Raw genomic sequence first — 576,716 nt, 5'->3', positions numbered from 1 at the left:
AAATAATACCCACCGTCTTACCCCAGCTCGCAATCTTAGCAGGTGTATATTATAAATTGTGCAATACCATAAAATGCTGAGCTTGCGGGCCCGCAGACAATAAGACCGTCAGTGCCATTTCCATAGACTCACAAACCTCTGCCTCTTTGGCTCCAACCCGTCCTTCCCACTTTTTGACAAGTAAAATCAGGTCATCCTGTATAGCACTTAAAAGCAGTGGATACAAATTTTTAACACCGCAGCTAGTGGAGTGTCTCGAAACCTCCATTAGCTTAATTTTGTCTATGCGCCAGCCTTGAGTCATACTGGTTAGTAGAAAAGCCCTGATCTGTAAAAAATTTAAAAAATCTATTTTTTCCAGCGCAAATTCCCCGCTAAGATCTTCAAATGATTTGAAGTGGCTACCAGAATGGAAGAGGTCCCCGACTTTATGAATGCCACGACTACTCCACCTCAAACAATAGTGGTCTTTAAATATCGCTGGAAACATTGAGGTATTCCACAGAGGAGTATAATAGCAAATTCTTCCTATACCTATCTTACGCTTAACCTGAGTCCATGCCTTAAATGCAGAATAAATTACCTTGAATTTAACCTTTTTGTAATAGCTGGGTTCCAAAATCCGCAAAAAAACTGCATCTGCTTCTTTGCCCAGAATCAGGGTATATATCAAGGGGAGGGCATCTTGCCTGGATCTATCCATGACATAAAGTGTCTGTGCATACTGCAGTACTGCTGCCAGATAATAGAGTTTAAAATTGGGGAGTGCCCACCCCCCTTTCTCTCTTGGAAGAGTCATATAGTGGAAGACCCGGCGCGGTTTAGTTTAGGACCAAATAAAGCTATTAACCAATCCCTCTATTAGTTTGAACCAGTCCTGCCCAATCTCTAGCGGGATTGTTCTAAAAAGATAGAGTACTTTAGGTAAAAACACCATTTTAATCACAATGCACCGTCCCATAAGTGATAGATGTAGGTTATTAATGCGAGCAAGATCTTTCCTAGTCTTAGTTAAAATTGGGGCCATGTTTATTTTCACCACTTCGTCGAGGTTTGCTGTCAGTTTAACACCTAGATATTGAACCTGTGTCTTTACCCGCTCATCCTTGAAGTCTACCGATTCATTCACCAACATTTGGCATTTACTTTTGTTCAACAAAGAGCCAGACCTTTTTTCAAACTGTAGGGCTTCCTGCTCTATTTCCAATATAGCAGTCCTAGGATCAGTGGTAACCACCGCAATATCGTCTGCATATGCTAAGATCTTGGTGCACCCCCCTTTCAATGAGACTGGGATGATCCGATCATTACTGATCATTTTCCTGATCAAGGGGTCGATATCTAGCGCAAAAAGCAATGGTGAACACGGACAACCTTGTTGCGTACCTCTCTGAATACTGATTGAAGCCGACTTTAGCCCGGCAACTTGTACCGTAGCCGATGGTTTGTGATAGAGCTGTTGAATTGCTTTAACAAACCCAGGACCGACGTTGTTTTTGCGCAAGACAGCCCATAAGAAGGGCCAATGAACCCAATCGAAGGCTTTTTCTGCATCTAGCTAAATTACTGCCATGGGAAGCTTGGCCGTTGCACTAGCATCAAGTAACGCAATAACCCGTCTTATGTGATCTGCCATACTCTTCCCAGGGATAAAGCCATGCTGCCATGGAGATACTAAACCTGAGATTACCAAACTCAGTCAGCTAGCAAGTATTTTAGCATAGATTTTGGCATCACTGTTGATTAACGAAATTGGGCGATATGAACCAGGAAGGCAGGGTTCCTTGTCCTTTTTCAAGAAAACTACTATCGTGGCCTCCCCCCAGGAGGCCGGTTGAGGGGCCCCTGTCTGTACTTCGATAAATAGGCTAAGCAGCTGTTTACATATCTCCACAAAAAAAACGTTATAAAATTCTAGTGGACTTAGATCCCCCCTGCCGCCTTCCCGCTTGCCAGAGCACGGGTTGCTGTATTCAATTCCTCAAATGTCATGGGCGCTTCTAAAGCTGCCTTATCTTCCTCACTCAATTAGCCTAGTATCTCATTACCCATAGCACCAACCCCCTCCTCTTCTTGCGGCTGTTCTTCCTGAGTATATAATTTTTTATAGAATCGTCTGAAGGCTTCCATAATCTCTGGGCCGTTGTGAACCAGCCGCCCCTCTTCATTCATTAAACTTTTAGTGTTCCCAAATACCTGCTTCTGTCTTATTCTTAAGGCCAGCTGTTGGCCGACTTTCCCACTATACTCATAACATTTCTGGTGATATACCAAACATTTTGAAGCAACCCTATCCATAAAAATCTTAGGGCCTGATTCTAACTTTGGAGGACGGTGTTAAACCGTCCCAAAAGTGGCGGATATACCACCTACCGTATTACGAGTCCATTATATCCTATGGAACTCGTAATACGGTAGGTGGTATATCCGCCACTTTTGGGACGGTTTAACACCGTCCTCCAAAGTTAGAATCAGGCCCTTAGTGGCTTCTGCCTTAATGATATTTACCTCACACAAAATGTCAGAAGTCTCTGCTTTACTACAGATCGCCTCCCCTAGTCGCTACTCCGCTATCACCAGCTTTGTCTGAATTAGTTTTAACTGATCCATGCGTATTTTCCCCTTTCTTAACCCATAGCTCAAAGTTTCTCCTCTGACAGCAGCTTTAAATGCATCCCATACTGTCTGGCAAGAAGCAGAGCCCTGATTGATCTTGAAGAATTCCGGGATCCATTCCTTCATTTTTTGGATATACCCTGGATCGGCTAATAGTTCCCTATCAAATGTCCAAGATCTAGGCTGCGGGCCCTTTCTCCCAATCTCCATGGCCAATACCAGTGGATTATGATCTGATATGATTCTAGGGAATCTATTGACCCTTATTTGGTTTTGTAAAGATGCTGTCACAAAAAAGTAATCTAACCTGACTAGTTTCTTATGTGCGCAGAGAAGAAAGTGAACCCTGGATCCTGCGGGCAGCACTGCTGCCAGGCGTCGATAAAGCCATGATTGATGACCAATGACTGAAGCGCACTAAAAACTTTATTCTTTCTACTCAGGTAGAGCGTTTGTTCCTGAATGGGTTCTTTATTATCTAGGTGTATATTGAAATCCCCACACATTATAACCGGCGTTGCCCATGCCGTAAGTTCTAAGTTAAGCAATTCCAGTATCTCCGGATCGTCTGTGTTGGATCCATAATTGGAACATATAGTGAACCTTAGCCCTTTAACCAAACATTCCAACAGAGCCAGCCTGCCTAATTTATCAGCAAATTGTTTATGTATTACAAAAGTTCTGAACCGAGTTAATATAGCAACCCCTCTGGTGGTTGTGTTTTGATGTGTAAATGCCACTAGATTCCACCCATAAAACTCCATTAGCTGCTTTTGTGTGCCTGCAATATGTGTCTCCTGCATACAAATAATATCAACTTTCCATGACTTGAAAACCTCTCCTAAAAACTGTCGCTCTTTATTATTATTGAGCCCACAGACATTTACTGTGGCAATACGTAATTCACTTTCTTGCCCCATTTTTATGTATGTTAATCCTCCTGGTTCCCCTGTACGCACCATTCAACTTTGCTGCTTCCACGACCTGACCCCTTTTCCACTGATGAGCACCATCCCCACTCCCCCTGCTGTGTGTCCCATTATCCCTTTTATCCTTGTGCCCCCCCACCCCCCTCTAACACACCCCCTACCCTGAAAAAAGGACTCCGCCCTCCTCTAACCCGCCCCCGACCCTTACACCTACAAATGGATTCGCCAGGCTCCTGAGCCTATAAGATGGTGTTTGCCAGTCCTGTTAGCCCACCCATATATAATCACCAATTTTTAAGACAAGCTATCCCCCCCTTCTCCCATACCCCCTGCGTTTGGCCAGTTTTCAATTGCTGTACATATTCCCCTGCTTTGACTTCTGAAAGAAAAAATCTTGTAGTTGCTTTATAGATAACTTTTAGACGTGCAGGGCTCAACAAGTAGGCTTTCGCCCCCAACTCTTGGAATTGAGCAATCATCTGCCTGAGTCGCCACCGTCTCTCTACTGTGGCATGCACAAAGTCTGGCCTGGTAAAGAACGATACGCCTTCCACCATCAACTTTGAATTGGGACGAGTCCTTTCAAACACCGCCTGTCTCAATAAAAAAGTACCAAAATACACTATGAGAGCCCGTGGATAGCTCTGATCTCTACCAGCAGTAGTCGATGTCTGTTTCTTTCTCATTAACGAAATCGGTGTGCTCTCTGGATCTCTTTTTTACCAGTCCCACCCAGTAAGATCTGGGAATGCTTTCTTGAAAAGTGAAACTATGTAGGCCCTGGTATCCTGCCCCTCGAGGTCCTCCGCTATACCCAAAATCCTCAAATTATTCCGCTGCTGGCGATTTTTCGCATCTTCCAGTTTCCATTGAATATCCGAGATCTGTTGCCCTTGTGTCGTCGTCTGCGCTGTTGCCGCTCTGACTTCAGTCTCCAACTCCTCAGTACGAGTCTCCATGGAGGCAATGTGTGTACCAATGTCCTGGCAGGATTTAACCACTTTTCTGATGGATAATTGTAGCTGTCTATTTGCTGATTTCGCTTTCCTACTCTCCCTCTGAGCCTGCTCATGATTCTGAACCATTGTCCGGTAAATAAGATCCAACGAGGGAGTCTCTGCAGGGCCAACTATAGGAGGGGGCACAAAAGTGTTGCAGGCCGAATCTCTTTTCAAAAAAGCCTGTTGGGTAACAGTATAGTCTCACTGCATTTCACCATCCTCTTCTTGAGGATTAAGCGGGTCCCTCCTAAGCTTAGCCCCCGAGTTATATCTAGCACCAGTCTGCTCAAATGACTTTCTTCTACATGTTGAGTAATTAGATGCCCAAATACTTGCTGCGGGGCTACCTTCAATATCTGAATCTGTTAAAGGGATTTCCTCATCTAGATCTGAATCTCTAGACTGATCGGAGAGGGAAAAAAAGCTTTCTGCTGCATCGAATGGCCCCTGATCACTGTTTGCTGGTTTCGCCTCTTTCCCCCTCTGAGCTGAGGCTGGTGTAATAGTCTCATGTGTCGTTATGTGTTTAGCCATACCCTCAGCCTGCTGTGCGTGCGACTTGCTGCTTAGGGCGCGAGATTGTACATTGCATTTCTCTGGATTAGACTCCTGAAGTCCTTCCTTTAACTCTTTTGGTTCCTGCTCAGATGATTTCTCACCCCCCACCAGGGGGGGAACCACCACCTCCCCGATATTTCCTGGGCTTGCACTGGTAGTCTCTAGGCTGGCTGGCTCCATCCCCCCTGCATCACATATAGGAGTAAGTACTTCAAGAGATATAGCTGCAACAGATACCTGCCCACCATCGACTCCTGGCACGCTGGATTGTGAGTCACGTACTGCCTTCTCCGGGGGCATTTGTTTAATCCTCATCATGCTGGCAAACATTGTTGGAACCGAGTTCCTTGCGTCCTTTTCCATATCGGTTGTCTTCTGCTGGGCCCCCTTTGCGTAAGGGTTGCTGTGTTCCTTCAATCCGGGGACCGGTAGTTTTTTATCCTTTCTGGTTCCTCCTGGGTCTTGACTCTGCCGTGCCCGTAAGCAGCAAGGGGTCCTGCTCGGCTTCGGCGCCATCAGGACGTCCCACACGCCAACTACTACTACCCCCAAAAAACGGCGGGGTTGTGTTCGGTCGGGAGGAGGAAGAGCACAGCTCTAGAGCGAGCGGCGCGCTCAATTCTTCTTGCGGCGCCCTCCTGTGCTTGCCCTCGTGGCCTCGATCCTTGGGGAAGCCACCAGAGAACCGTGAAGCGCCTGCAGCAGTCCGTGCTGCAGGCACGCAGCGTCCGCGGCATCCGCGGCTTTCGTGGCGGGTGAACGAGAGCCGCGTGCAGACAGGGGATGGGCTAGAGCGGTGGTGGCGATCAGCCGGAAAATCCGGCCGCCATCTTGGATTCCCCGGGTAACCTTGGATTCCCCCCAAAAATTGTATTCCTGCGCACTCTGAACTGCAGGATTACCAAGATGACGCTGCGCTCCTACACACTTTCGCTTGCTGTGTGTGGCACTCAGGTGAGATTTCGTTCCTACGCGCTTCTGCTTGCCGTGTGGCACCAAGGTTGTGTTGCGCTCCCACGCACTTTTGTTTGCTGTATGGCCCCAAGGTGACGTTGAGCTCCACGTGCTTTCGCTTGCTTTGGTGGCACGAGTGTTCCACCAATGTTTGAGTTAAAGCTGCTCGTGCCCTTATCAACCATTGATATGTAACATATGATGACTTGCACCACAGACCTCCACACTGGCCCAGTTAAAAAAACTGTAAACAAGACACTGACCGCAATCGTTGGCCTTGCGCCTACACGACCTCCTTGGCTCACAAACACAAAGTGTGACGGAAAGCAGCTGCTGATCCAGAGACGACTCAGCACACAATTCTTACACGATGTCTGTCTGCCATCACACTCAAAATCTGAAACAACCGCAGCTGATCGGCGAAGTCTCTGGATAACATCAGATTAAGATTCCAATGCTCCTTACACAGTGCTTTTCCTTCCTTCGAGATAGAGATCACACCACTCCTTCACTGTAAAAGCTGGCTCAAACTTGTCGCCAAATTTATGTTGTGAAGGACGGCACTGGCACAGAGATGATTTCGTAGTTAGTTTATTTTCAGTTCCAGTAACAGATGTGACCTCCACCTTAGCCAGCTCCCAGGAACCGTCTGAGGCAGAATGTCACGGTTCCCATGACAATCTACAAAGATTCTATTAATAAAAAACACACATTACAACAAAGAGCCACCTCAAACTTAACTCGGACAAGACAGAGATTCTCATCCTCAGCTCCAACCGCTCCACATGGGACGACTCCTGGTGGCCAGCCACTTTAGGAACCACACCAACACCCATCACCCACGCGTGCAATCTAGGTTTCATCCTAGACTCATCACTCTCCATGACCCAGCAAGTCAACGCCATCTCATCTTCCTGCTTCAACACCCTCTGCATACTTCACAAGATCTTCAGATGGATCCCCACCGAAACCAGAAGGACGGTCACCCATGCCCTCGCTAACAGCAGACTGGACTACGGCAACGCGCTCTATTTGGGAATCACGGCCAAGCTCCAGAAGAAACTGCAACGTATACAGAACGCCTCCGCATGCCTCATCCTCAACATCCCAACCCGCTACCACATTTCAGCCCACCTCAGAGACCTACACTGGCTTCCCATCAACAAGAGGATCACCTTCAAACTCCTCATCCATGCCCACAAAGCTCTCCACAACGTGGGGCCCTGCCTTCCTCAACGAGCGACTCACCTTCCACACTCCCATCTGCCAACACTGCTCCGCCAACCTTGCCCTCGCCACCGTCGCTCGCATCCATCGTACTACAGCCGGCAGCAGATCCTTTTCTCACCTCGCCGCCAAGAACTGGAACTCTCTCCCCGTCCACCTACGACAGACCCAGGACCTCCTGACCTTCAGGAAACACCTCAAGACCTGGTTATTCGAGCAGTAGCAATCCTCCCCCCCCATCGGTGCCTTGAGACCCCAGCGGGTGAGTAGCGCGCTTTACAAATGATTGATTGATTGAAATCATATAGAGGAGAATAACCTGATCAGTAGTTCCTACACAGAACTGAAAGCCAGCTTGCAGTTCTGTCATAATATCCATGACATCTACCCATCCCTGTAGGCGGTTAAGGACAAGGTTTACCCTAAAACCTTCTCAGCTCTATTGAGGAGGGGGATTGGCCGACAGTTAGCAGGGCAGCCTCAATGACCCTCCTTGTAAATCAGGACAATTGTGGCAGATCACCATGTCATGCACTGCATTCCCCCGAGGGCTGCATTAAACACTTTGGTGAGGAGACTAGCCCAATAATAGGGCGCCTGGCACCAAATCAGAGCCAGGAGCCTTATGTTTCTTCATAGCACCCAGTTCTCTGATGACTTATGGAATTAATATTTCTATTACATTAGGACAGGTGGGCAGGGCATCCCACATCAACATGGGATCCAAGGGGCCATCCGAAGTAGTAATATATAAGGTACTAAATTGGTGAACCCAAACAGATGGACCTATGCAAGTTTCTACGGCATTTACCATACCCTTCCCCACCCTACCTACCAATTCCCAGAATTTCTTGGAATTATTCTCAGCTGCGGTCTCCCTCAATTCTGCTTATAAAACCTTTTTGGTACATCAATTTCTTGGCGGCTAGAAAACACTTGTAGTCTCTTCTACACTCTCTAAATTTATCTTCCCTAGCGCAGCTATCATGGTGCCAAGGAAACATCTCTTTCTATCCCCGCACACTCCTCGTCGTACCAACCCTTCCACCCCAGCATCTCCCCTCTGTTAATACCGACTACCTTAGACGCTGCAGGATTAGACCACAGGGCCCTCAACTCGCTTAATATCTTCTCATATGCGGCTAGGATCAGAGGCCTATCACTTGTCAGAGCGTCTATAATAGGTGGACTATAGCTGGCCACTATACATTCGAGTTGTGGGAGTTCTCGCAGATACTTCTCACCATTCCACCTTATTCCCCTTCTACAATTAGACAGGACAATCTCACACCCATAATTCTCCGCAGGCCGCCTAGTTGCGTTTTCTTGCCCCATGACACTCATCCTCCTACTAAGGACAAGTGGGTTATGATCACTCTCCTCTCTATTGATCACACCCTCTTGCTGCAGATCCGTATCCATGTGTGCTGCCAGTGCTCAACAGGCCTATATTACTCCTGCACCACTCATCCAGGACAGTTTCACCTTGGCTGGCATCAAGGCACAGCAGCACGTCAACCCCGTTATGTGGCGCAATCTATATGGCTAAGAATGAGTCTGGCTATACCAGGCAGAGCAAGTTTGACTAGAGCAGAAGGACTGGAAGCAACAGGGTCACCTGAAAGACCGGTGGGATGGACACACCCCCTACCTCGGTCATACCGCAGTTGCTTGCTCCACTAGCTAGAAGAAAGAATTCTCAGCACTAGAACAGCGTAAAAGAAAACTAGCAGCCTTGATCTATTTAAGGGTTGCTTTAGCCCGGCACCAGGGAAAAGGTCGACAAACTCCAAACATGAACCACCATTCTATTTTCCAGACAAGATGCCCACTGAAGCAGCCGTGCAATCACAGAGCCGGTCGCAATCTTCTGCACTTTCTCTGTATCTAATCACTAGAGGCAACGTAAATGGTCGCGCGTCAGGGTTGAAGCTGGAAGGCACCTCCGGTTCCTTAGCAGTACATGCACCTCCATGCCCAGTTTGGGCTGCCACTATATCCTGAGGCCAAGGCGGAGAACTACAGGCCTTTACTGCTCACTTCTACACTTCTTCACAATCGCTCTCTTACTAGACCCTCTTTTTTTCTTGGGCATCCTTGCCCTTCTATGGTGTTCTGGACAGGCTGCTTCCTCAGTTGTACTTCGCAAACTTTGGTTATCCTCACAGTATGTGGTTTGAGAAGTTTCGGAAACCCCTGCTTCATCCCAACTCCTTCCGTCCTGTCATGGGACACCAGCCAGCAACGGAGAAGCTGAATTGCAAACATCTGTATTCTCCACAATTTTCAAATCCTTGTATCTGGTTGTTGGAATTACCCCACTGGCTGCACATCCCTTGGACTTGGAGAACAACCATTTTAAAGAATATACTGGGAATGGTGTAAACCCCCACCCCTTTGTTTGCTGCATTTCCCTTCTTCTTGGTGCCCACAATCAGTCCTTCACCTACTTTGCCTGAGGCTTTCCCCCGTGGCCCAGAGGTTCTCACTTCGGACTCCACACTGCCGACCAATACCTGTTTAGGTTTCGTAGTAACAATAGCATTTCTAAGGCTGCTGACCTGATGCTCATCTATGGGCTGGCTATCCCTCCCTGCTACGATAGCCCCATCACCTTCTCCACAACTGCAAACCTAATCAACACGAGGGTGACCATAGGAGCATCGGTTTGCGTTTGACTCTCAATTTTTACTGGAGTTTGTATTGGAGTCTGCATCTGAACAGTGTTTCTTTTGAATATTGGAAATGTGGTCCCACTGTGGCCATCTCTCCAGGGGGATTGAGGGGATACATCATGCTTCATTCCATCAGGAACTAGGGCCTGTAACATCGCAGTTAGTAGTGACTCAAGGTGGTCAGTTCCCCCAAGAAATTTCTCTAATAATGTCAGGATTGATGCTAGAACATTACATAGTGCAGATATGACCTCAGAAATGACAAAACTTTGCAGAGTGTCTGCAGATATGGGGTACCCCTCAGGTAATGGCTAGAAGGGATGCTCTGGAGTATGGAGTCATCCACGCAAAGCCCCCCACTAGGGGTAATACTGCCATTGATTGATTTGATGACAAAATATTATTTTTTATGACTGTGTATGATTTTGTTTAACATTCCATAAAATAAATATAAATATATATATATATATATATATATATATATATATATATATATACATATATATATATTTAGAAGTCAAAATATGTCAATTTATTGTAACATTATTTCTTATGTGGTTTCAATTTAAGTCCCTGCCTCCATTATTTTTCATGAAAGGTATTTACAGTCTCGGCGGTTGTCATGTGTGGCGTTGGACTTACTCTTATTCTGAGCTGGAGCATATTTATGATCATGTTGGGACTGGTTTGGTTGTAGTAAATTTAGAAGTGCAGTTTGCTGACAGCAACAAGTTTACTTTTATTCGTGAGTGTTTATTCCTTTCTAAATCTCTCTTTCACCCTTTCGTAGCCCCTCCTGTTTTGTAGTAAGTGTTCACCATTTTCTAGCCACTCCCTCTGTATAAGTACATTTAGATATTTCCTTACAGAAAAGATAGGAGGGGCAGAGGGATAGGTCTCTACCTATAGGTTTCTGAATAGCATTTTGTAATATGTGAGTAGTACTATGGTAGTACTACTAAATGTGCTTCAAAATGCAGTTTGTGAAGAGCACCCTATATTGTCTAAATAATTCACATATCGTGGTGCTATATTGTGTCATGTTTCTTTAGATGCTTAGATAATGAAGAAGGACGATATTTGTCTGATTAAAAGCCATTCACTCATGCTCGGTATGTGAAATTCTATGAGAGGTTTACCCTCTCCAGGTCGTGAATAACCATTCAATAATTGTATTTACTCATTCTCATTAATGTTGCAACAGTTAACAAATCAACTACAAGCATGGTTCAACATGGCAACATGACACAACATTTTGAATACCCATATCTCGTTTAAGTGCATTTCCCAGATCCAGCAATGGGTTGCATCATCGAATACTTTATCCGAAATACCCCTTGTGTTTTTCTCTGGGGCTCCTTGGCTACTAGTGATATCTATACACTCTAACTTCATATTGTATTATTTACATATCACTATGGACAGCACATTAAACCATCTCTGGAGATAGACAATGCCTCAAGGCAAATAGAGATTCACAAGACATGAAGTACCACTTCCAAGTACTACTGCGAAAGCCTTGATTTGTTAACAGATTCACCCAAAAGAGAAACAGTGCAGAATCTCTCAGGAAATCTAACCCTGTTGAGATGACTCTGTAGCCTGGGTGGTTTAAAGGCCTTTTCTGCTCCCCTAAAGATCATTTAATATTGGTAACTAACCTAAGCTTGTGGCAGAGTAGCGGTCCAGGCTGTGCATCATTTGGAGCAGAGTAACCATTCTTGTTATATATCTGTCTGTCTTCATTAATGTCCCATCTTATTTACTCTCTTTAATTTCTCTTTTCACAGGAACTGTCTTATCAAAGTTTCCCTGTTTCAATCTGTTTCCTTCTTTGCTAGATGTTGTCGCCCTGACAATTTACTTTTTATTTGGGTCCGCCTTCTGTCTCCTCGATTTTTTTTCTCTTTACAAGTATGGCCTAGACACAGCTCTAGCTTTTTTCACCAGCCTCATATAATCACAGGAATTCATAAATAAAAAATGTATACATAAATAAAAAATGTATACATAAATAGAAGAGTTTTGAGTGAAGCCTTTCAATCCATTGGTCTCAACTGTCATTCACATTCGGCTTCTGCCCACTACAGCGACCAAGACGGGGGGGGGGGGGGGTAGATCAGCGTACTTCTATCACTCGCTCTCTGTCACTGAAAGTGAGACCATTTTGACTGATCATGTCTGCAGCTCACCTAAAAAGAAGTGCACTTATGTGCTAGGGCTGGTGGTCCAATAGTATTTTTCTATTGTTTATCATTTTTCATTTTTTTCATTTTTTTTAATCATCGTATGTTTAAACTGTGTGTTCATGCTACAATGATTCAATGCCAGTAGCACTATTTTGGTTCCAATAAGAAAAATATTTTCCTGCAATGTGCATCAAAAACGTTTATAAACCTGTTCTAAGTATTCCTGTCTTCTAGAAAATCTTAAAATTATGTCAGATGGATAATTTATTTAAAACAATTTAAATGTGTGTTGCTTGCATATGACCACAATGTTCAAGTGTCATTATGTTTCTTTTTATTTTTTGTGTCACATGCTTTCAATATATGTTTAAGAAATTAACCTTCACACCATTTTGCAAAGACTACACCTTCTTTGCAAACATTTGCTTTTCTTTTCTGGTTGTTCTCCCTCTCTCCCTTCTTCTTTTCCTTCTCTCTCTCTCTCTCTCTCTCTTTGTCGCTCTATCTCCCACTGTTTCTCTGGCTGTATGAGATTTAGTCATATTTTTGTTCTACTAGTATTTTGTTTAAACTAATTTGTTAAGAAACTATTCGATCTAAAAATGAAAAATCGTGGGGTTTAAGTATAAAAAGTAATTTGATTGGAATATGATTGTTGCGAATGGAGGCAAATTCGGCGCAAAACAAGTATAAAGATGCCCTTGAATGGTTATTATGGGGATCACCTATAATGCACTGTCTTGGAACATTAGGGAGATGTCATCCCCAGTGCGCAGACATAGGATTTATGCCTATCTCATGCACCGCCATATTCATATAGCTTGTCTCCAGGAGATGTATCTAACTGCCTCTGAGTTAGTAAAGGTAGCACAACGGTGGAGTGGGCAACTGTTCGGAACTAGGGACTTCGCATAAGCTAGGCAGTCTTTGTTTGGTTAGCCCCAGGTGTCCCATTTGTCCCACATAGAATGGTGCTGGATGCATAAGACCGATATGTCTTGCTGAAAGGGATGCTGGGATTGTATGCTCCCAATACACTACATGGAGAATTTCTACGCAAAATATATCCCCAGCCATGTTGACCAACTCATTAGCTCCCAATATATGAGGTGGAGACTTTAACTGTTTTTAATGCACCTCCCTAGACTTATCGGTGCCCCCAGTACCTGGAGCAGAAGGCCTCTTTGCGACCTAACGCTTTCAACAATGGACATCAATCACACATCTCCAAGACATCTGGCATTTAGTTCACCATGGGGAGGCCGAATGCTCATATTATGCCCCCGTCATCATGTGCACACTAGGCTTGATTACTTCTTCTGCAAATCTGATTTCTGGCCTTGGGTATGTGGTTCTGAGTATCTGGACTGAACCACTCGAGATCACAATCCTTTAAAGATGACGTTTCAATGGGGGATGAAAGAGCACTGATTCCTACCTGTCGATTATATACGGAGGCTTTACTAGACCCCGTGTACAGAGACATTACCAGGACTGATTTACAGCACTTTTTGAGGATAATGATGGGTCCTCTGAGACCAGAGGAGTGGAGTGGGACTCCATGAAGGTGGTTTTAAGAGGCCACTGTATAAAGACGGCGAGAAGCCCTGCTTTGCAGAATATTTGGCATTGGAATCGCAAGTACGTGCACCAGAGGAGGAAAAAGTGACAGTGATTGAAGCCCATGTGCGGCTGCAAGATTTTAGGGGACAACTTCAAGATGAAATGAGACGATTATATATTCCTGATTACAGAGTGTCCCTAGCCAAACAGTACGCAGATGGGGACAAACCTGGCCACACACTAGCATGGCTCCTGCAGTCTGAAGTACCTAGGACCATCATCTGTGCTATCTGAGCCCCAGATGGGGTAGTGGTAAACTCCCTGAATGATATCCGCAAGTCCTTTGCTCACTATTATGAACAACTATACTCTCCTCCAGAAGATCCTTCCTCAGATGGCCTCAGAACATATGTGGTGTGAGCTACCCTTCCCAGCTTGAACCTCTTGCAAGCTGAAGGGCTGGAACAACCCTTGCAGCTAGAGGAAATCCACATTGCCATCAGTCAGATGGTTAGAAATAAAGTCCCTGGAGCAGACGGCTTACCGATTGAATACTATGCAACATTCTGGGCAAGCTTGGCTCCTAAGCTGCTTGCAGTGTACCATAAGGCACACCAATAGGGTGAAATGCCTGCCTCCTTACGGGAAGCCTTGATAGTGGTGCTGCCTAAGCCTGGACAAGACCCCTTGGAAGTGAATTCCTACCGAACATTGTCAATTCTTAATATTGACTATAAAATTTTGAGCAATTCCCTCATGAACAGACTGCTACGACTTCTCCCGACCATGGTACACCCTCATCAGTGTGGTTTTATTCCCAACAGGACTACAGCCTAACATATGTCAGCTTTGTCAGATTATGGGTGTGGCTGAGGGATCTGAGGGTCTACAAGTAGCCGTCTCTCTGGATTTTGAGAAAGCCTTTGACACCCTTTGATGGCCTTATTTGATGGCTAACTTCGAGGCCTTTGGGGTGGGCCATGCCTTTTTGGTTGACAGGTGATCTGATGTGGGAGGGGACTGCTATGAGTGAAGAACTGGGGCAAATGAAACTGTTAGATTAGCTACTGTCCCCTGGCAGCCTGGCCCGTGGCCTAAGCCGATTGACATGGATTGCTAAGAATTGTTGGAACAGGTATATTCAACCACGGTGGGTGCCATCGCTGTGTGCCCCTCAGCTCCTGCTCTGGAGTGTGCCCGGATTAGGGGACCTTGTTGGGGCCCATGATCTGGGACTGTGGAGGGAAGCGGAGCAGTTAACTCTGGGGGATCTGTATGAAGACGACACCCGACGCTCCTTTCAAGATTTACATGCCTTCAAGGGTTAGCCTGGGGACCAGCTTTTGACCTATAATGCTCTGCTGCTGGCGATCAAACGAATATGGGGCATGGGCCAAGGCACACCACCCCTTCATCATGGGCTGCAGTGTGTGCTGACTCATGGATTTAGCTGCAGGTCTGTCGCTGTAATTTATTTGGCTTTGCAAGCCAAAAGTACAGCTCTCTCATTAGTGGGTAAACCGGGGTGGGAGAAATGCTTAGACACGGTCCTATCTGATAAACAATGGATAATGGCACTCAAGCAGATAAAGTGTGTGTCCTGTAATGCGAGGCTGAAATTTACTCAGTGCAATTATTTACGTTGCACTTACCTAACACCCTATCGACCACACAAAATTTTTCCAGGGGTGGCCATGACATGCCCTCGATGTGGCCATCAAGATGTGACCTTCCTCCATATGGTATAGGAATGCCCCCCCCCCCCCTTGGTGCAAAATTGGGGGCAGGTCATGGAACATATCTCAGACATACTTGAAATGCCAGTTCCACTGGACCCCACCGTTCTGTCTGCTTGGAGTCACTAAGTGCGCGAAATGTAGTAAATTCCCCCTGAGGTTTGCTGATCTAGCAATCACCCTTTATAAGCTACTAATAGCTATGTCATGGAAGGCTGGTTAGCCGCTGCCAATTGATAGCTGGCTCAGGGTCATACTTCGCTGGACAACTGTTGAGACTGATGTCATGTCATGGGACAGGAGAACAGGAGGGGGTGGTGACTCTGTCATGTTGTGGGACACATACGTGCTCAGGCTCCAGAACAAATGCAACACCCTTGCATGATTCTTGCCCATTGAGGTGCCCTGCATTCTTCCCCCTCTCCCGCACACTGCCTTCCAGACGAGTTTGGGCTGCCCCTTTGAATCTTTGAGAAAGTATACTTCCATTTCACTCTCCACCTCCATTTTCCTGGGTTATTCCGTTCATGTTGAGTTGGTTTCTTTGAGGCACCAGGTGGTCACATTCTCAGAGAGAACGGCTTTCCAGACTTGCCCACTGACTGCCATCACGGAGGGAGGGTGCTCTGACTTGCCGCCTTCCTTTTGTTTCGCTTGTAATTTGGTTAGATGAAACCACAGGGATCAACACATGTATCTTTAATACCAATCCAGTATTCCAACACACTGATGTCATTTATATGTTGATGGTGAATTGCCCACGGAATAATGTATAACAGTTGTAACTTGTTATGAACATGGCATGCGGTTGTTGATGTATATACACTTGTGAATGCCAATAAAGAACAATTAAAAGAATGATTGTTGTAAATAAAGCAGAAGGACATTTAAATCACTGTAAAAAGCGTTAAAGTGGATCTTAACTCATCCTTCTTGACATTCAATAACGGGGCTGGACTGTCCATGTCCTACTCAAGGAAAAACTCAGTAACCTGAAGACTATGGCAGAGCTTGTAGTGGTGGATGGATGAGTGGGGCAATAGCTAGGCAGCACTGCAAACAGCGATGAAGGAACACATATCATTTTCCCAAAAAAGACACATACACAATGTGTCTCCAAAACTCCACCTAGAAAGTAGCGGATTCTCTCACTACACCCACTGGGATCAATATTGGGCTGGAATGAACATATTTTCCTAGGGCTCCAATTAGTTCCCAGTCCACCACTGTTAAATAACAGCAAACACGTCTTCAACAGCTCCTCTACTGTACAGTGGCGGCTGGTGAGGTTTGTGAGTGGTGGGGCTGGGCTTGGCGGCTGGGGGGATGGGCATGGTCATTTTTTCAGGAGGTTAGTTGCAATTTCCCATTTCTTCTCCAAATCCTATTCAACAAAATTGGGATAAATTGTTTTTAAATAAAAAGAACCAAAATAGCTTTCATTGGCCTTACTTGGTAGGCAAGCTTGACTTCCTTCTTTAGCAATGTGTACAGCATCAAGAAGTTTTGGGGTTCATATCTCACTCACAACATGTTTGTAAAATGAGCTCTCCTCTCCATGTGAATACATCAGGCTGATATATAGAGAATAATATGATAGGTAGGGGCTAATAATCACAATTTTAATGATGTTGCATAAAAAGGTTGGAGCTGTCTATTGAGGCAGTGCATGCCAGAGATAAAATGTCATTCAGGATGGTCCAACAGAGTCTATGCCTTCTTAGTCCATACAGTAATATATTGTTTAGTTTTCCCATACTGAAACTCAAGATCATGCATAAAGGCAACTCGCATACACTAAAAATACAGAAACATGCAGAGATAAAATATATTCATGCAACACACAAAATGCTTTCCTTTTCTGCATGCCTGTTTCTTTTCTGAAGCATCTGTTCAAAGCCAAGCACACAGGAGGTCAAACAAATGTTCATATGATATAATTGGCCACAGTCAGATAGAAGAAATATTTATTTGAAGAAACAAATAATAATTTGATCTTATGGAAAGTCAACTACATTTTGAGCAGGGTAGTTGACACACAAAAAGTAAATATACATTGCCCAAAAGTCTTTGTGTAGGGACGGTTTAGCTGTTCAAAAAGTAAATTTGCAAACTTTAACATTATACTTCAACATTAAATCCTTTGTACGTCTCTTATAAGGACTTTAGTTACCCAGTACTTTAAAGAACTTATATAATGAAATTAAATATGTATTGGTTCACAGAAGAAAAAAACCTGTCTCCAAGATGTATGGGGTTACCCATTTATATATAAAATATGTATCACCTGACACCCATGACCCCATCACAAAATTTTACTAGTAGTTGTAGATAAGTCAACATGTGCCAATATACAAACAAACAAACATTGTTATATCATCATTTATCAATCATAAATGGGCCAACATTCAGATAACTTTGATGAAAAGGTAAGTGCACCTTTATAGCATTTGCATCACTGCAGATTGCGATTAGACTCAGATTCTGCTAAAAAAACACACTTGATCAACATGAAGTGGTGCCACCTTTATATAATTGTTTGAACCATGAACCTTTTTACTTTGGCATTGAGCAATCAAGTTTGACGTAACACGTCATGTGTAGATCTAAAGCTATTCACTGGTGTCAAATAATCTACTCTGCTCTTCAGTGGAAAAGGATATTAAGCCATATCGTTTCAGTAAGGAAGTCCATCATTATAAAGCAAGAAATATTATCAACAAATTCACTCATTACCAGTCCATGTGGTACTCAAAGCGCTAGATATGGTAAAAAAAAACTATGTCCAGGATTCAACAGGCTTTTAACAGCACAGCAAACATTACAGTTTATGATTTTGCAATTCGGAAAAAAGAGCAAACAACTAATGCTTCATCAGCTGGATAGCCATCAGAAAATCCCTTCTCCTAAAAAAAACCTTGCTGTGCAGCTAAGGTTTTCAAACCATGACTATAATACCCTGAGGAAAGATGAGAGCAATAAATGGAATCCTGTAGCTTCTTACAAGACTGGTTGTTGGTCAGTATGCACCATCTTTACGTAAGTTATGGAAGGTACATTGTCAGTCTGTCTGGCTGTGGTTTGTAAGTTTGTCCAAAGCTTTCCAGAGTTTAGGTTATTTTCATAACTGGGCCATATTTGTTGGTGAACTTTTAAAAAAAAGAAACGGTGAGAGGTATATTATCTAATACCCTGAATAACACCAAGCTTATGTGGTTTAGTAAGGATAAGCAAGTCTGAATTCCTCTCAGGCAATGCAAAATACTGAAACGTACATTGAATATATGGTGCACTTTCTTGCATACAATGTATCTACAGTGTTTCTTAATGTTACTTACAATACAAATTAAACCAAAACTGTATTCCCCAGGAACAATATTTTATAACACTATATGCATTGGCATGGTTTCTATTTATACAGAAAGTTTGCATGACGTTCTTTAATGTGAGCAGACTTTTCAAAGTTCTTTTGCTGAATTCTGGAATCTGATTTATTAGTTCCTTTTCCATTGATAACATGGCTAATGCATTTAGTCCAGCTTGAGTCATTGTGTTTCTTAAAAATGTTTTAATTCTCTTCAGTGTAGAAAAACATCTTTCAGCTTCAGATGTTGTCATTGTATTTCTATAGGTTATTTTGACATAAAAATATATATATAGACATGGCACCGCCTGTAGCCTGATGAAAATCCTGTCTTCCATACAGGATTGATAGCTCAGTGCATAGTCTTGACTTTGTTAGCATTGGATATGCTTCTACTGTTTCATTGAGAGCTGCACTAGGAAAACATTTGGCATGTTTTTGAAACAGCTCACTATGCAGTAGTGTTGCACTGACAAGATGCCTTGTAAATGCAAAACACTCCCTTTCATGCACCACAATAATGTCACATACTTCTTTTCCCTCCTGTATCAAGGTACTTATCTGCAGTTTGCGGTTTTTAAATTGAGAATCATGTGGCAATTCAGAGTCCAAATTGTCAATGGATTTCTGTACCTTGTTGATGCTTATCACAAAGTCTGAAGTGGCCCTTTGTACAAATAAAGTATCAATGTCTCGCTTTTTCAACTGATTGTAAAAATATTGACATGAGGCATTATGCTGTGGAACATAAAAAGAAAAAAAAGAAACTCCTTGTCTTCTAGAGTTCTGGTAAAGCCTTTTGCTTCACATATATAAGTGGAATCAAATGTAGTGTTTTGTGTAATAGATTTCATGCATTCTTCAAGGTCATCTCTGTGTTCGTGAATTATATTGATAGCTTGATTGGTGAAGTTCCAGCGAGTTGCAGACCCTTTTGGTATTCTTCTTGCCACTATCAAGAACTTCAGTCCGTTTTGGAGAACGGGAAAAAAATGCACTAATGCCACCAAGCTCTTTAGAGAACATTCTGACTCTGGATATTTTCAATGCAGCCTGTTCCATTATTAGATTTAGTTGGTGGGCATAGCAGTGGAGATAGTGTGCATTCGGGTATAATTCTCTGATTAGTTTTTTAACCCCACCAGAGGCCCCACGCATGACACTAGCGCCATCATAGCTCTGAGCAATTAACTTCTCTTTACCCCTCCGCTCTGGTAATATAAGGTTAAGTTCATTAAGAATAGCTGCTGAAATTCTATCGGCAGATGAATCTTTCAGATACGAGAAGCAATGAAATCTTTCTACTACCTTGGAATTACCATCAATGAAGCGAAAAACAAGTACTGACTGTGTCTTGGTAGAGACATCAGTTGTATCATCAGACTCAAAAGCCAGGTAATCAGTGCTTCTTAATTGCTGTACAATGGTTTCTCTTGTTACCTCCAGCATACAGTCAAGCAACTCATTCTGGATTGTCTTAGAAGTGCCTTTAAACACAGTTGCACTTTTCAAGTGTGCTTCCATTGCACTGTCTATACTGGACACAAAATCAACCAGCCCTCTGAAGACACCTGGATTTAGTGACTCTTCTGTTTCATCATGGCCTCCCAACGCCAATTCAAAGGCTCCACAAAATTTCACACAGTGAATCAATTTTGATAATATATAATGGTTCAACCTCCTCATTATGTTGGTTTACTCCCTTGCGGTAGGCTTCATTTAACTGTAGTGCAATATTTGATTTTCCAAACAAAGATAACATTAATACATTGGTCAAGTGGGATTCACTGGAGTCGTGTCTCTTTATTTTTTCTGCCAGATGCTTTAGATCCATAACTCCTGTTCTAGTCCAGCTAACTTCATCCCCGAAGAGCAAGCAGGGGAAACAGAACAAGGCATTCTTAGAAGAACTAGCAGTAAGCAACTCAATTTTATCGAACCATGTTCGTTTAAACCTTTGTGTGTTACCTTTTCCCCGGTCTTTTGCAGACTGCTCAATGTTTATGTTGGATTTCTCTGGTCCTAGTGCTTTAACACAAAGGTTGTCTTCAGGTGTCATTCCCAGAAATGGTTTTGTGAGTAAACTGTCAACTGTGTTCATTTTTGCAAACAATTAAATGAACTAGATTATTGATTCTTCCTCCACTTGCAACTGCACTTCAAGTTACTTTTTAGCAATAGGTGATGAACTTTCTGCTGATTTAGTAAATCATGTCTCCTGATAAACTATCTGCTGAGTTCCTCAGGAATCTGGAGACAACCTTCTGCTGAGTTCCTCTCTTGTTCCTATTGACAATCTATCTGCTGATTTCCTTCCTGGTACTTGTCAAACTATTTGCTGATTTCCTCTGGTGCCTGTAGACATTTTTTCTGCTGGTTTCCTCTCAGCTGCCTGAGGTTTAACTATTTGCTGACCTCCTCCCTGGTGCCTGCGAATAATTGAAATATGATATAAGCTTTGAGACTATGGACCATTGGATACACATCAGAAACCACTGAACAGCTTGAATATGTTAAAAGCTTTTCATTCTGCATTTTTCAACATCAAGGAACTGTGGGTAAGAATGATGCAACGCAGCGCTGGGTTTTAGGTACTGTGTTTCGCAGGTGGGTTCCTGTAGTTGGCCCACGTTCCGTCGCGGTCGGCCTGAGCTTGTGACTTTGACCCAAGAGATTTTCTTGACGTCATCAAACACCCTCTCTCACCTGCATCCAGTCAGAAGGTGGACGAAGGCTGAGGACTGACTGAGCTCAGAGATGCGCTCCGTGCATCCACGTTCTGCAGGCTGTCAGTGCCTAATTTTTGGGGACAGTTCTGAAACATCCCATCTGTTTAAGTCGTCAAAAGCAGACCAAACAACCATTTGAGGGACACAGGCAGTCCAGGATATGAGAGTAAACCCTAGAATTGTACCATAAATCTGGGACAAAGTTAAAACACTGTGGCCCATATTTATACTTTTTAGCGCAGCATTTGCACCGCTTTTTGGCGCAAAAGCGGTGCAAACTTACAAAATACAATGGTATTTTGTAAGTTTGTGCCACTTTTGCATTAAAAAATTACGCAGATTCAGCGCTAAAAAAAGGATAAATATGGGCCTGTATGTTTTGGATTCAGATACGCTCTCTCTACACCACTTGAAAAGGGGATCCACAGTTGCAGATATACATCTTACCAAACCTTAATGGCACCTAATGCATCCTAAAATGAGGTGCTGCCCTGTGTTTGCAGCCGGATGCTGACCTGGAGACACACATGAGGTGCGTCTGATCGCTGTGTGGTACCTGTTCCCTTCAACCCCACCCCACAGGTCACCCTGGGACACTTGCGCTGCATGAGCAGGACTGTGTCGAATGGGCATTACGCTAAGAGGATCTTTTCTCTTCCACTGAAAGGGGCACATGTGCAGGGTGGGCATCACACATATGTTCATGAAGATTGCAAACAGGTACCATGGGTAGTTAGCAGGGCACTAGCGAGCAATGTGAAGGGTATCATGGCAGGTGTTGTGGTGGAACCGAAAGCACTGTGCCTGTCACCACAGCTGGCGCAGTGCGTGGTAAGTAGTACCCTAAAGGCTGACAGGAGGCATGCTGCGCTAGCCTCTACTTTAAAGACAACATGTCTATTAGCTCTCCATGGTCTCTGCGATGTCCTATCTCCAACTTCGTTTGGCTTCAAGTTCAAAATAGGTGCAGTAACAAAACACAGAAGAACTCTGGTCCTCGCGCACAACATTGAGACACTGCCAGTATAGCCCACATGAGAAGCACTCTTACAGCCGCAGCACTCCCACACCCACTCCAGCTGATTAACTTGCTACATATTCGCAACTGTGTCTCGGCACCAGGGGTGTGCAAAATTCACATAATTTGCTTTTGCGTAATTACATGAAATTCAACAAAAGCAGCATTTAGTGCTTGCTATATTTTAGTGCAAAATCTGTGTCTTTGAGGACGCATTTTGCTGTAAAACCAATTGCACAAAACACATCTGCTGCTCTGGCTGTTAGCACTGTTCCATATTCTTGAGAACCCTCTGAACAGAATGAGTCCCCGGGATGCTTCTGACACTCACTACACATAATAAACACATGTGGTTTCCAGAACTTTAACAAAAGCATTTCATGAGTCCTCTAGAACTGAACAGAAATACGGTTCTATAGGTGCACACACCATTCTAGCTGAAACCAACAGAAATGGAAACTGGTACTCTGGAATAAGGCCTCTAGAACTGGATGGTATAATTCCCCAGAAAAGAGCTTGAGAATGCAAGCTCCATTGATTCTACACTGCAGGAAAAGCCTCCAGGATTGTGCACAGTATTCATTCTGCTGGCTGCACACCTGAGTGCAATAGGTCACATTGCAGAGCAAATAAATTTAGAGGGATGTGACATGGAGAGGCACATATCATCGATTTTGCCTCAGGGTTGGTCTGCGTCTCAAGTGCAATGACGTGCCCTTCAGCGCAGACTCCTCATTAAGGGGCAACAGTTTCAGGGAAGGTGCCCTGTAGCAGCTTATAAAGCAGGTTTAAGTGCAGTGACGCTAATAAAGAAAATGGTGATGGTGGACTTAACTGAGTCTAAACAAGCAATAGATGAGCCCTCGAGTCTTTAATGCAGCCGTTGTGCAGTGAATAGATCACCCTTGAAAATTAAGCTCTTAATGCATCGGCCACTGTAATATGAACATTTTAGCCATGTAGGTGTCAAGTAGACTAATATTCCTAAAAAAAACGATAAGGACACCTTGGTTTCACTTCCAACCCGTACATTTTTCACTTTAAGCTATGTTTTCTTTTCCTTGCAGTAAGTATGTAATGTGAGCTTTCTGTAAGCCTTTTTTAATTTAATGGTATGTTTATACATATATGAAAAGCACCGAGAAGAAATGCAGCAAAAATAATTTATTATGTTGGAATAAGCAGAGGTTCTTTTTTTTTAACTTCACATCAAAATCCGAGTAACAATAAATAATACTTTGCCTAAATTTTTATTGAACAGCATGCGGGGTAATGATGAGACCAAGCGGAAAGCGCACCTCAAACTAAGAAATGAAACATCCGCAAGTAGATATAGGTACGTTAAGAGCATAACAGACTTTGTGATCAGGGAAAACCCTCTTATTTATGATGAAAGTATTGTGTGCAGAAGAGAATCCACCAGAGTCTACGAAATGCTGCCATGGATTTGCCTCCAAGGCATGCTCTTCCTGCAGATACCTGAGGATTGTGTTATCAATAAAACAAATTCACTTTGAAAAGGCAAAGGAAATTATGACATTTTTTCAGAATTTAGATTAGAATTGTATTCGTTTTTTTGTCATTTGATCCTTTATAATATTCAAAATTAAAAAGAAACACTTTGCCTGCAGTGCTGTTCTTATCAGTACCCCCAGCAGTACCTGTATCTAGTTGATCATATTTAAAGTTCTGAAACAACATAATTGCATCGAAGGAAAAAGTTTAAGTACTTCCTATTTTGCAGTGCTCTGTTGCCCCCTTTGGTTTCACGTGCGCTTCTGATAGTGTGTTCTAGTCAGTCTCAAAACAAGTGATTAGTGGACTTGTCTTGTAACAAGTAATCAAAACAAGTACGGGTAAAGACAACAGGTCTCGCTTTTTCGACCTATCAGCTTTCCAACTACTTTTGCTGGGAAAAAAGAGAAAAGAAAACAAGCACAATTCAGTGAATGCACACATACCGATCGCGCCTCTATTGGCAGCCACGTCATTCCATATGCATGCACTTGCATGAGAATGGGCCTGGTAGCTGTTTCACAAATAAGCAATTAATAATTCATAATCAATTCACAAAGCATGTTCCATAAACTAAAGATTCCCTATTCTAGGAATGATGATGGTTACATTTGTCAGCCTCAGTAACCCATAAAGTTGAGTAGAGTGAGATAAAAGAGCATACAGCTTCATTATGAATTATCAGCTCAAATCAATAAGTAATTGAAGCAAATCTTTCCATAACTAGAGGTTCAAGAACTCAGTACAGTCTCAGCATGAGCAGCATATGGCATGGGCAAGGGAAAGTGGTAAATGAATGAGGTAACATACTCTAGGAACACAGATTATTACGGGCAGTACAATCTAGGGTTTTGCAACATGTTGCTCTTATTTCTTCAGTCAGCCAATCAGCTTTTGATACCCTTATGGGAACAGGATCGCTCTTTCGTCTTTTCACTAGGAATATAATAGTCCACAGACAGAAATGTCAAGTAAAACATTTTGATCAACTATGAAGTTTACCCTGTCTGTTTACACCATTCCTTCATCTTAGAAAAGCTGCATCTTAAGGAGGAAGCTTCTACATTAACAAAAGACAAATTGCTTATTCATTATTGGACAGTGTTCTTTGTATAAGTAGATAATGAAAACCTGAGGTTTCCTGACACAATATAGTAGCCCCTCCAGGGAAGAATACACTTAAACATAAACAACAGGCTACTATAGATTTAAGCATACATAAATAAATACTTTCTTTCTTGGTATATAAATAAATGTCAAATTATTTCTTTCCTTTTAGACAGTAATTTTCTTCGTTTTTATGCTAATACACATATTTGCAATCTATGTTTTCTGTCTTCTTTACTCTTTTATATATACACACATGATTATAGTCTATATTTACTGCGTGTCAAAAAAATCAAAATACAAACAACCAATGTTTTAAAGATAAGCAGACATCCCCATCACCCTCTACAAAATAACATATTATTTATATCAATAAAAATCATTCACATCCTCACACATCCAAAGTCAACCATACTACCATAAAAACAGTTATATAAAGAATAAAACATCTATATATTGATTCAAACGAATTCAGTTCATTCCTCCAAGAGTTTCAATCAGGTAAATACAGTGATAACAAAAATCAGAAAACATTTATGATCAATGATTGATTCATTATTTCCAGTCACAATACCAATAGATGATTAGCTCCAGATGTCCAAAATATAGCTGGATGAGCCTGTTGTTCATGTCTTTGTGTAAGTAGAAGCATTTGCAGAGTTAAACAAAAAAGATTTTATGCAACTGTTCTTCATTATAAAAAATATATCTATGGGCAGGTCAGGAAAAAGACATTTCACATTCTTAAACCAGGTCAGTTTGTCAGAAAATGCTGCTTCAGGTATTTAGGCTCAGAACATGTAAATATGGTTGCCTACTACAATTTTTGCATTTAAAGCACTTATTTTTCAATAAAGCCTACATGTTGATTCTGCACATTATTGCATTATTTTTCTCAACACTTAAAACGCGTTCGCAATGACATCACTGCGAAATTACATCATCACATTTTGAGTTTGATGTCTCAGGGGTATTTGACACTGGAGTTGACAATTTATTGATAACCACCTGCAGCACCACTCACCGGCCGCAGTGTCAATGAGAGCAGTAATACACAGAGCAGCAGTACCTCATCTCAGTCTGGATGCTTTATTAATTTTACAGTATACGACAGCACACTGATTGAGAGACTACCTGTTTGTGGTGGCCCTAATGTAACACCATGTGCTCCAGGCACAACTCAGCCAAAAAACTGCTAAGTCACCTACAGGCTTGCTGGTTATGAGACTGGTATATGACAGAGATGTTTGGACAAATGGCAGACCGCTGGCACGATAGGAGAGAGGAACTGGGAACAGCCCTACTTACACTTGAAAAGGCTGTGTCCTGCCTCAACAGAAAGGGCTGCAGACCCCATGTAGTTAGTCTGGAGCCAAGGCCAGGAAGACAGGGCATCTCTGCACTTCAACGGCCTGCCTCTAGAAGCTTATCCCCACTTCAAAGGCACAAATATGCATAAATACTGGACACCACCACCTCATTATATTTCTGGTCCTGTGGATATTCTGCCAGGAAGGACTGCTGTGCTGCTACAAGGACTGCCACACTCTGGACTGCTGCTACAAAGGACCTTCTGCCCTGCTGCCCTGCTGCCCTGCTGCCCTGCTGCTTGCTGCCCTCTTACCTGGGGAAGGAGACCTGGACCTACTCTGGACTGCTGCTACAAAGGACTTTCTGCCCTGCTGTGCTGCCCTCTTACCTGGGGAAGGAGACCTGGACCTGCCACTTTATCTTGAGCCCAGGACCACGGAGTGACTCCAAGGGCTAGTCTGCTGGCCTCCTCATCTGAGCCTCAGGGATATAAAAGGTTCCCATATCCTGAGCCATCCCCTACCTCTCAGGTCCTGTACCCTTAGTGTTTCTCATGGGTGCTGAAATCAAGCTTTTGGGCTATTAGAGACCACAAACTAGCCTGTTTGCACTGAGACCTTGTTGCTTGCACTGCAAATCAGCACAAAGCTCCATCAGTCTGGCTTTCAACACTGCAGCATGGATCACTTGGGAGGACCGTCACCATGAAGCTCCAGCAGTGCCTGCCCATGGCCCTGGCTGGCTCTTCACACTTTGCTGACAGCCTGTCGAGATGCTCTCTCTGCTCCTCGCGGCCCTCTACAATGCAAACAGGAGTTTTGGCAAGAACATGAGAAGATAAACTTCAGCTGGCCTAACCTTGTGACTGTAGCCGACCTGTACTTCTTCTCGTTGAGCCTGAGAGTGTGATTTTGACCTGGTCGAGCATGATCGGATATCCTGAGTTGGTGTTTTTTGCTTTATGGTGCTATTTGCACTAAATTCTTTAAACATGGATATCTCTGGTTCTACTGATTGGATTTTTGTCATTTTGATATTGTTTATCAAATTTGATTCTATTTCTCTAACTTGGTGTGGGGTACTTTTAGTATGGTGTTTTCACTGTTTTGCTGTTTGAAGTGTTGCACAAATACTTTACCCATTTCCTTCTAAGTTAAGCCTGACTGCCCTGTGCAAAGCTACCATGGTTTTGGACACAGGCCAATTTGCGGTTTGCGTGTGCCTTACCCTGACAAGAACTGTGGTTGCTGCTTGACCTGGGCTCATACTCCAGTCAACCAGCATCCCAGTTTCTCAAACCTCTTTTTATAAACTAATAAGTCACCCCAAAAATGTGCTTTGCCAACCACAGTGCTGGTGCTCAATGTGTGAAAATTGATAAAGTAGCTATTTGTAATAGTGTGCTCTCACAGATACCAAAAGACAAAAAAGATGCTCACAAATGTTCTAAAATTTAAAATGGTAACAACAAATAATTGCCAAAATATCATTTAAGACTAAGGGCCTGATTTAGATCTCTGCTGAGGGAATACTCTGTCACTAACATGAAGGATACCCCATCCACTGTATTACAATCCCAATAGGATATAAGGGGATCATAATACAGCAACAAGATATCCATCACATTTGTGACAGAGTATATCGCCTCTACCAAGATCTAACTCAGACCCTAAAACTAAAAAAGAAATGCAAACTAATGACTTATTGTTATGTGGGAAGTAATTACTGGTTTATCGCCAGTCAGATAATGAAGGGGATATTGGTACCATGCTATTTTGCAGTGGTGATCAAGTGAAAATAAAACTTTGAGCCAATTAATGGATAACTAGTATGTGTGAATTATGTTCTTTTAATAGAATTGATAAGCATCATTTCGTCTCCAAGAGCTTTGGACAATGACCGATGGGTAAAAATGGAATTTGAGGAAGAACCACTTTCATGGAATTCTGTTCTCAGCCACTCTGTAAGGATGTACCTAGTTCTACCCAAAATGATGGGTCCACCATTGATGTTAATGTACATGAAGGGTGATATCTGCGATAATTGTAACTCTTCATCAGGATTTGTAAAGCATGGCTAATTACCGTACAGGGAATCCAGGTACTAAAACATTCCTTTCTTGTTAAAAATGCAAAAAGATGTCATGGAGTCATAAATATAGTTTCCAGATAGAAAATGCAGATAGGCCTCGAAGTGGCATGGACACAATGTGGGCCAGCGACTAATTGTACAGATGTCTGGCCTGAAGGGCGCACAGTCACTGAGTGTGCTGCATTCTGATTGTCTAAGGGTTTTTAACTACATGCAGCATCTACATTTATGGTGTTTTTGGGAATCCACGCATCCTTCTAGTGATGTGTGTTTTATTGGGGCCGATCTCTGGGGAGCATTGTGATGTTGCTGTGCCTATGTGTGGGATCTGATCTAAGTTTTCCTGTTTGTAGTTTTGTCTGCCAGCTAAGCGTTGCCCGAACTGTGACCTGACTACATACCTACATGCTAGGGTTGACAGAGTTCACAACGGAGGAATCCAATAATGGTGATGCAACTAATGTATTCCTGTGTGCATCAACATTGATTAATCCAATATTAATATTCCCCCGGTTGAGTTTTCAGCTACACCATCATGCCCACATGTCAGGACAGTCACATTGTTGGTAGTTTGTTGTCCCACCTCTCCAGCTACTTGTACTCTACCCAATTTGGGCACTGTGTTTTTATAGCAGGAACTCCCCCTCCCACACACTTGAAGGAAACCACACAAAAACAGTAATACAATGAAAATGGTCAACAATGTCATGCACAGAACGATCAACAACCGGGGGAGCCAAAAGAACTAGTTTGCGAACCACTCCTGCTTAGGGGCACCACCCTGTTCACGCATTTCTTTCTGTAGTTGGTGGAGTGCTTGAATGGCACGTGTCAGAGTTCCATTGTCCATGTCATTGCTAGGTATGAAAGTACAACAAGATGCACTGATCTTCCTGCAAACCCCACCCTCCATTGCGGTCATCAAGTCCAACACATACCGATGTTGTATCAGCATGAGATGGAAGGCTCTCAGTTCCTCCTTGATTGCATCAAGGCCGAGCTCAGTGCTGTTCATCATTTTGAGTATTTACCACCAGGATATTTGCAACCAGCATTGACTTTTGTCTGTAGGTGAAGACGGGTATGGACCCTCCCGCCGATACTTAGGCATCACTGAACAGTCTGAATTCCTTGGGACTGTCCTTGTACTGAGTCCAGCCAAAATAATCAGCAGTTCTTTTCTTTCAAGCTTGATGCAACAGTGTTGTTTTGTTCCTCAATTGGTGTTGGTACGGTTCAGACACATCTTCTCCGGGCCAGACAGTGTCCTCCCCTATTTCTCCCTTTCTGCACATCCTGTCGAGGTAAATTTGAATATTGCTAGGCTCAGTGAGAAGGTACAGTTCAGACACATCTTCTCCGGGCCAGACAGTGACCTCCCCTATTGCTCCCTTTCTGCACATCCTGTCTAGCTCAATTTGAATATTGCTAGGGTCAGTGAGAAGGTACAGTGCTGTAGGATTGGTCTCAAAGCCGGTCAGATTTACTACTACCTTAAAGGGCTCTAATCTATTAGGATGTATTATGGCCCTAATTCTACTCAGGTACAGATGAAGAAGGCATTTTGATTTTTCAGGGCTACCACTTGGAATAAGTAAAGCCTGTCTGTGCTTCCTTCATGTGGTATCAACAAAAAGATTTAACATGACCTGGCTGATGTCTTGGAGCCCACTATGGTCATGTGCTGATACCACATTTTATGTAAAAGAGTGCTGTGTACTGCATGTGGAATACTAGTGTTTGAGTGCTGTGTAATTATCGGTAATGTGGGAGAGGTTCCTGCTCAAGGGCAATGGTACTTTCTGAATAGACTCTATTAGATTAGACTGTTCTTTGGAAAAGCATGTATGCTGTAGCATCCCTAGTAAACAGAGGATACATAAATGCATAACATAACATAACATGACATAACTTGTGAAACATTGTAGGCCTTGAGATGTTTCTGGCAGGATGTCCATGGACTTCTTGGTGAGGGGAGTTTTTTGGTTGAAACCAGTCCGAAAAAAGTCTTTGGAGCAAGGTGTGGTTGGGGATCCCATTGGGGGTATGGATGTGGAAAGTTCTTGGGGTGGTTTGTGGCTCTTGATTCTGTTGGATGTTAAAGTTCTTTGGAGCAGTTTGTGGCTCTTGATCCTGCTGGGGGTACAGGAGCAGCCGCTGGGAAGGCGATGATGAGCTGTGGAGGTGGTGCACTTCCTGGCTCTGCTGCAGACGTGTTAGGAAAGAGCTACATTTGGTTGTTTTAAAAGAAAGAACATTACATCCTTGCATGACGCCAATTATTAATTCCTGCATCTCTATGATTTTGGTAAGGCAGAAGAAGTTGGCCCTACTTGGGATACATGGTTTGGAAAAATGGGTTACGGTTTAGGCGCATATTGATTTTTATGAGTCGTTGGGTCTCCCCCTCTTCATGCCTTACTAAGTATACATCTGAATGGTATTCTTTACGGGGTGATTCTTGTGGTTGTGGGTGATTTTAACTTTTGGCTGGTGCCCCATTGGTGTCACCAATCTTCTAGTACTCTAGGGTGCACATGGGTGTGCCATTGTTGCGGGTGTTATTGTGACCTACATATGTGCGGGGGTGTAAAAGAGGAGGCGTGTTGCACTGAGCTTTGGTCGGTGATCACAACATGCCCTGAGTCATGTGTACCCTTCTAGTCCTGGCATGTGGTATGCAAAGGGACAATCCCAAGTGGTGCCAGGTGTCTTGGCTATGCTTTTTTCTAGGGCTTTCTTTGGGATAGCTTTGGGCTTCTTTGTTTGGTTTTGGGCATTTACATAGACATCTGATCTTTACTGTCATGAACTGGAGGGGGTCAGAGAGCTGTTCTGCTTCCCTGTGTGCCTCTGATTTGTGGAGGTGGAAATTGGGATTATTGCTCAAACGGTGTGTGAGGACCCGCGTGTTGCCTAATTGCTAGACATGCCGCGGGGGCGAGCACAATTCTGCGTTCTACTCTGCTTGGGCTTGTGATCAGTGTTTTTGAACACTCTTCCCTGACACCCCCTTCCCCTTGGACCATATCTTTTTGGGCCTATGGTTCTTAGCTGCTATTGGGATGCTCTGAGGGGAAATGATGAGGTATCGATATCACCACATGTGGAGTCTGGAGTAAGGCGAATAACTCATTGAAGCTTTCCCAGATTATGGGCATGGACTGGGAAGACTGATTGTCCTGATGAATCCCCTTTACTGACTTGAGACCATGCGGTGCTCTGCAACCTATTAGAACCCATGCATGAGCTGTGAGAGTTATGGGTTTTGCTCTGCCCCAAGCGCATGGAAAACCTGGCTCCTGACACTGGAGGACAGCTTCATTTGGCTGAGGGCAGCTGGGGGCGCTATTTCTGCTGGGACTACACGCCAAAAGGAACTCTTGGTCCCAGCTGGGTGCCCCAGAATGGGGACCTTTTGACTTGGTAATTGGAACCCATCCCACTTGACTGATGGGTGCAGGAACCTGGTGCCTGCTTTATAAGCACTTGTAGGGGAGCTGCCCTTTCCCCCCTTTGTCAGGGTGCACTCCTCCTGGGGTGTGGCCAACCAACCCCACCCTGGGGGATCAGCAGTAGAGTGAGGCCTAGGTTCCCGTCTGCATCAGGAATGGCGACCTCTCGTTGAGATACCTAATAAACAACCGCACAGCAACCCAGAACAGTGGACTCTATTGAGGATCCCCTGTTGACAGATGCACAGCAACCCAGAATTCTCCTGAATGCAAGTAAAGCTATAAACCTGTAGGAGGCTGGCCTGGCTTATAGTGTATACCTAGTGTAACTTACACCTTGTGTCAGGTCCAGTTATCCCTTATTAGTAGATTAGAAGTGTTCTAGCAGCTTAGGCTGATAGAGGTAGCCATAGCAGAGCAGCTTAGGCTGAACTACCAGAATGGATTTGGGGTGACAATTCCATGATCCTAGACATGTTACATGGCCATGTTCGGAGTTACCATGGTGACGCTACATATAGGTATTGACCTATATGTAGTGCACGTGTGAATGGTGTCCCCGCACTCACAAAGTCTGGGGAAATTGCCCTGAACAATGTCCCTGGCACCTTGGTGAGTGCCAGGGTGCCCTCACACTAAGTAACTTTGCACCTAACCTTCACTAAGGGAGGGTTAGACATGTAGGTGACTTATAAGTTACTTAAGTGCAGTGTAAAATGGCTGTGAAATAACGTGGACGTTATTTCACTCAGGCTGCAGTGGCCTGAGCTCCCTATGGTTGTCAAAATAAATTCTGCAGCCCATAGGGATCTCCTGGAACCCCAATATCCTGGGTACCTAGGTACCATATACTAGGGAATTATAAGGATGTTCCAGTGTGCCAATCAGAATTGGTAAAATTAGTCACTAGTCTGCAGTGACAATTTTAAAAGCAGAGAGAGCATTACACACTGAGGTTCTGGTTAGCAGAGCCTCAGTGATACAGTTAGGCACCACACAGGGAACACATTCAGGGCACACTTTATGAGAACTGGGGTCCTGGCTGACAGGATCCCAGTGACACAGGCAAAAACAAACATACATACAAGTAAAAAATGGGGGTAACATGCCAGGCAAGATGGTACTTTCCTACACAACCCCCCCCCCCAACGAGGGACAATAAGGCTAACCTTGCCCAGATGAGTCTTCATTGTCTAAATGGAAATATCTAGAGAGTCCACCTGCATTGGAGTGGGTACTCCAAGGTCTATGTTCCACTGTATATTCCATTCCCTGTAGGGATATGGACCACCTCAACAATTTAGGGTTTTCACCTTTCATTTTTTTTAGCAAAAGTAGAGGTTTGTGGTCTGTCTGAACAATAAAGTGAGTACCAAACAGGTATGGTCTCAACTTTTTCAGTGCCCCGACCACAGCAAAGGCCTCCCTCTCTATGGTAGACCAATGCTTTTCTCTAGGGGTCAACCTCCTGCTGATAAAAGCAACAGGTTGATCCTGGCCCTCAGTATTAAGCTCTGATAGCACTGCCCCAACCCCCAATTCAGAAGCATGAGTCTGGACTATGAACTTTTTGGAGTAGCAAGGGCTTTTTAGGACAAGTGCAGAGCACATGGCCTGTTTGAGCTCATCAAAAGCTTTTTGACAGCTAGTTGTCCACAATGCCTTTTTAGGCATCTTCTTACTAGTGAGGTCATTAAGAGGAGCTGCAATGGAGCCATAATTCTTAATAAACCTCCAGTAGTACCCTCTGAGGCCTAAAAAGGCTCTCACCTGGGTTTGAGTTGTAAGGGGAGCCCATTCCATGATGGTCTGGATCTTCCCCTGCAGTGGTGCAATCTGTTCCCCACCTACCAGGTTGCCCAGATAAACCACTTTCCCCTGCCCTATCTGGCACTTTAAGGCTTTGATAATGAGGCCTGCCTTTTGCAGGGCCTCCAAAATGTTCCACAGGTGGATCAGGTGATCATCCCAGGTGGAGCTAAAGACAGCTATATCATCTAGATATGCTGCACTAAAAACTTCCAACCATTGCAGGACTGTGTTCACCAACCTTTGAAAAGTGGCAGGTGCATTCTTCAGACCAAAGGGCATCACAGTGAATTGATAGTGCCCTCCAATGGTTAAAAATGCAGTTTTGGGTTTAGCAACTTCTGATAATTTAATCTGCCAATACCCTGCAGTTAAATGAAAAGTGCTTAGCTACTTGGCAGAAGCCAGTGTATCTATCAGATCATCTGCCCTGGGTATAGGGTGAGCATCTGTCTTGGTTACTTGGTTGAACCCTCTATAGTCAACACAAAACCTCATTTCTCTTTCACCATCCTTACTGTGAGGTTTTGGAACAAGCACCACTGGGACAGCCCATGGGTTTTCTGAAGGCTCAATCACTCCTAAGTCTAACATTTTCTGAACCTCTTGTTTAATGCAGTCCCTGACATGGTCAGGCTGCCTATAAATCTTACTTTTGACAGGTAAACTGTCTCCAGTATTGATTGTATGCTCACACCAAGTAGTGGTACCTGGTATCAGTGAGAAGAGTTCAGAAAACTGTCTTAAAAGATTTATACAGTTATCTTTCTGCTCAGCAGTAAGAAAATCTGCAAGTACTACTCCCTCCACTAAGCCATCAGCTTCAGTGGTGGAGAAGAGATCAGGTAGAGGGTCACTCTTTTCTTCCTGTCCCTCATCCGTTGCCATGAGCAGGGTAAGATCAGCCCTGTCATAGTAGGGTTTTAGGCGGTTGACATGGAGCACCCTAAGGGGACTCTTGGCAGTGTTCAGGTCTACCAAATAGGTTACCTCACCCTTTTTTCTACAATTAGATGGGGTCCACTCCATTTGTCCTGGAGTGCTCTTGGGGCCACGGGGTCCAATACCAATACCTTCTGTCCTGGGTGGTACTGGGTCAGGACATCCTTCTGGTCATGCCATTGCTTTTGCAGCTCCTTGCTGGCCTGAAGGTTTTTACTGGCCTTTTTCATGTACTCAGCCATTCTTGATTTTAGGCCAAGTACATATTCCACAATGTCTTGTTTAGGAGCTTTTAAAGGTTGTTCCCAACCCTCCTTAACAAGTGCAAGGGGACCTCTCACAGGGTGCCCAAAGAGGAGTTAAAAGGGGCTAAAGCCAACTCCTTTTTGAGGTACCTCCCTGTAAGCAAAAAGGAGGCAAGGTAACAGGACATCCCATCTCCTTCTGAGTTTTATTAAACCTCTCAACAAGACCATTTGTTTGTGGGTGATAAGGAGTAGTGAACTTGTATGTTACACCACACTCCTTCCACATTGCTTTGAGGTATGCAGACATGAAGTTACTACCTCTGTCTGACAGCACTTCCTTAGGGAAGCCCACTCTGGAAAAGATTCCCAGGAGGGCCTTTGCCACTGCAGGAGCTGTAGTGGTCCTTAAGGGGATGGCTTCTGGATACCTAGTGGCATGGTCCACTACCACAAGGATAAACCTATTGCCTGAAGCTGTTGGAGGGTCAAGGGGGCCAACTATGTCAACCCCTACCCTTTCAAAGGGCACCCCAACTACAGGAAGTGGAATTAACAGAGCCTTTGGAGTGCCACCAGTCTTGTCACTGACTTGGCAGGTCACACAAGAGCGACAACACTCTTTGGTGTCCTCTGACATATGAGACCAGTGAAACAGGGGAACAAGTCTGTCCCAAGTTTGACTTTGGCCCCAATGCCCAGCCAAAGAAATGTTGTGTGCCAAGGTAAGAAGAAACTCTCTGTATTGCAAAGGGATGACCAATCTCCTGGCTGGCAGCTCCAGGTTTAGGGTCCCTTGATTCAGTATACAGGAGGTTGTCTTCCCAATACACCTTATGGCTATCACTGACATCCCTATTCTGATGTTTGACAGCTTGCTGTCTCAACCCCTCTAGTGTGAGGCAGGTCTGCTGTGCCACACTCAGCTCTTCCCTGGCAGGCCCCCCTGCACCCAAATGCTCAGCAGTGTCTGCTGCCAGCTCATCTGGTGTAAGTTCTGCACAGGGAGAGGATTCCTCTTCCTCAAAAGGGAAATCTTCTGGTGAGGGAGGGATAGTGGGCAAGAATTTACACTTCCTACCCCTAGCTTTTGGGAGCACTTGGACCAGTGTTCCAGGATCCAAGTTTCCCTGTCCTTTTTGCTTTTTGGCCTGAGCCCTTGTCAAAGCAAAAATATGCCCAGGAATGCCCAGCATTGCTGCATGAGCTTCCAACTCCACTTCAGCCCAAGCTGATGTCTCAAAACCATTGCCTAGTAAGCAATCTACAGGTAATTCAGTGGCTACCACAACTTTCTTTGGACCAGTAAACCTCCCCCCCGCCAGTTGAGATTCACAACAGCCATGGGGTGGCTAAGTGTGTTATTGTGAGCATCAGTCACTTGGTACTGCTGACCAAGTAGGTGTTGGTCAGGGTGAACCAGCTTCTCTATAACCATAGTTACACTGGCTCCTGTGGCCCAGTAGGCCTCAACCTCAACACCATTAATTAGGCGTAGTTGCTTGTACTTACCCATATTAAGGGGACAAGCAACCAAGGTGGTAAAGTTAATGCCATCACCAGAGACTAAAACAGCCTCTGTGGGCTCCCTAACAAGACCAACCCCAACTACACTGCCAATAGTGAGCCCAGCTAGACCCTTGGATTGGCTATTTGTAGTAGACTTCCCACCACCACTGCTATTACTAGGGGCACTAGAGGTTGCAGTTGGGGTTGTGGAGGTGGGAGCCTTGGTGTTTTTCTTAGGACAAGTAGCATCACTTGCCCAATGGCCTTTTACTTTACATAAATAACACCATGGCGTTTTCTGATTGTGAGAAGAGGATTTGGACCCTCCACCCCAGAGGATTTTTGTGGGCCTGATGAAGACTCAGAATGTTTTTTATCTTTGTCCCCACCCTTGTCAGAAGACTTACCATCCTTCTTCTTGCCATCCTTGTCACCCCCTGTATGAACTTTTCTGTTCACTCTTGTTCTGACCCATTTGTCTGCCTTCTTTCCCAATTCTTGGGGAGAGGTCAGATCTGAGTGTACCAAGTACTGGTGCAACAAATCAGACACACAATTGTTCAAAATATGCTCTTTCAGGATTAGATTATACAGGATTTCATAGTCCCTTACTGCCATGTAACCAACCCTCCAAGGCCTCCACTGAACAGACTACAAAGTCTGTCCAGTCTTGAGAGGACTCTTTTCTGGTGTCTCTGAACTTATTCCTGTATTGTTCAGTGGTTAAGCCAAACCCATCCAAGAGTGCATCCTTCAAAACTTTGTAGTTGTTAGCATCACTTTCTCTGACAGTAAGGAGCCTATCCCTACCCTTACCAGTGAAAGATAGCCACAAGCTAGCAGCCCACTGCCTTTGAGGGACCAACTGTACCATACAGGCCCTCTCAAGTGCAGCAAACCACTTGTTAATGTCATCCCCCTCCTTGTAAGGGGGGACTATCTTATGTAGGTTTCTGGAATCTTGCTCTCTAACAGGATTACTATCAAAAACACTGCTGCTGCCACCATGGGGAACAAACCCCAACCTCTGCCTTTCCCTCTCCACATCCAGAGATTCCCTGTCTAAGGCCAGCTGCTGCTGTTTAAGCTTCAGCCTGGCCTCTTCCAAACTCAGCTTTCTGAGTTCCCTTTCTATTAAGTTATCCTCAGGGTGGGAGGCTTGGGAATTGTGAGACACAGATGAAATGTGGGAATTGTAAGAGTTGGAAAAGACAGTAAGAGTTGGACCTGTCCCTAACTGGCTGGACCCCAGTAACCTGGCCTTTAGGAGTGAAAGGTGCCCTACTAGTGTGTGACCCCCTCCCTCTACCAGTGTCACTAGGTGGTCTGTTAGCTGGCAGGTCCTTGGAAGAACCCTCCCCAGCATCCTCAGGGGACTCCTCTGAGTCTGGCTCGGTACCCCCCTCCTCTACCTACTGATCCTGGGAGGGGCCAGACTGGTTCTGGTCACTTTCTAGGAGAAGGCTAAGGAGAAGATCTTTTGTAGGATTCTTACCAATTGCTAAACCTCTTTCTATGCAGAGACCCCTCAAACTTTTAAAGTTTAAATTCCCATATGTTTCCTGGACAACTGTGGGAGTAAGCTCTACCGTAGACATGATAGAAAAGGTTTAGGACAGAGGGACAAAAAAGTTTTTGTAACTTTGTAGAGAACAGTGCAAAACTTTTTCAAACTTAAAAGTTTTCATAAGCTTTTCAGAAACTTTTCAGAAACTTTTTAGAAAGTTTTAGAGAAGGAAAGTTAAACTGTGTAGGTTACTGTGTATATTCTGAAGTATTTGGTATATGTTTTTTTTATGAAAAGCACCAATGACAAAGTGGGAAAGCAGTTACAAGTACTTATCCCACCGCTGCACCACCAATGTAGGAGGCTGGCCTGGCTTAAAGTGGGTACCTAGTGGTACTTACACCTTGTGCCAGGTCCGGTTATCACTTATCAGTAGATTAGTAGTGTTCTAGCAGGTTAGGCTGATAGAGGTAGCTATAGCAGAGCAGCTTAGGCTGAACTAGGAGACATGCAAAGCTCCTACTATACCATTTATATCATGTAGCACTGTATCACAAGAAAACACAATACTCAGAGTTACTAAAAATAAAGGTACTTTATTTGAGTGACAATATGCCAAAAGTATCTCAGAGGATATACACCCTTAGGAGGTAAGTAAAATACACAAAATATACACACAAACCAAAATCAGGTAAGTAAACAGTTAGAAAAGTAGTACAAACACTGTAGAACACAATAGAATGCAATAGGAGACAATAGGCCTAGGGGCAACACAAATCGTATACTCCAAAAGTGGAATGCGAACCACAAATGGACCCCAGGCCTAGTGTAGTGTGTAGAGGGTTGCTTGGAGTGTAAGAAAACACTAAGGGTGTCCAAGATACCCCACCCGAAGACCCTGAAAAGTAGGAGTAAAGTTACCCTACTACCCCAGAAAGACAGTAAAGTCGCGATAGGGGATTCTGCAAAGACAACAACTGACTGCAAAGCACTGAAGATGGATTCCTGGACCTGAGGACCTGCAAAGGAAGGGGACCAAGTCCAGGAGTCACGCAAGTGTCCGGGGGCAGTAGCCCACTAAACCCCGGATGAAGGTGCAAAAGGGCTGCCTCTGGGTGGAAGAAGCCAAAGATTCTGCAACAACGGAAGATGCCAGGAACTTCTCCTTTGGTCAGAAGATGTCCCACGGTGTGCTGGAGGATGCAGAGTTGTTTCCCCGCAGAAAGACCACAAACAAGCCTTGCTAGTTGCAAAAGTTGCAGTTGAGGATTTTGGGTGCTGCCAGGGCCCAGGAAGTACCAGGAGGTCGCCCCTTGGAGGAGGAGACAGAGGAGGCGCTCAGCAACACAGAGAGCCCACGCAGAAGCAGGCAGCGCCCACAGAAGCACCTGAACAGGCGTTCTGAAGGTATGAGCATGGCAGTTGTCTCAGCACAACAAAAGAGGGTCCCACGAAGTCGGAGTCCAACTTAGCAAGTTGGGCAATGCAGGACAGAGTGCTGGGGACCTGGGCTATGCTGTGCACAAAGGAAGTCTTGTAAAAGTGAACAGAAGCCTTAGTAGCTGCAGTTCACATAGTACACAGGATTACTGTCTGGCGTGGGGAGGCAAGGACTTACCTCCACTAAATTTGGACAGAAGGGCCACTGGACTGGCGGGGACACTCGGATCTAGCTCCTGTGTTCCAGTGACCACACTCGTCAAGATGAGAGGGGACCCAGAGGACCGGTGATGCATAAGTTTGGTGTCTGCATTGGCAGGGGGAAGATTCTGTCGACCCACAGGAGATTTCTTCTTGGCTTCCAGTGCAGGGTGAAGGCAGACAGCCCTCAGAGTATGCACCCCCAGGAAACAATCGAGAAAGCCAGCAGGATGAGACGCTACAATGTTGCTGGTAGTCTTCTTGCTACTTTGTTGCGGTTTTGCAGGCGTCCTAGAGCAGCCAGCGGTCGATCCTTGGCAGAAGTCGAAGAGAGAAGTGCAGAGGAACTCTGGTGAGCACTTGCATTCGTTATCTGATGAGAAACCCAGAGGAGAGACCCTAAATAGCCCTCAGAGGAGGATTGGCTCAGAGGAGGATTGGCTATTTAGAGAGGTAAGCACCTATCAGGAGTGGTCTCTGACATCACCTGCTGGCACTGGCCACTCAGAGGTCTCCATTGTGCCCTCACACCTCTGCATTCAAGATGGCAGAGGTCTGGGACACACTGGAGGAGCTATGGGCACCTCCTCTGGGGAGGTGCTGGTCAGGGGAGTGGTCACTCCCCTTTCCTTTGTCCAGTTTTGCACCAGAGTAGGGCTGGGGGGATCCCTGAACCAGTGTAGACTGGCTTATGCAAGGAGGACACCATCTGTGCCCTTCAAAGTATTTCCAGAGGCCAGGAGAGGCTACTCCTCTCAGGCCCTTTACACCTATTTTCAAAAGGAGAGGGTGTAATACCCTCTCTCAGAGGAAATCCTTTGTTTTGCCTTCCTGGGACTGGGCTGCAGAAACCTGTCTGAGGCTTGGCAGCAGCGGCAGCTGCAGAGAAAACCCCAGAAAGTTAGTTTGGCAGTACCCGGGCTCTCTGCTGGAGCCCCGGGATGCATGGAATTGTCACCCCAATACCAGAATGGTATTGGGGTGACAATTCCATGATCCTAGACATGTTACATGGCCATGTTCGGAGTTACCATAGTGACGCTACATATAGGTATTGACCTATATGTAGTGCACACGTATAATGGTTCCCCCGGACTTACAAAGTCTGGGGAAATTGCGCTGAACAATGTGAGGGCACCTTGGCTAGTGCCAGGGTGCCCTCACACTAAGTAAATTTACACCTAACCTTCACTAAGTGAGGGTTGGACATATAGGTGACTTATAAGTTACTTAAGTGCAGTGTAAAATGGCTGTGAAATAACGTGGATGTTATTTCACTCAGGCTGCAGTGGCAGTCCTGTGTAAGAATTGTCTGAGCTCCCTATGGGTGGCAAAAGAAATGTGCAGCCAAAAGAAATCTCCTGGAACCCTTATACCCTGGGTACCTAGGTACCATATACTAGGGAATTGTGAGGGTGTTCCAGTGTGCCAATCAGAATTGGTAAAATGTGTCACTAGCCTGCAGTGACAATGTTAAAAGCAGAAAGAGCATAAACACTGAGGTTCTGGTTAGCAGAGCCTCAGTGATACAGTTAGGCACCACACAGGGAACACATACAGGGCACACTTTATGAGCACTGGGGTCCTGGCTAGCAGGATCCCAGTGACACAGGTAAAAACAAACATACATATAAGTAACAAAATGGGGGTAACATGCCAGGAAAGATGGTACTTTCCTACAAAACCCTTATCTCCTTTGCTTTTCTGTTGAGTTTTTGCTGCAGTGAATTTTTTAAGGTGTGTGCATAATGGATGCTTTTCTTTGGGGATATTAGGTTTACTGTGCATTTGGTTTCTGCGTCTGCATGAAGGCATTGCTTCCCAAAACAGCTACCCCTCTCTGCCGCAACTGTGGCCCCAGTCCTTGTTTGGCAGGATCTCTGTCTGTGGTTGCTGACACCAGGGGTTGGTCCAATTACCTGACTCCTGCTGCTGCTGTGGTGCAGCAGTGGCCTGACTTCCCTGCGGCTGAATATAATGTGCAGACAGGTTTCCCTTTGCTTGATTTTGCAGATGAGAATTTTACAGGGCTTTCCCTGGCTCATTGACTTCTGCTTGTGGTGTGTCTCTAGTCAGCATGTGTCAGCCATGTGGCACATTTTGTGGCAATCGTAGCATTGCATGGGGTTTGGCTGCTGCCAACCTCCCACATTTCTATCATTATCTCGATATTGGAATCCTGTGTGGTGTCGCGGTAGAGCTCCCTTCAGGACTTGGGCCATTTGCTCCCGTGTGGCCAACATGGCCCGCTTGTGGCAGTCTTCCTCAACTTATGTTGTACCAATTTAGCACTGTCTCTCTGGGCCTTCTTCTGTTTTTCCTTATTTTTTTCCTGTTTCTTTTTGTGAAAATGCAATATTTGTGCTTGTATCTCCCGCCAGGGTTTAGTGTTTAGCCCTACTACACTGTCCAAATCACTTTGTATTTCAGTGGGCAGCCCCTTCTTAAGGATTTTGTAAAAGTAGATGACCGGAGGGCCTGTATCAGGCCCTGGTTGTCCTGTCTCCTGTCCCCATCACCTCTCTTATCCTGTACATGATATCTGTTATGGTCTCCTCAATGTGAGAAAGTAGCCTCTTTCCAGAATGGTTCCCCCATTTTTGGCCTGTTTGTCAGTGTTTTTCAGTGTGTTTTTACTGTGTCACTGGGATCCTGCTAGTCAGGACCCCAGTGCTCATAGTTTGTGGCCTACATGTCAGTATGTTTTACTGTGTTGTCAATATGCTTGACTGTGTCACTGGAGTCCTGCTAATCAGAACTCCAGTGCTTATGCTCTCTCTGGATCCAAATTTCTACTTACATACTGGTAACCCAGTATTCCATTCCAAAATGGTACACTGGACCCCCCCTTATAAGTCCCTAGTATATGGTACCTAGGTACCCAGGGCATTGGGGTTCCATGAGATCCTTGTGGGCTGCAGCATTTCTTTTGCCACCCAGAAGAAGCTCATACTAACAATTCTTCAGGACTGCCATTGCAGCCTGAGTTAAATAATGTAAGCACTATTTCACAGCCATTTTCACTGCACCAGGTCACTTACAAGTCACCAAATGTCTAACCTTCAGACCCTGAAGGCTAGGTGCATAGTACCTGTGTGTGAGGGCACCTCTGCACTAGCAGAGGTGTCCCCACATCGTTCAGGCCCATTTTCACGGACTTCGTGAGTGCGGGCGCCATTATAAGTGTGCACTAAATTTAGGTGAATACCTATATATAGCTTCACAGTGGTAACTCCGAATATGGCCATGTGAGGTGTCTAACAACTGGGAATTGTACCACAATGCTGATTCCAGTATTGGTTGAACAATCCCATGCACTCTGGGGGCTCCACCATGGCCCCCCAGTACTGCCATACAAGCCTTCTGAGGTTTTCACTGCAGCCCCAGCTGTGCCACCACACAGACAGGTGTGTGCCCTCCTGGGGCTTGAGCAGCTAAATCCCAGAAAGGCAGAACAATGCATTACCTTTAGAAGAGGGGTGTTACACCCTCTCCCTTTTGAAATAGGTGTTGCGGGCATGGGAGGGGTATCCTCCAGGAGCCTCTGGAAATGATGCTTTAAAGGGCACAGATGGTGCCCTCCTTGCATAATCCAGTCTACACCATTTCAGGGACCCTCAGTCCCTGCTCTGGCATGAAACTGGACAAAAGAAAGGGGAGTGACCACTGCCCTGTCCATCACCACCCCAGGGGTGGTGCCCAGAGCTCCTCCAGAGTGTCCCTGGGTTCTGCTGTCTTGTTTTCAGGATGGTCAGGGGACTGGGAGAACCTAAGTGGCCAATGCCAGCAGGTGACATCAGAGACCCCTCCTGACAGGTCCATACCTGGTTAGGTGACCAATCCCCCTCTGAGGGCTATTTAGGGTCTCTCCTGTGGGTGTTTCCTCAGATTCGGATTGGAAGACTTCAGCAGGAATCCTCTGCAACCTCTGCTTCACCTTCTACCATCGGATCAACAGCACAACTGCTCCAGGAACTCTACAACTGCAACAAAGTATCCAAGAAGGCTACTGTAACTCTGTAACTTCAGCGCCTGCAAGCAACTGTAACAGTTTCCAGGTCGTGCACGCTCTGAGGACTGCCTGTCTTCATCCTGCACCAGAAGGACTGAAGGAATCTCCTGTGGAGTGACAGAGTCAGTTCCCTGCTTCAGCAGGCACCTCTCTGCAGTGACGACCGGTACTCTGGGTCCCCTATCCTGACGACGAGTGTGGATCTTGGAACACAGGTGGTGGACCAAAGTGACCCTGACTGTCAAAAGGTCCAACTGTCCAAATTTGGTGGAGGTAAGAGCTTGCCTCTCTGTGCCAGACAGTACCTCTGTGCATGGCATGTTTTACAGCTCCTAGGGCTTCTGTACACTTCTCCAAGGAATACTTCGTGCACAGCATAGCCCAGGTCCCCAGCACTCTATCCTATGATGCTCAGCTCCCTGAGTTGTTCTCCAGTGGCATGAGACCCCTTTGTGTAGTGCTGTAACAACCATGATTTGCAACTTCTTTGTCCCCGTGTCGTGGGACTCCTTTGGGTGCTGCCTGGTCTTCTGAGGGCTCTCTAAAGTGCTGAGAGCCCTCTGTCTCCTCAGTCTCAGTTGAGACCCCCAGGTCCCTCCTCTGCCCAGGTAGCGCCTTTTCCCGCTAAAAGCTTTTGCGTGAGCCAAGGCTTTTTGGCAGAATCCAATGACGAAAACGAGCCTGCATACATGTACTCGACGTGGGACATCTCTTGCACCAAGCAGGAACCCGCAGCTGTCTTCTTTGGTGCATTTCTGACTTTTTCTTCTAACCGGAGAATCCACTTTTGCACCTTTATCTGGGTTAGCAGGGGCTCCTGTTCTTCCTGGTCTCTTCAGCGGTTCTTGGACTTGGTCTCCTCTCTCCGCAGGTCTTTAGGTCCAGGAATCCATTGTTGGTGTCTTGCAGTCTTGCTTGTTTTTTGCATAATTCTTTAACACGACTTCTAGTGTGTTCTGAGGAAACTTGCTGCACTTTACTCCTGCTTTCCTGGGCTCTGAGGTGGGGTACTTTACTTACCTTTGGTGTTTTCTTACACTCCCAGCACCCCTCTACACGCTACTCTTGACTAGGTGGGAAACCAACATTCACATTCCACTATTTTAGTATATGGTTTGTGTTCCCCCTAGGCCCATTGTAACCTATGGTGATTTTCACTATTTGCACTATTTTATGACTGTTTACTTACCTGATTTTGGTTACTAATGTATATTTTATGTATAATACTTACCTCCTAAGGGAGTATAGCCTCCAAGACATTTTTGGCCTTGTGTCACTAAAATAAAGTACCTTTATTTTTGGTAACGCGGAGTACTGTCTTTCTTGTGTGTAAGTACTGAGTGACTACAGTGGTAGTGGCAAGAGCTTTGCATGTCTCCTAGTTCAGCCTTGGCTGCTCTGCCTACAGCTACCTCTAGACAGCCTGGCTTCTAGACACTGGTTACATTTCAGTAATAAGGGATAACTGGACCTAGTATAAGGTGTAAATACCTGTGGTATCCACTACAAACCAGGCCAGCCTCCTACACTCAGGTTAATGGTTTCTGCCATCAACCCTCGTACATCTGGGCAGGCACAGAACATTTCCCTCAGGGCCGTCCATACTTGGGCCCATATTTATTTATTTTGGTTTGCACCATGTTAGAGTCATTTTTTTCTCACTAAAATGCCACAAACTTAACTCCATATTTATATTTATATTTTGATGCTAGACCTACCAAGCATCAAAATATAGGAGTTAGCGTCATGTTGTGGATGCGGCAAACTACATTGCACTAATTAGATGCAAGGTAGGCAGTCCCGTCCACAATATGACCTACTGCCATATTTACACTCCGGTGCAGAAATAACACGCATTGAGTCGGCAGATCCAAATAATGGCACTAAGCTTGCTTTGTGACATTATTTAATGCCTGGGTCAGACCAGGTGTTATGGTACCTTTGGACCCATTTCCATGGCCAAGCACCATGGAATGGGCCCACAGATGCCCACCCCAATACCCAGGAATATGACCCACCCACACCACAGGATGGGGGACCTCATCCTGGATAAGTTTTGGTAAGTATTTTTTATTTTTGGTGGGTGGCCATTGGGGGCCCCTGAAATGGGGCTCCCTGCCTGGCACTGGGTCTTATGGCCTTGCTCAAGGGACACTGGTCCCAAGTGCTGGCCATTGGGGTGGTGGGCATGTCTTTACTATGACAGGATTCATTTTTGGGTGGTAGTTTGTCAGAAAATGGCAATAGGCAGGTTAGCGGCATATTTATTGCCTCTAACCAGCCTAGCTTCATTTCTGACCCACTAGCACCGTTTTCCCTACTGCCATCCCCCTGGTTAGCATCTTTTTTTCAGACGCTAGCCATTCCTTAGCACTAGCATGCGCCATTCCATAGATATGGCACCTGGCTGCCGCAAAACTGTGTTAGCGTAGTTTTGGGTCAAAACCCATAAATATGCCCCTTGGTGCCTGTATGAATTGAATGCAGTCCCATCATGCTCCATGTTTGTCAGCGTGATTGCTAAGATGCTAGGTCAGACGAACACTGTGTTACTTATATAAAATCACCTATCGATAGGGTTATTCCTGCAGTGTTCATCTCAAAGCATGAGATCCACTTCCTGGCCCCATCCATCAACGGTGGCAGTTTGGCTTTTAGCCCTTCCTTGTCCCTCTGAGCTCGTGGCACATAGCTGGTCCCTGCTGTGCCCTTCTGTAGAGTGGGCAGTTCCGCTGAGTTTCCCTCAACATAGCATTCCCATCTCCTCAGACACTCCTGCATGTAAGGAAAGTTCCACTTGGATCTCTCCCTCCTTGACAGATGCAGTCTTTCGCAATCACTATGTACTCTGGTTCAAAGGATCCCTCCTCTGGACAGGGCCTATCATAGTGATCACTTTTCTCTGTTCAGCAGGCTAGCAGGTGGCAAAAGGGTCGGACTAAGATCTTGTCTTCCTCCTAAGTTACTATGGTGGTCATTACGACCCTGGCGGTCAGAGACCGCCAGGGGTAACGTGGCGTCCGTACCGCCAACAGGCTGGCGGTATGGAGGCCCTTATTACGACCGCGGCGGTAGGGCCGCAGTCGCACCGCCGGGGCCGGCGGTTTACCGCTGTTTTAGCCCCGGTGGTGATAATCCGCCAGGGCAGCACTGCAAGCAGCGCTGCCCTGGGGATTATGATCCCCCTACCGCCAGCCTGTTTCTGGCGGTTTGCTCCGCCAGGAAGAGGCTGGCGGTAAGGGGTGTCCTGGGGCCCCTGGGGGCCCCTGCACTGCCCATGCCACTGGCATGGGCAGTGCAGGGGGCCCCTAACAGGGCCCCGGCCAGCTTTTCACTGTCTGCATAGCAGACAGTGAAAAGCGCGACGGGTGCAACTGCACCCGTCGCACGGCCGCAACACCGCCGGCTCCATTAGGAGCCGGCTCCTATGTTGCGGCCTCATTCCCGCTGGCCCAGCGGGAATGTCATAATGGGGGCCGCATGAGTGCGGACGCATTGGCGGCGGTAGCCACCCGCCAAGGTCGTAATGACCCCCTGTGTCCCTTGGGACATGTCTTTTCTGCTTTCCTTGTGCGCACGCAAAGATGCCATTTTGGTACTCCTGTCTCTATGCTGGGTTTTCACCAGGCTGCCTTTGTGTGTAATATTCTGGTCAGCCCCTCTCCTGCGCTGGTGCTCTGGTGAAGCATAGACCCAAGTCCAAAGCTTTCCTTCTGATTCTACTTCTGTGAATGGGGCTCTGTACCTACCTCTGTTCTCCTCAGGTGGAGGATGCGCTGATTTACTCTCTCATTGGCCTTCCAGGGTGCAAGCTCTCTCTCTTTCCCTCCTTAGTTCGCACCTTTCCTCTGACTCCCATCTAGATTGCCTCCATCGCTCTGAGCTAAGCAATGATCTCCAAGATGGGACCTTGCCTCGAGGTTGCTCTCCGTGATTTCCTCAGCTACCTGAGCGTACCCTGTGGCTCCCTCATCACCAGATCACTGAGGACTGGCACCCCTTTCCTCACCCTCATTAGTTGTCTCATTGTCCAGAACTGCTATGAATCTCCCTGTTGTTCAGGTGCACTCCCCGGAATCAGCAGGAGTGAGTGTTCTCCATACTGCTGGGGTTCAGTGGCCTGAATGTAATGCACAAAGGGAAGGTTGAACTTCGGGGAGCCTTTGTGCTGGACTGTGGTGATATAGGGAGTGTCTGGGCCTGTTGGCCTATTGATTCTCCATGCCTAGAGCTAACAGTCAGGTGTTCGGTAGGGGCCTCCTGGGCTCGCTTGACTGGCCAATTGGTGTATCCTAATATGAGAATAGCAGGCATCTGGGAGTGTACTTCCATTCCCGCATATGGCGGGGAGGTGAGAGCGCCTTTTTTGCTGATTGAGGGTCAATGTTATCAGCCTGGGCCTCCTCAAAGATTACCCAAAATTCTAGTAATGCTTCCTGTCTGTCCTTCTTTTGCCCTATACATTTTTGTTGTATGTCTGTTCTCGTGTGTTTAATTATGTTGGGGTCAAAGGTTTCCTCTTTTGGCCAGGGAAACACGTGTGCCTTGGTGTGTGTGTTTCACTCACCGCAGAACTTGTCAAGTCTTTTAGCTTGTATGGGGAATTTACTCTGCATATGCTTGAGCAGCATATTCATGATAAATTCAGGTAGTTTTTAGGGGATTGTTACTTCTAGCTTTTATGTTTCATGGGGCTTTTAGGATACACATGTCTGTTTTTTCTGTTTTTTAGATGATTTTAAGTCTTTTACTCTGGTGGTGCGGAAATATGTACATAGGGTTTAGTAGATCTAATCTGGCAGTGGGAAATATATACATGGGGGTTACTACTGGGGTATGAGAACTGTCTCTCAGCATACATTGGATTGAAGCAGGTTTCTATACATTTCTCTGATTGCAATAAAAAAATACAAAACATTCCTTTCTAGGTAAAAATGCAAACAGCGGTCATGAAGTCATAGAAATAGTTTTCAGATAGCAAATGCAGGTGGGCCTCAACCTGGTGTGAACACAATGTGGACCCGTGAGTATGTGTCCAGGTGTCCAGCCTGAGGGGCATGTGGTCACTGTGTTTGCTGTGTGTGCTGTGTTTTGATTGGCTATAGGTTCCTGACTACATGCTGCATTTAACTTGATGGTGTTTTTGGAAATGCACTCATCCCTCTAGACGTGTTTTATTGTTTTCTTGTTTGTGCGTTTGCCTACTGGCTAAGTGTTACCCCACCTGTGACCTGCCAGTTATTAACCTCAGGCTTAGGTCTCAGACCCTGCCTGACCACATACCTATGTGCAGGGTTTGATGGAGAGTACACTACAGGGGAATCGAATAGGGGTGATGCGACTTCATTCATTTGTATAAATGTTTTGCTGTGTGCATCGACATTGATTAATCAATATTAACAAAATGTTTCAGAGTAAGAACACAAAAAATGGGGCAAACTGCAAGGAGAAATCAATGAAAACGAGGGAAAGGCAAGGAGAAAGCACACAAAAAAACACAGAAAAAAGCAAGGAGAGAACAAATAGGGGAAAAAGGAGGAGAAGACAGGAGCAAGAGAGAATCAGCAGCACAGGGAGAGCTAGGCCTGGGCCTGAGAACATAATTCCTACATGATTGTAATACATCTGATGCAATTGGCTGAAACATGTAAATTATCAACTAAAGTTCAGGGTTTTTCACAAATATAAGGGGCTTATTTACAAGCGACTTGCGCCGCCGCTGCATCACTTTTGTTGACGCACCAGTGTTGCAGGCTACAGGCCCATATATACAAGGCCACCCAAAGCCACTTTGCGTGGCTTTTCATGGCCTTGTAGATAAAGTAAGGCAATGCAGCGCAAGTCACTAAGGGCCAGATGTAGCAAAGGGTTTGCGAGTTGCAAAAGCCCCTCTGCTATGCAGAAATGCATTTTGCGAGTCGGATCCGGAATTATGTTCCACTTTTAAAGAAGTTGGAGCGTTTATTTCAGGGATGCAATTATCTTCTGATCACATTAATTGAAAGAGTATGTCTGATGAACATTGTATTTTTTTTTTTTTTTTTTTCTTGTCCACGTTACCTTATATTAGAATATTTTCTGAAGAGTAGATACAATAATCAGTCATTTTCTGTGGGGCAAAAGACAACCCAGAGAAGGCTTAAATAACCTAAGGGTCTCATTTAGATTTAGCAGACAGGGACTTTGACAGAAATTTAGCAAATGACACATCAGCTGAATTATAAGTGCATTACAGTTTATGGTCTAGGTCAGTGGTTCCCAGCCTGTGGTCCGTGAGTGCTCAGAAAAAGTAATAATATTAACAGATTAGGTCCCCAGCTTTCAGTAATGACTCATTGAGGAGGTCCCCAGATTCCAATAATGATTCAGTGGGGTTCCCCGGTTTCCAGTACTGATATAATGGGGGTCCCAGAAGTCAAAATGCTGAGAACCACTGGCCTAGGTTTTAACAGAGTATCCTGTCTGCCAAACTCTAATTAAAGCTTTATGTCCTTCTCAGCAAAAAGAACTGGCTATTCCAGACTTTCAAGATTATTATAAAGCGTCCTATGTATTGTACTCTCTTAGATTTAAGAATCTGATTATTTTAAAAAAACATTTTAAACTATTAAAAATGTGTCTAGTCGGTTTACCTAACTCAAGTCCCTTATAATCCTAAACTGATTTGCAAGTGTTTTCTGAAATCGCTAGCTACAGGTCAGTCTCAATCAGAGTGCTGTGCATTCTGTATGTTAACACAGAGGGGGTCATTCTGACCCCGGCGGTCATGGACCGCTGGGGCCAGGGTTGGCGGGAGCACCGCCAACAGGCTGGCGGTGCCCCGCAGGGCATTCTGACCGCGGCGGTCTCCCGCCGGTTTTCCGCTGCCCAAATGAATCCTCCATGGCAGCGCAGCTCGCTGCGCCACCATGGGGATTCTGACACCCCATACCGCCATCCTATTCCTGGCGGTTCTCCCGCCAGGAACAGGATGGCGGTATGGGGTGTCGTGGGGCCCCTGGGGGCCCCTGCAGTGCCCATGCCAATGGCATGGGCACTGCAGGGGCCCCCATAAGAGGGCCCCACAAAGAATTTCAGTGTCTGCTCAGCAGACACTGAAATTCGCGACGGGTGCAACTGCACCCGTCGCACCTTCCCACTCCGCCGGCTCCATTCGGAGCCGGCGTCCTCGTGGGAAGGGTGTTTTCCACTGGGCTGGCGGGCGGCCTTTTGGCGGTCGCCCGCCAGCCCAGTGGAAAACCCAGAATCACTGCAGCGGTCTTAGGACCGCGGAGCGGTGTTCTGGAGGGGGGAACTCTGGCGGGCGGCCTCCGCCGCCCGTCAGGGTTAGAATCACCCCCAGAGTCTCATTTGGGAAATATCTGCATAAATTTAAACCCTACCAAGATAAAAAAAATTAGACAAATATGGGATTAAGAATATCGGAACTCGCTTAATTTACAGGAAGATGATCACCTGGAAATATATTAGTACTACAATAGACAAGATAAGGGCTGGGTTTTCGTTTTCATGCTGTCAGATCCTAGCCTTCTGTGCAACTGAAAACTCTAGGCCCATGGGTGAAATGTTTGCTCATAAGCTCAAGTAGGAATGTTGTGGCCGGTGTGTTATATTTATTATATTACATTTTCAGAAGCCTTGGTTATTGACAAAAATATTAGATAAATGGAAGAATGAATCCCATATTCACATAAACTCTGACCGATGGGTGGCCGCACCTGATGAACATTTAAAAATGCAATTATTTACTCAGTGGTTGTTTTTTCCACTCCCACTTACATAGTAACTAGTGCATCTCAGATCAGTGCCTAAGATGTAACGTCATGAACCATGAATTCACATGATACGACACGTCAGCTTCTTCAATATTATTGCTCCATGTTTTCTTCCCATATGATTAGTTCTTTAGGATGGAACTTGACCCGAAGTGCAGTTTCAGTTTTTTAGAGGGCTTCATGCGCGTAGGAATCTCACTTGTTAGAATGCGTTGGTAGTGGTTTATTGGCATATTATATTCCAAATCCTTTATTACAACACTGTGATAAAGGAATGACCCCAACATAATCCATTATGGATTAGGAAAATGCAAAAAGCGTGTTCTCTAAAAAACTTGTATTTAAAAAGAATGAGTGGGCTCCATGAATTTGATCTATTGGTGATTAGAATTCATATCCTTCAATATTGATGATGACTTATTGTTGATGTCATTATAACCATTTTTTAGCAATCATGCCAGGTTGAATTTGAGTTATGTATGTTTGCAAATTCATGCAAATTGTTTTTTACCTCACTGGCATTGGTCACATTTTAGTATTTTTTTCATCTATTCAGAATGTATAAACCAAATAACTGAATAACTATAATACAAAAAAGCACGGATGAGTTGTCTTTGGAGGGAAATATTTTATGAAAGTGTGTTAAATTGGTATTGCCAACTGGTGTGAGTGGGCTGTTCAAAAGAATAGTTAATGTTGGTGTATAATAGTTGTAAAACTACTGGGAGGAGTGAAAAGAATGGTGAAGTATGATAGAACTACATAATCAAATAAGGTAGGAGAAAAAGTTGTATTTATGAAATGAGGTTGAATGTGGATGTAAATTAGTAGGCGGGTATAGCAAACGTTGGGATTAGGTTGTTTGAAGGTATGTTCGTGGTCGATCATACAAATGTAGAGTACCAGAATGATGTAAAAGTTGTGTATGTTAGAGTTTATTTTCTGTAACTTGTGGGTTACCCATCGTAGACCATGCTGCCCCTTCTAGTTACTGCTCTGTTTCCCTACTCTGTTTCTTTTATAAGATACTTTAATATCTACAGGGTATTTGCCCCCCAACTTCATCCTGCTGAATACTATTCAATCTAGATTCCATGCTTATCACAATCGCCTCTCCACTATCCTGACACTTCTAGGTTTCTCATGATATTCAACACTGTGTTAACCCTAACTATCTGTCCGCAATATCCACTCATGGCATTAAAGTGATTTTCATCCTTCATCTTTCACTATTATTTCTCTGAGTCCTAGTCCACTTTACTGTCTACTCAATCACTTTACTATTCGTTTCTCTCTGGAGCCCAGCATTTGCTCTCTCCCCTCCTTCTCCTGCACCTCACTTATACCTCGTCCCTGGGCCAAATCATCAGTCCATTCAGTTTCTCTTATGATTTCTATACTTACAACAACATCTACCTATTTCTTACTTGCCTCATTCTCACTTCCCACCAAGAGACCCAGATGTCTAGCTGCTTCCCGACTTTTGCCATTTTATGGTTCGTGCTGAACTCTTCGACCCTGGAAATAATTGATTTTCCTGCTCCTTCTGCCCCTGTATCTCTCCTACTGTACTCACTTCATCCCTGATAGCCTGTGTCTCACACCGCAAGCCTAAAGCCTTGGAGTAAATTTGAACTTTGTGATGTAAATGAAAACATTCAGAATCAACACAGTCACAGTAGCTCGAATTCAATTAATGATCATTTGGATCCATAAATAGGCTTTCTCAGCTGGCTCATATTCTCAAACCCTGCCACTGCCATTACCTCCCTGCTTTCCTCTTCTCACTTTTATTCCTCAATGTCCTAGAGCTACCTCAACTTGGCCTCACACTTCACCTCTAAAACTGCAATTACACAGGAGAAATTTGCTATATTCCAGAATTTCGTGTTCTGCAAAAATCACAAAATTTGCCGAAATGTCACATTATGCAATTATGGGTAACTTTTTCTAAGCACATCAGTACCTTGCATAAAATCATACAAGGTGCTCATTTGCATTGCGCCACTTTGTAAACATGGCACTAGGATTTTGGCCCCATTGGGCCACATCAGTGTCAAAATAAATTACGCCTAATGTGGGGCAAGGTGGCGCTAGGGGCTTATAAATATGCCCCCATGTTCTCACATCTGTCTAATCTCATTACCTCTGGCCACCCAAAACTTTTGTTGTCTATCCACAGAGTCCTCGACCTTTCAGCTGAATTTGATCACTCCACCCCGACCGCTATAAATATTCTTAAGTAAATTTGGTTAGTAATAAGACCACATTTACAAAGGTTTTGCATCAGGTTTGTGTTACTTTTTTAACGCAAACCTGACACAAAACTTTTTGGGGGATTTACAAACCAATGCAAATTGGTGTTTGTGTTGGTTTGTAAGGAAAATTAATGCAAACCATTTCAAATCACTAGTTTGTGTTACTTATCATCAAGAGGGTGTTACATGGGTGGTACCTGGGTGTTCCCATGCAACAACCCATGCTTTTTGATGCAAAACCCTAGCTACTGGCATTGGTAGACAGGGTTTTGCGCCACAAAATAATGCTGCTGGAAAGCAGGCGTTAAAAGGAGAAATGTTCTAATTTCTCCTTTCTTTTCTGACTGTACATGTGTGCTGTGCAGCACACATACAACATAAGAAATGTTTTAAAACTTGTCTAGTCCCAGTATTTTGTACTGAAAGGGTACCCTTCTACTACAAAACCTACACTAGACTCACAGACACACCCTTGCACTATGGCACAAAGGTGTGTGCGTGGTGTTCTGCAGCAAATTCTGCACCGATGCTAGGGAGAGGGGAGGAGAGTGCCAAATCCCTCTAGATACAGTGCTCTCCTGCTCTCTCTCTGGCATGCCTTTGGGTTCTGCGCTGTGTTGTTTGACACCTTTGTAAATCTTGGCCTTGGTCTCTACAAAGCAGCTTGGTTTTTGCTCATGTCTTCTTGCTGAAATCACCCCCAGGACACACAGAGGTCAGCCTTGTGACCCTTGGAGTACACCACTTTGTCTTTGGTATAAGAGGGAGAGCAGGTTCAGTCTTCTAGGCTCTTCTTGGGTCTCAGACAGCAGGTTCATTCCTCTTGTGATCCTCCACAGTTCCACAAGCGTTCTGAAATGGGTGCCTGGGGATGTCACATTTATGCCTGGAACATGCTAGTGAGTGGGTATGATTCCTGGGGATGCCCTAACCAATTAAATAAAGGTTCCAGGGGCTAATCCTAACCATTTGGGGCATTTTCAAGATGGCCATAGTCTTTAGCCACTGTAGAGCAGGGTTCTGAGGACTGTGTGTGTGTGTGTGCGTAGTGTACTGTATAAATCTTAGGATCTTCCCACACCTAACACTAAACTCCAGTCATATGCAGACCCTGTAGCCAATACATACTCAGAGTCAGAAACTGGTATAACAAAAGTGTTTTTCAGCAACCAGAGATGCCACGCTCTTTCCTTCCTTTAAAGTGTGTGCTAAATGTTATTTGTAAACCCAGCAGATCTGTTCTAAAAACCTTTACACTGTAATGTCAGAGAGGCCAACTGTGATCGGGCCCTGCCCAAAAGTTGGCACAAATGTACCTGTTACAGGGGAGGCCTCTTTGAAATGCCCTAACCTAAAGACACTTCTTAAACTTAACACTCCGGCAGGATCTGGTGCTGTGATGTCAACAAGAGGCCCATTGTGATAGAGGCTGGTCTGGCTGGGGGGAGTGGGTGCAAGGAAGGGTGCAGGACTGTGTTTGTTCACAATACTTTCCCTTTAACAGGGTAGGTCTCTTTGAAGTTAACCAAGTCCTTGAGCCCAGCACACAGTTCATTCTATCAAGGGTACAGCAATGCCTTCCCACAGCCAAGGCCTTTTCAACCATTCCTAGGAGCATGTTCACACCTATTGAAAAGCTAAATCCTGACTAGTAGAAGAGGGAGAGAAAAATGCACATTTAGCTTCCAGGGACTTCAAGCAGGGCAAAGGTAACTTTCTAAACTTCATTTTTCTGAAATATTTATAATAAATCTGACTTCACCAGTGACGTGCGCTTGGAATCAAATTAAATGTGAAGCTGTTTCCTAGGTGGAGAGAGCATTTATTAACTGTATATTGTACCCAGTGTTTTCCTATGGAACAGCCAACCCTGCTACAGTGAAAATAGCTTTGAGATGCTAGTCACTATGAGGAAATGTTTAACAATGTACTTTTACATGTCCTACTTTTAAATACAAAGCACCTGCCTTTTGGGCAGTACGGCCTACTTAGGAGTGATTTATTTATATTTAAAAGGAAGGTTTAGGCCTGTCAAAAGGGGTTATTTTGACAGGTCGAGTTTGCACATTTAAAACTGCAGAGACAGGCTGCAATGGTAGGGCTGGAAACATGCTTTACACTGTAATTTCAGTGGATGGCACAATTTGTGCTGCAGTTTACTGGTATAATTTACAGGCCCTGGGTACACTTGCTACCTAATAGTAGGGACTTATAAGTAAATCAAACATGCCAATCAGGAGTGTGTCAATTTTTACTAAATTGGAAGGAGGAGTGAAAGGTTTACCCCTCGTTTTTCCTACTGTAACTACTAGTTACTGGTGTAATGGATTTGAAAAGCCCTGAGCAAAGCTAAACAGGATTCAGTGCATGTGCTTTGTCCCTAAAACAGTGCATGTTTAATTGACCTGGCCCCACATGGTATAGTCTAACTTACCCGTAAGCCCTCAGTATGTGGTACCAGTAGTATCCAGGGCCTTTAACTTAGGGACTGCAGCACTTGTTGTGTGAGGTTTTCTTGGGCCCACTTTTTAGATATCCATCAGACCTTAGTTTTACATTTTATATTTTACATGCTTTAAGCTGACCACTTTTAGCAATGACATTTTAATACTTTATGCTTGCACAATATTATTCTGAGAATATGCTGTACATGCTGCTTGTTTTTAGTAAGCCTTTCTCATCATGTAATCTGTGCCCTCTGTTCAAGGCTAGGAATATAGAACAAGACATCCTGATGCTTGTGTTGTGTGTTTGGAGACAGCTCTTGAAACCTCAACATATCATTACATCAGAGCTGCACTTCTAACACAGTATGGTTTTGATTATATAAATGGTGCACTGCCCTACAGGGTTCAGAGGAGCACTCCAGTCATGACTGTCCTGGGAACGGATCCTGTGTTCCATATTCATCTCTGCTGAAGCTGATCTTCCATCTTGCAGAGAAGGATTGCCAACTTCACTCTAGACTGGCTCCTTAGCTCAGCTACCCAGGTATGGGGTCTCAGGCTATCCTCCTAGATTGGGCTCAAGGTACACCCGCTATGCTCTCAGAGTGTAGGTAGTGATAGGTAGGAATAATAGAAAACAAGATTGCCATGGTTGGAATATTTATTCTATTCACTATGTTGGTACTGCTGGTCACAGTGCTTTGTTTTTTCTGCCTAATAATCACAGGTCATTTTCTCTGTGCAAGAATACGATTATTTTAATAAATGTATGAAAACCTTTATTTGTGTCTTTTTTGTGTTTACCCGGGCCATACATGAATAAACAATGAAAGGGTGAGATATGTTTCCACAACTCCTTTGGAAGTCAGAGTGGTCATGTTTGAGGTTGCCGAAATCATAAATTACTCTAATAAGGATGGGGGTTCAGGTAAGGCACTGTGAGCTTGCTAGCTTGCAATTGGGACAACATGTCCTGATGGTGTAGAGGACTCAGTCCTCTAGTCCTGAAGTTTTGTCATCCTAATACACAGTCTTACCTTTTAGTGGGAACCATATGACAGTGCCACCTTGACTGGGACATGGTAAAATATGTCCCCCAATCTGCCACTGCAGACTGGAAGGGGAGTTTTAGACTGCAAACTCAACTTTGCCATTTAAGGTAATGGCAAAGCACAAACCTCCCTTATTTATATACAGTATATATAAGTCACCCATAGGTTAGGCCTAACAAGGCAGGGTGCTGTACATTAAAATTACTTTTACGTGTTCCAGCAGTAAAAACTCTTAAGTGTTGTTTTTACTGTGGAACGGCTAGTAGCCCCTTTGGTATATACAGAGTTAGAGACTGGCACCTCAGCCCTGCTAACTTCTGACTGGGATTGCTAAAGTTGGTACTGTCAGGTGAAGTGCAACTTAAGAAAATGTTTCCTTAGTTGCTGAAGGTTTTCAGTGCCCGTTTACTGCTGTACTCAGGGCCTATCCTGCAGACGGCTTTCTGCCCTCCTGGGGAGACACGCTAATGACTCCCAAGAAAGATAACCATAGAGACCTGCCACTGGAGGAGGGATTACCTTCCCCAGACATGAAGCCACACGGGTGTTAGCCCAAAAGGAGAACTTCAAAGATGAAGCTGCCTTTGAAGAGCATATTGAGAGCACTTAAGAGAGAGACTGCTTTATTATTTAGGTAGACAGGACGGAACTAGGGAAGGGGAAGCCAGATGTCAAACCGGTTTTCCAGGGGCTTGTAGCCCACTTGGTAGTCACACCTCTGGGTTGGGCTAGGGAGCTCTAGCTTGCCAAGAGGGGGGTTCTGCCATGTTGGGAGTGGGCAAAATGGTGCATCTTTAGATAGCCAGATGCCATACTACCCGGAAAGTGGTGATCACAAGGAAGGGAACCTGGTAGCCTATTGCTTACCATACACATCCGACCCTGAGGGCATTTTCTGTGCATAAATAGGGTACCTCTTGCACCCAGAACCCAGATCTCAACTGGACTGGAAGAAGGCCCGAGGATGAACTGCCTTGTTGCACCATGGAACCATCAAAGAGAGGCTGCACTTTGAAGGGCTGCACCTGCTGCATCTGGTGGCTGGCAAAGGAAAGGGACTATGCCTGCCATGTCCTGCTCAAGGATAAGTAATTTGCAGAGTCCAGTCAAAGCCAAGGGACTCCAAGGGCCAGCTAACTGGCCTCCTTTTAGCAGCACAGGGACACAACAACTAGAGAAGACTGTTGGGGCATGTTGGTAGCCAAAATCTTCAACCTGCAGCCAACTGGCACTGCACAGCCCCAGAGACCAGTACTTGTCGCACAAAGTTGAACCAGAGTTTGCTAAGATCAGGAGAGCTGTTGGAGGGCAGCTGGGACCCTCAGAGGATGACTTATCAACCCAGGAAGTATTGACTGGTGAACTCAATCCTTGGCGACTGCTTGTCCAGTGGCAATTTTGAGGGACATTGACCCTGTGACCAGGATCACGTCACCCCCTTCATGGGCAGAGGAGTAGTCACAGCCATATCCCCATTGACCGCATTGCAGCCACAGCATCCTTTGAGCATCTTCAGCATCCTTCATCCCGTGTATTTGGACCACTTTCATAGGAAAACCCTGCAAAGGATAAAAGTGCCTGGAACAACTGAAGACTGCTTCATCTGTTGAGGTAACCGTTTCTGACTTGATGGTCCCCCTGACTGGCTCCATACTGGAGTTAGTCACCTAAAGTGACTCCTAGGGACCCCATTACAACTAGCCAAAACATTTTAATGAAAATGTTTCTGTCAAATTTGTTGAATTGCCACTTCTTGTTTGTGGTTGAGTGAAATGCTTTGATTTACTACACCTTGTAACCGCTATATTTCTGGAACCCTCTGGTGGATCTTTTTCATTGTGATGTCTAAAAATACATAAAAATGCAATCTATTTTGATAAATCGGTGTTGGATTTCTATGGTGTCTTGACAATTTCTTCTTCAATTGTTTTGGTGCTGTTTAAATGTTTTGCACTTGTTCCTTTGTATAAGCCTCACTGCTCAGAGCCACAGCTACCCAGGATTGAGCTGAAGATTTGACAAAAGAAACTCTGGGGTACTAAAAGGGTTGGTAAGCGTATAACTTGGTGAGGCCGCACAAGCATGATGTTACAAAAGAACACCAACAATATTTTTGTCTCCATCGTGACACTAGATGTTGCATTTTTTTGCAATGAATACAGTCTAGAGCTGGCCAAAAATAAACAATTCAAGCGAATACAAATGACATTGCAGCTCACTTCTCGGGTATAAATTATTCTATTTCTATTGTTATGTCTGGTTCTATTCTATTTATATTTTCAGAGTTTAGGAGAGGATCGGTCATTGTGTGCTGTGTGTTTATTTATTGATGGGTGTGTTTGTAAAGTGCCAACACTCTGCCTTTCGCCTCATGGTAGCACTGAAAATGTCTATGTGGTACTGGCACATGTTGTTAATGTCCGAAAGCACAGTTGGATGCCCCTCACGGTAGTCTCTGAGTTAGTCCTTGAATTAGAGGAGAAGGTTCATGGATGGAGTGGTCCAATGCCTCCTGAAAAAAATTAAAGGAGCGTTGGAGTGATTTTTGCAAGATGGTAAAAGGCCTCATTGAAGATGGCTGGTTTGGAATAGTTGGTGAATATGTTGAGTCTGAGTAGAGACCTAAGAAATTAATGTCTTACTAAAAGAAAACTGACTCATACAAATGCACCCGCTCCCCTTTATAGTGAAATCAGAAACCGTTGTCTGTGGGGCGTTGTGCAAGCGAGACACAAATTTTTAAAAAAATAGCAAAGTCTCAGAATTACAAGCTGTTTAGAATGTTCGAAAAGAGTTTTCTTCCATCTGATTCAAAATTATCTTCCAAATTCTATTCATTTCTCGCAAGAAGGGAAAGTTTGGAGGTAAAGGGTTTACTTTTATAGGGGTGATAGGATAGTGTTGATTGGATCCAAATGGATGTCTAAGTAACATATTTTGGTTAGGTATAAATCCAAAAATAATTGCCTAGTCGTAACTCTGTGCCTCTTTAAATATATCTGCATTGTCTTTCTTTGTGGCTGCGCTTCCTGCCCACGTTGGTAGCATTTTATAGTTTTAAAAAAAAAATAATAATTGTAGGCTACTGAAATAAAGCAGTGAGAAAAGACTGCATAATACTAACTTCTGTGTCTTTAATAAAATCAGGAATTTCCTTCACTAACTAGCTAGGAGAATCTACTTTGGGCCGCATCAGCAATTTATAACATAAGCCACATATGAACACAAAGTCAATAGGGCATCCATTGCAAGCAACTTTCAAAGTATGAAATACCACCAATCGAGTAGTTTGCTGCGAATGGAAATAAATTAAAGCAATGCTCTTGGATAAATGGCCCAGAGAAATAAAAATACAACACAAGCCGGGTCTTGTCATAAATAGTCAGAACGAAAATTAATTAAAAATACAAAGGAGCTAACATAGGCCGGACTAACACTGAGATAATAACTGTGAGCTATATCGCGGGGATTCGTGTGTGTCATGAGATACTGCAGGAAAAAGCAGCATTTTAGGAGCCTTCTGTTGTTAGAGAAACAATGTGTGGCGCAACTGGAAACTATGACATCTCCCAGCTTGTGTTGTATTTTCATTTCTCGGGGCCATTTATCCAAGAGCATTGTCACGTGTATATAAAATGTGAAAATGTCAGATTTCAGCAGAGGCCACATACACCACAGTGTGCCTCTGATATAATTATTTCAGACAATGTAGCTCCTGCTTGGGTTTAGGTTGGTAGCGTGGGGGTGACACAGTTTTACCGTGCAATAAATGAATAATGTAACTTGTGTCCTTGTAACTAATTTCCTCGACGGTGCTCCGTTTAGAACCTGTTTTAGCATGTCCGCAGTCACGTTTGAGTGATGAATTGTAAGCGGTACTAGCGGAATCCCACAGCACAGAGGTAGCCTCGCTGCGGTCCAGCGCTGTCGACAGCGACCCTTCAGCAGCCACGTGAGGAAGAGAAGCCGAGTGTGGGTCGTGCCAGAGCAGGCAGGGAGCACTCGTACCATATCACGCGATACCTGTGCATCTTCCATAGTAGGGAGGCACAGGCGTGTCCGCACGTGAAGTGAAATGACCTACTTTTAAAGGCCACAAGGCTTGAGTAATTCAGATCAACGTGAATCCCTGAAAATCTGTCGGCACGTGGTGGGATATGTGAGCTCGCCCCTACGCGTCGCCTCGGACACCCGGGGGTTGATAAGTTTGTCGCACAGTATATTTAGGCCATTCAGGTTATCGACTTTGGTATCACAGAAATGTTAGCGCCTGTGGCACAGTATCACCTGATCCGACGGTTTATGGGGTGATCTGCCTTTTGCTCTACATATCAAATATCACCCAGTGATTCATTTCAGACAGTACATGCACATGGAGTGTGAATGATTTCAGACAGTACATGCACATGGAGTGTGAATGATTTCAGACAGTACATGCACATGGCCTATTAATGACTGCTTTCAGGCAATACATGCGCATGACGTGTAGTCCTCTCTTCGGTACGAAAGTACCTCGGTAAGATTCAAAATCTAAATGCTGTGCCAAATCGATCTTCTTCATTCTTTCACGTGTTGTTCTTTCGTTTATTCTTTAATTTATTTTTTCATTTTCTCATTCTTGATGTTTCTCTGAACCAAAACATACCACCTGATGACTGGCGTATATGTTTTTTTAGTTGCTCACTTTTGCTGTGCAGTAGAAATAACACATAGAGATAATCAGATGCATGGTACAGGGGTATTGAAATTGGCTGCTTCATTTGTGCTTTCCTAAATGCTGATATATTTTGAACTATTTGTACAGTTAATTTACAGGCATTTAAATGTTATTTTCTAGAAAAAAAGCAGACAAGTTGTAGTATTTCCATTCAGATTTCCTCTACCCCAGCAAGACTGCCACGTAGTTCACTTTTCAAAATCCTCTACCTTTGCAGACAGAGAAGAAAAGTAAACGTTTATCTGCAAGTTAAAAGAACAAGCAGCAATTTGTCAGAAAACATAGCCTGACGTACGACCTCTGTCTTTGAATACACCGATAATGTGACATGATAATTTTTTTTTACAAAAGTATTTATTGCTCTTTCATCTTCTGGACTGCAGCATGGTTATTTTGGGGGTACTGCAGCACCCCACCTAAGTTTCTAATTCTTGCATCTATAACATTGCAAACCCGAAATTACTGGGTCCATATCTGCATGGTTATCCCTGATTTGTTGACAATTCCTATTTTTCACCTGTTTTGAGTTTTGTGCAAGCTGTAAAAAGGAGTTGGGGACCTGTGGAGGGTGAAGAACTGGTGTTAGGTATCAGCGGCAGAGCTCATTGGGAGATTGCATTGCATGCTTCTTCCACAGTGGAACAGTGGATCGGGCAGGGCATGGGCTGTGCCTGCAGTCCCTGCTTTGAACTGCAGATAATTTTACAGTTGATATTTCAGGTGGGTAAATTCAGACCCAGTAATCCCAGGTGTGGGAATGCAGAGTAGTATCCTGGCCTGAAATAGCATGCTGTCCTACTTGGAATTAATCGATTGTCAGATAAATGTAATAATTATTAAAACTTTCATCAAGATAAGTCACTCTCAAATGGCCAATAGATATAAATGCCTTGGGGAAATTATAATAATAGAACAGAGAAATATAGATTTTCCATTATTTTAGCAAACACTTAATCTTTGCATTGTCAGTTCAAATCCTTCCAACAACTAGATTGATGCAGCTCTATTCATCATACAAATCATTGTTGCTGTGCTAATTGGATTCAAAACAAGATGTGGATTACCCAGGATGTTTTACTTATCTTTAAGCGATAGTCTTTAAAAAAAAAAAAAAATATAGCAAAACCTCAGGGAGGGAACATGATCTACATACTTTCTAAGCTGTCCTAACTTATGAAACATTGCCGGAGTTCACAGGTTTATAGAATCACCTTCAAACTGCATAATATCAAAACAGCACATTAAATATGATGTTGTTCAGAGAATAGAGCACTGTGGGTCCTGCAGCTTGTTGATCAGAGATCCAATCAAAGAAAGTCAGTAAGAACACAAGCTCAACCACCATCCTTTGGAACACGTTCACCAGGAGAAGAGTCTGGTATGTAGATGCATGAAATGTGGAACTCAAGACTGGAAAAATAATTTTTGAGTGCAAATCGAAGAGTCAACTCTCCACCGCTCCGGGGCCTTAAAAATACTAGAGAATGGTGTGGCTTCATTTTAGGTACAACAGAATCTGAGATCAGAGCTTGCATCACGCTCCTGTTTATCCTACATTGAAAATAAAACCCTGGGAAGCAAATACAGCTGTTGGCCTACTAAGACCCTATTGGGGGCATGAGTTACAGTTACTTGTGAGAACTACAACTATAACTGCTGAATTTCTATGGTTTTGTGCGTGTAAAATGTGTGCCTAACTATACAGTCCCTGTAACCTTTGTGTTTTTGTGAATATATATACCACATATATATTTATACTTTATTTTATCCTTAACATGCATACAGGTCACTGCATAATTTTCAAATGTCATTTGATTAGATGCTTATGAGTATCTGTTTAATGTATTTATCTGTCACAGTACGTAAATATGATCATAACAGTTGTGTCTATAATTTCTTTACTATTGAAATATTGAGGAACACATAAAAATAAAACAAAAAGATATAAAATACACAAATCTATTAGCTGTATATACAGCAACACCCAAAAGTCTGATTTCCAATTATTTATCCTTTCTTGCACATGTGGAATTTTATACAATACATTTTTAAATATCTTCACTATTTTCCTTATACATGCATACCCTTTGTACGTTGTTATGTATCTCTGTATTTATTACTTTACTCCTATTGTACAAAGAAAGTAAAAAAAAACTTAAACTCCCTCCGATGCACTATTCTTTGTCTCATCCTATACCTCTCTCAATATATCCTCTACCGCCACTCCCTGACTCATTCCAAATCTCATTCTACTTCTTTGATCTCCCTAACACCCTTTCGTGACTCTTGCCTCATCTATCCCTCCCTGACTCACCCCAAACCTCAGTGGCATTACAAAGCACCCAAAACCCACGTGGTGTGGGGGCCCTAAGCTCCAGCGGGCTTCCGCAGCACAGCACCTGGCCTGAGTGAGTCCAGAGGGGACCACCTCCATGTTATTTGCGGGGGCCTCCAGTTTTGTTACGCCATTGCCAAAGCTTATTCTAGACCTCTATATAACCCTTCCTAGACGTTTCCCTCCTCTATCCATCCTTTGCCTCATCCCAAACCTCATCTAACTAATACGATCTTCCAAATAACACTATCTAGACGCTTCCCTCCTCTATCCCTTCTTTGTCCTATTCAATCAAACTAGCAAACTTACATTTCCAATGCTCAAATAGGCCACTTAATTTTCATTATACTAATCCACATCTAACCCTTTGGGTTCCAGAGTAGTGTGCTACTGACCAAAAAGTGATTTAACACCTCGTCAGGGATAGTAAGCGCTACATAAATACAATGACAATTACAATATTTTCACTTTTACAACTCAACTGAGAAATGGTACTCGAACCTAGTGGAGACATCCCAGTACACTTATATAAAAGTATTGCTGACATTGCAAAGGAACAATATTCTCATTAGAACGTTTAAACCCTTGCTGAGAAGTGCCAGTGCTCATGTTGTATTATTTTTCAACTCAGCTAAAAATGTAATAACACAATCGCCATCATGGTAACCTGGTTAATAGTAAGAGTATTAATGTTCAAATAGTATTGCAAATCGTCTAGGAGGTGCCAGTAACCATTCTGATGCAAAGTCAATACAAGCTGGATTTGGGATAAGAAACGTCAGTACCTTCACATAAACATATTGGCCCATATTTATACTTTTTGCTGCAAAACTGTGCAAATGCAGTTTTGTGGCAGAAAGTATAGCGCCAGCTTGCGTCATTCCAGAGTGTCAGCCGGGCACCAAATTTATTGAATCCCACAAGCCCGCGTTCAGGGCTAGTGTCAGAAAAAATTACTTTAGCCGGGTGGGGGTGGTGGAACGGGGAAAGTGGATTTTTCCTCAAAACATGACGCTGGGATAGGTAGAGGCAAAAAAAATGCCTCTAACCAGCCTAGCATCATTTCCTGATGCAAAACCATCCATACCACATGACTCCTGCCCACCACCCCAATGGTCATCACAGGGGACCAGGGTCCCCTGGGCATGGCCATTGCACCTAATGTCATGCAGGGGGGTCCCATGTCAGGGCCACCAATGGCACTTTTTATTTTTATTTTAAATACTTACCTATACTTACCCTTCCTTCCTTGGGATGGGGTCCCCCATCCTCTGGTGTCCCTCTGGTGTGGGTGGGGTTGTTCCTGGGGCTTGGGGTGGGCACCTGTGGGTTCATGGTGTTTCACCATGGAAATGGGTCCACAGGTCCTGTAACGCCTGGTCTGACCCAGGTGTTAAACAATGATGCAAAGCAAGCTTTGCACCATTATTAAGCCCCTCCTCCCACCCATGCACCATTTTAGCATGGGGGATAAATATGGGGCTATTAGCACAATTTTTTAGATGGGAACGCCTACCTTGCATCTCATTGACGCAAGGTAGATGCACGCATCCCAAAAATTGTGCTAACTCCAATATTTTGACGCTAGTCGTGTCTAGCGTCAAAATATAAATTTTGAGTTGTTAGCACCGAATTTGCATAAAAATATGACCCAAATTCGGCGCATACATAGTATAAATATGCCCCATTGTCTCTTAGCTCAAGCGTGACAGCCCTCTTCTACAGAAAACACTGGTGCCTAGCTGAGAAGGGCACGCACTCACCCTTTAAAAATATTGCAATCAGACCACGAAGTACCAGTATTCTCATGTAAAAAGTAATGCAAGTTTTCTGAGGAGTGCATGCGCCCTTCCACCTGAAACACTGCTACATTCAAAGAATAAGTGTGCCTTCCCATTAGATGCAATGTCTATTTTGAGATGAATGATGCATGTTTAACACCACAATCAGTTCCCAATGCTGCTGGCTGATTCAGTCGATAATTCAGAGACTATTTCTTATGAAGCACTTCGTTAACACACCAAAAATCTCTTGGTTAGAGTTGAGTGATGGTTGCAGGTAGCTGCACATGATTTAATGTTTCAAGGAGTGTGCTCTAAAGTACTCCTGTGGTAGGTAAGGCTCTCTCTCTAAGAATGGAAGCAAAGTACTGAGGTAAGTTGAAGAATTTCCCATACTAACACTGGTCTGGTGGCTTCATGGCTACATGCTCTTGCTGTGGGGAACTAGATCAATCAATCAATCAACTTGTGAAGTGTGAATTGTCAGCTATGAAGGTATCCAGATGCTGGCAGGGTCTAGAGTCTCAGTTGAAGAGCCAGCGTTACAGTATCCTACAGTCCTGCAGAGTAGGGGAGGTTCCCAGGTGCAAGGGTAGGCAGTTCTAGGCTTGGCTGCGAGGTAGGAGAAGGAGGGTCCTCCTGCTAAGCTTCGTTGTATGCCGGATATGGGTCAGCATGAGGGAGGTGTCTGGAGGGTTTGTGGAATCTCAGACGGGGGTTGATGTAGGCCGATTAGAAATCATGTGGGGCCTTGAACGCATGGCTGAGGAGCTTGAACTGGCATCTTTTCTGAACTGGGAGCCAGTGGAGCCTTTTGAGGTGAGTGTGACGAGGGAGATCCAGAATGAGTCTTGCTATGGTGTTCTGGATAGTATATAGCAGTGATACTCAAAGTACGGCCCGGGGGCCGCATGCGGCCCTTTTGACTTTACATGCGGCCCCCAGGGCAGCAGTAGCACTAGGCTGCTGTTTACTCGACTTAACAGGCAATGCTTTATTTAAACATTATTAAAGATAAAGAAAGGAAGAAAGGAAGAAATTTGTCCTGAACGGCTTAACTGCAGGAACGCTTTCCTTTTTTAAGAAATCTTGCAGCAAATATCTGCAACTATGATAAGGGTTCTTAAAAATTCATAAAGTGTATTTAATTTACACGCATGACCATTTAATTTTATTATATCAGATTATATCAGTGCATGGAGAAGTCTTTTTTTTTTTAGAACAATAGATTTCAAATATAAAATCAGAAACATTCATTATTACCCACACCTTGATAACAATGCCAATAGTGAATTAAGAGCCAAGTCAGTTGCTATCTGCACTCTTTGATTGGCCTGATTTGCTATTATTCATGAACAACTTCATAGTTTATTAAATCAAACACAGGCAAAGGGTTCGCACAGCGCACATACTGAAGTCATGCGTTTGGAGGTCCTCCTACATACAATAATGAAGAAAATAAAGGGAACGTGAAATAAAACAATTGCCTAGGATCACACAATTTGGTAAAGTGGGGATGCTGGGATTAATGCCAGGTTTTCTGGTTTCACTTTGATCGATTCAGCCACCAGATCTATATGCTTTGCTGCCCCCTACACCCACCATAATGTCGCAACCCATCCCCATCCAGAGCCCCCTTCTACCTTTGATCACCACGCTTCTAGCATCAGTGCGGCCCTCGGTCACACCACAGACCAAACTTTGTGGCCCCTGGGAAAATGTTTGTGAGTACCCATGGTATATAGCCTTTGATCTAGGTGGCTCTTGATTCCCATGTAGAGGGTGTTTCCATAGTCCAGTCAACTGGAGACAAGGGCTTGAGTGATGGTGCATCCTGCATTTTGAGGAAGCCACTTGACAATCTTATTTAACATGCGCAGGATGCAGAAGCAGCAGGATGACAGTGTGTTGACTTGGAACCTCATTGTGAGTTTGCTGTTGAGGATGATACCGAGATTCCTGGTGTGCTCAGCTGGGGTTAGCTGGGGTTGGAGGGAGATCCACTTGTGGTCACCCAGAGGCATCCCATGGGGAGTTGTCACTACCAAAAATCAAGACTTTTGCCTTGTCTGTGTTGAACTTGAGGCAGTTATTCTTCATCCTATTGGCGAAGCTGGTTGGCTGGTGTTGCAGCTTCTGACATCCTGGTTCATGTTGTTGTGGTGTTTGGTCAGGTTGACGGCAAGGATTTTGGTCCATTCAGCCTCTGAAGCATTGTTCGAGCTGGTTTGTATTGGGGGGAGGGCATGAGGGTCATGATGATGAAGTGGATGATTAAGTGGTCAGTCTTTACAAGTTTGGTGGTGTATTGGCAGCTGTCGGTGGAGGTGAATATAAGTTGAGCTTGTGTCCTGTGATGTGCATGGGGCCATATGCAAGTTGGCTGAGGCCAGTGTTGTTCAGGCTGTTGAGGAGGCTGGAGGAGATAGGTTTGGTTATGTCGTCGAGGTGAAAGTTGAGTTCACCCAGGAACATGTAGCCCTTCAAGTTGTTTGTGAGGGGGGCGATGAAATTGGTAATGAGGTTGCAGAAGGTGGTTCAAGGTCCTGGTGGACGGTATTGGAGGGTTCCCCTAATGGTGGATTTCTCACCCATTTGGATAGTGAAGTTGAGATTTCCATTGCTGGGGTGGTGCCATCCTTTGCGGTGGTGCACTTGATTGAGTATGTGTGTATGATGACACCTGGCTTGTTGATGCAGTCGCGCGTGGTGATTCTGGATCTTGGTGGTAGAGGTGTTGTGGGATGATGCAGGGTTGAGCAAGGTCTCAGTTAAGAAGGCAGTGTCGATAAGGTCACATTTCTCGGTGACATGTTTGCTGAGTGAGCGAGTGTTGAGGAGTATGCAAGCTGGCAGTGGGTAGCTGGTGTTGTGCGTTGAGTGGGCTGGTTATTGCTGAGAAGGGTGGCGGTGGGGGTATGTTCTGGCAGGTGAAGTGGCAGAGGGCTCAGGTGAAAGATACTACTGTGGAGTGTGCTGTGGCTCTGTGGCAGTGGTCTTTGAACTAGGGTTCCTGGTCTAAGCATGGCCCAGGTGACTTTTGCGCGACAGTGGCATTCTGCTGCACCCAGCTATGTTGTGGCTGTCATTACATAGGTCCTGGGAGGTGGAAGGAGCACTAAAAAGCGGTGGGCAGGGCTGGCGAAAAAGCTGGAAGGTGAGGTGGAAGCAAGATGAGGTGGGAGAAAGGGGCAGGAAATGGGCAAAAGGGGCCGGCAAAAGCAGACTTAAAGTGCCCAAAGAGGGCAGAAAAAAGCATAAAGAGAGCAAAAAAGAATGAAGAAATAAGGTGACAACGGGAAAGAGAGCAGGAGCAGCAAAAGTGCATGAAAGATGGCAGAAAAAGGGTGGGAAAGAGAAGAAGAAGAGCCTCAAGAAGAGAGTGGCATAAAAGCAGCAAGAGGAAGAAGAATGCAGCACAGGAGAGTGGAACTGGAAGAACTCGGATCGTAGAGCTCACCCAGGGCCAACAGAGGTAGGTGAAAAGCTGGGCCTGTGCCAAAAATGAGTGCATGCTTGAGTGCCTGAATGGATGACTGGCCTGGTAAGTAAATGGATAACTGGATGCATGGCCTCCACTCACCAATCCACACAAAGAAACACAAACTCGCCTTTCAATGATGAAGAACTTCCACCTATAAAAGAGCTAGACCTATCCACTTTAACAGTGCTTAATTAACTCTGTTTAACTATTACCCCACCCTACTGCACCACTTGTAACTGATTAGTTAATAAGTACGTTTAGTACACTAAGAAGTGTGGGAAATGAACCTTGTGGTGTCATTTGTTAACACTCTGAAGATTACCTTTTTTGTTGCAGGAGCACAGCATCCATTTTAGGACATCCTCATTACTCACTCCTCATCCTTACTTCTCATCCCTGCTTTTCATCCATCATCCCTACTTCTCATCATCATACATCATCCCTACTTCTCATCCATCATCCCTACTTCTCTTCCATCATCCCTACTTTTCATCCATCATCCCTGCTTCTCCTCCATCATTCAACATCCCTACTTCTCATTCGTCATCCCTACTTCTCATCCGTCATCCCTACTTCTCATCCATCATCGATCATCCCTACTTCTCATCCTTCATCCCTACTTCTCTTTCATCATCCCTTCTTCTCATCCCTGCGTCTCATCTCTACTTCTCCTCCATCATCCCTGCTTCTCATCCATCATATATCATCCCTATTTCTCATCTATCATCCCTGCTTTTCTTTCATCATCCCTACTTCTCATCCATCATGCATCATCCCTACTTCTCATCCATCATCCCTGCTTCTCAGCCACCATACATCATCCCTGCTTCTCTTCCATCATCCCTACTTCTCATCCCTCATCCCTGCTTCTCATCTATCATATATCAGCCCTTCTTTTCATCCATCATCCCTGCTTCTCTTCCATCATCCCTACTTCTCATCCCTCATCCCTGCTTCTCATCTATCATACATCATCCCTTCTTTTCATCCCTCAATCCTGCTTCTCATCCCTACTTCTATTCCATTATCCCTACTTCCCTTACATCATTCCTACTTCTCATCCCTCATCCCTGCTTCTCATCCCTACTTCTCATCCATATTCCATCATTCCTACCTCTCATGCCTCAGCCATCATCCCTACTCCTCATCCATCATCCCTACAACTCATTCTTCATCCCTCAGTCATACCAACTCATTTTCAGTTTTGTGAAACACACCTTCACGCTGATTGGCTAGCAACAGCCAATCAGAGTTATGAGAGAGGCCAGCATTCTATTTCACTGAAAAACAGCCTTTGCATTGCATGTGCTGGGTGAAAACACAGAAGAGGAAATATAACTGACCATTTGTTTCCAGTGAAATCAAGGCTGTAGAACATTTCATTTTATTTAACTTAGTGTTTTTCTGTTTACACACGCCTCTGCAGAAAGCTATGCTGGTTTGGGAAATACAAAGAGCCCACAGCTTTGGCCATAAATCAGCTCTTGGAGAAAGGGTTATACAGTTCATCTACAGTTCATTGAAAAACTTTCTGGTTTCAGAAGAGAAAACAAACAGTTTTCAGAGATAAAGGCAGCCTCAGATTAAAACATTTTATTTGTTACAAATAAAAAGCAGGCTCAGATTTAAACATTTTATTTGTTACAAATAAAAATGAAACCAGAAAATGTTTGGATGAATTGGATTGCACTGTCACCAGAGCTGATTTTAAACATATTCTTTCTACATTTGAAACTGAAACCAGAGAAGTTTTCAGATGACCTGTATAGCCCTTTCTCCATGAGCTGCTTTAGTGCCCAAGCTGTGGGCTCCTTGTATTTCCCAAACCAGCAGAGCTTTCTGCAGAGGCCTGTGTAAACAGAAAAATACTTTGTTAAATAAAATGAAATATTGTTGTAAGGAAATGCCTCCTTGGCATGGTCCCCCCCCCCGGCGTTTTACCTTTTGCTGATGCCAAGTTATGATTGACAGTGTGCTGGGACCCTGCTAACCAGGCCCCAACACCAGTGTTCTTTCCGTAAACTGTACCTTTGCTTCCACAATTGGCACATCCCTGACACTCAGATAAGTCCCTTGTAAATGGTACACCTGGTACCAAGGACCCTGATGCCAGGGAAGGTCTCTAAGGGCTGCAGCATGTCTTATGACACCCTGGGGACCCCTCACTCAGCACATGCACACTGCCTCACAGTTTGTGTGTGCTGCTGGGAGAAAATGACTCAGTCGACATGACACTCCCCTCAGAGTGCCATGCCAACCTCACACTGCCTGTGGCATAGGTAAGTCACCCCTCTAGCAAGCCTCACAGTCCTAAGGCAGGGTGCACTATACCACAGGTGAGGGCATTTGTGCATGAGCACTATGCCCCTACAGTGTCTAAGCAAAACCTTAGACATTGTAAGTGCAGGGTAGCCACAAGTGTATATGGTCTGGGAGTTTGTCAAACATGAACACCACAGTTCCATAATAGCTACACTGAAATCTGGGAAGTTTGGTATCAAACTTCTCAGCGCAATAAATTCACACTGACACCAGTGTGGAATGTATTGTAAAATGCACCCAGAGGGCACCTTAGAAATGCCCCCTGAATACCAATCTGACTTCTAGTGTTGGGCTGACCAGTTTCTGCCAGCCTGCCACAACCAGACGATTTGCTGGCCACTTAGGGAGAGTGCCTTTGTCACTCTGTGGCCAGGAAGAAAGCCTGTACTGGGTAGAGGCGTTTCTCACCTCCCCCTGCATGATCTGTAACACCTCGCGGTGAGCCTCAAAGGCTCACCCCTTTTGTTACAGTGCCACAGGGCATCCCAGCTAGTGGAGATGCCTGCCCCTCCGGCCACTGTCCCCACTTTTGGCGGCAACGGTGGACGAGATAATTAGAAAAACAAGTAGGTGTCACAGTGTCCTTTCCTCTGGATCTGCATGTTGCTGAACAAAAAGCCCACCTCCCAGCGTCACCAACTCAGAAAGCTATTATAGCACAGAGTTATGATGAAGCCAGGCGGGGGGAAGGGAATTAAGGTAGGGAACTGCAGGGAGAGAGATCTGAAAAGAAACGGTTAGATCAAATATGCATATACTCCTTCATAACAGTATAACTCATCAATAGATTCTTGAATAAAGGCGTCTCCGTGATATCAGATTGAGACCCCTTTTGTGAAATGAGGGAGAAGCCCCTTCTTGGAATCATGGAACAAGAACAAACTACAACCTCTGAACCAAGAGATGGCAAGAGCTTTGGACTATGGTCAAACTCAGAATATCAATCTTGTAACAACTATGCATTCATAGCAAAAACATTTGATCTCAGCCTAGAAATTCTCAAAGACTTAAATATGTATCTTACATATTATGCTTTCCAAAAAACAATGAAACTATAATTTGCTTATCTCCAAAATCCTTTCACATTTGCTATCTAGGCCTGAAAAATTTACTCATTGAACTTGAATCGCTTTGTTCGTTGGGCAGAAGCGCCTTGTTTTTGTTGTTCATGAAGCACTTTTATTATTATACATGAAGCACTTTGTTAATTATTCCAGAAAGCGCTTTTACTTGTCTTGTCTGCAGCGCTATGCTCATTATGCCAAAGGCGTTTTATTCATGTGGACCGAAGCGCTTTGATTGCTGTGCCGAGGGCGCTTTACTCATGTGGACTGAAGCGCATTGATTACAGTGCCAAGGGTGCTTTACTCATGTGGATTGAAGCGATTTGATTGCCGTTCCAAGGGCACTTTACTCATGTGGACTGAAGCGCTTTGATTGCCGCGCCAATGGCGCTTTACTCATGTGGGCTGAAGCGCTTTGATTGTCGCGGCAAGGCCGCTTTACCTTTAAAACTGAAAACGCTTTGCTCGTTGTGCTAAGGGGCGCTTTACCTTTGGAAGTAACAACTCCCTTCAAGATTGGGCTCATCAAGACCTTACCGCTACGAGTACGACCTACTTGTATCTGAATTTACCATGGAAACAAGGATACTCCAATTTGCTGTCAATTTATCATGCAGGAAATCTGCTCTTCTTCAGAGGAACCCCCACGAGGTCTGACTGCATCGAAGTCTTCAAAATAGTGAGCAATGTGCTTGGGTGTGGCTGGGCTTTATAGGCCTGCCACACCCCAAGATGGCCGCTGCCTCTAAAAACCTGGGAATTGTAGTCCCTTCATAGAATAGAACTGATAAGTGCATCTTGTCCACCAATGTCCTGACCCTGCAGCTACATGAGCTTTACCACAGGGAAGACGATGCTGATGACCACTTTTAGAACAGGAGGGGATGACACGTGGTGGGCATGAAGCGCTGCAAATATGCACAGCAGAGTTTCGGGCGGGGCCTGGACCGCGCACAGCCTTATTCCTGACAGTAGGAGTCACCCACCAGTCAGGATGGCACCCAAGGTGCTTCCCATGCCACTGGATTCAAGCTAGCCTGGCTGATGAGGGGTGAAACCCCGAAACCGGTCCCAGGATGCTTGTTTCCAGTCCAGGGAAGACCTGGCCTAGCAGTTCGGGCTGGACTGTTCCCATGGGGAACAGGGTCAAGACTGATTTGCATATGGCTGGGTCCAAACTGGAATGGCATGGGCAGCAAAAAAACGATGGATTTAGGCCCAGATCACTGTACTGGGGGTGAATGTTTGACAATGTTCAACATTCTGTCCATCACTTGTTGTTTTTGCTTTGGCACCCAAGGTGCCCTGAGCTGAGGTGACCCCTGCCTTTAGAAATCCTCCATCTTAGTTTTGGAGAATTCCCCCAATAGGATTAGGGATGTGCCCCCTCCCCTCAGGGAGGAGTCACAAAGAGGGTGTAGCCACCCTCCAGGACAGTAGCCATTGGCTACTGCCTTCCCAGACCTAAACACACCCCTAAATTTAGTATTTAGGGGCACCCCAGAACCTAGGAAATCAGATTACTGCAACCTGAACTAAGAAGAAGGACTGCTGACCTGAAAGCCCTGCAGAGACGACGGAGACGACAACTGCTTTGGCCCCAGCCATACCGGCCTGTCTCCTGACTCAAAAACATGCAACAGCGACGCATCCAGCAGGGACCAGTGACCTCTGAAGCCTCATAGGACTGCCCTGAACGCAAGGACCAAGAAACTCCCATGAGCAGTGGCTCTGCTCAACAAACAGCAACAATATTGCAACTTTTTGCAATTTTTAGAGGACTTCACTCTTCCCGCCGGAAGCATGAGATTTCACCCTCTGCACCCGACGCCCCTGGCTCGAGATTCAGAGAACCAACACCACAGGGAGGACTCCCAGGTGACTGCGACCTCGTGAGTAGCCCGAGACGACCCCCCCTGAACCCCCACAGTGACGCATGCAGAGAGAATCCGGGGGCTCCCCCTGACCGTGACTGCCTGTAACAAGGGACCCGACGCCTGGACCAATCACTGCACCCGCAGCCCCCAGGACCAGAAGGAACCAAACCTCAGTGCAGGAGTGACCACCAGGTGACCCTCTGCCTAGCCCAGTTGGTGGCTGGCCCGAGAAGCCTCGCTGTGCCCTGCCCGCACCGCCAGAGTGACCCCCGGGTCCCTCCATTGAATCCAATACAAAACCCGACGCCTGCTTTGCACACTGCACCCGGCTGCCCCTGTGCCGCTGAGGGTGTGTTTTGTGTGCCTAATTGTGTCCCCCCCAGTTCTCTACAAAACCCCCCTGGTCTACCCCTGAGGACGCGGGTACTTACCTGGTGACAGACTGTAACCGGAGCACCACTGTTCTCCATAGGCACCTATGTGTTTTGGGCACCTCTTTGACCTTTGCACCTGACCGGCCCTGAGCTGCTGGTGTGGTAACTTTGGGGTTGCCTTGAACCCCCAACGGTGGGCTGCCTATGCCCAGGAACTGAGACTTGTAAGTGTCTTACTTACCTCACGACCTAACCAATACTTACCTCCCCCAGGAACTGTTGATTTTTGCACTGTGTTTCCGCTGCACAGTTCTGCAGCGCTTTATGCGCACCACTTGTCATCCCCTCTTGTTCCAAAGGTGGCCATCAACGTCCTCTGCCCTATGGCAAAACTCATAGAGCTGCAGGTTCAGGACATTGGTGGACAAGATGCACTTATCAGTGCTATTCCATGAAGGGACTACAATTCCCATGTTTTTAGAGGCAGCAGCCATCTTGGGGTGTGGCAGGCCTATAAAGCCCAGCCACACCCAAGCACGTTGCTCACTATTTTGAAGACTTCGATGCAGTCAGACCTCGTGGGGGGTTCTCTGAAGAAGAGCAGAGTTCCTGGATGGCAGAGTGTCATCCAATCGAAGTATCCTTGTTCCATGGTGAATTCAAAAACGAGTAGGTCGTACTCATAGGGGTAAGGCCTTGATGAATCCAATTTTGAAGGAAGTCATTTCATCCAGAGGTAAAGCGCTCTTTGCATGGCAATTCAAGTGCAAAGCGATTTTGGCACGACAATTCAGGCGCTTCAGTTCACAATTATAAAGCGCTCTTGGCACGGCGATTCAGGCACTTCAGTCCACAGTTGTAAGGTGCTATTGGCACGACGATTTAGGCGCTTCAGTTCACAGTTGTAAAGCGCTCTTGGCACAGCGATTCAGGCGCTTCAGCCCACAGTTGTAAGGCACTCTTGGCACTGCAATTCAGGCGCTTCAGTTCACAGTTGTAAAGCGCTCTTGGCATGACAATTCAGGCACTTCATTCCACAGTTGTAAAGCGCTTTTGGTACGACAATTCAGGCTCTTCAGTCTACAGTTGTAAAGCATTCTTGGCATGAAAATTCAGGCGCTTCAGTCCACAGTTGTAAAGCGATCTTGGCACGACAATTCAAGCGCTTCAGTCCACAGTTGTAAAGCAATCTTGGCACAACAATCAAAGGGATTCAGGCCACATGAGTAAAGCGCCCCCTTAGCATAACGAGCATAGGGTCTCAGACAAGACAAGTAAAAGCGCTTCCTGGTATTATAAGTAAAGCGCTTCAAGTTCAATGAGTAAAATCTTTTTTGGCCTTTATAGTTGTGAATGTGAAAGTATTTCTGGAGATAAGCAAATCATAGTTTTCATGGATTTCTGGAAGGCATAATATGTGAAAAGCATATTTAATTCTTTGAGATTTTCTAGGTCATGATCAAAGGTTTATATTATGAATGCATAAATGTTACAGGATTGATATTCTGAGTATAATCATAATCCAAAGCTCTTGCCATCTCTTGGTTCTGAGGTCGTAGTTTATTTTTGTTCCATGATTCAAAGAAGGGGCTTTGCCCTCATTTCAAAAGGGGTCTCCATTTGATATCAGAGACGCATTTGGTCAAGAGTCTATTGATGAGTTATATTTCTATGAATGAGTAAGTGCATGTTTGTTCTAACCTTTTCTTTTCAGATCTCTTTCCTCGCTGTTCCCTACCCTAATTCCCTTCCCCCCGACTGGCTTCATCATAACTCTGTGCTAAAATAGCTTTCTGAGTTGGTGACACCGGAAGGTGGGCCTTTTGTTCAGCAACGTGCAGATCCCGAGTAAAGGACACAGTGACAGAATAGTGAGCCCACAAGTTTATACTTTCCTTTTGGTCTGTACGTGAGCTGCGCAAAATGGCCACCCTAGATACCCTTATGCAAGCAGTCACTCAGATGCAAAGGGAATTGACAGACTCAAAGAATGTTACAGCTGATTTAGTTAATAAAGTAACTCAGTTACAGAGTAAGGTGGATGGTTCTGAGTCTCGTCCTATGCCTTCCGCACCTACTAACATAGCTGTGAATGTGCTGACACAGATTCCTTTAGCTGCACCAGAGAGGTTTTATGGGGACCCCAATAAGATTAAAAAATTTCTCACACAGGTGGAACTACATTTTACGTGTCGGCCTAGTGCCTTTCCGGACGCACAATCTAGAATTGCATTCCTTATATCATATCTGAATGGTGATTCAGCTACTTGGGCAGTGCCAGTAGTCCGATTAGACAGTCCTCTTTTATATAACTGGTGTCGTTTTGTAGAAGAATTTGTAAACGTTTTTGACAGACGCGCAATAACTATGGGGGTTGCCGCCCGCCTGGAGGGAACCGCCATTTGGCCGCCCTGCGGTCAAAAGACCGCTGGGGCCATTCCAACTTTCCCGCTGGGCCGGCGGGCGCTACCTAAGGTAGCGCCCGCCGGCCCAGCGGGAAAAAGGCCTGCAACACTGAAGCCGGCTCCGAATGGAGCCGGCGGTGTTGCAGGTGTGCGACGGGTGCAGTTGCACCCGTCGCGCTTTTCACTGTCTGCTAGGCAGACAGTGAAAAGCATGCTGGGGCCCTGTTAGGGGGCCCCAGGACACCCGTTCCCGCCATCCTGTTCCTGGTGGTAAAAACCGCCAGAAACAGGGTGGCGGGAAAGGGGTCAGAATCCCCATGGCGGCGCTGCTTGCAGCGCCGCCATGGCGGATTTGGGCAACCGGGGGAAATCCGGCGGGAAACCGCCGGACCCGGTTTTCTGACCACAGCTTTACCGCCGCGGTCAGAATGGCCCAGGAAGCACCGCCAGCCTGTTGGCGGTGCTTCCGTCACCCGCGGCCCTGGCGGTCTATGACCGCCAGGGTCGGAATGAGGGCCTATGTCTCCAGACAAAGAGCTACTAGAATTACGTCAAGGAAACAAAGACCTGATAACATATTTGTCACACTTCAACCGGTTAGTAGTGGAAACTGCTTGGCCTGAGGAAAAAAGGTCAGCAGTATTTTATCAAGGGCTAAAAGACAAACTAAAAGATGTATTGGCCCAAGTTGAACCACAATCAGAAACTTGCAATGATTGAATTAATCTAACCCTACGGATAGATCACAGACTTTCTGAAAGAAAAGAAGTAAGGAAAAAATTGGTAAAACCCAACTGGGGAATGGAAAGATCCAGACAACTTCACTTGTCCTCAGATCCTATGATAGAACTGATGGATATCGGAACTGTTCGCCCACCACTGACCAAAGAGGAGAAAGACTTGCGACGAAAAAATGGTCAGTGTCTGTATTGTGGAAAAAAGGGTCATTTCTTAAAAGAATGTCAAAAGAAACCCAAATGCAAAATTGATCCAACATTTGTGACAAAGAAAAAGATAGTGGTTGCTTTGGAAAACTCACAGGAAAACTAAAGTGGCAAAGAAAAAATGAAGGGGACCTCTTGGGCAAATTGACATTCCCTTCAGTGTGTTCTTGCACAAATCGTAATGTCAAACAATTTTGAATTTTAGTACAAATGACTGTGCGAGGAAAAAAGACATAGGTGGTCATTCCAACCTCGGCGGTAAAAGGCGCTTACCGCCGTTCAGAAGACCGCCATAACACCGCCGCGGTAAACCGCCACGGTCATTCTGACCCACAACAGGCAAACCGCCAAAATACAGACATCCACAAAAGTCCGCCACACCAAAGGGCAGCGAGAAACTGGCGATGACCAAACCTCCACCGTCACGCCAACAGAAATACGCCCACACTATCACGACACACAAATTCACGCGGCGGTCTTTCAACCGGGGTATTCCATTGGCGGTACACACCGCCGCACTCAAAATACACACACACTTACAAAATACAACCACATTGGACAATTCAAAATACACACACCTGAGACACATACACACACCACTCCCACACACCCAATTAAATATAAAATACACACCCACATCACCCACAAACCTCCACTCCTAGAGATTCGTGAACACGCACCGAGAAAAGACATCCGAGCACCCAGACGCCCAATTCACTGTCACCCAGCAATATTTGCACGCACTTCACACAACACAACAATACATATCACCACACTTAGCACCACACAATCCACCCTACACATCACCCACACCACCCCATGGCACCGCAAAGACACCCCAGGTTCTCTGATGATGAACTCAGGGTCATGGTGGAGGAAATTGTACGAGTAGAGCCACAGCTGTTCGGGGCACAGGTGTAGCACACCACCATTGCCAGGAAGATGGAGCTATGGAGCAGAATAGTGGACAGGGTCAACGCTGTGGGACAGCACCCAAGAAATCGGGACGACATCAGGAAGAGGTGGAACGACCTACGGGGGAAGGTGCGTTCCATGGTATCCAGGCACAACATCGTGGTGCAGAAGACTGGCGGCGGACCCCCACCTCCTCCCCCAGAATTTACAACATGGGAGGAGCAAGTCTTGAACATCCTGCATCCTGAGGGCCTTGCAGGAGTAGGCGGAGGAATGGACTCTGGTAAGGAAAATCTTAACTACTTCTTCCCCCCACCCCACCTGCATGCCAACTCATACCCCCACTCTCACCCTCACCCCCATCACATCCTACTCCTTGCAACTGTCTCACCATCACAACCCACCCATCCCAACACCTAGCCCTGCATGCGTCCACAAAGCATGGACACCCATCACCTAAGCATGCCCACTGCACATACACATACAACCCCCCCCCAACCACCGTCACAACAGCCCCCACAAAGGAATGCCAGAGCTGGGGTACACGGGCACCCACCCATTGCACGCTATGACACACACAGAAACAATAACCATACTTTTATACCCCTGCAGGACCCGAACGCCACGTCACCGCGCAGGAGGGTCCACAAATGTCCACTCCACCCCCAGAAGAGGCCCACAGTGAGGACAGCAGCTCTGTCTCCCTGGATCTAGATGACCAGCCCGGTCCATCGGGTACCTCGGGACAGTCGGTTCCCCTCACACAGCCACAGGCCACAGTAGACCTTCCCCACTCTGGGAACACTAGCACAGCACCCACCCAGCGGGCCCATACCTCTGTCCCCAGGACACGTCAATCCGCGGTGTGTCCACCACTACAGGGAACCCAGGCTAACCCACCACCCCAACAACAACAGGGACCTGGGGGCAGTGGTAGTGGGCACACAGTCCAGGGGACAGAGGCCCAGGGAAACAGGGGAACTGGGAGGGCTGCTGTGCGACAGGGGGGGAACAGGCCCAGGGAACCCACTCTCCACGAGGCCCTCTCCTCCATCATGGGAGCATACCACCGCTCCCAGGAGACGATGGCGACGGTCCTGGCCAGGTTTCAAGAGATCCAGCTTTTGCAGGAGCAACAGTATATGGGGTTCAGGGAGGAACTAAGAAACATCAGTTCCGCCATGGGTACCATCGTAGTGGCCCTGAATGAGGTAGTCACGACATTGCGGGACACTGTGGCACCTCAAAGGGCCCCTGACACTAGCATGCACCAAGAACTGCCTACCACCTCCGCCGGCGCTAGTGGACAGGAGGCTCCGACACAAGACCAACAGGCCACCAGAACCCCACCCCCTGCAGAAGGAGAACCACCCCGCAAGCGGGCCCTGAGATCCAGGAAGAAGACAGAGTAAGATGTCAAGACCCCCGCCAGCACAGGATACCGCCCTGATTGTCATCCCACTGTCCCACATTGTCACCCTGTCCAACCTTAAACTGCCCCTGCTCCACTTCCCACAGGCATTTGGACAATGCACCTGTGAAACTGATAGTCTGGACTCTGCCATGGACAATCCTCCACCATCACCCCTCACCGATTTGCAACCACCCATCCAATTTAGAGCACTTGAATAAAAACACTTAGGGGAATATTTATACTCTGTTTGCGCCGGATTTGCATCGTTTTTTTTTACGCAAATCCGACGCAAAGCTAACTCCATATTTATACTTTGGCGTTAGACCCGTCTAGCGCCAAAGATCTTGGAGTTTGCGTCATTTTTTTGCGTGGCCACCTACCTTGCGTTAATGATATGCAAGGTAGGCGTTCCCGTCTAAAAAATGACTCCAAGGCATGTGCGCCTTATTTAAACTCCTGTGCAAAAATGACGCACAGGAGTGGGCGGGTCCCAAAAAATGACGTCCAGCCGCTTTTGCGTCATTTTTTAACGCCTGGTCAGGGCAGGCGTTAAGGGACCTGTGGGCTCGGAAGGAGCCCAGAGGTGCCCTCCCATGCCCCCAGGGACACCCCCTGCCACCTTTGCCCACCCCAGGAGGACGCCCAAGGATGGAGGGACCCATCCCAGTGAACTTAAGGTAAGTTCAGGTAAGTATTTTATTTTTTATTTTTTTGTGGCATAGGGGGCCTGATTTGTGCCCCCCTACATGCCACTATGCCCAATGACCATGCCCAGGGTACATAAGTCCCCTGGGCATGGCCATTGGGCAAGGGGGCATGACTCCTGTCTGTGCTAAGACAGGAGTCATTTCAATGGGGGTTGGGAGTAAAAACAAATGGCGTAAATCGGGTTGAGGCCAATATTTTGCCTCAGACCTGACTTGCCCCATTTTTTGACGCCCAAGCTCCATTTTCCCCTACGCCGGCGCTGCCTGGTGTGGGTCATTTTTTTTTACGCACACCAGTCAGCTGCGCTGGCTAACGTCATTCCATAAATAAGGCGCCCGCATGGCGCTTTGGAATGGCGTTAGCCGGCGTTAACATTTTTGACGCACAACTGCGTTGGCGCAGTTGTGCGTCAAAAAGTATAAATATGTCCCTTATTGCACAAAACAATCTGGAGTCTGGCTGTGATTTAGAACAAATGTATTAGACATGACCGTGCCAAAATGTTCATTCACATTGTGATGCTAACAAACCGCTGTCACACAGCTGTAGTCCATGGGGAAACAAAGCAGATGCCACGCAGTGAGGCCCACATCTCTGAAAACGGAAGGGAAAGTCACAACACAGTTACCATACACTGGGGGAAAAAGTCAGACAGTAGAGAGGTAGGAGTCATTAAGTAAATGTAATATGCCGGTGTCTACTCTTACCTGTGTGTCACTGAAAATACTGCTGTATTACTGTGTTCCTGTTCTCTATGTCGTCCTCTTCGGCTTCCTCCTCTTCACTCTCCACAGGCTCCACAGCTGCTACAACACCACCATCTGGACCATCCTCCTGCAGAAAAGGCACCTGGTGGCGCAAAGCCAGCTTGTGAAGCATACAGCAGGCCACGATGATCTGGCACACCTTCTTGGGTGAGTACATTAGGGATCCACCTGTCATATGGAGGCACCTGAACCTGGCCTTCAGGAGGCAAAAGGTTCGCTCGATCACCCTCCTAGTCCGCCCATGGGCCTCATTGTACCGTTCCTCTGCCCTTGTTCTGGGATTCCTCACTGGGGTCAGTAGCCAGGACAGGTTGGGGTAACCAGAGTCCCCTAATAGCCACACCCGGTGCCTCTGGAGTTGACCCATCACATACGGGATGCTGCTATTCCGCAGGATGTAGGCGTCATGCACTGACCCAGGGAACTTGGCATTAACATGGGAGATGTACTGGTCAGCCAAACACACAATCTGTACATTCATGGAATGATAACTCTTCCGGTTCCTGTACACCTGTTCACTCCTGCTGGGGGGGACCAAAGCAACATGTGTCCCACCAATGGCACCTATGATGTTGGGGATATGTCCAAGGGCATAGAAATCACCCTTCACTGTAGCCAAATCCCTCACCTCAGGGAAAACGATGTAGCTCCGCATGTGTTTCAGCAGGGCAGACAACACTCTGGACAACACCTTGGAAAACATAGGCTGGGACATCCCTGATGATATGGCCACTGTTGTTTGAAATGACACACTTGCTAAGAAATGGAGTACTGACAGCACCTGCACTAGAGGGGGGATCCCTGTGGGTTGGCGGATGGGTGACATCAGGTCTGGCTCCGGCTGGGCACACAGTTCCTGTATAGTGGCTCGGTCAAGCCTGTATGTCAGTATGACATGTCGTTCCTCCATTGTCGACAGGTCCACCAGCGGTCTGTACACGGGAAGATTCCTCCATCTCCTCGCATGTCCCAGCGGACGGTGCCTATGAAGGACAACAGCGAGCATAGAGTCAAGCAACCCACAGGTACGTAACCACAGCTTGCACATAACACGATTCCCAATGCATTGAATGGCTTGTATGAGTGTTGGTGCATGGCCTAGGTATGTGTGACGCAGTTGGTAACTAGGCCATGTGGGCCCTTGAAATGGCGACTGCCTGACCTGTGAAGTGCGACAGTGGGATGTGAGGTCAATGAGCTGGCGTGGCACACCGCGGCGGTAGGCGGTCGAAGACCGCGGCGCTAAGCCGCATTGGTTAACATTGAACCCTATGGGTTTCAGGAGCCAATGACGATGTGTGCCGGCGGTCGCGGTACGCACCGCCGCGGGCGTGACCGCCATTTTCTATCTGCTTAATCACTCGATACCTGATCTTCCACAGGAGAGGACCTACACTGCAAGTGCTGCTGTGACCTCGGTCTGGAAGAGACAATGGCTCATGCGACTGGGGAAAGGGCCCCTGCCTTCACTGCGGAGGAGTTGGAGAAACTTGTGGATGGGGTCCTCCCCCAGTATGCGCTACTCTACGGTCCTCCAGACCAACAGGTAAGTACACTGGGACCATGCTTAGTGGGCAATGCCTGGGTTGAGTGGGGTGAATGAAAGATGGTGGGGAGGGGAGCGATTGAGGCATGCATCAAACGACAGATGAGAGCATGTGCCACATGGCAAGGGTGGGGATGGGGGGCCACTCACATCGAGCATGCAGAAGGTGATGACAATTTTTCTCTCCCTGTACATGTCACATAGGTCAGCGCCCACCAGAAAGTCGCGATCTGGCTTGCCATCGCCAAGGACGTCCGGACCCTGGGGGTCCACAACAGACGGGGCACCCACTGCCGGAAGAGGTAGGAGGACATCCGACGCTGGAGTAGGAAGACGGCGGAGGCTCAGCTGGGGATGGCCTCCCAACGTAGGAGGGGTGCCAGTCGTCATTTGACCCCCCTGATGTCCCGGATCCTGGCGGTGGCCTACCCCGATTTGGATGGGCACGTGAGGACATCACAGCAGACACAAGGGGGTGAGTACAAATACATTCTGCTGACTTTGCGCGCAGTAGAGGTGTCTGGGTGGGGGAGGAGGGCTGTGGGTATCCCTAGGCCAGGGCGATTTCTGTAGGCTAGGCCCCTCCGTAAGGCATGGCCCTGTGCCCCCGCCCCCCACCTCTGTAGGGTGCCAAGTACAGGAATCCATGGCCCTGTGTCATCTATATGTGCAGTTGTCGTCCATAGGCTTGTAGGCCATGTCCCACGGATTGCGTAGTGGACCCCAAGTGCACGGCGTAGTGCAGGGGGCTTCTGTGTCTGTCTTGTCCGCCAACGGTAGCGGTAGTCCATGCACTCAACATGTCTTTATTTCTCCTCCCCCCCCTTTTTTGTGGTCTTCTTGTTCATGTGTGCATTAGCATCATCAGGCGGAGGAGAAGTGGCATTGGAGCACGAGGGAGCTGCATCTCACATGGCCATGGCGGGCCATGCAACTGACTCGGATTTCACCAGTGAGACGGAGGGCGAGGGGAGCTCCACAGCGGGGACTGGTGCTGATGTCAGTGACAGCGACTCGTCCTCTGAAGGGAGCTCCCTTGTGGTGGCGGCAACATCCGTGCCCCCCGCAACAACAGGTACAGCCGCCACCCAGCGCACCAGCACCGCCCTCCCAGCAGCCCCTCAGCGTTTGCCCCGTGCCTGCTCACCCAGGAAGGCGGGCATCTCCTTCGCCCCAGGCACCTCAGGCCCTGCCCCTGTCGCCCCTGCTTCCCTCAGTGAGGAGGTCATTGACCTCCTGAGGACCATCATTGTTGGGCAGTCTACCCTTTTGAATGCCATCCAGGGTGTACAAAGGGAGGTGCACCAGAGTAATGCATACCTGGAGGGCATTCATTCGGGTCAGGCTGCCCATCAGCGATCGTTCAACGCTCTGGCCTCAGCACTGACGGCAGCAATTGTCCCTGTCTCTAGCCTCCCCCCTCCAACTCCCTCCACCCAGACCCAATCCCCTGTACCTCTGCCTATCCCAGACACACCATCAGACCAGCCTGCACACACCTCAACACCCAAGGGAAGCTCATCCAGACATAAGCACCACACATCACACAAGCATTCACACAAGCAACATCCACATGCAGACATACCAACAGCCACTGCCTCCACTGTGTTCCCCTCCTCCTCGTCTCCCTCCTCCCTCCCTGTCACGTCTCCACTCACACTTGCATGCACAACATCTTCAGCCACTACGTCCATCACCAGCACACCCACCAGAACACTCCGCACACGTGCAGTCACCACCCCCACTACCATTTACACGTCCCCTGTGTCCTCTCCCAGTCTGTCTGTCACCCCCTCTTCCAAACTACACAAACGCAGGCAGCCACCCACCCAACAGCCATCCACCTCACGACAGCCTCCAGCCCAAGCACCTGCACCCAAAGACACCAGACTTCACCCTCCTACAACCACATCCCATACCCACTACACCTACCCGTCCCTCTCTTTCCAAATTGCTTTTCCTTGCCAACCTTAACCTCTTTCCAACAACTCCCCCACCCCGTCCATCTCATAAGACTCCAATCAGCACCTCAGCCACCACAAAACCGGGACCTTTGAAGACTGTTGTCCATGGACTGTGGAGTCCCCACCCTCAAGGGCATCCAGTTCAGCTAGGAGCCAAGGCACGGCCAGCCCACCACCGGAAAAGCATCCTAAGATTGCCAGTGCCCGGCGCGAGCGACCAAAGACCCCAGGGACAAAAATCCCTACATTGGCTCCGCCAGGAAGTCGGGTGCCACCTGGCACACCGCCAAAGGTGGGAAAGGGCCACAAGCGTGCAGGGAAGGGTGGGAAGGGCAGCACGCCCGACAAGTCCGGCAGCAGGCCAGCTGGCCAGGAGGGCCCCACCAGCCCCATCCCAGGTGTGCAGGAGGACACACACAGGCCCGGTACTGCAGCCCAGGAGGGCCCCGCAAGCCACGTCCCAGGTGGGCAGGAGGACACCCACAGGCCGAGAACTGCAGCCCAGGAGGGCCCCGCAAGCCACCAGACAGATGGGCAGGAAGGCCCCGCCACATGTAAGGTGGCGAGTGACATCCATGCCTGGGCCGGATCCGCTGACCAGGACACTCATCTCAAGCACCGCTCCGCTGGGCACCGCCGTCTCAAGCACCGCTGAACAGGGCCCTTCATCTCAAGCACCGCTCCGCTGGACACCGCCGTCTCAAGCACCGCTGAACTGGGCCCTTCATCTCAAGCACGGCTCCGCTGGGCACCGCCGTCTCAAGAACCGCTGAACTGGGCCCTTCATCTCAAGAACCGCTGAACAGGGCACCGCCGTCTCAAGCACCGCTGAACTGGGCCCTTCATCTCAAGTACCGCTGAACAGGGCACCGCCGTCTCAAGCAACGCTGAACAGGGCCCTTCATCTTAAGCACCGCTGGCCCATTGGCGGAAGGGGCAGGCCCGCATCTGTGTCGGGCAGGGCTGCACGAAGCACTCTGGGCACTAGTCCCCCTCCAGTACCAGTGGAGACTGTTATCCACTTGAGAGACTGTGGCTTTGCACTCCCCAGGATGGCACAGTGGGCAACCCACCCACTGTAGAGACTTGAGAGACTGTGGCTTTGCACTCCCCAGGATATGGCAGTGGGCAAGCCACCCACTGTAGAGACTTGTGAGACTGTGGCTTTGCACTCCCCAGGATGGCACAGTGGGCAACCCACCCACTGTAGAGACTTGTGAGACTGTGGCTTTGCACTCCCTAGGATGGCACAGTGGCCATGGAGGCCCCTCGTGGATCTGGCGTCGTGGACTCATATGGCTGAGGTGCCCCCCGTTCCCTTCCCCCTGAGGTGCCTGTAGTTTTCCTATCTGATGCCCCTGCAGTGTTCTCTCCGTTGGAGGCAGGTATCCTGTGTGGGCTTTGCCCATGTGTTTTGGCCCAGTGGCCCACGAACAATGGCTGATAGACATATCAGACTGGACAATTTATGTATATAAAGTTATAGATGTGTGATATATTTTATACTCAGTCTTACAATATAATTCTATATTTATAATCATTTCCTTTTGCCTTTGCATTCTTCCGGGGGGTTTGGGGGTGTAACTGTGATGTGTTGCTATGCATTGATGTGTGTGTTGTAGTGGTTGAGGGTGAGGGTGGGTGTGTCGCATATGTGTGTCCCCGTAATTTTTTGCCTCCCCCTCCCCTGTGTCGTAGGTGCAGCACTCATCATTGTCTTCTGCGCCAGGGTTCGTGCTCCTGGTAGAGGAGCAGGAAGACAATGGCTGGTAGGATGTGTAGTTCAGGTTCCATGCTGTCCAGATTCCTCGTGGGGTGTATGGAGGTGAGCGTTTTCCGTTTGAAATGGCTGTTTCCGCCGTGTTTTTATCGGCGGGGCTATCGCCCCGGAAAAGGTGGCGGATTGGTGGGTTGTGATAGGGTGGGCGGTACATTGTCTCCCGCCTGTCTGTTGGCGGTGACCGCCGCGCTGTTTGTTTGTCCCGCCGTGGCGGGCGGTGTGTTAAAGTGGCGGTCTCTGTTGGCGGTTTCCGCTAGGGTCGGAATTGCATTTTTTTTACCGCCAGCCTGTTGGCGGTTTGACTGCCGCTTTAACACCGACCGCCAGGGTTGGAATGACCCCCATAATGTACAAGTTTTGATTGATTCAGGGGTAACAGGAAATTTTGTGGACTAACAAACTGCACTAGATTTGCATATACCAAGTGTCAAGAAAAAGGTTCCAGAAGTTGTGTATGCAGTTGATGGTAGTGAGTTGGCAGGAGGTCCCGTTACTAAACAAACCTCACAAATACAAATGATTTGCAAAGATGAGAATCAGAACCTCTGTGAGATAATTTGCTTTGATATAATCCAAGCACCTCAATATGGTTTTATTTTAGGAATGCTGTGGTTAATGTTACATAATCCATGCATAGACTGGCGCAACCAGGTTTTGCATTTTTCTTCTTCTTCTTGTGCAAAGAAATGTTTTCAATCAAGACGAAACAAAGAAGGAAATCATCAACAATCTATTGCTACTACAGTTGAGAAGGAAATTGATTTGCCATCACAGTATTCAGAATATACTGATGTTTTCAGTGAAAAGAAAGCGAGCTCATTACAACCTCACAGGCCATACGATTGCCAGATTGACCTTGTACCTGGCGCCAATATACCAAATTGTAGAATCTATGCACTATCAGAGAAAAAAAATCAAATCCTATGAGAATACCTTGTTAATGTTTAGCCAACAAGTTAATTCAGCCATCACGATCTCCAGCGGCTTTTCCACAGTTTTTCTTACCTAAAGTGAATGGTGATTTGAGGCCTTGCATTGACTTTAGAGTGATAAATAAGATCACAGTTAAAAATTAAAATCCACTACCTCTCATACCAGTCTTGTTAGACCAGGTAAAATCCGCCGTTATTTATACCAAACTTGACTTACAAGGTGCTTACCACCCAGTTCGAATTTGAGAGGGAGATGATTGGAAAACAGCTTTTAAGACTCGTTATGGCCTCTTTGAGTGTCTAGTGATGCTGTTCGGTCTATGTAATGCCCCAGCAGCCTTCCAATATTTCCTAAACAATGTTCTGAGAGAATATGTAGACAACTTAGTCATTGTTCATATTGATGATATATTGATTTATTCAAACTCTGAAGATATACATGAAGAACATGTTATGAAAGTATTAAAAACTCTACAAAAACATAATTTGTTTTGTAAGCTAAGTAAATGCGAATTCCATACCAAAGGAGTTGAATTTCTAGGAGTAATTTTAACACCTGACGGCATGCAAATGACTGAAAGAAAATTTCAAGCAGTATCTGAATGGCCCACACCAAAATCAGTACGTGATATTCAATGTTTTTTGGGTTTTGCAAAGTTTTATCTACGCTTCATCCATCACTTCTCCCAAAAAGTTGCACCAATCACCAAACTGTTAAGGGAAAAGGCCGTCTTCAACTGGTCCCAAGAGACAGAGAAAGCATTTCAAGATTTAAAAAAGGCCTTTACTACCGCTCCCATTCTAGCTCACCCTAATGTGGAGGAACCATTCATCGTGGAAGCTGATGCATCTGATGTCGCTGTTGGGGCCATCCTGTTTCAACGTCATCGAGAAACTGGACAATTACACCTGATAGCATATGCGTCAAGAAAATTGAATGAAGCGGAACAGAATTACACCATGGCAGAAAAAGAGTTACTAGAAATTCGTAATGCTTTTAAAGAATAGAGACATTATCTATTGGGAGCGAAACACACCATAACTGTATATTCTGATCATAGAAATTTACAATTTAGGAGTTCTGCCAGACTACTCACTCCTAGACAACTAAGATGGATGCAGAATTTGATTTCATAGTGACTTTTAGACCAGGAGTAGATAATCATAAGGCCGGTGCCTTATATAGACAAGATTCTTCAATCACACCTACTGAACAAAAACCCATGCCTATTATAACGACTTCAAAAGTGTTGTGTTTAGTAGCTGTCGAGAAATTCTTTGATCTCATTCGTAATCATTTTCACATAACTAAGTGGCAAAAGTGGTTACAACAAGACACCAAGAGGTCTATTCAACAAGGCTTACCACTACATGAATCTCGAGTATTCCTGCCTACTGAGGAGCTAAAAGAGACAGCTTTTCATTGGTTACACAGTCATCCTCTGGCAGATCATCCAGGTCCTCAAAAAACAATAGAACTCATGAAAAGGTATTTTTGGTGGCCTACATTCGTTCACGACCTTAAGCAAATGCTACAATCATGTGAAGTATGTGCAAGATGGAAAAGCGAACATAGCAAGCCCAAAGGTCTACTGATACCTCTACCCATTCCCAATCATCCATGGGAACATATCTCTATGGATTTTATTACTGGTCTTCCTCAAATAAAACAATTCACAACCATTCTAGTGGTAGTAGACAGTCTTACCAAGTATGCTCACTTTATTGCCTGTAAAGGGCTCCCAACTTCTGACACCTTAGCGACTATCATCTTAAAAAATATAGTTCATCTTCACGGACTTCCAAGAGTTATCCTCTCTGATAGAGGAACACAATTTTCTCCATGTTTTTGGCAACAATGATGCAAGGCTTTATGAATTGATTCGACTTTATCTACTAGTTATCATCCACAAACGGATGGTCAAACAGAGAAACTAAACCAAACCCTGAAACAATATTTACGATGGTACGCAACAAAGTCTCCTAAAACCTGGCTGGATCTTTTGTGGCTTGCAGAACTGGCTTATAATAACTCTCACAACTCTTCAATAAACTCAACTCCTTTCTATGGTTTATATGGGCGTCATCCGCACATTTTGCCAGTTACGTTACCTGCCTCTACTCAAACCACTGCAGCAGTCATGGACATGCTAACACACATGAAAAAGGTACATTCACAGTTGCAAACAAATCTTCAGCAAGCAAAGAAAAAATATATAAAGCAATATGACAAAAAACATCAGCTTGGTCCTCAGTATACAGACAAAGAGTTTGGTTATCCATGAAAAACGTTGTATTCAAAAATAAAAATATGTTTCATCCAAAATTCATAGGGCCCTATGAAGTACTACGACAAGTAAACCCAGTAACATATAAGCTAAAATTACCATTGTCTTTGAAAATTCATCCGGTGTTTCACACTTTGCTTCTTAAACCTGCTTCGCCCACAAGCGTCACCCAACCTGCTCTTCTATTAGTCCAAGGTCATTGGGAGTATGAGGTGCAATCTATTTTGGACTCTAAATATAGGGGAACTTCCCTTTGGTACTTGGTGTCCTGGAAAGGATATGGACCGGAAAATGACTCTTGGGAACCTGCAAGACATGTTCATGCACCACATTTGGTGCAACGATTTCACCTCCTCCATCCTGATAAACCGGGCCCTGGACCACGCTTAGGAGAGGGGTGTAATGTCAGGAATAAGGCCATACGTGGTCCAGGTCCCGTCCGAAACTCTGCTGCGCGGCTCTGCAGCGCTGTATGCGCACCACTTGTCATCCCCTCTTGTTCCAAAGGTGGCCATCAACGTCCTCTGCCGTGTGGCAAAGCTCATAGAGCTGCAGGTTCAGGACATTGGTGGATGAGAAGCACTTATCAGTGCTATTCCATGAAGGAACTACACTTCCCATGTTTTTAGAGGCAGCAGCCATCTTGGGGAGTGGCAGGCCTATAAAGCCCAGCCACGCCTAAGCACGTTGCTCACTATTTTGAAGACCTTGAAGCAGTCAGACCTCATGGGGGTTTTCTGAAGAAGAGCAGAGTTCCTGGATGGCATAGTGTCATCCAATCGAAGTATCCTTGTTTCCATGGTGAATTAAGAAACGAGTAGGTCGAACTCATAGCGGTAAGGCCTTGATGAATCCAATTTTGAAGGAAGTTGTTTCATCCAGAGGTAAATCGCTCTTTGCACAGCAATTCAAGTGTTTCAGTTCACAGTTGTAAGGCGCTTTTGGCATGATGATTCAGGTGCTTCAGTTCACAGTTATAAAGCGCTCTTGGCACGGCGATTCAGGCGCTTCAGTCCACAGTTGTAAGGTGCTTTTGGCACGACGATTCAGCCGCTTCAGTTCACAGTTGTAAAGCGATCTTGGCACGACAATTCAGGTGCTTCAGTCCACAGTTGTAAAGCGCTCTTAGCTCGACATTTCAGGTGCTTCAGTCCACAGTTGTAAAGCGCTCTTGTCACGACAATTCAGGCGCTTCAGTCCACAGTTGTAAAGCGCTCTTGGCACGACAATTCAGGCGCTTCAGTCCACAGTTGTAAAGCGCTCTTGGTACAGCAATTCAGGCACTTCAGTCCACAGTTATAAAGCGCTCTTGGCACAGCGATTCAGGCGCATCAGTCCACAGTTGTAAGGCTCTCTTGGCATGACAATTCAGGCACTTCAGTTCACAGTTGTAAAGCGATCTTGGCACGACAATTCAGGCGCTTCAGTCCACAGTTGTAAAGCGCTCTTGGCTCGACATTTCAGGTGCTTCAGTCCACAGTTGTAAAGCGCTCTTGTCACGACAATCCAGGCGCTTCAGTCCACAGTTGTAAAGCGCTCTTGGCACGACAATTCAGGCGCTTCAGTCCACAGTTGTAAAGCGCTCTTGGTACAGCAATTCAGGCACTTCAGTCCACAGTTGTAAAGCGCTCTTGGAACGGCAATTCAAAGTGCTTCAGTCCACAGATATGAATCGCTCTTGGCACAGCAATTCAAGCGCTTTAGTTCACAGGTGTAAAGTGCTCTTGGCATGACAATTAAAGCGCTTCAATCCACATGAGTAAAAAGGCTCTTGGCAGAAGAATCAAAGGGATTCAGGCCACATGAGTAAAGCGCCCCCTTAGCATAACGAGCATAGCATCTCAGACAAGTAAAAGCACTTCCTGGTATTATAAGTAAAACGCTTCAAGTTCAATGAGTAAAAACGTTTTTGGCCTTTATAGTTGTGAATGTGAAAGTATTTCTGGAGATAAGCAAATCATAGTTTTCATGGATTTCTGGAAGGCATAATATGTGAAAAGCACATTTAATTATTTGAGATTTTCTAGGTCATGATCAAATGTTTATATTATAAATGCAAAAATGTTACAGGATTGATATTCTGAGTATAATCATAATCCAAAGCTCTTGCCATCTCTTGGTTCTGAGGTCATAGTTTATTTTTGTTCCATGATTCAAAGAAGGGGCTTTGCCCTTATTTCAAAAGGGGTCTCCATTTGATATCAGAGACGCATTTGGTCAAGAGTCTATTGATGAGTTATATTTCTATGAATGAATAAGTGCATGTTTGTTCTAACCTTTTCTTTTCAGATCTCTCTCCCTGCTGTTTCACACCCTAATTCCCTTCCCCCGACTGGCTTCATCATAACTCTGTGCTATAATAGCTTTCTGAGTTGGTGGCGCCCGAAGGTGGGCCTTTTGTTCAGCAACGTGCAGATCCAGAGGAAAGGACACTGTGACAAGTACCTTGCATTTTATGTACTTACTTAAAATCTTGAACTTGTGGTTCTAAAAATAAATTAAGAAAATATATTTTTCCATTTGAAAACAATTGGCCTGGAGTTAATTCTTTGAGTGTGTGTTCCTCATTTATTGCCTGTGTGTGTACAACAAATGCTTAACACTACCCACTGATAAGCCTACTGCTCGACCACACTACCACAAAATAGGGCATTAAAATTATCTAATTTTGCCACCATCTTACCTCTAAGGGGAACCCTTGGACTCTGTGCACACTATCTCTCACTTTGAGATAGTATATACAGAGCCAACTTCCTACAATTGTGCAGCCTTCAATTCACTGGAAACAAACACACAGTTGCATTTCCTCTCCTCCCTCTTCACCCACTGTGTGCAATGAGAAGGCTGTTTTTCGGTGAAATAGAATGCAAACGTCTCTCGTAACTCTGACTGGCTGTTCCCAACCAATCAGTGTGAAGGTGTGTTTCACAAAACTGAAAATGTGTTGGTATGACTGAGGGATAAGGAATGAGGAATAGGGATGATGGATGAGTAGTACGGATGATGGCTCAGGCATGAGAAGTAGGAATGATGGAAGATGGATGAGAAGTAGGGATGAGAAGCAGGGATGAGGGGTGAGAAGTAGGGATGATGGAAGAGAAGTGGGGATGATGGAAGAGAAGTAGAGATGGTGGAAGAGAAGTAGGGATGAGAAGCAGGGATGAGGAGTAGGGATGATGGAAGAGAAGTAGAGATGATGGAAGAGAAGTAGGGATGAGAAGCAGGGATGAGGAGTAGGGATGATGGAAGAGAAGCAGAGATGATGGATGAGAAGAAGAGATGATGGATGATGGAGGAGAAGCAGGGATGATGGATGAGAAGCAGGAATGATTAATGAGAAGTAGGGATGGTGTATGAGAAGCAGGGATGATGGGTGAGAAGTAGGGATGATGTATGGTGGATGAGAAGTAGGCATGATGGATGAGAAGTAGGGATGATGTATGACGGATTAGAAGCATTTATGATGGATGAGAAGTAGGGATAATGAAAGAGAAACAGGGATGATGGATGAGAAGCCGGGATGATGGATGATGGATGAGAAGCAGGGATGATGGATGAGAAGTAGGGTTGATGGATGATGGATGAGAAGCAGTGATGATGGATGAGAAGTAGGGATGCTGTAAGAGAAGCAGGGATGATGGATAAGAAGTAGGGATGATGTATGATGGATGAGAAGTAGGGATGATGGATGAGAAGTAGGGATGATGTATGATAGATGAGAAGCATGTATGATGGATGAGAAGTAGGGATAATGGAAGAGAAACAGGGATGATGGATGAGAAGTAGGGATGATGGAAGAGACGTAGGGATGATGTATGATGGATGAGAAGCAGGGATGATGGAGGAGAAGCAAGGATGATGTAGGGTGGATGAGAAGTAGGGATGATGGATGAGAAGCAGGGATGAGACGTAGACACGATGGATGAAAAGTAGGGATGATGTATGATGGATGAGAAGTAGGGATGATGGATGAGAAGTAGGGGTGATGGATGATGGATGAGAAGTGAGGATGATGGAAGAGAAGCAGGGATGATGGATGAGAAGTAGGGATGATGGATTAGAAGCAGGGATGAGGAGTAGGGATGAGGAGTGAGGAATGAGGATGTCCTAAAATGGATGCTGTAAGAGAGCAACCTGGTATGGTCAACTCAATCTTTGATTATCACCAAGTCATGAAAGGGGTACAAACACAGGACATTTATAAAACATACTATACACAGGATCTTAAAAAGAGCAAAAGTGTAGTATGACAAAAAAAGTATAGTGTAAAAAGGCAGGGGGTTCTAAAGTTTTTCAGCTTATTTTAGTCACAGTTGCAGCCAATGGTAGACTAATATAAAACGATAAAATGTAAGTGCCACATTTGAGTTAATAAAGAGACAGAGAGCTCGCTTACACCATACCCCCAAGGCACTCCCAGCATGCATCTTAGGGGACAGATTGGCCCACACACTCTTCAAAGCAGGAGGGTAGGGTAAGTGGGGACAGGAACTGCTCAACCCAGTTCTTATTCTTCAGACTCCAGACACTGAAATGTTGTTACATTGCGTGCCCTGGAAGACGTGGCTTATGATCCTCGATGCTCATTTGAGGTTAAGAAATGTGCACTTCGTCAACATTAACTCAAGCACACACAGTGACGTAGCAAGGGCTACATGAACCTTATGCGCGCAAGTAAAGCCGGACCCCTGAATGCTGGTTTGAAGGTTATTCAATATTCACTATTCGGGTTTCAGTGGGTACCTCCGGCTCATGGGCCCCGGTGCAACTCCAGCTGCTGCACCATTGATAACTACTCATCTGAGCACATATCAGTCGTGTTCCAGTCACACCACTCCAGAACTATACCAGTTCTCATGCATAGTTTTGTTTCCCCATTTTGTGAAAGGAAAATAAATAGATGTCATGCACTTCAAGAAGTCCCTCTGGGGTAAGCAATGGATTTTTGTCTCAGGTCCAATGCACATGCCATAAAGATGCATATTTTCAACGAAAAATCTTCACTTCATTGCTTTGGGAATTCCACACAGATAGTAATGGTACAATCTAAAGAAAGTACAGTTTAACAAGAGTTCGTCCGTCGCCGACAGACATATCTGAAATAATTTCAGCAATAGCAGACACATTTCGCTCTACTTTAGGAGTCGGATTTTCACCACTAGTAGGTTACTTTATGGACATCCAGAGATGAAAGGAATAAAGAAAATTCACTTTAACATGGGAAAATCTATATTGTAAGTTGTTAGGAAAGAACTAATTTAGAAAAGACCCATCTTTATTTGTTTAAACAATGGGGTATTTCAATAGTGATTGCCTAGCTCCAGAGAGAGGACAGCACATAGCAACAAGGAGGAATCATAGATTTTCGTACATTACAGGCCATGCTCCAAGTAAGAAACCATGCATTACATTTAGATATACTCTCTAGACATTTACTGAGGATCGGTGGTAGAAACAAAGAGGTGGTGCCGAATGCAGCAGGGAATTGTGTTGAGAACATTAGTCCAGTCAGAGTACAGACACGCGCATACTCAGGGCAACGAATGAGTCGCTGTTTACAGCACCATGGAGAGGGAGCTGCCTGCTGGGAGGGACGGCTTTGAATCTCTCATGTCAACAACGGGACTGATCCACGTACAGTGCAGGGGGCAGCCTGGGCGGGGCCGGGGGAGCAGGAGGGGTGGGCGGGGACAGCGGGGCTCAGCCAGCCTCCTCGCCTCCTTAGGAGGGTATGATCTCAGGGAGGTGTCATCTTCCTATCTCTGGTGAGTACATCCTGGAGATAGAGGGCGGGGCTTCGCGGTGCATACAGCCTCTTTGTGTTCCCGTCAAGCCTCCTTCGCTTTTCATCACTCCTTCCTATTCTGCCATCAGCAGCGCAGTTACCAGCACTGTCAAGGGACTGATAAAAAGCATAAACAGAACAAAACGAGCTCTGAAAGACACCTGGACCCAGCCAGGTGATTGTAGACACGCCGAAACGTATGAAGCCCTGAATTCCAGAGACAGGAGTTTGCAGAGAGAAGGCAGCTTGTTTGAGATTTCAGTCAAGGGTGCTGGCCAGTGTGCGCCGAGAGGAGAGGCCGGTGATGCTGGGCTGCTGATGTGCTAATTGAGGCGAGAAGCTGCCACGGTGTCACGCGCGGGGTGCTCTGGTCTGTCAAGGGAGTTATGTCCGCGATTTCACTCTGAAGTGCTGCGTGTGACTTTAAGACGTCTGCTGAGAGGGGAGACATGGACAGTTTACAGCTTGTGGTACTGTGCCTCCTGTCGCTGGTCCTAGAGGTAAGACTGCTTCTCTCGCCAGTCATGTCCATCAGGGGTCTTGCTGCAGTAGGTGTGAGCGGCTCAGGCTCCGGTGGTTGTTTCCAGGGTTAAATCTGTTCTTTTGTTTACTTTTGACAGATGGCTAAAATCTTCTGTTGTGCCTTCAATACCGCCGTTAGACTAATTTCATCTTCTAGATGAACTGGGTAGGCTGAGCGGTGCTAACTGTGAGGGTTACGCCCACCCCTTCATTGAAATGACATTTCTCTTTGCGTGTCAGCTGGAAATCAACCCTTTGTTAAATCTGGGCTAAGATTTATGTATCTATTTTTGTCATTTTGTATAGAGCGAACCTGGCCCAAAGGCATTGGAGAGCTTTACAAGACAATGGGTGATCAAACAAGTAAACGATGATTATGTAACCACAGTTACTGTTCACATATGAACAGAATACAGTGTCAATAAACGAAAATAGACACTTAAAATCAGAGAAGATGTAAATGTGTATAAGGAGGTTGAGATCAGGCACGTGCCATTCTGACACTGCACAGCTGGGATCAGCAGAGGTGCCATACATTAGTATCCCAAGTCTTCCCGGGCTCCATCCGAACTTCCTGATTGGCTACACGTCTCACCTCCACTGATGTATGCCACAAACCATCCTGGTGTGGATATACTTACATCTACCCCCTTTAACTGTTTGAAAGGATTCCATGTGTCTTTTAGATTACACAACTGTAGGCAGATGGCTCAGGTATGTAGGCAAAGCGAGAAAACTGAAAAAAACACGCTTTATGAATGATGTCAAATAGCTCCTTTGCTGAGGGCAACGGGCTGACTTTGCCATGTTGAATCAATGCTATGTTGTATTAATGTAGGGTGGTGCTTCTGGGCACATCAAATATTATCTATATGAGGCATTTTGTATTGTGATGCGCAATGTGTATTGATCAGGTGGAGCTTAAAATAGCTTAGTTGCTTTGCAGCATATCCTAAAATTGTACAACCTTGGACTTCGGAAACTACGAAAATCTATTTGTCGACATTATTATTAATTCATGTCTATGTTCTGCTTGTTTAGATTTTTTATGTTGTACCAAATGAAGTGTACAAAAAGTGATGGAATGAATGCGTTAATTAATCTCAGCCACTGGTATTTACTCGGGGGCTGCATCCCTGTCCATGATTATTTTGCACACAAAGCCACCTCAGTTTGGACCCAGCCACATGCAAATTAGTCTTGACCCTGGTCCAGTGTTGAACAGTTTAGTGTGATCTGCTAGGCCCTGTCCTTCCTGTGCAAGAATGTAAGCAACCCAGGTCCGGTTTTGTTGTTATTAGAGCTCATCGGCCATGTATAGTTTGGTTCCAGTGACACAGTGTGCACTGGGCCCATGTCTAACAATACCCGTCCCACTTAGGGGGACACACTAAAGTATAAAAAATGTGATGTATGGAATTTTTGAATTAATCTCAGTGGTGGGTAATTACTTGGGTCGCATCCCAATTCATTGTTACCAACATCGGCCACTATGCATCTATTTTTCAACATTTATGTTTACATTTTCTCTTTTTTACTTGCAAAGTCTCTGCCCTAGTAAGCCATCGATTGGTTTGCTGTTACCCTAGTATGACACGATGTTCTTTTATATATATGTAATGTATTTGACTCTGCTTCTCTCATTAGAAACGACTTTGTCAATCACTGATAGTTATGTTATTCTATAGCTCCCTTTGATATATACACCTTATAGACCTTTGCTTTTTCGTCTAATGTTATGTCACCCATGTAAACATTGATAAGTCTAGCTAATATACGGTGAATCCCGTTATGCGCCTGGAATGTGGTCCAATAGAAACTGCTGAATAAATAAATAGGAGAGGGCCATGCTGGGTTCTGTGACCCTCTTCTTGTCCCTCTGTGCTTATGCTTGGTGTAGATCCTTTTTTCCTAGGAAGGGGATGTTTTCGCTGGTATTGTGACTGTAAGGGACATTACTTGTGTACGGCAAGCTTCAATTCTACATGACCATGTTTACTTGTTTTGCCTCTGGCGTCCAATGCACTGTGAGGAGGGCTGCTGGTTACATAACATCTGGGCAGATTTTAAGGGCAAAGTGGCAGCTTTGTTTGTAACAAGTTATTTGGCGCCCTATATGTTTTCACAAATAACTTGTACACGAGAAATTCCGAATTGCAAGTAACGCTTTAAGTGACGTGAAAAAAGTACATTTACTCTGTGGAGAAGTCACTGTGGCGTGGTCCATTAACAGCGGAAAGTCTATCGAGACATTTGTGCAATATCCATAATATCGATTCACCGTAATGGCAGGCGAAGCGGAAGTGGATTTATGCGCCCTTTGACCCCCAATGAAGTCGCGGGATTGACATTTAAAGCTCTACAACAGCCCTTTATTTGCTACCGATGGGTCGGGACAAGGGCAGGGAGTGGAAAGTGCAGACATATCTACTTCCTGTTTCTGCTCTGCCTTTAAAACCAGGGAGCCCAGCAGTTGCACGGCTAGTGTCGGGTTTATCAAGGGGCAAGCCAGGCTTTGTCTCTCCCATCTCGGGCTACCCTTCATTGACATTTACGGGAGTACATATTCATCTACCATTTCTCCTGGTTTGTTGGAGGTCTCACCACCAAAAATGAATACAAAGGAGATTGAACGATTTATGTGCTTTGGGCAACTTCCTCTTAATTCATCAGTGTGTTTTTTCTAAAGGTATTGGCAAACTGAGAAATTAAAGGTAATTCGTTCACTGTACAATGTACTGTAAAAGTGTCACATTTTCGTAATGCAGCACGGGATGCAGGAATTTATATAGCATGTTACCTTGGAAGAGTCCATGAAAATGTAACATTTCTACTATAGCATTTTACCTTGCCGTCAATGGATTAGGCAAAAATTATATACCTTCACCGCAAATTACAGGCCAGTTCCACAGGGGAGGGCCTAAAATGAAGAGGAGACACGCAACGAATCGTATAGCCCTTGATAGCATGTCCGTAATGTTGTTAGAAAATAAGACCTTTAAGGTCAACAATTTTGCATTATAGCAGGCCTAGTCAGAGGAGAAACATTAGAATTTTAGGAAAGAGATATTATAAATTCATTATAGGCCTGCATCAACACACTTACTAAAAGATGTGTAATTATATGCTTTTAGAATCTTCCGTGGTGCTCTCTACTGCAGTATGTGCAGTGATGGAAAATAAAATAACAGAAATCTATTTCTGAAAATACAAATCATCAAAAACCCAAATAGCTTTAAAACAAATTCATATAAATATAGCTTGCTAAAAAAATAACAGAAAACCAGAAGAACGTTTTAAAAAAAATAATATTACGTTACTAAAAATAATTGAAACAAAACTTTTTTTTTTCAATGTGGACTTCAGAGTGAATCCTGGTTGGGCAACAGAATTTTATTATAAACACAGAAAAATAGACTAGGAGAAAAAGGTAGAGGAGGGCAATTTAATGAAATGGCTATGAGGTGGAGTGAGGGTAGGGACGTGAGCTCCACAAATATATAAAAGGAAAAACCTGACGAGCATGGTGAGGGGGAAATTATAAAAGTGTGAGATTTAGGTAGATTCATGGACTTTGTTTCATCACCAAAATAAGCATTGGCAAAGCCGGTAGGTCTGGCGTTGGCTGGTGGCCTTTTTTTCTTTGGCGGTGCTCGTTTTTTGTCAAGGATTTTGCATACCTTTATTGCTGGGGAGTCTCCTGTGTCCTCATCATTAAAAAAAAAGCCTTGGGTAAAAGCAAAACATTTTTTCGGTGTTAAAAGCTCACATTACCGTAGTAGTTCCTGGCACTTAAAGGGATTGCTTTGTACCTGAAAGGCTCCTTCTGAAAGGACATATTGCTTTCACTCACAATGAAGTTTGACTGAAGTGCCCTGACCCACTGCCTCATGCTGCATACTGTAGATATTAATGCCATAATACCAGTCCAGTGCTTGAATAGGGTTGTCTGAAAGCCTCTTTCTGTAAGCATATTTTACATATAATTCAGTATGCTAACGTCATACAAAAAACGACAATGAGGGATTGTTGAAGGAGTACAAGACAGAGAGAGGGGCAGGGGTGTTACAAAAGAGAGTTAAAAAAGCAGTGGACAGTGGAAATGAGAAAAAAGGGAAACATCACGGAACATTGGGCCTGGGAAAGGGAAGAGCGGTTGAGGGAAAATAATGTATGCAAAACTCACAGAAGAAATTAGAGGACCTATTATAATGATAAGTGGCTTTAAAACAGTAAAAGGATGTAAAAGATAATTTCGATGAAAAGGCATTTTGAACGTTAGTTTCTATAAAAAAGTAACTTTTTAGTGGAAATAGTTTCTCACTGCAAGTGTTCGTTGAAATCATTTACCTGCGAAATCACAAACAACTAATTCAATAAGATTCACACTGTGTGTGATTTCAGTTTTTCTACCCACCACCCCCTACAGCTTGTCAGAGATTCCTGTGCATAAGATCAGCCTAGCCAATGTTGGTCAGATGCATTCAACTGATAAGTACAAACAGTTGAATCGATTATTGTCAGTGATAATCCTGACATATTGTATGACAAACAACGAACACCAAAAGTATGTAAAGTTTGGATACAGTAGAAAACCTAAAAAATATGAAATTCAAAGCCCTAGGCCCTGCCTTAACTTAATTTCTCTCCCCTGTCACACTAACTCAATCTTAATGCCTACCTAAACTAATTCTTGATATTGTTTGATTATACATCTCTAAAACGTGTTCTATTTTGATAAGAGTGTATGGTGTAATGGAACTTAGGGTTCCTGTCAATTTTAACACCCATTTATCTAAAGTATTTAAATTAATTCAACCGTTGTGTATGGAAGTAAAACTACTATTTGGAGGAGATGAGTATCAGTGCACTGACAGCTGCCCCAGCAACAAGGTGCTGGGGTAAATGTCATCTGTCCTAGGCTTACTTGGGCCATAAAATAGGCATGGCCAAGCAGGACCAGATTAGGAGGTGACAGCAAGCCTAGATTTGTGGTAGTTCCTGGAAATGGCTTGAGGGAGCCGCTGTCAACTGTTTCAGGCTTCCGTCACCCTAATTTTTTCAAAAGAGAAGGCAGCTGGCCCAGTACCCTCGGCAAACGGGGCTCAGGGGGTGTCACCTATTATGGATATCCCTAGGCTGTAAAAAAGTTGGGGGCCAAGTAGAACTCTCTTTATATTTACTACAGGGTGCAGGGACAGTTGTCATTTGTCCCGGGCCTCCTGTACACTCTATTTTGCAGACGGTAAAGGAGGCTGGGGATGACTGAAAGCTGGTGTAGGGTCATGTTTGCAATTGTGAAAAGAATGGTGAGGTATTAGACATCTGATCCAGGGATCTTTTGGCCACAAAAGGGGGCAGTTGAAGGAGTACAAGGTAGCTGACATCCATCCCTAATGCACTGTGTGCAAATACACAGAGGGTACCAGGGTAGAAGTCAGTTGTCTCGGGTCTCCTTTGCCCTCGTTTTTGGAAGGAGAATGAGGTCTGAGCCACAAGGCAGCACGCCTGGTACCATGTTAACTATTGCAGACAGGGCAGTGATGCATTTGCTCCCTTTTGAGAGCCTTCATTGGTCACACACAAAAACGTGAGTGACAAGAAAGACAAAGGAAGCTGAAACTCGCTTTAATGGTCTGTTATCTGTGAATAGAATTCCCTTATAGCTGGCGCCTTACATAAAATTCCCTTCTTGTTTTTTAAAATAGTGTATATCAAGGAGAACAATGGCTACCGACACCTGCCCAAACACTTTATTTGCTGCTGTGAACTGTGTGGTGCATAATTGTTAACCGCAAAGAGCCACCTTCATCCTTCGATTTAGTGATGAAAAACGTCTGGAAATAGAAAGGTGATTTTAGCTTTTTGTCTCCCTAAGACATACTACAGAAAATGTGGGTGGAGGAGGCCTAGAACACCTGGTAGCTGATCCAGTGCCATTTGCATTTGTGAACAGGACCCCAGGGCAACTGTACCAATCCTCCGTGGGCTTCAAATTGGTGTTGGTCAAGAGCACGAGGGCAGCTGACATCTACCCCAGTGCCCTGTTTTCTATTGTGAACAGGGCATCAAGCCAGCTGTCTAAAAACGACTTCACTTTCATTTTTTTGAGGGGGATCAGAAACATCAGGCAGCTAACATCTAATCCCTTGCCCTGTCCACAGTTGTTAATAGGGCCCTGGGAAAACTGTCACCTACTAGGTTCTGGGCTACAAATGAGTAGAGTCTAGTGAACCCAGAGAGCTTGGGCCAGAAAAGTGTGTAAGTCAAGCAGACCAGGACAACTGACACTTGCCTAGATGGCCAGTGTGCTGCTGCTGATCATTTGGGTTCCTACATCCGCTCAAGGATGGAGGGAACTGGGGGGAACCTGTGAGAATCCTGCCCCAGCTTTGACTCATGGCAACCAACAGCCGATGGCACCATGTCCCTCAAATCACTGTAAGGTACCAAAGGGGAATGTGCAGGAGTAAACCGTGTTGAAAAGAATTACCACAGCTCACTGGTACAGCCGCTGGCAGCACATTCACTTGCAATGACCAGCGGAAGAGTGGATTCAATGTGTATTAAACTAGCCACTTCCCCTCCACCCTTATTAATGCACAATTGTGACTCCACCGTGGTGCCCAAAGAGTGCATTGTCAGTGTGGTGATTGCAAGTAAATGGAAGGCTTGCAATCACGCGCTAAAGACGTTAAGTGTATAAGGAATAGTTATCAAATTATGTTAAATGCTTAGGGAAAGTCTAAAGACTACTTAATTGGGCTTTTTAAGTTTGAAATGATTGTTATGTTAAGGAGAAGACAGTGTAAAGATACTGAGTGCCATTTTCTATTTAAACCAATAATTTTTGTAACAGGATTGCAATATTATGAGCTGCAATGAAACAATATATCAGTAAGTCAATAATGTTTATTTGTAGGAGACTATCCTGCAGGGCACCACAGGCAGCTGAAGTGTCAGTGACTGCCTCCAGCCTTCCAAATCAAACAGTACAATTATATTGTAGTTTACTGGCTGCATTCAGTGTTCACAAGATTCATAGGCTCTTATATATTTATATCCACCTTCTCTTCAAAACCACACAAACTGATCATCACTCATATGACAAAACCTAAACTGACAAACATTGATAATGAACACTAAACGCACAAGTACAGAAAAAACTAACCCAGCACAGACGTAACAGAACAATAGACTGGGTGATAAGAATAGCAAGAATTACAAAAAACAAAAGATTTTGCATGCATTTTGAGTCCTGAATAAAATGCTAAGCATGTGGCAGTTAAAAAACTAAAATAAACCTTCTGCTTTCTGTATAAAAAGTATTAATGAGATAACTACTTTAATGTGTGACCCTACTGTGCACTTTTGAAATGTATAGTATCCCCTTACGTAGTGCAAATCATGCACTCCATGGGGAATGGTGCAGAATAGGACATCCCCCTTTTTTGGCTTTTTCCTGACCCTAGTTTTGCTGTGTTTGAGCTTTGTGCACTTCACCCCTGCCAGACAGGAGTAAAGTGGCTGTGCTCCACGTTTAAACATGGTTAAAATGGGTTACCCCTGACTGACATATTTAACATGCTTTAAGCACCAAACACATGACCTGTGATGCCATCCAAAGGGTTGGCCTGTAAAACATGACTTCAGGATTACAATGTATATCCTAACAACAATAACCTAAACCTACTATTAAACCTGTCAAAATACCCAGTTTGACAGTTGGGAAAACGTACTTTTAAATACTAATAAGTTACCCATAACTGCAGGTGGTCACCCACAAGGTAGGGTGCCTGATGTTAAAAAATGGCAGATGTGCAAAATTTAAGGTTGGCAAGTTCCTCAAATCCCAAAAGTATTTTCACTAGCAGAATGGAACTGGAGCCTCAAAAATTTCAATGCACATATTATAAACTTTGATCTGTAACTTTTCACATGGAACAGCTAAAATAGTCATTCAAAGACTGTTTTTCATATTTACTAAAATCAAAAGTAATGGTGTTTCTAGAATATTAATAACCATTTGGGAACTTCACGAAAGTTAACATTTCTCTGCCCGAAAATTCCAGGTGCTAATTTGCTTTAACCTACTATCAGCTTCCCAGCCAGTGCTTGACTTTAATGAGGTGTGGAAACTGTTATTCGGGTAGAGCAGTGCCATAAGTCTGATGATGAGATAGAGTGGGTGTGGTGTGTTTGATCCCTATTAGCCCAAGAAGGAAAGCCGGGGTTGACCCAGGAACTTCTTTAACATGAAAGGGACAGAGATGAGGCCTGCCCATCCAGAGTTTTGTGGAAGGAGAGACCTGGAGAAAGAAAGCTTGGTCCCCAAACCCCCACTAGCCAGGCTGGCTCTGAACTCAGTGTGAAGGAAACTACTCCCAGAACTGGCTTGGAGTGAGCACAATGGAAGGGCCTGCACATTTCCCTGGCCAGACATCTGGTGGACACAAGAGCTCTGCACAAAGAGAAAGGGTTTTCTGATCTTGGATTTTAGGTGTGAGGGACACAGTGGTTTTGTTTGCTGTAGGGCAAACAGAAACTTCTGAAACAATGGGTGGTGTTGTCCAAGGACTTTTTCTCCATAGGCTAGGTAATGATAAGAAATCACCCCCACCCACTGACTAGTCCCAACCATAAATATGGCGCCCACATGAATCTTCATTAGAACATTTTCTGGACCCGCAGAAGGGAACTGGACTTGCTGTTTGTGACCCGACGGAGCCCCGAAGTATTGGACATGCTCAGCCTTGTTCCTAGGGAAAAAATGGACTCCAAAGGGTCAGTTGACTGATCTGCTGTGTGACTACAGGGACACTACAATCTGCAAAAGTATTATTTTCCCAAAGAGACTAGTTGAGCAGTACCAACTGGACCTGGATCGGCCCTTGATGATGGCCTATGCTGGAGTGAGCCTAATTGCTGTCCCTGAGTTCTTGGAAGCCTTAGAAATTACCCAAATGAGCTGTTCCAAAGTCCCTGAACAGTTGACACTCAAAAAATATTTTTGGACTTTTAACACTTCCAGAGCTGTCAGGTGCACTTTGTGGCAAAGATGTCTGATTTTGTTTCAGCTTCAATGGAAACAGCTTGTCCCATTGGAGGATTTTGAGCTTCATAAAAAAGATTTAGGGCCAGATGTATAATCTCGCAGATGACCTGTTTCTCCACCAGAGTGATGGAATAAAATATTCCATAATCCTGACGAGATGCTAGATTTAAAAATGACCACCAAGCAGGTGGTTATTTCTGAAAGCATTACCAGGGACCACAGTTCCTATCAGTGCTTTTTTCAGTTTGGTGAAGGGCTCCGTCAAACTAAAGTAACCCTGCACCAAACTGTTTTCTTTTTTCTTTACAAAAAGAACGTCCTGAAACAGAATTTTCTTTTTCAAAATAAAAAACAAAATTCTCCCCTCACCAGGGGGGTCCTGTCCAATGGCGAGAGGTGCATATAGCAGTTTTCACTGCCCCTTACTTTCAGGCAGTGATGAGCAGTGAAAACTGACGTCGAATTCAACCCATTTAAATTAGGTGAGCAGAATTAGAGGTCTGCCTCTGATGGCCCTTACTCTACTGAACGTATTATCCAGCATTTCCACTGATTGTAAACATTTACAGACACACCACATTAGCACATACACACTGGACACTTGGTTGTAGGTTAACAACTGAAAGTGGCAGGACAAAAAATCATGAAATCAAGAAAAGGAATCAAATGAAGGACAATCTGCTGTACCTGAAAAAAATTGGCAGACCTTCATTCAGCATTTTTTGTTTGTTTTTGATGAAAGACTCCTGTCTAATGTTGAAAAGTGACCTATTTTGTTATTCCCTGCCAATTGCTATTCCTTTGGCTAAACTACACCAAATTGAGCACAATGAAAGGATGAAGATTGATTGCTATATTGCAAAAGTTTAGTACAGAATGGAAAGAGGAGGCCGAAGGGCTATTAATAGGGCAAAAATGGGACTCGCTATGGAGTGACATCTCACCACTAATGACAGGGATGCAATGCACACGAAATCATGGTTCAGGATACGTTTCCATTGAAAATGCATTTTTTTTAATTACTCCCTATAATCTTAGCCCTCATGGATAGATTTACACAAAAGGTGACTCTCAAGAAGAGCCTGCAGGTGAGATTAGGAATGCCGAGGTGGAGTCATCCATATGAAATGTTGCTCAGTTCTACAGCAACAACCACTGCATGCATTTAGTCCAAGCTTATCATGAATGTAGAACTCTACTCAAAGAGTATGAGTTTCATGGTTTAATGTAAATCTGTTGTGTTGAGCTTGAAAAGGTTAACACTGTGGGGCATATTTATACTCTGTTTGCACCGAATTAGTGTCATTTTTTTTTACTCTAATTCGGTGCAAAACTAACTCCATATTTATACTTTGGTGCTAGACCCCTCTAGCACCAAATTTATGGAGTTAAAGTCATTTTTTGAAAGTGGAGACCTACTTTGCCTTAATGAGATGCAAGGTAGGCGTTCCCGTGCAAAAAATGACTCTATGGTCTTAACGCCATATTTAGGGGCATATTATACTCTGCGGCATATTTATACTCTGTTTGCACCACATTAGCGTCATTTTTTTTTACTCTAATTCGGTGCAAATCTAACTCCATATTTATACTTTGGTGCTAGACCCATCTAGCACCAAGGCCCTGATTTAAACTTTTTTTGCACCGCATTAACGTCATTTTATGACGCAAAAGTGGCGCAAACTTACAAAATATTGGCCCTTATTTATACTTTTTGCTGCAAAACTGCACTAACTCAGTTTTGCACCAAAATGTTTAGCACCAGCTTGCACCATTTCTGTGCACCAGCCGGGCACCATATTTATGGAATGGTGCAAGTCGGTGCAAAGGGAAGGCTAGAGTAAAAAAAAATGACTTTAGTCGGGTGGGGCTGGTAGTATAGAAGAAGAGGGTTTAGCACCAAAAAACGACTTTAGGCAGGTTAGAGTAAAAAAAAAATGACTCTAACCAGATTAGCGTCATTTTATGGTGCTAAACCTACCATGCCCATTTCAGGGCCCCCTATGGCACTTAAACAAAAAAAAAAAAAATGTTATACAATCTTATCTGTACTTACCTGGGATAGGGTCCCCCATCCTCCGCAGTCCCTATGGTGTGGGTGGGGGTGCACCTGGGGCCTGGGGAGGGCACCTCTGGGCTTATTCCATGGTGTTGCACCATGGAAATAGGCCCACAGGTCCCCTAACCCCTGCCCTGACCCAGGTCTTAAAAAATGGGGCAAAGCTTGCTTTGCCCCATTTTTTGACCCCTCCTCCCTCCCTTGCACCATTTTTACATGGGAGTATAAATATGGTGTTAAAGCCATAGAGTCATTTTTTTGCACGGGAACGCCTACCTTGCATCTTATTAAGGCAAGGTAGGTTTCCACTTCCAAAAAATGACTTTAACTCCATAAATTTGGTGCTAGACGGGTCTAGCACCAAAGTATAAATATGGAGTTAGTTTTGCACTGAATTAGAGTTTAAAAAAACGGACGCTAATTCAGTGCAAACAGAGTATAAATATGCCCCTTAGCATCAAAAAATGATGCTAATCTGGTCAGATTAATTTATTTTGACTCAAAACTGCCTAACGTCATTTTTTTTAAAGCTAGCCTACCCTTTGCACCGGCTTGCACCATTCCATAAATATGGTGCCCAGCTGGTGCTAAAAAATGGTGCAAGCTGGTGCAAAACTTTTTGGGGCAAAACTGCCTTAGTGCAGTTTTGCACCAAAAAGTATAAATAAGGCCCTGTATATATACATTGACAGTTAACACTATGAACTAAAACAATTGTGAATTCTCTTGATTGATTTTGAATTTACAAGGCATGGCTTGCTGATAAAGAGGATTAAAGTTTTTGTTTCTGCTATTTTTATATTCTGATTTTGGAAAAATTCGCCAAATGAGTGCAGTGGGAAAATATCCAAAGAAAGGGGAGGCACTGTGAGAGGTGCCGACTCCAGATGAGTGTCAGTGGACACTTCGGGATTTAGAATGTGGGAGCAAAAAAAAAGAAAAAAATAATGAATTTACAATAGTAAAATTGTGATTTTGATGGAATTTACAGTCGCCCTACTGCCAGTTTGTATTCAGAAATAGACAACAGTAAGCTGGAAAAAAAATTCTCATGCTAAACGCTGTATATTAACATGTTGACAGATTGGCACTTTGCTCGTTTATGCATGCTGAAATATATATTTATATTAAAAAAGAATGTCTGCGACATTTTTTATAATCACAGCTTGAGTGACATGCTTGCTGCGTTGACGCAAATAGTTACAGGACCGGTCTAATTGTCGCTGCATCCCTCTTCAAATGAGCTTCCAGTGTTAAGAGTGACACAGTTTACTATCCTATGGGACCGCGTTTACTGTGCTGTTGCAGACCGGTGAGTCAAAACTGTGTATATTTTTAAACCACCAATGGCGTATTCTTAACGCGTGCACATTTACCTCGTGATATTTATTGGGGGAACAGAAGCGCGGATTTGGCCATCCCAGTCCCAGGAGTAAGCAGAAGACTTCAATGTTGCTGTATGTGCCTCCATGAGCTGCCCCCATTCTCCTCCATCTCGGAAGGGAGTCAGAGTTGGTGCTCCAGCAGCAGAGAATCATAACAGCAGCGTTGCCAAGTAAAGGGCTTATTTATGAAACTGTCATGCAGCGCAACAAGTCTGCACAAAAGCAATCCCCTGATGCATTTTCCTGTTTATATATGTGCTGCATAATGCAGCACGCATAGAAAGAGGAAAATACAAGGAGAAAGAAACATTTCTACTCTTTACTCATCACCTGGAGAGATGTAGCATTTTTGGCACATTCCCAGGTCTACCACTTATGGTATATCTGGGAATGCGTAAAAATACGTGAGTTTTGAGTGGAAACACTCACACACCACCCATAGAACACCTCCCTGAGGTAGAGTAACGCAATGCAACAATTTGCACCTCATTGCAATACTCCGAATTTATCAAGCCACTCAGACCCACGCAATGTGGCCTTGCATGGCTTGATAAATCTCATTTAGTAGTTGTGTTGCTCTTGCACCCTGTTGCAAGGTGCAAAAGCGGCACAACTACTAAATAAAGAAGGCCCTTAATGTGCACTAGTAAAGGTTAGCCGGCATTTGTGATGTCTATTATCCATCTATGCTTTGGGTGCATCAATAACACACTGCGTCCAGCACGTAAATCATTGCCACGGTTTATATTACAGGTACCCTTGTCATCCCAGTGTAACTTGACTTTTTGTTTGTCAAGTGGATGAATCAGCACAAGTTGTGGTTTTAGGTCAGTACTCTTGTGTTAACTTTCTTTGCTGCTTCTTCAATATTAAGTCTTTGGTTTGTTAAATTTAATTAAGGATAAGAGCTTTTTTCAATTGCAAGGTAATTAATCTGAAGCCTTTGCAACATTTGCACGAGTAAATCCAAGTTGTTGAACTCCCATACATTTCCTCTACATACCTCATTTATTTTCTCGAATAGTCCCATCCAATGGAGGGATACTGTATTTTAGAGTTTCAACTGACAGATCTTACTTTTGGATAAATGTTGACGTTTTCTCTGCTCCTTTCTTATAGTTTTTAATACCTCATTGCCAACTCAAAGGCAGTGTCAACGTATTCATTTCCAGTCACTTAAAATTATCCTGAAGAGTAACTTTTGCCAACCTTAGCACCCGCCCCCTATGTACTTTCTTGATAGTCTTATGCTATTGGGTGTAAGAGAGACACAGAAGAGTCCCCGCAGAAGTTCCTTCTTTTCTGTTTATGACTACAGCACTGCCATATAAGTCGACATGATCTTGTGAGGCTTAAGAATAACTTAGAGATAACCACTCCAGAAATCAAAGTTGAATCCGATTTCCTCAATAACTAGATTATAAACATAAACATTTTCATGAAGCTGAAATATTGTGAAATTGTCATACAAAGTGGCAGTGGTGTAAAAAACAGAGATATACTGCAGAAAACAATTTTATAAGGAAGAGAAAATAAATGTCACTCTTAAAGGGGTAGTAGAGGAATGGAGCAAGCTGATCGGGGATTGGGAAGATTGACTATCAGATAATAAGAGGGAGAGGGCCTTTTTGAGAGGGAAACGAAAAAGGTATCCTATATGTATCTATTTAAGGGGAAGCATTGTTTTCCAGTCCTCTCAGAATCTGAGGAAGGACGTCCAAGGTAGGAGGGTGTTCCATACTTAAGTACCTGATCTTGAGAATGACTGTTTGCGGGATCAATTTTTCCAAATTAAGGATGTACTTTATATACCTCCTGCACCATTTCTCAATTGTTCACAGATGCAGGCTGAATTTTTTTGACAGGGAAATGCTATGAGACTGCTCAAGCAACTCATCAAGGAAGCTTCCAATGGCCCAAGCAATCAGTAAATGTGTTCCCATTGCCAGCAGATGTCAGCATTAAAATTTCAGTTCACCCTTGAGTAGATGTTCTTGCGTGGACTCTGTCAAAATTCTGTCTGCTCCTCTCATATTTCCCTCTCTACAATTGCAAACAATCTTCTATCCTCCTTGCAACATCTATACCTGCTCTATTTTGTGCTAACACATTTTCTTGATTTGTATTGTTCCACCATATAAACATCATGTTCCTCCTCCTTTCACTCCAGCTCCCTTTTTCTGTAACACGTGACACTTTTTCCCAATACTTACCATTCTCACTTGTTAAGTCTCTCCTGCTACAGTGCATGCACTGCATGCACTGTTACCTGCGAGAGATATAAGAGATATGTTCGCTTGCGAGAGATAAGGGGCTTGTAGCCCACCCTTTGCTTACCATTTGTTGGCTTCTTTGCCACTCTTAGTTGCTGCCTTCTTATTGGCCAGTGTGTGCTGGCCTAACTTTCTAGTCTTTCTGCTGGAGCATGGACCAAGTACTCATTTCTACAGCTTGATGACTCTCCTTCCACTGATCACCCTGTGATTGAGGCACATTTTTTTTTTTTTTTCCCTGTCACCTTTGTTCGTGTTGCTTTTTTACTCCCCCCTCGTTGTTCCTGTTTCTTTTCCCCCTCCCACTCCCATATTGCTATTGCTTCTTTCACCTCCCATCTTTCCTTGTCTGTGTTGCCTCTTTCTTTCCTACCCCCCTTGTCCGTGTTGCTTTTTCCCTTTCCATACCATCCCCTGTTATCTACTTCAATTGCCCTAAAAATAAATCCATGCCATTTGCGATGATCTTGCATCAAGATTATTGCACATGGGCTATTGTCCAGGCCACCTCTGATGTCAAACTTATCTTAAGACAGCAGATGCTATCAATGTAGTTTATGCAGAGGGTGAATTTGAGAAAAAAGCGCAACTTTTTGTCTACCGATCAACCTAATTTCTAAATGATGTAGCTGCAAGATTTTGAAAAAAATTTCCTTTGTAGAAGACGCATAGTTACCGATTAGGTAGCAAGTCGTACCTGCCTTTTGTCTGTGACATCTATAGTTAGATGCCTAATTTGAGAAAAGGAAGACTTATTTTGAAGACTGAGATCTAGAGAATATACTAGGATCTTATGAAGCCTCCAGCATCTTTGATTTCTGTGATACTGATAGTTTGTTATCAAGTCAGTCCTGTATTATGGACAGCATTTTTACATTAATAATATTTTACATATGAACTTGCTTTTTGTTGGTTGAGATTTATGTTTTGTGAATACTAATTTCACAATATGTACATCAACAATGTAAGTTAATTGCATTTATTTTTGAGCTTTAAAAAATGGCTGTTATAATGGCACATTTGTCCGTGGCTGGCAAGCGCTAGCAATGACTTGAAGCAATGGACCCCACATGGTTGCAATCTTGTACAGACGTCCGCCATGTTATGCATAGAGAAACCTGCAAAATGTTTTGCCAAGAGTGGGTGGAGTATTAGCCCAGTTTCTTTATCTTATAGGGTATTGGCTTGTTTACCTAAACCTTACACAGCTGGAGTAGCTCTGCCAATCTAGTCATCTTTCGGCTCACTAATGCCACAGCTTTGGCTGTGGGCATGCGCAGAAGAAGAAAAGCTCAGCTATGTACAGGGATCTAAGGCTGACATTCTGCTCCTTCTGGGCTATGAGCAAGGTCTGCAGTGCCTCTTCCGCCACGGTATGTGTGCTTCATTCTGCAAGCATTGTGCTCAGGAAAGGCTTTAGAGGACAGGAAGAATAACGTAGGCAGTATGTCTGTAATATGCAAGGGGGGTGATGGATGTTATAATACCACCACACACAGATAGACTATTTTGCTCAACACTTTACAACAGAGCCAGGCACTTCCAAGCCTCTATAGATGCCGATCTAGTGAAAATTATAAATCTTTTTCAGTTATTACGTTTTAGCAATGTTGATGGTTGCCATAGACCTATAATTATATTTATTGTTTGTTTATTTTCACAAATCTTTATGGTGTACATCTTTATCACCTGGTATATTGTTAACTAGTCAAGTGAGTCGCCCGAATTCAGAAAGACTTGTGGCTTTGCAGATATACCCATCTTTGCACAGTTTGGCGAGTTATGAGGAGAAGACAAGTGAATTCACTTTGCAAGAAGGGGATATTCCACTTAATTAGTATAATATAATTACGAAAATAAGGTTGTTGAAAAAAAGCTAAAATTGCCTTCTAAATGCTAATAAAAATCTCTATCCCAGAGTTCTCTTTTTCAGGCATTGTCTGCGACAACCCATGCGCTGCATGCACTCTCGCCTGTTAGGTCTTGTCTGCTACAATGCATGCACTGTATGAACTCTTGCATGCGAGACATATAAGAGATATGCTTGCTTGCAAGAGATAAGGAGCTTCCTGCCAGCCCATTGCTTACCATTTGTTGGCTTCTTTGTCACTCTTATTTTCTGCCTTCTAATTGGCCAGTGTGTGCCGACTTTCTCTCCCTTCGGCTGCAGTATGGACTAAGTAATGATTGTTTTACCTTGATTGCTGTCCTTCCTCTGACTGCTCTGTGATTGAGGTACTATTTTTATTTTTTCCTCTTCCTTTGTTGTCCTTGTAGGTTTTTTCCTTCAACCCCACCCCCTTGTCTGTGTTTCTTCTTCCTCTCCCAACCCCCCCATTATCTCTGTTTGATCTTCCTCTCCCACCCCCCGTCCATGTTACTTGTTTGCATCATACCTCCACCTACCATTGTCCATGTTGATTCCTCCAGCTCCCACCCCTCCCTCATTGTCTGTGCTGCTTCTTCCCCCTGCAACCCCCACCGTTGCCTATGTTGCTTCTTCCTCCCTCCCTAACTTTTCTGTGTTGCTTTATTCTCTCGCTCACACTTCGGTGTTGCTCCTTTCCCTCCTACCCCGTCCCATGAGAAGCATCCATCTAATGCTGTAAATTAGCAGATTTCAGATAATGCTCATGCGTTCTTACCTTGAGACAATACCCATACACACATGCTCAAAAGAAGTGTATAGTATGCCATGCTCATATTGAAAACTCTAATGAACAGCTTTTTGTGTTGTGGGAAATGGCATCACATGTTCAGATGCCAAAAGCCCCATGGAAAAGCAAAGCAAAATAGATGGCACATACACCCAGCACCCCATACCCGGCCCAATCTGCTGACTCTTGACCTCCTTATTGGCCAGCGACATCTTTGTAATGCATGCTCAGTATGAGATGATAGCTTCTGCCTCAGATGGCCTAATTATCTATTTTGGGTTGTATAGAAGGCTACGTCGTCCCTTCGGATTGCTAGCTCATCCTACCCTCCCTGTTTGTGTTGCTTCTCCCTCTCCCACCCCCCTTGTCTTTGTTGCTTCCCCCCTATGTTGTTCATCTTGCCCATCCCCCACCAGGAAAAAAGCAGTATGATGTGGCTAGCACTGACCACGTCATAGCGATTTTTTTGTCCCATTGCCCGTTCCTTCCCACCCTCCCACTTGCTTTCTGTGTAGCCTGTTACTTCCCACCTTCCCTCCCGTTGTCAGTGTTGCCCACCCACCGTAAGAAAAAAAACACACTATTCTGCGGTCAGCGCTGGCTGAGTCAAATCACTCTCTTATATGTTTTTAGCCTTGCTGTGCAGCAACTGTGGTACTCTACACCATGGCTAGGAGAAATTATCAAAGCCAATAGTTATTGCGTAGGTCTTGCCTTTGCAAGACCTTTTGACTTTGCCAATTCTTGTTTTTATGTCTGATCGTGTACCTTTCTGTGTCATGCTTTCCTGTCTACCCCATTACTGTTTCCATCATCCTGTCATCTTCCTTGATCTGGGATCCCATTAGAATGGAAACTCCTTTGAGAGGTTACCCTAATGATGATAGAGTAGGGAAGCTGCTCCCATCAGCAGCAAGATCTAATTTTCTAATAAGAGAAAGCTTCTATCTATCATAGTCATGACGTCATTTCTCTCAGGGTGTTAGCACTGTCATATTTAAAATCCAGTTAATAAGTATATATAAGAAGAACATAAATGCTTCAGGAAATTCCTGAAAACCGATCCGTGCAGGCTCGCCGCCCTCTGAACTATAAGCACAATGGGTGCTTGATTTAAAATAAAAACATCACGCATAGGTTTTGATCTGTGTCAGATTAGACACCTACTTTCTTTGAATACCTCTTCACACACCCTTGACTGAATCCACGGAGCCCTGAATATGCTGAAAGGAGGGGCAAAGTACTTTATAGGGCATCAAAATAACTAATGAAAACATATATATATATATATTGTTCTTTTTAGATATGAATGCTTCTCTCTTCTGTTTTGTGCATCTGACACTCATACTCAATATTGTTAAATGTTTGTTAGTGTAACATTCTGTCTACAAGCGTGCGAACTCGTACATGTGTTTGGATAAATCATAATAATGTGTCAGGTTTTTGTTTATAAAATAATATATTATGCCGGGCAGAATTTACAGAATAATCGAGTGTGCCAGCTCCTTGATTTACTTAGTTCCTAAATCAGAACTGTTTGTATCTTATATCAGCAGTGATGTCTGTTTAGCCGTTTGCTTGGAGGGCGCTCAGGGTTGCCGGATGGCGGGTGGTTTGCCACCAGTGGAACACTTAAGGGCCACATACAGACCTTTACTGCTCGCGTATGCCTTTGATCGTTGATGTGGCCATCTTGCGGCGCCGAGAGAAGCGCTTCCCACACTTCCACTGCACTTTTTAGATGGGGGCAGGTTAATTTGCATTAAATGCAGGCCGAGCTTATATAAAGGCAAGCTCTGACGTGATGAAATGTACAACGCCTTGGCTGGTTAATAGAAGTCAGCTCAAGCCCTCCCGAGTGTGCAGTTCACTGCAAATTTTTCGAACTGTATCTTTTATAGGAAGAAAGAAAACTGTGCTTTTCATCCCGAGTGTTTCCTTCATAAACTATCGAGGTTCCTGAAATAAATCAAACAAAACGCAATGTTCAGAACGCAAATACTTATATGAGCACCAACGAAACACAACGCCAATGTACATTAAATGTCAAAAACGTGTCCGGTGACTTCTATATCCTACCTTCTAAACATCTAAATCACCTTGTACATGGATACTCGCAAACATTTTCCAGGGGGCCAAAAATTTCGGTCTGTTTGAGAAATTCATTGATGCCGACAGGTCGGTGGGGATGTAAGGAGCACATCAGTGCTTAATTTGTGCTTGTTTTTTTCCGGCACGGCACTTATTTTTGATGGCCGACGCTTAGTCTTATGCCTCAAGCAATTGCAGGGAGCAAAATACACATTTGAGAAACACGGAGCAAAAAAAAAAACAAACGAAAAAGCATTACAATGAGAGAAAGCAGAAAGCTACAGGTGTGAGCTGAAGGGACAGAGAGTGTCTTTATATGGATTGAAAAGGCCCTAGATGGCTTCAGGAGTCAGCTACCTCAGTATTCCCTGTTCTCACTTTTAATTGTAGCAGCCGTGTGTTTAAGAGGTAGGCTTTGGGCACTGGCACCTTTTTATTTACAAATTAAGCACTGGAGCACTATAGGTGTAGTGATGCATGTACATATAAAGGCTGACTTCCATATTGTGAAACCAGGAAACCTGGGATCAATCTTGGATTCCCCATTAGAACACATTGTGCGATCCTAGGCAAATTTCACTTTGCCTCTTTTTCCTTTATCATCACACATAAGAAGACCTCTAAATACATGACTTCGGGATGCGCACTGTACAAAACCTTCTGTTTTATTTTATAGACTATAACGTTGTCCATGTAAAAAGCAACATAGGCCACTCAGAGGGTGAACATTAGCGTTGGTGAAATATTCTGTTCTGTCTGCAAAATTAGTGGAATTTTGGCAACTCTGAGTTTCTCTTGGCATGGGCGGTTGTGGGCGATCAGAAATCATCATGGTCAGAAGACTGCTGTTCAAGGACAAAATCTGGTTGAGCGGAAGCAAAATCATCTTCATCAGCTGCACTGCTATGTCGTGCTGTTTGCGCTGATTTTTCAGCATGGAAACTGCTCCCGGTGCTAAATCACAGCATGAGCAACAATACATTCCTTTATCTGCAGGTTGGCAGAGCTCTGCTGAATCTTGAATAGTGTTTATGTAACTCTGCGGAGTCAAATTCCGCGAGTTCTGCTCCCCCTAGTGAATATAACTGACTTGCCTCTTAGTTCACTTTTGCCATTGTTGCCAGTGTGAGGGGGCGAAGCATGAATGCTTCTAAATTCTTGTTTTCAAATTACCACTTTAAAAAAATACTTCTCAGTGCACTGATATAATCTTATGTACTAAGGTGAAATGCTTCTTTATGTTAATGAAATACACTTTCTGAATTTTAATGAGACTTTATTATATTTTTGCATCTTTGTTGCAAGATGTCTTTTAAAATGGTGTTCCTAAAGATAAGTGGTGGAGGAGACCTTAGCTACTTCCTTTTTTTGAGCTTCAATTAAGCTGTAAATAAATGCTTGCAATTTATTTAACATGTTGCTCAGTGTTAGTGAGTCAGGAAACAGCAGCCCAGTGCTGCTGCTCACCAGGGGGACTCATGTAAAGGTCAGGAGGGCCTCAAGTGGCCCCTGGAACGTACACTGAGTGCCCTGGACCTAGTACAAGCAGTAGTTCTATCACAGCTAGTCTAACCATATTCAGAGGTGCACCGCCTGCAAGTAGGACGGACCCCTTAAAAGTCCTTATGGATGATACAAGGCTGATTTCTGACACTGAAAAATATGAACAGATTTTATTCCAATCAAAAATTCATTTTATATGGTTTCCTGTCCAAGTCTGCTGTAAGCATAGAACAGCCACATCATTATGTTCACAATGGAACTTGTCACACCTACCACCTAATGAAAAACAACTTATCATTTCAGGGACGAAATTGGTAATACTTTCCTCCTCAATACTGAATTAAACAAGACCTCAATATTACTCCACTCCTTAAGAGATACTGCACCTAATACGTGGAACAACATCCCAATCAAAGTCAAACGGGTCCTTCTTTTTATCTCATTGAAACCCTAATTAAATAATTGATTACCCCTGACCTAGCTTTACTTACCCGGGTCCTTAAAGGCAAGAGACGTGTTTTTTTCCAAATCTGATTGCATACTCACACAAATATACCTAAGTGACCAATGGTAAGTCCCTGATACATTAATATGCCAATTTCATATATAATGTTACTGTTACATGAAAACAAACAACTTTTTTCCTTTACATATGATTTAGTAAAACGTCTGTTTAGTGCCTCATGTGATAGATTCTTCAGTATGCTTTGCATGGCGAAATGAGTTCTGTACAGAGAATAATTTGTTCTGTTGGGAAGTCAGGCTTGTCAGAGATATCAAAGAAGCTTGTGAGAACGCATTACTCTTCAAGACTGTCATGTACATAAGTAGAAATCGTCTTCTCACATTTTTGTGGGATTGTAACAAGTACACATACTGCCATCGCTTAGAGTGCCTGAAATGATTTATCGTTTCATGCAAATAAATAATGAGGATTCTCTTGAGAATGACCCTTCAACAGCTAGTGCCTTGAGCTCTGGAATCCTTTTTAACATGTTATGTGTGTTAGATGCATCTGTCTTGGAATACGAATGAAGACATTAGAAATATTTTGCAATAGTACTTAATATGTGAATGTGGCTCATCAGTATATTGATAGACTGCATGAAAATAAATTGAATGCATGAAATCCCAATGTGGGATCAGAAATTTAGGAACACAGGACTATTTCTAAACCTTTAAACCAATTTCAGAACACTATCAGTTTAAGTGTCCCACAGGTGTTATGTGTACAAGCCAAAAGCATTTTGAGAGATCTTGAAAGAGGATAACCTGACTGAGATTAACAGTGTCCAGACATAGGGCCTGATTTGTAAATGGGTAGACGGTTCACCGTGCGGCCAAGAGGACGGAGTAAATAATGCTGTTCCTATGAAGGAGGGACCACCTGCCAAATTTATAAAAGACCACCTGGCAGTAATTTATGATACATTGACAGAAACCACGGTCACAGTGGTTCCTGCCAACGCATTTCGCTGTTTGGTGCAGGATTGCGTCAGGGTTTCTTTTTGAAATAAAAAAAGGTAATGCTTCCCTCGCCATGGGTGTCATGGTGAGTGTAAGATTGCTTGCAATTTACTTTCCCTCACTGCCATGGCTTACTTGGCAGTGACAGACTGTAAAACAAAAATGGCTGTATGTCTGCCTATCCTGACTGGCCCGATGGAGTAAGGGCCATCAGAGAGGTTTGGGTACAAAGGTGACGGAGTAGTCACCACCGTAGCCAAGCCTATGGTCTGCCCACATTTAAATGATCAAGCAGACCATTATGTTGACGGTAAGGATACTCTATCGCCCTTGTGATAAAGTACCGATACTGCCAACATATAAATTAGTCCCTTAGTGGTGCCATCTATTTTGAGATCTAGCCGGAAACTAGCAACTTTACTTTACTTAGTACTTTAATTTGATAATGTCCAAATGATTTAGAGTTTTACATAGTAATGTCCATGCTTTGAAACCCTTGCTTGTTAATATAGAGACACTGCCTTAGGGCACTTGTATGATAATAACCCAAAATCTTATCCTCAATCAAACAGCCAATCAATAACTCAATCATCAACCATTCCGCAAATTTGTTTTAATCAAGAATATTCTACTTTTGGCATATATTTAATTGTGACAGTACAGGAGCCAGTGAACCCATAACTGATAACCTTGGCCACAACAAAGGAGGTTCATTATTTAGCTGAACTAGCCAAATTGGACTCTTGGGACAGTTCCATTCGACTTCAGGGTTCCTAAAAGTTCCCTTCGCTCCCAAATTCTTTTCTGCCAGCACATTCGCCCCTCTTGCTCAGCCCTAATAGAGTAATGCCTTCGAATGGAGAGAATTTTGAGATGCCAGTAATGAGAAAGAAGTTAGTACTTTCTGATGTGCCACTACACACTTTATGGCATGTGCTGCACACATTGTGGGTCTCCTAAATGACTTTGGTGATACATGTTTTCATTATACTCTGTTGGCAGCAGGGGATTGTGTTTTCTATCCATTTACGCCCTGAAGTGAATCCTCACCATCTCCCAAGAGCTGCTAGAGTTTTACCTAAGACTAATGTCTGTTTACATTCTAGAGTGGCTGTCTCACACCAGGTCATTGCAGCTCATCCTGCACTTTTGTGTCATACTGTAGAGCATTCCGAACATTGTAGCCTTATTTTGCTTCCACTGAATTAATTAGATTAACACACATGATATCAGTGATATGTAGGTGAAAGGTTGAGGACTGAAGATAGTGAGTAAAGTGAGGTGGTCACCTTATACAATTCCTCATACCCTGGTCAGCATCAGCAGTTCTTTGAGACTTTCAACAAGGTTGAAGAGGAAGTGTCAATCAAACGCATGGATGGTCTTTTCAACAGGTGAAATATTCAACATAACTTTGTCAGTGAAGAATAAACATCAACTGGAACCCCACTAATAACCTCTCTTCTGGCAGTTAGCATGTGTATCGACATAGAGCCCTTTATTTTACATACATTACTTCTCTGTTTGTTATACATAGAAGGAAGAAAGTACTACGTGATGTTCTTTCGGGACAGTACATTTGGTACACTCCCCGGGTCATATTATGGAAAGTGCTTCGGGGACTCAACGGGTGTGTGCTCCCACTTTGTGTTTCCGGTGGCATTTCGATGTTACAGACGTGACCACAGATACTTATGCAGCTCTTATTGCAATATTGATAGTGCTTGCGCACATGCAGCCATAGTGCTATTGTGAGAGGGTATTCCCTCATTTACATGACTGTGGGGCACCATGCAAATGAGGGAATTGCTCTGACTCTGCGCCCAGCTTTATGGATGCAGGTGCAGAGGCAAACATGCCCTCAGAGGCATAAGACGCTGTCAGAGCGGTCCCTGAGGGCAGCCCTCTGAGGGGATGAAGGGGGTACCATGGACCCCCAGGCATCTCCCTGCAGATGAGTCAAGTCACACACCTGCAAGGGCATTGCTGTCCCTTCTTCAAAATGCAGGAGGGTTGTTGCATGCACTGTACAACATGAAGCGGCTGAAAGCAGCCACTTTGTATTTCCCTAAATGCACTGCGCTCAGTGCATTCATCATATTAGGGTGCACTTTCTCTGTTAGCGCCTGCTGCGCCTGTTAAAACGTATACCGCAGGGAAAGTGCGACCTATTTGTAATATGGGCCATGGTTTCTTTGAAATGGTTAAACTGCTCTTCATGAAAATGGTGAAACCGAATGTTACACAGGGCCACGGTTTTAAACTTCATGGACATCAGTTCAGTTCAGTTTTAATCAAGTTTATATGCAATTGATAACAATTATGTTCCATAGAAAAGTCGTGTCATACCTAGTAATACAGCTGCTAGTAACTAGTTGCAGAGCATAATGAGAGTCCTGTTTGGTGATAATCTTGGTGGGATATTTAATTTCTCCCTAATGCATTGACTCATTAAGACCTGAATGTTAGTATTATGTAAATGAACTGCCAGGATGATTTATGAAATTACTACACTGAAGCTAACCAAGCAATACTTTTAATGTTTGGAGTCATTATAGAGCTGGCACTAGGGGCCATATGTACCAACGAATTTTCCCATAGACACAGAATGAGTAAAACCCTTTGCTACATCTGGCCCTAGGTTCCCACGAAGGCGGTCGTTTTGTGAACTGTTTTGTCATGCCCTCGGTACTGGAGTATTAATAATAATTTATTGTTTTTGAGACCAGAGGTCAATTAAAACAATTACATTTATCAGCATGATATACAATCATCTTATCATCTTAAAGCATTCAGTTTTTTCAAATACACATTATAAAAGGATATCGCAAGGCTAGAGTATTTGAGGACTTTTTAATCATACGTTAGGTTATTGGTGGAAAGTTATTCAGTTTCGAAGTTATTGTTGCATTGAAGAATACTTTTTTGGTGGGTGCTGGGTGCGATCTAATACATGATGTTCCCTGACTGTCACACTGAGTGTGAACTGTTAACTCGTGCTGAGGAAAACTCCATTTCATTTTTAGACATGAAAAAGGGTTTTTTGCATGTTAGGCAATTAGATGGAGGGAAATATGCATTGCTTTTTCAAAACGCCTGAAAAATGTTCTATTCATTACATCGCAGGAAAATAGTGAAAATTCACTGTCAAATTCCACGTGGAGATCGAAATGTTCATTATTACAGATGGTGCAAATACTCACCACAATCTCCAAACATAGTCCTCCGCCATTGCTACGAGCTTTTTAGCTACAAAATGGGTATAAATAATAACAATCATTGGCAATTCCAACAACCCCGTCCTTAAAACCTATCGCATTTGGCAAACCTTTTTTTCATAGATGGCTAACATGCTATGCTTGGGTGTACAGCAGCCAACTGTGAATGGAGTTATTTTGAGTATAACAAAATAGATTCTAAGATGGCTACTGCAGTTGGCTGCACATCTGCGTGGTCATGTGTGAATGTATTTTCCTGAAGTTTAAGACTCTCCCTTCGGAGATGGCTACTGCAAATGCAGGTGTATCTGTGGTCGTCATCTTAAAATGGATTGCGTTTTGTTACATTTAAGAAAACCCTATGGGAGTCAAGCAGGGGGTTTTAACAAAGAAGTGGGTGGGGGAGTGGCTGGCAGTTTAATAAAGAGTGGGGCAGTAGCGGAAGACAAGCAGGGAACAAGGCAGAGATAATGTAGTTCCTCATATCCACTGCAGGCTGTAACATTAGCAGTAACTACATGCCGACCAAAACACAGTGACACAGAGATGCTTCTTGGTGCGACAGACAGAAGAATAAAAAGAAAAACCATTGAAAGATATACTGGGAAGTGAGCAAAACAAGAAAACCATCCAATTATGAGAAAGGTGCTGAGCCAAATGCCACTCTAAAGATTGAACTATTTGTTTACGATAGGTCTTCAGGCTTGTCCTGAAAAACAAAGATGTGTTTTTAAAACTATACTGCATTCTTTCTGACTTGGGTTAACTGTTAATTGGTGTAAACTTTAAGTGCACAGTAATAATTTGGATAGACATTTCATCAGAGTTATAGCTAAAAATAAGTTTAAGTGGTGGGGATAGCGGGGAGTGATGGAGACGAGGAACCAAGAGCTTGGATAATTGAGTTCAGCTGGTTAGAGCGTTGAATGGTTAGGGTCATCAAGGGAGTTGCATGGTGGGACATGGGCAGGAGAGGAGTGGTAAAGGAAGCTTCCTCATTCTTGGTTTGAGGAATGCAGGTAAGAGAAGTACTGTATGAAAGATCTGATGTCGCTAAGAGGAAAATTGAGTTATCTCCCTATTTGGGAGTATTTGGGACAAAAATCACATGAAGCAAAGAAACAGGATATATTTTTAACATATTGATTTAGGCAACATTATAGAAGTTTGAGTCATTTCAAACACTAATTTATGAAGCACCCCTAGATCATGCTTAAATTTGTAAGAGAATGAGTGCCAGTGCCCGAAGCTCTGGCTGCATAGTCTTAAATTCACTTCAGGCCTCTTTAATCAACTACCATACATCCCTTTCCACTTTATGTCACTCTAGCAGATTCCTGCTTTATGATCATTTTTCAGTCTTTTTCTTCCTCCATCTTCCTGCTTTGTGTGTTTTCCCTCTCTTGTACTCTGTAAATGACTGATGCATAAAAATAAATGTTGTTCCCCAAAAATCATTGATGGTGGCCCCCAGAGGCAACAATCAGCTCAAATTAAGCCGTGCCGTAGATTCATTTAATGGCTGTGTAGTGAGTCTTTAGAATGATTGATGCATGAGAAATGTACAATGAATTGCAGAACTATTCGAGGGAAACTGTAACTGTGGTACATTGCTAGTCCAGAAGGAGTCCAGAAATCTTTTATCTCTTGCATAATAGCCAAAAGTTCCAATTCACCTTTTGTGAATTGTGTCCTTTAAATACTATGATATGCTCGTCCTGTATCAGATAGATATGTGTTGATAACTGACAGTTATGAAACGTATCATTTATAGTTTATTCACAGAGGAATATTACTATCTTACAGATGTATAATAGAAGAAAAGGCAAAGTTTTAATACATATTCAAGTAATATGCCATACCACATTTTATTCGTGCATTAGGACTCTATAGCAGTGATTCTTGGTGCGCGACTATTTAACAAAAGTAAATAGTATAAACATTGATAGATGAATTAATAAAGTAGATACAAATAGAGAAACGAAATTGAAAATGTTAAACCTTTTTCTATACTTGTGAAATGAGCATTGCTCTACAGAAAATAGCATGGGGCCCATGTAAGCAATTTGAAGAAACACAACATGGCCACACACTACACAAAGCTATAGAGGAATCATTTAGGAGTTGTTACCCCTACAAGTTGTTACTGGTTGCACCTCTGCTTTGCAATAAAAATAATTGTTCTGAATACTTTTTTTTTCAAAAATATGTATGCTTTTAACTTTTGCTAACGTTTTTATCTAGTTATTTGTGCGTTTATGAATCATTGGTTATAAATACGCTGCAAAGTTTATTAGAAATCGCTTCCTCTTGTTACGTTAATTAAACATTGAGTTCATCCGCTCAGTTTGTTACTTTTGTCGGTGGAGTACTTCATGTATCAGGGGTTGGTTGATAGTTTAAGGGCAGGTACAGAGCAATATCCGGTGAGGTATTGATGCCCTCTCTCTTGTTATGGCAGATGGCCACATTCCTCAGTCCCAGACATAGCAGACGTAGCACGGAGTTGGTATAAAAGATAATTTTAGTCTGTTGTATAGTGAAAACCTTTTTACGAAGCTTCATTGACAGAAACCACAAACACACTTTGGCAAGCAATATGCAGCATTCGGGACCCATTCAGTGACGCAGTCAGTTTAGTTTAAAAGGCCATTTATTTAGGACAGGATTGCAACTTATACATAACTTTTATCAAACTTTCAACATTAACCCCAGCTTTATAAACCACCTTTAAACAGTATCATCACTCTTCCTTTCAACCCCTCCCTTCACTTTACACTTCCATACCCCCACACATCCCCCTTTTCCTTTCATCCCCTACCTGTTTCGGGCATCCTCCACACTCTCATCCCTCACCTGCTTCTTTTCCAACCTGGAAGGGTGGCCAGGCCCGCATCTGATTCTCCACCCTCCCCCATCTACTGCCTGCTGCATTCTGTCGCAAACTGCCCTATCTGGCGTCCCAAACCTCCCCACCAAGCTCTCCCCGCAACGCACTTTTATTTTATTATTTATTTATTATAAACTATAACTCTCTCGCCTGAACCTAACTACATGCCGGGTGGGCGGGTGGCCAATTTTCTTTACGCGTGATGAGCAGTGTGGAAAAGAGGCCGGTCCCTCCCCTACAGCCCCTAATAACCCTGCACCCATGTCCCACCCCCACTTACCTGTCCACCAATCCTGCCGCTGCAAGTCACTTCCTCTCCTGAATGTTCCCGCGGAGAAACTAGACTGAGTCTCTCTCTCTCTGCGGGACCCTCCAATCCAGCTACTTGCTGTAAAAAGGGCTAGTGTCCGCAGCCTGTTTAAAAGTGTTTATTATGTCATTATTCAGTTTCTCGTTCCATTTAGTATGCATCTGAGATGGGGCCACCTCTCCAGGAAAGCACCCCATTGCCCCTTTTCCTTATAAAATGTCCTACTTTGTAATCCCTCTTTTATCCATCCATAGGAACCACTGGCACAACAGACACCTTGTTTTGTCTGACTTCTGTATATACTCATCATCGTGGCATTCTGTAGTTGATATTTTTGCCACAATATTTTGGCATGTAAATATTTTTGGCCCGGATATTCTGGCATACAAGCTTCTACTATATCAGTTACTCTCCCCTCACGTCTGGGGGAGGGAACAAACAGTGACTGAAAAATAAAGTAGTATCTAAGGCTCTGACTGTAGAGACAAAGGCTTTAAAACCTCTTCTTTTTCCTTTTTCCACTCTTGGAGGAAACAGGCCTTTCCAGGGGGTGCATTCATAACTAAAGAAATACCTCCTATCTAGGATCATCTCTGAGAGAAATTCGGTTTTCCTGCAGCAGAACCTCAAGAATATAGCTTGACAACCCTGCTTGACAAACAAACAGTAACAACACTTTCATTACATAACAAGGTTAAGTTCCTGATTCTTCAAGGAGGCCGAGAGGTTGATCCTTTTGTGGTTCCTAGGTTCATACAGCATATGTATCTCCTAGGTGTTTCAGAGAAAGTAATGAGTTATGCTGCAAAGACTAGTTTAGTGTTCTCAACATTATCAGGTCAAATGTCTGTCAATCTGGAGGACTGTACTCACAAATGGTGTAGTTGACAAAAGAGTGGTGAGTGTCTTGAATAACGCCTAGGCCTCTAACAATTTAGCACTAAGAGCAGGCACTTATGAAGTTTACACAGCTCAATGTTTAATAATGTTTTCTTCTTTATGCTAGCTGGAGCAATCCGGGAAGGTGACCATTGCTTGGAATTAATGGTTCAGATGGAACAATAAGCCAGCTTGTTCTCAGACGTTACTTGTGATGGTCTGCTGTTTGTGATGGTTTGTGTACAACTGCTTTAGCCTTTGGTGCATTGATGATGCCAGATGTCACATGTGGGTGCATGATTGGAATTCAAAAATTCAAAAGTCAGAAAAAACGACTCTTCTGAAATTTCTTTATCAGGGCTGAATTCAAAAATTCAAAAGTCAGAAAAAACGACTCTTCTGAAATTTCTTTATCAGGGCTGAAATTATTTGCTGAGCAGCTGCAACTGATGGTAATTAAGGTGTTTAAAGACAGAAAATATGACATTCCCTATGAAGGCAGTGGGCATTGGTTCTTACCCACTGGTCTCAGAAGTTAGACAATAATTAGTATTAGCCAGATTTTCAACCATATCAATCAGAGAAGAAATCAGCTTGCAAAATTCTGACTTCAGGACAGAAGTTTTGGAGACCCTGAAAACTGAGAAACTGTGGGGATCATAATCTGATTAGTGGTCTCTTCCAAGATTTTGTTACAGCACGAGAAACCAGTGTTTCAGGCTGATGGTTTCTAGACATACTTCAGAATGGTTATGCTATAGATTTAGCCTCCACACACCAGGCATGGGACTATTTCCTGTTCCTGTACCTAAAATCAAGATCAATCAGAATGCCTTATTGACAGGGATCAAGTCTCTGATTCAAAAGGGAGCAGTACCTTTCGTTGCCTGAAAAGAACGTTGAGTAGGAGTGTACCCCATTCTTACTCTAGTGGAAAAATATGAGTAGGTTTTAAGCCAGTGCTTGACCTGGAGAAAGTGAACGTTTGAGTTTTTTACAGTACACTTCAAAATGTTTTTTGCCTAGTCTGGATCTACAGGGTGCCCATTTCCACATCCCAATCTGCAGTGGTCATCAACACTTTCTGAGGGTTGCATCTCAAACTATTGTAGTCAGAAATGTCACCTGTCTCAAATATCATGCACTATATATCACTTGCAAAATTCTCATCCCGTTGGGCACAGAGTTTCTCTGATTAACTCCAATGGAGTGATATTGTTTGTGAAGTATTTATCATACAATATTTAGTCAGTCAATATTCTGACTACAATATTCTGGTGCCACACCTTTCAGAGTTCCACACCGATAGTAGGTTGCCATTTTCAACCCTTGGTCTGAAATAAGCTCCATGTGTATTTACCAAAGTCCTAGCTACCTAGGTTGATCAACTTTACAATCAGAGGATACTATTGCATCCATATCGGAGTGATGGGTTGATATCCTTACTATCAAAGACCCATACACTACAGAGCTTCCACAATGTATTTGCCTTGTTAGAACTTTTGCTTCTTCGTCAGTCAGGAAAAATCAAACATGGAACCTGCCCAGGATATGGTGTTTGTAGAGTCAGATTTCAAACACATCTGAGAACATTGGTTCTGATGGGTCATGGGCTAGAGAAAATCTCTTCTAATGCCTGTTACCCTTTAGAGGAGAGAGAGCTGAGGATACATGCCTGGTTGAGTGTTCAATTGGATATGTTGGCAGCTCTGATGATAGTTCCATGGGCCAGCTTTAATTTGTGGACTTTAGTCAGTTAAATATTAACATCATCCAAACCAATGTCACAGGAGTTCAGTGCTTGTATAAAGTTCAATTGGATGTGTTTTGGTTGTTGAATCAACAGCATCTGTATGCAAGAACTTCCCATTCTCCTTGCTCTTCTGGTGATAACAAAATATGCCAGCAGCCATTAAGAGCTCTGCTGTGATAGATGTTATTGCAGGGTCTTCAGCTCCTGAAGATCTGAAGCACTCTTCTAACTGGAATGAATTGGAAACAATGAGATTGGTGGTTCATAGATTAGATTTTGGGTTCAGCAGTTCCTATCAGGACATACAACATGACTGTAAGATCATACTTTAAAAGAGTTTCCAGGAGTCTGTGGAGCACTGCAGTTAAAAGTTTCAATGAGCAGAAACTCATTTGGTCTCTGTCAGTGTGATTTCCATCAGAGGAGTGAACAGTATGAGAGCACACAAACTCAGCAGAGATTTTCTTCATCCCAGAACCTCGGAAGTCTGAGTGTCTTCAAGATATAAAATGCCTATATACAGATGTGAGGAATGTTCTCACTACATTGTTCTATTCGCGATCTGAGGTGGAGAGAGACTAGAAGAATGATATGCTGTCCTGGTCCCTGCCCAACAGTCTGCTTTCTGCTTTTCCCCTCTTCCTGTCATTCTGAAGAATCTGGACAGGATAAGGAGGGAGAGGTCCTTTGTAATTCCGATTGCTGTAGGATGACTTTGCTTATCCCAATTTCTTCTCTTTCATATTATGTTCGTGGGACCTGAGTGGTTGCATTAATTGCTACCTTTTTGCATCCACTTTCCCTTTCTGCCCAAGTCAGCACTGATTGGTCATTGTTTGGTAACCTAGAATTTGAATGTATTGAGCTGCAGAACAAAGGATTTCCTAGGTCTTTATATATTGTGGTTCAAGCATCTAGGAGACAGCCTGCCTTGTGTTCGCATCATTGCAGGTCATTCATCCCAAAAATGGTATGACAACAATAGGATGCATTAAAAATCAGCATATTACTGTTCTTAGAGGAAGTGTTCAACTTGGGTTTCAGTGGCCACTCTTCTGCAAAGGGCAGATATATACGCTATCAAAGCTCTTAAAGAACCATGAGGAAGGCAGAGTTTAAACCTTATGGTTTACACAACTAGAAAGGTTTTTACCACTTTCCTCCTCCTAGAAGGTTCCTGTTTCTGAATTGGGATCTACCTTTGGTTTTCGAAGCTCTATTGCAGGCTCAGTTTCAGCAGTTACAATCGTTTCAATCTTAGTTCCTTACATGAGAAGTCTATTTTCCTTGTAGCTATTTATTCTTGCAGCTATTTATTCAACCCAGAGTTTGGGTGAGTTGGGAGCTTTGTCCTTCAAACCGTTGTTTCTCTGAATTCTGTCTCCTTTTCTTTTTTCTTACACTCTCTGATCACTTCCTCTCTACCTACTTCCTCCCTCCTTATCTTTCTCTCTCTCTCAAAGCATCCCCATGTCTGTTGTAGTTAGCAACAGGTGTATGAGACAGAGACACCAGGGTTGGCCCTTGACTGTCAAACCCACCACTTAAGGGTGGCAGCACAACGGGGAAGAGCCAAGTGGGATAACTAAAACACACACACACACACACATGCATGCGCACACACACAAACACATACACACACACGCACACACTCTCTCTCTCTTTATCTTGATCTTTCTTTCTCTTGATTACACATCAATTATTCAAATAATTTTCTTCTAATCCACGCTTCCTGATTGGCTACCAATGATGCATGACTCACCAGGAGTTGGATAGTACATGCAGTGAATTTGAAAGATGGCGACCATCTTTGTCAGTTTGTCAAAAAACACTTTAGAGACAGAACACAAAACAATGAATGAATTCAAATTAGTAAAATTATACACTACCAAAAGTAGTCCTTAAACTGTCTCAGTCCCAATTCTACAACTGTCTTGTTTAACTGAGTAGTGGTGTGGGTGAGGTGATAGAAATTACAGTTATTAAAATATATCATTTCCGGTGCAGAAGGCAAAGTGACCTTCCTTTTTTGCCTTTCTTCTTCTTTTATCCCATCAAAGGAGAACAGAGAATGGTGGCTAGGGTTGACATGAAAATGTCCCAAGTTTCCAGTGCACTATCTATGGCCGATGAACACCTTGAATGTGTAAATTGTCAATTAGTTCAAAATCACCTTGTTTTGGCTGGTGCAGGGATACTTTGGATTCACAAAGATAACGGCTTTAATATCCATCAGTGTGATGGATGATATTAGACATGGGCCCCTTGAATGAGAAGACAGCAGTAACTGCTTTGATTACCACACCTTATGCTCAATTGTCACTGCCTTGGGGGTGATGTCTGAAAGCTATGGGTGGCATAGAGCTCAGTGGTGGACAATGCAGTCATGAAGACTAGAATGACATAGAGTGCCATGTTGCAGAGTGGAGTGGCACAGAGTGCAGTGTTACAGAGTGCAGTGGTGTAGAGTGCATTGGCATAGAGTGCAGTGGCATAGAATAGAGTGGTACAGAGTATAGTGGTGTAGAGAGCAGTGGTGTAGATTGCAGTGGTGCAGAGCAGAATAGAGTGGTATAGAGTGCAGTGACGTACAGCATAATCATGTAGAGTGCTGTAGCAGACAGTCACATAGATTGCTGTAGTGTGTTGCAGAATAGAGTATAATGGCATAGAGTGCAGAGGTGCAGAGTAGTTGACATAGAGCTCAGTGGTGTAGAGTGCATTGGTTTTGAGTAAAGTGGTGTAGAGTTCACTGGTGTACGGTGCAGTGGTTTAAAGTACAGTGGCGTAGAGTAGAATAGAGTGGCATACAGTAGTGCAACATAAATTGGTGCAGCATAGATTGCAACGGTGTGGAGTGCAGTGGCATAGAGTGGAGTGGTGCAAAGTGGAGTACGGTGCGTAGAGTGCAGAGGTATAGGGTAGTGGCATATAGTGCACTGAGTTGACAGGAGTGGTACAGAGTAGTTTGCATTGGCATAGAGTGCAGTGGTATAGAGTGCAGTGTTGCAGAGTAGAGTGTCATAGAGCTGCATGGAGCAGAGAAGAGTGGAATATCATGGACTGGAATGGTGTAGAGTGCAGTGATGCATAGTAGAGTGGGGCAGAGTGTATTGGCATACAGTAGAGCGGTGCAGACTAGAGCATAGAGGCTAGAGTGAAGTGGCGCTGAGTGAAGTGGTGCAGAGTAGAGTGCAGTGACAGTGTGGAGTGGTGTAGAGTAGAGTGGAGTGGAGCTGATTAGTGTGGAGTGGGGTAAAATGGAGTATACAGTTTGCTGAAACTGGACATCCCTAAACTTCACAATAGTGCAAAATGTTGGTAACAATAAGATCTATGTGATCACAAACTTTGCTGCATATGGGTTTGATATTCACATTCTTGGTAGCTCAAGAAGTGCAAGATTAAACAAATTTAATAACTGGCTCAAAAAACAACCAACTACCAGAGTTAACAAAAATGGGGGTATTGAAAGAAGAACCTCCTATCATGAAGAAAAGCAAATAACATATTAAACGCATTGCAATTCTAACAAAACAAAAAATAAAGAAAAACAATATTGTTAGAAATGGGGTCCCTAGGTGGCAGTGGTTTGCACCCTGTCCAAGTAGGGACCCTCACAGTTAGATTACGGAAGTCACACAGCTAAAATAACCACTGCTCAGCCCCTTGGTAGCTTGGCACAAGCAGTCAGGCTTATCTTAGAGGCAATGTGTAAAGTATTTGTACACACACACACACACACACACACACACACACACACACAGTAACACAGTAAAAACACCACAAGAGTACTCCACACCAGTTTAGAAAAAAAGCCAATACTTATCTGAGTAAAACAAGACTAAAATGACAAAAATCTAACATACACAAGCAAAGATAAAATTTTCAATGATTAAGTCCTAGTATAGCGCTTAGAAGCACAACAGCTCCAACTGGGGCTATCACAACATCTTGACTGAGATGTTCCCAACTGTCTGACACCACTCGTGAGGGAGTGCAGGTCGGTCATGGAGTCACATGGACCCCAGATGCAGTACCTTAGAAAACGAAGAAAGGAAGTCGTTGCACAGAATTGAGGAGGTGAGGTTTCACTGGAGCCGGTGCGGCGTCAGTTGCTTACTGCTACTGGGGAGGTGAGGTATTGGTTCCTTACTGCGAGGCAGGGTAGGTGAGGTGTTGGTTTCTTATGGTTGTAGAGAAGGTGATGCAGCATTGGTGGTGAGGCGTCGGTTCCTTACAATCCAACGGGGTGATGAATCCATCAGGTCAAGATTGGAGGCGTCAACTTTGCAGTGTCATGATCACACCAGGGGGCCACAGGTGCTGCAGCGGAGGTGGTTGTCACGGGAGTCGGTGACACAGCACTTGGGACTCACGCTGTGGTGGGACTTCAGAGGTGCTGCAGTGGTGTTGGACCTGCAGCTTTGGTCCTTACACTCAGCGGGGTCCACAACTCTGATGGATGCAGCGGCACAGATTCAGACATTAGCGCCAGTTCCGAAGTTGCTGTGGAGTCCATATGCTTGCTTCTTCTTGGTTTCACCAGAACTCACTCCCATGGGCCCAGAGACTGGATTTGGCACCACTTGGCAAGTAGGGACTCTCAGCAAGAAGGTCCAGATCCTGGCAGATGAAGTCTTTGATTTTTCTGAGACTTCTCAACAGCAGGCAAGTTCAGTCCAAGCCCTTGGAGAACCTTTGGAAGCAGGATGTAGGAAGCAAAGCCCAGTCCCTGTACTTCCAGGACACAATCAGCAAACAGCATGCCAGCACAGCAAAGCAACAGGCTGAGTGGCAGTACCTCCTACAGCATCCAGCTCTTCTTCCTGGCAGATCGTCCTCAGTCCAGAAAGATTCTAGCTCTGTGGTGTCAGAGGTCCAGTACATATACCTATTACTGTCTTTGAAGTAGGCAAACTTCAAGGAGAAGTCTTTGTAGTGCACAAGACCCTGCCCTTCCCTGCTCTGGCCCCAGACACACTCCCGGGGGTTGTAGACTGCTTTGGATGAGGACTGGCACAGCCCTATTCAGGTGTAAGTGTCTGCTCCTCCCACCTCTCTAGCACAGGAAGACCCATCAGCCTGGTGATGGGGCATCAGGATCTGCCAGGCACACCTCAGCTCCCTTTGACTCTCTAGAGTGAACACACAAACAGCCCAACTGTCATCCTGACCCAGATGTATATTCAGCAGAGAGGCAGAGGCAAAGAATGGATGAGCAAGAAAATGCCCACTTTTGAAAAGTGGCATTTTCAAACTTAAAATTCAAAAGTCAACTTCAGCAAAAGACATATTTTTTAATTGTGAGTTCAGAGTCCCCAGACTCCATATCTCTAGCTACTCCCAATGGAAAATTAAACTTAAAAGATATTTCAAGGCAATCCCCATGTTACCCTTTGTTACCCTGTGGGAGAGATAGATCTTGCAGTAGTAGTATTTCACTACCAGGACACATAAAACACACCAGAACATGTCCTACCTTTTAAATACACTGCACCCTGCACATGGGGCTGCCTTGGTTCTACCTTAGGGATGACTTACAGGTAATAAAAGGGAAGGTTTGGGTCTGGAAAGTGGGTGCACTTGCCAGGCCAACATGGCAGTCCAAAACTGCATACTCGGACAATGCAGTGACAGGCCAGAACCATATTTACTGGGCTACTCATGTGGGTCGCAAAATCAGTGCTGCAGGCCCACTAGTAGCATTTGATTTACAGGCCCTGATCACACACTGTGCACTGTACTAGGGACTTACTAATAAATCAAATATGGCAATCATAGAGAAACCAATCACCAAACCATTTTAGACAGAGAGCATATGCACCTTAGCACTGATTAGCAGTGTTAAAGTGCCCAGGGTCCTAAAGCCAGCAAAAACAGGTCAGAAAAAATAGGAGGAAGAAGGAAAAAAGGTTTGGGAGTTAAACCCTGCAAATAGGGCCAGGTCCATCAACTCTTTAGAGTAGCATCACAAAAACCTCCAGTGCCTCAATGAGATTATTAGTAAATTGTAAATTAACTTAGTTCATCATGCAGGCAGAATAAAAATACAGCCATCCATTCACAAAAGCTATGCAATGGCACTGCAATCCTTTTGAATGATAACATTGTAGCCATACAGAATGACACAAAAACTAAGCCTCTGTTCATGGATGGCCAACCAACACAACATATTGTCCCTGAACCTACAGTATTTGAAATAACTACAGTTCACTCAGATAAAGGCCTTTGCTACCATCAGCAAAGAAGCTTGATGTCCATGAGACTTACCTCTTGACATATTTTAAACCTTTAGCTTATTTTCTACTGATTGTAGAGCACAAGTGCTCAGCTCACCTGTTTCTGACAACAAAAACAGAGCTATTGTCCACCCTGATCATAAAAAGGAATAGGCTATCCTAGTCTAATTAAAAACCTATAGACTGTGTCAATACTTACTTATCCATTCAATTACTGCATCACTACTGTAAATAAAGCTGGTTTTGTTGACCCACCACATTGAAAAACCAATTGGCGTTTGAGAGGATAATCAAACAACATGCAAATACCATCCAATGAAATGCATTATATACACACTGTCCTTAAAGAATTACTTACACACACACGCAAATGCGTGTGCAAAACCAACGATTCTTCACCAATGAAGAGGCGAACATACCCGTTCAAACTACTAATCTTGATGAACTGCAGCAGATTACAGTTTGTGATGGAATCCTCTGAAACTGGAATATCAGGCCATATTTATGAAGCACCGCATTTGCGATTACCAAATAGCGATTTTTACCAAATCGCTATTTGGAATTCGCAAAATGCGATGTAACACCGTAATCGCAAAATATTTTCCGATTACCTAAAATACGCAATCGCAAATATCGATTACCAAATAGTGATTTGGTAAACTAGCAAATCGTAATTTGGTAATCACAATTAGCAATTTTAGCGTTCTGGAGCAGCTTGATGACATCACAATCACGACGTGTGTCAGTGTATGCTGTAGATGCCTGAGCCACAGAAGAAGGCAGACACAGTGAGCACAGCATCAGGGAGCCAGTCAGGAGTGTCAGCCAGGACCCAAAAACACCATGGCCACTGAATGGAATGAAAAAGATATTGGAGGCAGAAAGAGGAAGCTCAAGTTCAGTGAGCAGGAACTGGAGGTGCTCACTGAAGAGGTGGTGAAGTGCCATGACAAGCTGTTTGGGAAAAACTCACTCTATGTCCCGGATAGTGAGAAGCACAAATTGTGGAGTGACATCCAGTCGAAGATCAGCATGGTGGGTGTGGGGCAGCACAAAATTGAGGAGATACGCAAGCACTGGTATGATTTACGTACAAGTGCAAAGGAGAGGGTAGCATCCAGGCTTAAGGAGGCAAGGAGCACTTGCGTAAGACCATCAACTCAGACACCATGCACCCCCTTGAAGAACATGGTGGAGGCAACTCTGCATTCAGAAGCCATAGTTAGGATCACCGACATAGCCACCTCAGCCACACCAGGCACAAATAAAGGTAAGGATTACAATCATTTGAATCACCATATGTGCATGCAGATTGTCCCTTAGAGAAAAGCTATGTTAGCACTCATGGATCAAAATAGTCCATGCCACATATTCCATTCAGCCCTACAATGCCTTATGGGAGTGGTAGTCCATACTCCAACTGTGAACCTAGACCAAACATTGCAGCTTTGTGCATCACCACACAGATAGACATGACAAATGAAAAGCAGATACACTGCCAGGGAAACTGTTTACTACTGAGACATGAAAATGTAATATGTAACTGATATACTGCACAGTGATGTTGCAGATGTCCCTCCACCACATGAAGCAGAAACAGAAACTGGGGGAATGAGGAAAGCCTGCCATGGTCTAAGGTTGAAAACGTTATGTTCATTACACCTGCACAGCTCAGGTGCAGGGCAACAGTGGAACCACTCCCTGAGTTTAATCTGGAGTCCGATGACTTACCAGAAGACGTTCAAATACCACCTTCGGAGGATTGATGCACCCAGAGACATCAGCACCTTTTATAGTGCCAAAACACTCCCCTCAGGAGACATTGAGCAGATGTCAGACAGAGCTCAGAGGAAGATGAGGGACCATCTCTGTTTGGTGGTCTGGAGGCATCATTGTTGAAGGCGTAGTGCCTACAGTGTAATCACATGTTATCAATGCACAGGCAGTTGGTGTCTCTTAATCACAGCAGATGCCAGCTGAATTCAACAGTACTGGAAGGACAGAAAGCAACAGCAGACAATCTAAGGGAGATGACGAATGCTATTAAGGAACTCTGCACAGTTAGGCAGCAGGACCATGTAACCCACCGTAAATGCCATCACCAATTGATGGGTAGATTTGATGGGTTCAGCAGATCTGTCAATCACCTCACAAATACAACTGCTTGGTTGTCAAGGCGTACTGTGGACAGGCAAGTGGAAATGGCACATTGCAGTGGAGACGTTGCTTTAGGATTGGTGCAGGTTACCAATGTATTGGAGAACATGCATACAGCCTGGATCGCTGGTAAAAGTGACCTGGGTGGTGGGGTTAGTGAGGAGCTCTCTAGTCTCAGTAGTGCGACTGCCCCTGTGATGAAGTATAGGTGTCACAGTTCCAGAAACAGTGCTCTCAAAACCCTCAACAAGAGATACCACTGTGCCTACTCACTGTTCTAGCATGGATGCAAAAAGTAAAAGGGACATGTTCTGGGGCTTGTTATTTTGTGACATTGCACTACTGATATGATGTTGATGGTAAAGCGTTTGATTCAAGTACAGATATTGCTTTTCAACTACCTATGTTGTATGCCCACATATTTGACCTGCAGTTAAGGCAATAAATGTGATACCTGTAGCAAAAAGGAACAATATGTGGTTGCTCCATTACTTACATTAAACATAATTGTGCACAATCTCTGCATATCTTTGTCTGCCTTTTGCTGCTCTTGGTTCATCTGCTGGCTAAGGTGGTGATAATGGGTTGTCATCCTCATCAGATTCTGTATCTGAGGGTTTCAGGGGTATGCCCCTCAATGTTGCAATGATGTACAACATAACACATGTAGCCACAATCCTGCAGCAGGTCTCTGGACTGTATTGTAGTGCCCCGCCACTTTTGTGCAGGCATCAAAAGTGACTCTTCTGCAGGGCAAAGGTCCTCTCAATCACACTTTGCGTCCTCCTATGTGCCGCATTGTAACGCTGTTCACTTGGGGTAGCTGGATTGAGGTATGGTGTTAGGATGACGGACCGGACTGCACTGTCGCCTACAATGACAGAAGTGGATATTGAGTCATTGTCGTCTCTAACCTCACCTGTACATTATGCCACATTGTTCTGTGTTAAATTTCCAAATAGGTATCTTTTTCCAAACTCTCCACCAAGTAGCGGTGTGTATATTCCACTATGCCTGAAGATTTAGGATTCTTGTGTGCTAACAGGGAATCTGGCCACTAAATCTCCGATGATGTGTGAGGCATTGCAGATGACTTGTATATTCATGGAATGGCTACTTTTCCTATTTCTGAAGATATACTCATTGTCAAATGGTAGATTGATTGCAACATGTCACATCACTTCAGCCAATGACGAATGGGAATTGGGATACTTGATAGAATTGTAATTCTGTCAGCTGCAAGTCTTGTAGTGTGTTTGGGAATTGATGTGCTCATTGATTTTAGTTAACATTGCATTCAGGAAAGCATGGAAGAAGAGTGAGAGCCCACTTTGGGACACACCTCCATCTGCTGCTATTACCCCCCAGTGTGTGTTTGTCACTGCAGTTGCGGTTGTAAATCTGCTATTAGGTTTGATATCATGGCAGAGTTCAACATGCACTTCTCATAAATCTCCTCCTCTGTTAGGTCAAACAAAGATGTGTGCACTTTGAAAATGCACTCCTGTTTCCTCCTTCCACTCCTCAAACCTGCAAGGATCCTCATCCTCCTCGCCATGACACACTCTGCGCCTCTTTAAATAGGTTGCACCTCTTTGCCACCTGATTTGAGTTGGTGGTAAATTGCACATGCAAAATCCCCATTTTGCATGCAATCACAATTTGTGAATGGTTCATACATTGTTTTTGTGATTACCTATTTGCGATTCACAATTTGTAAACCACAAAGTTGAGTCACAATTTAGAGAATCACTATTTTTGCAATTCCTTAAATTAGCACTGTAGATGCCTTCCATACATTCAGAAAGACTATTTTGCATTTGTAAAGAGTGGAAGTTTGCGATTTGCAGCATTTGTGAATGCAAAATACTTTGATACATCTGGCCCATTAGTCGTACATTACTGAAAGTGCTGCAGTGCCAACCCCCTAGTAAAGAGCATGTTGTACAGATAGAAATTACTTGCCTAATAAAACAGGCTATTGATTATGTATATCCTGAAAATCGGACTCCATATTGTTATGAGTCCTCACCACATGAAAAGGTTTTGCCAATGGGTGAGTGTGCTCTGCAAAATACAAAAACTTAAAAGAACTGTTTAGTGGAAAGAAAAGACTTTGATCGTGAAATATAGTCGCCTGAAGCTATCATCACTTTCTCAGTGTTGAAAGGGGTAGATGGCGATGGATGCTCAAAAATTTACATGAAGAATCGTGTGTCCGGGGAAAAATGAATGGAAAATCATGAAGTAGCGCAATTAATTTGTTGAATCATGAATATTTCATGGCCGTGTAATTAGCATTTTCAGTTTAATGTGTATTATGTTCCTGTCCTATGATGTTGACTCGTGCCATTACCTAGTCTGAATTGTGTGCCTCTGAATTTATGGCTTTATCTCATTATCACAGAGTCCAGGAAGCAGAAATATTCCCTATGCACCTCACATCTGATCTGACAGCCATTTAACAGCGGTCTGTACCCCAGAATTAAGGAGAATACAGAGGCTGTAGATATAGCCCATAGACCCCCCTCATGGTTCTTAGGGCCAGATGTACGAAATCCATGAATTGCAACTCGCAAATTGCGAGTCTGAGAAACTAATATTAATGAGGTGGGTCGCTTTTTGCGACCCCATAGCGAGTCCCTGCACTCACAGGGATGGCGGCCTGCTAAAGTCAGCAGACCTCCATGTCTGTGACTGCTTTTTAAATAAAGCAGTTTTTTTTTTTCATTTTGCAGCCCGTTTTCCTTAAAGGAAATGAGTTGCAAAATAAAAAAAATACCGAAACCATTTGGTTTAGTTTTTTTCAGAGCAGGCAGTGGTCCATAGGAATATTTTTGTCGACATTCACAAAGGGGAGGGGGTCCCATGAGGACCCCTTCCCTTTTGCGAATGAGTCACCACCAGTGTGACACTGGTGGTAACTGCGAGTTGGTTTGTGACCGCATTCGCAGTCACAAAGCAACTCTGAATTGCGATGCGAGTCGCAAATAGGAAGGGAACATCCCTTCCTATTTGCGAGTCGCATTCCCAAATTGCGAGTCGGTACCGACTCGCAATTTGGGAATGAGCATCGCGTGAGGCCGTTTGCATGGCGCAAACTGCGATTTTCGCAGTTTGCGACATGGAAACGGCTTGCTACATCTGGCCCTTGGTGCTGTATAAAAACTGTAGATGTAATGATATGTATTTGTGGCAAATGTAGGTTCACATGCTGTTTCTTTTCTGAATGCATTGCAATGGTTGATACTATTGAGGCTACGTCTGTTTAAAATTTCATTCGGCAACATGTATGACCAAGAAATCATTATTGAGATTGGAGAGAAAGGAAGTAGGCTTGAGGTTTTATTTTATGTTATGTGATATTTATTGGGCACACTATTGCCATAGCTGCCTGGTGTTGACTGATTAAATCCATTTACTACGGAAGAAAGAGGAAGCAGAGAAGTTATTGTGCAAAAAGATGTGTCCCGGGTGCAGCAGTTCATGGTTGTTGAGCCCTCAGAGTACTAAACCATGTACTTATAGAACTAGCTCACTTCTTAGAAAACAGTACACAAATCACTTTTAGAAATGCTGCTGTCTGTCGAGCTCTCTGTGTCAGGTTAAAAAAGTCACATTGCTGGGTTTATAACCAATGTGCCGCATTTATAGTTTGGTGGACAGAGTACAGTCTGTAAGGGTGGCAGAGGACATTACTTCCTCCACCCTGATGAGCCACCACCCACCAGATGTAAAGATAACAGCCAGCCAAGTGATTATCTCTGTACCTTGATAAGAATTGCCATTATGGTGGTGGTCAAGGTAAAAAATGTTTGGTGAACTGCTGATGACAATCCACAGTAATGGAGTAACCGCCATGAATTATGTGTATGATACCCAGCTGATCATTTCCATTGATCAAGCCTACTCATTTCATTTTGAGATCTTCCACACCTGCATGCATAAAATCAATACTTGGCTCACATCAATCCCCCCTAAATTCAGTGGTGATAAACTAGAGGTCTGTGTTGTCCCCCAAGCAAGATTTCACACTCTCTTCCTTTAGATCTCTATCCTAGGCTTGTAGAGGATCCTCCCACAGCCTTTTTAGCTGTGTGAAAACTTGGGATTTTTATTGACAAGGATCTTTCTTCAAAAGGCCAAGTCAACAAATTGTCTTCTTCTTGTTTTATATTATTGAAGACCTTACTCAAAGTTCTTCATCTCTATCCTATTCATATGCACCAAATGATGGTCAGATAACAACTTTGAGCAGGTTGAACTATTAGAACTCTCTAGGGTTGGCTTCCCTGGCTATCTCCTCAAATGGCTTTATAGGATTCAAACTGCTGAAACAAGACACACACCAGCTCTTCCACCGTATTCCTTTGCTTCAGAAGTCTTGGACAAACTGCATTGACTTCTTGTGCCTGAAGGGATCCTTTTTAAAACCCTCTGTATTATGCACAAGTCAGTTCATTTTACCGGTCCTGTTTATTCCCAAAATGCATGTTTTTGTTACCATCCAAAACTATTGCTGAACTCCTCAGATGCCAATCTGCTTTCTCTTCCTCAGTTTGAATGCACACACTCCAGGGGAAAATCCCTTTCTTTCCAAACATGGTGTCTCTGGAACCAGGTTCCCTCTCCCTACGTTCCATCAAGGAACTTTTGCCACAAGATATCCTTGAAATATGGATTTGTTCTTGCTAGGTATCATGCTGGTCAGTTCAGTCTGACTGTTTCTAGTTCAGGACACAATCTTAGGTATCAGATGTGCTTTATAGATGTAAACCTTAAGCCATTATCAATTCACTTAACCCTAAATAATCATCTTTTGCATACAGCTCGCATCCTAATTGACTTTTTTAAAGTCTATCCTTATAGGGCCTGTCCTCATCCACCCCGATAACCACAAGTAGCCATTATTATTAATAACAATATTAGAGAGGATGACTCTAACTCAAGCCATTAATGTGGATTTCTGTCTATCCGCCTTACTTGTCTCTCTTTCTTTTCAGGATCAACAAGGATTGGGGGCAGATTTACTAATATTTTACATTGTATTTGCGTCACTTTTGTGGCACAGCGAAAAAAACAAAATGTTAGTAGATACATTTCAAAACCACACAAGAAGTGATTAGCTCTGTCTTGCATGGCTTTGTTAAGAAATGTAACACACCATGGTGGCTGGGAGGAGAGGATGTGGCATAACCCCCCAGAGCTGCCATCTTTGGAGCTGGGGAGCCAGGTTTGAATTCTGGTGTCAGCTCAACATCCTGTGATTCTGGGAAAATCACGTAACCTCCCCGTGCCTAAGGACAGCACCTGGATACCCTCACAGGTGATTAGATGCGCTAAACAAATTCCAAGTGTTATTTTATTATTGTTTAGTTCTGGGAGGGGTTCCATGGGTGGAGCCTGGGGGTTTCCATGTATTCACCAAGGAATTTCACGCAATTCCAGATTCACCAGATTTACAAAGGTTTGTAAACCTGGTATTGCGTGGAATCGCTGTGCCTCTCAGAGAATGGCAAACCATTATTGCCTCTGCTAATGTGTGCAGCATTCTGCAGCACACATAGAAAGAGGAAACGCCTCTAGAGTTTGCTTTTGCGTAGGAAGGTATACTTATCTGCACAAAAACAATTCTTCTTGTAACACAGGCACCCTTCATCCTGGTGCAATGGTGCCTGCATTTTAATTTCTGAATGCCAGTGGATATACACAAAATTACAACTCTTACAGTTCATTGTTCAGCCCATATTTCCAGTGTGGAAATAATGTACAAAGGGCCAAATTCTCAAAAGCATTTTCACCGTAACTGTACCTCTTGCATTTACAGCAGACTCCATGATAGGACCAAATGATTTTACTTGCTGAAATTCTCAGGCATACATGTATGTATATATATCCACACACACACACACACAAATACATATATAGATATGTTCAATGGCATGTGTAGCTGCAGATACACATGCTGTGCATACGTCTGTCATCTAGTGTTGGGCTCGGAGTGTTACAAGTTGTTTTTCTTCGAAGAAGTGTTTTCGAGTCACGGGATCGAGTGACTCCTCCTCTTCGGCTCCATTGCGCATGGTCATTTACTCCATGTTAGATTGTTTTCTTTCTGCCATCGGGTTCTTTTCGCTCCGATAGTTTGAGTCGGAAACGCTTGAAAACTCTTTAGTTCTCGTCGGCATTGTTTCGATCGCGTTTCACCTTCTATCGAAACTTCGGTACCGTCGGATCAAACATCTTTACTCGTCCTATGGGGCGCCTGCGCTCAACTCGGGCCTCGTCGGGCCGACCACGTGGCAGCCTCATGGACCGGACTCCATTCCGATTCTGTCCGGGTTCCACACTAAATTCCCTTACACATCTCGTCTGTAGTCTCTGGCTTTCCCCAGACCATCGGGAAGAAAATTGCGAGGCCTGCTGATCCTTCCGATCCAAGAAAATGCTCCCGAGATAGAAGAGCACGGAGACTAGAGATGGCATCCAAAAGCACTGAACGTCTCGACGTCGATGAGGCGGAGATCATGCAGAACGCTGTCTCCGTTCGAGGATCCGACTTCGAGCAGGAATCCGAGGAGGACAGACCGGTCACGGCAAGACAACACGTGAGTATGCCTGCCCCTGTCCCAGCCAAGCCGAAACATAATGCCTTGGAGATGCCACTGCCTGAAGGCCATGGCTCGACCCGAAAAAAGACCTTCGGTGACCAACCCACAAGTTCGGCACTAAAAAAGGCCACTCCTCCGAAGCCATCGGACTCGAAGCTCTGTCTCCGAGCCGAGCAAACACTGCTCTTTTGAGTCGAAATCTCGAAAATCATTTTCGGAGCCGAGGCCATCCTCAACCCTGACTTTTTCCGATACCGAAAAAACCCAGCTTCGGAGCCAAAAAAGCCTATTTATACTGAGGAGCATGGACTATCACAAGTACTTAAAGAAAGCCACAAAGCTACTGAGAAGGACTCACAAATAGAGGCAATGGATGAAAGGCAAGTTAGAATTCACATCCATAAAGAGACTGGGCGAATTTTAACCACACCTCCTCCAAAACCAAAGAGGAAATTAGCCTTTCACGAGGAATTAGACACTACACATCCTCCAGCTAAAGTGCCAAGAACAAAGGAGAAACCTCCACCTCCTCAATTTTCTCTTCCTCAGTCTCCTCCTCACTCTCCACATTTACATATCTCTCTGCCTACCAGTCCTACACCTATGCAGTCACCATCACACTCATTTAATTCGCAGCAGGACAATATGGATCCATGAGATCTTTATGATCCAGACCCCATTCCAGACAATAACCCAGATTGCTATCCCTCTAAGCCTTCACCACCAGAGGATAGTACAGGTTACACTCAAGTCATAGCTGGGACAGCATGGTAGCACAATGTCGCCATGCATACTGAGCCATTAGAGGATGAATTCCTATTTAATACACTCTACTCTACTCATGCAACATATCATGCTAAAACATGCTGACCAGATAGTCAAGGAGCCAGTAAAAGTAAGGATAATTACTCCTAGAGTGGAGAAAAAATATAAGCCACCTCCTTCCGATCCTGTCTATATTACCCAACAGTTACCTCCAGAATCGGTAGTTGTAAGTGCTGCCAGGAAGAGGGCAAGTTCGCAGTCGTCAGGTGATGCACCCCCACCAGACAAAGAGAGTAGGAAGTTTGATGATGCGGGGAAAAGGGTGGCATCTCAAGCAGCCAACCAGTGGAGAATAGCGAACTTTTAGGCATTGTTGGCTAGATATGACAAGGCCCACTGGAATGAGATGAAAGACATAATCCAACATCTCCCCAAGGAACAGCAAAAAAAGGTACAACAGATAGTAGAGGAAGGGCAAGCCATCACTAATAATCAGATCAGGTCAGCCCTAGACTCTGCAGATACAGCAGCCAGAACCATCAACACAGCTGTAACCATAAGGAGACATACATGACTTAGGGGTTCAGGACTCAAGCCTGAAATCAAACAGGCAGTGCTCAATATGCTGTTCAACCAAAAACAACTTTTCGGCCTAGAGGTTGACACTGCAATTGAAAAGATGAAAAAGCATTCAGACACCGCAAAAGCCATGGGTGCACTGTATACCACACAATACAGGGGAGCCTTTCGTAAACCCTGATTTAGAGGTGGATTTAGAGCCCAAACTGCCGAGGCATCCACCTCACAGCCAAAGTCGGCTTACAAACCTCAGTACCAACGAGGTGGTTTCAAAAGCAGTTATAGAGGCCAGTGCCCCAGAGGCAGGGGAAAATATCAAACATCAAAACAAGCCTCACAACAGATTAAGCAGTGACTTGTGCCATTCCTTCCCAATTCACACCTCACCTGTGGGGGGAATACTGCAAAAGTTCCACAACAATTGGCTAGACATTACCACAGACAGCTGGGGATTATCAATTATCCAAAATGGCTTTTGCATAGAACTGACTTAAACTCCACCAAAAATTTCACCAAAAACCACACAAGCTGTCGACAGACCATATCACTCTGTTGCAAGAGAAAGTCAAATCTTTATTACTCAAACAAGCAATAGAAGTTGTGCCATAAAATCAAATAGGGACGGGAGTTTACTTACTGTATTTCCTTATTCCCAAAAAGGACGGCACCTAAGGCCAATATTAGATCTCAGAACCCTCAATCTTTACATCCTGTCAGAACACTTTCACATGGTGACACTACAGGATGTTATCCCACTACTTGAACAACACGATTTCATTGCAACATTAGACCTCAAAGATGCGTATTTTCACATACCCATCCATCCAGCGCACAGAAAATATCTCAGGTTTGTCATTCAAGAAAAGCATAATCAGTTCAAAGTGTTACCCTTTGGAATAACAACAGCTCCCAGGGTATTCACAAAATGCCTGGCAGTAGTCGCAGCCTACCTAAGAAGACAACACATTTATGTCTTTCCATATCTAGAAGATTGGCTAATAAAATGAAACAGTCATACACAGTGTCAAAACCATGTGCATTATGTAATACAATCCCTGCACACCCTAGGGTTCTCCATAAACTACCAAAAGTCACAACTACAACTGGCACAAATTCAACAGTATTTAGGGGCGATACTAAGTACTCAAAAAGCGCTTGCAAGCCCAAATCCACAAAGAATACAACCATTTCACAATATATTGGCACAAATACAGGCAGGGCAACAGTACACTGTCAAATTCTTTATGAAAGTATTGGGCATGATGGCATCCTGTATTGCGATTGTTCCACATGCAAGACTAAACATGCGGCCCTTGCAACAGTGCCTTGCACAAAAATTGTCACAGGCACAGGGTCAACTTCAAGATCTACTGTTGATAGACTGCCAAACATATATGTCCCTTCAGTGGTGAAATTCCACAAACCTAAACAAGGGGTGGCCATTTCAAGACCCTGTGCCTCAGACCATACTTACAACAGATGAATCAGTGATTGGCTGGGGAGCTCACTTCAACAATCACAACGTCCAAGGACAATGGGATGCCCAACACAAACAGCTACATATAAATCACTTAGAGATGTTGGCTGTCTTCCTTGCACTCAAAGCTTTTCAGCCTCTCCTTATTCACAAAAATGTCTTGATCAAAACAGACAACATGACCATCATGCATTATCTAAACAAACAAGGAGGGACACATTCGTCCCAACTCTCCCTCCTAACTCAAAAAAATTGGAAATGGGCAATGCACAACCAAATTCACCTGGTAGCACAGTACATTCCAGGGATACTTAACCAGTTAGCAGATGTTCTCAGCAGAAATTATCAACAAACACATAAGTGGGGGATTCATCCTCAAGTACTTCAAAAATACTTTTTTACAAGGGGGAACACCACACATAGATCCGTTCGCCACCAGCAAAAATGCAAAATGCCAAAACTTCGCATCCAGATACCCACATCCCCTATCCAATGGCAATGCTCTATGGATCAATTGGTCAGGGATATTTGCTTAAGCTTTTCTCCCTCTCCCACTCATTCCATTTCTAGTCAACAATCTGCGTCATAACACGCTCAATCTGATACTCATAGCGCCAACGTGGGCACGTCAGCCGCGGTACACAACACTATTAGACCTGTCAGTAGTACCACACTCCAAACTCCCAAACAGACCAGATCTGTTGACACAAAACAAAGGGGCAGATCAGGCATCCAAATTCCTACACACTCAATCTAGCGATTTGGCTCCTGAGGTCATAGAATTTGGGTATCTACAACTACCAACTGAATGTATGGACGTAATTAAGCAGGCAAGAAACCCCACTACCAGACAGTGCTATGCCAACAAATGGAAAAGATTTGTATATTACTGTAAATCTAAACAAATTGCCCCCTTTAAGCATCAATACAAGATATTGTATGCTATTTGCTTCATTTGCAAAAATCAAATTTAGCTTTCTCATCCATAAAAATACATCTCACTGCAAAATATACAGCACAGCTCTTTATTTAGAGTTCCTGTTATCAGACACTTCATGGAAGGTTTAAAACGCATCATCCCACCTAGAACACCTTCAGTGCCTTGGTGAAATCTAAACATAGTGCTTATGCGACTTATGGGCCCACCATTTGAACCTATACACTCATGTCAAATACAATTCTTAACATGGAAAGTTGCCTTCCTAGTCACAATCACGTCATTGCGAAGAGTTAGTGAAATTCAAGCTTTCACAATTGAAGAACCGTTCATACAAGTACATAAACATAAAGTCGTACTACGAACTAACCCTAAATGTCTTCCTAAAGTAGCATCACCTTTTCATATCTATCAAACAGTGGAACTACTAGTCTTCTTCCCACAGCCAGATTCTGTGGCAGAGAGAGCCCTGCATACATTAGATATTAAAAGAGCTCTAATGTATTATATAGATAGAACAAAATCATTCAGGAGAACTAAACAGCTATTTGTAGACTTTCAAAAACCTCATACTGGTAACCCCATTTCAAAACAAGGTTTAGCAAGATGGATAGGTAAATGCATCCAGACATGTTACCTTAAAGCTAAAAGACAACTCTTAGTTGCACTAAAAACACATTCCACAAGCAAAAAAGGGACTACAATGGCGTTCTTGGGAAATATACCAATGGCTGAAATATGTAAAGCAGCTACTTGGTCAACACCACATACATTTACTAAACATTATTGTGTAGATGTTTTATCTGCGCAGCAAGCCACAGTAGGTCAAGCTGTACTAAGAACATTATTTCAAACAACTTCAACTCCTACAGGATAACCACCACTTTTATGGGAGGAATAACTGCTTTCTAGTCTATGCACAGCATGTGTATCTGCAGCTACACATACCATTGAACGGAAAATGTCACTTACCCAGTGTACATGTGTTCATCGCATGTTCTGCTGCAGATTCACATGCACCCTCCCACCTCCCTGGAAGCCTGTAGCCGTTTAAGTTAAACAAACACTTGTACATATGTATTTATATATATTCCATTTGCATGGACATCTCTTTTCTTTATACTCTATCACTCCTAACTTACCCTCTGCGGGAAAACAATCTAACATGGAGTCGATGCTCATGTGCAATGGAGCCGAAGAGGAGGAGTCACTCGATCCCGTGACTCGAAAACACTTCTTTGAAGAAAAACAACTTGTAACACTCCGAGCCCAACACTAGATGGCAGATGTATGCACAGCATGTGAATCTGCAGCGGAACATGCCACAAACAGATGTACACTGGGTAAGTGACATTTTCCATATATATATATATATATATATATATATATATATATATCCTACTAGGTAGTTATAGTTAGGACCACGTTTCTATAGAAAGAATGTTTTTTGTTTTGCTAATATCTTTGGCGCCGGTTGACAAACCTCCATGCAATTTTCCAAGAAAATATGCTGCTGTTTGGAAAGTTTTGGGGTGATTTGTCCACCGGGGAGCAAGAAAAAGGTGGGGGGGGGTGTCCCAAAACAGTTCTTTCCCATTAATGTTTCCATAGGGACTTTGAACAGCGATAGCGCCAAAACTACTGGACAGAATTACACAAAATTTGGCAGAAAGGTAGGTCCTGGTCTAGAAAGCGACCTTTTTTTTGTTTTGGTGTAAATTTGTTCAGTAGTTTTTGAGACATGTACTGGAAAATAAATGTGTATATAGATATGGGTGCAAATCTGTTGTGTATCTGACGAGGAGTGCCGCAAAGCCACAAGCCACTCAGGGCAGTGTGATTGTCTGGCTTCAAGCTTTTCAGAAAGTTGTGGCTGCCATTTTATCCATCTGCTACGGTCCTGGGGGATGGATTTCTCAGAAAGAAATCAGTACAAGAGGTGGAATGAATGGTTGCTGATGGATTAATTCTAAGTTTAAGTTTTTTTGTTAGTCATGGAGTTGTGACTTTGTTGTGATGCTCAGCGCAGCCCCCTGTGTAACGTTGCAACTGAGTTGCGAACCCTGATTGTTGCACGCACTGTGACAGCCATTCAGACACTCACTCATCGAGTCACAGACAGACTCTGACTATCATGCACTGACTCACAGACCCACTTAGACCCTCAAGCGCTCACTCAAGGACCAACTGACACTTATAGACACACTCACAGACCCACTCAGACACTGCACACCCACTTACAGACCCACTCAGACAGTCACCCACCCACTCACACATACAGAGACACTGACACAGCCATTCATAGACTCTCTCACTTTCACACCCACTCACAGAACCAGTCAGACACTCACACACCCAGTCTCAGTCTCAACCAGTCATACACCCACTCACAGACCTACTAAGACATGTGCATAACCACTCACAGTCTTACTCAGACACTCAGACGCTCAGTCACAGACCCACTCAGAAACTCAGGTACCCACTCACAGACCCAGTCGCACACTCATGCACCCAGTCACAGACCCACTGACACTTATACATCCATTCAGAAACCCACTGAACCCCTAATGCACCCACTCACAGACCCACTCACATCCTTTTGCACCCACTCACAGACCCACCCAGACCCTCAATCACTAACTCACAGACCCACTGTTACTTGTACACCCACTCACAGACCCACTGAGACACTCATGCACCCACTCACAAACCCACTCAGACACTACACTCCCTCTCACAGACCAAGTCACACACTCTTGTGCCCACTCACAGTCCCACCCAGACTGTTATGCATCCACTTACAGACTGACTCAGACTCTCAAGTATCCACTCACAGACCCACTCAGACACTCAGATACCCACTCCCAGACTCAGTCACACACTTGTCCACCCAGACACGGACCCACTGACATTTATACACTCACTCAGAGACCAACTGAGACCCTCATGCACCCAAACACAAACCCATTCAGACCCTAATGCACCCACTCACAGACCCAGTGACACCTATACATCCACTCGTAGATGCACTCAGACACACACACACACTCACAGACCCACTCGGATACTCACACACCCACTCCGACACTCACACACACACTCACAGACCCAGTCACCCACTTTTGCACCAAGTCAGAGACCCACTCATACTGTTATGCACCCACTCACACACCCACTCAAACTGTCAAGGACCCAGTCACAGACCCACTCATATACTCAGATACCCACTCACAGACCTAGTCACACACTCATGCACCCAGTCACAGACCCACGGACACTTATACACCCACTAAGAGACCCACTGAGACCTTCATGCACCCACTCAGAGACCTACTGAGACCATTATGCACCCACTCCCAGACCCATACAGAAACTAACGCACCCACTAAGACACTGAGGCACCCACTCTCATACCCACACAGACACTCTCACATCCACTTTCACCCTCAGATACACTTTCTCACACCTATTCTCACACCCAGAGAGACAGGCCTTAGCCAACTCCCACCACGCACGGCCAAAGGGCCGTGTGCAGCATGGGGTTGGGTGGGCCGGGGAGTTGGCCGCAGGTCCTGTGCCAACCACTGCTGTGCACAGCGGTGGTTAGATTAACGTATAATAATGAAAATTACTTTAAATTTAAAAAACCATAGAAACTCACTGAAAAAATAAAGGTTAAAGGGACATTATAGTTAGGAAATAGATTTAAAAAAACATAGAAATTCACTTAAAAACCAGAGGTTACAGGGACGTTATAGTTGCTCTAAGGTAAGTATAACTTGCGCCCTCTGCATGCACTGCTATTTACCCCACAAATTATAGCACTCATGACATCTTTGATAACATCATTGATAATGTCACTGTAAAATCTGCAGTAAAATTATTGATCAGATAACTGTGCATCGCGGGTGCACAAGTTATAGTTACCTTAGGGCATGAGTTATAGTTACTTTAAACAACTCTAACTATAACAAGTACATTTCTATGGTTTGGTGCCTTTAAAATGTGAGCCTAACTATAACGTCCCTGTAACCTTTGTTTTTTTTAAGTGAATATGCACATATATATATTTTCACTGCGAAAACCAAAGGTTGCAGGGACATTATAGTTAGGTTGAAGTTTTACCCATACAAAACCGTAGGAAATCAGAATTTATAGCTATACCTATGTTAAGAAAATATAACTTGTGGCGTAAAGTTACTCAACGACACAAGTTATTGTTTCTTCAGATAAGTATAACTATAACTGCTGAACGTCTGTGGTTTTGTATGGGTAAAACGTCAACCTAACTATAATGTCACTGTAACCTTTGATTTTCTCAGTGAATTTCTATATTTTTCTTAAATGTGAAGTAATAAATAATTACCGTACCCTAATACAATCACAGCTGTGTATGGATGTGTGCAGTGGGTGTTGCGCTCAACCCCTCCAGATGCACCCAACCCCTCGCTGCATATGGCCTCAGGCCGTACGCTGTGTTTTTTTTTTGTGTAAATGGGTGTATTTTTTTTACAGGCTGCTTTGGATCTGCTGATCCATCGCAGCTTTACACTAGGAGTTGCGCTGAGCTTTGTCCTGAGCTATGCCCATGAGGGATCCTTGAGGGGCCCCTGCATATGTCCTACGGGTCAGGATAGCTGTATCCTGACTCTTTATGTGGTTTTCCTCTTTTTGTTCCCTCTTCCGGCCCTAGCATAAAAGAAAATGGCAGCCGCAACTTTCCTGTCTTGTCAGCCGTGCTGTTCCCCTGGCTCTGCGGATACCCCACAAGTGGATCCATGATGAATCCGCGTCCCTAGATATAATTTGTTTTTCCCTTTAATAATTCCAAAACCACTGAATAGATTTACACCAGATTAGACACATCTTGCTTTCTGGACCAAGATTTAGCTTTCTGACAAATTTGGTCTAATTCCATCCAGTGGTTCGGGTTGTAGTCATGGCTAAAATCCCTATGGGAAATTGCATGGGGAAAAAGTGTTTTGGGACCCCTCCTTTTTCTCAGCACCACTTGAAAAATAACCCCAAAACCTTTCAAGCAGCAGCTGTACTGAGTTCTACACTGTGTTAAAAATTTCGTGAAGATTCGTCAAATGGCACCAAAGTTATTGGAAAAAAAAAAAAAAACGAGTATGGGATAAATAGACACTTTTGTGAAACATTTGAGGTGAGATCATGTTCTATTTCAGAAAGAACCACCTGCAATACTGATTTTGTGTTGTACATTCTTCAATGTGGGTGATATAAAAGATATGGAGGAAGTACGATTCACAAGCTCAAGGTCCATTTTTGCAAGACTAAAGAGCCATCAGTAATCAAGATAGGACATATCCAATGGCTAAGCATTTTTGGGATGTTCATGATGGTGACTGTAAGAGATTGACCTTTATGACATCAAACATATAACAGTGGATCCAAGGATGGGGGATCGTGAACTGGAAATGAGAAGAGCTGAGTCCACGGTGATACTCTCCTTAGGAACTGAGAGACCATAGGGACATAATCTAGATGCAGATATGTATGTCCATATCTAGATGGAAATGTGGAATCTCTGTGTTATAGGATTGGGCTGCGATGATCAGTGTCTGTAGTATATTCTGGTATCGCCCAATCAGCAACATGCTGCTAAATTGTTTGAGCACTTACATCAGTGGTGTCTCTTGTATATGGGGCAGTACTGCGAAAGGTTGCTTCTGTATTATATTTTGAGATCCCCTATTCAACAGTATGCTGCTTAGTCACTTGAGCAGTTTAAGTAAGAAGGCATATGTCTGTACATGGTGATGAGACGTATGGTTTGGTTATCAACTTTCATTAGTGGATATGTTTGGTTTTACATTTGTTCAAATTTGATTTATCCCCCTTTGTCTCTGAACCTCTCCACTCTATTAGGGATGCCACATAAATGGATATGATGGTGGTTTAGTACTATCGGGTCTTTAGATAGTTCATATGTTGAGCATAGGACATCTTTTTCAAAAAGCAATAGATTTTCAGGCATAACTCTTTGCAGTTGACTTGAGGACCAATGCTCATAAGTACTGTACTAATGAAATGTCAAACAGTATTCTCAACTATAGTTTGCACATCACTTGTCACTTTAGAGGTGGAGCTGAGTTAAGGCAATACTTATCAGTGTATTTTACGAAATGTGGTTTGCACAGCATGTGTAATTCTAGGAATCCTGAAAAGAAGTTTGGAATGTGGATGGAGCAACACAGTAATGTGGTGCCTATAGATCTCTAATGTGTTGAAGAATTCAATATAGATAGATTGCATCCAACCCTAGATGTAGCTTAACATGAATATAACTGGTTCTGTTGATGCCCTGTGTGATCATATGAAGATGGGGATATGATGTGAAAATACATACTGATAGGCCTGTCATTTAGTGCAGTATAGATGTATCTTGATACCATATTTGATTATGTATATTTTTGAAATGCTATTTATTCTGCAAAAAGCACTTTATCTCTAGCCATATTAAGAGGGGTGTATGGTTGAAAATGCATGGTGATGTGCCGCCCCTTTTAATGCAATATTAGCTAATTTTTCGTTATCATGGTTTTATTCAACAAATGTTAGTATTTAATCTATGATGCACAAGGCCCTTTATTACTTGCCATATAGCTAACTTTTGGTGATATATGCTATGATATTGGAGGTTTGACATATTAGAGTAATAGAATACTTTGTAACTATTATAGAAAATACTTATTTTGTATTATGGATTGGTGAAAAGATATGTTTCACAAAGCTAGGAAGTATTACAATTTAGAATTGTGTAAAGAATGTGCATAACGCTGGCTGATATATGTCATTGAATGAATAAGGATATTATTTCTGTACTACTAGAATGGCGTCCAATAAGAAAGATACAATTGGGCGCATCATTGTGGGTGGTGCAGTGTGTGGGGGTGGTGATGGAGAGGAGGGACTACATGTTTAGAACACAGTGATTGTGTTGTTGGGGACTGCCCAGTGGAAGGCGTGTAGCCAAAACGCATTGACATCCTGCTGTGATGATACGCATTTGCTTAATAAATCATCGGATTGTTCCTGGAGTGTGCTGTTTTTGATGCACACAATGCCGCAGTGCAGGTAGCCGGTAAATGGCATTCTATAAAAAATTTGTTAAAAAAAATACAAATAAAAAAGGATTGACACGGGGGGCCCTTAAAGGCTCCCTCACCGTCCCAGATAGCTCATAAAGGGCTAAAAATAAAAATTTAAAAAACACTGTAGCTCACTGAGAAGGTCTCAGACCTTAACATTGAACTTTAGGGGTTTGAGTCCAACTGGACTCATTTCAATTTTTTATTTTGTTAAAAAACAAATTATTATATTTTTTTTAAAAATGACATTTTGATTTTAAATTGGAAACAAATATCTCTTCCTAAGTATACCAGACATTAAAGACTAAAAAGCTCTCTCTGTCTCCCTCTCACTTTCTTTCACTCTCTTCGTCTCTCTTTCCATCAATTCTCCCACTCACACACCCACTGAGGCACTTACGGACCTATTCATCGACCCACTCAGAAACTCATGCACCCACTCACAAACCCACTCAGACCCTCATGCACTCACTCAGAGCCATAGTCAGACCCTCACACACCCACTCAGATAGTTATGCACACACCCACTCGGATGTCACACACCCACTCACAGACCCACTGACACCCTGATGCACCCACTCACAGACCCATGCGCATACTGATGCACCTGATGTACTAAAACACTGATGTATGCAGTGTCACATCCAAACAGACACTCTGACAGCCACTCTTACCCTCAGATACAGCCTCTCACACCTATTCTCACACCCAGAGAGGCCACGGACAACTTCTGCAGTGCATGTGCAAAGGGCCATGCACAGCATCGGGTTGGGGGGTTATCGGGGTTGGCAGCAGGGACTGGCTGCTGGCCATCTCCTGTGGGCAACCTCTACTGTGCATGGGAGAAGGCTTATAGAGGGTTTGCCCTGTGGCTAACTACCGCCACACATGGCCTGTGGTGGTTGGAGTAACCTATAGTAATGAAAATTACTATATGTTAAAAAAAAAACATAGAAATTCACTGAAAAAATGAAAGGTTACAGGGATGTTAAAGTTAGGTTCTAAATTTACTCGTACAGAACCATGGAAATTCAGCAGTTATAGTTAGAGTTTGTTCAAATAACAAAATCTTGCGTCCTAAGATAACTATAACTTGTGCCTTCACCATGCACAGCTAATTACTCCACACATATTATATCATTGATATAACGTTTCTGTAACCTTTGTTTTTTTTGTGAATTTCTATGTTTTTTAACATAACTTTACTCACTATACATTAATCCAAACCCTTATAATCACCAATCCCCGCACCGCGGGCCGTGTGTAGCAGGAGTTGGATGCAGGGTCTGTCTCTCTGGGTGTGAGAATAGGTGTAAGAGGGTGTCTCTGGTGTAAGAGTGGGTGTGAGAGTGTCTTTCTGGGTATGAGTAGGTGCATGAGGGTCTGAGTGGGTCTATGAGTGGATGTGTCAGTGTCTGCGTGGGTCTGTGAGTGGGTGCCTGACTGTGTCTGTGAGACTGTGAGTGGGTGTGAGTGTGTGTATGTGCATCTGTAAGTTGTTGTGTGAGTGTCTGAGTAGGTCTGTGAGTGTGTACATGAGTCTCTGAGTGCATCTGTGAGTGAGTGCATGAGTTTCTGCATGGGTCTGTGAATGAATGCATGAGTCTCTGGGTGCCTCTATGAGTGGATGCATGAGCCTCAGTTGGTCTGTGAGTGGATGTATGAATGTCTGAGAGGGTCTGTGAGTGGGAGCATGAGTGTGTCTGAGTGGGTCTGTGAGTGGGTGCATGAGTGCCCGAGTGGGTCTGTGAGTGGGTGCCTGAATCTTTGGGTCTGTGAGTGGATGCATGAGTGTCTGAGTGAGTGAGTGTGTGTGTGGACTGAAGGATCACAATAACCCAACACTATCTCTGTGATACTTGAATATAATGCAAACTATTTCTGTGGGGACTTGAACATCACTTTAACTACACACTATTTCTGTGGAGACTTGAACATCATTAATCACACACTATCTTTGTGGGGACTTAAACATCACTATAATCACACACAATCTTTGTGGGGACTTGAATATCACTATAATCACACACTATCTCTATGGGGACTTGAACATCACTACAATCACACACTATTTTTGTGGGGACCTAAATGTCACTGTAATCACTCACTATCTCTGTAGGGACCTGAAAAACACTACTTTAAATTTATATAACTGTCTGTATGAGCCTCCTTAGAAGCTTTACAGTTCTGAACTGATTCCCCCCAACAAATTCTTATGTTATTGAATTTTTAACTTCTTTAAATGCTTAATTAATATATTTTTACCGTGTTACAAATTTGAGGCAAGCAATAGAAGTGGAGAATGTCTTAATAACATTGTTGAATTTTGAGGTTTTATAGAACTACATTTATGTGCATTTATTTGTCTGAATCTCTTTTATGTGCGCCTCCTTGTAGTTCTGAAACATAAAGACAATAAGCTTGAAAATCACTATAATCACACACTAGCTCTGCGTGGACTCGATCATCATAATCACACAATATCTCCATAGGACTTGATCACAACTGCAATCACGTACTATCTTTCTGGGGACTTCAACATGCGATTCTGCACACACCATCTCTGTGGCGTCTTGACCATCTTATAATCACACACAATCTATGTTTTAACATCATTATCTTCACACACTTATCTGTGTGGAGACTTGAGCATTGTCTTTGCATACAATTTCAGTGGGGATATGAACAGGATTGTCTTCACACACTATCAGTATTGTGATTTAGCAATCACAATTACCCCACACTATTTCTGTGGCACTTGTACATCCCTATAATGACACTATTTCTTGAGGGACTTGCACATCACTTTAAACACACACTATCTCTGTGGGACTTTCAAATCACTATAATCATACATTATCTGTGTTTGGACATGAACATCCTGAACTTCACATTTTATGTTTTTGGAGACTTGAATATTGTGTTACACACTATTTGAGTAGGTATGTGAACTAGACTATCTTTACACATAATATCTTTGGGGATGTGCAGATCACAATAACCACACACTATCTAAGTTGGGACAATAACATTCCTATAATCACACACACTCAGTTTGGATTTGAAGATTATTATTTCCATACGTTCTCTGCACGGAGATTTAGTACTGTCTTTAAAGAATATGTCAATGGGGCTTTGAACACGATTATCCTCACACATTGGCCCTCATTACAACATTGGCAGTAAAATCCGCTTACCACCATGCAGAAGACCGCCAACACACCGCCGCGGCCGTGGAATTCCGCCACAGCTATTATGACCCACATCTCGAAATCCGACAAAAATCAGACACCCACACAATTCCGCCACACCAAAGGTCAGTGATAAACTGGCGAAAACAAAACCTCCACGGTCACGCCAACAGAAATACGCCCACGCTATAACTACCCACGAATCCACGCTGCGGTCTTTCAACCGCGGTATTCCATTGGCGGTACACACCACCGCGCTCAAAATACACACACTTCTATAAAACACCGCCACATTGGACAATTCAAAATACACACACCTGATACACATACACACACCACTCCCACACACCCAATACAATGTAAAACACACACCCACATCCCCCACAAACCCCTACTAACAAAAATTCCGAAAGAAGGCCAGAGAGAGACAGCACCAGCTGTCCACAGGCACTCAACACCATCACCCACACAACTTCCACGCACAAAACACCACACACCACTACATATCACCACACTTATCACCACACACACCACCCCACACATCACCCACACCACCCCATGGCACGGCAAAGACACCCCAGGTACTTGGAGGAGGAGCTCAGGGTCATGGTGGAGGAAATCATCCGGGTAGAGCCACAGCTATTTGGATCCCAGGTGCAGCACACCTCAATTGCAAGGAAGATGGAGCTATGGCGAAGAATAGTCGACAGGGTCAACGCAGTGGGACAGCACCCAAGAAATTGGGATGACATCAGGAAGAGGGGAACGACCTACGAGGGAAGGTGCGTTCCGTGGTCTCCAGACACCACCTGGCAGTACAGCGGACTAGCAGCGGACCCCCACCTCCTCACCCACAACTAACAACATGGGAGGAGCAGGTCTTGGCGATTCTGCATCCTGAGGGCCTCGCAGGAGTTGGTGGAGGTATGGACTCTGGTAAGTCAAACCTTTAACTACCATATCCCCCACCCTACCTGCATGCTATCACAGACCCCCACCCTCGCCCCTCCCCTATCACTCCAACTCCTCACTAATGTACTAATAACACAAACCACACATCCCAACACCAAGCCCTGCATGCAACAACAAAGCATGGACACCCATCACTAAAGCATGCCCACTGCACATATCCATAACAGCCCCCTCAACCATCATCACACAAGCCCCCACACAGGAATGCTAGCACTGGGGTACACGGGTGGGTGCTGTGCTGGTGTTACCAGAGGGGGGAAGGTCTGTGGTGGCCTGTGCCTGTGTGAGGGGAACCGACTGTCCCGAGGCCCACGATGGTCCGGGCTGGTCATCTGGATCCAGTTGGACAGAGCTGCTGTCATCACTGTGGGCCTCTTCTGTGGGTGGGGTGGAGAAATCTGGACCCTCCTGTCTGGTGACGTTGGGTAGTGGTCCTTCAGGGGTGTAAAAGCATGATTATTGCATCTGTGTGTGTCATGGCGTGCAATGGGTGGGTGACCGTGTACCCCAGTGCTAGCATTCCTGTGTGGGGGCTTGAGTGATGATGGTTTAGGGGGTTGTATGGGTATGTGCAGTGGGCATGCTTTACGGATGGGTGTCCATGCTTTGTTGTTGCATGCAGGGCTTGGTGTTGGGATGTGTGGTTTGTGATATTAGTACATTTGTGAGGAGTTTGAGTGATAGGGGAGGGGGCGAGGGTGGGGGTCTGTGATAGCATGCAGGTAGGGTGGGGGATATGGTAGTTAAAGGTTTGACTTACCAGAGTCCATTCCTCCACCGACTCCTGCAAGGCCCTCAGGATGCAGAATCGCCAAGACCTGCTCCTCCCATGTTGTTAGTTCTGGGTGAGGAGGTGGAGGTCCGCCGTTAGTCCACTGTACTGCCAGGTGGTGTCTGGAGACCACGGAACGCACCTTCCCACGTAGGTCATTCCACCTCTTCCTGATGTTGTCCCGATTTCTTGGGTGCTGTCCCACTGCGTTGATCCTGTCGACTATTCTTCGCCATAGCTCCAACTTCCTTGCAATTGAGGTGTGCTGCACCTGGGATCCAAATAGCTGTGGCTCTACCCGGACGATTTCCTCCACCATGACCCTGAGCTCCTCCTCCAAGAACCTGGGGTGTCTTTGCCGTGCCATGGGGTGGTGTAGGTGATGTGTGGGGTGGTGTGTGTGGTGATAGGTGTGGTGATATGTAGTGGTGTGTGGTGTTTTGTGCATGGAAGTTGTGTGGGTGATGGTGTTGAGTGCCTGTGGATGCTTTGTAGTTGTTTGTAGTGTCTCTCTCTGGCCTTCTCTCGGTAATTGTGGTCGTAGGGGTTTGTGGGTGATGTGGGTGTGTGTTTTATATTGTAATGGCTGTGTGGGAGTGGTGTGTGTATCAGGTGTGTGTATTTCGAATTGTCCAATGTGGCGGTGTTTTGTATGTGTGTTTGTATTTTGAGCGCGGCGGTGTGTACCGCCAATGGAATACCGCGGTTGAAAGACCGCCGCGTGGATTCGTGTGTCGTGATAGTGTGGGCGTATTTCTGTTGGCGTGACGGTGGAGGTTTTGTTTTCGCCAGTTTATCACTGACCTTTGGTGTGGCGGACTTGTGTGGGTGTCTGAATTTTGTCGGATTCCGAGATGTGGGTCATAATAGCTGTGGGGGAATTCCGCAGCCGCGGCGGTGTGTTGGCGGTCTTCTGCACGGCTTTTACCGCCAATGTTTTAATGACCACCTATATCTGTAAGCTATGGTGCTACTGTGTTCACACACCACCTCTATGGCCATCATCAAATACCATCCCTATGCAGTGTTCAGAACCATCTCTTTGGGCATCATCACACACACTTGCTTTGTAGGCACAAACTTTACATGTAATTTCTAGGAAGATGTGATATAATTGCTAGATTGGCAAAAATGAAAATAAACAAACTCTGGTTTCCACTTGACCAGGTTGCTTTAATCCATCCGTTCATTTCTTTAGGTGTTATTTGAACATGTCAAAATAGGCTAATTGTAGTGTTAAGTACCTGTCTGTAAACATGATGTATGATATTTTCTGAAACATTATTAGCATTATAAATCTTATATATGAATAGATGATTATGTTATTTGTGTATACTGCAGATACAATGAACATTTAAGCTTGTAATTTTATTGTATTCAATCACTAATTGTAATCATGTATTAGGTCCTCACAAGGATGATAGCACTTTTTTAAGTCCCCAGAAGGATGGTTCTATTTGCGCGATTAAATAACAATATATTTGCAAATTTGAAGCAGGATCCTGTATCCTGATTTTTTTCTTTACATTTTTCTCTTATTATTGTATTTTAAAAACATTAGGAAAGCTTATTCCCCACAAGGCAGGTATTCACACATAGTCCTCATAAGGGTGGTAACATGTATATGTGTGAATGTGTGTTAGTAGCTGTGTGAGTGACTCGACCACAAAGGAACCTCACCTGCCCTTTTATCGAACAAGAGTAAACAGCTTTGCACAAATATTTACCCAAGTGGAGCTCTTTCTGCCACATTGGGTACATTTCCAGTGTGTTTTCTACCCTACAGCTGTGTAATGGAGCACAAGGAAATGTCCCCAGTGACCTTAATTGCCAATATGATTGACAATATGATTGTTCATCGTGCGTCTTTCTCTAAAATTCTGTGATAACATGAATCCTCCTATAGGGAGCCCAACAAGACCACAAAGATGTAAATCTCCACCAAATCAGGGTCCTTCCTTTTATGTATATGAGCTAAGTGCTTCTTTATTTTGTAGAGATGTTCTCAGATTCCTCTGCATCAAGAACGTGTCACCAAAATCAGCGGCAATCACAATGTAGGACGCTTTGGGAAGCTGTCCATCGTCGTGACAAAATTCAGGAAGACCTTTGAATACTATTAATGTGGACAGTGCGAGGCCCAGCGGGTGCAGCTTTCAGGTGATTTGCACATTTAAATCCTTGTCGCAATTTAAAGGGAGAACCATGGACTCTGTTCTCACCAGATGAGGACAAGAAAGAACACACTTGTCACAGTCTCCTACAGATTGCGCTGCAATAGATGAAAGATGCATTCATCTCCACATAGGATTTCAGATCGTTTTTGAATATGGAATCGCTGAGTAATCACACTTGCTTTGCCTTCGCCAAGCCTAGGAGTTATGATCATTTGTCCTTTCCAGAAGTTGAGCGTCAACTGGGGCACCTGCTATCTTTATATTTGTAATGCTTCCTATGAGGTTTAATTCCTGTAAAATGAGCATGATGTCCATAAAGGAAGTACACCTGCTCATTTATCCAACAGGAGTCCACAGTTTTGCACAAAATGTCTTCCCAACGGAAGTACTTTTTACTGGTTAGTAATTACTTCTTCATTGGGAAAATGGCCAGTGTCCAGGAGAGATGATTTTTGCCCCAGAGACCCCTTCCCTCGGGGCTCACCCTTAAAATATATTATTTCTTATTTGGAAGGGGGACTTCACAGCACCCCTGGGCTGGTTTCGGCCCTGGGGACCCCATCCCCCAGGGTCCGGCTTTATAATATGTGTATTTTTTGGGGGGAGGGGGCCTTCTCCCAAGGCCGAGTTAAACTCTGGGGACCCCATCCCCCAAATCCGTGGATCCGCTGCGACTGTTGGCGGAAATAATTTTTTTTGCCCTGGGGTGGGGGGGAGGGGGTCTCTCTGAAACACCTGAGCTGCGGTCAGGGTGTCCCTACCTTGGCCCCTTTTCTTATATTTTATCTTTTTTTCTGGGACTCGGCTGAAGCCAATCAGATCTCAGAACAAGATCAGGAGGGTTTGCAGAGCCTTCCCGTTTCTATATATACAAAACTGAATTTTCCCTCATTTCTCAAAAGCTACTGAACGGATTTACACCAAATAACAAAAATGGCAGTTTCTGCAAAATTTTGTGTAATTCTGTCCAGCGAATTCAGCTGTGTTCCAGCTCAAAAACCCTATTGGAATAAACATTTGGAAAACAAGTTTTGGGACCCCGCCTTTTTCTCTGCCCCCCACTTGACAGATCACCCTGAAACTTTCCAGACAGCAGCTGACATAAGCGTTGTATTTTTTTGGAAAACCGGCGCCAATATATACAAGTAAAAAAAAACTTTCTTTATGAAGCTAGGTCCTAGCCATAACCACCTACCACTAGGTGAAACATCGAAAAATCGTAAACATTAATAATTTCCCCTATATTTTCCCATAGGGAGATCTCCACCACAGTGGCGGGGATATACAGCTACGTGCTCAATCTTATAAGCAGTAACTTTACACTTGTAAATCCTGTTGAAAGAGACATCCTCCCCTGATTCGAAGGGGGGGAGACATGACATTTTAGACCTAGATGTAAGTGTAAATCTATATTTGGAAATGGTAAATAGCACAAAAAATATAGATTCACATTAGATCTAGTAGTAAATAGACACCTGTATATTTACTTTTGTGAGTTTGGTTGTGAATGTCCGAAAACATGATTTTTCTCAGTCACAAACTCTGACTCTTCTCTTTTCAACCCAGAAATGGTTGCAGTTTTACTTCAGCAAAAGGGTGTAGTAACTGTTCTTCCACTGTAGGAAGAGGAAAGGCTTGCTAGCAGTGCAGGGGAAGAGCTGTGTCCATAGTGAAAAATATTTCCCTCTCAGAGAATATCATTATGGTCATGCCACTTTCTGATACATCATTGTACTGCAGATTACGCTTGTAACATTTAATGTTAACAATAGATTTTGCTTTCCATTAAAAGACTTAGAGGCAGATTAATGAAAAGTTGTGCCACACCTAGTGCCGTGCCACTTTTCTTACGCCCCTTAGTGCCCCCCTAACGCCACCATGTATGCACAGTATTTATTATAGGGCACACCATGACGGTAGTTAGGGAACTAGCGTCAGAATTGTTTAGGCTAGTTCAGAGCTTTGCAGGATTAGAATCAAAAATGTTGACACTAATCCTGCAAAGCCCATTGAGGCCCATTGTAAACAATGGTGTGCCTCCTTTTAATGACTGCTCTGAGCATGCATTAAAAGTGCCGGAAAGAAATGACGTAAAGAAATCTCTTAGAGTTCTTTATGTCATTTTTTGACCCCCCACTCGGGGGAATGCCCCCTTTCCATACAGTATGCCTAGTGTGAGAATAATGTAGCGCAAAGGATTCCAAAGTGGTGTAATGCATGCATTGTGCCACATTGTAAATTTGGTGCTGGGATTTTGGCCTTGTTAGGCCACATTAGCTTAAAAACAATTACGCTAATGTAGCTCAAGGAGGTGGTAGGGGCTCTTAAATCTGCCCCTTAGTGTGGCTAAGGCAGATTATGCTTACTACATAGAGGGTACCGGGACACATTTAGATGAGTGCTGTAAATGCGTGTCCCTCCACAACTATCATTTTGTTTAAATTATTTTCTCAACACATAACAAAAAACATTCAAAAATACCCACTGCATATTTGTGCGCATTCATGGCATCCATCTACAAGATGAAATTAGTGTCAAATCAAATACGTTTCGTGGGAAAGACGTATTGGCTTTGCCAATGCTTCTTTTAAGCGCAGTGCTTTATAGCATAGGGTATGTTTTTGAATATTGGAAAGGCTATTGAGAAATATCTAAACACTAACTGCACCCTGGCAATAAACGAGTGATGACTTTCATTTTGTGACCTCCCACCCCTCCAGCATGAAGAGCTCTGTTCTCACTTTAAAATGAAGCTCTCATAAGAATCCCACACTGCTGTCTTTAGAAAGCACTTTGAATACTGTTCATGCAAGAGTGATGTCGGAAAGAGTACTGTACCCCCAACTCGCCTACCATAACACCCCTGGGGCTATTGAGCGCTCCATTAGCTGTGAGTGGAAGTCATCCAGATGTTTGCAGCAGCCTTTCAAGGAATGTGAATCCCCGGCAGGCCTGAACCACATCAGAGTGTCTTTACAGGAAATGAACAAGAGGACTTCTGTGCTAAGCAACATGGAAGGCCCTCATGGGACCCTGCACGCACAGTAAATAGAAGACAAAGGAACAACTTACACAATTTGGCTTCAAAGTATTCTCTTAATCAGACCACAGTCATTTTCATTACCCTTAGGGAAGTCCTCCTCATCATAATACTAACATGTGAGGCAGTTTTGCCTCAAGACAGAATAGCTTAGCAGGCTGTTTTTTCCTTTTCCCTTCCCGTTCCACTTCCTGCCATTTCCAGGCACATATATTTGTGTCTTATGAAGGTGGGGGTAATCCTGCTATGATAAGGTGGCCTTTACTAAGGGTAATGAAGATCACCGGTAAGTAACTGGTTCATTACCCCCAAGGAAGTCCTCCTTGTCATAGTACTAACATGTGAGGATTATTATATAGTATAGTTATTATATAGTATGCTTCCGAACCAGAAATATGTTATTAACAATTAATTCATTGCTGTTTTAACACCAATTTATCAAAATTTTCCACATCTTGTGAGAACAAATCTAACTTGAAATGCAATAGAAAATGACTGGAACTGACCCATTTAGCTACTCTGCAGATCTCTTATAGGGATACCCCACCAGCCTCATCCCAAAGAAGCATCCACTGCTCTGGTAGATATTGCCATGACACTTCTAGTAAATCCAGCACCATAGGAGAATAGGCCTGAGCAATCGTCTGCCTGAAACATCTACTGATCGCAGCGTTAGATGCCTTTTTACCTCTACATGCCGCCCCATGAGAGACAAAGATAGACTGAGAGAGTGAAAAAAGGTTTTGTCCACTCCAAATACATGAAAAGGAAACTGGAATGTTGTCCCCAGACTGAAAAATCAGGAGAATTATCTCCTTGGAACATAGAAAAGAGTATTGAACTTTAGGATGAAACTTAGGATCAGGCCTCACGACAACTATATCCAGGAAAAACTTCAAGTAAGGATAGATGATAACTAAAGGAGACAATTCCCCTATTCTTCTTGTTGATGTAATGGTGACCAGAAATGTCAATTTACAGTAAAGCCAAGCTAGGCTCACCTGACCGAAAGTTCAAATGGATCTTTCTGCAAGCCCTCCAGATCTACTCATAAGTCCCAGGAGGGAATCAGACAAGAAGCCACTGGCTTCTTCAACCAAAAACTCTTTAGCTACTTTTTTTACTCAGGAAGAATAACTGACAGATCACCCTGAGGCTCCCTACATGATCTAATGGCTGCCCAATGGAACCTATGGTAGGTGGTGCCATCTCTTTAGGAAAACCATCCTGCAAAAAATCTAAAATGTGAAATGGATCCCCAGAGACAGGATCATAGGATTTCTTCAAACACCAGATACAAAGATTTCACCAGTGCATAGAATATTCCTTAAGCCTGTAATTCTTCTTTACGATTGACTATTACGGGCAGCCTCCTATCAACATCCTAGCTGTAGCAACCCAACCCTCTCAATTTCTAGGCCGTCAGTTGCAACTGGGTGATCTGTTTGAGAGTGCTCTGGGAACCGAAGGGGGTTGGGAGAGAAGGGAAACTGTAGGGGAGGTGTTACTGCCAGAAGAACCAACAACAGAAACCATAGCCTCCTGGGCCATAAATGTGCCATCAGAATCACCATCACCTCCTCCCTCAAGGTCCTCTGAAGCATCCTTGGGAGGAGGGGAATTGGAGGAAAAGCATACGCTAGGCCCTGACACCACAGAACTGCTAAGGCATCTAAACCCACATCTCTGGGCACATATTCTCTCTGCAAAACTGTGGCAGCAAAGTATTTAGCATGGATGCAAAAACATGCAGAGAGGGAACTGCCAAACATGTTCTGATCATTTGAAATGCCTACAGGCTGAGTTGAAAATCTACTGATAAAGGCATATTACTGCTGAGGCTGTATGCCTGTAGATTAACCACCCTTGGAATATACATTGCCCTGAGTGAAATCAGATGGACTTCTGCTCAGGATAGAATCTTGATGGCCAATTTGGCTATGGACAGGGATTTTGAGACCCCCTGTACATCATGTAAGACCTCTGTCATTACAAGAACTGCGTGACCCATCACCTTGGAAAGCAAAGCTGAGAATAGCTCTCCCTATCACTGCTAGCTCTCCCTAATAATAAGAATTGTGAGCCTCCAACGGAGACTCCTATCTTGAACCTCGTGCTCCCCTAAGGTCACACCCCAACACAATTGGCTTGCATGTGTCATCAGATCAATGGTAATGGCTTTATGAACTAAACCACTTTCAGAAGCTTTGATGGAGACAGTCACCAGTAAAAATTCTGTACTATCTTTTGAGACACTAGGATAAGAAGATTGTAATTCAATGAGTTTGGGGACGAATGAGAAGGAACATGTTGCACCAGCGGCTTTAGATGGAGACAGACCTGTGGCACCTTTGCCTTACCAGCTGACATCAGGCCCTGAACTTTCAACCATTGATGAGCTGGAGCTGGCTGAGAATGAAGAAATTCCTGGAGGTGAAATCCCATAGTCAGCATCCAATCTTCCAGCAGAAAAACGTCCACCTTCTCTGTTCTCTGAGTAGGATGCAGCTGTCACTTCTTCATTCAGGAGAAATGTTAGAGAACATCGCACACCCGGGACACATCTTCTCCTGGCTTGCATAGAGAGGGAGCTACATTTAGCCAATCTTCCAAGTAGGGAAAGATTTGCACCCCAAGCAAAAGCAAATGCACAATGATCTGTGCTAGTAACTTCGCAAATATTCAAGGTAAAGAGGAGAGGCTGAAAGGTAACACCTTAAATGGAAATTATCCAACCCACAGCAAAGGGCAGAAACCCCTCTGAATGAATGTGAACCGGTACATGAAAATATGAATCTTGCACGCCCAAGTCATGAGGAAGTCCCCTTGTGAAGCCAGAAAAATGATCATTTCACATATTTGTTGAGGAACTTTAAATCCAATACTGGACAGAAACTTCCATCCACTTTTGGCACCAAAAGGAGCAGGAAATTAAATCCTGTTTTCCTTTCTAATTTGGGAACTGGCATTATTGTTCCCTTCCTCTAAAGTGACTGGATTCCCTAAAGCACTGCTTGTTTTTTTACCAGATCCTTGGGCATGACTTTGGACTTGCATGATTCATATTTCTACTTTCCTGTTCACATTCATTCAAAGAAGAGATGGACTGCAAGAGACTGGAGTTCTCTTCACTACCTGTGATCCACCACCATCAGCACTCATTTGTTTGACACCATTTCTTGCCATTTCCATGTGCCAGTGCACATTCATTCAAAGAAGAGATTGACTGCAAGAGACTGGAGTTCTCTCCGGTACCCTTGATCCACTACGGTCAGCACCCATTTGTTTGACACCATTTTCTTGCCATTGATCTGAAAAAAGGCATATTCTTCCTCCCAACACTAGAGAGTAATTGTCATTGTTTTGGTTGAGACTAAGGCCCATATTTATACTTTTTGACGCACAACTGCGCCAACGCAGTTGTGCATCAAAATTTTTACCGCCATCTAACGCCATTCCAACGCACCATGCGGGCGCCTTATTTATGGAATGACGTTAGCCGGCGCTGCGGACGGGTGTGCGTAAAAAAAAATGACTCACACCAGGCAGCGCCGGCATATGGGAAAATGGGGGTTGTGCGTCAAAAAATGGGGCAAGTCAGGTCTGAGACAAAATTCAGGCCTCAAACCGAATTTGCGCCATTTTTTTTACGCCCAACCTCCATTGACATGACTCCTGTCTTAGCAAAGACAGGAGTCATGCCCCCTTGCCCAATGGCCATGCCCAGGGGACATATGTCCCCTGGGCATGGCCATTGGGCATAGTGGCATGTAGGGGTCCCAAATCAGGCCCCCCTATGCCACAAAAAAAATCAGAAAAAAATACTTACCCAAACTTACCTTTACTTCCCTGGGATGGGTCCCTCCATTCTTGGGTGTCCTCCTGGGGTGGGCAAGGGTGGCAGGGGGTGTCCCTGGGGGCAGGGTAGGGCACCTCTGGGCTCCTTCCGATCCCACAGGTCCCTTAACGCCTGCCCTGACCCAGGCGTTAAAAAACAGCGCCCATCGGGCTGTGCGCCGTTTTTTAAGGCCCACCACCTCCTGTGCGTCAAAATGACGTCAGAGTATAAATATGGGGCACAGGCCTTAAAGTCATTTTTTGGAAAGGAACACCTACCTTGCATATAATTAACGCAAGGCTGGTTCCCCCTTCCAAAAAATGACGCACATGGTGGAATTTTGACGCCCGAGGGGTCGGACGTCAAAGTATAAATATGGGGCAGGGTTTGCACCGATTGTGCGTCAAACTTTTTGAGGCACATTCGGCGCAAACAGAGTATACATATGCCCCTAAGACCTTGAAGCTGTCCTAGTCGGGGTTTTCCACTTGCTGCGGCTCCCCGATCTCTACCTCAGCCCCAAAAGGGATGCCTATTGTGAAGTGCCTGATTAAAACTCCTGTTCATAAATGAGCGCTTATTCCCATAAGGATTTAATGGCTGCAGCAGCATCTTTTATTTAACAGCCTTCTTTACAAGTTCATCCAATGAGAAAAGAGTTTATCACTTGTAAACGGAAGTCTTAGAAGGAGAGATTTTTGAGCTTTTCAACACATACATTTTAACCAGCAAAGATGTCGAGCGGCAGTGGAGGCCCTAGCTGAAGTAGAGGATGGTCAGAGGAAATGAAATTAAACATCTAAAAGAAACTGAGCATGTATTTCCATATTTGCTTAAGTTTCGATAGGGTCTCTCTACTCTTGAAAGCAATGTAAAAAGAGCCGAAAGTCTTTCAAAGGAGCCTGAGAGAAATAGGTCACACAAGTTGCTGCACGGTTTGGAAAATGTGTTTCTGCATATGAATGTTTCTAAGAACCTGCAATCTTCTTATACATAGGTTTGAACAAAAAAGTATCTTCAGTTGCTAAAGAGGTATCAGACATCATACTAGCTAAAATGGAATTCACTTTAGGAACCTGTGGATATTTTCCCTTATATGATTCCAGGGGATAGCATTTGAAAAGAAAACGTGAAAAGGTTGATTTATCAATTTCTTTCCATTCTATGGAAAAAAGTTGACTCCGTCGCATCATAGATAGGCAGATCATTAATAGGACTAGTCGAATACTGAGAGAAGAATTCCTTGTGTGGCAACTCTTTGGGTTGGGATCCAAATACCTCCCTAATATGCTTCAGCAACGCCTGAAAAAACATTTCTTGTCTATATCTGCCTATAGACCCACTCTCTGAGGCTTCCTCATCATCAGCCATTGCCTTATGTGTTTTTTCAGAAGGCTAGCATCATCTCAATTGAAGGCCTGACCTAGAGTCTGTCAGAACCTCCTCTTCTGCTATCAGAGCAGACACCAAAGTGCTTGGGACAGACTGCATTACACAAGTGAAGTTGCACTAAAGGCAGTGACAAATGCTTAAATAGGTTGCCCAGCAACTAATTAATATTCGCAGGAGGCTAAAGCGTGAAGGGAACCTGAGCATGCCTTACTAATTTGCTTGGGCTACAGTGAGTGCTGATAAGCCAATGAGCTGAGAGCATTCCAACAGTTAACGCCACAACTGAGTGCCAAAATTGCATCCCGTCCCTGCTGCAGCACGTGAACTGAAGCTCAGCTGAATTGCTGACACGGAAAACGGGACAGCTAGAGCTGATCACTGTGAGTTACTTTCCGCCCCCTTTTATCTGTAATCCAGTGATGAAGTGAACGGCCGTACGCGCGACAGAAACAGCAAGTTGAAGGGGATGGTCTATATAAAAAACAGCTTGGCATAGTGATTCTGTCTTGAGACTCAGTCCTCACGTCCGGACTATGACAAAGAGGACTTCTGTAGGGGTGTTGTCATGTTTGCTTACTGCCATTTTGAATAAGCATTGATAAAAGGACATTTCTAAATTGCCTTTTAAAATAGGCAGACATAAACTAAAGTAATTTTTTCTAGTGCTAGTAAGCATGGCTTGGTATTTTGAACCTTTTGCATAGGACTATTTTGGTATTAAATGTACAATGTATCATCCCTTAGAAAACTACTTCCTACATTAACTGCCCTAATGTTAACTACAAAGCTAGTAAATGATTATGAACCATTATGCTCACATAAAAAATCTTCTAGTCCTTTCAATCTAATCTTAAGCAAGACACACATGTAAACCAGTTCATTGCCTCCCAGCAGTGTTTGGGATCATGGACAGTATAAACAGTGACACAGCTGGAAATTTGTGACCTTCATAGTAACCATGTGTAGGCTGCTGAATTTTTGTGAATCTCAAAAATTACTTTGGACATGGTAGAAGAAAAATTGTTTACTTCACTTCTAGAAATCGTGAAATACAAAAAAGAGTTAATTTTTCAACATTGTCCAGATCCAATCTAATAATCTGATTGTCATAATCTGTGATTGAAAGTCCAATATGAATGAGAACATATTGCATGGTTGGTCCCATGGCGATTTGGAAGGAACAGTGTGGGTCATGCGTCCAACTCTCCCCAGGCAGCTACCTCAGGCAGCCAACCCCACACTGCGCACAACCTTTGCTTGTGTGTGGGACGGGGTTAGTGGCACAGTTCCCACTCGAGGCAGCCAACCTCACACTGTGCATGACCTTTGCTTGCGTGTGGCATGGGGTTAGCTACAGGGTCTATGTTACAGTCATGTGGCTCCCCTCCCCAAACTGCAAAAGGCCCGGGGGACCCTATCCTCTAGGGGCATTTTTTTTTTAAAGGGGAGTGGACCGAGTGGCCCCACTCCCCAAACCTCTTTAAGCTCTGGGGACCCCATTCCTCAGGGCTGTATTTTTTTAAAGGTGGTGGTGGAATGCATGGCCATTCAATGACCCTTCTCAGGCTCTTGGACCCCATCCCCCGGGTCTCTCATGTGGATCCCCCTCCCCGACACTCATTAGGCCCTGGGAACCCCATTTCCCATGGTCATGTGTATTTTAAAGGGGGAGCACATGGGCCCCTCCTCAAGCCATTTCCAACCCTGAGGACCCATCCCTGGGACTCAATTAATTTAATAAGGGGAGGGGGCATGCAGACCTCCTACCCGAGCCATTTTTAGCCACATGAAACACATCCCCTGGGGCCCAATGTGTTAAAAATAGGAAGGGGGGTTTAAAAAGGCCCTGAGGGCCCCACCCTCCAGGGCTGTGATTTTCTTAAATGGGAGGGTGGCTGTGTGGCCCCTCTCCCCCAGCCTATTTTGGCCCCAGGGACCCCATCCCGTGGGGCCTCCATTTTTTACTGGGTGCATGCCCTTGTGCCCAATCAGGGCACTCACCAAACGCATGTTGGGGCCACGGAGAAGCGTCAGATCCCTAGCAGCCCCTGCAGGTTCCCCGCATGCTGTTGGAGCCAGCATTGCTCCTGCTCGCAGGGCACAGCTATTTATGCTACTGCCTAAGGGTGGGAGCAATCTCTTGATGTGCTTTTTTAAAGCTTGTGCCTACTGGAAGCAGACATTGTGTTTGCTGTTGTTTAGCAGGAGTTTTAAAAATGCTCCACTAGGTGGGAGCAACACAAATGTCCCTGCCCATGCTGGTGCCGGCGGGGAAACTGCTGTGTCATGGGTGTGAGCTACTCAAGACACAGCAAGTGAGACAGCCCCAGGGGATAGGGCTTAGGGGCCAATAAAGGCTCAGTGATGGGGGGGGACATGCCCCCTCCCTTTTTCAAGAAGACCCTGGGAGATTGGGTCCCCAGGGCCTTTTAAAAACACGGGGAGGAGGTGACGTGGCCCTCTACCCCTCAAAATATACATTGGGCCCTGGGGGAGGGAATCCTCTAGGCTGAATATGACTGTGGAAGGGGGCAGTGCTCCCCTGCCCATATTTAGTGAATCGGGCCTCAGGGTATGTGGGCCCGGGGCTGAATGAGGCTTGGGCAGAAGAACAGCATGCCTTCTCCCCATATTTAATGATTCAGGCCTTGGGGAGGGGTTCCCAGGGGCCGAATACGGCTCAGGGAGAAGGCCATACGCCCTCTCCCCTTAATTAAAAAATGCACACCAGGCCGCCGTTTCTTTCCCATCCCACAGACTCCTGCAAAAATTGCCTTTTTTTTCAAATGTTGGCCCTAGTTTGGTAGCCAAACAGAACGCTCACTTCTACAGAGTCTGACTCCTGCAGGAGCACATTGACTTGAGGGAAAAAACTCGCAGGAACAATCAGAACCCTCCATTTTTAAATTGGTGCTCTCACAAGACTCATGCGAGCCTCTCACAGACTCAACCGTCCAGGTATACAAATATTTTTAAACCGTAATTTATCAAAAACTACTGAACAGATTTACACCAAATCACCAATCTCACAGAACCAACCATCCAGGTATACAAATATTTTTAAATCTTAATTTTTTCAAAAACTACTGAACAGATTTACATCAAATCACAAAAAGCCCAATCTGAGTACTAAGATCTAGCTTCTTGCCAAATTTGGTGTACCAATCAGCAGTTTTTGCTGTAGCCCTGCCTAAAGACAATGCATGAAAATGTTGTGTTTTAGCCCCCCCACCCCATTTTTCTCAGTCCCCACTTGATGGATCACCCCAAAACTAGGTAAAAAAGGGGTATCATTCATCCTTACCTAGACAATCTGCTTGAGCAGTCAAGGCCCCAGTGGACCAGACCAGCCATGTGTAGTGCATTTTGCAGGTGTCTCAAGGCCAAATATTCCTAATCAATTTGGAAAAAAAAAATCCTGCTGCCATCTCAGGACCTAGTGTGTATGAGAGCCCATTTCCAGATGTGTTTGGAACTGGTGATGGTGCCAGAAAAAGAACTGTGCAAATTGCAGGCACATGTTCAGAACCCGATAAGTATTTTGAGTCCAAAAGCTTCAGATTGGTTGCAGGTTCACATTCACCTGGCATAAACATTTTTTCTGGCTCGCTGGGCAAGATATCACCTGCACAACGTCTAACATGGATTCTTTCCAATTGGTCTCCTTTCTCCAACAATCTGATGTTTCATATCATAATGATGAAGCAGATTTGGGCGGATCTCTCATGGTTGTTGGATTGAGACCATCTGCTGAAAGGGATTCCTATGGCTCCGTCACTGCCAGTGATTCTGACAGCAGATGCCAATTTCCCAGAATGGGGGGCCTGGTTGGACAATCATTAAGTTCAGGGCTTTTGGTCTCTTGAGGAGGCTTAAAAATCCTCAAATTAGTGGAAAATAAAGGCTGTTCGTTTAGCTCTTCTGAACTTCAGTTCTCTCTTCTTGAAGAAAGCAGTGAAGGTCCACACAGACAATATGGTAATGAAGGTCTACACCAACAAACGGGAGGGTCAGGAGAGACAGGGCACTGGTGGTGTTGATTGCTCCTAATTTGGCCGTAGGTGAATTGGTTTCCTCTTTTGGAGTTTAGGAGATGTCTGAGTGGAAGCTGCCAATAGTTCTGTTTCCTCCTGACTTTCTGGTGTTGTCTCAAGGGCCATTGAGGAGGTTGCAGTTGAAAGCATGGAGGGTGAGCAAAGAGGTTTAGCTGTATTAGGGGTTCCTGAGGAGCTTACAGCTACCTTGCATATTCCTCTACTCAGGTTTCTTACTCTAGACATTGAAGATCATTTTCTAAATAGTGTGTGAGGAGGGGGTGTGATCTTACCTCAGCCAGTATTTTCTTAGTCATGCAATTCTTACAGGATGGATCATGTTTAGGTTTAATGGTTGCTCCATAGAAGCAGTGGCCAGCTATTAAATTCTGTTGGGGTTCATAGAAGAGTTTAAAGGATGAGGAGGGCCTGATGTCTACATTCATTCAGGGCTTGTTCAATCTCTTTCCGAGGCCTTCCCAGCAGTTTCCAGTGTGGAATCTTCCTTTGGTGTTGGGAGCATTGCCTGGGCCTCCATTTCAACCCTTAGAACTTTTCGATTTGAAAACTCTTACTTCTAAGACATGTTTTTGATGGCAATTACATCTGCTAGATGACTAGGCAAACTGGGGGCTTTGTCTTGATGGTATCCCCTTTGTGAAGTTTTCCAGGGTAGAGTAGTTTTAGTTCCTGTTCCTTCTTTTACTCTCAAAATTAATTCCAGCTTTCATTAACAATGTTTTGTCTTCAGCCTCTGACGAGGAACGCAGGTTACCTTGTTTGAATGTATGAAGGGCACTTCTAGTTTACCTGCAGAGAGCAGAATCCTTTCGGAAAGTCAAATCCCTGTATGTTAATTTTGGACCTGCTAGAAAAGAAGAAATGCAAACTACATGTACTTTGAGCAGATGGATATGTTCCTTAATTTCCCTAGTGTATGAGGCAAAGGGTGAAGTTGCTCCTCCTGGAGTCTAGGGGAGAACCATGCACACTATGGCCCTCATTCTGACCCTGGCGGTCGGCGGAGAGACGGCGGTCGGACCGCGAACAGACCGGCGGTATTAAAAATGGCATTCTGACCGCGGCGGTCCCCGCCGCGACCGACCGCCACTTCTCCACTCCGACCGCCACGGCGGTCATGACCGCCGGGCTGGAGTTTGCGCACTCCAGCCCGGCGGTCGTCCCAAGACCGCCAAGGGTATTATGACCCTGCCTACCGCCGCGGTTTCTTGCGGGTGGGAACCGCCGTGCGAACCATGGCGGTAAGCACTATCGGGGCCAGGGAATTCCTTCCCTGGCACTGATAGGGGTCTCCCCCACCCCCACTACCCACCCAAGTCCTCCCCCCACACCCTCCACCCCCCTGCCACCCCCCAGAGGTGGTACGAACCCCCTCCCCACCCCCACCCCGACATGCACATACATGCACCCCAACATGCACACACCCCCAACATGCACATATACACACCCCTTACACACACATACACAACGGGGACACATACCCGCACACATACATGCAGACACGCGCACCTGCCGAACAGCACACATTACCCATAGACACAGCAGCACCCCCCGCCCGCATACACGCACTCACACACCCCCTCTACACACTCACACGCACACCCCCATGCACGCCCACATCACACAACACCCCCCCACCCCCTCCCTTCACGGACGATCAACTTACCTTGTGCGTTGGTCCTCCGGGAGGCGACGGGAGCCATGGGGAGGTGACCGCCAACAGAAGACCGCCAACAGAAGACCGCCACACAGAAATGTGGGTCGTAATTCTGTGGGCGGTGTTCTGCTGGCGTGGCGGTGGAGGTTGACCAGTCTCCACTTTCCCGCCGACCGCCAGTTTGGCTGCTGGCGGTTTCCCGGCAGAACGCTCCCAGCGGTCAGAATGCGCACAGCGGCATACCGCCGCGGTGAAGACCGCCGACCGCGGCGGTAACTCGGCGGTCTTGCGAAAAGACCGCCAAGGTCAGAATGAGGGCCTATGTCTACACCAATGGCTGATTGCAAAGTTGAATGTGCTTGGAAATGTCCTTGGTCACAAAATACTTTTCTCTACGGAGTAATAGAGCAGTTAGTATGTTTGTTTATTGAAAACCTTGGATTTCTCTGCTTTTGCAACTCAGTTGTCCCCTTGTTTATCTTGTTATGTCTCATTTGTTTTGAAGAAGATGAGGGAGGGACATGGGTAATGCTTCTTTAACTTACCTATTAATACATTACTCCTAGATCTTCTCCCTCGTCTTCATTCAGAATCACTCCCACCGTCCCAGTAAGGGACAACTGAGTTTGTTTTTCAGCCTTGATTACATACAGAAGGAGGTGGTGGAGGGAGAGGTTTTTGTTCCAGTGGAGCGAGTGTGCTGGTGTCTAATTGGAGGTAAGGAAGCATCATTTGTTCTGAATGAAGGCAAGGGAGAAGGACTAGGAGTAATGTAATTACCGGTAAGTAACAGAAGCATTTGTGACACAGGAGGAGCTGATTTGGGCGAAACAACCTCACCCAAATTGCATATACAGAAAATTGTGTCACGTTTTAAAAACCTACCCAACAGTTTGGAAGATTTTACTACATCTCTCAGAATAATGTACCATTACGCAAGCTCTTGGCTTCAGCGTATTCCACACTCCAATGCAGAGCATGCACAGAATTGATCAACGTTTTTTACCCACCATATACTGAACAGGCATACTTTGACATGTATTTCATGGAAGGAAATTATATGACACAAGAGATGTCATCCAAGAGTTGTGACATTTTAATACTCAAGTGTTCACAGCCAATTAGAAACATAGCATTTTTACACATTCGCATGCTATGCAGTTATTTTATGTTATTGCAGACAGGGTCCTTTCCAGGTACTATTTAGATTTTTATTTATTAAGTATAAATGTTTTTAATTTTGAATGTGACTCAAGATCAATTGTATGTATTACAGAAGTAGGTTTTTGAAAAATATATTCAACATATTAACATGGTAGAGCACTGAGGACAGTCATTTTTCATTAATTAATTAATGATGCACAAATATACTTATTTTGTAGTTTTATTAAAATCTGTGTGTGTTTATTTCAGACATTTTTTAACACTTTCATTTGTGGAAGAAAGTTTATGTTGGAGCAGAGACTACAAGGGAAAAGTCCAGCTGTGTGTGTATTAAAGCCCTTAACCCATATTCTTCTGTCTTCACCCCTTTTCTCAAGAGTTGCATAATAATAAAGCCCAGCACTCAGGTCCTAATTAACAAAGGTAAACGCACACTTTTGTGTAAGTTCATTATTGTTTGCTATTCACAAAGGAATTTTCCTTGTTGTACCTTTATGACTGAGGAGTCTCCACATGTAAAACGATAGCACAGTCCTATCTTTTTATATGCGTAGACTCTGCAGTTGTAAAGATACTACTATTAAAATACCTTTGTGCATAGCAAACAGTCGTGAAGCAGTCAGAGAACCAGAATAAACAGATGAAAAAATGGCTCCCTCCCACAGGGAGCTACATTTTTAGATGCTCCCTGCAGGCGGAAACAATGTCCGCTCTTGCTGAAGACAGGGTGCCGGTTGGGGCTGCAGGAGCATTGGGGCTCCCCCGAGGCCCTCAACAAAGAAACAGTGGGTGCCCTGAACGCTCCAGAGCACCTACCATTTACTGGCCGGGCACAAGGGGGTGGAGTCCGGGGGGGCAATATTGGTCCAGGGAGGGGCTTCTTGCCCTCCTCGCCCATTGATAATACGGAAGGGGGGCACGTGGCCCCCCTCCCAATTATGCATAGAACAGTCCCCAGGAGATGGGATCTCTGGGACCAATATTGGCCTGGGGAAGTGGGCTGTGTGGCTCCCTCTCATTTTAAATATGGCCGGGCTTGAGGAGATGGGGTCCCCAGGACCAGAAATCAGCACGGGGAGGGGGGCTGCGTGCCCCCCTCCCCATTTACAATAAGGCCGGGCCACACGAGATGGGGACCCCAGGATCAAAATACAGCCTGGTGAGGGGGCTACATACCCTGCTCTCCTTAAAAAATGTGGGAGATCCTTTGGGATGGGGTCCCACAGGCTGAAATCGGCCCAGATGGGCAGCTACATGCCCCCCTCCTGAGTTGGCTACATGCAGAGAGTTGGCTGCAGGGCCAACTCCCCACTGAGTTAAAGAAAAAAGTAGAAATTCATTGAAAAAACAAAGGGTACTGGAACAATTTAGTTAGGAATTAGAATTGAAAAAAAACCTTTGAAATTCACTAAAAATACAAAGGTTACCGGGACATTATAGCTAGGTTCAGAATTTACACACACAAAACCATCGAAGTTCAACAGTTATAGTTAGAGCTATCTCAAGTAACTATAACTTGTGCCCTAGGGTAGCTATAACTCAAGTCCTCGCCATGCTTTCCTAATTACCCCACATATTACATCATTCATGACATCTTCTGCGAGACCAACCACAAGGGGTCCCTGCATTCTTGAGCTGAAGAGTAAAAGCACCAACTCTTGGAATGCATAAGGTGCCATGTTATATAGACCCCAAAAAACATAGGTGGTCATTACAACCCTGGCGGACTGTGTTAAAGATGCAGTAATACCGCAAACAGTCAGACGGACAAAAAAAGGGAATTATGACCCTGGCGGAAACCGCCAACAAAGACAGCCACTTTAACACACCGCCCGCCACAGCGGTACAGACAAGCAGCGCGGCGGTCACCGCCAACAGACAGGCGGGAGACAATGTACCGCCCACAGTATCACAACAGGCCAATCCGCCACCTTTTCCGGGGCGGATTCACCGTGGATAAAAACACGGCGGAAACAGCTTTTGCTATGGAAAAACGCTCACCTTCTACACATCCCACGAGGAACGACGACTCCATGGAGCCGGAACTCCAAATACTACCTGCCCTTGTCTTTCTGCTCCTTCACGATCAACAGCGACGTAGGCGCAGAAGATACCGGTGAGTACTGCACCTACGACATGGGGGAGGGGGTAGGCAAAAGTTAGGGGGACACCCACCAAACGCTCCCACCCCCACCCTCGCATATCTCAACATACACACCAATGCAGTCACAAAAAGAACAGTAACAACCCACAATTCCCCCGGAAGAATGCAAAGACAATGCGAATTTCGGGCAAACAATATAATGTGCCAATATACATACAAAAATATACAAATATATGTATTCCAAAATCACTCATATTTACATAAATAATCCGAGAAGTATTGCAGATATGTACACAACAATGTCCGTGCACAAACAGTCCAAAAATGCATGGGCGAGGCCCACAATAGATACCTGACCAAAATCCGAGAGAACACTGCCGGGGCATCAGATAGAAACACTACAGGCACCACAGGGGGAATGGAAGGGGGGGCACCTCAGCCAGATGAATGCAAAGCCAGATCCACGACGAGGCTCCATGCCCATTGATGTATCCTGGGGAGTGCAAAGCCACAGTCTCTCAAGTCTTTACAGTGGGTGGCTTGCCCACTGTTCAATCCTGGGGAGTGCAAAGCCACAGTCTCTCAAGTCTCTACAGTGGGTGGCTTGCCCACTGTTCAATCCTGGGGAGTGCAAAGCCACAGTCTCTCAAGTCTCTACAGTGGGTGGCTTGCCCACTGTACCATCCTGGGGAGTGCAAAGCCACAGTCTCTCAAGTCGATGCAGGTCCATACTGGTACTGGGGGGTGACTGGTGCCCAGACTGGATGAGTCTCCCCGTGAAAGGTAGTGTCCTGTCACTGTCCCAGCTGCACATGGGATAAGGATGCCTGATGTGGTGGGCCATTCATTCCTACCCTGTGCATTGCCCTGTTCAGCGGTGCTTTGCCATGGCGGTCTCTGGACTGTTCAGCGGTGCTTTGCCATGGCGGTCTCTGGACTGTTCAGCGGTGCTTTGACATGGCGGTCTTTGCCCTGTTCAGCGGTGCTTTGCCATGGCGGTCTTTGCCCTGTTCAGCGATGCTTTGCCATGGCGGTCTCTGGACTGTTCAGCGGTGCTTTGCCATGGCGGTCTCTGGACTGTTCAGCGGTGCTTTGCCATGGCAGTACTGGACTGTTCAGCGGTGCTTTGCCATGGCGGTCTCTGGACTGTTCAGCGGTGCTTTGACATGGCGGTCTTTGCCCTGTTCAGCGGTGGTTTGCCATGGTGGTCTCTGGACTGTTCAGCGGTGCTTTGCCATGGCGGTCTCTGGACTGTTCAGCGGTGCTTTGCCATGGCGGTTCTGATACGGACATTGGTGTGTGGCATGACGATCTCCACACTGGACATTGGTGTGTGGCATGACGATCTCCACACTGGACATTGGTGTGTGGCATGACGATCTCCATACTGGACATTGGTGTGTGGCATGACGTTCCATCATTGCCCAGCGGGGCTGTGGCATCCTGTCCCCTCCTGGGCTGTGACTCCGGAGGTGGTCTCTGGACCAGTGACGATACTTGGGCCCTCCTGGGCTGTGTCTTGTGCGGTGGTCTCTGGACCAGTGAAAAATACTTGGGCCCTCCTGGGCTGTGTCTTGTGCGGTGGTCTCTGGACCAGTGGCGATACTTGGGCCCTCCTGGGCTGTGTCTTGTGCGGTGGTCTCTGGACCAGTGATGATACTTGGGCCCTCCTGGGCACTGACTCTGGCGGTGGGCTCTGGACCCGTTACGATACTTGGGCCGTCCTGGGCACTGACTCTGGCGGTGGGCTCTGGACCCATTACGATACTTGGGCCCTCCAGGCACTGACTCTGGCGGTGAGCTCTGGACCCATTACGATACTTGGGCCCTCCTGGGCACTGACTCTGGCGGTGGGTTCTGGACCAGTGACGACGGTGCTGGCAGTTGTGTCTGGACCGCCGGAAATGATGGCGCACTTCTCCGCCGTGACACTCACAACAGGCTGGGCAGACTTCCTTGGGACCTTCCCCACCTTTTTTGGAGTTACAGCTGACTCACCAATCGCTTTCGATCCCATTTCACTTGTTGTCCCACCAGGAGTCTTGACACGGTCCCGTCGTCCACTCTCCAATTTCGGAGCCCTTACAGGAGGTGGGCTGCCAGTGCCTTGGCTCCGGGTCCTACTGCCTGCCCTGGTGGACGGTGCACTCCAAAAACCTGGAACACGCACCACTGGTACTGGTGGCTTTTTGGCTGAGGCGCTACGACGGGACTGATGAATTGGAGGGGCAAAAAGGTCAATTTGACAGAGGGACAGTTTCTGACGAACACTGGGATGGGTAGCTGGAGGGGGTCTGGGAGTGGAGGAAGAGGAGGTGGTTGTAGGAGGTGTCACTTTAGCTGTTTTGGGTGCAGGTGAAGGTACTGGAGGCTGTCGTGAGGTGGATGGATGTTGGGTGTGTGATTGCCGGCGTTTGGGTACTTTGGGAGGGGGCGTCACAGACACACTGGGAGAGGACACAGGGGACGTGTAAATGGCAGTGGAGGTGGTGAGTGCAGGTGAGCGGCGTGTGGTGCTGGGTGTCCTGGTGCAAGTCCTAGTGCCTGTAGATGTGGTGCATGCAGGTGTGTGTGTAGACGAGACTGGGAGGGAGGAGGGAGAAGAGGAGGAGGGGGACACAGTGGAGACAGTGGATGTTGCTGTGTCTGTATGGGTGTGATGCTTGTGTGAGCGCCTGTGGGATGTGTGGTGCCTATGTTTGCCTGAGCTACTTTTGGGTGTTGACTTGTGTGCATGCTGGTCTGTAGGTGTGCTTGGGATGGGCTGGGGTATAGGGGATTGGGTCTGGGTGGAGGAAGTTGGAGGGGGGAGGCTGTACACAGGGACAATTGCTGCCATCAGTGCTGAGGCCAGAGATTGCAGGGTTCGCTGAAGGACAGCCTGACCAGAATGAATGCCCTCCAGGAATGCATTACCGTGTTGCAACGCCCTTTCTACACCCTGGATGGCATTCACAATGGTAGACTGCCCAACAGTGAGTGACCTGAGGAGGTCAATGGCCTCCTCACTGAGGGCAGCAGGGGTGACTGGGGCAGGGCCTGAGGTGCCTGGGGCGAAGGTGATGCCCACCCTCCTGGGTGAGCGGGCACGGGGCGAACGCTGAGGGGCTGCTGGGAGGGCAGTGCTGGTAGGGGGGTGGCGGCTGTACCTGTAGAAGTGGGGCGCACAGATGGTGCCGCCACCACAGGGGTGCTCACATCGGCGGATGAGTCTGTGTCGCTGGTTGGTGATCCGGTGGCCGACGTGAAGCTCCCCTCACCCTCCGTCCCTCCGTCCCACTGGTGTATTCAGAGTCTGTGGTGTGGCCCTCCATGGCCATGTGGGATGCAGCTCCCTCGTGCTCCGGTGCCACTGTACCTCCGCCTGTTGATGCTGATATACAAAAGGACAGGGAGAGCAGGAAAAGGGGGGGAGACAGAACAAAGAGAGTTTTAGTGCATGGCATACCGCTACCGTTGGCGGACAAGACAGACGCAGCAGCCCCATGCACAACGCCGCGCTCCTGCCCTCTGCACATGCAATTTCTGGGATATGGCCTACATGGCATTGGTGGAAATCTGCACACATGGGTGCCACAGGGGTAACTATACCTCAACTTGATAATTTACTGAGGTGGGGTAGAGTGCCACATGGCCTACATTACGGAGGGGCCTTGACTACCTAACTCGCCCTGGCCTAGGGACACCCAGAGCCCACCTCCCCCACCCAGACACCTCCACTGCACACAAAGTCCGCAGAATGAGAGTGTACTCACCCCCTTGTGTCTGCTGTGATGTCCTTAAGCTCCCATCCAACTCCGGGTAGGCCACTGCCAGGATCCGGAACATCACGGGGGTCATGGTACGACGGGCACCTCTCCCACGTTGGGAGGCCATACCCAGCTGAGCCTGTGACGTCTTCTTGCTGCAGCAGCGAATGTCCTCCCATCTCTTACGGCAGGGGTGCCCCGTCTCTGGTGGGCCCCCAGGGTCCGGACCTCCTTGGCGATGGCACGCCAAATGTCCCTCTTCTGGGCACTGACCTACATGACATGCACAAGGAAAGAGGAACAGTCATTACCAACTGCACCATCAATGTGAGTGGCCCCCTCCCTACTCTGACCATGTGGCCCATTTATTCCCATGCTTTACTGTAGTATGACTTCTGCCCCCTTCTCTCTTCCACCCAGCCCTTTCCACCCAGGCCTAGCCCCTACAACGTGCTCCCTGTGTACTAACCTGTTGGTCTGGAGGACCGTAGAGTAGCATGTACTGGGGGAGGACCCCATCCACAAGTTTCTCCAACTCTTGTGCAGTGAAGGCAGGGGCCCTTTCCCCAGACGCAGCAGCCATCGTCGCTTCCAGACCAAGGTCACAGCAGCACTAGCAGTGTAGGTCCTCTCCTGTCGAAGGTCAGGCATCTAGTGATTGAACAGATAGAAAATGGTGGTGACGTCCGCGGCGGTGAAGTCCGCGGCGGGGCGCATCATCACCGCCGGCGCACCTGTTCATTGGCTCCTGGGACCCATAGGGTCCAATGTTAACCAATGCAGCATTGCGCCGCGGTCTACGACCGCCTACCGCAACGGTGTGCAACGCCAGCGCTGTTACCCCACAATCCCATTGTCCCAGTTTAGAGGTCAGGCAGCCGCCATTTCAGGGGCCCACATGGATTCATTTTCAACTGCGTCACACATACTGAGGCCTACACTCAACACACATACAGGAAGGGTTTTGTGTCTGCTGTAGTCTTGTGTGTAACTGTGGGTACATACCTGGAGGAATAGTGACTGGTTCTTCGCTGTTGTCCTTCTTAGGCACCGTCAGCTGGGACATATGAGAAGATGGCGGAATCCTCCGGTGTACCGACCGCTGGTGGACCTGCTGACAATGGAAGAGAGACATTTAATCGTGACCTACCGGTTTGACCGTGCTACAATCCAGGAACTATGTACCCAGTTGGAGCCAGACCTGATGTCACCAATCCGCCATCCGACTGGAATCCCCCCTGATGTGCAGGTGCTGTCAGTGCTCCATTTCCTTGCAAGTGGGTCATTTCAAACAATAGTGGCCATGGCATCAGGGATGTCCCAGCCTATGTTTTCCAACGTGTTGTCCAGAGTGTTGTCTGCCTTGCTGAAACACGTAAGGAGATACATCATATTCCCTCAGGTGGAGGATTTGCCTACAGTGAAAGGTGATTTCTATGCCCTTGGACATATCCCCAACGTCATAGGTGCCATTGATGGGACCCATGTAGCTCTGGTCCCCCCGCAGGACTGAACAGGTGTACAGGAACAGGAAGAGTTATCATTCAATGAATGTCCAGATGGTCTGTTTGGCAGACCAGTACATCTCGCAGGTAAATGCTATGTTCCCTGGCTCAGTGCATGACACCTACATGCTGCGGAATAGCAGCATCCCTGATATGATGGGTGAACTCCAGAGGCACCGTGTATGGCTACTGGGGGACTCTGGTTACCCCAACCTTTCCTGGCTATTGACCCCAGTGAGGAATCCCAGGACCAGGGCAGAGGAACGCTACAATGAGGCCCATGGGTGGACTAGGAGGGTTATCGAACACACCTTCGGCCTCCTTAAGGCCAGGTTCCAGTGCCTCCATATGACAGGTGGGTCCCTATTCTACTCACCGAAGAAGGTGTGCGACATCATCATCGCCTGCTCCATAACTTGGCATTGCGACGCCAGGTGCCTTTTCTGCAGGAGGATGATCCAGATGACGGTGTTGTGGCAGCTGTGGAGTCTGTGGAGCCTGTGGACAGTGATGAGGATGAAGCTGAGGAAGACGAAAACGACAACAGGGAGTCAGTCATACAGCAATATTTCCATTGACACACAGGTGAGAACATTTTCATTTTTACCATTACATTAACTTTCACACATCTACCTCTATCCTGTACCTACATTTCACTCACTATTTGTTAATTGAGTTGTACCCTTCCATTTCAGTTTCACAAGTGTGGTAACCTATTTGTCAACTGTTTGCATCCTTGAAGGGCTTGTGATGTGTGACATAGGTATGTTAGCCTTCCAATGGGTAACCCATTATGAAACTGTAATTTATAATACAGATTTACAAATCATAGACTGACTCCATTTGTTTTTAGTGTTTCAAGGGTGTTTATTTCAGTGCTCAAAAAATGAAAGGGGGTTGTAAACTGGTGATGGGTGATGGTGGAGGAATGTCCATGGCAGAGTCCAGTCTATTAGTCTCACAGGTACATTGCACATCTGGGCATTGGAAGTGGAGCTAGGTCAGTTCCGATTTGGACAGGGTAACAAAGTGGGACAGTGAAGGGACAATCAGGGTGGTCCTATTTCCTGGCGGGGGTCTTGCCATCTTGCTCTGTCCTGTTCCTGGATCTCAGGGCCCACTTGCGTGGTGGTTGTCCGTCTGCAGGGGATGAGGTGCTGGTGTGTTGGTCCTGTGGTGGGGCGTCCTGTCCACTAGCGCTGGCGGAGTTGGTGGGCATTTCATCGTTCTGGCTAGTGTCAGGGGCCCCTTGGAGTGCCACGGTGTCCCTCAAGGTCTTTTGAATGTCCGTCAGCACCCCTACGATGGTGCCCAGGGCGGAGCCGATGGTCCTGAGCTCCTCCCTGAACCCCAAATATTGTTCCTCCTGCAGACGCAGGGTCTCCTGCAACTTGTCCAGGACCGTCGCCATCGTCTCCTGGGAGTGGTGGTATGCTCCCATGATGGAGGAGAGGGCCTCGTTGAGAGTTGGTTCCCTTGGCCTGTCCTCCGTCGCACAGCAGTCCTCCCAGTTCCCCTGTGTTCGTGTGCCTCCGTCCCCTGGACCGTGTGCCCACTACCACTGCCCCCAGGTCCCTGTTGTTGTTGGGGTGGTGGGTTCGCCTGGGTGCCCTGTAGTGGTGGACACACCGCTGATTGACCTGTCCTGGGTAGGGAGGTTTGGGCCCGCTGGGTGGGTGCTGTTCTGGTGTTACCAGAGGGTGTAAGCTCGGTGTTGGGCTGTGGCTGGGCAAGGGGAACCGACTGTCCTGAGGCCCACGATGGTCCGGCCTGGTCATCAAGATCCAGTGGGGCAGAGCTGCTGTCGTCACTGTGGGACTCTTCTGGGGGTGGAGTGGTGTTGTCTGGACCCTCTGATGTGGTGACGTTCCTTCGGGTTCCTGCGGGGGTATAAGTACATGATTATTGCATGTGTGTGTTTCATGGAGTGCAATGGTTGGGTGTTCGTGAACCCCAGTGCAGGCATTCCTGTGTGGGGGCTTGTGTGCTGATGGTTGGGGGGTGTTGTGGGTCTGTGCAGTGGGCATGCTTTGGTGATGGGTGTCCATGCTTAGTTATGTCATGCAGGTCTTGGGGTTGAGATGGGTGGTTGGTGTCATGGGTAGATAGGTGAGGATTTGGGGTGATAGGGGATGGTGTGATGGTGGGGATGTGTGATATCATGCAGGTAGGGTGGGGGGTATGATGGTTAAGATTAGACTTACCAGTGTCCGTTCCTCCAACGACTCCTCCGAGGCCCTCAGGATGCAAGATGGACAAGACTTGCTCCTCCCATGTTGTTAGTTGTGGGGGAGGAGGTGGTGGTCCGCCGCCAGTCTGCTGTACCGCGATGTGGTGCCTGGATACCGTGGAACGCACCTTCCCCCGTAGGTCGTTCCAACTCTTCCTGATGTCCTCCCTATTTCTTGGGTGCTGTCCCACAGCGTTGACCCTGTCCACTATTCTTTGCCATAGCTTCATCTTCCTGGCTATGGATGTGTGCTGTACCTGTGAGCCAAATAACTGTGGCTCTACCCGGATGATTTCCTCCACCATGACCCTGAGCTCCTCCTCGGAGAAGCAGGGGTGTCTTTTGCGTGACATGGGGTGGTGTAGGTGATGTGTGGGGTGGTGTATGTGTTGATGAGTGTGGTGAGTGTAGTGGTATGTGGTGTTTTGTGCTTGGATGTTGCGTGGATGATGGTGTTGTGTGCCTCTGTGTGATGGGGTTGTCCGTTCTGTGCTGTCTCTCTGGCCTTCTCTCTGAATTTTTGGTAGTAGGGGTTTGTGGGTGATGTGGGTGTGTTTTATATAGTATTGGGTGTGTGGGAGTGGTGTGTGTATGTGTGTCAGGTGTGTGTATTTCAAATTGTCCAATGTGGCGGTGTTTTGGAGATGTGTGTGTATTTTGAGCACGGCGGTGTGTACCGCCAATGGAATACCGCGGTTGAAAGACCGCCGCGTGGATTCGTGGGTCGTAATGGCATGGGCGTGTTTCTGTTGGCGTGGAGATGGAGGATATGTTTCTGCCAGTTTCTCGCTGACCTTTGGTGTGGCGGTATTGTGTGGGTGTCTGAATTTCGGCGGATTCCGTGATGTGTGTCATAATAGGTGTGGCGGTCTACCGCGGCCGCAGCGGTGTATTGGCGGTCTTCTTCACGGCGGTAAGCGCCTTATACCGCCAATGTTGTAATGACCCCCATAGTGTTCATTTTTTAGTTAGTTCCATGGAGGGGAGGCTTCTGCACTCCCTGTGGCATTTTGGGGTGTTCCTTGCCAGGTGCAGTGAATTATAAATGAGTGGCTCCAGCCACCCATTTATTATTTGTTCATGTGTTGTTTATTCTGTGGTTCCTTTATTTTTGTTTGTGGGTTTCCGGGTCCCACCCAGGACACGCACAGCTTGGTTTGTTAGTTGGGGCTGCCGGGGGAACCCTGGGGCTCCCATGGCCCCACCGGCTCCCCTGCCAGCACTCATCTCAGGTGAAGTGGAAGCTGGCCTTCCTTTTAGTTTAGCATGTGGCCTGGTGCGACCTAGGGCCATTCAATGACTTGGGGAGGAGACCTGCCCACCTTCCCTTAAATAAACATAAAACAATACAGATTCCAGGCCTTTAAATGGCTTGGAGAGGCAGACCACATACCTCCTCCCCTTTTCGTTTTGCAGGTGCTGACCTCCAAAGTGTACTGTTTTAAAAAATACAGTTTTGGGACCAGAGGGGCGTCTAGGCCAAGGAGGCCCACGTATCCCTATCCTCTCCCCAATAGGTTTTTTAATTATTTTTTCAGAAAAGGGTACTGAGTCTCCAAGCTCTAAAATGGGTGCAGAAACATCAATGTTGATGTTGACAGCAGCCTATTAGATGTAATCTTTTGATCTGTGGGGTCCACCAATCCTCAACAGAGTGATATATACATAGATTTTGAACCTTTAGGGCATATTTATACTTTTTGGAGCAAAACTGCTCTAACTCAGTTTTGCATCAAAAAGTTGTGCACCGGCTTGCTCCATTCTTGAGCGCCAGAAGGGCACCATATTTATGGAATGGTGCAAGCCGGCACAAAAGGTAGGCAAGCGTAAAGAAAATGACGTTAGCTGGATGGGGGTTGTGGTGTGGGTTAGAAGGGGGTTTTGCACCAAAAAATGACGTTAGGTAGGTTAGAGTAACGAAAAAAGACTCTCACCAGCTGAGCATCATTTTCTGATGCAAAACCATCCATACCACATGACTCTTGTCTTATAAAAGACAGGAGTCATACCCACCACCCCAATGGCCAGCACAGGAGACCAGGGTCCCCTGGGCATTACCACTGCACCCAGTGCCATATGGGGGGCCCATTTCAGGGCCCCCAATGGCACTTAAAAAGAATATATACTTACCTGTACTTACCTATGCTTACCTGGGATGGGGTCTCCCATCCTCCGCTGTCTTTCTGGTGTGTGTGGAGGGGGGTCCCTGGGGCCTTGGGAGGGCACCTGTGAGCTTATTCCCAGGCATCAAATAATGGTGCAAAGCAAGCTTTGCACCATTATTTGACCATCCTCCCCCTCGTGTGTAATTTTAGCACGGGGTTAAATATGGAGCGATGGCCATAGAGATATGTTTTGCATGGGAATGCCTACCTGCCATCTCATTGACCCAAGGTAGATTTCCACGTCCAAAAGATGACTTTAACTCCATAACTTTGGCGCTAGATGAGTCTAGCGCCAAAGAATAAATATGGAGTTAGTTTTGCACCGAATTTATGTAAAAAGAATTACGCAAATTCAGCGCAAAACAAGTATAAATATGCGACTTTATTTCTCAAAATCTACTGAACAGATTTACATCATATCACAAGAAGCATGCTTTCTGGACCAAAATCTAGCTTTCTGACAAAAGCTTTGAAATTATGTTCAGCTTTTTTGGCAGTATTGCTGTTTCAATTTTCCACTGATAAACTTCATGAGTAAAATGCATTTTGGAACCACCCTTTTTGTCAATCCACAACTTAGCGGATGACCCCAAAACTTTCCAGGAAGGAGCTGAGGTGGAAGAACTTTTTTGGGAAACGTTTTGTGAAGATTTGTCAAATGGCGCCAAAGTTAGCAAACCAAAAAATGTTTTTTTATGGAAACATGATCCTGAATTTAACTACCCAGACAAATAAGTCTTCCAGCCTTTCCTTGGAAATTGTAGCAAGAATTGTTACAGTGCAAATCTTCTACCCCTTAGGGTTTGTCAGGGTTGGTAATCAATACTAAAATCCTTGCTAACAAAGGTAATCTGTGAGATTTCAAATAGCAAAATGCATGTCTGCAGGTTTAACATGGTACAATAACAATCCACCCTTAAAGGGCTATTGATTTTAATGTAGGTTTCATAATAAATAAATAAGGCCTGTTGCCTTTTTTGTAATGTTTATAAAAATAGAATCAGACTATGGAATCAGGGGTAATAACTTTCTCCAGTTTACCAATCAGGCCTACACCCTATGTTATTGGCTTGTCTTCATCATCAATTCAGACCTACTATATTGAGCATGAGCATTCCAAAAAATCAGCTACCAGGTAAACAGTAATAATATTACAATTCTAAACAGAATACCTATTGGCAAAACAATACGGAATCCTTCCTAGAGTTATCACATTGCAAATATATTGCCCCCATGGTTTGCATCAGTAGGCCACCAGCATAAAACCGTTGCCTGCTATGGCCCGTATTATTACAAGTTGCTAGTTATATTCCGATCCATGCGTAAACCCCTGATTATGCCTGGGTCAGAAGGCATTTAACAACCCATAATTATCAGATGCATAAAACACCTCAACTGTCATTATATTTCAGTAAGTCAAACCTGCTGAAATTAAATGGGGAAAATCATACAGTATTTACTGTGCCAGGTGGATTTTGGTGCGTTAAACATACAAATCTGCAAGTTATTCTCCACAAACTCATGATATGTGTTATTTGTTGCCCATAATTTAGTCCATGGTATCACTGTTTTTCAGGTGCGATAAATAACACCTAAACTCATAATCAGGCCATAAGTCATGAGATTCCATTTACCAACATACCTGTCTGTAGGCTTTGACCAAAATGTAACAACAATCTCAACTCAAAGCCTATTGCCTTTAGTGCATGCTTTTCATAAAAAGTTAGGCCTACAGGCGTTCTCATACGTTTTCACTGTAAACAAATCAAACATATAAATTCTGACATAATGTTTCCCAAAGAACCAATAAGGCCTATCACCTTTACCAAAGCAAACACAGGCATATTGAATTGTGCAGATGTGAGCAACCATCATGCATACAGTTCTAAAAATTACAAATATGTACACAATTTCAGGTGGCAAAAGAAATACAACCCCTCTTAAAAGGGCATAACAAGAATTATCACAATTAAAATCCTCTGCTCCTAGAGTTTGTCACAAGGAATCACAAATCCCACAATCCTTCTCTACTATGGTAATCAGTGAGATTTTATGTAACAAAAATACCTGCATACAGCCTGTAACACAGCATGATAACAACCTACGTTTAAAGGACTGTTGGCTTTAACTCACAATTTTCACTATACATAAACAAAGCATACTGGCTCTGTCTTAATGTTTTATTGATGGCTTTTAACACCAGCTTTCACTGATTGCTATGTCACTTGGATTCATCCTGGACACCGACCCCCTCACACCGCTCCCCACAAGGAATACATTCCTAAAAAACAAAGATGCCATGTATCAGCTCTCTCTTCTAAAGAACGTCAAGCCATTTCTTCCAGAAAGTAGATTCAACCCTGCTGTTCAAGGCCTCACACTTGAGCATCTGGATGGTGATAATGTCCTTCTCCATGGACTTACAGACTCCACACTAGCACCCTTTAGGGCCATTCCACACCTGCTGCAGCATGCCTTATCCACGTGCTAAAGAGAAATGATCACATCACCCCCATCTTGATGCTCCTCTTGCTGGCCTGTGCCATGTTCATAGCCAACTGCAAAATTTACCTAGCCATCATGACCAGCACCCCCATTTAACTTGAAGCGAAGATCATTGTATGTGGTGGTTCTCAGCACAATCACAGCCAGGAGACCATCAGAATGCAGGCTAAGAACTGTAAAAAAAGAAAAAAAATAGACAACAGGTTTTTTTACATCAATGCACCTATGATGTAGAACAACATCTATTTTTCCATCCGGACCACCCCGAAGCTGCTCTGATTTAGGAAAGAGTTGAAGACTCATGTGTATAAAGAACATCACAATGCAATAACCATCCGCAACCCAGCTTCCTCTCATGTTCCTTGTCTTTTTGCTTTACTTTGACCATGTACATACATATATACATACATCATACATAAATCAAATATATGGCTATAGGCATAACTTTTATCAGTGAATCCATCAGATCCCTGGCTTGTCATAATGACTAACTTGGGCCTACTGTACTGAGCATACGCTTCCAAGGTACCCATGTTAATGTTAATGATTACTTCTAAAGTACGACATTCAAGCATAGGTCTTTTGTTGTTAGTGTATGCCAGGGGAGTAATACTGAAGTCGATGTTAAGCTCGACGATCAAAAGCCTGCTCAAAAAGCCAGCTCTTTAAGGCAACTGAACAAATCTCAGTTGGAAGAGCATCAAGCATATAGTAAAACAATGAGAAATGTACACAACATTATAGTTGGTAATGCAAAATACTAGATCTTTTAAGAGGGCTAGAAAGGATTATTACATTCCAACTCTTCAATCCCCACAGTTTGTCAGAAGGGGTAACCAACACTAAAACCGTTGCCATGTAATATGATATTACAGGTAATAAAATACTTCTCTGCAGATATACTGTAATAACAATGCAGCCAAATACCTACTTATTTTTACATGTCAGTTTTACAAAAAACTACATCAGATCCCCTGCCTTTCTCCTAACTTTAGAAAAGCGTACACCCATGACAACTACTAGTGAAGAACAAACACCATAATTATCTAATTATATAGGTGATGATGTTTAATAGGATCACAGTGGCATTAGTGTGACCAGTAAAAAAAAAAAACACACATTAGCTTTGCTTGAAGAAGACCTTGTCTAAAACAGCTAGATAAACAAATAATCAAAGCTGCTAGCAGGATAATTACTCTTTCTGTGGAAGCACACAGGCCCGTATTTATACTCCGTTTGCGCCGAATTAGCGTCGTTTTTTTCGACGCAAATTCGGCGCAAAACTAACGCCATATTTATACTTTGGAGTTAGACGCATCTAGCGCCAAAGTATGGGCAAATAGCGTTATTTTTTTGCGTGAACGCCTTCCTTGCGTTAATGAGATGCAAGGAAGGCGTTCCCGTCTAAAAAAATGACGGCGACGCAAATGCGTCGTATTTATACTCCCGGGCAAAAATCACGCCCGGGAGGTGGCGGGTCAAAAAACCCCGCATTTGCGCCACTATTTAACGCCTGGGTCAGGGTAGGCGTTAAGGGGCCTGTGGGCTCAAAATGAGGTGCCCTCCCCTGCCCCCAGGGACCCCCCCTGCCACCCCTGCCCACCCCAGGAGGACACCCAAGGATGGAGGGACCCACCCCAGGGACATTCAGGTAAGTTCAGGTAAGTATACTTTTTTATATTTTTTAATTTTTTTTGGTGGCATAGGGGGGCCTGATTTGTGCCCCCCTACATGCCAATATGCCCAATGACCATGCCCAGGGGACATAAGTCCCCTGGGCATGGCCATTGGGCAAGGGGGCATGACTCCTGTCTTTACTAAGACAGGAGTCATTTAAATGGCGTCTGGGCGTCGAAAATAATGGCGCAAATCGGGTTGATTTTTGCCTCAACCTGACTTGCCCCATTTTAAGACGCCCTAACGCCATTTTCCCCCTACGCCGGCGCTGCCTGGTCTACGTGGTTTTTTTCCACGCACACCAGGCAGCGCCGGTCTGCTAGCGCCGGCTAACGCCATTCCATAAATACGGCGCCCGCATGGCGCTTCAGAATGGCGTTAGACGGTGCTAAATTTTTTGACGCTAAACTGCGTTAGCGCAGTTTAGCGTCAAAAAGTATAAATATGGGCCACAGTTTTTGACTACTCAAACATTGAACTTGGATGAAAAAAAGATCTCGGGAGCCACAGTCCCTCTCTGTAGTACTTCTAAACGCTCTTTTTATTATCACATAAGGTCAGGAGACAGGTGTGCTGTCAAGCCAGCACTAAACATTTGGCATCCTGGTAATGGATTTCATTTGGAGCATGCTCTGTCACTTGTTGCGAGCTGCAATTCACAGAGTGGAGGCTGTGCCTCACAAACAGCTTTGCTTGGTTTGACAGGTTGATAACCTTCAATGGCTTGTGGCCACAATTGCATTTACAAAGCACTGATACATACCATGGAGATTCACATGGAAGGATTGGTGCCTCTTTGACACCATCTTATCCTTTGAACAAAAGGAGTCCCAATCTGTACATTGCACATCAATTAGCCAGTTCCTACTCACCACATACCTTCAGTACTTTGCGACTTGCATTGTCTGTAGTCGGAAAGCCTACATCTTTGCAAATCAAAGCCGTTTGCAATGGCAAACATGTTTTTTGCATCTGACCATGTTTTTTATTACTAAAACCTCTCTAATAGAACTGTTATTTTTGTGTTGTAGTCGCCAATCAAAAACCATATTTAAATAGATTTACAGTGTTAAGTAAACTCTACTCCCTTTGATGCTAAGGATTCTTGTATAATCCTCGAGGTAAGGCAACTGTTCTCTTGCATGGCAAAAGGCACTCTCATAGTGATATTTTCTCCTGTCATGGCCTCCTAATTGTCACAGCTGTATTGCTTTTATTGCGTTGCTGTCAATGCCTCCTTGCTTTTATTCTGTCATTTGCTTTGCAGACTTCATTGGAGCAGTCCCAGAGGGGTTCCACTCCCTTCCAACAGCTCATGTCTCATTTTGATGCATCTTCTTTGTTGTACTAGAATGCTTCTGGTGCAGCATGAACAGAGGAATGTTATGATACTGACTCCTGCTCAGTTAATTGAAAAGTAGATTTGTGTATGAAGAGATGAGGAAATCAGTATTGCTTAGCCCCAAAAGCTTGTTCAGGAAATTGTGTTGTTTCTGTGTTCTATGATAATATGAAATCTCAATTCAAACATTTAGATTGTGATGTGGTAATGCAAGTATGGTGGTGGTCCCCAGTGCCGGGGCCCTGTGACAGACCTCCTTCATTCACTTAATTAAGCCCCGAGTACGTGGTGGGCCCTGGGGTGAGGTGGTGCTGTGCAGCCCCCCCATTCAGTATAGTCATGTTCTGGGGAGGTGGTAGTCCTCAGGGAGTGGGAGCCTACGCTCCCTCTCATACATTAGAATCATTATCCCAGGGAGGTGCCAGCCCCCAGGGCTTCAATGAGCCCCAGGGATGAGGCGGTCCCCAGGGCTGGGGTCTGCAATAGACCCCCTTCATTCACTTACTTGAGGCCTGGGGAAGTGGTGGCCTCCAGGGTGAGCCACGCGGCCTCATCATTCATTTTCCTGATTGTCCCAGGGAGGTGGCAGTTTCTAGGATGCGGGGGAGCTCAAAGCAGTCCATTCAGTATATTAATTGCCTCAGGGAGGTGGTGGTCCCAGGGTGGGGGTGCTGCACAGCCCCCCATTCAGTTTATTCATGGTCAGGGATGTGGCGGTCCCTGGGGGAAGGGAAGCCATGTGGCCCCCACAATACTTTATATGCGAAGCCCTGGGGAGGTGGTGGTCCCCAGTGTCTCAGTAAACCCTAGGAGGAGGGCCCCGTGCACTCCCATCCTTAAAACAATATGCCCCTGGGACCTAGCACAGACTGGGGGAAAAATAAAAGCAAGCGCAGGAGACCAAGCTTGCTTTTTTTGTTTTTTTAAATCATGGAAACATTTGAGAATATTCGTGATTTTCATGGTGGTTTTAAAAAAATGATTTAGCCCCATGAGAGGGGTGCTGGGGAACCTCTGCACCAAGGCTAGGGTGGTAGGGTAACAGTACCTTGCCCCCTTTTTTTTTTTTTAGACTGAAGCCAAGTCTCAAATTGGCTGCCAAAACTTCCTGGTTAAATTGTTGTCAGCCAATCAGATCTCAAGAGGATTTGCGAAGCCTTCGCACCTCTAGATATAAAAATGTGGTTATCTTTAAATATCTCAGAACTACTGAACGGATCTACACCAAATAGTAAAAAAGGGCTCTTTCTGGACCAAGAGCTACCTTTCTGCCAGATTTGGTGTAATTTCATCCAGTGGTTCGTGCTGTAGTCGTGTCTAAAATCTCTATGGGAATTAACATGGGAAACACACATTTTTTGACTCTCCTTTTTCTCTGCCTCCGCTTGATGGATCACTCAAACGTTTCCCATGCACAACAAGATTCGTAGGCACACTTTTTAGAAATTTTTTTGTGAAGATTCGTCAAACAGTGCCAGACATATAGGCAAGTCAAAAAACGAGTTTCCTGTGGAAACTAGGTCCTAACTATAACTACCTACTGGTGACCACCGTGTTATCATGGCATCTAATGTGATGGCCATGATATGTACATATCCTCTTTACCTACACTACTGTTTTTGTATTGTACAGCAATGTATGTAAAACTACATCTCCCACAATGCCTCCTAATGGGCAGAGATATATATAAGGACAATTGAAAAAGGGCTCATCTTACGTGAAAAAGAACCTTGAGTTCGAAATGCATTGGTGTGACTGTTATGCTTTAAATAAACTCCTACAACAAAGTCAGCTTACGGAGTGTGGCATCGTCTTTGCTTTACATATATATATATATATATATATATATATATATATATATATATATATATATTTTTTTAAAATTCATTGGTTAGAAGGACGTTATATTTAGGTTCTGAATTTACACTCACAAAACTATAGAAATTCAGCTATTAACGTTAGAGGTATTTCAAGTAACTATTACTCGGGCCCTGCCATGTACAGTTTTCTCATTACTTATTTCATTGCAGATGTTGCAGTGATAATATCAATGATACCATAGTAGATGTCATGAATGATGTTTTATGTGGGGTAATTAGCTGTGTATGGCAAGGGCGTGAGTTATAGTTACTTTAGGGCACGAGTTATAGTTACTTGAAATAACTATAACAGCTGAATTTCTAGGGTAGGCCCCATGGTCTTTGCTGGCTCCCCACCTTCAGCAGGAGTCAGCATTGCTCCCACACACAGGGAACAGCTAAAAATGCTGCTCTCCATGGGTGGGAGCAATCCATTCATCTGTTTTCCTGCCTACTTGACAGTGGGCAGGAAAACAGATGAAAAGTCTGCTCCCAGCGAGTGGGAGCAATCCTTTCATCTGTTTTCCTTCCCACTGAAAACAGATGAAAAGTCTGCTCCCAGCGAGCGGGAGCAGTTTTCCTGCTTCCTCCTGCTGGGGCAGTCTTGCAGTTTGCTCTCACTTGGCAGGAGCTGTCAAAGCTTCCGCCGAGTGAAAGCAAACTTCTGTCTCCCGAGGGTGGGCACCTCAGGAGATAGGAGGCCGGCCCTGCTGGGGCGGTGGGCCCCAGGGCCATTAATGAATCAAGGCGGGGGCCACACTGACCCACTCCTTTGAGTTTGCACAGGCTTGCTCTGAGGAGGTGGTGGACCCCTGGGCTGGATATGGCCCCCTTTATTTACTTTTGATGCCCGAGGGAGGTGGTGGTCCCCATCCGCTTGCCCCCTCCCTCAATACTTTACCAATTAACAAAAAGGGCTCTTCCTGGACCAAGAGCTACCATTCTGCCAAATTTTGTGTAATTCCATCTAGTGGTTCGGACTGTAGTCGCTTTCAGTATCCCTATGGGAAACTGCATGGGGAAAAAGTGTTTTGGGCTCCCCTCCCCTGCTGTTTTTTTTAGCCCCTGCTTGATGAATCACCCCGAAACTTTTAACACAGCAGCTGAACTCATTGTTGTACTAGCATGACAATTGTGTGAAGATTTGTCAAATTGCCCCTAAGTTATTGGTTATTGGTAAAACAAAAAATACTTTTCCTATAGAAACTATGCCCTAAATCTAGCTGCCTGTGCACAGTCCCGCACGCGCACACACACACACACACACGCCCATCCCCATTGGCTAAAATTAGGCCCTGTTTGTATCCTTCCTTCTGTCCTGTCTGGTCACAGTGGTTCCCCTCCTTTACTCAACCATTGCTTCCCACCCCCCATAACTCCTTTCTTTCTTGATATTTAGTTATTTGTATTTTTTGCAAGGGGCCAACCTCTACATATTGTTTCATGCTCTTGTTTCCTAGCTTGTTGCTCTCCTCCCCTTCTGGCATTTTTACATTTTTTTCAGTGGGACCCCACAGCCAATCGCTGCTTCCATGTCTCCATCCCTATCTGTTTCTCCCCTGTCCCACTCCCCCGTTCACCACCCAAATGAACGCCAGTGATGTTAGAACGGTATATTAAATATGAAATGGCTGCTGGTGCATCATGACAGCCATCATGTCGGTGGCCATCTTGGAATGGCTTTTCTTAATTACAAAACCCATTCTAAAATAGCCTCCCATTCCTCTGCTTCTGCTTGCATTGTTGCACACCTACACCATTTGTGGATTTGGTCATGGCAATTGTAAAAATGCATTGGCAAATAGGTCGCCTGGGCCAACCAATGAATAATTTCACAATAGATCTCAGAACCCCAACTGACATCATCAGACAAAAAACTACCTAAGGTGCCTATTGATGATTGTTAAAGAGGTAAGACAGATGAAAGAAAACTGTTTTTTTCTTCTATTGTGGATGGCTTTGCCAACGTTTCTTTTGTTCTTTGTAAAGATCGTTGATGCCCTATGTACCTTGCCTATTAAAGTTTTAGAGGCGAGATTGTTATTGGACCTACTCCCGTTAATTAGACCTCAGCATTGGAATCAGTGAGTTATTTACATGCATCACATATTGAAGAGTGACACTTCCGTTTAAAAAATGTGCAGTATTGGAGGTATCAGGTTTTTCCCAATGCTTTGCCAGTTGCCCCTCTCCCTCTGAGGTCTAGAAAATAAATCACCCATAACTTGGTTAGCTGACGCTTGGTTGTTTAAACAATTACTCAAACGACACTGTTTTTTTCTTTGTGAGGTAATTGGGTCTCTGAGGACTGCTTGTTCGCTTTTCGCAGGATTGCCTGATGACTAGAAGAAGCAGACAAACAGATAGAACGCATCACCCAGGGAGTGTCCGATCTGTGAAAATAGAGCATGATTCAGACCTGGAGTATATTTACATATTACAAAGAATTTTGGACTAGATACGATTTTACAAGCGGCTTTGCTGCTATCACATAGTGCTATATCACCAGACACTGTTTGAGAGAATGATTTCCTCCTACTGTAAAATATGAGGGGCCCTGTGTCCCCATGTCTCACAGATATTCATTGACCTTGGGGTGAAAGGGGCCCCCAGAGGGGTAGGAGTCCCTCTGAAAGGTGGGCCCTGTCTGTGCTGCAGGAGCGGCAGGGGCTGCAGGGACCTGTGTTAGGGCTATGTTTGAGAGAGTAATTGTCCAGTCAAACTGTGGGGGATCTAGACCTCAATGTCAGTGCCATGCTTCCTGTGCCAAAGTGCCTCCTGCAGTTTCATTGTCTATGCATGCTAATTACTTCTACCAGTGTCCATATCCTGAGTCCTGATAAAAAAAAGTTCTAACGGCTATGTTTCTGCATATTAGTCAGGACCGTGCATCTCCCTTATGTAATAGAATTAGAGTTCCGAGGGACTCTCAAATCAGTTTTTTTCCTCAAGTCCGGGACATTAGGAAGGGGCCATGGTCCACAGAGCATGGAGTAGGGTATATTGATTCTTGGCTCTGTCCTGGTTGCTCTGTCCTACTGATTATCTGGGATTAATCCTACCAGCTGCAGCTGCAGCATATCACCTGAAACAATAGGAGAACCACAACATTTTCAGCAGAGTCAGAGGACACAAGAAATGGCTCTTGACAAGAAGACAAGTGTCAGGTATGTCCCTGCCAGAATAGGCAGCAAGATTACGGGCGTGGAAATGGAGAGATACAGTGCCTACAGGCTTCTGCTTCCCTGGTGAAAACCATACTTAATTAGTATAAGGTAAACCAACAGCCTTAGCGCGGAGGAAAACCATTGTCCAGGAACTTGAGAAAGAGAAGCAGCATCTTTGAGGCATCGTTCCCTTATAGTGCCAGCAGCTGAGGCCTGTCCATATGGGCAAAGGAGCAACACCCCTTCACCTTTTTCCAGAGAAGAAGAGTGTCTGAGCAAAGGTCATCCTGACAGGCACTCTTCTTGTTTCTAGCTCCAGGTAGCCAGGAGCTAGAAACGTGCTAAATGCACAGTGGCTTGGCTGTCTGAGCTGAACTTTGCCCAGCTGAGGATTTCACAGCCCTGTGGGTGTGACCTCCTCAGCCTGGTGAAAGTGACTTGAGGCCCTCCCCTTGTGACAATGGGGTGCATCACTCATTACCTTGGACCTGTGTGCTTCAGTTTTAAGCCATGAAGTGCCCAGGGCTGAGTGTCAGTCGGTGACATCTTGTAACATTATAGGGTCAGCAGTTTCACTGGCCCTATCCCAATCTGTGATGAGTGAGGGACTGCTGCTTGCCCACATAAGGCGGCAGTCCCAAACCTCCTGGAGCCTCCAAGGCTTTTCTCTCCGGGAGCTGCAGGGCAGGTAAGTTCTATGTTTTTGAATGTTTGGAGCGCACATGCATGTATGTATGAATGTATGAATTTGTTGTGAGTGAGTGTTGTGAATGGGTGTGTGTGCACATTAGTGAATGCATAACTGTGAGTGGATGAGTGTAAATGTGTGCATGTGTGGCCTGCTTGTCCCCCCTTCCTTCGAAAATTACCAGCTGCCATTGAGTGCCAGTGCAGCACAGAGTCTCACCACAGAGAAACTGACCACAAGGGGTGGTGGCCTAAACATACAAAATGTAAATGTGCATGTGGGGCACAGCAGACTGACCCAAGAGAGCCAAATGAGCACCTGTTATAACCACATCTGTGCCTGGTCATGCCATGGCTGGATCAAGAGATGCTAATACTGCTCCCAAATTAACCACAGCTATTACAGCTTCATGTCTACTTTACTTCTATTCCCTGTTTCTTTTGCTTCACCCCAGGGTTGCATCAGTCATCCTTCACTCACCACTTGTCCCCTCAGCTTGGTACTCCCCTTCACCATCTACCACAAGCTGTCCAAGGCCGGAATGGGGAACCAAAAGCAGCATTGGCAAAAATGCTGAAACCAGCCGAACTCACTTCATTACCTCATGCCGGATTTTTTTCTGTGCATCTTTTCTCTTTACTCTCTCTTCGCCCTCTCTGATAGCTTTTTCTCTAACTCCCCCTCTCTTTCTTTCTCAGTTGAAGCCTCCGTGTGGCTGCTGAAATTAATCTCACGGAGCTGGTGAAGTGACAGGGGCACCATGAGCGGCTGTGGGGTTTCAACACCAGCCTCCAAGGGCTCCATCACATCAGGGAAATGCCCGGTGGAGTAAAAGGCCTCTCCAGGCCTGAATCTGTCTCTTGAATGCGTGCTCTGTCCCTGTCAGAGATCTCATTCTTCACTTTAATCCAAACTTTCTATTTTTAACTAAAACACAGTTGTCTGGATCATCTGAACAATATTTGATAGCTTCAAAATGATTTATGTGAATTGTCCAAATTGTAAAGGTGGTGGTCTGCCTATTATTTAAAAAACTTGGGACCGATTCGCAAAGGTAAACTTACGCCAAAAATCTAAGTTTAGAACAAAAGTCTAAGGTAAGACCTAAAGTCTAAACTTACACCAAAAGTCTAGCTTTACTATGACTAAAAGTAGACTTTTGGTCCAAACTTAGACCAAAAGTGTAAAGTCAACCAAAAGTCTAACTAAATTTGACCTAGATTACTTATTAGTCATCTCCTCGGATGGGCTGGAAGCTGCCGAAACTTTCTCAAACTGGATTAATGAGTCAGTCAACAAAGCATTGTTTCTATAAAGCTTACGAAAAAGCTGTGATCCTATCCTAACTCAATCCACAAATGCAAATGGGGTTCTTCCATCTGTGACTCCATTACAGAACTTATTGGCCAGACAAATCTAAAAAGCAGCCCTTAACAAGGCTCATGCACTATATTCCCAAGGCAGAATCAAGGGGACTTCCACCCCCCTCAATGGAGCAGTTAACATTGCAGAGGAAGCTTCTCACCCTACAGCATCTGGTTTTGTCATGCCTGCCTTGGAGAAATTGTGTGATGAGCTCTCTGTATATTCCATGTCAGGGTCTGGCACAAGCATTTTTGAGAATTTATTGCCTTCGCTAAAAGTTACCTTAAGCTGAATTGAACAAAACAGAAGTTTTCATTTTTTATGATCGTTCTTCACTATGGTCTAATTCTTGGTGACTCTCTTCAGTGGGTATTACAGGGGTGCCACTCCTATTACCAAATTGCATGGAATGAATTTAGTGGTAATTTATGCCAGTACACTATCCCTTAACCCTCCAAAACCAAACATTGATGTATCTTGTTTTCTTTCACTTTTCTCCTTGAAAAATCTTCCCTCTGCTGTCTATGAACGTTATGAATGTGAATGTTAATGTTAATGTTAAAGTGATTTTTAAGGCATGTGATTATCCGGAGGTGTCCTAGCACGAACTCTGCTAAAAGGTTTGCTTTGCACAAGGAAACTACTTACGGAAGAGCCAAGTTTTTAATTTCTTTTTGAAAGGAGAACAAATTGGGCATGGATCTAATGTGCAGATGGTAAGATGTCCCATGCTTTTGCAGTGCATGTAACAAAACTTCTGCCTTCCCAGTTGGTATGTTTGAACCTTCGAATTACCAGTGTCCTTGCTCCAGAGGAGCGTAGATTCCCACTAGGCTAATACCACTTGGAATTGTGTATCGCACAGTCTGGGCTTTACAAGCAGTGGGCAGAGCTGTAAAATGAATTTGTTGCCTGAGTGGAAGCCGCTGTAGTGTCTGGATGGCTAGAGAGGCAGATTTAACTTTGGTAATTCCTAACAACAGCCGGGCAGCAGCATTTTGTTCAGGCCATTACAGTATTCTAGTTTTGAAACCACCAGAGCTCTTTCAACAGGTTTTTGAGCCACACAGTAAACGAAAGAGAGAATTCTTTTTATCATCATCAACGTATAAAAGGAGGACTAGGAAACAGCATTTACCTGATCTCCAAAAGTAAGTTTGTTGTCCATGATGACTCCCAAACATCTTGCCTTACAGGTGTCCGGAGACTTCTTAGATCCTCTGCCCACCAAGGGGGGGGGGATCCAAAAGGAAGTCTGGTTGCCCAAGAGAATGACTTCTGTCTTTTCAGAGTTATGTTTTAAGCAATTGTAGTTTATCCACTTGCTAACAGTCAGCAAACAGTTATGGAACCTCGATCCGTTGTTGGCATATGTTATGAAGACTGTCACTAATTCAGCGTCACCTCCCATTTGGATTAGGGGTTTGCAGTATATAACAGTGATCTCAAATTTAAATTCTTTCAAATGTTAGCGCTAAAGATAAGAACACTCTCACTCCACTAAGCGCCTTCGTTATGCCACCACCACTAGCAGATGCATGGCAGCTGATCTTAAATTAAGATCTGCCTATAACGCCGAAAACAATATTCCAGAAGCAACTTGGCCATAGCAACAAGTAGCACAGTGGCATATATACAGGCTCCTGAACATGGTCCTTTTGGATACCCGTGAACAGTGAAGGTCCAATGACATGAAATTGATGACCTTCCGAAGTACACGCAGCACCAGGCAGGCTACAGAACTATACAGTATACAAGCTGGGGTTTATTATGCTGATATTGTCTCCCACTTCAGTTATGTGCTATATCTAATGATGCGCTGTTCTGTAAAGCTTCGTAAATATAGCTGCTCAGTGAGATGCGAAGTACGCTTATTTACTGCTCTCATTTTATCTCCAGGTTACTTCATGGGATTGCTTTGAAAAGTAAAAAAAATTTCTTTGATTTCATTCAACTGCTGTTAAGTCCAAAGAAGCATTTTTCCAAGGTTAGTTTACAGCAGTTTCAAACAGCAGATATATGGTTTAATTCTCCATATAAAAATAACTTTATCATTCATGAACTTTGGCTGCAAAAAAGCAATGCATAGAAACACGTAAGGCACTGCAACTTAACCACGAGAACTACCTCTAGATTCCATACATTCCAAGGGTTAGGGTCTCTGTAGGAGTGCAGTAAGGGCGAGCCGTATACAAACCGGTCGTAGCGCATCTCTAAGGGGACAATTAAGACCAAATTGATGGGATAAGCTCTGTCTACTGCAGTACACATACGTTTTGGACTTATTGGATCTATATGCCCACATGTATGTCACGTCTAGGCTTTAGGATGGCTTCAGCATGTACTTTGGTCTCCAAGTAGAAACGAGCTAGACATCTCTGATCCTTGCCTCAGCTAGATGTATTTGTGTGCTGTTGTGCTTCTGTTTGTACTATTAACTGGAAGCCGGTATGTTTGTGTTGAAGATATTGACTAGTCGTCTCTATGACATTTTCTTCATGTTTTGAGCATCTATCTGCAGGTGCTGCATGTTTATGTTATTCTATTATCATTTGGATTTCTTTTTCACATCAGTGTTTACACATTTCTATAAAAAGGTACTCAAAGTATGAACCACTGTTACTCAGTCATTAATTTTAAAAGAATGAGTGCCAGTGCCCAGTGCTCGATTCCGAAGCTGGCTTCTGACACTATTAAATGTAGACGCACTGAATACCAAGGCTGTATAGTCTTTAATCCACCTTATTCCTCTTCAATCCATGTTACTCTTGCAGGTTCCTGCTTTCTCCTTCTGTGACGGGTTTTCTGTATTTTTCTTCCTCCTTCTTTCACTCCTGTGTGTTTACCCAAGGGAAAAATAAGTGCCAATCCCCAAAAAGGAGTGCCTGTGGCCCACACTGGCAACCACAGGCTCAAATTAAGCACTGCTGATACTGAATGCTATCAAGTCACAGCTTGTGCTTTCTGAAAACAGGACTAGCAACTGCCAAAGCTTTGGTGACCTAGAGGCATTAGATTACCCCTTGAAGCATCAAATATAGGCCAATCGACAGAGGGATATATAGGCAAAATCATGATGCCTTTCTGTGTTTTAACAGGCAAGTTAATTAAACTGCTGTATTCCACCTATTAACAGGATGTCAAAGTAAACTTCCAGAACTGCTTAAGATCAGAAGAGCCTAGAGTTACAATACTTACAAGGATTTCATGAGAATAGTAGATAAGCATCGCCGCTAATACTCAGAATAAATGTATTTATGCTGAAACTGAGTTTAGGAATCCATTTGAAAATGTCTCCCTAAAGTGGTTCACTCATTCCTTATGCAGGTTGACTAAATTTGGTCCAATGTTTGAAACAGGAGATAATGCCATCAATATTAGAATGGTTGGCAAAAATGTGGGTGGTACATTGAATGGAAAATGCTAAAAGAGTGAAGTTCGTTAATGATTCATCATGTCCCAATACTCAGAAGGCTAAGCTTCCTTGCCATGGTGTCCGGATGTTAGACACTGCAGACAACTGTTCTCATAGGCACTGAGGTTGTTGATACTGCACGCGCATTTCTTTGGAAATTCGGGTATTCTCTAGTGTGGACCTTTTTTGCCAACCGTACTGACATGTGATTTTAGGTATCAGGGCGGAAGTTTTGTAAGATCAAGAAAGTCCATGACATTTACCTGTAAGAGCACCTTATACGTATGCAATTGGTTATTGAATGGAATTTTCTTGATTGGATCAATAGATCTTTCAAGGAAGGGCAATGATTACTATTAGTACTGGGTAGCAGTGTGCTTTTGAATTACAATGAGCTTTTGAGCAATAAGCAATGAACGTTCCAGTTGCCATGCCTGCCATGGAGAATCCTTAATATTAAATCCCATGACACCTTTCCAATTGAAAACAACTATTGAGCGTATGTATTCCATTGTCCCATTAATCGTTTGAAAGCTTTTCTCTTGACATTCTTTTAATGGAGCAGATGCATAGGTCCAATATCCTGAATTTTCATCTTCCTCTACAGTGAAGAAAGACTAATGGAAAACATATTTTAACTAAAGGCTCAAAAGAGAGCGCAATGCAGACTTAATGTGTGCCATAGATCATCTGAGTTTGGTTAGCACCTTTTGTATATCTGCAGTGAATTTCATAAATTGAAAAATATGACTAAGTAGTGGTAGAGGCTTTTCCCTCAGAGTAAATTACAATGTACATTTCTCTAAGCCAGAGACGTCTGAGTCCAACTTTGAAAAGGTCACAAGGAATGGAATGTCCATAAGAGCCAGTACATATAGCTGTGTGAAATCAGAATTCTGAACACATTTAAATGAATTTAAAAAAAGCACTAAGGCCCATATTTATACTTTTTGACTCAAATCTGCACCAGGGCAGATTTGCGTGAAAATGTTTACCGCCGGTTAACACCATTCCAAGGCGTCAGCCGGGCGCCTTATTTATGGAATTACGTTAGCCGGTGCTGCGGCCTGGTTAGCATCAAAATAAATGACTCTAACCGGGCAGCTGAAGCAAAGGGAAGACTGGGGGTTGTGCACCAAAGAATGGTGCAAGTCAGGTTAGAGTAAAAAATATTGGCTCTAACCTGTCTAGCGCCATTGTTTGACTCACAACCCCCATGGAAATGACTCCTGTCATAGCAAAGATAGGAGTCATGCCCCCCTGCCCAATGGCCATGCCCAGGGGACTTCTGTCCCTTGGGCTTGACCATTGGGCACAGTGGCATGTAGGGGGGCCCAAGTTAGGCCCCTGTATGCCACTTTAAAAAAAAAAAAAAAACTTACCTGCACTTACCTGCACTCACCATGGATGGGTCCCCCATCCATGGGTGTCCTTAAGGGGTGGACTAGGTTGGCAGGGGGTATCCCTGGGTGCAGGGAAGGGCACCTGTGGACTGCTTTCATGGTCTCCCACCATGGAAATGAGCCCACAGGTCCCTTACGCCTGCCCTGACCCAGGCGTTAAAAACTCTGCAAATCTGGCTGGCCACCATGTTTTAAGGCCCGCCTCCTCCAGTGCGTCATTTTGACGCCAGAGGATAAATAAGGTGCACATGCCTTGGAGTCATCAGCGCAAGGTAGGTTTTCACGTCCAAAAAATGACTCAAACTCCATAACTTTGGCACTGGTCTAGCACCAAAGTATAAATATGGAGTTAAGTTTGCGCCAAATTTGCGTTAAAAAAATGGCGCAAATCAGGCGCAAACAGAGTATAAATTTGCCCCTAAGTTGTCTTCCAAATGTAGCGGCAGAATAAAGAAAAGGTTGGCTCTTGACACGATCTTGATGTCTGGAGTGAGGATGCTCATCTCTCTCTTCCCCTTTTATCTTGATTTTTCTTATTGTTTTAATGATGTGTTTTGGGGAGTTAGTTTTGTGGATGATAAAGCTTGAAAGAAACCTGCATCAACTGAGAGATATACAGAGTGAAGTCTGGTGTATGAAAATCCTCTTGCAAAGAGTGTTTTCATGGCAATGCTATATTCCATCTTAGGGTTTCTGGCACAGAATGAGGATATATCCATCAACCAAGTCTTAAGTCACCCAGTATAGCATTTAGGAAATCAACTAGTTTTAAAATGAGTTTGAATACTATGTGCTGACCTGAACACTGTCATATGTGATGGGTACTCTTTGCTACTTCTGAATGAAGTAGCAAAGAATACCCATCTTTTCAGTGTAAGGGGCACTCCTTTTCATGAGACCCAATGGTCCTGTTAGAGGATGTTTGGTAAGGCCCACACAAGGCTAGCAGACAAGTAGAATACATGTTTCGAATATTGCAGGCATGCGGGTCCCCCTTGAGTGCCCATTTTCTGTTATGTACCATACATGCCCTCTTCACCCTCTAAACAAAATAAAACTATGAATAAAAAGTACCCCATGTATGAAAAATATATTAAGAATGAAAAAGTAAACTGCGGACAACCTAATTCAGTGTAACAAGCAGTAAAGTGGTCCCTAGAGAATGAATGATTGATAGAATGCATACATTAATGAATAAAACACTTGTAAAACGCACGCTGTCACCCAAGGGCACCATAACTTGGTAGCAGGGAATTCAGCCAAAAAGTTGAGCCTTAAGCATTTTTCTGAACATTGTTGTAGTTTTCCATCAGACAAAGACGAAGAAGGTGAGAATTCAATAGAATTTACCCACTTATAGAAAATGCCCTACCTCCAGATTTAGCTATTGGAAGTGAGGGACAGTCAACAATGGACAGAACTGGACGTAAGAAATTGTTTTGGAGAATAGGTAATAGATTTTGAAGTACAGTGGGACCAGATTAATGAGAAACCTTAGTAAAGAAGCTGTGCACCTTGAAGCCATTACAGTGTTCTCTGGGTCTCTGAGAGCCTGTCAAACATCCATTCTTTGTAGATAAGATGCACTACCGTTTTTTGAGCCACTTGCAATTTAACAGTAGAAGATGCTGGCAGACATAGAAAGAATACATTGCAATTCTTTTTTTATAGAGATAATGGTGGGCCTGACCACAGACGCTTTCAAAACTAAAGAGATGAACAAATTAAGTTGTTTAGAGACTTCTATGGTCTATGCGAATAAGAAACTTGAGTTCATTTAGGAGGAATGTGGCTTAGACCTAAGCAGAATCAGCACCCTCATGTTTGGGACACATTCACTGACACATTGGTTTACTTAGTGCAAAAGGCCATTTATTTAGGACCGTATTGCATGTTATACATAACATTATATATACTGAACTTCAAACTCTTAACTTTAAAAACCACCACCCCTGAACTTCTCTCCATTCCTCTTCCCCCTTCATTCTTTCACTATTCCTCTGTTCACTCATCTTCCACTTCAATTCCCCTACATACTCCCCTTTTCCTTTCATCCCCTGCTTGCTTCGGGCATCCCCCAAGCTATCATTCTTCACCTGCTTCTATCTCCCCCCTGGAAGGGTGGCCAGGCCCTCATCTGACTCACCACCCTCCTCCATATACTGCCACAAAGCACAACCCGTTAGGTGTTTTGCTGCCCCACCAGCGAACCAACTGCAACATTGCAACCTCATACTGCTTCTTTGAGCCACATCTTTTCCCCAACAAATCCCCCACGATCAAGCGCAGCTCCCTCACATAGTATGCATTACCCAGTATCCGAAAGATGTACACCATCGGCCCGAAACAGACCTGGTTCCCCCTCTGTAGTGTCTTCATGTCTCAATACTTTAATACTGTGTGTCCAGCAAAAGACCCTCATTGCCCTGTTGAGCTTCCTCTGAGCCCTTTCAATAGCCCCATGCTTCACCGCCCCTCTCCACTTTCTTCTGGGTGCAAACTCGGTCCAGACTACGCAAGTACTGTGCATCTTCTGACAAATCAAGTCTAAATCCCATTGCATAGGTTGCAGTAAAGTGAGCCCTGAAAGCCTTACCAGATCATTTTCCCCCAGGTGCATTATCAGCAGATCTGGGCAACCCCAGCTTGGCATGATGGATGTTAAAACAGGAAGCAGGTTACCCCACCTCATGCCGCTTTTCCTCCACCATACCACTTTGTGTTGGCAAATCGGAAGTCCCAAAGATCGTCCATAGATCTGCTGCTCGGCATACTTCGCCGCTCAATGTACAAATGAGTGGCCCATCACCCAAGTGTCCTTTTTCCCACTCTTGGGCCCTCTACATAACCTGCAAGAAGAAAAAATGTCAACGGGATTTGCAAACAAAACACTTGCGATAATGATCATTTGTTTTCCACCCCCCCAACTCAAGGCCGCACATATTGCTCGCAGCAGCTAGACCTCCACCTGGCAATCCGTTTGATCTGAGCCCAGCCCCAAACCAATTGTGCAGCCGTGGTAGCTGTGCCTATTCGAAAATAATGTGTCCTATAGCACTGTGCCCTTCTTCCTACACGTCGCAGTGTTGTCCGGTGAGGGAGTGGTGTTCCTTTCAGCCACAGATGCATAGGGGCATAGTTGTAGTGTTTAGGCATGACAATGGGGAGAAGGTGACTGCCAACAATTGAAAAGCCGTCACCTTCTCCCCATTGTCATGCCTAAACACTACAACTATGCCCCTATGCATCTGTGGCTGAAATGAACACCACTCCCTCACCGGACAAGCAGCTGCATTCCCCCTTTCTCCATCCAAACCCACTTTTCCCAGCCCATCTGGTCAGTTTTTGACTTCCGCAGCCATATGCTCAAACGTTCTCCGCTCAAACAAGCATTGGCCGCTCTCACTCCTACCGCTTTTCCCACTCCCAAAAGCTCAGAGACACAGAAAGCCCCCAAAAACATCCACACCATGCACAGGCTAAACAACGCCAGCTCATGTGCATCAGAACAACACACCGGCAAAACATGCAACATCTCCAGCAATAATTCAAACGTAATGGGTTCCCTTGCCTCGTTCCATACACTCCCCCTGGTCCTACCCTATCCTTTCAACATTCTCCCTAGGATATTGTCCTTAGCTGAGTCCCAACCAAAAAACAACTTCCTTAAAACCAAACCCTTGCCAACTTGCCCCCAGTTGTTGCGGGCGACAAACCTTTCGTGATTAAGAATAAAACAAAACGCAGCGTATGAGACTTCAGCACTGACTCATTCAGCACCCAAAAATCCCCTTCACAATTTGAAAAGCTCTGAAATTCCAACCACGCCAGACAGTATTTTTTTTGGGTGGATTCTGCCAGCGACATATCTACCAGTTTAATGATCCTCATGCTCCCCACTCCCAAATGTCGTCCGGGACCGCCGTCTTGTGCCAAACTGCGAAAACGGTGCCACTGTGAACGAGACAGGGAATTTGCAATAGCATTATTTACCCCCGGAATGTGGCCAGCTTTAAATATTACATTCAGTGACAAACATCTGAGGATGAAACATCTCAAGAGGCGAAACACTCTCACATCTTTTGCCCTCTGCCTGCTCACTAGGTCCACCACTGTCATATTGTCCACATGAAACACCACTGTCCTGTTAGCAAGTTCGTCTCCCCAGACCATCAAAACCACCAAAAGCAGAAAAAACTCCAAATAGGCAATACACCTACCTTGTTGCAACCAATGTGCCGGCCACTGTTCCGCACACCACCTTCCATCCCAAAAAATACCAAAACCAGTAGCTCCTGCAGCATCCAAGAAAAGTTGTACTTGCCAGATGTATCCTTCTCCCGAAACATCATGGAGACCCCATTAAACTGCGTCAAGAAAGTTTCCCACACTCTGACATCCTCCCATAAGCCTATCGACACTCGAATCCTGTGATGTGGAAGGGAAGCACCTGACATGGCAAGGCCAAGGCGCCTGCAAAAAGTCCTGCCCCCCTGATGACCCTGCATGCAAAATTAAGGTAGCCCAACAACTGCTCCGCCCTGCGTAGTTCAATTTTATTCAGTGATCGCATTTGACTAAAAAAATCCAAGATCTCTGCAACCTTCCTAAGTGGCAAACAAGCTACCAGGCTAACCGTGTCCAGCTCAATTCCCGAAAAAGTCAACACACAACTTGGCCCTTCAGTCTTCTCGGGGGCCAATGGAACACCAATTTCCCCTGCAATCTCTCAACAATGCCAAAGCCCATCCAAAAGCATCTGAGCCAGCCTTCCACACGAACAAAAAAATCATCCAGATAATGAGTCACCTCCCGATGTCCGCACTCTTTCACAAAACTCCACTGCAGGAAGGTGCTAAACATCTCAAAAAGTGCACAGGAAATGGCGCATCCCATCGGGAGGACTCTGTCCACAAAAATCGCCTCATCCATCTGCATACCCAACAAACCGAAATCCTCCGGGTGAATGGGCAAAAGCCTGAAAGATGCCTTGATGTCACATTTTGGTAACTGGGACCCTTTTCCACATCCCCGAACAAGCCAGATGACATCGCCAACGGACGCATAAACCACCCGCGTATCTTCAGGAGCAATGAAATCATTCACCGACGCTCCCTCCGGCTGCTTTCTTGGGACCCACACCCAGAGGAGAGATCATCAATTCATCCATAGGCCAATCGAAAAAGGGCCCCACAATTCTACCTTCAGCGACTTCTTTTCCCAATTTGTCCGCTACCACCTGTGGCATGTCCTTGGCAGACCGCAAATTGCCTGCCCCTCTCCTGTGTCTTGACCCTTGGTAACCGATCGGAAACCCTTTCAGAAAACCCCATTCCAGCTTGTTCACCATATCCCTGTCAGGGTACATGAAAAGTCAGGGCCGCAATACCACTAGCTTAATTGGCGTAGGCACCCTTTGGCGCAGGAGCACCTTGCATCCTTCTACCCCTAGCTGCTCTCCACTATTCCACTGGACTATTGAGGGAAAAGCAATATTGACCTGGTGCTAACCCCCGCATTTAGAACACTTGCATGGATGTCTGAAGCATAAACCTTTATTGAAATTCCAGCATGCCCCTGAGGTTGGAACCTGAGGTCGCTGTCCCATCCCTGCCCCTGCTGGGGCGGGACGGGACTGAAAAGGCTTGTAGATCACTGGGAGACCACTCACGGTACGAGTGGAGGCCGCCGAATGTGAGGAAGTCATCCATTGCATCCAAAGCTCGGAGTCCACATCCCCCAAGGCTTGTCCAGATTCACACTTACCCTTGATCGAAACTCCTCATCATAATTGAGCCAGGCAAAACCCCAAAATGCATCTGTGCTTTCCTAATGATGTCCATATATTTGAAGAGCGTGATGGCTCTGTCAGGAAACTTCTCACAATATATACTAGCATATATTAGAAAAGCAGAAGTCCAATTATCCATAGTAATTGGCACCTGGGGCCGGCTAGCTAACTCCCATTCCTCCTCTTTTGAACCTTCCTTCGCTTGTATGTCCCTGTGCAACAGTTTAAAAACATCAACATACTCATGCCGCCAAATCCGAGCCTTTGTTTAGTCCGCCACGTGCGAACCCAATGGCATCACCAAACCCAGGTACGGAAGCCTCTTCTTATGCCCATACCCCAGTTTATCATCCTCATCTTTTTCCAACGGTGTTGGTCTCGCACTTTCACCAATACCAGCAGCGTCCGGTATGGCCAATATCTTACCGTCCCCTACCTGTGTCGCACTAGACACAGGTGCTTTGTGAATGGAATGATGATGTACCCCAAAGGACTTGGGCGTTTTTGACACAGCCGTACCATGACCACTACCCCATACCAACCACCATTCGCCCTTACCATGAACTCTGGCCACGGCGCTGTGTGCCGCTGTTGGCACCTGACGCCCTCGCTCCTCCTTGCGTGCTGCTCCTTGCAACGTACCATCCGCCTCTGTCACATGTGAAACAGAAATGGAAGAGGGGATTTGCGTCACTCCTGTACCCTTTCCCCATCCCTTTCTCTCTGCTCACCTCGCCTTCTCGAATCTCCCCTTCTTCCCATTCATTCGACTCTTCCTCGTAATCCAATTCTACAACCACCTCCTCGTCCATAGCACACTCATCCTCCACACCTCTCTCGTCCATTACCTCACTCCATTCGTCCTGCTCCTGTGAAGGTGAAGCACAGCCCACACCGCGGCTGCATCATTTCCCTGAGCCATGCCACAACCACCCAAAACCTACCTAAAACTTCCCCCGTTTTTCCACCTATCTAAACCCACCTTGTACTCCCTCCCCCACACACCCCTCCACCAATCCCATCCCCTGTACATCAGTTCCTGCCCCAAATGCTCCCGCAGAGAGACTAGACTGTGTTTGCTCTCCGCTGAACCCTCCATATGCAGTCAGGCTTATCAGGCTACCAGTTTGGTGCAGATGTAAGTTTCTCCCTACCTTTTCAGAATCAGATGAAACCTGGAGTATTCAAACTGTCCTGCATCTCTACGAAAACCCGATTTCCACATTAAACAGACATCATAGTGGTCACAGAGAGATACGCTGCACTTACATGGATGACTGTGGTTTCTTTGAAAAAACATACAAAATAATGGTATAAATCATAAAATCGCATTACACATTCTCAAAGGACAAAAACTGTGTTATCTTCCTCTACAGATATAAACCATCACTTTAGTGACATATGTTTTCATAGTTCATTTAATGATAATCTCTTGCTCTCTGCTGCTGACAGACAATTCTGCTTTTGTTAGGGTTTAGAGTCATTTGAGTATGAGAATTCAACAAAGTCACAGAAAATTGAATTTTGTTAGAACTAAGTATGTTGGAATCATGTGATTTTGTCCATTACTTTGTGGAATGCCAACTTGAAAGGCATCTCCACATTTGGATAACTTCATCCTGAAACATCTGACGAGATGGTATTTAAAAGGAATTAGTTCAGTTATTCATTGAGGGCACGCCTGCGGCATGTGTGAACACGTTGTGGAACAAACATATCTATTTCCTCAGCCTGGAAGAACAAAAAGGTTGTATATATTTTATGAACAAGGCTTTCACATTAGTTGCAAAATTACATTGGACCCTAATTAGATAAGAAGCCATTACTGCTAATGAATATTTGATTTCTGGAGATGCAACGTAAGTTTTTTGTCAGCTAATCCTTTTTCCTAGTAGTTGATTCATGATTCGCTATAAACAAGAGTGCAGTAACACTGAGAAGATAGAAAACCTTGATTCAGGCTGGGCCACAAGGCTTTAAAACAGTGACGGCCTGACAAGCCCTTGATTTTAATGCCTGGCTTGACAGCTCATCTATTTATTTCACCTGCTCTGATCAGAGGAGTATTTTTGGCTCTGATCAGAGGAGTATTTTTTATTCATGCTGTTGGCTGATTAGTGTGTCATTGCAATTCCTATGGAGTGCTTGCGTTGCAACTCAGGGCATTCATTGTACAATAAAAGTGTAGATAAGTATCATACTTTACTTAACTTGTACGTGGTTTGTATGCTGAAAGTCGTTTTTTTTTAATGTGTAGGAAATTGGGTTGTTGGTTGAGGAGGGGTGAAGCCCTACTCAAGCAGTAACCACAGTTCTTGTCAGGATGAATCACAAGCAAACCCCAAATTAATCTGTGCTCAAACCTCTGGTAGCTTGGCAAGAAGCAGTCAGGCTTAACTTAGAGGCAATGTGTAAAGTATTTATGCAGCACTTCAAACAGTAGTAAAGGGAGAACACAACACAACAAAATCAAATCCCACACCAACTTATTAAAATGTAATAAATTATTTGAGATGAAAACAACAAAAGTCCAATCAATAGAAACAGAGATATGAAGTTTTAAAAATGTAACATAAGTGTAGCGCCTAAAAGCTTGAAGCACCTGCTATTGTCTGGTTGTGTGTGACCAGGTGAAAGTCACAAGTTCAGGCAATGGATAGCAGGCCAGGTACAGGGACCAGGTTAGTCTCACTGAAATAGTTACCTTCTAAAGTCTAATGCGAAGAGTTCTGTTCACTGCAGAGAAGGCTGCTAGGATCAGGGAGAGTCTTGCGGATTATCGTTGCTGTTGTGCAAAGGGTAGGCCATGGGTCGAGGACGATCATTGCTGTAGTGCTAAGATCTTGTCAGGCATTGTGAACGGTTATTGCTGGAGATTTGCATTGGCGATCACTGCTGGCTATCGATACTGTAGCACGAGCTGCATATCTCTCAATGCAGGTCATCACTGGTGGTTGCAGTTGCATGAAGAGTCGGGTTCACCGGAGTGCTGGTCAGTGTGGGCTGCAAGATCTTGGTGCGAACGGGTCTGTTCATGGTCATGTTCAGTCCAAAATAGGATTTCGCCGTTTCTCGGAGCGGGAGCTCAACTGATGTCACACCAAGGGTCCAGGACCTTAGAGGAACTTTTTGGAGATCAGGACTACACTCCAGGAGAGGCCAGCAGGGCTCAGGCAGTTGCAGGTCAAGGCAGCAGGTCAGCTGGCAGATGCAGGGAGGCCTCCGAATCTTGTTCTGACCCTGTAGCTCAGAACAGGAGGTCAGTCAGCTGACTCTGGGAGTCACTTCATCCTAGGCTGAAGTGTGCAGGTCCAGTCTTCCATCTTAGCAAGCAGGGCAGGTGTCAAGCTGCTGTGTGGCAAGGCATTCTTATTTTGCAGCATCTACAGGTCGAAGAGTATAGTGAATAGTGTAATCTGGGGGTCCAATATTTATACTTGGTGCCAGCTTTGAAGTAAGAGAGGATTTTAGAGGGTTCCACCCCCAGGGGTGTTTGGAATTTCCTGCCTCCCTGCCCTGGCCTCAAATTCTGCCAATACCTATTACCTTTGTCTCACTGTCTGGGAGTAATACACAAAGACCAGCTTCCAGCTACACCTAGCCATGTGACCAAGATACAGGTAGCGAGCACTGAACAGTTGGGACAAAAGAATTCCAACTTTGTAAAAATAGAATTTTTTATAATTGTGACTTAAAATCTGAAGATTTTACATTAAAATTCTTTAGACACCAAACTTGACATTCCTACTTGCTCCCGATTGAATGTTATCACTTATTAAATGTAATAAGGTAACCCAATGTTAATCTATGGGAGAGGTAGTATTATAAAGTAAAAACACCCCAATAAGTAATAAAAGTGAGTGTTTATGGGCTAGCAAATGACAGTATCTCAGCCACATCAGTTGCTGAGAACTCAACTCCTCACAAAGACCTGCTATTTCTACTGTCAATGGAATGTTGATATGTACCAACTCTGAGGAAGAATAGTGGAGCAGGGGAGAGGTGAAAAGAAAAGGTTATGCAAAGGGAGCATATTGAAAGAACAAATTATACTGTGATAAAATTACAACACGTATCCCTCCTGTAATTAAATATATAATCGTTGTGATAAAATGACCTTTACCTATGCCTTACAGAAGTGAAAAACTAATTTAATCGTTTTTCACTACCATGACATTTAAAACTTAAAAGTACATGCCCACTTTTTAAATACACTGATTCCTGCATTCAGGGCTGTCCAGGACCTACCCCAGCAGTGACTTATATATTAATAAGGAAGGTTTGGGCTTGGCTAAGGGTTTGATTTGCCACGTTGAAATGGAAATCTAAAACTGCGCACACAGGCTTCAATGGCAGGCCTGAGGCAGGTTTAAAGGGCTACTTAAGTGGGTAGCACAATCATTGATGTAGATCCACTCATTTAATATACAGACCTTATGTTCATGTAGTGCAATAGCACTAGCGACTTATACGTAAATTAAATATGCAATTGGATATGAGCCAATTCACCATGTTTGAAGGTTGAGAGGACAAGCAGTTTAGCACTAGTTAGGAGTGGTAAAGTGTGCAGAGTCCTAAAATCCAAAAAAACCTGGTTCAGAAAACTGGAAGGTGAAGGTAAAAAGTTTGGGGGTTACCCAGCAGGCAGAGAGGGCCAAGTCCAACACACTGTCACATGCTTTTATATTGTTTGTGTCAGGATCCATGTTTGCTTTACTTGTTTGTTTACCACATTGTTCTTTCCTCTCTCTCTTTCTTGTTGACTTTCACTGCATTTTGTTTCCTGCTGTTTCCTTTGTATGAATATTCATGTTGTTTTCATCATCTGGCTCATACCATTGTTCTTACTTGCGCTGTTTTCTTGTTAAAATAGTTTTCCAAAATCCAGTGGGTCTAACTTTAATGAGCTGACATCTACACATCCACAAATGCTGCTTTTGTGTGTTAGTACATTAGGCCAGACCTTTTGGCTCATTGTATATGTGTTTATGTGTGTATGTATATGATATTTCTATAGCACAAACCCAGGTAAAAGGCAGCAGATTGCTGTACATGGTCAAAGACAAGCATAATGCCAACCAGTAATAGGACAGGAAGCTGGGTTGTCAATAGTTAATATACTGTGATGTAGTGTTGTTTAAAAAGGTGAATCTACAGCTCTTTCCTGAACTGAAGCTGCTTTGGAGAGGCCCTAATGGATACGGGAATGTTGTTCCAGATCCAGGGTGTATAAATTGAAAAACTCTGGCTGCTGTGTGATTTCATTTTTACACTTCTTAGTCTGCAGTCAGAAGGTGTCCTGGCAGTGGGTGTGTCGAGAACCACTAGAGATGACAAGCTTTTCTGCAAGATAAGAAGGATTCTGGCTGTGATGGCTTTGTAAATGATGCAGATGGCTTTGAAGAAAGTCCAGGCCAGCAAAGGAAGCCACTGAAGCTCTATCAGGATGAGGTGGATGTGATTAGATTTTTTCAGGCCCTGAATGAAATGTGCTGTGATGTGTAGCATGCCCTAAAGAGTGCTGGTGTGGAGTCGGGGAGGCCATGGAATAAGGTATTACCACTCTCCCGATAGTACAAGAGAGTACAAGAGCTTGAACAGCAGTTCAGAAATTGCTCTCTGAAAGAAATGGGTTGACTTTCTTTACAAGAGAGAGCTGATACCAGCCTCTCATTGTTTTTTTGGCATTGTGTTCCTTGAAAGTGAGGTTAGTGTCCAGGGTCATCCACGTGACTTGGCATTCAGTCAGTGCCTAATTTAAACCAGTGGTTGTCAGTGGGGCCCTCTGGTAGTCATTTTTTGGGACCGGCAAGTCCTTTTCCTCATCAGATATTAACTAAGAGCAAGAGAGACAAACACACACAAACAGGAAGGGAAGGGGAAGAATAAGGTGAAAAAAGGCAGATATGGTGAAAGCTGAGACTAGCAAGAAAGAGATAAAGGGGCAGAACGGCCAGGAAGTTGATTAAAAATGCCTGAGGTGAATTCAGCACTACTGAACCTTCGTATTCGGACCACTGATTTTTCATAGCAGCCCTGGAGCAGGGCTGTGAGTAGCAGCACTCATTCTTTTACAAATTAAGCACTGCTTTCAGTCAGAGTTGGGTTAGCCACTAAGGTCAATGCATTGAGCCAGATGTGTGCTGTGTGTTGCTTGTTGTTCTTGGCAACAGAGGCTACAAAGTTTTTAGTCTTACCTCTCCTCTCCCTAAAAGAGAAAAAAAGCCTGGTCAGACATATAACATACCCTGAAATGGAAAAACATTTCATTATTTTTGGAAATGATCCGGAACAGAGTGAGCTCAGCAACATCCACAACCTTTAAGCTTGAAAGGTAGAGAAATCGAAAGGAACTGGAAGGACCTTCATATTGGCAGAATAACTTAAGGCAGATGCCCAGTACAATTTTATATCTTGTTGCTAGCTACATATTTCCATACTTGTGTTTACTTTATTATTAAATATGTATTTTTCAGGCATTCCATTGTGTATGGCCACCATGACTGGGGATGTGATTCTAAGTGCTTCAAGAAATATTGACCATAGTTCACCGACAACAAGGCATAAATAAATAAATGACATTGCTGCTTTTATTGTTGACTGGGCACAGTCTTGCCATCTCGCTCATGAAGTCAGTGTGTTTCTTCCTTCAGGCTCCTGCAGTGTATAATGAATGGCTATCGGTAATAAGCAGCACTGCCTAGAGTGTAATCAGTGGAAACAATCCCTGGAGGTGGCAAGGATGGGAGTGGTGCCTGGAGTGTTTATAAAGTGACGTCTCTCTCTGGGCAGCCCTTGTTCTGATACAGTTAAAGGTTTTAGAGGCTGTGAGCAGAGAACAAAAGAGCCATTTCCAATTGTGCTGTGCTGTAATGACTGCAGAAATGAAAAGCGTAGCTGGCTGTGTATCTGCTGAGGGAATAGGGTGAAGAGCTGTACTGAATAACTGGAGGGTCGCCTCTTTGTGCACCTACTCAGTGTGTAAGGAAAGCTTGTACTGCTGCTGAACTATGTATCTGCTCTTTGTGGGAGGGAAACTGGCAACACTGGTGCCATGATGTGCCTGTTCTATGTTAATAAATCTTCCTTTATTCTTACATGTTGCACCTAGTGTGGTCTGTTTGTGGTTTTGTGTGTAGGACTGAAGATTTGACTGCAGTTGCCTGTGCTATGCCCGTTGTGTGAGGAAGGCTTATTCTGTTGATGTGAGAAAGGTACCTGCTCTTTTTGTGATGGAACCTTCCACCAATGCTGACGTGCTGTACCTGTTCTATGTGAATGAAACTTGACTACAGTTGTCTGTGCTATCGCTTTTCCTCCTGTGATGGAGGCTTGCTTATACTACTGCTTCTCGTTCTGTGGCTATTCTGTGTAGTGATGTTGTGTGTGTGCTTGACTTGGGGGTTTACTTGTAAAGGTCTAGACATTTTATGCAGCCATTGATGCTGTTACTTTCTGAGACAGGAACATGCTTGATTTACTGTAGCAATTGTACTGTTGTATTTTAGTTCCATTTATAGAGGGGGCGTAGCTTGGCCCGTTAGAGTGGGGGATGGGTGAACTTAAGATTTCCCAACTATCACACTGGCATATAATGTTAAAAGACATTGTGCGACAAGCAGGGTGCATGAGTTGGGCTTAAGGGGCAGTGGAAAAGGAGAGGAATATGATTGGAAGGGGTACTAAGTGAGAGAAAAAACATTATTTTGTGAAACAACCAAAAAATTTTAAGTCTTTCGAAACAGATAGGGGGAAGAGTGTGTGCATGCGTTTTTGTCTGTGTGTGTATATTTCCTCTTGAAATCCGACAGACACCTTACCTTACCTCACTAAAAGCACCTGTGCCGGAGAGAGATCAAGTTTTATTAATACATTAGTGGCATAGCAGTAGCATATGACTGCTTATCTGTAGTTTTAATTGCCTAACAGAGAAAATAACCTAGAAATAAAAATATGCATAGTTAAATAGTGGTGGACATTTGTGCCTAACATTTGTATTTTTGACATCATGTTTAACATGAAGACATGCTTTTGTAATTTGAGTGAATTATTAATGAATATTAAAATGAAAGAATTGTTTTCAAGAAGAAAAGGTAGAAATAAAATACGAGTATTATAAGAATATGAATTAAACACTTTTATTGAATCAAATGAATTCCCTTAACAAGCAAAGAAAATTAAATTTACATTTAACATTGTTCTAATGTCATACATAATGCTTGCAAGTAAATAATTTGTTTTGCATATTATTTGAATTGTAAGGTGCACAATAGATTTATTAATGTATTAAATATATTAATGTGTATTTAGGCTTCCTTAACTTGACTAGACCTGAAAATTCATTTTGCAAGCAGCAATGGAACATTTTTTGTTTATTCTACTCCTTCTGATCTGAATTCCTTCCCTAGGTAGCTAACGAAATGTTGAATATTCTGTTGTATTGCAAGAGAAGAGCATGTTTCTAGTTTAGTTAATGTAACAATATTTGATCTAACTTCTGAATCGGACAGGAAATCTCAGTGCTCATAGTTAGTCTATTGTGCATCATATGAAAGGAACTGTAAGTTGCAATTTATTAGAAAATGTAATGTTTTGGCAGAATTTCATGCAGTCGTAGTAGAAGCAATGGACTATTGCAGAGAAGATTTCTGAAATTTGCAAACCTGGTGGTGCCATCGTTTACCATTGGATGCTGAAACTGACGCCCAGCGTGCACCCCGAAGGACCAATCTAATGGATTTTGGTTATTTTAATTAGTGAAAAACTTTGGAATGGAAGTCAGTCCATCATGGGATCTCTTTGGAGTCATTTCTATACTCGCTTAGTTTGCTCTCAGACCTCTTCTCTGAGTATCCTGATGAGTTTCCTCATCATTGTCTGAACTGCCCTATTCTGTTATGTGGTTCAGTACTAATAAGGCCAACTAATTCTGAACTGCTGAGTTGTCCTATGTGCAGCCTGTGTTCTGCACCATCCTGATGCAGCTATCAACTGACGCTGGGAGAAGGTGACTATTCCTGTGGAATCATCCTGTATGCTGTCCCATGAGGAGAGGTATAACTAATTGTGGCTTCTTGTTTCCTTTTTAAGCTTAGTCACTTACACAAGCATATTTTTAAGTTAGTGGCCCTAGTTAGATGTTCCAAATTATTTTTGTCTTCTTTTATTTTTGCTTTTGCCCACGTATTAGCCCATTCCCACACATACAAGTCCTAATTCGGGTTAGTGTTAGGAATGGCTCAGCTCTGAAATTAATAGTTAAAACTGTATTTTGATGATTTACCGATGTCATCATCATCTGCTTTGAATGTTAATAATAATGTTCAGGTTGTGCTGTTGCTAATCAATATTTTGTAGGAGTGTCTAATGTGTTGATGTTTAGTAGTTTGAGGCCCATATTTATACTCCCTTTGCGCCGGAATAGCATATTTTATTTTACGCTAATCCCGCACAAAGTTAACACCATATTTATACCTTGATGCTAGACCCGTCTAACGTCAAAATATCCTAGTGTGAGCTATTTTCTGGATGCGTGAAACCGCCTTGGGCCAATGATATGCAAGGTAGGCATTCCCATCCCAAAAATGACTATAAAAAACCTGTGCGCCATATTTATCCAACTGTGCAAATATGGTGCACGTCTGGTAGGCGGAGCTGGAAAATGGCACAAATCCCGATTTGCACCAAATTTTAATGCCTGGGTCAGAGCAGGGGTTAAAATGGGGCAAACACACCACCACGTAAGGAAAACTCACACAAGCAACATCATTGCTCAAAAAAGAAGACATGGATGTGCTACTCAAGCAGCATGCACGAAGACGCAGAGCACAAGAGCAACAGCAGCAGCTACCACCACACCAACATGGACCCCAAAGGCAACGCAGAAGGCAGGAGAGGATATTCAGGACCAGGACAACCCTTCAGGGCCTCAGGGAACATGACATCATCCAGAGGTACAGACTAAATTGGCAAGCCATACAGCAGCTGCTGCACCACATTGAGCCACAGTTGGCAGCCAGCTTGCAGACACCCCACAGCATTCCACCAGAGACCAAGCTGCTAGCTGTCCTGCACATGTTGGCAAGTGGCTCTTTTCAAACCACTGGTGCCCTGGTTGCCGGGATCTCACAGCCCTCATTCTCTGCCTTCCTTCCCAAAGTACTTGATGCCATCATCTCCCTCACACCCCGCCACATCAGCTTACTCAACACACAGCAGAAGCAGCAGGAGACCAAACAGGGTTTTTATCAAATTCATGGCTTGGTGCCATTGACTGTACACATGTCCGGATTGTTCCACCTGCTGCAACTGAGCACCTATACCGCAACATGAAGCACACACACTCCATCAATGTGCAGGCCATTGTGTATCACCATGGATTGTTCAGCAACAATATGGCAAAGTATCCTGGGAGTGTACATGATTCATTCATCTTCCGCCACAGCACCATCAATCGGCACTTCCAGGATGGACGATATGGTAATGGCCTACTTGTTGGTAAGTACAGAAACCTAGCAATGTACGCACAGCACAGCAACCCTGTAGGACACCCAACACATACACCACTACATTAACATGTGGCCAGGAAGACACTGAGGTGTGACACTGGTAGTCATGTTTGATATCCTAACCCAGTGGGATACACACCTATGGACAAATGACAGATGCAAATTCCAAGAGATGCCACTCTACAGCCACATGAGACCAATTTAAAACCACACTGTGACAATGCCATGGCCTTAACTGGCAGTACAATTTGGAAGATGAAGCTTTTAATATCACATAAGGCTACATGCAATCCCACACCCTTCCAAGTAATACGTCCTGTGTAAGGGGTGTGTAATGTGTGTTGCTGCAGGTCAAACACCATGAGACACCTAGCATGATGACACTGACTCTAATGAAGGTGACATAGAATTATTGAGGCAGTACCAACATCTCACTTCACTCCTGGAGTGACATTGCCAGCTAGCAATAAGGAAGAGGACTGTACTATGAAAACATGTGGCTGTGACACTAATGCAAATTGCACACTGCTACACATTCGTATTTAGACAATTTCCCATATACATAACAGATGTACAGGGAGATGGACCTTCCTACACTAAAACCTTCACCCCCACAACCAAGTTAGCCAGCTTACCTGGAGCAAGTTCAGTAGTGTAGGTACACTGTTGCACATGAGCCAACTCGGTGAGGGCACAAAAATAGGTTTGCATAGAACTTGTCACACATGGGATAATTGTGCATTGTCAATTGTGAACACTTCAGTGCTGCCAGCTCATTTAGATGTGTTGTTCATTGTCACCTAGCCAAATCAAAGGGTGTCACTGTTGCATTTCACCTGCAATTATATATGTCGAATTGGATGGGATGTTCAGGCCACATAGTGCAACCATGGTACCACCAGAGTGGAATCGATTGTGTGTGCGGAAGTATCATGTCACCTCCAGTGAAGGCACACGAACACTTCTTTCACATTACTAAATGCATGGGAGATACACACTGAACAGCAAGTTTCTAGATATACCACTGATATCATGTCAACACCTGTTTTGATAGCCAAACAACCCAATGCAGAAAGAACATCACAGAAGCCTAGGATCCCACACAATACCACAAACACAGATGAGTCACAGATAACAACTGCCATGGAAAGTGACAATCACAGTGCAACCAACAACAAAATATTTACCCTAATTTTCTCTTTCAGCTGATCAAGGTAACAGGATCCAACCATGGATCATGACCCCAATTGCCAACCCAAGCACAGCAGCAGAGTGTGCCCATAATGAGGCACATCGGAGGACACTGACCATAGTAGAGAGGACTTTTGGCATCCTGAAGTCCAGATTCCGGTGCCTCAACATCACCAGAGGCAGCCTCCTATATTCCCCTGAAATGGTCTGCAAGATCATTTTGACCTGTGCCATCCTGCACAACATTTGTGTGAGGAGGAACATTCCCCTCTATGATTCGGATCAACAAATGCCTGAAGATGAGGAAGAGTAGGATGCTGTCTGGGAAAATGAGGGGGAACATCCAAACACCGCAGTAGGATTGCGTCAGAGACAACACATCGTACAAAACTTCTTCTAACTATAGTCACCATCACCACTTTATTATCATATGTAATTAAACACCTCACTTCATCACTCAATCATGCTCTGGGTAATTATTTATGCATCACATGATCTCTAGGAATCATAATCAGAGTTTTGCCTCATGGAGCATTGCAGAAATACAAATTTGCATAGTGAAAAAGCCACATCACATTTGATGGTTATGAATGTACAGCATACATCACACACAGTGTTATTGACATATATCCTGTCTATTTCACATTTGAAGGGCAATATCAGAGGCCCACAGCTATGAGACACATCCATGTTGCCAACATGGTCCATTGCAGCATATGACACCCAACTAAGACACCATCAATCATAAGGTAGAAAAGTGCTTCATACATGAGGCAGTGGATGTGCAATTGCATTGATAACAGGAATGTATGACCAGACCATTGACAGCAGTAAGTGTGACATCAGCTAACTCTGCAAGGAGCATGTGTGACAAGACGTACATCAAATCTGAAAATGGATAGCACAAGTGCCCCAGGTATGACAAGCATTACTCACAAGACATGCCCTCTGCAGTCCATCCCAGGTAATAAGTCCTGTCACGTTCATGTTTTAAGTCTCTCCCCACCCTTCTGTAGGGGGCGCTGTAAATGGACTATCTGTACCCTGAGACTCTTCATCTATACTCACCCGTACTGCCATTCTGACTCCTGTCTGCTTCCCTCTTCAGTATGGCATGCCATAATCATAGTTCATCAATCTGCATGGACTTAAGGTCCGATAATGCACTGCCTGGTAGTCGGTAAGACCTGTAATCAGCTGTCCATTGCTTCCCATGTGAAAGGTCCAGTTTGCCCTTTGAACTTGATTCTCAACTCCAGAACTTGTGAGAGGCTGAAGGTGCACACCTGTGAGCACTTCCATGCAGACCAGCCATTTGAACCTGCCCTGCCCTTGCTGCTACATGGAACTGCTTAGAAGCTGCCATTTTCTGAATCTCCTTGTTGTGCATTGGCGTACAAATCACTTGTGTACCAGAGCCCTTGGGAGATTGTGTAACAGTGCAGACCACAGCAGAACCTGTTTTTTGTTCCCACAGTGTTGTTCCTGCTTGCTCCAGTCAGAGTCTGCTCACTGTGTATTTGCCTTGTTAATGTTTGTTCCTGACAGAGACTGCATCCTGTTAGCCAGACTGGTTCCAGTCTTTGCGTTAACCATAGAGGTTCCCTGTGGCTACATTTGTCTCATAGTTGCTTTCCATGCCCTCTGTTTCCTCCTGGGGTATTGTGTCTGGTATCTCTACGATGAATCCTCTAATGTATAGTATAGTTTAATCAGTTTACTTATCGTATTCTGTTCTGGGACATGTATTCAAATGGAGTAATCTAGCCCCCATCCCTTGTCTGGTTTTGCATGTATTCATTAGTGCCAAACAGTGACAGTGTATTATGACTTTATGCATGGATTTGATACTGTGCCTCAAGCACAATAAACAAGGGTTGCTAATGTGTATGTAAGGACAAAACATGTTTGTGCCCAGACGGTCCAGACACAGATTCACTTCTGCTGCCAACTTTTGATGGGGCTTGCGTGATGACTAGCTGTGAGATTAATCAGCACAGAGGCACTGATGTTCCCTGTTGCAGTGGGAATTTTAGAGCCCACCCTGTGTACAAATGTTGTGATGAAACCTGCCTGTTTCCTATTACTGATCCATGACGTATTTGAGCACACCAAGGTTGCTCTGTCGTCAGCCTTCTAAAAGTTCTGCTGTGCCATAGCTGTGCCATGTGTGTCGTTAGTTGATCTTTTGCCTTTGGTCAAATCTGCTTTGAAGGATACTCTGTTAATTCAAGGGTTGGCTCCACAGACTCATGACTAGACCTGCACGTAACTGTCACAACATGGAGGCCAATACTGACACAGGGTACACATGGCCACACACTAGAACTGGACACCTTTGTGCAATAAACCACTGGAAATATGTGAACACAAGTAGCATGGTTTGCTGGTCCTCCACAGCCACAGGAGAAACATAGGTCATTTACATGACTCAAACTGTGGCGTACATAACAATTTTAGGATTGGATTTGAGACTCTGTGTCACAAACACTGTACCTACCTAGCATGTTCAAATGATTGACTCATGGGTAGTATACACACAAGTGACCATGAAGTGGTATCCACCATTTCATTACATGTGAGGTGTAGCATATCTTATATAGCCATTATCAACGTCCTCAATCTATCCTGCGTATAGTTAGTCATGGGAAATGTTTTGTCCCCAAAGTCAAGGAAGTACACACAGAATAAGACGCAACAGATATAAGACACAAATATCATGACTGAGGAATGGCATGTGATTGTTATACACATTTATAACACATTCATACATGCACATTACGCCAACATTTTCTCATGACGTTCCCACAAAGGCACAACAATAATTTGAACAGCCAATTCACAGACAGAAACACACAGGCCATGAGTCTATCTGTATAGTAGCGTAGCCTTGCTGTCCTCTATTGATGCAACACCTGCTCAAACTAGAAAATACCTATCTTATTTCCAAAGTTTGTGTTGCTGTTGCGTCCGTTAAGAGAGCTCATCCTGCACAACAACATGAGTAGAATGGCCGCAGTAGTATGGTCTGCCACATGTGCCCAAATACTAGAACACACACTGCAGGTCATACCATCCTATCTTTGCATAGTTATAGGCTGCATGCATGTGAAAAAAATGAAAAATCACACAAACACAGTTTAAGACAGATTGTTTGATGCAAACGAAGAAGCATATGTGTCAAAATATAACACATATGCATTAAAAAATGACACTCACACACATTATACATCAATTGGTCCCTAGCATTAATTCCACCAACGCACCCCAGGAAAGCGGTTATCCATTTAAAATGTATTAATCCTTGAATGCGGGAGAATTTTCATGCATATACGTCTAAAAATATTGACACAAACACCATTAGTGTCAAATTTTCACGCAATCCCCAAAAAATGGCCGCAATTGAGACAGGAAGTGATGTAATAGGATATCCTGTTTACAGAAATGGTACAGTGGGTGTACTTTCACTTTCACTTTGCAGACTTTGATTATTCTAGACTGTGGAGCTGTGTCTTGAGTTGTCTCTGTGAATATTGTGAATTTGTCTCCTGTGTGCTATTGATATTGTATTTTGGTGTTTTGTAAGTGTCTGTGGTATCCTGTGTAAGTGTTTTTTGTCATTTATTGTTATTAGAATTGTCTTTGTACAGTTGAGAGTCTGTTTGTGGGTATTGTTAGTTGGGGTATTGTTGGGCTGTCTGTGGGTTAGTCAAGTTTCCTTTACCTACCTCCTTTCCCTGTTTTTCCCTCTTTACCCTTTTCTATCCTAATTTTCTTTGAGATGTTGGGAAGGCCACATCTGGGGCGAATGGGTGAGGAGGAGTTAGGGGCATTTGTGTGGCTGGTGTGCCTTTTCCTCCCCCTGATGTTGGAGGCTGGGGACCGGTGATACAGGGGTATCACAAGGAGGCAAGAAGGCTCAGGTGGGCAAAGGTGCTGTTCCACCTGCAGCCCATATTCAACAGCCATCGCAAAGACCACCAGTTGAAGCATCACTGGGCTGGCCTGGTGGCCCGAGAGCAGGACCTGCTGGACCACCTGGGTGTGGTGATTGGTGGCCCTGTTGATGAGTACAAAATTGACTAATGTGTACAGTACAATGCTCTGGAGTGACAGTAGGAGATGTCGTGAGATGCTGCATGCAATGTTTGTGGACATGTGGACTGCAAGTTGAACAAACTGCGGCCCTGATTTATACAATGTTTGCAACGCATTACCGTCATTTGTTGATGCAAAAGCCGCACCAAAAGACAAATTTATCTTGTATTTTAGTGCCACTTTTGCGTCAATAGATGATGGTAATGCAGCACAAAAAAATCATAAATCAGGGCCTGTGAGTGTACCAGGAATGGGATGTATTTCACATGCTGATACAAGGAACCAATGTATTCCCCAGTTTCTTTTAACCATGTCTGAACAGTATTCCTGGCCATGCGTACAAAGCTCTTCCTAACCTCTGCTATTATCTGAGGCCGATATTTATACTTTGTTTGTGCTGCATTTGCATTATTTCTGGATGCAAAAGTATAGCACACTTGCTACAATCAAATCTATTTTGCTAATTTCCATAGCTGTAGTGTAAACAAATGAAGCAAATGCAACACAAAAGAAAAATACACATTTGGCCCTAAGTTCATTGTTTCTATGTGTTTACCTCTGGACAGATAATCTTTCACATGTTCAAACCCAAATGTGCCAGGATGCTACCAGATTGCAGTAGCACAAAACAGGTTCATCTCGTGACTTTTTGAAATCCTATCATTGAGTAGCAGGGCCCAACAGCATTTTGGCATGGGCACAATTGCTGGAACTGAGCTAGTGCAGTTACCATCTGTGTCACTTCATAGCCAAACTATTTTGTAAAGTGAATGGGTCATCATGGGATCCCTGCTCTTTGTGAATGCATGGTCACAAACTATTTTTAGCATGATGTTGTGCAAGGGACCACTGACTGCTTCCATTATACTATTTTAGTGATGAAATAGGTTGTTAATTTACTTTTGGTATGCCCCTGCTGATATAGTGCAGCATTTGTACAAATGTTAACTTCTCAGTATGAAGCCTGTCATAGACATGGTGGTATGCTAAGATCAGCAGGCCAGCATTCCTGTAAGTGACCCATTCCCATGGTGCTTTCAAATAGAGACCTACCTCATCATGATTGCAGAAATAGGACAGCTCCTAACCCATGTTTTTATTAGCGGACAGTATCAGTTCGGTTGTACTACCACTGATCACCCAACTTGGCAATTCTAAGTTACTGATTCTGGCAAAGTGTGATTTACAATACCTGGTACACAGGGCCCAGAGTAACACATTTCATTTGCAATGACTACACCAGTGCCCATGCATTCTTTAAAGGATGATCAAATAAGACACTGTCTGCATACATCTTTTTGTTGTTTTGAATCAGAAAAGTGGCCAATCCATGTTTAGTGTAACATTGTCATCAAGTAACACACAGGATCCCTGCCATCATGTTGTCATTGGGGGCATATACGTCTCTGGGTACACTACGAATGTGGCATATGTAACCTACATACAACACTGGCACACAGATAATGGACCCCTGAAAGCACAATAACTCCTGAACGCAAATCAACTCACATGAGCATCACCAGTTGCTCATTGTGCCTTGATGCACAAGCCACAATACCTGAGTCACTGGTATTGCAGTGCACCAGGAATATGGCCTTGCATGTGTCTCCCAATTACAAATGATGAAAGGGAGTACCTTCTGGAATGAATTAAGCACAAAATTGAGTAATCATGTTTGGCACCACATGATTGTTAGGGCCAGTGCATATGTGCATATGTGTGTCTTTCACTCACTGGAGTGACAGCGTCAATGCATGTTTGCTGGGGTGTCTACATGCCTGATGTGCAGCTCTATCATATAAAATGTCACACACAGTGATTTGTTCTTCCAACTTTTGTACAGTGAGCAGACATTGAGCACATATTACCCTTCCATGTTTTACAGGTGGACCAGTCCCCTACACGATTGGTGAAGTGGCTCGATTTGCGGACCCAGCAGTATCCAGTAAGAGTTAATATGTCTGTCCTGTGTTGTGTTTGCAACTGTTGTGTGATTGACTCCTGTGTGTTGGACTCATTGCAAGATATGACGTGCTGGCACGTGATCTGATATGTGACTTGACTGGAGGTTGACATATTGTTCCATAGAAGAGTTAGACATTCAGCGGTGGAGAGTCATATATTGGGAGTCGAGTGCTGCGCAATAGGCATGGGCAGGTGAACAAGGTGATTTGTTGCTATGTGTATGCCAGAAATTGATTTGGAGGTGGACAGTGTCATAATTTAATCAGCAAGTCATACCCTAATTCACACAGAACAGTGATGCATCAGTTTTACACAGAGACTTGCGCATCCCTATTAAGTAATGAACATGTAGGACTGTATGGGTGACTGTCCTGCAGCATCTCGCTCCACATGTTGTATTCCATTTACGTGGCACTTGAGTGAAATGTCATTGGCGTGCACGCAGGTCAAGGCCAGATGGGTGATTGCATCAATGTGCTTGATTTTGGAAATGTGTCAGTGAGATCTAATGATGTTGACAATTGTCTGCAAATAGAAAAATGAATGTAGATGTGATTGTCCAATGCATGAGTCAATCTAGTTGGCAGGCCTCCTTACCTGTGGTGGACTGACTAAACCCATGGACATCTGTCCAAAGCTTTGTGGTTGTCCTTGATGTTTGATAGTATCTGTTGCATGTCCAGCCCCCTTGAGGCACAGGGTTAGGGGTAGAAAATATGTGTAGCTAGGTGTGATGATCACAGTGTAGATGACAGACATGTAGATCAAGCATTCATGTGTTCCAAACTACAATGCCCCCTCATGATTACCAACTGCATACCATCCTGGCAGTTCCATATACAAATCACAGGTCTTGTGTGCCTTGAATTAGATCCAGATGATAGTGATTAGTCGGCCTTGCACATGTTGAGTACTTGCAGCATTTGTTATGTGACTAATAGCAGTACAAATATGCACAGATCATTTAAGTACACACCTTGTTGTGTATTGCTTTGCTAATAGATAGTTGATGGGTAGGCTGCATTGGCATGGCATTCCTCAATGACATTCTATCATCTGTACTGTGATTTGGACTGCATGTGCTATTTTTGATAAAGTGTTAGAATATCATCTGTACATGTATCACACAATGATGTCACTAATGTTCGCCTGCCTCTATTTTTACAGCTGCCAACATAAATGCCCAGGAGATACGGGAATTTCAGAGGCGGGCAGTGTGGTAACGCCACATAATGGATGTGGAGGCTGGGTTCTGCAATATGGCAAGGAGATATTGCCATGAGAGAGCCACAGGGGTATGGAAGGCATTTAGCCATGGGGGGCCAGCATTGCCCACAACTGCCACCACAGCTCAGACCACAGTGGCACCAGGGATGACAGCCACTCCAGCAGATCCCTCGACCTCGTCAGCTCAAGGCCCACAAGCAGCACCTTCTGCACCTCCCCCTCCAACCATGGCACCAGCACCAGCTTCCACAAGTGCTACCCAGAGGACCCCAGCTACAGTATTGGACATAACTGAATTCAGGACACTACAACATGACATGCAACGTATGTTGCGCTGGATGGACAGGCTGCAGCAGGAGGTGTCCCGCAATAGCAGGAGACTGTGGGGGATTAAGAAGATCCTGAGGAGGGACAATTTGTGATTTGTTGTTCCTCACCCATAATTCCGTCCCCTCCCTCCCCTTTCCTCGTTCTTTTATTCAGTGGGTTTAGGGGGCTTAGTGTTAGGTTAGAGTAGGCTGTTAGTTTAGTTATGATAAGTGGGTTGGGGGTAGAGGGTGTTATATTATTACATGTTTGTTTGTGGGTGGGTGGCGGATGATGCTGGGGTTTATGCGTATAAAAAAATAATTTTTTTATTTTTATTTGTTTAGGATAAATTAGTATGTGTTTAGGTTAGTATGTGTTGTCCTACACCTGTCCCCTCATATAAGGGGGGTGGCGGGTTGATGTTTACAGGTTTTAGTTACATGTGGTAGGTACATTTAGCTTAGGGTAGTTAGTGCCAGTTGTGGGTAATGTATAGTTAGGATAGGTTAGGTTAGTTTAGGTGTTTCCCATAGTTTAAGTTTCATTTCTTACAGATAAAATAAAGATTTATGGACTCCTTCACAGTATGTGTCATATGCTTGGGGATCAGGGCCTTTGCATGAGTGTACAGTGTCATATTTGTATTTGCATATGGGTTTCATCCTGCATCCAAATCCCATTCTTGACATGGTTATTCCCACTTCCAAATGAGCTGTCACATTGACAGCTACAACAAAGCTACTTCTCTATGCATCTGCCATGCATTGCAAACACCACTCCAGGTAACCATGGCTCCCAATGTTGTAAAGGTTGGTGTGAATTTAAATCTGTCATCGTTTGAGTCCTGCGTTGGACTCCTGGGCACTGTGGGATGTCTGCCTTCAGCCTGATGTTCTTGTGAACCCTGAAAAGCTGAGTGATGTCATGATCTTATGAGGTTCAGTAAACATAACTCACATCTATGATTTCTTACATTGTACTCCCAGGTTACGTAATTGTCCACACACTCGTACACATCCATTCCTTCTGTATGGTGTGTGTGTGTGATTAACGTTTAGAGTCAGATCTCACATACATAATGATTGTCTTGAAGGGAATGTGGGACACATTGAGTTTCATATTCTACATACTTTGGACCTGACAAATTCAGTTCTAGACAGCATTATACTGTTTGTGATCTTTTAACTTCAGAAATAAGCCTAAGGAAACACAGATGATGATAAAATCCAGACCCTTGTGCATAGTTATCAGCCCACATTCTTTCTACACTGTTGTACTGACATTCTGTGGTCATTGACATGTTACATGCATCACAAATCTCCTACACAGTTGATGTGTCACATTACACAGAGACAAAGTGGTTGTGTAAGTGCTATTTATTTTAAAGTGCTATAGTGCTAAATTTACATAGTCCAGGATTGTAAGTCCATTAGTGTGACGCCTTCTATTGTGACGCAACACAAGTGCAATGGTGAGGGACATGTCATTGGACATGCAGTGGTGAAGTGTCATTCAGTGCAGAGGAACATGAATTGCCAATGAAGTAGTGAGAGACAATTGCAGTGCATAGTGGTAAGGTAAACAGTGTGCAGGAGAATAGTGCATGTTACCAACTGCAGCAAGACTGGCATGTTAACAAGCCCAGGACATAGGAAATCAGTGCCCATGTGGCATGGACTGGTGCTACAGGGTACTCCTATGGGTGAAGGTGATCTGTTCCACGTCTTCATCTTCTGATGTGTGTGTCGTCTCCTCTGCCCTTGGTGGTGTTGGGTTTGAAGGGGCAACACACATTTCCGTGTTTGAAGACGTGGACTCAGAATTCCTGGTAGCTGCCAACTATGGGGCTGCTAAGGGCATTACTGCAGCAAGGAGGAGCTGCTGGTTCTTGAGTATAGCAGCTACCTCGCTATGGTAGGCAGCCAGGTCGGCCCTGAGGGGGTCATGATTGCACTTGTGGACGCAGTGAAATGTTTGCGATGCCAGGTGTTGTGGCAACTCCCTAACTGCTGTGGTGAAATCCCTCACACACTGTTGTAGTCCTTGCAGTAGGGATTGTTGCACTTGCATGGCTGCTGACTGTTCTGCAGATGACATCATGCACATGCGCATCCCCTTAAGGCTGGCTGCCCTATTTTGCATCCCCACCCACACCTCCTTGCCCAGCTCCCGCTGTACTCTCACTGCTGTCCTCTCAAAGGTGGTAACAGTGTCATCAGAGTCCTCAGCTGGGTTGGAGCTGGCAGGTCGTACTATTGGGGTGGTGGGTGGCTCCTCTGTGATAGCTGCTACATCTGTGCTCCTCCTTGTGACTGAAGGTGGGGTCTGGAGGGTTCCAAGGACATCTTGGAGGGTTTGCTGGCTAATGGTTGTCAGCTCATCATCCATGTCATCAGGGAAGTCCAGGACAGGCATATCCACAGGAGAGCCATCGTCCTCTGCAATGAGATATTGTACAATTAGTGTGTCTGTGTTGTGGCAGTTGTAATGTGACGTCACAGACTTCCTATTAGTGAGACATTGTAATCTTGGTTCCTGTTCATTGTTCCTGTCATTAATATTAGCATTCTCACAGGCCTATGCCCCACCTGCATGTCACATGTAGTGTGGGCAGTTTGGGGAATTGTCTGCGTCACATCCTCTAGGTGTAGGTTCTGTCCAAATTGTGTGTTGCCACCTTTTTGTCCTACTCAACCCTCCCTCTACTTCCATTAGCACGGTGAGGCCTTGCAATGGCTGTGGGTGTTCTGATGCCGCTTTCACCACACTTAACAATGTGGGACATACCCAGTCTCTGATATTTCACATACACCTGTACGTTGCTGAGACCAAGCAAATACTATGTATAGCATTGGTAGTGTGTCATGTTGATGTTTGCGAATGTGTGCTACATTGGATTGCAGTGATGGGTCTGGCAGTGTTCCATTTCCTCTTATGACTGTGCGGGTGTGTTTCACTAGCTAGACACATATGTCCTCCCCCTCACGGCTGTTGTCATAGCAGTATGACAGTTGAGATGCTGCAAGGTGGCATTGCAGCTATTGTAACTCAGGCACAGGGTGGACCCTGGAATGGGCAGCATGGTTATGACATTACTGCTGTGTACCTCATAATGTAAATAACAATACATGATGTTTACTGTGCCTATAGACATGAGGATTTGCCAGTATTTACACTTTTGTAGGAATTAAAGAGGATTGATAACATTGTCATCCTGAACCCTCTATTTTGGGTGTGTTTGATCCATGGACACATAACTGCCATTTGCTACTTGACCAGCACACACAGCACAGGTGGTAGTGGCAACTGTTGTCAATGGTACATGCCACTTGCGGATATGGCCTGAGACTGGAAATTGAGCCCTAGTTCATGTTGTGACAATACCAGCTGTCCTGTGACAGCAGGCCAGTTTTACATTCTACCCTCCCCTCCTGGACTGGCTTGGCCTTTCCAACAGCCTTGGCATGGCAGAGTACCCCCATGCAAAGGTTGTTGGTGTAATGTTGTGCTGTGCCCCTGGTTTCCCCTGCACAGCACATGTACCCATCCCGTGCCCCTTTGGCCTTTCCACTGCCTGATTTCCATGGCTGGCATGCATTGTGTAGTACTTATGTACCTTCCCCTGCTTGCAGTTAACATTTAGGCATTTTTGTCCCCCATGCAACTTACCCTGCATCTGTGTTGTTTCCTGGTAGTCTGTGCTGTCCTGTCCTTGAATTCCTGTGACAATATCCTCAGGGATGACGGCTGCCACCATCTCATCCATCTGGTCCAGGGCCTCCTGTGGTGCTGGACTCCCACCTCCAGTCTGCAGTGCTGCCATCCTGTTCCGTGACATTTTTCCTTGGTCCTGCGCTTGCAGTCATGCCATCGTTTCTTGCACTCAGTGACTTCTGCCACACTGTTGATCTTCTCGACAATTTGTTGCCAAATTGCCTCTCTCCTCCTGTTGGACTTTTTGCCTTACGCAGGGTCATCCCCAGTCTTTTTGACTCCTTCCTCCTGGTTTTTCTGACCTCTCGCTGTTGGCTCTAGGACTCTGAGCACTTTATCACTGCTGACCAGTGCTAAAGTGCAGGTGCTCTCCCATCTAAAGTTGGTATGATTGGCTTATACCTAATTGGCATATTTAATTTACCCATAAGTCCCTTGTACAGTGGTATCTCTATACCCAGGGCCTGTAAATTAAATACTGCTAGTGGGCCTGCAGCGCTGCTTGCGCCACCCACTGAAGTAGACTTTCAAACCTGTCTCAGGCCTGCTAGCGCAGGGCCTGTGTGCGCAGTTTTCTGCCACAGGGACCTGGCATCTAAACTTACTTGCCAGGACCAGAACTCCCCTTTTACTACATGTAAGTCACCCCTAAGGTACACCCTAGCTAGCCCTATGGGCAGGGTGCCATATATGTAGAAAGGCAGGACATGTGCCAAGTTGCGTGGCCTGTCCTGGTAGTGACAAACAGCCTAACTGGTGTCTCACTGCTGTGAGTGCTGCCTTCTCATAGGATTGCATTAGAAATGCCCTGCCTTATGTGTAAGGGGTATTGTCTGATTTATGAGGGGTAGCGTAGGCGTGTTTGGTATGGTTGTGATGGTGATAATAACTACTGCTTACTGGTGTGGGTGTATTTTTTATTACTATCACAGAAATTCAACTTCTAGAAAGTGCGCATTTATCTTTGCTTATGACTCTGGTGTTTTGCAGCTTGACTCCAATCCACGTCTGGGCAGAGTGACAGTTGGGGCTTTGTGCATACTTTTCAGACAGCCTGTACACAGGGAGGGTGGAGGTGTCACAGAGGTGCATCTGCATACTGAATAGTCTTCCTGGGCTGAGAGAAGGGAGAGGCGGGGCACACCTGCATTTGTAAAGTCTGTGCCCTGGCCTCACACAATAGGGTCGTTAACCCCCCACTGATGTTTGGAGCCTGTGCTGAAAGGAGAGAGGGGGCACTCCCAGAACCAGTTGTAACTGGCTGGAACCTCCTCTCCATACCATTGTAAAACACTGTTAGAACTGACTATAAGTACAGCGGAATTTTCCCCACAATTTGGAGACTCTTGGAATCATCTTGGAACTGGACACCAAAGGCTGAAAGGACTCACCAGGAACCGCCATGGACTGCTGCTGCTATGCTGACATGTGACCTGCCTGGTCACTGTGAAGGACTTGCCACTTGCTGCCTTTCCCGTGTGCTGGCCTGTAGCTGGGCCCCCCACCTGAGGACCTTGTCTTAAGATTCTGTTCCCCAGGGGCAGGGTGCTGTGGCCCCTGACCCCTGCATCCATTTCTTCACGAGGGGTGCTTCTCCGTGGTTGCGGCTGCCATAGCAGTGATTGCAGCGGGTATATGGAGCCTTGGGAGCTTGTAGGCTCCTTGCTGCATTGTGCCCCTTTAAATAAGATCACCGCAGTGGCCCAGGAAGCTGGAAGAACACTCGCGCACTGCATCGGGTGCAGGCGAGTGTCTGCTCGGGCCCCAGGCGTGGTCCGATCTTCTTGTGGCTTCACAGCAGGACCAGGGGAAGGCGTGCGGAGTGCCCCCTTCACCCTGGCCTCTGCGTTAGGAGCAGGATGCTCCTTTTCTGCTGTTAGGTAAAACGGGCATTACTGTGGGCCCAGAAATTGCAGGTCCCGGGAGGGGCCTGTCATTAAACCGGAGGGGGTGCGTGGTGCCCCCCTCCTGCCCTAAGTTGTTTTTTGCTGGCTTTGGCCCCCCTTGTGAGGGCCGGTTGAGGACCTGGGGGGCCCCCAGTAATCATAGTCCCCAGAGGGGCCTGTCTATAAAAGAGAGGAGGTGCATGTCGCCCTCCTCTGACCCCAGAGTATAAGGGAGGCCCCCGTTTTGCACCCATTGTTCCCCTTCTAGGCACTGGAGGTGCCTTCATCCAACCAGGTACTGTTTAAAGGACCAATATAGTTGCAATCCAAAGTTCTTTCTACAGACTTTTGTTTGATTCATATATTACCTACCTGCGTTTGATGTTTTTACATATGTGTATGCAAATGTTCCTTTTATGGACATGCTTGCTAATATGTTTTTCTAACTTGCCATATGTTTTCTAATGTTCCTACTATGGGCAATTTATGATATTCTTATGACAAGTGCTGTGATGTAATAACGTGTTTTCCTGACTGCTGCTTATGTTGAAGAATACTGAGTAACCTGTGTGTTATGTGTGACTACTGCTAGGTTGCAGAGTAACTAATATGTTGCGTTCTGACAACTGCTAGGGTAGCAGGATAGTACTGATATGTGATGTTTGGTCTGATAATTGGGTTGTGTACAATACAGTATATTTTCATATAATCTGGTGTTGTGTTTCCTTTGTGGTGGGGATATTGCGTCACATGTGTTGTGTGTGTTGTGCAAACGCTTTACACATTGCCTCCGGGTTAAGCCTGACTGCTCGTGCCAAGCTACCAAGGGGGTGAGCAGGGGTTATCTTTGACGTGTAGCTCCCTTGCCCTGACTAGAGTGGGTAAGTTCTGCCTGGCTGAGGTGCATACCCTAGCCAACCAGAAACCCCATTTCTAACACCTCCCAATTGGCAATTTTGAGGTGACAAAAAGTTGATGGTGGTGTTCCGTCACCTCTCTGATCAGTATTTCGTGCTCCTCTGCACTGAAACAACAATTCCTTTTCTTCTTCTCCCTCTCCTGGGTCTTGTCTGGGTCCTCCTGGCTGGTTCCTTGTCGTTTCGGGTCTCTCCTGGCTTCTGGGATCCATTTTGGGGCTCCTAAGCACTGTTTGCTGCTTTTGCACTGCTTTTTTATTGCAGGGAAAAATGGCACATATCCGGTTTGCGAAGTCGTAAACCGGATTAGAGTAATTTTCTCTGCGTTAACGTCATTTTGCTTTACGACGTGGCACAATGTTTAGAGTATAAAAAAGGACTCTAACCTGTGGTTTGCGCCACGGTGCGTCAAAGTATAAATATGACACCCAGGTGGTGCAAAGAAATGGCATTAGCCGGCGTTAAAGTTTTTGACGCAAAACTGCGTTGGCGCAGTTTTGCATCAAAAAGTATAAATATGGCCCTGAATGTTTTCAGATGTTTTGGCCAGCCTATGGTTTTCATTTATGTTTATAACTTAGTTTTGTGCACCATTTACATGACATTGATTTTGGGATTGTAATAAAGCTTTGAAAATGTATTTGTCTTGGAGTTTGATTTAGTGTTTAAATTGTTATGGTGTTTAATATTGTTCAGGGTTTCATGTCAATGTTGTGGTATTGTATGATTCTGAAATCTAAAGATTCTGTTGACCTCAGATGGTGAGAGATTGGTGTTGGAGTTTCACTCACCCCTGAGTGCCGGTGGTTGTTGAACCAGAGCTGGAGCAGTGGAAGTTTTCGGTGCCCCAGTGCTTCAGCATAGCCAACTATTTATCACAAAATACATTTACTAGAGGGGTATAACAACCCACACCTCCCCTGAAGCTTTGCCCCTGCATTTATATAGTGCATCATATCCATGACAAGGCACCAAAGCACTTTCTTAAAGGAGGAACACGTTGCTCTGTAGGATTTGCTTGGTTGGGAGTGTGTGTGTTTGTAGTGGGACTTCTGTAGGAAGTGTTAAGGTGTTGTGCATGATAACAGATGTGTGCTATTATTGTGTTACATATCGCTGAGCCTGAACATTTAACAGAGCGAAAACAAGCTGGACTTCTTACATCAGTTGTTGCATTCAGTCCTGAGGTTACTGTTTAGGTAGAGATTTGCACATCATGAACTCACTGATGTCCAAGGTAGATTTGTTCACTGGGAAAAACCCCACGGACAATACTTATGTGTGCTGTCAAATCACCAGAACCTCAGCCCTGGTCTCTGAAAATTACGTTTAGTAACATTTCCAGCTTTCCACCATCCACCATAGAGTAACAATGTCCGCTTTGGATTTCTTTGATAACTATTGTTGTCCTTTTCTTCTGTTGAGAATTGTTATTTATTTAATATTTATCGAAATAGTAGTTTTACAGAGTGCTTTTGTTTTGCCTTAAGTCACACCAGGGCACTGTTGTACCAGATTTTATATGCCGTAAAGCGGGGGAGTCTACACCCTAATCAAGAAACGGAGAGTCCTAATCCCATATTGTTAATGCAGAACCCCCTTTTTTAGGAGAAATCATTGACAGCTTGCCAAAGAAGCCCAATTCCAAACGTTTTCCTGGAGCTTATGAAGTTTATTTAAGCCGTTAGCCTAGGATTCAATGCATTCAATTACCTGGGTTCTGTACTCTCACGGTCTATGGCTCTGTGCATCATCCAATTGAAAAGGATTTAGATGGGCAATCGTTGAGTACAGTTTCCTGATAAGCACATAGGGGCATAATTATGAGATGCTTGCGCTGCTGTTGTGTAAACCTTTTGACGCAATGGCGGTGCAAGCACTACTCCATATCTACCAGATGACACATTTACCCAAATACATTGATTTTTTAGGTTCTGCTTTGGGCAAAAGCTATGACTAAACTAGCCGTGCCATGCAAATATTAAAATATGCAAGTCAGACGTTCCCCGTAAAAAGTCATGCAAAACTAACACAGTGACATCTATAGGTTGGGCAATGTGTGACACATATTTTGGATGCGTTGCACTAAGCCTGAAATGCGCCAAAAACACTGCTCATCAGATAACCAGGTGTGAGAAATGTTGCAGTGACTGTGGTATAGAAACCTGAACATCTGAAGTCATTTAAAACAATGTAATCAGCAATTCAATCACAACCCCTCAATAGTAGTAGGCCTACACATGTGTCAATCATGTTGTCAGACCCCTTGAGCATCATGGGGCCATGCCTCTAAATATGTAATCAACCAATGCAGCAATGCTATGTGATGCAGTGTACTGCATGTAAGGGACAGGCCAGGCTTGCCACATATCCAAATAGGTAGGTAGGCACAAAAGGTAGGTAAAATAGGCGATATCTCATTACATTACATTAATTACTTGGTTTCATTCACAATAATGTGCCACTCAATATGTCACACCTAATAAGGTATAATACTACACTTAAGCAGACTATGGCCACTGTAATGTCACACATAAACATGCTTTAAACTTGTCTGGTAATTATCCAGGACCAATGGAAGTTTGTCTGTGGTGTGATTTCTTCCATTTCACAGTCCCCTGTATTATTCCCCACACTGGGACAGTTCCGTCAGTGAGGATCCATGCATGGCCTCTATTGCTTAAGTTGTGCCTGTTGTAAGCCAAAGTTATCCTTGCGTCACTTAGGTAGCAAAGGCATTGCGCCACTTTGCATCATCCTTCCCACAGATGCATCTGAATTTCAAATGCAGCTTGTGACCTTGTGAAATGGTGCGCGATACCGTAGACATGGTGCATCCGTGTCTCAGAAAAGTGTTGTAGCATGGCACAACTTTTTCTGATGCACTGCTGCGGCAACTCAGCGATGTGTTAGTTCTCATACATCTAGGCCGTAGTGCACTGCTAGCATATACAGATATCTGGGTTCTTCACCCCAACAGGGCCTAAATACAGTGCAGAGAATATTGAATATGATTTCTCCCTCCACTGAAGCCAATGCAGCACATAAAATGTCAATTTGTGCGGTCTTAATATATACACCTTTATCTGTTCCAGGTGGCATTGTATTGAATACTTTAATTTATATTTAGAGTGGGCTTTATATCTGCACGTTGATCATAATTTGATGACCTTCTTGTCTATTTCAGGTCTGTGTTTCTCAATGTATGGCTTACCTCCCTATATATTTCTTTTGTTTATTGTAATTTACTTATTCTACAACGGCTGCTACTTTACTTCAGAATGCAAAAAGTTACAACACTGTGGCCACCTTCGAATAGTATAAACATAATAAATAATAGTAAAAATAGAATTCCAAGATGGACTTTCAGTGGCATAGGCTTTGCTAAGGCTTGCGCCACACAAGTATTTGAACAACTCATTCGGGCATCCACAAACCAAGTCTGCCTGACTTTGCCAATGCTTGCTTATATTTATATGCATTTACAAGTTGATGGAAAATAAGCTTTTTCAGCATGTGATGGCTTTATTTTTGAGAGCTTTATAAAAGTTGTTGCTATCTTTTAAGTGTGACGTCACAGTGGTTCTCTGCTAATTGTTGTTTTGGAATATCTGAAATATTTTATGGAACAGGACACATCCCAGATAGATGCCTTTGACCTCTACATTCACCTAGTTAATAAAGCAGAACTCAGAATTGAATAGGTTTCTCTGATGCATTATTTTCAGTGAAAAGGTTGTGTGTGCTTTTAAAATGTAAGGGCTAATAAGTAACATTCTGATCATTTGTGGGCAAGTATCTCTGTTTTGAATCTATTTATACACCGAAAGTCCACTTTAATTTAGTGGAACAAAGTTCAGTCCATTCCGGAATGTGAGCTAGGCGCTGACCTGTTTTCCAACTGTAACTGGACTTGGGAGTTATCAACATATATTTGGAGGGTCAGCAGGTTCTGTCATATAAAATGTGCTAAAAAATGTATTCATGTTTCACAGCATACAAAGATTGGGGTGACTGCTATTTCATCCTCATTTCTTCCACTTTTATTTGATTCTGCTATTTTTGATGGCTCTGCAATGTTTTTTTAAAACAAGCTATGAAAATTACATTCTATGTTCTTTTAACTGTATTATTTTTGAATCACCAGCCATTGCACCTTTCTCACTCACAACCCTTTTATGAGAAACATTGATGTTACTTACCATGGAGGTTCTTTTGCAAAAGCATTAAATGGCACCAATGCGTTAAATGGCTCAAATTGTTGCATAGTTGCTAATGGAGGAGATAAGCCCACTTTTCTGAACCGTGTGCAGTAGTATCCCTACACGTTTCTGTCTTTGGTCAAGTACTTCAAGTTGTGTTGCTGCAAAGCAATGCAAAGGAACACTGCCAGAGAAGGTTTCTTCATGAAAATACCAAAAGACATTTAGACAGACCGTTCCAATTGTACCTACCTGTTTTAAAAGACCCATCCAGTTTAGGATTCAAATATTTATTGTCAGAGCTGGCGTTTAGGGGTTTCAAAGACTCCTTTCCAGCGACATTAAACTGGCAACATTTAAAGCTAAATCTTATATTGCTTCAACGTTGGCTATCAAAGCAACTTTAGTTCCTCAGTTCCTCCTTTCTACTGAGCTCAGTGCACTGCTTCATTGGAATTAAAAAAACCTCACAACTCAAACTTCTTGTGTACCAAGGTTCAATCAGACGTTTACATGAATCAAGAAATCCTCCTATATACATTCTTTTTGAATCCTATTTCTGGTGAACAGAGCCTCATCTTCTGGATGTCATAACCATCTTTAGCTCCTAACGAGATCTTACAATTTCTTTTACATCATCTGAGAGGTTCTGTGTTATGTAGGTTGGCAATACACCTGCTAAACATGACTTTAAGATTTTCTTTGTTCTTTGGATTTGTCAGTGTCATACAGTTTTCCTCCCATGGGCATTATCAATGCTCCTGCAGTAAGGACAAGAAGGAGTCTCAGGTGTCAGGATGTAATCTGCAAATCAATCACTTGAACACCTCTATGCCATTTAAATAAACTATACAGGTTGCAGCACTTCCAGAGAAGATGGTACATTCATCCATACCATGCTGAACAACATTTGTGGCTCTGCCTCTACGGATTTAAACTGGTTTCCTCATATGTTACTGTAATTATGTTGCAATCTTCACTATAATCTCAGGGAAGTTAGTCAGGTATATATACTGTAAATCATTTCTAAAGGTTCTGCTTGAAAGAGAGAGATGTGATGCCTAAAGGCAGAGGTATGACCACCACTCTCCAAATAATGGACCAGCTGGTGGTGATTCTGTGAGGATGGGCCCAGACTGAGTCGGAATGAGGCTGATTGTAGAGTTAAGTAGTAAGTGGATGTTGGACAGAGGTACTGTGAGCAACAAACCTCTTTTCTTCATCAGGATTAATAGATGGTTTTGTGCAGTTTTGAGCAACTTGATAAGTGATTTCTTATGGTTTAATGATTGGGGATCAGAACTTGTTGGAATTTGATATCCCAGAATCAACCTGTAGTAACTCAGTACATAACACTGTTACCACTTTGATGCTGTGTGAAGATTTATTTGTGAAGAGATAAGAAACACCCAGCTGCATCCGCAGCCAGGCACAGCTTGCACCAACTGTTGTTTAAACAAAACGTGGAATCTTTATGTCATTTATGGAATGCTCACATGTCACAGTGGTCCCAGCCTAACTGGGACTGACTTAGGACAGTATGGCAGATCTTCTTTCTGTACAATTTGTGAAACTAATAAGCCATGTGAACTTAATATATATTTAGTATTTAACCATAGTAACACATGAATTCCACTTGACCACATCACCAAAAACACTACATGTGACCAATCAATTAAGAACGGGAGTAACACTACAACACCCAACACCATAAAACAACACATGAAATAACAATATGTATAACCACAACATACAAATGCAATATAGTAGCACAGATAAACACAACACAGATGACACAAAAAAGCCACAGCTAAAGAACAATAGCTGATAATAAGATACCAAAAGTACCCACAGCTAAAAAACAATAACTGTTAGCAAGATACTGTGCGACTCTACTCATCAACAATAAGAATACAAATGTGGTATAAAGTACTCTACGCACAGACTTAATCCCCCAAATTAGGGTGAGTTTTTCTTGTTCTTATTTCTCGTTTTCTTATTGTATTATGTTGCTTTGCTCACACACTCTCTCCCTCCTATGAACCTCCCCGTTTGCTTGTGCTCTAGCAAATTCACTGTCATTCATAAGTAACCGTGGCGAACTTGACATTTCTCCATCGGTTGACATACCCTTTACTTCACCCTGTTTTTGATATAAAGCCACCCTTTTAAGATTCCAGGTTTGTTAATTATCCAATTTGACTCAATTCCCTGCTATGGAATTTACCTTAAATGGGCCTGTGAACTTGGATAAACCCTTATCAACTCCTCCCGGTTTCACCTTTACCTAATCCTCCGCCTGAATGAATCTTTCTTGTCCCTTCCTCCTCATGAAATTTTGTTTTTGACTTGCAAGATCCTCATGCATCCAGGATCCAACCAATTTGGTCCCTGGTTGTCTGCCACGCATCATCTCAAATGAACTCTTTATTGAACGAGCATGTACAGTAGTGAAATAAGCCCATAACATCTCTTTGATAGCCCTCTACACTTAGATATCAGCAGCACAGCCAAGTTGCATTGTTCCTTTCACTATTTTGTTAATCTTTTCACACAACCCATTACCTTGGGGATTGTAAAGTGAAGTACAAGCATGTCTTATCCCAAGCTTTTTAAAGAACTGATCCATCTCCTGAGAAATTAATTGTGTTCCATTATCAGTGAGGACCACTGCTGGAATGCCTTCCTGTCTGAATACTTCCCTCAAAACACTAATGCATCTGTGGTAATCGACTTCATAAAGAGAACCTCCACCCATTTTGACTATGCACTAACCAACACAGCAGCATATGTTTTGTGTTCATAAAAACATTTGTACGGACCAAGAAAGTCTAAACATAGTTTTTCCCAAGCATAATCTACTTCCACTGCATGTTGGGCCACTTTCATTTTGCCGATTCCCACAAACAACCTTTTTTTAGATTCCTTGCAATTATCACATTTTTCCACCCATTCTTTAATCTGTTAGTCCATGATTGGCCACCAAAACCTCTCCTTTACTCTCTTGTCCCTTGTGAGACAACCCAATTAATCTATCTCTTACTGGCACTGGTGGCACAATCCTTTCACTTTTCATCACCAATTGCAGGCCAAACAAAGGTATCGCTGAGGAAGTGCCCACAGGTCCACATCCTAGTTGTGCATGAAGCCACAAGGGTGGTTGTCGCAGGGTTGGCGTGCTCAGGACCTCAGGACTCAGGGGCTCTGGCCTCAGTGCAATAGTCTTTGGGTGACTAGTCTCTGTCTGTGACCTCTGTGCTTCCCGGTGCCTGTAGTGGAGATGCCTCAGACACATCTCTTGTCTCGGGATTCCTCTCTCACCAGAATTCCCTTGAGGCCCTTGCCCCTGGATTGCCACAGGATCACATCCGAGCCTCGTGAAACCCCAAGGGTAGATGATCTGAATGGTCTGGTCTGCTCTCATCGGCAGGTTTCTGGTTCACGGGGGCTCATGGCAGATGTTTAAGGTGTTCAGCCTCCCACCGTGCGGGGGATTCCTTGTCAATGTTTGATCTTGTTGCTGACTTTAGGTCCACTCTGGTGGTGCTGGACTCCTTTGGTGGTTGGGTTATGCACCTCATAAAGATGATGATCTTGTTACATCTTGCAAAAGATTAACAGGTGGCAGTGTCTTCTCCGGCAAAAGGATAACTTGAGAGATTTTGTGGCCACTGGCAGTTCTTACCTGGTGTGTGCAGTTGGGACCAGGGATGCCATCGTGGTCATGCAGCCGGTGACCGGTGGCAGGACGGTCGAGCTGGAAAGCGTGGTGCCTGGACCAGGTTCACGCATACTGGCAGGTTGCAGTTGTTCCACCCATGGAGCAGTCTCCGGGGATGTCTGCTCATCCCGGTGGCTGGCTTGTGGTGATGGATGCCCTCTTGTCTGCTAGCATGAGTTCTCTGTCCTGCCACTCTTCTTCCCTTCGCTTGCGCACCTGTGGTGGTGTTGATCTTTGGTGTGACTGATCTGTCACACCCTTTCTCTCTTCACCCGTTCACGTTGTGGCATTGTATCACGTTCTTCTGTCCTCTATCTTTCACGATGTGGCATTGCACCACAGGTCACATGCAGTGCCTCAAGGACCGTTAATTGCACCTCTGCGAGCGCTTTATCTTCTGTTGCAGCCTCTTGCAGGCTGAGTCCAGTGAGTAGGACTTGATCCGCTCTTCTCACAGACCTCTTGCAGGTCTTGTCTGTTTTGTGATTATCTTGGTTGACTGCTCCATGACTGGAGGGTCACCGTTCTCTTCCTCCACGTCTTCGCTCAAGGGTGCCGCTCTTGCGCCTCAGACTGCGCAGTCGCAGTGCTCGCTCCTGCCTCCATTTGCTTGGCATTGTTGGTCAGTTCTGCTGACCTGCTGAACGATGGACCAACGGTAGCCATCTTGTTCTGTGGCTGTCTGGTGCGTCCTCTTCTCCCTGGCATTGCATCATGCTCTCAGAGGGCTCACTGTCTCTCGGGCTCCTGACAGTGCTGTCAGGTTTGCCAGCGCCGCCCTCTGCACAGCTCTGACATTGTCCCTTTCCTTCGGGGGCACACTGTTGCTGGTTCCTTACATGCTTGATGTTCTGTCGGTGTCTGTTCATCACCGGGGTTTGCAGCGCCTTTTTCTCGACTGCGGTTGCAGTGGGCAACCACTAGGGGGTGTGCGTGCTACGCACCTTGCTCTTCCCTGTTCGCACTGTCCGGGGATGCAGGATGTCTTTCGCTGGGTGCTTGACAGGTTTTGTTGTGGCGGGCTTGTACCATCGCAGTATTTCTTTTGCCGTCACCAGTCTCTCCGCGCATCAGGCAATGTCTGTGGTGCCGCTGCCACTTTAGCTGTGGGCAATGCAGCCTTCTTGCTGCTGCAGTCTGTTTGCTCCTTCACCTCCCAGGTAAGTGCATTGTTCTTATCTTCTGTTCTTCTTTATTCTTTTTTTTTTCTTCAAATCAGCCTCGCTGTGAAGAGGTAGGAACCTGTTGCTTGGAGGGGGGAAGGAGAGCGGCCCTGGGCATTTCCCTTTTTTTTCCTGGTGTGTGGCAGCCTTTCTCAAAGTGGCTGCAGCAGCCTTGCCTCTTGGCCTTCCCAGGCTGTTCTCAAAGTATTGGTGGGGGGGGAGCAGTGGCCCTGGGCACTTCGCTCTTCTTTCAGTTCTTGGCAGCACCATTGGGCTTGTGCCTTGCGGCCGCAACAGCCTTTCCTGAAGCTTGATGCGGGGGCTGGAGTGTGTGTACTACTTTTCGAACGCGGTCGCTTTCCCCGTGCCTCTCTTCCTAGGCATTGCACGCAGCTTTGTTCTCAGCACTGTTGAAGGGGGGGGGGGCGTGCATGGTCACTCGGTTTGTCCTCTGCAGGCGTGTCTTTTCTGGGTAGCTCTGCAGACCTCTGTCACTGACCCCCAGGCCACACGGTGGGATGCTTCCTGCGCTGGCTGGATCACTCTTCCATTCCTTTCACGGTGCACAGCAGGAGTCTCATACTTCTTTGCTGGTGCTGCACCCTCTCCGGGCTTCTCCTCTGCGGGCAGTTAATCTTGGGTTTTCGCTGGTGGCCACGATGGCATGCCCCTCTTCACAGGCTGCGGCAGGTGGCTGCAGGGCCACACCGGGGACTCCGGTGTCCCCTCTGGGTGGCTGTCTTGTCACCCTGTGCCGGTGGCCGTGGGTGCAGGGGTGCCTCATTCGAAGGCTTCTGTTCCCCCCATGAGCAACGCTAAAGTTGCTTCCAGCGGCCACATGGGGTCAGACCTACTTGTCACCATTGTAGTGTTGGGGCCGTAGGCCCTCATGATACTAAATAAGGTGGCACAGAGGCATAGTTAGGGTTTGTGTAATTGGCCTCTGGCACATGCGTCCGGCCCTTTTTATTAGCAAGGTCACCTGACTGGTGACACCTTTGATGGATGGGTGTGGGGTCAGTATACAAGCCAGCCCTCAGCAGAGTGCCAATATTGAACTATGCCTAGCAGTGCACCCAGTGTCAAACTGACCTAAAGGGCAATCAGGTAGTGTCTCACAGGTCTGTGTGTGAGCCAGTTTTTTTGGCTGTTTGTGTCCTGCTTTACTGTTTATTTCCCTGATATTACAACAAACATTGTCTACAGCAAGTTTAAATCTATGCAGTCTTCTATAACTTACAAACACTTATACAGAGTGTCTTTATAAGTTCCAAACTGCCCCAATTTGCAAACATGGACAACTGTTTTAGGGTTGAGTGCGCAAGCACTCTGTCCCTGTTGTAATCTCTCTATGGGCTTTTAACCACACCCATGTTACGCCCGTCACTTTCATTGGTTCATGGGCTTGCGTCTTAAAATTTGCTTACTTTCATTAGTGAAAGGCATGCACACGTCATGCCTTTTCTGGTGTTTAGCCCTCCTCGAGTGCACCACTAAACTACTGAAAACATACGAGGCTCCATGTTTTCAGCATGGTTTCTGGACTATTTTCTCATGTTTTTTCCTGCAAAGCGCAACCGCGCTGCGTTTTACACAGAACGATCACTCTCAATTTGTTTTTTCACGTTTGAAGCCCACCAGGTAGTTGTCTGTATGTATGAAGGGTTCATATGTTTTACCCTTACCCCCCAAATTAAAAATAAACTAAGCATTACTCGCCTTTACTGAAATAAAGACCCATACTCTTTCCGAACTACCTCGGTTAGTAAAATTAGTGGCAGAGCTACAGAAAAGCCATGTATATGAATGATTTCCACTTTGTGCTGAATGAGGGCGTGTGATCCCTCACTCCAGAGTTCCGTCGCTTGCCCTGCTTGCACAGTGCAGTGTGCCCTGCAGTGATAAGAGCTGTCTGCTGCAGCACACACAGGCTGGTGCAGGGTGTGGTAGTGACGAGGAACTGTAGTCCCCATGGGCCAGTCGGCCGAGGGTGCCAGTGTGTGAGCACTGAGCCACTGCTTTCTGTAGCTAGGCGAAGAGACTGCTCAGTAGGGCTAAGTTTCTAGACGGTCCGTGCTACACACCTAAAGAATTCTCTCCTCTAGCTGGGGTCACATTGGATAAAGAGTAACAAACGTTTAGAAGACAGGACTGCAAGAAAAAATGTGTATATTTTCAAAGCATGCCCCCCCTGGTTGGAGATGGACACCAGCTAGACTTGAACGTGTCCTCCGAGTGTTACTCAACACTGTAAGGGAAGGGGTTGGTGTATGTTTCTTTGCACTGGGACATGTCTGCTTCCAGTGAAAAGCAGCCTGCTGAGATTGACTAGGAAAAGAATGTAGCTTCTGCCATCGAAGCCAGGCATGGTTTCACTTTCTATCTATTTGTAGACCTTAAAATGTTCTTCTCTTCCAAGTTGAATGGAAGTTTTTGGTCCAGTTGCTGCATTAATCAATGTCATATATTGAAACTTGCTATTGAATACGTGTCTGTGTACACACATTTACTCATCACAAGCCTAGAGCCTCTAATCTAAAGAGAAGTAAGCATCATTTATGGAGATGTGGAATGAGGTTGAATAGCTAACGGTGACTGAATGTGCTCTCTGGTGCAATAAAATTGTCTGGTAATTTTGCTACGAGCTATTTAAACAAACCACACATAAAAGAAGGCTTGTATTTTGAAAACTGCCCTAATGTTAACACTTAACGCAGAGGTTTTATTTCATCTCGTGGACAAACTCGGATGCCTCTTAATTGTGTTGAAGCCTTATTTTAAGACCAGCCTTGAAGTGAATGGTGCACGTCAAAAAGCAGTCGTTAATGAAGTGGTTAAATCCTGCTGTTGCCACAGGGCACACTATGTAAAAAAAACTGGAAAATGTATTCTCAGACTATGGTGTCATCAGATCAAGTTTTATGATTCTGGAGACTTAACTCTGAATATAGGATGTCCCACTTCAGAAACTTCGCAGCCTCAGGTAGCACTACTTAAAAAAAGAGGTATCCTCATCGTCAGCTCTGAGTGAGACGGGAAATGTTCACCATCTGGCCGGAGTCCATTATCCTCTCTTTAGGAAACAGGCCAAAAACAAGAAAAGTGCTAGCCCTTGCCTATTGGAAGTCCGCAAACCTATGATGCGTTGTCTTTCTTTTTGAAGATGTGCTCCATTCAGCCAGTGAAATACTCCAGTAACCCTTCTCCTTCAGAGAGGAAAGTTAACACGTAGGTTTAAAGTGAGATTTATTATTTGTTGCAGTGCTTAGTAGCTGAGAATGTTTTTTTTTTTTTAAATGGGCCTTTTCAGTCACTGTTTAAGAACCACTGGGTATGTTACAAACTGTTTATAAAATCCCTGCTTTCCAAGGCTTCCTTGACTGTGTTCAGAATTTCCATTACTAAAACTCAAAATAAACGTGCCTTAAGTTTTTTGTCTGTGCATTTATACTCCACCCTTTCTGTTCCAGATCCCTTGCCCTACTGTAATCTGTTAAAATGGCAACCTTGTTGATGGCATGAAAGGGTGCATTCTACAAACAAACTCAAGCCCTTAGTTGTTACTGGTGCGGATTGCTGGGGCCTGCTGTACACCACCAGTAAAGCTGCATGTGATGCATGGACATGTTGGGGACGATTTAGCACAAGAACCAGTCTCTTGGTCTTTTTAAAACATCTAGGCATTGACAACAACAGGAATGGTATGACGCTAATTTGTGACTACCATCAAATTCTCTTGCAGCCTAAGCTGTATGCAAGATTATTTAGGGCCTCTATAAGTGGCTTCAAATTACATCATAGGTGCAACACCTGAAGTGGCAGCAGATGTGCCCACCTGTACTAGCACTACTCGTGAACCAGACTGCAATGGTTCTCGATATGTGGATACATCCACATTTTACTGCCCGAGTTCAGACATGCCCCTTACTAAGATGGGTTCATCGGAGCTCCACATTTTCCAGTCAGGATATTGCAGTTGTGCTTCGTGAAGGTTTCGCCGCTGTTTATGGACTTCCTCATGACAAATCTGGCTAACCATGACCATGATTCCAACTCTTTTGCTGTGTTCTAATTTTAAAATTACAAAAAAAGTTTTTTAAATTCTAAAATTAGACAGAAAGATGTTCAAAATTTATCAACAGAGAAATCAGCTTTTGCATTTCTGAAATCTGGGAAATGTTTTTGCTGGGAGAAAAGGTGCGATTGGAACAAAAAAGTGACTGGATGATTCTTGGAGTGAATCTCCATGCCAAAAACATGTATTGTGCGTAGCTCTCTGTTTAAGTCCATTGACTTTTTTTGTTACCTCTCGCCTGGGGTTCAGAGCTGGTGGGAGAATGAGGAGTGCAGATATGAATAAGTATTGTTCTTTTCTGAACCAAGGAGTGGAGATGTGTCTGTCCTAATCTTGAAGATCATCTCAATACCATTTCACAAATGTAAATTGGCCTTTGTTTTGACATCTACCTTTGCTGAAGGTGCAAAGCCGATGTTTCGGTACAAACATAGTGGTTTGCTTATGAAGATGACCACTTTTGTACTGGAGAATTGAGCGACTTTATCCAAAATGAAACTTCTGTACCTCATTATGAAATGTGTGCCTTTTCAGAAGCTGTTAAGCTGTTGTTTGAGGTCAGTACTTTAGCATTTCTGAACCATAGCTGATATTTAGATTTATATAATCATTTTGGTAAGTTTAAGATAGACATTGCCGATCTTGGTTCATTGTTACTAGAGTGCAGGTTCTGCTCTGTATTGTGCATAGAGTTTTCAGCTTTTAAGTTTTTACAATATTATCACTACTGCCGGCTGAGGCCTGAGTATATATTATCGGTACACCCAGATTCCTTTCTGATCCTAAAGGTCTCTGTAAACTTAGCAGTAGCACTGTTGTATGAGCCTCTAAAGTTTGTCCGCTCTCATTTTTAGGGTCAAGCACGCAAGCGCTCTAGCTTGTTGTAATCTCTGTGAGCTTTTAACTGCGCCTACTCTTGCTATTCATTTGTTGTTGTGCTTGTCTTAAATGCAGTTTATTGGTGCATTTTGTGAAATGTCCCTCATTTGTGTGTTGAGTTCGTTCCCCAGACGTTTTAACCAAGTGATCATTTTCATTTTGGCCATCATGCTACATCACGCTACATCACGCTTGTTCCTGTTACAGTGCATGATTGCCCTTCCTCCGGTTTCTGGTTGCCTTTCATCCCTTTGTAGACATTCACGTAAGGAGCCAATAACTCTCATGGCGGCAGCGGTGCTTTGAACCTGCTTGCTTCTGTCAACTGTTTTACTTTTAATTTTCAGTTCATGTGGCAAGAAAAGTCCAGTTACGAATTTACAACACTAATAGATCCAAGTCACGCAAAAGTGCAAACGTGAGACCCATTGCATTGCAAATGCTTGTTAGTTATTAGATTCACTAATGGGGCTGTTAGAGCGTCAGACCTTAATAAGTAAACTTACAAGGGGATGCGAATAGGTCGATGAACCTTTTGACTCGTTTAAGTAGTTCTTACCATAGCTCCAGTACATAATTAATAATCAAGACACAATAATCAATCATCATTAGTAATCACTAAAATCAATAATCACTGGGGTCAGTAATTGTTACACACCATGACTTGTTCACCCGTCAGACCTTAATAAGTAAACTTACAAGGGGACCCGAATAGGTTGATGAACCTTTTGACTTGTTTAAGAAGTTCTTACCATACCTCCAATACATAATCAATATTCAATACACAATAATCAATAATCATTAGTAATCAATAAAATCTGTAATCACTGGAGTCAGTAATTGTCACGCACCATGACCTTTCAGCCATGAATAACCACACCTTTAATAAACGTTTAGTGAGTTGATTTCCCTTATATTAACAAAACTAAAGTCATGTAGATTAATCTCAAAATTAAACGAACCACATATAAAAGCAATACTGGTTGTCCAAAGCATCGGAAGAAACGCAATCTAATCAAAGCCTGGATCACAACACATTCAAGAGCTACAGTGCAAATCAATCACGGAGTCAGTTGCGACAAGGATATAACGTACATTGAATTCAGCAAGATAACTCGTGAATCATTAGTCCCTGTAATTCGCCAGTCAATTGTGAATACCCTTAACTAACACCAGATTAGCATCAGCATGTTGGGCTTCATGCAAAACAATTTAGAACACAATTTAGAAAACATATAGCCGTGGATCTGTCAAATCAGCGCAGTTAGTACCTAGAAAGAAAAGGCATAAAAATGCATAGTAGTCACATTGTCATATCTACCTATCCATGGTATGGGTCAACAAGCAGAATCAGTCTTCGTCCTCAGGTCCTCAATCGATCAGCAAAGCATCAGGCTCTCACTCAGAGAGTATGAGCCCAATGACAGAATGAATCTCTTCTAAAGTCTCTTCTTCTCTCAAAATCACAGTAATTCTGAATAATCCTCTTCTGTTGCGTTGTTATATCAAAGTCACCTAAACTATCCACTAATCCTCTATTCGTCAGTTAATCGTACATTTATACTCTACCCAATAATATTTCTATACCAAATCTATGAATTCTAATATTTCACTCTTCTCATGAAGTTGATTGGTTCACTTTACGATGTTCTCATCATCCAGCTCGTCAGGTAACAATATTGTTGCATCTTCAGCTTCAGCCAGTGTCCTCATTGTTTTCGTCCTGGGAAAGTACATCTCACACACATTACACATAATTTGTTACACTCGCAGGAACATCATCTCCTGTTAGTCCGTTCTCACGAAAAGCTTCTGTTAAGCACTTTTAACAAGACAATGGACATTTCACAGTTTAGTTCACTCGATCAGAAATTATATTAAACGCTAAGAAATACAGCTTCTGCATGAGGCCTAGCAAGACTATGCCAAGACACTCGCTAAGTTAAGGCCTACAATTAATAAGCTAAAACATACTTCATAACCATAAATATGACATAAGTATTTTTCATCCATTAGTACAATTCGTGAACACTGGTGGCCATTCTTCGAAGTCACATTTCCAAATGCGTGCATTATTTTTCTACATTATTTATTTTCTACATAATTCAATTATCCAAAATACGTAAACACTCATTAATAATTTCTAGTTAAAACATCTGCTTTAGCAGGGTCACTTTTAATTTGGTGCCCTGGCGTAGTTTCTGTCCCAGTCTGACACTGCATGCGCCTCATTCTTTCAAGTACCTGCTCTTTGGAACAGTAAAACCACAGTCTTTCATTACCAGTGTTGCTGGGTGTAGTATCACATAATTCAGAGATCCACATTTCAGAATGAAAAGTGGTGCAGCAGCACTATGCCTTCCCCATCCCATACTCCAAAGCTCAGACTGTGTGGTATTTTGCCAGCACAAACTCCTCCCTGTTTTGCCTGGTGAAAACTGTCCAGGGAAAACCTTATTGGGTAGTGTTATAATAGCAATGTTGGAATCACGATTCAATTTTAAACCAAACTTGGATCCACCTTTAATAGACACACAGCCATTGATAGATTCTGCTCGTATTCCAGTGGTCCCTAATGATTGATGAGGGTCACGTGTCCTGGTGCCATTTGGTGCAGGGTCTGCACTACTGGGTAGTCGCTCTTGCGCCTGTCACCCTGAATTTTAGATAGACACATAGACAGAACTGGGAAGTTGCTTTCCCTTTAATGCACTAATTGTTAGGTCTGCTTTTTAGTGGTTTAATTTTCCTGCCAATAAGCACCCTAATGACGCCAAATGCCTATTGTGTACTCGTGAACATGCATTAGTTAAAACTGTGCATGTGAGCAGCAACCTTCCTTACTTACTCAACGAGTAATGTTTCTGTAGGGAATGATGGATCCTATGTTTATATTACAGACAGCAATCCACATAAAACTGTGTAAGAAAATAATAAGGACAATTTAAAAAAGATAAAGATTCTAAAAACACATGGCCACAATATTTAAGAAAGCAAGCGTGCAGACTTAGGAGATAATGCCCTAAGTCCCAATATGTCTTAGTTACAAAAAAGTTTCCAATATTATAAGTAAGAATTTTAGACTATGTACATCATGAGGTTAAAAACCCCATTCCAACTACAGGTTAAAAAAGTCTCTAAAAGCTTTGCATTGCGTGATAGAGAATATTTGCATACACTAGTTCTTTGAACAGAAAGCACTTTTCAACAGGATAAATCATAATGCTTACAAAGTACATTGATACCAGGTAAATGTTATGACAGGCACATAGCTTAATCGAACATAATTTGTTTAAATTATGTATTTTAAAGTAGGTGAACCTTGAAATAGCCGGCACCGTTTTTAATCACTTCATTTTGTGTGATTCCTTACTACAAGCCTGAGCATCCTTTCAGAACCTGAACATATTGATTTCTGAAGTGCATGAAAAGACTCTTTTTCTAGGCTGTAGCAACTTTTGAATCAAAATACTCCCCTCACCATCACCCCCTTTTCAGGTTGAGCACGGAAGCGCTTTGACCTGTTGTAAGTATTGTGGGCTTTTACCCACTCCCATTACTTTCATTCGTTCCTGGGCTTGCCTTTCAAAAATCATTTGATGTCATTGGTAAGTGCTTTACTTACGTTTGACCCGCCTTGAGGCTGTTTTTGTCATGCCTTGCAGAATGCCCCGGTTACATGGATTAATGCACGATTGCCAATATACTTCAGCGTGGGCAAACTATTTTTTCTTTTGTCTCTTCCCTTCATGCTTCAGTGCATTGCTATTTGTCATTTTCTTTTTGTGTGTTTATGCCCTCTAGTTACATGACCTTGTTTCTTACAAATGCTATTTTCATCGGTGTGTCTTCTAGGGGCTGTTCTAAGTATTACAGTCATAACAACTTACAAAAATATTTGTGCACAGAAACTTAACCCATAATGCTTTGCAGGGCATTACTTTTACAAAGCAGTTTTGCTCATAACAACCTGTGGTGGTCCTAGGACAATGGGACCACCTTCAAAATGCTCTTTCTCTCTATATCATCTCTAGGTTTCCACACAGGTAATTTGGGACCCCAAAATAATAACCCCTCCCACCACTCAGTGTATTTTAATCTTTCTCGTGGCTAGAACTTTTGTTGAGAAAAGTTTTGTTTTAAAGGCCTTGTTTGTAATATCATTGCAGTAGACCTGCTAGCCCTAACAGTACCCTCTAGGTGCTACGTATATGGTTACACTGCATTACTTTCTCTTGCTTTTTTAGGGTCGAGCCTGCGCCGCCTGCGCTTGTGCATGCGTTTCGCTAGCAAGACGCTTTAGGAATTAAAAAGGGTTCAGAGCCGCCCCGTCCACGTCATGTCAGGGTCTTTCATTGGTTTGTGGATTGCCTGTTAGAATCTGCTTGATTTCAATTAGGGGAAGGCACGCATACATCATGCCTTTTCCAGTAGTTAGCCCTCCTCGAGTGCATCGACCACGTACAGAAAACATACGAGGCTCGCTGTTTTCCATCTGGTTTGTGGACTAGTTTTTCTCTATTTTCGCAGCTCAATCTCGCTTGCCAGAAGTCGAGCGCTTTGCATAATATCGACCCTGTTACACAGTTAATTGCACTTTTTCCAGTTACATACATGGTTTATGTGGCAAGAAAAGTCCGGTTAGGAGTGCACAACACTATTAGCTCTAACACAAGCAAACGCGAGACCCGTTGCATTGCAAATGCTTGTTTTTCATGGGGTTATGCTCTCTAGGGTCTCACAATATGGTTAGATGACCATGTTTCTTACAAATTATATTTTTGTTATGGTGCCCTCTAGGGGCTGTTTTGAGCATTGAAGTCTAATGCCAAAAGTTAATTTCTGATAAAGGTTAATACGATAATTGTATATGTTTTACAAATCTCTCCTTATTACAATCATGACGATGATTCAGACCAACTTAACCTCCTCATTACACACTGCCTGCTTGAACAGTCTTGACATTTTTGGGTGACCCTTAGTTTATTTCTCCTCTGTGGTTGTCTTGTGTCTTTTTTGGGGGAATTGTGTTGGCCAGCCAGCAACTCTGATGGTGGGGTGGTGAAAATGGTATTCTATTGGAATTAAAATGGCAGATTTAAATTAGGATGCTAAATGGCAACATTTTAATTTTTTGCTGTACACATAAGAAGTAATTTTGTTATATGCAGGGCCAATGAAATTATGTGGCAGGAAAAGACAAAATTATGAGGCAGGGTTGAACAATTTATGTGACAAGAAGAGTCCAGTTATGAATTTACAATACAAATAGCTCTAACTCAGGCAAATACGAGACCTATTACATTACAAATGTTTATTACTAATGAATTTTATGTATTACGAGTTATGAATTTACATAGAATTTAGTTAACATAGAAAATAATGTGTGACTTGGAAAACGTGCCCACTTGAGTGGCCACCATGAATACATAATATTTTATTAAATGCATACCAATGTTTATGCAAGGTATATGCATAGAATATTTTTTTCTAGTAGTATGTCATATTAATGATTTCAGGTTATGAATTTGCTTATTAACTGTAGGCCTTAAGTTAGCGAGGTTTGGGCCTACGTTTGCACAGCCTCATATTAAACTGCAATGTCTGAATGAAAATCGTGAATTCATGTTTAGAAAATAAAGGTGCATTGTTCACACTGAGTTGACCAAACATTTAGCAGAAGCCTCAACGTTCTCATGAGAACTGCTTGCTATAGTGTTTTGTATTAGTATTTGTGACTTTGTTACCTTGATGCATAAGACAGTGATGTTCCCAGGAACCAACAATGGATGCACTGACTAGAGTATGGATGGATACAAGAAAGTTACTTGACGAGCCGGACAATGGGAACGGAAGAAGAAGAGCCAATCATCAACATGTAAAAGTCAGTTTAGTTATATCATAGATTTGGAGTTCAATTCTAATTAGACTGACTGTGAACGTACGATTTTCTGACCAATGGTAATGTAGGAAGTTCTTTGGGTGATTCTAACTTAGCCCGAATGCACAGAGGACAAGTGATCATTCTTATTCTCATTCTCATTTTCGTTCTATTCTGTTTGAGAGCTGAGTAATTCCTGATTACTTTATTTTTAACTTTACCTTTGAAGCTTAATGGATACATGATTTAATGCTGCCCTTACAGATTGCTTTTTAAATGGTACAGATAGCTTAAAGACCCCTGTGTCTGAGCCATCCCTTTCATTGCCATTGCTGAAGAAGACCAGACGAATGTCCAACTGACAAAGAGAATCGCAGCTTGCCAATCCATATAGGAGAGAGGCATAAGAAAATGCTGTTGTTTTGGTTGTAGATATTTCTAGTTGTTCTATGTACCAACTGCAATTGGTTAGAGACAAAGTTAGATGTTTTCCAAATTAACTTTTTGACTAAATTTGTTCTGCATGAAGCCCACACATGCTATTCTACTCTGACAGATAGATAGGGAGACACTGGAGATGCTGTCAAGTTATTACTAAAAGAATTTGTATTTGCTCATTTGCTCAAACTAAATGTATGCTATCTCTAATGCACAGTTATTCTTGTTGGTTATTTGTACCGTGATTCTAGAATGCTTGACAATTAACGTGTTAGCTAAATTGAGATTCTTCAGAAGATTTGGTCAACCAGTGTTAGTTGTGTATGTTTATCAGTTGATTTTGAGATTGACTTATGTGATTTTAGCATTGTTAATCTAGGAAAATAAACATTCTAACTTTTACTAAATGGTGTGGTTATTCATGACCAAATGGGTCATGGTGCGTGACAATTAATGAGTCTTAAGAGATTATTGTTGATGTTTATTGATTATAATGATGTGGCTGCATTGAGTTTAGGGACTTATGTTGGAATCACTCTAAGCATAGTCAAAAGGCTCATCGACCCATAACGCATCCTCTTATCTGTTAACATATAAAGACTGATGTGCAAACTAAAATGGTAGCAGGGTAGGATGCTAAGGCTCCTTAAGAACCCATCATAAGGTCCGTTGCATGGGTTGTCTCTGTAAGAGGCCATTATAAGGTCCTTTTCTCCAGAATTGTAGTTCTTTTGACCTTAGAAGTGGTAACAGAGTTGGGTGGGTAGTCTCCTTGCTAGATCAAAATAATTCACAGAATTGGTAAGAGAAGTTGATAAAAGTTGATAAAAGGTTAAGATTTTCAGATTCGATGATACAAAGTGGAAAGAGAATGTGTTCCTAAGAACCTACTATGACTTTCCTTGGAGTTTGCCAATGCTTGTTTTAAGATGTTCTCGGCATTCTAGTGACAGAGTGAATGTAATAGGTTTTGCGCTTCCACAGCTTAAGCAAATTGCAGATGAATTGTGATGTTTGTGAGGATTTAGGGAGTTTGCGTACTCCAAATGAATTTGTTGAAGGAGTTTGCGTACTCCAAAGTGTGAGAGTAGGGAAGTTGTAATCATCACATGTGTGTGGTGCTTTGTGCTAAAAAATTGACCACATGGTTGTTAGTATACAGACCCTGTGTGGTCTAAGACTCCGGAGTATTGAATAAGTGTATGAGATACTTGGTTTATGTTGTAATTTGTCTGTTTAATAGGTTAACCGGGTGTGGTTTACAAACTCGAGAGAGTGTGTTGAAGAGAATGATAGGTTTTCGATTGAGATTTGGTGAGTCTTATGTGCACCAGGAGGATCCAATAATTGGCTGAGAGTGAAATTTGCAGGTCAGATTTTGCTTGCAAGTCTGGGAAACTGAGATAGAAGGAGTAGCTGTCAGAGCAAAATGCCACAGTGAAAAATCAGCAAGGTTTCTGAAGCGATTGTGTTACCTACCTGTAGTAAGAAGACAAATTTGTGTATTGGGTTTTTACTTAGTGATCACAGTATTTTGCATTAATTGTGTGCAGATCCGAGTTTGGGAGGACGAGTCACAGGGCTTTGTCAGCCGCTGTTCGTGTGAGTGTGATATCAGTGGAGCCACGCTGGGATAGGTTGGTTAATGAGAAAGATCGCAAATGGATTTGTGGATAACTGTGAAGCATAATTGGTTGAGAATGTAGGCGAAAAGGATTTGGGGATTGAAAGTCAGTTCCTAATTTAATTGCAAGTAACGTAAATTACTAAAGCGTTAAAGAGTGCCCTAACGGGAGATACGTTTATGCAAGCTAGAATAGAAGAAGTTACACCACCAGAACGTACACCCGCCCATATCGTGTTCGAAGAACAAGGTGCTGCGCCATGTCTTTGGCTGAACAATGGTGCAAAGAGACAGAGAGAGACAGGGGCTTAGCATTCCTTGCCCATAGAACATTTAATTTGAGGATTTTAGAGAACATGAGGAGGGTGCTGTATGATTTGAAACTTCCTCCGAGACCAGCACAGTTCGAAGACTTAGCTATTTGGGAAATTGTAGCCAGAGAGCGTCAGCAATTGAAGTTTGAAAGTAGAATGAGGAAACCTGAGAAGACTTTAGCTGCGGCAAGATGGAATAGTGATCAGAAAAATTGGAGAACTGAGACTTTACATGGAATTAATTTGCTTCCTGCAATTACCCAGGAGAGCGGGAACGAGGCTGTCGTGTAGGCTCTCATTGCCCTAATGAGACTACTGGATTTGGGTGGCAGAATTACTTGTACTGTGGTCACTCAGATCTCATCCTTTTCTCTCAGTTACATTAGTCTCACTTATGCAAGGACAATCAGAGGCAGAATATAGTTCAATAAGGTTTATTGAAGTAACTGCATCTTAGATAATAAAGCATGTACTGCAAAAACTAGGATGATGAAGCACAACAAGATTAAAATTGTGACAAGGAGAGTGAAACATAAAAATAACTCTACCATATTGTCACTAAGATCGTTAGAAGTAGTTCCTATCTAGGCTATATTAGAGCACAGCATGTTAAGCTCTAATTCTGTCCTTTAGGTTCCCCTGGGAAGACATCATCCCTCATACCTGAGCAAGAGGCCTGTAGTCTACATAATCAGCTGCAGCGAAGCACTCAGCAATCAGCATACAGTCGTGGTCATCTGGCTGGAATCTCCCTCTAACGTACATGGGTCAAAGTAGTGTTTTTATAATAAAGGTGCTCCAAGTAAGGATCCCCACGTAAGAGTGCATATGTTTCTGTGAACATTGGAAACAAAGCGTACCACTTTTGCCGGCAACCTATCTTACTGCAGCCTTGAGAAAAGCACATAGTGAAAGAAATGTCTTGATTAAGAACGCAGTGCTGACTTGGGCAAAGAACAGCTAGATAGAGAAAATAAAACCAGACCGCAAATGTGACTATTGTAAAAATAATATAACAAAGCTATATTAAAACATATCTAGGTAAAAGTGCACAGCGGCAGGCCTAGTTTTCTGAGATAACGTGTCTAAAACTATAGCTAAAATGGCTAAAATGTCTACACAACACCCTCCCCTTGCAGGTTCAAAGGTTGTTCAAAGCCTAATTATGTATAAAAGCTACCAAGATTCAACCTAAGACATGTATATGGCATTGTCAATAATGACAAGTTAAAAGACACTTGAGCATGTGTTAAAAGGACAATTTGAAATGTTAATTGTGGCGTCAGAAAAAGCCAAATTACAAAAGTCAGAGTAATTTTTTAAATCACCAATTGCATCCGGGACAATTAAACGCAGGAAATCTTCCACTTCGGCAGGTGGTTAAGTAGGAAGTTCATCACCAAGGAAAACTAAGGAGCATTCATGTTCCAAAGCCTGAGCTCCAACCAAGGCAGCAGAATTCTGTAGTGTGCCCAACAGTGAGTTTAGAGATGCATGATCCACAAAGGGAAACTTATAAACAGCTTTCCGTAGCAAACGCACCCTAAACGTGCATGTCTGGTAATGGCCCTCAGCGAGAACATCAGCAGAGCAGCATCCAATGAAAGCAAACGCTGCGTAGAAAGACAAACTTCCAGTGCACATTCAAAAGAGCACCAGAGGCACCAAAACACAAACCGCACACAATGCAAAACCAGTTTGAATGACAGAGAGCAGTCGCACTCCAATCGCTCCAGGAGTGATGCTCCAAAGTACTGCATCATGCACTCACGACACAGCTGCACTGGTGGAAGCGCTTTCAGTCCTCCTTCTTGTAACAGGACAGCCATTGCGCAGAAAAAGTAGCAATAACAAAATACCACCTATTATAGCCAAAGTTATTGGAAATCCCCCAAATATAGAGGCGAAGGTGTGAACGAAACCAGAACCAACAGCCTCAAGGAAATTTGCGATTCCAGTAGTACTGGACGCATTAAATATCCGTCCCACGAGTTCACCAAAGTGTCTTGGAAAGTTAGTACTTAAAAGGGACTGTATCTCTGCTGACCTCGCAACCTGAAGCACATAGGTCTAGCATGCAGATGTAAGCGCCACATGTTTTTGAAACAGTAAAGACTTGTCAAAATTCACATTTGAAGTAGCGATATGGGGCCAAATCTTAGCTACTTCCCTCAGTCATGTAGGAGGAAAAAGTACATTTCTGCAGCATGTAACAATTTTAGAGATTGAAACAACATAAATTATTCCGGCTCGCATCCCACAACAGCTCTCACTATTGAGGAGAATATAGCTGCCATTTGAGACCACCTGGAACACTGGTATAATCAAGGGGATTAGGACTCCCTTCAGATAACAGGCCAAGTTAGCCGCCAAAGTGTTACACGCCCCGTGCAAGGACATCTGTTTAAAAACCATTGAATGGCTGACAGAAGCCTTGCATTCACTACCTCCAAGACCTCTTTCGTGCCACTGAGACATTTGTATGAGAAGGATAGCTCCCACACCTCATGGATGTAACTATCTCCTAGCCTTTCATATCTGCCCACTGGAATGAGTTTTAAGCAGGACATGAATTGAAGTGTTGAAACAGGCAGATTAATGACCCCGTGTATTAACCACTCAGCGGATGGTATTTCAGCCCCAGTAAAAGGCGACTTTTCTAATTTCTCAATATTTAAACATGATATAAGTCACTTCTTTCTTAGCCATTAGTAGTTGTTGTCGCTTTAAATTAAATGTAGAGAATATGTCCCTTGCGCTGAAGTGTTGCCAGGGAACGCGACCTGCCTTCAGTGTTTGTAGTGTCCATCCTAATTGCATAATGGACCTTAGTTGATTCAGTCCATGGTGTATAGAGGACATCCCACTCTGTATTATGTCTATTGCAGAAGAAAAATGTTGTTTAAAGTGTATATTCGGTCGGACAGGGTATTAATCCTGTTATCTACAACAGCTAATGCATTCTGTAAGTTTTCCTGATCTATTTGCCTTAACCGAGCAGCAGTTTCCTGTTGACAAAGCTTCCAAATTTGATGAGAGACTGCATATGAAAAGCATTTTCTGCGTTGTTTTCTGGGGCCTAACAGGAAATCTGTAAATCAGTGTTATTAGACAGGAGACTGAGGTGTTCTCTAACAGCATCTAGTGGGGAACTCTTGAACCATTGCTGGCATAGTTTCCCTACACTGTATGTTTTTACTATACCTGCATGTTCAGATTACACATAGCGAGGGTCACGCCTATTTGTTCTAAAACCCTGTGGAGTTTATAAAACATTTATGACACCCATTGGTATCTATTGGCCACGATAACCACACCTCAGGATGTGAAAGTTAAGCCTTAAATGTGCCTTTTTTGACCCATTCTGCGAGGTGATCTTCAGTTGCATTGATATACTTCTGCCATTTGTAGAATTTTGCAGGGGCAGGAACACTGGGCGCATTAAAATCCTGTAATTCTTGCTAAGCCTAAACAGTTTCATTTACAAATATAATTTGAACAGGTATCAGGCATGCTGTAAATAAAGCTTCCTTTCCCCTTATTTGACAATTTTTTGTTTCCCACACACTTTTTAAGTCAATCGACTTCAACCAATATTCATAGCCTTCTATAACCAACCGGAAAACAAGGGAATCCAAATAAAAGAATTTTGTATCTGTCAATAATATATGTTCATTTTCCATAAATGGCAATTTGAAATAATACGACTCAGCATTTTTAACATTGTGCCCAGAGAAATATGCACATTTTTCAGAATATGTTTTAGAACTCCCTTGTGGTGGAGTTGGACAATATTCCCATTGTGTGTAATTAAATATAGTCTTTGGGGTACTTGCTCTGTGAATAGAATGGTGTCCATAATAATTATAGCAAAACATGTCACCATAATTTTCTTTGGATTGATAAACATCCTCACTTTCAAATACAGTAAAATACTGCAACTCAGTCATCATAGAATCAAACTGTTTTCACATCCCAGTCATCAGAAACAACTCCAGGCATTATTACATCGTTCATAGAAAGAATAAACACATATGGTATTTGAATGACCTCCGTAGGGCCGTATATGTCAAATGTGACTATATCCGAAACAATCCCATCAGGAATTGGTATAGCTGAAATGTTCACGGAAGACAAGTCTCTGCAGCCCTTGTGAGAAGAAAAATTGGGTTTTAGGACCTTATCCACCAGTTCAACTGTTGATCGTTCAGGAACGTAATGACCATGTATCAATAGAAAGAAAGTAATAACAAAGCCAATCCAAAGGAGGGAAGCTAATATATTCAAGGAAAGCCACAGATAGGTCCATGGAAAAATAAAGTAATTTGTTTTAAGCCAGTTTATTGGCAGTTCGGGTGTAGAAGAGGCAAATTAGTCCAAAACTGTGTCATTGATGTCGGCAAAGTATCCAGAAGCAGTTCGTGCAAAAACTGGAGCCGTATTTCAAGGAGGAGAACTGGTAGGGGTCTCCCGCAGTGGTTCACTGTAAATGACGCCATCCGTTTGTGTAGAATTAGAATCAAATCGATCAGCAACTTCTGTGTTGCTTGTTGTAATAGATGTTAGTGGAACTAATGCAAGATCATTTTCCACCCTCCCCAAGCTCAAGGAGGTGTCAGCGTTGCTGCATAAGACTTGTAGAGGGATTCGGGTACTACTGGTTGTTCCTCTTGGTCTGCTGTACAGGATCAACCACATGGTGTAACTTTACATTGTTGATGAAGACAAAGCGGTTTTCTTTAGAACCAGGCAGCAGTGGTAGAATGACAGTTCTGGTACTGTGTATTCCCAGGACTGGGACCGGTAAATGATAGGAAGGACCAAACTCCTTTTTCACTGCAACTTTTTCACATACTAGATCCCCAACCTTTGGAATCCAGCCGGTAGATGTTATTGGTCCATCCTTAATTACTCCGAGGCAGCACTGGCAGAAGCGTTGTCATCACAGAACTGTTGTAATTTCTGTAAGACATTGACACGTTAATTTATGTCAAAAGGTGTTTCTGCCACCTCCACGCCAGGACCATCAAGATCTGGAACTTACATTTGAGTTCCAAACAGGCACTTGTATGAAGTCAGACCCCTAGGGACCTTCTAGGCAGACTATTAAGTTCTCTCTGGACTCCATACACGTGATTAAGCCAACTACAACCCGTACCTAATACTCTGGCTGTTAAGTATTGCTTTACATCTCGGTTTCATCACTCCACTACACTATTTCCCTCAGAATGAAATGGAGACGAGTAATGGAGTTGGGCCCCTAATGAAGCCATGGAGTCCCTGAATGCCCTTGAGGCAAAAGCAGGGCCCTGGTCCAAGTGGAAAGCCACAACTGCATATGTGCTGATAAAGACTTGCAAATCTTTAATAACAGTCCGAGTGTCAGCCAAGTGTTGTAGCTATACCCATAAAAATCTGGAGCAGGAATCAACACCGACTAATATGTATTTGTATGCACTGTCCGGTGTTAGGGGACGTAATGGTCCAAGTACACACATTGTAGTGGTTTGTTAGAAATTAGGGGGGTGTCTGCAGTGGGCATTTGACAGTGGACCCCTTAATTTGTTGGCAGATATCACAACAAAGGACATACTGCTTGGTCTGTTTGTATAGGCCTGGCCACCAATAACGAGCTTGCAATAATGATATTGGAGCTGCCACACCAGCATGGGCAGAGGCAACTCCCTCATTCGCTGCTTTGATCAACTCTGGTCTTAGGTCTTTATTGGGAATTACTCGAACTCCCACGCCTGGTATTTTTACTTCTGCGTCTAAGAAAATTTCACAGCAGCCAATATGTCATCATCTGTTTTCGTTCTAGAACGAGTTACTGCAGCAATAAAAGCCGTAGCTACTGCTGATTTGGCTGCTTCATCAGCCATTGTATTCTCAACAACGTGTATTCCAATGTGCTGGTGTCCAAGTGTATGTACAGCATGGACAGTTGGTAGCGTTTCCCGCAGATCTGCTACTTTCCCCCACAGAAGTCTGTGTTAATGGTGTTACCTTGGGAATCTCTGAACCCATTCTGGCACCAATAATGCAGATATTCATTGTAGGACTGGACACAATAGTATGAATCACAAACAATCAGACATCTGTGCAGGATCTGAATGTTCCAGTGCCATCACTAGAGCCTTTAGCTCTGCTAGTTGTGCAGTGCAATCCCCTAGGGTTTGCGTAAAGGTTTGTTGTGGATAGAATTTACTACCCTCCATATAGTCGCCTATGCCTGCGCCTGCAGCGGAGTATTGATGTTTTGTGCCTATGGCAGGTTGTGCTGAGCCATCGATGTACATGACTCTTTGATATTGATCAATAGGCAATGTATTTGCCGGAACTGGGTATTCTAGTTCATACTGCAAAAATTCTTGAGTTTGTAACTTTGGGTCAAAAATATATTCAACATCAGTTGCTGTCAGAGACTTTGTCCTTTGGATCCAACGTGGATGTAATGCTTAAGCATTTGGAATGCTGACTTTGGTAACAGCCTTGAGGGCTGGGATTGGAGATGCGACAATAATGCGTTTCACCTGGGCCAGTGGTCTTTCTTTAATGACAGCCATCTGAACAGCAGTGAACATTTTCTCAATTGGAGCAAAACGTTGTTCTGCTGTTGAATGCAGATGTGATTTGTATGCAATCGGTACTGTCTCACCCTCACTGAATGTTACATAGGTGAAACCAACGGCACCAGCAATTACTCTGATGACCAGATGGTTTTTTTTTGTCTCTTGTGTATAAATGTTGTGCTGCAAGCATGTCTTGTTGCAATGCTCTGAGAATGTGTGCATGTTTGACTGTCCAGAATTTACTGGAAAAGTCAGGATGTATTAAGTCATATAAGGGTTTTATGCATGGTGCGTAATCTGGAATGTAAGTTGTGCCAAAATTCAGGAAACCCAATAGGGATTGGAGTTTTTTAATGGTATTTGGAGGTTGTAACTGTGTGCATTTTTCTAAGAATTGTGGCGCTAGGCTCTTTCCTTCACTTGATAGTTCGTATCCCAGAAACAGGACCCTAAAGAAGGCTATTTGTGTTTTTTTTTAAATTGTATTTATAACCGAATTCGGCAAATCCCACAACAATGCAGACTACCCGTCTTAGATGTTGTAGTAATTCATCATCTGTCAGGTAGATATCATCTACATAGGACAATGCTTCAGGGTCAGTGTCCTGCAATATTGAAGTCACACAAGCCGCAAACAGTCCTGGACTGTTCTTGTACCCCTGTGGTAAACGACAGAATACTTTCTGAGAGCCTAGTGCACTGAAACTTGTTAAGTCTCTACTCTCAGGTGCTATATTTTGGCAGAAGAAACCATTTGAAATATCCAATGTTGTTTTGTATTTTTTGCGCATTGTGGGGGTCATTATGACCCCGGCGGACGGCATTAATATGGAGGAAAGAACTGCCAACAGGCTAGCAGTACTTTTCTCCATATTAAACCAAACCGCCAATGTACCACACCGACTGCCATGGCGGTAACAACCGCCGGGCTGGAGACTTCACTCTCCAGCCTGGTGGCCATCACTAGCCTGCCTGCGGGATTATGAACCCGACTACCGCCCTGGTTTTTGTGGCAACCTTACCGCCATGAAAACCAAGGTGGTAGGCACTATCAGTGACAGGGAATTCGTTCCCTGTCACTGATAGGTGTCTTTCCCGCCCCCCTGAGATTCCCCCACCCCTCCTTCCTCTCCAGACCCCCCACTTCATACACGCACCTTCATTCACACACACATACACACACTCATCACCATATTTATCCACGCATGCATACATCCATTCACACACACATCCACACACTGACATACATACAAGCAGCAACATACAGCAGCGTCTGCCAGCAGAACACCGCCAGGCCGTATCATGGGTCCTGATACAGTCTGCTGTGGTCTACTGGCGTGGTGCCACGGCTGGCAGCAGTGCCACCTTACCACCATCTGCCAGCAAGGCCACAGCCGGATTTCTGCCATCCTTCTGGCGAACATCAGGCTGTGGTCATAATAAGGCGGATAGCTGGTAGCTGCGGTGACGGTCTTTTGTTGGCCGTCGTCACAGGGGTGAGCATTTTTTACCGCGGGGTCGTAATGTACCCCTATGTTGTTCATTGGTGCTGTGCTGTGAGAGTTTTGTATAGCATATATGCGTGTGTGACTGTTTAAGTCTATGTAATCTAAGACTATTCTATATGAATGGTCCGGTTTAGCATCATGTTTTATTGGGTACTGGGGTGGGGGTTGGGGTTGATTTTTAATTGGAAATACATGATAGGGGGAATCTTTACCCCACCCTATGTGGTTGCGATGTAACGCTGGTGCCTGCGCCAATGCCCAATCAATGGCGTAGGGTTCTGCAAGCTCATCGGGAACAAGAGGCGAGAAAGATGGTTTGATAACCTCTTCCCCATATGGGCAAGTATGGACAAATTCAGGTGGCCAATCACTTTCTGGCCAGTAGAATATCATAAATGTTTACGACGTGGTCCCAAAAGATTGCGTTGATTGTGCGTTCAATGTCTCCTTCTAACTGTAACATTACTTTGTACACCCTATCAGGCATGGAGACGCGCATGTCTGCAGTTTCAACTTGTAAGAAGTCATTAGTTGCTTTCACCTCCAGATGCTCTTGAAGATTCCGGCGAACTATGGTGACCTCTGCTGCGCTGTTTAGCAGTGCTAGTGCCCACGTCTTGGTCTTCAATATAGAGCCTTCTTCTTCAGTGGCATGACGAATCGCAACCGCTGCCACTTTTTTCTTTTTAAATTGGATTTTTGTTGGGGATGTTTCTCTTCTTTTTTAACAGAAACTTCTGTAAAGGGTTATGATTCCTGTCTTGTTTTCATGTACTCAATTCTTCTCTCTGATCGCCCACGTCCCTCACTGCGTTTTTCCAGCAAGTCCTGAAAGGGACAAGATTGGCATGTATCAGTATATTGATATCTGTGAGGTGTTTTAATATTATCTCTATTTCTGAGTTTATATCTATTCTGTGGGGTCTTCATATGCCCGGATTATCCCCTTTCTTTTTTAGGTGTTTGTTGTTTTTTATCCCAGCGTTTTTAGAACCCTCAGGAGCTTGCTTGGTAGTATCTTTATAAGATTTACCCTGAAACTGTGGTTTTGTGGGTCTGGCCCCCAAACTATCCCGCTCAATACTAGAATAGATCCCCGCGATAATCTTTGGCAGCTCACGTTCTTGATCCTGTGGAGGAACATCCCGGAGCCGCATGCACACTTCTAGTGCAACTAATTCCCCTTTAAGGTTACTTAATATGATTGAAGATACCATGGCAAAATTGCCTATAAGTTGCATCCCCAAGTCAAGGGCCGGGGCAACCCCATATTCATCTTGAATCTGTTTTAACACATCCGGTAGATTGGCAAGTGTCGGTCTTCCGTGTGCGTTAGTATAGTGTGTGGCAAATACCATGCTCAAAGTATTGCAGTTATCTACTGTGGGAACCATCCTAAATGCCAAGCACATAGTTAATATTCTATGCGTATCCTGAGGTCCCATATGGGGAAATACTGCTTCCATTGCGTTTATTTTTTGAGCTAACCAAAACGAAATCTCTTCTCATCTGGCAGGAACTCTACCCATGATCGAATGTACAGTCGCAGGATTACTGCCTGGCATTATTGCATATGGTTGCACCGGGGCAGTACGTGCTGTGTTTGTATTTAATGTTTGCATTACAAACTGTACTAATCGTCTATATATTTCTGTAAGCTCACCATATAAGCAGTGGACTTCAGCTACCATGAAGGTTGCTGCATCAGGGTGCGGTGTATATGTGGCCAATAAAGGCCAAGTAGGACCATCATTACTTAGAGGACCTAACCTAACGTGTATGATTATATGTGGGAGGGCACCATCAAGCCAATTATTATTTTCTTGATAAGATAGAGGTATCTCTAGATATGCATATGCTCTATATTGCGCAGGTATGTTTTTACGTATGTAGGCCCTAATTAAGACAATTGTGGTAAATGCTGCCTACCACCACGGCGACGGCCGACAAAAGACTGTCGCCGCAGCTAACATCCATCTGCCAAATTATGACCAGAGCTGGATTTCCACTACAAGAAGGGTGGAAATCCAGCTTTGGCAATACTGGTAGACAGTGTTAAGTTGGTGCTGCTACCACCAGCAGCGCCAAGCCAGTAGACCGCCGCCAGCCATATTATGTCAAATAATATGGCCTGACGGTGTTCTGCTGGTGGGTGCTGCTGGCGGTAGCTGTGCCCCGTCGCGTCCCCTGCCGGAAGACCCCCTGGATGCAGGTAAGTTGGGTTTCTGACAGGGGAAGGGGTAGGAGGTGTTGTGTGTGTGTGGGGGGGTGTGTGCATGAATGTGGGAGTGTGTGCGTGAATGCAAATGTTTATGTAGTGTTGTTTGCATGTGTGTGTGCATGTGTGAGAATGTGTGTATGAATGGAAATGTGAATGCGTGTCTGCATGTCAGTATGAATGTGTGTACGTATGTGTGTGTCAATGAATGAATGCGTGTATGCCTGTGTGAGTGAGTATGTGAATGCATGGTGCGTGTCTGCGAGTGTGCATGTATGGGTGGTGGGGTATTTGATGGGGGGCTGGATGGGGGGTTGAGGGCATCTGGGGAGTGTTAGGGTGGGTGGATGGACCTCCTACCAGTGACAGGGAAAGAATTGGACAGTGACAGGGAAAGAATTCCCTGTCACTGGTAGGGCCTACCACCATGGTTTTGGCGGTAGGTGAGTCCAAATGCAACCAGCAGTACATAAGTTGCCTCCAGGCTGGAAATTGTTCTCGCCGGCCCGGCGGCTGCTACCGCCATGGCGGTCGGTATAGTAAGCCAACCCGCCAATGTCATAATGTGGGGGTATGTAGCGCCACATTAACACCCACATTAATGACCCCCTATGTCTCACCAGGGAGAAACCCACACTGACTCAGACTCATCTGACTGAGGCTCCAGCGATTCTGACTCTAATATGAGAGCATATTATCCGGGTAGAGGAAACAACAGAAGAAACAGGAGGGCAGGTTTCAGATCTGGGAGAAGGTGGCCTATTTATCCCATGTACCCTCCCCTCTTTACTCAAGGCCCTTTTACACAAGGTCCCCTACCACCTCAGCTTTATCCTCCACCTTTTGATCATTGGGATCCCCAGGGAGACCACTACTCACAGTACCGTCCTTTTTTAGGAACCGGCCAAGAACGCCCGAGGGGCAAAACAAAGAAACAATCTCAGGTCCGATGGGCATCCGACCCAGAAAAGGGGAGAATGCTGACTCGGAGCATGACAATGGAGAGCACACAGGTTCGGGACAACCAAGCAGGCACAAGCAACCACACAGTCTAGTGGTAAATTTGAGTGAGATAACACTTACCCACACACAAGCATGTGTCCTGGAGAAGGATTTGGGTTTTGTTCCAACTGCCCCCTAGACACATTCAGATTATGGATGGAAGCTAATGAATTCATTAGGAAGATTAAGCTTAGGTCCTATTTTGAGAACCGGCCATCTACTACGGGTTCTACTATGGGTGACACTGGCCTATGCAACAAATCATATTTTACACCACCAAGGGCATCGATCTCAGTTGAAATACTTGCTTTTGAACAAGCAGTCCTGAAAGACATCAGTGAGATTGATTCCGGCTCTCTTAGGGTATTCCACAACACAACAAAGGATGAAAAGAAAGGACTACAAGAAGTAGCCAACAATACCGATATAGCCAACCAGCAGATAGGGGGGCACCCTTGTCATTCAGACCACAGACAATAATCAGAAATAATGTCTGAGACTATTGGTGGATACACAAAATTATGAGAGACTACAGGAAGACCCCACTGAATTCTTGAAGACCAGGATCACCAGTATGGTGCAGCAAGCCCTAGCACATAACTGGATTTCCCGGAAGGAGGGTGACTTTTTGATCAACAAAAAAACAGTGACTCTGTATTTTTGTACCATTCCTAAGATTCACAAAAACCTGGTAGCACCTCCTGGCAGACCCATTGTATCTGGAATTAATTCAGTTTTGGAACCCTTGTCCCATTTTGCTGATGCTTTCCTTAGACCCTTAGTCCAAAACACAGACACATACCTTAAAGACACGAAAGATGTTCTGTGTCTTTTAAAAGATAGACCTTTCGATCGTACAAATGAAACACTGTTAGGTTTGGATGTGGAAAGCCTGTACACCAGTCTCCCTCACTCTGACACTTTACACATAATAGAGGAGGTCATTTTTTATATAGACTGGGAATACCACAGACCACGTAATGTGGTTGCTTCTGGGCTTTAACAAATAACTTTTTTGATTTTGAAGGCAACTACAGTGGGACAAGCATGGGAAGCACCTTTGCTCCTAGTCTAGCCGGTCTCTAGGTTTACCATCTTGAGAAAGAAACAATTCTAAAAAACACTAACCCATATACAGAAAACATTGCACTATGGAAAAAAATACATTGATTACACTTTGGTCATCTGGAAAGGGGAAGAAACACAAGTGGGCCCTTTTTTTGGATTGGCTCAACATACAGGATCAGTTCCTGAGATAGACTGAGACAAAGAGCAAGGAACAGTTGGTTTTTCTGGACCTTAACATCATAGCAACCAATGGATCCCTGAAAACCACCACCCATGAAAATCCGACAGAAAATAACTGTTTGTTACTTTTTGACAGTGCCCACCCTCACCATTTGAGGGAGAACCTCCTGTTTGAACGGTTCCTCAGACAGAGGAGGAATTGTTCTGAGGTGTCTGACTACAAACAACAAGCCCAGAACCTTGCATTAAAATTGCAGGCAAGGAAATACCCCCCCTAATAAACATCAATCAAGCCATGAAACGAGCAAGCAACAATAACAGAGAGGCTCTTTTGGACACTCCTCCCCAAAAAGAGTAAGAAGAAAGACCGATATGTATGATGACATTCAATGTAGCTTCTAACCAAGTGAACAAAATTATAAATAAACATCAGCGCATTTTGAATAGCGGGCGTTTGAACTTTACCAAACCAATGTTTTCCCACAAACGTGGTAAAATATAAAATTAATGCTAGCACACACCTGTCCAACAGAAAATTTGACACTACCAACTTCCTACCACCACCCATAGGACACTACCCATGTAGGAACTGCAATGTCTGCCATTTGATAAATGCAACCAAAAGGGTAATTTTTCATGACAATACTACATGGGAAATCGAGGATTTCACTAACTGCAACACCCAGCGAGTAGTCTATATGATTATATGCCCATGTAATTTACATCACATAGGAATGACCACCCACAAAGTGAAAACTCGCATCAGTGAACATCGTAGTAATTTAGAGGTGTGGCCGCACATTCACAAAAATGTCCTCTCATTACATTAACGATGCACATACAGTGGAGGATTACTGATAGGTTATTCTTGAACATCACAAGGAGGTTAAGAGCGAATCCTTCCTACTCGAAAGAGAACAACGTTGGGTTTTTAAATTATGCACACACCAACATGGCCTTAATGAGAATATTCCATGGGGCCAGTTAATGCAACAATAACATCTGGTTTACCCTGACTAAAGTGACGCCATAACATTTAGCAGGTCACTATTCCCTTTGACAGGGCTAGTTATGTATAACACTTTCTACAAGTCCATTACAGGGAGTCCTGTTATTCTCACTCCCCTAAGACAGTAGATCCGCCTGTCACCTTTTATAAGTCCACTACAGGGAGTGCTATTATTCCTCCTACCCTGATGTAATTGAGCCAACTGTCATGGTTCCCATACTCTATGTTTTCTTTTTCTTTTTCCTCTTTTTTTCCCTCTTGCTTCCCCCTTTTTTTTACCTCTGTATGTTATACCCGCATAATCCCAGGCAATTTTGAGGGACACCTAAGCAAACGGGCCATCGCATCCCATCTTCGGCACATCAATGACCGCCATTTTGGCAGGTCAGCATTCTAGTGCCATACGTGTCCACCAGCTGGGATATGTGAGCAGCATTGAACATAAATACCAGATCCCCAAGGGGACCGCAGTGTTTTCGGACCCCGGGGAGGTGAGAATTAGGCAAAAAGAGGGAGTGTTGCTTTGATGAAGTAAGTGCACGCAACTCTTCTGACCACACACAGCGGCGGTAGCAGCCGTTCGGTGAGTCTAACTATGCTGCATATATTTTTTCAGTGTGTGACTACAAGCACGCACCCCTCCCGGAGGATCTATGAGGCAGAAGCGTAAACGCTGAAAAAAAGGTCAAGCGTGTTTCTTAGAGGTGCCTTACGTGTTGATGTGTGTTGGGGTGTTTTTCTAAATGTAGTATGTCTTGTATTTGTCTATTATAGGTGATTCACAAGTGCCATTTTTCCACGAGCAGGGTGATAGTTGTAATAGATCCACACCCTTAGGTGAAATAAGTAGCAACCCTTATCCTTTCATTTTCCACAGGTTTTCCAGAAGTAGGTCGGTAAAAATGGGTAATACTTTACTTTAGTTGTATGTACCACACCATACCGCAGAGCATTTAATGTTAGTGCTTTCACTAGTGGTAGTTATTAAAGGAGTGACACTAGGGAGTCCACCTTGGTCCTGAAGAGGAGTCTTTGGGTAGACTCTGAATCATGTAGACCCCCTAGAAGGTAAGGTACATAGTATACCTCCCTTCCAGCACCCCACTTTTAACCATACCACCCCTGCGAGACATAATAAATTAGTAATACCATCCAGAGACAGGTATTTGTAACTCACCTAAGACCCCACCACTCCTATCCCTCTTAGTATTCACATTGATGAAACTATAATAGTGCTCCCAGGAATTCCGTCGGTCACAGCATGCCTCGTTTTGCAGCAGAAATGGAGGAAACCCAATGATGAAGCATGCCACCAAGGGGTAACCCTGGTGGGTGAGAGTTTTTCACACAAAAAAAAACTTTTTTTCCACCCTGTGGAAGTTCCTTTGGGCTGGGCCTTTTTGTAAAATTGCAAAGACAACACGAACAACTGTCATGTGGTCCTCTTTCCTGTACGATTAGCATTCTGCAATTGTTCCAGAAAATAGCCACTTGCTGGATGTTTTATCTCTTCAGTTTTTATTACACTTAAAAAAAGTGTTACAAATGTCATTGGCCTACCATAGAATAGCACATTCTTTTTAAGAACGTACGTCTGACAAAGTTGGAGCACTGACCAAGTACAGCTTCTTGTAGCCGTTGTCCTTCCACTGACTGCAAGCTCCTGCAGCTACACCTTTTTAGGTCTGGCCTATGAGAGCATGTGAGTATGTGATCTCGTTTGCGAAATTTGTATTCTGTAATGACCTTGGAACCAGCCCATTACTTATATTTTGTTTGCAGCGTTGTCACTCTTCTTTGCTCCCTTCCGATCTGGGCAGCTCTGCCCATGCATCACTTCCTTTTCTTTCAGCAGCGCATGGACTAAGCAAAGATTAAATACATTTAAGTAGAGTCCCTCTTCTGCCTATCCACTGCTCGTGCTGTGATTCAGGTACTATTTTTTTTGTTTAAAAACATGCTATAACGTGGTCATACCTGGCCTTGTCATAGGTTTATTTTTTCTTTTAATCCTGGTTCGTACGCCAACCCATCCCTGTTTCTTCTTCCCACCAGCATTCTCTTTCCTGTATTTCATTTTATTTATTTGCTTTTGTTGTTTCTTTCCCTTGACACACACGCCTTCTGTGTCTTGCTGCCTGCTCCCCCCCCCACGTCGTCTCTCCACAGCTCATGCTGTGATTGAGGTCCTTTTAAAAAAAAAATCTGCCGGTTGATTCTCATGCTAACATTAGCCCACATGTATTCCCACAACCCTGGCTGAAATATGCATAAATATGCACCCACGAACCTGCCATTTTATAGCATACATCAATCGTGTCAAACAAACAATATTTTTCACTGCATGTTTGTGTGGGCTAACTGTGTTTATGTTGCATTCCTTCCTGGTTAGATTGTGTGCTTTAAACTGCACAGGTAAATTGCAGACCTGTATTGCACATCTCAGCACAGTGATACTCTGCTTTTCTGTAACAAAGGCATTATTTGCATGTGTAAGGCTGAAGTGCCATAGCCTGACTACTCCTTCGTGGTGAGGCTGCCATTACGTGGGGCAGAATGCCGTACCCGGGGTGCTGGCATTCTCACTCAGTCAGGCAGTGAGCCATCGGATCCCAAAGGGCAATTATTCTCAGTCACTCGAGTGGCGTGTGGAAATTACCTCCATTGCAGTCACTGGACCCACACAGGGGGGGGGGCACATTTCTATGGCGAGGACCTTGCATTCATCATTGGACATGTGTTGGGAAAGTTAATTTGCTCTTAGTGCTCCACCAGTGCGTATCCCTTTGCTACCCAGAAACTCACAAAGAGTACCTAAGGGCGAGGCCAAATAAGTACGCCGACATACCCTGTCCCCATTACTTTGTAATGCCGTGTGGCAGCTCAGCCCCAACACCTCCCTATCATAGGAACACACTTAAAAACCAGACACCCAATTTAATCTTTGCAGGTCAATGAAATGAGTACAATTGACATTATGGGCACAATTACAGAATACAAGTGCCTAGAAGAGTGTATGGTGTGCGCTATAATATCATGGTAATGTGTGATGTCTTATGTGTTGCATTTCTAAATACACCTGTTCTCATGGGCTAGTGTAGATATCGCCTCCACATGAGTGCATGCTCCTCTCCTACACGGGTGCATACGCACCGCCACAGCAGCCAATGTGTGTTCTTCGACACTTCATATGCTGGATAAGGCGTCCAAGTGCTTAAGTACAGTAATTGTGAATCAGTGAGTTAGTCTGGGATTGATCCAAGCTGAGAAAGCAAATTGACGCAGCAATCTGGTGATGTAACAAGCATTGGCAAAACCACTAGGTCTCGCCTATGAGACCTATTGGCTTTGGCAATGTTTTATAGCCTGGCTGTACAGAAGTGCGCATGCTTTCTATTCTGGCTAAAACTAATTTAAAAAAGCACTATGACCCAGTCCTTTTGTATTACTTTTATTTTTTGCCATGCTGCACAGCAACCATTGCCAAAGTTCAAAATCCTCTTGCAGTTCAACATGAACAGAAGGCAATGAAAGAGCTAAAAGTTTAAATTGTGAAACCTGTTGACTTTGCCAATGCTTGTTTTACTTTTCCACATGCACTTTTAGAGAGTGCATGCATCTGCAGTCCCTCTTCTTCATCTCCACTTTCCTCCCGCTCTCCATCTCTCCTTGGTGTCACCCCCTGCCCTCCTCCTGCTCTCTTTAGTGTCACCCTCCCCCTTTCTGTTGTTTCAGTCAAACCCCAACCCTCCTCTCACTCTCCAATGTGTTTCCCACCATCCTCCCTCGTTGTGATTGACCAAGTCCCCAATGCTGCACAAGAGTGAAAATTTCAGTCAACTTACACAGGAACCAACGGGAAAGTCATCATTGTGTAGACTTCATAGCTCGTAAAAATGCATTGGAATTTGTGCATTATCTTAAACACTTGAGAATGAATATGTGATACACGTCATCATGTCTTTGATTCGAGTCTTCACTTTGATCCAAATAGTTGTAGAAGAAATATTGCTTTCTTCCCCAACAGCAATGTTAGAAAAAACCACACTAGGAGCGTCATTACATTTTTATATTAACGCACTATTTGCAGCGACTGGAAACAGCAGCAGGGTGCTATAAGAAATATTTAATATTAAGGAAGTGCATATAACATTTTTAGTGCTCTTGAAATCGAACAATGTACTTCTGACAGTGCTGCGCCTTTCTTTGCGTTTAGTTACATATAGTGAGATTTCAGTGGAGAACCTGTTGCATAATCCTTGTAGTCTCGTTCTTCACCCATTCACCTCCGAAGGGCAGCAGAAAACACAATCCTTGCAGAGAACTGCATGGTTAGTGGGGGACAGGTGGTACTGGTGGGGAGGGGCAGATTCTACTACACATAACTCTGTTACCCCCACTTTTCTATCCTGACCATTGGTTATTTCAGATTTGCCATCCTTTACATTTCACTTTGACCAGTCTCTTGAACTCAATGAGAGGCTAACATCACATGTCCAGCAGTCGCTGTTGGTGGCAAATTTCATTGGAAGGGAGCAAAATACATTCACAAAACACTACACATAACATACACAATAACATACACACTAATAAAAATATTTTAAAAAACCACTTACCTTACTCGATGTTTTGGCACATCCCTGTTGTTCAGCAGCACGTCCTCTGAGCATGAAGACCATAGCCAACTCCCTCATCCAATCAAGATGCTGTTTTCAGACTCTTAAGCAGCATGAAGCGTCTTGATTGGCTGGAGTGGGCAGGCCCCATGCTCCAAAAGGCATTGGAGGCCAGTGCCTGCTCTCCATCCCAGCTGTCCAAGACAGCAGGGTCTGAGTGATTTGAACTGAGCATGTCGGGTTGGTCCTAGCAAGGTAGCCGGCCAAATCAACAGGGACACTTCCAACTTAAGTGGCCACTCCTCACTGCTGCCAGGCCTCACCCTCGCAATCTGTTTGCCGGCAGAACGTGTAAAAAAAATGGTAATAAAACCATTTTACTACCATTTTATTTTTGACGCTTTCTGCCAGCAGTGTGGGTGTGGGACGCTCCTCCGCTCCCACGGAGAAATCGTCCATGATGTTCAGTAAACATTGCATGTCCAGTGTGTACATTTTTTATAAGGAAAAAAGATACAGAGGATTAGTATGAACCTCCAACCCCACTCTCAACCCACTCAAGCGTAAAACAGAAGCTCATCCGCAAAAGGCACATACATTAAGAAAGGTTCTTAAACATATCACATGCCACGCCAATAAACACATGAATAACAACGCATGGTTTAACATAACAATGAGACATAACACCCCTCTCCCCACTCTCCTATTGCTCTCCATGGTGTCACGCCTCCCTCGTTTTGCTAGAGCCCCGAACACCTTACCCACACTGTTTTGCACATATTGCACAGCAGTGTGGATTCCTGTACAACCTGGCATACAGGAAAAAAAACCTCTGTGACGCGGTCAATGTTGTCTGCATCATAGTGCTTTTTTGTTCCCTAAGCCACGTTGCACAGCAGTTTATGAAAAACAATTAAGAAAGTCAACAGACTTCCCATAGGCAAAACCGATTTCTGCATGAAGATAGTGGTGAGGAGTTGAGTAGAACTGACAGGACTGACACTTCTGCTGCTGCTGAGTCTTGCCATTCTTGTGCTGCTGACACTTTCATCTGTAGGGATTGCTGCTGTCGTATCTTGCTGGCACTGTATCTTGCAAAAGTACTGTCTGATTTACTCTTCATAAAATGCGGTGCACAGGACCTAGCACAAGAGAGCAGCCTGGGCTTTTACAGCACGTAGTCGTCCTTCACTAGAGTCTGCACAATGACAGATCGTGTATTCAAATCTGTTATCTGAAAACATTCACCAGATGGCATCCATCACTACTGAGATAATGACTTTCGTCGTTTCCTACACAAGACTCCGACAATCCATCATTGCTCAAAAGAACGGTGATGCATCGGCTCTGAGTTACAGCATGGAAACCTCCTGCGTTTGTTCTCCGTGCTGACAACTCCGTGATCCAAGCCATGCTCCCCGCCCTCCCGTTCTCCATCCTTGCAGAGTGGAAAGGTGCAGGCGACTGATAAAAATGTACAATTTACCACAGAGAATAAGTGGCACTGTAACCTCATTACCGTGCCCTGGGCGTCTTTTTGCTGTGATGTATTGGTCTGTGGCTTTTAGTGACTGTGCTGTGTGCTACACAATTGAAATAATGCATGTGAACATAAAATAGCTTCGTTTTATATTCAGCACTGCTAAATGCAATGTGTGCCATGACAAATGACACTGTTGAGACCCTGATCACGATGCTGATTTAATTTGTGACGTAACCATGAGGAACATTAAGCCATAATTAACGGTGGCTTCTCAAGTAAATTCAGAGCCATAGCACTGGCGTAACGAAACTTGAGCCCCCCCCCCTGCAAAATATATGGAGCCCCACCCCCCACGCTTCCCCCAGGAGCTCTTATGTCAGATTACTGTTCTGAAGGACCCCCCTGGGGCTCACCCCCACCCCAACCACGCGGGCTGCTGGGGCCTTTGTTACGCCACTAAGCCACAGGCATAGGGACGGGTCATCTGGGAACGTGGATACACACATATCATGTTAAGTTGTTCCCGTGCAAGCGGGGTCTCAATACGGTGAAAAGGGTTACTCAGCAGTGTGTCGGTGACTAAACGTAGGGATGCCCCTCTTCTCTTGCTTTACCATAGTAATCTTATCTTCTTTGGAACTTTGTTTTCTCCCCGTGGTAGATCCGTGTTTTAACAATAGTACACATTATGTAATTTGACTGTAACCTTGATATCTATGAAGAAACCAAGTGTTTTTTTTTAAGTCAGTGTATTTTCTGGTGAAGGTTGTAACTCAAAATCGATAGCCACAAAGTGTAAATGTCCATGTGCAGCACGAGACTGAGCTGACTCCTGCGTCTCAGTGATGGCTTCTGTTGGAGTGTAGCTTTTATAATCTATATTAATGTGAAAAGCTTGCAAATAATGTATAATGAAGCTGCATAGAAAACGTGATAGAAGAAAAATTAATGTACACGTTTGAAATGTGCCCACGGAAGTGGCCACTAATGTATATGATGATTAATGACACTGACTAATAATGAATAAATAATGTGCTCATGTATGCTTGTGTATTTGCACTATGAAGTTTGTATTAAGGTTTTGCTAAGTTAATTACTAGGCCTCAGTTAGCAAGGGTCTGGGCCTAGCTGCCTGGTCTCATATTAACTGTGTTTTTCTAACGTGCAAAACTTCCTAAAGGACGTGAAAACTGTACTTTTCCATAAGCTAGAAATGTGTGTGCAACCATAGTAAATTCTTTCTCATGATACCCGACTTGCTCAAGGAGACATTCTTGCCGAATGCAACAGTATAATTCGCAACAGGTACAAGGTTGCCTAAACTGGTAAAGAGAATGGAACTACTGACTGGAGTGAGGAGTGCAACTTTTCTTACCTGACATTCTACCTGTTGAAGACGTCAATCACAGGAACCAATAAACTGCATGAGAACTGTCTTAGGTGAAAATTCTAGTAAGGTGATCTACGGAATATTGGACAGAGATAACGATGCACCAAACATTGACCAATTGGAAATTAGAGACTTGTCTGGCAAATTCAATTTAACAACGTGACACAAGGAGAAATCAGCCATTAGAGGGACACTCTTGCTGTTACTCTGATATTCTGTCTTAGTCTCTGCTGTTTGACACTTTGAACTATCCTTATTGCCTCGCCCTATACTTGCTTCTCCTCCTTATGAGGGAAGAATTCCTTCTTACCCTATCTTGCTGAGACTTTGCTGCTTATCCTGGCTGATGGCGAATCGACTTCTGTCCTGAGGACGAAGACTGACTCTGTATGTCGACCTATTACGGAGGGTAACTATATGATAATGAATTGTAATTGTCTGTTTGCCTTTTCTTTCCAGGTACCAACTGCTCTTTTGACAGAGGCCATAGTTAGATGTTTTCTAAATTTATGTTACTAAATTGTTTTGCATGAAGCCCAACATGCTGATGCTAATTAGAGGTTAGTTGAGGAATTCACTAATATTGGGTGCAAATAGACAAATGACTGAATCTTTGCTTTGTTGAATACTGCGTTAATGATACTCTGCTAAAGTTGATTCATGTTGACATCGTGCTTTGTTCTGATGTTTCTGATTTTTGCTTTGATAAGGTCTTATTCAAGTTGCCATATTATCAATCTTTTGATGTGCTCATTGACATTGAGACTAATAAACTTGACCTTAGAATTGTAACTAATAGGGAATGAATATCTTAACCTTTATTAGCTTTGCGTGGTCATTTGTGGGCTGAAAGGTTATGGTGTTTTCGGTCTCATTGGAGGGTATTCGTAAATTGAATTGATTAGTTATTGTGAATACTGATGAAGTGATTGATCTATTGATTGTAATGCTAAATAGCTATCTCGACTTAAGGAGTCCCCAATCAGGGTCAAAAGATTAATTGGCCTAAAACGAGTCCCCGTATAAATAAATTAGCTAGGTCGGGACGCGTTATCACTTCACAAGACTGCAGTGTCAGTGGCGAGGGGGGGTCGGTGCTGGGCAGCAGTCTGACTGTGCTGCACGGTGTAATGTGGCGAGATTGTGAGGAACTTCGCACCGTGATAAGTATGTGATATATACTTGTGGAGACAACCTATAACTGCGCATTCCGCAGTACTAATGCAAGGCCAGGTCCTTGCAAGCATTATAACATTCAAAGACTCACTCATTCATTGTTAATAGTGGAATATACACTTTCTTGAGGCTGCAATCGACGTTAGCATTTGAGTTTACATTTTGAATTTTGCAGGTTCTCCATTATGTGATTTTTAAAAAATATTAACCCCCCTGATTTTCGACTCCAAAGGAGGCATTTTTCAATCGGATAATCCTTCCTTATTTGAATGGCTGTTTAAAATCTTATCTTGCCAATCAGATTATTAATTCAATTGATATCCTTCACGCAGCTCCTAAGGAATGTATCCCGAAATACAATACAAATACAGTTCAGAATTAAACACACATCCTTTTGGAAAGTTATGTACATGCATTTTCATTTCAGTGCCAAATAAGAACAGGTAACTCCAATAGTGCAGTATGACTGGAGGCTCAAACAGGAAATATAGTAAACATAAGACCATCAGTTATTGAAATAAATAGGCATTTTAAGTTTTTTGAGCGGTCCGCCTGCCCTGTAGGTTGGCATGGGTCCTACCCTCTGCATCCCCAGTGGGGGCCCACCAGCCATTGCGAGAGACCCCTCCCTGGCAGGGATCTCTGCTTTCAACCCATCCATCAGTGCAGCCGATTCACTCAAGGCTGAGGAGAATTGTTTGGCCCCACTTGCCATTCTCTTTTGGTTTACTGAAAGAAACTCAAAAAGCGACAGTTTATTTCAGTAAAACATGCGTAATAACTCCAACACTTTTGGGCACTGTCTTTTTTTTTCTTTCTGGGTACACCATGCCTTGCAGGTTGTTCTGGGTAGAGAAAACCAGTCATGGTTATCTGCCCTAAATAGTGCCATATGACCGCCTTCGACTCATGCACCACTGGAGGACAGACCATCGCGTCGAGAGTTTACCAATGGTGAAGCAACCAAAACTCTCCTGTTGGATGCCCCTTGTGTTCGCTCAACTCTAAATGAGGTGGACAACAATAGGTTTGGCATGGCAATAATTTAGGGCAGTGCTCCCATATCACCAAGCTCCAAATGAGGTCTTAATTCAGAACAGGAAATATTAAGCAAAGGAAATAAATGGAAATAAGCAATTAGTATGTGTAGTTTCTTTTCTGTCTCCTTCTCCCCTTTAGTGGTTTTCATAGGACAAATTGAATCCTAAGGCAAAACACTGTTTTCATAATGACCTCTTGTTTCTAGTAGTTACAGTAGTAACGAATGCCAATGCAGTCAGTGTTGGATTGGGAATTAAAATAGGCCCGGGCACGAAAATAAACCAATAGGCCTGGGCATCAAATTAAAGTGGCTCACATTAGTGAATTAGAAGGCTTTAAAAGTGGCCCTTATTTGCAAACCGGGACACTTTTCAACTTGTAAAGACATGCTGTATAAGTGTTTTGAAAGGCATGGAAGACTGCATGGATCTGAGCTTGCTGCAGGCATCATTTGTTTTAATATCAAGGAAATCAACAGTAAACACCAGCCCGGCAGATCATACAAAAGGCCCACAAACTGCCAAAAAACAGATCTACCCACTGACCCAGCCAATCAGGCACTGCCGATTGCCCTAAAGGCCAATCTGTTCCTGAGGGTAGCCTATTCAATACATAAGGACACATATAAAGTTCTTACTCCTCTTAATGGGGATGGCTAGTTGTGCTGTGAACCTACTTCGAAAGTGAACAACATGTCCCAATTAATAAACTCTTCTATTAGAACGCCGATAGCATTTTAAGAGGTAGCTGCTGGTATTCAGTTGCACAGTCTGCTTCATGTGCGTTTGCTTCGTGTTTCCCCAAGCGATCTGTGCCATTTAAATTCATGAATGAATGAATGTGAAACTTGTAAAGTTCAACATCAACCTCGACAAGTGGTATCAGAAAGGTTAGGACAGATACTAATTATTTCAGTGTTGAATCAAATAAATAAATCTTCAGGTGCTTGTGAAGACTTAGAAAGGTGTTTTGGGTCCTCAGAAAGACAGGCATAGGATTCCATGATTTGGAGGTGATCAGTGCTATTGATCTCCCTCCTGTAGTTCTCCTGCACAAAGCTCCAAATGGAACCATAACTCGCCTTACTTTCTCCTTCACCTCACCTCATTATTCATTTACTAGTTGCAACAAAAGCATTTTGACCAGCAATGCTGACCTTACTAAGAGATGCACAATACGCAAATATTTTTTCAGTTGGTATGGGAGTACAGAAGGGTACACAGAGAGGGTCCTGGAGGTGATGTGTGGTAGTGCCTAGCATGGAGAAGGCAGTGCTGATGACTTATGTATATATAGTTACACACCTGATTTAGTGAGAAAGTGAGGTTGGTGTTTGGTTACCAAAGAGGATTCACCTAACAAGAATTGATCCTTAAGAGCAGTCTTAAAGGAACGAGAAGACAGAAAAACATGCGTGAGCTGGATGAGAGTTCCAGAGCATCAGTCACAATAAATGCTAGGATGAAACTTAGAAACTGCACATGGAGGTGGGGGAGACCAAAAGATTAAGATTGGCTAAACATAGGTTATAAATTTGGACATATCAAAGATCCCCAAAGATCGAGGAAGGTTAGTCTGGGGAAGAGCACATCATTATTTACTTTCTGATTCCAAATCTAAGGTGCAGATATTGAACTTATTCTCTTGCAAGTTAGCCTTGTATTAATGTTTTTACTAAACCCATCTGAACTTCGATTCTCTTAAATTTTCTTTAACAAATTGAATCCAACTATTGGCAAAATCATACACAAAACATATAGGGGGTAATTCCGACCCCGGCGGTCGTTGACCGCCGGGGTTGGCGGGAGCACCGGCAACAGGCTGGCGGTGCCCCGCAGGGCATTCTGACCGCGGCGGTTTGGCCGCGGTCAGAACAGGAAAACCGGCGGTCTCCCGCCGGTTTTCCGCTGCCCTGGGAATCCCCCATGGCGGCGCAGCTTGCTGCGCCGCCATGGGGGATTCCGACCCCCTCACCGCCATCCTGTTCCTGGCGGTTCCGCCCGCCAGGAACAGGATGGCGGTGAGGGGTGTCGTGGGGCCCCTGGGGTCCCCTGCAGTGCCCATGCCATGCCATAAGAGGGCCCCACTTTGTATTTCAGTGTCTGCTTTGCAGACACTGAAATACGCGACGGGTGCCACTGCACCCGTCGCACATCCTCCACTCCGCCGGCTCCATTCGGAGCCGGCATCCTCATGGAGGGGTGTTTCCCACTGGGCTGGCGGGCGGCCTTTTGGCGGTCGCCCGCCAGCCCAGTGGGAAACCCAGAATACCCGCGGCGGTCTTTTGACCGCGCAGCGGTATTCTGGCGTTCCCTCCAGGCGGGCGGCTCCCGCCGCCCGCCGGGGTCAGAATGACCCCCATAGTAAGCACACAACAGAGTGCCAACAAGTCAATACAATTGTTTCAATTCTAGAGAGATATTCAAAATTGTGTTATCTTATCTATTCCACATACATTAACATGAGTAGTGCAAAGAAGGGGAGTTAATTGATTGAGGGAAGGGAGTATAATAGAAACTGCACAAACTATTTTACACACTGACATGTGTAAATATACATTTAACATGTATATGAATACAAGGCATTTACCACCTTCACTGTTTTGGAAGGCAAATATAAACAGAATTAGGTTATATAATGAAATAATATTATATGTATGATGATTTTATAGTTTTACACTTCTAAACATACAGATGAAAGATCCAGTGTGGGGAGTGCAGAAAGCACATTTATATTTAAGGTGTGAGAAGGAACGGAAGTCGTCACAGAACAATATGTTTCAGTAAGAAGAAAACATCAAAATAGAGAGAGCAATTACAATTGACAAGCATCCTAACCATGCGCTTACATATTTTCTCTAGGGCCTGGATACTGAATTTGTATCATTAGGGAGAAAGATGTGTGCCTGGAAAGTAACGAAAATAGTAAACTTGCCACTTGTAGGTCTTTCACTTGAGTGAATCAGGCAAGAGACTACAAGCTCCTGTATGCATAGGTGTGCTCATAGAGGGAACGTGACGGGAAATTGGCAAATGCTACGCTGTACAAAATGCTTTAACACAATATAATCTGACTCCTCTCCAGAGGTGATGCTTTTCCTTGTGAAGATAGAAGAAACATTGAGCTCTCACTGTTCATGTTATGTGTCTCATAAAAAGCAATAAATAAATATAGAAATGAAAAGTCTCCAAGAGCAGTTGTTATTGATAATGGCGCACTTCAGATAGTACAATTGACAGCCGCTGTAACAAAAAAGCTTCATGAAATAAATATTTGTGCTGATTTTATGGATATTACAAGACATTAAACTGCTCAACCAGAGGTTAATTCACTTCTTATGTTTTGAGTTACACTAGGGTTCTACAGCATAATAGGCCAGATTTGTGAAAATGGCACTTTGTGCTGTGTTGCCTGAAATGGAGAGAGCACAACAGTGCCTCATCTAATAAGGTATGTTGCTGTTTTCCTCTCTCCCTGTGCTGGCGTGCTTTAGACTGGCATACGGGGATGCTGAAAAAACATGAGGTGAGAGGCCCCTTGTCATCATCTAGCCCGGGGTGGGACTACATCCCCCAGGCTTCTCTTCATCAATCTTGGGCCATAAGAGGAGCGGACCCCTCACGCTGTGCGGGATGCTGAAAAAACGTGAGGTGGGAGGCCACTTGTCATCAACTAGCCTGGGGTGGGACTACTTCTTCCTGGCTTCCCTTCATCAATCTTGGGCCATAAGAGGAGCACGCCCCTCACGCTGCGCGGGATGCTGAAAAAACTTGAGGTGAGATGCCCCTTGTCATCAACTAACCTGGGGTGGGACTACATCCCCCAGGCTTCCCTTCATCAATCCTGGGCCATAAAAGGAGCGCGCCCCTCACACTGCACGGGACGTGGCCCGTCTTCGCCCGTCATCACCTGACAGAGGCCGGGCAGGGCTCACCCTTGATCGTGAGAAGTAAGTGTACTGAAGATCCCTAACTGCTGCCTTAGGATCCATTATATTTTCCTTCGTGTCTTGCTGCCTATGATGGGGAAACAGAAAGCTATAGATGTCCCTGCCCCTTTGAGCGGTATAAAAAAATTGAAAAAACAATCTAGTAACCAAGCAAGTTCAGGAATTACCAAAGATTTAAACCCCCTACATGCAATTGACTTACTATTTGAAGAGGTTGAGGCTATTTTAAAGAGTAACCCTCATTCATTGGCTACTAGTAGTGGAGTATCTAAGAAGGAGAAAATTCCAGAAATATTTACAAGGAGGAAGAGGATGCAATTTATCCCCCTGCTGAGACCACTATGAGTGAGGACCCCATTCCCCTGGGGGAAATCCCTCACATTCTCCTCCTGTAATATCTCACAGCGCATTGGGCGCTTCGTCATGTCAGAGGGATATTTTACTCAAGGATTCTGAGATTTTCCCCCGCTAAGCCCAGTTGGCATGGTGGTCCCTAATATTTTGTGTTCAAATCGGTTTGGGCCACTGGCAGAGAAGGGAGACCCTCCTGCTTGTACTATAGATCCTTTCTTCGGAGCCGCTACTGATACCAACATTTCGACCTTCTCTCCTCCTGACCTAGATGGCCCGCATCCGCTCAGCAAGGGGATTGATTTAGCCCTTGTCCTTCAGAAAGTGGATGAAGTAAAGAACTTGGTGTCGCTATTAATGGAAATTATGAAGGAGAAATCCACGCGGAAGAGCAGTTGTAGATGCCAGCTGCACAATAGGGAGGCAAGAGGGGGTGGGAGTGTTGTCTCGTTAGGCTTAGGGCTGGAAACAGATACTTCTCCTTTAGTGACAGCTCTGCCCCCACCTCCAGACAATCCACCTATATTCTGCATTGAGGATAGTTAGCCAGTGCTTGCTAATGCAAGGTGGAAGCATAATGGAGCTTCCAATACTAGGAATCACCAGGGGTTTTATACCCAATCTGTTGCTCAGCCAGATATTATTGATGATGGGCCTAGGAGGGAAGTTACCCTCCCACTCTCTGGCAAGGTGGTTAGCCTCCCTATATCTTCTACCCACCTTCCCAAACCTCATATTGATATTGTTTCCCAGTATGACCAGAGTTTGGGAATAAGAAGCAAAGATAGTACAATTTATATGATTGATATGCCTAAGATATCGCCAGGTGCCTTTGAGAATCATGAGTCTTTGACCAATAAAGCCATTCATTGGCTACGCACCCGACGTAACTGCCTTTCAGTCATTCGTTCTGACATCCTTAAGGTGGGTAGATGTAGTGTTTTGGGGTAAAATTTTGATTTTATTTGTTTGTTTTGTTGCGAAGCAACTTACAGACTTTGAAGCTCGCACACATTATCTTAGAGCTTTGAGAGGGGTTGGTATTAGCCTTGCTCTAAATCCTCTTTGTACTCGTTCTTCGAGAAACCGAGTCCCCATTCCAGATTGTGAATCACATTTGGAACTTAAAATCCCACCTACATCAATAGCTACTGAATGACTAAATACTGATCAGGAAGTACTTCTGGGGGTACCCAATGGGGTTATACACTCTGAGGGGACTGCTACTTCCATCTCTGGAACTGAGTCGGCTAATGTTGAGCTATCTTTATTGTCATGGAATCTAGCAGGACTTGGTAGGAAACTGGGAGACCAAAAGTAGATTACCTACATTAATTGCCAGGATGTTTGTTTTTTCCAGGAAACTTGGGCTGAGGAACAGATCTATATGCATGGGTATACAGCGTATAGCATCCCAGCCCAACCTTCAGAGAAGGGTTTAGGTGGTGCAAAAGGAGATTTATTGATGTTATTAAATAAGAAGTTACAATGTGCTTATTTGCCATTAAAATAGACTCAGTGGATATAATGGGAGTCTCAACTCACATTCCATCGGGATATTAAGATTATTTTAATTAATGTCTATGCTTGTTCTGTCCCCCAAGTTCTGAGTCTCAGACTTTAGCCCAATTGTTAGAATTTTTGGATTCCCTACACCCCTCGATCCTGCTAGTAATAGCAGGTGATCTGAATTGCACCTTTGAACCCTCTATTTTGAATAATGGATTAACGGAAGAAGAAGATGAATTGTGGGGAATCCCACAATTAATGAATATTTGTCAACGTACCCGTTCTTGTGTGGCCTCTCAGTTGGCCACCTTATTTTTAAAATATGGACTTAGGGCCTGCAATGGATGTACGCCTTCTGACCTAAATATGGCGCCCACATTTAAAAGAGGCACTTCCTCTAGTACTATTGATTATTTTCTAGTGGATGTTAGGCTGTGGCCTTTATTAAAAGATATGAAGGTGGAACCTCGGTCCGAGAGTGAGCATAATCCCGTGCTTCTTACCTTGTGTGGCGATATATTTAGGAGGTCACTGCACGTTCAACGTACAGTGGTCCCTACCCCACTGTTGAGTAATAATCATACAAGAGTTTGTTGGCCGAAGGTGTTGCCTAACCCCTATCTAATAAGTGGGATTTATAAATCATTCATTGATGAGATAGCAGTTTATGAAGACTATGAAGTTAATAATATTCCCATTCTCAGTATTCATAAACTGCAGAGTTTCTTCTATAAAAATACCCTCTCTAAGTTTTCAGCTGTTAATACGATGACTACTAATGTATGGTTTAATGAGGACTGTGCAAAGGTCAAGTTTGCGCTAAAAACTGCAATAATGAATGGTTCCCCAGGGGACATCCAATCAACTAGATGTATATACAAGAAGGTCACAATGCAAGCAAAAAAATTATGGGAAGATTCTATCTGGCAGGATCTGCTTGCTCCAACTAAATCTAATAAGAATTCACTATTTTGGGAGCTACTATCTAAAAGACAAAGAGGGAGTAAGAGCAGCATTAGAAATCACATAAAACCTGAGACTTGGGTGATCCATTTTACCCAACTCTATGCTTCGCCCCCTAATTTTTCAACTTGTGATTGCCGAATTGGTGATTTAGCTCCTTCATTACCACCTAGCTCCGGTGACTGCTTTGACTTGTTTATCTTGGATACTTATACCCCTGTGGGTTGTATCTTCTTTTCCTTAGAGGAAACATTAGCTGCGATCAACTCTTTAAAATAAGGTAAGGCTCCTGGCCCAGACAAGATACCGGAAGATTTATATAAATCTGAACCAATTATTTGGTCCTGGTACATAAATTTGATTTCGAATAAAATTGCTGCAGGTGGTGCAATTCCGAGCACTTGGAAAGGTGCTGAAATAATTCCTATTTATAAAGAAGGCAATGCAAATCTGCCAGTCAACTATAGACCCATTAGCCTCATTGATAATTTACAGAAAAGTTTTGCCAAACAGCTCCTGGAGAGGCTAATAAGTTGGGTACAAGATCAACAGGTCCTTTCCTCATTGCAGGCGGGCTTTGGCCCCAAAACTAGCACGATAGATCAGGTATTCAGACTGGTGCTTTTACATTGGAAGTATGTAGTTCTTGCCAAGCAACCCTCATACATTGTTTTTGTGGACCTTCGATCAGCTTTAGATCTGGTCCCCAGAGAAAAACTATGAGAAGTATTATATTGGTTGGAAATTCCATCCAATATAGTTTATCTCCTACGGCGGCCACATGAGAACACTTATGCCCAAGTGAGATGGGATGATCAAGGAGAGTTGACAGAAAAAATCCCTATTCAGAGGGGAGTACGTCAGGGTTGTGTTTTGCCCCCTATTTTATTAATGAGGTGGTACGCACACTTTTCCTGCCAAAATGATGCTCCCACATTGAATGCTCAGAAGATCCCTTTCCTACTTTTTGCTGACGATTTACTCCTCATTAACAAGACCCCTATGGGTCTTCAAATTCTTGTTGATCGATTCAAATCTTTCTGCACAGACTACGGTTTGGAGCTGAATGTTAATAAAACTAAATTAATGGTATTTAGCTCTGGTTCATGTAGGAGATGTACCATTAATTTAGATGGGGTTAGGTCAATAGAGTATTTAAGTGTGAGGATATCAAGCAATCTGCATTGGGAGGATCAGATTAGTAAAAGTGTGGGGCTTCTCCAGAATCAAGCAGCGCTATCCTGCGCTTTTATAAAAGTTCTGTATCCAAAGCTGTATCTCCAGCCATTAAAATCTATCTGGCAAAGGCGCAGGGAGCGGCTACCTATAGTGCTGAAATATGTGTTTTTCTGATTGTAAAAGACTATCTGTGGGAGAAAACAATTTTGCCAGGGCCTTAGTGGTATGCCCTTGTAGCACACCTTTAATTCCAATGTTTCTGGATCTTGGGTTCAATTGTATAATGGATACGATAGTCCTAAAACCATTACTCTACTGGATAAGGATTTGGACTGTCCCTGAACTTGCTGTATGTAGGGACTCCTTTCTTGATCTTTTAAAGAGAACAAATGTGACTTCCATTCCATGGGTCAACGTGTTTCAAATTGATTTCATATTCTGGGATTGGCAAGTTTCTGGGAAAACCCACAATGCTTGGAAAAAACACAGAGCACTGTTTTGAAAACAACTTAATGGTCCTATGTAAGAATTGAGTCAATCTGCAGCAAATCCCATGGTCGTTTGACTAATTTATCTATTGACTTTAAGTGGTTTCCCCAGTATGAATCATACTCAGATCTTATACCTGATTTACTGGGGAAGGGGTTGTATGCACATTTCTGTTTTGGGAGTCTACCGTTGTTTTCTTTATCAAGAAGCTGGGGGTCAATTTCATCATCTGATCCATGTCCAGCTTGTCAAGGTAGCCCAGAAACGGTGGAGCACTTAAAGTTGTTTTGTCCCGCCTATTCTATTCCACAACCAAAATGGATCCGTATAATTTGTTGAGGCCTGTGCTTGAACCAGTGTTGTACAGCTATGAGGATTTTAAAGAGTGACACTTCCAAACCTTTAATTCTTGCGGTTAGCAAGTTCCATGTGGCTGCATGGCACATACGAAGTCGTTTCTTAAATAACCTTCTTATGAATTAATTTTAGGTATATAAGTATTTTAAAATTTGGGAGGTTTAAGACTGTATTTTATTGGTCCGTGTTTTATATTTTTATGTTTTTTTTTCTCTTTTCTTTAAATTTAAAATTTTAATCCAATTGTATTATGATGCTTTGATGGTTATGTTGACCGAATAAAGCTTGTGTTGATGATGATGACTGGCATACACCAATGCACAAATCCTTGCGCTATATTGCAAAGGGCATGTGTGTTGTATAAAGAATTGTGTGAGAAGAACCTTCCAGTTCAAAAACTATCCTTTAACACTTTTCATGCCTTTTATGTGAGTACTCATGCAGAGTAGGAAAAATGAGGAAATGGAAACATATCTCCTTGTTATGCCTCCCTTGAGGAGGCATAGGAATTTGGTGCAGATCTCTGACTAAGAATGTTTTTAGATAGGATTTGATTCAAACTCCTGGGTGGTTGCATTAAATCACCCATATACCACCATTGGAATGCACCCTTATGCAAAGTAATGCAAAGCATCGCATTGCAAAATTTTGCATTACTTTGGAAACCTCTACTTCACAAATCCTTATTTGCGTTGGATAGTAAATTATTACCATAGCACTTTGAGTTACAAAAGCAATGCAAACCCAGCACAAAGCATTAGTAAATTCGGGTCGATGTGTGTGATGATCGTGCACAGCACTTATTCTGGCACCATGAGCTCAGTGACCTACTTGCTGTTAATATGATCTTGCAGTTTAAGGAATTGTATCCTGCTGAATGAATCCGCAGAACAAATTGCTATAAGATGAACAGAAAATGTTCCACCAAGATAACTAAGCACTTTTTTTTGACACAGAATGTTCAAGTAGAATACCAAAAGAGGAATAGACAAAGATAAGTAAAGTATGCAGGTCAAATCATTATCATAGATTAAATAAAAATGGGACTTACAATATCGTGTAATTTGACACATTTCTTCGATGAATGTAGAGAAAATAGATGAACACAGGTAGCAGGGATAAACAGACAGGACCTAATTCACAAAGGCCAACATTAGAAGTTTAAGCATGCACAGTAGCACTTTTCTGAATAAACACAAAAAAATATGTCCGCTTGGTATATATCTCTCTCTCTATGTGTCGTGTCATGCTAATGAGGGGTGGATAAATGTATAATATACCTCAAAAAGTAACAAGTCACACAGTAGATGTATTACTTTGATTTCTCCTTTTATTATATGTCACATTTTACAGCACATATACACTGCATGTAATTCAGAATGGGTGAAAATAGACAGAACCAACCACATTCACATATACATACACAAAACAAAGCAGCAACGCCATCAGAACCACATAAATCCATCAAACCCCCAGGGCTCTTCTCTCTACACCTGATGTGAATCTTTGTAAGTACAGAATGCTGCCTGAAACAGCCTCACTCAAGAGGAAGAGGAACTTCACTAAGGAAGCAACAGGTATAGAGGTCAAATATGTATTGTGTAATGTGAACTACCACCCTAATAACGGAGGAGAAGACAGACATGTTCAGGGTGTCGCAATGAATACATTGTGATTGAGATCTACACTGTGGGGTACATTAGAAACATGCATTGGCACAACTATTAGGTCTTGTCTTTGGATTGTATAGACTTTGACAATGCTTTTTGGCGATGCTGTACAGCTTTTTTAAAAAGCACTGTTTTTTGCCATGCAAAGAAAAGGAAAAAGAAAAGCTGCATCATGTTGTAGATGTGCAGATGTGTGATGACATGTGTGTACATGTGTCATCATGCATGGGTGTGCGTACTAATTGAGGGGGATGCCATTTTATTGATAGTTTATTTATTTATACAAGATGGCCACTGCGACTTGACCCTGTAAGTAAAAAACTACATTTTCAAGTGCACTTTTGCAGTCGAGTGGCCCAGCATCAAATGGGAGCTGCTGCTGCCTCCAAGAAATACAAATATTAAAAGGCCACCAGGGGTAGGGTGTGCAACAGAGGAGTGGGTGGAGGAAAGCAACAGGAATTGGGTGGAGGGTAAAATAAAAATACAATAAAGGCTGGGTGGAGAAAGTAGGGATAAAGAATGAGGAGAAAAGCAGGAGACAAGGAACAGAGAAACATGGCACCAGGCAGGGGATTTGGTAGCATAGCAGCACGTGAGAGAGCGAGAAAGGGACACACACATATATGAGACTTCAACATGGAGCTTTGGTGGTGACTTCACATGGGTAGGAAGAAGCACACAATGGAGCAAGCTAGAAATTACATGTACAGTTCTCTAAAAGTGTGCAGTGAAAGGCTACAAGTCTGCCAATGAAAAGAATGGTATGGATGCTATGCTCCGGTGGGCGTTCAGGGGGAGTGGACGAGATTGGGGACAAACACAAGAGGAAGGCAGGCCATCGAATAAGAAACACGCACATGAATACAACAATAAAGCCAACCAGTCATAAGTAATGGACGGAATCTCAGCCTCTCAGCCTCTGAGCCCACTGTATGTTGGTGTAGTTCACAAGAGACATATTGCTACTCATAAACAATGCTTAGAGAAATGTTCCTCTTTCGATGTGTGCTGCAGAATGCAGTACATGCAGAAAGAGGAAATAATGAGGAAAAATAAAAATATTATCCTTGTTACAACACAGTTGAAAAGGTATACCATTTTGACGCATTCCTTGTTTACTATTCTTATTAAAGCTGGGAATGAGCCAAAATCCATGGGTGAATCTGTGGCCATGCTCACCATCCACCCATGGAACGCCTTCCCAATGCAGACATGGAAAACAGTGACTTGTGCTGCCATGTGTTACTCTAGATGCACAACGCCACACAGACGTGCGTAAGGTGGCTTTTCTTGGCTTAGTAAGTCTGATTTAAGAGTTTGCATTGCCTTGCATTACCTTGTGTGACCCAAGGGCAATGCTAGCCAGTAGTAAATCTGGGCCTTAGTTTGTTGTTACTGTGCTCCTGCGGGAGAATCTTGCCCCAATTTAGTCTTAATTACTCAATCTGGCACAACTGCATACTTCTGGTAATTTCACATCAATTACTCAAGCTGACGTAATTGCATAATTTTTGGAAATTTCACATCACAAGAATAATGCGTAATTTCTGAAATTATTCAGGTTACTCCAGCATAATTAAACTTTCACTCAGGCCTGCTAAGATAATGAGGAGGACTTGGATGACAATAACGTGTTCTAAACATACGTTCTCATTCACAAAAAAAATAGGTGTCTCATATTATACTCTATTGTCCATTGTACACTTGCTCTGTCCCGGTCCCTTGTGTACCATTTATCTACCTACATTGCTGGAGAGCAACTGACATTTCATGGTCTGCCCACACCTAAATCACTGAGGCAAACAGCAGGTCAGATTTTCACTAAGTAATATTCCTGGGCTCAGTACAAGCACCATGTACCCAATAACTCAGTTTCCACATTGAAATAGTCTGTTACTGCCTTAAGTGCACCACCCAAGTCACATCATGCCATGGATGACAGTAGGACCTTGTTCTCATCCTCACCCTACAACAAGTCCATGGACAAGAAAAGACACCTTCTCATTCACAGAAGCTGGGGACAATGAATCTGAGGATGCCATTCTATTCATTAGCAGAGGCCAGCATGCAATTTTGAGAGCGAACTGGATGGCAGAAGAGGAAGAGTTTGTTAGTCCAGTGAAAACACTTGCTCCTAACAATGGGGCCCTTGCCTCTGAAATGGCCTGCCTACAACGAGCGACCTCCTTTATGTAGAGCATCCTCGGCCTTCACCCCATCTTTGCCTCTGATTAAACAGGTGGTCTTCAAAGGGAAATATTATCTCAGTCAGTGCACCTGAGGACTTCCCTCATTTTGACCTCATCAGACTGTCAGTAGCACGGCAATTACTGCAGTCTGAGAAGTAAGGAACAAGCGGTAGGTATTAAAACAACCCCAAAAAAACTCCAAATATTTTTACTGTATGGAATTAAATATTTCTCTGAGGATGAAGTGAGAGACAGTTTTCAAGAAATATGCATTGCCTGGATACAACAATTTTTCTCTCATGCACACACACTTCATAGATGTAAGAGAGCCAGCAAATTAACAGGGAAAGCCGAGTTAATGTCCTTGCTTCTCTCTAAGAGCCTGTGCACAAAAAAAAGGTGGCATGTAATCGTGTAACAAACATCATATATAAGTATGATAATGTTTCTTCAAAAGTCTTTCACGTGTAAAAGTGCTTCAGCTTAGTACATCAGGCTATATCACTTCATTGAAAGGCATATATTGAAAGTGATAGAGTTTAAACATTAACTTAAATACATTCCTATCCCTCTCCAAGGTAAATGAAACACAAGAGATTTCTGTAGTATGCTCATCCTGAATTAGGCTTCTGAAGGTACTTTTATTTATGATAACAAAGAAAAAGGAGGCTTTGTAAAATATTTACCTAGGTTCCGATAATTTGGTCAAGCAGGAAAGCCAGAACTGATACCAGGTTATCTTGTTTCACATAATGCAATTCAGCCACTAGATGACTATCTCTTTTTCTCTTTTTTAACATGACAGATTTTTGCTTTGTTAGGGTCGAGCCTGTGAGAACATGCACTAGTGCATGCGTCTCGCTTCCTAGACACCTATGTTAACTAAAAAGAGCTTGGAGCCCGCCCACTGCTTACCGTTTGTTTGCTTGCATGACACTCTTCCCTACAGCCTCGTAATTGGTCCCTGTATGCCTAGCATCATGTCTGTTCCTGTCTGTGAAGCAGTGACCAAGCACTAATTGATTCAACTTAATCAGTGCCCGTCCACTGCTCCAAAAGTGACCAAGGTACTATTTTGTTCTTTTAAACTCCTAGAGCCCTGCAAATAGTAGGCATGGGACTAGCAAACACATGCCCAGCAGGACAAACAAAATAGCTAAGTTTTATTTTCTGTAGCTAATTTTCTTTTATTTTGTTAAGTCTTCTTTTCTCACTTTCCACTCATGTTTTGTTTGTTTTTTGCTCATGGGCACTGTTCTCAAATGATGACAATTATCTTGTTCTAACTATTGCAAACTGACATTATTTCTTTGTTATGTGTAATTTCTGAAACTACTTTAACACATAATCGTGCAGTATACCCCAATCCAACCCTCTCAAAATAATGACAATCAACCCCACCTCACACCACACCAATCCACCCCACTCAATCCACTCCAATCCAATCCAATCCACTCCATGCTAATCTACCTCACTCACCCCAAACCAATCCACTCCAATCCATCACAATCCAATCCTTCCACCCCAACCCACTCCAGTCTACCCCACACCAATCCAAATCAAGCTGCCCCACACCAATCCAAAACAATCTGCCCCATGCAAATCCAAAACAATCTGCCTCACTCCTGTCTGCCCCACTCCAATCCAACACAATCTGACCCACTCCAGTCTGCCCCACTCCAATCCGAAACAGTCTGCACCACTCCAAAACAATCCGCCCCACTCTCACCTGCCCCACTCCAATCCAAAACAATGTACCACACTCCAAGCCAAAACAATCTGCCCCACTAAAACTGGAAATAATCTGCTCTGCTCTAAACCAGTCTGCCCTAATCTAAACCACTCTGCCCCACTCCAAAACAATCTGCTCCACTCCAATCCAAAACCATCTGCCCCAATCCAATCCAAACCAAACCAATCTGCCCCACTCCAATACCAAACAATCTGTCCCACTCCAATGTGCTCTAATCCAAAACAATCTTCCACCCTCCAATCTGCCCCACTCCACCCCACCCCACCTCACTCCAATCCGCCCACTAGAATCCAATTCAACCTACCCAACTACAATCCACTCCACTCCACCCAACTACAACCCACCCCACTCTAATCCATCACACCCCACCCCAATCCAATCCCCCACCCCATTTCAATCCGCTACTCCAATCCAATCCACCCCACTCAAATCCAATCCAATCCCCCTCACTCTACTCCAATACACCTCACCCAGTTCAGTCCACCACACTCAATCCAATCCATCCAGACTGCTCCACTTCAATCTTCCCCACTTAAATCCACCCCACCACACTCCAATCCACCCTTCTCCAAAAAAGTCTAACCCACTCCAATCAAATCCACCCCACTCATTCCAATCCACTCCACTCAGTCCAGTCCACCCCACTCCAGTCTAATCCACTCCACACCACCCCACTCCAGTCCAATCAACCCCACTCCACCACAATCCTCTTCCCTCCAGTCCAATCCATCTCACTCAAGTCCACCCCACTCCACTCTATCCAACTTCACACCACCCCACTCCACTCCAGTCTACCCTAATCCTGTTCACTCACTCCACTCCAATCCACACACCCCAATTCAACATAATCCACCCACTCCAGTTAACCCCAATCCATTCCTCACCCCTTTTCTATCCACTCCACTCAAATTCAATCCATCCCATCCAGTCCACCCACTTTAATCCACCAACTCGTACCACTCTGCTCAATCCACCCCGTTCTACCCCAATCCAGTCCACACCACTGTATCCCAATCCACCCCACTACCTCCTTCCACTCCAGCCCACTCCACCCTATTCCACCTCTCTCCACTCTACTCATAAGACACTCCACTCTTCAACACTGCAGTCTATGACACTCTCTGCCACTGAACCACTGATCTCTACTCCCCTCCACTCAACTTTACGACACTCTACTCCCCCTACTCCACTCTACGACACTCTACAACAACAAATCCACTCTGCGATACTCGACACCACCAACGTTTAGCCATGCTGAACAGCACCCACACTGGTGCACAATATAGCAAAAACACATTGCCAATAGCTCTTGCATAGGTGAGACCTGTTTGCTTTGCAAACGCTTGTTTTTAATTCTTGACGCATGGGTGTAGAACATGGGTGGCAGGCTAAAACCACATGAAAGCTCGGCTTGTTTTGGGCTCATCCTGTAAAGGTCCTCTGGAGGCCGTCTTTACATTTTTATACTTTTTTTTTTACCAAAGCCATTTAAAAACCTATTTGAAACCATTGCCAGCACAAGTAGTGAGATGGGATCTGATGTTCTGCCCCTTGCACTGAAAGGGACTACTTTCTCTGTGGGGGGTGACAATGTGCTTGGGTAGAGTGATGTCACCTTTAGAGAAAGCCGACCCATTGCTCCTGTGCTATTCTTAGGGGAGTAGGAAGCAAAATTTCAATGACAACTAACAGACCATTAAATGAAGAGAGATTGCTAAAAGCCGCTTTTAGTAAGTGTATTTTATATATGTATTTTTTTCAAAACCAAAGAATAAAACTACTCTTTTAGTGTAGTTTGTAGTGGCACAAAAACGCTACTACAAGATCTCCACCTTTAGCACTTATGGGACTGCTGTAATTAAAAAAAATATTTGTATACAGTCAGGACCCCAAACATTTTCAACATTTTTCAAAGTTTGATGAATGCATTGTCAGTTTAATCAGAGGTAATGTTGGGAAGAGTGCTTTGTTCTGTTCCAGTCAATATTATGTCATGTCACATCCCAAGTGCACGTTTCTCTATATGTATTACACTGGCTTGATGTATTACACTGGCTTGGCAGGAGCTGAACTGCAGCCAGTACAATAGACAAGGAAGGCAATGGAGCAATTTGTTGGTGAAGTTAGCTCCTGAAAGTGCCACTTCCCCACTACCAATTCACTAGTCTACTGTCTCTCTCCTTCACAGTATTTATTCCTCAGTACGAGGAGCAGTGCAGTATCCACTAATGTCCACATTGTGGACAATTAGTTGTACATTTCTATTTATGGCGCTGAACTGTATTGGGTGTTTGCCCTTTCTGTAGTTTCACCTATTTATTTTTCCTTTTTTCACTGAACATATTTTTTGCTAGCCATAGAACTTGGTAAATTTGGTATGCACCTGGTTGGTTTATTTAAGTTGCCTATAGGCCGCTAGTAAATGGCTCCAGCTCTCATTGTGCCTCCCACTGCAGTAGCACTTTAAAACCTGTCTCAAGGACTACTATCATAGCCTGACTATGCAGTTTTAAAACTGCAAATTCGGCCTGTCAAAATAAACACTTTCACTAGGCCTAAACCTTTCTTTTAAATATTTATAAATCACCTCTAAGACGGCCTTTCTATCCATAAAGGCAGGGTACATGATATTTAAAATTAGGGCATGTAAAAGGTTACATTTATACCTGTCCTTACAGTGACTAGTAACCAAAAGCTATTTTCACTGTAGGAAGGCTGGCTGTTCAATAGGAAAACACTGAAAATCAATATTTAAAAAACTCATGCTTTATCTCGGAAAAGTGACTAACTAGAAAACAAGTTAAATAACTAGTTTTAATAGTTATTAAACATTTACTCTATGATAAAATCATTTTCTTTCTAAATATCACAGAAAGTAGCTTTTACAAAGTTACCTTTGCCTTTCCTGAAGTTCCCTAATGTTTAATCTGCATATTGTTCTCCCACTTCGGCCAGCCAGTAATTAGCATTAAAATAGGCATGAATAAGGAGTGAACTTGTTTCCTGGAGCAAAATAATAGGCTGATCAGAATGGGCAGAGATTAACTCTTGGGTACTGGGAGGATCCTTTTTGACACTGAAGTCTGAAGTCATATTTGAATGTCACATCGCTTAACAGGTTTGCTGGGGGTAATCATATGGCACTTTGGGTGTACTTCAAAAAGGCCTCATCTGTCACAGGCAAATGTTAGCTAATACTTGGGGAGGGCCCTTCTGTTGTTTCCCCAGCCCAAATCACAGATGACCTCTATTGACAATCCAGTGTCACAGACTTTTTGACAGGTCTGCTGGGTTTACATATACCATTTGGGGCACACTACAAAGAGAAAACAGCATGCCAAAACAAGTTGTGCATATTCACTGGTTGTTGAAAGTCCTGCTTTGTTATATCAGACTTCTGTCTCTGAGGTTGTTGTGGGTACAGGTACTGCATCAAAATGGATATTGGTGTTAGATGTGAGAGGACATGAGGATTACCATAATACACTCCGCACTCAGACTTCCAGCCCTCAGGGCCCAGGTTTAGTGTAGCCAAAGACTTCCACAACAAGCTACAAGAGGGCTTTTCCTGCAACTGCCCATCTGACCAATGGGAATTGCACCTGGACTTGACTCTCCTGTTGACCTTTGACTGACACCTTGTGAGTGCCTCTCCTGAGGTCCTGGGGTCTTTAGAGGTGTACTCCTGTGGTGGATTGGTACTTAAAAGACTAATGTCAGAAGGTAAAATCTTTGACCAGGATGAATCTGTTTAGTGTATCTGACCTACGGTCCATCTTGATCTGCATCCAACTGCACCAAGATCCTGTACTACTGCAACCATTGACTGTCATTGGCACTTTAAGCTTCTTTGCACTATTTCTAGCCCCCCTTATTGTGTTTTTGTCATACTGCTGACATTTTGTTAATTACATTTTACTCAATGTTTCTAGTTCATTTTGAGCTTTTTATTGTTTTGTATTTTTACATTACTAATGTTTAGCTGGACTGCTTAAATAGTTTACACATTGCCTCTAAGTTAAGCCGATCTGCTCTGTGACATAGCTACCAGGGCTTGAGCTCAAGTTTATTTAGTGACTTCAGTGATTCACTCTGACAAGGACAGTGATTATTGCCTGAGGTTGGTAGTGACCCACCTCAACTAATAACCCTATCTCACACAACCTGCATATGGCTGGATGTTGGTTTTATGGAGCACAGCTGCTGAGGGGTGTGGTGTAATTGTTCATAAGTGGCCCATGGCCTTGCAATGACAGGCATGTGTCTGTTTTGAGTTGTGCTTTTTGAACAGATTTTGCCATCCTGTGGCTATGTTTTGCTGTGTCCTGAAGGGCTGTGGTATTTTTATTATGTTTTATTGGTTTTGTTGCAGCTGTATATGTTTAGTTAGGTATCCTGGTAGATGTGATACATTTACACTAACGGTGTTATCAAGTTGTACTGATCGGTCTTTTTCCTTACCCATCATGTGTGTATGTGACTTTGTCACGTGAATTGATTGCAGTTCCTAATGGCTAGTGGGGTGTGTGAATTCAAGGCTGGCTAGGAATACATTTGAGCTTGTTTTCCCTGTCCTATTATTTTAATAGATGTTGGTGTAACTTTTCTGGTTTAGGCCAGACATATGTGTATGGGTGTGTCTGGGCTTTGCATGGCCCCTTTTGTGTCCCTGCTTTAATTTTCGCTTCCTTCCTCCATTTTGGAGACGTTATCACCCACCTTTGAGTCACACCATTGGCCCCTCTCATATTTGCACCTTTGTTGAAGGATTTCATTTGAAGATTGCCCTGCAGGAGTTGAGAAAACATGTTACATTGACACCTTATGTAAAATGCCATGGCCCAGATCGTTTGTGATCATTTGAATTTAGATTATGCCTCATCCCTGGTCAGACTACTTTTTACTTAACTGGTTGGGTCCTGTCTCAAAGCAGGAAAGATAGGACTTCCCCCTCTCTGTCACATAGTAGATACTGGTCTAAGATAAATATGACTGGAGTTGCAAATTCTTTAGCCTAACTACACTCCCTCCTCCTAAGTTGGTGGCTGAATTTGCCACCACCTTTAATACATGGCTTCACTAAATATCTCTGTCTCCTTATCTTTGCCAAGCCAATCGACCACGTAGAGGCTAGGATCCCTTGTACACCACTGATTTAAAAATAGAAGAATCTAAATTAGGATGAGCCCAGCAGTGCTGGAAGGTTTTATTATCTAGCAATGACATGGATGTTTACAGCACCGCACTGCAACTAACCGTACTTTTCAAACATCTCAGCTACTAACACTCAGAAAACCATTTCCAGTTAGTCAGCTCACTGACACGTCCCGGTTATCCACCCATGCCACCTCTTTACAATTGTGTGACAAACTCCGTCAGTATTTATATGACAAATTCAGAGACTCAAGGGAGGAGACTGAGTTGTGTAATTTCCTTCCCACCGAAACCTTGCTGTCTAACATTGAACTAAGACTAATGGAATGTTCCACTCTCACGAGTTCACATCCACTCGAGACTTTCCATATGACCCTTGCCCGTTTGCTATTGTTAAACAACGCATGCACACAATTACCCCTCCGCCCCCATTTTGAGACCTATTCAATGTTCCAGTAACTCAGGGCATCATCCCTACAGCATATAAGGGTGCAATAGTGACCCCTTTCCTTAAGAAAGCAGGCGCAGCTCTTGCAAAATACGAGAACCTTTCACCCAGTTTCACTTCTCCCTCTTCGATCAAAGTTACCAGAGAGCGTTGTGGCTAAACAAAGATGCAAGCTTCTCCAAATAAATGACTGCCTTAGAAATAGTCAAGCTGGGTTTCAGACCGAATACAATACAGAGACAGTGCTTGTTTCTCAAGGTTGAATTTCGGGGGTATCTGAACACTTACCAAGCGTAAACGTAGGAGATATTACATCTTGAAAGTCAGAAATATGGTTGGCGAACTTCAGGGATTGGCCATTTCCCCATCTATTCAAAATCTTTATCTAACCACTTGCTAATGCACTAAGGGACAGATTATGGAAAATGGCGCCTCACCAAGTGCAGCGCCACTTTCCCTGCACCCCTTACCACCCCCTACCGCCACCATGTGTGTGCTGTATTTAAAATACGGCACACCATGGCACAGGGTAAGGGGCAGTAGGGTCATTTTTCATGATGCTATTGATGCACTCTGCAGGAGTAGCGCCTGCAGAGTACATAGGGGTCCATTCAAAATTATGGAAGCCCCCTTTTAACGCCACCCCAACGGTGGGAACTGCATACATTTAGCCACTCTGTAAATACAATGCAGGCATTTCAGCCTTGTTGGGCCACATTAACATAAAAAATAACAACACTAATGTGGCGTAAGGTGGCGCTAGGGGATTAAAAATGGATCCCTGAGAGAAGGGAGTCAGAGTATCATGTATGCAGATGACTCCCAGATTCTTCTGTGTGTATAGAATAATTCATCTGCAGAATGCATTCCAACAAATCTGGCAATAGATGGGGAGCAGCAAGTTGAAAGTAAGTGGAGAGAAGATTGAGATCTTTACAGTCAATGGATGAAATGATCTATATATGGGCACTTATTGACCACCTGAAATGGGCACTAAACTATTTCTAGGGACAAAAGCTTTGGTGTCAACATTGATAATCAGTTTTCATTATCGACTCGAGTGTCTGTATTAATATTTTCCGGTATACACTATATCAAAACATTAAAGAAGATCTTGTTTCTTACTTTTGAAAGCAGACTACAAGGATTAATCACTCTAATTAATTCTTGACTACTTTATACAAATGCTTTCTATTCAGAGCTCCCAAGGTTCCTGTTAAGAAAGGGCCAGACTGTCAGGAATATGGCAGCTAGGTTGGTGACAGATGTCCCGCCCACTGCATATGCAATGCAATTGTCAAAAAGTCTAAATTATCTGTGGGTCAGTGTGTAATCCTGAACATTCTTTGTGTGGTATTTCCGAGCTCATTCTAAGACAGATGCAGGTTTTATTCAAAGGTGTATATTCCGAGGAGAGAATTGAGATCTTCAAGTGCTAACCGTGTAGTGGGATCCAAATTCTTCTAATCCAGATCACAGGGATGATTTTTTTTGTCTATGTAGCTAAACCCTGGAATTCTCTTCCTCCAAACATAGGTGCTGAATCTTCCCTACTTCATTCTCGTCGCACCTAACCCATGGCTGATTAGGCAAGCATTTGGCAAATTAGATTAGGAGCTCTGGGTTGTTTTTTGACATCTATATTCGGGGAAGCTCCTAGAGACCTTGAGTTGCACACTAAAAGAGATATTAACAAAACTACACACAAAAGAGAGGGAAAACCTCTGAGTCCATTTTGATTTCCCTTTGTGACTTGCAGTGAACATACCATGCATAAGTATTACATTAGTACGATTTCTCGTGAACAGAAATGGCATTGTGAATTAGGCACAGACAGCATGACCTTTCTGTCTCCCTAGAGTTAGCAAGAGACTACAGCTCCCTCCAATCATAGATGAAACAGATGTTTTGTGCTTTATTGCTGCTCACTTCTTAAACTAACTAATGATATTTTAATTTGTTTGTAGGAGGATGTAACTGCTGTACATTGTCACTTGTTGCTAAGAGTATGCACAACAAAATGGATTCTGCACACCTAGGGAGAGAATTGTTCATTTTGGGGTAGAACATTCTTCTGATAAGCATATCTAATCAAATAAAGGTGCTAAAAATGTAGCCGGTCGCTATCAGTGCTCCTGGGTCACAAATTCATGGCAGCCTGTTCCATCACCATATAGGGGGTCATTACAACTTTGGAGGAGGTGTTAATCCGTCCCAAAAGTGACGGTAAAGTGACGGATATACCACCAGCCGTATTACGAGTCCATTATATCCTATGGAACTCGTAATACGGCTGGTGGTATATCCGTCACATTTGGGACGGATTAACACCTCCTCCAAAGTTGTAATAACCCCCATAGTGTTCTGCACAAAAGGACATATTGTTTGGGGAGTTTCACCTGGTATTACTATTGTTTAGGGGAAACTAAAGCAAGACTCAGACAGGATTTAACCACATCTGCCTGAGGTTTCAAAGAACCACTTCAACATTGTACGTTGATGGTTGTTCACTCTGAGGCTTTCTGTGGAAGTTGTAACAGTAGCATCATGATTCCCAATTAAGGGGGGCATAGGTTATGTTATGTTATGCTGCTGCACGAGGGGTCTAGGTACTTTCACATCCTGGTCTAGAGCATTCTGCTCTACGTCAAAGTCTTAGAGTTGGGTTTCTTGAGTTGGAGCAATAGTAAGTATTATGGTGCTTATATGAGCTGTGTTAGTGTGTTAAAATAATTAAACTGTGATCCACACATGTTTTAGCTGAATACTTGTATGTTTTTTTTGTAATTGCTTGGGCCACATAACAGTCCCTTATTTTTTCACCCACCATTGTGCCACTTTAGACAGAGAACAGCTATCTGCAAACAAAGATTGGCCAATCTCCAATAAGAACAAACTAGCCTGAACTGCCAGGTCCCTCCAAATGGGAAAACATACAACCCCAGACCTGTGTTGGCCTACTCGGTCACCATCAGTAAGGTATAGACTGAGTCTTATGCGTAGTGTGCTCGGCACCCACATCTGGGCATACCTGTTGCATTTATGGTGTATAGTGCAACAACCAAAAGTGATGTAAAGAGTGCCTCAAAAACTTTCAGCCAATGGTGATCACATTGCAGTCTATTCTCTGTCATCCAATATGCCACTCATTCCAAAAGCCAACCATATGTAATAAGTCTCGATTGCTATTTTTCCCATCTGAAAGGGACCTGGCTTGCTAGCTCAGGCTGGACTGTCATATTAGAGCTAAGGTAAGGCTTTGATTCTCATAGGTTTTTCTGTCGTGGATAGAAGCTGGTAGTTTTCACTTCTACGAAGGTCAGTTTTCTAGTGGCAGTTAGTAAAGACGAATAAAGATGGAATGTGACATGGCTAATGTGAAAATGTTCTGCAAGTGGTCAGACTTGCAGTTGAGTGGAAGACAAACAATCCCCTAACTCCTTTGAGAGATCAAATCCCGGTAGTGGCTTGACATTCCTCAAATGGCTAAAACGTCCAGGCTTTGCTAGCTGGTGTACATGCATGTACTTGGCATGGGTGGGAAAGGGATATATTCTGTTAAACTTTTCAGGGCCACAGGGGTGGACAGGCCTTTTGGTCCACCAGACATTTTCCTACTGAGCTGGAGCCCTTAGAGGCAGGATTTCAAAGCAGAGGGTTGCTCCTGGTGCATCTGTCACTTTCCCGATCTTGCACGATTAATTGGAGCAGGCACAGGTAAGCTTCAGGAGAGAGAGAGAATGAGAGGGAGAAAGGGTAAAGGTAGAGAAAAAGAGATTAGAGAGGGAGAAGAGAGAAAGGGAGAGAATGAATGAATGAAAAGAGAGAGATTACTCAAGGAGACGAAGTGAGTAGACAGGTTGAGCTTTTTTGCAAGGGATGATTTTGTTCCCTAATTTGCCCTGCCGAGCCACAAGCCACATCAATGTTATAAGAATGTCAAACTGTCAGTTTTTACTCCAGGACAGGTGCTGAACCTAAAACACTGTAGCAAACAGAAAACGTAATGAGCCCGATATACGACCTTTCCAGATTTCGACTCGCAATTTGCATTATTTTGTGAGTCACAAATTATGAGTCGCAATCTGGAATGTACAACAGTGTCACCCATACTGTTTGCGAATACCAATGGGGCCACAAATGACCTACCTCATCAATATTCATGAGGTAGGTCGCAATTTGCGACCCCATTGGGAATGGCCACACTCACAGGGATGGCGGCCTGCTGGGGACAGCAGACCACCCTGTCTGTGACTACTTTTTAAATAATGCATTTTTTTCATGCAGTCCGTTTTCCTTAAAGGAAAACAGGATGCAGGTCAAACAAAAAAATGAAAAGGTTCTTTTCATGTTTTTCAGAGAAGGCAGTGTTCCTTGGGACCACTACCTGCTCTGAAAAAATATTTTCACTTCCATTCACAAAGGCGAAGGGGACCCCTTCCCGTTTGCTGATGAGTTAACACCAATTTAAATTGGTGGCAACTGCGATTGTTTTGTAACTGTAATTGCGGTCACAAAATGATCATTAATGCCACTGCGACTCACTATTGGCAAGGGACGCCCTTGGAATGCCCCTTCCTAATTCTGAGTCGCAATCCCTATTTTTCAAGCAGGTATGTGCATGCCGGCTCGCAAAATAGGAATGGTGCATTGGAAAAGGCCATTTTGCTGTCACAAAAGGCACAATTTGCCATTTGCGACCGCACAATCGTGTAGTACATTAGGCCCTTAATGTGACTGAGTGGCGCATTATTACATAAACCTGACTACAAACTGTTCTGCTTAGAAAGCATCAATCTGGGTCTGGCTGTGTCTGAACTTTCATCTCTATCAATTGTTCATTAAAAATTATGGAAGCTTGTTTGTGATCTACTGCCAGGCCAGATAATCTCTTTGATTTAGCAATATTTAAAAAACATTTTTTTAACACAAACTTTATTGCATTTATATATCACATGTTCATAGGTTTCAGTCGATAGAATATCATATTGGTATCACATCACATTCAGCTTTCTCGGCCGTACGATTACTTATTTCGTTAATGAATTTTTAATCATAAATGCAAAGTTGAACAACTTTCAAAATACTATAAAGTGTAAAAACAATCCCTGTCCCACCTCCTTCTACTGCCTTTGTGGTCCGATAGTGATAATGTGTGTATGGAGGAGTCCAGTGAGCTATTGTGAGGTGACCTAAGTATCCCTTTTGTGTGTGCAGGTTCTCATGGGTTAGCCAATACCAGGTGAACAATCTTGGAACCACTAAGCTCCTGGATCAAAGTTAAAGCAATTGGCATGGTAGTTCGGCATCAGGCAAACATGCCACCCCTGCAAGGCCACACATTCCCTCTCACAACACGCAGAACTGTGATCTTAACTTGAGTGACACACCACAAATTTCCTTGTAGACTCGAAATAAGATATTTCTTTGCTTGCTCAAGTAGAATACGTATTGATCTATCTCGGATAGATTGAAGCTTTATAATCAATGACTGTGAAACGTAAAGCCTCATATAAAAGTGCCTGTCGCAGGTCCGGTAGTACCTAAACCACTACAGTGCACACCTAATGCTGTCCAGCTCTTCCATTTCTATGAGCATTGAATGTGCAATCTAAAGAAAGAAAGGCCTCAGAAGAATACGTGAACAGGTGCCAGTGGCTGCTCATGGTTTAATAATATATTCAGGCACTTTTCTTGCAGACATCTGCTGTCCATATGGAAGGTGGGCGTCAGGACTGCAGGACATTTTGCTTCTCTCTTGTGCTGTTTTCTTTTCTCATTTCTATATACTTCAAAACATTGCACGCTTTTTCATACGAATGTTCCCATACATTTTTAGTTCTGGTATTCTCTGAAACCTTGGTATTTGGATTTCTCGCTGATGGATCATAACTAACATTTTATTTTCAACAAACGTCAGCATTCTTACACTTTGCTCACTTTTTAAAACACTTGTCAGCTCATAACATTTACAATTTAAAATGTTTTGATTAGAAAGTTGGCTGATTTAAATGCAACAACGGTACTCTCTTCTACTGTTAGAAGTGTTGGACTTTGAAATTTACTACTCCCCCTCAAACCTAATCAACAGCAAGGAACGTGTTGGACTTAAGAGGGCGATATTTAATATTCCCACTCCAGCCTAAGAAACAGTATGGACATTCTTTGACTTTGGAGGGGTTATATTTACCATTCCCACTCCAACTGCAGCAACAGTAGGAAAAGTACTGGAGTTGGAACAATCAGATTTCCTATTCCCACCTCAACCTAAACAACAGTAGGGAAAGCACTTGACCTGGGAGGGGTAAGATTTACTATTCCCACTCCAAAATAAACATCAATAAGGAAAGTGTTGCAATGTGTATAATTGATATAATAAAACAACATAAAAAATGAATATCTTAAAAATATCCATTAAGTACTTAACAATTATGAAGCTATATAAATAACTTTGCAAAACATTAACACAACCATGACATTAAAAGCATTTTTTGTGCTGTTAATACCTTTGGCCCTATTGATAATCTCCATAAAACTTTCCAAAAAGCTGCTAATTTTTTACTAGTTTGTGCAAGGAAAGTTTCAGGGTGTTCCATAAAACGGGGGTGCCGAGAAACAAGGAGAGGTCTCAAAATGCAAAATCCCCATGCATTTTAAATAGTTTTTAAAGAAAGGCTACAACAAAAAACTGCTGAACAGAATTACATGAAGTTTGTCAGGAAGCTAGATCACGGTCCAAAGATTGTGCTTGTTATGATTTGGTATAAATTGGTTCCAGTAGTTTTTTGAAGCTAGGGGCCAAACATCTCGAGGGAGCACCATTTTAAAAATGGACCATTCTGATTGGTCCATAGAGATTTTTTCTCTTGGGCTCATATGCTCTTGTAGGAGTCAGAATTCTGTGGGAGTGAACTCTCTAATTTGCTTCCAGCAACATCAGGAAATACCATTACAGGACTTGGGGACTTAGGGCCACATGTACGAAAAATGAAAATTGCGAGTCTGTTATTGCGATTCAATACAGTCACAATTACTGACTCGCAAATCAGAATGTATGTAGGAAGCGAACACCAATTTAGCGATTCAATGCCGAGTTGCATTGCAATTTGCGAAATCGCTAATTGCAATGACCTAAATTGTGAATGGGAGTGTTACAGAATCGCATTTTGCGATCCGAACTCACAAATTGCAATTGAGTCACAATTAAGTCTAGGCAGCACACTCAGTAGAGGCACACCAAGAAGAGGGGAGCAACTGGAGCCATGGCTAGCCAAATAAAGGAGACATACACAGCAGGGAGGAAGAGAAAGTTAACATTTTCTGAAAAAGAATTGGAAGTCCTCACTGAGGAGTGCTGCCTACATCATGAGGTCCTGTTTGGGAAGTCAGCAATGATTGTACCTGAATTACAGAAAAAAAAATTGGACGGACATACAAAGCAGAATCAATGCTATTGGAGTCAGACACAGCTCCATTGAGGAAGTGCGCAAAAGGTGGTATGACCTCAGGTCACGAACCAAAGTAAAGGTTGCAGAGTGGATGAAGGAGGCACATGGAACAGGTGGGGGACCATCCACAGTACTACCACCCACAGCAATTGAAAGTATGGTTGCGACCACACTGGACCCGGAGTGGGAAGAGAGGACCTGGACAGTTCAGCACCAGGAACCTCCATAAGTAAGTTACACATATCACATTTTCACACTTTTCAGGGCACTATGCACACAACCTCAGTTCACAAAAGCATGCATCATTCAGATAATTCCATGCCTATAAGTTCAGGACAAGTGTAGTGCATTATGGGTAATGTAGTCCAGTTGGCCAAAATATGATGTAATTTATTTTTGATAAACCAAGCATCTGAGAGCCACTGAAAGTGTCTCACAGGTCTCCCTCAGGTATCTACTGATGGCCCCAGTGTGGAGGGAGGTGATGATGCCACCATGGCAGCAAAGGAGGCAGTCAGCATTACCACAGAGGAGTGCAACTGACAAACCATAATTTACAATGAACCTGAACCCACAGAGGACACAGATTTGGACAATGAGGGTGTAAACCTGCCTTCCAGTCCACAGATGGGTGATAGCCATCCACAGAGAATTGCAGGGCGAGGGCGTAGAAGGCGTTGTCTGGTACATGATGCAGGTGACGATGAGGATGCCTGTACTCAACTTTTTCTGGGACTGGAGGCATCTCTACTCAACAGTTAATGCCTGCAAAACAAACATATGCATTTAATGAACAGGAATTTACACCATATGCAAAGACTCTCACACAGGGATTTGGGAACGTGAAAACACAATTGGCCACCATGAATGGTAACATGGTCAACCTCGCTACTGCCATCACTGACCTATTCAGGGAAATGGTGGCAGATCATGTCCATGTAAGGCGCCATGAGCACAGCACTGCTGCACGGATGGAGCGGCTAGGTCAGTCCATTGGTCATGTAGCCACAACTACTACATGCTTGTCACAACGCACAGTCATGCTCCAGGAACTGGGACATTTTGCTGGAGATGTGGCCAGGGCACTAGGCCGCATTACTGCATCTGTGGACCTACTTCAAACATCCCAGGCATCAAGAGGCACTAGTGACACCCCTCAGGACAGTGAGAACATATCCAGTATGAGCAGCATTTCCACATCGGATGCCTGCATCCTGTGGCGTAGCAGCGCCCACCAGACATCTGTGGACCAACCAGGCACAGGCCATGGTGGTCGTAGCCGTAGGAGGGTGTGATGTGATGAGTCTGGCTTTATTTTAATACACATGGCTAGAATTTGTCAGGTGATGTAACACCATTTTTGTTTACTTATTTGTACATGTCACTGTATTCCTATTCACATAATGCAATCCTGACATTAAAGGATATTTGTGTTCAACAACCTGGCTATGTGTGTTTGACATTTGTGAGGGCAGTGTTGGTTGTCACTTACCTGGCAAAGTAATACTTTGCAATGTGATCCAATCTCCGTCTGCCCTCCATTGCAATGCTACCATCCCCAGGATGTCATATTGGTGGCTCTTGCTCCTCATCCTGAGATTCTGTGCCATCTTTGGTGAGAGGATAGCCCACATCTGGTAGCCATGTTGTGTAGGATGACACATAATGCCACAATCCTGCATGCATTCCCCAGGGCATACTGGAGTGCACCTCCACATTTGTGCAGGCATCTGAAGCCTGTTATGCACTGACACATACTTGTGACATTGGTGTGTACTGCACAGTACCTAATAAATATCCATCATCTCACTCCCCACGTTTTAGGTGTTGGTGTATTCTACTGTGTCTGAAAATGTATGCATCATGTGTGCTCCCTGGGTATTTTGCCACTATATTGGTAATGACATTGTGGGCATCACATACCACCTGGATGTTGAGTGAGTGAGTACATTTCCTATTGCGGAACACATATTCCAGATGTTCAGGTGGACATATGGGTACATGTGTCCCCTCCACACACCCTAATACATGGGGAAAGTTGGCACTTCTGTAAAAGTTCACTTTGGTGTTGTGTATTTCCTTTGCATTTCTGGGAAGGTAAATGTAGTTGGGTGTGTGTGCGACTATGGCATCTAAGAACCGTCTGAAGAAACGTGACAAGGCACCTTGGCACACCCCACCAGCAACAGCAACCCCCCCCCCTGGTAGCTACTCATGGCCAAGAGGTGCAGTAACCACAGTACTTGCACATGTGTGGGGATGGAGCAGTTGTGCAGGGTATGGCTTTCTAGCTACCGTTTTAGCAGTTCTATGAGCTCTAAGATGACTGTGCTGCTCAGAATATAGTTATCATATATTTCCTCCTCAGTCTGTTGAAATATGGTTTGCCTGGTTCTTTATATCCTCTCCTGTCTCCACCTCCTCCTCCTCTGCTGGGCAGCCTGGAATCACCTCTTCAATGCAATCACGTAGAGTGCAGCCATTGTGGTAAAACTAGATGTCTTCTGGGTCTGCTTTTATACTTTGGTTCTGCTTACCAACTGTTTGAAATCAGTGCTAATCTGCGTTTGCAAAATGGCCTATTTGCTACTAATCACAATTTGCGACTGCCATGTACATATGGATTGTGAGTCACAAATTGCAATTTCCTATTTGCAGTTCATAAAATCCAGTCGCAATTATTTGCGACTCGGTAATTGGTCACATCGCTATTTGGGACTTCGAAATGGCATTTGTACTTACCATTTTCCTTCTTACACCGTCGCAAATAGTGCTACGCCCCATTTGTGAGTCGCAAAAAGTACAAAACATGTGCCCCTTAGTCCCCTGTCCTGAAGTAGTAAATTAAAAAAACAAATATAAGAGGGAATGGTAGGGATACCCCCAGGCCCTCTAGGGCCAAAGTAACAATAACATCAGCAGTTTTGTGCACCATTCCTGGGAACTCCTGAAGCATTGGAAAAACAAATATTGGCCTGGGGCCCGTTTCTGTAATTAAGGGGAAAACTTCTTGTTTTTTAAGTTCAAAACATTACATTAATCTTAGTTTTTTTCAATATCTATCTATCTATCTATCTATCTATCTATCTATCTATCTATCTATCTATCTATCTATTTTTTAGTGGTAGTCGCTAATAAATTTGACATAGTTTGAAGAAGAGCCACAAAACTTTCTAATAAGGTGCCACTTTTTGACTAGTTTGGGCATGGCAAGCTTTGGGTGATCCGTCAAGCGGGAGCTGAGTAAAAAGGAGTGTCCCACAACTCAAAATCCCCATGCATTTTCCATAGGCTTCTTTAAGAAGAATAGCAAAAACTGCTGAATTACATCAAATTCTGCAGAAAGCTAGATCTTGCTCAACAGGTTGTACTTTTTGTGATTTGGTGTAAATCTGTTCTGTAGTTTTTGATAAATTAGGGGTTAATGATAACTGTATATTTTGTCAGTTGGGCTCACAATAGTCTCCAAGGCACTCCTTGAAGCGTCAACTTAAAAATAGAGTGTTCTGATTGGCCCAGGGAGTTTTATTTCCATTGAGCCATCTCGCTCCTGCAAGAGCAAACGTTCTGACTGGCTACCAGTAAAATCAGACAAATGTTGCTGGCAACCATTACAGGAGTTGAGGACTTAGACCACCTGTCCTGTAGCTGTAAAAAGAAAAGATACATGGGGATAGGGTAAGGATAGTCTGACCAGCTAGGCCCCATGGGGGACCCAGAGGGATCCCCTGGGGCCAAAAAAAAAAAAGAAATAAAGACAAAAAAATGACACAATCCCACAAAACTCTGCAGGATAAAAAAACAACAAAATGGTGTCTGGGTCACTTCTATTTATTATAAGCCTTAGGGGAGCCTACCCCTGGTACTGTGTTTTTAAAGGGGAGGTGAGCTCTGTGTCCCCCCTCCCTGAGCCTTTCGATGCTCCAGGGAACCAACCCCCAGAGCCAGAAACATGGTAGGACGGATGAGCGGCCCAGCCAATTCTGTAAAAACAGATCTAAAAATTGCACCCGCCTGTAGGAGGATAATCATATTATTTCTGGGGAGGGGGGCCATGCAGTCCCCCTCCCTGAGCCACTAGAAGCTCCAGGGAGCCCTCCAGGGCCCGAAAATGCACAGTGCGGGCAGGCAAACTAATCTAAATATTCACGCCACCTACAGAGAGTAGCATAATATGGTGCTCCCTAGCTATCAAGAGCAATGCCAGCTCCTGCTGGATGCGGGAAGCTGGCTGGGGCAGTAGAGGCCTTGGAGCTCCCCTCCCCTAGCTCCCAAAGCAGGGTGGTGGGTACTCTGGGTGAGCAGCAGGGCATCTACCTTTCCTTATGGTGGGTGGTGGGGGATGGTTTCCCCTGGGTCAATATCAGCTTGGAGAGTGGGCCACATGCCCCCCTCAGTATGGTGCCAAGCCCTGGGGGATGGGCTCTTTGGGGCCAAGTATTGGCCCTGGAAGGGGGCTGCATGCCTCCCTCCCCCTTCAGTATGGTGCTGGGCCCTGAAGGGATGATATCCTGATAAAAATTGATCCAGGCCCCGGGGGATAGGACCATAGGGTCATGAGGTCAAAAGCAATCCTTGTGAAATGGGGCCCATGGGGCTGAAATCGGGCCCGGGGGCTTTGTTCCCCTCCCCCAAACAAGCACACTGGGCCCATGGGATGGGCATAAAAGAGTGGCCCTGGAGGATAGGCCCCCAGGGCCTAAAACGGCTTGGAGTGGGGGGGGCCACATGGCCCCCTTCTCAATAAATTAAATAAGTGGTGCCAGGGGGTAGGGTTTCCGGGGACGATAACAACTCAGGGAGAGTTGCCCTCTCCCCTTTAAAAAAAAAGCAGTCTTGGGGAATGATGGTTGTGATCCCCAGGGTTAGGCCCTATGGCCAAATCCCCCCCCCCCCACTGTACACAGTAGTATTATGTATTTAACCCTAGAAATTTCTTGAATAAAACAATGGTTAAAGTCACTTTATAGCTAGGCGTTGTCCCCCCTTTCTTTCTTTTTAGAAATGTACCTGGGAGATGGGGTCCCCATGGCGATAAAAAAGCTCAGGGAGAGTGGCTGTGTGGCACTTTGCCCTTTAGTTAAAAAAAAAAAAAAATGTCTTTGAGGATGGGGTGCCCAGGGCCAGGCCCTATGGCCAATCCTCCTGCATGGAGTCAACTGTATGGCAGGTCTAGGCTGCCAGGCCTAGCCGCAGGCTGCAAGCTAGGCCCTGCAGCCAACCTGCCTCTGTGCATGGCCGAAGGGCATTTGTGATGAGGAGTTGCATTTACCTATGGTATTTAAGTATTCATTTATGTTGAAAAAACACTACATAAATTCACTGAAAAATATAAAGGTTAAATAACATTATAGCTAGGTGAATTTGCCAGTGACAACAAAAACATTCTGAACTAAAAACAAAACATAGAAATTCACCAGTTATAGTTAGCAGTGCTAACTATCACTTGCCCCCCTGCCATGCACTGCGGATGACCTCACAAATGACATCACTCATGACATGTTCTGTGACATCATTTATGAGATCACTGACATCTGAAATTACATAATTGATGACATCACTGATGACATCATCCAAGCTTTGTTTCCCTGCATATTGTTGTAAAAGTAACTATGGCATTAGAGGTCTGACAGTAAGTACAAAGTAGCTCAGGAAACCCTCATTGAATACAGTGTTTAATCTGTATACAAATATTCTGCAAAATCCAAAATAGTGAATGCAAATACCAACACAAATGTCCTACTACTGACACCTTTTATCTGTATCAAACCCCTGACATACTCCAAACCTACATTAAGAAATTAAGTTGATATCAGTAGAGAATTGAGTACTGAGTGTTTACTCTATGGAAAGGGTTCATTCTATAGCACACTATTGGTAAGCAGTGAAACTCTCATGAGAAATACACTTCAGTGTATTCAGGAGAATATACTAAGAACAGTGTACATTCTATGCAACATTTGGTTAAAAAGACACTATTTGCTAAAGAAATAACCAAGATCTGAAGGTGATAAATAGCATACTACCTGCCTCCTCTATAATGCGGAGAAAGCTTTACAGATAGCCCATCTTCATAAGCAAAACAAGCACACATACATAGGTTAGTAATTGGTACACACTCTCTTGTAAGTTATGTATAAATTATCATCCTGACATGATACTCTTTAATAACTCAAGGCTGCTTACAAATATTAGTACATACTATATAGCATCTTTGTCCTATTAGAAACTTTTTCTTCAGAATCAAAAAGTTGTGTGGGGCATAATGTATACAAGTCAATACAAGAGGATTTATAGAGCGCGGCTGATCACCCGCGAGGGTATCCTGGCAATTAAATCAAGTTGCTCGGTTCAGTCAAACAGCCAGGTATTGAGGCCTTCCCTGAAATCGAGAAGATAGAATGAGGCCTGTAGGTGAAGGGGGAGGTCGTCCCAGGATCTACCAAAGTATTACTTTACATTAAAAAAAAGCTTAGAAATTGACTGAAAAAACAAAGGCTAAAATAACGTTATAGTTAGATGTGATAAAAAGATCAGCTTTTTTAATAAAAAACCTTAGAAATTCATTGAAACAAGCAAAGGTAAAATAACCCTTATAGTTAGGTAAATAATTTAGTGATAACATTAACATTTTGAACTCAAAAACACAGAACTTCACTAGCTATATTTAGCAACAATAATGTTACTTAAACCTTTGTATGGTATATATTTTGATTAAATTATATGTATGTAATATAACACATTTTAAAATATGAAAACATAATATACAAAATAAAAAAAATATTTAAGCGATTAAGAGATAAATATATATATATGTATATATATATATATATATATATATATAATTCGAATTTTTGTTAAAAAAGAACCCCATATTTCCCTACAAACCAAACAACACAACAAATAAGTTAACATAATTAATAAACTGTAACAGAAATACTGAACATAATATAATTAAAACATTAAATGAAAAATACATAAAATATATATATACCATATTTTGTGAATAGACAAATATTCATACCATACAATCTACTTGAATAATGTATTAGAAAAAATACTTATTGCAAAACAAAGTAAATTAAAACTTGTAAACGAATAAAACACTAGCTATATATATATTTAAATGACTTCCCACCTTACTCCCCTCCAACACCAACATCCCCCCCAAAAAACTAATACTAAATAAATTATATAATTCACAACAATAAAACAAATTGCAATACAAATACTAAATACTCACAAATACTAAAACATAGTACATTACACTAAACTGAATCATTCTATTCAAACATTAAATAGAAAGCTACCATTTTAAAAAGGATGTTAATTAAATCATTTGTCTAATAAATACTTTATCTAATTAATAATCTAATTGCAAATTAAATAAACAATTGATCAAAACAATCATAATCTCTACGAAGTATAGTCTCACCAGTAGTTAAAAAATTAACATAATTTCAAGTTGAATACAGTTCTTTAAATATCACTTTTTCTTTGTGGTAAGTCCTACTTTTTGAACATGTCTGCTGGTTCAACTGCACCAAGTGCCTAAATCACAATATTTTAGAAAGCTCCTTAAGCTCTTCCTTTTTAAAATAAAGCTTAACCTCCTGGTCTGTTTCATTGCTTGGCCTACACTAAAGGCCTTGTTACAGCTTTGGCGGTCCTTGCATGGGACTGCCAAACCCGTGGGGAGGACCCACTGTCATGCCGGTGGCATCCCCCCATCGTGTTACAATGTTCCTGCTGGGCTGACCAGCAGGAACATTGTACTACAACATTCCTGCTGGGCTGACTGTACTACAGCATTGACTTCGTCTCCCCTAAGGGAGCTGAGGCCAATACTGTAGCACACTAGCACCCTAGCTAGGAATGAGCAAAGCAGACAGTACACATTTTGATGGTGTTGGGCAGGGGAGCCAATGTACTGCCCATGCCTCCTACCCCCCCTGGCACTGACTTTCCACCAGCCTTTCCATGGCTGGTGACCACCATGGAAAGGCTGGTTTAAAGCTGAGATGTAATCAGCACGGCGGCACCGAGTTCAGTCCCAGCGCCACTGAGCACAACTCAGACCACTGTCTACCCGTCGGGAACCCCGTTCCTGGTGGTGACGGTGGTCCACTGGTGGTCCGACCACCAGGGTTGTCTTGTCTTGCCAGTCTGACCATCACCCCAAGTCTGGCAGTCCTCAGACCACCAGAATCGTAATGAGGCCCTAAGTGCCTTCGTACCTGGCTGTGATAAATTTTCCAGCTATTTCAGCTTACATATCTGGCGCACTTACTATTCTTGTCCGAGTTATGGCCTACTTCCTTGCACATGTTTTTTTCTAGATTTAATATCATTTTGGGGCTGATATATTTACGACTGAAATCAACCCAGATAAAAATGTATTGTGTCACATATACCCATGTACTTACTTTTTTGAGTAGGACTTCATATTACTGCAAAAAATAGAAGCTGGAAAAATAGGATGCGATCCATTCTTCATTTGTATTAGTGGTTGCAAGTGGTGGGCACCAGTTTTCATTTTGTGTTTTTTTCACCATTAAATTTTGATCCAGAAGAACAGAGAGATAGGCAGAAGAGGAAGAAGGTGTAAAAGAAAACTTGAGAAAATGACAAAGAGAGAAAGTATGGATGGAAATAAACCAGCAAAAGTTAACTGAAGGCAGAGGAAGTATAGGGTGTCTAAAAAAAGAAAGATGTTTGAGCATGACTATGCAGCCTTGGGATTCAGCAACCTCAGTACTTGCAGCACAAGCATCAATGTTGTTGTTGCTATTCTTGTTCTTCTTCCTTCTCCTTCTCTTCGTCTTCTTCAAAATAAAAGCCAGCAAAAGAGAGCGAGAAGGAGATAGTGAATGTTCAACTGCTGCGTTATGCTATAATGTCACCTCAGCAAAACCACCAACATAGCATAAAACTGATCAGGGAATTTCTTTGGAACAATTTACATGACTTATGGATGTGAAAGTCAGACAGAAAATGTGTTATTCTTTAGGTATTGTACATTTCTTGTCAAACACATACATTTGCAGTTCAGGTTAACAAATCTAGCTGTAGAAGCTATTTGAGCTTCAATTGACTGATATGAACGGGCAAACTATGTTGTGTGGGTTTGATATAAAGGTTTCAAGGTAGCTTTGCAGCACTACTGTGTTATTTACAGCTTTCTCGCATTCACAGTGTCACTATTTGTGCTATTGCATGATTTTACTTTCGCTCTATGCAAGCAGAAATGAGCATCGTCTATAACTGCCTAAAGTGCTGGGGCGGAATCACAAGGCTGCATATAATACTCAGTGGCAGCCAGTTTATTACTATAGTGATAGAATGAGTAGCTGCTGCTTTACCAGAATGATTTTTCATTATACAGTGGCTTATTGATGTACGTGTGTTTACATAGTTTCCAACATCACAGTTGCTTTTTTTATGTAAACTAGAATTTTAGGTATGCAGCTAAGAGGAAAGAAAGCATAGCTCAACAGCAATCTATTACTTTTTAGTGTTCTTGAAATAAGATGCCATGAAAATACCTTTTCACATTTGCAAGCCATTCTAAATTCCCTTTGAATACCTTTAGACTCAAATATTTCTCAACATTTATGCAATAGAATTCCTAAAAAAAATACTTCACATGATCTACAGCAAAAAGAACACTCACATGACTAAATCAAGTCGCACCCAACTAAATCACCAATAGAAATCAAAACAATTAAAGTGGATCATTGTTTAAAGAAACAAATAGTGTATTGAAGCACTACCTCATCTCTCAAATCACTCAAATTATTAGTTGGGAAAATGCACAAAATTCAGAACCACCTGACCCCCCACCCCAACATGAAACAGCATGAAGTACCCCCTTACAACATCTAACATGTATGGATCACAGTAACATATTCACAGTAACTATAGCAGCCTATCATGATGGCCATAACCTCTCATGCTACACCACAAGCACCATCATTAACAAGGACATCAAACACATCCTCTCTATTGTTATTTCCTTCCTCATCAACGGAGTCTTCCATTCATCACTGAATACTTGCCCAATGTCTATCCATGTTCAATAAACCTATCCTTAACATGAGGAACCTTATAAATTCTACCCATTCACCTTATAAATTCCACCCATCCACATTCCTCCCTTCCTTCCTTCCTTAATCCATTAAAAGGGCAGACAAATGTAAGAGCACACTGAAAGAAGCAACTTCCTGTCCCATCAGTGTGGCTGAAGGTCTGATATAACAAAAAAAGGTGCCATCCTATTGATGGATAATTCATAGGAACCTTCTGCATACCTATTATAGGAACATCCGTAGAAAAAATACCCTTCATAAGTTAATTTACATCCATATGGTTGCACTATGCCAGGTGCTGTTTCACCAATCTTTACAAACCCTCCAAAAAAAGTTCATCTACCTCAACCCCTTCCTGGCATTATTTGGGGTGATTTGTCAAGCGGATGATGAGAAAAAGGAATTCTCATAGGAATTTTGGGAAGCAATACAGAAACAAATGCCTGAACAGAACTTGGCAGAAAGTTAGATCTTTACTCATAGAGTCATAGAGTGTGATTAATATGAGTTGGTGTAATTCTGTTCAGTTGTTTTCGAAAAATTATAATGATATCTATGCTGTGCTACAAATTAAAAATATAATGTGATCTGATAGGTTGAGATAAATTTTTCCCCCTTGGGCCCTTGGGCCCTTGAGTACCATGAGATCGGTACCTGACCACAAGCCAGGCCCTGCAGCCACCTCCCTGCAGTGCACAATCCCTAGCTGTGCATGGCAGAGGGTGGGTCACTCTCAGAGGGTTGGTTACAGGGCCGGTCCGCTGGCCAGACCCTTCTTCCCACTCTCTACTGCACATGGTCAAAAGCAATGCTCAGTGTGGGAGTGGGGTGAATATAATATAAAAAAAGAAATACACTGAAAAAAGCAAAGGGTAAAGTGATGTTATAGTTAGGTATGGGAATATTATCTTAGTTACTTTATGTTAGACAACCCCTAGAAAGTCATTGAAAAAACCTAAGAGCAAAGGGTAAAGTGATATAGTTAGGTATGGAAATAAGATCTTAGTTGCTTTATGTTAGACAAACCCTAGAAAGTCACTGAAAAAACCTAAGATTAAAGTAACATTAGAGTTTGGCATAATAATAATACCTGGCTTATGTTTTCCGAAATTCACTGAAAAAAAAACTAAGATTAAAGTGGTGCTATAACTAGACCTTGTAATGGTATAAGAACTATAATTTTAAAACAAAAACACTGAAATTCACAGTTATAGTATAGTATAGTGAGCATACTATAACTTGTGTCACCCCATGCACTGCCTATGACCTCACGTATTACATCTCTCATGACATGTTAAATGACATCATTAATCATGTCACTGATGACATATCTAGGCCCTGATTCTGACGGCCAGGGTCGGCGGGAGCACCGCCGACAGGCCGGCGGTGCCCCGCAGGGCATTCTGACCGCGGCGCTTTGGCCGCGGTCAGATTTGGAAAACCGGCGGTCTCCCGCCGGTTTTCCGCTGCCCTTGAGAATCCTCCATGGCGGCGGAGCACGCTCCGCCGCCATGGGGATTCTGACACCCCCTACCGCCATCCTGTTCCTGGCGGGTCTCCCGCCAGGAACAGGATGGCGGTAGGGGGTGCCGCGGGGCCCCCGTAAGAGGGCCCCACATTGTATTTCAGTGTCTGCATTGCAGACACTGAAATACGCTATGGGTGCCACTGCACCCGTCGCACCTTCCCACTCCAATTCCCACTCAATTCTGAGCCGGCGTCCTCGTGGGAAGGCTCTTTTGCACTGGGCTGGCGGGCGGCCTTTTGGCGGGTGCCCGCCAGCCCAGTGCAAAAGCCAGAATCACCGCAGCGGTGTTCTGGAGGGGGGAACCTCCGCCGCCCGTCAGGGTCAGAATGACCCCCCTAATGTCTTCATTGATCATATAACTGATGACATTCTACTATCACTGTGACACCATTCTATAGGGTTTGTGACCTTTAAGTAATTCAATTCACTACAAGTGGATCATTCTCTGTACACCTTAATGGGATTACCCTTCACTTTACATGACCCACAATCTTAAATCAGGAGGTTGACAGGTTCACATTTGCCACTGTAAAGACACCTTTTTCCAGGCCTTTGGACAGTACTCCGTAGTTTAGTAAAAGGTAGAGTAAATGCCAGAAAGCTGTAAATAGCACAATAAGGTTCAAAACTGCCTTTAAACATTCATATTACACCCACACAACACACTTCTGACTTTTATATCATTTTATTGAAGATCAAGTACCTTACATAACTTCCACTATAATTTTTGTTATTGTCAGCAAATTTCTGAGGTTTTCTTTTAATGTAAAGTAAGATATTATTACCATATCTAACTATAATGTCACTTTACCTGAACACACACACAAATATATACATACACACACACATATAAATATATTTAGCATATGTATTCATATTAGATATGTATTTCTTTCTATGTTGTTGTGTAACTCCTCATTCACAAAACCTGCATCACACTGTCAAAATCTTTGGGTTGATCTCATTAGTGACTTTAACTATGTTGATGTCATTAATGATGTCATTTAACATGTCATGAGCTTATGTGAGCTGAGATGAGTTACATCGCTAATCCTACCAAGCTGGTGTTCAGGATGGCCACACTTGTCATGAATAAAGAATGTTAGCACTCGAGTTGCCCATTAGAGCTCTGTGGTGAAGCTGACAGGCTGCTGCTGGTGTTGAAAATACATGTTTCAGTAGGTCAGAATGTTTTACTGACCATGCATGAGAAAGATAGTTGAGAACTCCTAGAAAATGTGTCCTCATTGAAGCATTCTATGGCACTAATGATAATTTCTTTGATAAAAGTACCCCCCTTATTTTGCACATTTCAAAAAGAACTTTGACTCCATCAAGATGGTGTTCAGGTGTGTCACTCGTCTGGCATAAATACAGATTGTTAGTGCTCTACATGTTTATTAGAACTATGTGGTGAAGCTACAGTTGAGCATTAGAGAGTTTTACAGCTTTACTCCCATCGAGATGATGTCAGGTGTGCCACACTTTTGTCATAAATACAGAATGTCATGTCTCTAGTTCCCCATGAGAATAATGTGTAAAACTGCAGTAGAGCACTGCAGAATCAATTGACAGGCTGCTGCTTCTGGTGGAAGCATGTTTTACTCAGAATATCAGACTATATTCATGTCGCTGAGAAAGATAGTGTGAATTGTTAGACAATGTTCTTTAATTTTACCTTCTGGAGCACCTTCCATAACTCCTACAAGCAAATCATGAGAGAAAACAGATTTCTCTCAAACATGGTTTACCAAATCCCAGTAGGCGTCAACATTTTTCACAGGGTAAAATCACCTGAGAACTCACCAGTATTTCTAAAAGGAGTAAACACCACCAACAAATGATTGGTATTGTGATTAAAAATTTTAATGAGCCTTCGGGTGAGTTGCATTTTGATGACCTACAAAAAAACAAGCTTTCACCACAATGCATTTCAATGGAGTCCATGAATTCTCATCTCTTAATGGCTGCCACAATATTTTCTCCATGTTGTGGTCGACAAACCAGAGTGTGGTCCACTTGGGACCCTTCCCTCCTACATTACTCTGGGGTTAGGATGTGCACAATCTGCCCCAATATGTATATTTTTTTAAAATTATAATGTGATCTGATAGGTGTTGTTGGTATCGCGGCACTTTCTCGACTTCCGGTTCCGGGTCAACAGCGGTTGACAGCACGGATCAGCGTGCCGGAGCGCGGAGCGCAGAGCACAGAGCAGAGCAGCCCAGCGCTGATGCCCCCCCTAGCACGGGGGTCCCCTTCCACCCCCCCCTCTGCGGACCCCCACGGAAGCGGCCTGATCGCGGGTGCGGCTTGCGGTGGGGCTTAAGGGGTAGGGGCTAGGGGCCACAAATTTCTGGTGGCAAGAGAGGAGGGCCCCTCCGAGGATGACGCCAGGCTTAGGGCCACCAGGTACCGGCCCTCTGCTCCAGGTGCTGCCCGCGACGTGACCCCAGAAGGAAGCAAGTGTGCGGTGAGCAACAGAGGCCAGAAAGGGGCTAAGGGGGGTCAAGGAGGGCAACAGGAGGGCAACAGGGGGGGGTAGCCGTACCAGGATCTAGCACCGGTTCCCCGCCAGGGCGTGCAGCACTCCTCACCCTGACACCCCCCCGGTACTCCCACCAGGCAGCTCGTTGCCTCACCCCATCCCCCCTTTGCCCTGCTCCCCCCGCACGCCCCCGCACCTGGCACCTTCCCCAGGGTAGCAGGGCCCAGGAGCAGAGCGGAAGGGACCACCACCACCACCACCACGGTCCACCAAGGACTGGCACGGTCCAGCAACTCTGTACTCTCTGCACCTCCCCAGGACCCAGGCCCTCAAAAGCTCCTAACCCCCCCGGTGGTGATCACACACTCAGAATTTAAACGTCCATTAAAGTTTCTTTTTGAAGGACGGCACCCTTAACTGCCTCTAAACAACAAAAGGGCAAAAAAAAAAAAGAAAAAACTCAACAAGGCCCTTTCCCTCACCCCAACAGCCTGCTCAAAATCACCCCGCTCTAAAGGCAGCAAAACCTACCGACCATGAGATCAGGCAAAGCACGAGGCAGTATTACAAACTGTCCAGCAAAACAAGGAAAGAGAAAAAGGAAAGGAGACCTGGCTCCGGATGAAGCAACCCCAAAAAGGAGAGCAAGCAGCGAACAGGATCTCCCCCTCCCATGCAGGAGGCAAAACCTAACAAAGGGCACACTCGGGGGAGGCGAACAAAATTCCAGCATGGAAGAAACGATCTGGAGAGAACCCGGCTTTTGGAAGGAAGCAACCCCGCAGGAGGGGGCTCCAGAGTCCGTAGTCTCTCACAAACATCACAAGATAACTGACTACTTCTCTACTACTGGCACCAACACCACCAGAAAAAGGATCGACTCCCTGGGCCCATCCCAAACAAGTCTTGGGGAAATAACCTCACCATGCCAAGACTGGCAACAGCAAGGAAGCAGCGAAAATAAACTCAGAATGAATTCACCCCCTCGCCTCCCCCTATCGCCAACAGTAGTGATCAGGAAAAATCACCCCACAAAACTATACGCATCATGTATATGTACACAATGTGCATTGTATGTACAGGACAATGTGGTACCACCAACTCCTACACCAGCATTCGTCTTCAATCCTAGGCAAGACAAAACTCTATGTAATAACCCCCTAGACGCCACTAAGTACCTATGGACATCTAGCCCAGCGAAACTACCCATCCTGGACTCAGAACTGGTAGCAATCGCAGAACATTTAGAACAAGAATCTCAGGAAGATGGCCCATTCTGTCAAAGTCCAAAACTTCACTCATTCCCAACGTACAACGTACAACGGTGAAAAAGAAGAACAGGACCTCTGGGATATAGAACAGGTATCCATAAACGGACCAGCAAAAGCAGAAACAGTGACAGCCGCACAGAAAGCCCCCCATAAAACAACATTAAACAAAGTACTACCAAGTGATAATCAAGAGCCCGACTCAAAATCCCGAGCCCCAGGGGCAGTCAGATCAGAAGAAATGTGGGCCGCAATCCTAAATTCAATGCAAGCAACGGTCATGGCGCTGCAATTTCATTCAAATAAAATGGACATTCAAGTTGACCTGCTAAACACCCTGGCAGTATTTGTCTCCGGGATCGACAGTAAGTTGGAAAAATTAAACGCACTTATAACAAGGGCGCAAGTCAATCACTCCAATGACTTTACAATCTGCTCCTGTAAAGAGGTAGTAGAAAAGATATCCCAACTGCCGCAAATCTTAGAGGGAATACTGCAAGAAATCCACTCCACCAGGAAGGATGAATATACATGTATTAAACCGCTCGCCACCATTCTGAAACCCACCCCGAGGGAGCCGAAACAAAAAGAGCAGCAGCCCCTTCCCTCCCTGGCGCCCGCTCCATCAATTTTAAGTGAGGAGAGAACTTTGGCTGACAGCCGCCAACTAGCAAGCGCTCAAATGGAACTTATGGTGAATCATCCTCCGCTACAGCCCATCAATAAGCCCAGGAATCCTGAGCCTACCACAACCCGGACCCTCTCAAAAAGAGAACGAAAGCGGGCAAGGTAGGGTAGGAAGTCCGCCCAACTTTATCAACTCAACTCGTCAAAGGATCCACCTAAAGACCAGGCGACGTCAAATGGTGGTTACAATAGAGACATTATCACCCACATAAGTACAAACTCTAACACAATAGTAGATGGGATAACATTCCCCGTCTTAACAGACACTACCCACTTAACAAAGTCCCCCCCGAGACCACACGAAACAATTGGCACTACAACAAACATAAGACCTAGCCCCACAAGGGGTCAGCAGAGCAAAAAATTAAAACCAATTGCGCCTGCGCTGTCCCCCCAATTAACACTGGTCAATGTGGACAGCAAGACTGCAATTAGTCAGAGAGAAGATGACTATAAGGTTCAAGACCGGCACATAGAGCAAAATCAGTCACTTATAACAGACACGAATACCCTCCAGTTACTCTGGATTCCAGAATTCACCTCCAGGTCCTCCACAGATGTTCTTAATCGATCTTCTATCTTAAGAATCATAAAAGCCTTACCGGATCTTCAGTTTGTGGCCTCGAAGGACCTCACAGCTATAAAATGTATTCAAGCAAGAGGCAACCAACACACAGATCCAACACTTACCATCTTCTCGGCTCCAGATATCCCAAAGCGGATCATGAAAAAAAAGGACCTTTTGAAAGACTGGGGCATTGAGGTAACCATCTACAAAGGAGACCGCTATCCAACCCCGCTACTAGCCCCACAATACCTGGGAACCTCCAAAGGCGCATGGTCGGTTCTTAAAGGAGTACATCAGGCCAGCAGACCCATCGAAGAAAGGTGCAGTGAGGAGAACCCACCTACACACCCGCTGACAGTCCAAGTATGGAGAGAAGAAGGGAGGGAAAGAGTGGTTTTGGGTCAACAAAAGTACCCAGAAAGGGAACGGGTAGCGACGGTTTTACCCCCAAGACCGATGGGCAACAATTGAATTGGTAAGGATCAACCCGCACACGGCATTTTATCCATCTGCTCCTGGAATATCGGTGGCCTTCGGTCAAAACTGGAGGATCCCGCAGTAATACATTTTTTCAGCACTTTTGACATCTTACTCATACAGGAATCCTGGGCAATGGAATCAATACCGATAATCGGATTCATGGAATATCATAACCCAGCAACGAAAACAAATAGGCCCGGTAGGCCAAAGGGAGGCCTTGCCATCTACATTAGTACCAGCCTTTTAGTAAAAATCTCTGAGCGTAAGGAGGAAAACCAACCTTTCCAATTTCTCCAGCTAGACGATTGGGGGAAAAACACACAGGAGCCATTGATTCTGGTCAACACATACATCAATCCTAAAAATAAAAAAATCGAAGCAAATACATTTTTAACGCAACTATTAAGGATAAAAGGTACAGTAAAATCAGCATTCTGGTTAATATCGGGCGATTTCAATCTCGGCTTATTTCACATCCCCAGTGAGGATCACACCCAAACAGTGGCAAGAATGCCTAGCCAAACCCTCCCCAAAAAACTCAGGAAAGACAAAATAGGGGAGAGTTTTATACGCACCTGTGAATTAGTAGGCCTCCTCGCGCTAAACGGACGGAAATGCCCCGATATCCCACCGGCATGGACAAGATTCTCCGGGAAATCAGTCTCCTATCTAGACTACACTTTAGTGTCCCCTGCTTTATATAAGTTAGTAAACACCTTCACCATCATAGACCGCACGGAAAGCGACCATAAGCCACAGGTATTGGGGATCTGTGCATCACCGCAAAAACCGGAGAAAGTGGCAGCCCTAAACGGGACACTAGGCACCGAAAATCTAAAGCGACTCAAATGGTACTCAGACACCATCAAAACCCAGGCAGAAGAGGCCATACGAAACCTAGAATCAAATACCACAAGTGGGGCAAAGCTGACAACAGTCTGGGAGAACTTTGCCCTAGATCTCACTAAAAAAGATTCCTTATGTAACACAAGAAAGGGAGCGCAATTGAATCATCGCCAAAGTTCACTTCTACCGCTGCCAGTGCGCAAAAGGAAAGCAGCTGTAGGGAAACTACTAAGGTCTCTACGTAAATCCCCAGATAATGTATCAATACTAACTGCCCTGAGAGAGCAAAGGAAATTGTACAAAAGGGATCTATGGACCTTTAAAAAAGCCCAAAAAGAGGTCTTGTGGGCCAAACTACATTTTGCGACTAAAACATCTGATTCCAAAAGATTTTGGAAAATCATCAATATAATAGACAATGGCGCAAAAGCAGGCAATAACGCAAACATAACAGAGGAAGTATGGGTAGCCCATTTAAAGTCCCATCTAAAAGAACGGATCATCGAAGAAGGCCCTCAAATTCAGTCGCACATGATTAGCTGGGATCCCAACATCCCGGAACCTTTGAAATTTACGGCACCAGAATTACTAAATATCATTGGGAAGTCACGAATGGACTGCGCTCCCGGCCCCAATGGCCTACCGGAAGCACTATTTAAACAAGGAACAGAAAGATGGGCCAATTTCCTGGCAGCAATGTTTAATGAAGTGATCACAACAGGCAACGTCCCGGCATCCTGGAAAGGCTCAGTAATCCACCCCATATATAAGGGTGGGTGCGTGCTCTCCCCAAGCAACTACAGACTAATCTCTCTTTTAGACGTTGACCTAAAATACTTTTCCTGCTGTGTGCTAAAACATCTAGAAGCCTGGATCACAGATAACAATATTCTACCCTTCAATCAAACCGGGTTCACCAAGCACCAAGGAACATTAACAAATCTTATGGGGCTAGGCTTGATTATAAACAGAGCAAAAGCAAAGGGGACTCCAACCTATTTATGTTTTGTTGATTTTAAAGCTGCTTTTGACTGTGTCTCCCGCGGTAAATTGTGGGCCAAACTACTTCAGTGGGGGCTGCCACATTCTATTTTTAATGCCATCATAATGATATACTCTGATACTTGGGTGAAGGTTAAACTTGGGGATGGCTCTCACCTATCCAGGGCAGTCAAAACAACAGTGGGGGTGAAACAAGGCTGTGTATTGGCCCCAACACTCTTTAACCTGTACATAGCAGACCTCCCCACCAAGTTAAATGGTCACTCATCTCACTCTCCCTCACTGGGCGGCCAACAAGTATCCAACCTACTATATGCAGATGACCTATTACTAATCAGTAATACCAGAATAGGAATGCAGAAATTGTTAAAGGCATTAGAAGAATACTCAGGCTCCAATGATTTAGAAATTAATCATAAAAAATCTAAAATGATTACCTTAAACCGCAGGCCATCCACCCAAGGTAAATGGCATATGAATGGGAAAACCCTAGAGGAAGTAACATCATACAGATACCTAGGATTGGTGGTGGATGCTAGAGGTAATTACACGGCACAAAAAGAAGCAATAAAAAACAAAACGCAGGCCCTTACTTACGCCTTTTGTAAGCTAGCAAATTCAATCTGTGGTCATGCTCTGAACCCATTAACAGCTGTAATGAGAGCGAAGCTTCTTCCAACTATCACCTACGGGACCGAAATAATGAGGGGGATGGAAGTAGGTCTTTTGGAAAAGCTTCTGATAAAAACCTATAAACGTGTTTTTCGGCTCCCTGGGCATGCATCGCCAGCCCAGGTCAGACTGGAATTCATGCTGGTCAAACAGTCGTTAGCCCGACCGGCGGCATACATTAAATGCTGCTACAAATTGAGCCGCGCTTCAAAGGGGTCTTTAGCCAATCTAGTCTGGCAAGAAATTATCCTAGAAAGAGGGAACTCCAACTACATAAAATTCCTAGACGAGAGAAAGAGTCTTCTGAAATTAGATGAGGTATGGAACAGGGCCTTACCCATCCCCATTTTCAATAAAGTAGTGAATAAAGCGAGTAAATTACAGAGCCGGCTAGAAGACAAGACCTCATTGTCCCAAAGGGGACATAGTTGGTTGATCCTTAACTCCTACAAAACATTTAAAGAATCACCACTTATGGCGGGCCCGTACTCACGGAAAATCAAGCAATCCTTTCTCAGACTTAGGCTGGGTGAGGTCCCTACCTTAGACCTCATGCCAAAATGGATGATGGAGCGGCAAGCAGACTCCCAGGAGTGCCGTCTCTGCCATCTAGCAGATGAAAACCTGATGCATGTGGTCTGCATTTGTCCAGCCCTGGCGGCCGAAAGGAGACTCTTGCTGAAAAAATAATTTAACGTCTTAAGAATTAGATCCTGCAGACAAGCACTAATTGCAGCCTTTAACCCTCAAAATACTATATTGAACATTAGGCTGGTTCAATGTCTGGAAATTTTCACTCATAAAACCACGACCTCTCGAAATGTCCAGATAGAGGGAGGGCGGAAACCATAGCAAAATTCATATAATCTGCTTCGTATATCCTAAAGAAGGGAAGGCTCCTATGTAGTTCACAGAGTTGCTTAGCTCGTGTCATAATAAAGTCCGGCTTCAATAATCAGACGTAAGTAGGGGTAGATAAAATTGATGGAAGGCCTCCCCCCACTTTGTCTTATTTTTACCAATGTCTCAGTTGTCTGCCACTGTTTTCGTTAAATATCTCGGGGGAACGATATCTCATATAGCTTTTCATTTTAAACATAGGATTTTATCCGGCGTTGTATTCATTTTACATTTAAAAAAACAAGATTGTTCTGTTGTCTCATTATTAATACTCATAGCACCAGTATGTTCCTTTCTTAAAATCTGTATATAGAAGAAAAACTCACTAACCACTTCACCTAAAGCTAAAGAACTGTAATTGCCTTTTTGCACTAAAATTGTTCTGTTAAATGTTTATGTGGAAGGAAAGTTTTATGGTTTTAATTAACTAATAAACTTGTGTTTTACTACTTTTAAAATTCTTTTACACGATGCAGGAACCATGTCCCTGAGTCCTGTAATGGCTACCTCAACATATTGTTCATGTTGTGGCCAGCCCATCAGAATAGACAAATACCCTTTAAATTGTGCATATCCGGATACTAGCAGCCCTAATCAAGACCCTTTTTAAATGTTGATTTCTCGAAAAAGGCTGAATAGATTTACCCCAAATCACAACAAGCATTGACAATGCCAACGGGTCTCGCTCATAAGACAACTATTGACGTTGTCAATGTTTTTTTTAACCCTGTTGCACAGCATCACAGCAGCTGTCCAACATGGCTGCAAGTAAAGAAAATGAAAGTGGTATGATGGATTCAACACTTGCCATGCCATAGTGCTTTGAATTTTTTTAACTTTTGGCCATGTTGCAAAGTGTCCACACTGCAAGGTAACATGGTTAAAACGTATTGACAAATCCAATAGATCTTGTATAGGCAAGACCTATTGACTTTACTAGTGCTTGATACTTAATTGTGCAGTGGGCTAAGTATCTACTCAGTAGCACGCAGGTCTTCTTGTTGGCTCAGCCGTTTATCCTTCTGAGGCTGATAACATGAATACTATTCATTTTGGTGTGAATCACTCATTAGCCCCAAGTTGGTTCAGTGATTTTAGCACTCGCTGCTGACAACTTGCTACTTTCATCTGCAAGTCAAGCATTTAAAAGCTCGACGAGATAACAAAGCCTTTCTAACTTCTGAAGTTGATTAAGTGGCAAGTGAGTAAATGAAACTGAGTCATACTAGCAGCATGTACGTTTCACACATACACATGGAAAGGGTGATGGACTGCACGCTGTGAAACACGTTATTTTCATACATTACAATTTTAAATAGCGGAGCCAGCCATGCAGCTATAGCCATGTTCTGGGGTGTGACTGGTGCTGTCGAGGTCTGTGGCCCAAGAACAGGCTGCTTTTATGCCCCTGCGCTTCATTGGTTTCTCTAATTGCTGTGCTTCTTTGTAAAGAAAGCAGCAACTTGTTTTATTAATGGACCAGTAAACCCAGAGAGGTCCAAAGCTCCATAAATATCTTTACAATGATGGTGTTAGATAATCTATAAATTTATAATGGGGTTGTTATTGAAGCCGATGAGAAAAGTGCGTGTCATACGTTTCCATGCATATCTCGAATGCAGGCAGTTTGAGCCGTTGGGCTGCAGAAATTATCCAGTTCATTTGGTAATACATACGAAAGTAAGCATGCTATTCACTGTGCCAACAAAGCTGCAATGCTCCAGGTGTCATGGCAGTGGCTGGCACAGTGGTGTTTCTTTTTTAAGCTGATAGCAGAAATTATTCTGTTAATTTGGTGATATATAAAAAAGTAAGCATGCTATTTTCTGTACAACGACGTTGCAATATTCTAGGTGTTCTGGCAGTGGCTGGCATAGTGGTATTTCTCCTAACAGCTGATATTGATACTCTAGCACAACAACTGCTTAAAAAAATGCCAGAGAGGTAGGTGGAAGAAATGGTGTCTCAATCACGTCAGGCGCAGTGGCCGGCCAGTGATTAAATTGAAATAATCTGTGCTTGGTCCCTGCTCCATTCACTCACTGGAAGTGACGTTTCAGCTGACCTAGACAATTAGCCAAGAAGAGTGATGCTTCAGCACAAAAATGATAAGCAATGGACAGGCTAGAAGCCCTTTTTTAATAAACATTAGTGTCTCGCAAGAGAGACGCATGCGCTAGTGCATGCTCTCGCATGCTCGACCCTAAAAAGCACGTTTTCTGAGTAAACGTCTAACTTTTTGCCACATTGGTGAAAATCCGTTCAGCCATTTTTTCTGTACCAAAGAGCAAAGTTTCCAATGGAAGCTGCCTTTAAAAATCGCACTTCTGGGACTTTCCTCTTTTTCTTTGTCTGGCTTTATGAATCAGCACGAAACCTTCCATGAAAGAGCCAAGGTGGATGAACTTTTTTTTCTTTTGTGCAGATTTGCCAAACTGCACCAAACTTATTAGCAAAACAAAAACGTTCTTCCTTTGTAAACTATAACCTTAATATAACAGTGATCTAACCTAACTATAACAGCTGGGCTATACATATTTAAAACACAATCCGTAACTGTGTAATATTGCCCCATATTGTAATTGAAGGGTTCTGTTGGCATTTACAAACCACGATGCCATTTGTCATCTGACCTCCGAAAGGGTAATATAGGGCCATCTTAGACTATTACACTTGTTACTTGTTATGTAGTATTAACTGATTTTAGAACACCTTTGCATTTGAGCAACATTGCGTTTAGTATTCATTGTTTGCCTTAGACTGTAGGTATGTTAGTCAATATTTTGAGAGATGTATGCTTCTGCTGGGGATATCTTGCTAATATTTAAAATCTTTTTTATGCAACAATGTATATTATAAATCAGATTTTAAGTGTAATGCTCTTTGTAAGGAAATTAAAAAGATTGACTCTAAAAAGTACTTTTCACTTTTAGTGCGTTGAAACTATAGTGTAGGAATATTAATAAAGAAGGAAATGTGCAATGTGGGATAGTGTGGTGGCAGGGTTCTGCATTGACAATATTTATATTGACACACCTGTGAGAATGTATTGGTATATGTTTGCATCCATGATGGGCCTCCAAGAGTGAGCTCATCAGGTGTGCTAATTTATGTTCTAAGAGCAGCGCTGTCATTGTGGAAAACATTTTTGCTAGCACTGAAAGAAAGGCAAGATGCTGTGTTTAAAATTTGTTATCTGTCTGACTGTCTATCTGTCTACATTCACTGAAAGAACAAAGGTTAAAATGATAATATAGTTGAGTGAAAATTTAATTTAAAACATAACATTTCAAACTAAAAAAACACTGAAATTCATCTGTCATAGCTAACTATTGTAACTATGACTTGCATCCCTTCCATGCAGAGGAATTTCATCAATGATGTCATTTCAGTTGTCATCAGTTGTCATGCAGATGAATGTTATCAATGATGTAATTTCAGTTGTCATACTGATGACAATAATAATGTCATAGAACAAGTGACGGTTGTTGTAATATGTGAGGTCATTAGCAGTGCATGGCGAGGGCCTATGCCCAACCCCCCTCCACCGTCCATGTTCCTGCCACGCATGGCCTTTGACAAGGCACAGCATGTGTTTGGTTGCATTGCCTGCGTCCTCCACCAGTGGGCAGCCAGTCCCCCGGATTTAATATATTGCAAACAGAAACATTTTCTCTTCTCTTGACATAAAACACAAAATAAAATAAAACTGAAAAATCTAGTGCATCATTTTAAATGTACTTAAGCTCAGTGACAGACATGGTACCCACAGCTACTTCATTTACCAGGAATAGAGCAAACTTCATTGTAGGCTACCATTTCAGGATTCAGCAAAACAAACGCTTCATTGCTCCTGCCTATCAGCTCAAAATCGCATATGTTACAGAAAGGCAAAGTTGTAATAATTTTGATAATGGACTGAGGGTTAGTGCTTTATCTGAATAAATGTTGCACAGCGCAGTCTAATCTGCCACAGTGTTTTCTTCATGACTAACCTCTGCTTATGCATGTCAACCCTAAAGTTAATCTTCGCCATACCTGTGTAACCACACTGCATCTGATTAAGGTTAATAAATAAGTATATTTATGTTTGTGTTCGTGTACCTTAACAATCAAAGATCCAATAATTTTGCGCTGTGCAAAGGGGGTGTGCTCACTGAGGTTAAACTCGGCCACATCAATAATATCAATGAAGAGGGAATCAGCTGTGTGCCTCATTACACACACTTAAAAATGCCGGAATGGAGGCCCGGGTAGAATTGGTGGCATCCATCAGGCCATTCAAATGTACAAGGTGCTGGCATTGAGACCCCTTAAAGGGATAGAGTTCACAATGCCATGGAACGCGGCACATTCTGGATGGGAAATCGACAAGAGCATGTAGCGGCTCGTTGGGTAGCTGGCATGTCCTCTTGGTGCCGGCAGCCTGCACATGTTGGGTGTAAGCTGTCAGAAATTGAAACCTTACACTCTGCAAAAAGGTTACTTCCTTCGCTCTGTGTCCGAAATCCGATTCATGCTTTGTGATGGCACAAGCAGCCACAAAGCATCTGTGCGCCACATTGAGAGTTGCAAGGGGACATATCTCCTATGCCAGTACTGCAAGTTGCAAGGATTTGCACTATGGAGCTCTGGTGTCCCAAAGCGCTGTGGATAAAGTACACGGGTATACTGTTTGACAAAGGTGTTTCTTTCAAACCTTCACATACGCTTGTCACGAAACTGGCCTTCCAATACCTTCGCCCGCTAAAGGGGGTTCTGCTGATGCTTCATTACTCACAGAAAATCATGTTAATCTCCCAACCACGCCATATTTGTTCATGACTGGACTACCGACTACTGCAACAGCTTTAATACTGTTCTACCCAGCTCATCTCTCTCTAAACTTCGGAGAGTTGAAGAGTTTCCAGCTTGCTTACTATTTGGCTTAAAGCTCCTTGAAGCTCCTTGCCAACATCAGCCCAACACTGCCATCCTTTCACTAGTTACTTCTAGTATGGAAAACAGCCTTCAAAATACTTTCTCTAGTATGTAAAATGCTCCATGACTGCTAACCACATTACCTTACAAAAGCTATTCAGAAGCTTCAGATCGGCAAGCAATTACTTTTTCAGATCCACCCCTACAGAGTGGAAAGATATGTTGAGCATTCCTTCCACTCACAGCGTTCCTCTTTGTGGAACTCCCTACCTACTCAATTGAGATTGGAAAGTGACCATCTTAAATTCACAAGATTATTAGAGACCCATTTATTCACTCAAGCAATGTGATACTAATTAGATCTCATTTCTGCCACCTCTATGTGGGATTTTAGTCCTATTGGGTGGGATGCGTAACACCAGCCTACTCCTCAAGCTAGTCACTGGACTCTATCGTTATAAGTCTTTTCCACCTTCTCTGTCCTATTTGGAAAGGGGTAACTTGACTATACTCTTTGTTAGCTGACTTACTGCTTTTAGACCTGCCACCCTGCTTCTTGCACTGTATAGTTGTGACATTTTTCCCACACCTAAGAACGCAGAGGCCACCATTTGTAGCACTTTACAAAAACTACAAAATAAATAAGTAAATTGATATCGGAACATAGTGGCATTTTCTTTCCCAGAAGCAAGAGGACAGAAATTCTAACTGGTGGGCCTAGCCATCATTCAAGAAAAGCAAGAGTTTTCAGGACTGCGGTTCCGGTGTATTTTAGCCAGATCATCACCTGGCATGCACATAATTTAACAAATGGCATCCCCTTCAAGATCTAAGAGAAAACCTATCCCCAATGGGTTGATAGTTTTGTCAACATTTAAAACACAACATTTATGCCAGACGATATTTATGACTATGATATTCTGGCATACAACTGCATTGATTCGTTTTTATCTGTCAGTTTGAACGATACCGTGAAACAATCTATAAAGGATGTAAGCGAGTATAACTATAGTTATTTTACAACATTTCTTTCTGTTTTTCTCGTTTCAGTTTTCGGAGGCAAAAAAACACTGCTGGTATTTTGAAGGGTTGTATCCCACATATTATATGTAAGTATCAGTTAATACTTCACTGCATTGATCTAAAATAATTGTTTAATGTCCCAGTCACACATCCGATTGCAGGTGTCCAAATGTGGCCAGTGAATGGTGAGACAGATTTCCAAACCTGTTTTGACATTAAGGTTCAGTCTTGTGACTTGAAATGCCCAACAAATTCCTGAGTCCGGTTGGGCAGTAAAGGCGAATGCAAGTTAAGCTCATGCTGATTGAGCCACTGTGTATAGATAACCAACCCCAGGGGTCTTAGCTGTGCCCTCTAGTTACTGCCAACTATTTATTGCATTGAATTCAGACATGTTAACAGTTCACAATCATTAGCGCGCCCTGATACCTACTCTTCACCAAACAATCTGTTATTTGCGTTAAAAGATTATTTAGCAAACCTACTACCATTCAAATTTCTGTCAAATGCCTGTGTTCTTACTGTAATTTCATTTGGTAATTCTGCATGTCCATTTGGGGTCTGTGATGTTATCTAGTATGTAGAAAGTCCAACGGCTCCGATTACCAATCAAAAGTTGTACATTTACATACGCAGGTTAATGAGGTAGGTGTAGATTTAGAGACTTTCTGGCAGTCAAAAAAACGTTCCCAGATTAAGCCTTGAAAGTTGTGTCATTGAATTTCTTTTTCTGTCCTTAATTGCCGAATTTTAGCAATGCACGCACAATCATACGTATTGGGCAGTTGCACATTGCCAGCGCTCTTGTGCAAAGGCACACAAAAAAAGTTCTCGGAGGAGAAATATTTTTCTCCATGAAGAAACCCTTTCACTTACATCCCATTCGTTTTGGGGGTCTTGTGTCCTTATTCCCCTTCAAGTGGATTTGCTCCCATTTTAACAGAAGTAAATCTCCAAGCGTTTCCTGGATGGGAAGGGTTAAAGAGGCACTTTTGAATACCCACAAATTAACAAGTATGTGGGTGTTCACAAGCTTTAAAAGCAAACCTTCCCAACTGTATGGGATTTACTCCAATGTAATATGACACTATGGTTGGATTTTATAGTGCACGAGTAAAAGGGTTTTCAGCTACTAGGTCACATTTGAGCAATTCAACCCATTTATGCGTGCCTTTCAAATTTAATAAAAAACACAAATTCCCTTGTGGGCTGTGTCCAGTGAGTTTAATGCTTGAACACTAAATAGATGTATTAAATTGCTGTGCAGCCCATTAAATAATAATGCATATTCATGCAATTTTAAACTAAATCCCTAAAATGAGCCACCAAATGTATTTCATGAATGGTAGTAATATTTAGAAGCTGGTCTTGGTCTCAGTATGGGACATATACCAGTGCAGTGCTGTAACAAAGCAACTACTCCAGGATCAATCCTTTTGTTCATTAGGAGGTAATTGCCTTGGGAGGAAAAGGGCAGGCCAGCGGGTTCTTCATTTAACCTTATCAATAGTATTTCACTGAGGTTTAGCAAAAAAATAACACATTTGTTGTGCTATCAAAATTATTTAACTTTGCTTCGAAAGTCTTACATTTCATCTTATACTACTTATGGACAGCTAGATGCACTTCACCAGTTAGTTTCCCCAAATTATTTTGAAATTTAAGTATGCTCCCACCTCCCTGGATCTGCTGCCCCAAATCCACATCTCTGAGATAATACAAAATGGAGAGAGAACAAAAACAATAATAACATATATTAAATTCAAGAACACAGGCAGTCCAGGAATCTTTAGAATGTATTCTTCATTTTTTCCTGACAATAGGTAGCCAAATGTCGTGCAGCAGACCTCAGTATGCTCATAACGCCGAACATTGCTCAAATATGTAATGATACATGGTGCTTTCTATAAAATGCTTATCTTACCCACATTGACACAACATTTGGCTACCTAAAGATAACTTTCGTCTTTTGGATTTCACTCCTAATACACAAGTCCTAATGAAAATTGTGATTAATGAGAAAAACTCCTTCGCTGCTTTGCTGTGTTTTATGCCCTTCAGCAGAAGATTAATAAAGAATAAATTCTAAAGATTCCTGGACTTTCTGAGTTCTTAGATTGAAGAGATTTGTTAGACCTGACAGCCTTTGGGTGGTCCCCACTAACTTTTTGCCTGCTTCCCACCACTTTTTAGATACTGTTTTTGCTGGTTCTAGGACTCTGCACACTTTACCACTGCTGACCAGTGCTAAAGTGCATATGCTCTCTCCCTTTAAACATGGTAACATTTGATCATACCCAACTGGACTATTTGATTTACTTATAAGTTGTTAATAGAATGCATTATGTGTGCCCAGGGCCTGTAGATTAAATGCTACTAGTGGCCCTGCAACACTGATTGTGCCACCCACTTATGTTGCCCCTTAACCTTGTCTCAGGCATTCCATTACAAGGCCTGTGTGTGCAGTTTCACTGCCAATTCAACTTGGCATTTAAAAGTACTTGCCAAGCCTAAATTTCCCCTTTTTATACATTTAAGACACCCCCAAGGTATGTCCTTGGTAACCCATAGAGCAGGGTGCTGTGTAAGCAAAAGGCAGGACACGTAACTATGTAGTATACATGTCCTGGTAGAGTAAAACTCCTAAATTCGTTTTTACACTGCTGTGAGGCCTGCTCCCTTCATAGGCTAACATTGGGGCTGCCCTCATACATTGTTTGAGTGGTAGCTGCTGATCTGAAAGGCGTAGAAAGGTCATATTTAGTATGGCCAGAATGGTGACATTAAATCCTGCTAACGGGTAAAGTTGGATTTAATATTACTATTTCAGAAATGCCACTTTTAGAAAGTGAGAATTTCTCTGCACTTAAATCTTTCTGTACCTGATAGAGCGGTCCGTACTAGTAATTTACCTGTATTCGGACGCTCTTTAGGCCGATGAATCTTTTGACTAAGTGGGACTCTCCGTACTCTTAATCGGTCACCTTAATCAAATCAATAATCAATATCGAACATAAGCAATACCTTGATCAACATAACACTTAACAATTAATCCAGAATACATTTCGGCGAACCCTGACCTTTCAGTCAGGAATAACCACACCAGTTTATTGCAAAGTTAGTGAATTTATTTCCCTATATTAACAAAGCTAGCACAATATAAATGTGTCTCAACACCAAATGATAAACGTAAATGAACATTAATAGCTGTCCATAACGGCGAAACAAGTGCAATCTATTCAGCATTTGAATAACAAGGCATTCGATAATAGCAATGCAAATCACTAATACTATAATCTGTAATGAACTAATTGCATACATTTAGTCAGCATAACAAGGTCTCAAATTGCATCGTGCAACAAAAGGAATCCTCATCTAACCTCAAATTAGCATCGGCATGTGGGACTTCATGCAAAAACAATTTAGCAACATAAATTTAGAAAAACTCCTAACTAGGGCTCTTATCAAAATCAGCAGTTGGTTACCTAAAAGAAACACAATGCAATTGTACAATTTCCTTTCATATTTACCAATTACGCTCAGCATACAAGGAAGTCTTCGTCTCACAGGTACCGTTTCTCGGTCAGCATGGGTACCGTCTCGATCAGCATGGGACGGGGCAAAGGGGCAAGGTGGACGGGGCAATTGCCTCACGGCGGCAAGATAAAACTACTCCTTCATGCAAGGGGACAAATCAAAGTTAAAGTCTCTAGGGCCAGAATCATTTAAGTTCTCTTTCTCTCGATTAGAGAAAGCATCAAAGTCTCTTTCAAAATGGCGTCGCAGCAAGGTGGGCCATAATAGCTACGAAGTCTACAAAATGGCGGGATGTCCGATAATGGCCGTAATGATCTAATTTCTGCTCGTGCACCTGGTTTTTATAGACAACAGTTCAAATCCAGTAGGGTCTTCCATTGGAGGGTTCATAGGTTAGCTTCAAATTGTCCAATCAAAAACAACAGTTCTCAAGCTTTTACTTAAGCATACATTATCCTTGGAGATGGGTACGCAAGTTGCAACATTTTATACCAATTAGCTCACTTTCAGAGCCTCCATTGTCCGCACCTGCAGATCGACCTTGGAGTAAAGAGAAAATATGCCAGGCTGGCACGAAACTTTAAGATAAGCATGTGAACGATCTCAGTGGAAAAGTACAGCTTCAAGCAAAAATACACGTTTAATAGCACATTGGAAAAATACGAGCATCTAAACCGTGAGACCAGGCAACTAGGCCAAAGCCTCCGCTAAAGTAATGCTAAGCTAAAACATTTCAAGCAAGCAAATCGTAGCACACGTTTATAATTATGTCGGATTAGTGCAATTCTAGTACATTACGTTATATAAAGCACGCTTATAAATGTTGGCAAACTACTCTAAGGGCACATTTTGTCCCCGTACAATCTTTATTAGTTCGGTTAAAGTCACACATGATTATTGCAGTACTACGTTTAAGCGCTAATAAATGTAAAACCTTCATTTCTGCTTCATCAATCCCTCCTCTGATGACTACTTGTCATCACACCAAACCATGCCCACAAATTTTATTCCATTAAAATTCTGTCAGTTCTCTTTTCCTTTTAATTCCCCTAGTTTTCGCTTTGTATTCTTCTGCCATTCTTTTCATTATTTTCTCCTCCTTCCTTCTTTTAATTCTTTCCATAATCATTATTATTCCCCTTTTTATTCCCCAAATTCCAAATACACAAATTATAACTATCATAATTCCCTCTATTATTTTTAGCAGTATCCCATTCCAAATTCCACCAATCCAATTTCCCACTGAAGCAAGTCCTTTTCCAACCTTCTCCCACACTCCTGGTTCTTTCAATTCCTTCAAATCTGCACTTTCTTTTGTTAGATTAGCAAGCATTGTTTTAATCTTCACACTATTGTCGGGAATATATGTACAACAGTGTCGTGCACCAAGCATTTTGCAAACGCCGCCATCCTTTGCTAAAAGAATGTCTAAAGCAAGCCTATTTTGAAGAGTCATAGCTCTTTCCGCTGCAAGTTCAGCATCTATCAGGATTATAGCACCTGAAAACTTTGTCAACATGTTATCCACTATAGTAGACAACTTTCTTATTTTGATGGAATTCAGCACAACTCCCAGTGAAGGAATCATGGCTCCAAATATATCTCCTACCACAGCAGCTGCGGTCTCTCTTTTCTGGATACGATGGGATCCAGATGTCTTTTGAATCATCGATAGGTCATCCAGTTGATAAACTTTTGGGAACACTATACCCAAATAACATCTCCCCCACCATCCTTTCGGAAGACGATAATAGGCATTATACCCACAAATGTAATATACACCTGGAATGACAGGGTCAAGTCCGTTCATCATGAATGTCCATTTGGCCTTAAAGATAAACGTATGTTTACACTCACTCGCTCCTACAAAAATATTGTCATAATAAGATTCACCTCGATATATACAAAATTTCCCTACATGCCAAGCATCTAAAGCTATTCTCCCTTGTGTCTTTATTGCAGCAAAATCATAATTATCTACTGAAGTCCTCTTATGTAGCTCTTTTTCTAATTTCGCATTCATTTGTGCCCTTCTATCATCTGTGCGATCTAAAAAGCTTATTTCTACTGCAGAGAGCGAGCAGGTAAGATTTTCCCTATGAGCGTGAGCCGTTTCAAAAGGTTGCATTGGCTCGAAAAATTCCCTCATTATTTTAGCATCCCAATCTTTAGCAATCTGGCTTAGCTGCGCTATTATAGGAACATAAGCAAAGGTAACATCATAATTTGAGTAAAAATACTGTATGTTAGTTTGACCATAAAATCTAGACATTACTATACTACATGTAATCCCGTATGTAAGAGGCATGTGGTGATAAGTCACCCCTTCCTTTACTGATGTCGGTATCTGTGTACACACATAACAATCTTTCGCATCCATCGTCTCAACATATTCTGTTAGCAAGCGATAGAAAACATTATATGAAAGTTCTTTCTTATCATGCAAGAGCCTCTCATCTAATTCTAGTCTTTTCAATGCGGTTAGTTCAGTGACAGTAACAGGAGCAAAAGTAGAAGCATCAATCCTCTCATTCTCACCCTTACCATGCATTCCGAGTACAATTGCCATTATTATTAATACACATGCAATTATTAAGCCTATACACACATATTTACAATATTTCTTTCTACTGTTTTGCGTCATGATCTGTATAGAATCAGAGAGCTAGAAGCACCTATAAAGAAACTGTTTAGCAATTCAGTTACAAAGCTGAACGAGCGCAATGTTCACACCGTCTTCTTCAAGAGGCCAAGTCACTTATCGGTTAGCAGCATTTGTCTCAATTCGGCAATAACTCAGTCTTTATCGGTTTAGCAAATGTCTCATCCGGTTTAGCAATATCTCAGCTGGTTTTAGCACTTTAGATTGTAGCAGGCAATGTCATTTATCACCCTTTCAATCAACACTGTCCATAAAACTTTTCTTTTCTATTGGTATCTCTTCTTCTTCGTTCTCGATGCTTAGAGATACAAACTCGTCAGTCCAATCGTCATTGACTACATATGCCCATTCAGGACCGGAATATCTTCTGTTCGGTATCCTTTTCCTTTTCAATTTTGCTTCTCTTTTCGATTCTGCCTCGCTGGTACTTTCCTCTTTTGTCAAGTCTTTTTCGTCACTTGAGGTTGGTACCACGACAGACACTTCCTTTCTTTTCTCTTTCACTTTTGGCCTTCCTCCGTCGTTCAAACCTTCTTCAGTCCTTTGTTTTATTGGTGATATACTTAGTCTCCTCTTTGCACCATGTCCATTTGTTGGACCTTCGACCTTTTCTGAGGAAGCTTGAACCTTTTCGTTCTGTTCTGCCTTGTCCCCTCCTTCTGGGGAATCAATCACGTTCTCTTTTTCTTTTTCTGTATCGTCTGCTTCTGGGAAAGCCCTCCTCTGATCAGGCTCTCCTGCTTTTTCACCTTTTTCGAGCCCTTCGTCACCGTTACTTTCGTCAGGCTCTGTATCACTTTCAGCTGCTTCAGGTTCTTTGTCACCTTCAGCTGCTTCAGGCTCTTTGCTACCCTCAGCTGCTTCAGGTTCTTTGTCACCTTCAGCTGCTTCGTCGCTGTCTGAACTTTCTCCTTGGTCTTCCCCAAGTGAGTTAGTCTCTTCGTCCTCCAATAATATCTCTCTCTCTCCTGCTTCTGCCTGTTCTCTTTCAGTTCGGTTTTGTTCTGTTTCAGCACTCAGCACTGTTTTATCAGGCACTGGCAGTTTTAGCGCTTCAACTTCCTCATCTGTGGGACACAACACCTTCTTTGTGTGACTGGCGTGGATCCAGTTGGCAACCCCCGCACACTTCACAGCGGTAGTTGTCGTCAGGATCACTTGGAAAGGGCCTTTCCAACGGGGTTCCAGACACGACTTCCTCACGTGCTTCTTTACCACGACCCAGTCACCTGCTTTCAGTGCGTGTCCTGGACCTTGGATCGGTGGCAAGGTGGTCGCTTCCACCTGGTGAGAGAAAGAGCGAACCACGTCAGCCAGACCCTTGCAGTAGTCTAACACCATATCATCTGTAATATTCAAAAGCGCGTTTGCGGGAACTGCAGGAAGTCTCATAGCCCTGCCCATGAGAATTTCGTGCGGAGACAATCCAGTCTTTCTATCAGGGGTGTTTCTCATTGACATTAGCGCCAAGGGCAATGCGTCAGGCCATTTCAAATTTGTCGATGCACATATTTTCGCCATTCTTGATTTCAGTGTACCATTCATCTGCTCCACCAGTCCTGATGCTTCAGGGCGATAGCTACAATGCAGTTTTTGCTCAATGTTCAGCGCTTCGCAGAGTAACTTTATCACCTCGTTATTGAAGTGACTTCCCCTATCTGATTCTAAACAGATCGGGAATCCGAAACGTGGTATTAACTCCCTCAACAATAGCTTTGCAACTGTAAGGCTGTCATTTCTACATGTGGGGTATGCCTCAATCCAGTGACTAAAAATGCACACAATCACCAACACATACTTCAAACCTCCATGCACAGGCATCTCAATGAAGTCCATTTGCATTCGACTAAATGGGCCACTGGCCCTGCCAATGTGGCTGGCGTTCACAACTGTTCCCTTTCCTGGGTTCATCTGCTGGCAAATGACACATCGATGGCAAACTGCTTCTGCAGCTTGACGAAATCTGGGGTTAAACCAATCAGTTTTGAACAATCTTATCATGGCATCTCTCCCTAGGTGAGCTTGCCCATGATAGAACCGCGCAAGCTGTGATAAGAGACTATTTGGCAAAACAAATTTTCCCTCATTTGAAACCCATAACTCGTCTGGTCTCTTTATACATTGTGATTTAATCCAGGAATCTCTTTCATCCTCCCTGACGTTATTCTGCAATGCTTTTAGTTCATCTATTGTATCTACAACCTTTAAGGCAAATGCTTCAGCTGGTTCGAGTTCTGGTTCATTTATTGAATTCCATTCATCCCTGAGTAATATACAGTTCAAGGCACAAAATCTTGCGACTTGATCCGCATATGCATTTCCCAGAGAAACATAGTCCTGTCCTTTTGTATGAGCACTGCACTTTACCACTGCAACTTCGGCTGGCATTTGAATGGCGTGTAACAATTCCCTTATTCTCTCCCCGTTTTTCACTGGGGATCCTGAAGAAGTCAGGAAACCTCTCTGTGACCATAGTTGGCCAAAGTCATGCACAATTCCGAACCCGTACTATCAGTGTAAATGGTGACTTTCATCAATGCAGACAGTTGACATGCTCTTGTAAGGGCTACAAGTTCTGCTACTTGTGCAGAATAGACTCCTTGAAGCCATCCCGCTTCCAAGACACCTGTTACCGTACATACAGCATATCCTGCTTTTAAAATTCCCATCCCATCTCTTAGACATGAACCATCAACAAAAACAATCTGGTCATTTTCATCAAGTTTAGTATCCTTAATGTCAGGTCGAGGTTTTGTGCAAAATTCAGTCACCTGAAGGCAGTCATGCTCGACGTCTTCAGCGTTCTCAATTTCAGCATTTTCTCCAGGGAGCAAGGTTGCTGGATTCAACGTGGTGCACCTTTTCAGCTGCACATTCGGTGAGCCCAGAATTATCGTTTCATACCTTGTGAGTCTTGCTCCGGTCATGTGTTGCGTTCGGGAGCGGGTCAAAAGTATCTCAACTGAGTGAGGGACCATAACTGTTACTGGGTGTCCCATCACTATTCCTTCACTCTGAGTGAGGCTGATACCAACTGCTGCTACGGCGCGCAAACACCCTGGGAGTGCTGCTGCGACCGGATCCAAAGTAGCTGAAAAATACGCTACTGGTCTGTTTACGCCACCATGGGCTTAAGTCAAGACAGACAAAGAACAGGCATCACGCTCATGACAAAACAATGTGAAAGGCTTTGTGTAGTCAGGCATACCTAAAGCTGGAGCCCTACACATGCATTCTTTCAATTCAACAAAAGCATCCATCTCATCTCCTTTCAGCTCAATTTGATCCAAGGCATCCTTCTGGGTCAGCTTCAGTAAAGGCTTCGCTAGAGTTGAAAAGTTGGGAATCCACTGACGACAGTAGCCCACCATTCCCAAAAACTTCCTCATTTCCCTCCTTGTCTTTGGTGGACTCATTTGAAGTACACTTGTTATTCTTTCCTTCATTATTCTCCGTGACCCTTTCTCTATCTGGTGACCCAAGTATTTCACTTTCTTCTGACAGAACTGCAATTTGGAAGGAGACACCTTATGTCCATTCCTTCCCAAATGGTTCAACAGAGCAATGGTATCGGCTGTGCAGCCACTTTCTGTCTTTGATGCAACCAGTAAGTCATCAATGTACTGTACTAGGGTTGACTCGAATGGCAATTCTAATGCTTCCAAATCTTTCTTTAGAATCTGATTGAAGATTGACGGTGACTCAGAAAACCCTTGAGGAATTCGACACCAACTGTACACTCTGTCTAAGAATTTGAAACAAAAGAGGAATTGGCTGTCCTCATGAAGAGGCACAGAAAAGAATGCTTGTGACAAATCGATGACTGAGAACCATTCAGCATCGCAAGGGACTTGAAACATTATCACAGCTGGATTCGGTACTACAGGGCAACACTTGACTATGATGTCATTTATTTTCCTCAAGTCCTGCACAAGTCGGACCTTTCCACTTGGCTTTATTAATCCCATGATTGGTGAATTACATGGACTGCTCAACACTTCTTTCAGTACCCCCTGCTTTACAAATTCGTCAATAAGTTGAGCAACTTTCATGAGGGTGTCTTGTGCCATGTGGTATTGTGGGGTCTGGGGAAAGATTGCATTGGGCTTTACAGTCACTTTCACTGGTTCCACTCCTTTCATCAATCCCACCTCCTTCCCTGTCATATCCCACACTTCCTTTCCGACTGTTTCCCGTAATTCGGCTGGAATATCTTCTTCAGTTATCATCGGGAAAAGGAAAATCAGAGGATACTCTTCATCGACAGTTTCCATTTCATCCCCTTCTACACTGTCCTCTTCTTCCCCATCACTGCTCGTCTGGATTGTTATTCCTTCGTTCGAACACATGATCGAACAACCCAATTTGCACAATAGGTCTCTTCCTAACAGTGCTATCGGGCTTGAGTCACATACCACAAACTGATGCACCCCTTGGTAGTTACCGATGCTGACTGGTACCGGATCTGTTATTGGGTTCGTCAGGTGCCTGTTTGCTACTCCCACCACTTGAACTGTCCTCCCTGAGAGTGGCAAATTTGGTACTTCATTGCTCTTAACAGTCGAACGTGTGGCTCCTGTGTCAACCAAGAATGAAACACGATGACCCATTACTCTTCCCTCTACGTACGGACCCTTTTGATCAACTTCCAAGGATGCTGCAAGCACACAATCTCCTTCTTCTTCTGAGCTTTCACTCTCCCATACATTGTTTATTCCACTCTCACTGTGTAATGGGAACTGTTGTACTGTGCCATTTGTACTCATTACCTGACCCGAGACCTGTGGAGGAACCATCACTTGCTGCTGACTCATTGGTGCCAAAGGTATTTGCATTTGCTGATTAGGTACCATGGGTAACTGCTGTTGCATTGGCTGCATTTGCGTCATCTGCATACGGGGCATCTGCATCTGCTGCGGCTGCATAGGTTGTAATCCCTGCAACTGATTTACGGTCTGAAAATTTGGGTTTGGACCTCTCATTTTCGGTCCCCTCATTGTCTGAAATGCATTGACATCATTGTTTTGCTGACCAACACCTGCACCTGCACCTGCACCTTCCTGCACCACCATCGGGCACTCGCGTTTCCAATGACCGACAATTCCGCACACGTGACACGGCATCACCTTCTTCATTGCCTGCACACCAGTCACAACAGTGTTCAAATCCGGACCATTATTCGCAAAACCTCCTCTGCCTCTGCCTCTGGTCTGTGGCTGAAATGCCATGTTTCCCTGCAACTGCGGCTGCGGTTGCGGTACCTGCTGTTGGAACCCTTGCATCCCTTGCAAACCTTGCAGACCTGTCTGAGCTGCTTTAAGCTGCATCATCATCACCTTCTCTTTCAACTTTTTCTGTTTCACTTCAATTTCGTCGCTACAGTATTTCGCATAATTCAACACCTCATCAATCGGTTTCGATTGCCAACAAATCAAATGCGACTTTATCATCTGACTTATCTCTGGTCTCAGCCCTTCCACAAATCTGAACACAAAATGAAGCATGTCCTTCGCCTCTATTGCTTCCGTGCCGCTGTAGTTCTTGAACGCCTTCAACAACCTCTCATAGTAACTATGAATCGACTCTTTAGCCTCTTGGGCAGTTCGATCAATCTTCTGCCAATCCACATTTTTCGCGGCCACTTTCGTCTTCAAATGCTCAATCACCTTATAGTACAGGCTCATCACCATAGGCGATGGTGCACCCGTCTCCCTGTCTCTCTCTGGTTCACTCGTCGGCCAACCTACAGCTCTTTTGCAATCCTCCCACAAATCTGCCGGAACCACAATCTCAAATAGAGTATTCAGATCTTCCCAGAGACATTTTGCAAGCTTCACAAACCTGTCAGTCTGTTGGTACCATTCAATCGGCTTCTCTCTCAGTTTGGGAAAATCATCCGTAAAAGACTGAATATCGCTTCTGTGCCATGGTACATGTATTAATTTTCCCCCTGCTGTCTCCCTCATTGGTAACATAGTTACTGCCTCGCTACTCTGTGGTCTTTTCTCGTTGAGCTCTGTAGCACTGTCCCTCCTCTTTTCCTTCCTCTTTACCCATCTGCTTTCCCACTTGTCTAAGCACCTCCACACTTGTGCACTCTGCAACAATTCTCTAAGGTGCGCCTTCATGCCTGCTGACCTCATGTGTTCAAAATCTGTGGTCCCAAAATCCAATCTATAGCTCCTGCTCAAGTGTTTTGTCTTGTCTATGTCAACCCCGTTTTTGTCAGCTATTTCTTGCAAGCTTTTGTGTACCTTGTTCACTTCTTTTGTTATCCTGGGACATAGATACCTCAGCTCTTCTTCCGAGTAGGACTCTAACCTATTCACACCCATAGTCCCTTCCACCAATTCTTGTGCTTCCATGTTCAACCTCATCCTATTCACATAATCTTCTCCCCTCCCACTGTCCGAGCTTTGTGTGGAATTCAAACTGTTGAACCACTGTGTCAGCTGTTGCGCATTCAACCCCATCAGTGTAGCGTTCACATCGACTGCCATTGATGGTTGCGGCAACTTTTCAGTGTTCGATGTTAGAGGTATTATCAGTGGGGGACTCGACCTCACCAGTGTGGACTGAGCACATACGGGACTAAACTCCATCAAGGTCCCAGATCCTGTTGGCTGAGCCGCTATAGGAGTTATCCCTGGAGTGTTTTCTATGCACCTCCTCTCTGTCCCATTCTGCAGCATTGATCCCTGACCGCTCATACCTAGATTAGGCTGACTGTACAAAGGTACCGGTGGACCTACAGTAATGGGTAGCGATATCGCATCTGGGTTTTGTCCATTCCCCATGTTCTGAGGCATGTTCATTCCCACACCATGGGTCATCATTGCCGGCATGCCCATCTGACTCCCCGTCATCTGAGCATGTGCATTTCCCCCCTGCATCTGCTTTTGAGGCATCAAAAACTGAGTTGATTCAGCTTGTGTCAATGTCTGGTTGTGACCATTCTGTACTCCCCTTACGGTTGGATCTATAATCATTCCTGCACTGTTGTCACTGCTAGAGTATCCTGGAATCTGCGGCTGATAATTTTCTGCTGGTTTCAACATGGGCACATCTGGATATATTCTCCTAACCTGCGGTATCTGCGGGGTGAACAGTAGACTCGGGTCCTTAGATCCCGATGAAGCCCCTGAACTCTGTGTTTCATTATTCTGTACCGATGCCGGAGGGGCAGAACTGGTACTTGGACCTTGTCCACTCTCTGCATAAGGTGGTGGACGGTCGTTCAGCAATTGCATTATCAACTCCTCATCCTCTAACTCCTCTTCTCTTCTCAACTTTTCCTCGTCCTCTCTATCCTTGGAACACCTCCTGTTTGTCTTACAGGTAGCTTTCTTACCTGTCTCCTCTTCTTCCTTAGTAATTGCGGGGAACAATTTTATCCCCTGCAGTACATCTGACCTCCACACCTTCTGTGCATTATCCCACCTAGCGTCCGCTAGTGTCTTTTCTACTTTTCTTATCCTGTTCTCGAACTTATTTTGCTGTTGCTGTCTAGCCATCAGTTCCCAAATCGCTAGAGCCTCAAACTGTGCTGGCCTTGGAGGTACCTTCATGTCGTACATCGTGAACCTCAAATTCTCTAGAATCCTTATATTGAATGTCCCATGGATCGGGAATGCTACGCTCCCATGTTTCTCTGTCAACTTGTGCCATTGCTTTAGCCAAAGGCACGGAGCTACCCCCTTTTCCTCCATTACAATATAAGCTGGTGTACCCTCGGGCGGCGTCTCCTCTCCTACGCTCGCTTTAATGTATGACTCCCCCTTCATCGCACTCCTTAATGCTTTAAAGAAATTTCATTTTCTCGTCTTTTATTTCACAAAGTTTGTAATCAATAGGTGACTTTTATTCCCGGAATACTCTTCGCTTGCCTTTCCCCTTCCAATCGAGCCCCACAGACTGCGTCCAATCCGTGCGCGACCCTTCTCTGCAACCAACCTATCCCAGCGCGGCTCCTAGTGACGTCACACTCACACACACTGCGGCTGACAAAGCCTCGCGGCTAGTCCTCCTTCACTCTGCTCCTTTCGTAACAACTTCTTGCATATATCGCGAGCTACAAAAACTAAAACAGATCTGTCGGTTTACTACAGGAAGGGTAACACAGTCGCTTCAGGACCTTAGGGACTATTCACTAGCCTCGGCCGCTATTCCGTCTTTCTCGGTCCCCACATTCGCAAGCAAATCTGACCCGCAGACCTACTCTCAACTTGTCAATGATCTATTCTAGTGCACTTAGAATCTTGTCAAAGCCCGAAGTCGAAGTTTCTTTCACTCCCTTAACACACGTACCGACTCGTTGACCACGCCCGATCAACCTACTAAACCGCCCAGACCACAACATAGATCAACATACTCCGGAGTCTCTTGACCTCGCAGGGCCCGTCTCAACAACAACAACCACGTGGACCTTTTTATGCACAAAGCGCCACACGCACATGAAGTTCGACGACTTCCCTACTCTCACACTCGGAGTCGCACCTCCGCTATTTCTATGAAGTTCGACGACTTCTCTACTTCTACACTCGGAGTCGCACCTCCGCTATCCTCTAAGAAGAAAAAAATCCTCGCAACCTTTTCACACACCCTGCGGCAATAAGCTGTGCAAGCGCAAAACCCTAACTTCACTCATACCATCACTAGTACCGCCAACGCTGATCTCACACCTCCGTTCTCTCCATTCGCAAGCTCCGAGATCCCGGGAAAGTCGCGGTGGACCTAGCCCATCATCATTCTGTCAATCTATTTTACCCAAGAAATATCTAATTCAACTTCTCGAGTGAGGTCTCAAAGGGCGTAACCGTTAATTCAACACCATGTACTTTAAGAGTACAGGGTCCCAAAAGACGAAACCGTCCTCTGCTACCATCTACTGATAGAGCGGTCCGTACTAGTAATTTACCTGTATTCGGACGCTCTTTAGGCCGATGAATCTTTTGACTAAGTGGGACTCTCTGTACTCTTAATCGGTCACCTTAATCAAATCAATAATCAATATCGAACATAAGCAATACCTTGATCAACATAACACTTAACAATTAATCCAGAATACATTTCGGCGAACCCTGACCTTTCAGTCAGGAATAACCACACCAGTTTATTGCAAAGTTAGTGAATTTATTTCCCTATATTAACAAAGCTAGCACAATATAAATGTGTCTCAACACCAAATGATAAACGTAAATGAACATTAATAGCTGTCCATAACGGCGAAACAAGTGCAATCTATTCAGCATTTGAATAACAAGGCATTCGATAATAGCAATGCAAATCACTAATACTATAATCTGTAATGAACTAATTGCATACATTTAGTCAGCATAACAAGGTCTCAAATTGCATCGTGCAACAAAAGGAATCCTCATCTAACCTCAAATTAGCATCGGCATGTGGGACTTCATGCAAAAACAATTTAGCAACATAAATTTAGAAAAACTCCTAACTAGGGCTCTTATCAAAATCAGCAGTTGGTTACCTAAAAGAAACACAATGCAATTGTACAATTTCCTTTCATATTTACCAATTACGCTCAGCATACAAGGAAGTCTTCGTCTCACAGGTACCGTTTCTCGGTCAGCATGGGTACCGTCTCGATCAGCATGGGACGGGGCAAAGGGGCAAGGTGGACGGGGCAATTGCCTCACGGCGGCAAGATAAAACTACTACTTCATGCAAGGGGACAAATCAAAGTTAAAGTCTCTAGGGCCAGAATCATTTAAGTTCTCTTTCTCTCGATTAGAGAAAGCATCAAAGTCTCTTTCAAAATGGCGTCGCAGCAAGGTGGGCCATAATAGCTACGAAGTCTACAAAATGGCGGGATGTCCGATAATGGCCGTAATGATCTAATTTCTTCTCGTGCACCTGGTTTTTATAGACAACAGTTCAAATCCAGTAGGGTCTTCCATTGGAGGGTTCATAGGTTAGCTTCAAATTGTCCTATCAAAAACAACAGTTCTCAAGCTTTTACTTAAGCATACATTATCCTTGGAGATGGGTACGCAAGTTGCAACATTTTATACCAATTAGCTCACTTTCAGAGCCTCCATTGTCCGCATCTGCAGATCGACCTTGGAGTAAAGAGAAAATATGCCAGGCTGGCACGAAACTTTAAGATAAGCATGTGAACGATCTCAGTGGAAAAGTACAGCTTCAAGCAAAAATACACGTTTAATAGCACATTGGAAAAATACGAGCATCTAAACCGTGAGACCAGGCAACTAGGCCAAAGCCTCCGCTAAAGTAATGCTAAGCTAAAACATTTCAAGCAAGCAAATCGTAGCACACGTTTATAATTATGTCGGATTAGTGCAATTCTAGTACATTACGTTATATAAAGCACGCTTATAAATGTTGGCAAACTACTCTAAGGGCACATTTTGTCCCCGTACAATCTTTATTAGTTCGGTTAAAGTCACACATGATTATTGCAGTACTACGTTTAAGCGCTAATAAATGTAAAACCTTCATTTCTGCTTCATCATACCTTACAATCCACGTCTGGCTGGGTTTAGTTGACAGCTCCTTGTGCATTCACTCAGACACACCCCAAACACAGGATACTCAGCCTCACTTGCATACATCTGAATTCTGAATGGGTCTTCCTGGGCTGGGAGGGTGGAGGGCGTGCTCTCACATAAAGGACTGCCGCACCCCCTACTGGGACCCTGGCAGACAGGATTGAACGGAAAGAGGACCTGGTGCACTTCTAAGCCAGTCTTTGAAGTCTCCCCCCACTTCAAAGGCATATTTGGATATATAAACAGGGCCTCTGCCCCTACCAACTCAGACACTTCCTGGAGAAGAAACTTGTAACCAGAACCTGCATCCTGCCAAGAACAACTGCCTGGCTGCCCAAAGGACTCACATGACTGCTTTCTGTGAAGGACTGCTGCCTTGCTGTTGCCCTGCTGCCTTGCTTCTCTCTGGCTGAGGTGAGGAGGTGATCTCCAAGGGATTGAATAGAGCTTGCCTCCTGTTCCATGAAGTCTCAGGACCAAAAAGACTTCATCTCTTCAAGAAGGACTCCTTGTGCAGCAAAATTTGATGCACAGCCTGCCAGAAAAGACACACAGCCTGCACCGCGGTGAAAATTTCACCGCACACCGAACCAGAACGTGCAGCCCGACTTCGCAATGAGAAGATCGACGCAGCGCCAGCATAGCAACTGTAAATTCACCGCACGGCCCACTGGATCGACGCATAGCCGAGCCGGAACAACGCAGCCCGACTTCCAGGGAGGAATCGACTCAGCGCCTGCCGTGCAGTAGAAAATTTGACGCAATGCCCACCAGATCGACGCAGCTCCTGTGACTTCATCCTGTCAGCGAAGGAAATCCATGCACTGTCCCCAGGGCTTCGGAAAACCCCACAACCCGAAGAGGATCCACGACCGAGCACCGGGAATCGACTCACAGCCGTCACTGCGTGGAAACTAAATGACACATCTCCATGTGCGGCCCGAGAAATCGACTCACACCCCTTTGTTTCCACGCTTCTCCTCCTCTGCGGCCCTTTGCGGAGATTTTTCATGCGAACCAGGTACTTTGTGCTTGAAAGAGACTTTGGGGGTTATTACAACTTTGGAGGAGGTGTTAATCCGTCCCAAATGTGACGGATATGCCACCAGCCGTATTACGAGTTCCATAGGATATAATGGACTCGTAATACGGCTGGTGGTATATCCGTCACTTTACCGTCACTTTTGGGATGGATTAACACCTCCTCCAAAGTTGTAATAACCCCCTTTGTCCGCTTTTAAAAGACTTAAGACACTTTATATCACTTTTCAGTGATATCTCTATAATTACTTATTGCATCTTTGATCGTTTTGACCTGCATGTAGCTAGATAAATATTATATATTTTTCTAAACACTGTGTGGTGTATTTTTGTGGTGCAATATGGTGGTATTGTATGACTTATTCCACAAATACTTTACACATTGCCTTCTAAGTTAAGCCTGACTGCTCAGTGCCAAGCTACCAGAGGATGGGCACAGGATAATTTGGATTGTGTGTGACTTACTCTGACTAGAGTGAGGGTCCTTGCTTGGACAGGGCGTAACCTTACTGACAATCAAAGACTCCATTTGTAACAAGATTTTAATATTGTTTTTGTTGCATCTCCATTTTGTATTATCCTGATATTTCATCTCTAATCTAAAGTGTTAAAACTTTGAGGAGTGATGCATGCACGTATTCAGATATAACTCACATTAATAAATGGCATCCAGTAATGCTGATTTAGGGTAATTTATATTTACATTTAGGTTTTACATAAGACACTGACATCAAAAGCCCTGTGAAGTCAAGAAATATTTATTGCCTCTCATAACTAAAATGGGCGATGGTGGGTTGCCGGCCGAACCACCACGGCAGAGATGACCACCTTTATAAGAGCTCCATGTGGGTTGCCCTTAACATTTATTACAAAAGCTCCTGTAAGCCCACATTCTGTATCCAGTGCACAGATGAATTGTGGTTGATGCACAACAAGCTGCGCTTGGTGCCTGGCCACCCCAACAGAGCCCATAGCTGGAGCGCTACATGCTGCGTCTGCTATTTTATTAGAGACAATGCTATTTCTACTCCTAAAGTGGTAGTACACTTTTAAGGACGGTGAAATGTGAAGTGGTCTTTCAAAACCAATTCTGATTGTTAGTGGTTGATATGTCCAGTTTTGTAATACTGCAGTTCTTTCATCAATGGTTGGGTAGAGTCATCTGGATTCACAACGGACAACATAACATTGCATACATCTCCAGTTTGTATTCCTTCCTCCCTTCAAATTTTCTCTGCTATCCCCTCTATGGAGAGGTCAATCAGGAGCAGAGAAACAGGTCACCTCTGTCTTACCCCTCTCTGAATGTCGAAGATAAGTGAAGAGCGTCTGCTAACAAAAGTAGAAGACTTCTAATAACTGAAAGAAGGGGAAGTAAAGGCTTTAGGAAGTGAGAAGCATGCATGAAATCATTTACAAGTTTCCCCTTAAAGTGAACCTGCTTGTCCTGCTGTTATTGATCTGTTTTTGATATTCATATAACAATATTAAAGTCCCCTCCTTTTATAATGTTTCCTTCTCCTATAAGTTGTGTCTCAGAAATGAAAACTTTTCAGGTATGTCTCCTGACCTGTATTTGGGACCACCGCGACAGTGGCATTTTCAATTGTAAAGATTGTTGTGCCTATGTGAAGAAGCAGAACTAATAATCTGCCTCTATCATCTTGTACATCTTTGACTACATTTCAGGAGTAATTTCTGGGTATAAGTTTAGCCACGCTCCTGTGTTATATGGGGACAGGGAGAATTGCTGTGGAATCATTTGTTTTCAAGTCAAAACCTGTCTTTGTTACAAAAAACGAGTTTCTTGAATTAAATAGTTGACTTCATGAAGCAACACGCCCAGATATTTACCATGAAGTAACACCTCCAGACATTTAACAGGGGCATTCAGACCATTTAAATGTAAACATAATATTTTTTTCAAATACGTTGAACCAACTGTAGTCTACATGTGCCTAGCTGTACAAAAACATAATAAGCAAGGTATTATCACAGCATTTCACTCCGATCTACCAATACAGCCTTTTCCCTCTGAAAACCAAACTAGCAGCTCTAAACCAATCTCTACCATTTCAATAAGCCCAAACTAACTCCTGCAATTAAAATAAACACTTTTACTTCCATCTCTTCTGGAATTTTTACTCCAAGTCACCTCAAGTCTGAGCATGGCCTGCAAACTTCTCTCCCTTCCCATACTGTAATCCCCCAGCCCCTAATTTGCTGAACCTTCACACGTAGGAGCAGTGAAGATTTAAGCAGACTGCTCTTCATTTTATAAATCAGAGGCAGAGCCCTCCATGCCCATAGTATTAATCTGGAACCCGCTCACCTCTTCAAAGCATAGCAGCACAACTGAAGGGGCCGCAGCCGCAACCACCGGCAGTGGTTTCCTATTCCTTCCTTCTTATTCTCAATTTTACTCGCAGCCACAGATTCTGCTGCATTGATACTCTAGAAGTTGTTCACCTGGTTTGACTTAATGTCCTCAGTTAGAGCCAGCTGCAGATGCTTCTCGACATCCCTCAGAGTTTTACCAATGATCCTTCTCCCCTTTAAATATTATACACAAAGAGTGAACCATTGGAATGGGGGTCTTTGTGAGCAATGACATACTATGATTTATTTGAATTCTCATGTCTTATTGGAAGTGGAGCTCACAAGACCCTGAAATAGTTTCACTTTGATTCTTGAGAAGCAATATCTCCTTCTGCACTCTCTTAAGGGCATCAATTCTTTCTTCTCTTTAAAGAAGGGAGCACTAAGTAGTATGACAGGAGGACCATCATGTCTTGGTACATACATCCACATTTTGTGCATGCCGTCTGCTTGCTGTCAAGTCTTAGTAGGGAGTTAAGCAGGTCTGTCGCTGATGACTCCCATGGAGAGCTATCACTCATGCACAAATCAGTTTATATCAAAGCCCTCTGAGTTTCTAGGCAAACTCTTAATACTCATGGTGTTTCTTCTGGATCTGTTCTCCATCTGATCGGTCTTTCATCCACCATTTTTTCAATATTGTCTGTTCCCCCCCCCCCCGAGTGAGTAGTGGTCACTTTTGAGTTATTTGTAAAAAGATTTGTAATTTAAGCGAATAGAGTTCTCCTTGATTTCTCCTAAAAATAAAATGGTTGCAGGTAATTTCTAGCTAAACTGCTTCCAAATCATGTTAATCTGGAGATAGTGTTTGTTTTGGTGATACACTCAGCTACTTATCTTTTATTGACTCATTATATTTTCTTTTAAAATAAGCTCTCTCTTGCTTCCGTAAGCTACCATGATAGCACTTTTTGAAGGACAGGCCTTAATTTCCTTGTCTGAAGGTTTCTTGATCACACAGTCACCAAGATTACTACCAGAGTTTTACATGAGAGGGGGTGATCACTCTTTTTTTTGTCTGTATTGGCGTTCTCAGGACAAAGACTCATACTCAGTAATGTCAATAAAGCTGTATGGAAATTACCATTCTATTTTTTACATGTATTTTGTGTTAACCGCACTGGTTCCGTAGTAGGAGTATGGTCAGTATCTTCAATGCCAGGCATCAATCCCACCATACATCCCTGTGCTGCAGGTGCCCTTTGTTATGTATGTTTCGGGATCCTCAGTCTCTGAAGATGAAGCAATGCAATTCACTCCTGGTAGTGTCTCTACAAAACTGGTAAGGTGTAGGTATTGCAAGCCCTGAATGGAAAATCACTCACCACTATGAACAATGTCAGTGGTTTTTGTCATCATATTCTACTGAGCTTCAGCTCAAATCTAGGATGACACTTGTCCTTTTAATCATCAGGGGTCGAGAATCAAAGCCCTTAGCACTCAATCACTCTGTTTCTATGGAGTTTCTCTCCCCTTCATCTCACTCATTATTACACAGTAATGCTCTGCATTGGGAGCTGCTTCTTGCTAGCTCTTGAGGCACTGCACTGCTAGTCTCTATCATTTCTCCAGACTGCTCTCTCCACCCTCAAGCTCAGATCCATGCTTGCAAGTGGTGGAAACTTTTGGTTCCTTTAATCCACCATACGTCACACAATGTGCAGTCATAGCAGGTGGCACAGGCCCCAGCTTCTTGCCTACCCTGCACCATCTCTGAATCAGGACAGGAAGTCTTGAAAGATAAGGTAGTAGGGTGCTTGGCCAAAACACAGCAGTCAGGGACAAGAGAGGTCAAAGCTGGGACTGTCAAGACAATGCTGTTAACCATATCTTGGAGCAGAGATCACCTGACTGCGTGTCTACTCCATGACTTTTCTGGTCATGCTGTCCTACCCCATCAGATGGCCATATTCTAATAGGTGATAATATAATATAATACACTGTTCCAAAGCTGGTGAACGGGAAAGGGGAGAAGTCCTGATAATCAGGAGCACAAGTCCTCACACACCACATTTGGTGTCATGCTTCATCATAGGACAGCTCCTCGTCAGGCCGGCACTGCAATGCCTGACGGGCACCCCCCGAAGGGGGGCTCTTTGCCGGAGATCTTTTAGTTAATGATGAAGCCGCGGAACCACATGTGGGTCCGAAAAAGAGGAAAGAAAAAAGACAAGAAGAGGATAAAATTGGCTCAAAACCCTCACTAAATAATTTATTGTTCGCTGTTGGGAATTGGTCAAGATTAAAAAAGTAGCAAGGGAGTGAAACAAGAGGTAATGCTCAGACACTCGTACAAAAATCAAAACAAAGGAAGACGGTAATTATCCGAAGTCCCTCAGTATAAGGTCAATATACGGTCGACATGTTTCGCGTCTCTCATGGTCCAACAGGATCCCTTGACGCTTCTTCAGGACCTATTTATTCATTGGACTTCTCCAATTGAAAACAAAGGAAAATTCATCAGCTCCTGCAACCTAACGCTCACAGTCAAGACGTCATTGGTCACTTACTAGAGGTAAACCGGACTGGCTTCCCTTTCCTATTAGTCACCCTAGATACAGGGAGAAAAATGAGATTAATAAATTGCATAACTACTTCATCTACGCTCAGGGAGTAGTACATATAGATGCAAAGTGAAAAATAGTGACAAACTGTGCAACTCATAGTGATAAAGTGGATGGTAGCAACCCATGCTCGTGATATATAGGAGGGCTTACCATCTCTATTTAGAGGAAGTGTTTCATGGGATCACGCAGGCCTGTTGCCCGGTTCACAATGAATCTAATTGCAAGATAAGCATAAGCAATGACAAAAGGACAAAATGTCTCCGTTACTAAATCATCAATAAGATCTATAACATGGTCACTGGAAGTAAGCAGAAATTCATTATATAGTAAGTGGTGCAACACTGGGTACAGATAAAGTGTAGCATACATCCATACGCATATAATAAAGCCGAAATATAGCAGTATAACTACAAATATCTCATCATTAGTTACAAGATGATAGTGATAATAACCCTAGTATTGGGTATATGTCCAAGAGGTCTGTAAATAGACAACCTTCAGGGAAAGAACTACAACACGAGAAACAAGTCCTAGAATTACTAAAGGTCGGAGAGCAAGTGTGTGAAGGACAATCAGTAATAAGTGTGAATGGCAGTGATAGGGGGGCCAGGATATACTATCTGTACTGGCTACCTTCCTATTATATGCACAATCACCTTAAAATGTAAATAACACAAAGCCCAGGTGGTAGGGGGATAAATGTTACATAATGGATAACAAGCCGATTACTATTCCGAGTAGCTAGACAAACAACAATCCCCAGCCAGGCTGCTAAGGGACATGAACGGGAACAATATCCCTAAGTATCGCGTCCATAGCGCTCTAAACGGACCTGGAGCACTTACTTGTGAGGTTACCGGCGTGCAATGAGACACCTACCCCCGCGGCTGCGTTCCCGAATATGAGACGAGCCTAAGAACTCGAAGTATAAATAACCCGCGCGCGGAGCGCGCGTTGAGCAATAGATCAATTTGTTACCAAGCAACCATGTCAAGCTTGGTAAGAGAGATCTCAAAAGGGAGAAAGGACTTCACCTATGAGGTCGCTGTAGTCTTAACCACTGCGGCGGCCATCTTAGACTGGTGAATAATCACCAGAAAAGCAGATAAATATACCAGTCACAAATTCTGAGAATAAATTGGTGACTCGCCACCCACGTGACTTATGAGGACAACGGTCATCAACTCCTTGTATAACTACAAGAAGGCTTCTATCAGAAAGCGTGGAAAAATAAAATAAAAATCACAACTGTGTGTTGTGATCAGGGACTCTGTCAATAGTCATAATGCATCAGTCAAGACCAGGGAGGGGTTCAGCCTGGATTTGTCAACAACCAACTACATAGAGAGATTGAACCAAGGTATGTCATCATTCAATCCTCGACGGTGGGTATTAAGTCTGTATACCCAACGTTGTTCAAGCTCAAAGAGAGGGCGAGTACCTGTCAGGGCACAGGTCTGTAGTACTACCCACCACATGTCATCTGGTGTATGATTAGATTCAATAAAGTGGATGCTTAGTTTCGTCGTGGCGCGTCCACAGCGAATGTTGCTGCGGTGTTCGTTTATCCTTACTTTCACAGATCGTGTGGTCATCCCTACGTATCGCAGATTACATGGACACGTGATCAGGTAGATACAGTTGCGAGTATTGCAATTGGTATGTTTCATCAATCGCCATGTTAGTGAGGGTTCTAGTTCAAGGGTATCTACCCGTTTGGTTAGAGAACAAACATTGCAATTTCCACAGGGGAAATGACCCTTAACTGGAGGGAGGTCCCAAAGTGACCTTTGACTGGTCGGAGTTATGGTGGGTCTTGGTCGAGTATGTACCAGCATATCTTTAATATTGGAAGTTCGTTTAAAAGCAAAAACAGGCTTGGGGATGTTCTCGCCTCCACTGCAGAGGACCGACCATCTTTTGTTAATTATTTTTTTGACTGCATTGGAGAGTGGTGTAAATGTAGATACACAGGTAAGTTTGGTTTCCGTGGATTTAGGAGTCAACTGTAGTAGGGATTCTCTGTCACTGTATTTGGCTCGCTTGTAGGCTGTGTTAATAACCCTCATCGGGTAATTACGGTCATGTAGTCTGGTCTGTAAATCAGTTGCTTGAATAGTAAATTGTTGCAGGTTACTACAGTTCCGTCGAAGGCGTAAAAACTGCCCATACGGTAAATTGTCCCTTAACGCCTTTGGATGGTGGCTGTCATATAATAACAAGCTGTTCCGATCCGTCACTTTATGGAAGGTTCGAGTTCTCAGTTGGCCTTCCTCAATGCTAATCAGTAGGTCTAAGAACGAGATCTCTGTAGTGGAGATGGAAGATGTAAAGTTCAGAAAGGGGTCCAGACCATTTATCCATGTGGTGAATGAGTCTACTTCAGATGTGGGGCCGTGCCATATGACAAGAATGTCGTCTATGTATCGACGCCATAGTTTAATGTTGTCAAAAAAGGGGTTGGACTCAGGCAGGATGAAACGTTTCTCAAAATCATACATATACATGCAGGCCAGGCTCGGGGCAAAAGTACTTCCCATAGAAGTACCGCGAATCTGGTGGAAGAGTTTGTCCTCAAACTGGAAAAAATTCTTAGTCATGGCTAGGCTAGCACAATGCATGATGAAGTGAACTGGAGTCATAGAATTTAGACTAGCAGTCAAAAGGGATGTCTCAACTACCTTCAGTGTAGCTGCCTGCGGGATATTAGTGTATAAAGCCTCAACGTCAAGGGTAATGAGGGCATTAACGTGGACTGTTGAGTTGATGGACTCAATAAGATTAAGGACATCTTTGGTGTCTCTAAGATAAGTAGTAGATTGTTGTACAAGAGGTCGTAAAAAGTGGTCACAAAATATGGATAGTGGTTCAAGGACGGAACCGATCCCTGAGACTATCGGGCGTCCAGGGGGGGGAGATCTGCCCTTATGGATTTTCGGGAGACAATAAAAATATGGAATACGCGGATCCTCAGTGTCCAGAAATTCTGCTTCTTTCTGAGATATCCAAGTATTACTATAGGCCTCCTCTATCATACCACGGATCTCTATTTGCAAACTAGCTGTAGGATCCTGATCAATCCGCGCGTAGTAAGTGGAATCACCTAAAAGGCGAAGACATTCCTGTCTGTAATCCACTGTGTTCAACACAACAATCGCACCTCCCTTGTCCGCTGGTTTGATGGTGATATTGGTATCAGCGGATAGGTCTCGGAGTGCGTCATTCTCAACTTTAGGTATATTGATAAATCTGTGCTCTGGTCTTATCTTCGTAACGTCAGAGGTAACTGCTTTTTCGAAAGCCAAGACCTCACAGGGCATAGAGGAAGTGGGAGGCATGAACTTGGAAGGTCGTCTGAGACCAGAGTCCTGGAGAGAGTCATCACTGGATCTGTCTTTGAAAAAGAATTGAAGACGAATTTTTCTGAAGAACCGAGAAAGTTCACATTGCAAACGGAAAATGTCGGTTTTAGGGGTGGGGACATACCCCAATCCTTTATTCAGTGCCCTTGTTTCATAAAGGGAGAGAGGCCTGGAGGACAAATTCACCACTAGATCTTGGTTGGGGGGGTCTTGCCCTGGCTCCTTGTGACCATCTGTGGTTCTTCCTGTGACCAATGAACTCTCCTGCCTCTTCCTCGTCTTCTGCCTCTTCCTCTGCCCCTGCCCTGGCCTAAAAAAGGCATATATGGTGGCATGGGGCGTGGTTGATAAAAAGGAAAGGGATGTTGCCAAGCCATCGGGTGACCTGGATGGTATTGTGGGAAGTTGTAATAAGGTTGTGGTCTCTCGTCTTCAGTGCTCCATCCATCAGAGGATGAGCTCTGACTGAATTTGCGAGGTCTTCTACCAGATGAAGATTCATCTGATGAGACGGAAGGCGAGTCTGTCGTGTAGTCTTCCTTGATATAAGGGTAGACCTTCTCTCTATTGAACTTGTTGATATCTTTCTGTAACTTAGTAATCTTCTGTTGTGTTAGAAACTCTTTTGTTTCATTTAAATCAGTATTGATTTCTGCTAATCGGCTCTTAAATGCTGCTATAGAGATTGTAGTTTTAAGTGTATTCTCCATAAAAGTGATCTGTATAGCCATGGACTCTGCTAGTCGTCTAGATGTATTAATGATCAGGACTAGCCAGTCCCGAGTGCACTTCCATGCAATCTGGGCCCAGTCCTTCCTAAAGACAAGGTCCTGTAGGAAGATCCTGGGCATGTTGGACACAAGTAGTCCATTGGGAGCTATATTGGCTCTAAGGTATTCGGTCATAATGGTCCCATGTAGAACTGTTTTTATTAAGTCACGTTTAAGTGAGCACAGTTTGTCCCATTCTTCCTTGGTGGGACCAGATGGTCCTGCACCATCGCTGGTAAGAATGGAGGGGGTCTGCAAAATAGCAGACACAATATCATCGTCGAAGCTGAGACCTTGGAAATTATCCATATCGAGGATCTCAGAGAAATTATCTAATCAGTAATCCCACAGCAGGCCTGCTGTTCTAAATACTTCAAATAAAGAGAAGGGATCGGAGGATTATGTGGTCCAGTGTACACCCTCCAGTCAAACTGATAATATAATATAATACACTGTTCCAAAGCTGGTGAACGGGAAAGGGGAGAAGTCCTGATAATCAGGAGCACAAGTCCTCACACACCACATTTGGTGTCATGCTTCATCATAGGACAGCTCCTCGTCAGGCCGGCACTGCAATGCCTGACGGGCACCCCCCGAAGGGGGGCTCTTTGCCGGAGATCTTTTAGTTAATGATGAAGCCGCGGAACCACATGTGGGTCCGAAAAAGAGGAAAGAAAAAAGACAAGAAGAGGATAAAATTGGCTCAAAACCCTCACTAAATAATTTATTGTTCGCTGTTGGGAATTGGTCAAGATTAAAAAAGTAGCAAGGGAGTGAAACAAGAGGTAATGCTCAGACACTCGTACAAAAATCAAAACAAAGGAAGACGGTAATTATCCGAAGTCCCTCAGTATAAGGTCAATATACGGTCGACATGTTTCGCGTCTCTCATGGTCCAACAGGATCCCTTGACGCTTCTTCAGGACCTATTTATTCATTGGACTTCTCCAATTGAAAACAAAGGAAAATTCATCAGCTCCTGCAACCTAACGCTCACAGTCAAGACGTCATTGGTCACTTACTAGAGGTAAACCGGACTGGCTTCCCTTTCCTATTAGTCACCCTAGATACAGGGAGAAAAATGAGATTAATAAATTGCATAACTACTTCATCTACGCTCAGGGAGTAGTACATATAGATGCAAAGTGAAAAATAGTGACAAACTGTGCAACTCATAGTGATAAAGTTGATGGTAGCAACCCATGCTCGTGATATATAGGAGGGCTTACCATCTCTATTTAGAGGAAGTGTTTCATGGGATCACGCAGGCCTGTTGCCCGGTTCACAATGAATCTAATTGCAAGATAAGCATAAGCAATGACAAAAGGACAAAATGTCTCCGTTACTAAATCATCAATAAGATCTATAACATGGTCACTGGAAGTAAGCAGAAATTCATTATATAGTAAGTGGTGCAACACTGGGTACAGATAAAGTGTAGCATACATCCATACGCATATAATAAAGCCGAAATATAGCAGTATAACTACAAATATCTCATCATTAGTTACAAGATGATAGTGATAATAACCCTAGTATTGGGTATATGTCCAAGAGGTCTGTAAATAGACAACCTTCAGGGAAAGAACTACAACACGAGAAACAAGTCCTAGAATTACTAAAGGTCGGAGAGCAAGTGTGTGAAGGACAATCAGTAATAAGTGTGAATGGCAGTGATAGGGGGGCCAGGATATACTATCTGTACTGGCTACCTTCCTATTATATGCACAATCACCTTAAAATGTAAATAACACAAAGCCCAGGTGGTAGGGGGATAAATGTTACATAATGGATAACAAGCCGATTACTATTCCGAGTAGCTAGACAAACAACAATCCCCAGCCAGGCTGCTAAGGGACATGAACGGGAACAATATCCCTAAGTATCGCGTCCATAGCGCTCTAAACGGACCTGGAGCACTTACTTGTGAGGTTACCGGCGTGCAATGAGACACCTACCCCCGCGGCTGCGTTCCCGAATATGAGACGAGCCTAAGAACTCGAAGTATAAATAACCCGCGCGCGGAGCGTGCGTTGAGCAATAGATCAATTTGTTACCAAGCAACCATGTCAAGCTTGGTAAGAGAGATCTCAAAAGGGAGAAAGGACTTCACCTATGAGGTCGCTGTAGTCTTAACCACTGCGGCGGCCATCTTAGACTGGTGAATAATCACCAGAAAAGCAGATAAATATACCAGTCACAAATTCTGAGAATAAATTGGTGACTCGCCACCCACGTGACTTATGAGGACAACGGTCATCAACTCCTTGTATAACTACAAGAAGGCTTCTATCAGAAAGCGTGGAAAAATAAAATAAAAATCACAACTGTGTGTTGTGATCAGGGACTCTGTCAATAGTCATAATGCATCAGTCAAGACCAGGGAGGGGTTCAGCCTGGATTTGTCAACAACCAACTACATAGAGAGATTGAACCAAGGTATGTCATCATTCAATCCTCGACGGTGGGTATTAAGTCTGTATACCCAACGTTGTTCAAGCTCAAAGAGAGGGCGAGTACCTGTCAGGGCACAGGTCTGTAGTACTACCCACCACATGTCATCTGGTGTATGATTAGATTCAATAAAGTGGATGCTTAGTTTCGTCGTGGCGCGTCCACAGCGAATGTTGCTGCGGTGTTCGTTTATCCTTACTTTCACAGATCGTGTGGTCATCCCTACGTATCGCAGATTACATGGACACGTGATCAGGTAGATACAGTTGCGAGTATTGCAATTGGTATGTTTCATCAATCGCCATGTTAGTGAGGGTTCTAGTTCAAGGGTATCTACCCGTTTGGTTAGAGAACAAACATTGCAATTTCCACAGGGGAAATGACCCTTAACTGGAGGGAGGTCCCAAAGTGACCTTTGACTGGTCGGAGTTATGGTGGGTCTTGGTCGAGTATGTACCAGCATATCTTTAATATTGGAAGTTCGTTTAAAAGCAAAAACAGGCTTGGGGATGTTCTCGCCTCCACTGCAGAGGACCGACCATCTTTTGTTAATTATTTTTTTGACTGCATTGGAGAGTGGTGTAAATGTAGATACACAGGTAAGTTTGGTTTCCGTGGATTTAGGAGTCAACTGTAGTAGGGATTCTCTGTCACTGTATTTGGCTCGCTTGTAGGCTGTGTTAATAACCCTCATCGGGTAATTACGGTCATGTAGTCTGGTCTGTAAATCAGTTGCTTGAATAGTAAATTGTTGCAGGTTACTACAGTTCCGTCGAAGGCGTAAAAACTGCCCATACGGTAAATTGTCCCTTAACGCCTTTGGATGGTGGCTGTCATATAATAACAAGCTGTTCCGATCCGTCACTTTATGGAAGGTTCGAGTTCTCAGTTGGCCTTCCTCAATGCTAATCAGTAGGTCTAAGAACGAGATCTCTGTAGTGGAGATGGAAGATGTAAAGTTCAGAAAGGGGTCCAGACCATTTATCCATGTGGTGAATGAGTCTACTTCAGATGTGGGGCCGTGCCATATGACAAGAATGTCGTCTATGTATCGACGCCATAGTTTAATGTTGTCAAAAAAGGGGTTGGACTCAGGCAGGATGAAACGTTTCTCAAAATCATACATATACATGCAGGCCAGGCTCGGGGCAAAAGTACTTCCCATAGAAGTACCGCGAATCTGGTGGAAGAGTTTGTCCTCAAACTGGAAAAAATTCTTAGTCATGGCTAGGCTAGCACAATGCATGATGAAGTGAACTGGAGTCATAGAATTTAGACTAGCAGTCAAAAGGGATGTCTCAACTACCTTCAGTGTAGCTGCCTGCGGGATATTAGTGTATAAAGCCTCAACGTCAAGGGTAATGAGGGCATTAACGTGGACTGTTGAGTTGATGGACTCAATAAGATTAAGGACATCTTTGGTGTCTCTAAGATAAGTAGTAGATTGTTGTACAAGAGGTCGTAAAAAGTGGTCACAAAATATGGATAGTGGTTCAAGGACGGAACCGATCCCTGAGACTATCGGGCGTCCAGGGGGGGGAGATCTGCCCTTATGGATTTTCGGGAGACAATAAAAATATGGAATACGCGGATCCTCAGTGTCCAGAAATTCTGCTTCTTTCTGAGATATCCAAGTATTACTATAGGCCTCCTCTATCATACCACGGATCTCTATTTGCAAACTAGCTGTAGGATCCTGATCAATCCGCGCGTAGTAAGTGGAATCACCTAAAAGGCGAAGACATTCCTGTCTGTAATCCGCTGTGTTCAACACAACAATCGCACCTCCCTTGTCCGCTGGTTTGATGGTGATATTGGTATCAGCGGATAGGTCTCGGAGTGCGTCATTCTCAACTTTAGGTATATTGATAAATCTGTGCTCTGGTCTTATCTTCGTAACGTCAGAGGTAACTGCTTTTTCGAAAGCCAAGACCTCACAGGGCATAGAGGAAGTGGGAGGCATGAACTTGGAAGGTCGTCTGAGACCAGAGTCCTGGAGAGAGTCATCACTGGATCTGTCTTTGAAAAAGAATTGAAGACGAATTTTTCTGAAGAACCGAGAAAGTTCACATTGCAAACGGAAAATGTCGGTTTTAGGGGTGGGGACATACCCCAATCCTTTATTCAGTGCCCTTGTTTCATAAAGGGAGAGAGGCCTGGAGGACAAATTCACCACTAGATCTTGGTTGGGGGGGTCTTGCCCTGGCTCCTTGTGACCATCTGTGGTTCTTCCTGTGACCAATGAACTCTCCTGCCTCTTCCTCGTCTTCTGCCTCTTCCTCTGCCCCTGCCCTGGCCTAAAAAAGGCATATATGGTGGCATGGGGCGTGGTTGATAAAAAGGAAAGGGATGTTGCCAAGCCATCGGGTGACCTGGATGGTATTGTGGGAAGTTGTAATAAGGTTGTGGTCTCTCGTCTTCAGTGCTCCATCCATCAGAGGATGAGCTCTGACTGAATTTGCGAGGTCTTCTACCAGATGAAGATTCATCTGATGAGACGGAAGGCGAGTCTGTCGTGTAGTCTTCCTTGATATAAGGGTAGACCTTCTCTCTATTGAACTTGTTGATATCTTTCTGTAACTTAGTAATCTTCTGTTGTGTTAGAAACTCTTTTGTTTCATTTAAATCAGTATTGATTTCTGCTAATCGGCTCTTAAATGCTGCTATAGAGATTGTAGTTTTAAGTGTATTCTCCATAAAAGTGATCTGTATAGCCATGGACTCTGCTAGTCGTCTAGATGTATTAATGATCAGGACTAGCCAGTCCCGAGTGCACTTCCATGCAATCTGGGCCCAGTCCTTCCTAAAGACAAGGTCCTGTAGGAAGATCCTGGGCATGTTGGACACAAGTAGTCCATTGGGAGCTATATTGGCTCTAAGGTATTCGGTCATAATGGTCCCATGTAGAACTGTTTTTATTAAGTCACGTTTAAGTGATGACAGTTTGTCCCATTCTTCCTTGGTGGGACCAGATGGTCCTGCACCATCGCTGGTAAGAATGGAGGGGGTCTGCAAAATAGCAGACACAATATCATCGTCGAAGCTGAGACCTTGGAAATTATCCATATCGAGGATCTCAGAGAAATTATCTAATCAGTAATCCCACAGCAGGCCTGCTGTTCTAAATACTTCAAATAAAGAGAAGGGATCGGAGGATTATGTGGTCCAGTGTACACCCTCCAGTCAAACTGATAATATAATATAATACACTGTTCCAAAGCTGGTGAACGGGAAAGGGGAGAAGTCCTGATAATCAGGAGCACAAGTCCTCACACACCACATTTGGTGTCATGCTTCATCATAGGACAGCTCCTCGTCAGGCCGGCACTGCAATGCCTGACGGGCACCCCCCGAAGGGGGGCTCTTTGCCGGAGATCTTTTAGTTAATGATGAAGCCGCGGAACCACATGTGGGTCCGAAAAAGAGGAAAGAAAAAAGACAAGAAGAGGATAAAATTGGCTCAAAACCCTCACTAAATAATTTATTGTTCGCTGTTGGGAATTGGTCAAGATTAAAAAAGTAGCAAGGGAGTGAAACAAGAGGTAATGCTCAGACACTCGTACAAAAATCAAAACAAAGGAAGACGGTAATTATCCGAAGTCCCTCAGTATAAGGTCAATATACGGTCGACATGTTTCGCGTCTCTCATGGTCCAACAGGATCCCTTGACGCTTCTTCAGGACCTATTTATTCATTGGACTTCTCCAATTGAAAACAAAGGAAAATTCATCAGCTCCTGCAACCTAACGCTCACAGTCAAGACGTCATTGGTCACTTACTAGAGGTAAACCGGACTGGCTTCCCTTTCCTATTAGTCACCCTAGATACAGGGAGAAAAATGAGATTAATAAATTGCATAACTACTTCATCTACGCTCAGGGAGTAGAACATATAGATGCAAAGTGAAAAATAGTGACAAACTGTGCAACTCATAGTGATAAAGTGGATGGTAGCAACCCATGCTCGTGATATATAGGAGGGCTTACCATCTCTATTTAGAGGAAGTGTTTCATGGGATCACGCAGGCCTGTTGCCCGGTTCACAATGAATCTAATTGCAAGATAAGCATAAGCAATGACAAAAGGACAAAATGTCTCCGTTACTAAATCATCAATAAGATCTATAACATGGTCACTGGAAGTAAGCAGAAATTCATTATATAGTAAGTGGTGCAACACTGGGTACAGATAAAGTGTAGCATACATCCATACGCATATAATAAAGCCGAAATATAGCAGTATAACTACAAATATCTCATCATTAGTTACAAGATGATAGTGATAATAACCCTAGTATTGGGTATATGTCCAAGAGGTCTGTAAATAGACAACCTTCAGGGAAAGAACTACAACACGAGAAACAAGTCCTAGAATTACTAAAGGTCGGAGAGCAAGTGTGTGAAGGACAATCAGTAATAAGTGTGAATGGCAGTGATAGGGGGGCCAGGATATACTATCTGTACTGGCTACCTTCCTATTATATGCACAATCACCTTAAAATGTAAATAACACAAAGCCCAGGTGGTAGGGGGATAAATGTTACATAATGGATAACAAGCCGATTACTATTCCGAGTAGCTAGACAAACAACAATCCCCAGCCAGGCTGCTAAGGGACATGAACGGGAACAATATCCCTAAGTATCGCGTCCATAGCGCTCTAAACGGACCTGGAGCACTTACTTGTGAGGTTACCGGCGTGCAATGAGACACCTACCCCCGCGGCTGCGTTCCCGAATATGAGACGAGCCTAAGAACTCGAAGTATAAATAACCCGCGCGCGGAGCGCGCGTTGAGCAATAGATCAATTTGTTACCAAGCAACCATGTCAAGCTTGGTAAGAGAGATCTCAAAAGGGAGAAAGGACTTCACCTATGAGGTCGCTGTAGTCTTAACCACTGCGGCGGCCATCTTAGACTGGTGAATAATCACCAGAAAAGCAGATAAATATACCAGTCACAAATTCTGAGAATAAATTGGTGACTCGCCACCCACGTGACTTATGAGGACAACGGTCATCAACTCCTTGTATAACTACAAGAAGGCTTCTATCAGAAAGCGTGGAAAAATAAAATAAAAATCACAACTGTGTGTTGTGATCAGGGACTCTGTCAATAGTCATAATGCATCAGTCAAGACCAGGGAGGGGTTCAGCCTGGATTTGTCAACAACCAACTACATAGAGAGATTGAACCAAGGTATGTCATCATTCAATCCTCGACGGTGGGTATTAAGTCTGTATACCCAACGTTGTTCAAGCTCAAAGAGAGGGCGAGTACCTGTCAGGGCACAGGTCTGTAGTACTACCCACCACATGTCATCTGGTGTATGATTAGATTCAATAAAGTGGATGCTTAGTTTCGTCGTGGCGCGTCCACAGCGAATGTTGCTGCGGTGTTCGTTTATCCTTACTTTCACAGATCGTGTGGTCATCCCTACGTATCGCAGATTACATGGACACGTGATCAGGTAGATACAGTTGCGAGTATTGCAATTGGTATGTTTCATCAATCGCCATGTTAGTGAGGGTTCTAGTTCAAGGGTATCTACCCGTTTGGTTAGAGAACAAACATTGCAATTTCCACAGGGGAAATGACCCTTAACTGGAGGGAGGTCCCAAAGTGACCTTTGACTGGTCGGAGTTATGGTGGGTCTTGGTCGAGTATGTACCAGCATATCTTTAATATTGGAAGTTCGTTTAAAAGCAAAAACAGGCTTGGGGATGTTCTCGCCTCCACTGCAGAGGACCGACCATCTTTTGTTAATTATTTTTTTGACTGCATTGGAGAGTGGTGTAAATGTAGATACACAGGTAAGTTTGGTTTCCGTGGATTTAGGAGTCAACTGTAGTAGGGATTCTCTGTCACTGTATTTGGCTCGCTTGTAGGCTGTGTTAATAACCCTCATCGGGTAATTACGGTCATGTAGTCTGGTCTGTAAATCAGTTGCTTGAATAGTAAATTGTTGCAGGTTACTACAGTTCCGTCGAAGGCGTAAAAACTGCCCATACGGTAAATTGTCCCTTAACGCCTTTGGATGGTGGCTGTCATATAATAACAAGCTGTTCCGATCCGTCACTTTATGGAAGGTTCGAGTTCTCAGTTGGCCTTCCTCAATGCTAATCAGTAGGTCTAAGAACGAGATCTCTGTAGTGGAGATGGAAGATGTAAAGTTCAGAAAGGGGTCCAGACCATTTATCCATGTGGTGAATGAGTCTACTTCAGATGTGGGGCCGTGCCATATGACAAGAATGTCGTCTATGTATCGACGCCATAGTTTAATGTTGTCAAAAAAGGGGTTGGACTCAGGCAGGATGAAACGTTTCTCAAAATCATACATATACATGCAGGCCAGGCTCGGGGCAAAAGTACTTCCCATAGAAGTACCGCGAATCTGGTGGAAGAGTTTGTCCTCAAACTGGAAAAAATTCTTAGTCATGGCTAGGCTAGCACAATGCATGATGAAGTGAACTGGAGTCATAGAATTTAGACTAGCAGTCAAAAGGGATGTCTCAACTACCTTCAGTGTAGCTGCCTGCGGGATATTAGTGTATAAAGCCTCAACGTCAAGGGTAATGAGGGCATTAACGTGGACTGTTGAGTTGATGGACTCAATAAGATTAAGGACATCTTTGGTGTCTCTAAGATAAGTAGTAGATTGTTGTACAAGAGGTCGTAAAAAGTGGTCACAAAATATGGATAGTGGTTCAAGGACGGAACCGATCCCTGAGACTATCGGGCGTCCAGGGGGGGGAGATCTGCCCTTATGGATTTTCGGGAGACAATAAAAATATGGAATACGCGGATCCTCAGTGTCCAGAAATTCTGCTTCTTTCTGAGATATCCAAGTATTACTATAGGCCTCCTCTATCATACCACGGATCTCTATTTGCAAACTAGCTGTAGGATCCTGATCAATCCGCGCGTAGTAAGTGGAATCACCTAAAAGGCGAAGACATTCCTGTCTGTAATCCGCTGTGTTCAACACAACAATCGCACCTCCCTTGTCCGCTGGTTTGATGGTGATATTGGTATCAGCGGATAGGTCTCGGAGTGCGTCATTCTCAACTTTAGGTATATTGATAAATCTGTGCTCTGGTCTTATCTTCGTAACGTCAGAGGTAACTGCTTTTTCGAAAGCCAAGACCTCACAGGGCATAGAGGAAGTGGGAGGCATGAACTTGGAAGGTCGTCTGAGACCAGAGTCCTGGAGAGAGTCATCACTGGATCTGTCTTTGAAAAAGAATTGAAGACGAATTTTTCTGAAGAACCGAGAAAGTTCACATTGCAAACGGAAAATGTCGGTTTTAGGGGTGGGGACATACCCCAATCCTTTATTCAGTGCCCTTGTTTCATAAAGGGAGAGAGGCCTGGAGGACAAATTCACCACTAGATCTTGGTTGGGGGGGTCTTGCCCTGGCTCCTTGTGACCATCTGTGGTTCTTCCTGTGACCAATGAACTCTCCTGCCTCTTCCTCGTCTTCTGCCTCTTCCTCTGCCCCTGCCCTGGCCTAAAAAAGGCATATATGGTGGCATGGGGCGTGGTTGATAAAAAGGAAAGGGATGTTGCCAAGCCATCGGGTGACCTGGATGGTATTGTGGGAAGTTGTAATAAGGTTGTGGTCTCTCGTCTTCAGTGCTCCATCCATCAGAGGATGAGCTCTGACTGAATTTGCGAGGTCTTCTACCAGATGAAGATTCATCTGATGAGACGGAAGGCGAGTCTGTCGTGTAGTCTTCCTTGATATAAGGGTAGACCTTCTCTCTATTGAACTTGTTGATATCTTTCTGTAACTTAGTAATCTTCTGTTGTGTTAGAAACTCTTTTGTTTCATTTAAATCAGTATTGATTTCTGCTAATCGGCTCTTAAATGCTGCTATAGAGATTGTAGTTTTAAGTGTATTCTCCATAAAAGTGATCTGTATAGCCATGGACTCTGCTAGTCGTCTAGATGTATTAATGATCAGGACTAGCCAGTCCCGAGTGCACTTCCATGCAATCTGGGCCCAGTCCTTCCTAAAGACAAGGTCCTGTAGGAAGATCCTGGGCATGTTGGACACAAGTAGTCCATTGGGAGCTATATTGGCTCTAAGGTATTCGGTCATAATGGTCCCATGTAGAACTGTTTTTATTAAGTCACGTTTAAGTGAGGACAGTTTGTCCCATTCTTCCTTGGTGGGACCAGATGGTCCTGCACCATCGCTGGTAAGAATGGAGGGGGTCTGCAAAATAGCAGACACAATATCATCGTCGAAGCTGAGACCTTGGAAATTATCCATATCGAGGATCTCAGAGAAATTATCTAATCAGTAATCCCACAGCAGGCCTGCTGTTCTAAATACTTCAAATAAAGAGAAGGGATCGGAGGATTATGTGGTCCAGTGTACACCCTCCAGTCAAACGGATAATTACCGTCTTCCTTTGTTTTGATTTTTGTACGAGTGTCTGAGCATTACCTCTTGTTTCACTCCCTTGCTACTTTTTTAATCTTGACCAATTCCCAACAGCGAACAATAAATTATTTAGTGAGGGTTTTGAGCCAATTTTATCCTCTTCTTGTCTTTTTTCTTTCCTCTTTTTCGGACCCACATGTGGTTCCGCGGCTTCATCATTAACTAAAAGATCTCCGGCAAAGAGCCCCCCTTCGGGGGGTGCCCGTCAGGCATTGCAGTGCCGGCCTGACGAGGAGCTGTCCTATGATGAAGCATGACACCAAATGTGGTGTGTGAGGACTTGTGCTCCTGATTATCAGGACTTCTCCCCTTTCCCGTTCACCAGCTTTGGAACAGTGTATTATATTATATTATCAGTTTGACTGGAGGGTGTACACTGGACCACATAATCCTCCGATCCCTTCTCTTTATTTGACATATTCTAATAGGTTCATCAGTAATATTTGATTCTGTTGACCATTCTGTTCCTCTGCTCTGTCAGGAGGAATCTGGAATTAAAGACCAGGCCTTATATTTCAGGCTACTCCTTTGAGCCATATACTCCTCTTTTTATCTTGGCTCTCAAGCTATGCACTTGTGGAGTCCAATGTGGCTCTGTATTACCATCCATTCCTTCAAATATTTTTGCACAGCCAATGCCAGCCCTGATCAGCTTCCTAAATTTGTAGTTTTCTATGTATGCCATAAACACTAAGATCCTCAGCAGTTTTTTTTTGTAGAGGTGGGGATATGTATTCCTGTGTACCTTAATCACGTGGATTTACCCAAACATTCTGCAAGCTTAAGTGAAAATGGTCCAAAAAGGATGGAGTTTGCACTCAGAAATGGCAACTGAACACTAATAGCTAGCATGAAGAGCTGCTTACACTCACTAAATGTGCTCTCTAAGTAGGACGTTTGCCCCCAAATTATTCTTAATTACGCAAGTGTGCATAATTGTGTTATTATTGGTAATTCCGCATCAAAGAGAAATTCGGAATCTTAATCGAAATTCCACCCTGACTTAATTTTGTGTTGAACCATAAGTCTTCAGACTGATAATTAGGACGTCCTCTGGAGATGCATGAGTGGATTAGCTGTAAATGGCTAAAGCTCATTGTCAACGGGAAAACAAAGGACTTTGGTTTTCTTCATTCTGGCTGTCTGATCCACTCCAGAAGGCTATGTGTAGTTTGGGCTCTCACTGTAATTCAACTTAATTATTGTTACCAGAGATCATTCAGTTTTTCAGATCTGCATGTTCTATGTAAAATCCTTCCTGCCTTCACTTCAGAAATCAAGCGTTTGGAAATTACTGCAATGATAAATTATGGTTTGATTATAGACATTCTCCCTATGCGGGATCAGAAAGATGTGTCTTCAAAACCTACAAATGATTAAAAATGCTGCAGCCGAAGAATTTCTTGGGCTTCATAAATGTTCTCATATATCCTCGCAACTGGAGTCATTGTATCAGCTCCCTGCAAATAATGGGATGGATTTCAAGCTGCTACGTTATGTGCACTATGACGCATAAGGCTCAGGTCCTTCATTTGGATAAAACCCATCTATATGTTAGGTTAAGACCTCTATGTTCCTCTAATATACTTTTTATTGTGCCTACTTCTGGAACCACTGCCTTTGTCAGTTCGGGCATGTCTGCCAAGTCTACTTCGCAGGCCAAGTGAACCATAGGTGCTTCGTTTCCGAACACTGAGAATCCTTTGAGTGGCTGTGTAGTCTTTGAAAAATCCAATCAGCTCAAAACGCATAACGCAGTAGAAGGGGCATTGTTATTTTTTGTAATTAGGTGGGGCACTCACATTTCTTAATTAATATTTTTAATATGTTGGTAAGTAATGCAAATGTATTCCGTTATAGTTCTTTCATAACATCTATTTATCAAAGGCCTAGTGACATTTAAGGGCGCGGTGTGTGTAATGTAAATAGCCTTTATCATTCTAGGAACGCTTGGGGCTTAAATCTGAGTCTATGCAGAACAACCAAAAAGTGGTTATTTCAGGGTCTCTTCTTCTGCACGTGTCTTATTAGGGGATATATCAGTTGTAAACTAGTGGAATTAATCATTCAAAACATATATCACACAGACAATAGTTAATATGTAATTCATTTTTCTACATATTCTTTGTACAATTGAAAAGAAAGAAGGGTGCTGCAGCAATGAGTAAGTGGCGACACAGTGCTCGAGTGATAATCGTGCACGAAAGTGAACAAAACGGGCACATAGCAAAAAAACACTGACTGGCTGGAGGAGTTTTGAACAAAACTGGTAGGCGGCTAAAGGCTGTCTGCTTCCCTACTAACGTCTGATCGCGGGGGTATTGTATATGCAGACAGATCTGTATAAGTAATTGGCATTTCAACACCATTCAGAGGAATTCAGAGTGTCATAATCAGGGCAGGTAAACTGGAAGGGTAGCACAAGCAAGCTAGCATTTAGATAACTTACCGGAAGTTGTCGGTGAAGGAGAAAAATCTTAAAAAGTAAGAACTGCTTCCTGCTGCTTAATTTGTAAGCAGTAAGAACTGCTTCCTGCTGCTTAATTTGTAAGCAATCAAATTAATGTTGAATTATAAAGTCCAGATAAGCGTTAGAGTAAACATGTAAAAAGAATAACACAAGCCTGGACCACAAAATAGAAATGATAGAAGTAGGAATGCTGGTGACAAGCATACCTGGGCTCGTGCTTGTGAATGGTACCAACGCTCATGGGGAAAGCTGAGTTGTGTCCCTGTCCTATAAAGCAATGTGGCGAGACTTAGAGATGTGTGGAGGCAGATTCGAGTGAATTGCAGTGTCAAATTGGGGCCATAATCACCAGCATGAAGAGAAAGGCTTCTAGAGGATACTGGAGGGAAGTGATTGTCAATGTCAGGGTTGGGCACATAAACCAATGTTGAGGAGGAAAACGTCGTGTGGGCATCATGACCTAGAAAAAATAAATGTGGATGGTATTTGTGAGAACAGTTTGGGCAGCAAGAAAGAAGGGTAATATGGTGGTGTGTGACTGCAGTCTCACTTACCAGCGCGCCATGATAGCTTGCAGGAGATGTAGCTGAGATGTGATTGTCAATGTCCTCGCAGAGAAAAGACATGCCAGAATCAACCGGCATGTCATAAGAATGAGATGTGCAGTGGGTGTGACCTCGACTGCAGGCTGCCCCCCCCCCCCCCCCGAAGGATTAATTCACCATATTTAAAGAAGGATCATGGGACTGCATGTGCACAAGCCTATTGATAGAAGACCACCTGCCGCCCATACTTCGTGATCGAAGTGGCTTCTATAGATCATTTTCTGGTTTTAATGACTTAAGCTGAACGAGAATTGCTTAGGAAAAGCTGAACATGCCATACAGAGGTGACAGAAGTGGACAACATGTAAAGGTGTTTTCAAGGGCATATGTGGCAAACAGCATTTTTAGTTAGGAATGGTGCTCATTTTTATTATTCATACGGGGAGTTCACAAACACACAGTCTTGTTTGAAATAAACAATCACTTGTAGGGACCGTTGTTTTAAGCAGTGATATCCGTTTCAGGATCCCCATATTACAGAGCTATGCTACAATTTCTCTCTTTCTTGTCCTCTTCCTCCGCTTAGCTTGCCCCAACAACCCAGTCCTTCTCCTCCTTCCCCGTTTCTTTCTTTCTCTGATTTTCTCTCCTTTTCTCTAACTGTAACAGGAAATAAGAGAAAAACAGTTGCTGCTGAGAGATTATCGTTTATCAGTACTACAGTACTGCAATACTACAGTTTCTGCTCTTCACTCCAGACCTAGTCGTTAGTTTTCAGTTTCACAGAAGCCCCTGCCCTTCTCTTCTGTCCCGCAAGCGAGCTGGACAGAAGGTACAAGAGGTAAATAGCAAGACCTGCCGGGATAGCTAATTCCTAATGATCGGAACTGAATGCTAGAGATAGCCTGTAGTAAACAAAATCCCTGTCCGCCTACGTGCTGCACACCACGTGCGGCAACATCACTGCTGGATGTTGATCTGAAGCTCACCCGCTTTCCCCATTCCTTTCACTAATGTTGCTCACCAACCATTGCTGTTTCTTGCCCTCATCCTTGTCTCCTTCTTCCCCCTCCCCTTTCCCTTTAACTCCATCCCAGCTCACTTTACTTCTCCCTTTCTTTGCTTGCATCTTCATTTTTCCACTTCATATGCACTTTTAAGTCTGCAGTACCAGTGTCAACATATAGATGTCCTTGCAGTACACATGTATACAAAAAGCCGCTGCAGCTGAACTCAAAATCTCTCCATGTGTTTACTGACACTAAAGACAGTTGTAACTTACGAGCTGAAGTAACTAACTACAAGCCTGCATACCTGCATACTTTTCCCAGACATCTTAAGTGAAAAGGGACGACCTGCAAGTCGTGCTACATTTTTTGTGATTTGATTTTGTCAATATGCCTCCGGTGTTGACTGGTTCCACACCCCTCCTGCGATAGCTTAGAGTGACTTTCTTCTACTCCTATGTGGTCTCAAAATATGTTTTACTACAGTTCTGAGTCTTAGTTTGCCGGCTTTAGAACTGAAAATAGCTCGTAGAGCTAAAATTATAGGCGGTACTCAGGCAATCAGCATCCGTTTTGATTTACAAATGTTTGGTTTGTGAATCAGGTTTGTGAAAAGAAATGAAAATGCTGTTTATCAAATACCATACATTTTAATGATAGATTCAATGTGATTTGGACCCTGAGTCATTTTTGCTTTGTGGAACCTCCTTGTTTGTTAAGGTAGATGTGCTCAGGGCCAAAAGCCACCTCCTGCTCTACCGGCGTTCAGGACACTTGTGTATCCAATCTTTGTCCTCTGTCTATTTGTTTATTTGGGAAGTGGATCAGAGACAGCTGATTTTTGGTCATTTATCACAGGCAGCGGCATTTCTGTTTCAAGTGGAGTCTACTTGTCAGTAGCCTGATTTTCAGGCAACGTCCTTTAAATTGTGGCTTCGTAGCACAGGTAACTGGCTGCAGTTTTGACAGCACAATGATATTTTGTAATGCAACCAGCCAGTGCAAACTGCAGGTTTTACTGACAGTGAGATATAACTAGCTGGAGCGGCTCCTTCGCAGTAGCGAAGGAGCGTCGCCCTCCTGGCCAAGAGCCAGGAGATGAAAAATAAAACCATAGTTTAATATTGTCTTATTTTTCATCTGCTGTCTCAGCCAGCAGTTCAGGGAGGGGTGGGGTTGGGTCGTGGGAGGTGGGAGGAGTAGAGAGTGCACCTAATTGCACATGTGTGTTTGGCCGGCCATCTTAGGCTGGTCAAACACACATTCCCACTTAGGTTTCTCCGACCTTGCTGTGTTGAACAGCCGGGCTGGAAAAACTGCACAGACCCCAGGACTGGGTCTGAGTGGTAGTCCAAGCCACTCAGCCCAATACTGGTGCTGCTTTCATGCTAGGTTTAGCATGAAAGCAGTGCCAGGATTCCTGGTGAGTCTGTGCTGGTGTCCCAGTGAATGCTGGGACACCACATCGAGGGAAGAGCAGCAAGGTGGCCGGAGACGGCAGCATTGAGGTAAGTTTATTTGCGGCGGCCTCTGATAACTAGCTATCTTTAGCTCGAACCGCCTTCCTCGTCCCACTCCTAAGTTCATGAGCACTCTATGACTTTGGCACAGGAATCACCCATACAATTAAAAAACACAATAACACATATGCCCCCACCAACATGGTCTCCACAGGAAGTGAGTGATACCAGGGACATATTGGCAGGGTCTACAATGTATGATTCCTGTTTTTTCCTCTCTGAACTGATCCTCTCATTCACCCACATGCATTCTGGTGTAAGGTAATTCGTTTTTCTGTCTCCATTAGTAGTTTATTTAACACTGCATTTTTTATTTATTGGCCTTCTTTCACAGTGATGCTCACAATTTTTGTAATGTGTGCTAGTGGCACTCTGCCTCACTTGCAGAGTTAATGGGAGGCAGCCGCTATGCTCCCGAGAGGCACTGAAGTTACACCGCTTGATACAGCGCTGTAACCCTAATGTTTAAAATATACTTTTGATATATTTTTATGGTGTTGAGGCAGCGGGGAATGCTAAATATATTAAAACACTCCAATTTTCTTAGGGTCCCCAGGATTGATCATGGGAATATGTATAGTGTAAACACTGCAATTCAACATCAATTGTTTATTCAATAGTCTTTCAGGAGTCAATAGCAATAGTTTTAATTACAGTTTTAAAGCTTTATTTTATCAGAAGTGTTTAGTTCCTCTTTATTAGTCAATTAAAGTTTACAGAACATTGCATAAAGCATGTCCCGCAGTCTATCTCATGTCTACAGTAATATATGAAATTAGTACAAGAAAAAACATTTTAGACAATAAATAGCGAAAAAAAAACATCTAGTAGCAGTCTGGTCTATGAAACTATCAGTACTCATAAAGAACATTGTAGCTGACTTCTAAAAAGAGAGTAGTCCAGGCAGAAAACAATCAATCTGTGTCAAGAGCTCTAAGAGATAGAGAGTCTTAGGCCCTCATTATGTCCCTGGATGTCTTCAACCGCCAAGGTTAATGTGGCGGTAGTACCACCAACAGGCTGACAGTACATACCGCCACTTCATGAGATTGGAGGGTTGGCTGCAGCCAACCTGCCAATTTCCCATTCATGCCGCCATGGCAGTATGAGCTGCCGGGCCGGCGGATGTGAATCCCCAGCCCGGCAGCCGACAGAGTACTGCCCCTGGCATTCTGAGCCAGCCTACCGCCATGTTTTCCGTGGCGTTAGCCATGCCATGAAAATCATGGCGGTAGGCCCTACCGAAGATAGGGAATTCCTTCCCTGTCACCAGTAGGTGGCTCTCCTACCCCCCAGGACTCATCTGACACCCCCCACTCCCTCCATCCAAACTCAGCCCCCCACCCCCATACACACAATCAGACCCCCACCCCGACATTCAGATACACCCCCTGCCCACCCCCATACACACACTAAGCCCCCACCCCCTCCGAATCATTCACACAGCCCCCCATACACGCACACAGACACGCACCACGCATATACCCATTAACTTACACTCATCTATACACGCATTTATACACACACTGGCATACAAGCTTTCCTACACGCATTCATACACGCATTCTTCCAGACGTACACACACACATGCACAACACCCCCCCCACCCTCACACCCTCCCTCCCCTGTCTGATGATCACCTTACCTGCTCCTGGGAGGTCGTCTGGAAGGGGAACGAGAAGGGGCGCTGCTACCACCAGCACCACCTCACCAGCTGAACACCGCCAGGCCGTATCACAAGTCATGATACGGCTGGTGGCGTTCAACTGGCATGGTGGTGCTGGTGGTAGCAGCGCCAGCTTACCACCGTCCGCCAGTCTGATCACTGGCAAATTTCTGTCCTTCTTGTGGCAGAAGTCCAGCAGTGCTCATAGTCTGGCGGACGGATGGTAGCTGCGGTGGCGGTCTTTTGGCAGCCGTCGCCACAGCGGTAGGCGGCTTTTACCTCTAATGTCTAAATGACCACCTAAGTCTGAGAGCAAAAATGGCTATGTCAGTATCTCAAGCCATAACCTAGGAATAATCTCTCATCACCAAAGTCTAAAGGCAAAAGCCCCTGTTTTTTCCCTGGGACACCTTTTTATACTGTGTCACTTGAAAAATACATTTTAGCAAGTTGTTTCATTCAAGGTATGAGGTAGCCAATTTGAAACCATAATCTTATGAGAACGGATTCAGTGTTTGATCCTGTTATTTAGAAGCACGTTTCCTCTCCTGTGCTAACTTAGCCACAGTGATGGAGGGAAAGTACACTTCTAAACAAAACAAACGCATCTACTGAAATCCAGCTCAGGTGATGAAGGAGCCAGGCTTTCTATAGCCATATGTGAATTCTCCTACAATGATGTTGATATGCTTCGGTCCATGATTAATAAAATAATAGCGGCAGCTTTTGCAACAAGAGAGCCTGCCCTATCTAAAACCCCCAAAATGCCTTTCTCCTGTGATCCAAACGTTGACCAGTCAAGGGGAGCAAAGGGGTAGATATATTCAGGGTTTGTACTTTAAAGAAGTTCTAGTACACATTAAAGAGAACCTTTCTTTTCATGAGCCCTCAGCCAATATCGGAGAGGATGATTGTTAGGCCAATACAGAAAGAAGAACGCAGAATCACTTCCTATTCACAAGGCCTTTCAGTGGCTATTATCTGGAGAATAGTCTGACATAGAGAAAACTGGGTTTCAAGGATTCCTTGCCAAAATAATCCTCTGCAGAGCTTTTCAGCTGAATTTACTTCTTAAAGGTGGATTCTTTTATGGTTGGGTTGGTGTCTGATCATTTCTGAGTATGTTTCCTCAGCAGACTAAATGGATAGGAAGGTAGAGGGAGCTATTATAAGATCCTATTCAGCCTCAAAATTCGCTATCAAGGCTGGGCTTATGCTACTTACATTGTTCAGTTGTTCCTTCACATCTTCCAAGCCTTGGCAGTGAAGTTGCAGCATTGTGATGATGTCACATCATGCTTTGCAGTTATGGAGAGTCAGATCACTTTCCTTTCTGACGTAACGGTTGATTCTCTCTCTGTAGCTGCAGCAGCGTCTGGTTCAGAAATTTCAGTGAAACGCCACATTTGGATGAGATCCCGAAAAGGCAGATAATGCTTGTTAGTCAACTCCCTTTCAGTGGTCGGTGAAGGATCACAAATTCCTAGCTCTAGTGAACCACCTTCAGGAGGCAGGAGATATGGTTTTCCAAGGCCATTTGGACAAGCTCTGGTCTCAAAGGGTTCCATACATCCCTTTCGTGAGAGGGGATGAGGTCTTGGCACTCCCTTCTGGTTCAAGTCTGGGCAACAACCTGCAGTCACTTGAGCTTCATCCATCCCTCCAAAATCATGACTATCCCTGGAGGGAGTTAACAGCGGTTCTCAGAGCCCTGGGTCATTTGCTACTGTGATTGTCAACACAGCTGTCCAGATCAGGTCAGAACAGACAATCAGGTCATATGAGCCTATATCAATCATCTTAGTGGTAGTCAAGGTCTACTGCCTGTGACTCTTGCACAGCAGTTAGGTTTGTGAGCAGAGAAATACCTGCTGTCTTTGATGACGATTGATCTTCTGGGAGGGCAAATTGCCATTCAGATCTCTTGAGATGGATATTTCCAACCTCAATTTTCCTCACTCTTTCCCTAAGAGTCTTCCTAAAGATAGCAGATTGGCTTCCCCGTGGCTAGATCTCTTTGTGTCCCTGATGCCCTTCTTTCTCATTTCTGTTCCCCTTTTCCATGTCAGGAAGCTAGCAGGATAGATGCAATGAGTTTCAGGTGGCCCAAGGGTCTCCTCTATGCTTCCCCTTCATTTCCACTCATCAGCAGGGTCCTTTCAAAGGTTCTGGAGGAGAGTATGAGATCCTTCTTGTTGTTCTTTCTGAGAAAGACAATTTTGGTTTCCTTGGCTTCAGTTGGCAGTGCAGCCCATTTCCAATTGTTGCATTTCCTCTGTGGTTTCCAATGTTACCGGGCCGTCTCTGCTGTTTCTTTCTAGGGGTTTGGAGTCTGAAAGGCAGAGATTAAAGTCTTTGAGGGCGTACTTGGCTAGTCTCATTTCAATCCAGAATTCTAATAAGAAAGGTACACTCAAAATGTATGAGAGGCTTTGAGCATAATGGTTGTGTTACTATCTCCTGTCCTGTGGGGCAGTGGGTAGAGTACTGGAGTTTGCTTGGAATGATTTTCTACTGGGTTTGGTAGTTTAAACTCTGAGAAGGAACTAGATGGGGACTATTGTCTATTTTTGATCCTTGGGCTTGCTGCTTTTTGCAGAGCTTTATCTCAGAGGACCAATAGATCATTCTCCCATTCCTTCACGGGATCTCATATTGATACTCGCAGCTGTTCAGGAATCTACTTTTAAACCCATTCCCTCAGTCTCCTTAACGTTTTTGACTTAAAAGGTATTTTTTCTTGTGGCCATTACTCCAGGCCATTCTCTTTGGAAAAATGAGGCTCTCCTTTGTCATGAGGCATATTTGAAACTTTTCTAGGATAAAGTGGTTCTGAGACCAGTCCTCACTTTCCTCCTTAAGGTATATTCCTCTCTCCACGTATCTCAGGATTGAATCCTTCTTGCCTTCTTTCCTGACCCTTACTGCAAGAGAGGGATTGCTTCGCATTCTTTGGATTTGGCTACAGCCCTTACAATCTATTTACAAAGAGGTTCCTCTTTTAGGAAAGAGTTCTTGTTTTTCATGGATGGACTAGGCAGTAAGGGGCATCCACTTACAGCTTCCACATCAAGCATGTGGGTCAAAACGGTGATTTCAAAAAGCTCACTTTTCTCTTCCCACAAATGTTTAGGAACTTTCCATGAGAATAGCCTCCTCTTCCTGGGAAGCTTTCTTGGAATCTTCACTGAAAGACATATGTGCAGCATCTACATGATCTAACCATAATACTTAATATAAGCTGAAGATGGGAGACATTTTTTTTATCTTCTTTTGGTACTGTCGTGTTCTTGGCAGTGCAATAATTTCCTGTAAATAGTTTATTCTGTCATGGACAACGGGTTATTGCACTAATGCAATGTCAAAATACAACTTTTTTCTAATTATACTATATGAAGTAAGAGGATTGTGGCGAGGAAGACGGGCGAGATAGGCCATGGCTCCTTTACTTACTGGTAATCTTCAATACTCCAAGTCACAGTCCTGCGTTCCCTCCCTCCCTACGAGAGAATTTTTTTTCTTAGGTATCAGTTTGTTTTTCTGTGTAATACAGGAGGCATACATTGTAATCCCCTTCCTATATTTCCCTGGTATCGCTCACTGCCTGTAGTGCCATACTGGGGCGGGCATGTGTGCTATTGTGTTTTTCTTTGTGTGGGTGGATTTCGGACAGGAGCCATGGAGTGCTCATGAAGGAACGACTGTGGCGAAGAAGACTATGACATGAAGTAGTGAAAATTACCCGTAAGTAACCGAATCATTTCCTTTAATCGGCGATAAAATAATTCTTCATATGTGGGTCAAGCATGTCACACCACTTACTGTCTGTTAGCCCTTATGATTTAAGTAGTGAAATGTCATCTATAACGATAATCGAAAGTGACGAGCCTCTTAACATCGAAGCAAATGTGTGAACTGTGTCTAGAAATGTGTTGATACTAACTTTGCACAACTGTTCTCTGGCATGTGAAAGGCAATGAGACAATTAAAAACGCAAACATTGTTAGATTCGATACAAAATGTTGATTTCTCAATTACTTTCCAAAATCTATTAGCCTTTGTATTTAAACACTGGCTAAGGCAAATAACAGACAGTCATTGTTTAATGTTCCTGATTCATTCCAATCTCTTGCAGGTGTCTTCCCTTGTTCTTGGTTTACGATTTCCAAATAAATTGTTGCTCACATTTTGGATTGATGACTCTTTCAAGTTTTTATTCAATACAAAGTCAGATGTAGGAATGATTCAGGTCCACGGGGCACAAAATCAAATTTGTCTAAATGTCACCAGTGACATGCCCTAAAACAAAGACATGTTCCATGTATTCAGATTCCAAAACAGTGGTCTGATATTTTAGAAAACGTGATCCAAAAAATAACTGTTAGGAAAAAAATGATTCTCTTGGACAGCAGTCTGCAGCCTAGAGCAATTATAAACGAAGAGCCTTTTTTAATAACTCTTTTTTTCTGAGTTTTATAACGCAAAACAATGAAAAACATTAGCAACCCCCACCCCAACAGCATACTCGGAATGCAATCATGCCAGCACATGCAAATGTCCTATTTGAATCTTATTTCCCATATTACTGTTACATTGTCATGGCACCAGTGGTGTCCCTTCACCCCTTTCGTCTTCGGCTGCAGCCGCCCCTTTTTCCCTCCCGCGTCCCAGTATTATGCCTCTCCTACCTCCACTCCCCTGTCATTCCTCAGCCTCAACTCCCTTCCACGGACCCCATATTTTTGCAAACTCTTTTGGGCACCCTCTCACCTTTTATATCTCTTCATCTGCCCACATGCACCAATCCGTGTTACTTTCCCTTGTCTGCAGTCGGGACATCTGTCCTTCCCCATTGTTGTATAATGGCATGCCAACCTACCACCAGTCCCACATTGCAGAAGAGGAGAGAGCATCTATCAAATGTTAGCTATCTCCAGATCCCCCACACACCTACCTGGGGGGTGAGCTCCAGGGCGTTGTCAAGGGCTTGAGAGACACGGTGCTGTCCAAAAGTTCTGGAGCCTTGGACATCTCCATCTTCATGTGGCGTGTGCCCCTTTGATCACAGTCTCTCAAGCACTTATTATCCTTGGTCCGTCTTATTGCATAGAGCTGGTCCTTGTGTAATACACCCTGTGGGGTAGTTTAAATGTTATCATTGCAAATCCTGCCCTAATGATCACCTCCCCTGTGTATCTGCATGCAGCGCTCCGGTCATCGTCTTTCAGGCTTCCCAGGTCTCTTTCCCACTTCTCCTTCAGTACCACCAGTGGGTTTAGACTATTATTTAACAATATGATGGTTTAACAACTCAACTTTAAGAGGTAAATTGCCTCACACTAAATCGGTTTGGTGTAAACTTGTTAAGGCAGTCATGTTTCTGATTGTGTAAATACACTTTTCTACATCAAATGAGCACTATTTCGGCTGGACTATGCTGTCACTACACTGGCCCTTTTCTATTTACATTCATGCTCTCAATTCTTGTGTGACACTTTTGGGTTTTATGATTCTTCAGTGGTGTCTCTGTCATCTTAGTAAACATGTTAATTTTAAACCGTTCTTTGCGGTTCTTCTTGGTTTATATTGTCAGATGATCACTTTGGTTCTTTTTAGCGCATGGGTGCTGTCTTCACAACTCATTTTTGCTAATTAGAGAGGCCTCCAATTTGTAGATTAAGATTCTTTTTGTATCAGTTTGTGAACCCTGCAGCCTTGAGAAAGTCGGGAATCAACCAAACACATTCTAGCTGCCAGTAGACTTCAAGGAATTGACTCGTCTCTTGAAAAGAAGACGAGGAATTATTCGTACTATACTAAACTGTACTATGGACTTTTGGGACCATGGTCTTATTTCCTGAATATAGGACTCAAACGTTTTCCACATAATAGATTTTGATTGATTACTACAACTTCTTGTACATTTGTCTTTGTGTGTGCCTCATTATACATGTATATGGTTAACCACACATAGTTGGGATGCCCATTAATAGAGCCAGAAATCAGGCAGTGCTATACCCCCTCAGCGGGCTTCCTAATGAGTGTCTACAGTGCTATCAGTGGCATCCCTCCATCCAGCAACTTGGTTTCGGTGTCTACTAGCTCAACTAAATACTCCAGGATCTTGAACAAAATGTTCATCAGGGCATAGAAACATTTAGGCAGCTAAACCAACAGTGACAGCTGCAATCATCGCCAGAGGCCCATATCTCACCGGTATCACTTGTAGAGCAGTTTCTGGCCAGTCATAATGAAAGTTTCTAGATAGGCAAAACCTTTATTGTTCCATGGGATCGGGCACTGCCAGCGCTCTCTGAGCTGCCACCTTCTCAACAGGTAAGCTATAGACTTCTCCCAGCTAATCCCCCAAAAGTACTTAGGATCTCCAGAATCCTCATATTTGACCCCTCTGGATCTGCTAAATATAACAGAATGTTTTCTGCACACAGTATGACGCATCCTCCCAGTCGTGGTCCCAACAGAGTCCCTGGAGCAGGGCATCTTAGTGGGTCCAATTGGCCATTGGCTCTATGGCCACCACGTACAACAGGGAGTAGAGGGGACAGCCCTGGTGGGTGCCCCTCTCCAGTGCAATTTCTTCTGACAGTGTTCCTTTAACTCAGATCTTTGCTGTGGGTCGCATATGTCACAACTGCACCCAGGTCTGAAATGAGGGGCCAAAGCGCAACCTATCTGATAGGGCCACTCTATCGAACCAAACACTTTTCCAGAGTCCAGAGCCAGCAGCACTGCCGGTTTTGCCACTCTCTCCCCCTGGGCAAGACCCTCAAAGAGTCTCCGGAGTTTGTGCCTGGTTGATCTGTAGCGCATGAAGCCTGACTGGTCAGTAGACACAATGATGTGAATGACTTGCATCAGGTGATTGATCAGCATCTTCGCTAAAGCTTTTGTCTCAATGTTGAGAAAGGAGATTGGCTGGCATGAAACACACTATTCTGGCAATTAACCAGTTTTAGGGATGATGATTGTGGTTGCCTGCCAAAGGTCCCTAGGTAACTCACCCCTATCTTTGACTTCATGTTGCATAGCATGGATTGTCCTTATCACCTTATTCCTAATGCATTAAAAAAATTCTGGTGGGGGCCCCAATTTCTAGCATGGGGACCTGCTGGTTTCTAATAAAGCACGCTAGCGTTCTCCCTTGTGACATGTCAGTGCATGGTGGATATAGGCCATTCAAAATCTCTCATAGGTGTGCACAATTTATTTGTCAGTTGCCACCATCATGCCACCCTCTGTGTACACTTGCTGCTAGCATCTGTTGCCCTCCACTCACCATGCGGGTCAGTCCAGAAATTGACTGGCCTTATTCCCCACCTCATATAATTTGTGTTGTGTGGCCCTACATAATGCATGTGCCTCTTGCAGCGCTAGGTTCCTGTATTCCTCACTGGTTCTTTCTATCAGTGCAGCCAGGTCTGCATCCTGGGAGTCCACAGGTTATGTTTATCTTCCATCTTCTCCAGTTCCCTGCATTCCCCTTCCTGTTCCTTCCTTTTCCCAGAGATGTATGATATTATTTGTACTCTCACTAACTTTTTATATGTTTCCTATATTATTACCTCTGAGGAAATCATTCCCACATTACCCCTAAAGTAATTATCCGTGGATTCTTGTATGAATCATCACGTCTCCCAGTCAGTTTCCAGGGGTGTAGTTTCAATTCTGCACCTGGTCTAGACTTGTGTTGTCGTAGAGTTGTGATTAAGGGGAAGTGCTCTGAGATGCACCTCAGGAGGGACCTTGTGTCCTGTTAATGCCCCATATGTCATGCCAGGACTAAGAAATAATCTAGTTGAGACATGGCTTTCATCTGGTGAGAAGTATAGGAGTATTGCCAGTGAAGGTCCTTCTTGTGCTGTGCTCAAACACAGTCGGCATACAATCAGGTTGAAAGGAGCAATGCTTAACAGAGCAGCGTGCAATCAACACTGGTAGTTATTCTCATTTTCCATGACAAGTTTTTGCTGCAGAAAGTCAAACCTAAGATTGTAACCGATGCTGCCATCTGTCATTGCATTTCCACAATGGGGGATGTGAATGAGGGCTACTAATGTGCACCTAGAAAATCTAGTGCCTCTAGATTTAATCCCCTAGGCTTCTGAGGATCCCAACCCCTCCTCCAAGTTTTCAGCCAATTTTTGGGTTGCAGCCTATGAGACAGTGCAAATGTGTTTTTTGCTAAGGCATATTGGGGACTCTCAGAAAGTTGACCTAGGAATGCATTCTGCTTGTTAATTACCATTGACTTTGTGGTTTGTAACTCACACTTTCTGGCTTTCCATTTGATGACTTCTTTTGCTTTAGGCTCTCCAGGTTCAGTTTGTCCCTCTAGTTGCCTAAAGCATGTTTTCTGTATTCTTCCACCAACTCGCTTCCTGTTAACAGGCCTTTAAATCTTGTTCTTATCTTGTCCCAGTTGCTGTACATTCAAAGACCGAGGCCAAATGTCAGGTGCTATGTTCCAAGGGTGCATGTTTACTTTTCTTTCTCTGACTGCAAAGTGCGAGGATTCATGTGACAATGTTGCTGGATACTGGGGGTACAACACAGTTTTTGTCTAGTACATGACAACATCTAAATCAACTGCAAAAGTATTTCAGAATATATCAAAATTATGATCACACAAGGAAAGCACATTTTTGTTGTTTCCGAAGTGTGTTGGAAATAAGTACTTTAATGCAATAAAAACAAATCAATAAACTAGGTGATGCAATTTTCACACATTTTTTTATCTGTGCACATAGTTGTATTAGTAAAGCTGTATGTCTATGCAAATGTAATGGTCATTTCAACTGAAAATGTTTTGTCTTTAATGGCGGTGTACTACCACACCATGAATACTTCACTCTACTCCACTCCAATCTACTCTGCACCATTCCACACCACTGCACTGTACTCTGCAGCACTCCACTTTACACCTCACCACACTATTGCACTCTGCACTATTCCACTCTATGCCAATGCACTCTGCACTAATTCATGATATGCTGTTTTATTCTGTCCTGTACCAGTCTACTCTATGCAAATGCGCTATTCACTACTCTACTCTACACCACTGCACCCCCTGCTACTGGGCTCTACTCCCCTCCAGTCTAGGCCACACCCATGTACTCTACTTAACTTCACTGTACCCTACTGTACTCTGTCAATCTGCAACACTGCACTGTGTGCCAATTCACTCTATGCCAATGCACTTTACTCTGTAACCCTCAACTCTATGTCTGTGCATTCTATACAAACCCACTGTGTGCAACTCTAATCTACTCTGCACCAGTGCACTCCACACTACTTTACTCTATGCTAGTACACTCTATGTCACTTAATGCAACTGCACTCTTCCCTTTGCCACTCCACTTTACACCACTTCACTCTACTCTGGAACAATCTACTCTATGCCACTGCACTCTACTCCACTCTACTCCACTCTGCAGAGCTCCACTCTGTGCCACTGCACTCTATGCCACTCTACTCTTAACTACTGCACTCTATGCCAATGCACTCTACACAACTGCACTCTGTCAATGCACGCTACACCACTTCACTCTACTCTGCATCACTGTACTCTATGCCACTCTACTCCTCTCTACACCACATAGTGTAGTGGCATAGTGTCTCTGACACTTTGCAATACTGCACTCTCTGCCACTGAACTCTATGCTTTCTACTCTGCAGTACTCCACAGTTGTACTGTGCTAATATCACTGTTTTCACAGCTTCCAGCAATTAGCAGAGATCATTAAAAAACAAAACACCTTTTTACCACAACTTTGCAGTTTGCGAAGGGGTAGTCTATTTTTCATATTGTTTGTGGTTTCTATCTATTTGCAGTTTGTGTAGGAAGCAGGTTTGAAACCTATTGGTGAAGCTGACATTCTGTACATTTATTTCTGAATAGGAGAAAAAGTTCCAAATTCAGTAAAGAGTCATTTGTGTAAATGGTTCATGCTTCTTCACAGAAATCAATATAGCCTTTTAGCCCACCGTAGCGGGTTATACCGGCTAAGCTTTAACAAGGGATCAGGACATTTATGCCGGTATAACCCAGTTACGGAGGGCTATAAGGCTAATGGAACATTCTGCTACTAGAGGGCGGAATTTTCTAATAAATAAAATTATGGCTTCACGGCCTTTGTTCACAGCCAGAGCTGAGAACAAAAACTTTGGAATGTTGGAGCACCGGGTTTCTACCAGCCATTAGAAGCCTTGGGCACTCCATTATTTTCAATGGAGCTCCCAACATTCCAGTGTTCTAATACAGCCTTAGAACCCGCCGTAGCAGACTCTACTGGCCATTAAAGGCCTGCTCCCACGTTAAAGGCCTGAGCCGAAGGAGAGGGTCTTTAACAAGGGAGAGGGCCTTTAATGGCCAGTAGAGCCCGCTACGGCAGGTTCTAAGGCTATTAGAACATTCTGCCACTCGGGGGCCAGAATGTTCTATTGAATAAAACAAATTCCTCACGAAGCCCGAGGGGAATAAAATCCCCTCAGGCTTCGTGAGGCTTTGTTTACAGCTGCTGCTGTGAACAAAGAGAACATTGGAATGTTGGCTCTGGGCTTTTACCGGCCAGTAAAAGCCCAGAGCACTCCATTGTCTGCAATGGAGATCCGAACATTCCAATGTTCTAATATAGACTTAGAACCCGCCGTAGCGGGCTCTACCGGCTATTAAAGGCTGCTCCCGCGTTAAATGCCCGAGCCGAAGGCGAGGGCATTTAACAAGGAAAAGGGCCTTTAATAGCCGGTAGAGCCCGCTACGGCGGGTTCTAAGGCTATTAGAACATTCTGCCACTCAGGGCAGAATGTTCTATTTAAAAAAACAAATTGCTCACGGAGCCCGAGGGGATTGAAATCCCCTCGGGCTCTGTGAGGCTTTGTTCACAGCTGTTGCTGTGAACAAAGCAAACATTGGAATGTTGGCGCTGCAGGCTTTTACCGGCCAGTAAAAGCCCGCAGCACTCCATTGTTTTCAATGGAGCTGCCAACTTCCAATGTTCTAATTAGTGTTCATGTTAGTGTTGTCTGGTTAGCAAGCTGAAAAGAGTGTGTAATCAGGTCCGCTACTAATAAATAATTTAAAGGCGTGGATGAACTCTGAATGAAAATTATAAACATAACTTTAGAATTTGGAAAGTTTGTGTAGTTTTAACTTGGTTTATATAGGGAAAATACATTTTCTTAATTGTAACTAAGCTTTAACATTTGGTTTTCTTCATTGAATTTCACTGTTTAAAAAAAATCTTTCATTAAAAATGTGTACCAAGTTCTAGAGTCCGGTGTCGCAAGTGGAGAGTTGTTATGCAGAGTGTTCCACAGTACAGTGGAGTGTTGTAAAGTCTATTGCCATAGAGTGGAGTATTGTAGATTGGAATAGAATGAAGTAGAGTACAGTAGCATATTGTATAGTGTAGTGGCATAGTGTCTCATATAGTGAAGTCAAGTATCATAGACTGGAGCAGTGAGTTGTTCCTTAGAATGGCATGTAGATTATCATAGAGCAGATTAGAGTGTTTTAGAATGTAGTAGGGTGAAGTTAAGTGCCATATAGTGCAGGATTGTTAAGCTGAGTATCGTGGAGTACAGTGGAGGAGAGTGTTGTAGAGTGAAGTTGCGGATCCTAGAGAGAAGTTGAGAGGCATGTCATTGAGTGTCATACAGTGTGGTACAGTAGCAGAGAGTGGATGGGCATAGAGTGGAATAGAGTGTATTAGAGTAGCATAGAGTGTAGTACAGTGTTGTAGAGTGAAATTGCATACAGTGGAGTACTGTGTTGGACAGCTGAGTGGCGCAGAGTGGGATAAAGTGTAGTAGAGTACGGTGGAGTGGAGTTCACTAGAGTGGGGAAGGGTAGAGTGGAACAAAGTGTCATATAGTGGAGTGGCATGTCATACACTACAGCTTGTGGAGTGCATACAGTGGAGTGGCATAGAATACAGTTGAGTAAAGCTTCATAATTTGGAGTACTGTGTTGTACAGTAGAGTGTAGTGGGATGTCATACAGTATTGGAAAGTGATGTAGACTACAGCAGAGTGGCCTACAGTCTTGTTGATTTTTATAGAGTGCAGTTGTGTGCAGTACAGTACAGTGTTGTAGAGTGTGGTTGAGTGGATTAGCATACGGTGTTGGAGAGTACAATGGTATAGAGTGGCGCAGAGTGGAATGGTGTACATTGGAGTAGTGGAATAGAGAGGCATACTATTTTCAAATAGAGTGGAGTAAAGTGAAGGACAGTGGTATACAAAGAGTTGCGTAGACTGTCCTATAGTGGACTAGAGTATCATAGAGTAGAGTGTTCTACTGTAGCATACAGTATAGTACAGTGTTACACAGTGGAGTGAAGAGGTATAGACAGGAGTAAAGTGTCAGAGAGTGGCATACAGTGTAATACAGTATAGTAGAGTGTTGTAGCGTGGAGTTGCATAAAGTACAGTGTTGTGTGTAACAGTGGAACTGCATAGAGTGGATTGTTGTATTGTGGCGTAGAGTGAGGTAAAGTCTCAGACTGTGGAGTAGAGTTGAGTGGAGTGGTGTAATGTAGTGTTGTGTAAAGTACTACAAGTCCAATCTATGATATGCCACTCCACTCCATGCCCCTACACTCTATGACACTCTACAAGACGCCACACCACTAGACTCCATGGCACTCCAATCTGCCACTCACTCCATGACACAACATGCCTCTCCATTCTACGCCACACCGCTCCACTCCACACTACCTACCCCACTTCACTCTACCTCACTCCAATCTGCCCCACTTCACTCCATTGTATCCCACTTCAATCTAGTGTACTGCAATCTTCTCCACTCCAATCAACCCCACTCAACTCCATCCAGTCTTTTGAACTCCACTCCAATCTACCCACCCCAATTTACACACCCACTTCATCCCACCCCAATCTAACCCACACCACTTCAGCCTACCACACTTTATCCCAATCTACCCTACTCTAACCCAATCTACCACAATCCACTCCATTATGATCCAATCTTCCCCACTTCATTACAGTCTAGCTCACTCCAGTGTACTCCACTCTACCTCAATCTACCCTCGTCCACTCCAGTATACCTGACTCCATTCCATACCAAACTACTCCACTCTACTCCAGCCCACTCTACTGAATCTTAACCTATCTTCACCCCACTCCAATCTACCCCACTCAACCCCAGTCTACGCAACTCCACTCCAATATACCCCTCTCTAATTTACCCCAGACCAACCACCTATACTCCAATCCGCCTGAATCCACTCCCATCTACCCCTCTCCTGTCTACTCCACTCCACTCCACTCTACCTAGTCCATTTTACCCTACTAAATTCCAATTTACCAGACTCAACTCCAAACTCCACTGCAAATATACCCCACTTCTCTCCAACCTAACCCAATCCACCCCACTCCAGTTTTCCCCACCCCACTCCAATCTACCCCTAGCTATTCCACTTCGATCTACCCCACTTCACCCAACTCCATCCCACCCCATTGTAGTTCCTGGACCCTGCTCTACCTTACTGAATCCACCCCACTCCACTCCAATCTACCCCAATCTAAACTCCCCCCACTCCAACCATCCCTCTTCAATCTACCCAGCTCCAATCTATCCCACTTCATTCCAAATTACCCTACTGTAATCCACCCAATCTACCCCACTTTACCCCACCCTAATCTACCCCATTACACTCCAGTTTACCCCATTCAACTCCACTCTTCCCCAATCTCTCTCACTCCACTCCACTCCAATCTATTCAACTCCACTCTGCCCCACTCCACTCCAACCTACCCCACTCCACTCAACCCCACTCCAATCCAATCTACCCCACTCAGTCCTAACCTATCACACTCTAGTCGACTTTACTCAGTCTACCCCACTTCAATCTACCTACTTCAATCTATCCAGTCTACCTTACTCCTGAATCTACCACACTCTACTTCACTCTACTCTACCACTTGCCACTCAAATCTACTCCTCTCTAGTCCAATCTAACCCACTCCACCCCAATCCACTCCACTTGTTTATACCCTTCCCCACTCCATCCCAAACTACCCAACTCCAATCTACCCCATCCAATCTGCCCCACTCCAATTTACCTCATTCCAATCTACCCTAATCTACGCCACTCAAATCTACCCCACTTCACTCCAGTCTACCTCACCATAATCCACCCAATCTACCCCCACTCCACTCTACCTCACCCCACCCTAACATACCCCACTCCACTCCAATCTACCCAACTCTACTCCAATCTACCCAATTCCACTCCAGTCTACTCTTCTCCACTGCATTCTACCCCACTCTACTCCAATCTACTCTTCTCCACACCAATCTACCCCACTCACTCAAATCCACTCCTTACCACTCTAATCTATGCCACTCCAATCTACCCCACTCCAATCTACCTCACTCCACTCCATTCTACCCCGATCTACCACACTCCAATCTACCTCACCCTACACCACCCCATCATCCCTCTTGTATCTACCCCAATTCATTCCAATCTGCCCTACTGTAATTGACACAATCGTCCACACTCCACCCTAATGTACCCCACTGCACTCCACTCTTTCCTTTTTATCTCACTCTACTTCAATCTCTACTCCACTCCAATCTATCCAACTCCACTCCACTCCCCCCTACTCCACTCCAATCTACCACAAATCACTCTAACCCAATCTACCCCACTCCAATCTATCCACTCCAATCCACTCAATCTACCCACTCCACTCTGCCCCAATCTACCACACTCAGTTCTATTCTACCCAATCTACACCACTCTACTTCACTTCATGCTACCACATGCCACTCAAATCTACCCCACTCCATTCCATTTAACCCACTTCACCCAAATCAACCCCATTCCACCCCACTCAAATCTACCCTACCCCACTCCACTCCAAACTAGCCTACGCCTATCCACTTCACTCCAATCTACCCCAATCTACTACACTCCTAACTACTTTACTCAACACAAATCAACCCCACCCTAACCCAATCTACCCCACCCTAACCCAATTTAACCCACTCCAATCTACTGCCACCCCATCCCAATCTATCCCAGACCACTCTATCCAACTCCACTCCAACATACTCCACTCCAATCCACCCAAGTCCACTCCAATCTACTGCAATCTACCTCTTTCCTATCTATCTCACTCCAATCTACCCCACTTCACTCTAATCTACCATACTCCACACCACTCTAATGTACCCCGAGTCGCTGTGCTCCACTGTTACCTAAGCTACCCCACTCCACTCCAGTGTACCCCAATATATCCCACTCCTGTCTACCCCACTCAAATCTACCCCACTCCAAAATACCCCACTCTAATCTACCCCCATCTCCTCCACTCCACCCTACCCCACTCCATCCCAATCTACTCCACTCCAATATACACCAATCCACCCCACCGCCATGCTACCCCACTCTTACCCCATGCCACTCCCTGCCAACCTACCCCACTCCACTCTACCCCAATCTACCCTAATGCTCTCTAACGCAGTCTATCCCACTCCATTCTACCCCACCCCACTCCACAACACTAATCTTTAGCCATGCTGAAAGGCAGCCACACTGGTGTACAACATGGGTAAAGCACACTTGCTTGGGTAAGACCGATTGGCTTTGTCATTGCTTGTTTAGATTTCAGTTTGCTTCAATGTGCATGTACCAGACTATTTTAAATACTTTCATAACCTCTTAATGAAAATATTATTTGGTACAAAGGGTTGTATACAATATACAAGATATGCCAATTACTTCTTATTAGCTTTTTACTGTATTGTTATATAACAGCTCTAACACCTAATATTTGAGTGTTAATCTCTTTTTGTTCTTGTGGTAATACTTCTCTTGCTGTGTACCATGCTCTCTCCACTACTCATTTAAGAACTTTTTTGGTACCCTCGGCTGTGGAATCTTCTCAGGGGGTAATTAGTGTGTTTGAAATAATTGCTACAATTTTTCCACAAATAGACCATATGGCAGATTTTCTCGCAAGCTGTGTGGGTGATTGGTCTGATAGTGCGCTAATAGATTTCGAACTGTTGGTTTGTTATACTGAAATGTGTAACTAGATTCAATTACTTGTTTTTTTAATAAGTCATGAATATTGATTTCTTTTTTATTGCTGACCAAAGGGAATTGAATGCCTTCAGATCTGTTGATGAATCAAGCATGAAAGGAAGCAAGTTAATCATTATATTCTGTCCAATACATATCATCTATGCGTCTTTTCCAGCATAACAATTTGCCTTTGAAGGCATTTGATTCAAATATACATTTTCTCTTATACTGTTTCATGAAGAAATTAGCTATTTCTGGAGCAAAGCAACATTCCATTGCAGTTCTCTTGATACATAAGTAATATTCATCTTGGAAAAAAGATATAATTAGGACAGACGTTTTGGAATATTCTGGTATATTGATTGTATATCTAAAGGTGAACATGATATTGGTATCCACGTTGAACTAAAAACATCCAGAATGTTGACTGTGTCAGTAGTGTCCTTTAAAAAGAAGAGAAGGTTGTAATGAATATGTCCACACAATTTGTTTGTGGCTTCAGTAATAATCAGCAGTCTTTTGGAAGTGTGTACCAGAAACATATTCTCAGATTTCTGTTGTAAACAAATTCATATTATTTTTTCAAAGCCATCCGTCTGTCTATTGTGTAGAAGTTGTTTGATTCTGCCTTGTGTTTCTTTAAATTGTATGTAGTAGAGTGTTGCACCTCATACTTGTTCACTGATCACTACGACATCTGTACTTCGTAAAGCATTTGTAAGATCATTTGATTTTCTCACACCATTGTAAATGTGCTAATTTTACAAAGATGTAGACATTGCTCTTGCATTAAAAACAATAGTATACAATATATAGGCAACACAAAAATTCATGCTTATACAATCGTTCTTGGTTTCTGTCCACCATGTTTTTGCATTCTTGATACAACCAGGAAACTAGACTGGTGTTGTTGGTTTGTTCCACAGAACAGTAATTGATTCTGCTTGACTGGATCACATCATTCAGAGTATACACCAACTTGGAGCAAATGAGATATGGAGCTGGGTATCTGTAGCATGCTAGCACGTGCACTGGAATGTAGAATATATGGCTGGGAGTGTTCCGCTTGTTTACTCTTGGTGTGTGGAATGGTAAAGGGTCAGTTGAAACCTGCTCTTGGTAGGAGATGGAGCCATGGATGTGGGTGGAGTCTGCATCATAGAATATCCCTACATGTTCAACCTATACTACAGATTTGTGCCTTACTGAAACACCTCAGTATCTCCTTCTTGTCAGGGTATAGGAAAACTGGCCTTAGGTGGCACTAAGATGTTGTTATCAAAATGTTCCTGTAACCAGTTCTAAAACATAAATAAGGAAAAAAAAAAAATTAGGCGACTTAAAACCAAAGCAAATAAAACTCCAGTCTTTCAAGCAACCCCATTTAAAGATTTGTCAAATCTCCTCAAAACGTTTTTACAAAGTACATGTATTTGACAAATTAAATAATATATTGCCGATTGTATCCTCCCAAAGTATATTCTACAGTAGCTGCCATTTAACCACTACAACCCTTTTAAATATTGTCAGAGGCCAGTGATTCTGTTTCGTGTAGGGAGGCATAGAAGCAGAATATTTGTGGTGATATAACTATTATTATTAAGCCAGCATCTCCTAGTAGGAAACATGTTTTTCTTCCAATGAACTCTAAACTTTGCAATAGATTAATAAAATGATGAGCCTTACAAGCAAACACCAAAATCTCTTTGCCAGGAAACCTAATATATTTGAGTGCCAAACTCTATTATAAAACAAAGAATTCTGATTTTTTTCAGTGTCTGCCAGTTCAATAAATCGAATGGCGATTTTACCTTCACCTGATCCTTCAAATGAGTTTTAAAGGAGACATAGGGATTATGATCCTGCCTCTTATCTTAATGACCTCATATCTAAAAGTCTTCAAATCAATTTATTGAAAATACATTTCTTCCCAGATTAAATTCTTTAAGAAATTACATCATATAACATGAAATACAAAAACAATCACTGTTTTTATAATAGCTATTGAAACACAAACCTTAATCCCTTCTAATGTGGCAATGCTATGCCAAATTGGGTAAGTTAAAGACTGAATGAATGCTATAGTAGTAAATGTTGCCTTTTCGTAAGGTCTAATTAGCATACATTGGTTCATGGACCTAGACATGCAGTCTATTCTGGTTAAAACTGGTTTGGAAGTATACACTCTGGTGATGTGGCCAGGTTATTGAGTTAGAAGATTTAACTTGGGCCAAAGGCCAGAGATGACAACATGGTACTGGAGAGGACCAGCTGTGTAGGTTGAGACATTGACTATTTGTTCTTCACGCAAAATATCATATTATCTTGAAAGAAGTATTTTTGATATTGTGGTGAATCCTATTTAGTTTTATTGGGTCTCAGGAGGTTAGCACATATGCAATACGAATTTCACTCATCTAGTGACTTTTAACATACTTAGCGTGCTCTGTTGTAGTCCATTTATTTTATTATTTCTTTAAAAGTTGCTGCTATTGCTTATAGTTAGAGAAATGTTTTTTTGCAATATCAATGCCACTCTGTGAAGGGATCACTAGCAGCATCATAATCAAGTGATGTACGCAGGTATTCAGATCATGTCCCTTTCTCACTTACGTGTGACAGGAACATAATATACACTTGTTGGGGATTGTTTACATAATTGCCACCACAAGTGTGCCTCTTTATCAATTGTTTGGAAACACACCTGCGTCAGGAGTCCTACATGATCTGTATAAATATATCTCAAGCAGACAAGGTTATCGGAGAGATTCCTTCCAGATGCCATCTACACTGCAAATCACCTTGCTGCAGAAATCAGCCTTGGTGTCACCACAGCGTCTGACCTAGAGACCTCATTTAAAGGTAACAAGGGTTGGGGGTGCTTCTCATGGACATGGTACTGGCAGATTAGGTTTATAATACGTAGCTCTCATTACGTTAGGGATTAGGGGCCAGATGTAGGAAAGGAATTGCAACTCGCAAACGGCAAAAACTGCCGTTTGCGAGTTGCAAATCACATTTTCCTATGCAGAAATGCATTCTGCGAGTCGGACCGACTCGCAAAATGCATTTCAGAATCGCAAATAGGAAGGGGTGTTCCCTTCCTATTTGCGATTCCTAGTGGTATGCAATACCATTTGCGACCGCATATGCGGTCGCAAATGGTGTTGCAGTTACCATCCACTTCAAGTGGATGGTAACCCACTCGCAAATTGGAAGGGGTCCCCATGGGACCCCTTCCAGTTTGTGACTGGACCCAAAAAAAAAATTTCAGGGCAGGGAGTGGTCCAAGGGACCACTCCCTGCCCTGAAAAAATACCGAAACTAAAGGTTTCGGTTTTCTTTTTAAGTGCAGCTCGTTTTCCTTTAAGGAAAACGGGCTACACTTTAAAAAAGAAAAAACTGCTTTATTTAAAGCAGTCACGAACACGGAGGTCTGCTGACTACAGCAGGCCTCCATGTTTGCGAGTGCCCATAGTCGGTATGGGGCCGCAATTTGCGACCCACCTCATGAATATTCATGAGGTGGGTCATTGCGACCCCATACCGACTTGCAGACGGTGTCTGCGACACCTTTCTGCATAACATTTTGCGACTTGCAAACAGCGAGTCGCAATGACTCGCTATTTGCAAGTCGCAAAATGTTATTTTGCTACATCTGGCCCCAGGTTCTCTATGCAAGGGATTTTACATCTCATGTTTATTGTAAGATGGTGGGGGGTTTTATATTCACAACTCCCAACTTCACAACTATGCTTCTTCTATTGTTGGTTATCGTAATCATTGCAGCTCATGCATTTTACCATAGACTGAAGTCTTTCTAATAAATATATTGAAAACTTTCCTGCATCTCCTTCAGTGCGTTACTGACACTTGCTGCTGACGAGAGAAAAGGGCAACTTCCATTCCACCATGACTACCCTGGGATGTCACAATCTAGAGTCTATGCATAAGGCTGCCAGAAATCACCTTTTACTGTTTGGGTTTTTGATGAGGTACTGCTTGTGAGCCAGGAAGGTTGGGCCGACAGTTGCAACTTGTTGTAGGAGTGACTCTGTCGCCTACAAACAAAAGTGCTGTCATCCCTAAATCTGCAGTTTTGCCTAGGAGCAAGAGTCCAAATACAACAATATAGAATAGGTATGCCCGTCCAGATACCACTGTCTCCAAAAACTATTGTACATATTGCCAAATAGCACTGTTGGATGTGCAATGCAATGTAATAATATAATTTCATAAAATTGTGAAGGATCAATGCTTCTTTTATTGTTCATTGAAGAATCAATGTTCGTCTAAACCCTTACAGAATGAAAGGATAAAACCTTTGGAGAGTGCTGGTGTTGCAGACAGAGTGCCAGGAAATTGCAGGCACAAAATGTCTCTTAAGAGCTATTTGCACTTGATAGACAATACTGCAGTGTCAGCCGGTAATTTTAGGTGGGAGGGAGGGAAGCACACTCACACTCATTCATTCACACACGCACACACATCCATTTATAACACTCATCAACATTCAAACATACACGCATGCACCAAACATTCATTTGAAAAACACACACACACTTAACTTCATCTCGGAGGCCCCAGGAGGGTTGGGATTGCTGCCTTCCCTCTCTGGCTGACCCTAGGTCAGCCAATGGGAGAAGGCAGCAGTCCCAACTTTGTCACAGAGTGGGATGGGGTCAGTGAGACTTCTGACCCCATCCCACTCTGTGACGATGTGTCACTGATTGACAGTCGCCATGGCGCTTCAGGGCTTAAACTTGAAGCACCCAGGTCGGAAGTCAATAGGTGACGCTTCACCTCATTACCAAGGGGGAGGGCCTCAAAGCACCTTTGCTAAGCTGAGGAGGTCACGCCCATAGAAGCTGTGACCTCTTCAGCCCAGCAAAGTTCAGCTCAGGCAGCCAGGAGTCTTTGGATATCATGCATGTCTCGCTCCTGGCTACCTGAGCTGAACATGAAGAGTGTGTGTCAGGCTGACCTTTGCTCAGCCTGACAGCCACTCTTCAGGAGGGGCAAAAGATGGGGGGGCATGGCCCCTCTGCCCTAAAGGACGGGCCGTGGCTGCAATACTGATGTTATCAACTTTCATATCATTACAACCCTATGGATAATTTTATATCCTGGATAAATGGACCATTTATCCTTATTCAGCCAGGTTTTGGTGTTTAATGACTATCTACATCAGTGCCCGATTAAGTGATTGTATGCATGGACACCTTGGTGGTCATTATGAACGTGGCGACGGTGAACAGAAGACCGCCATTGGCGGTGAACAGAAACCTGCCATATAATGATGCCAAAAACAGAAACCTCCAAAAATTCTGCAACCTCCTGCCACCGCCAGGTCCCTTGATGGCAGAAAGGCTGCACACCCCACCCCGCCACCACCAAGCAGACAAATCCCCGCCCTCCAAATAATGATGCACAAATCACTGCGGCGGATAGTGGATGTCGAACGACCATTGACGGTACGGACAGCCACGGCCAGCAATGGGACCCAACAGCAAGAAAAGCACACATTGGCAAGTTTGAAACCCACACACCTGACACACATCCACAACGCTATAAAACACTCACGTACACACCCCACAATCCTTTGCATCACCAATAGGACAACTGAGACTGACAACACAACACGCATATAATGAACGCAACATCACGCAAGTCCAACACCCAACCACACAACAGCACCCTTACCAAAATCCACACAACACACCATCAACAACACACGCCATGGCACCCCCTAAGCATCCACGCTTCATAGATAGGGAGCTAAGAACAATGGTGGACGAAATACTGAAGGTCAAGCCATACATTTCCAGGCACAGGTCCAGCGCACACCCATCGTCAGGAACGTGGAGTTATGGCAGATGATTGTAAACAAGGTCAACGCAGTGGGAAACCATCCACGCACAAGGGACGACATCCGCAAGAGATGGAATGACCTGCGTGAGAAGGTGAGGTCCATGGCATCCAGGCACAACATTGTGGTACATAAGACTGGGGAGGACCCCCACCTACACCCCCGACTACACCGACTGGGAGGAAAAGGTACTGGCCATCCTGCACCCTGAGGGCCTCACTGGACTCACTGGAGGAATGGACTTGGGTAAGTCATCTACAATTACTCCATATCCACCACATCTGTAAGGCATGCACCACCCGACCCCTTCAACTACCACCAGGACCGCAACCTCACCCAGGCCACAATCACCACATCCAGTCACCCTGCATGCCCACAAACCCACCAACAGGCCCACAACCCTCCCCCGTGCACAGCCACCTACCCCTGCAAGAAATTACAATGGCACCAATGCACCCACAATGCACCTCCACATTCCATGCAAAATGCAATGGCAACCCCACGATAGGTCCTTGCATGGCCCAACAGGGGAATAAACGGCACAAAATAGGGCAGAGCTGTGCATCCTTATTTGAAATAGTACATGTAACATACATGTCCATTCCCCCCACAGGCACCACCACCCATGCCACCCTGATGGAAAGGCCAAGGAGTGGCATCGCCCCACATGGAGACAGAGGGCCCCACTCAGAACATTGGAGAGGGAAATGTGGACAGTGAGGAGTACCCTGGCCCATATCACAGTCCTGGACTGTCACCCTCCGACAGCCCCACCCAGGACACCACTGATACCCCTACCACCCAACCACCAACAACAGCTCTGGCCAAACGACCCCACACCAGTTTCTCCAGGCCACAGACTGGTGGAACACAAGCACAGAGACCAGAGTCCCCACCTACTAACAGGCAGGATGACAATGGCCCCAGTGCAAGTGGTAATGCCAGACCTGTGCAGGGGACACAGGGGGCTAGGCCCAGTGGGAGGGCATCAGTGGCCCGGGGGGAGGCCAAAGGATGGATGCTGCAGCCCAGGAGGTGAACTCTGAGGCCTGGGATCTTACCACCATACACAAGACAGGATGGGCCAGATCATGGCCACCCTGGAACAGAATCAAAGGCTGCAGATAGCCCAACATTAAGAGACCATGGAGCAGTGGAAACATCTGAATGACACCATGGCCACTATTGCAGGGGTGCTTCAGCACCACTACCCAACCCAGCCTGAGACCCCCTCAAACCAGGAAGCCCCTACCACTGCCCAGGACACAGACCAGTCCTCAACATCAGCAGCAGCAACTTGACTGGCGGCACTAGCAGAGGACACACAGGACACCAGCACCCCTACCCGTGCAGCCCAGCACCATACACTCAAACGGTCCCTCAGACCCAGATATGGCACAGGCACACCTGCCAATACCAAGGCCTGCAGTAAGAAGTGACTTTGACATGGACTGTCTCCCAAGTGTGCCACTGTGCTACCATCCTCACCCACCAATAGCAACTTAACAACTTGCAAGGGACAGATGGACTTATACCTACTGCCAACAATCGCCCAGCATTGTCTGGAGTAAACATAAATGTACACCATGTTTGTTTCCATGGCACATGACACCTTATTCTTTAGGTAACAGTATCAATGACTACAGACCCCACATCCCCATAATGAATAAGTCAGACAGACATTAATCAGGGCAGACAACATCATCAGTGAACAGTACCTCATAGTCACTGGAAGTGTAGTTGGATCAGCTGGTTCCTGGAGTGGACATCTTCCCCCTCATCATCCTCACCATCACTCTCATCCCCTCTCAGAGGAAGCTGTTCTGGATATACAGCACCCTCCTCCTCCAGTAGGGGAATAGCTTTCCTCACAGCCACGTTATGCAGCATGCAGCAGGCCACCACTATTCTACACACCTTGTCAGGGCCATAGGACAGGGATCCCCAGAGAAATGGAGGCAACAGAATATAGCCTTCAGGAGACCTATAGCATGCTCTATAACCCTCCCAGTACGTCCATGGGCCTCAATGTAATTCCTCTCTGCATCTGTCCTTGGATTCCTCACAGGTGTCAGGAGCCATTGCATGTTGGGTTAGCCAGAATCAGCTGCAAAAGTGTTTGAAACAGAACTGTATCAAACTGCCATTACTTGCAGACAGCCTGGCTGTCAGCTATGCACTTGATCCAGTGCCATACACACTCACCTATGAGCCATCATCTATCCTCTTGTAGTTCATTCATCCTGTGTGGTACACTGCTGTATTCAGGACAAATGAATCATGGACTGGTCCTGGAAACATGGCATTCACATGTGAAATGTACTGGTCTTCAGTACACACTATTGTATGTTCATTGAGTGGAAGTTCTTCCTGTTTCTATATACCTGTTCATTTTATTCTTGGGGGGATGAGAGCTATGTGGGTGCCATCGATGGCACCTATCACATGGGGAATGTTCGCAAAGGCATAAAAGTCTGACTTGATGGCAGGGAGTTAATCCCTTTGGGGAAACTTTACATATGTCTGCAGGTGTGGTACAAATGCACCCAGGAATTTGAACAGTATGAGGCTAAACATTGGCTGAGAGAACCCTGCACCCATGCCCACTGTCACCTGAAATGAGCCCTTAGCCAAGAAATGGAGTACAGAGAGCACTTGCACTTCAGTAGGGATGGTATCCTGATTCTGATTAGCCGGTCTCAGTACAGGGTCCAGTAATGCACATAGATCATGGATTGTTATACGATTGAGTCTGTAGGTGACAATGATGTGACGTTCCACCATGGTATCCAAATCAACAAGAGGTCGGTACACAGATGGGGCCCTCCCTCGCCACATGGGTCTGTACCTAGGGGGAGGAGAGAACACATATGAGAGACACACATACACATGCAAAACATGTTGTGTATGAATAACTGCTGTACAATATGTAGGTTACACACACAACCGATGTATGATGTACAAATGTAGGGACATGTATTCAGTGATATGTCTGGAATGCTTTGAGTAACAAACACTCATGTGGGCATGCGACTAAGTGCTGGGGTTCATAGGGCCTGAATGGGGCCCATAACCAGGAAATATCTACGTTGTGCTAGCAAAATGGCAGCCTCCTGCCATCCAGATATGTAGGAGTGGAAGCGACCTCATCCGCTGGCGGTTGTTGTCATGGGGTAAGGCGGTGTCCACCACCATGCACCCATTCATTGGTTAACATGGTTGTCAATGGGGAACCTGGGCCTATCATGATTGCTGCCGGCGGTGATGTTGCACACCGCCGCTACGCCATGTCGTCACCCCAATTTCACTTGACTCCTGGATCCCCTGCATGGAAGTACTCCACTGAGTGTCCTGACTCTGGTTACTCAAATGGCACGAGTCACATGGGAAGGAGCTGGAGAAGCTGGTGGATGGGGTCCTACCCCTGTGTGCCAAGTTATAAGGGCATCCAGAGGTGCAGGTGAGTAGGCGTATGATATGCATGGATGTGAGTGATGGTGGCGGATGTCTGTATGCATGTGTGGTCAGTATGTACCTGCACAGGCGTAGCTTGTGGGGCAAGTACTGTGTGTGTGGTGGTGAAATGATCTTGCCCATAAGGGAAGTATAGTCAGCGGTATCACATGGCCATATCCTGAACTCTGTTTTTCTATTCTGTGTGTCCCTTACAGCTCAGGGCCCATCAGAAGAGGGCAGTCTGGCAGGCCATCGCCAGGGTGGTGCAGTCCCTGGGGGTCTACAACCGGTGGAGCACCCACTGCAGGAAACAGTGGGAGGACCTGTGGTGCTGGGCCAGGAAGACCTGCGAGGCACAGCTAGGGAAGTACTCCAAACGAGGACGGGGTGCCCGTCAGACCCTAACCCCCCCTAATGTGCTGCATTCTGGCAGTGGCATGTCCAGAATTGGATGGGCACTTGAAGGCTGCACAGCAGCCACAAGGGGGTGAGTACCAACACCATTTCATGCCTCTTTGATGGATGTATGAGCGTGCTGAAGTATATATGCTGTCTAGTTCGAGGGACTCTGACCGGTGTCTACCAGCAATCCTGCCTCCATGGGCACTGAGATGATTAGGGGCAGGTCTGACAGTTCATCAGGTCCTTGTGTCATGTGGGCAAAAAGTTGGGTTAGAAATGGGGTCTTTGGTTAGCAGTCAGGTTACCCCCTGTCCAAGCAAGGACCCTCACTCTAGTCAGAGTAAAAGAGAATCACCCTCAGCTAACCTCTGCTTACCCCCTTGGTAGCTTGGCATGAGCAGTGGGCTTAACTTCAGAGAGCTAGGTGTAAAGTATTTGTACCAACACACATAGGCCCTCATTCTGACCCTGGCGGTCGGTGATAAAGCGGCGGCCAACCCGCCAACAGGCCGGCGGTCCAAAATATGCAATTCTGACCCTGGCGGGAACCGCCAACACAGCCCGCCGCATTAACACTCCGCCCGCCACGTCGGAACAAACAAACAGCGCGGCGGTCCCCGCCAACAGCCAGGCGGCAGACAATGTACCGCCCACCCTATCACGACCCACCAATCCGCCACCTTTTCCGGGGCGGGAGCACCGCCGATAAAAACACGGCAGAAACAGACTACGAACGGGAAAACGCTCACCTCCACATACTCCACGCGAGATTCCGGCAGTATGGAACCCGAGTTACAGGTCATCCCCGCACTCCTATACCTGCTCCTGTACCAGGAGCACGCCCGGCGGCGCGGAAGACATCGGTGAGTACTGCACCTACGACACAGGGGAGGGAAAAGATTACCGGCACACACCCACCCACCCACACCCACTACAACACACACATCAATGCATTCCCACAGATCACTGTCACAACCCACAAACCCCCCCCTCCGAAATAATGCAAAGACCAAAAGAAGAGATCTTAAACGGGCAGATATATTGAAAAATGGACAGCAGTAATCCAAATAAATAAATAAACTATGTACAAAATATATACATCTACTATATGTAGTCCAACCACTGTCCGTGGACCACAGGGGTCCTGAGCAAAGGGGCAAGGCCCAGTCCCACGACAAGAACTCCATGGAGAGAACACTGCAGGGGCATCAGAAAGAAAAAAGGACAGGCACCTCAGGGGGAAGGGAAGGGGGGGCACCTCAGCCACTTGAGTACACGACGCCAGATCCACGAGGGGACTCCATGACCACTGGCCCATCCTGGGGAGAGCAAAGCCACAGCCCATACAGTCCATACAGTGGGTGGCCTGCCCACTGGGCCATCCTGGGGAGAGCAAAGCCACAGTCCATACAGTCCATACAGTGGGTGGCCTGCCCACTGGGCCATCCTGGGGAGAGCAAAGCCACAGTCCATACAGTCCATACAGTGGGTGGCCTGCCCACTGGGCCATCCTGGGGAGAGCAAAGCCACAGTCCATACAGTCCATACAGTGGGTGGCCTGCCCACTGGGCCATCCTGGGGAGTGCAAAGCCACAGTCCATACAGTCCATACAGTGGTTGGCCTGCCCACTGGGCCATCCTGGGGAGGGCAAAGCCACAGTCCATACAGTCCATACAGTGGGTGGCCTGCCCACTGGGCCATCCTGGGGAGAGCAAAGCCACAGTCCATACAGTCCATACAGTGGGTGGCCTGCCCACTGGGCCATCCTGGGGAGTGCAAAGCCACAGTCCATACAGTCCATACAGTGGTTGGCCTGCCCACTGGGCCATCCTGGGGAGTGCAAAGCCACAGTCCAAACAGTCCATAACAGACTCCACTGCCACTGGAGGAGGCATGTTGGCCAGAGGACATCCTGCAGCCCTGCCCGAGACAGATCCTGCCCTGCCACGTCTGCCAAAGGGCCAGCGGTTCTTGCCTGGAAGGGCCCAGTTCAGCGGTTCTTGCCTTGAAGGGCCCAGTTCAGCGGTTCTTGCCTTGAAGGGCCCAGTTCAGCGGTTCTTGAGACAGCGGTCCCCAGCGGAGCGGTGCTGGAGACGGCGGGGCCCAGTTCAGCGGTTCTTGCCTGGAAGGGCCCAGTTCAGCGGTTCTTGCCTTGAAGGGCCCAGTTCAGCGGTTCTTGAGACGGCGGTCCCCAGCGGAGCGGTGCTGGAGACGGCGGGGCCCAGTTCAGCGGTTCTTGCCTGGAAGGGCCCAGTTCAGCGGTTCTTGCCTTGAAGGGCCCAGTTCAGCGGTTCTTGAGACGGCGGTCCCCAGCGGAGCGGTGCTGGAGACGGCGGGGCCCAGTTCAGCGGTTCTTGCCTGGAAGGGCCCAGTTCAGCGGTTCTTGCCTTGAAGGGCCCAGTTCAGCGGTTCTTGAGACGGCGGTCCCCAGCGGAGCGGTGCTGGAGACGGCGGGGCCCAGTTCAGCAGTTCTTGCCTGGAAGGGCCCAGTTCAGCGGTTCTTGCCTTGAAGGGCCCAGTTCAGCGGTTCTTGCCTTGAAGGGCCCAGTTCAGCGGTTCTTGCCTTGAAGGGCCCAGTTCAGCGGTTCCTGAGACGGCGGTCCCCAGCGGAGCGGTGCTGGAGACGGCGGGCCCAGTTCAGCGGTTCTTGAGACGGCGGTCCCCAGCGGAGCGGTGCTGGAGACGGCGGCCATTCTATGGCCAACTGCTCATTGCCTGGTGGTGCCCTCCTGGGCAGCGGGGATGGTGCTCCTTCAATGCCCACCTGGGCTGTGGGTGGTGGGGCCCTCCTGGCCAGCTGGGCTGGGTCCTCCCTGGGCAGCGGCTATGGGGGTGGTGGGCTCTCCCGGGGCAGCTGTGCCGGTTCCTCCCTGGGCAGCGGCTATGGGGGTTGCGGGCTCCTCCTGGGCAGCTGTGACGGGTCCTCCATGGGCAGCAGGCCTGCTGACTGACTTCTCCGCCTTGCTGCCCTTGCCCTCCTTAGTCGGGAGTCTGTGGCCCTTTTCTCCCTTTGGAGCTGTGGCTGTTGACGGTGGCTGGCTAGTGTCCTGGGGGGATATAGAACCCGGGCTCCTGCGGCGCCCCTTCCGCCTTCTGCTCCTCTTCCCAGGGGGTGGGCTGGCTGTCCCCTTGCTGCTGGGCGAAGATCCAGACCTGCGGGCTGGTGGGCTCCAATACCCCTGCACCCTTGTCAAGGGGGCTGCAGGGCTGGTGGTGGCTGAGGTGCTCTTCTTACCCCGACGAGAAGGAGGGGGGGGCTCAGGGTCAGGAAAGAAGGTAGCAGTAGAGAGATAGATTTTCCTGGGACAATGGATAGTGGTAGGTACAGTGGGTATGGGAGTGGAGGGAGAGGATGTGGTTGTAGGCGAGACAAGTTTGCTGTCTTTTGGTGCAGGTGCAGGTGCAGGAGCGGGAGGCTGTCGTGAGGTGGATGGCTGTTGGGTGGGTGGGTGGGTGGCTGCGTTTGTGTGGTGTGGAAGAGGGGGTGACAGACACAGTGGGAGAGGACACAGGGGACGTGTAAATGGCAGTGGGGGTGGTGACTGCACGTGTGCGGACTGTACTGGAGGGTGTGCTGGTGATGGTAACACTGGCTGATGGTGAGGTGAATGAAGGTGTGAGTGTAGACGTCACAGGGAGGGAGGAGGGAGACGAGGAGGTGGGGGTCACAGAGGTGGTAGTGACTGTTGGCATGTCTGCATCGGAATGTTGCTTGTGTGAATGTCTGCGTGATCTGTGGTGCTTATGTTTGGATGAGCTGCTCTTGGGTGTTGAGGTGTGTGCAGGCTGGTCTGATGGTGTGGGTGGGACAGGCAGAGGAACAGTTAGTAGAGGGAGGCAGGAGACAGGGACAATGGCTGCCGTCAGTGCTGAGGCCAGAGCCTGGAACGATCGCTGATGGGCAGCCTGACCCGAATGAATGCCCTCCAGGTACGCATTGCTGCGATGAACCTCCCTCTCCACCCCCTGGATGGCATTCAAAAGGGTAGTCTGCCCAACAATGAGCGTTCGGAGGAGGTCAATGACCTCCTCACTGAGGGCAGCGGGGGTAACAGGGGCAGGGCCTGAGGTGCCTGGGGCGAAGGAGATGCCCGGCTTCCTGGCAGAGCGGGCACGGGGCGAACGCTGAGGGGCTGCTGGGAGGGCGGAGATGGTGCGCTGGGTGGCGGCTGTACCTGTAATGGCGGGGGGCACGGATGGTGCCACCCCCGCAAGGGAGCTCCCTTCCGAGGACGTGTCCGTGTCGCTGCAGGGTCCAGTCGTCCCCGTTGTGGAGCTCCCCTCGCCCTCCGTCTCACTGGTCCAGTCAGACTCTGTGGCATGGCCCTCCTGGGCCATGTGAGATGCAGCTCCCTCCTGCCCCGATGCCACTTCTCCTCCGCCTGATGATGCTGATGCACACAAGCACAGAAAGACAAACAAAAAGGGGGGGGGGAGAGAGAAATAAAGAGATTTTGAGTACATGGATCACCGGTACAGTTAGCGGACATGACAGACACAGATGCCCCCTGCACTAAGTTGCGCACTTGGGGTCCCCTACGCATTCCGTGGAACATGCCCTACACGCCTAGAGTTGACAACTGCACCCATGGATGACACGGCCCAGGGATGGCTGTACTGGCACACTACTGAGGGTGGTGGCTGGGGATACAGGGGCTTACGGGGGTGCCCAGCCTACAGATATCGCCCTGGCCTAGGGGGACCCACAGCCCTCCTCCCCCACCCAGACACCTCCACTGCGCGACAACAGAGTAGATTATGCTTGTACTCACCCCCTTGTGTCTGCTGTGCTGCCCTCACGCGCCCATCCAAATCAGGGTAGGCCACCGCCAGGATCCGGAACATCAGGGGGGTCAGTTGACGGCAGGCACCCCGCCTACGTTGGGAGGCCATCCCCAGCAGAGACTCGGCGGTCTTCTTGGTCCCGCGGCGGATGTCCTCCAACCTCTTGCGGCAGTGGGTGCCCCGTCGATGGTGGACCCCCAGGGTCCGGACTTCCTTGGCGATGGCACGCCAAATCCCGATCTTCTCATGGGCGCGGACCTATGTGACACGTACAGGGAGGGAGAAATACCACGTTCAAGTTTGTCTGCATTATCGTTGCCAGTGGCCCAACGCCCCCCATCCCCGCCAGGCCCCCCGCCAGGCCCCCCGCCAGGCCCCCCGCCAGGCCCAACATGCCCCCCATCCCCGCCAGGCCCCCCGCCAGGCCCCCCGCCAGGCCCAACATGCCACCCATCCCCGCCAGGCCTCCCGCCATGCCCCCCGCCAGGCCCAACATGCCCCCCATCCCCGCCAGGCCCCCCGCCATGCCCCCCGCCAGGCCCAACATGCCCCCCATCCCCGCCAGGCCCCCCGCCAGGCCCAACATGCCCCCTATCCCCACCAGGCCCCCCGCCATGCCCCCCGCCAGGCCCAACATGCCCCCCATCCCCGCCAGGCCCCCCGCCATGCCCCCCACCAGGCCCAACATGCCCCCCATCCCCGCCAGGCCCCCCGTCAGGCCCAACATGCCCCCCATCCCCGCCAGGCCCCCCGCCAGGCCCAACATGCCCCCCATCCCCGCCAGGCCCCCCGCCATGCCCCCCGCCAGGCCCAACATGCCCCCCATCCCCGCCAGGCCCAACATGCCCCCCATCCCCGCCAGGCCCCCCGCCAGGCCCCCAAGCCAGCCAGCGGCCCCAAATCCATATTGAATTAAACTCACTTGTTGGTCTGGAGGACCGTAGAGTAGCGCATACTGGGGGAGGACCCCATCCACAAGTTTCTCCAACTCTTCTCCAGTGAAGGCAGGGGCCCTTTCCCCAGGCGCAGCAGCCATTGTCCCTTCCAGACCGAGGTCACAGCAACACTTGCAGTATAGGTCCTCTCCTGTGAAAGTTCAAGTCGCAAGTGAATAAGTAGATAGAAAATGGCGGTCACGTCCGCGGCGGTGCGTACCGCGGCGGTGCGTACCGCCACCGCCGGCGCCCTTCGCCATTGGCTCCTGAAACCCATAGGCTTCAATGTTAACCAATGCGGCTTCGCGCCGCGGTCTTCGACCGCCTACCGCCACGGTGTGCCACGCCAGCGCATTGACCTCACATCCCATTGTCACACTTCACAGGTCAGGCAGCCGCCATTTCGAGGGTCCACATGGCTCAATTTCAACTGCGTCACACAGGCCTAGGCCTTGCATAGCCACTCAGACACGCCATTCACTGCATAGAGAATCATTTACTGTGCAAGCTGTGAGTACGTACCTGTGGGTTGCTTGACTGTGTGCTCCATGTTGTCCTTCCTAGGCACCGTCCGCTGGGTTTGGCGAGGAGACGGATGAATCCTCCCGTGTACAGGCCGCTGGTGGACCTGTCGACAATGGAAGCACGCCACATTATCCTGACCTACCGGCTTGACCGTGCCACTATACATGAACTGTGTGCCCAGCTGGAGCCCGACCTGATGTCCCCCATCCGCCAACCCACAGGGATTCCCCCTCTGGTGCAGGTCCTGTCAGTACTCCACTTCTTGGCAAGTGGGTCATTACAGACAACAGTGGGAATTGCTTCTGGGATGTCTCAGCCCATGTTTTCGAAGGTGTTATCCAGAGTGTTGTCGGCCCTGATGAAATACATGAGGAGCTACATCCTTTTCCCTGAGGTGGGCGAATTGGCTGCAGTGAAGGGTGATTTCTATGCCCTTGGACATATTCTCAACGTCATTGGTGCCATTGATGGGACCCATGTGGCTTTGGTTCCCCCAAGAGACAGGGAGCAGGTGTACAGGAACAGAAAAAGTTACCATTCCATGAACATCCAGGTGGTGTGTTTGGCTGACCAGTACATCTCGCATGTAAATGCCAAATTCCCTGGGTCAGTGCATGACGCCTACATCCTAAGGAATAGCAGCATCCCTTACGTGATGGAACAGCTAGAGAGACACCGTGTATGGCTATTGGGGGACTCTGGGTACCCCAACCTGTCGTGGCTACTGACCCCAGTAAGGAATCCCCGGACCAGGGCAGAGGAACGGTACAATGAGGCCCATGGGCGTACTAGGAGGGTGATCGAACGCACCTTCGGCCTCCTAAAGGCCAGGTTTCGGTGCCTGCATATGACAGGTGGATCCCTAATGTACTCACCTAAGAAGGTGTGTCACATCATCGTGGCCTGCTGCATGGTTCACAACCTGGCTTTGCGCCGCCAGGTGCCTTTCCTGCAGGAGGATGGTCCAGATGGTGGTGTTGTGGCAGCTGTGGAACCTGTGGAGAGTGAAGAGGAGGAAGACGACGGGGATGAAACAGACAACAGGGACAGAATCATTGCACAGTACTTCCAATAGGACACAGGTAACAATTCAAACATAATTTTGTTAATGTAAACTACTCTCCTGCATCTCTGCTGCCTGTCTATTTGCCCCAGTGTATGATGACTGAGTTGTGGCTTTTCCCTCCCTATTTCAGATCTGGGGTCCCCACTACGAGTCCTGTGCTTCGTTTCCCCATGGACTACAGCTTTGTGGCAGCTGTTTGTTGACTTCACTATGTACAAGGACATATTTGCATTGTCATGTCAATTACAATATTTTGAATTCACAGCCAGACTCCAGATAGTTTTGTGCAAAATAGGTGTTTATTTCAGTGCTCAAAATGGGATGGGTGGTTTCAAGTGGGTGGGGGCTATGGTGAAGGAATGTCCATGGCAGAGTCCAGAGTGACAGTCACACAGGTGCATTGTCCATAGGCCTGTGGAGAGATGGAGCATGGGCAGTTCAAGGATGGACAGGGTGACAATGTGGGACAGTGGGATGACATCAGGTGGTATCCTTTGCTGGCGGGGGTCTTGACATCCTACTCTGTCTTCTTGCGAGATCTCAGGGCCCTCTTGCGGGGTGGTTCTTCTCCTGCAGGAGGTGGGGGTCTGGTGGGCTGCTGTTGTGCGGGGGTCTCCTGTCCACTAGCGCCGGCGGAGGTGGTTGGCTGTTCTTGGTCCAGGCTAGTGGCAGGGGCCCTTTGTTGTTGTTGAGTGTCCGTCCTGGTGTTGATGAGTTCCTGCAGCAGCCCTACCATGGTAACCAGGGTGGAGGTGAGGGCTCTGATGTCCTCCCTGTACCCCCGATAGTGTTCCTCCTGCAGTGCCTGGATCTCCTGGAACCTGGCCAGTACCGTCGCCATCGTCTCCTGGGAGCGGTTGTGAGCTCCCATGATGGTGGTGAGGGCCTTGTGGAGAGTGGGTTCCCTGGGCCTGTCCCCCCCCTGTCGCACAGCTGCCCTCCGAGTTGCCCTGTTTCCCTGGGCCTCTGCCACCTGGCCGGTGTGCCCACTACCACTGCCCCCAGGTCCCTGTTGTTGTTGGGGTGGTGGGTTATCCTGGGTGCCCTGTAGTGGTAGACACACCGCAGATTGACGCGCCCTGGAGACAGAGGCATGGGACTGCTGGGTGGGAGCTGTGCTGGTGTTCCCAGAGGGGTTTGGGTCTGTAGTGGCCTGTGCCTGTGTGAGGGGAACCGACTGTCCAGAGGTCCCCGATGGTTCGGGCTGGTCATCAGTGTCCAGGTCGACAGAGCTGCTGTCATCGCTGACGGCCTCTTGGGTGGGGGGTGTGGAGAATTCTGGGCCCTCCGTGGCGGTGTGTTGGCGGTCGGGTCCTGCAGGGGTATAGAGGTATGGTTATAGTTTCAATGTGTGCCATATGGGTGTATCTGTGGGTTCCCGTGTCCCCAAGTGCTGGCATTCGTGTGTGGGGGCTTTGGTGAGGGTGGCTTGTGGGGGGGATGTGTATATGCATTGGGCATGCTTTGGTGATGGGTGTCCATGCTTAGTGGACGCATGCAGGCCTAGGTTTTGGGATGTGTGGGTTGTGATGGTGAGACATTGGCAGGGAATAGGTGTGCTGGGGGTGGGGGTGAGGATGGTGGTGGGGGTGAGGATGGTGGTGGGGGTGAGGATGGTGGTGGAGGTGAGGGTGGGGGTGAGGATGGGGGTGAGGGTGGGGTTCGAGGATGGGGGTGAGGGTTGGGGTATGATTTGGCATGCAGGTGGGGGGGAAGCAGTAGTGAAGCTTCAACTTACCAGAATCCATTCCTCCGCCGACTCCTGCGAGGCCGTCAGGATGCAGGATGTTCAAGACTTCCTCCTCCCATGTTGTAAATTGTGGGGGTTGAGGTGGGGGTCCTCCGCCAGTCTTCTGCACGGCGATGTTGTGCCTGGATACCATGGAACGCACCTTCCCCCGTAGGTCGTTCCATCGCTTCCTGATGTCTTCCCGATTTCTGGGGTGCTGTCCCACAGCGTTGACCCTGTCGACAATCCTCTGCCATAGCTCCGTCCTCCGGGCAATGCTGGTGTATTGGATCTGTGTGCCGAAGAGCTGGGGCTCTACCCGAACGATTTCCTCCACCATGACCCTGAGTTCTTCGTCTGAGAAGCGGGGGTGTCTTTGGGGTGCCATGGAGTGGTGTGTATGATGTGTGGGGTGGAGTATGTGTAGTTAAGTGTGTTGAGTGTGGTGGTGTGTGTTGTTTTGTGTGTGGATATTGTGTGGGTGATGGTGTAGTGTGCCTCTGTGTGATGGTGTTCTGTGATCGCTGCTGTGTCTCTCAGTGCTTCTTTTTGGATTTTGGTCGAAGGGGTTTGAGGGTGATGTGGGTGTGTGTTTTATATTGTATTGTGTGTGTGGGAGTGGTGTGTGTATGTGTATCAGGTGTGTGGAATTCAAATCGGCCAATGTGGCTGAGTTTTGTTCGTTTGTGTGTATTCTGACTGCGGCGGTGTGTACCGCCAATGGAAAACCGCGTTTGAAAGACCGCCACGTGGATTCGTGGGTCGTAATGGCATGGGCGTATTTCTGTTGGCGTGACGGTGGAGGTTTTGTCACCTCCACTTTTCTGCCGACCGCTGGTCTGGCGGTCTATTGTGGCTGTCGGATTTTCGGAGGTTTGGCTGCTGCGGGTCAGAATGACCGTGGCGGGTTACCGCGACCGCGGCGGAATTATGGAGGATTTCTGACCGGCGGTAGGTGCCTTTTACCGCCGAGGTCAGAATGACCACCATAGTAACTTAATGACAACACTACAAAATGACACAACACAGGTTCAGAAAAATAGAAAAGATTTATCTAAACAAAACAAGACCAAAACGACAAAATCCACAATACACAAGTCAAGTTATAAATTAAAAAGCAAAAAGAGTCTTCATGTAGTTTTAAACACATCGCTAGAGCTGCTAACGTGAAAATAACCCTGCACGGGCGAGTGTCCATCAAAAAGGGCTTGCGATGCCTCGATATCACTCATGAGCGAGACCTTGCATCGTTTCTCCTTCAGTCGAGTCGCGTGCACCGTTTCTTCTCTCCACAGGAAAACAATGCATCAATTTGGTCCGCACACTCGGGTCTGGGCAGGCCTTACGTTGTTTTTATCTTACCAGTCTCTGTCAGCGATGCTGCGCGTCATTTCCCCAGCTCCAGGCGTCGATCTTCCGGTCGTGTTGCAGCCAAGATTCAATTTTCAGCTGCGAAGCTGGTAGCGCGTCGATTTTTCAGCCACAGATCAGAGTTCAGTCGATCTTCTCCCCGCACAGCAGTTGCTGCATCGATTTCTCACTCTTGGGCTGCCAGTTTCTCCTTTCAGGGTCCCAGGAACTGGCTGGGCACCAGTTGGCAGAGCAGGAGTCTCTCCATTGACTCTCGGTGCTGGCAGAGAGAAGTCTTTGCTGTCCCTGAGACTTCAAACAACAGGAGGCAAGCTCTAAATCAAGCCCTTGGAGATCTTCACAAGAAGGAAGGCAACACAAAGTCCAGTCTTAGTCCTCTAGCACAGCCAGAAGCAGCAACTGCTGGATAACTCCACAAAGCACAGTCACAGGCAGGGCAGCTCTTCTTTCCCAGCTCTTCAGCTCTTCTCCAGGCAGAGGTTCCTCATGATTTCCAGAAGTGATCTAAAGTCTGTGGTTTTGGGTGCCCTTCTTATACCCATTTTGGCCTGTGAAGTAGGCTTACTTCAAAGGAAAGTCTCTCTTGTTTGTAAAAATCCTGCCTTGCCCAGGCCAGGTCCCAGACACGCACCAGGGGGTTGGAGACTGCATTGTGTGAGGGCAGACACAGCCCTTTCAGGTGTGAGTAACCACTCCTTCCCTCCCTCATAGCACAGATGGCTCATTAGGATATGCGGACTAGATTCCAGCTCCCTTTGTGTCACTGTCTAGAGAGTGGTGCAAACAGCCCAACTGCCAAAAGTGGCATTTTCAAACACACAATCTTAAAATCATCTTTACTAAAAGATGTATTTTTAAATTGTGAGCTCAGAGACCCCAAACTCCACATGTCTATCCTCTCCCAAAGGGAATCTACGCTTTAATCACACTTAAAGGCAGCCCCCATGTTAACCTATGGGAGAGATAGGCCTTGCAACACTGAAAACCGAATTTGACAGAATTTCACTGTTAGGACATATAAAAACATTAGTATATGTCCTACCTTAAACATACACTGCACCCTGCCCATGGGGCTACCTAGGGCCTACCTTAGGGGTATCTTACGTGTAAGAAAAGGGAAGGTTTAGGCCTGGCAAGTGTGTACAATTGCCAAGTCAAACTGGAAGTTAAAAACTGCACACACAGACAATGCAGGGGTAGGCCTTAGACATGATTACAGAGCTACTAATGTGGGTGACACAATCAGTGCTGCAGGCCCACTAGTAGCATTTGGTTTACAGGCCCTGGGCATCTCTAGTGCACTGTACTAGGGACTTACCAGTAAATCAATTATGCCAATCATGGAGATCTAATTACATACCTATTTTATACAGGAGCACTTGCACTTTAGCACTGGATAGCAGTGGTAAAGTGCCCAGAGTAACAAAAATAGCAAAAACAGAATTGAGCACACACCACCAACCTGGGAAACAGAGGGAAAAAGTTTGTGGAGATCACGCCAAGGATGCCATGTCTAAAAATAATCAACTACGAGCAACTACCAAGGCTTGAGATACCAGTGGTAATCAACAAAACCCAATAATGATATGACTTAGTAACTATTTACTGTTCCAGAAACTAAAGTGAAGTACTAACACATTCATATATACAGACCAACTGTTCTCAAGCCACTCTGGAATTGCCTCAGGTTTTTTGGTATGATGGTAACTGTCTCTCTCTTTTTGTATTTGCAATATTATTCAGCCTAAACTGTGTATGTTCATTCTACTTGCACCTGGTTTCTGCTATGCCCTCACAGTCTCCTGTCACTCAACACCCACATTCTGTCTGAACAAAGCTCCTCTCACACAGTCCTGTGCTGCTCTTATGGTTTATCCTTAATGTCTGCTCACTCCTGGTCCTGAGACCTCACAGCATCCTGTTGGTCGTTTCTACATTATACCTGCTCACACTGACAAATCTTCTCGTCTATTAATCCAGCAGTACTTTGAATGCTGAGATTTGTAAGTTCATGCCCGTAGCTATGAGAACATAGAAGCCCCATAATGCACAGTACTGCTGGGTAAGAAGCCAAGACATGCTGTACTAATCACACATGATGTGTGTCCATTTGTGTGCTGGTTATTCTCCTCTTCCTTGTAGCACCCTTTCTTGGCTGGCTTTCCTGCACAACTAGCCTCCTTTATCTCCCAGTGCCTCTCCACATACAGCTTCTCTCCTCTTTCTGTCACAGCCTCCTTGCTCAGGTATCCTCTGCTAAAGTTTTGCCTCTCTGCCCTCGACTAGGAACTTAATAAAAATGGATCAAAACAAGTGAGTCCACATTCAATAATACTGTTATTCATAAATTCATAACATTTCATCAAATTTCAGAGCCAGTATTTGTAATTAAGGCATTCATTTATGACATCAGTTCCCTTCTCTTGTGTCCTTCAGCACCAAGGTCTCTCCTGGTGTATAAAAGGATTTTACTGTTTTTAGGTGTGGGCAAAGGAAGTCAGGCCCCCTGCACATGTGTGTTCATATGAGAACATTGTAATACAGCGGCTGTGTATCAGTGGTGATGTGTCAGCCAGCACTAGCATTTTATTGTATGGTGGTTTACTGGGATTGGATATCCACGGATACCTACATTTAGCAAAACAGGCCTACCATTCCTAGAATGCAAAGTGGTAGTGGCAAAAAGACAAGGCCTGCTGCGAGTGGTATCTGGCAGGAGACAGGTCTGGAATTCAGAGGTCAGAAGACAAAACAGAGGAGGATTTTTCATGGTACTTGTTGTACATGGATTCTACCTATTTCAGCCCCCTGAATTCTATGCATTTGACAATCCAGTTTTTGGCCTTTTACTGTAGCTACTCTCACCACCTGAGTCTCACTCACTATAAATTCACAGTAAATAAACTAAGAGTGCTATTTGCCAGCGTCTGCGTTTTAAGATAAGCCTGCAGCCTGGTATCTGGACCCCTTCAGGGATTGGTACTGACCTTGGCATCCATAGTGTAGGTCTGTTGTGATTACTGAAGATCTGTGGTGCTTAAACTGAATTACATATTATAGGTAAAATCTGCATTAAAGCACATATTAGCCTCAATTAGGCTTAGTGCTCCATCAACTTATCAATGTAAGGGTAAACATACAGTGTAGATCCACAGTCCCTTAATCAATCTAATCTCCTTATGAAACTTTAAGATATGCCATACTTCACTGATTCAGCTCATAATCAGATTCCAGGCCTTTGTACCCTGTACTGGGTCACGTTAATTACTCTACCGTCCAGTAGGGGGATCCATGGCCTCCACACACAATAGAGCCATTAACAGTGCTTGTCCCGGTTCCCGGGAAAGGAACGAGTTGGGAGGTAATATGCATTTGTTAATTAGCTTGTCACACTGAAGCTGGGGAGGTGAGCTCTGCACAAAGGAGGAGGGTCAGAGCTCTGGCGCAAACAGAGTAGGGATGCTCCTTTAAATTTTTGGTGGGAAGGGATTAGACAGCTGTCTCAGATAGGGGTGAAGCTGAAGCTGTCAGGGAAGCTTCTTCCACAAACAGATTGAAGTTCCATATTGTAATGTCCCACAGTGCTGTTCAGGAGGGTTGGGACAATGGTGGAATGATGATGTAGCACCGTAGACTTGGCCAAGCATACCTGATTTCTATAACTTTCCAACCCATCTTAAAAACCACTGCACAAGGGAGAGACAGATGAAAAGACATGGGACCCGGGAGCGATCACGACAAATGAATGCCTAGCTGTAAGGTGAAACCATCTGTTAGCTCTGCAAGAATATACTCAAGGATTTTAACTCCAGCTGACCCCAGGATTAAGATGGGTCTCTCCAGGGCCTGTGATGCTTGTCATGTTATGCCCTTTGAGGAACAGTTGTGGGAACAGATCCGCTGGAGGGCCCTTGAGGGTAGATCGCCGTGGCTTCTGTGAACTGGCCTTTTGACCTTGGTGTTGACACAGAGGAGCCCTGAAAGACAGCCAGGAGGCTTTGGCACCCAAGGAGTTCAGCCAGAAACATGTTCTGCCTGAGTAATGCCCAGGTGGAGCAGCACATGTGCAGGTAGCTGGCTGATGGTGCAGGTGACCCAACAGAAAAAGAGGCATGTGGGTGCCCCGAATGTGTAGGTGCTTCTGCACAGGGTAACAAACCCTGCAGCAGCCAAGCCCATCATGATATTAACCTCTCAGGCTAAAATAGCTCCTCAGATCCCTCTAAGGCACTGCAATGTGTACACTGTTATCCTTTGTGGTGCCCAAAAGAAGGGCAAGGGTACATCCAATGGTAATTTTAGCGTGTTGGGAGCTGGAGGAAGACTAGCAGTTACCCCTGACATTTTCTTAACAACTAGCCCTAGGTCTCCAAGCAAATTATATTAATGCTCCAGGAGAGGTGTTGCTGTCTTTCAAAGCTCTCATTGAGCCTTTGCTTTGGCACAATGGTTTGGGAGTTTCAAGTTATTGGTGGGTCATAGAACTGTAATAGCAGCTCAGCAACAGGTTTTTATTTTTATTTTAGTGCTTAATAGCAATGTCGATGACTAAAAATAGAAGTTTTGAATGTTGGTACTACCCCATTGACTTCAGTTGTGGGTTGCAACATCTATTGCATATTGGTACTGTTCCCATTGATCTCAGTTGTGTTGTAATGGTGAAATATAACATGTTGGAATTTGTACGAGTGTTGTCACACCCTGACAAGGACATTAGATCGGCCTTACTAATAATGATTGTCCAAAGAAGCTAATAGGCCTGCCTTATTGATAATGACACCCTTTACACTATGATATTGTGTCTAGTATTTGTAGGAGGTACTGTAATTTTAGGATTTAGGGCTGTGTAGGGGTATATTGTGTTATGAGCGTCATCAAATGCATTTACTCATTGTACATATTTGTAATTTGATGTGTGCTATTTAGTAGTGTGCACGTGATAAATGTATGTTTCCTTTTTAAAGCAGTGACTAGACAATGATTTATTGAGTGTTGTTACGTACCAGTGAGCTGGGGTTACTTGCCCACACCACCTCCCTTGAGTAGGCTTTGGACTGCTCTGCTACCCTGAGAAAGTCAAGTGTTACAATGGGGTAACTCGTTCCAAGTCAAAATAAATTTGCAGACATATTACTTGTGAAGGGCTCCCATCCTTCACAACTAATAACCCGATTGTTTACAGAACTGCTGTCTCACTCTCTAAGGGTTTTGTACTCTGTATAGTTCAGATCTTTATCAGCCTACTGCACTGTGGCTGCTGGTTAGTTGCAGCATTTCTGATAGCCTCTCAAATACAGACAATGATGGGCTGGTGGCCCAGCTAGGAAGCCTAACTACCACTGCAGCAGAGCGGTCTTGTGCCCCACCTTGTGAGTCCTTTAGCACTATGATCCGTCTGCATCCCCACATTCCTAATACTTATTGCACTTGCTCTGTGTGTGGAGGGATATTTGCACATCTTCTGTCTGTGCTGTATCTGTTAGGTCCATGGAAAGGATGTTTGTATTGCTGTTCCATCTGCGGTATTTGCTCTCTTTTTCAGTGGAGCTTGCACTATATCTTCTGTACTCCCTGTTTAACATAATCTTGCAATGCGTCACCCTTGCCGTAACATTTCTGTGTATACTCGACGCTTACACTGCTGCTGCCTATGCAAGTCCTATTCAGCATCTGAGAAGAGATTGTTCTGCTGTTTTTCATTCAGTCCTAGTGTTTGGATAAAGGAAGATTTTCTTTCTGTTGTCTGTGATGCACATGGCCTGTTAGTGTGAGGGACGTTCGTACCACGTGTGCCCCTACTGTAAGATTTCTCCACTGTCTTTCTGTAAATGTACCTTTTACATATGGGTAGAAGCTGGCACACCTGCAGTTTATTCTTCACGAGTTCGGTGTGTCTGAGCAAGTGGGCATTGCTGTTGCCGGGGCTGTACCTGGTGTGTGTTTGAGAGAAACTGTTACTGCCCGTGGCACATGTTAAATGTATCCAAAGCCAAAATTACTAGCTTTGCTCAGCTGAGTGAACAGTTTGTAAAGTGCAACTGCTACCAAAATATTTTTGGGAAAACCTTGATTTCTAGCTTTAATGTGCTAGTGCATGCACAAGCGGCATGTGTGCATCCATGTGTTTGCCTGCATTACAACATTGAAGACAGGCCTACCTTTACATTACCGATGTTTTTTCCTTTTGAAATGATGTGACGTTTGCTGGAAAATATGCATGATCTGAGAAGCCAAACATGACTGTCATTTCAATGAGCATCATAGATAGTCATCATATACCCTCCATATAAACAACAAGGAATGTCAATGCTGAAAGGAGCCACATATCCATTTTGCCCAGGGAGGAAGAGAGTATTCGTTTATCTAGGATGAAAGTGCCATCACTCGAATGAGGACATATTATTATATAAAACATTAACTAGGTAATAGTTCAAAAATTAGAGTTGTCAAAAAGACCAAAGGACGTATTCTTGGATTGGTAGCAAACTCGTACTTCCTTGTCTCATTTACAGGTAGGAGAACCGTAGAGGTTTTGATGGTGGTGCCTAAACTGGCTTGCTGTTGGAAACGTCTTACCACGATGAGCCATCTGCCTATGGGGAATAGATTTGTCGGACTGGGGTTACCATGCCGGGAACGGCGATCTACGGCAGGGAAACTCTCTGCATGTAAATGCTTCCGACTTTTTATTTTTCATAAACAAATGCCTGCATTGAGAATTTATGAGAGTATTGGGCACAAAAAATTCATCAGCCTTCATTGTAACCACCACAGCTGCGACTGCTCTGAAGACGAAGATATGGAAATATAGTAGGCGTCACTGGTCAGGGGGAGCAGAGGACATAGCCTTGGGGACCATCCGCTAGTATGCAAATGACATCAGGGGGCATATTTATACTCCGTTTGCGCCGAATTTGCGTCGTTTTTTTCGACGCAAATTCGACGCAAAACTAACTCCATATTTATACTTTGGCGTTAGACGCGTCTAGCGCCAAAGTTCATGGAGTTAGCGTCATTTTTTTGCGTGAACACCTTCCTTGCGTTAATGATATGCAAGGTAGGCGTTCCCGTCTTAAAAAATGACTCCGATGCTATTGCGTCGGATTTATACTCCCGGGCAAAAATGACGCCCGGGAGTGGGCGGGACTAAAAAAACCCGCATTTGCGCCGGATTTTAGTGCCTGGGTCAGGGCAGGCGTTAAGGGACCTGTGGGCTCAGAATGAGCCCAGAGGTGCCCTCCCAAGCCCCCAGGGTCACCCCCTGCCACCCTTGCCCACCCCAGGAGGACACCCAAGGCTGGAGGGACCCATCCCAGGGAAGAAAAGGTAAGTTGTGGTAAGTTTTTTTAAAAAATTTTTTTTGTGGCATAGGGGGGCCTGATTTGTGCCCCCCTACATGCCACTATGCCCAATGACCATGCCCAGGGGACAGAAGTCCCCTGGGCATGGCCATTGGGCAAGGGGGCATGACTCCTGTCTTTGCTAAAACAGGAGTCATGTTAATGGCATTTGGGCACCCACAAAAAATGGCGCAAATCGGGTTAAGACGATTTTTTTGCCTCAGCCTGACTTGCCCCATTTTTGGACGCCCAAACGCCATTTTTCCCTACGCCGGCGCTGCCTGGTGAACGTGTTTTTTTTTCACGCACACCAGGCAGCGCCGGTCGGCTAACGCCGGCTAACGCCATTCAATAAATACGGCGCCCGCATGGTGCTTCAGAATGGCGTTAGCCGGCGCTAATTTTTTTGGCGCAAAACTGCGTTAGCGCAGTTTTGCGTCAAAAAGTATAAATATGGCCCCAGATGTTCTACTCTACATTATGTGTGACTGAGATCTTGCTTATAAAGTGGCTGATACAAAATGCAATCTAAGCAGGTTCTGGCTATCGTTTGAGTTGTTTGTAAAGTTGTAATTTGCAGCACTTGAGCTCCCCTTTCTACAAGCACACAACTGATTCAACTAACGCAGTTACAGTCCTTAAACTGCACTCATACCGCTCAACCTGTACTCAAACACCCCATGCTGTGCACACAGTCACTCCCCTCACCCTGCACTCACACATACACACACACTGCTCAAACTTCATTCTTACAATCATAGCATTTTCTATGGACTCACAGCCACAACACTCACCTGCATTCACAGAACTCCTACCTACACTCACAAAATGCACCACATACTTGCACTCACTCAGCACTCGTGCACTAGTTCTGATACTACATTGAGCCTTTGATCGAGCAAAATCTTGGGGGAATGAAAATTGTAGGCTATCAGAGATCTAATTTAAGATGAGAAAGCTGTAAAGTTCACTATTTGTGATGTTTTGAAAAAGGCAAGAGGCAGCCTTAGTTCGGCCAGGCAAAATGCCAGTTGTTAATACCAAAGCTCGCTCCCAAGGGAATGTTTGAAGGGGTCCTGAGAACAAGGCTTCCTCAAAGAACAAGGGTGACTGTGGCTGTAGTTTTCCTGGTGTCTGTGCAGACAGCTCACAGCGCACAAGCCTGGGCGGCACTACAGGACTGGAGGCCGGAATTTATTTAATGTCACCAAACGTTTTTCTCGTACTGCGGAGCTGTGACCCCTAACTCCCAATGCAACACTTCACTCTCTGGCTCTGACCCCATGCCTGCGACAAGCTGCAAGTCTGGAAAAAGCAAATTCAGCTTTTAACTTTCCACGCTGGTAAATTGAATAATATTAATTGGCTAACAGGAACATCCATTTTTTACATTGCGTATTATTGTTATTTAAAGTGATAGAAAGATGAACTATAACAAATGGCTAAACTGAAAATCAAAGAGGCCCATCCTCCTCACTTGCAGCTGGCCGGGAAGAAGGATTCCTCCTCCAGGCCAGTGATAAGGATTCTGAGGAGCTCAAGGGGAAGAGTCTGCCAGTAGTAGGAAGGGATACCTTTAATCACCATATTAAAAGTGACAGTTGTCCCGCCCCGGAAATGACGTCATATCCGGTGGCTGGGACTTCCGGTGTCCCAGAAAGCCCTCCCCGGAAGTGACGTGCATGGGGGTGTCACGTGGTTTGTGAACACGTGGTGTTGGCTGGTAGAGCCACCCTTTTTTTTTTTTTTTTTGAAATGTTGCATATAAGGAGCTGGTTAGAACCGGCTGTCAAACCGCAAACCAGGGCTGAATCAGTTTGCCAAGGCGCTATGAAGAGATACAATCCGATCGCCAGAAAAGCCGTCTCCTCAGGGGCCCTGAACACTATTGGTAGATATTACCGGACCCTCGCCCCTCGTACGATGGATGAGAATGCACAACAGGGTGTCCCAGACACCCGGGATACCGATGTTACAGGTTTTCAAGAGGAACTTTGCCATCGGCTTGAAAAGCTTGACCTCAAGGATGTGTCGCCCTTGATATCCCCTATTAAGGGGGCCGGCAGTGACAGCGATGTCTCGAAAGATGGATTAAGCGGGGCATCTAACGTCGTAGACATTGAAGTTGAAGAATGTGTACCACCCCCGAATTCGCCCATCTATGAAGACATGGGCTTCCAGGAGGACCCCGAGGCAGAGGCCTTTATTTTACAACCATCAGGTGTGAGTTCAGGCGCTGTTTCTGCCCCAATGGACCTCTGCGACTCCCAAGATTTCAGAGGAGCCTCTGAGTGTGAAGCGAATGCTGAGGTTAGTAAAGACATTTTTTATTTTATTTTTTTATGCCTGTATACTCTAATGTCATACTTTTAACTAATAATGTGTCTTGTGCTTTCTGTTTGAACCCTAGAACATAACAGAAGAAAGAGAGCCTCTAGAAGGGTCAGCTCCAAAGGTTAACACCGTAAATTTTTTCTGCTTATGCTGTTCCAGACAGTCTGAAAGTATTACAAGCCAGAACAAAGAGCCTCGTAAGAAATGTGTTTGCACCTACACTAGCCACGATCTTGAAAAGGAAGCTCCGGGTGTACCCTGTGACACCATATGGCCGGTTAAAGGCTTTGCAGCTGCCGTTGTGAACGCTTGTGTTAAAAGGGATTATTATGACCTTTGCTACGGGCATAAAATTAATGACCCTCAACAGGAGGCTCACGAATGTCTATACGATGCATACACTGCAAGAACAATTCGTCACGTTTGTAACCGGATAGACACTTATCGGGTATATAAGCTGTTAAGGGTTGTGTATGGGCTGTCTGCTGTGAAGAAAAGTGTCCACTGTGACATGATGAAGGTCTTGGCTGCGGCTGTCCTTGAGATCCGATACGCTGCAGAGCCATGCTCAAAACTCGACCGCATGCACGGGATGTGTCCCCCCTTTGACAAACGTATGGTAGAACGGGTTATAGAAAGACGAATGTGTGACATTTATTATAAAAACAGAAGAATGTTGTCTTTAGCCCCTCGAAAACTGTTTTAAATAAATAAATAAAGAAATAAATAAAAAATAAATTTAAAAAAAAAAAAAAAAAAAAAAAAAAAGTAGACCATAAATATGTTACTTAACGCTCCATACTTACTCACTTTTAGGAGGGGATTCCGGGTATCGAGGTGCAAGATGTCTATGAGTTACAACCGGGCTACATCTGTATCGGGAGATTGATTTTTGTGCTGGTTAAAGAAAGAATAGCTGAAATACAGCCTGTGACTCTGCGATGTCTGAACATTTCGGAACCTTCTGCCTTGTTGCAATGTAACTGCCATGAGTGTATCGCCAAGTGGTGTATCAATGGCCGGCTAAACGCATCTGTTAAATGCTGGGCCTTGGACAAAGACCACAAGCGCAAGTTAAGACTTTCACCTGAGACGGGGGTGCATGAGGCTTTGGAGAACATGACTGTAGATTATCTCACAAATAAAGGTTCTGCATTGTCCTATCTAGAACTGTATGAACTGTTGAATTATATCAGTATCCTGAGCGTTCAGAGTTATAGACGTGGGGAACGGGAAGTCATGTCTAGAGCTATTGAGAGTATAGCTATAAAAATATCAATGTTTGTGTCGCTTAGGGTTTGTAAAGGAACATGCTCTGAGTAACATGTGTAGTGGATGTTGTACTATGTATACGTTTGTAAAAAAAAAAAGCCACATTGGATCCGGGTTTTGACATTTATAAGCTATGTAGCACAAAATGTCAAATACACGTTGGTTGTATACCCCAGCCGCACATGTATGTTTTTTATGTTTAATAAAATGACCTTACACAAAACAGGTGTCTTTCATTTCGGGGTGTTGATGTGAGACAGCATGACGGATGCTGATTTAAGGAAGCTTTATTACGATAAACAGGGGGTTGGAAGTTTCGGAGGCTCCGATGCTCTATTTAGAAGGGCTCGAGCTGAAAATGAATCTGTAAAACGTGCCAGTGTGAAGACTTGGTTAGCTGGGGAAGAGGCTTATTCGCTGCACAAACCTGCCAGGAGGCACTTTAAGAGGCGGGCCACCGTTGTTAACGCACAGCTCGATTATCAGTGGCAGGCCGACATAATCAGTCTTCAAGATCTAGCAAAACATAACGATGGCGCCATGTATATATTAACCGTCATAGACGTCTTGTCCAAATACGCATATGCAGAGGCGTTAAACGATAAAAGTGGTACCAGCGTTACAGCTGCTTTTAAAGACATCTTCGCTAGCGGGCGTGTGCCCCAGAAACTACAAACAGACGCCGGAAAGGAATTTTTAAACAAACATTTCCAAAAATTATTAGACCTGAACGCTGTTCAACATTTTGTAACGCACACAGAGGTAAAGGCTGCTGTTGTAGAGCGTTTTAACCGTACTTTAAAGTCGAAGATGTGGCGATATTTCACCGCCAACAACACCTACAGATACGTGGATGTTCTAAAGGCTTTTATAGATGTTTATAACGCCACCTATCACAGGACAATCAAAATGGCCCCTGTTAAGGTAACAAGGGATAATTCGTTAACGGTGTGGAGAACGGTGTACGGTGGGCGTCTCACACAGAAGGTCAAGAAACCGGATTTAAAAGAAGGGGCTCATGTCAGGGTTTCAAAGTTGAAGGGGGTCTTCACCAAAGGCTACCAACAAACATTCAGCGATGAGATATTCATAGTGGAAAGTGTGCAGCTTAAAGAAGGGGTATATATTTACAGGTTAAAGGACTACGCTGGGGAAGAGGTATCGGGTGTCTTTTACACAGAAGAGTTACAAGAGGTGCCCTACGACCCGAACAGGGTGTACAGGGTTGAAAAGGTTCTGAAAAGAAAAGGGAGCGGAGCCCGGCGACAGGCGTTGGTCAAATGGCGCGGGTGGCCCGAGAAATTTAACAGTTGGGTTCTGGCCAGCTCGTTGCACGGTGTGTGAGGTATAGCTGTAAACGCTATGATGGAGAACTCCCCTTTTTATATCACGCTGCCATCCAACGCTTCGAAGGACATGTTCCCAGACAATCAGATTTCGAGTTATACAGTGAAACTTGCAAAGCCAGTGGATTTGAAAGGCCCGTGGGAGGTGGCACTAATGGAAATACAGTACCCTAGAACTTGGAATACCTTTACAAAGGCCGATGTTAAATTTCATATAAAGCGACCTCAGGATGCACTGACCTATAACTTGTCTTTCCCGCACGGCTATTACCCTACCGTCGCAACGGTGGTCGATGCCATCAACAAGTCTATAGCCAGCACTGAAGCGTATGCGAATATATATCTGGTATTGGATCACGTTAGAAGAAAGGTGGTTCTTAAAGCCCCAGAGTTCAGTACAGTGTTTAAATGTAGTGGTAAATTACAAAGGGTTTTAGGGACCGTACAGCATCACCAAAGGCAGATGGATCCAGACCCTACATGCCCCGATATTAACGGCGGTTTTTATACACTCTACGTTTATAGCGACATTGTAGAGCCGCAGAGGGTCGGGGATAGTTATTCCCCATTGTTGAGGTGGGTCCCGGTGCAGGGTGAAAATAACGCAATGGTTAATATACAACATCACAAACTCGACTATGTTGCAATTTCTAAAAACCATTTTGACACTATAACCATCATGGTGTACAACGATCAGTCGGAGCCGGTCGCCTTTAAATACGGGAAAGTTATTGTTAAGCTTCATTTAAGGCCACGGCGCGAAGGTGACTATTAGACAGCTGCAATGGTCACCATGAAAACCTACGGGGATCCCTCGATGTACAGGGACTATTATAGAGTTCAGGCCGGGTATGGCGGTCCCCAACCCTACTTTCAAGGGGCTCCGGTTATGTATGGGGCGGGATTGGGGGGTTTCTTCCGGAGCATGTTTAGACGTGCCATGCCCTTTTTGAGAAGAGGGTTCGAAATTGCAAAACCTCATGTTAAAGCGGCAGCTACAAACATAGCCCAGGACGTTGTTGGCAGTGTAACGTCTGCGGTAGCAGAGCGCATGAATAGACAGCCCCAAGAAGGAGCGGGGTTGCTGTATAAAGCGCATGGTTTTGTTAAAAGGAAGCGAAGGGCATCGCTGCGTAGGGGGCCGCCAAGGCCCTATAAGAAGCGCCGGACTACTTCAAAAGGCCCTCACAAAAGAAGAGTCATAAGACGGAAGAGATCAACCAAGAAGAAGAGAACTCGTTCTAGTGCGAATATTTTTTAAAACATCGATCATGGCCTTCGTACACTGTGCATCGGGTGAATGCGCCAAATCTGAGTTAGATCTGTTTTCTCTCAAACCCACACAGACAAGCATTGAAAACAGTTTTTTCATGGAAGTGTCACCAATGGCCGCTCTGACACCCCTTGCACCGATAGAGTTTTATGTGTCGGGATCCACGGATATGTACCTTGATCTCAACAATACTCTCCTGCACCTCGTCTGTAAAATAACCAAAGCGAACGGTGACAACATCGAGGATGATGCTAGAGTGGCCCCTATAGCCTATCCCATCGCAACAATGTTTAATCAAGTGGACATTAACCTAGGCGATCGCCTCGTCACACAGAGTGATAACATGTATGCCTACAGGGCCTACATAGAGAGTATTCTAAATTATAGTCGTGATGCGCTGGACACACATCTTTCAGCGGGGCTCTTCTACCGAGATACCGAAGCGCATTTGGAGAACACAGCTTTGGACGGAGACAACGAGGGTTTTAAAAAAAGAGCCAGCTTCGTCGCCGGCAGTAGGCAGTTTGACCTCCTGGGGCGCGTACATTCAGACCTTTTCTTCCAAGACAAACTGTTAGTCAACGGTATTGATCTTAAGATCAAACTCAATCGTAACAAGGACTCATTCTGTCTCATCAGCGGTGATGCAGAGCAGTATAAACTGGTTATATTGTCAGTGAGCCTGTTTGTAAAGAGAGTGAAAGTGTCCCCAAGTGTCAGACTAGCCCATGCTGAAGCTTTACAATTATCGAACGCCAAGTATGCCATTGAAAGAGTTGCTCTGAAGATATTCAGCATCCCCGCCGGAACCCGATTAACGCAGCAGCAGAATCTATTTCTGGGGCAGTTACCGAAACTCATCATCATAGGGTTTGTGGACAATACCGCTTTTAGTGGCGCCTACAACTCAAACCCTTTCAACTTCAAACACTATGATATCAACTATGCCGCTCTGGTTCACGAGGGTGCTGTGATCCCCGCAAAACCTTTCACGCCGAATTTTGGAACATCAAATTTTGTCCGGGAATATCTAGGACTGGTCTCGATAACGGGGAAACAGCTGCGGGACTCAGGAGTAGTTGTTTCAAGGGAAGGGTATGCTGCAGGCTACACGCTGTTTGCGTTCGACCTGACGCCGGACATGGAAGATGGCGACCATTACAACCTGATCAAAAACGGAAATCTAAAAGCGGAAATACGTTTTACACAGGCACTGGCGGCCAATGTGAACATGGTTGTGTTCTCTGTATTCGACAGTGTTATTCAGATCAACCACGCCCGTCAGCTCATGTTTGACTACCATTGAAAAAGTGTAAAATAAAAATTAATTTTTTTTTTTTTTTTTTTAAAAAATATATAAAACGGACACTACTGAGATACGTGACTTCTTAAGTAGACATAAATATGCTAAGAAATACTTTCTAGGGGTATACCCTAGCGATGGACTACCTGAAAAGATAGGTCCGGAAAGGCCCCGTACCCTCGTCTTTAACACCGATCCCCATTACAAGGGTGGGGCACATTGGGCGGCACTGTTTCTGGATGTGGACAAGGTTATAGTGTTTGATAGTTTAGCTGAATTCCCTAAGCATAGTATTTATACAAAGCCGATATTCAAATATGTAAAAAAAGCATCACCCACTGTTGTGTATAATAAACTGCGGGTACAGGATCCTATGGCCATCACATGTGGGGAACATTGTATATACTTTATTAGTAAAATGTCTGAAGGTATAACGTTTAGAATTTTTTTAAATCTATACTCAGATGATTTAGTAAACAACGATGATGTTGTTATGAAATATGTGAATGAAAACTACAGGACAATGTCACACGTTGTTAAAACAGACTCGGGTCTCTGTCAAAAGTGTAAGGTCTTGTAAAGCTGTTATTTGTACTTGTGAGTGTCTAAAATAAAAAACATCTTAAACAAGCTTTCATCCTAGGCCTTTTTTTTTTAATCCGTACTGTGTACATTTTCAAACCATTCATAAATAAAAAGATGGCATACTCCGGCTGAAAATTTAAAAGTGTTTATTACAAGCATGTTTCAACACGAACATTTACATGGTTAAACATATAAAATGAAGCACATTTTTTCGAACCGTAAAAACTTTTAACAAAAAAAACTGTACATGTGTGCAAAATTAGATCGGTAGCCATGTGTTCATTTTGAATAGTCTCTTTTTAGGCCCCATAGGAAGATCAGCACGGTCCCGAGCGGGTGTTAGTTGTGGAAAGAAAGGCGATGTCGATATAGCGGGGCTCCTTGTAAAAATAGCGGGGGCCGGGTCTTTTAAACTTTCAAGCTTACGGCGATTCTCGGCATTTCCGATGATCGTGGAGGGAATGTTGAGTTCCGCAGCTGCATTTAGGAACTGTTCCCAGCCTCTAGGAGCTTCTCGTGTTGTTAGGGTTTTACCGTGTGTGAGACCCCGGACCAGATCATACATATGGGAACCAGCAACCGGCTGCCCTTTGTAAACGAATTCACCCCGGGCGTTCCAAGTGGTCAAATCTTTAGTAGTACTCATTTTACTGAGTAACATTTGCGCAGCCCCTCTATATTTCTGACTGATATTTTTTAAAAGGTCTAAGACAAAGGCATCAGTTTTGGGTGTGGGACCTATGTCATGAGCCTGCGTAGAGGGTCCAGGCGGCTGTTCAGCATCTGGGGTGTACAGCGTCAGTTTGGTTTTTTCAGAGGTGAGTTGCTTGTAGTATTGTAGAAAGTTTTGAAGGGCTCCTGAGTAAAGCCCTGCCTTGTCGTGGGGTTTTAAATCAGTCCGGTTCAAAATGGCTTTGATTTCCGCATCGAGACGATGTGTTTCGTTTTTGCGTATGTCCCAGACGTCCGTGTTAGAAGGGGACAGATGTTCCACCTGTTGCCGGGGCACGAGGTACATTTTGTGGGCGTGCTCCATCAGGATCGCGACAGTAGCCCTGTGATTAGGGGTATAGCTATACCTAACAACGACCCTATAAAGCCTCCTGACTGTTTGAACAGTTTTCTTTTGGAAAGGAGTGAAGCCCTCTTATTGCTGAGCTTCTTAATAATGTGGCGTTTCTTCTTCAGAACCCGGAACTGGCGCGTTGATATAGGGACATTACCTTTTAGGGTGTTTAGGGCTATTTCTGAAATGGCGGCCACTAAATCATCCGTGGCAGCGCAGAGGATGGCTTTTCTTCTCGCGGGGCTGGCCGTGATCAACATTTTTAGAAGTCCTAAATTACGTCGTAACCGAGCCGACATTGTGGGGACCTTATATTACAAGGTTTAGAGTGTAAATGTTATAAGCAGCTTTTTACTTGTTCTTTTTATAGTTTTTGGACACTGTTTTAGGCGTGTAGGCGACTGGGAAGTCCGGGGGTATTATGCCGGATCGTAGTCTGTAGTCTTCAAAAGTGTTGGGTTTCAAATCCACCAGTAAGTAGCCGTGGGGTTTTGCTGTAGCATCGTTAAAGGCATCCATGAAAAACTGGGTGTTGCCGGGGTACATTTGTTTAGCTAAAATTGAGATTTGAAGTTTGTCTCTAGGGTTTTTAAATAAGACCAGGTATGAGGCGTTGAGAGTTATGGACCGGCTGCTCTTGCCCTTGTAAAACAGGTTCTGCACTATATAGCATATGCTCAGATTGCGGTGGTGTGAATATTGCGTAAAAGCCCGCTCAAGCTCGGGGTGGTCCCCTCCTTCACGCATGAGGTCATCCACCACGACCATGTTTACAAGGTGATTTGGTAGCAAGTCATCGTCGTTGAGATTATCGGGGATACCCTCTATAAATCGAATGTGGGGAAATTTTAGGGTGAGCTCAGTGTAAAGATCCTGCCAGCATGAATAAAGCCACACGATGTTGTTAGGGGTCTGAGATAAAACACCGGGAGCGTTTTCTAACAGTTTCTTTATAAAAAAACTTTTACCGCTATTGGAGGGCCCCGCTAAAACGCAGGAGAATGGGTGCTGCAGTCTGGTGTCCATATCTGGGCGATGTTCAAACCTCTAATGGCTTTTAGTAACCGTAAGGCAGTGTTTTGTAGTCCGTTGTGAGGACCCGTTTGTCAAACACTACTCTTAAGGTTTTAAACATAGGCTGTGTTGTAATTTCCCATTTGTTCTTGGACCTGACTATGCTCGGATGGTTTACAACAATGGCTTTGCTATTTTTGTGATCGCTCGATGCAGAGTATTCGTGCACCAGGCCCTTCAGACTGTCAAAGTTTATTTTAATCGTATTGTTGACGTTTAAAGTGATACCTTTGACTTTCATGCAAACCTTGTTGCTTGAGGTCTTATAACTGTACGTCTTAGGGCCTGATGAGGTAAATTCCTGTCTATACTCCCCCTTTTCGAGCTCGCTGGTCAAATCCCCTAGATAATCACCCAGCGGAGGATCTTCATCACCCTCTTTACTCACAAAGATAACAGAGTCTGTGTCATGGTACAAACACCGTTCCTGAAGCTGGTCCAACAACCTGTAAAGCTCTAACCTGGCGTGAGCGGTTGTGAAGCATGCTATAAAGATGTTTATATTGTTACACGTTGTGGGGTACTCTTTGGCGTATTTCCAGCATAGAACGGCCGTCTCGTCGTCAATAAATTCACAACTGGATACGTCATAAACAGGTGTGAATATGTACTTAAAAAGCTCATCCGGATCTGTGACGATGGATGTGTTTGACAAATTGGTCCGCTGTGCGAACTTTCCCCACAAGGAGTTGAGACAGAGCTTAGCTAACTGCCGGCGGGCGGGGTTAACCTTAATGAACGCAGGTCTCAGTTTAATACCCTCGCGAGCTTTGTAATCAGCGATATACTTTTTCTTTGAGGGCTCATCGACACACCATTCTGGATACCCCGAGGCCTCCTGCTTGTCTCTAAGAAACAAGTTTATGTACTCAGAAAAGAGCTGTGTTGTTGTATTTGGAAAGTGCCAGACTTCCAGGATTTTACCAAGCCGATACCCTTTCTCTAGGGCCGTCTGCACCTCAATGGTACACCACGTCCCTTCCAGCAGCCTCTGCTCATCACTATGCCGACATTCGCTAAGCTGTTTACTTTCAGCGCAGGTACGGCATAGGGGGAACATTAGCTTACCGTCGACTCTATAAGGGAGCACCGGAAAGTAAAGTTTCCGCGGAGGGTGAATCTGACACTTAATGATTCCAAAGTACTCTTTGAGAGGTTTAAAGTTCCTGTATACAATTGTAGGGTGGCCCACAGGGTACAACTTCACCTTGTTCACAAATGGATACAGACTAGTGAAGTCGTAGTAATGTATTTTCTCACCAGGGCCAGCTACACGGTACAATTGAATGGCGTTTGTACGGCCGCCGAATAAGGCGTCACGGGGCTCCAGCGGTGAAGGTAGCTGCTGGCTCTTAATAAAAGTGCTCAGTGCGCCATCTTTCGATAGCTCAGTTACCCAATCATGTTCCCAGAGAGTTCTCAGAACAAACCCACAACTCTCAATATACTGCGCCTTTGCCAGAGTCCGGCGGTACAGATGTTCAAACGTGGTGCCCTGCAGTCTATTAAATTCATGGGGTTTGTAACACTGAGGGCAACCATGGTAAAAACACCCGTTGAACTCAAAGGCCGTTGGAACACCGTTAATTAATGCATACCCGTCTAGATAGTAGCGGCCTAGACGGTATTCGCCGCCCTGCAAAGCGTGCTGAATGAAGATGCTCTCATTCGCAGAGACGTACATGAGCCACTGAATAGAAGGTGTGGAGTAACGTTTCTGCTTGCCGTTATAGAGGTCAGGTGGTATTAAGGCGATAGTTTCAGACCTTAAAAACATGTGTTTATAAATAGACATGCACATTGAAGCCAGAGTAATGTTTTGAAATGGGTCCAGGTATACAGTTATTTTTTTTTCACGCTCGCACGGATCTGTTTCAATAAACACGACCCGCTTCGTCATAGCCACCACAACATCTCTGAATAGGTTGCATGCTTTTCGCAATATCATAACGTCCGCCTGACAGTATGCTCTCAATTCAGTTTGGAAATGAAACCGTTTTTCACGGTTTTCATCGTACCACTGTAGAAAACTCTCTTTTTCAGAGGGCATCATATAATCGCAACCATAACTGTCGGGCGGAGGCATAGGCCCGAAGTAATTCTGATTAGCCCATGTGTTAAAAAAGTGTGGGAAATAACCTTTACAGCCTTCAAACCCAAAGGCTTTTGGCAGTTTGCTCAACTTCATGGGTAGAAAATTCAAGGTGTCTATGAACCTAATGTCAAAAGGCACAACCTTAAGCAGCATTAGTTTGGAACCTTGGGTTATGAGACTAACGGGAAGCTTTTCATGTATCAGGTCCCTGATAATGAAAAAAGAATCATATGCTTTGGAGTTGTGAGCCAGAAATGTATAATCCTGGTATCGGGGTTGCATAAATGTGAGGAGGAAATCATTCACGCAAGCCCGACCTTCAAACTCCCAGCTCCCATCACCGGTTAGATGGTGGGCGTAAATATAGTTTGGTTGGTGCACCCCCGTCTCTTGCGTACACTCTATGTCAAATACGATATAGTCTTCTGTTTTTTTCTGGTAGTGACTTCTGAGCATGTAACACTCATGGGTTGTTCCGGCTATAAAAGGAGCTGTACACCTAGGGCACTGCATACCTTCACATTTGTGATCGACAGGTTTATAACGGCCGCAAGTCCCACAGTCGGCTTTAAGAACACATTGGGCGAGGCCTATGTGCGTGTTTAAGCAGTCTTGCGACCGACAAAACAGCTTGCACGTTGGACAGTTCACTTTCAGAGCATTGTCATTGACACAACCGTCCCTCTGACACATTTTACAGTGTAATTCACACTGGTGTTTGGTCCGGTTGTTGTATATGTGATCGCAATGCTCACACACATACTTGGCGCCTAGAAAACCCTTCAGGTTCAAGACACCGTAAAAGTGGTTTTCATGGTGTAGCACATACACGGTCTTGTTTTTCACACCTTCATTGGTAGTGAAGTACTTCCAAGAACCTGCATGGTATAGAACTTTAACCGTCACGGCGAAGTGATTCTCAAAAAGTCCCAGATCCCCAAAACCGACCATTTTGTCAGTCGGTATCTGAAGCGCCTCATGTGCTGCTACAGCCATCGCCATAATGACGGCGTCTGGGGTAGAGCGGTCCATCAATAAGCCTGCAATGCTTGCGGCCAGACACATGTTGGTAGCTCCGGTATTAAAATCGAGCAACCATCGTGATTTCTTGTCAATGATTTTACTGTACATAACGCTCTTTAAGGCTCTGGAAGCACCCCCCTCGCGCCCCCTAACAACGAGGGAGATGATTCTAAAGGACCCGTACGCCAGTAATTCAGCCTTGCTCTGTAAAAGTTTAGATAGGTTTTCTAAAAAAGTTACAGCGTCAAACACATCCCGAGATGACCGTCTGGTGAACAGGGGACTATTGAGACCCTGTCCCTGAAAACGCATCTGAAAGAAATCATTAGGACCCACATCGTGTAACAATCGTTCGATCAGCGTTTGCACAGCCTGATGTATAGCTATGATGCCATGATCTGAGGAGTGTAGGCGATCTAGGTTAACGAACCTAAACTCCTCATAGTGTTCTGTAGCGTTAAACCGCTCTACAACACGACTATACCGTCTCACACTTTCCATAAAAACTGGTTCTGAAGCCTCAGTTTGAGAATTACTGGTTGTTGGAGAGCTCCCAGGGGTGTGGTTAGATGTAGGTGTGTTTTTAGACCTTCTGGTAACGCAGAGTCTGGCTTTCTTTAACTTTTTTATTACCAGCTTGCGTTTTCTAGAGCTACCAAGCCACTCTGGCTTCTTATGGGCCCATCTGGTTTTTGGTAAACGACCCCCGCCGATCTGAACAATGTCTGGCTTGTTTACAAATGGTGACACTGACACTACAACGACTTCGGACGGGGCTCCTCCAGACTGCTTAAGGCTGAGACGGCTCGGACCGCCACCCCCAGACGGCCTGTAAAGACCAGCAGCACCTCCTAACTCTATATTTTGAGGTCTTATGGGTGCAGGGCTTGGGGGTTGACATGACCTCTGACTATTGAGCCCTCGTAAAACTCTTAGAGCTCTACTAAGCAGGTGCTGGGGCTTCTTTTCATATTTAGAACTATGGCCCCCTGTACTGGTAAATGTAGTTCTAACATTCCCCGGGTATGTACGCTCACCTAGTCATGACGGGATGTTACCCATGGCCACAATTGTTGAAGCGCAAGTTTGGGCCATTGTGTTTCTACACCGAGCCATCAGCTGTTTTAAAGCCTTTATGCTAGCTCTGGATGCCCCTCTATTACCGTCGTTCTTACATAGTTTTAAAGTTTTTAGACGGAGTTGGCATTTTAACTGTCTGAACGAATGATGGATTTCTTTAACGTAGTTGTCTAGAACTCTAGCCCGGCTTGAAAGGTTTGTTTCAAGGCCAGTACTTGTGACACTAGAGGGGTGATTGCCAACTCCCTGAGCATCCCCAGTTATAGGACATCGGCCGTTGTTATCACCCCCAATCACGGTTGAGGGATCAGAGCGGGACGTAAAAACAGGATTCCAGTGTGAACATCCAGGAGTTTGAGAGCCCTGATCATCGCTCGAGGGTGTTCCAAAACTCTGATTTTGCGTTCCGCTACACCCTATACTGCTGTCGGGGTATATTGATGATGATGGTGAAGACCATTGCGCACGGGCACTTGGCGCAGGACTGGTGGGGTCGTATGCCCCCGGGGGTGTATCGGGGGACATCAGACATAGGGATGCCGGGGCTTCAGAACTTTGGGTAGTACCAGCTAGAGCCTTAAGAAGCTCTATACAGTGGGAGTAGGGATCCTCTGCAGGGTGATCATTTTCCATGGAGGGGTCACATAACACAGCGGGGATAGTTGTACACCCTGGAGAGGTTAGGTCGAGGCCAGACACGCCGGTATTAGAACTCTGGGCCCTAGGGGGAGCCGGTTGTACCTTAACAAAATTTTTAAAAGACAGGTCTAGAGGCCCAGATTGTTGCTCAGGGTTCTGGAACTTCTTCCTACGATTCTTTAAGGACAGCCGATTTATTTTAGGGTTGCTGCACTGTTTTGGGGACCCTCCAGAGGCTTCACAAGGTGCAATCAGTTGGGCGCTTGGTGTTGTAAGAACGATAATGTCCGGATGGTCACACCCCAAACCCGGGATAGTTGTTGCAGAAGTGCCCGCTGTACTAGGTATTCCCTTTATGATGGATGATGCAGTGTCGTTATGAGTTGTACCTGGTCCAGGAGCGACGGATGTGGAGATGTTGCAGGGAGGGTCTCGGTGCTCGGGTTGGCTCACGAGTACCGATGACTTTGTGGGGTTTTGAACAGTCCCAGTGTAGACCTTTAAAGATGACATCCGCGGCTTAGGCTGAGGGCAGGCGTCTCCGGAGCTCTGGTGTGATGATTCTAGGACGTAAAGATAGCAAAATATAGATTAGGGCTAGTTAGAGCGGCTATACCTATGGGTCGGAAAGACGTTTAGACACACGCTGCACTGTATACACCAAACTCTACATTTTCTTAAACTCACCATGGTTTTTCCGGCTTGAGGGTCCCTTCTTAATGGGCGGGCCGTCCTTAGAACCAGGGGACTTCCTTTTGCGGGGCTGTTTTTTAAGCTTTCCATCCATATCCCGGCTCGCTTCATCCATAGGAGCCCCTCGGGATAAAAAACATAAAAAAATAATGTTACACATACAATATAATACATAGACTATACGAACTCACTGAGATGACCAAATATAGGTCTGATTGTTAGACCCTGTTAGGTTTTCAATGGGGGTACAAAAAGACCCCTAATATATACCTGCAGAAACGTTATCCTGTGACAAGGTGCTTGACCGCTCTTGAACATGGAGGATTTGTTGGAGAGAGGCAATCGCGCACCTGAGTTCTGCATCATAACCTATGTAAACACATGGGTGCCCATTAGAAGTAAAATAAAAAAATAACATTCCTGACAACGTCGTTCAGAACGACCAAGGTCCTGTAACTCACCTTGCTGCACGGTCTCCATTTGCACAGGGGGTTCCCCAGACTCTTGACAGTCCTGTGTACAAGAGAGACAGATTTACCTTTAAACATACCACAATTCATCTTCTACGTCCGAACCCTTCATAAAAGCACAACAAGGGTAGGACAAAAAGAAAAAAAAAAAAATTTAAAAATAAATTTAAAAAAAAATAAAAAAAATAATAATAAATAAAAAAAAAAAATTATAAATAAATTTTTTTTTTTTTTTTTTTTTTTTTAAAAATGTATCTATCAAGATTCAAATTGTTGAATCCCTATGTTCTGTAAGTATAAATACATATTGACAATTGTAAAACTTTTCTCAAAAACTATACACGGTTTAATAAACAAATTCCACATGGTGGCGCTCTTGCATAATACTACCTCTAGGACTGTCTCTATAAGACATAGACTGGAAAGTGGATCCTAGGATCCAGGCCTGGTTTTCACCTTAGCTGAACAAGGCTGTGAACCATGTGTGGGGGCGGAGCTCAGTCTAAATTCCTAGCTGAGCCAATTCCAACACCACACAGTCTTTGTTTTAAAAGAAAAAGAAAATGGCCGGATGTGGATGCAACATGTGTGAGGTCCTGGGTTTTTTCAAGGCAACAAAATCAGATCCAAAGCCATCCTGAACTAAGGTGAGTGGGCTGGGGTACTTGAGGGGTCTGAAAAGCTTTTAGCAGGGATAGTTATTTTTTAATCATTATTATTTTAATTTATTTCAATATTTTTTTTTATTTATATGCTTTTAAAAAAAACGACCTTGTAGGCCCCTAAACCCCTGTCCACACTTTCCACACAAACACACACAGATATATATATATATATAAATAAATATATATATATATATATATATATATTTTTTTTTTTAAAAGGCTGTCACATGGCGGCCTGGGGGTCTCTGAGCCCTGTGCTCAGGGACCTCATATTTGTATTTGTATTTTTTTTTTAAATGCTGCCCTATGGGGCCTTGGGGGCCCCAATCCCAAGGCCCCCAAAACGCTATTCATTTTTATTTCTTTTTTTTATATTTGTATGGGCCCTAGGGCCCTAGCGCGCGAGGTCAGGGCCCCACAGACCCGGGCCTCGCGCCATTACTATATATTTTTTTTTTTTAAACAAGCAAATGCCGCACTCTGGCGGCAAGCGATCGGATCCCCGAGACCTTGGGAACCCCACGAGGTCTTGGGGATCCGATCGGATGGTTTAATTAGAGAGAATACCGCACTGAAACACGCACGGCATTCTCTCTAATTAAACTTTCAACGCGGCTCTCAGAAGCCGCAGGGGTGTTCCCCAGCGGCTTCTGAGAGCCGCGTTGTTAATAATCCCATTTAAAAAAAAAAAAAACTGCCGGCAGAGGTCTCCGAGGCTGTAAACGCTCGGAGACCTCGTTATCTGGAAATAGGCATCTGTTATAGGTTAGCAATAGTTGGCCTTTGTTGTGTTTCAACTTTTAATTACTGGGTCTGTTTTCTAATTTAACCCCACCTCTGTCACCCCTGGAAAGAATGTAAGCCCATCTCTGTTTTAGATTAGCCATGCCACAACAACCTCTGTTGTGTTTCAAACTTTTAATTACAGGGTCAGTTCTGGGAACCCATGAAAGAATGTAGGCCCATCTCTGTTTTAAATCAGCCATGCCCCTCAACCTCTGTTGTGTTTCAAACTTTTAATTACCGTGTCAGTTTCTAATTTAACCCCACCTCTGTCACCCCTGGAAAGAATGTAGGCCCATCTCTGTTTTAGATTAGCCATGTCACAACAACCTCTGGGGTGTTTCAAACTTTTAATTACTGGGGCAGTTCTGGGACCCCCTGAAAGAATGCAGGCACATATCTGTTTTAGATTAGCCATGCCACAACAACCTCTGTTGTGTTTCAAACTTTTAATTACAGGGTCAGTTTCTAATTTAACCCCACCTCTGTCACCCCTGGAAAGAATGTAGGCCCATCTCTGTTTTAGATCAGCCATGCCCCTCAACCTCTGTTGTGTTTCAAACTTTTAATTACTGGGTCAGTTCTGGGACCCCCTGAAAGAATGCAGGCACATCTCTGTTTTAGATTAGCCATGTCACAACAAACTCTGGGGTGTTTCAAACTTTTAATTACATGGTCAGTTTTCTAATTTAAACCATCTGTGACCCCCTGAAAGAATGCAGGCACATCTCTGTTTTAGATTAGCCATGCCACAACAACCTCTGGGGTGTTTCAAACTTTTAATTACAGGGTCAGTTTCTAATTTAAACCATCTGGGAACCCATGAAAGAATGCAGGCCCACCTCGGTTTTAGATTTACCTCTCTACATTGATAGGCTGGCTCTAACATAAGCAGCATTTGACCATTCCCACTTTATTTATTTTTTGGATTAGCCAACAGTGTGGAGGTTTGACCAGACCGCCCACTTTGCAGCCCTGTGCAGAGGCCCCCTAACTGGCACTTGGGCATGAATGTCTGACATGTCCAGACCTGTCCCTCTCAGGCTCTGAAACCACTTGCACAACACTAAGTCATACTTTTTTTTTTTTTACACAGCTCATAGGCCAAAACCCAGGGGCTAGGACCCAGACACAGGGCTAACACGGGACACCACGTGTTCACAAACCACGTGACACCCCCATGCACGTCACTTCCGGGGAGGGCTTTCTGGGACACCGGAAGTCCCAGCCACCGGATATGACGTCATTTCCGGGGCGGGACAACTGTCACTTTTAATATGGTGATTAAAGGTATCCCTTCCTACTACTTCTGCCCCACGCAGCTGCCGTTTTTCTAACCACGGAAGCCACTCTGATATCATTCAAACGTATAGGAAGTGTGTGGAGCCAATGGTCCAGGCACAGACGGCTTTGCCTCTGCTCCTGCTTCTCTTTCGGCATACATTCATGTGAGTACATTTCTAGAGCTGCGGTTGTCGCCTGTTTGCAGGGGCCAGGCTTTTGTCTCTCCGCTGCAGAATCAATGTGAAGCTGGCGTTTTAGGGACAGAATCCTTGGTGTGCCATTGCTGTCCTTTCCTGATGACGTAAAGCAGAAAAATGCAATTTATAACAATGATCGACACTCTAAAACTCAAATATCTGTCATGCGTGTTGATTTTACATTTTGCTGACACTTCAAGCTAATTTTGGCAAAGCCGGTAGGTCGAGATAAAACATTAAACATGCCTTCTACTCTGTAAAAATAAAAGAAACAATGTTATTTTCTATATACAATGACTTTATATAAAAAATAATGTAATGCCTGGTGATTCAAAGTGCGTTTGAGATGTAAAACAATCCTTCATGCATTACAGTACAAGCGTTCAATAGAAAATGAATACGATACACCAGAGAGCCGAAAGCAGGAAGAGGGAGAAGCATCGTCCTCTGAGTTGACCCAGTGCCCACTCTGTACACATTTTAAATATTTTTAACTATAGGTCTAGCAGAAAGCTGCACTACCAAGCCAAAATCTAAGCAAAATGGATAAAGGGTTCTGATCCTTTGTCCCACTCTATGCATGATACTGTTGGCATTATCTAATATGTAAATTGCACCTCAACAATGTGATGGCTCAATAGGACTGAGCAAACCCATTTATGCGTTATTTTGTGTGCATTATTTTCAAATGTCTTGCAGATAGTTCACGGTGTGCCTAAGCCAGACCTTTAAAAAGAATGTCCTATGCCTACACAAACCTATTTTGTTAATGTTTGTTTCTGAATGTGATGAATTTTTCGCACTTACTTGCACAATTTTTCTCTGTCCTTCTATGATCTCACTGGAAATCAGTTCTAACCTTGTCTTTTGCTTATTGTCCCTTCACAACAATGTAGCACTAGTTCTAAAAGCTACTGATTCTCATTCATTGAAACAACGTTCGTATGTTTCTGCCTGAAGTGAGTGGAGAAAAGTTCATCTTCTATTTCAAGCGCATTACCCATTATTTTTACAATTATCTTGTACAGTAGGTTTTCATATGCATAGTAAATACTTGAGCTATAATTTCTCCTCTAAACTACTTCTGAAAAAAACACAGTGAAGGAGAAAATGATATGGTGTAATTTTGCATGATACTCTGCTACTTTACGGTGATACATTGCACTCCACCAAATCATGCGACTGTGATGGTCTTCAAGTGTAATACAACTTTTGTGAAAGCTAGACTTTGTGTATTTCGTATTCCATAGGCTCTGGAGTAAAGAGTACTTCTTGCTCATTGTTGGAGCCTGGGTACCTAGTGGTACTTACACCTTGTGCCAGGTCCAGTTATCCCTTATTAGATTAGAAGTGTTCTAGCAGCTTAGACTGATAGAGGTAGGTATAGCTGAGCAGCTCAGGCTGAACTAGGAGACATGCAAAGCTACTATTATACCACTTATATCATATAGCACTATATCACAAGAAACACAATACTCAGAGTTACTGAAAATAAAGGTACTTTATTTTAGTGACAATATGCCAAAAGTATATCAGAGGATATACTCCCTTAGGAGGTAAGTAAAATACACAAAATATACACACAAACCAAAATCAGGTAAGTAAACAGTTAGAAAAGTAGTGCAAACACTGTAGAATACAATAGGATGCAATAGGAGACAATAGGCCTAGGGGCAACACAAACCATATACTCCAAAAGTGGAATGCGAACCACAAATGGACCCCAGGCCTAGTGTAGGATGTAGAGGGTCGCTGGGAGTGTAAGAAAACACTAAGGGTGTCCAAGATACCCCACCCCAAGACCCTGAAAAGTAGGAGTAAATTTACCCTACTACCCCAGAAAGACAGTAAAGTCGAGATAGGGGATTCTGCAAAGGCAACAACTGACTGCAAAGCACTGGAGATGGATTCCTGGACCTGAGGACCTGCAAAGGAAGGGGACCAAGTCCAAGAGTCACGCAAGTGTCCGGGGGGACAGGAGCCCACTAAACCCCGGATGAAGGTGCAAAAGGGCTGTCTCTGGGTGGAAGAAGCCAAAGATTCTGCAACAACGGAAGGTGCCAGGAACCTATACTTTGGTCAGAAGATGTCCCACAGTGTGCTGGAGGATGCAGAGTTGTTTCCACGCAGAAAGACCACAAACAAGCCTTGCTAGCTGCAAGAGTCACAGTTGAAAACAATGGGTGCTGCCTGGGGCCAGGAAGGACCAGGAGGTCGCCCCTTAGAGGAGGAGACATAGGGGGTGCTCAGCAAGAGAGAGAGCCCATGCAGAAGCAGGCAGCACCCACAGAAGCACTTGAACAGGCATTCAAGAAATCTGAGCATGGCAGTCATCTCAACACAACAAAAGAGGGTCCCACGATGTCAGTGGTCAACTCAGCGAGTTGAGCAATGCAGAACGAAGTGCTGGGGACCTGGGCTGTGCTGTGTTCAAAGGATTCCTTGCAAAAGTGCACAGAAGCTCTAGCAGCTGCAGATCACCCAGCACACAGGATTACTGTCTGGCGTGGGGAAACAAGGACTTACCTCCACCAAATTTGGACAGAAGGACCACTGGACTGTCGGGGTCCCCTAGATCCAGCTCCTGTGTTCCAGGTACCAGGCTCATCAAGATGAGAGGGGACCCAGAGGACTGGTGATGCAGAAGTTTGATGCCGGCATTAGCAGGGGGAAGATTCCGTCGACCCACAGGAGATTTCTTCTTGGGTTCCAGTGCAGGGTGAAGGCAGACAGCCCTCAGAGCCCTCAGAGCATGCACCACCAGGAAACAGTCGAGAAAGCCGCCAGGATTAGGCGCTACAATGTTGCTGGTAGTCTTCTTGCCACTTTGTTGTGGTTTTGCAGGCGTCCTGGAGCAGTTAGTGGTCGATCCTTGGCAGAAGTTGAAGAGAGAGATGCAGAGGAATTCTGGTGAGCTCTTGCATTTGTTATCTGAAGAGAAACCCACAGGAGAGACCCTAAATAGCTCTCAGAGGAGGATTTGCTACCTAACCAGGTAAGAGCCTATCAGGAGGGGTCTCTGACGTCACCTGCTGGCACTGGCCACTCAGAGGTCTCCATTGTGCCCTCACACCTCTGCATTCAAGATGGCAGAGGTCTGGGACACACTGGAGGAGCTCTGGGCACCACCCCTGGGGTGGTGATGGACAGGGGAGTGGTCACTCCCATTTCCTTTGTCCAGTTTCACCCCAGAGCAGGGGCTGGGGGATCCCTGAACTGGTGTAGACTGGCTTATGCAAGGAGGGCACCATCTGTGTCCTTCAAAGCATTTCCAGAGGCTGGGGGAGGCTACTCCTCCCCAGCCCTTAACACCCATTTCCAAACGGAGAGGGTGTAACACCCTCTCTCAGAGGAAATCCTTTGTTCTGCCTTCCTGGGACTGGGCTGCCCAGACCCCAGGAGGGCAGAAACCAGTCTTAGGGTTGGCAGCAGCGGTAGCTGCAGTGAAAACCCCAGAGAGCTAGTTTGGCAGTACCCAGGGTCCATGCTGGAGCACTGGGGATGCTTGGGATTGGCACCTCAATACCAGATTTGGCATGGGGGGACAATTCCATGATCTTAGACATGTTACATGGCCATATTCGGAGTTACCATTGTGAATCTACACATAGGTATTGACCTATATGTAGTGCAGGCGTGTAATGGTGTCCCTGCACTCACAAAGTCCGGGGAAATTGCCCTGAACAATGTGGGGCCACCTTGGCTAGTGCCAGGGTGCCCTCACCCTTAGTAACTTTGCACCTAACCTTCACCAAGTGATAGTTAGACATATAGGTGACTTATAAGTTACTTAAGTGCAGTGTAAAATGGCTGTGAAATAACATGGCCATTATTTCACTCAGGCTGCAGTGGCAGTCCTGTATAAGAATTGTCCGAGCTCCCTATGGGTGGCAAAAGAACTGCTGGAGCCCATAGTGATCTCCTGGAACCCCAATACCCTGGGTACCTAAGTACCAAATACTAGGGAATTATAAGGGTGTTTCAGTGTGCTAATTAGAATTGGTAAAAATGGTCACTAGTCTGCAGTGACAATTTAAAAGACAGAGAGAGCTTAAGCACTGAGGTTCTGGTTAGCAGAGCCTCAGTGACACAGTTAGGCACTACACAGGGAACACATATAGGCCAAAAACTATGGGCACTGGGGCCTGGCTAGCAGGATCCCATTGAGACAGGCAAAAACAAACTGACACACAAGTAAAAATGGGGGTAACATGCCAGGCAAGATGGTACTTTCCTACACTCATCCACAATGTTGCACATTTGAGACCTCATTTGCGAGGTTTTGGCGTACAGCAGCGCTGCAAGGAATCTTTCATCAAAAGCAAAGGACAGGAATTCGCTGTATCTTTGAAAATTGGCACATTCCTGTAATTTCCTTCTATGCTGGATCACAGTGGGCTGCCATGCAACAACACAGATGATTGCTTTTGTGCAGGAAGGGATGCCTGACAGGCATCTTCTGGCTATTCCTCACTGAAAGCAGTCATTCCATGATAGCAGTACAGCGTGCATGCATACACAGTGGCTGTTAGACCTGACAGCCTTAGGGTGGTCACCTCTAACTTTTTGCCTGCCTCCCTCCACTTTTTAGATTTCTTTTTTGCTGGTTTTAAGACTCAGCACACTTTACCACTGCTAACCAGTGATAAAGTGTATATGCTCTCTCCATTTTAAACATGGAAACATTGGGTCATACCCATTTGGATTATTTAATTTACTTATAAATCCCTAGTAACGTGCACTGTATGTGCCCAGGGCCTGTAGATTAAACGCTACTAGTGGCCCTGCAGCACTGGTTGTGCCACCCACTTACGTAGCTCCTTAACCTTATCTCAGGCCTGCCATTGCAAAGCCAATTCGGCTTGGCATTTAAATGTACTTGTCAAGCCTAAAACTCCCATTTTTCTACATATAAGTCACCCCTAAGGTATGCCCTAGGTAACCCATAGGGCAGGGTGCTGTGTAGGCAAAATGCAGGACATGCACCTGTATAGTTTACATGTCCTGATAGTGTAAAACACCTAAATCCGTTTTTACACTGCTGTGAGGCCTGCTCTCTTCATAGGCTAACATTGGGGATACCCTCATAAATTATTTGAGTGGTAGCTGCTGATCTGCTGATCTGAAAGGAGAAGGAAGGTCATATTTAGTATGGCCAGAATGATGATACAAAATCCTGCTGATTGGTGAAGTTGGATTTAATATTACTATTTTAGAAATGCCACTTTTAAAAAGTGAGCATTTCTCTGCACTTAAATCCTTCTGTGCCTTACAATCCACATCTGGCTGGGTTTAGTTGACAGCTTCCTTGTGCATTCACTGAGACACCCCCCAAACACAGGATACTCAGCCTCACTTGCATACATCTGCATTTTGAATGGGTCTTCCTGGGCTAGGAGGGTGGAGGGCCTGGCACTTGCATGTCAAAGGACAGTAGCCTACCCTCACACAAAGCACTGCCACACCCCCTACTGGGACCCTGCCAGACAGGATTGAACTGAAAGGGGACCTTGTGCAGTTCTAAGCCACTCTTTGAGGTCTCCCCCACTTCAAAGGCACATTTGGGTATTTAAACTTTGCCCCTACCAACTCAGACACTTCCTGGAGAAGAGAACCTGAAACCAGAACTTGCATCCTGCCAAGAAGTACTGCTTGGCTTCCCAATGGACTCACCTGTCTGCTTTCTGTGAAGGACTGCTCCCTTGCTGTTGCCCTGCTGCCTTACTGCCTTTCTGCCCTTAGGCTGTGGTGGGAAGTGCTCTCCAGGTGCTTGGATAGAGCTTGCTTCTGTTCTCTGAAGTCTCAGGACCAAAAAGATTTTATTTCTACAAGAAGGACTCCTTGTGTGGTGAAAATCGACATACAGCCTGCCAGAAACGACACACAGCCTGCATCTCAGTGAAAAATGCACCACACGCTGAACTGGAATGACGCAGCCTGACTTCGCAACAAGAAGATCGATGCAGCACCAGTGTAGCGACCAGAAATTCAAAGCACGGCCCACTGGATCGACACACACCCAAGCCGGAACCCGACTTCCAGAGAGAATCGACGCAGCCCCTGTGACTTCATCCTGTTGGTGCCGGAAATCCACGCATCGTCCCCAGGGCATCCAAAAACCCAGCAACCCGAAGAGAATGCATGACTCAGTGCCAGAAATCGATGCCAGCCATCGCTGCATGAAAACTAAACAACATATTGCCGTGTGTGGCCCGAGAAATCGACGCAGACCCCCTTGTTTTCCACGTATCTCCTCCTCTGCTGTTCTGTGCGGAGATTTTGAACGCGAACCTGGTACTTTGTGCTTGAAAAAGACATTTATTGCTTTTAAAAGACTAAAGACACTTTGTATCACTTTTACATTGATATCTCAACATATACTTATTGCATTTTTAATCGTTTTTGACCTGCATTTTATCAGATAAATATTATGTATTTTTCTAAACACTGTGTGGTGTATTTTTGTGGTGTTCTACTATGTTATTGCATGATTTATTGCACAAATACTTTACACATTGCCTTCTAAGTTAAGCCTGACTGCTCAGTGCCAAGCTACCAAAGGTTGGGCACAGGATAATTTGGATTGTGTGTGACTTACCCTGACTAGAGTGAGGGTCCTTGCTTGGACAGGGGGTAACCTGACTGTCAACCAAATACCCCATTTCTAACAGTGGCTATATTGTAACCATGTTCTTATGCTTTATCAATGGCCTTGGCCATTTAGTAGTAGCAGTGTTTTTCATGAAGAATAAAAAAAGACACACTGAAACGGCTGGTGTGCATACATACTGGCAGCCATCTGGAAAAACAAAACATTGTCAAAATCAAAAGGTCAGCTACCGGTCACAAAGGCAAGAACTGTTGGCTTTGGGAATGCTCATTAAAAAGATGGTCTCTACCTTCACATTATGGTTCTCTTTCTTATTTAATTACTCATGTAATTGACCAGCAATTTCTCCGTAGACATTCTTGTGAACATTGCATACAATACTGTAGGACAGCACATTTTTACGTTTTTATATGCACATTACCCTGGATAAAAATTGTTTCCGAGATCAGCCATATTTGTTGAAGCAACAGTATGCTGTACCAGAAGAACAACAGACACTATGAATTAAATCTTGAAATTTGGGATAGCAAAAGTTGTTTTGAGAACTCGTTTCTGCATAGAAAATAGCATTAGAAGTTAGTTGAATGAAGGTAGAACAAAAAGAAATAACTTAATGTAAGTTGACAATGGAGAAATATCACCAGCAGCAGACCTCAAGGTTCACACAAATCTAGCAATATCTGCAGAACATGAGCAGACAGCATTTACTCTGTAATGCTTTGGGGCATCACTGACAAATGTAAAGCGACCATCCGAGACGAGGGAGAATCTCACCTCAAACTGCCTCACCTTTTACATTATCCTGAGAGACTGCAAGAAGAACTAGAAGCACAAGTGTTACAATATTATTCAAGAAGATATCGTATGTTTAATGACTACTTCAAAGTAATTTGTAGGAGGGTGTTGGTTTCTTTGTGTATTAGATAGGTACATGCACAAAAAAACCAGAGTCAAATCGTGATGCATAGCTCCCAAATGTCCCATGCCCAAGTGGAGCAGTTATGCATTCTGGATTTTTATTTGCATTCTGTAAATCACAATCGTTTTAGAAAGGGATTAGGCCATCTACAAATTTCACAGTACAAAGATATAATCTTGACTGCACACACTAAAAGAAAATGGAAACTTGAGAGTTTTGCTGATGCGATTTGGGCGTTGGTGTAAAACTGCATGCCACTAAAATGAATGTGAAAAGAACAGACGATGGACAGAATGCTAAACAATGCGAACATTCACCCCTAGTCACAAAGATCTGGGTTTAATCCATTGTTGTTTTGCTCACCACGCCACCCTAATTTAGACCCAGCCATATGCAAATCAGTCTTGACCCTGTTACCCATGGGAACAGTCCAGCCCGAACTGCCAAGCCAGGTCCTCCCTGGACTGGAAACAAGCATCCTAGGACCGGTTTCAGAGTAACACCCTTCATCAGCCAAGCTAGCTTGAGTCCAGTGGCACACTGTTTCTGCACGTGTATCAGGTTGAAGGGGTGATACCATGTGTTAGTGCATTGCATTGTTTTCACACTTCACAGAAAAATAGGAGAATCAGTATAGAAAAACACTCCAATACCCATAAATGCCCGCATTGTATGAGGATGTCAAGAGGTCAGGGAGTTTACCATGGTGTGTGTTTTTTTTCTTTCTTTCAGGAGTAATGAGATCTTATGGTCATAGATTAAATAGGAGCTTGACGTCAGAGATCTAGATATGTTGTAGTCTTATGGATTCTGTGGGAGGAAAGCTAGAGAGCCAAGATATATTTCATTGGCATAGTTTGCCTGGGTGTCTAATCATGCTAATGTTGTCTGGATACAGTGAGAGAACCCCTGTGAGAAAAGATATGTTTTACATTCGTCCAGGTGATATTGGAAGGTTTGGTTGCCTGGTTTTTCTGCGGTATTAGAGAGATATTTCCAGGCTCCAGGCTCACTCTACTGTAAAGTCCCTTAACTTTCTAAAAGTAGCCGGATTATCTCAATTCCATGTGCCATTTAGCTCATGGATTGTGTGTGCACCATTTTCAACACATGAGGATCTCTGTTTCTTGGGATACTGAGAATCAGACAGCTATGGTACATTCTTTGGTCAACTTTAAGAAAGAAAGATCCCACAGAACTTGATTCTATGTATATGTCTTCTTCTGATTTCAGGATAGCCTAGGTGTCATCAACATGGTTGTAGCAAGCGGTCTTTATACTAACTGTGAGTGTGTTGAAGTAGGTATTGAAGAGTAGAATAGCAATGGTGGAGCTATGTGATGACTTGAGGTACTCCTGTTTTAATGCAAAAAAGCTAAGAATTTAAAAGAGGGTTTTAATATTTGATGTTTCCTTGTAAGGTTATGAGATGATCAAATCCATTGCAGTCCCTTATGTTCTTTGATTGTCGAATATATGACCATCCAATTCTGATTATTAGTAGGGTTAGGGCTTTTATTAATGGTGATTCATGACAAGTCAGTGCTATCTTTGTTTGCTGACCAGATTTGGTGATCTAAAATGTGGGTTTACTTCGAGAAAGGCAGATTGCTGCATAACATTTACTTTTTCAATCTGCCTAGCCATAAAAAGTCAATTTGTAAGTGGCCTGCAAAATAATGTGACTGAGAAGTTGTGCCCTTGTTTCATGAACAGATGTTTGACGTAGGTCCACTTTGAAACAACCAGAAAACACGGAAAGATTGAGAATGGCCTTTTCATTAGAGACTTCCAAAATGCAGAGCAGAAAGTGGCAATTAATTTTGCAAGATCTTCAAGGCCATCTGATCTCAGGAGGCCAAAGGAAAGGGTTGAAATATATCTTGGGAATTGTTCAAATGAGAAGTATGAGATAATTCAAGGAAGTACTTTGAGGAGGCATATGTATCTTGAATACACGTTTTTGAGATATAGCCAAACATCAGGGTGCCAGAAACGGCTTGAAACTAGGTGACTTCAAAAAAGCTGCCTTCAGAGTATTGGAATTTGGTGATAATATGGTGGAGTTCAATGGAGGTGCAGAAGGCTTTGGTGAGCAAAGTCATGTGGTAGCATCTTTTAGCTTTTCTGATGGTAGCTTTTTATTTCCTGCATTTATATAGGGGGGAGCATCTAGTGCATTTTGCAGCATATGTCTTTGAGTGTCTATTCTGCACTGTGAATATGGTTTTGAATGACTGAAAAGCTTTAGCGAGCCAACCTGAGCTGTGTCCTCTTTTAGTGCACTTTGTGTGTTTTGTTGGCATCAAAGTGTCAATGACTAATGCCAACCAGAGACCACATTGGCACAGATTGTCAGTTAGTGGACATCATGCCAGAGAGAAGGGATGCAAGATCCACGAGGCTGAGGTTTAAAGAATGCATTATTTGAGCCACATAATACTGGTGTTTGGAGGAGTACTATGCATGTGGTTGGGGGTGAATCTGTTTGCGTAGCAGCTACTCCAAGAGAGTATTTTTTTGGGTGTACACTGACTGACGCAGGCTCACTCCTTCCTGCTTCATTAAGAAAAATGTATGCTGAATCAGACTGCATTTGTCCAACCATGTGCTGAGGTTTGTGAGGATGCATAGCTAAGATTAATGTAAGAAACAGAGTTGAGGAATGCTTCTTAGAAGGCTTGATTAGAAGTAGGAAATCTATTGACAAGAAGTTAAGAGATTATGGCAGTGTGAGGTAATATGCACCAGAGTGGTATACTTTCATACTTAGCATTAAAGAAATCATTAGAACGGATGCAGTGGTTTGTAGTGGATCATGGGCGTGGTGGACCCAAAATCATTATGCAGCAGTCTGCCTAGGGCTTCATCAATCCTGAGCCAGACTTTCAGATTGCACAGAAGCATATACATACACATAGTTGTAGGCATGCACACAAATAGATTTACACATACATACTCATGTACTTCCAGCACTCAGAATTTTAAACTTAAAAATGTACCTGCAGCAGGCCCATCATTTCCTACTCCCCCGCATGTCTTCAGCAGAAAGAAGCAGACCCACGAGCTTCCACCCAGAATCTGGAATAAAGTTGAAGGAACTCGGTTAGACCTTTTTTCCCTGTTTCAGTTCGTGATAGGGCAAGAAGGTGTGTGATTGACAGGTTCTGAGGCTCCATTATCTGACATGCTGCACTGCATGAAGCAACATGTCAGATATGTATTGTGAATGTGTAAGGCAGGGCTGTAAAATCCCTTGCCTGACACATGCGCAGTACAGGGAGTGAAGTCCTCTTCTACTGGCAAGCAAGCAATTGATCAATGCGATTGTTAGTTTTTATATTGAAACTATAATATGTTGAGCAGTAGTGGCAAGGGGAGGTAGAGGGCTGACGTGATAGAGCCCTTTAGTGACAGCTGCAACAGAGAAAACAGAATTTGGCAGTATTTCCCTGTTAGGACATATAAAACACATTAGTATATGTCCTACCTTAAACATACACTTCACCCTGCCCCTGGGGCTACCTAGGGCCTATCTTAGGGGTGTCTTACATGTAAGAAAAGGGAAGGTTTAGGACTGGCAATTGGGTACACTTGGCAAGTCGAATTGGCATTTTAAAAACTGCACACACAGACACTGCAGTGGCAGGTCTGAGACATGATTACAGGGCTATTAATGTGGGTGGCACAACCAGTGCTGCAGGCCCACTAGTAGCATTTGATTAGAGGCCCTGGGCACCTCTAGTGCACTGTGCTAGGGACGTACCAGTAAATCAAATATACCAATCATGGATGAACCAATTACATACACATTTTGTATCGGAGCACTTGCACTTTACCACTCGATAGCAGTGGTAAATTGCCCAGAGGAACAAAAACAGCAAAAACAGAGTGCAGCACACATCAACAACCTGGGAAACAGAGGCAAAAAGTTTGGGGATACACCCCAAGGATGCCAAGTCTAACAATACAACCTTCAACTTTCTTAAATTATGTTCATTTTCGGTTACTATTCTTATGCAAATAGGTGCCAATTCTGTTTGTGGTGTGCTCCAATATATTGTTATTGTATTATTGTTATTATTATTGTTTTGTTACGCTGTTTTATTATTATCTACTAGGTGACTCATTGAATCCTCTTGTCAGATGGAGCACAATGATTTAACGTGAAGATCTCAATGTTTTAGAACTTGGAATGCAATGCAGGCCTACTACCAAGATAATTCATCATCTGAACAGTAACTATTACTAGTAGCATTCGATTCCCTTTGTAGTGGTCTTCTTATCATTTGAATATCTATAACTGTAGTGCAGGACCTTGTAGTTTGTATGCAGGGGCATATCAGGATGTAATACTCTTTTTGTTACCATGTTTGAGTGTGCGCCTGTGAACGAGAGGCCACGCCTTCAGTGTTGCATGACACATTTTCATTCCCTCCAATGTGGTCCAGTGGTGTAACACAAAATAATGGGATCCCCCTGCAGAATGTGGTGAGGAGCTCCTCAGTCTATCATATCTGAAAGATAATCATAGACTTTGGGCTGAATGGGGCATGTGAAGAGCGGAAACCGCCGGAGGCCTCGGTCTCACAAGTTCCGCAGGGACCTGCAGTTGTACTAAATAGCAAATTACTCTTCACCAGTCTAAACATGGTAAAAATGTTATAAAGAATGGTATTTATCCAGAACCAGCGCAATATAGTTTAAATATTTGCAGTGAGAAGCAATAGGTCTTTCCAATACTGGCCCAGTTGCCTTTCTCTGTAAAGGGATAGAAACTTGCATCGTGCCAGGAGAGTCTGGTGGCATATTGAACTGACGGGGCAGCATGTGGCGGGGGAATTCATAAAAAAACACCTGTTTCTCCATCACTGCTGCCACCACCATGCCGTTCCTCTGCCTCCAATGCAGCTGCAGGCAAAGGCTCCCAGCCTACCCTGCGGCCAATCCAAATGCTGCTGCATTCGGAGTGACCGGATTGCCAAGCCAGGGCTCTCCGAGGCAGAGTGGGAGTCTCTGCCTGCTGGCTCCAACCCGGCAGCACAGTGCCAGGTAGGAGAGAGCACAGTGTGCATGTGTGTTTGGGCGGCCCGAGACAGCCGGCCAAACATACATGCGCACTGAAGGGAGTGCACTCCACCTCTGTGCTTGTCATAGCCTGTGGCCCGCCCCGTTTACAATAAAACAATAATAAACATAGTTTATTATTGTTTTATTGTAAAAGTTCTGCAGCTGCTGCTGCTGGCGGGGGTTGGGGAGAGGGGAGTAGGCAACGCATCTCCTCCAAAGCGCAGATGCCATGCTTGCATTGTGTATGGCAAAAAGCAGTAATTTAGCAGCCTCAGTGCACTGTACACTGTACTGTACTAATACCATGGAGTTTAATATTTGCACTGTAACAATGAATGTGGTGAATTTGTGTTGCTTAGTACACTTGTTTCAAATAACTTGTGTTGTTGGGCCACAATTGTTATTACGGCCATAGACAGTCAGTTGATTGGGGCATGCATCCGGGTGAAGTAGGGGTGGGAGGGTGAGGACACAATGCAAATGTGTTAGTGTAGCACCCATCTCAATATCCACCTGTTACATTTTCGAGGAAAACGAAGACATTTCAATTTAAGTTGGTAGAAAAATGTCAGACGCCACACGCACCCCATGTTTGCATTGCTTCATCTCTCTTTCTCAAACAGGATGTGGTTAAGAATGCTGATGGCAAACATTAGGCAGTCAGGCAATGTCATGGAGTTGTCAGCACTGTTTTCCACAAACTCTGTTTAAGTGTTTGGTTAGCATTTTTCGTCTGCCTTCTAAAGTAACCATGCCGTGGTGCATTACCCCCAGCTAATGCATTAGTTATTCAAGTTGGAAATGAAAGTCGAGCTCTGTGGAGTTTTGTAACCAAATGATATGTTTTAAGGAACGACGATTTAAGAGTTCGTTCTCACAACCTGCACAATAGTACATTTTCTGTGCCACCGCTGTGTTGAGATGGGAACTATTTTCAGACTTAAAAGGTCTAAAAAGGGAGACCTAGAACAAAATGATGTAAACAAAGTGGACGTTTTAGGCGAAGCTCAGCTGAATTCAAGAATTGATTCTCCAATCGTTTTGAGTTTTGTACAAAAAGAATGTTGCCACAAGCGTCAGTAAGACAGAGAGCAGGAACTGCACAGCGGCAGTGCCCGTGTCGCTTGCAGTTAAAGGGGAGGGGCAACCTGAGTACTAATACTGCCTCTCTCTCTCTCTCTCTGTCTCTCTTACACCAGTTGTAATGCAGAGACACACTGTAATGCTCTGGAAGTATCACCTGCTTAGAACATAGAGAAGAAGTATAACATAGGTACAGCAGTGCAAGTTAACCGTCGCACAAAACAGGTACAGGAAGTGGTGGAAACTTAAAATAAAACCCCATAGAAAATAATGTTACATTAAATTAAATTATTAAAAATGACAAAAAATAGATAGTAATAAATAAAAATAAATGTTAAAAAACATATAGAAGTAGTACTTGTTTATTATTTAGCTGCAAATAGAAAGTATTATTTCCATATATTTTTTAACATAAGAATATTTTTATATTTTTTTTCATGTTAAATACATTTTTTTGTCCTATACTTTACGTAGAGAAATCTCTAAAGTATAATTTTTCTAAAGTATAAGAACAATTTTAAAAACATGTATTAAACTCAAAAATAAATGTTAAAAATATGTAATGTTAAATATTAATGAAAAGTAATTTTGTATATTTAGTGATAAAACAAATAAAGGACATCACTATTAAAATGAATTTTGAATTAAAACGTTTTAATGGCACTATATTAAATTAAATTTAAATTATTTTTCTGAAGTTTAAATTAAAAAATAAATTCCCACCTACAGAAATATCAATATAGTTTTAATTTGCATTAATAATTATTGATGGTGATGTAGTAAACTAATTGAAATTATTATTATTTGTTTTATAAAATGTATTGCTACATTCTTTTTTTAAATTTAAAATAGGTTACTGAAATACGTTTTAATTAAATAACAAATATGTATTAATTGTATACACATTTGGGAATATTAATTTATATTTATTTATACTTTAAATTTTTTTACTCTTTTTAATAACCAAAGTAACCATTATTTCCTGTGGTTTTTTAAGCCATTCTTTTCTATGGGGGGTGTTGCAGTAGTAGTGGTTGGTCATGTTTAGTGCTGGTCATACTACTGTTTTATATTTTAGTAGTAACTTGCACTCAGATTTTGTGAATAGCCAAAAGTACTAAACTTACTCAAAAGTATAAGTTACCTTTGTGAATCAGGCCCCTTGTTACATGAGCCCTACTGTAGTGCCTAATGGAATGTGGTTGTGGGAGAAAGAAAACTTCAATCAATCAGGGGGTTCTTGTAGAGTGTGAGCTTATCACCCAGGGAGTCTCCAGGCACTGTTTTGGTGTCGCGGGAATTGCCCGGCTGCTCGTAGTGGTGGTCGAAGAGACAAGTCTTGAGCTGTTTTCTGAAGTCCTTCAGTGAGGGGGATGTGTTAAGGTGGAGAGGGAGGTTGTTCCAGGACTGGGTGGTTAGGTTGGAGAAGACGTGTCCTCTGAAGCATTCATTTGGGGGGATGTGGGCCAGCGCGAGGGTGGCTGAGCAGAGTTCTCTGGTCGGTCAGTGGAATGAGAGGTGGTTGTTGATAAAGGTGGGTCCAGAGTTGTGGAGGTCTCTGTATGCATGCATGAGGAGTTTGAAGAGGCCTCTATGCTGCACATGGAGCCTGTGGAGGGCCCTGAGGTGGAAGTGATGATAGCTCTTCTCAGGAGGTTGAGAACGAGTCTTGCTGCCACATTCTGGATGATCTGGAGGTGGTTTTGGAGCTATTTTGTGCTACCGACATACAGTGCATTGCCGTAGTCGAGTCGGCTGGAGATGAGAGCCTGTGGGACTGTCTCCCTGGTGGAGGTGGGTATCCAATGGAAGATCTTGGTTAGCATGTGCAGGATATTGAAGCAGGCCGATGAGACAGCGTTGATCTGTTGCTTCATGGTCAACTGGGTGTCTAGGATGATCCCGAGGTTTGCTTGTGTGGCTAGAGGGAGCAGGTGGAAGACCGAAGCTGGTGGGCCACCACCTGTCTTCCCATGGGAAGGTGTTTTTCCGAAGATGAAGATCTCTGTTTTGTCTGAGTTAATCTTGAGGCAGTTGGACCTCATCCAGGTGGTGATGTCTGTCATGGTGTTTTGGAAGTTGCTTTGTGTGGGGGTGGTATAATTTGCGGGAGAGGATGAGCTGGGTGTCATCTGTGTATGAGATGATGTTGAGACCGTGGGTACGAGCGATGCTGGCTAGTCATGTAGGTGTTGAAGAGGGTGGAGCTGAGCTAGGAGCCCTGGGGGATACCACAGACAATGTTTTTGGGGGCAGAGACAAAAGGTGGGGGTAGGATCCTCTGTGCTCAGCTGGTGAGGAAGAAAGAGATCCAGTTGAGTGCTTTGTCTGTGATGCCGATGGTGTGGAGTCTGGTGATCAGGGTGTGGTGGGAGATGGTGTCGAACATTGCAGAATGGTAGAGGAGGATGAGGGCCTCTGCTCCTCCAAGGTCAAAAAGGCATCTGATATCATTGGTTGCTATGATCAATGTGGTCTCAGTGTTCTGATTTGGTTGGAATCTGGATTGGGATGGGTCTATTAAGTTGTTGAGCTCGAGGTAGTTTGTGAGCTAGCAGTTGATGGTTCTTCCAGGACTTTGGTGGAAACAGTAGGAGTGAGATTGGGCGGTAATTCTTGAGCTTGTTGGGGTTGGCTTGACCTCTGTGTGTTTCCAAGCTTCGGGAACAGTGGCTGTGGTGATGGAGGTGTTGAGGATTTCCATTAGGGATGCTCGGATTGCTTCTTTTCCTAGGTTGTGTAATTAGTGCGGGCTGGGCTCTGCAGGAGATCCAGAGTGGATGGAGGTCTTGATGGTGTCCTCTGTAAGGAGCTGCTTCCATTTTGTGATCTGAGGGACAGTGGTGTCTGTTCTAGTGTTGAGAGGGTCAAAGGTCAGTGTGCTGGGTCTAGAAGTTTCTGTAGATGTCGGTGATGTTGTGGTGGAGGAAGTCTGAGAGGGCTTGGGAGGGGTGGATTGTGTTCGTCATGGCGGGGGCAGGATTATTCTCTGATAATGCTGAAGAGTTCTCTGGCATGGTTGGTGCTGGCTTCGATACGGGTGGTGAGGGCTTCTTTCTTGGTTTCCCTGAGTTGGAGGTGTAAGCCTTTAGGGCCGACTTGAAAGAGTCAAAGTTGGCATGGGTTTTGTTGGAACACCAATGTCTCTCTAGATTCCTGCAGTGTTGTTTAAGAGTCCGGAGTTCTGCGACTGTGGTGTACATTGGTCCTGTTTGCAAAAGAATACTTGCACAATGTGACACAACATGAATAATGTATTCAATCCAAGGTGTTAGGTCCACTTCTTATGTGCAGTAAACTCACTGTACACTGGCCATCTGCCACAGACCTTTTGCACAAAAGCAAAAAAGACACAATGCTCAAGTGAAACATGGTGTGCACGTGTTTGTGTTGCGACCATCAATCGCTACTTAGTGAGGATGAAGTAAGCAGGGAACCTGAGACAGCAACAGAAAGAACAGTTCTCAACTTCTAATGCTTGCTTGGACTATGTGGGCCACAAGCTTGTACAATTTAAAATCCTGTAACATCATAGTACCATGGTGATTGGACTGCTGCTGGGTTTTCTGATGGGGCCGACACTGTGGTACAGACATGGCATGGTTGAAGCAATAGCACATAATGGTAGGTTAATCGTGGTGTGAAACCTCCTCTGGTTTTGTTGGTTGGCAACTGCTGCTAAAGGTGTCAGTCTGAGCTTCTTCTGGTGGATGTAAATGCAAAAAGGATTTCATTATGTTTGGTTCTAGCTACAATGCCATTTAAATCTCAGTGCTTCTTGGATGTCTGATTTTATTAGATTGTCTCCCAAACATACCAAGTACTTTATTGTGCTGGAAACCCTATAGTATATTCTGTTTGTACAGGGTTCTCTTTAGGTTCTTCAATGCAGGGGCCACCTATAACACCTAACCACTATCAGCCATCACACTGGCCTGGCAGGAACAGGAACATAATTTTCATTGTTTATACCCTTGAAATTTACATTCAAAACACCTCCATGGTCATGTGTGGCCATGCAGCTCATCCCCATAAAAGAGGTTTGGTTACTTGTTGAGGAAGGGTAAATCCCTACTCAAGCAGCAACCAGTATACTTGTCAGGGTAAAGCACAAGCAAACCTCAAATTAACCTGGACTCAGCTCTCCAGTAGCTTAGCACAGATCAGTCAGGCTTGACTTAGGAGCAATGTGTAAAGTATTTATATATCACTTCAAACAGTAATAAAAAATGCAACACAAGAAAAACACACATCAACTTAGAAATAGTGAGCAACATGTAATAAATTAATTAAGACCAAAACAACACAAATCTAATTAATAGAACTGGAGATATGCAATTTTAAGGATTTAAGAATAAATAGCACCAAAAAGACGAAAGAGCCACTCACGCCTATCTGGCTACGCTAACTGGAAGAAAGTTGCATGTTCAGGCTGACCACGATGGTGCGCCAGTTAGATACAGTGACCTGGTTAGTCTGACTGAAAAGTTTCCTTCTCAGTCCAGCGCAAAGAGTCCCTTTTTATGGTAGAGGGAACTGGGAGGTTCTGTGAAGCATTGTGGATGGTCATCGACTTAGCACAAGGATCAGAGATAGCTTTGTGGACAGGCATCACTGCAGTGCAAAGATTCTGTTGTCATTGGGAATGATTTTGCCTGTGCTTTGCAGTGACGCTTCCTGCTAGTGGTTGATGCTGTAGTGCAAAGGATTAGGCTGACAGAACTTCATGTTGAGGGGGTGTACACGACAAGGTTTCAGAGCCACCGGGCCTGTTTGCAGTTGTGAAGAGCCCAAAAGCTTCAATTCAGCCTCTCTCAGGCCAAACCAACAGTCCAGTTCCTGAGGGGCAGCACGTGGGGCTCAGGGAATTGCTCCAACTAAATGTGGGTGCTGGTTCAGGTGGTTTGGAGCCTGTTATGTCCTATTGGCTCTGAACACGAGGCAAGTAGACTAGCCTTGGAGTCATATGGGGAAGCCTGTTTTCGGATGTGGTTCCAATCACTCTGACTCATGCAATGGGACAGCAGGGCAGCAGGGTAGCAAACAAACAAGGCAGCAGTACAGCAGGGTGGCAGTCTTTTCAGCAGCACATCAGTCCTTCTTCCTAGCACAGTGCCCACAGTTCCAGAAGTGTACTGAAGAGTTGGTGTCTGAAGTCCAATATTTATACCAGGTGCCTTCTTTGAGGTTGGAGAGACTTTTAGAGGTTTCCCTTTGAAGTGCACAGGTTTCCCTCCTCCCTTGCCCTGGATCAAGACCAACCACAGGAAGTATGAAGCCCTTTCTGGGGAGGCAGGGCGCATCCTGTTCAAGTGTAAGTAGGGCTGTGCCCAGCTCTGACCTCCCATCCTGCCAGTGATGGCCCATCCAGACACACCTATGCTCTCCATTGTGTGTGGCTGTCTAGGAGAATACACAAAGCCCAACTGTCAGCTACACATAGTCTTGTGAGCCAGAGACAGGCTGCAGACACTAAGAAGCTAAAGCAAGGACAATGTCAACTTTCTAAAAGTGGCATTTTCAAAATTGTAATTACAAATCCGACTTTACCATAAGAGAGGATTTAGGTGTCCAAAGACACCAAACATGAACTGATTACCAATGTGCAATTGGAAGTTACAGATTATTAAATGTAATAAGGTAACACCAATGTTAACCTACGTGACAGGTAGGCCTTGCAGTAATGAAAAACCAAGTTATGAGTTTTTCACTGCCAGGGCATGTAAAACTAAAAGTCCAACCTTTTAAGTACATTGCACCCTGCTCTCTTGGCTGCCCAAGGCCTACCCTGAAGATGACTTACAGGCATTAAAAAGGAAGTTTGGGGCATGGTAAAGGGGCTTTTTTGCCAGGTCGAAATGGCTGTTTAAGACTGCATACACAGGCTACAATGACGGACCTGAGACATGTTTAAAGGGCTACTTAAGTGGATGCCACAATCAGTGTTGCAGGCCCAATAGTAGCAATTAATTTACATGCCCAGGCATAGGTAGAGCCATTTTACTAGGGACTTACAAGGGAATAAAATATACCAATTGGTTATAACAGATCTACCATATTTTAAGGGGAGAGCACAAGCACTTTAGCACTGTTTATTAGTGGTAAAGTTCCCAGTGTCCTAGAGCCTCAAAAATAAAGTCAGCGAAACAGGAGGGTTGAAGACAAAACATTAAGGGGAAAACCATGCCAAGGATGCCAGGTCTAACACTCACTGGTTGATGTGGCGCCCTTTGGCTTGTAGGCTCCTGTGACCTCTAAGAAGCCTCTCTGTCATACTGGAAAGGGAAGCCAGAGTATTGTTTACTTTGTGGTGCTTGGATCGGTGGATTATTGGTAATTTGGTCATTGAAACCCTGTCACTTTCAGTAACATGATTCACACATTCACCATATCTAGAGCGGGATTCAGCAGTATCTACTTACTCCCCATTACTACCCTGCAAGAAAACTAAAACATCCTTGGCTGATTGTTAGTTTTCTCCACCTCTGTGTCCTCCGAGCCTTTTCTTGTTTCTCCTCCTGCTTTTGATGCTCAACCTTTACCTTCAACAATTCCTCATCACTGGTGGTGAGGTGGGGCAGGCTGCTGGAGCCCTGGCCCATTCTTTGGAGTCATGTCATCTGTCTAACCTGCAGAAAATCCGGTTGACGATAACAAATGTTTTCGCTGTGAAAGCTAAGCAATTCATTGTCAAAAGATAAACACTTGATCATCTTGTGCCCTAGCAAGATCCTCTTCTTAAGCATATTTGACAAGTAGATTGCTGTGACCTTACTGCACACTCGATTGGCTCCTCTGTTCACCAGGGGATTCATTTGTTTTGTGGTTTCTTTAGCATCTTACATTGACTTTATACCTTGAGAATAGCAACGGATTTGAAAACAGAATATAAAATGTTAAGTAGAGAAGAGTAGGTCAAGGAGAATAAGAGCTACTTAATACGGATAAAGACATGCTGCTTAATAAGAATAAGGACATGTCACACGAAGGACGTTATTTACTAACGTTCTGTGCAGATGCTTGTGTGATGCAACAAATGGTGCAAATCATTACATCAATTTACCTGACATTATAAAAGCCTAAAAGTGCACAACAAAATTGTGCAGCGTCAGATCAGTACTTCCGCAGTCCTTGTTAAAACCAGGCCTAAGTGTAAATAATGTAGAAGACGGTGTGACCAACTGTTTGCGGTTGAGGTAGGGCACATTAGCTCCCCTAGCCATAGTACTGTGGACACACACTTCAAGGCGTATAACTAATTTACCATAAAACACATTAGAGGCACACAATTAGTTGCATATTGTCATCTTTAAGCATTAGGAGACTGAAGTGGGATAAAAAAATCTGTTTTGATGAGCTTAGTACTGGTGCCATAAATGCGGTAAGTAATTGCAATAAGGTGTCGGACAGAGGATTGACAATCATACTGTTTCCTAGCTGTTTTTTCTAGGCACCTCTGACCTTGAGCTGACAGATCGTGTACCACAGGTGGTATAAACAGCTATAAATATACCTATACAGGTTAAAACACAGGAGAAAAATAGTCTGTGGCTCATTGCAGAACTGCCCATCTCAGGAGAACCTTATTGAGGGGCGTATAATTTCATAGGAGGTCAGCGTGATCACAAATGGAGGATTTGCAACAGATTACTAGTTTATATATGGAAGTGAAAGCAATAACACTAATTCCTGCATGGTATCCCCCATTCCAAGTGGATCTATTGAGGCTCAACTTGTGATCTCCCCTTATTCTGGGACAAAGTATCCCTGTAATTTCAGTATCTGTAATAACCTGTGTGCATTACCAACCCCTTTTACTGGGCCACGCTTAGTGAGGGCCTACAGTAAAAGTGTGTCATTTCTACTATTTTCAACAATAGTGACGTTTTTACTTAATCAGTTTGTGAGTTCAGTTGAAGCAGACTTCAATTATTCTAATAGACGGCTGGGTTTACCTTTAGCTTCTGCTCACATTTGAGTTTCCTCCCCATCCCACGTATGTTCCATTCTCAGGTCAGGACAAGTAAAAGGTAAAATTCTGATTTGAAAGATATAGTTGAGTCAGCATCTCAATTTATAAATGAAAGAGTGCCCTTTCCCAAAACTCTGCTCTGAAACATGCATCCAGTGAAATTAAATGGTCTCGCACAGAATACCACCTCATACCTCTTAAATCCATTGGCAGACACTGCTATCCGTTCTGCTCACTCTTGCAGGTTGTTGCTTTCTCCCTTTGAGATATATTTCCCGCCTTTCCCTTCACCCATCTTTCCCGTTTGTGTGTTTTACCCTCTCTTACTCTTGTAAATGTCTGTTGCAGAAAAATAAGTTCAGGCCCTCAAGAATGAGTACTGGTGCCCCCCATCAGCTACCACTGGCTCAAATTAAGCACTGATCTGGGGCTGTTCAGTCCTCTAGGGACAGTACAGTCACCAGCAGCCAGCAACACCAACCTAGTTGTAGTAGCGCTTAATTCAAGGCGCTGCAGTAAATAGCAATGTATACTGTTGTTGGAAATGGGGTCTCTTGTTGGCAGTCAGTTTGCACTCTGTCCAAGCCGGGACCCTCACTCTAGACAAGGCAATGGAAATACACACTTAAGATCACCCCTGCCCACCCCTTGGTGGCTTGGCACAAGCTGTCAGGCTTATCTCAAAAGCAATGTGTAAAGTATTTGTACTGCAACAAATCAAACAAGACCAAAACAAAAAAAATTCAACATACACAAGTCAAGATATGAATTTTTTAAAATAAAACGAGTCTTACTCCATAGAAAACAATGGAAACTTTGTTGTTACACAAAGTACCTGCTTTGCCGCCTAGGCGATCGTGTGTTGATTAAGTCAGTGATGTGTTGTTTTCTCACTCGCAAGTGAGACCGTGTGTCGTTTTCCAGATGGGACACCTTGGGTCCACGCAGGTTTACGTTGATTTTTGACGCCCATCGATGATGTGTGAGAAATCCGACTGCACGGTCTTGGAAAATTGCGTTACATGGGGTTTGAGTCATTTTCAGCAGCCGCAAGCTGGTGTTGCATCATTTTTCCAACCACGGTGCAGGTGATGCGTAGATTTCCCAGGCATGATTCAGTTGGTGCATCGATTTCAGCCGAGAAGCATGTGGCACATCATTTTTACGCCCGCGTTGCAGGTGACGCGTCAAAGTTTTTCCCGCACAGCATCTTCTGCATGGATTTCAGCCTTTTTCTACCAGCTTCACCTTTCAAGGGCCCAATGGCTGGATAGGGCACCTCTTGGCAAGGCAGGAAACTCAGCATAGAGTCCAGGTGCTGGTAGAGGAAGTATTTGAAAGCCCTGAGACTTCAAAACAAGAGGCAAGCTCAGTCCAAGTACTTGGATACACTTCACAAGCAGGAATATACCACAAAGTTCAGTCTGTGTCTTCTTTCAGGCATAAGCAACAACTGCAGGCCAACCCAGCAAAGCATAATGACACAGATAAAGGGGCAGTACTCCCCCTCCCCATCTCTTCAGCTCTTCTCCTTGGCAGAGGTTCCTCTTGTTTCCAGAAGTAATCTGAAAATCTGGGGTTTTGGGTCCACTACTTATACCCCTTTCTGCCTTTGAAGTAGGGAAACATCAAAGGAAAGTCTCTGTTCACAATATCCTGCCTTGCCCAGGCCTGGCTCCAGACTCACACCAGGGGTATGGAGATTGCATTGTGTGAGGGCAGGCACAGCCCTTTCAGGTGTAAGTGACCACTCTTCCCTCCACTCTAGCCCAGTTGGCCCATCAGGATATGCAGGTTACATCCCTGCTCCTGTGTCACTGTCTAGAGGGGATTCACAAACAGCCCAACTGTCAGTCTGGCCCAGACTAGGAATACACAACCAGGCAGAGTCACAGAATGTTTTAAGCTGAGGTGGTAGGATTGTTTTAAAATTCAGACATTCCAACCTTACAAACTGTGAAAATGCACCTTGCCACCATTTGGGAAAACCCACAGACCACATTTTTGTGGTAATTCACTGGATTTCCATGGCATCTCCACCATATTTGCAAAAGTGCTTACATGCTATACTAAACCTTAGTAATGTAATATTATGCGTTGGTAAATCAGTTTATGAGTGCACATTCCCAATATATAAATAGAAAACGTGAATGTGTACTTGTTAATCAAGCAATTTGCAAAACCTTTGTGAACCTAAGTCCTGAAAATTGTTTTGTGAATTGTTCCCTGAATTCCTTGCCAACCCCTGGAGACGTTTGTACCAATAATAGTGTTTGAAAGGTCCCTTTTCTGCACATCCACTGAATTATAATGTGATAATGGCAATTAAGTTGTATTTTCTGTCTCATTTTCTGTAGGTAAGTTAATTAACAAAGCAACATCAGTGTGATTTTTAAGGACAGGCTGTTTCCGTAGGTAGGCAGTTGAGCTTGTTGCAAGAGCAGGACTGCAGCCCTGACAGGTACCATGTATCTGGGGTCAGACTAATACATTTTAGTTCTGGTGTCTGCATCACTATTAAAACGCATTAGTAACTCATTTAAAGCACCCCTTGGACCACCCGTAATGAGGAGCACTAGATAGCTGTGTCATATACTTAATAATTAGGGTCCTACAGGCAGCGGCCTAAAATTGCGTGCTCTGTATGCTCAGTGCTCTGAAAATTACAGGTTAGTTGTCTCACTATGGCTACAGCCATAGCAACTAATTGTCACAAATCGATACAGCGCTGCTAGTTGTTTCACCCAGGTAGTCACAACACTCTGCACTGGGCAAGGCCAGCCTCTGATAGTGTACCTACCTAGACCACGTGATCTGTGATTGCATCAACATTCTTGTGAACCTAAGTGAAACATTATAGTAAACAGCCAAGCAGATTGACTGCAGCACAAATGGATCAGGGCAGTGTCTTGCACTATTTTTGTTGACTCTGCTCTGTTACGCAAGCTCAGACTGTCAGCTGGGCCTCGGTCTAGATGTGACTGGTTTGCTATGGTGTTCCCAATTTTAGCCTAAGTTGTGTACTTTGTATTGTTAAAATTCTGTAACATTTAACTGCCTCTGGGACCTCTTCAGTCCTTGTCTCCTCACATGGTTACACAAAAAATGTTCCTAGCATCCTTAGTCCTCCTGCAGATAGCCCCCAGCGGGTTGGGGATGCATGTGGGAGCTGACACCTGCAAATACTGCAGCATCGTGGTGACTTGAATCGACTGGAATGTCTCAATTGTGGGAGGCTAGTACTGATGGACCCTGGAGGCGCAGAATCAAGGTAACGAAGACTCTGCCTTTCGGGAATGCCAAGGTCAGCTGAAGAGAGCCGCATGTGCACACCTGAGGGTGGCTCCAATCAGCACTAACTTTGAACAGACAGGTCAATCCAACACTAGGAACCTGAGGGAAGAAGTTCCACTAGAAGTTGGTGACATTCCGTTTCAGGGGGTTTGCAGGAGTTTCAAGGCCTTTTTTAGAGCTTTTCATTTCTCATATGAGGGTAATTTTGGAAATTGATCCCTTTTCATTTAGTTAATTGATTGGGTTTAATTGCAACAAAGTGTCGCTCACAGAGTCACACAGTCAGCAGTGTAATGTCCCTCACGCTTACTCTGAAACCATGTAAAAGTCACACATAAGCAATCTGAAAAGTTGGCAGCTACTCGGCTCTTCCTAATCATACAACATTCAGAAGTGGCTTTAGAAATAAAGCCCATCGAAAAAGAGATGTTTAATTTAAGCAATCCTAAAACTGTGACATTTTCATTTGTGTCATTTCCTTGTCAACATTGTGATTTTGTACTCAGTTTCACTGCCTTGTGTAGCATTGTGAGTGGCTTTTTCACGTCAGTAGCATGATCGGTCATGTCAATGCTGAACTTCTCTATTGAGCTCTTTTTGTGTTCTGCACTGATCTATACACTTTCAATAACACTGCAAACCTCTTGAAATGTTTCTGACGAGGATTGCCTTAGGCAAGTGTTTCCTTGCATGACTAGTATTTTATTGTCCCGGTAGGTACAAAAATAAAAAAAATGCCCCCATTTTTTAATCCTGATATCATTGTACACTTAAAACAGCAAGCATAGGAAGAAAATGCTTAAAAGTGTGTTCTAAAGCTGCCTGATAGTCAGCGGTAGCAAAGCCATGTTAAATGTGAATATGGATAATTTCAGATAAAGTCCTATTTAAGTATTATGGCCAGGCCTTTGCAGAATCTTAAAACAATTAGTCAGTAGTTTTCTCTGTGGAAGGTGGCAGCCCTGCTTGTGATAAGTTGTGGCCTATTTTTCTTTTGAATAAAGAACTCAATGAAAACTCTTGCTACACCATAATAAGCAATATAAAATTATGTTGCAGTGGCAAACGTGAGATGTGGGGACAGTTTGTGAAGAAACCTACCAGAATTCCCCTAAAGTTAGTAATGGTATCACCTGTCAGGCATAGTGCTTAGAAAAAGCACGAGTTCAGTATGAAGCAGTCTGAAAAAGACAAGTGATTATGTTATGTAGGCGGTTCACTTAATACTGTAGTTCACTTGTTCACATAAATGGTCATTTTTCGTTGATGTACAACATGCCTAACGACTTGCGGAAAGAATACTTCCTTGGGGTTTGACCTTCCCACCCGTTACAGGGTGGGAAGGTCAAACCCCATTCCCACCCGTTACAGGGTGGGAAGGTCAAACCCCAATATATGTGAACTGTTGGTTGGGAGTTTATGTCAGGTATTGTTGCTGAAGCCCTTCTCTAGTCCCACTTGAGTGAACTGTGACTCCTATCTGACAGGTTTGTTGATGCCAAGAACTTGTAGGTCCATGGCCGAAACATTGGGGTAGGTTTACTAAACTTTGACTCATCGTATAAAGGGAAGTTGCTGCATTGTGTGATAGGGAGAGAACATAAATATGCCATGCCTACAAAGATATGGCTCAGATCTGCTCACTTACAGCATTGGCTCACCTCTGGCTGCCTAGCACCAATGCAGACACCCTTGTACCATGACACAAGGGTGTCTGCATTGTGCCCAGAATGGTTTTTGGTCAGGAAGGCATACCATCCTGCACAAAAACTCTTCTTGGAGGATTATTCCTCACTATGTGGGTGCTGCAGAATGAAGCACACATACAATTAGGAAGTAACAAGGGCCAGCCTACAAGCTTCAGGTAGGGGGACCATTCTGGCACAAACCATTGTCTACTGACTGTAGTATATATGGGTCAACAAACATAGGTGGATGCACTGGAACACCCATGGTTCACTTATTTAATGTCTCCCCAAATGCAAGGCAGGGCAGAATCGTGTCACCTTGTGGGGATATCTCTTATACAAAGTCACATAAATCTTGATTTGCATGGCTTTGAAAATTAAATTATTGCACCTTTGTATTCTGTCAACTTTCTGTGATTTCTTTTCAGTTCATTTAGTCTTAGTAGTGGAAAACTAGTGCAATGGCGAGAAGAGTAATTTATCCTCTTGTGTGAGGCTGAGACCTTTTTTATAGGAGAGGGAATGACGAGTCAGTCATGAGCCCACACACATTGGGCCTGATTCTAACTTTGGAGGACGGTGTTAAACCGTCCCAAAAGTGGCGGATATACCACCTACCGTATTACGAGTCCATTATATCCTATGGAACTCGTAATACGGTAGGTGGTATATCCGCCACTTTTGGGACGGTTTAACACCGTCCTCCAAAGTTAGAATCAGGCCCATTGTCTTTTTCAGCCTACCTAAAATGTTTTGTAATGTATGCGAAGGTGGGGGTGAGTTCATATATTGTTATGCATTGAATGACAGCCATAGGTCATATGTGGCCTGGGGCCTCTAGACTTCTGTTTACTAATGTAAATGGCAGGCTATTTTGCTGAGCCATGATTTACCCTGTCTCGAGGATGGGAAAGGGATTTGAGGGAGTGTGGTCTCTGTCCTTTCTTTCTTCATTCCACTAATGCTCTCAGGTAGGGATGACTGTACCTGAGAAACGTGAAACCAAGATGTTTCACTTGTGAATCACTAATATCTAGTTATAGTCTTAAATGCATGAATACATCTAAATATGTTCAAATAGGGCACTGTCAAAACATGCAGCGAGAATTGAACACTCAATGTGGACATATCAATATTTTTTAACACAAAATGTTATTTTCAAACATGTTCCACAAGTGTCACCTCATTGGTTGTGTGCAGAGCTCTGTAACTAAGATGGGGTAGTGTAATCGGTTGTGAGACTGGGTCGTGCTATCTGTCTTGAGGGGTTGTGGCATTGGTTGTGAGACAGGGCCGTGCCACCGGTCATGAGACAAGGTCTACCATGGGATGTGAGATTGGCTCGTGTCATTTGTTGTGAACACAAATCCTGTTTTCCTGCCTGTTAGAAATGGGGTCTTTGGTTGACAGTCAGGTTACCCCCTCTTCAAGCAAGGACACTCACTCTAGTCAGGGTAAAAGAGAATCACCCTCAGCTAACCCCTGCTTACCCCCTTGGTAGCTTGGCAGAGCAGTAAGCTTAACTTCAGAGTGCTAAGTGTAAAGTATTTGTACCAACACACACAGGCCCTCATTCTGACCTTGGCGGGCGGCGGAGGCCGCCCGCCAAAGTCCCGCCGTCAGGTTACCGTTCCGCGGTCGAAAGACCGCGGCGGTAATTCTGACTTTCCCGCTGGGCTGGCGGGCGGTCGCCTTCAGACCGCCCGCCAGCCCAGCGGGAAAGAGGCTTCCACGATGAAGCCGGCTCGGAATCGAGCCGGCGGAGTGGAAGCTGTGCGACGGGTGCAGTTGCACCCGTCGCGTATTTCACTGTCTGAGCAGCAGACAGTGAAATACATGTAGGGGCCCTCTTACGGGGGCCCCTGCAATGCCCATGCCAGTGGCATGGGCACTGCAGGGGCCCCCAGGGGCCCCGCGACCCCCCTACCGCCATCCGGATCCCGGCGGTCGGACCGCCGGGATCTGGATGGCGGTAGGGGGGGTCGGAATCCCCTCGGCGGCGTAGCAAGCTGCGCCGCCTTGGAGGATTCAATGGGGCGGCGGTACACTGGCGGGAGCCCGCCAGTGGTGCCGGTCCGACCGCGGCTTTACCGCCGCGGTCGGAATCCCCATTGGAGCACCGCCGGCCTGTCGGCGGTGCTCCCGCGGTCCTCCGCCCTGGCGGTCTTTGACCGCCAGGGTCAGAATGACCGCCACAGTAACTTAATGAAAACACTACAAAATGACACACCAGTTTAGAAAAATAGGAAGTATTTATCTAAACAAAACAAGTCCAACACGACAAAAATCCACAATACACAAGTCAAGTTATCAATAAAAATGCAAAAAGAGTCTTTAAGTAGTTTTAAACACACACTAACACTGTTAGTGTGAAAAAGTACCTTGGGTGAGTCAAAAATAACCCTGCACGGGCGAGTGCGCATCAAAAAGGGCTTGCGATGCGTTGATTCCACTCACGAGCGAGACCTTGCATTGTTTCTCCTTTCGCCGGGTCAGGCGCATAGTTTCTTTTCTCCGCAGGAGAGCGATGCATCGATCCAGTCAGCACTCTTGGGTCCGTGCAGGCCTTGTGTTGTTTTTCCACACCCAGTGGTACTTGAGTCGAAAATCCAGCCGCACGATGATCTGAAAACCCCGCAGCGCGGGTTGTGATCTTCCAGCCTCTGTCAGAGATGCTGTGCGCCAATTCTCCTGCTCCATGCGTCGATTCTTCGGTCGCATTTCCAGCGAGTGTCGATTCTCAACTGCGGAGCCGGCGGCACATCGTTTCTTCAGCCACAGATTGGAGGCGCATCGATCTTTTCCCTGCACGCCGCTCTGTGTGACAATTTCCTTGTCTTGATATAGGCTGCCAGCTTCTCCTTTCAGGGTCCCAGGAACTGGATGGGCACCACAGAGCAGAGTAGGAGTCTCTCCAGATACTCCAGGTGCTGGCAGAGAGAAGTCTTTGCTGTCCCTGAGACTTCAAACAACAGGAGGCAAGCTCTAAATCAAGCCCTTGGAGATTTCTTCTCAAGATGGAAGGCACACAAAGTCCTGTCTTTGCCCTCTTACTCTGGCAGAAGCAGCAACTGCAGGATAGCTCCACAAAGCACAGGCAGGGCAGCTCTTCTTCCTCAGATCTTCAGCTTTTCTCCAGGCAGAGGTTCCTCTTGTTTCCAGAAGGGTTTCTAAAGTCTGTGGTTTTGGGTGCCCTTCTTATACCCAATTTCTCCTTTGAAGTAGGCCTACTTCAAAGTAAAGTCTCTTTTGATTGTGAAATCCTGCCCTGCCCAGGTCAGGCCCCAGACACTTACCAGGGGGTTGGAGACTGCATTGTGTGAGGGCAGGCACAGCCCTTTCAGTTGTGAGTGACCACTCCCCCCCTCCATCCTAGCACAGATGGCTCATCAGGCTATGCAGGCTACACCCCAGCTCCCTTTGTGTCACTGTCTAGTGTGAGGTGCAACCAGCCCAACTGTCAAACTGACCTAGACAGGGAATCCACAAACAGGCAGAGTCACAGAAATGGTATAAGCAAGATAATGCTCACTTTCTAAAAGTGGCATTTTCAAACACACAATCTTAAAATCAGCTTTACTAAAAGATGTATTTTTAAATTGTGAGCTCAGAGACCCAAACTCCACATGTCCATCTGCTCCCAAATGGAATCTACTCTTTAATCAGATTTAAAGGTAGCCCCCATGTTAACCTATGAGAGGGACATGCCTTGCAACAGTGAAAAACGAATTGAGCAATATTTCACTGTCAGGACATATAGAACACATTACAATATGTCCTACCTTAACCATACACTGCACCCTGCCCTTGGGGCTACCTAGGGCTTACCTTAGGGGTGTCTGACATGTAACAAAAGGGAAGGTTTAGGCCTGGTAAGTAGGTACACTTGCCAATTCGAATTTACAGTTAACACTGCACACACAGACACTGCAATGGTAGGTCTGAGACATGATTACAGAGCTACTTATGTGGGTGGCACAATCAGTGCTGCTGGCCCACTAGTAGTATTTGATTTACAGGCCCTGGGCACCTCTAGTGCACTGTACTAGGGACTTACTAATAAATCAAATATGCCAATCATGGATAAGCCAATTACATACACATTTTGTAAAGGCGCACTTGCACTTTAGCACTGGGTAGCAGTAGTAAAGTGCCCAGAGTAACAAAAACAGTGAAATCAGAGTCCAGCACACATCAACAACCTGGGGAACAGAGGCAAAAAGTTAAGGGAGACCACGCCAAGGATGAAAAGTCTAACACTGCCCTTGTTCATAAGGAACACAACAAAATGGCATACAGCCCAGTAACAAAGTTTTGCAAAAGACCCAGATCCATAGAGAATGAACACAGAGTGTTCCTGGATTCGTGGGAAGAATAATATCTTTTTGTGGAATGTCCAAAAGTGAACCCTACTTCCCTCCTTTGCAAAGAAAAGGTTAATGTCCTCAAAAAATACAATCTGGAGTGCACTATAAAACCTGGCATTCCTACTTCTCAGAACAAATCTCAATGTCCTTAAAACTGCATTCTGTGAAATTGGCATCACTGAAGCAAGCCCTTTGATCCCACCAAAAGCTCTTTCTGTGTCATATGAAAGAATCTGAGGCTGTAACAGAGGCATCCTTCCAAATATGCTAGTTGCTTGCAAAACATTAAAAAGTTACGGAGGTAGAGCTGGTTAAGAAATGTTTTCTTTTGGCAGCAGACATTTTATTTTCCAACTATTCTAATAAATCTATCTTTATGCAGGAAATAGGGACATTACAACTGTCTGATTCCACATGCCTACATAGAATTGAGTCAATGAGTAACAATGTTCTGGCACAGGTCATCAATGCAGTCAAAATGTCCCCTTTCTTTAGCACTGCTGTTGTTGAGCCAACAGGGTGTAGTTGATGTAGCTCAGTTAACGGGTTGGGCGAGGTATTTGGAACAAGCAATCATTCTAAGAAAGAGCTACACTGCCTTTTGCCATTGCGTGGTCACACAAGACGGGAGGATGTACTGACGAGCATGTGTAATTTCTTCAAATCTCATCACCTGACATTTATCAATCTCGTAAGCTGCACTACAGACGGGGCTCCCTCTATAATTGGACATGAGGGGGATTTGTATCTCTGTTAGGAACAAAACTTCCATCATCCTCTTTCATTGATTATCATTGGATAATCCACCAGGTGGCACCATACACAAAATTAAACAAGGACAACTGAATGATGTTATGAAGCAAGTTGTAAGAAATGTTCATTTTACTTGAGCAAGAGCACTTAACCACAGACCTTTCAAATTATTACTGCAGGATGCAAAAACTGAATATGCAGACCTGTTGTTGCATACTGAAGTAAGGTGATTGAGCAAAGGTAAAGTTCTAGAAAGGTTTATTACTTTGCTTCCAGGAATTGAACAGTTTTTAATCAGTTGAGGACGGTCCTTTTCAGAATTGTATGATTTGCAATGGCTCACCGTGGTGTATTTTCTCTGTGACATTTTCTCACATTTCAACACTCTCAATCTGGCACTTCAAAGTAGACAGAAACGTGTGTCTTCAATGATGGGATCATATATTCCTTTGAAAGTAGACTTGACCTGTTCTGAGAGCAGCTGGAAGATGGTGGTCTCACACACTTTCAAGACTGCAGGTTTTAACCCAGAAGGATGAAAAGGCTTGGGAAATGTTGTTGAGCCTCAATAAGTGTGCTTATCTGGAGGGCATTTCTGGGGAACTAAGAGACAATTTTCTCAGGCTAGAGAAATCCATGGATGGTTAGTGCAAGGAATCTTGAAGCTGTTGCACTTTCTGGCTTAAAAAGTGCTTGAGCTGAGATTGAACTAATTGACATGTAATACAAATCTTTACTTGAGCCCCTTTTTCTTGGGACTAAACAAGAAGAGTTCTGGCAAAGCATGCCCTCTGAAAAGTTCCCTTTTCTTTTTACATTGACATAGAAAATATTATGTTTGTTTGGCTCCACATATGTATGTGAGTGTTCCTTTTCCAGATTGGCTATTCTAAAAACATAAGCTAAGAAACAAACTGACTGGTGCACACCTGGCTCACCTCTTGAGACTTGCACTTTCTAAAAAGGTTCAAGAGTACAAGAAATTAATTGCGGACATGATGTGTAAAATTAGCTCATAAACCTTGTGCCATGGAAAAGTCTTTTCCTGCATAATGTGTGCCTTTTTCACTTACTGTTTCACTTTCACTAAAAAGCCTTCAAATCAGAGTAACACTCATTGTGCAGCATCAATATTGGGAGACTTGCACTGCAACTCTTGCACACTAGAGAACACTCTGCATTTCTTCTTCACACTGTTCATGTGTGGTATGAAGGAACTAGCAATGCCTCAGCTACTTTCCATCTTTGACTAAGAATATTAATTTAATTGACGTTTTTCCAACATTGCCAGTGATACCTTATATTTAAAATGCATTAAGTACGTACTCTGAATGCTACTCTTTAATCAGAATAAAAGACATTTTAAAAAGGGATGAGTTCAATGTACTTTCAGTTGACAGAGCTTATCCTTCTTACATCAACTGTGTAGGGTTTATAACACATGGGGCACATTTTCTATGAATTAGTTGGGCATCCTTTGGAATGGTTACATTTCAAATCTATCCACATGTTTGTTTCAAAATGCATCATTCTCTCAATCTTTTGAACAGTTTATTTTAAGAAGTACGTTGTGAATTCCATATATTGTTTCACTTCGTGTGGTACAATTTGTCCACCAAACTCCCCACCAAGCCATGTGCTACCCAACTAAGCCCCACCCGATCCTAAATTATCCCACCCTCACCCACACACTCCTTGGTCATCTTTATAGCCCCTGGTAATAACCCAGACTGTGCATTTTCTTGTCATAACCATTTGTGCCTTCTGCAAGGATCCTGGGTCACATGACAATGAGTGGCTGTGCTTTTGGGGTGTGTGTATTCCTTCCAGAGAGTGGCACAAACGGGGCTTAGAGGAGGACAGGATGGGTCATTCTGGCAGGATGACTTGGAGGATCAGAACTGAGCCTCACCTGCACGTCAATAGACTCTGCCCCACACACACACACACACACACACACACACACACATGCACACACACACACAAACTCTGCCTTTTGTCATCCCTAGATCATTTGTAGTCTTGACAGGAGAAGGGAAGGAACTTTCCAAATCCAGAAGTGTGAGTCGTGCAGAGAATCACCCCAAATCAATGGTTGGCACCAGGTATAAATATTGGATCTTCAGAGCCACTGTAGAGAACACTTCTGGACCTGTGGACATTACAGAAGAAGGACTGTTTTGTTGCCATGTTGCCAGAAGACTGCCCTGCTACTTGAGGACTGCTTTGATGTCTAAGAAGAAAGAATGGACCTGCTTACCTTCATCCCAGTCTAACCTGCATAACTCCAAGGGTCAGTTGGCTGACCTCCTTTTGTGAGCTCCAGGGGCATAACAAGCTCCAGAGGCTTCCCTGCAACCTCCTGGCTGACCTGCTGCATCTGCACCTGCATGGACCTGCAAATGGACCTGCCTCAGCCCTGCTGGCATCTGCTGGAGTGAGTTCCTGATCCCTAAGAGGTGCTCCTCTGGTCCTGGACCCTTTGTTGTCATCAGTTTGTGCTCCTCCAAAGAAGAAAAGGTTAAATCCTGAAGGTTAGGCGCTTCAGGACCTCAATCTAGACCCTCTGTGCCGAGACTCTGCCACCCGTAATGACCGCCAACACGAAGCTTTGGTGAAGACCTGCACTTCAATCTACAGTGACCATCAGCTATGACCTGCAACAAGAGATCTGCAGTCTGTACTACAGCAGTGACAGCTCATGGTGACCACTGATTCAAGGCTCCTCCAACAACCGTCCATGATGCCCAACTTGCTCTTCACACTACAGCAATCACAGTCCACCTATCTGCTCTGCGTGCTATAGCTACGACCATCCACGATAATCTCCCTGATCCTTGCACCAGACTTTGATAATGTAACTCTTTTAGCAGGACTAACCTAGTCGCTGTATCTGATGATGGTGAATTGTTGTCGGCCTGACCTTGTGACATTCCCATGGTCTAGTATAACCAGATGACCAGTAGTGGCTCTTTGTGCTTTTAGGCAATACATCCATTTAAAACTTTGAAATTTAATATAGTTGATTCTACTTATTGGATATTAGTCGTTCTTGTACAATTTATTCATTAAACTTTTTCTAAATGGGTTTGGGGTTTTGTGTTGTGTTTTCACTTTGTAAGAATTTGGCCGTATTATATGATATGGCTAGGTAGCCCTATCATGGAATACACATTCAAAACCTGTATTTGGTCCAATCAGGCTTGTTTACTTAACTTTAAGCCTCAACCCTTTGTAGCTATGCTGTTTTTATTAATTTTATGGAGACCTTCATGAGCAAAATCCAATGGAGGTTTCTGGAGATATAGAGATTCAAATTTTAGAAGCTTGTATCACTTTTAAACTGAAAACAAGCATTTCTTAACCAAAAGTTTGCAATCTTTTGAAAAGTTTGAAAGAGTTATTCCGACAGCTCTGGCCCAGGTGGGGTTCCGGAATCCAACAGGATAGAAACCAGATACTTAGGACAGTTACCTCCCCACCAGAGTGTTTTTTAAGCAGGTTCCAACCTTTACAGGACAACCACTGTAGACATCAATGGAGGGGTCCGTATGCTGAGGATACAGGCAAACGGTGCTCAAGGATGCCAGGGATGAGGTGACGGTCAAGGGGGGTGTTTGAATGGTTGCTTCTCGGTCCACAGGTGAGATGGGGTGGCTGGCCACAGAGTTCGGGGTCCATTGATGCTGGGTTACTGGTCTCCTAGCATTGTGGTTAGGGCGAAATCCTTAGGTGGGGGATAATATCTCTTAGGGGGGATGAATCCAGGCTCTGATTGCACTCCCGGGGCTGGCTGACTCGGGTGCAACTTTTGCCTATCTTGAATTCATCTCTTCCGGGGATAGGACGCGGCAAAACCTCTGCGGTGGCTACCAACTCTTGTATCCCCGGAGCTAGTTCCAGGAGATCAGCCACATGAACTTTGGAGTGACTGCTTTGATCTGGGGTCAGGAATCACCTTTTGTCAGCACCAGGAGCACCAGGCACAGTCCAAAGTTTACTAGCCAAAGTGCAGCAGGTGCTGTCTTTCCAATGGTGCAGGCTCGCTTACTGTAGGTTCAAGGGCAGCAGGGCAGTCCTTCTTCGGTCCTTTCACCAAATCCAATGTGGACTGAAGGGCATGGTGGCAGGTGTGCCATATTTAGCCTAGGAAAGCGCCCCAAGGGACCCATGTGATTACTAGCCAGTGTGAACTGGGTACAGTGACATGTTCCCTGAAATGTGTGGCATCTGGCTATCCCAGAGTGCAACACCCTTGCCCTTTTCAGAATGTCAGGACCCTTCCTCTGTCCTCAGGAGCTTGGTTGCCCACCCCAGAGATGCAGCTACCAGTGGCTACACACCCAAGGAAAAACAGTTTCCTTCACTGGTCGTGTGTCCAACCTGTCTACAGAGGAAAAAGGCAGCCTGCTTAGGAGTGTTACCACCATTTGCCCTTCATAGGCTGGTTCCCCTTTGAAGACTTCCTTTGGGCTCACACTCTAAGTGGTCTTCCTGGGAGAGGAGGTAACAGCTTGGTCACCCCAGGTTGGCAGAAAGTTGTCTATGTGCCAGGTCTTTTTTGAGGTCAATGAACCAGCTGGAGCATTGAGTAGCATCTTTCTAAACTTTCCAGAACTTTAATTGTGACTTTAAATCTGATCTGGGCATCAGGTCAGGTTCACGGTTGTGAATAATTTGATACCGTACAGTACCCAGTTAGGTAGCCTCATAAAGAAGTTGGCCTGGGTAGAGTGCCAACTGGTAACTCTTTATTAGCCAATGGGGATATTGCTTTTCTCCACAGCAAAACAACAATTTGCTGTTAAGACATAAGAAAATTATACGTACTACTTAATAACATACAGCTCCCTGCCATAGGGCTTTATAGGCCTTTCTCAGGAGAGACTTTCATATATTGTTAAGGGAAGTCGTGGTTTTGCCATTGGTTTAAAGTCAAAATGGAACTAGCAGTGAGACACTGCCATTTCAGTCTGCTGTGGCAGCCTGGGAGTCATTTTGTACTTTGTACCATTCTGTCTTACACTCCCTGGATATACTAAGGATTTATGAGTACGTCAGCACTTGCCAAGTGGAGACATCCAATTCAACATATCTTTTGTAATGGGTTAGAACACTAGCACTGGGGTCTAGATAGCAGACCTCAGTGCACTCTCATAGTTGAAAAAACAGCAGCATCAGTCGAAAAATGTGGGGTGAACATGCAAAAAGAGGCATTTCCTTACACACTTTATTAATGTTTGTGTGCTTTATAAATACTTTACACATTGCCTCTAAACGTTGTGCAAAGCTACCCAAGGGTTAAGTACAGGTTCATTTATTGACTGTAGCTCACCCTGATGAGAATTGTGGTTGTTGCCCAAGGAGGCCTCCCACTCCTCTCAACCAATAACTTAATTTCTTACAATTACATTGTGGTGGGTCCAAGCTTCACATTTAAAAGGCGAAGTATTCATCTTTTTGCTAACACCTAGCCAAATCCCTCCAGAAGACTTAATAGGTATTACTTTGTGGCCAAGGTCAAACAATTTGCAATCTCGTTCATCTCTGGATTAGCCTTTAAACCTGTCCGAGGAAGATTGCACATCATAGGTATTGCAATTCCTCCTCCTGTACCAATTAGGTGTTTATGCTGTGGTTATAAAATGATGAGGCAATATTCTTTCTTGTGGGGTAAGTAACAACAATAGTTCTATTTAACTTCCTCCCTTTAAAAAGGTTCACATCATCAATATACCATGTAATGTAACAAATTACATTAATAAACACAGCAGCTGGCTCGTAGACCATTACTCCAATACTATTTTTAACAAATGTAACATTGCAACACATCTCTTTCTGGGTTCATTTTCACTTAGCTATTTTAAAAAGTATGAACTCTTATTTTTTACTGTTTTCCTGGCTGCTCTCAATGCAGCCCAAGCCTTCCAATGTGCAAGGTAACTTAAAAAAAAGGGCATTTCTCAGTTTTTCAGTCAAAAACTTTAAATCATATTCTTTGATCCAAACAGTGGTTTTCCGAGATATTAAGCTGATCAATTATACAGCGATCTTTTGAAACTGAATGAAGTGAGTGAGTTTAGACAATTTGTATTTCTTTTGTATATTGCCATCTAGTGGTTATGTGCAAATATGCAATGAGCAAAATACTGAAGCAATTTTAAGGGCTGATATAAATCTTGGTGGTAAGGATACTCAATCGCAACAGGGATGGAGTTCCCTTACTGCAAAGATGATGGTCTGCCAGCCGACCTTAGATGCTGGCAAATCATAGGTGTAACCACTTGTTTCTACGGAGACTACTCTGTTTCTGCCCTGGTTACACCTCTCCAACAGCTTGACAGAGTAAGAGCTATCGAAGTATGACCTCAACGTTCATCCACTTAATTTAGATGGGTGAACATGCGGGACAGTTTTCACTGCCTATCACTGTTAGGAAAAACTTAGAAGTAAGGGGCAGTCAAAACTGTCCAATGCTCCTCTCGTAATAGGAGGTAAAGTCCATGGCAAAGAAAGGCATTTTCTTTTTATTTTCATATATAAAATCCCGCTTTTGGATTTTGTTTGTGAGTATAAGAAAAAATAAGTTTCACATAGCCATATATATTTAAAAGCATTGACGGGAACCACTGTGGTTCCTGCCAATGCTTTAGAAATGACTGCCTACTTCGCGATAATTCCTACATTTGGTGGCCAGAGTAGTCTCAGCATGAAATACCTTAATTCCTCCACCAGTCTAACAGAGATTTCTCAACCCACCCAAAATGAAATGAAGCTCGCAGGATTGAACATTATTTATGCATAAACATACACACAGGAAATTCATTTTTTTCCACTACTAAACAAAAAGCTTGCCACTGTTTGCGGCAATATGTAGATATGTTTTAATCCTAAAACAGACCAATGAAAGTTATACCAATAATGATTTGTTACATTTTTTTATTCAAATGTTCTTTAAAAGTAATAAGAATTGCAATGGGTTGAAGTATGTATTACCTGAGCTTGACTGCCAAAAAGGGGCCTATCCAAAGAAGGGCCATCTTCAAACTTCAAACAAATTCCAGATTTTATAACAGTTCCCTAGCAGTTTCTATATATGCATACATATACACTTGCACTTGTGTATTTACATACAACTTGTTACATCAGTCATACAGTTTGATTGTAAAGTACATTCTGATCAGCAGTTCCTGGAAGCTGTAGGTTACAGTATCAAATCCTAGAGTCATTGTGGGTTTATGCAGTTGTTGCACAGGTCTTTGTGAAACAGATATGTCTCAAGTTCTGAAGAAATAGTCTAGGTGATTATGTGCCAGCTACAAACAACATATTGGGATTTGTATGACGTAAATTTGAATCCTTGAAAGTCACAATTCATTCTAGGGAGAGCCCCATACAGAGGCAATCCACCCTGATTAATACTCTTACTCCTGTCCACTTAGGTATAAAGGTACACCAACCACCATTAGACACTCAATGCTGAAAAAGGAGAAGCTCATTAGTTTACAAACCCCATCTGTTGGCATGTGACAACTTGCAGTACATGCAACCTTACGCAGATCACCAAACCAACCAGTAATGAACAAAATAAATTCACAAACATAAATAGTACATCAACAATACAGTGATCAATTCACCAATTGAACCCATAATCAACATTGCACATCCAAACATCTAAAAAAACATAGCAATACATTTCACAAACTCTACATTATTCAGTTAACCCTATTTGTACTTACACTACAAATCATTTAGGAACGCATTGCAAGTCAGATCTCCGGACGAAAGTCTGGCTTCAGGCGCTACTAGCTAAGCTCCAGAAAGTCCACTATTATCTCACAAAGGGTATTAGGGACTAAGAAAACACTTTGAACGCCCCTTACAAAGAGGAGGTGCTCTTTAATACACAACCATCAGCTGCTACTACTTCGTAGGGACAGAACTGTACCCTAATATTTAGGATACCCCAAAATTCAGGAACCCCAACATATTTTCTGATATGATTCTCCCACTGGAAATAATTACACAGCAGATACCCTCCCCGACATCAGTTTTGCAGAGTAATAAAAGTAACGGCGACCACTCAATAGCTGAGTTCTAGATCAGCGGCAAGTTAAAGTTTTTTTTTTTAAATCTCCAAAATATGAGATACAGAATAAATGCCATAAAGGCTCAATTTTATAGTTATACAGAAATATCAAAAATCTGAAATCATTTTAAGACCCAAATGAGGAGCAAAATCAGAAAAGGATTGGACAGCATTTCTATTAGCATCAAAGAGAGCCCAACAAATCTCCTATCGCCCCTAAAATCAAGAGGTACACAATTCTTGCAAAATAAATGAGCTAAAACAGCAAATTCACCATGCATGATCATAAGTAACAATCTTTTAGCAAATCAGTAAGGTGAATATCATTAACTTAACACATAAGCACTATTCGATTTTAAGAAAGCACTGAGGGGGTCATTCCGACCCTGGCGGTCATGGACCGCCAGGGCCGGGGTTGGAGGATGCACAAGGGCAATTCTGACCGCGGCGGTAAAGCTGCAGTCAGAAAAGGGAAACCGGCGTTTTCCCGCCGGTTTTCCCCTGCCCCTGTGAATCCTCCACGGCGGTGCTGCAAGCAGCGCCGCCATGGGGATTCCGACCCCCTTCCCGCCAGCCTGGTTCTGGCGGTTTTCACCGCCAGAACCAGGCTGGCGGGAACGGGTGTCGTGGGGCCCCTGGGGGCCCCTGCAGTGCCCATGCCATGTAATGGCCCATGCCAATGGCATGGGCACTGCAGGGGCCCCCTAACAGGACCCCACATTGATTTTCGATGTCTGCTTAGCAGACACTGAAAATCGCGACGGGTGCAACTGCACCCGTCGCACACCAGCAACCCCGCCGGCTCCATTCGGAGCCGGCTTCCTCGTTGCTGGTGCTTTCCCGCTGGGCGGGCGGGCGGCCTTTTGGCGGTCGCCCGCCAGCCCAGCGGGAAAGTCAGAATGACCACCGCGGTCTTTTGACCGCGGTACGGTCTTCTGGCGGTTCCCGCCAGGCGGGCAGCTTCCGCCGCCGGCGGGGGTCAGAATGACCCCCTGAGTATCCTCCATGCTACTGCTATGTGGAACGTTCACGCAAAATATGAAACATTTCAACAATATAGTTGAGTCTAGGTAGCAGAACTGCAGTGTCAAGACCTTGGATGTTGCAACATAGCAGGAGCACTAGAAAATGTAATTGAAAGCTTTGTATTCATAACTGTAGGAACACTCCATTACATCAGCTGCTTTCACTCTAAAGAGCTTGTAAGAAGAGAAGCTACCAATAAGGTCATAATGGGACAGGATGAACATAGGAGTGTATGACAGCAGCAGCAACCATTTCATTGAAGATGAAGTTTTCACATAAATGTAGCTTAACTAAATGATTTTAATAAAACACACTTCTATACCTCATGTTGCAGCTCTAATCATGCCAACTCTTCATCTGTATATTGGATCCAAAATAAAAATGATTTTATTGTTAATATTTATTACACAAAAATATAGATTTGGAAAAATGCTCCCACATTGGCATGATCCATTGATTATTGTTGAATGAATGAAGGATAAAACATGTTTTCTATTCCCCTTGTTCCTTTGTTTCCATCACTTACTTTTCCTTGCGAATAGCTTTTCGACCCCTAACAATATAAAATTGTCTCATAGCTATGTCATTTTTTAACAGCATATGAAGCTAATAGGTACAATGAGGGCATCTTGTTTTGCCAGTTGGATGCTGACTGCAGCAGCGAGATATGATAAGCCTGGGTTACAATCAATAAGCAGGCTATAGGGCCTCTTTTGATTTACTAATCTGTGCTTTGCTTTGTGGTGACAGAAGAGCAATTAGTGCAGCACTAGAAACCAAATGAACTAATTTTCATTTTTAGGTTTTGCCTGCACAGTGCTTGCAAACTCTTGTATTAAAAAAACTATTAAAGCAGGCTTATATTCTGCCCAGTATTTATCTTTACTTACCATTTGTTGATTCCAATGTCGCTCTACTTTAAATGCTTCTGATTTGTCAGCACATCATCTGCATGTCTGTCTTCCTGCTCTGCTGTACCTGTCAATGCCTTGGTGTAGAGCATAGTCAAAGTACAGCTTCCCATCACTGGCCAGTGGGTAGTGGCCAGTGTCTTTTTTGTTAGCTAGCGCTCCACTAGTGCATCTGCAGACTGTTGGGGCTGCCATCTTATTTTGTAAAAAGTTGCCGTTCCTGTGGTTCACGTCTCTTTCATTTGCCTCAGTGGAGATTGATGCATTGTCCTCCCCACCAGTCGCTTCTATGTTTCCACATGGAAGTCACCATCTCCCCTCCATCCCTGACAGAACTGGACTTTTTGATTCGTGCTGCACATTTATTAAGCATGAGCCGCTGATGTGTCATTACCTTCTTTGAAGAATATGGGCTTTAAAGCTCTGTTTGCCCTTTCACTTTATTAATGGCAGGGAGATTTTTATATTTTATCTTTCAAGATAGGTCAGTGCACCCTGAGAGAGGCAGGCTGCCTTTTTACCTCGAGGTATGGATGGGGCTCATCCTCGCAGGACGGGCTGGGCGTCATCCATCAGACTAATGACATAAGTCTGTGTGGTGCAGTGGGAAGCCGTGAGCAAATTTCTGAAGTCATGAGTCACAGCTATTAACATTATAAGAACCCTTGACCTCCTTCTCCTTCCTCTAACTTGATTTCCTGCAGTTTAAATGTTGTGAAAACATGAAGAATAACAGTACTGAAAGAAGCTGATAGGGGATTCGGGACTGCTTCCTACTGCTGTTAGTTCATATGGGCCAGCCCCTCTTATTCTCACCATTTGCTGTTGGCTAATGGTTGTGTTGGTGCACCTATCCCAAGAGTACTACCCATTCAAGTGCAAGGATGGTATTTTCAATTAATTTGTGAATTATTGCTCCTTTATGTCATTTTGCAACTAAAGGTGTCTCCACACAGCAGTTGTGGTTGACCCAAAGGGGTTATTTTGCACTAAATGTGCCATTGTACCTAAATGTGTTTTGCACATAAAAGTGAGGTTACACCTAAGTGTGTTTTGAACCTAAAAGTGATTTTTTTCTCCTATAGTGTGTTTCACACTCTTCTTGATGTTGCAAAAGGGTGATTTTTCACCTGAATGTGTTCTGATCCAAAACGTGATTGGAGTTCCTAAAGTGTTACCAATCTACTGTTGATCTTGCACCAAGGGTGATTTTCCATCTAGTTGTGTGCTTAAGGGTTGAAGCCAGCTGGAGCTTAAAATGCTTGTGTTTTATTATGTTTCCCAGTGATGGCCAGCTCCTGTTTTCCAGTGATGGTGGTACCTGAAGGCTGGTCATGCCCTAGAAGTGGTATACTACCATGGCCAACTATAATCAGCGGAGCTGTGTTGTAATGCACTTCTGGAGGTGAGAAATGGAGAATCATGTCACCTCTTTCTCAGCCTCATACTAAGTATCTCACTTACCTCATGCAGATTGGCAGGAGCAACAGCATAACCAAGTAGCAGCTATGAACTTTGCAAGCGAGCCTATCCAACAATTCAATATCAGGCATAATAATAAGCACTTTTTCCAAGATTTTGTAAAATACCGTGCAGATTTGAGTACATACCAAATTCAGCTTGTTCTGATAATTACCTGGCTGGATGCTTAGCTTTGAACAGCATTTCCCCTTACAAAAAATATATTTTGAAAATGTAATTTATAGGGACAACTTCATTTGCAATCCTCAACAGCAAACGCCACACCAGTTTTCTGTTCCCTAGTATAAATCAATGTATTGATTAATTTGCTATTCAGTTGCATTCGTTGGAATTGATTTATAAATGTTGTTTATAAAACGGAAGCTGTCTTTACAAATTATTAACAACATACACCTGAGTAGCTTAACGAATTGGGGCTGAACTTTGATTCTCATGTAATGATCCGAAGGGATACATCAATGTACCCTCGTTAACCTGTGTTAATTACCCTTATATGTTGATGTACATCACTGCATTTATTTTACTTTTCAAAATTAAGGCTTCAGTTTTTTCAGTTTTTGCTCAGTGATAATTTTTTAAGCATGGGGATTGGGGAGGAGGACTGTTGAAAGGAATGCCTCAGGTGCCCAATGTTTTGTAGTGGATTTGGTTTATGGCATATTGGGTTGTAGATGTCTAATAAAATGCTCAAAGCTGTTTGGATTTCAGACCTGGCTATTGATGCAGAATATGCCTACTGGTTTCAGTTCTTAAGTTTGCTTTTCCAGTGCATTAGAACAGTACCTTAAAAATGTTAGTTTATCATTGTCTTGCAGGAAAACTGCCAATGGTAAATTGGAGCATCAACTCATACTTTTGATGCTAATGCTAACGTGAAAAGATTGAATATGTCCTTTTCTCTTTTCATAAAACTATCAATGCTGTTGCTTTACACGTCAGTACTTGAGTTAAATTTAAAGACGCCATAGCAAATCCTAGATAGCACAATATCTCTCTCAGGAATGTTTGCTGGACATATGTTTTAGTTTTGAGCAGTAAGCGAGAAAATCATTAAGTTGGTTGGTAGAAGCACTAACAGAGACACACGACTTTGAAACACCCCGGTTTTCTCCTACTTTACACGAGTTTAAATCTCTAATGAGTGTTGTTGAAATGTTTTAGCACTTCCTCTACTCGTTTGATGAGTACCAGCAGTAAATGCGCACATTGGGTTGACATTGTGAACTTCAGATTTTTTCGTGTGGGGAATATTTCTTAAAGCTGGCAACAACCTACGAAAATTCTTCAATATTGTTAAGGATCCTTTGGTCTCTGCTGCTAGCAATAAAATAATAAACTCTTCACAGGGTCTTTGTGATAAACGTTCACTTAGGAATAATTCTCACTTAGGAAGAATTCCGAAATCAGGAATAAAAGTCCAGATGCAATTTTATTGTGTCCAATGTTATGTCATTTTCTTCTTCCCCTTGTTGGCCGACCTTTTCCACCTTGGGAGCAGGAATCTTTTGAATCCATAACTTTTTCTTTTAGATCAGGATTTCAGTGTGATCTGTGCGTTGCCCCGATAGATTTTTAAACAGCTAAATCCTACTTTTCGACCAGCTTTTCTGTTCAACTTCTCTCTGGTAAATTGCCTTCTGTGTTCAAGCGTACAGGTCTCATCCAAACTCTTTCAAGTCTCTTCTATTTCTCTTCTCCCAGCTTTGAACAAGATTCTTAAATTTACACATACATTGTAACTTTTGGCCACGGCGAATCTCATGTCGAAACCCTTCTTATTGCCATCTAGGATAATCTTAGAGTGTCCTCTGATGAAGTGCCAGTTTCCAGGCCTTTCTGGACTTCATTGATGCATCTAATACCATTAACAATGGCATTGCAGTGACATCGCCTTTGGGACATTGTGTTGGGAGGTGTCAATCTCATGATGTGTGCCATTTCTTGTTTACCAACTCGAGGCACATTTCTGTCTTTTTCAGAACAAAGATCTTTGTTTTATTGGGTCCCACAAGTGTTTGCCTTAATTCCCAGTTTATGTAATATTAATGCTGAATCTCTGGCCCTCCTTACCTATTTTCTATGCTACCATTTACTTTTAGGTCCTGCATGCACAGCACTTGCATTGTGCTTACAAAATCTCTAGCAAATAAAAAAAGAAGAATCTTAAAAGAGGTTTACGGCCTGTCCCTTACTTACCTTTATTTACCATTAGCTCTCTTCCACGTCACTTTTGTTTCATTCCTTCCCATTGGTCAGCACCTCCTCCCCACCCCAGGCTTCCTCCTGGGCTTCACTCTTCACTACAGTCTTTGCCCCTGCGTTGGAGCATGGACCAAGTAAAACATTACAGCATTCTGTAGCCAGTGTCCTTCCACTGGTCAGCATGCTCTTCCAGGTGCTCATTTTTTCACTTTTCAGCATGTACTTGTGAGAGCGTAGCTCTTATAATGAAAATTAACATGACATGTTTATGAACTAATGCATAATAATGTGGCATAGAAAATGTATTAATGTGCCGTACTAAACGTGTGTTTGAAATGTGCCCACGGGGAGTGGCCACCAATGTATACGATGACTAATGAAATTGACTAATAGTGAAGAATTAATGTATTAATGTATGGTTTTATACTAGTATTACGAGTTATATGTGTTAAGGTTTTGCTAATTAGTCATTAGGCCTTAGTTAGCATGAGTTGAGCCCTAGCTGCCCGGTTTCATATTAAATGTGGTTTTCTAACGTACAATGTGCTGACTTGCTGAAGGACATTTACTCGTACTTTTCCAAAAGCTAGAGGATGTATGTAACCGTAATGGATCCGTTCTCATTAAATTCGACTTGCTCAAGGAAACATTTTTGCCGAATGCAACAGTGTAGACTTGCAACAGGTACAAGGTCGCCTAAACCGGTATAGACAATGGGACTACTGACTAGGGATGCGAGAGGACCACATGAACATGAAATCATACCAGAGATTCTGCCAGTTGGAGACGTCAGTCACAAGAACCAATAAACTACGTGAGAACTGTTATGAGGTGACAATTTTTGAGGGGACGACTGGTAAACCACTGGATGGAGATAATGGTGCGCCAAACTTTACCCAATTAGGAATTAGGGGACCGTACACCGGAAAAGGGATAAAATCCCTTGACTGAAGGAGAAAATGAGCTATTAGCTATTATGAGCCAATATATGCCATTACATGCTGATAGAGCCTTTACGAGTCATTCTTACTATTACCCAGCCACTTTGTCACTCTACCTAGAGACTTTGCTGTCTTTTTTTTTTCTTAAAACCATCCTCGCCCTATTCCCGTATACTTTTCCTCCTTATGAGGGAAGTACCTCTTTTGCCCCGTCTTGCTAAACTCTGCTGAGTTTCCTGGCTGATTGTGAATCAACTGATGTCCTGAGGACGAAGACTGACTCTGTATGCTGACCCTTTATGGAGGGTAATTATATATTAAAGCAAATGTAATTGTTTGTTTGCCTTTCCTTTCTAGGTACCAACTGCTTCTTTTGACAGAGTCCATAGTTAGACGTTTTCCAAAGTGATGTTGCTAAATTGTTTTGCATGAAGCCCAACATGCTGATGCTAATCCGAGGTTAGTTAAGGAGTTCACCGAATGTCGCAAATGGACAAATGACTGGATCTATGCTTTGTTGAATAATGCGCTAATGATACTCTGCTAAGGTCAATCCATGTTGACGTCATGCAATGTTCTAATGTTTATAATCTTTGCTTTGATGAAGTCTTATTCGAGTTGCCAAATTACGACAATGTTGATGTGTCTTCTGGTTTTGAGACTAATAAACTTGCTAGTAGAATTGTAATCAATAGGGAATAAATGTCATAAATCTTACTAAATTCTGTGTGGTTATTCATGAATAAAGGGTCATGGTGGTTTCCGAGTCTTATTAATGTTATTGATCCATTGGCCTAAAACGAGTCCCAGAGTGAGTAAATTATCGAGACTGGGACGCATTAGCAGTTCTGGTAGCAGAGGACGGTTTCGGCCCTTTGGGGGCCCTATGACGAGGGACCATTGTTTAGAATTGTTTTTCGAGATAATGCAAATTGGAGATATGATGTGCTTCTAAATTCCCCATGACTTTCCCGGAATCTCGGAGCTTGCCTAAGTGAGTTGGGTATGTTCTCGGCGTTCTAGTGATAGTATGTGTGGTGTAGAATTTGTGCTTGCTCAGCTTATGCATATCACAGGTGAATTGTGAGGTTTGTGAGAATTAAGCCAGGTAATGTTTTAGTAGAAGTGTGCGTACTCCGCAGGATGAGAGTAGGTAAGTCGTCGAACTTCATATGAGTGTGGCGCTTTGTGCAAATAAATTGTCCACGTGGTTGTTGTTGATGTGTGGACCCGTCATGGTTTGAGACTCCAGAGTATATTGATAAGTGTATGAGACACTTGGTTTATGTTGTAATTTGTGTGGTTTAATAGGTCAATCGGGTGTGGTTGACAAGTTGAGTGAAATGTGTGAATGCAAACTTCAATGGAGATTTGTCAAGTTCTAAAGTGCACTAGAACGAACCATTGACAAGTCGAGAGTAGAATTTGCGGGTCGAATTCTGCTTGCGGGTGTGGGACCTGAGAAGTAGAGAGTAGCGCCCGAGGCTTCAAGTGAAATCTCTGTAAAGTTCTGAAGCAATTGTGTTACCCTTCCTGTAGTAAACCGGCAAATTTGGGTTTTGTTGTTAAAGGTGCTCGCAATAAATTGCATATATTGCATTAGTTTTGTGTGAATCTAGTGGGAGGAGGATAAGCCGCAAGACTTTGTCAGCTGCAGTGTGTGTGAGTGTGACATCATTGGAGCTGTGCTGGGATAGGTCAATTGCCGAGAGGGGTCACGCACGGATTGGCAGCCGTCCGTGGGAGGCAATTGGTTGAGAAGGTAGGCGAAGAGTGTTCTTGGAATTAAAGTCACTTTCTGATTAGATTCTAAAACAAAATAAGAGACACAAAAATTAAGTTTTTCAAGGCCTTAAAGAGTGCTTTGAGGGGAGAAACGTACATTAAAGCGAGTGTGGGGGAGCCTACACCGCCAGAGGATACTCCGGCTTATACCGTAATGGAGGACAAGGGAGTCGCGCCATGTCTTTGGTTAAAACAGTGGTGCAAAATGACAGAAAAGGAGGGATGTTTGGCGTTTCCGGAGTACAGAACGTTCAATATAAGGATTTTGGAAAATTTGCGGAGGGTGTTAAGTGAGCAAAAACTACCTCCGAGACCAGCTCAGTTTGAGGCATTAATGATTTGGGATTTAATGGCCATACGAAAGAGACTGCAGAAATTCATGAAGACAATGAGAAAAGCAGAAAAGACTCTAGCGGAGGCTATATGGGATGATGAAACCAAAATGTGGAGAAGGGGAATAGTAGACAGAATTAGACTGTTTCCGGCCATAACTAAAGAAGCTGAGATGCAGGGAAAGAGGGCCACTTGCAAAACAGACAAGGGCTCTAGTAAGCCAAAAGAGACTCAGAAGTCTTGGGCAGATGCAGATGATTCAGATGACGATGAGTTTCTAAATCAGCTGCTACATGACCGACCGCCACCATATGCCATAAATACTGACAGACCGAGTACTAGTGCAGGTCCTGAAGGTCCGACTCAAAATCAGGGAAACATAGATACAATACAGACAAGCAATACAGTTTCGATACAGAATGGTGTCAGTGTATCTACTGCACCAGGCACACAGATACAGTTGCAGCCACTGCCAGTTCGGAGGCTCTACCCTGATGTCCCAGTACTAGAGACGACTACGAGCTTAATGGTGCTGCCTGCTCCGGTATATCCTAGATCGAAGTTAGTACAGATTGAGCCAACTCCACAACTGCTGCCGCAGCAACAGGTGGTTCCAAATTACATTTGGTCGCAGGAACGCAGTCAGAAGCTACAGCACCCATGATGAATCAAGATATGGGAGTCAATGCTCTACAGGGTTTGGGAACTGGACAGACACCAGCTGCTATATCATTGCCAATTACTGTTGGTCCACCGGTACTGCTGTATGCGCAAGCAAAGCCTTGTATATGCGATCAAGGAATAATGACTCAAGAAGCGATAAGAGGAAGGTTCATCGGAAGCTCCCAAGGAATGATGCAGTGAGAACAGACCGCAGAAGGATCTAGATCCTTGTTAGACTTCAGTCCGATTGGGGTTCCTTTAGAGAAATGAGGCAAGCAGGGTTAGGTACATTAACCCCACAGGTAATGAGTATAAATACGACACAGACATCAATGATGCAGACTGGAAATGTTTTGTTGCAAGGTTTAACCGCGCAACAATTGAACGAGTGGTTAGACAGACTCAACACTCCACAGAATACTTCAGTGACTACAGAGCGATCAGAAAGAGAAGAATATCTGAATTTTGTGAGACTGGGGGTGGAAGCTACAGAGCTGGTAGAAGGAACTATGGGGGTGAACAGGTTAGAATCATACACTGAAGCAGAATTGAGGTTTCTGTGCCCCAAAATAACCAAGGAAGTGAGCAGGGTGCATCGGATGTTGGCGAATGCAGCAGACAAATACGGCATAGACTTAGACAATACTAAGCACTTGAAGAGGAGTTATAGGTTAGACTTTGAACCTTAAGATTTTGATCACATGAGATCCACCGGAATGAAGGCATACCTCAAAGAGATCTTATAGAGTGCTCACATCTGGGGAGCACTAGAGAAGTGGGAAGGCAGATGGGCAAAGAAGAGAGATAAAGAGAAAAGTGACTGCCCAGAACAGAAGCAAGCGAAAGCTGCACCAGACACAGGGGCAATAAAGATGTTACCAATGAGAGAAACAGCTGGAGGGGTTTTAGTCCATGTACTGTGGTCTAGAGGTGACATTTTTTCATTCACTAACGATTATCCCAGGTTGAGGGAAAAGCCAATAGAGTGGTATCAGCAGACAGACATGTTTGTGAAACTTGCAAAATGTCTTTGGGAAGATTTGAATACATTGTTAGAGATTATAGTCCCAGCTGACTTATGGTTTGAGTGCAAGAGGGGTGTGGATTGGCCGACAGAAGAACCGACAAGGGACAAAATAACAGGAGCACCGTCTCCTGATGTGATGAGGTATTTACCATAAGGTGATTGAATTCCTAATGCAGAAGGTGTCGCCGAAAGTTATTGATTGGCAGAAGATTGATCGAACGGCGCAGGAAGGAAAGGAGTCAATTCATGCTTACTATGAGAGGTTGTTAAAGGCTTTCAAACACTACAGTGGTACAGAGGTCATAGAGCCGAAAGACATTAAACACCTTGTGTTCGGATTTGTTGTAGTGTTGAGACCAGAGATTAGTCAGATGATTAAGAATTATTTGATCTGTTGGCAAGCGAAGCCGATTGATGATGTATTGCAGTATGCAAAGTACTGTAGTGATGAGATTGAGCTAAAACAGAAAAAGCTGAAAGAGAAGGTGATGGTGATGCAAATCAAAGCAGCTCAGGCAGGAATGCAGGGAAATGGAGTACAGCAGATGGTAAAGCAGCAACAGCAAGGGAACGGGATGTTTCAGGCACAACCGAGAGGCCGAGGTCGAGGAGGTTTTGTGAGCCGCGGTCCAGATTTAAATACAGTTGTGGTTCAAAATGATGTGCAAGGGATGAAAAAGGTGTTACCATGTCACACGTGCGGGGCGTGGGACAATGGAAGCGGGAATGCCCAATGATGGCACAGGATGGTGTTGTTCAACAAAGCAATGATGTCGGAACTTTTTAAAATGTGAGGGGTTCAAGAATGAGAGGTTCAAATCCGAACTTCCAGAATAACATAATGCATATGAAGGGTCTCAAGCCTATGCAACAAATACAAATGCCGCATATGCAACCAGCACAAGTGCAGAAAATACAACAGCAGGTTCCCATGGTACCTAGACAGCAAATGCAGTTGCCATTAGCTCCGATGGGACATCAACAGGTGATGCTTCCTCAACATGTCACAGGCCAAATAATGAGTCAAAATGATACAGTACAACAGTTCCCATTGCGTGGTGAGGATGGAATAAACGATGAATGGTCAGATGATTGTTCAGATAGTGAGGAGTGCAGGCTTGCAGTGTCCCTAGAAGTAGATCAGAGGGGACCCTAGGCACAGGGAAAGGTGATGGGTCATAAGGTTTTGTTTTTAGTTGATACAGGGGCTACACGCTCTACAGTCAGAAGTGCAGAGATTCCGAAATTGCCACTTTCAGGATGAACCACATTCTGACTTTCCCGCTGGGCCGGCGGGCGACCGCCAGAAGGCCGCCCGCCGGCCCAGCGGGAAAGCCCCTTCAACAATGAAGCCGGCTCCGAATGGAGCCGGCGGAGTTGAAGGGGTGCGACGGGTGCAGTGGCACCCGTCGAGATTTTCAGTGTCTGCAAAGCAGACACTGAAAATCTTTATGGGGCCCTGTTAGGGGGCCCCACGACACCCGTTCCCGCCATCCTGTTCCTGGCGGTAAGAACCGCCAGGAACAGGATGGCGGGAAGGGGGTCGGAATCCCCATGGCGGCGCTGGAGGATTCCTATGGCCAGGGGAAAACCAGCAGGAAACCGCTGGTTTCCCTTTTCTGACTGCGGCTTTACCGCCGCGGTCAGAATTGGCCAGGAAGCACCGCCAGCCTGTTGGCGGTGCTTCCGCTGTCGTTGGCCCTGGCGGTCGATGACCGCCAGGGTCAGAATGACCCCCTTTGTGTCAATGGGAAATGGATATGCAGATCAAGTCGCAAGGTTTTGTGCATTGAACTGTATATCAGTCCAAGATCAGTGGGAATTGTTGCCTGAAACTGAAAATGAAACATGCTCAGATTATGCATTAATGGTGGTTGACACACTGGATGAGTTAAAATCATTGCAGGGATGTGCCAGCAGGGAGGAGAAAAGTTCTTAGCTCAAAATGCAATGTGTACAAAGACCTGATGACTTGTGGGTTTCAGATGAGGGGGAAATGGTTTTGCCAAACAGCCTTCTGTCACAATTGGCGAGGTTTTACCATGGTCAAGCACATGTTGGGAGAGACGCTATGATTAGGTTGTTCAAAATCGATTGGTTCAATCCAAAATTCAGACAAGCTGCAGAAGTTATCTGTCACAGGTGCATCATCTGTCAGCAGATGAATGCGGGGAAAGGGACCCTGGTGAATTTGAGCCACATTGGGAGAGCAGACGGTCCATTTAGCAGAATGCAGATGGATTTTATTGAGATGCCTGTGTGTGGAGGTCTGAGGTATGTGTTGGTGATTGTGTGCATTTTCAGTCACTGGATTGACGCTTACCCTACACGTAGAAATGACAGTCTCACAGTAGCAAAGCTGCTGTTTAGGGAACTGATACCACGTTTCTGATTTCTAATCTCTTTAGAATCAGATAGGGTAAGTCACTTCAACAATGAGGTGAAGCATCAGGACTAGTGGAGCAGATGAATGGGACCTTGAAGTCGAGAATGGCAAAAATGTGCGCAGCTCCCAATCTGAAATGGCCAGATGCGTTGCCCTTAGTGCTGATGTCAATGAGGAACACACCCGACAAGAAAACAGGACTGTCTCCTTATCAAATTCTTATGGGCCGAGCTATGGGATTGCCCCAGTGCCTGCAAATGCTCTTGTGAATATCACAGATGATATGGTGTTGGACTACTGCAAGGGTCTGGCTGACGTGGTCCGCTCTTTCTCAAACCAGGTGGAAGCCACCACACTGCCACCGATAAATGATCCAGGTCACACCCTGAAAGGCGGTAATTGGGTTGTTGTCAAGAAACACGTAAGGAAGTCATGTTTGGAGCCACGTTGGAAGGGGCCGTATCAAGTGATACTGACAAACTACTACTGATGTGAAATGCGCAGGACTTCCAAATTGGATCCATGCCAGTCACACAAAGAAAGTGACGTGTCCAAATGATGAGGAACTTGAGTTGTTGAGAATAACAGCTGCAGGAAAGGAAGTCTCAGGGCCGGAGAGTAATCAAAGGGGAACTGAGACTAGAGGAGAGCCCGTTGAGGACGGCTTAGTTACTCAACCAGTAAACGAAACACAGCAGGGTGACAGTGAGCCTATCTCAACTGAAGCACCCGGAGAACCAACCCAAATAGAGGGTCTCCCAGAAGCAGACGAGTATGGGTTTGAAGTTGAACCCTTGACAGATCCAGAAGTCGAAGGAGGTGAGGCGGAAGGAAGTCAAAGTGTTCTGACTCCTCCTGAGCCGTTTGCAGAGCCATCAAGAGAAAACACCATAGCACAAGAGGAGGGCATTGACCAGCAACCTGAAAAGTCAAACAATAAAAGGACACTGAAAGGAGATAAATGGCCAGAGTCGCAAGCTGCAAAAGAGAAAGTGGTCATTAACGAAACACTAGAGGAAGAAGTCAATACAACAAGGAAGGAAGATCTGAGTGAAGGAGAGTTACAGGGTGATCGTAAACTGAAAAGAAAGAGGATTGCAAACCGAAGGTACGCAGGTCCTAAATGGGCATATGCAACATCAGCTCAGTGGCAACAAGAATTTTTGCCATTCTGTTTTGATCGTGAGATTCCAGGTCAATACTACGGTACCTGAAGTCGCCCACAGAAAAGAGAGATTGTGTTAAATTTAAAATAAAGCTGAAAAGCTGAGAGAAAAAGTGACTGATAAATTACCGGATGTGACACTGTTGACCTGAATTGACTTTGAAAACCGATTGTGACAAACTGCTAACCTGATTTGACAAGGATCCTGGGAGTGAGTGAAACGCTGTAAATACTTGCCAAAAGAAAGACTGTGCATTTTCTTTTTTTTTTTTTAAAGAGCTTTAGATCTTTCTCAGTTGATTGTTTGCTTTATATTATTCTGCTCTCTGATTCTTTACAGATCATGAGTAACATTAGAAATAATAGTATTAGGGGTAGGATTCATGCATGTTTGAGTGTGGTTTTGGGTGTTGTATGTGCAATGGTGATAATGGCTGTGATTGTGGGAATGACATTGTTGGATACGAGTGCGATTAACAATGCTTCAATTCCTGAAACTGCTACACTAACACCATGGGAAAAGTTTGAGCAGGATACAAAATATTTGCATGAGGGAACTAATACAAAAAGGGAACTATCTACTAATGTCTTCTATCATTTGTTGAATGAATATGTCGAGACAATGGATGCTAAGAACTGCTATGTGTGCACGAAAATTCCTTTGTCAGTACAAGAGGGGGTTACGTACCATAGTTTGCAGCTAACCTACAGGATAAGCTGTAGTTTGTTATTAACAAAGTTGTATGATCAAGAATATATTCAGTACTTCTATTCTAATTTATATGTAGTGTTTTCTTTCGTGCCTATATATGAGTTTTTGAATAAAACAGCTAAGGAGCATAACATAAAAATAGTTAGGGGTTTCTTTGAGCCAACACTGACATTTGGGACAGCTTATGCACACCGCAGTAATCTAACATGCTTACTAACGCCTGTAGAGAAGAGCTTCCTAGATCACACTGACGATAAAAGAAAGGCATTAAAAGAGAAACTAGAAAAGGGACTGAAAAAACGAACGTATGCAAATGACTATGCTTATAGTGCAATAAAGACACAGGGCAAATTAGCTATAGATGCACTGCACGTAGGAAAGCTTTGTATATATAGGCCAAAATCTGATCATGACACTTTATTTGTGGGAACGAGTGAATGCAGACATGTGTTTTTGTTTCAGAGTTAGTGGACGTTCATGTTAAATCGTCAGGATCCAGCGATCCCTGGGATCTATTACATATGTGGACTTAATGCTTATTACCGTCTTCCTAAGGGATGGTATGGGACATGTTATTTGGGAATAGTTTTTCCACAGATCTATCAATTTGATGACTTAATGAAATTTCCTAAAGTGTCTGAATTACATCATGCTAGACAAAAGAGAGAGACAGCGGCTGCTGTCGTAGGTGACATATTTTGAGCCATAGCTCCTTCAGTGGGAGTTATCTTAAACTCCATAAAAATGTGAAAGTTGTCTACTATTGTGGATAACATGCTGACAAACTTCACAGGGGCTATACTCCTGATGGATACTGAACTTGCTGCAGAGAGAGCTATGACTCTTCAAAACCGGCTTGCTTTAGACATTCTTTTAGCGAAGAGTGGCGGAGTCTGTAGAATGCTTAATGAGCGCCACTGTTGTGCATTTATTCCTGATAATAGTGATAAAACAAAAGATAGTACAGATTTGAAGGAACTGAAAGAACCTGTAATTTGGGAAAAGGTTGGAAAGGGATTTGCTAAAATGGGAAACTGGTTTAAAGACATTTGGAATGGAATATTGGTAAAAATAATACAGGGAATATTAATTTTCCTAGCTTGTTTATTCGGATTATGGTTAATATATATAATTAGTAAAAGAATTAGGGGAAAATTGGCAAAACATAATAAGAGGAAAGAAGAGAAGAAAAAGGAGAAAATATTCAAAGAAATTTATGAAAAATGTAAAAGGGGGAAGAAATTGAAATGCGTGAATTAAGAAAGTGAAAGGTTATGAACGGAAAGGTTTTGTGTGATGACACGTGTCATCAGAGGAGGGATTGTGAGAGCGTAGCTTTTATAATGAAAATTAACATGACATGTTTATGAACCAATGCATAATAATGCGGCATAGAAAATGTATTAATGTGCCGTACTAAACGTGTGTTCGAAATGTGCCCACGGGGAGTGGCCACCAATGTATACGATGACTACCGAAATTAACTAATAGTGAAGAATTAATGTATTAATGTATGGTTTTATACTAGTATTACGAGTTATATGTGTTAAGGTTTTGCTAATTAGTCATTAGGCCTTAGTTAGCATGAGTTGAGGCCTAGCTGCCCGGTTTCATATTAAATGTGTTTTTCTAACGTACAATGTGCTGACTTGCTTAAGGACATTTACTCATACTTTTCTAAAAGCTAGAGGATGTATGTAACCGTAGTGGATCAGTTCTCATGAAATTCGACTTGCTCAAGGAAACATTTTTGCCGAATGCAACAGTGTAGACTTGCAACAGGTACAAGGTCGCCTAAACCGGTATAGACAATGGGACTGGGGATGCGAGAGGACCACATGAACATGAAATCATACCGGACATTCTGCCCATTGGAGACGTCAATCACAAGAACCAATAAACTACGTGAGAACTATTATGAGGTGACAATTTTTGAGGGCACGACTGGTAAACCATTGGATGGAGATAATGGTGCGCCAAACTTTACCCAATTAGGAATTAGGGGACTGTACACCGGAAAAGGGATAAAATCCCTTGACACAAGGAGAAAATGAGCTATTCTGAGCCAATATATGCCATTACATGCTGATAAAGCCTTTACGAGTCATTCTTGCTATTACCCAGCCACTTTGTCACTCTACCTAGAGACTTTGCTGTCTTTTTTTTCTTCTTAAAACCATCCTCACCCTATCCCCGTTTGCCCGTATACTTGTCCTCCTTATGAGGGAAGTACCTCTTTTGCCCGTCTTGCTAAACTTTGCTGAGTTTCCTGGCTGATGGCGAATCAACTGATGTCCTGAGGACGAAGACTGACTCTGTATGCGGACCCATTACAGAGGGTAATTATATAATAATGCAAATGTAATTGTTTGTTTGCCTTTCCTTTCTAGGTACCAACTGCTTCTTTTGACAGAGTCCATAGTTAGAGGTTTTCCAAATTGATGTGGCTAAATTGTTTTGCATGAAGCCCAACATGCTGATGCTAATTCGAGGTTAGTTAAGGAGTTCACTGAATGACGCAAATGGACAAATGACTGGATCTATGCTTTGTTGAATAATGCGCTAATGATACTCTGCTAAGGTCAATCCATGTTGACATCATGCTATGTTCTAATGTTTATAATCTTTGCTTTGATGAATTCTTATTCGAGTTGCCAAATTACGACAATGTTGATGTGTCTTCTGGTTTTGAGACTAATAAACTTGCTAGTAAAATTGTAACCAATAGGGAATAAATGTCATAAATCTTACTAAATTCTGTGTGGTTATTCATGAATAAAGGGTCATGGTGGTTTCCGAGTCTTATTAATGTTATTGATTACTTTGATTGACTTGCTATTGTGATTAGTGATGAGGTTATTGATCCATTGATCGACATGTTGAGTAGCCATCTCGTCCTAAGGAGACTTCGAACAGGGTCAAAAGATCCATCGGCCTAAAACGAGTCCCAGAGTGAGTAAATTATCGAGACTGGGACGCGTTAGCACACTCTTAGAGTGCATGCCTCCACAGACACTCTCTTGCACACCTGCCAGCTTAACGCTCTTGGGAGTGTTTTCTTTCTCCCCACACCCCTCCTCACGTTCCAAGGTGCCAACCTGCATACACTTCTGCTACTGTCCATTCATTTGAAAACACTCCACCATCTCACCATCATTTTTCTTTAACCCAGTAAGTGCTATAGAAGTGCAATTTAAAAACTCTGACACCTCCCTCTGCACATTCTTTGTTTCCCACCCTCTAGTTGTATCATCCCAACTCCCCACATCCAACCATCTTCAGCAACACACGCCTTTCAAGCGTAATTGAGGGCATGCAGAGCACAACCTCCTACAAGAAATTGCAAGCGATTTAAAAGGTCGGCAAAAGAGTTGAAAGGCAGGAAATGGTGTCTCGGTGTTTAGCGGAGAGGCTGAAAATGCAACAAGAACATTTCTAGAGCAATGTATCAAATAAATGTGTTTACGTAAAGGTATAATGCATTTGGATAATTGCAATTCTAATGGATTTTACAGTAGTGCTGGGTTCCGAGTCCTAGTGTTTTGTTACAGTACAATTGGTATGATTCTGCTTTATTGTGTGGTTTCAGGGCAAAAGTTGAAGGCTGGTGTTGGAAAGGGCCCTTTCTGCTGGGTCATCCCCAAACTTTTTGCTTTTCTCCTCCTTTTCTTTGGACCCTCTTTTTGTTGTCTTTAGGAGTCTGGGCATTTTACCACTGCTGATCAGTGCTAAAGTGCATGTGGTCTCTCTTCTACATCTCTGTATAATTGGCTGACACCTGTTTGGCCAATTTAATTTACCTTTAAGTCCCTTGTAAAGTGATATGCCATATACTGAGGGCCTATAAATTAAATGCTTCTAGTGGGCCTCTGCAGCACAGATTGCACAACCCTAAGGATTAGTCTTTTTTAAACTTGTCTGAGGCCTGCCACTGCAGAGCCTGCTTGTGCAGTTTACTGCCACACTGACTTGGCAAATCAAACGTCTTGCCAAGGCCTAAACTCCCTTTTTGCTATACCTAAGTCACCCCAAGGTATGCCCTAGATATCCCTATGGGCAGGGTGCTGTATATTTAAATGGTAGGACATACGTCTTTATGCACTACATAGCCTATTAGTGACAAACAACCTATATAGTTTCTCACTACTGTGAGTGCTGCTCCTCTCATAGGATTGCATTGGAAATGCCCTGACATATGTCTAAGTGGTATCTTCTGAACTATGAGGAATAGTGTGGGCATGTTTAGTATGTTTGCAATGGTGGTGATACATTCCTGCTTCTTGGTGTAGGTGGACCTTTCATAACCATTCTAGAAATGCCACTTTTTGATAGTGGGTATTTCTCTGTGCTTATATCTCTAGTGTTTTGCAGCCTGACTCTAATCCACGTCTGGGGCAGAGTGACAGCTCCACTTCGTGCATACTTTCCTGACAGCCATCACCATAGGAATGGCTGGGTTTGACAGAAGAAGCATCTGCATATTGATAGTCTTCCAGGGCTGGGGAGAGGGAGGGCTGTTCACACCTTACATGTGAATAGGCTGTGGCCTGCCCTCACATAATGGACTGATTACCACCTACTGATTTCTGGAGAGATGGCTTGGTTGAAATTGTGTTGTGCTTCACTTGAACAATTCTTTTGAAGTTTCCCCCTGAACACAGGCATTTCTGAGTACAAGTAGAGGGGCTGTATTCCCCTGATGGGAGAAACGTTTAGAACTTGGATTGAACGTCTGCCAGAGGACTGGCAGAGTGTGCACCAAGGAATTATATGGACTGCTCTGCTTTTGTTGCCCAGCTGCCTGGTGTCTACTGGGTGGTCCAAAGGACTCATCTTGATTGCTTTTCTGCTTGTTGTCCTGCTGCCGGCCTGTTTCCTTACTTGGTCCCAGTTGAGACACTGGGTGACACTGATGGCACTGAATGCTGCTGGAAGGACTTACCAGGACCTGCCTTGGGTCTGCCCTGCTGTTGTTCTGACCTGTGACCTGCTAGGTCACTAGAAGGACAGCCACTGCTTTCATCAGGACCTTTGTGCTGGCCTGCTTACCGGGGCCATGCAGCCTTGTGCCCCCTCAGCTGCCCCCTTTCCTCCTGTTTGCTACTCTATAGATTGAGGGAAGCACTGTATCCAATGGCTGTTGCACGTGACAAGCACTTTTCCTCACCCGGAGACAAATGCATCATGAGCACTGCAGGGCTGTGTCCTGGAGTGGCTTGGTGCAGGGAGAGCACCTGATTTTTATTGAATAGTGCAGTGCGTGAGGAGCGCTATACCTGACCTAGGCACTGCATGAAGTGCACTTCATTTTAGTCCACTACGGGCACTGTGGTTGTGCCCTCCCCCCCAGGGCAGGAGAAACAAGTGGAGCCCATCTGCAGCCTCTTGTAAAAGCACGGACAAACACGCTTCCTGTAGTGCCCCCGGGGCAGAGGCAAATCCCTACTTGTGCGTGATCAATGCCACAACCCAAGCTGCACTCTGAGCGCATCGCCTAAGGAAGGCGGGGTAGGCACACTGCAGAGCAGCCTGGATCCAGTGGCGACCATGCCAGGGACTCGTGGGCCGCCATCTTGTGAAGTAAGAGGCACGGGGGACCGGGAACTTTCTCCCCACCTGCCAAGATGGCACAGGATCTTACTTTGTTCTTCCTGCTGGAAGAACTGTGATTTGCATTTCCTTCTGGCCAGTGAAGTCTCAAAGGGGATGCGTGTGTCTTGTTCACCAGATACCTTGTGGGATGGGATGGGATGAAGTGGCCTCAACAGAGGCCAGTCCTGTGGGGAGGGAATATCACCCATGATTTTAACATTTCCCATGAGAGTTGAGCAGTCAGAAAACAACATTCTTTGAATAAGTTACATTTTGTTACGGCACTCCTGCCCTCTGTGTGTACGCTGCATTTTCATGTTATGACCTGAGTCTGTTTACTGTGCCATGCTTGCCATTAAGGAGGGAGACATTCATGCTTTCATGGTCTAACTGATGTGCAGTGGGAGGGTAAGGTATACTTATGATGTATGCAATATGAGAATGTTTCACTCTATGTGTACTAATTGTAGTAATGATGACCTGATAACTGCTTGTTTAGCAGAGTACTAGTAATCTATGTGATGACCTGACAACTGCTTATCTAGCAGAGTCTTACTGATTTATGTCTTTTTTGGTCTAATGATGTTTTGTGCAATACAATATATTTTCATATAACTTGTCTAGTTTTCTTTGTGGTGTATTTATTGTGTGACTGGATTGTGTGTGTTCTGCAAATGCTTTACACATTGCCTCTGGGATAAGCCTAACCTCTCCTGCCAAGCTACCACGGGGGTGAGCAGGGGAAATGGGTGTGTAGCTCTCTTACCCTGATTAGAGCGGCGGTTCCTGCCTGGCTTAGGTGCCTACCCTAGCCAACCAGGAACCCCATAACTAACAGCCGGGTCTCAGTGTTTACTTTTTTTACCTGCTTTAAACATCATTGGTTGTCATCTCATTGGCTGTTGGAGTTAGCAACTCTATTCATTGAGTGATGGTGGGATTTATTTTTTGCCCCTGGCCCAGTGCATCTGAAATTTGACTACAGGCACTTACGAGCAGAGTTGTATTCGATCTGATCCAACCCAACCACACTCTGGGGGTGATTCTGACTGCGGCGGACGGCGGTCGCCGCCCGCCAAGCGGTTCCCGCCGAAAGACCGCGGCGGTCATTCTGGCTTTGCCACTGGGCTGGCGGGCGACCGCCGAAAGTCCGCCCGCCAGCCCAGCGGGAAACACCCTTCCCACGAGGAAGCCGGCTCAGAATGGAGCCGGCGGAGTGGGAAGGTGCGACGGGTGCAGTTGCACCCGTCGCGAATTTCAGTGTCTGCAAAGCAGACACTGAAATTCTTTGTGGGGCCCTGTTACGGGGGCCCCTGCAGTGCCCATGCCATTGGCATGGGCACTGCAGGGGCCCCCAGGGGCCCCACGACACCGCATACCGCCATCCTGTTCATGGCGGGTGAACCGCCAGGAACAGGATGGCGGTATGGGCTGTCAGAATCCCCATGGCGGCGCAGCAAGCTGCGCCGCCATGGCGGATTCCCATGGGCAGCGGAAAGTCGGCGGTACACCGCCGGCTTTCCGCTTCTGGCCGCGGCTGTACCGCCGCGGTCAGAATGCCCGGCGGAGCACCGCCAGCCTGTTGGCGGTGCTACCGCCAACCTCCGCCATGGCGGTAATTACCGCCAGGGTCAGAATGACCCCCTCTGTGTGCAAGATTCACCTATGCTGGAAATCAGGCATATAGAAGGACTTTTTTGTGAGATTGCACAATCAGTGCTGTTTAGACTGCGTTGCTCATCTTTAAATCTGCTTGTTTTACTAATATTGACACGCAGCATGTGAGCTAAAGTAGTAGGATAGTTTGCACTCCTTTCATGAGAGCAGTTACCTTAATAATGCCTGTTTGTTTCAGAATAGCACCAGAGATGTTAAACTGTGTCAAATAAAAGACCTCCTTTTCTAAAGCAGTGTCTGTGCCTCTGCGCTGTCAGGCACGTTATTTGTTTTGCATTTCTAATATGGTATGGGAGGCAAAATCACATGTACCGGAATGCAAACAGGGAACTGGAAACTACACCTTTAGTGCAAGAATACTTGGTATTTTACAGTTTTATATAGCACAAACTCAACCCGAAGATGTTGGAGCACTTTACATGAGCACCAGTTACTTTAAATGAGCACACATATGCTATTTTTGGTAGGCACAGGGACATTAAGTGATGTGGTCAGGATCACAGGATGTTGAGCTAATGCAACTCAAATCTAGTTCCCAAGCTTCAAAGTTGGTGACTCCGGCCAACCTTGACTCTGAACCCAGTCTGACGGTCCATCCCTTGAGCCAACTCACATCCATGAGTCAGAAGCTCATGCTTAGTTGTTTTCTGTGTAATTTGGTACATTTTTATTAGGTTTCCCTTGTGAAGGAAAAAAAACATTTACAAAGCCATTGGGTTTCGCCTATGTGAGATCTATTGGCTTTGCCAATGTTATTAAGACATATTACACAGCAGCCCAGGTTGCTATTTAAATTGGCTTAAAGTTTATAAAAAAGCAATATGATGAGATCAACGGTGTCCATGTCTTAGTGCTTATTTTCTTGACAAGCTGCACCTAATTTTCATTTTACATGTGAATGCGGAATTCTCCCCTATCCCCACACACACAACCTGTGCACCCTGCCGGCTGCAGCAGCACACATTGCAGTAAAGCCTTAAATACCTTCCGCAACTATCTGCCAGCCTGCAGTGAAATACTGTCTGTGTTTGAAATTTCTCTTCTCAAGGAGACCAAATGGAGCATGCAACATCTTTAAAAATCATTGACAACACAAATAGGCATAGCATGGGCGAAACCAATTGGCTTTGCTAGTGTTTGTTTATATCTATACTGACAATACCTACATTGGCTTATATCTTGACAGGAAAGTGGGTGGATCACATACAACATTTTAGATATGTATCTTAGTGGTTTAGGATTGCATGAACATCCACTGTCTCCAGTGCATATGACAAAGACAATCACCATAATTCCATGAGGTACTGTTGGTGTTATTTGAAGCGTACTCCCCTTCTGTAGACAGATTACGCCCAGGCCAAGGACAGGCTCGTCCATGGCTCATCAGAGGCTGTCTTGCTTCAACCTTTCTCCCCCCAACATCATATTACTCTCCTTACCCCCTCCATTTTGGAAAAGGATTGTGCACATTATGGGGAAAAGGAAAGCAGTAGTACCTCCATCTCAGACTGTTCTGGTAAGAAACACAAAACGTCTTTAACCATTACACAATTTTTAGCTCGTGCAGTTGGAGATATTAATGATGAAATCACAAGTGTTCAGGAAAGTTTTAATGCTGCCTGTAATTCTTCCATAAAAGAAAAGCTGCATTACCGTCTGTAATGTTTCTGTTGTCACTATAGACATCAAAAGAATTGAATATTAATTGTCTGATTCACAAAGGTAAACTTACACTGTAGTGTAAGTTGTGAATACCAAACAATCGTAAACTTACACAAAAATGTATTCTATATCAGGCCCTAAAACATGGAAAGAGGCATCAGATTGATTCACCAATGCCTTCCCAGTTGTGCAAATTCTGAGTCAGAGGCAAATTCTTTGCTGCACTTTTTATGTTATTATTTTGACAAATGCTCTACCTCTGTTATTAACTAAAACGGAAAATCACCAACAGTTAAAGAATAAGACAGTATATTGGATGCATGCATGCATAAAGGACTGCCATTTTAATCAGAATATTGGCGTGGCACGTTTCTTGGACTGGCGTTTCACCAAACCCAGAGAGACAAATTGCATTTCCTACTCCTCCCCCGGAAGAACTAAAGGTAGCTTTATGATTTTGGTCTCCCTATCGCTTTCGAGTCTTGTGAAGAAGATTTATAGTTGTTTGCCTAATTTCCAGGTACTCCTTTTTTGCTTTTAAGAAGGGTGGTTCACTCATGACCTTGAATTTGTATAGTGAGAATGTTCGTAGCTCAGATTGTTCTAACATTTAAAAAATAGTAATTATACTTAAGAGTAATACTGATTCCATTGCATCTTCTATCAGTAAGCATTGTACGGTCATATTAGCAGTTGATTTCAATATTGAAATGGATAATGTAAATGCCCTTTTGAGTTTAGAAGATGTAAAAAAGCAGAATCACAGCCCTCTGCTCAATGTTATGTATCAAGGGAAAGTACTATTGGATGTTTTGGCTGTTTGTAAATTATATACTGCTTTTGTGATTTCATCCTATGATGCTAGTGAGAGACATAACTCCACAGATTACAGCATTGGGCAACAGAGAATTACATTTAGGTGTAATCACAATATGGGTTCAGGGTTGGCCTTGGTACCATTGAGCAGTGCCTTCTACAAGTATAAGATGGTTCTCGATGGGTCAATACATGTGTCATTTATGGCCCACTATTCAACTTTTGAGTGTGCTCATGGAGTTTAACCCTGGGAGTTGAGATAGAATACTTTGAAAGTGGATACTCAGTTCCTTTCCGTCGTCTTTACTTCAATGATGCGGTGTAATAGACAGAACTACAAATTGCCTACTATGCGGGCATGTGTCTTCAATGAATGAGCTGGACCTAAATACACAATATTTCAAGACATTCATTATTACTTTATCTCCTAAAGCAACCAATTCTAGAACTTTCGTCATCAATGAACACAGATTTGAGAAAGTCTGTAAGTCTTCTCATCTCAAACTGACATTTCCTAACTGTGATAATTGTAATTTTGTGGTACAGACAAAATCTAAATCCAAACAGGTATAAAAGTGGCGCCAAGTTAGTGTGTTTTTGTAGTGCATTAAAAATGTTATTGTCTCTTTTCTTCTTCAGATGCCGAGCATATGAAGATTGCTGTGGTTCAACTTGCTGTGTGAGATCCCTCTCTATTCAGAGACTATGGTATTTTTGGTATGTACGATGGTTCCTTTCTATGTATATGTAATTTATCATGTAAATGTGCTTACGGCTGTGTATAGCAAGCCATGTTTGCTGTAATGCCACTTTTCTGTGGCCAAATATGAGCACAACCAAACGGTATAGATGTTCCACGGTAAACTTATTATTGAGCTCTGTTTGAAAGCACATCAATGTTCTTAACTATATTGATCTCATTTACCACTTCTCACTGTGCACAAAACACAGGTGATTCTGTGACCTCCTCAATATTATCTCACCCTTCTTCTTTGTCACAGTCTGTACTCTATGAGTGTGTGTCATCTTCCTGGAGTCAGGCAGCTTCTATCACCCTAAACATAAATACATATGTTGCCCTCAATCTGAAAAAGAAAGTAATTTTTAAAAATGCTGCTCTGCCTTTTTTGTTTTTTGGGTTTTGGCCTACGTCCCTCCTTCATACTGAGATTCAACAATGGTAACTTCAGTCCATACTCTACTGAGACTGATAGTTAATTGATCATGTGTCATCTACTATCAGCAGTGCGGTGTCTGTGCTGCAATATGGTCTGAACCCTGATTTGAGGTCTTTGAAGAGATTCTTTTTTAGAATGTGGTGGTTTAGTTGCAACACAACACATCTCTCTATCACTTAAACCAGAAAATGAAGCTTGGCATAGGGCAAAGGTTATACAGATCTTCTAGATCAGCATTAGTTTTCTTTAGGTGGTGTTGGAAGGAAGGTCTAAAGTTTTTCATGAAAAAAAAAAACTCTGCAAATGCTTTACTACTTTCTTTAGTATTAGTGATTGCTAGCGCGCCCAGTCCTTAATAAGTAAACTTACAAGGTGACGCGTATAGGTCGATGAACCTTTTGATTCACATGGAATATCCTAGCTACGTAGTAACCAATACCCATCAACAATCAAATACGCAAATCAATAATCAATAAGCAGGATATTAATCCGCAATTAATAATGTCAACATTCATGAATAACCACAACTCAATATACGTTTTAGCAATTTTATTTCCCTATTGGTAACAATACTAATTCATGGAATTATTCAAACTTTATTCAAATCAACTCCAGATTAAATCATTATTGACCACCAATAACATATTCTAATCAGAACTTGAGAAAACATGCATTCTAATGCTTCAACATAAGCCAATAACAATGAATATGTCAACATGAGTAGCAGAGTTCAGCAAATCAGTCCGTCAATCATTTGTCACTGTATATGTCAACGCCTCAGAATAGGAACCTTACCTAACCCAGATTAGCATGTGGGATTTCATGTGAAAACAGTTTAGAACATGAATTTTGAAAAACATCTAGCTAAGAGAAAAACTATTTAAACAGCGCAGTTTGTACCTAAGAAGAAAAGGCACAAAAGGTAATTCAGTCACATTGTCATTGCTACCTATCCACGGAATGGATCAGCAAAAAGTCAGTCTTCGTCTTCAGGTCATCAATTGATCAGCAAAGCATCAGGCTGTCAAGGGCATGAGCCCAATGACAGAATCTTAAATAAATTTTGGAATAATGTCTCTCTTCCGATATCTGCCCCTAACATCTCTCCTGCCTCCATCAGTTCTGAAGTTTTCTCCCATTGTCACAAACATTATATCAAAGTCACCCAGACTATCCCTTAATTGCTCAGGTAATCACCAGTTATGACTCTATCCAATAATCTTAGTTTTTCAAATCTATGAATTCTAATATTACACAGTTCTCAAGGTGTTGATTGGTTCACTGTACGATGTCCTCATCATCCAGCTTGTCAGGTGTCGAAAATGTTGCATCTTCTTCTCCAGTCAGTGTCTCCATTGTTCGAGTCCTGGGAAAGTACATCCCATCTGCATTACACTGGTTTAGATACAAACTTTAATTTTGCAATCTCCTGTTCATCGGTTCATCATAGAGAATTTTAACTAAGCAACTTTTATTAAATAACATGTGGTTCATGGTCAGTTCAGCACATTAGCTTCTCTACATTGCGTTAATATTCACCTTCTGCATGAGGCCTGGCAAAACTAGGCCACAACTTCGACTTAGTTAGCTTTACAAGATAATGCAAAACATATGTTATATATCTCAATATGACATTTTACTACATTATTTTAATACATTTTCAATATTACACATATTAGTTGCTTTTTTTACTATAATTTGTGACTCTTGGTGACCACTCTCCGTGGGCACATTTTCAAATGTGTATATTAATTCTCTACATTATTTAGTTGTACATATTTTTTTTATTGTTCAAAATGCATAAACACTCATTAATATTTCTAATTAACATATCTACTTTAGCATGATCATGAGGAGAATAGTTATCTATTTAACTAATGATAATTTTTTTGATGCTTGTTTGGCTTGTTCATCTTTTGTTCTAAAGTAAATTTCAGATTTGTACACTGCATTTGTGGTGCATGAGTCTGAGGTGTGTCTTCAATGGTGTTTGTTACCAGTTGTGTTCTGAGTGACTTCTCAATTATTTTGTGAAATTTGGTGTACCAGGGTGCTGAATTTGTCAGCTTTAGTTTTTTTATATTTACGAGGCAAAGTTGTTTAATGTTTTGGATGGGGTCTTGTTTTGATATGCCAGAATAGCATTGAACACTTGCCCATTTCATAGGTAGAGTAAGGCTGAGGACTGTTTGCTTGCTAGAAAGGAGACTTTGATGTGTTTAGGGTCTCTTCCTCATATTTTCTGTCTCCTGGGTTGAATAGTGTTAATAGTTTGGGTGATGCAAAAGGCAAACGGTACTAGATAATGGTCTAACAGTCCACAAGGATCAGGGTACTCATTTCAATTTTTTTCTTTGGCCTTTAGAAGATCCAGAGTTAGATTCGAGTGATCGTTGAGTGTAAGTGATTCACAGAACTGATGAATGTAATTGCATATGAGGAATGTGGATAATTGGTATACAAGTGCGTCATTCAGATCTCTCCAGTGTGTTTACCAAGTTAGCAAGTAGAGCTTGCTGAAGACAGTGAGGTGTGATTAGTTTTAAAAAGTTCTTTGTTTTTAATTCACAAAACAGGGACTCTAAGGTTTTGCCGTATTGTATTGTAGTTAAAAACAGTTTTAAAGCAATTTTTATCTTTACAGTCGATGTGCTGAATAACCTCCAATGTACTTTCCTCTCTGACCTACTATGCAACAACCCACTCCTACAGAGGAGCCATTGGTGCATTAAACCTGCATCAGTTCGATGCTTAGTAACAAACTTACAGCAGACATTGCCTCCCCTTATAATTAACACCTATGCCATTACTGTTCTTCTTTTTTAATAACATCCCATTAGCAAACTCCAGGCTCTATCTTAATTCTACCAATCTGCTAAACCCCTTGTAGTCTGTCTTATGTGCCTCTGTTCCACTGAAACTGTCATCACCACCACCCACCACACCAACTGATCTTCCATCCTCATACTCCTGCATCTGTCTGCCATAGTTGACACTACTCACCAGCTTACCTTACACGTCACCCACATGGCTCTTGACAATACATCCTCTGTAGTTAATTGTTTTTCTTCTCACCCCTCTGACCGGTCTTTCTCTTTGGACTGGCAATCTTTTAAATCACTTCCAGACCCACTACCTGTTTGTGTCCCACAAGGTTCTGTTTTGGGTCCCTTGGTAACATCTTCTCATTTGGGTTCTATTACCACCTATACATTGATGACACCCAAACAAACCTCTGTACAACTGCCTCCCCCTTGCTGAAATCCCCTCCTTCTGTTATTCATAACTGAATGGCCTTGCACAGTTTCATTCTCATGCTGAACTCAAATGGAATAGAGGTCTAATATATTTTCCACTCCTACAGAACTACTTCCACCCCTAGCACTATCTATTTCCCATCGAACATGTTCATTTTTGACATTGTAGCTGGCAACCTAGGCATATTGTTAAACTCCTCAACGCATCTAGAATCTTTCATCATCACTACAGTCACTGCAACAATATATCAAATCCTAGAAATTCAAAGAATCCTTTCACATATAACCTCCTACACTGACTAACACTTTGGTTAATAACAAACTGGACTGCTTCAAAAGTCTTTTAGTTGGCCTTCCTCATCACACATTACCTAAATATAATAAAGTCTTAAACTTTGCAAATACACTTTTATATATTGTCCCCACAAACACCCCAGCATCCTTGTATTAATATCAAACTGGTTAAACTTATTTTATGACTGGAGCCTTCTGCAACTCCTAAAACTAATCTTCCAAGCCATATGGCCACCTACTCTAGGCTACCTCTCTCATACTCTAACCCAAAGTATCTTCTCATTTATAGGATTCTCTGAGGAGTGCCAAAAGAGCCCAGTGTGTTTTCCTGATTCTGGTCTTTCCCCTTCTTAGGCCTACTCACTGGAATACTTTTCCACTAAACAACTTGAAAAAACAACATTTCTTGAAACTAGAAAGCAATGGAAGATATATTATTATCACATAAATTAATCAAAATGTAAATATGTTGATTTCATATGTATGTTCCTCATGATAACATACTTCTTTTCTCTGCAGTGAAGACTTGTATATAATTTCTTTCTGCTTTACAATGTTAAGTAGTCTATTTGACATTGCTATTCTTTTCGCCAGGCAACAGTTTGTGCACACACATTAATTCTAACCTCATTGTTTTCTGTTATTCTACCCAATCCTATGTACCTCAGTGTAAAGTTGGCGGTATGCCCAACCTTTGCAAGCAAAACGTTACTCAGTAAAGGAATGAAATAAAATGTAATATAAAGTAAATGAAAAATTGCTGTGCCCATGGATTATGGCTTGGAGACGGTCAGTTCAAGAGTGCTAAATTGTGGTGCCCCAGTATTTTTTAATGAAAGGAACCTTGTTAGTAGCCTCATTGCTGGCTTTGCCAACTTACATAAGAACATGTCCTCTTTCTGTTGACTATATGATCTTCTGTTTGATCAGAAAAAGAGTTGATGGACTGTAGCACTGCACAGCTAAAACCAACTGTTGGATAGTGTTGTTGTGATGTTGATGATGGTCAGACGTGAGCCCTATTGAAACTGGCTTGGTGTGGCACGGAGCTATCCATTCTCCTGAGAACTTCTGCCAGCTCTTATACCATGGCGATAGAAGAGCACCTAGAACTGTTTTTCAGCTGAGGCTGACAGTGAGATGACTGTGTAATCCCTTTTGGCAAATCTCCTATATCTTTTTAATAGAAACTACCATTCACCTTAGCAGAACAGTATCTAAGGTATGTCATGGTAGCATTCTAAAAGATACAATAACTCTGAAACCATCCTATTAACCCTTAGCAAAGTTGCATCAATTTTCTTGAACAAATGACAACTTTTGTTTAGTTTCTTAGACAGCAGTTACCTTAGGAAACCTTTTGTGGTTCGCACAATTCAGGCCATTCTTACTTCTTCTAATCCTGCAGGTTCCTGCTGATGATGGGTGTGCTATTTTGTTGCGGGGCTGGCTTCTTCCTGCGAAGGCGCATGTACCCTCCTCCATTGGTTGAAGAACCTACTTTTAATGTGTCATACACCAGGCAACCTGTTGGCGCTACAGGAGGTGAGGAGTTTGTATAAACATTTTCTCATGTGCAGGGTTGCATACGCAATGCGCAAATCACAAGAATTGTGACATTTTACTCCTTAATAAGATACCACACTCCTGCTGACTTTCCACCAAGCAGGACTTTTAACCTAAACGTGTTTTTATTTAGTCATAAATTTGCTTTTACTTCCAACTTAAGGTATATCAAAACACCTAATACTGTTGGGAGATTTTTCACTTAAATATTTTTTGCACCTAAAAGTATTTCCATCCTAGTACAAATGCTGCACCAAGAGTTATTTTACACCTAGATGATTTCGCATAGGTACTTTTTTGCTGTTAAATGTGATGCTCTTAACACACTTACACTGACACATTCTTCTTGATGATGGATCACTGGTGCTTTTGCTCTCAAATGTGATTCTGCATCAATATGAAATTTGTGGCCCTAAATGTGGTACCACAATCAAGCTTCCTTATCTTCTTTCAGTGATTTAGCAACTAAAAATAATTTTGCACACATATATAATATACACCCAAATGGGATTTTGCACCTAAATGTAATTGTGCTCTATTTTTTCACATTCATAGTGATATTGCAACTTGGTTGATTTTGCTCCATAATGTACCATCAAACATGAGGCCATACTGATGCACACCTTTCCTAACTTATGTGTTCTCTTATTTGTGCATTTTATTCTTTGCTGCATAATACTCCATTGCTGCATATCAAAGTGGTACCATAATGAATCTGCTTCTCAAGACTAATAAGTTACACATTGTTGTATACATTTTTTTTATTCACACGCCCACCCATGTACAGTGTTATTCTCAATGATGTCATGCCAGGTCTCATGAGGGATGGTACACAAGCAGTCTTTGAATATGTTGTGAGCGATATATTTTGTTGCGAGCATAAGCAATGCATGGCTAGGGTTTGAGTTATAGTTACTTTAGGGCGCAGATTGTAGTTATTTTAGAAAACTATAACTTTTGAATCGTTATTTTTTTAGTTTAAAATGTTACCTTGTTACTGACACTTTTACTTAACAATATCGTTAAGTTAACGTTTGTTTTTTTCAATGAATTTCTGAGTTTTGTTTTAGTAAAGTAACATTATAAAGGTTAAATATAAACATTATTAGTAAGGCGGACCTACTGGCTTTGTCAAAGGGTCAGAACCCCAAACTATAAAAAAGAGACCTATTGGCTTTATCAAGGGGTCAGCACATCAGTATACATAAAATTGACCTATTCGCTTTGTCAGTAATTCAATACTATAATTTATCAATCTCAATAACACAATGTATTTCCATGTATATACACACACCAATGATTAATAGTAATCACTATAACGTAGATATTTTAAATAAATAATTTTTCTTTAAACAACCATAAGCATGTGTTGAGTCAATCTTTGGCACTCTTCAAGCAACAAAATGCATCCATAGGACTAGCCACAAGGGGTCCCAGCATTCCAGGTGAAGAGCATACAGCTTGAGCTCAGAGTCCTTTAAAAGATATGGTAAACACTCCTGGGGTCATGAATTCAGTGACCCAGGAGACTTCCTGCAATGTTTTAAAATGTTCCTAGAAAGGCTGCTGTGCTCCCTGCAGCCCCCACTGCATTTAAAAAAAGCTTGGTGGTGTCCTAGTCCCTTCTACATGCACCACAGGCATAAAACATTCTTTAAAAAAGGCAACAGAGTGTATTATAGGGTGCTCTCCAGCTGGAGCATTTAATGTGAAAGAGGTGGCTACTCCACTCATTTGATATTCCTGATTTTCTTTTTTTTTATTTGGGGGAGAGTGTCCACCCCTCCATGAGTGATTTAATGGCCCCAGGGACCCCTTGTCACAGGACCCAATCCATTTTTTAGATGGAGAAGGTGCATGGCTCCTCTCCCTGAGCCTTTTGAAAGCTTCAGCGACCGCATCCTGCAGAGCTGACATCTTTCTAATGCAGAGAGATGTGTGCCCACCCCTCATCTAGCCTTTTGAATGCACCCAGGACCCCATCCCCTGAGGCCATTGTATTTGTGTTTGGGATGGGGTATGGAGCCCCTCTCTTTGAGCCATATATTTGCCCTGTGGTCCTCAAAGCCAAAATATAATAAAAAGCAGACCTGGCAGTGTCCGGAGGACCCCATCTCCTGGCACATTGAGTTGTTCCTTGTCCAGGAGAGAGCAAGCAGGGAACAGAAATCCAACTTCCTGTACACACTCTTGAGGCAGAGAACATAGGCTTGCTCCGATCCGGCATGAGAAGAAAGAAGAGCTTCTCCCTCTGGGCAACAGCAAACCAATGTGGCTAGCTCCCACCATACCTGGGATGGGTGCAGCTGCTGTGAGCCTCCTCCTGTACCCCCAGTCCCCTAATTGCTGCGGGCGCCCCAGCTGGGTCTGGGGCATCCATAACAACTTTGTATATATTTAGGTCCCCAGGTATGGGGTACCTAAGGCCACATAATGGCTTGAGTATGGGGGTGCATGCTGCCTTATCTTCAAATCATAATGCAATCCTTGCTGATGGGGTCTCTAAGGCCACATAATGGCTCTGGGTGAGGCACACCTTCCCTAAAATCATAATACATTGACCCACTTTGGCCCTCTCACACCCAAAGGAAAGTAAAATTGCAGAGGGTAGGAGCCACTGATCAGTGATCCCATCAGGCTGAGATGACACCACTGGGTAGTAATAGTTAAGATCACAATTCCATTGAAAAATTATGTTTTGGTTTGCTAATAACTGGTGTCATTTGAAGAATCTTCACAGAACATTCCAAAAATAAGTCTCATCCACCTCCACTCCTTTATGGAAAGGGTGATTCGTCAAGTAGAGCTGAGAAAAAGAGGTGGCCCTAAAAGCATTTTCCCCATTCATTTTTTCATAGGAAAATTAGACACAAATACAGCCAAAATAGTAGAATTACACTAAGAAGAAGATTTATGAAAAGTGGTGTTGCATATAGTGCAGCACCACTTTTCAAGTGCCCATTAGTTGCCCCCCTGTTGCCACTATGTGTGCGGCATATCTAAGGTATGGCACACCATGGCGGTAGTTAGGGAGCTAACATCAGAATTTTTGATGCTAGTTTGGAGCTTTGCAGGATTAGCATCAAAAATGTTGACGCTAATTCTGTGAAGCCCTTAGAGGCCCATTGTAAACAATGGTGTGCCTACTTTTGATGCCTGCTCTTACACATCTTAGAATAAGATTTGATTGGCTGCCAGTACATCAAGAAAGATGTGGCAGCCGCCATCTTAGGATTTGGGTACTTAGGCCCTCATTACAATCCTGGTGGTCGGTGATAAAGTGGCGGTAATACCGTCAACAGGACAGCGTTAAAAGAAATGGAATTTTGACCATGGCAGAAACTGCCAACCCAGATAGCCACTTTAACACTCTGACCACCACGGCGGTAGCAACAAGCACCGTGGCGGTAACTGACAAGAGCCAGGCGGAAGACAATGTACCACCCACTATATTATGAGAGGCCAATCCACCAGCTTTCTGGGGCGGTACCAACGCCCTCAAAAGCACGGCGGAAACAGCACACAGAAGGGAAACGACTCACCTCTCGACACTCAAGGAAGAACCACGACGCCATGGAGCCCAAGATGCACATTTTTCCAATGCTGGTCTACCTCCTCCTACACCAGGAACACGAACGGCGGCGAAGACGACCACGGTGAGTACTGCACCTAGCACACAAGGGAGGGGGGGAAGAGAGTGACACACACATGCAACACGCAACACCCTCACCCCCACCCCAACACCATACACACAAACAGATGCAACAACATGGCATATCCACCCTGTAACCCTCAGGAATAATGCAAGGACAAAAGGAAGTTAGTAAAGTCATTCTAATATTAAAAATGAGATAAATACGTCCTTAAGGCACAAAACAGTATGTTCAAAATATACAAATGGTGGGACAATGACTACTCCAAAATGTGCGTGGCCCAAAGGGCCATAACACATAGGCCAAGGCCACACTTGACTCCTGCCTCAATATGGAGAGAACACTGCTGGGGCATCAGGTTGAAGATACACAGGCCCCTCAGGGGGAAGGAGAACGGGGGGCACCTCAGCCAGAAGATGGTACAACACCACTGCTCCTGGACGGGGCAACATGCTCTCTGCAATGTCCTGGGGAGTGCAAGGCCAGAGTGGATGGGGCTGAGTGGATGCCTTCTTCCACTGGTTCTGGAAGTGGCCTTGTGCCCGGTGATGCAGATCCTGGATGGTGCAAGGTGACAGTCTCTCACCTGGGTGTCACACCTACAGTTGTTGCAGGGCCCAGGACGCAGTACAGCCCATGTAGTCACAACTACACACTGCTCGCTGGCGGTGACGGCTGCTCAGTGGATGTCAGCTGCGGGGCTGGTGGCTGTGCTGTCAGTGGTGGGGGGGGCTCCATCCCTTCTCCTGCAGCCTCGGACGGCTGCCCACCTGGGCTGCTGCTCCTGCTAGTGATGCTGCTGGCAGGGGTGCAGGTGGCGGTGCTGGCGAAGGTGCAGGTGACGGTGATGTCAGTGGTGGGGGCAGGCTCCAGCCCTACCCCTGCAGCCTCAGACGGCTGCCCACTGGGGCTGCTGCCAGTGGTGCTGCTGGCAGTGGTGCAGGTGGCGGTGCAGGTAGCGGTGCAGGTGGCAGTGCTGGCAGAGGTGCAGGTGACGGTGCTGTCAGTGGTGGGGAGAGGCTCTAGCCCTTCCCCTGCAGCATCGGATGGCTGAAGTGCCATGGCTGGTGTTGTTTGCCCAGATGCTGCTCCAGGCCCAGGCACCTGATCCAGCCCTTCCCCTGCAGCCTCGGACGGCTGCCCACTGGGGCTGCTGCCAGTGGTGCTGCTGTCAGTGATGCAGGTGGCGGTACAGGTGGCGGTGCTGGCGGTGGTGCAGGTGACGGTACTGTCAGTGGTGGGGAGAGGCTAGAGCCCTTCCCCTGCAGCCTTGGACGGATGCCCACTGGGGCTGCTGTTGCTGGCAGGGGTGCTGCTGGCAGTGGTGCAGGTAGCGGTGCAGGTGGCTGTGCTGGCGGCGGTGCAGGTGACGGTTCTATCAGTGGTGGGGGGAGGCTCCAGCCCTTCCACTGCAGCATCGGATGGCTGAAGTGCCATGGCTGGTGTTGTTTGCCCAGATGCTGCTCCAGCCTCAGGCACCTGATCCATCCTGCCTGCGGCGTCTGTTCCTTTTACATTGCCCTTGGCAGCTTTTGGTCCCTTCCTGACCTTGGCAGCTGATGGTGCCTCCTTGCTTCTGCCAGCTGGTGTTCCCTTCCTGCCCTTGCTAGCTGGTGGTGCCTCCTTGCTGCAGCCAGCTGGTGGTGCCTCCTTGCCACTGCTAGCTGGTGGTGCCTCCTTCCCCTTGCTGGCTGGTGGTGCCTCCCTTCCCCTTGCTAGCTGGTGTTGCCTCCTTCCCCTTGCTGGTTGGTGGTGTCTCCTTCCCCTTGCTGGCTGGTGTTCCCTTCCTGCCCTTGCTAGCTGGTGGCCCCTTCTTGGCCTTGGCAGGTGGTGCAGGCACACTGGCTATGCTGACTGGGGTGCCTCCTTGGAGCCTCTCACACCTGCAGTAGCTGCAGAAAATACAGTGGCCATGGACTGGGTGGCTGAGGTGCTGGGCTGGGTTCTGCCCACCCCCGCCCGGACAAATGACGGGGTGGGGGAGGGGTAGGGAATAGGTCATGGGTGGTGAGGAAAAGCCTTTAAGGGACACTGGGGCTGGAAGTGGGTGAAGGTCTGTCTGCTGTGTTTGGGTGTAGGTGCATGGGCTGGATGCTGTTGTGAGGTGAATGGCTGTTGGGTGTCTGAGTGCTTGTATTTGTGTACTTTGGGAAGAGGGGGCACAGACACAGTGGGAGAGGACACAGGGGACATGTGCATGGATGGGGGGGTGGTGACTGCCAGTGAGGGGCGTGTTGTGATAGGTGTGCTGGTGAAGGAGGTAGTGGATGAGGATGTAATGCATGCAGGTGTGAGTGGAGACTCAACTGGGAGGGAGGTGGATGAGGAGGAGGAGGGGGACACAGTGGAGGCAGTGGATGTTGGTGTGTCTGCATCTGCATGGTGCTTGTGTGAGTGTCTGTGGGATGAAGTGTGGTGCTGTGTTTGGCTGAGCCACTTCTGAGTGTTGATTTGGGTGCATGCTGGTATGAAGGTGTGCTTGGGATAGGCTGGGGTTGAGGGGAATGTGACTGGGTAGATGAAGTTGGAGGGGGGAGGCTAGAGACAGGGACAATGGCTGCCATCAGTGAGTTGGCCAGAGCCTTGAATGATCTCTGTTCGGCTGCCACACCAGAGTGAATGTCCTCCAGGAATGAATTTGTTTGTTGCAAATGCCCTGCTAGACCCTGGATGGCATTCACTATGGTTGACTGCCAAACAGAGAGGGATCTCAGGAGGTCAATAGCCTCCTCACTGAGGGTAGCAGGGCTGACTGGGGCCGGGCCTGAGGTGCCTGGGGAGAAAAAGATGCCCACCCTCCTGGGTGAGCAGGCACGGGAAACTCGCTGAGGGGCTACTGGGAGGGCGGTGCTGGTACAGGGGGTGGCAGCTGTACCTGTAGTTGGGGTGGCCAAAGAGGTGTCCCTGTCAGAATTGTTCCCTCCTGTCTCCGTCGTGGTGCTCCCCTCGCCCTCTGTCCCACTGGTGCCCTCACCGTCGGTGGATTCGGCATCCAGGCCCATGTGGGATGCAGCTCCCTCCGTCACCAGTGCCGCTGCTCTTCCGCCCGATGATGCTAATGCACACAAGGTTAGGGTGACAAAACAAAAAGGGGGGGAAGAGACAGAGGATACACTTGGTAAGTGCCAGCAACAACACTACAATGCGCGTATCTCACAGGGAACAGCCCTATGCACTAGGCCATGCACTACCAGTTACAATGCTAGTCACCAGGCCATGGAGTACAATGCCTAACGCCATTAGCTGCACACCTGAAACCCACAGGACCCTGCCCAGTAGTAGATCCCCACTAGCATTATTGAGGTTGGAGTGCATCTGAGATTGCCCATCATGGAACCTACCCTGCCATGTTCGCCCTGGCCTAGGGGCATCCACAGGCCCACATCCCCCACCCAGGTAACACCTTAACGCGCTCAACTTCATGATTCTGAATCTGTACTCACCCCCTTGTGGCTGCTGTGATGCCTTCAAGCGCCCATCCAACTCTGGATAGGTCACTGCCAGGATGCAGAACATTAGGGGGGTCAGGGTATGATGGGCACTCCTTCCTCGTTGGGAGGCCATCCCCAGCTGGGCCTCCGACGTCTTCCTTCCCCAGCAGCGCAAGTCCTCCCACCGTTTGCGACAGTGGGTGCTCCGCCTGTCAAAGACCACCAGGGTCCGCACCTCCTTGGCGATGGCATGCCAAATACCCTTTTTTGATGTGCGCTGACCTGCAGAAAAAGATACATAGGAAAAGGTATTAGTCATACCATCCGGACTGTTATACTTATGGCCCACCATATACCTCCCATCCCCTTACGTACAGACATTGCCCACCAAACATGCAGCACTCTGCCCTGGACCCCTCAGCCCCCCCCACATGAGGCTTACACACACAGCACTTCATACATTCATGCCCCACGCATCGTGCTCACAGTGTACTCACCTATTTGTCTGGAGGACCGTAAAGTAAAGGGTACTGCAGTAGGACCCCATCCACTAGTCTCTCCAACTCCTCGGAAGTGAAGGCAGGGGCCCTTTCCCCAGACACTTGATCCATGGTCGCTTCTAGACGTAGGTCACAGCAACACTTGCAGTGTAGGTCCTCTCCTGTTGAAGGTCAGGTAGCAAGTGAGTGAACAGATAGAAAATGGCGGTCACAGCTGCGGCGGTGCGTACCGTCACCACTGGAGTACATCACCATTGGCTCCGGGAACCCATAGGCCCCAATGATAACCAATGATGTGTTGCACGGCGGTCATCGACCGCCTCCCACAACCGCACACGTCAGCGGAATTACGTCATTTCCACTTGTCCTTCCTCACAGGTCAGACGGACGCCATTTCATGGGGGCACAGGCCATGGCACCTAACTGTGTCACAGCAGACCTATGCACCTCAACGGACCTACACGTTCACATTAAGTTTCTGTAAAAAAATACAAGGCATATTAATCTGAGTATATGTTTGAATACGACCATCTGCTCACTTTTTTTCACCCTTGAGTTCACCAGGTGAGGATGAATAGCAGATGGAGACATACCCCTGTGTACAGACCCCTGGTGGACCTGGTGACAATGGAGGACAGGCACATTATTCTTACCTACAGACTTGATAGGGCCACAATCCAAGAGCTGTGTGCCTAATTGGAGCCAGACCTGATCTCAGCTATCCGCCACCACACTGGTATCCTCCCCTTGTGCAGGTCCTTTCAGTGCTCCATTTCTTGGCAAGTGGTTCCTTCCAAGTGACAGTGGCCATGGCAGCAGGGATGTCACAGCCTATGTTCTCAAACGTGCTGACCAGAGTGTTGTCTGCCCTGATGAAACACATGTGCAGCTACATCGTATTCCCCCAGGTGGAGGATTTGGCCACAGTGCAGGCTGACTTCTATGCACTGGGACATATCCCCAACATCATTGGTGCTATTGATGCTACACATGTTACCTTTGCCCCCCTCCCTGGGAGAAACGAACAGGTGTTCAGAAATCAAAAGAGCTTTCACCCTCTGAATGTGCAGATAGTGTGCGTGGCAGACCAGTACATCTCCCATGTCAATGCAAAGTATCCTGGCTCTGTGCAGGATGCCCTTATCTTGAGGAATAACAGCATCCCATATGTGATGTCTCAACTCCAGAGGCACAGGGTGTGGCTAATAGGTGAGACCATGGTCCCTACCCAGTGTCTGTTGGTATATGGGTGTGGGGTTGGCCCTAAGGGTGAGTGTCTGGCTAACAGGTTTCCCTTGATATTTGCAGTTAACTGTGGTTTCCCCGATCTTTCATGGCTACTGACCCCAGTGAGGAATGCCAGGACAAGGGCAGAGGAATGTTACAATGAGGCGAACAAGGAGGATAATTGAGTGCACCTTTGTCCTCCTGAAAGCCAGATTCTGGTGCCTCCATCTGACAGGTTAATCCCTGTGCTACTCACCCAAGAAGGTGTGCCAGATCATCGTTGCATGTTGCACAACCTGGCCTTGAGACGCCAAGTGCCTTTTCTGCAGGAGGATGAGGCTGGAGATGGTTGTGTGGGAGCGGTGGAGCCTGTGGACAGTGACGAAGAGGAGGAAGAGGATGTGGACAACAGAACAACTATAATTTAACAGTACTTCCAGTGACACACAGGTAAAACACTGTAACTTCACCTTCCATTGCGGTTTTGTGTTGTTCATTGCAGCCTGATTTTCCAAAATCTATGGCCACTTACTGTACCCTTTGGCATCTCTATTTTCAGATATCTGTGCCCCAATCTGTCTCCTTGTGTGTTTATTGCTGCCCACTACAGGTCATACATATGTATATATACACCTGTACATTTGAATTGCAATGTTTACAGCTTGTTAAACTAATACATGTTTCAATCAATTGACAGACTCCATATTTGTATTAGTTTCAAGGGTATTTATTTATGGGATAATAAGTGTAGGGGTTATTGTAATGGACTGCATTGATGGAGGAATGTCCAGGATAGAGTCAAGTCTATTGGTATCACAGATGCATTGTCCAAGGGGGCATATGGAGTGGTGTCAATGGCAATTCAAGGTGGACAGGGTGACATAGTGGGACAGAAGGTTGACATTCAGGGGAGTCTTATGTCCTGGTGGGGGACTTGGCAATGTTCTCTGGCTTCTGCCTGGATCACAGGGACCTTTTGTGTGGTGGTTCTCCTTCTGCAGGGGGAGGGGTGCTGGTGGCCTGTTCCTGTGGCGGGGCCTCCTGCCCACTTCTGTCAGCGGAGGTGGAGGGCTGTTCATCGGTGGGGCTAGTGTCAGGGGCCCATTGGTGTGCCACTGCTCCCCTCCTGGTGTTGGCCATGTCTACCAGCACCCCTGCAATGGTGACCAGGGTGGTGTGGATGTCCCTCAGGTCCTCCCTGATCCCCAGGTACTGTCCCTCCTGCAGACGCTGGGTCTCCTGCAACTGGGTGGGTGGGTTGTGATGGTGGGGTATGTGTGAGGTGGTGGACTGATGGGGTGAGGGTAGGGGTGGGAGTTTGTGATGGCATGCAGGTAGGGGGGTGATAGTAATAGAGATTTGACTTACCAGAGTCCAGTCCTCCTGCTACTCCTGCCAGGCCCTCAGGATGCATGATCGCCAAGACTTGCTCCTCCCATGTTGTTAGTTGTGGGGGAGGAAGTGGGGGTCCACTGCCAGTCCTCTGTACAGCTATCTGATGTCTTGCAAACACGGAACGCACCTTCCCCCATAGGTCGTTCCACCTCTTCCTGATGTCATCCCTTGTTCTGGGGTGCTGTCCCACGGCGTTGACCCTGTCCACGACTCTCTGCCATAGCTCCATCTTCCTAACAATGGACATCTGCTGAACCTGGGGTGTCTTTGTGGTGCCATAGGAGTAGTGTGAGTGGTGTGTGTGAGGGTGTGTGGGGTGATGTGTTGGGGTGTGTGCTGTGAGGTGCATGGATGGTGTATGGGTGATGGTGTTCTATGGCTCTGATTCTGTGGGTGCTCCTGGCATGTCTCTCCCTCAGTTGTCAATTTTCTTGACTTGTAAGGGATTGTGGGTAATGTGGGTATGTGTTTTATAGTGGTGTGAGTGTGTGGGTGTGGTGTGTGTATGTGTGCCAGGTGTGTTTTTTAAATTGTCCAATGTGGTGTAGTTTTGTTTTTGTGTGTGTATTTTGAGCGCAGTGTTATGTACCGCCAATGGTTTACCATGTGGGTCATAATGCTATGGCATATTTCTGTTGGCGTAACAGTGTGGGTTTTGGTACTGCCAGTTTATCACTCACCTTTGGGCTAGCGGACTTGTGTTTTGTCTGTATAGTTGCTGTTACGGTCTGTTGGTGGCAGTCAGCATGGCTGTAAGCGGCACTTACCGCCAATGTCATAATGAGGACCTTAGTACCTTGTTCTAAATAAAAGTGAAAATAAAGATATTGGAGGCAAGCTGGGGATACCCTGCCTACCTAGGCTTCATGGGGGGGGACCAAGGGGATCGGATGGTGTCAAAAAGAGCATTTTTTAATCTGAAACATGGATCCAAGCCTCCTATTTTTTTTTAAATGGCAGCCTCTTGTCTTTCATTGAAAAACACTCCTGGGTAGGACAGAACCTGGGGGGACAGCACATTTATATTTTTGGGGGAGGGAAGCCTCCCTGAGACACTTTGGGGGTCATTCTGACCCTGGCGGTCGGTGCATTCTGACCGCGGCGGTTCAGCCGCGGTCAGAAACGGAAAGTCGGCGGTCTCCCGCCGACTTTCCGCTGCTCGGGAGAATCCTCCATGGCGGCGGAGCGCGCTCCGCCGCCATCGGGATTCTGACACCCCCTACCGCCATCCTGTTCCTGGCGGGTCTCCCGCCAGGAACAGGATGGCGGTAGGGGGTGCCGCAGGGGCCCCCGTAAGAGGGCCCCACTGTGTATTTCAGTGTCTGCAATGCAGACACTGAAATACGCGACGGGTGCAAACTGCACCCGTCGCACATACCCACTCCGCCGGCTCCATTCGGAGCCGGCTTCCTCGTGGAGAGGGGTTTCCCGCTGGGCTGGCGGGCGGCCTTCTGGCGGTCGCCCGCCAGCCCAGCGGGAAAGCCTGAATGGCCTCCCATATGGCGGTTCCCGCGAGGCGGTTATGTCCCCAGGGACTCCATCACCGTAGCAGCATTATAATGAAAGGGGAGGGGATTCGCAGCACCCCTCACTGACCCACTTTTGGGCCCTAGGAACCCAAACCCAAGGGTGAAATTCCTTTAACAAGAGTACAGGGACCACATGCTCCTATCCTTGAGCTGGTATCGACCCGAGGACCCTACCCCGGGGCTCAATACTTGACAGTGCCCGGGGAAGCCTATCCATGGGACACTGCCCTTCTCGGCCCGGGAGAGTGCGGGCATACCTTTCTCACACTCTCCAAGTCTGGAACTCAATTTTGCTTCCACCCAGTGGGATATGTAAAGAAATGCTGTTCCCACCTGAGTGGGAGCAAACAGAAAGTGCCATCTCCTTCCAACATCAAGTAAGTGCTGGTTGTGGGGCCAGATGGGGTCTTGGAGGCCCTGGGTCCTTGGGGCTGCCCTGTGGCCCCCAACGACCCATGTATTGTGGGTGTACCCGGTGGGCACTGGGGTACCCACCTACAGTTTTTAAAGTGGCTGGCTCCTGCAAGGGGAGCAGGCTAGGGCCGTGTCCTTGGGCTCCCCTATGAGTGACCTGGTTGAGCACCTGGACTCCCACAAATATATTGAAAAAATAAAGAAGTAAATATTAAATGTGCAGTAGCTGCTCATTTCTTAGTCGCTGCACTTTGAAGGAGAACCCCATAATGTCCTGTAAGGGCTATCTACATATTTATTAAGCTTGGCGATGTCCCTAGAAGGGGCAGGAGTGCCACCAAGTATTTTCTAAAATTTTGGATGGCTCCAAGGTGTCTAGAGGTCCTCTGTAACATTTGAAAAAAAATAAGTCTCCTGGGTCAATAAATCCATGACCCAAGGAGAGCTTACAATACTTTGTTTAGAATCCATAGCTGCATCTTTATGTTTTCCAGTTGGAGTGCACGGCACTCTTATGGTTGTTGTTAGAATTGCATCTTATGGGCTGAAAAATTATAAAAGAAAGGCTTAAATACATGTTGGTTTTATTTTTGAAAAAGATATATAATTTTTTGAGTTTTTCTTTTAACAATTTTTAGCCCACAAAATGCCATCATAAAACTTGTGCTAAAAGCAAGTCTCACAGTCATGTTGATTATATTTTTTTAATTAAAATGTTATTAAACATTTTTATAATAATGATTCATCCAAACTTGGTTTTCACCCATTTGACTGTATAATTGGGAATGGTGGTACATGAAACATATTTCACAATCAACCACATATATACAAGGAACCCTCATTAAGCACAGTGTTCAATCTGTGAAAAACATTTCAGAAAACCCAAAAATAATGAATGCCAATTCCAAAACAACTGCCCTAGTACAGACAGCACTTACCTGTATAAAACCTGTGACACACACCAAACCTACATTAAGAAATGAAGTTGCTATTAGTAGTTCATTCTGTATGACACTGTTTCCAAACAGTGAAACTCTTATGAGAGATACAACACAGAGTATTTCAAAGAAACTACTAACAACAGTGTACATTCTGTGCAACAGTTGGCAAAGAAGATACTACCGGATTCACAGCAAAAATTCAACCAAAAGAAAACATTTTTGGGCCTCAACAGAGTCCTTTTGGCCTAGAGAGTCAGGGTATTCCTACCCTGCCCCTTTTCTTTATTTTTAACGTAATTGTTGGGATTTTAAGTCTGAGTCCCAAAATGGCTGCTAATACTTCAGGTTGAAGTATTGGCAGCCAATCAGATATCAGTATGGTACTGTCGGATTTGCGTAGGATCCGCGTCCCCATATATCTATATTTCTTTTTCCTTTCTTAACCATAAAACTAATAAATGGAATTACACCAACTCACAAAAAGTACACTTTCTGGGCTAAGAACAGTTTTTCTGCCACATTTGGTTTGGGCTGTAGTCTTGTCTAAGATCCCTGTGAGAAGTGCTTTGGGAAACACGCTGTGGGACCCTCGATTTTTCTCAGCCCCTACTTGACGATTGACCCCAAAACTTTCAAGACAACATCTGAATTAAATGGCATACTAGTTTTGAAAAATGTGTGAAGATTCATCAAACAAAAAAGCTTTTCCTATGGAAACTAGGTCCTAACTATAACTAGCTACTGGTGACTGCCAGTAGGTAAGGTATATGTGTTTGTATCTATCTATCTATCTATCTATCTATCTATCTATCTATCTATCTATCTATCTATCTATCTATCTATCTATCTATCTATCTATCTATCTATCTATCTATCTATAGTGGCGGTCTCTACTAGGTAGTTATAGTTAGGACCATGTGCAAAAGAAAAAGCATTATTTGACTTGCTTATATATATATGCACCCCTTGGAAAAGCCAATAGGCTGACTTTTCTATATTTTGCTTTTTTTGACTCTTTTCATTCACAAAGACAGGAAATCTACCTAAATGTGATCAGGCATTGCGCCTACTTCCATGCTGTACAAAGCCGAAGGCCGCATGCAGTGAGGGTAGGGTGCTCGCAGCAGGTTGGACGTAGGCACAGCTATGCTTGCCTGAAAGGGATTGGAAGCTGGGCCAGACCACAGGCCAGGCCATGGAGCAAAGCCTACACCTAGCATAGCTGAAGGCCATGTACGGCATGGTGTTGGCTGCCAGGGAGGGGTTAGATGCAAGGCCTGGCCTGACATGTGGTTGCCTTTAGGTATAGCAATAAAATATTTCTTTATGTTAAAAAAACCTAGAAAGTAATTGAAAAAAAAAAACAAATGTTAGAGTGATGCTATACTTAGAAATTGTAATTATTTTTACTTTACATTAAAATAAGCTTAGAAATTCCCTGAAATGTCTCCAGTAACCGTAACACATGCCCTAAATTAACTCCTTCTCATGCCCTCACCAGGCACAGCTAATTACCCCACGTATTGCATCACTCATGACATGATTTACGGCATCGCTGATGACATCACTGCAACATCTGAAATGACATAATTGATAACAAGATTGGGCATGGCGGAAGTGCTAGGTATTTAGGGCACGAGTTATAGTTTCTTGAGAAAGTTATAACTGGTGAATTTCAGTTTTATATTTTAGTTTAAAATGTAACCTTGTCATTGAAATTTGCACCTTACTATAATGTTACATTAAACCCAATTGGAAGCCTCTATGAGCGGTCCACCCCCCAAATGCGTAAGGCCTTCGAAGGGCCATGCACAGTGTGGGATCAGGTGCTACCTCACACAGTATCTGGTCTTCTGGCATGAGCAGCATGCAGTTGGTCTCACAGGTCCTGATGGCATATAGACTTACTGATTGGGGTTGGTTCCCTGGTGCCCAAAAGGGGCTCAGAGGGGGGTTAAATGCCCCACCTTTCCATTTTTTTAGAAGCTGGCCCAGAGGATTGGGTCCTCAGAGTCCAATAGTGGCTCAAGGAGGGGAGCCGTGTGGAGGATCTCTGGGGACAGGATATCCCTACCCTGCCTCTTCATATTTTTTTCTTTTTTTCTGGGACAGGAGACTAAGGGGCTCATTATGGACAGGGCAGTCGAGACCGCCATGCCAGTGGCGGCAGAAATTAGCGCCACCTGCATGGCGGTCTGAACCGCCACATAATGACCACAGGTGGCCGTCCACCACCTCCAGGCTACTGCCGCCAGGCAGCCTGGCGATGGTGGGATTCTTCATCTGACAGGGCAGCGCTGCCGGATAAAGAACCAGTGTTCCGACAGCCATTCCCTAGCGGTTTCATCCGCCAGTAAAAGGCTGCGGAAGGGGTCCTCCGGGGCCCCCCTGGGGGGCCCTGCCCTGCTCATGTACTTGGCATGGGCAGTGCAGGGCCCCCTGTGCACAGCCCCGTCGCACAGGTCAATTTGCGCAATGGGTGCTGCTGCACCCGCCTCACTGTGGCATTGATGACGGCTCCATGTGGAACAGTCGGCAATGTCCAGGCCCAGCATTCCGCTGGGTCGGCTGGTGGAAACACTGTTTCCACCCGCCGGCTCTCCGCAATGTTGATTATACGGCCGGCGGGCCTCAAGGGGGCTGGTTGTCTGTGTTCAGACTGCGAGTATGAATAGGGAGGGAATACCCGCCATGGTCATAATGACCCCATAAGTCCCCAGTGTCCTGTAACGGCTTCTTCAACATTTGTTTTCATGTTGCAGCCAGTGCTTCAGAGCCTTCCTAACTTTTTTTTATGCACATAAATTATCCACTCCAGATTTATGTCCTTTTTTTTCAACATCCTGGACGTTCTAAAGGTGCCAACGGTTTGTGGGTTCAACTGGAGGGGACTGATAAAATAGGCAAAATTTTGAGTTGTCTTTAGAAAAATAGGGAAAAAGTACAACAGAATAAAGTGCTGTTCTAAAGTCACCATTTCCCCAGCTTTCAGAAACATGCAGAGCTGAATCAAGAAAACACATGTTGTACCATGGTTTTAGCATTTCTCTAAGATGTACCCTATTTTTCATATTTTGTCTGCTCTCAACCTACTTCCAGTTTGTGGTGTAAAACCCATGGGTTATCAAGAAAAGCTATAGATTTCTGAAAAGTAGACAATATTGTAAGTTCAGCAAGGGATCATATGTGTAGGTCCCTCAAGGTTTTTTCAAGGAAAATAACAGTTGCAAAAAAATAAATATTGGAAATGACTAGAAAAAAAACAGGCATTTGTGACAGCAGTTTCATCTGTAACTTTTTGACATAATGGCAGATTGACAAAACCTATATACCATTACAACTGCTAGTCCCTTCTGCTTGAGGTTGTAGGGAGGGTTTGTAGGTTTTCCAAGAACCCAAGGTACCCAGAACAAGCAACTAAGCGGCCCCCTACAATGGGTTTTCATTGAGTACCAAGTATAGACCAGTTCTTATAGCAAGTCTTATAGAAAAATGGGTCTCAAGGAAACTTATGAAATTAAATAGGCACAAGCTATAGAGTTTAGGAACAGTGGTTACCCCTTTTTACTCCTTTGAATTTCTAGGTACTCGTACTAGCATATGATTTGGAGGGTATTTTTCAAAATGTCATCTTTCTTCTACACTGGCCTACATTTGAAAGGCACAAATACAGGGAAATCCAATTGATAGCACCAAATCTTGTAGTATTCTATGCTCCGTTAACACAAAAAAGAGGGACCGGGAGTATTGCTGGTCCAGTGTACAGTCTCCCTATAACAGTAACTATATAAAGGTACACTGTTCCAAAAATAGAGAGAAGGAAGACGAAAAAAGGGGAGACCTGTAATCTCAGGAGCAAGAGCCCTCAAGCATCACTCTGGATGGCTAGCATCATCATCGGGAATAGCTCCTCACTAGGCCGGCGCTGCAATGCCTAGTGGGCACCCCGAAGTGGGGGCTCTCAGCCGAATTTTGAGATAGTGACTAGAAAATTCAATAGTGCAAACTGAGGGTGCCTTAGGTCACCACCCAAAACAAAAAAGAGGAAAAAAGGTTTAAAATTGGTTATTCATCCATTAACTTCATCATTTAATCAGTCAAATGTGACAGGGATGAAGACCAAGGTTAAAAGCAATGTTGAAAGTCAGATAGAGGATTATGCTCATACACCTTTCAAAAGTAAATGTACTTAGAGAGTCCTAAAAATTACAAGGCACCTCTTTGTTATGGTCGACATGTTTCGCGTCTATTGGTCCATACAGATCCACTGACGCTTCATCAGGACCTACATAACTAGGTAAACAAACCTCTTTAGAAATATATAGACACCGGTCACTTACTTAAGTTGACTGGTAATACAGGTACCCTGAAAGACAAAAACAAAGAATGCCAAAAGAATGTGAAACACATATCGCTATTAAAATATATCTCAAAAGTTCTGATGAGAAATTGCACAACCAAACTCTGGTCAGTAACAATGAATGGGACGTCACATAGGGAAAATGCTTACCACCCCCTACTCGAGAACAGGTTCCATAGGTAAGGCGTCTCTAGGACTCATGATGACACTAGTTATAAATAAAGGTGAAGAAATAAAGAGAGGAAATAACTCTGTGGTACAAGTGAAAAAATGGATAACAGATAACTATCCAACAGTTGGGAAATACCTAATTAATGTTGTAGAGTATCTGGGATTATTAAAATAGTTAAATAGTGCCGTAAAAAACATCATTGGTGATTAGCGTAATAATTTGCCAAATGTGCACCCAAATAAATATGGTATAATGTCTCGGGTTAATAAAATTCCTAAATGGTACTGCAAAAGACATCGTTGGTGATTAGAAAAATGTTTTTATAGGTGTGTACCCAAACATGTAGTCAAAATGCTGTAAATGTCAAGCATATTCAGGCACAATATGTCAAGTTCAAAATGCCCCCACAAATTACAAGCGGAACTGCACGTTACTGTACATCTAATTGGTCATGGCTGAATGTACAAAAGATCGGTGGGTTGATAGCTCGTGGCTCAAGCGATAACTAATATCGATGTGTTTATCGTGCCGCCAAATGGGTGTTATTGTCAAAAGAAAACTCCCGAATAGCAGAGAAGTCCCGACGTTCTAACTTGAACGTCAGGGACAAGTACTTACTTAATCCGTCAATGGTCCTGTGTTCAGACCTACCCTCAGAGACAGCCGCCCGGGAGCAACCGGGTCGGGTGCTCTCCGAGCAATTAAATGGACGCTGCTAAACTCAGCGCGTCTATTAGGCGAAACAAAAGAGGGACTCGGAGAGTCCGGGAGAATAGAGAAATCAAGGAAGGACTGCAAGTGTAATGCACTTGTAGTTCCGAACCTCACTAAAGTATTAAAGAAAAGATGCGAGTCCCAACTGGATATTCAATATCGATCGAGCCAGAGAAGGCATAGTAAACTGAATTCACAAAGTTCCTCAGACTCGTGGGGGATCAGCATTTAAATGCAATAAGAAATGCTTATATTATGTCATTTGGGCCAAAAAAGAAGAAGAAAGCCCCACTGGGTGAATATATCACACTGGGGTGTGGGAAAGAAAATGTAGTGACAAAGAATTAGGGTGAAAGCGAGGTCCAGAGGATGTCATCATTAAGACCTCTTAAATGGGTCCCCAATTTAAACACCCATTTTTGTTCGATCTTAAAAAGAGCTCTAGAATCATTGGGGCGAATAAACGGTGCTTCAATTACCACCCACCATAAATCATCCGGGGATTGATGAACCTCCAAGAAGTGGACACTCAGTTTAGTGGTGAGCTTTTTGCACCTAATATTGCTTCTGTGTTCATTGATGCGAATCTTGACAGGTCTTGATGTCATGCCGATGTATCGCAAATCGCAAGGGCACGTGATCATGTAAATACAGTTTTTCGTATTACAGTTGGTATGTTTTTTAAGATACCAAGGCCCAATGGAGTCAAAATCAAGTTTTTTTAGATGTCTAGTTAAGTCACACACATTGCAATTACCACACGGATAGTGTCCTGCAACAGGTGGGAGGTCCCATAGAGTCATTTGGTTAGGAGGGTTATGTGGAATGCGTGGGCGTGTGTGTACCACTAAATCTCTTATATTAGCAGTTCGTTTGAAAGCAAAAAGAGGTTTTTGTAAATTACAGCCTCCACTTGTAAGAATAGACCATCACTTATTAATCAACTTCTTAATGGAGTTTGACAAAGGTGTATAGGTTGAAACACACGTCAACCTAGCCTGAGGGCAATGTTCTCTTGGTGCTAGTAGTGCCTCTCTATTATTGTTCCGGGCTCTCTTTCGTGCTTGGTTAACGATCTTTGATGGATAATTCTGATCGCAAAGTTTGTGTTGAAGAGTTTCAGATTGTTGATCAAATTCAGTGAGTGAACTGCAATTCCGTCGTAATCGCAGGAATTGGCCAAAGGGTAAATTGTCCCTCAAGGCTTTTGAGTGGTGGCTCTGATAAAGTAAGAGCGAGTTACGATCTGTGGGTTTATGATACACACTGGTCTGCAATTTCCCATTATTGATTGAAATCATTAGGTCTAAAAATGGTAATTGATGGTCAGACACCGTTGCTGTAAATTTCAAAAAAGGATCAAGGGTATTGATCCAGATAACAAGTTCCTCTGCCTGCATCATGGGTCCTTGCCAGATGATCAAAATATCATCTATGTAGCGGCGCCATAGCCTAATAGACTTGAAAAAAGGATTAGTTGGCAAAGAGATGTATTTCTTCTCAAAATCATACATGTAGAGACATGCTAAACTAGGAGCAAATGTGCTCCCCATTGAGGTACCTTGAATTTGGTGGTAAAATTGGTCCTCGAAAAGAAAAAAGTTCTCAGTCAGGGCTAACCTGGCACACTGTAGGATGAAAGCTACAGGGGTGGACAAGGTTGATGATACTTCATATAAAGCAGTCTCTATGACTTGTAATGTGGCTACTTGAGGAATATTGGTGTAGAGTGCCTCTACGTCTAGTGTAATGATTGCTTGTGTAGTATCGCCTTCATTGATAGTTTCGATCAAATTGAGCACCTCTTTAGTGTCTTTCAAATAAGTGGAGGAATTTCTTACCAGGGGTTGTAAAAAATGATCGCAGAAAATGGAAAGTGGTTCCAAGATTGAGCCCAACCCTGAAACTATAGGGCGTCCAGGGGGAGGGTTCCTTTGTTTATGAATTTTTGGTAGACAATAGAAATATGGTGTCTGTGGATTCAGTGTATCCAAAAATTCTGCTTCCCTGGTAGAGATCCACAAATTGTACTTAGCCTCTTCAATCATCATCCTAATTTGTGTCTGTAGTCTCGCTGTGGGGTCTCGATGTATTTTCGCATAATAAGTGGAATCACTCAGAAGACGCACACACTCGCTTCTGTAGTCAGCAGAATTCATTACAACAATAGCTCCTCCCTTGTCAGCTGGTTTTATAATTATCTCTGGATCAGATGCTAACGAGGTCAGGGCTGCCCTTTCTTTAGTCGGAATATTGATGAAGGCTTGTTTAGGGTGAAGGTTATTTAAGTCAGATAACACTGCTTTCTCAAAGGTTAGGACTTCATTAGGCATCACTGCAGGAGAGGGAACAAAGGTCGAAGGTTTTTTGAGACCAGAATCGAGAGCTTGAGGTTCCTCTGATTTGTCTTTGAAAAAGAATTTGAGACGGATCTTCCGGAAAAATTGTGCTAATTCAATATGTAGACGAAAAAGATCGTCTTGAGGGGTTGGGACAAAACCTAACCCTTTATTGAGTACAGATGTTTCTTCTTCTGAGAGTTGTTTAGATGAAAGGTTGACGACTAAGTCTTCAGAAGGTTTTTTTTTGACTGGCTTCTGGTGATCATCTGTGGTTCGTCTCTGGACCATTGGACATGCCTGCCTCTTCCTCTCCTTCTGCCTCTGCCTCTGCCCCGGCCTCGGCCTAAAAAAGGGGGGGCAAAGGCCATCATTGGTCGTGGTTGGAAGAAGGGAAAGGGTGATTGCCACGGCATCGCTTGGTGTATCGGGTACGGAGGATAGTTGTAAAAAGGTTGTTGTGGTAAGTTCTCGTCTGTACTCCACCCATCAGATGAAGAACTACTGCTGTAATTGCGAGATTTTCTGATTGGTGCAGAGGTCTCATCAGATGACTGGGATCGGTTATCCCCTTCAAAGTCATCTTTGATGTAGGGGTAGACATTTTCTCGGCTAAATCTCGTGATGTCTTTTTGAAGTTTGGTGACCTTTTGCTGAGTTAGGAAATCTTTGGTTTCATTCAACTCGGCAGTGATTTCCGCGAGACGACATTTAAATGCAGTAATAGAGATGGTGGTTTTCAAAGTGTCCTCAATGGTGTTGATCTGGATCGTGATGGTATCTGCCAACCTTTTGGAAGTGTTGATAATCAATATTAACCAATCTCTCGTACACTTCCAGGCTATTTGAGCCCAGTCTTTTCTAAAGGCTAGATCTTGCAAAAAAATGCGTGGGATGTTAGACACTAAAAGGCCATTTGGAGCGATGTTAGCATGGAGGTATTCAGTCATAATTGTTCCGTGCATTACGGTTTTTATGAGTTCTCGTTTCAGGGTGGATAGTTTGTCCCATTCAGTTTTCAGGCTGCCCGATGGGGCAGAGCCATCATTGTCTAATATGGAAGGTGTTTGTAAAATGGCTGTTACCATTTCATCATCGTAGCTCAGACCCTGGAAATTATCCATAATGCGGATCGTATACCCCTGTTGTGGGAGATGATCACCAGAAGCCAGTCAAAAAAAAACCTTCTGAAGACTTAGTCGTCAACCTTTCATCTAAACAACTCTCAGAAGAAGAAACATCTGTACTCAATAAAGGGTTAGGTTTTGTCCCAACCCCTCAAGACGATCTTTTTCGTCTACATATTGAATTAGCACAATTTTTCCGGAAGATCCGTCTCAAATTCTTTTTCAAAGACAAATCAGAGGAACCTCAAGCTCTCGATTCTGGTCTCAAAAAACCTTCGACCTTTGTTCCCTCTCCTGCAGTGATGCCTAATGAAGTCCTAACCTTTGAGAAAGCAGTGTTATCTGACTTAAATAACCTTCACCCTAAACAAGCCTTCATCAATATTCCGACTAAAGAAAGGGCAGCCCTGACCTCGTTAGCATCTGATCCAGAGATAATTATAAAACCAGCTGACAAGGGAGGAGCTATTGTTGTAATGAATTCTGCTGACTACAGAAGCGAGTGTGTGCGTCTTCTGAGTGATTCCACTTATTATGCGAAAATAAATCGATACCCCACAGCGAGACTACAGACACAAATTAGGATGATGATTGAAGAGGCTAAGTACAATTTGTGGATCTCTACCAGGGAAGCAGAATTTTTGGATACACTGAATCCACAGACACCATATTTCTATTGTCTACCAAAAATTCATAAACAAAGGAACCCTCCCCCTGGACGCCCTATAGTTTCAGGGTTGGGCTCAATCTTGGAACCACTTTCCATTTTCTGCGATCATTTTTTACAACCCCTGGTAAGAAATTCCTCCACTTATTTGAAAGACACTAAAGAGGTGCTCAATTTGATCGAAACTATCAATGAAGGCGATACTACACAAGCAATCATTACACTAGACGTAGAGGCACTCTACACCAATATTCCTCAAGAAGCCACATTACAAGTCATAGAGACTGCTTTATATGAAGTATCATCAACCTTGTCCTCCCCTGTAGCTTTCATCCTACAGTGTGCCAGGTTAGCCCTGACTGAGAACTTTTTTCTTTTCGAGGACCAATTTTACCACCAAATTCAAGGTACCTCAATGGGGAGCACATTTGCTCCTAGTTTAGCATGTCTCTACATGTATGATTTTGAGAAGAAATACATCTCTTTGCCAACTAATCCTTTTTTCAAGTCTATTAGGCTATGGCGCCGCTACATAGATGATATTTTGATCATCTGGCAAGGACCCATGATGCAGGCAGAGGAACTTGTTATCTGGATCAATACCCTTGATCCTTTTTTGAAATTTACAGCAACGGTGTCTGACCATCAATTACCATTTTTAGACCTAATGATTTCAATCAATAATGGGAAATTGCAGACCAGTGTGTATCATAAACCCACGGATCGTAACTCGCTCTTACTTTATCAGAGCCACCACTCAAAAGCCTTGAGGGACAATTTACCCTTTGGCCAATTCCTGCGATTACGACGGAATTGCAGTTCACTCACTGAATTTGATCAACAATCTGAAACTCTTCAACACAAACTTTGCGATCGGAATTATCCATCAAAGATCATTAACCAAGCACGAAAGAGAGCCCGGAACAATAATAGAGAGGCACTACTAGCACCAAGAGAACATTGCCCTCAGGCTAGGTTGACGTGTGTTTCAACCTATACACCTTTGTCAAACTCCATTAAGAAGTTGATTAATAAGCGATGGTCTATTCTTACAAGTGGAGGCTGTATTTTACAAAAATCTCTTTTTGCTTTCAAACGAACTGCTAATATAAGAGATTTAGTGGTACACACATGCCCACGCATTCCACATAACCCTCCTAACCAAATGACTCTATGGGACCTCCCACCTGTTGCAGGACACTATCCGTGTGGTAATTGCAATGTGTGTGACTTAACTAGACATCTAAAAAAACTTGATTTTGACTCCATTGGGCCTTGGTATCTTAAAAAACATACCAACTGTAATACGAAAAACTGTATTTACATGATCACGTGCCCTTGCGATTTGCGATACATCGGCATGACATCAAGACCTGTCAAGATTCGCATCAATGAACACAGAAGCAATATTAGGTGCAAAAAGCTCACCACTAAACTGAGTGTCCACTTCTTGGAGGTTCATCATTCCCCGGATGATTTATGGTGGGTGGTAATTGAAGCACCGTTTATTCGCCCCAATGATTCTAGAGCTCTTTTTAAGATCGAACAAAAATGGGTGTTTAAATTGGGGACCCATTTAAGAGGTCTTAATGATGACATCCTCTGGACCTCGCTTTCACCCTAATTCTTTGTCACTACATTTTCTTTCCCACACCCCAGTGTGATATATTCACCCAGTGGGGCTTTCTTCTTCTTTTTTGGCCCAAATGACATAATATAAGCATTTCTTATTGCATTTAAATGCTGATCCCCCACGAGTCTGAGGAACTTTGTGAATTCAGTTTACTATGCCTTCTCTGGCTCGATCGATATTGAATATCCAGTTGGGACTCGCATCTTTTCTTTAATACTTTAGCGAGGTTCGGAACTACAAGTGCATTACACTTGCAGTCCTTCCTTGATTTCTCTATTCTCCCGGACTCTCCGAGTCCCTCTTTTGTTTCGCCTAATAGACGCGCTGAGTTTAGCAGCGTCCATTTAATTGCTCGGAGAGCACCCGACCCGGTTGCTCCCGGGCGGCTGTCTCTGAGGGTAGGTCCGAACACAGGACCATTGACGGATTAAGTAAGTACTTGTCCCTGACGTTCAAGTTAGAACGTCGGGACTTCTCTGCTATTCGGGAGTTTTCTTTTGACAATAACACCCATTTGGCGGCACAATAAACACATCGATATTAGTTATCGCTTGAGCCACGAGCTATCAACCCACCGATCTTTTGTACATTCAGCCATGACCAATTAGATGTACAGTAACGTGCAGTTCCGCTTGTAATTTGTGGGGGCATTTTGAACTTGACATATTGTGCCTGAATATGCTTGACATTTACAGCATTTTGACTACATGTTTGGGTACACACCTATAAAAACATTTTTCTAATCACCAACGATGTCTTTTGCAGTACCATTTAGGAATTTTATTAACCCGAGACATTATACCATATTTATTTGGGTGCACATTTGGCAAATTATTACGCTAATCACCAATGATGTTTTTTACGGCACTATTTAACTATTTTAATAATCCCAGATACTCTACAACATTAATTAGGTATTTCCCAACTGTTGGATAGTTATCTGTTATCCATTTTTTCACTTGTACCACAGAGTTATTTCCTCTCTTTATTTCTTCACCTTTATTTATAACTAGTGTCATCATGAGTCCTAGAGACGCCTTACCTATGGAACCTGTTCTCGAGAAGGGGGTGGTAAGCATTTTCCCTATGTGACGTCCCATTCATTGTTACTGACCAGAGTTTGGTTGTGCAATTTCTCATCAGAACTTTTGAGATATATTTTAATAGCGATATGTGTTTCACATTCTTTTGGCATTCTTTGTTTTTGTCTTTCAGGGTACCTGTATTACCAGTCAACTTAAGTAAGTGACCGGTGTCTATATATTTCTAAAGAGGTTTGTTGACCTAGTTATGTAGGTCCTGATGAAGCGTCAGTGGATCTGTATGGACCAATAGACGCGAAACATGTCGACCATAACAAAGAGGTGCCTTGTAATTTTTAGGACTCTCTAAGTACATTTACTTTTGAAAGGTGTATGAGCATAATCCTCTATCTGACTTTCAACATTGCTTTTAACCTTGGTCTTCATCCCTGTCACATTTGACTGATTAAATGATGAAGTTAATGGATGAATAACCAATTTTAAACCTTTTTTCCTCTTTTTTGTTTTGGGTGGTGACCTAAGGCACCCTCAGTTTGCACTATTGAATTTTCTAGTCACTATCTCAAAATTCAGCTGAGAGCCCCCACTTCGGGGTGCCCACTAGGCATTGCAGCGCCGGCCTAGTGAGGAGCTATTCCCGATGATGATGCTAGCCATCCAGAGTGATGCTTGAGGGCTCTTGCTCCTGAGATTACAGGTCTCCCCTGTTTTCGTATTCTATGCTCCTCCTGATTAAAATGGTACCTCACTTGTGTGGGTAGGACCAACGAAAAGAAATGGCCCAAAACACAACAAGGTTACATCACATTTTTCCACTGAAAACTGGCCCTCTTTTTCCAATGTGGGTACCTTTAGATTTGGACCCTAGAATGCCACCACCTAGGGAAACCTAGCCAACCTGTATGTTTTTAAAAACTAGACACCTAGGGCTATCTACGGTGGGCTGACCTGCATGGCTCTCACCACATTTCTTTACCCAAAATCCCTTGCAAACCTCAAACTTTGACTATTAAAAGCAAATCCTCACATTTCTATGATGGAAAGTTCTGGAATCTGCACAGAACCACATACTTCCTTCCACCTGACATTTCTCCAAGTCTCCTGATAAAAATGGTACCTCACTTGGGTCAGTAGACCTAGTGCCCACAACAGGAAAAGACCCAAAACACCACATGGATGCAGAGAATTTTTCCACAGAAAACTGTCCCTCTTTTTCCAATGTGGGTAGCTCTAGATTATGGACCCTAACTCAGCAGGCATTGTAAGTGGGAGGATACTGGGAGTTAGCCAAGCTGTCCTGGCTAACATGTAAAATCAACACCCAAAAGTGTCCTCTTGCTTGCCGTTGAGATGAGATGCTTTAGTCTGCAGGGAAAGCAGAAAGATTATTTAGTTGGGGTGGGTGTATAACCATGGTAGCCTCCACCCCTCTAATATTTTAAATTCCCTGGTGTCTAGTGGGCTGTTAGTCTCCCGAGTGGGGATCTGGTGAATTAAGCCATCTGCCCCATAGGGGGTCAGAAATACTCTGCTCCCATGTATTTGGGGTGGGGGTATGGCCAGATCCCCAACCCATTTTTAAAAAAAAATAAAAAATCTTCCCTGGTGTTCAGTGGGCTTTCTCTCCCCTCCCCCCAGCAGCAGACTGGGGTAATAATCCCCATCTGCCTCTCACCATGGGGGCATAAATGTAGTGCCCATTTGTGTTTGGGATGTGTGAGGGTATCAACATGCCTATTTTGGGCACCCCCCACCCTTACATATTCTGCCTTCCCCGGAGGGTGGATCAGGGACTATTGTCCACATCTGCCCCCCCGGGGACAGAAATACTTTAGTCCACATTTATTTTGGGTGGGGGTATGTGGGCAGCCCCAACTTTCTTTTATAAAAAAAAGAAATCTCTGTTGTCTAATGGTCTTTATGCCCCCACTCCCGGAGGCAGATCTTTCCTTGGTGGGGCAGAAAGACGGTTTCCATTTGTTTATGGGGTCTGGTGGGGGCATTGCCATGTCCATTTTGTGCAGCCCTCACCCCATGTATTAAAAAATAAAAAAAAATACTGGTGTCTAGTGAGCTTTCTTCTCCCTATTGCCCAAATATTGAGTGAGGCAAATTATTTGGAGAGAGCAAAAGCCCTTGCTCAGTGGACCCCTCCCCGTTCCTGGTGTCTAGTAGAGTAGATCTCTGCTTGGAGGTCGCCTTCCTGCGATGATCATTAAGCAGGGATCCACTAGGGAAAGGAGATTCTCCCCTTTCCAATGATCCCTCTCCCATCTACCTCAGTGCTGAGATAGCTCAAGGCAGTAAAAGTGAAATAAGCTGATCAGCTCATTTCACTTTAGTTTTCAGTGAACTTACAACAGCGTGCCATGCACTCTGATCATCATTTCACTGAAAACAAAAAACAACTTGGGAGCTAGGGAAGCAATTTCCCACCTCCAGAGATTGTTTTTGGAAGAAGGAAATCCCATTGGCACCCGTACCAGATGGATTTCCTATGCCGTGGGCATAGGCGCCATCCCACACGAGCACTGTTGCATTGGACGGCTGGGCAGTTAACATGATCAACTTTTTGCTTTATTCTCTTGTCCATCAAATATGTTAATTTTATTTCCCTTCTGTTGCATGTTTCTCTCCTTTTCACTGCTTCCCATGTTGTTGCTGGCCTGTGCACAGACTATTTGAGGGCATATTTATACTCCGTTTGCGCCGGAATTGCGTCGTTTTTTTTACGCAATTCCGACGCAAAACTAACTCCATATTTATACTTTGGCGTTAGACGCGTCTAGCGTCAAAGTCTATGGAGTTTGCGTCATTTTTTAGCGTGGACACCTACTTTGCGTTAATGATATGCAAGGTAGGCTTTCACGTCAAAAAAATTGACTCCGAGGCATGTGCGCCGTATTTACACTCCCGGGCAAAATTCACGCCCGGGAGTGGGCGGGTCAAAAAAAATGACGTACGGCCGCTTTTGCGCTGTTTTTTAGCGCCTGCAAAAGGCAGACGTTAAGGGACCTGTGGGCTCTGAAGGAGCCCAGAGGTGCCCTCCCATGCCCCCAGGGACACCCCCTGTCACCCTTGCCCACCCCAGGAGGACACCCAAGGCTGGAGGGACCCATCCCAGGGACATTAAGGTAAGTTCAGGTTAGTGTTTTTTTTTTTTTTTTTGGTGGCATAGGGGGGCCTGATTTGTGCCCCCCAACATGCCACTATGCCCAATGACCATGCCCAGGGGACAGAAGTCCCCTGGGCATGGCCATTGGGCAAGGGGGCATGACTCCTGTCTTTGCTAAGACAGGAGTCATTTCTATGGGGGTTGGGAGTCGAAACAAATGGCGAAAATCGGGTTGAGGCGAAAAATTTGCCTCAACCTGACTTGCCCAATTTTTTGACGCCCAAGCCCCATATCCCCCTACGCCGGCGCTGCCTGGTGTACGTCATTTTTTTCCACGCACACCAGGCAGCGCCGCCGGCTAACGCCGGCTAACGTCATTGATTAAATACGGCGCCCGCATGGCGCTTCAGAATGGCGTTAGCCGGCGCTAATTTTTTTGACGCAAAACTGCGTTAGCGCAGTTTTGCATCAAAAAGTATAAATATGGCCCTAGGTGTCTTAATTGTCTTTAGTGGTTCTGAGATGTTCTTTATTCTTAGATGTGCATTTCAATTCTTTTATCTGTTATTGCTTTCCCTTTTGAATCTTTGAAGTACTCATTTCAATAATTTGCCTTTTCATTTAACTATTTATATTGAGTACACTTTGGCTTCTTCTCCCAAGTGAACCCATTGTTGATATGTTTATGCTGCCCTGGTGCTTAGGGTGATAAGATTGACCCCAGTTATTGTTACTGAGATATCATGAGTGGTGGTCAGCCAATGGGTAGCTATGTTTAGGTCTTTGTTTACATAGGACATGTCTTTTTTGGTTTGCTAATAACTTTGGCACAGTTTGAGGAATTTTCTCAAAACTTTCCCAAAAGATTCTCTTCAATGACTAGTTTCGTAATGAACATTTTTGGGATGCTCCACTTTCCATGTAGCCACGAATGGGGTCCCGGACCCCATCCTTCTGGTAACAAATATTAAAAACAGGGAGGAGGCATCTAGTCCCCCCCGAACCACTAATTGTCCCTGGGGACCTCTCCCCTAGGACTAGCTCATTATCTGTGTCTTAGGGAATTCACTCAGTAGTTTCCTTGCCAGCCGGAGAATGGGAAGGAAATCCATGTCTGCTCCTCCCCAGCAAGAGCTTTAAAAATGAACCTACCAGGGAGGAGCAGACGTGTTTCCCTGCACACATTCATCCAGGCAGGGAATCTCAGATTTCTCTCCTCATGTCGTAAGCAAGCAAAATCTTCCTGGGTGGGAGGAATGACGGCTCCTGATGCACCTTGAATGGGTGCATGCGGGAAACCATTGGGGATGCTGGTACCCTGGGTCTTCTCCTGCAGCTACCACCATAGTGTGCTGTGGGTGGCCCAGGAGGGGCCCAGGGTACCCACTTGCGGCTGTGTGGAATGGGTCTCCGGGGCCAAAAAGACCCAGGAAGGGGTTGTCTGGCTTCCCTTTCCTTTTAATTAAAAAAGGCCCCTCGACAAGCGGTCCTGTGGCTCATAGTGGTTTGAGGAGGGGGCAGTGTACCTCTTTCCTCTTAAAAAAAGAGAAAGGCATCCTTGGGGCCCAGTTTGGCTCAGGGAAGGGGGTAATCCTTATTAAAAAATTAATGCCCTGGGGATGGGGTTCCTGGGGCCCAAAGTGGCTCAGGGACGGCGCTCGAGTGCCCCCTGCCCTCTATTTAAAAAGAAGTGGCTAGGGGATCCCTAGGGCCACAAAGTATCGAGAAGAGGAGGCCAGACCGCCCTCCCCAATCATTTAAAAAAAAGTGTCCCTTGTGGGCACAGAGACCTCAAAGTCATTTATTATGCTCTTTCTAGGAGCACCTCCCACAGTGCCCTGCAAGTACTTTTTTATTAATTTTGTAAGCTTGGTAGTACCCGAGAACAGGGAGGAGACCACCAAGCATTATTTTTTAAGTTGTGGGGTGGGGGAGTGCAGGAATTAACACAGACTTCCAGCAACATTAAGAAAAAAACAGAAAGTCTCCTGGGTCATTAAAATCATGACCCCAGGAGAGCATCCCATACATTTTTAAAGCAAACCTAGCTGAGGTTGAATGCACGCAAGGCACCTTTGTGGTTGTTTTTATGATTACATTTTTTGTAAGCTAAAAGATTTTAAGAGAAAGACTCACAGACATGTTGTTTTTATTTAAAAATAAAACAAAAACAATATGTATCAGAGTCTTTCTTTCAACATTTTTCAGCCCACAAATTGCAAAATAAAAAGCTATGTTATAGTAAAAACTCACAATCACGTTTTATTAAAAGTTTATTAATGAACAGTTTTATAATAATCACTGTTATTTAACATTGCATTGTGTGAATTACTGAACTATACAGTGTATTGTAAATATTGGTCATTTTGAGGCTACTTTTTATATTGTGCTTTGTGACTCTTTGGCAAAGTCAGTAAGTCTACCTGAGTGGAGCCTGGACCTGTGAGCTCCACTCATAAATGAGCCAGTGGCAATGCTACTGCCCACAGGGGGCACAGCAGACAGTGAGCATTGCAAGGGTGCTGGGCATGGGGACCCCTGCACTGCCCATGCCAAGTGCATGGGCTGTGCAAAGGCTCTACTCTGGCCCCTTGAACCTGTCTGTTCACCAGCCTTTTCATGGCGGTTAAACCACCATGAAAAGAACCAGGTCATAATCAGCAAGGCCCTATCACATGCTACCCCGCCGTGGCTGACAGCGACCTGCACCTTGACGTCAACCCATCGGGATCACCAATCCCTGCCGAGACGGCAGTATCCAGGCAGATTGACCGCCAGGGTCATAATGTGCAGGTTGGATTGCCACAGCAGCAGCGGTCCTGACTGCCATTGCAAGTCTGACGGTCTAGTGACCGCAAGACTCATAATCAGGCCCATAGTAATATACAGTGTAGAGTTAGTGAGTATAAACATATGTTTCCATAGCATGGAAATTACGCAAGCCTGGAGGCACTGTGATTGTGCATGTTGAAAGTTATATGGTATACCATTTACAAATCACGATAATTTTAGGTGCAACTATTACTCCAAATGAAACAAAGGAAAGGCTGAGCTCTCCTAATATGAGTTGCAGATGTATGTTTCAAAGTAATTTTTGTCTTAAATGTAATTATCCATCAGTGGGTATCCACACATTTGACCTAATAAATATATGTACTATAGTGCTATAGACAAATTCTCAGTAGCTAGAACATTTATAAGGTGTGGATGAATGTTTTCAGAATTTTGAAGAAGATTTTGGGGGTCTGCTGAATGTTAAATTATGTAGAATGTAGAGGTGTCACACATAGAGGTGGTTTATTTCACACTGGCATTGCAAGCATGGGTTTATGGTTCTATGCTATTGTGCCCATCTCAAGACTGTGCAAAATATATTTTACCAGACTACAGTGAGTTGTCCATAGGTGCTAGCTGTTAGTAGCAAATTCATACCTGTCAACAGATTACTGGCCAGGTGAAGTCTGTAAAATGGTAATCCCATAACAGAAAATTGGCCACAGGTGTAGCATGTTGAATTACCTCAAGTCCACGAACCCTGTAGGATGCTGTCACAATGCCTGGATGATATCATCAGGGATGTCGACAATTATGGAATTTGAGAGGTCATCAGTAATGTAATCAATGATGTGATTTAACTTGTCATGCATGATGTAACATGTGAGGTCATAAGCAGCACATAGCAGAGGATAAGTTATTGTTAGTTCAGTGACATATAGCTGGTCAATTTCAGTGGTTTAAATGCTAGTTGTTAGTGTCAAATCAACTTAACACCAACTATAACAACATTTTAATATTTGTTTTTTTCAGTATATTTTAGGGGTTTTCAACATAAGCAAAGATCTTATTAGCATAGCTAATTATATAATATCACATTAACATTTGTTTTTCAGTGAATTTCCTATTTTTTTAATGCAAGCTATTAACATACCTAATAATAATGACACGTCACCCTTTGTTTTTATAGTGAATTTCTGGGGATTTGTGATCATATTCAGCCAATTTGCCTGCTGTCCACCCACTGGTACAAACCCCCCATTGCACATGAGCTTTGACCATTCATAGTCAGGGGTTGGCCGCAAGGCCTGAACTCTGGGCACACCCTGCACTTAATCCCCTGCATGGGTGCATGGTCATACGCAGGAGGGGGTTGAGCATCAGGGCTGTCCTCCACGAACACCCAACCCTAATAACACCCCACACACACCACTGCACTTGGTCCCACTGACCCCTCCTCACTAGTGCCTGGGGGTCAGAGTGTCATCATTCTATTCAGTTAAACCCAATTTTTCACACTTGTTTTGGGCATGGGGACTGAGTCCCTAAGTCCTGTAATGAAAGTAGCAAAATTTCCCTCCCAGTTGTGGCCAACCAATCAGATCGGTCTGTAGCTGAGGCCAATAGAAGAAAAAAGCTCCCTCTGTCAATCAAAAGGCCCTATTTTGTATTTTTAGTACAGAAGAATTCCTGAAGGATCATCCTGACCCTGCTTTTCAACCCCCTCAAGTCTAACCTGAGCATCTCCTTCAATGCACATTTCTAAAAAAATACTGAACTTTTAAAAAAAAGTTTTCTTGAAGATTTTTCCCATGACACCAGAGTTATTAGTGAAACAAAAATGCTCATTGTGACGAGAGAGAAAAAATCATTCTTTTAACACAATCCTTTTCAATTTATTTATAAGTTTGCCTGCACTTTGCCAACTAGCCCAGAAACCTCAAATGTGGTTGATGATGACAGACTCATACTCTGCATTTGGGATGCTATGCTCCAGTCTTTAATAAATAATGTTACTGATACTCATGGGACCTAAAACCTTTTTATTCCATCTTTCTTATTTTACAGGCTTAGATGTCCTTTTGCTATACTTAAGTCTCTAACTTTCTGGTTTTCTAGCCTTTCAGCACAATGTAACCAACGGTAAGGTGACTTTGTGGTGCGTCATTCTTGTCAATGGACATTTTGCTGCCTGCACTGCAGTGCTTAATTAAACAGCGCGTAATTTGTAGTTGGAAAAATGTCCATGAGCAAGGTGGAAAGGGGGGCAATGGTACGAGAGGCCCCATCATAAGAAAAAAAGAAAGCAGAATCACTGCGGGCAAACACTGGCATTGCAGGTGAGTCTGTGGTTTCCCCACAGTGAAATGTCTGCAGATTGCAACTGGCTCATTCATGTAAATGCCCTTTACAATCATAAAATAATATACCATAACACAGCCTAACATAAAATAACATAATATAAGATCCCATGGGCTCACAAAAAGCCATATTTTTAAAGTAAGAAGTACACCACAGTCATATAAGTAAGCCAGTAAGGTAACCCATAATTTCAAATAACCCTCATTCTCATGTTCAACCAGGGCTTTGTTTTCCTCCAACGCATAGCATATGAAGTTCTTCTGAAAATTCTTCATGGTCCACACATTGCTAGGGTCCATCCACCCTCTCTTTGACCGCTGAGGAGTTTACTTGTAATCCCAAAGGCAGAGCAAGAAATGACTGCATGAGTACATTGAAATCCTTGCAAACCGATGCCCTAATTGTAGAAACAATGAACAAGTCCTATCAGTGATCTAGTTCATGGCATTGACTAAACATGGAGAAATAGGATTTACACACATACTTTCTTTAAGAGGTTAGGTTTGTTCTGCTGAGCACTATATCCATTGATAACTGAAATGTTACAACTACTTTGGTGGAAAATGTATGAGCATTTGGATTCTGCCCACCAATGGGCAGAGCCAGTTTAGAGGTGGTCTGTCCAGCTCTTGAGTTTGGAAGAGTCCTTTCCTGGTTGTTGATGTACTCCTCCTAGTGTTCCTGAAGGACACTCCTTCTCTGTTCCCCTTTCTCTGGCCCAGAGTGGTGGTACAACCACTCATCTACTACTCACTGCTCTTTCTTTTTATGTAGAAAAATGTCATTTTAAATATTCTTTGTCACTTTCAAGCTGGCTGTCATGTTGACACAGTGCAGACACCCACACACCACCTATTCAATACCTATGAAACACATACTCCACAAATGCAACTGCTGTTGCTCAAAACACCATTCTCTGGTACCCCATAATGGCGCATTAAGCAAACCACAGACATTCTATCGCTCAAGTGGAAGTGCTTTGTCATTATCTCACTTTGCAAGTTCTTCTCTAGTGAACAGGTTGCTGCACTCACCCATCTTAAATAGGGACTGTTTCTTTTGCCTGCTTCTTGGACTTGGGGGTTCACAAAAGAATACACCAGACACACTCCTGTATGTTAACAATCCTTAAGCAAAACTTCACAGTCCTTTGACACAAAAACACTCCTAATGCAATACAGTCACAAGAGATAATCCAACAATTACATTTGTTCCATGTGTAATTCCTCTTAATCTAACAGCCAAAGGCAGGAATAGAGCCATGAAGCTCCTTTTATACATCTTCTGTTTATGGGTACCTTTCATGACCAACCCAAAGGATACACACATGCAAACAGATGGTCAAACATGTAGCTTTAGACGATCTACCAGGTCAAGCACAATACAACCATAATAGGTGGAGCCAGTAACAACTGCAGTGTGTAGCCTCATGTACCATGTGGGGCATCCAAAGTGACAACCAGGAATTTATCCTCTGCTTCTGCAAATGGATTTTCCTAAAAAACTGCTTTGGCTTAATGGAGAATCCAGCTCATTTCCCTAATCAAGCAATATTAGGTTTGATTCCTACATGTAGCGTGTGGCAAGCTGTAACGCCTTAACAAAGAAAACAGAAGAATTATGGTGTGTGTGGGGGGGGAAGATTTAGCCACTTTTGGCCTTTCCCATTCCCTCATATTATTATTTTTAGTTATCCCTGTTCACTCACATGGTTATTCATAGTCCTTCTTCTTTCCTCACAGAAATAATCTTAGTCCTTCTTAACAAAGCATACCCTCCATCACATTTCATCAGTTCTCCATAAATTGTCAACTTTGGTCCTTCCTGTCAACGAAGCCTGTAAAGAGGAAGAAGCCCAGCCAAGAAGGGCTTACCTGTACTACAGCAGCTTTCCCCCACTTTTCCCCAAAGAATATAGTCCCAGAGTATCCTACCTTTACATGTAAGTAGAAAGCAGTCCAATCAAAAAGGGTTTGTCCAGTTACTCCTGCTGCTCTCCATTGTGACCATAAGTAGGAAAGCAGTATGTTCACTCCTTCCTAGTTATCTTGATCTCATTTCCTAATAGACATGCTAATGGTGGATTTCTGTGATCCTCCTGATCTCACGTCTTGATCATTCACTCCATAATTTTGTTGTGGGATGGAATTGAGGTATAACTTTTAGTTTGGACACTGGAAAGCTAAGGCTGACAATCATGCAGTCCCTCTTGAACTACATTTTTTATAGTCTACCTAATGTAAGGCTAGCCTTCAGAGTTCAGGATAATGGCTAGTGATCAAAAGTAATAACGTTACTCAAAACCATGAGTTACTTTTTCGAATCAGGCCCGATTCCCAAGAGTAACTTGCAATTTTGAGTCATTTACACTTTTGATTAACCTTACTACTACGCGATATTCACAAACGCTGAGTGTAAATCACTACGAAAAAGTAGGAACTCCACCAGTGGTACTGCAACAGAGCCAAACCAAAATAATGGAGGCAGGGAGTTCAAATATAACCACATAGAAAATATTGTTCAATCTAATTATTTAAAATAAAGACAGAATAAATAAACATAATTTAATGTTTAAAATAAGAAAATAGTGCATGTTTACTTTTTAATTAAAAAATCATAACAACCTGTTTCAAATTAAAAAATTGATGTAAGAATAATTGTATAACAAAATATTAAAATGAATTTCCATTAATTCTAAATATTACTTTAAAAAATTACCAAAGTGTATTAAAGATATTTTTTCTTTAGGTGAGAATTGTTTTTAATTTGAAGTAGAGAAAAAAAGTAATATGATTTCCATTTGCTAAAGATTTATTTCTAAAGCTAGCATTGTTTTTATTTTGCTGTACATTTAAAATAAATCTATAAAATGTGTTTACACCATTACGTATTCTAAACAAACTTCAAATATTTATTTTCATAGTAATCTTTTCTTATGTTACCTTCTACTTCACCATTTGGTGAGCTCTGTTCTGAATGCAGAGTCTTCCCATGTAAAGGTTTGGGAAATAAATAAAATTATTTAATTTGAAAATAAATATTAATGTAAAATAATTTTATATATTTACTTTAAATGTATAACAAGATGGAAAACAAAGCTACTGCACTATTAATAAATATTTAATAAATTAAAATATATTGACCTTCAATTAGAAATATTTCTCTAAAGTTTAAATTAAAAACTAAATTCCCTCCTAAGCAAAAAAATGAATATGGATCAATAATAAATAACAATAATGTAGAGAATTCAACAAAATTCATTTTTAATACTAATTAATATTACTTGAATTTACCAATATTTGCTAAGGGGCTTAATCTCAGTTCCCTTTCTCCATTAATTTTATGGGAGGAAGTTGCAGCACCAGTGGTTGGCCATGTGTAATGTTATACTCACTACCTTTTTTATAGTAACTTACTCCCGGATTTTGTGAGTATCAAATGTAGTAAACTTACTCAAAAGTGTAAATTACTCAAAAGTGTAAGTTATCTTTGTGAATCAGGCCCAATGACTCTGATTCTTGATGGCTTCTGATGGGATATATTTACCAGAAAACACAGTGCCTGACTCACAAAGGTAAGCCACCTATTGTTTTATGTGCAAAGTTCTCTGTGTCAACTGCAAAGTCTCCCAAGTCCTAAAGTTATTATTCGATTAAATTGTAGTTTATGAATACCAAAAAGAAGTAAACTTACACATACATGTAAGTTTACATTTGGGAATCAGGCCACAATGTCTGCTTGCTACAGATCCATTCAGAACATCACTATACATGATCTATGCAGGGTAACTGGTGCCTGCGGTACTTCCATGCTTGTAGTCCTGTTTTTATCCATCTGATTTTATGCCATTGATTCAGACCCTTGTATTTTTAAAATTAAATGAGGGTATTTATACAGATGAACCTCATTACAAATGTTTTGAACAACAATACAAATGTTTTGGACCTGAGGTATAATTGTTTAACGTTTATCTCGTTCCATTTCTTCTCAGGCTCCGTGCAGCCAGGAATGCAATACTATTCTGATCCAGGAGGACCTATGATGAACCCCATGGCTTCGGCTTTTCATGTCCAGCCCAACTCACCTCAAGGAAATCCAGCGTACCCACCTCCGCCTTCCTACTGCAACACACCACCCCCTCCATATGAGCAGGTGGTCAAGGACTTCAAGTAGACTCTGTCTCCTCTTTAATGGACTCTGAGGGAGCAAGGCACCCTTGCACAACTACCAACAGAACAGCCTCAGCTAGTGTATCTTCTCTGTTCATTAGCACGCTCCCTGTTACTATTAGTTACAAAAGACCATTTTGTTTCCTGCCGTCTCTAAATAAACAGTTAATTGATCTATTTGCTTGCACCAAACATCTAGAGACGGGGCTTGCCTTTGATTAATGCTATCTTTTGGAAGCTTTTGTACCTGCAATGTCATTGTGCTCTGTGCTGTTCATATTGATTGGATGACTCCGGCTGTCTTAGAAAGAAAATGCTAAATATCGTTGGAATTTGAAAAACCTGCTCTCCAGATTTATTTCGCACCTGGTAAAATCTATGTTTCACAGTTTCAAATCATTAAGATCTTACTTCATGTGCTGGAAAATACACTTTGAAGGTTTTGGGGAGAGGCAGAGAAAAGAAATAATACATGTAAGTAAGATCTATAGAATGGGGCATGATTGGCCACCTACACCATATGCCACTCTCTTGTTTGGGTTTAAAATTACGTCTTTAAATAGAAAAATGCATTTTGGTAGGGGCTGCAATTATGTTTACAATAATTTGCTAATGCTCTGCTATTTCAGTCCACAGCAATAAATTCTGCATTTTTATACATTGGCCTTGGACTGTCATTAGGGTTCATTAGCTGCATTGAAAGGATGTACAAGTGAAAACCGACTTAACCAGATATTTGATAATAGAAAGAGCCTGAAATGCTTGAACTGACTCGTCAAAATTTGCGGTTTATATCTTTTTGTTAAAATTTGCACCTAATGGCCAAAAACAAGTAATCACAAGATTCAAAGTGACAAAGTTAACAATTTTTTTAACAATGGACTTATCATCTGACTTCATTAGTAACATAGAAACACTGGATCTTAAATGTGTAGATAAACATTCTATTTGAAATATAACATTCTTTAGCAATAACTATTTTGTTTTTTAAAGCTTCCCTCCCTCCCTCCCACACAAATTAGTTTACATGTATAGAGCCTTGTGGGTTCACAAATATTGCTGCCCTCCACCACATCTCATCCTGCACTTTTGTAACTTTTAATTATCACTGTAGATGTTTTTACTACCAGTTTAATTCATAAATATGTCTGATCAAGGAACATTCTTAACCCTATCTTTCATCTAATAGGATAGCAAAATGTCATGAATATTTGAGAAAATATGAATAATATTATAGTATGCATTGCATTGTCTGACTCTTGAGTTATAAATGTCAAGATAACGCAGGTGACTAATACCTCTTTGCTGGAGAGAGAAGATTTGTTTTTAGTGGCAATTTTTACTCCCCGTAAATTAGCACAGAGAGTTAATATGCATGCTGCAAAGAATGTGTACCATGCGTATCACAGAATGGTATTTCTCATTGTTTTGTGTAACATTTCCAATAGAATGATTTACACTTGTAAGATTCATTGCCTCTTTCTAACGGGTTCATAATGTAAAGTGCTTTGATGCACTAGTGTTGCTAGGGGTAGTGCTATAAAACAAAAGAAATGATTGTGAGAAAAGGGCTGTGGAGAGATGAGTGGCACTATTGGAAGGTGGTAATGAGGGAAACTGCAGAGATGGAGGTTGTTGGCAGGGGCCCCAAAGAAGATTGTCATAGCAGGCATCGATAGATCTAAAGCTGTCCCTATGTCGTCATGATGGCTGCACCTCCTGTGAAGTTTCTAAAACCTGTGCTATCAGGGGATGTTAGCACATCTGCAATGTGGGATCAACCTATAGCTTGGCAGTCGCTCTATTGCCTGAAATTCTGATCTGTAATTGTGAAATGAGTAAAACATTTAAACCCATGCACATGTTGTGTGCAGTAGCTTCTTGTCCAATATTTATCCATGTATATATTTATATGACCATAGAAATTCAGCAGTTTTAGTTAGAGTTATGACAAGTAACTATAACTCGTGCTCTGAGGTAACTATAACTAACACCCTCACTCTACACAGTTTTCTCATCAATAATTTTATTGCAAATGTTGCAGTGATAATATCAAATATGCTATAGAAGGTGTCATCAATGGTATAATATGTGGAGTAAATAGCTGTGCATTTCCATGTGCAACAAGATTTCTAAGGAAACACGGTCCTAACTAAAACTACCTACTGGCGACTGCCAGTATATTCCCATTAAGGATTCATCTTCAGGAACGGTCTAGAAAGACACCTACACTTTTTTATAACAATGATAAATCATGAATCAATCTCAGGTGTATACTAACAATTTGCAAACTGACCATAAATCTAAGAAACATATTTACCATTAGATCAATGCTCTATGTACTTGCCACCAAAGGCAAGGAGTCAAATGAGATAGTAGGCAGAAAAATCTTCAAGGTTATACATGGAAATAAGAGAGAATGTATTGTAATTTACCGGGAGAAAACAACCAGGATGTGGGGTGGGGACAGTGACATATGCTATACCTGCATGCTTCCTACCCTGCTGAGGTAGTTGAGAACTCACTGACACCCACCCTGCGGCAGAACATCTACCATGTTGTAAGTTCCCTGTCTTTTCCAGAAAGGTATTTCTGATGGAAGTGCCTCTACTAAAACACTGGGAGCACTTTTGGCAGAAATGTATTGTTGGGTGAATCAGCTGCTCTGCTTTTATTTTTGTTCTTCTCAGAAACAAACCCCTAAAGTGGGTGATTGTTTCTGAGAAACATTCAGCCAAAGGCCCTCATGTAAAGGGAGTTTACTCTCCACAAACGGGCCCTTGAATGAAAATGTTCTTTGGAGTGTCAACTCTAAATAGTGCAGGCCTTCTGTCATACCCAGGCACAGCCTTGTGGTGGTCTTCTGGGTAGAGCCAGATGAGTTTCTGCTCTTGGAACCATGGCAGTTTTCCTAATTGCAAATGAGGTAGATCAACCACAAGTCTGGCCAACTCATGCTTCACCAAGCTCTATATGACCCATCAGTTGTTTACTAAATGGAGCAATGCTACAGAAAAGCAAATTATGGCAATGAGACTCAGACATTGCTTGGACAAACTACCTTTTCAAATAATAAACAAATACATCTAATAAATTATACTAATGGTAACTGTGTCTACTGTTTCTGTATAGAATACTGATGAACAACAAGAATCCGAAAATTAGTAAAACATTATTCACAATGTCTGAAATTTTTTATCTTGGGGATTGACTCTCTCACCCTAATCTAGTCTTGTACTGTGAAAACAGTGTGAAGAAAAATAAAAGTAAACATCAAATCGCAATTCTACCCTGTGCAATTATGATTTTGTTGTTTGATGGAGAGTATGAGAATTGTGCAGATATTTGGAAACACAATTTCATAATTAGGACACAAAAAATGTATGATCATTACAAGAAGGGATGGTTCACAAAAACAACTTTTTAATGAGTATGTGGGTAATTGATGCATATATCTGGTACAAGTGTGGTGCAAAGCTAGCGGAAAAGCAGTGCAGCACTTTCTAGAGTTGAAGGCAAAAATATACAGTCAATGAATGGGTAGATTGTGGCTGTGAGAGAGTTGAGGATGTTAGTGAGGTCTGCAAGAAACAGGGCTTTGAAGGATACCCATTATGAAATGTACTCTTCAGGGCTATGTGTCAGGGAAGAAGCAAGCGTGGTGTGCTGATAGATGCTCTCCATTTTTTCCTTGAAGAAAAGGTAGATGGCTTGACACTTGTGTTTTGAAAGTGGGATTAGAGGTTCAGGCGTGCTTTGCTGCATGGCCTGATAATATGTAAGAAGAAAGACAGCTACATTTCACTGCTACAAATGCTATTACGATTCAGTAATACACAATCAGAAATATACAATAAAAGTTAGTCACACAGAATGCTGTCATCAGAGATTGTTTATCTTGAGTTAAGATTATCCAAAACCTATATGTTGTTAGAAATCCTACTTGATTGTCCTCTGTAAACCTGTTCAACATTAACTAGGCAGAAATGCCACTTATTAAAGATTTTGATTCAACAATATCATGTCCCATTCATGGATTTGATAGTTTATTTAATTGGCAACAAAATAATCCAGTTTTCAGTGGCATTTCAGATTATCCTGTTTTTAAATCAGGATTTAGAAAACATCTCTAAAAATTCTTTCTAATCCTAACCTTAATATTTCTAATCTCCAATTTTTGTAAAATTAGATATAGCATGCTATAAAACTCAAACGAAATGTTAAATCTGGAGAAAAGAAAGTGAACATTTTTGGTTTTCCCATTGAGTCTACTGAGAAAGACTCAATGTCATTATTTTGCTGCTAAGATCATCTGAGATAGAGAGGTACAGCTATCAAGATTTGGTCAGCTTTTCAAAAATTACTAAGAAACAATTTTCTCACATAATCTTTAATGTAACACTGTGGCCAAGAGCATAGTTTTGTAACTATCTCTGCTCCTAAGATTTTGCTGTAGCTGTACTGAGCCATTAAGTTGGAACTGATTAGTTCTTTGATAATGCCAACCGGGTTAGGGTATTGTAGCATGGTATACTTTGGGTTTGCAAAGAAATTGATTGAAAAAAAACAACTGCAGGATCGGAAAGAGTGGCCGTGTAAAGTCAGCTTTGAAATTTTTCATTTGCTGCTTTTAGTGCAACAAGTTCACACATCTCTGTAATGAAACAAGGAGTGGGGTACACGCGAAACGTTGCCTCTCACTATGATCCAACCAATTATCTCCAGTCAGTCACTGTCCTTAGGACCGTTGATTACACATTTTCAAGAGAAAAAAATTAAAGAAGCAGTTCCATAGGAGTTCCCAGCTCAGTGCTGTGAACTGCTCCTAAACCCACACCGAGGACTGAATCAGCTTCCTGCTTTTCAGGAAACTAATGAAAGCAGCCCTTATCAGAATAGCCTTTGTCTTGAAGACAGTACTCATGGAAGTGAATCATAATGCTGGACTTAATTCAAACTGTGCAGTGCCCTGATGTGGCAGTGATTCGACATACAATGCAGCACTACCTAGTACATTATGTAATTATAAAAACATATACATTGTTGTGTGTTCTGTTAATCCAGTGCTTAATTTGTAAATTAAAACGTGCCGGTGCTCAAAGCCCTTCTCTTAAACATGTGGCTGCTGCAATTAAATGTGCTAACACGGAATACTGAGGCAGCGTAATCCCATAGCCATCTCAGGCCTTTTCCATCCATTTAATGCCCCTCCCTGACCTTTCAGCTCACTCTTGCAGCTTTCTGCTTTCTCCCATTGTGAAGCTTTTTCGTGGTTCTCCTCCTCCGTCTTTACCAAATGTGTATTTTGCTAGCTGTAAATGCTTGAGGCAGAACAATAAGCGCCGGCCCTCATAAATAAGTGCCGGTGCTTACCACCGGTTTCAACAAGCACAAATTAAGCACTGTGTCAATCAATGCTAAATGTACTGTAATGAAATGTAACTTTAACTTTCTGTGCTTTTTTATGCCCAGTAGTGCAATTTCAAATATAAGTTATGTGTTTTCACAACAAAGTTATGTGTCAATCAATAAAAGTAAAATTAAAATACAGGCAAATGATTCAACAAGGAATAGAGTAGTAGAAGGAAAAGTATGATCAGGCAAGCACAATTGCTCATCCTAATGCAGCCTAACTTATGTTTATTAACAAACCTGAAGCTGTGATTCTATACTTTACCATGAGGTATGTGTTCTTTAAATACATACACACCCTTTACACTGAAGTTCTTCTCAGAAGCCGCTGCATGTGAGGCAATAAAGAAAGAAATGAGTACAAAGTCTGGGTTTAAGATGTGTACAGAGGCATCTGTAGAGTGACTATCAGCCAATAGAACACTTTTTGTGAATTGTATTCTCCGACCAAGAGTCTCAAAAAGTTTTCTTTTAGAAAAATAACATAGTTGTTATTATATGTTATCAAAAAGCTACGTTTCCTTATAGATCATAAATCATTTGCTGAGTTTAATTAATCCTGGAAAAACAAATTTCTAAGTTGTGTGATTGGCAATATAATTCAACTGATATGTATTTATAAATTACTTCAATGGATAAAAGAAATGCCTTTTAGGGAAGGCCTAGCAGCACCTCAATTTCTCCTATATCCTACAGAAAAGATAAATTGCATTACTATGTGGGCAGAATGGTAGTAGCGACATGTAGGAAAATAGCAGATGTTAGCATTATAAATCTGACTTCCCAAATTGGGCATCACCACTTGTTGTGGTCAAACAGTGTGTAAATAAACAAATGACCACTCTGGTTCCCAAGTCAACGGATGTCAATTCAAGAAACACAAGTGTGGTAAAAGTCACAATGTGCACCATTTATTCATCAATTACATTGTAAGGATGACCTCTTATTTCACCTTTAGTGCCTCAAAAGCCTTCTTTCTGTTGCTGAGGTCAGTGGTACTGGAACAAGTTTCAGAGTGGGAGCACTGTCATTGATGCGACATCATTGAAGTCATAGGGATTTTAAAAAATCCAAGTGTCACACTAAGACCAAGTGTATCAAATAATCCAAACCCATTCAGCAAGAGAGTGGTAAGGCTGTGTTATAAGGGTGTGGCATATAGCTGGTGTTGTACTTTGAAGAACACTGTCACACATAAATGACTAAAGCATGATGTGGTAGTGCACAGTCATTACAGACAGCACATTTCCCATTAAAATGGCCACAAAATGTCCACAGACATGCAGTTTTACACATGAAACTACATAGCACATGCACAATATTGTATGGAAACTAGGTTTCACAAATATCCAGTAAAGCCCCTTGATCTGTTTTGATGATAGTAACAATTAATGGGGCATATTTATGCCAAAGTGGCACAGTGCAACGCAACAAGTCACCAAGCTGCTCTGCACTGCGTCACTGGGAAAGGACAGGAATGCACCATATTTAAAAAAAATATGGTGCATTCCTGTCCTTTCCCCTGCATTGGCACACAATAGGCTGCTTAGCAGCAATGCAGGGCTGCCTGTGTTGCATGAAGGATTGTTTTGTGCAGGAAAAGGGCACCTTCCCGCAAAAATCAATCCTGAGAGACATTTTCTTTTTTCTATGTGTGCTGCAGAATGCAGCACACGTAGAAAGAGGAATAAACATGGAAACATAATGGCATTTCTCCTTGTTATGCCTCTCCTGGGAGGTGTATTTTTCTTTAACATTCCCAGGTTTACCTGTTCTTGTAAATCTGGGAATGCATAAAAAAACATGGATGTTGCATAGGAACACCCACAAAACACCCATAGAAATGCCTCCCTGTACAGAGTAATGCAACACAGCAATTTGCACTGCGTTAAATTATTGAAGATTTATGAATCCTCGCAGGGACACACAAGGTGAACTTGCTTTGCTTCATTAATCTCACTTTTTATTTGCAACATGGTGCAAGTGTGATGCAAGAGGGCTCATAAATATCCCCCTATATTTCCATTAAACTTCGGAATTTTTTTTAAAAGTGCACGATTGTGCTTTCCTAACTGCTGCTATAATTTGAATAATGTGTACAATTTACTTATACACATTTGAATTTCGTTGTGAGTTAGGAAAAGCTTTACATCCTGCAGCCTTTGTATTCATACTCCCTGTGCCCTGGCACACAGTGACATAGTTCACCTTACAAAATGCGCTCACTTTGCAGTCAGAGAAAGAAAAGTAAACCTCAATCTATGTGCTAAAAAGTAGCAATTTGACAGAAGACAACCTAAAACTTGACCTCTGCCTTTCAACACACAGCAGATGTGACAGGATGAAAATAAAATTTAAAGGCAGCTTTATTGCTCATTCAACTTCTGAACTCCAGTATAGGTATTTTGTGCGTGCTGCAGCATCCATCTCACCACTACTCCCAGCGCCTATGGCTGAGGGGCTAAAGAAGGGAAAAATGTGGAAAATACAGAAAGAAAACGGGGCTTTTGGGGCCTCTGTTTACTTTCTGTTTCTGCGCCTGCCACCATGACCTCTGAGACCACAGGTTGCATGGAGAGTCACAAGTGTACTAAAGGGCAAGCTAAGGGTAGCGGCTCATACCTCTTTGTTGTCTCACATTAACATTCATGCCTGAGTCTACTACCTCTCACAGATAATAGGTCACCAATAGACATACAACTTTTGTATTCCTTAGAAATGATTGTAAAAGACAGCTATTGGGATCTTCTTTACTGGCTGATTTTTCTAAATTAAAATGTTAGCTCTCTCATTTATTAGAAATTTTAGTTGCTAAACTAGTGGAAAGTGTACACCCTAGAGACCGGTGATGGCCACCACAAACAGTTAACAAAAGTTCCTACCTTGGCAATCCAATGAAACTATAAATGATTCAGACTTCAAGGACAGCACTGTGTCACTTGTACTTAGAAGACCTCAGCTCTATATGTGCAACATTAACTTTGATTACCAAAACACTAATGAGTTGGTGGTTTCACTCCACCTCTAAAGATATAATTTCATGTAAAAGAATTCATCAGAAAATGTCTTAAGAAAAGTTACAGTAACTGTTATATTGTGAAAGTCAAATCAATTGTGTTGGGATCCTAATTCATATTATTGACATGGTTTGAAACACTAACACTGGATTCCAACATTTATTAAACCTTTATTTAGTCTGAACATACACCAATGTATTTAAACAGTAAGTAAATGTTAAGGCATGATTTGCAATAAAATGCTGTTGTAAAGACTCGTTCCAAAGTAAACATTTATTTAAAATATTACATTCTGAGTAATTTTACATAAAGCTTTGCTCTGAACAAAGAGCGAAAAATTTATGTTTTATATAATTTTCCACCGTAGGAAACATGGCATGATATTTTTTGCCACTTGTCAGTGGTATCAGGCAATAGTATTTTGGCTTCTTAATGCTGAACATTAATAATACTAAAGAGAAAGTCGTGTATTTTTCATTTGTTTCAAAAAGTGCATCTTAGCTCTTTAGTATGCACTACGTTTGTAAGGTAATATTTTGCATTTATCAGATGCCATTCTTCTTTCCCGCCGATTTTCACATCAAACAATTTGACTTATAAATAGTGTCTTCTGCCCCCTTGGTGTACATCACAGCAAGTATCTTTCACTCAGAATCAATGCCTTTTATCAAAGTTGCTACGAACAACAGGGTAATGTTTACTCAGTTTGCCTCTAGCAGTGTACATTTATGGGAACTGGTTTGTCACTCAGGGGGGATTACATTTTAAATCAGGAATGCAAGTGTTACTCCTTGCACAATTTTTCAATACAGTTTATATTTGTGGAACTATGATCCTTTTGCAGTCAACTTGCTAGTCATTTGTGAAAATGCAACATCTACACGCACTTGTGCAAAACCTTAGAACTATTGCATATTTTAGATGTTGTTTGAAAAGTACCATCAAAATCAAAAACATTGGGATTGAGTCACAAAGGAAGTCTTAAACCTGCATTCCCAAATGTATACCTTTATACAAGTCACTATGTGCAACATTGTGGAATTCGCAAACACGTCCACAAATATGAATGAAAAATTGGGCCAGACACAGGTTTCTATATTTACTCAAAGGGAAGTCATGTAACATTCCTGCTTGATCATATTCCATAGCAGAAAACCCTGCATAAGGGAACAGGATCATCTGCGCAAACACAATTTTCTTTTTGTTTTTCTTGTTTACAGGGAAAATATTTTTCCCCTTGTAGCAGCCCCTTCCCTTAACATTTTGGAAAATCAAGAGGAAATATGCTCCCTTTCCTACCCTGAGCAGATACACCAGCCCTTGGTTGGATTAAATATGACCTTTTCAAGGCAGAAAGGAGAAGCAAAGGAGTTAGTGAATGCTGGCAAACAGCTTTGTTTATGGGTGTTCACAGCCTTTCAGTGCTAATTGCTCGTTGGAAATGCTCATTTCCCACATCTTGAGTGGGATTTAGGGATGCAGAATAGTGCAGTCGTGGTGGAGATTTCTATGCACATAAATGGGCTTACTCTTGCTAGAAATCACTTTGTGATATTCCTGGAAGATATAAGTAAGGATAAATCTGACACATTTACTTTGTGAATAGATCCCTGTGTTTGTGAACTATAATGCAGATCTTCCTTTTAAAATAACATTCTTGAATTCCTTGACTGTGGAATTCTTGGAGTGGGTAATATTCCATTTGATATAAAGAGATTTGCCTTTATTCAACAAGAGATGCATTCTATAAAAAGAACATTGTATATGCTAGGAAAAGTCAGTTCTGAGGATATTTCAATGACTAATGTCAATGAAAGTAAGTTGCTGGTCTTTCCAAGAAGCTTTTGTGGAATTTTCAATTGATATATTTCTGCAATCAAACATCAACTAGTAAAAGAGTATTGGCATTTGGGAATCTGATTTTTCTTAGATTTTTGTTGGTCCAGACATTAAAATAATCTAATCAGCCATGCTTTGGTTATTTGGACACAGATTACATCTCATGTTTTAGGAAAATCAGTGAAGGCTCTATGTGTGGCCTTTAGGGACCAGATACCACTAACCTCCTATATGAAAATGAATGCCTTCCAGTAAACAGCATGGTATTTCTTTAATGTCTTGAAGGTAAATTGTGGAAAAGAATTACAGAGATATTTACCTTCTTTAATGTTTTGATGGTAAATTGTGGAAAGGACTTATGGAGGTATTTCTCTCACATTCAATTCAGACTTTGAGACAGAAGCTAGTCTTACAGATCTTTGTTAAATAACATATGGCAGATTGTATGCATTTACAATGCTCTATAGCGAGTTTAGGAAAGCCCAGTAAGAGTGCTAATATATAACAAATTTACAATGCTGAGGAATGCATATTTTCTTTTAAAACTAATGGTGCTGAAACAATGACGACTCCAGGTTTAGGATTACAGAATAATTTTAAAAATCTTTGATATATGAAGAGAACAGTGGCAAGTGCTGTGAGACATGTCATTCCTACAGAAGACCTAAAATATTACCAGGAAAGTCTTTAAGTGTAGTTACAGATCTGAATGGTCAATGAGTTTCTCTGGGCTTAGTTTTAGAGCTGTAGGAATACCATAGGCCCAATGACGAATTTTACAATAGGGTGGAATATGTACATTATGTACTGTGATAATAGCATATTACTTGCATAGTTTTTGGGCTATTGTGTTCGCCATGCACTGGTAATATTACTTGTAGTTTATTTAGATATTGCTAATCATTGTTGAATAATTTATAGCTTGGTTTTATGGTTCATTATGATATTACTTTAAATATATTGAATTCCTTTGTGTAGGCTCTGAGAAAAACCTTTGAATAGGCATAAGTAAACAGAGGTTGCTATATGCTTATTTAGCCTTTGTTGTAGATAAGTATTTTGATCTCAACCAGGCATGGTGTGGTATTAGAATACCATCTAACATAAATATGTTCTAAATATCAACTACAAGATTGTCCCATCGGGTTTAATAATAAACAAAACTACCCTAATCAAATAATATTTTGTGAACTGTAGTTGGGGCATGACATGTGAGTCAAACAATATTTCTGTATATGATAGTTAATCACCTGCATTTTTTAAAATACAAATTCACAAAAGATGCTTATCATTCTTTCCTATTCAACACAAACCAATCATCTCAAGAGGCTAAAGTTTGGTAGCACATGTACACAGTACAGTAATTGGTTCACCGAAAATAAAATACGACACAGAAAATGGCTGTATGGTATTGCATCAAAATTAGAGTGTTTGCGGGATTCGTTTACCAGACAGTTACTTCCCTCAGAAGGAAATGGTTTTCTTGACTGTGATTATTTCAAAACTCACTTTGATCCCCAGGCCAGAAAATGCTTGTGATGCTCTTAAAGGTGGAGTGCTTATGAAAGGAAGGACGTTGAGCTGAAACAATTCAATACGTAACATTTCACACTCCAGCATTATGATAGAGTCAACTTCCCAAGAAGACCAAGACTCATCCTCTCTTCGCTCACCTCCCCCTCTTTTACAAAAATATATTTTTGGATTTTGTATTGGTTTCAAAACAATACCTGCAATACTTTTTTGAAATGCTTGCAATGCTTGTAACATATTTGCAATACTATTTATAAACAAATCAGGGCTTTTGGAAATATGTGCTAAGTTATGTTACTTCTATTTCATTATTCAAATGTTTTCAAATATGTGTCTCCCTCCTGCATAAAATATAATGTCAGGGAAATAGTATGAGTATTGTGCTGTCTCTAACTGCTACAATCTGTAAATATGTGATGCATAGGGACATCCATGTAAATAAACTGCCTTTGGGCATTGTTTACAACCAATAAATAGAACTTGTTCTTATTTGTACAGTACATTAACCAGCGATGGATATCACTAGTGTTCCAAATTTTCAAGCCACAAGGTAGAACTACAGACATCAACCAATCTGGAATGGATCAGTTTATCAATATTATATGCCATTAGTTAGAGATATAGAACACCATAACAATATATATGTGTACATTAAAAAAGACATATCAAAGGATACGCACCTCATGTTAAAGTTACTGGTTGTCAATGTGGTTACATACCCATCCACATATGTTCTCAATTTGAGGTTTGCACCTTTGATGATGGGTATATTCCAGTAGATACTGTGCATAGATGTACATGGGTACACTTGCAACATTATCCAAGGTTTGTTATATTTGACCTGAAGAGAAATATATATGAAATACATACATACATAAAATAAAATAAACAATGACCAGCAAATCGGTTATATGTGTTTTCAAAAGAATATCCTGGAAAGCCAAGCGAAACAAGGTTGGGTATGAAGGTTCATACAAAGATGGTCTAGGGAGATAAAATGGAGTGTGGGACACTGTCATGTACACATAAGGAAAACAAAACTGAAACAACGGAAAGCATGAAGTCAACTGACTTCCTCAAGGCACAGAAGGAGGAAATATGTCATTCACTGGTACTAATATAGTAATGTGTGCAATAATCAAATATGTAAATTATGTATTCCTTCTACTCATGACCCACTTCAGTAAAACTTGAAGCAAGCAACGTTTGTCATTCACATAGAAAGCCAAATATAATATTGAATTCAGGAAGGAAAATGGAGGACATTGGATACAGGCTACACTGCTGCACCTTGTCAAAGTAAGCGGGACTAGACGTAACAGAGGGTGCCGAATTCTTGGAGGGAAGAGATACTAATAATGTTCATTCTAGGAAGGCAGGAAAGGGCTATTAAGACATTCTGAAGGGGGAAGAGAGAATGCTTGACTGCTAGATATGTTTACATGTTACAATAGGCAGTGTTGTTTAATTCATCTTTGAGTTCAGTGAAATAACATGTTTATAAGGCACTCAGAATTTGATAGGAAGAGTGAAAACATCAAGGGGCATTACAATTTTACTCCAGGGAAACAGACTTTATAGTCAGGAAAAAACTGCCAGCTTGGCTCCAAGCAGTGGAGAACAATTTTACGCCATCTAACTATTCAGACTAGAAAAGCATTCTATCCCTTTCTCAAAATATTTTCTTGGCCTGTCTGACAACCTAGACATGCAATAATTTCAACAAGCCCCTCACATGTCAACTGTCTAGTCACCATTGTTCAACAAATACTACACAGCATTGAAATACTCACACTCGAGTCTTTTGGTCTGTTTACAAATACTTGCCATAACCACAACACTCTCCAACACATATAGAGAAACTCAACAAATATATTACATCCATATAGTCATATTTGTAAGATTAAGCAAATGTGAACCACTTTAAAAGGTTAAACACAGACATGTGTATCTGTCTCTTAGAAGAAAGCTAGAAGAATGTATCTTCATGACACAAAATCCCCAAATCCACATCCCCAACTAACCTCAAACACATCTGCAACACATACCATGAAACTATCTATGAAGGCAAAAATATCCTTTCAAAGTGTGACACAAGCACTAATAACCATCTGAAAAACACCACCAGAAAACGTTGTCATATTCTAATGTACCTCTACTTCAATACCACACCAAGGACCTGTGCAAACAATGTAGTTCCTTTCACATTGACAAAGTGTGTAAGGTCAGAATGGATATCACAAGCAATACACTGACATCTCTCCCCACCTGTAGCAGGACAACTGCTTCACATTCAAAATGACCCTGCAAGGAATCCAATAAATAAAAGAAGCCATCAAATCCAACAAAGACTCCTTTGTCTCCGGTGTATCTGCAATAGCATCAGAAAAGCATGGGGCAGACATTTCAGCTTGCAACAGCGGCTCTCTCAAAAACAGAAACATGCAAGACCACCTGAAATAGTCACTAGTAGCTTCCATTCTTAAAATTGCTGCTCTTGTTCCAACCACCCACTACCTCTACTGACTACAATCCGTAGCCAGTGTCTCTTAGTAAGCAGTCAGATAGCTCAATCCTTTCTTGTCCAACTGAGGAGAACCATATAGCTTGTTGTACTATGCAGATAGCCAACTGTATGCACTTGTGAAGCAAGCTCTTTCATGTGTTTCATTCATACTAAAGTCCTAAATTGACCACAGACGTCAGGTTTGTAAAGATTATGCAGCAACCCCGCTCTGCAGCATTGTTTCATTTAGATTTGAATGTTCTGCAACAGCAAAGCTCAAATCTAAATGGAGAAATGAGAAATGCCTAGCTGGACCAGGTCAAATGTAACAATGTATATAAGCTGAAGAGCAAGTTTGCCATTTTCAAAGCCAAAAATGATTACTAGGCTGAGTAAATATTAGAGGACACCAGACAATCTGATGCTTGAATTGTTCAAATCTGTTATCTCACTATCTGATTGCTATCCATGTGTAGCTCTGACTTCTGAGTTCTAAGAGGCTCCTAACTATGGTTTTGTTAATAAAAAAGTAAAATCATTGCAGAATTGCAAGTGATTGATAAACTTCCAAATCTATCAGCACCTCTTACTTTCACTCCCTCTAATGGTGTGGTGGGAGGTTCTGTCGCCTCCAATGTCAAGAAAAGAGAAAACTTCCTACCCTCTCTGAAACCCACAGGGGCATTGATGGACCCAGTTCCCACCTGACTTCTAAAGAAGCTTGCCCCCTGTTTGCTCCCTGTTTGTTCCTCTTATTAAGCAACTAATCAAATGGTCATTCTCAGAGAGCTGATATAATTATTCCTCATTTGAAAAACCAAATCTAGATGCAGCACATATTTCTAAATTTAGGCTAGTTAACAACGTGTCTGCCCTGGCAAAAATCCCAGACAAATCTGTAGTGATCTAGTTTCAGGTAGTACCAAGATACCTAGAAGTGTTTTTTCAATTTTTCAGGCTGGATTCAGACAAAGGCATGGTAAAGACAGTGCATTAATAGAGTTTGGGAGTGTTCCCTAGGGTTGGCAGATTGTCTTGAACCTTTGATACGGTGAACACCAAAGGTTTGAGGCACAGGCTGACGAATGTTGGACAGGTCGGATCACTGGCCATCAGGTGGGTCAGTTTTCTACACCTAAATGGCATGCATGATTCAATTGTTCCCTAATTCCTATAGTAAAGGTATTATCTTATGTGTTTGATGCACAAGTATATATACGGGGCTCCAAAGCACTGCATGTTCTACGGGGGCTGTTTAATAAGATCAAAAACTTGATGAGTCAAAGTTAACATCAGCTGAATAGCTTATCAATCAAATGTATTCTTTTTGGAAGAAAATTATGGCTTGTTTCACACTGTAAATCCACATGCTTGTCCTTTTCTATGATGTCAAAAACAGCATGGGCCAACAATCCACCATGACCATCCAATCAATCAACACTGTGAAACAAATAAATAGTGATGGAAGGGCAAAACCCAGGGAAGGCGGGATAACAGCAAACTAAAATAAGAAAGGCAAGTAAAAATAAGGCAACAGGTTACAAATTCAAATGCAAGAAAAAAAAGACACAACATTATTAAACGTATTAAACAGTCTAATTGGAGATTCTACTCCTATGCTATGTCGCACACTTTTGGCAAGTATAAACTACCAGGAGCGATATAGCTCTAGGTTTTCTCAGTGGAACTATACACTGTAAAAGACACTGGTCACTGCACAGAATATGGGTGCTGCCTTAAATAGGAGGACTAACTGAAATGTACACTGTGAACCCTACCTATACATTTTTTAATTCCCTCCAGTATTTTTGAGTTCTCATAATGCTTTTATCTTTCCTTGGGGCTAAACATAAAGGCAAAAAACAGAGTTTTCTTCACTGACATGTATAGTTCTCAATTGAACATTACTTTCATGTCTAATGAAACAATTCACAAAGGCAAACTAAGAACTGAAGACTAAGGGGGTCATTCTGACCCCGGCGGGCGGCGGGAGCCGCCCGCCTGGAGGGAACCGCGAGAATACCGCTGCGCGGTCAAAAGACCGCCGCGGGTATTCTGGGTTTCCCACTGGGCTGGCGGGCGACCGCCAAAAGGCCGCCCGCCAGCCCAGTGGAAAACACCCCTCCATGAGGATGCCGGCTCCGAATGGAGCCGGCGGAGTGGAGGATGTGCGACGGGTGCAGTGGCACCCGTCGCGTATTTCAGTGTCTGCAAAGCAGACACTGAAATACAAAGTGGGGCCCTCTTACGGGGGCCCCTGCAGTGCCCATCCCATTGGCATGGGCAGTGCAGGGACCCCCAGGGGCCCCACGACACCCCTCACCGCCATCCTGTTCCTGGCGGTCGGAACCGCCAGGAACAGGATGGCGGTGAGGGGGTCGGAATCCCCCTTGGCGCCTTGGATTCCCAGGGCAGCGGAAAACCAGCGGGACACCGCCGGTTTTCCTGTTCTGACCGCAGCCGAACCGCCGCGTTCAGAATGCCCTGCGGGGCACCGCCAGCCTGTTGGCGGTGCTCCCGCCGACCCCGGCCCCGGCGGTCCTTGACCGCTGGGGTCGGAATGACCCCCTAAGTTTAGACTTGAAGTCTAAGGGACCATTCCACAAAGGTAAACTTTGTCTAAGGTTACCTTTCTGAATTGTGCCCAATGTCTTTGTAATGGAACTGCGAACTGTAATTTCTCACACTATTGTTCTTTGGAAAGTAATCGTATTCCCCCAATGGGAATAGCCAATAGGTTTCTTCTGTAGTCTTGAATTAGTGTCAGATCATAAGGTATGATGAAGCACAAGATACAGAAAACATGGAAGAGATGGCAAGCAGGGCAATGGAAATTACACCATGTGATCTGTAAGACTACAATTCCTATACCCAGAGACACAGCCCCAAATTCTAGAGGACCAGCACACCTAGATCCATGTCCAGATCAATAGTGACAACAGGACCTGTCTAACACTGAGTTCTCTTGTCCAGCAACAAATTGTTGTTCCAATAGTTTGCATGCAGCTTGACTTGTTCCTTCACCTTTGTTGTTTTCCCCTGTTTTGTTCCCTGTGGTCCATTTGATTTCCAACATGTTGTGATTCGTTACTTGCCTCCTCACCCTTTTTGTTAGTTTTCCTTTCTTGTCCAGACTTCCTCCATCCCAGTGCTGCAGCGGTGTTTATCTACAGCTCCTGACTACATCAGGGTCTAGTTACAGCATACCACCTGTTTGTGCTACATGAGTTCTAATCTGTAGTATTGACATGCCTTTCTTCCCTCTTGTTTTGTGACCCATCAGTAATTTGTGTTCCCCTACCCTTGGGTGGGTATCTAATCTAAGGATTCTCTGTCCTCTCTTTCTCTCTCCCTTACCTCACTAAGTTTTTCAAGTTAGGGTGTTTATTACCATCCTTGACCTAAGTCAAGTGGGTGTATTAACCCCTAGGGGGATTTGGGGGGATTTGTTTAGATATCCTCAAAGTTGCAGTATGGTTTTTGTGACATTTATTCAATCATAATTTTTTTATACTTGGTCAATCACAGATCTAAAATAATTTTGAAAATATGCTGGGAAAGTTTACATATGCTTGAATTCACCACTACTCCAAAGATTCAAAGAAAATAAAACACAGCCTTGCTCCCTAACTAAAAATCCCCTCTTAGTTTAAGACTGTAAGTGGGATCAGTAAAATATGTTTAGCATGATCAGGATTCTTGTTGCAACATCAGTACCAGGGCATTTATCATCTCTATTACCACATCATTATCATGCCGTTGTCCTCATGCCCTTATTAGAGCTCTCTAAAAAGATGTTGCTCATTGGGCACCTGTTTATATTATATTGTAAGGATCTGTTAGTTGGCACTGAATGACAAAGGTTCACTACAAGGAACTATTAGCCAGCAATGCTTAAAGTACCTGTTAACAGATTGTATGGTGCACATGTACATCATAGAAGAAAAAAAAACAAGACTTACAGGACACAGTCCATCTCACACACCGAACATTATGATTGCATTGAGACTGTTGTGCAAGTCCTTTGTTTATATTTATTAGCCCTTTCTTATTTTTTTGTCCTTTCCCTCTGTTGCTAGTTTCCAGGAATGTGTGTGTCTCGTATTGCGAACACACACCACTGCCGTTTCTTAAGGTGACGTCATGGATGCCAAGGCAAAGCCGTCATGTACAAATAGCAGCCACTCCAGACAACTAGTGCTTGCAGTGGAGAATTTTTCATCGAGCAGCACCCTGAGACTGAGAGGCGAGCACGTTAAGGTGAAACAAATAGATGCACAGTACTTTTTCATGATAATCTGAGTTGCTGAATATCTGAACCAAAACTGAACAATTGTTGCTAATATAGCCTTAGAACCTGCCGTAGCAGGCTCTACCGGGCATTAAAGGCCCGCTCCCACGTGAGGGCCTTTAACAAGGGAGTGGGCCTCTAATGGCCGGTAGAGCCCGCTATGGCGGGTTCTAAGGCTATTAGAACATTCTGCCACTCGGGGGCAGAATATTCTATTAAATAATACAAATTCCTCATGAAGCCCGAGGGGATTAAAATCCCCTCGGGCTCCGTGAGGCTTTGTTCACAGCTGTTGCTGTGAACAAAGAGAACATTGGAATGTTGGCTCCGGGCTTTTACCGGCCAGTAAAAGCCCGGAGCACTCCATTGTCTGCAATGGAGCCCCCAACATTCTAATGTTCTACTGTGAGTTCAATCACTCTATAGTGAGGGTTATTGTTAAAGGGCTTATTATATTTCGCAACATTGTTGAAGTGTTGATAATATTGAACGTCAATAGTTGATGCAGCGCTTTAGTGGAATGTTGCCTAAAGCGCTTATAACACTGGACTTCAGAATAGTTGATTCAGCTTCAGTAAAACACTGAATTGATTAAAGAATCTTGAAGATCATAATAGTAAAGGCTCTTGAATCAATGACACTCTGGCAACAGTAAAATCAGGAATCCTGTGCATATTAGGATATGTGTGTGGAATACCAGGAACTTGACAATTCTGCTAATATTATTTGTTCTTCAACAAATCAAACCAAATCATGAGATGAACTCTTTATGCAACAAACTATTGTCTGCCAGAGATCTCGTTGATAATCAATGATTATTACCCTTTGATAATTTCACAGTTTATTTTCTGGAAAGTGTTGGAGGCTGGCCTGGTTTGTTGTGGGTACCTTGAGTACTTGCACCTAATACCAGGTCCAGTTATCCCTTATTAGTGAAGTAGTAGTGTTCTAGCTGCTTAGGCTGATAGAGGTAGCTATAGCATAGCAGCTTAGGCTGTGCTAGGAGACATGCAAAGCTCATGCAATACCACTTGTAGTTACACAGTACTTACACACAAGTAAAGACAATACTCAGTGTTACCAAAAATAAAGGTATTTATTTGGGTGACACAGTACCAAAAATATCTTAGAGACAATACTCCTTCTGGAAGTAAGTATTATACACTAGACACCACAATTAGACAAGTAAATAGTCATATAACCATTCAAACAGTAGGAAATCCTATTGAATGCAATAGGAGAAAATAGGTCTAGGGGCAACACAAACCATATACTAAGAAAGTGGAATGTGAATCACGAATTGCCCCCTAGACAAGTGTAGTGTGTGCAGAATTGCTGGGAGAGTAAGAATACAATAAAGGTAAGTAAATCACCCCACCCCAGAGCCCAGAAAAGCAGGAGTAAAGTACTGCAAGTTTCCTTTGGACACACTACACCTCGTCTTTGGGATTTTGCAGCAGCCAACCAAGTCTGCAAAGAATAACTGCTGGATTATTTGACCTGAAGACCTGCAAAGGAAGGGGACCAAGTCCTGAAGTCAAAAGAAGTTCCAGGAAGGACAGGAGTCCCTGCCAACCCAGAAGAGGGTGCAAAAGAAGAGTCCCCAGTTAGACGAAGACTGCAAGAATGCACCCTAGGAAGTTGCCAGCAGGTTCCTGCATGATGCAAAAGATGTCCCATGGTGTGAAGATCGTTGTAGATGAGATTTCATGTTGGAAGTCGCCAACAAGCTCTGGTTATGACAAAAGTGTGTTTTTTGTGTCACAATGGTGCTGGATGGACCCAGGAGGGACCTGGGGGTCACAACTCTATCTGACAAGGAAGAGGGGGCTCTCAGCACTTTAGGGAGCCCTCAGGGTGCCAGCCAGCACCCCCAGGAGTCGCAGGATCCGGGTTCAAAGGAGATGCAAAATGTGGTTGATGCAGCACAACTAAAGAAGGTCCCACGCGACCGGAGAGCAACTCAGCGAGTTTAGCATTGCAGGATGGAGTGCTGGGGACCTGGGCCAGGCTGTGTATGAAGGAATTTTGCAAAGAGTGCACAGAGGCCTCAGGAGGCGAAGAAGACACAGTACACAGGGGTACCGTCATTCTTGGGGAAGGCAAGGTCTTACCTCCTCCAAATTGTGTCAGCGGGACCTCAGGACAGTATATATCGATGATGTCCACCCTATGTCCTTAGGAGCATGCTCGCCATTGTGAGAGGAGTACCAGGGTAGTGGTCATCGTCTTGGAAGGTGCCTGCTTGGAGCTTGGGAGTGACTCTGTCACTCTACGTGAGATTTCTTTGGTTCTTCAGGTGCAGGATGAAGAGAGGGAGTCCCCAGAGTGTGCACACTGTGGAAACTGTTGCAGTTGCTGACTTTGTGCTGAGCTTGCTAAAGCAAAGTGTCTCTTGTAGACACTTTGTTGCAGTTACAGCATTTCTTGGAGCAGGCTGTGGTTGATCTGAGGTCAGAAGAGTCTGAAGTTGTTGCAGAGGATTCCTGAAGGAAATTTGCAAGCAGAATCTGAAGAGAACTCACAGGAGAGACCCTAAAGAGCCCTGAGAGGGGGATTGGCTACCTTATCAGGTATGGACCTATCAGGAGGGGTCTCTGACGTCACCTGCAGGCAGTGGCCACTCAGAGCCCTCCAGAGTGCCCCCACACCTTGCAAAGCAAGATGGCTGAAGTCTGGGACACACTGGAGGAGCTCTGGGCACCACCCCTGGGGTGGTGATGGACAGGGGAGTGGTCACTCCCATTTCCTTTGTCCAGTTTCCCATCAGAGCAGGGGAGAAGGGGTCCCTGAACCAGAGTAGACTGGTTTATGCAAGGAGGGCACCATCTGTGCCCTTCAAAGCATTTCCAGAGGCTGGGGGAGGTTACCCCTCCCCAGCCTGTAACACCTAATTCCAAAGGGAGAGGGTGTAACACCCTGCTCTCAGAGGAAATACTTTGTTCTGCCTTTCTCGGACCGGGCTGCCCAGACCCCAGGGGGCCCAGAACCCTGTCTGTGAGGTGGCAGCAGCTGTAGCTGCAGTGAAAGCCTCAGAGAGATGGTTTAGCAGTACTGGGGGTCCATGGTGGAGCACCCAGGATGCATGGAATTGGTTCCCCAATACCAGATTTGGAATGGGGGGACAGTTCCATGATCTTAGACAGGTTACATGGCCATATTCGGAGTTACCATTGTGAAGCTACATATAGGTATTGACCTATATGTAGTGAACGCGTGTAATGGCGTCCCCGCACTCACAAAATCCGAGGAAATGGCCCTGAACTATGTGGGGGCACCTTTGCTAGTGCAAGGGTGCCCTCACACTAAAGCCCATATTTATACTTTTTGACGCAAACCAGACCCAGCGCAGGTGTGCATCAAAAATTGACCACCTGCTAACGCCATTCCAACGCATCAGGCGGGCGCCTTATTTATGGATTGACATTAGCCAGTACTGCGGCCTGGTTAGAGTTAAAAAAAATACTCTAACCGGGCAACGCAGGCGTAGTGAAGAATGGGGGTTGTGCATCAAGAAATGGTGAAAGTCAGGTTAGAGTAAAAAATCATGTCTCTAACCGGATTTGCGCAATTTTTTGACGCACAACCACCACTGAAATGACTCCTATCTTAGGAAAGACAGGAGTCATGCCCCCCTGCCCAATGGCCATTCCCAGGAGACATCTGTGCCCTGGGCATGGTCACTGGGCACAGTGGCATGTAGGGGGCCCAAATTAGACCCCCCTATGCCACTTAAAAATAAAATAAAAAAATACTTACCTCTACTTACCTGCGAGGGGTCCCCCCATCCATGGGTGTCCTCCAGAGGTGGGCGAGGGTGGCAGGGGGTGTCCCTGGGGGCAGGGAAGGGCACCTGTGGACTGCTTCCATGGTCAGAGACCATGGAAATGAGCCCACAGGTCCCTTAACGCCTGCCCTCACCCATGCGTTAAAAAACGGCACAAATCAGGCTGGGTGCCATTTTTTAAGGCCCACCCCCCTCAAAATTACGCAGGAGTATAAATAAAGCACACATGCCTTAAAGTCATTTTTTGGATGGGAACGCCTACCTTGCTTGTCATTAACGCAAGTCGGTTTCAAGCATCCAGAAAATGATGCACACTGCTGAATTTTTACATTCGCGGGGTTGGGCATCAAAGTATAAATATGGTGTTAGGTTTGTGTCGAATTTGCATCAAAAAATGTTATGCAAATTTGGTGCAAACAGAGTATAAATATGACCCTTAGTAACTTTGCACCTAACCTTCAGCAAGTGAAGGTTAGACATATAGGTGACTTATAAGTTACTTAAATGCAGTGAAAATTGCTGTGAAATAGTGTGTTCACTATTTCATGCAGGCTGCAGTAGCAGTCCTGTGTAAGGGTTTGTCTGAGCTCCCTATGGGTGGCAAAATAAATGCTGCAGCCCATATGGATCTCCTGGAACCCCATTGCCCTGGGTACCTAGGTACCATATACTAGGGACTTATAAGGGGAGTCCAGAGTGCCAATTGAAATTGGTAAATGAAGTCACTGGCCTACAGTGACAAATTTAAAAGCAGAAAGAGCATAAGCACCGAGGTTCTGATTAGCAGAGCCTCAGTGACACAGTTACGCACTACACAGACATACACATTAGGCCACACACTATGAGCACTGGGGTCCTGGCTAGCAGGATCCTAGTGAGACAGGCAAAACATACTGACACATAGGTTTGTATCTATGAGCACTGGGGTCCTGACTAGCAGGATCCCAGTGACACAGTAAAAACACACTGATACACACTCGCAAACAGGGCAAAAGTGGGGATAACTATGCAAGAAAGAGGCTACTTTCTCACAGTAAGCCATTGACATTAACATCATTTATGTTGTGAGATTATGTGAATGTGCCGTGGTCTCAAGAAGCCTCATCTAAACATCAAGCATCATCTGTTCCAGGTCTCCCTCCCTGCAGTACCCTCCCTAATTCTCTTCCCCTCATCTAACCACTCTGATCCTGAATCGGTGCTGCTGGAAGTTGGACTTTGAGGATACTGCCCCTGAGGAAACATGAGTCCGCCTTTCAGTAATTTAAGATTCTCAGTGTGAAGCATCAAGATCTGGAGGTGCGTTGTGTAAATAGAATGCCACTAAAACGGTTGCTAAGACTTCCAGCTCTTGTTGATTGATTCAAATCTTGTTGGTTTTGGAACTCTAGGACCACAGGTGTTGGGACTTCAGAGTCAGACTGTGGGCAT

At 44.1% G+C, this 576,716-nt stretch overlaps 1 protein-coding gene and 1 long non-coding RNA gene across 2 annotated transcripts; one reads left to right on the top strand and one right to left on the bottom strand.

The window, feature by feature from the left end:
• The first annotated feature begins 96,575 nt into the window (after positions 1–96,575).
• Positions 96,576–556,187, top strand: VOPP1 (VOPP1 WW domain binding protein). Its single transcript, XM_069214230.1, has 5 exons — positions 96,576–97,137; positions 337,140–337,198; positions 509,680–509,757; positions 515,178–515,314; positions 552,723–556,187. Exons 1-5 carry the CDS (start codon positions 97,087–97,089, stop codon positions 552,902–552,904), a joined length of 507 nt encoding a protein of 168 aa, XP_069070331.1. The 5' UTR covers positions 96,576–97,086; the 3' UTR covers positions 552,905–556,187.
• LOC138258972 (uncharacterized) lies at positions 440,648–442,128 on the bottom strand. The gene is made up of 3 exons (XR_011198616.1): positions 441,878–442,128; positions 441,411–441,785; positions 440,648–441,286 (listed from the first exon to the last, which is right to left on the bottom strand). It is a non-coding gene; the product is annotated as an uncharacterized lncRNA (long non-coding RNA).
• Positions 556,188–576,716: the final 20,529 nt, after the last annotated feature.

The sequence above is a fragment of the Pleurodeles waltl genome, chromosome 2_1 (assembly GCF_031143425.1).
Source record: "Pleurodeles waltl isolate 20211129_DDA chromosome 2_1, aPleWal1.hap1.20221129, whole genome shotgun sequence".
In the NCBI taxonomy this organism is placed as follows: Eukaryota; Metazoa; Chordata; class Amphibia; order Caudata; family Salamandridae; genus Pleurodeles; species Pleurodeles waltl.
The sequence above is the reverse complement of the archived record's forward strand: the minus strand, read 5'-3'. Positions and strand labels throughout refer to the sequence as shown.

Coding starts and splice junctions, on each gene's coding strand:
- VOPP1 (XM_069214230.1), top strand. CDS start 97,087: ATGGACAGTTTACAGCTTGTGGTACTGTGCCTCCTGTCGCTGGTCCTA. Junction 97,138..337,139: donor TCCTGTCGCTGGTCCTAGAG/GTAAGACTGCTT, acceptor TTCTCGTTTCAG/TTTTCGGAGGCAAAAAAACA. Junction 509,758..515,177: donor CAGAGACTATGGTATTTTTG/GTATGTACGATG, acceptor CTAATCCTGCAG/GTTCCTGCTGATGATGGGTG.